The sequence below is a fragment of the Tachyglossus aculeatus genome, chromosome 18 (genome assembly GCF_015852505.1).
Source record: "Tachyglossus aculeatus isolate mTacAcu1 chromosome 18, mTacAcu1.pri, whole genome shotgun sequence".
NCBI classification, from domain to species: Eukaryota; Metazoa; Chordata; class Mammalia; order Monotremata; family Tachyglossidae; genus Tachyglossus; species Tachyglossus aculeatus.
Genome location: NC_052083.1, coordinates 19,214,897 through 19,791,612, shown reverse-complemented (window position 1 = coordinate 19,791,612; position 576,716 = coordinate 19,214,897). Strand labels below are relative to the sequence as shown.

Below are 576,716 nucleotides of genomic sequence, written 5' to 3'. Positions count from 1 at the left end.
CACCATCAACCCCTGATCCACGTCCTAACTCTGGCCTGGGATGCCTGCCCTCCTCACATCCGCCAAACTAACAAACGTCGCCCCTTCAAAGCCTTACTGAAAGCTCACCTCCTCGAGGAGTCCTTCCCAGACTGAGCCCCCCTTTTCTGCTGCTCCTCCTTCCCTCCCCATCTCCCCTACTCCTTCCCTCTGCTCTAACCCCCTCCCCACCCCACAGCACTTGTGTGTATATGTACATACCTATTATTCTTTTTTTATTAATGACGTGTATATATCTAGAATTGTATTTATTTATATTGATGCAATTGATGCCTCTCCACTTTGTTTTTTTTTTTGTTGTTGTCTGTCTCCCCCTTCTAGACTGTGAGCCCATTGGGTAGGGATTGTCTCTGTTTGTCACCAAATTGTACTTTCCAAGTGCTTAGTAATAATAATGATGGCATTTGTTAAGCTCTTACTATGTGCATAAGTGCTCAGTAAATATGATTGAATGAATGAATGAATGAATGAATGAATGAATGAATGGGGATTTCAGGCTATGAGCCCCATGTGAGACATGGGCTCTGTCCAATCTGATTGTCTTATATCTACCCCAGGCCTTAATACCATGCTTGGCACATGATTATTACTAAACAAATACCATTAAAAAAGAGTCATAGATGAGATTGAGGTACAGTGAGAAGGTTGGTGTGAGAGAAGCAAAGAGAGCATGTGAGGGTTCTGAGCATTCTCCCAAGTGCTTAGTACAGTGATCTGCGCACAGTAGGTGCTCAATAAATATCAATGTTTGAATACAAATTACCAATAATTTTATGGGGTTCTTGGCGGGAACAAGATTGAGAATTACTGATCTATGCTAAAAAACTGGCCGTAATGATACTAATTGCACCTTAATCTGTACATACCCTTTGGACACTTGGTATTCACCCGAGTCTTGGCCCCACATCATTTATGTATATAACCATAATTTATTTTGATGTCTGTCTCCCCCTCTAAACTGCATGGTCCTGGTTAGCAGGATACATGTCTAATAATAACAATGATAATGGTATTTGTTAATCACTTACTACATGCCAAGCACAGTTCTAAGCTCTAGGGTAGATACAAGGTAGTCAGGTTGTCCCACCTGGGACTCACTGTCCCAATCCTCATTTTACAGATGAGGTAATTGAGGCACAGAGAAGTAAAGTGACTAGCCCAAGGTCACAGAGCAGACAAGCGGAAGCCCCAGGATTAGAATCCACATCTACCAACTCCATTGTATTCTCCTCTACCAAGTGTTTAGTATTATGCTTGGCACGCAATAAGCACTCCATAAATACTATTGATTGATTGGTTGATTGATACTGAGAGTTAGGAGACCTGGATATAAAATCAGCTTCACTACTGATTCACTGGGAGACCTTAATTATATCACATGTCCATCCATAAGTACATTTCCTTTGAAAGTAGGAATAGTGATATTTGCTTTTATATTGTGAAGTTTGTGAGAAGGACAAATGTAGACTGATTTTTCACAAAGTTCCACAACAGAATGAAGGAGCACCTACTGAACCTTGTTGGCCATAAATTCAAAACAAAGTGAATGGTAAGCATATTAAATTTTATTTCTACCGGATGTTTTGTAGACCAAAAATATTAATAAGGTCAAGAAGGATTTTTGAAAATTTAGTGAGTTCACAAATTTTTCTTCAGAGAAGTTTAAGAATGCAGGAAGAAAATGTAAGGATGTTAGGTGGTATATCTTTAATCATTAAGGTGGATGTCAAAGAAGGATTCAAGCAGTTGCTTGACTGCAGAGCTGACTTTGGTCTAAATAATCTATTTATTATGGTGGGAAGACCACAGGTCCGGGGGCCAGAGGATGTGGGTTCTAACCCCAGATCCATCACTTGCATGATGTGAGACCTCGTACAAGTCACTTTACTTCTCTGTACCTCCATTTCCTCATCTGTGAAATAACTGTTGCATTTTTTAAGCACTTACTTTGTGCCAGGCAATGTACTAAGTGCTGGGGTGGATGCGAGCAAATCGGGTTGGACATAGTCCCTGTCCTATCTTAGGCTCACAGTATCAATCCCCATTTTACAGATGAGGTAGCTGAAGCATGGGGAAGTGAAGCGACTTGCCCAAGACCACACAGCAGACAAGTGGCTTAGCCACGATTAGACCTCATGACCTTCTGACTCCCAGGACCATGCTTTACCCACTATACCATGCTGCTTTCCCATAAAATGGGGATTAAATAAATACCTGTTCTCCTTCCTAATTAGACTGTGAGCTCTACATGGAACATGCAGTGTGTTTGACCTACCAGTGCTTAATATAGTGCTTGGCACATAATAAGCACTTAGATATCACAATTATTATTATTACTTTTTGAGTGATAATTCAATACAAGGGATTATTCCCTGTTTTGGTGCCCTAAACCCTCTCCCCAACCTCACCAGCTGGGGACTGGAAAAGGGGCAGCGAAAGTTGGAAAAGCAGACAAAGAGGGTGAGATGATGAGTAGTTTGAACCAATCAGATCTGGATGTCAGGGATCTGGAACTTCCAAAATGGAAAACCCAACTATTCTGCCTAATGATAATCATACTTGGCAAGTGGACCACACATATTTCATTTGAAAGGGATTCAAGTTTTACCATATGCTCATAGTCTTCAGGGACTCGCTTAGCATCCTATTGCCAATGTTGGAGACATGAGCTGGGAGGCCCATGGGTCTAACCAAATAAGATCAATCAATCAATCATATTCATTGAGTGCTTACTAGAAGAAGAGCACTTTTAAAAGCATTTGGTCCTTCCCACAAGGAGCTCACAGTCTAGAGGGGGAGACAGACATTAAAATCAATTGCACATAGGTACATAAGTATGATTCCTCTCAGTGTTGCACCTGGAGAGTTTCCAGTACTCTACCAGTCTCGACTACAGGTGGGTGAGTCAAGCCAAGGCCTGTCCATTCCATTCCATTCCTAGCTTGGGCAGTGGCTAGCGAGGAGAAGTCAATCTGCTATAAATTAACTTGTGCTGGGAAGCCACAGCGAGGGAGAGAATCGAGGGTGGAGACTCAAGTTACTGCATGGAAGGAGGCAGTAGTAAACCACTTCCATATTTTTACCAAGAAAACTCTTTGGATCTACTACCAGGACGACTGCAGATGGAGGTGGGGTGTTCTGGGAGAGATGTGTCCATGGAATCGCTATGGGTTGGAGACGACTCAACGGACAAGACATAAGTAAGAATACAATTGCTTATTCATTCATTCATTCATTCATTCATTCATTCAATTGTATTTATTGAGCGCTTACTGTGTGCAGAGCACTGTACTAAGCACTTGGGAAGTACAATTTGGCAACATATAGAGATGGTCCCTACCCAACAGTGGGCTCACAGTCTAGAAGGGGGAAACAGAGAACAAAACAAAACATATTAACACAATAAAATAAATAGAACAAATATGTACAAATAAAATAAATAGAGTAATGAATACGTACAAACATATATACATATATACAGGTGTGTATGTATATATATATATATATATATATATATATATATATATATATACACATATATACAGGTTTACTTCCTATGGTCTTCCACAATGTTCAGGTATTTTTTGAAGTATTCATTTTTTCAGATTTCATGAAGATAGGCTCTATTTAAATCCAGTGAGTATACCTATTGGAGAAATCATTTTCTGCTACATTTCCCAAATGGCGAAAGACTTAATTAGAGTCAAGGTAGGTGATGGTGGCTGTTAGTCTCTTAGAGATTTCACATAAGTGTATGCGGGTGTGTACACGAGTTTTGGGTGGGGGAGAAGGAGGATAGGGAGTACTCACATTCCACTTTTGGATTTGCTGAGAAACCCACACAGTAGGCAATTCATCCTCAAGAACAATCTGAATATGATCCATTGTCATTAGCAGCCCAAGCCAAGTCCCTTCACAGAAGTAAGAAAGCCTCCTGGAAGACGGGGATTGTGTTTCCCAACTCTGGTATTCTCCCAAGGCTTAGTACAGTGCTCTGCAGATGGGATTGATTGAAATCTGAGACAAGTCCCCAGAGGTCAAGCTGCTTTAATGACAGGCTGCTACCCCAGGAAGAGATGACAAGTGATAAGTTACTGGAAATCATGAAACTACCTATTCAGCATCTACTCCAGAGCCCTGGTTTCTAGAGAGACCCATCAGCAGTGAAATGGGGATGGACAGGACTTTTTCACTGCAAAAAGGACTACAGGTCCCTTCTTTTTCCTGCCAACAATACCAGAGAAATATGAGCGGTTTGCAAGGTAAAGGGGCATTTGAGTCCATAAACAACCTTTGCCCTAGAACTTAGTCACTAAGATCAAACACCCAGCCAAAATTCTTTAAGATTTCTTCAGGCATTCCACATGCTAAAGATTACTCATGCTTCCCATCTTCAAGGAGCTTGCTCTGTAATAAGGGAGACTAAATGAATATGTAAATTCAGAAAATCAGTGCAGCAATTCCAAAAATATGTCGAGGAATAATAGTAGATTACTGATTCTGCTACTTCATTGGAGAATGGATGAGGTTAAGTTACGGAGCTACATTTTCAGAGAGTGAATGAGGGAAATTTAATCATTCTCATAAAGTGGGATTCCTAAGAGCTATTCAGTCCACACAATGTATTTCTGCTTCCAGTTCACTAAACCACACAAAATGTAGGGAATAATTTTGCTTTGATATTAAAATCGGTTTAATAAAAACTTTGGGGAACTGGCCTTCATTTATTACTTTTGAAATAGAGAAGCAGCATGCAGAGAAGCAGTGGAAAAGAGCACGGGCTTTGGAGTCAGAGGTCATGGGTTCAAATCCCAGCTCCACCAATTGTCAGCTGTGTGACTTTGGGCAAGTCACTTAACTTCTCTGTGCCTCAGTTACCTCATTTGTAAAATGGTGATGAAGACTGTGAGCCCACCGTGGGACAACCTGATCGCCTTGTAACCTCCCCAGTACTTAGAACGGTGCTGTGCACATAGTAAGTGCTTAATAAATGCCATTATTATTATAATAAAAAATATGTTAAGGGTCAGCTACAACTTGTCTTGAATTAGAACAATTTTACTCTTTCAAAAGAGCACTGTACTCAAAGTATACTGGCATGATTCTGGAACTTCTGTCCTCCATAGATGGGAAACTGACCTTGCTTTGTTACATAATTAAATTGGCAGGAGCATTACTTTTTGTTTACAGAGGCCCGGAGGGAACCACAAAAATCATATATAAATATATATCTTGACAGACATTTTCCAGACGTTAAATGTTTAATGAGGTCTTCATACCCGACAGACAAATACTCTCCCCACCTTCAAAATCTTACTGAAGGCACATCTCCTGCAAGACACCTTCCCTTTTGAACCCTCATTTCCTCTCCTCCCAGTCCCTTCTATCTCACCCTTGCACTTGGATTTGCATGTTTTATTAACCCTTCCTTCAGCCCTACAGCACTTATGTACATATCCGCATTTATTTAATTTAATGTCTGGGTCCCCCTCTGGACTGTAAGCTTGTCGTGAGCAGGGAACGAGTCTATCAACTCTGTTATACTGTACTCTCCCAAGTGCTTAGTACAGTGCTCTGCACACAATAAGCACTCAGTAAATATGATTAACTGATTGATTAATAATATTTATGATACTTGTTCTGGGGGCAAACGCTGTGCTAAGGGCTGGGGCAGAAACAAGACAATCAGATCAGACTCAGTCCCAGTTCCTGTCCCCAGATGAGAAAACTGAGGCACCAAGAAGTTAAGTGACTTATCCAAGGTCACACAACGGGCAAGTTGGAGAGCAGGCATTACTACCACGTTCTTCTTACTTCCCAGCCCATGCTCTTTCCACTAGTCCAGACTGTTTCTCTATTTATCACACATGCTGAATTAAAGGACATCCCTCATACCCCCTCGAAGAAACACAATCTTTGCAAAGTTGTTAAAATTGTCATGTTTTTTTACTGGCTAGTGATGGATGAGCCAATTTAAGCCAGCTGCTCTAGAAAATCGTCAACAATACCTTAGCTGTGCAGAGAACTTATGGTTTTCCAGAGACTTTCACATAGCATATCTCACTTTGCCCTCACAACATCAATCTGAGGTACAGAGAGGCCATTATTATTATGCTCCTCGTTCTACAGATGAGGAACCTGAAACCCAGAGACTTACCTAAGTTCCCATCACAGAACTGGAGGCCAGGTCTACTGGTGCCTGACCCTGGCTTGTCCCAATAGACCATGTTACCTTGAGGTATTTGGTGGAATGAGGAAACTACAGTAATATTCTTCCTCTATGCTACCTTCCAGAATATCCCCAATTCCTGGGATATGCAAAGGCTTCACCTTGCTAGGGTGCAGTTTGATACTTGTTCCCCAGAAGCACCAATTTAAGTGAGGCATGGATCCATGTCAACCCTAATCTTGTAATAATAATGATAATTATGGTATTTGTTAAGCACTTATTATGTGCCAAGAACTGTTCTAAGCACTGGGGTAGATACAAAGTAATCAGGTTGTCCGACGTGAGGCTCACAGTTTTAATCCCCATTTTACAGATGAGGTAACTGAGGCACAGAGAGGTTAAGTGACTTGCCCAATGTCACACAGCAGATAAGCAGAAGACTGGGATTAGAAACCACGTCCTCTGACTCCCAAGCCTGTACTATTTCCTCTAAGCCATGCTGTATGCCAGAAGACCTTTGAGGGAGGTTTATGTAAAATAAATTTGTTGAAGCTCTTCTTCAGTTCTTCTAAGAGACAGAAGATATCCCACCTCCAACATCCCATCCTGTTGTAGAGCTACAGAGGAGTCACTGCTAATCTTAGGAAATTTGCCTAGTAAATAGTTTTTTCCAGGAACACAACTAAAGCTTTATTAATTAGTGTTATCATTCAGCAGCGCTTCATGCAGGAGCTGCCCCAGAGTGACACTTAGGCTTACATGACTCTAGTACCAACAGAACCATCATCAAAATCATCAAAAGACCTGATGTTACCCTGAGCACAGAATGCATCTTTCAGGAGGCTGCCAGCTAAAATCAGCAACAGTAAACAGAAAGGCAGGTTAATCAAAATGGTTGGTAGGCCAAACTTGTGGTCTACTGGGAGGGTGTTGGTGGCCTTGGTGGGAAAGCTGCAGCCCAGAAGTGGGAGGATAACTTTCATCTGAGTTTATGCTTCCCCTGTCTCTGCTGGCAGCCTGGCTCATTGCTCCATGATGAAGGGGTTGTTGTTGCAGTTGCTGCTCTGGCAGAACCGTTCTTTTTTTCCTGAATGACAAATGGACAGATGCTGTGGAGAGCAACCCCCAGTAATTACCAAAGGTAGGGTCATCCACTGGGGGCAAAGCAAAGAATTCACTCATTCATTCAATCAGATTTCTTGAGTGCTTACTGTGTGCAGAGCACTGTACTAAGCACCTGGAAGAGTACCATAAAACAATAAACAGACACATTCCCTGCCCCTACTGAGCTTACAGTCTAGATGGGAAGGAACAAGGAACAGTGAGCCCAACCCATAGCCAACCAGAAGAGGCAGATTTAGTTATCAATAAATCAATCAATCAGATAATGCTAAATGCTTGGGCAAATACAACAGAATTGGTAGACACATTCCCTACCCACAATGAGTTTATAGTTTAAAAGGGGAGACAGACATTTAAACAAATTATCAGTACGTACATAGTGATGTGGAGCTGAGTGTGGGGTGGCTACGAAGTACTTCAAGGGTGCAAAGCCAAATGCATAAGTAGTCCAGAAGGAAGAGGGAGTAGGGAAAAGGGGGACTTAATACAAGAAGACTTCCTAGAAGAAAAGTGATTTTAATAAGACTTTTAAGGTGGGAAGAGTGGTAGTTTTTTTTATGTAACAAAGGGGACGGAGTTCCAGGCCAGAGGGTGAACACAGGCAAGGGGAAAGATAGAGGAGATTGATGTGCAGTAGGTTGATGATTGAGATTGAGGTGCAGTAGTACAGAAGTAGTGTGGCTCAGTGGAAAGAGAATGGGCTTGGGAGTCAGAGATCATGGGTTCAAATCCAGTCTCCGGCAATTGTCAGCTGTGTGTCTTTGGACAAGTCACTTCACTTCTCTGGGCCTCAGTTCCCTCATCTGTAAAATGGGGATTAAGACTGTGAGCCCCCAGTGGGACAACCTGATCACCTTGTAACTTCCCCAGCGCTTCGAACAGTGCTTTGCACAAAGTAAGCGCTTAATAAATGCCATTATTATTATTATGATATAGCAGTGAAATGTGCACACTGAGTTATAGTAGGAAATCAGCGAGGTTCATTTCAAGATGGAAGCTGTTTGAATGCCCTAAAGCCAAAGGTAATATTTCAATTTGATGTGGAGTTGGATGGGTGACCACTGGAAGTTCATGAGGAGTGGGTTAACCTGTCTTCTGCTGCTGGGCAGTAGCCAATCAATAAATCAGTCAATGGCATTTATTGAGCATTTGCTATAGGCAGAGCACTGTACTGTGGGCTTGGGAGACTACAACGCAACAGAGTTGGCAATCCTTCCCTGCCCACAATAATCTTACAGTCTAGAGTCCTTTGTGAAATAAATCATATGGCTGAGCTAGAAGTGTATGTCAAAACAGGAAAGTGTACATGAGAGAGGATGACTACATATGTGTGTGCGTGAAAAAATAGTACATATTTCTCTTTGTCAACTTGTGTCTCTGCCTCCCTGCTTGCTTCTGTTTCTGCTTCACCTACCTCTATCAATCAGTGGTACTTACTGAGCATTTACTGTGTACAAAACACTGTAATAAGCACTTGGAAGAGTATAATAAATTTGGTAGACACAATCTCTCCATCAAGGCTCTCCATCACCTCTCCCCCTCCTACCTCACCTCCCTTCTCTCCTTCTACAGCCCAGCCCTCACCCTCCACTCCTCTGCCGCTAACTTCCTCACTGTGACTCATTCTCGCCTGTCCCATCATCAACCTCAGGCCCATGTCCTTCTCCTGGCCTGGAATGCCCTCCCTCCACACATCCACCATACTAGCTCTCTTTCTCCCTTCAAAGCCCTACTGAGAGCTCACCTCCTCCAGGAGGCCTTCCCAGACTGAGCCCCCTTTTTCCTCTCCTCCCCCCCATCGCCCCCCTCTGCCCTACTTCCTTCCTTTCCCCACAGCATTTGTATATATTTGTACATATTTATTACTCTATTTATTTTACTTGTACATATTTACTACTCTATTTTATTAATGATGTGCATATAGCTATATTTATTCTGATGGTTTTGACACCTGTCTACATGTTTTGTTTTGTTGTCTGTCTCCCCCATCTAGACTGTGAGCCTGTTGCTGGGTAGGGACCGTCTCTATATGTTGTTGACTTGTACTTCCCAAGCCCTTAGTACAGTGCTCTGCACACAGTAAGCGCTCAATAAATACAATTGAATGAATAAATGATTCTCTGCCCTCAAGGATGATGATGATGATGGCATTTATTAAGCACTTACTATGTGCAAAGAACTGTTCCAAGCACTGGGGAGGATACAAGGTGATCAGGTTGTCCCACGGGGGGCTCACAGTCTTAATCCCCATTTTACAGATGAGGGAACTGAGACACAGAGAAGTTAAGTGACTTGCCCAAAGTCACACAGCTGACAATTGGTGGAGCCGGGATTTGAACCCATGACCTCTGACTCCAAAGCCCGGGCTCTTTCCACTGAGCCACGCTGGCCATGCTCCACCCCCAACCACCCCCAAACACAGTTTTGACCATTTCTGTATTTTTTTTAAACAACTTTAGGAACCAGTTCAGTACAAAAAGGGGAGGGCTTGGGGGCAGATACCCCATTTAGAAGTGAGGTGTGACGCGGTCGATCTCCAGCAAGTCGCCCAGGATGGTGTCGGGTGTGGTGCCGATCTTCTTGGCCAGCTCGGCTTGTTCCATGGTGCTCATGTAGAGGTAACGTTTGAGTAGTTCCCTGTCCAAGATGTTGCACACTGTGTTCTGCAGGGTCTGCTAGCAGGTAGATAGACATTAAAATTAATTACAGGTAGGTAAAAGAGCAAAGTATAAGGATATGTATATAAGTGCTTTGGGGATGAGGTGAATACCAAGTAATAATCCGGGCCACAGAGTGAAGTGTGGACTGAAGTGGGGAGAGGCAGGAGGTTGGGAGGTCAGATAGGAGGCTGATGCCCTAATCCAGTCGGGATAGAATGAGAGATTCTATTAATGTGGTAGCGGTTTGGATGTAGAGGAAAAGGAGGACCTTGCCGATGTTGTTAAGGGGAGACCGACAGGATTTGGTGACACATTGGATATGTGAGGTGAATGAGAGAGCAGAGTCAAGGATGACACCAAGGTTACGGGCTTGTGAGATGGGTAGGATGGTTGTGCCATTTAAAGTGATGGGAAGGTTCAGGAGAGGATAGGTTTTAGGAGGGAAGATAAGGAACTCTGTCTTGGACATGTTGAGTTTGTGGTGTTAGGGGGACATCCAAGTAGAGATGTCCTGAAGGTTTTGTTGACCTGTTGACTTCATTAGTATTGTTTGTAATCTGTTACTAGTAGTACTAATACCTAGAAAATGCTTATTGTTTGCAGAGTACTGTACTCAATCTATCAATCGCTGCTTTAGAGAAGCAGCGTAGCTCAGTGGAAAGAGCCCAGGTTTTGGAGTCAGAGGTCGTGGGTTCAAATTCCGGCTCCATCAATTGTCAGTTTTGTGACTTTGGGCAAGTCACTTCACTTCTCTGTGCCTCAGTTACCTCATCTGGAAAATGGGGATTAAGACTGTGAGCCCCCCGTGGGACAACCTGATCACCTTGTAACCTCCCCAGTGTTTAGAACAGTGCTCTGCACATAGTAAGTGCTTAATAAATGCCATTATTATTATTATTACTATCAATCAAGAAATGATATTTATTGAGTGCTTATTACCTGCAGAGCACTGTACTGAACACTTGGGAGAATACAATACAACCAAGTTGGCAGACACATTCCCTGCCCTCAGTGAATTAACAATTCTAGAGGGGGAGACAGAGGCATGAATAATGAACATATTATTAATAATTTATAATATACAATATAAAGGTACGTGCTAAGTGCTGGGAAAGAATGCCCAGCTGGGAATTTAGACAGGGTCTCTGTCCCTCCAGGGACTCAAAATCTGTTGTTATCATTCTTTTTATCTGTCTACCCCATATTAGATTTTAAGTTCTGTGAGGTAGAAGGGCAATGTTTCATTTAATTATAATTTCCCCACCCCAGCGATGATCCCAGAGCTCAGAATACAGACCATGTTTAATATAACCAAAACAGCCAACCAAGCCATCAAGCGCAATCCTTTGTGCCAAATGGTTAAAAATGGCTTTTCCTGTGTGTTCTTCTCTTTGTTGACTGTTTGTGCTCGTGCTAATGTTCCAGAACAAAAGGTTTTCTCTCCACGGTCAGCTGAGACCAAACCCTTTGACACTACAGGTTCCAAGCTAACTGTTCAGGATATAGAAGAGTTCATCACTTTGTCTTTCTCTCACTGTGCTCAAGATTGTATAGGCATTAGATTCCTTCTTTGTCTCTACAGTTCAAATGAATACAGTTATCCTCTGGACACTCTTTTTATCCATAATGCACATGTCACCACCCCCCTCAAAAATCTCCAGTGGTTGTCTGTCAACTTCCCTATCAAACAAAAACCCTTTGCTATTGGTTTTAAAGCTCTCCATCACTTTGCCCCTTCTTACTTCAACTCTCTTCTCTCTTCTGGTGCTTACCTTCGCACTGTGCCTTAATCTTGCCTATCTTGCCACTGACTCCTGGCCCATGTCCTACCTCTGGCCTGGAGTGCCCTCCCTCCTCAAATCCGCCAAACAATCACTCTTCCCCACTTCAAAGCCCTATTGAAGGCTCACCTCTTCCAAAAGACCTTCCCAGACTAAGCCCCCTTTTCCTCAGCCCCCTACCTTCTTGTTACTTCAAGTCACACCCTTTGCTCTTCTCTCCCCCAGAGCAGTTATGTATATAGAATGGCATTTGTTAAGTGCTTACTATGTGCAAAGCACTGTTCTAAGTGCTGGGGGGATACAAGGTGATCAAGTTGTCTCACGTGGGGCTCACAATCTTCATCCCCATTTTATAGATGAGGTAACTGAGGCTCGGAGAAGTTAAGTGACTTGCCCAAGGTCACACAGCAGACAGGTGGCGGGGTCGGGATTTGAACCCGTGACCTCTGACTCCAAAGCCCGTGCTCTTTCCACTGAGCCACAGTGCTTCTTCTGTTCTGTATATGCATATACCTATAATTCTATTTATTTATATTGATGCCTTTTTACTTGTTTTGATGTCCGTCTCCGCGGCCCCACCCCAGACTGTAAGCCCGTGGTGGGCAGGTATTGTCTCTCTTTATTGCTGTACTGTATTTTCCAAATGCTTACTACAGTGCTCTGCACACAGTAAGTGCTCAATAAATATGATTGAATGAATGAATGAATAATAATCTTGTTTTCTGTTAAGTGCTGATTATGTGCCAAGCACCATACTAAGCACCGGGGTAGATGCAAGATGCAAGCTCACAGTCAAAGTGGGAGGGTAAAAGATACTGATTCCCCATTTTACAGATGAAGAAACTGAGGCACAGAGAAGTTAAGTGACTTGCCCAAGGTTACACTACAGGAAAGTGGAGGAGCTAGGTTTAGTAACCGGGTCCTGTAACTCCCAATCCCATGTCCATTCTACTAGGCTATACTGCTTGCTTATATCTCTCTTTTTGATCTTGTCTCTCCCATAAACTAGGACCACCATCCCCGTACTTATGGAAACCATACTCACTAATACTTTATCTGTAACAAATGACTAGAGCTATAATTACTCCCCAGTTGAATTTCCTTTTGTTCTGTTTGATAATGAGGCATCGGGTTGCTAATATTTTGACAAAGATTTTAGTAGTAACTTGCAGCTTTTTAAAACATACACCAAATGTGAAAATGTTTTATCCCATAAACAACTTTATTGCAGGATTGAGTTTGACATTTCTAGGAGCTAGAGATGCACATGCAATTCCCATGGAAAACATCAAGGATGTTGAATTCAGTGTCAGCAGCATTTAAACAGTTTAGAAATGCTTATTGGTTTCAGGTGTGGCCTGAGTAGTGGAAGTGACAACTCATCATCGGGCCACTGAAGGAATGGACTTGCCACATCACCTCCATCCAGGAGAGGATCCCTGGGGCAGACAAAATTAGGCTCTCCTCCACCTAATTTACCCATCCCGTTTGACAACATCCCCATCCTCCCTGTCTCTGAAGCTTGCAATGTTGTTATTTTCACTCTTCAACTCTTACATTTAAGTTGTCACTAAATCCTCTGTTTTCTCCACACAATTTTTCAGATCCACCTCTTCCTCTCCATGTAAAGGACCACTTTTCTGATCCCAGCACATATCATAATCAGCTATTTTAGCTATAAAAGAAGCTCACTGTGGGCAGGAAATGTGTCTTATACTGTTGTGTTGTGGTCTCCCAAGCATTTAGTATAGAGTACAATAAATATGATTGATTGATTATCGGTCTCTTCACTGGTATCCCTGGCTCCAGCATCTTTCTCTCTCACTCCAGTTTATACTTCATTGTTACCAGGGTCATTTTTCTAACACTTCGTTCTTCACATGTCTCACCACTTCTTAAAAATTTCAACCATCCCTCTCCATTCATTCATTCATTCATTCACTCAATCCTATTTATTGAGCACTTACTGTGTGCAGAGCACTATACTAAGCGCTTGGGAAGTACAAGTTGGCAACATATAGAGATGGTCCCTACACAACAACGGGCTCACAGTCTAGAAGGGGGAGACAGACAACAAAACAAAACATGTGGACAGGTGTCAAGTCGTCAGAACAAATAAAATTAAAGCTAAATGCATGTCATTAAAAAAATAAATAGAATAGTAAATATGTACAAGATTTCTCCATTTCTCCCACATCCAGCAAAAATTGACAAAAGTCAGAAGTTCTGAAATGCAAGGGTCTCTCTAAACTTCCTTAACATAACACTAATATTCACATTCAAACCTCTGACTTCCAGTCCATCATGGAGTAGTTCTTACCACAATAATAACTGTGGTGCTTGTTAACTGTTTACTACGTCCCAGATGCTGTGGTAGAAGCAATCCAATCAGATCAGATGCAATCCCCGCAGCCCCACTACCATTATCTCTTGTCCCTAGTAATCTTGCCAATTACTGATGGTGACTGCGTGTTTGTTAAGTGTACTAAGCACTGAGTAGATACAGGATTATCAAGAAGACAGTCTCTATCCTACCTTGGGGCTCAGTGAATAAGAGGAAGGGAGACTAGGCATTTAATCTGCATTTTACAGTTGAAGACACTGAAGCACAGAGTAGGTAAGTAACTTGCTCAAGGTCACCTAACAGGTAAGTGGCAGAGCTGAGATTAGAAACCATGTCTTCTGCTTCCCAATCCTATGCTCTTTCTCCTAGGCCATGCGACGAGGACTGGTCAGGAACAGGACAGCCTTGAAAATGAAAGACCTTTGGTCACCTTTAGATAACCAGACTTGCCAGGAGTCTAAATTGATCCAACGTACACTTGGAAAGCGGAATAATTGCTTTGAGGTTGGCCCACTTATCACAATTAGCCCAAAGAGAGAGTCAGCTCAAACGTCATAGTTAGCAGGTTGGCACTAGAGGCGTGAAGTGTGCTGGCAGGGTAGTAAGAGAGTAGTGAGCTGAGGTAAGAGGGGGCAAGGTGATTGAGTACTTTGAAGCCAATGTTGAGGAGTTTTTGTTTGATGCGGAGATTCGCTGGAGGTTCTTGAGGAGTGTGGAAACATGGCCTGTACGTTTTTGTGAAAAGATGACCCGGGCAGCAGAGTTAAGTATGGGCTGAAGTGGGGAGAGACAGGAGGCTGGGAGGTCAGTGAGGAGGCTGATACAGTAATCGAGGCATGGTAAGATAATTTTTTTAACATGGCAGCAGTTTGGATGGTTACTTGTACTTCCCAAGCACTTAATACAGTGCTCTGCACACAGGACGTGCTCAATAAATATGATTGAATGAATGAATGAATGATGGAGAGGAAAGGGCAGATGATAGCGATGTAAAGTTGGAACCAACAGGATTTAGTGATGGACTGAATTTGTGGGTTGAATGAAAGAGAGGAGTCAAGGATAATGCCTAAGTTATGGGCTTGTTAGACAGGAAGGATGGTGGCACCATCTACAATGATGGGAAAGCCAGGGGGAGGACAAGGTTTGGTTTGGAAGATAAAGACTTCTGTTTTGGATATGGTAAGCTTGAGGTGACAGAAGGACAACCAAGCAGGGATGTCCCGAAGGCAGGAAGAAATGTGTGACTCAAAGAGGAGAAGCAATCAGGGTTGGAGATGCAGATCTGGGTATCATCTACAGAGAGGTGGTAGCTGCTCACTCATGTGAGCAAAGGAGTTCTCCAAGGGAGTGGGTGCAGATGGAGAATAGAGGGGGACACAGAACTGAACCATGAGGGGCGCCCACAGTTAGGGGGTGGGAGGCAGAGGAGGAACCCACAAAAGAGACTGAGAATGAACAGCCAGAGAGATAAGAGGAGAACCAGGAGAGGACAGTGTCAGTGAATTTGAGGTTGGATAATGGTTCCAGGAGACAGGGGTGCTCGACAGTGTCGAAGGCAGCTGAGAGATGGAAGAGGATTAGAATGGCATAGAGGCCACTGAATTGGATTTAGCAAGAAGGAGATCATTCATTCATTCATTCCGTCATATTTATTGAGCGCTTACTGTGTGAAGAGCACTGTACTAAGTGCTTGGGAAGTACAAGTTGTCAACATATAGAGACGGTCCCTACCCAACAGCGGGCTCACAGTCTAGAAGGGGGAGACAGACAACAAAACAAAACATATTAACAAAATAAAATAAATAGAATAAATATGTACAAGTAAAATAAATAGAGTAATAAATATGTACAAACATATATACATAGTGACTTGAATATAAATAGCACACCCCTCTAAATGTTTATCACAACCAAAAATTTGGTAACCCAGCTTTCTGGATATGAATATGCTAGGTATCTAAGCATAGGGACTTTACTTTTTTCAGAGCAGTAGTTGCCCAAAATCAATCAATTAATCAATGGTATTTATAATAATAAGAATAAGAATGGCATGTATTAAGTGGTTACTATGTGCTGAGCACTGTTACAAGTGCTTGGCAGGTTACAAGGTGATCAGGTTGTCCCACGTGGGGCTCACAGTCTTAATATCCATTTCACAGATGAGGTAACTGAGGCACAGAGAAGCCAAGTGACTTGTCCAAAGTCACACAGCTGACAAGTGGTGGAGCTGCGACTTGAATCCATGACCTCTGACTCCAAAGCCCGTGCTCTTTCCACTGAGCCACGCTGCTTCCCCTAATTGAGTACTGACTGTGCAGAGGTCTGTACTAAGCTCTAGGAGAGAACAATATAACAGAGTTGGTAGACACAAGCATAAAATCTAGAGATGAGTTTACAGTCTAGGGAGCAGGTTACCATCTACCCTAAATGTGAAATTCCTTGTGTTCCCCTATTGCCCCTGCAGTGACATTAGGATCATCTGAGATGAGTTTGTTCAATCCTGGAGAGATCATTTGGATTCTTCAAAGGGCTGGAGAGTTGCGTGGCCTAGTGGAAAGACCACAGGCCCGGGGGTCAGAAGGACCTGGGTTCCAATCCCGGCTCCGTCACTTTCCTAATTTGTGACCTTGGGCAAGTCACTCAACTTCTCTGTGCCTCAGTTACGACATCTGCAAAATGGGGATCAAGACTGTGAACCCCGTGTGGGTCAGGTAACATTCGTGACCTTTGAGAGGGCAGTTTCTGTGGAGTGAAAGGAACGGAAGCCAGATTGTAGAGTCAAGAGAATTGGAGGAGGGAAATTTGAGACAGCGGGTGTGCTCCACCCCACCTCATCCACTCACAAACTTGGACAAATCCTCGATCTCATCCTCTCTAGCCACTATACAATCTCTACCCTCGCCAAATTTGAAATCCCTCTCTAAGACCACAACTTCGTCACTTGCCCTTTCTTCCACACACCTCCTCCCCCAAATCTGTGCTGTTCCCCTACAGAAACCTCCAATCCTTTGACCCCATCCAATTTTCTCAAGTCATCACGCTCCATTGAGCCTCCAAACCCAAACTATTTTCCCTTGACAAATCTGATACTTTCAACACCATCCTCTCTACTGAACTCAACTCGCTTGCTCCCCTATCCCTTTGTTGATCTCATACCACTAACCCACAGCCCTGGATCACCTCCACATTCTGCCTCTTTTGTTCTTGTGCCCAAGACATAGTGTGCTGCTGGTGGAAATCTAGCTATCAGGCTCTTTGTCCACTTCAAGTTTATCCTTGCGTGCTTTCACTCTGCCCTCTTCTCTTTGCTACCCCGCAAAAGCATTTTTCCGTCCTTATTAACGCCCATGACCATTGTCCTCATCAGTTTTTCCAGACATTATACTCCCTCCTCAAACCCCCTGCCCCCGCCCACCTCACCCATCCTTTCCTCTAATGACCTGTTCATCTACTTTACTGAGAAAATTGACACTACCAGATGTGATCTCCAGAAAATCAGCACTGCCCCTCCCCAGTCCCTCCCCACACCCGCCCCTTCTTCAACTCTCCTATCTTTACCAGACGTATCTCTGGAGGGAATCTTCTGCTTTCTCTCAAAATCCACTCTCTCCACCCTCACATCTGACCCTATTCTTTCACACCTTATCAGAACACTTGCCCCCTCCCTTTTTCCCTCCCTAACTACTATCAGCAACTGTTTGCCCTCCAATAGCTTCTTCCCCACTACTTTCAAACATGCTCATTTCTTCCCTATCTTAAAAAAGCCCTCCCTTGACCGCACAGATCTCCAGTTATCGTCCCATCTCCCTCCCACCATTCCTGTTCAAACTCCTTGACTGAGTTGTCTACACTTGCTGCCTCAAGTTCCTCTCCTCCAATTCTCTCCTTGACCCCCTAAAATCTGGCTTCCCTGACCTTCACTCCACAGAAACCTACATCTCAAAGGTCACCAATGATCTCCTTCTTGGCAAATCCAATGGCCTCTACTCCATTCTAACGCTCCTCAATCTCTCAACTGCCTTAAACATTGTTGACCACCCCATTCTCCTGGAAACACTATCCAACCTCAGCTTCCCTGACACTGTCCTCTCGGGCTCTCCTCATCTCTCTGGCCACTCATTCTCAGTCTCTTTCACAGGCTCCTCCTCTGCCTCCCACCCCCTAACTATGAGGGTCCCTGAAGATTCAGTTTTTGGTCCCCTCTTATTCTCTATCTACACCCACTCCCTAGGAGAACTCATTTGCTTGTATGACTTCAATTACCACCTCTATATGGATGATACCTAAATCTACATCTCCAGCCCTGATCTCTCTCCCTCTCTACAGTTGTTCATTTCTTCCTGCATTCAAGGCATTTCTACTTGGATGTCTTCCCGTTACCTCAATCTAAGCATATCTAAAGTAGAACTTCTTATCTTCCCACCCAAGTCCTGTCCTGGCTTTACCATCACCACAGACAGCACTATCATCTTTCCTGTCTCACAAGTTCTTAACCTTAGCATTAACTTTGACTCCTCTCATTCAACCCACATACTCAATCCATTGCTAAATCCTATTGGTTTGACCTTCACGACATCTCTAATATCTAATTTCTTCTCCATCCAAATTGCTAGCATGCTAATCTAATCGCTTATCCTATCCCGCCTTAATTACTGTATCAGCCTTGTTGCAGATCTCCCAGACTCCTGTATCTCCCCACTCCAGTCCATACTTCACTCTGCCGTGCAGATAATTTTTCTACAAATGTGTGCAGTCCATCTTTCCCCTTTCCTCAAGAACCACCAGTGTTTTCCCTCCTCTTCCACATTAAACAAAAAATCCTCAACATTAGCTTTAAAGTACTCAATCACGTTGTCCCCTCCTACTTCACCTTGCTACTCCCCTACTGAAACCCATCCCACACATTTCACTCCTGTAATGCTAAGCTTCTCACTGTACCTAGATTTCATGTATCTTGTTGCCGACCTCTCGCCCATGTCCTGCCTCTGTCCTGGAATGCCTCCCTCCTCATTGTCTGACAAATAATTACTCTCCCCGTCTTCAAAGCCTTACTGAAGGCATTTCTCCTCCAAAGGCCTTATCTTACTACGCTCTCTTTTCTTTTTCTTCAACTCTTTTTTGCGTCACTCTTACTTATTCCCTTTATTCATCCCCCCTTCCAGATCCAAAGCACTTATGTACTCATCTGTAATTTATTTATTTATATTAACGACTGTTTCCCCTTCTAGACTGCAAGCTCATTGTGGGCAGGGAATGTGTCAATTATGTTGTCATACTGTACTTTCTGAAGCACTTAGTTCAGTGCTGTGCACACAGTATGTGCTCAATAAATACAACTGAATGACCGACTCTGGCCGCTCATTCTTAGGCATTTTCATGGGATCCTCCTCTGGCTCCCACCCTCTAACTGTGTGAATCCCTCAAAATTTATTCTGGGTCCTCTTCTATTCTCCATCTACAACCACTCCCTTGGAGAACTCATTCATGTTCATGGCTTCAACTACCATCTCTACGTGAATGATTCCCAAATCTGCATCTCCAGACCCAATTTTTCTCCTCTGCGGTCTCCCATTTCCATCTGCTTTCAAGGCATCTCCATTCAGATGCCCTCCTATCACTTCAAACTTAACATGTGTAAAACAAAACTTATCCTCCCACTCAAGCCCTTCCCCTGACTTTCTCATCACTGTAGACAGCATCACCATCCCTCCTGTCTCACAAGCCCAAAACCTTGGTGTTGTTCATGACTCATCTCTTTCATTAAACCCACATATTCGATTTGTCACTAAATCTTTCATTCATTCAATCAATCATATTTATTGAGTTCTTACTGTGTGCACAGCACTGTACTAAGTGATTGGGAAGTACAAATCGGTAACATATAGAGATGGTCCCTACCCAACAATGGGCTCACAGTCTAGAAATGAGAGATCTTGTCAGTTCAACCTTCACAACGCTGAAATCCACCCTTTCCTCTCCATCCAAACTGCTACCATGTTAATCTAAACACTTATCCTACCTTGATTACTGGATCAATCCCCTTGCTGACCCTCCCTGCCTCCTGTCTCTTCCCACTCCAGTCTATACTTCACTCTGCTGCCTGGATCATTTTTCTACAAAAATGTTTAGTTCGGGTTTCCCAGCTCATTATGAACTTCCAGTGATTACCCTTCCAATGAAGCAGCGTGAGAAACAGCGTGGCTTAGTGGAAAGAGCCTGGGTTGGGAGTCAGAGGTCATGAGTTCTAATCCCGCCTCCACCCCTTGTCAGCTGTGTGACTTTGGGCAAGTCAGTTAACTTCTCTGTGCCTCAGTTACCTCATCTGTAAATGGGGATTAAGACTGTGAGCCCCATGTGGGACAACCTGATTACCTTATATCTACCCCAGTGCTTAGAACAGTGCTTAGCACATAGTAAGCGCTTACCAAATATGATTATTATTAATTATCCCCCTCCACATGAAACAGAAACTCCTTACAATCTAATTTAGAGTATTCAATCACTTTGCCCCATCCTATCTTACTTCACTCACTCAATCATATTTATTGAGTGCTTACTATGTGCAGAGCACTGTACTAAGCGCTTGGGAAGTACAAGCTGGCAACATATAGAGACGATCCCTACCCAACAACAGGCTCACAGTCGAGAAGGGGGAGACAGACAACAAATCAAAACATGTAGACAGGTGTCAAAATCATCAGAACAAATAGAATTAAAGCTATATGCACGACTAACAAAATAAATAGAATAGTAAATATGTACAAGTAAAATAAATAGAGTAATAAATCTGTACAAATATATACAGGTGCTGTGGGAATTGGAAGGTGGTAGGGCGGGGGGGGATGGGGAGGAGGAGAGGAAAAAGGGGGCTCAGTCTGGGAAGACCCCCTGAAGGAGGTGAGCTCTCAGTAGGGCTTTGAAGGGAGAAAGAGAGCTAGCTTGGTGGATGTGTGGAGGGAGGGCATTCCAGGCCAGGAGGAGGACGTGGGCCAGGGGTCGACAGTGGGACAGGCGAGAACAGAGTACAGTGAGGAGGTTGGCGGCAGAGGAGCGGAGGGTGCGGGCTGGGCTGGAGAAAGAGAGAAGGGAGGTGAGGTAGGAAGGGGCGAGGGGATGGAGAGCCTTGAAGCCGAGAGTGAGGAGTTTTTGCTCACTCTGTCTACTCTCTATGCACCTTTCCAACCTGACAGAAAGGAGAAGCAAGGGTGAAACTCAGAATAGAAAGACAGCTGACTGTGGAACTTGGACCCAATAACCCAAGTGGAAGGCAGAGCAATTATAGCTTCTGTCAGGATCACTCCTTTAGTCCCCCGTGAACACACACTAGCAGTACAATGGGGATTCAGCTTCTAGGCTGGGTAAACACTGGGCTTTCTGGGGATTATATGTATTCTCTTCAGACACAAATCTGCAACCAGCTCCTTCCTGCAAGGCGTTCGAGGATTTCCTGTCACCTCCCCCCAATCTTTTTCTTCTCCCCTCCAGATTTTCATCCCCATCATCCTTGTACCAGGAGACTACCAGAGTCCTTTTAGAGCACTCTTCGCTTGGCAGAAGTCTCTCTGCTTTCCCACTAAAACCCAGCCCTCACTCTTTGTTCCTCTAATGCTAACTACTCATTGTACCTCTAGCTTATCTGTCTTATAGACAAACTCTTGCCCACATCCTGCCTCTGGCCTGGAATGCCCTCTTTCTTCATATCTGAAAGGCAATTACTCTCTGCACCTTCAAAGTCTTATTGAAGACACATCTCCAAGAGGCCTTACTTACTAAGGCCTCATATCTTCTCCCACCATTCTTCCTTGTCCTTGCACTTGAATTTGCTCCCCTTTCTCACCCTTCCTTCAGGTTTTTTTATATCCATAATTTATTTGTATATATTAATGTCTGTCTTCCCCTCTAGACTGTAAGCTTGCTCTTGGCAGCAAATGTGTCTACCAACTCAGCTACATTGTACTCTCCCAAGTGCTTAATCTAGTGCTGTGCACACAATAAATGCTCAATAAATGCAATTGATTGAGTGAATGACTGATTGATTAAAGACCTCTTGAATTTGGGGCGGTTTTGTGCACAAACAAAGGTAGCAAAGATTCTTCTCTGTGAGACTGTGGATGATGGCATAATAGTGTATGCAGTCACTGAAGATTGCACCACTATCCTCCCTATCTAACAAACCTCTTACCTTGGCATTATCCTCCACTCATCTCTTTTATTGAACCCATGTATTCAATCTGTCACCAAATCCTGTCGGTTCTATTTTCACACCTTGCTAAATTCTGCCCTTTCCTCTCCATCCATGTTGATCCACGTACTTATCCTAAGCCTCCATGTCTACTGCATCAGCCTCCTTTCTGACCTCCCTACTTCATGTCTCTTCCACTTTGGCCGATGCTTCACTCTGCTGTCCTGGTCATTTTTCTAAAGAAACACTCAGTCCATGTTTCCCCACTGCTCAAGAACCTCAAGTGATTCCCCATCTGCCTCTTTATCAACAGAAACTCCTTCAAAGCACTCAATCCCCTTACTTCTTCTTCTACCTTCGTTTGTTGATTTCCATCTACAACCCAACAAGCTCTCTTTGCTTTCTAACACCAACCCACTCACTGTCTTCAATCCTCCCTATCTCACCACCGACCCCATACCTGTGTCCTGCCTCTGGCCCAGAACTCCCTCCCCCTTCATATCTGACAAACATCCTTCCACCTTCAAAGTCCTATTAAAATCAAATCTCCAGAGGCCTTACCCAACAAAGCCTTCGGGTCCCCTAATCCCTCTCCCTTCTGGGTTGCCCTAGATTTTGGATTTGTATGTGTTGGGTAGGGACCATCTCTATATGTTGCCAACTTGTACTTCCCAAGAGCGTAGTACAGTGCTCTGCATACAGTAAGCGCTCAATAAATATGATTGAATGAATGAATGAATGAATATGTATCATCATCATCAACGTCATCGTCAATCGTATTTATTGAGCGCTTACTATGTGCAGAGCACTGTACTAAGTGCTTGGGAAGTATAAATTGGCAACATATAGAGACAGTCCCTACCCAACAGTGGGCTCACAGTCTAAAAGGGGGAGACAGAGAACAAAACCAAACATACTAACAAAATAAAATAAATAGAAGAGATATGTACAAGTAAAATAAATAAATAAATAAATAGAGTAATAAATATGTACAAACATATATACATATATACAGGTGCTGTGGGGAAGGGAAGGAGGTAAGATGGGGGGGATGGAGAGGGAGATGAGGGGGAGAGGAAGGAAGGGGCTCAGTCTGGGAAGGCCTCCTGGAGGAGGTGAGCTCTCAGCAGGGCCTTGAAGGGAGGAAGAGAGCTAGCTTGGCGGATGGGCAGAGGGAGGGCATTCCAGGCCCGGGGAATGACGTGGGCCGGGGGTCGATGGCGGGACAGGCGAGAACAAGGTACGGTGAGGAGATAAGCGGCGGAGGAGTGGAGGGTGCGGGCTGGGCAGTAGAAGGAGAGAAGGGAGGTGAGGTAGGAGGGGGCGAGGTGATGGAGAGCCTTGAAGCCCAGGGTGAGGAGTTTCTGCCTGATGTGCAGATTGATTGGTAGCCACTGGAGATTTTTGAGGAGGGGAGTAATATGCCCAGAACGTTTTTGGACAAAGATAATCCAGGCAGCAGCATGAAGTATGGATTGAAGTGGGGAGAGACATGAGGATGGGAGATCAGAGAGAAGGCTGGTGCAGTAGTCCAGACGGGATAGGATGAGAGCTTGAATGAGCGGGGTAGCGGTATGGATGGAGAGGAAAGGGCGGATCTTGGCAATGTTGCGGAGCTGAGACCGGCAGGTTTTGGTGACGGCTTGGATGTGAGGGGTGAATGAGAGAGCGGAGTCGAGGATGACACCAAGGTTGCGGGCTTGTGAGACGGGAAGGATGGTAGTGCTGTCAACAGAGATGGGAAAGTCAGGGAGAGGACAAGGTTTGGGAGGGAAGACAAGGAGTTCAGTCTTCGATATGTTGAGCTTTAGGTGGCGGGCAGACATCCAGATGGAGATGTCCTGAAGGCAGGAGGAGATGCGAGCCTGGAGAGAGGTGGAGAGAGCAGGGGCAGAGATGTAGATCTGGGTGTCATCAGCGTAGAGATGATAGTTGAAGCCGTGGGAGCGAATGAGGTCACCAAGGGAGTGAGTGTAGATTGAGAACAGAAGGGACCCAAGCACTGAACCTTGGGGAACCCCCACAGTAAGAGGATGGGAGGGGGAGGAGGAGCCTGCAAAAGAGACTGAGAAAGAACGACCGGAGAGATAAGAGGAGAACCAGGAGAGGACGGAGTCTGTGAAGCCAAGGTCAGATAGCGTGTTGAGGAGAAGGGGGTGGTCCACAGTGTCAAAGGCAGCTGAGAGGTCGAGGAGGATTAGGACAGAGTATGAGCCGTTGGATTTGGCAAGCAGGAGGTCATTGGTGACCTTTGAGAGGGCAGTTTCCGTGGAATGAAGGGGACAGAAGCCAGACTGGAGGGGGTCGAGGAGAGAGTTGTTGTTGAGGAATTCTAGGCAGCGCGTGTAGACAACTCGTTCAAGGAGTTTGGAAAGGAATGGTAGGAGGGATATGGGACGATAACTAGAAGGTGAGGTGGGGTCCAGAGAGGGTTTTTTTAGGATGGGAGAGACATGGGCATGTTTGAAGGCAGAGGGGAAGGAACCAGTGGAGAGTGAGTGGTTGAAGATGGAAGTTAAGGAGGGGAGAAGGGATGGAGCGAGAGATTTCATGAGATGAGAGGGAATGGGGTCAGAAGCACAGGTGGCCGGAGTAGCACTTGAGAGGAGGGAGGAGAGCTCCTCTGAGGAGACCGCTGGGAAGGATGGGAGAGTAGCAGAGAGTGTTGAGAGCCGGGGGGTTGGAGAAAGGGGGGAAGAGACTTTGGGGAGGTCGGACCTGATGGATTTAATTTTGTTAATGAAGTAGGAGGCCAGATCGTTGTGGGTGAGGGAAGGAGGAGGGGGAGGAACCGGGGGCCTGAGAACGGATTTGAATGCATATGTATATATTTAAATGTCTGTCACCCTCACTAGACTTAAAGCTCCTTGTGTATAGGGATCACATCTATCAACTCTGTTCTATTATACTCTTCCAAGTGCTTAGTACAGTGCTCTTCATGCAGTAAGTGCTCAATAAATATGACTGACTGATTCATTGATAGTGGTTATTCAATCTTTTGAAGGCCAGATGCATTGCTGCAGTGAAGAAGAAGTTCACTGACTGAAGGTGGTTTCCAGTTCCACAGAATAGCAAGTCCAGACCTCAGCATGGACAGTCTGTAATAAGTCAGGTGCCTCATGCCATGGTCTCCATGGGTTTCTTAGAATACTCTGGAAAGGATGGGGCCAAAGCTCATCTGTCATTTTCTCACAGCAGAATCCACCACCATCAATATCAGCATCATCATGAGATTCACATGTCAAGGCCTTGGGATTCAATACCTCTTCTCCCTCCAACCTAGACTGTGAGCTCGATAAAGATCAGGGACTTTGTCAGAGGTAAGTATCTTGTATCTATCCTCGCACTTGGTACAATGCTTGATAAGTACAATGTGATAGTGGTAGGTACAGTGCTTAATAAGCACTCAAGAAAATGCTATCATTATTCTTATTAGTCTTAACACTATTGTCATTTTTAACATCGTCAGCATTACAACTAAACTAATATATCCAAACTAAGTAAGTTTGAATTGTGAGGCTTGCAATTACATATTCTGAATCAGGTTTCCAATCTCAGTTTTTAACATTCTCCAGGTTAGAAAAAACGTTTTCCAAATAGGACTGAAATTTCAAATGTGCTGACATAAAAATTTCAGCTTCTCTGGTGTTATTTGCCAATACAGCTTTACTTCCAGGTGGTAAAAATGTATTTTATTTTTTGCTGTCATTGTAGTGTATCTAAAATTAAAGCAAACAAGAAGGCTGAGCTGACTTTTCTCAAAGTTTCCAAGCAAATTCATGTTTTAGAATAGACGAGGCACATAAAATTTTAGCCCTCTGGGCGTTTTAAATAGTTATGCCTAGAGTGAAAGTAGTAAGGACAAGGAGGAGTGATAGGCACCCTGTCTTCCACATAAGTCAGTCAATTTATCAATCATCTACATTTACTGAGTCCAAAACACTCTCTTAGGAACATGAAAACATACAATAAAAGTAGGAAGCTCATAGCATGAGCCTGGAAGTTAGCCGACCTTGGTTCTAATAGCATTCTGCCACTTGTCTGGTGGGCGGCCTTAGGCAAGTAATTTTTTTTTATAGTTTTTGTTAAGCACGTACTATGTGCCAGGCACTCTACTGAGCAATTGGGTAGATACAAGCTAATTAGGTTGGGCAGTTTCCCTGTCCCACATGAGGCTAATAGTCTTAATCCCCATTTTACAGAACTGAGGCACGAAGTCAAGTGACTTGCCCAGAGTCACACAGCAGACAAGTGGTATTGTCAGGATTAGAACTCAGGTCCTTTCGATTCCCAGGCCCATGTTCTATCCACTAGGCCAAGAGTCACTTTACTTCTCTGTGCCTCAGTTTACTCACCTGCAAAATGGTGTTGTTCTCTCCCTCCCCCAACTATGAGCCTAATGAAGGACAGAGCCTGTGTCTGAACTGATTATTTTGTATCTATATATCAATCAATCAATCAATCAGTTCATTCATTCATTCAATCATATTTATTGAGTGCTTACTGTGTGCAGAGCACTTTACTAAGCGCTTGGGAAGTACAAGTTGACAACATATGGAGATGGTCCCTACTCAACAACGGGCTCACAGTCTAGAAGGGGGAGAATCAGTTGCATGTATTGAGTGCTTACTGTGTGCAGAGTGCTCTACTAAGTGCTTAGGACAGTACAATATAGCATAGTTGGTAGACACATTCCTTGCCCACAGTGAGCTTACAGATGAGAGCAGGAGACAGATATTATTATAAATAATTAAATTATGGATCTGTACATAAGTGCCAGGCAGTCGAGGGAAAGGTGAAGAAAGTGAGCAAATCCAAGTGCAGGGACAAATTCATTCATTCATTCATTCATTCAATCATATTTATTGAGCGCTTACTGTGTGCAGAGCACTGTACTAAGTGTTTGGGAAGTACAAGTTGGCAACACATAGAGACGGTCTCTACCCAACAATGGGCTCACAGTCTAGAAGGACGAGACAGACAGCAAAACTAAACATGTGGACAGGTATCAAGTTATCAGAATAAATAGAAGTAAAGCTAGATGTACATCATTAACAAAATAAATAGAATAGTAAATATGTACAGGTAAAATAAATAGAGTAATAAATCTGTACAAATGTATATACAGGTGCCGTGGGAAGGGGCAGGAGGTAGGGCGGGAGGATGGGGAGGGGGAGAGGAAAGAGGGGGCTCAGTCTGGAAAGGCCTCCTGGAGGAGGTGAGCTCTCAGTAGGGCTTTGAAGGGAGGAAGAGAGCTAGCTTGGCGGATGTGTGGAGGGAGGGCATTCCAGGCCAGGGGGAGGACGTGGGCCGGGGGTCGATGGTGGGACAGGTGAGAACGAGGCACAGTGAGGTTAGCGGCAGAGGAGTGGAGGGTGCAGGTTGGGCTGTAGAAGGAGAGAAGGGAGGTGAGGTAGGAGGGGGCGAGGTGATGGACAGCCTTGAAGCCGAGAGTGAGGAGTTTTTGCCTGATGCGTAGGTTGACTGTACTTGGCACATAAAATGCACTTAACAAATATATATATTTTTGAGGTTATCAATAAAGCGCTTACTATGTGTCCTGTACGTGCTAAGTATGGGAACAGATACACATTAATCAGGTTGGACACAGTCCGATTACCACCTTCATCATCATCATCATCGTCATCATAATCACTATCATCATCAGGACACACAGTCCCTGCCATTGAAGAGCTTCCTACTCAAGGCATGGAGGTCTTAGCTATAGTTTCCATACTGTGTGGGGGTCTGAAGTTAAGTTCCAGTAACTCCTGAGTGTCCTACTGGCTTGGCATATGCTGTAGAGTTGTTTCTGACCCGTAACAACTCCATGGACACATCATTCCCGAAACGCGCCGCTCTCCATCCGCAATTGTTTTGGTAGTGTATCCATGGAGTTTTCTTGGTCAAAGTATGGAGGTGGTTTACCATTGTCTTCTTCCGTGCGGTAAAATGAACCTCCACCGTTGACTCACTACCATGCCGCTGCTGCCCAGCAGCACAGCTGGAGTTTGGAGTTTCCAAGTGAGTTTCCACTTGCTAGCCACTGCCCAGGCTAGGAATGGAATGATTATGCACCTGCTTGACTCTCCCTCCCATAGTTGAGTCTGGTAGAGTTTTGGAAACTCTCCAGGTGTGATCCTGAGAAGGGAAGGCAAGTCATTTAACTTCTCTGTGCCTCAGTTACCTCACCTGTAAAATGGGGATGAAGACTGTGAGCCTCACGTGGGACAACCTCCTTACCTTGTATCTACCCCAGTGCTTAGAACAGTGCTTGGCAAATACTAACATACTTAATAAATACTACCATTATTATTAGTAGTAGTAGCAGTAGTACAGTGAGGATATGGCAGAATTAGAGATCCCTTCTTTCAATAAACTTAAAATCAAAACAAATGCTAGTGAATATTCATGTAAAGAAAGATTGCTATAATCCAGACAGAAATGTGTGGACATAAATACCTAAAGACATAAACACAAATGACAGAAAGATATTAATAGCTTGTTTGGAGATGTAGACTGAGTAATACTGACATGTTTGCAGACTAAAGTGCAGTAGGTTGGTGGGGGAGTGATGAGGGGGGATGATGGCAGGGAAGGGTTTGAATTTGGAAGGAAAAAAATAGGACCAAAATAGAAAACTAAATGACAGACTTTTAATGTCTCATCTGGGGATCCCACATTTTCATAAATCCCCAGGGAAATAGGCAGAGTATAAAGTGGGTGAGGTCTCACAAGTCCTCATTGGAATTAGCAAGAAATGGTGGGGATGGAGAGTAAAAGATGGAGAGTAAATTTGAACTGGTGTCCTAGAAAACAGTAACCCTGATTGTTATTTTTTTCCAAACAATGGAGCCCTGCAGAGACTGGGGGAGTCTACTTAGTGTATTTTACGTGTAAATGGAAGCAGAGAAGTTTCAAAACTGGATTAGAAGTCGAAGCAGCATGGCTCAGTGGAAAGAACCCGGACTTGGGAGTCAGAGATCATGGGTTCAAATTCCGGCTCCACCAATGTCAGCTGTGTGACTTTGGGCAAGTCACTTAACTCCTCTGGGCCTCAGTTCCCTCATCAGTAAAATGGGGATTAAGACTGTGAGCCCCAGGTGGGACAATCTGATAACCTTGTATCTTCCCCAGCACTTAGAACAGTGCTTTGCACATAGTAAACACTTAACAAATGCCATCATTATTATTATTTCAGCGCTGAGAACAGTGCCAGCACTTAGAACTGTGCTTTGCACATAGTAAGTGCTTAATAGATGCCATTGTTATCATTATTATTATTAAAAGAGAGTGACAGAGCTTTCCAACAAGAGATATGTAAAATAAATTGAAGGAAATGGTAGTTAACAACTACCATTTGAGAATATTTAAGTATTCTCCTGTTGTAAGGACCACCACCTGTGGATATTGTCACACTTAAAGAGTAATAATAATGTTAATTGTGGTATTAGTTAAGTGCCTACTCTCTGTCATGCACTCTTCTAAGCACTGAAGTACATACAAGTGAATCAGGTCTCACAAGAGGCTCACAGCTTAAGTAGGAGGAAGTAGAGAAGCAGCATGGTGCAGTGGATAGAGCATGGGCCTGGAATTCGGAAGGTCATGGGTTCTAATCCCTGTTCTGCCACTTGTCTGCTGTGTCACCTTGGACAAGTCACTTGACTTCTTAGTGCTTGTTACCTCATCTGTGAAATGGGGATTGAGACTGTGAGCCCCACGTGGGAGAGGGACTGTGTCCTACCTGATCTGTTTATATCCACCCCAGGGCTTAGTACAGTGCCTAGCACATAGTAAGCACTTGATAAATACCATTTAAAAAACCAGGTGTTGATTTCCCATTTTGCAGATGAGGGAACTAAGGCACAGAGAAGTTTAAGTGATTTGTCCAAGGTCAAACAGCAGATAGGTGGCAGTGTTAATATGTATATACGTTTGTATAGTCTATTTATTTATTTTATTTGTACGTATTTATTCTATTTATTTTATTTCGTTAATATGTTTTGTTTTGTTTTGTTGTCTGTCTCCCCCTTCTAGACTGCGAGCCGGCTGTTGGGTAGGAACCGTCTCTATACATTGCCAACTTGTACTTCCCAAGCGCTTAGTACAGTGCTCTGCACACAGTAAGCGCTCAATAAATACGATTGAATGAATGAATGAATGAATAATGGTGGCATTTGTTAAGCACTTACTATGTGCGAAGAACTGTTCTAAGCGCTGGGGGCGATACAAGATGATCAGGTTGTCCCATGTGGGGCTCCCAATCAATCCCCATTTTACAAGTGAGGTAACTGAGGCACAAAGATGTTAAGTGGCTTCCCCAAGGACCCATAGCTGACAATTGGCTGAGCTGGGATTTAAACCCAAGACCTATGTCTCCCAAGCCCACACTCTTTCCACTGAGCCACGCTGCTTCTCAGACACCCCTGTAAGTCCTGGGCTTCAGACACACCAAGATTTCTCCTTCAGTTGCCACCATTACAACTTGATGTAAGACTGTCCCTTTCCAGGAGAGTGGGTCAATAAGGTGTCCCCACACAGCTCTCCCGGGCAGCACCCTGGGGTTAGCATTTTGTAGCAGAAACTGTAATAATAATAGCCGTAGAATTCATTCATTTACTCAATCGCATTTACTGAGCGCTTACTGTGTGCAGGGCGCTGTACTAAATGCCAGGAAAGTACAATTCAGCAATAGAGACAATCCCTGCCCACACCAGGCTTACAGTCTAAATAGTAGCAGCAGCAGCAGTAGTAGTAGTAATAATAATAATAATAATGGTATTTGTTAAGCGCTTACTATGTACAAAGCACTGTTCTAAGTGCTGGGTAGTAGTAGCAGTAGTACTTATTAAGCACTTACTGTGTGCAGAGCCCTGTATTAAGTTCTGGGCAAGAATACACTAGGAGAAATTAGACCTCAAGCTATTCCCTCCCTTTTCAGTACTAGAGCTTGAATCATTCAATCATATTTATTGAGCACTTATGGTGTGCAGAGCACTGTACTAACACTTAGTGCAGTACAGTGAGTGAACACTACTCACATCCCCCATAATAAACAGATGACTGGGATAATAGGAAAAAGAAGATTTTAATCTAACCCATGTGTTTCCCACATGAACAGCAAGACCAAATCCATTCCACACTTCTTAGCCCTACCCTTTATAGTCCCTATAACAGTTATCACCTTTCCTCCGATAGCAAGAAATCCCTCCCCATACACTTCTTGAGAGGTTCTTGGTCTGTTCTATCTGCCCACATTTTTATGGTATTTGTTAATTGCTTACCACTTGTTAAGCACTGTGCTAAGCCCTGGGATACGTATAAATTAATCAGGCCAGATATAGTCCTGTTCCAGATGGGACTCCTGCTCCAACTAGGAGGAAAACAGGCGATTGAATCCCCATTTTGCTGATAAGGAAAGTGAGGCACAGAAAAGTTAAGTGACTCGCCCAAGGACACACACGCAGAGCTGGGACTAGAACGTAGGTCCTCTGGCTCTCAGGCCTGTGTTTTATCCACTAGCTGCTTCTTGCATCTTGCACCTTCTGTGTCAGGGCCATGTTTCAGTAATAATAATGATGGTATTTGTTAAGTCAAGCACTGTTCTAAGTGCTGTTCTAAGCACTGTACTAAACTCAGTACTCTGAGTCCTTCAAATTAGAAAGAATATCAAAGGAAACTCAGATCATCTATTTGGATCCCTCAGGTATTATTTTCCTCCTTTCCTTGTATACTATTCTTTTCTTTTGTCTCCTAGATATCCCTCTTCTTCCCAAATCCTTATTAGCATGGCCTCCTGGAAAAAACACAAGCCTGGGTGCCAGGGGACCTAGCTTCCAATCTCAAATCTAGCATTTGCCCATTATGCGACCTAGGGAAGGTCACTTTATTTCTCTGTGATTCAGTTTCCTTATTTATAAAATGGAAATTAAATGCCTGTTTCCCCTCCTCTGCCCTCCTTTAGTCTGTGAGCCCCATAATAATAATAATGGTATTTGTTAAGCACTTACTATGTGCCAAGCACTGTCCTAAGCACTGGGGGGGATACAAGGTAATCAGGTTGTCCCATGTGGGGCTCACAGTCTAAATCCCCATTTTACAGATGAGGGAACTGAGGCCCAGAGAAGCTAAGTGACTTGCCCAAAGTCACAGAGCTGACAAGTGGTGGATGAGGGACACGGTCTGTGTCAGACCTGATTATTCATTCAGTCCTTCATTCAATTTTATTTATTGTGCACTTACCGTGTGCAAGTCACTATGCTAAGCGATTTGGGAGAGTACAATACAACAATAAACAGAAATATTCCCTGCTCACAAAGAGTTTACAGTCTAGGGGTGGGTGGGAAGAGACAGACATCAGTACAGATAAATAAATTTCAGATATGTGCTGCGGGGCTGTAGGGGGAAAGAACAAAGGGAGCAAGTCAGTGTGATGCAGGGGAGAATGTGAGAAGAGGATTGGGGGGCTTAGTCTGGGAAGGCCTTTTGGAGGAAATGTTTCTTCAATAAGGCTTTGAGTGTGGGGAAAGTAATTGCCTGTGGGATTTGAGGAGGGAGGGTGTTCCAGGCCAGAGGCAGAACGTATCTAGGGGTCCTAAGGGAAACCAGCTGAGTTTGAGGGATACTGAGAGGGTTAGCTTTAGAGGAGCGAAGTGTGCAGGCTGGATTGCAGAGTAGAGAGTAGAGTGGAAAGTAGCATCTACTTTAGTGCTTAGCTTTGTACTTAGTATGTAGTAAGCACTTAACAAATATTAGTATTATTGTATTCATTCAAGCTAAGGCAGTCTACTGTGATCAGCCGCCCTAGCAACCACAGCCTGTCCTTGGGGAGGGGTATCTAAGTAACAAACCATTGTATTCCAAATAGTCTCTAAGGAGTTTACTTAACAATTAACTGTAACAAGCTCATGACTCCAGGGAACTCTTTAAAATCTTCTCCCAGTCACTATGGGGGGGGGGCAGTTCCTCAATTATTATAAATAGAACAGGAGGAAACTTCATCATAAGGCTCTCATTAAGGAGTTGAGCTATATGAGAACAGTACTAATAAAGGGAGTTGTCTCAAAATAACAAGTATTTAATATGAAAAAATCAGTATAAATAAAAATTGGATTTTAATATATAGTGGAAGAAAATTATAGTTTTCAAAGTGTTTGTATCAACTCATTCATAAGAGATCCACAATGGGTTACTACTGGGGCAAGGTAGGGATGCAAAAGATAAAAGTTAGATTAGTTCGATGGCTCAAGAAGGACTTAGAAATATGAGTTATTAGAGGGAGAAAAGGTAATGTAGTTAAAACGTACATCCAAAACCAACAGGATGGATGTCAATGAGGTCACCCATCACACTTTTCCTTCAAGCTCTCTCCTTCCAGAATTGTTTCACCTTCAAATTTGTCAGACAGAAGCAACTTTCCTCAGCTTCAAAGATTTCCTAAAATTCAACCTCCTCCAGGAGATCTTCCCATTTCATTATTTAGTCTGGCACAGGGCGAGGAGGTTCCCCACAGCAACTGTATACATGTTTGTACAGTTTATTACTCTATTTTACTTGTACATATTTACTATTCTATTTATTTTGTTAATGATGTGCATCTAGCTTTAATTCTATTTGTTCTGTCGAGGTGACACCTGGCCACATGTTTTGTTTTGTTGTCTATCTCCCCCTTCTAGACTGTGAGCCCTTTGTTGGGTAGGGACCATCTCTATATGTTGCCAACTCATACTCCCCAAGTGCTTAGTACAGTGCTCTGCACACAGTAAGAGCTCAATAAATACGATTGAATGAATGAATGAATTAATTAATTAATTAATGAGGAGGGGAGGGGCAATGCTGGGATAGGATATCAGTCTGGGGAGGAGGTTGGGGGAGGCCAAGGGGTGGGGAAGTGTTGGAAGGAGGGAGATGAGGGGTGCTGCTTGTAAGAAAGGACAGGGATTGACTGATTAAAGGGAGAAGATCGAGGGGATATGGCGGGGGGAGGTCAGAGAAGTTTTGAGTTATAAGGAAGGTTGTGAACAGAAATAACTGCTTAATCTGGTGGTTCTGTGATTAATTCTCTCCGCTGATCTCGTACCTCTATCCCACAACCCTGGATCACTTCCCCGGTATACTTCTTCCACACCTGTACTTTAGCAGTGGAATGCTGCTAGTGGAAATCCAGACAGGTGCCTGACCTTGTCACCTAAAATTCATTCTTTCCTACTTCAATTCGTCCCTCTCTTCTGCACAACTACAATACTTATCCTTCTTTATTCATTCCCATACCCATTGCCCCTGTCATCCGTTCCAGACATTTAACTCCCGCCTCAAACCCCTGTCCTCTCTCTTCCCCCATTCCTTTCCCCTAATGACCCAGCCACATACCTAATTAACAAAACTGAAACCATCAGACTTGATCTCTCCAACACCTCCCTTGCTCCAAGCCCCCTCTTCTTCCTTCTTCGTCAACTCTCCCTATGTTTGCTGCAGTATCTCAAAAAGAGATCTCTTGCCTCCTCTCCAAGTTTACCCACTCCACTCTGCTTCTAACCCCATCCCTCAAACCTTAATGAAACATTCTCACCCTCCCTTCCTTCTTCCCTCCTTGACTGCCATCTTCAACCATTTAATTTCTAACGGGTTCTTCCCCACTGCTTTCAAATATGCTTACGTATCTCTGACCTTAAAGAAAACCCCTCCCTTGACTCCACGGCTCCCTCCAGTTATTGCCTCATCTCCTGCCTACCATTCCTCTTTAAACTTTTTGAAAAGGCCGTTCACACTCGCTGTCTCCACTTCCTCTCCTCCAATTCTCTCCTTGATCCCCTCCAAGTTGTTTTTTGCCCCCTTCACTCCACAGAAACAATCCTTTCTAAGGTAACCTCCTTCTTGCCAAATCTGATGGCTCTTCTCTATCTTAATCCTCCTTCAGCACTGTGGGCTACTCCCTTCTTCTTGAAACATTACCCAGCCTAGGCTTCACTGACACCATCCTTTCTTGGTTCTCCTCCTATCTCCCTGACCACTCCTTCTCAGCCTCTTTATCAGGCTACTCACTGGCTTCCCACCCTCTGATAGTGGGGGGTCCCTCAAGGCCCAGTTCTGGGTTCCCCTCCTTTTCTCCAGCTACATCCATTCCCTTGGAGAATTCATTCACTCCCAAGGCTTCAACTATCATCTCTGTGCAGGGGATTCCCAAATCTCCATCTCCATCTCTGATCTCTCTACTTCTCTGCAGTCTTACACTTCCTCCTGTCTTCAATCTTCTCAGCCTGGGTGTCAGTAGGACATCCTAACTGGATGTATCACAACCACCACCATTCTTCCTGTCTCACAGGCCTGTAAACCTGGCATTATCCTTGATTCCGCTCTCTCATTCAACACACATTTTCAATCCATCATTAAATCCTATTGGTCCCACTTACACAGCTTAGCCAAAATCAACACTTTCCTCTGCATCCAAAGTGCTACCACATTAATGCAATCATTCATCCTAACCTACCTTGATTACTCTATCAGCCTCCTTGCAGACCATCCAGTCTCCTGTCTCTCCCCTCTCCTCTCCGTACTTCATTCTACTTCCCAGATCATTTTTCTATAAAAATATTAAGGGCATGTCACCCCATTTCTCAAAAAACTCCAGGGGTTGTCCATCCACCTCCGCATCAAACAAAAACTCCTCACCATTGGCTTTAAAGCACTTAATTACCTTGCCCCCTCCTACCTAACTCTCCTTCTACAACCCAGCCTGCACTCTTGGCTCCTCTAAGGCTAACCTTGTCACTGTACCTCAGTCTCACCTGTCTCGTAACCCATGTCCTGCCTCTGGCCTGGAATGCCATCCCTCTTCAAATCCAACAGACAATTACCCTTACCCCGTTCAAAGCCTTATTGAGGGTCTATCTCTTCCAAGAGGCCTTCCCTGACTAAGCCCCTCCTTTCCTCTTCTCCCACTCCTTCTGCATTGCCCTGACTTCCTTCCTTTGTTCTCCCCCATCCCAGCCCCACAGCACTGATATACATATCTGTAAATTTATTTATTTGCGTTGTTGTCTGTCTCCCCCTCTCTAGACTGTAAGCTCATTGTGGGCATTGAATGTGTCAGTTTATTGTTGATTTGCACTCTCCCAAACACTTTAGTACAGTGCTCTATGAACAGTAAGTACTTGATAAATATGTTCAAAAGAATCACTGAATGAATGTTACTATGCAGATCCTTCTTGCTGACCCCCCTACCACCTGTCTCGCCCATTTCAGTTCACTCTGCTTCATGGATTATTTTTTGTTTTTAGAGTTCAGTCCTTGTCTCCCCACTCCTCAAGACCTCCAGTAGTTGCCCATCCACCTCTGCTTCAAACAGAAATTCCTTACTATTGGTTTTAAAGTACTCAATCAGCTTGCCCCCTCCTATCTTGTCTCACTGATCTACCACAGACCAGTCCATACACCTGCTTTCTCTAGTACCAGCCTTTTCACTGTGCCCTGATCTTACTCATCTCACCACGAACCCCTTTCCCACGTCCTCCTCCTAGCCTGGAACCCCCTCCCTGTCCATATATCCCAGACTACCCCTCCCCCTGCTTTTAAAGCTTTATTAATAATAATAATAGTAATAATAATAATAATGGCATTTATTAAGCACTTATGATGTGCAAAGCACTGGGGAGGCTACAAAGTGATCAGGTTGTCCCACAGGGGGCTCACAGTCAATCTGTAAAAGATGAGGTAACTAAGGCACAGAGAAGTTAAGTGACTTGCCCTAAGTCACACAGCTGACAATTAGTGGAGCCAGGATTTGAACTCATGACCACTGACTCCAAAGTCCATGCTCTTTCCACTGAGCCATGCTGCTTCTCTATTATTAAGGAATAACATGCTACAGCTCTTATGAAGGTGACATCTCCTTCAGAAGGCCTTCCCCAATATAACCCTCTTTTCACTGGCCCCCATTCCCTTCTGTGTGGTTTATACATTTGGACCTTTAATTTTGGGCATTTGATATTTACCCCACCTTCAACCCCATGCATTTATGGGCACATCTATAAAATCATATATTATAAATTATTTATATATATTACTGGCTATCTCCCCCTCATGATTATAAGCTTGTTGTGGGCAGGAAACATGTCTACCAACTCTATAGTGCAGAGTACCGAGAACTTAGTATAGTCCTCTGCACATAGTAAGCACTCAATAAAAAACATTCATGATGATGGTGATGATTAATTACTGAATTAATAATAATAATAATGGTATTGGTTAAGCACTTACTATACAAGCTAATCTGTTTGGACCCAGTCCCTGACCCACACAGGCTCATAGTCTCTATCCCCATTTTACAGATGAGGTAACTGAGGCACAGAGAAGTGAAGTGACTTGCCCAAGGTCACATAGCGGGCAAGTGGTGGAGCCAGGATTAGAACCCATGACCTGAGTCCCAGGCCCATGCTCTACTGTGAAATACAGTGCTCTGCACAGAGCAAGTACTTAATTAATATTTTCAGTGATATAATAATAATAAAAATAATAATAATAATGGTATTTGTTAAGCGCTTATTATGTGCAAAGCACTGTTCTAAGCACTGGGGAGATACAAGGTGATCAGGTTGTCCCATGTGGGGCTCACAGTCTTAATCCCCATTTTACAGATGAGGTAACTGAGGCACAAGTTAAGTGTGGTTAAGTGACTTGCCCAAAGTCACACAGCTGACAATTAGTGGAGCCGAGATTTGAAACCATGACCTCTGACTCCAAAGTCCGTGCTTTTTCCACTGAGCCATGCTGCTTCTCTGCCAACTTAAGGATAAGCAAGATATGTACTTCATTGAGGCATGATGATTTTGGCTTCCCAGTGATAAATTAACCTAAATGGAAAGCAATATGTAGAGCAGGGAGATTGGGGAGGAAAAGGTTACAGTCATTCAAGTGAAAAATCAACAGTGTGACATCTGACGAGTATAGTGGAGAAACAGATGTGGGAGATGAGTGGAGGTTTTGAGAGTTTGTGAATATAAAACCTTACTAAATAAGTTGTTGTAAATAGCAGTCATTAAATTTGTAGCATTTATACTCTGTACAGGACACTACCTAAGGCACATGGGAGGGTGAAATAGAAACAAAAATCACAGTTGATACATATGAGAGATTTACAATTTGGTAGGAGAGGTGGTCAGACACTAAGTATTTACAAGTGAAAAGAGGAAAAGCATAATATTTCATTCATATGAATGGCAAAATATATTAGAATGTGAAATTTAGTATGATGATTACAATGGAGTCCTGGTGGTGTGGGGTGGGCAGCTTCTCTGCCCTCTTCTTGGCCCTGGCAGGCTGGTGTAAGGTAACATAGGCTCAGTGTTAGTGAGGTGCCTAGAGAGGACAATTGCAGCTGTGCATAGGAAAGTTAGCATTGTCTGTGGAGTGTGCTGCCATTTTCCTAGCATATTTCTCCTTTGCTGCAGCACTGTATTTATCTTCTGAAGACCGAACAGCTGAAGACTGAAGACTGAACAGCTGCCCAGTTCAAATTTCACTCTGCTGCCCAGATCATTTTTCTGAAAAAAAAAAAAATCAGTCCGCGTTTCCCCACTCCTCAAGAACCTCCAGTGGTTTAAACAGAAATAGAAATCCATCAACAGAAACTCCTTTCCATTAGCTTCAAAGCTCTCAAACACTTGTCCCCTCCTACCTTAACTCGTTAATTTCTTACTACAACCCAACCGACTCACTTCAGTCCTATGACAACTTACTCACTGTCCCTCAATCCCATCTACCTCACTGCCAATCCGTCATCTATGCCCTGCCTCTGACCAAGAATTCCCTTCATCTTCTTATCTGACAGACCACCACTCTCCCCAACTTTATAGCTTTATTAAAGTTATATCTCCTCCAAAAGGTCTTCCCTAACTCAGCCTTCATTTCCCCCAATAATAATAATAATTATTATTATAATAATGGTATTTGTTATTTGTTTAGTGCTTACTATGTGCCAGGCATTGTTCTACACACTGGGGTAGATACAAGGTAATAGGGTTGGACACAGTCCCTGTCCCACATAGGGCTCACAGTCTTAATCCCCATATTACAGATGAGCACTTAAAACAGTGCTTTGCACATAGTAAGTGCTTAACAAATGCCATCATTATTATGAAGGAATGGGAGCACAGAGACGTGAAGTGACTTGCCTAGGAGCCCTATTCCCGCTCCCTTCTTCATCACTCTTGCACTTGGATTCATACCTTTCATTCACCCCTCCCTCAGCCCTACAGCACTTATGTACATATCCACAATTTTTTTTTTATGTCTGTCTTTCCCTCCAGACTATAAGCTCCTTGTGATCAAGGAATACGTCTACAAATCTGTTATACTGTTATCTCCCAAGTGCTAAGTACAGTGCTCTTCACACAGTATGCACTCAATTAATATGATTGATTGATTGTTAATTAATAAATTTTGTCAGACCGACTTCTGAAGAATGGCCCATAGGCCAATGGGATTGAGAGGGTCGAAAGCCTTGGTGAGTTTGATCGGATCCCAATTCTACTCTCTGCATTTCTTCTGCTGCTTCTTAGGGCCTTAACCCATGAAAATAGAATTCCCCAAGGAAGCCTATCTCCATGGATAGCGACCCTCCAAGATATTCGATTACAGGCCATGTCATTTTACCAAGAAGGACCTTCTCCGAATTGTTTATATGCAGGTTCCGCAAGTGTTTGGCAGTGGGGTGGGATGGGGAAAGAGGCAGGGTTGGGCTTCAGCTGACCATCATCATCATGAGATTCACATATCAAGGCCTAGGGATTCAATACCTCTTCTCCCTCCATTTTCCCTGGTGCAGGAAGCCCGAAGTTCCAAGCAGCCACTCCCACTTCCACCCCCTACTGTCTTGCTTTAGCTCTCTTTTTCCTCTGCCTAGCAACAATACTTCTCCACCCTTACTGACTTCCATGACCATTGCCTGAGCCAGATGTTTCAGATTTTTAATTCCCTCCTCCAACCCACTGTCCCACCACTTCCCTCATCATTTCCCCCAATTGCCATCTCTTTCATCAATAAGATTGAAACACTAAGGTTGATCTCCCCGCTTCAAAATCCTGTTCTTCTCTACTCCTTTTCCCCTCTTGACCCCTCCTCAACTCTCCCATCCTTCAAAGCAGTATTTCAAAAGAGATTTCCTGCCTCCTCTCAAATTCTATCCCCTCCATCCGGTCCTCCAACACCATCTCTCTGCATCTTATCAAAATCCTTTCCCCCTCCCTTCTTTCCTCTGACTACCATCTTCAACTGCTCACTTTCCACTGTTTTCAAACATGCTCATGTAATCTCTGCCCTTAAAAAAATGATATCTGAACCCATGGAACCTTTCAGCTATCACCACATCCTCCTCCTACCATTCCTTTCTAAGAGAGTTATTTACACACGTGGGCTCTATTTCCCCTACTGCACTTCTCTTCTTGATCCCCTGCACTCTGGCTATTGCCACCTGCAATCCCCAGAAACTGCCCTCTCTAAGGTTACCAGTGACCTCCTCTCGACCATATCCAATGTTCTCTTCTCCATCCTAAGCCTCCTTGGCCTCCTAACTGCCTTCAACACTCTGGACCATTCATTCATTCATTCAATCATATTTATTGAGCGCTTACTGCGTGCAGAGCACTGTACTTAGTGCTTGGGAAGTACAAGTTGGCAACATATAGAGATGGTCCCTACCCAACAGTGGGCTCACAGTCTAGAAAGGGGAGACAGACAACAAAACAAAACATATTAATAAAATAAAATAAATAGAATAGACCACCCCTCTCCTGGATACATTATCCAACACTGACTTCACCGACACTGTCCTCTCCTGCATATCCTCCTATCTCCTGCCTTCCTCCCTTTGGCCACTCCTCAGCTTCTTTCACTGGCTAATCCTCTACCTCCTCTAACTATGGGAGTCCCTCAATGTTCACATATATTCTCCATCTACACCTACTCCCTTGGAGAACATATGAACTCCCATGGCATCAAATACTATCTCTATGCAAATCATTACCAAATCTCCATATCCAGCCTATCTCCCTTCTTCTCTGCAGTCTCACATTTCCTCTTGCCTTCAGAATCTCTTCTTGGATCTTCCACTGAAATGTAAATTGTAAAATGTCTAAAACAGAACTCTTCATATTCCTACCCAAACCCTCTCCTTCTCCCTAAGTTTCCCATCATTCTAGCATGGCTATCATCCTTCCAGTTTCACAAGTCTGTATCCTTGGCATTTCCTTGACTCATCTGTCTCATTCCTTCTGCATATTCAGTCTGTCTCCTTCTTCCTGTCCATTCTACCTTCACAACATATCTAAAATCCATCCCTCTCCATCCAGACTGCTCCTATGCTAATCCAAACACTGCTTCGACTACTGCATCAGCCTCCTCGTTGACCTTCCTGCCTCCTGTATCTCCTCACTCCAGTCCATACTTCACTCTGCTCCCTGGAATATTTTTCCAAAACAATTCTGTCCATTTCTCCCAATTCCTGAAAAAATGGTTGTCCATCTGTCTCACATAAAAAAAAAAAAAATACCTCCTGTAGGCTTTAAGGCACTAAATCAGCTTTCCAGCTCCTACCTTACATGACTGATTTCCTGATACAACCCAGTCTACACATATCATTCCTCTCGAGCCAACCTTTTATTTGTACCCCAATTTAGTTTATGTCACCACTCACCCGATATCTGACAGACCAACTCTCTCCCCACTTTCAAAGCACTACTAAAATCATACCTCCTTCACAAGGCCTTCCCTGACTAAGCACTCATTTCTCCATTCACCCTCTTTTCTACATTGCCACTTCTAAGCTAGGATAAGTACTTGAAAGTCATCCTACACTCAGCCCCACAGCACTTTTATACATATCCATTTCCCCTATCTGTAATTTATTTGAATGTCTGTCTTCCCTTCTAGACTGTAGGTTCACTGTGGGTAGGGATGGTGTTTACCAACTCTATTGAATTGTACTTTCCCAAGCACTTAGTACTGTGCTCACCACACAGCTAAATAAAAACCAATGACTGATCTATTGATGATTGACTTCCTCAGAGAACCCCAGCTTGAGACTCTGCCACCGGGTGAGATCATCTTTGTCCCTTGGCCCTGAGTGGTAAATACTGCCGCTCCAATCCTGCTTTTTCTGGGGTTCTCAGGAGGCCCCTGTGAGACCATCACCTGCCACAAGAACCCTGAGAGGTGGCCACCCATCCCTGCCCTTGCCCCATACACCCGCACTTTCTTTCTTCCCACCAATAAAATCCTGTCTGGGTGAACCTATCAGAGAACTGTCTTCAGGGTACTGACCGATATGTTCACCAATAAGATACCACTGCGGGAACTCATCAGAGGTTGCGACCCTTGAATGTCCCAGCAAGCAATCTTTTCAATGACTGCAAGATGATCAAAGAGGGACCCCCAAGAGGCCCATCATTTCTTTCAGTCTTCGGACTTTTGCTGACAGACATTGATCATGTTTCAACAGTAGTACTTCTTCCAAATCAAGAGCCTCAATGATTTTCAGGAACTATTTTGTCAGTCGGTTTGTCAGTTAGTTCAATATTGCTCTGGGTAAGACCTTAACAGTGACATAAATCTAAATGCAATGTAAGTGCTTTAGGTAGCTGTTGGGATAACAGAACCTTGTGTGGTGGAAATTAATTGGGAATGTACCTTGTAGGAGGTGATATTTAGTACATTGAAGTGCACTGTAGACATACTTCATGTTTAAAGATGACATCGGTGATGGTGATGAGGTCCTATCCATGAATGGGGTTGAAAATACAGGATCGACATACCTTCTGCATTATTTAAATTGAAGGATAGATTCTCATTTTGCTGGTGGTTTTGCCCATGTTGGGCCTTATTCTGTTTTCAACTATACTTCCTAATGTAGTAATAATGGTATTTACTGAGCACTTGCTTTGTCCTGAACACTGTAGTGAGTTGAGAATCAATCAATCAATCAAAAGTATACATTGAATGCTTACAGTGTGTAACGCATTATATTAAGCTCTTGGGAGAGTACAACAAAGTTGGGAGACACACTCCCTGCCCATAAGAAGCTTACAGTCAAGAGGGGCAGATAGCTATTAATATAAACAAATAATTTATAGATATGTACATAAATGTTATGGGTTGAGGGTGGAGTGAATATTACGTGTTCAAAGGGTATAGATCCAAGCACACAGATGATGAAGAAGGGAGAGGGAGTTGGGGAAAAGAGGGCATAATTGGGGGCGGCTTCTTGGAAGAGATATGATTTTAATAAGTCTTTGAAGGTGTGGGAAGTGGTGGTCTGGTGTATACGGAGAGGGAGGGTGTTCCAGGGCAGAGGAAGAATGTGGGAAAGGGGTTGGCAGTGAGATAGGTGAGATTCATTGAATTGCATTTATTGAGCGCTTATTGTGTGCAGAGCACTGCACTAAGTGCTCAGGAAGTACAAGTCGGCAACATATAGAGATGGTCCCTACTCAACAACGGGCTCACAGTCTAGAAGGGGGAGAGAGATAACAAAGCAGAACATGTCGACAGGTGTCAAAATCGTCAGAATAAATAGAATTATAGCATATGCACATCATTAACAAAATCAATAGAATAGTAAATATGTTCAAGTAAAATAAATAGAACAATAAATCTGTACAAATATACACAAGTGCTGTGGGGAGGGGAAGGGGGTAGGGTGGGGGGAGGGGAGGAGGAGAGGAAAAAGGGGGCTCAGTCTGGAAAGGCCTCCTGGAGGAGGTGAGCTCTCAGTAGGGCTTTGAATGGAGGAAGAGAGCTAGTTTGGCAGATGTGTGGAGGGAGGGCATTCCAGGCCAGGGGAAGGATATGGGATGGGGGTCGACGGCGGGATAGGCAAGAACAAGGCACAGTGAGGAGGTTAGCAGCAGAGGAATGGAGGGTATGGGCTGGGCTGTAGAAGGAGTGAAGAGAGGTGAGGTAGGAGGGGGTGAGGTGATTGAAAGCCTTGAAGCCGAGGGTGAGGAGTTTTTGCCTGATGCATAGGTTGATTGGTAGCCTCTGGAAATTTTTGAGGAGGGGAGTAACATGCCCAGAGCTTTTCTGCACAAAGATGATCTGGGCAGCGGCGTGATGTATGGATTGAAGTGGAGAGAGACAGGAAGATGGGAGATCAGAGAGGAGGCTGATGCAGTAATCCAATTGGGATAGGATGAGAGATTGAACCAGCAAGGTAGGGTTTGGATAGAGAGGAAAGGGTGGATCTTGGTGATGTTGCGGAGGTGAGACCGGCAGGTTTTGGTGATGGATTGGTTGTGTGGGGTGAATGAGAGAGCAGAGTCGAGGATGACACCAATGTTGGGGGCTTGTGAGATGGGAAGGATGGTAGTGCTGTCTACAGTGATGGAAAAGTCAGGGAGCAGACAGGGTTTGGGAGGGAAGATAAGGAGTTCAGTCTTGGACATACTGAGTTTTAGATGGCAGGCAGACATCCAGATGGCGATGTCTTGAAGGCAGGAGGAGATATGAGCCTGGAGGGAGGGAGAGAGAGCAGGGGCAGAGATGTAGATTTGGGTGTCATCAGTGTAGAGATGATAGTTGAAGCCATGGGAGTGAATGTGTTCACCAAGGGAGCGAGTGTATTTAGAGAACAGAAAGGGACCAAGAACTGACCCTTGAGGAACCCCTACAGTAAGGGGATGGGAGAGGGAGGAGGAGCCCACAAAGGAGACTGAGAATAAATGGCCAGAGAGATGAGGAGAACCAGGAGAGGACGGAGTCTGTGAAGCCAAGGTTGGATAGTGTGTTGAGAAGAAGGGGGTGATTCACAGTTTCAAAGGCAGCTGAGAGGTCAAAGAGGATTAGGATAGAGTAGGAGTCATTGGATTTGGCAAGAAGGAGGTCATTGGTTACCTTTGAGAGGGCAGTTTCGGTGAAGCGTAGGGGATGGAAGCCAGACTGGAGGGGGTCAAGAAGAGAGTTGGTGTTGAGGAATTCGAGGCAGTGAGTGTAGACGACTCAATCTAGGAGTTTGGTAAGGAAGGGTAAGAGGGAGATAGGGTGATAACTAGAAGAGGAGGTGGGGTCAAGAGAGGGTTTTTTTAGGATGGGGGAGATGTGGACATGTTTGAAGGTAGAGGGGAAGGAACTAGTGGAGAGTGAGCTGTTGAAGATGAAAGTTAAAGAGGTTAGGAGGGAACGGGTGAGAATTTTCATAAGATGAGAGGGAATGGGGTCCAAAGCACAGGTTGATGGCGTAGCACTTGAGAGAAGGGAGGAGATCTCATCTGAAGATACTGCTGGGAAGGATGGGGGAGTAGCGGAGAGGGTTGAGGGTTGGGGGGGATGGAGAAGGGGGACATAGTGAGATAATACTAATAAAGATAATGATGGCATTTATCAAGTGCTTACTGTGTGTAAAGCACTGTTCTAAGCACTGGGGAGGTTACAAGGTGATCAGTTGTCCCACAGGGAGCTCACAGTCTTAATCCCCATTTTACAGATGAGGTAACTGAGGCACAGAGAAGTTAAGTGACTTGCCCAAAGTAACACAGCTGATAATGGGCAGAGCTGGGATTTGAACCCCTGACCTTTGACTCCAAAGCCCATGTTCTTTCAACTGACTGAGCTGGGCCTAGGGTAGCAAAGTGTATGGACTGGGCTTTAGTAGCTGATCAGTGAGGTAAAATAGGAGAAGTTAAGCTGAATAAGTGCTTTAAAGCTGATGGTAAGATGTTTCTGTTTGATGCAGAGGTGGATGGGAAACCACTTGAGGAGTGGGGAGAATGGGCCTAATCGTTTTTAGAAAAGTGATGCAGGCCTCAGAGTGAAGTATGAACTGGAGTAGGGAGAGAAAAGAGGCAAACAGGACAGTGAGGGGGTGGGATAGAATAAGCACTTGGATCAAAATGGTAGCAGTTTGGAAAGAGAGGAAAGAGCAGATTTTAGTGATGTTGTAAAGGTAGAACTGACAGGACTTGGTGATAGATGTGGGTTGTATGAGAGAGATGAGCCAAGGACAACATCAAGTTATGAGTTTGTGAGATAGGGAGGATAGTGCTATTGTCTATAGTGATGGGAAATACAGGGAGAGGACAGGGTTTGGGTGGGAAAATGAGGAGTTCTGTTTTGGACATGGTTAATTTTAGGTGTTGGCAGGACATTCAACTAGAGATATCATGAAGGCAGTAGGAAATGTGAGACTGTTGGGAAGGGGAGAAGTAAGGACTAAAGAGGTAAATTTGGGAATCATCTTCTTAAAGATGGCAATTGATTGATTGAATCAATCAATACGATTGATTGATTGAATGAATGAATAATAGAGCAACATGGCTAGGACAGGTGTGAACTTTGCCCCTGGATCTCTCCGATTTTCACTAATAATAATGATGGCATTTGTAGCTACTAAGAAGCAGCGTGGCTCAGTGGAAAGAGTCCGGGCTTTGGAGCCGGAGGTCATGGGTTCAAATCCCGGCTCCTCCAATTGTCAGCTGGGTGACCTTGGGCAAGTCACTTAGCAATCCATCAATCAATCGTATTTATTGAGCGCTTACTGTGTGCAGAGCACTGGACTAAGCGCTTGGGAAGTCCAAGTTGGCAACATCTAGAGACGGTCCCTACCCAACAGAGGGCTCACAGGCTAGAAAAGGGAGACAGACAACAAAACAAAACATATGAAATGGAATAATAGAATAGATATGTACAAGGAAAATAGAGTAATAAATACGTACAAACATATATACAGGTGCTGTGGGCCTCAGTTACCTCAACTGTAAAATGGGGATTAAGACTGTGAGCCCCCTGTGGGACAACCTGATCACCTTGTAACCTTCCCAGCGCTTAGAACAGTGCTTTGCACATAGTAAGCGCTTAATAAATGCTATTATTATTATTATTATTATTAATTGAAGCCATGGGAAAGAATAAGTTCCCCAAGGAAATGGATGTAGATGGAGAATAAATAGAGACCCAAAACTGAGCTCTGAGCGACCCCCACTGACTGGGGGTGGGAGGCAGAGAAGCAGCCTGCAGAAGTGATGGAGGAGCAGTCAGAGAGATTTTGGTTCTCCTTATATTGAAAACAAATTGGATAATGTTTCAAGAAGAAGGGTGTGCTCCACAGTGCTGAAGTCATCAGAGAGGTCTAGGAGGATTAGGATGGAATGGAGGCTGTTGCTTTGGGGGAAGGAGTTCATCGGTTACCGTAGAGAGGGTTGTTTCTGTGGAGTGAAGTGGGCAGAAACCAAATTCGAGGGGCTCAAGGAAAGAATTCCAAAATGTCAAACAGCCTGCAAGACAGAAGCCTTGGGCTTCAATCCCAGCTCTGATACTTGCCTAATGTGTGACCATGGACAACTCACAGCTTCTCTTTGCCTCAGATTCCACTTACCAACTGGGAATTAAGTACTTGCTCTCCCTCTCCGTTAAACTGTAAGCCCCTTGTGGGACAGGAATTGTGTCCAACCTGATCATCTTATATCTATTCCAATGTTTAGTACGGTGTTTGTCCCATAGTGAATGGATAACAAATACCACAATTATTACAAAACAGAGAAATGATATGCTACCTGGTCATAAAGAACAAAGTTCTCAGCTCCTACTGAGGTGGAATCTGGGCTTCCATAAAGACTAGCAGGTGGAGAATGTTGCTTATGACCCAAGGTATCTCTGAGAAGGCCAGGATCCATCATGCCATGGGGGCTTTGATCTTGATCTTCATGGAGCCTTTGTTCTGAGAGCAATCCCTCTTTTTCTTTCTGCTCACCTGGTTAGACTATCTAACAGAGAACTATCCCAACCTTCCATTGCTTTATCACTTTGTTTGATACTGTGCTTCATCATGTTCTTAAAATGTTTCCTTAATTATCTGGGATTGGGCTGCTGCTTGGTTATCCTATTGCTATACAAAATGCTCACAAGTCTCCTGCAATGAAGCTATATGTTGTTGTGCGCATTTCTTCAGTATTGGGGAAGCTGATGATGTTTTTGACCTCACTAAGTTAGGGACCATCTCTATATGTTGCCAACTTGTACTTCCCAAGCGCTTAGTACAGTGCTCTGCACACAGTAAGCACTCAATAAATACGATTGAATGACTGAAATTAGATCTTGTTATTTGATGTGTGGTATTCATAGAAGTGGCATGGCTCAATGAAAAGAGCCTGGGCTTGGGAGTCAGAGGTCATGGGTTCTAATCCTGGCTTCGCCACTTGTCAGCCGTGTGACTTTGGGCAAGTCACTTAACTTCTCTGGGCCTCAGTTACCTCATCTTTAAACTGGGGATGAAGACTGTGAGCCCCATGTGGGACAACCTGATTACCTTGTATCTCCCCCAGCGCTTAAAATAGTGTTTGGCACACTGTAAGTGCTTAACAAATACCAAAATTATTATTATTAGGCTTTAATTCATTCATTCAGTTGTATTCATTGATGAAACTGCTACAGGAGCTGTGGGTATGCAGACCCAGGGAAGCTCTAGGTCTTGCAGTCAGATAGAAAGTTTGGAATAATAATAATAATAATAATGATAATGGCATTTATTAAGCGCTTACTACGTGCAAAGCACTGTTCTAAGCGCTGTGGAGGTTACAAGGTGATCAGGTTGTCCCACGGGGGGCTCCCAGTCTTAATCCTCATGTTACAGATGAGGTAACAGAGGCACAGAGAAGTGAAGTGACTTGCCCAAAGTCACACAGCTGACAAGTGGCGGAGCCGGGATTTGAACCCCTGACCTCTGACTCCAAAGCCCATGCTCTTTCCACTGAGCCATGCTGCTTCCCTGAAGCACAAAAGACTTGTAGACCTCCAACTTGGTTTGGAGATTGGCTCCCTGATAATAATAATAATGATGAATAATAATAATAATAATAATAATAATAATAATATTTCTAAGTGTTTACCATGTGCCAAGCACTGTTTTAAGCACTGGGTTATTCATTCATTCATTCATTCAATCGTATTTATTGAGCGATTACTGTGTGCAGAGCACTGTACTAAGCGCTTGGGAAGTACAAGTCGGCAACATATAGAGACGGTCCCTACCCAACAGCGGGCTCACAGTCTAGAAGGGGGAGACAGACATCAAAACAAAACATGTGGACAGGTGTCAAGTCATCAGAACAAATAGAATTAAAGCTAGATGCACATCATTAACAAAATAAATAGAATAGTAAATATGTACAAGTAAAATAAATAGAGTAATAAATCTGTACAAACATATATACAGGTGCTGTGGGGAGGGGAAGGAGGTAGGGCAGGGGAAATGGGGAGGAGGAGAGGAAAAAGGGGGTTATATACAAGGTAAACAGGTTGTCCCACGTGGAGCTAACCGGCTGAATCACCTTGTTACGGATGAGGTCTCTGAGGCCCAGAGAAGTGAAGTGACTTGCCCAAGGTCTCACAGCAGACGAGTCGTAGAGCCAGGAACAGAACCCATGACCTTCTTACTCCCAGGCCCGGGCTCTTGACACTAGGCCACACTGCTTCCCTGTTGTTACGTTACTCTATCCTGATGTCTTCCTAGGTCATATTGATCTTGTCTGTTTTGTTTCCTATCACTTTATGCATTACTGGACAACTAGTATCCTGATTGCCTAAAGTTCTACATTCTCAATGAAAATCTTTGTTTTTGTCAAGAGTTTTCTGGGTAAAGGCTGGGAAAGTTCTTCCATTTTCTTCTGATTTATTGTCCGGTCATAGTGCTTTGCTGCATCGGCAAAAAGATTCATAAAAATGTTCTTGCCTTCCTGTGTATGGGTCTCTAGAGCAGTCATTAGGTTAGAGCAATTCCTGGACCACTGTCTCAAAGTCCCTTGATGATGATCTTAACCTACTGATCAGGAAGAGTTTCTCACTGCTCCTTGGCTCTTTTCGCATCTTTCAACATTAAATAAGTTGAACAGGACCATCCCTGCTTTACTATGACAGTGATGGGCACAGAGTCAGATATAGGATCACATTAGACCTAACTGATTTTGCAGGGTCCCGCTATGTGACACATGGAGGCAAAATTCATTCCCCTGCCCTCTGGGTGAGCTCTTCTCCAAACCCTTCCACACACAGGACACACACATACATGTCCAGCGTGGCTCAGTGGAAAGAGCACAGGCTTGGGAGTCAAGGGTCATGGGTTCAAATCCCGACTCTGCCAATTGTCAGTTGTGTGACTTCGGGCGAGTCACTTAACTTCTTTGTGCATGAGTTACCTCATCTGTAAAAATGGGGATTAAGACTGTGAGCCCCAGCATGGGACAATCTGATCACTTTGTATTCTCACCAGTGCTTAGAACAGTGCTTTGCACATAGTAAGCACTTAACAAATGCAATTCATTCATTCATTCATTCAACCGTATTTATTGAGCGCTTACTGTGTGCAGAGCACTGTACTAAAGCGCTTGGGAAGTACAAGTTGGCAATTATTATAATTACATCCATACAGGCTCAAGGGCTCAGGGTAATATGCTGGACAGGTTCAGGCTCTGGCCAGTCATGTGAGAGTATGTGTGTGTGCATGTGTGTGTATCTCTGTTTGTAGATGTGTGTGAGTGTGTGTATATGTGTGCCTGCTCACACACAGGAATCATTCACCAGACTGCATATCCAAATTATGTATAGGCTGATGAACCTCTCCCATCTCCAGTGGTATTTATTAAGTGCTTACTGTGTGTAGAACACTGTACTTAGCATTTGGGAGAGGACAATATGACAGAGTTGGTAGGCAACCCTGCCCACAACAACCTAACAGGAGCCCCAGCTCTGCCACTTGTCTGCTGTGTGACCTTGGGCAAGTCACTTTACTTCTTTGTACCTTAGTTCCCTCATCTGTAAAATGGGGATTAAAGCTATGAGCCCCATGTGGGTGAGACATGGACTGTGTCCAACCTATCTTGTATCTACAGTGCTTGGCACAACACAAAAACCCCTCCAAGCTGGCTCTCCCATGTGTCACTCTCCTAGCCTGGCAGGCATTGCTGAGCCATAATTGCTTCATATGTGTCCCTGGTTGTTCTATTATCATTAATTAATTATTATTATTCACTAATCTCTCGACCATAAATAGAGAGCATTAATAGAGAGCCCCAGCCATCAGCATGCTTGATTTGGGGGTGAGGAAAGACCTTCTGGACAGTCAACCAATCAGCCATATATATTGGGTGCTGTGTGTGCAAAGTACTCTACTAAGCACTTCGGAAAGTACAGAGTAACAAAATTGGTAGACACATTCCCTGCCCATAAGAATACTAATAATAAGAATAATAATTATGGGATTTGTTAAGCACTTACTACGTGCCCAGCACTGTTCTAAGTGCTGGGGGAGATACAAGGTAATCAGGTTGTCCCTGGTGGGGCTCTTAATCCCCATTTTGCAGATGAAGTAACTGGGGCACAGAGAAGTTTAGTGACTTGCCTAAAGTCACACATCTGACAAGTGGCAAAGTCGGGATTAGATCCCAAGCCGGTGATCTTTCCACTATGCCACACTGCTTCAAGACGTTTACAGTCCATAGGAGGAGACAGACATTGAAATTAATTATGGCTATGTACTTCAATTAGAGAAGCAACATGGCTCAGTGGGAAGAGCCCGGGCTTGGGAGTCAGAGGTCATGGATTCTAATTCTGGCTCTTCCACTTGTCAGCTGTGTGTCCTTGGGCAAGTCACTTAACTTCTCTGAGCCTCAGTTACCTCATCTGTAAAATGGGGATTAAGAACTGTGAACCCCATGTCTGTCAACCTTATTATCTTGTATCCCCCCAGCACTTAGAACAGTGCTTGACACATAGTAAGCACTTAACAAATGCTATTATTATTGTTGTTACTATTATTATTATTATTATCAATGCAGCTTCTCTAGGTTGGCTCCCTGAAGACCCTTCTGGTAGAGCCTTTCCTCCAGTCAAGGGTTTGTGTAGCAAGCGGAGGGATGGAAAGGACTGTTGAGAGATTGATCCCTGGTCCATATTTCTCTCCTTGTAATTCTGGACATTACAACTCAAAACTTCCTAAAAGCCCCTTGATGATGCTCTTAACATCAAGAGCATGATGTTAAGGAAATTCCTGACATCTCAAAGCTCAGCCTCGGGACTCCTGAGCCAGGTAGGTTGGGGCTACAGCTCTCTGTGTGGCTGAGATTTTGGCTCCCATGCAACTGAATACCTCCCCCTTTTCTTTATGATATTTGTTAAGCGTTAACTATATGTCAACTTCTGTTCTAAGCACTGGGATAGGTACAAGTTAATACGGTCGGACACAGCCTCTGTCCCACGTGGGCCTCACAGTCAAAGTAGGAGAGAGAACAGGTTTTGAATCCCCATTTTAGAGTTGAGGAAACTGAGGCACAGAGAAGTTAAGTGACTTTCCCGAGGTCACACAGTAAACCATTGGAAGAGCTGGGATTAGAACTCGGGTTGGTCATTTCACTTCCAGGTCCGTGCTCTCTCCACTAGGCAACACTGCTTGGCCAGGGCCCCTAAAGATCTTACGATAACCCAGCCCTGTTCAGAAATAGTTTCTTCAGTGGAAAATGGAAGAACCGTCTCAATGCGGGGTAGGCTGCAAATTTTGGTGGAATTTCTCAGGACACCCAAATTACTTAACAATTTACTTAACAGTTTTTTTAGGGTGTCAAATACTTCTGCAAGTAAAATAAACACAGCGCACAGTGTAAAGGTCTGCATTTACACACTGCAAAGATCAGATCGCTGGGCCAAAAATCTTTGGTGGTTAACCATCTCTTGGCGTGACGAGCAGAAATATCTCATTTTAGGGGAGGAGAAGGAGGAGGAGGAGGAGGAGGAGGAGGAGGAGGAGGAGAAAGATGAGGAGAAGAAGGAAAAGGAGGAAGAGAAGAAGGAAAAGGAGAAGGAGAAGGTGAAGGAAAAGAAAGATGAAGAAAATTGTGGCATTTAAGTGCTTACTCTATACTAAGACCTGTATCAAGTGCTGTGGTAGACACAAGTGGATCAGACACAATCCCTGTCCTACAGGAGACTCATAGTCTAAGCCATTCACTTCCTCTATATCCATGGGCTGAGCTGCAATCTTAGTAATAATAATAATAATAATAATAATGGTATTGGTTAAGCACTGACTATGTGCCAAGTACTTGTTCTAAGTGCTGGGGTAGATACAAGGTAATTCATTCATTCAATCACATTTATTGAGCATTTACTGTGTGCAGAGCACTGTACTAAGTGCTTGATTACTAAGGTACTCAGGTTGTCCCACGTGGTGCTCACAGTCTTAATCCCCATTTTGCAGATGAGGTCACTGAGGCCCAGAAAAGTTAAGCGACTTGCCCAAGGTCACACAGCCGACAAGTGGCAGAGGCAGGATTAGAGCCCACATCCTCTGACTCCCATTCGCTTGCTCTTGGCATCTTGGAGCCATGTAGCCCATGGGGGAGAGCAGGGGGCACCCACCAAATTCCAAGACATTGGGGAAACTGGGGGCAACGGGGTCACTCCTGGGCTGAGACTTGGGGATGCACCATGACACCTTCATTCATTCATCCATTCATTCATTCATTCAATCATATTTATTGAGAGCTTACTGTGTGCAGAGCACTGTACTAATCACTTGGGAAGTACAAGTTGGCAACATATAGAGACGGTCCCTACCCAACAACGGGCTCACAGTCTAGAAGGGGGAGACAGACAACAAATCAACAAAACAAGTGTGCGTGTGTGTGTGTGTGTGTGTGTGTGTGTGTGTGTGTGTGTGTGTGTGTGTGTGTTGTGGGGACATGTGTGGGGGTCTGCGTCTGTGTCCCCTCTGTGTGCTGTGGGGACGCACACTGCCCAGCTCAAAGCAGACCAAAGTTTGAACCCGGGGAGGGGAAGGATTTTATTATTAATTGCCATCGAGTCATTTCCGATTCATAGAGACTCCATGGATATACTTTCTCCAGAACATCCTGTCCTCTGCAACCTTTCTAACAGTTCTTCTGTTATCGTTCTTACAGTCTCTACCCATCTAGCGTCTGGTCTGAGGGGAAGAAACAAAGGGGAAAACCATCCCTGCAACAGAGGTTCTTCAGGAAGCAGCGTGGCTTAGTGGAAAGAGCCTGGGCTTTGGAGTCAGAGGTCATGGGTTCAAATCCTGGCTCTGCCACTTGCCAGCTGTGTGGCTCTGGGCAAGTGAATTCACTTCTCTGTGCCTCAGTTACCTCATCTGGAAAATGGGGATTAAGATTGTGAGCCCCACATAGGACAAGCTGACCACCTTGTATCCTCCCCAGAGCTTAGAACAGTGCTTCGCACATAGCAAGTGCTTAACAAATACCAAAATTATTATTGTTATTATTAGTGAGAGGCTCCAAGTTACAAGTAACCCAGGGTTTATCTCTCTGCCACAGAGCCAGAGCCTAAGAAAGTCAAGGGTAACAAAAAAAGAAAATAATAATAATAATAATAATAATAATAATAATAATGGTTTTCATTGAGCGCTTACTATGAGTTGCAGTAGGCACTGGGATGGAGACAAGCAAATTGGGCTGGACATAGATCCTGTCCCACATGGGGGGGGGGTTACATCCTTAATCAGCATTTTACAGATGAGATAACTGAGGCCCAGGAAAGTTAAGCAACTTGCCCAGGTCACACAGCAAACAAGTGGCAGAATCGGGATTAGAATCCAAGTCCTTCTGACTCCCAGGCGTCTGCTAATGAGGGCATTTGTTAAGCGCTTACTATGTGCCTAGCACTGTTCTAAGCACTGAGGGGGGATACAAGGTAATCAGGTTGTCCCACATGGGGCTCACAGTCTTAATCCCCATTTTACAGCTGAGAGACTGAGTCCCAGAGAAGTGAAGTGACTTGCCCAAAGTCACACAGCTGACAAGTGGCAGAGCCGGGATTAGAACCCATGACCTCTGACTCCCAAGCCCGTGTGCTTTCCACTGAGCCACAGTGTTTCCCCTATAACACACCCCATCCCACCCACATGCTACACCCCCAACCACATCTCAAGAGAAGCGTAGAGAGAGGTTCCGGGGAAAGAGGAACAGGAAACGTTTGAAGAGAAGTCTATTTTTCCTTCAAAGTTGCATTAGGAATGAAATGATCTGGGATGAGATGGCCTGGAAGTTAAAAAACCTGGAGTGAAATGACCTACTCCCCATTTCTGGAATGTGATATCTGGAAGGTTTGGATATTTCAAAATAATAATAATAAATAATGATAGCATTTATTAAGCGCTTACTATGTGCAAAGCACTGTTCTAAGCACTGGGGAGGTTACAAGGTGATCAGGTTGTCTCACGGGGGGCTCACAGTCTTAATCTCCATTTTACAGATGAGGTAACTGAGGCGCAGAGAAGTTAAGTGACTTGCCCAAAGTCACACAGCTGGCTATTGGCTGAGCTGGGATATGAACCCACGACCTCTGACTCCAAAGCCCGGGCTCTTTCCACTGAGCCACGCTGCTTCTCTAAATGCATCACATTTGGGAGCAGGAAGATTTTCCTTCTCCCCACCCTCTAAAATATCTGGTTTCCTTCAACAACTGGTTCCTAGGAACACTTCCTTAACTAAACCCTTCTCTCCTCTTCTGCTTCGCCCTTATTTCCTCCATTCACTCATCCTCCCTCTGATCTCCACAGCACTTATGTATTTATCTCCCCTCCTGTATGTATCCTCCCCTCCCCATCTTCCCCACAGCACTTGTACGTATTTATTGCACTATTTTATTTGTACATATTTACTACTTTATTATGTTAATGATGTGTATGTAGCTATAATTCTATTTATTCTAATGGTATTGACACCTGTCTACCTGTTTTGTTTTGTCATCTGTCTCCCCCTTCTAGACCGTGAACGCGTTGTTGGGTAGGGACCCTGTCTTCATGTTGCTGATTTGTACTTCCCAAGCACTTAGCACAGTGCTCTGCACACAGTAAGCGCTCAATAAATACAATTGAATGAATGAATGAATCTGTAAGTTATTTATTTATTTAGGTATCTGTCTCCCCCTCTAGACTGTGAACTCGTGGGCAGGGAATATTTCAGTTTGTTGTTGTAGTTTACTTTCCCAAGTGCTTAGTACAGTGTTCTACACGCAGTAAGAACTTAATAAATATGATTGAATCCATTAATTATTTTTTCCTTATCTTTTAAATGTCATCATTCATCTCATCTAGCATAGAACCTTCATCACAAAGCAGATTTTTTGATGTTGCTAACTGCTGAATTGATGCTGGAATTTGAAAGCATCAATTAAAGAAGGGTGCTTCACACTGCTTCTATATGCCAACAGATAATTGCGATGCCAAGCACCACATTTAGCTACATGCAACATTGGCAATGCAGGAAAGTAGAAATATAATCAAATTCACATTTATAGATGTTATGCGGGAATTATAAAAATAAAGCGCAAAATGAATCTGAAACTTTGGGAATTTAAACCTGAAATTTACTAAAATAAAAAACTCCAAATTGTATTTTCAAAGCCTTAAATAATAATATAATAATAATGGCATTTATTAAACACTTATTATGTGTAGAGCACTGTTCTAAGTGCTGGGGTACATACAAGGTTATCAGGTTGCCCCACGTGGGGCTCACAGTCTTAATCCCCATTTTACAGATGAGATAACTGAGGCCCAGAGAAGCCAAGTGACTTGCCCAAAGTCACGCAGCTGATCAGTGGTGGAGCCGGGATTAGAACCCACGACCTCTGACTCTCAAGCCAGTGCTCTTTCCACGAGGCCAAGCTGCTTCTCTTATTTAGTGATCACTTTGTGACAGGTTGTAAGAAGCCACTGTGGCCTAGTGGAAAGAGCATGGGCCTAAATTCCTGGCCCCGCCACTTGTCTGCTGGGTGACCTTGAGCAAATCATTTAACTTCTATTCACCTCAATTTCCTCATCTGTAAAAAGTCTGTGAGCCCTATGTGGGAGAGGGAGTCTGTCCAAACTGATTAGCTGGCCTCTAACCCAGTGCTTAGTACCGTGCCCAGCACATAGCAAACATTTAACAAATACCATTCAAAACAAAACGAAAAAAGAGAATATGTACACAGTGTGGTTCTTTAAAGGTTATACTTCAGTACAGTCAGGTTGGCACTTTTGGAAATTTCAGTAATTTATTCAGGCCAGTAGATGTTCCAGTTTATGCTTAACTGTGATGGAGAAAATGATGAGCATTTCTAATTAAGTCAAAGCATTCCCCATCTGTTTCATTGAGAGTATTCAAATCACTCTTGAGGTAGTGGGTGGATAAGAACTCTGCTTTTCCAGACTAGTTAGTTCCAGACTGACCCCTATCAGAGGAGGGAAGTCTGATTGTTCCATTAATTTTTTGACAGATGTTAGTTGACTGTCTTGTTTTTTGACAATATCGATGATATTGATGACAAACAGAATTGGAAAATGGGTTTTTTGGCTTGTTTGAATGGCTGTCACTCTATATTCCTATTTTAAAGAGTAAAAGGGTTTTTAACAACATAAAACTAAACAGGAAGAAAACTTAATCTGAAAGAACTTTGTTCCGATTGAAGAGTGGAAATTAACCATTTTTAGTTTGATGTTTGTTTTCTTTGGTAATTTATGGCAGATGAAATCATTTGAGATTTTATTTAACCAAAATTCCGGTAGGGATAGCTTTATCAAGCAAAAAATCCTGACTATAGGTTTTAAAACAATGAACTGGCTTTCTCTTTCCTACTTAACCATCAACAGTGCTTGGCACATAATAAGCACTTAACAAATACCATAATCATTATTATTCCACTACACCCCAGTTTTACCTCATCATTTCTCTCAAACTAACTTTCTCATTGTGGTTCCTTATTGGCATTCCCGCTGTTGACCTCTTGCTCAGGTTCAAACCTGCTTGGAACTCCTTCTCCCCTTATAAGTGAACAATTCGCAGGTCTCCCCATCTTCAAAGCCCTTCTGAAATCCTACCTTCTCCAGGAGCCTTCCCTGATTAATTCCTAACATCCCCACTTTATAACCTCCAACTGCCACTTCAGCCCTTCTGTGCTGCCAAAACACTTTAGTACCACAACCCATGAATTCCATAAGTACATATTCTATATACTTTATTGCTTCCTCCTATCTGCAATTACTTCAAGTGTCTATCTCCTCCACTAGATTGTAAAGTCCTCAAAGCCTGTAAACTCCCTGGAAAGTCTTGAAATGTACTCTCCTAAGCACTTACTACTTAGAAAAAAACTTACACAATACACAGTGCAAGCTCTGCACACAGTGGAAGCTCAATAAATGCTATTGATTGATTTTAGTTAGAAAATTCCTGTAAAAAGTGAATGAAGAACCTTTAAAGATGATCTCCATTCATCTTTGCACACACAACTGAGATACATAACAGTTGCTTTGCAAGTGAGGAAAATGAAAAAGTTGGGCACTGCAGGTTGAAATCTAATTATCACCGTGATTACTATATTTGCTAAGCACTTAAAATATATCAAGCACTGTTCTTAGTGCTGGGGTAGTTATAAGTTGATAACATCAGAAAGAATCCCTGTCCCAGATGAGGACCCTCAGCCGTAAAATGATTTAGTTCTCTAAATATCTTCTCTGTCATTGAAATCTATGCTTCAGTTCATCAGTTTATTCCTTACATAAAACAATTCGCTTGCACTTACAATACCTTCAGTTTTGAGTCACTTGTCATGATAATCAGAAAAATGGTAGTAGATTAGTATCTCAAATACAGCTAAGGATGAGTTATTACTTCTGATTTCCCCTCTAACAGCGAGAAGCAGCGTGGCTCAGTGGAAAGAGCCCAGGCTTTGGAGTCAGAGGTCATGGGTTCAAACCCTGGCTCCGCAATTGTCAGCTGTGTGACTTTGGGCAAGTCACTTCATTTCTCTGTGCCTCAGTTACCTCATCTGTAAAATGGGGATTAAGGCTGTGAACCCCCATGGGACAACCTGATCACCTTGTAACCTCCCCAGAGCTTAGAACAGTGCTTTGCACATAGTAAGTGCTTAATAAATGCCATCATTATTATTACTGAGCAGTTACAACTTGAAAAGATGCAGGTAAATCAATAAATATGCATATTATAAATATACAAATGATTAGAGAGAAAGTGAGACAGAAAAAGGAAGAGAGGTGAGAGAGAGGGAGAGAGAAGGCAAGAGGGACAACAAGAGAGGAAAAAATGAGCATGGATTTTGAAGATGAATCTACCGATGAGGCGTTCGAATTCAGGTACGTGAGCACAGTGCACAGCTTCCAGAATGTTTTGAGAGATTGTTTTTGTACTAATGGATCTGTTCTCCACAAGACCTATCTGTTTTTGACTGCCTCCTTAATCCCTAAATGTCACAAAGTCTTTGCTTGAGGAAAGCAAACCCACCTCTTAAGTTGTACCCTCTGGATTGTTCTGCATGTATCAGTGGAATCTGAACAGCATTCTCCTGTCACATTATTTGAAACTGTACTTCACCATGCCTGAAATCTTCTTTTTCTTAACATGCCCCCTGGACTTGCCTGTTCCTCTTTCAGTTGTCCTGTCCTTTTGAACATGAGATTGATCATGAGGTCTTAGACGCACATATGAATGTGGCTAAAAATACCTATGCACGATTGACACCACCTCCACATGGCTTAAAAGAAATGTTATAGCCTTGCTCCTCTAAAAGGTGTGAACTGGACTGTGTCTGCTCTGACTCTCCCTCCTTACATTCTGGTTTTCACTAAGGCTTTGTTTTAGGAAAGAACTTCTTTTCTGATTTCCACCAGTCAAGTTTGTCTGTCTCCTGCAATGGTCTCCCAGCAGTTTATTGCTATTTTACATTGCTTGAGTCTGTGCTTCACTCTGTCTATAAATCTTTTTTTTCCCACTCTCCTGATTTCCCCAGTTTCCAGTTCCAGTTTGGGTATTCTGTGCCATCCATTCCTCCTCACATATGCCACCCAGTGGAACTGCGTTTAAGTAAGTATTGTCTTTGTGCTCTTGAGCTGACTACATTTTAGAACTTCAATGTCCTTCTGTCCTGCCATTCAATCAATATTTATTAAGCTCTAATTATGTGCAGATCACTGTACTAAGTGCCTGGGAGAGTACAGTCCAACAGAATTTAATGTGGACTACTGTCATTGGATTTTGAATATGACTGTTAGATGACGCTGATGAAACTCCAAGATCTGAATTTGTCTCCCGTAGTAGATCTGGGTTTCTCAGTCATATAGAAGATTGAATACACCACAATAGAACTATGATCCCCCACTACCTCCTCACTCTGTCTTGCAGCCTCCTGAAAACTATGCTGGCCTTTTAAATTTGTTTTTTATACCTATAATCAGCCATGCACTGATAGACGAGGTACTGCCTAGGTAGCAGAATTCGGTAACGGCTTTGTATTTTATGAAGTTGATGGAAATCTTTAATTGTATAGTCAGCACTGCTTGGGCATCCTGCTATCATCAATTCTTCTCACATGTCTCACCCAGTGGAACTGCGTTGTTGTGAGCATTACTTGAATATTGGTAAACTGACTGCATTCCAGGATCTTATTTTGGTAATGTTTGGTTTGGTTTGGTAATGTTTGGTTTTGTTTGGTAATGTTGGTGATGTGTGGTAATGTTAGAGAAGCAGCATGGCTCAGTGGAAAGAGCATGGGTTTGGGAGCCAGAGGTCATGGGTTCTAATCCCACCTCTGCCACTTGTCAGCTGTGTGACTTTGGGCAAGTCACTTAACTTCTCTGGGTCTCAGTTCCCTCATCTGTAAAATGGGGATTAAGATTATGAGCCCCTCGTGGGACAACCTGATCACCTTATATCCCCCAAGTGCTTTGAACAGTGCCTCTCACATAGTAAGCACTTAAATGCCATCATTATTATTATTCTTATTATTAATGTTGACCTTCTGTTTGACATTGAGAGTGTTTTGTGGATGACATTGGTGCAGCTGGATGTGTCTGCTATTGTGGGCCCAGGTCTTGTAACCAAATAGAAAATTGGTAATGGATTCAAAAGATGATATTATCTATTGGTAATATTGATATATTACCAATATATATATATCAATATATCTATTGATAAGATTGATATATCATCTATTACAATAGATGATAGGAGACATGGCTTGACTCAGTGGAAAGAGCATGGGCTTTGGAGTCAGAGGTCATGGGTTCAAATCCCAGCTCCGCCAAGTGTCAGCTGTGTGACTTGGGCAAGTCACTTAACTTCCCTGGGCCTCAGTTACCTATCTGTAAAATGGTGATTAAAACTGTGAGCCCCCCGTGGGACAATCCGATCCCCTTGTAACCTCCACAGTGCTTAGAACAGTGCCTTACACATAGTAAGCACTTAACAAATACCATCATCATCATATTATCTGCCTACTCTGACATTACCTGGAAAATTACATTGATTTGAGAATCAAATCAAACCTAAATTCCCTTTGTGAGGCCTTACGAATGCAAATAGAATAAACAATAATAAGGTTTCTTCCTTGTTATTAACATTGGTTTTCATTTTTTCAAGGCGAGCAAACACTAAGTGATTCTCTAAGTTCCAGATCTTTAACATGAATACGAGGTGCTTAGCGCAGCCAAGAGATTGCTTATTCTTAGCTATCCCTTCCTACACAGTCCCCTTGTACTTTTATCACCTATTCCTGACCATCATACAGCCATTTTGGATATGGCGCATTTTAATTTTCTTTCTTAATCCTCCCCTTTTCTAACAGCTTGATCCCTCATCCACCTGCAATTCCTTCTCATTCTCATACCTTCCTCCTTGTCCTCTAATTTGCCTCCACCTACCTTCTGTCCTCCTCTAAACCATCTGTACAGGGTACTTAGGGAGCGTGCTGCTTCTATGATCCCAACTGTCACTAGAAGAAAGATTGCACTTCTGTCCATAACTTTAATGTCTGTTTCCCCTTCTAGACTGTAAGCCTGCTGGAAACGTGACTACCAACTATGTTGAACTGTACTCTCACAAACACTTAGTTCAGTGCTTTGCACACAGTAAACACTCAATAAGTTGATTGATTGATTGGTATTCAAGCTCATCCAGAAGGTAAGCTAGACGTGCCACCCACCTTTGACTTGGACGTTTTTTCCCACCTCATTAACCCTAGGCCTGGCTGTCCAACCTCCTTCTTCCAGTCGAATGCCGCTAGTAGGATCAGGTGAGAATTGTACTTAGTGCAAAGGAGAAGACCCCTTTTTCCCCACTGGGGTGCTCTTAAAGCTCCCTATTCCCTTTCTGGATGCTCTCTACTGCTTCTCCTCTTACAGATTAGTTCAGGCTCGTGGACAACAGAAGTTCCCCATAAAACCCTTTTCCTTGCCCCTTCTCTCCAAAGAGCAGATAACCCTCAAATGCACAGCTGGCAGACTCCTCTGCAAGCCTAGCAAATGCAAGCTCCTCCTCCAGACCATAAGGTCCTCTTGGGCAGGGATTGAGTCGACCACCTCTATTGCATTGTCCTCTCCCAAGCGTTTAGTACAATACTCTGCACACAGTAGCACTCAGCAAATACTACTGATGGATAAGGAAAAAGGAGCAGTGATGGGACCCCACATTCTCCCGGGATAGTATAGAAGAGGCCTTGCGGGTACCAATAGGCTTCCATCTGCTCCCTGGAGGGCCACCTTAAATTCAAACGATATTTAAGCTCCAATGTCCCACTGTCCAAAAGATCTTAGCTTTACTGAATTTCAATGAAAAGCACCCTCTCAACTTTCACATAAACTTTTAATGCCTACTGGGAACCACAAATTTTTTTACCAAAGTCAATTCTTTGCATATGGAATGAAAGCCAAGAATTTAGTTACGAGTGGGAGAGGAATGAGGAACAGTAAGCATCAGAGGCAATCTGGGAAAAGTAACAAGAAAAAATACTCCCTTAACTGCTTCCAAAAAATTCAGCAAAAATGAGAACTAAATTTGGATTGGAATCCTTTATTGGCCAATGTATTTATATTATCAGAGAAGTTCCGTGATAGTGTAGAAGACTTTCACTTCATCAGATGTAAAATGAGCTTGTCTACTCTTTCTGGTGACTCTGCCTAGTGATCTGGTAACCCTTCCACTCTTCCACTTCTTGACCTCTCCCTCTCCCTACCATCTACATTCCTTTTTTAAATTCCCAAACCTATATCCCTCTCGATTGCTTTGAAAATGTTTTTCCCATATCCCTGCAACAACTATGAGTCACCTCTCCCCACCACAACAACCCCGGAGCTAGTACCATGGGAGGCTACTTTTGTAAAGTTGCAACCTGTGTGTTCATTCATTCATTCAATCGTATTTACTGAGCTCTTACTGTGTGCAGAGCACTGTACTAAGTGCTTGGGAAGTACAAGTAGGGAACGTATATGTGTTGTTCATTCAATCATAGCTACTGAGTGCTTACTGTGTGCAGAGCACTGTACTAAGCACTTGGGAGAGTACAATACAACAATAAACGGACATTTTCACATTCCCTGCCCACAACGAGCTTACAGTCTAGAGGGGGGAAGACAAACATTAATATAAATTACAAGTGTGTATATAAATCCTGTAGATCTGGGTGGGGGAGATGAATAATGGGAGCAAGTCAGAGTGACGCAGAAGGAAATTGGAAAAGAGGAAAGGTGGGCTCAGTCGGGGAAGGCCTCTTGGAGGAGATGTGCCTTCAATAAGGCTTTGAATCAGGGGAGAGTAATTGTCGGATTTGAGGAGGGATGGTGTTGCTGGCCAGAGGCAGGATGTGAGCCGGGGGAGGTAGCAAGATAGATGAGATCAAAGCATAGTGAGAAAGATAGCATTAGAGGAGTGATATATGCGGGCTCAGTTGTAGCAGGAGAGTAGCGAGGTGAGGCAGGAGAGGGCAAGGTGATGGAGTGCTTTAAAGCCAATGGAGAGGAGTTTTTGTTTGATGCGGAGGTGGATGGGCAACCGCTGGATATTTTTGAGAAGAGGGGCAGTGTGTCCTGAATGTTTTTGTAGAAAAATGATCTGGGAAGCAGAGTGAAGTTTGGACTACAGTGTGAAGAAACAGGAGGCTGGGAGGTCGGCAAGGAGCTGATGCAGTAATCCAGGCAGGATTTGATAAGTGATTGTATTAATACGGTAGCAGTTCCCCCTCTCCATCCCCCTCATCGTACCTCCTTCTCTTCCCCACAGCACCTGTATATATGTATATATGTTTGTACATATTTATTACTCTATTTGTTTATTTTACTTGTACATATCTATTTTATTTATTTTATTTTGTTAGTATGTTTGGTTTTGTTCTCTGTCTCCCCCTTTTAGACTGTGAGCCCACTGTTGGGTAGGGACTGTCTCTATATGTTGCCAAGTTGTACTTCCCAAGCACTTAGTACAGTGCTCTGCACAAAGTAAGCGCTCAGTAAATGTGATTGATATATTGTGAGGCCTTTGCAGGACAGGGACTGCGTCCAAATCGATTTGCTTTTATCTGCTTTTGCTTTTATCCACCCCAGCACTTAGTACAGTGCCTACTTTACAGGTAGTAAGCACTATCTCACCTCCCTTCTCTCCTTCTACAGCCCAGACCAACACACTCCGCTCCTCTGCCGCTAACCTCCTCACTGTGCCTCGTTCTCACCTGTCCAGCTATTGACCCCCAGCCCACGTCCTACCTCTGGCCCGGAATGCCCTCCCTCCACACATCTGCCAAACTAGCTCTCTTCCTCCCTTCAAAGCCCTGCTGAGAGCTCACATCCTCCAAGAGGCCTTCCCAGACTGAGCCCCCTTTCCTCTGCTCCTCCTCCCCTCCCTATCACCCCCCCCTCCCTCCCTCTGCCCTACCCCCTTCCTCTCCCCACAGCACTTGTGTATATTTGTACATACTTATTAGTCTATTTTATTAATGTGTGTATATCTATATAATACTATTTATCTTTTTTGATGGTATTGACACCTGTCTACTTGTGTTGCTTTGATGTCTGTCTCCCCCTTCTAGACTGTGAGCCCATTGTTGGGCAGGGACGGTCTCTATCTGTCACTGAATTGTACTTTCCAAGCTCTTAGTACAGTGCTCTGCACACAGTAAGTGCTCAATAAATACAATTGAATGAATGAATGAATGAATGAACCACTGGAGTAGGAACACAGTTCCTCAAATTAAAAACGTCCAAAATTGAACTACTCATCCTCCCTCCTAAACCCACTCCTCCTCTAGCCTTCTGCATCTCTGCTGATGACACCACTGTTACCAAAAAGTACTTTGCAAAATAAGTTGATCGGTGTAAATCGGCCTCAGGGTTCGAGAACCCAAGGTGGTCACGCAGATAGGAAAAATGACTTGGAGACATGAGTTCAAATAGAGTAGTAAAGGAGGAAGGTGACTACTTGCCTGTTCACCTCCCGAGAGAGGTACAAGTAACAAGCAGCCCCGAGTTCCGTTCCCACTGTCCTTTAATTGAGTTACAGCAACACGGGAATGAGCAACCTGGACCTTCAGGGAACCAATGAGCACCGACAGGATGGTTGTGAATTTTCATTTGTCTCTGTTATCACAGCCTTGTACAGACAAGAGTTACTTGTTATAGGCCTTACAACCTTGCAGTACAGATAGGAGTTACTTGTTATCGGCCCTACAGCCTTGGATAGACAGGTCTTACTTGTTACCGGCCTTGAAGACATTCTGTTGTTGAGCTTTGCATAAAATACAGAAAGGAGTTGCTCTCGGCCTGAACAAAATGGAGGGTTACAGTCGGTATACACAAGATGGAGTCTGTCATGTCAAGTCCACTGGCGGACACCACCACCAAAGTCTGCAACCTCTGTGTCACTTTTATCTCACTGTCTTTCAGCTCTAACATTGAGTTTAATCTTGCTGGGTTTTCCTACAAAATTTTTTCTGCATCTGCCCATTCCTCTCAGTCAACCAATCAATTAATCAATCATATTTATTATGGTGCATGCAGAGCACTGCACTAAGCCCTTGGGAGAGTACTCTCTGCCTAAAATGCTACCACCTTGGTCGACACTCATTGTATTGTGACTAAATTATTTTATCAATTCCCTCACTCATTTTTATGGCTCCAGATCTCCTTCCTTCACTCACACTGCCCACTATGCCTGGATGGTCTTCTTGAAGAGACACTCATCTCATATCCTCCCATTTCCCTCCACATCAAGCAAAAACTGCTCAAGATCATGCTCAAGAATTTCCATCCATTCTCCCCACTTTACATAACACCTTTCTTTACTGTCTACTCCCCAGGAGACTGTGTTTCTCCCAGGCTGACCTTCTAGCTGTATCTCACATCCCATTCTCCTGGCTCTGACCCCTCACTTGTCCAGTCCAAAACCAAAAATCAAGTGGCAGCGCAAGTGATTTTTTTATTGCTATTTTTAATATAGAGCTATGTGGATGAGAAAAGACAGAACCTGTTGCCCCAAATGCGGGCTGAAATAGAGGTAGATATTTATAGTCTGCGATGGGTGTGATGTTCCTTACCAACAACAGAATCCACTCAAGTGTGGCTGACGTTTTAACTCATGACAGGGTATGGCTGAAAGTGACAACAGGGGAAGGGTGTGGCTGAAGAACGATTTAGAAAAACAAGGTAGATTAATGCAAAATGGAAACAAAACAAAATAGGGTAAAGCAGGTTCAGAGTTGGTTTCCACACACTCCAAATCCAGAATTCCCTTCTGCCCATTTTTTGACAGATCACAGCTCTCCGAAATTTCAAAGGCCAAATAAAATCCCAACTCCTATAAAAGCTTTCCCTAATTAACGCCAAGCACCCCAACTGTCATCAACCCATGAAGCATCTTTAATGTTTAATAATAATAATGATGATGGTATTTGTTAAGCACTAACTATGTGCAAAGCACTGTTCTAAGCGCTGGGGGGTTACAAGTTGATCAGGTCGTCCCACATGGGGCTCACAGTCTTCATCCCCATTTTACAGATGAGGTAACTGAGGCAAAGAGAAGTGAAGTGACTTGCCCAAAGTCACACAGCAGACAAGTGGCAGAGCCGGGATTAGAACACTTGACCTTTGACTCCCAAGCCCATACTCTTTCCACTGAGCCACGCTGCTTCTGCCACTGCTATTGTGACTTTTACTGTTAAACTGATATGAGGGAAACCCTCTCTAATCCTTAAAATCTCTTCTCAGTATGTGTACATGATTCTCCAGTGATCACAACAGAATGTTTGCTGCTATTTTTAATTACTAAGCATTGTTACATTGGAGTGTTGCAATGTAGCCCAATGATTTCATGGAGAGGTACAGATGAGCAGTGGGGTGGGAAAGCATACTCAGGGTAAGATTGAAAGAATTAAAGGAGTGTGACCGAAGACTACAAATCATGAAGGGTGGACAGAACTGTGGGTCCCAAAGGGCATCTATTAAACTTTGTAGAAGGTCGGTCCAGCAAAAAACAAAGGAACATTTCTTCTTGCAGCTGGTAATATATGTGTGGAATGAGTCACCATAGGAAGTTTTGCAGGCAGAAAATGTCAGGAATTTAAAGAAATGTTCGAAGAAATGCATGAACAACAAAGATACAGCGAGATGTATGTATGGAGTTGTAGATGTACAGAGAACTCTGCTATTTTGTGCTATCCCAAGTGCTTAGTTCAGTGCTCTGCACAGTGATAAATATCATACATTTCAATAAATATCATAAAGATTAATATCACTGATGGAGAATAATAATAATCATGGAACTTGTTAAGTGCTAAACTATGTAGCAAGCAATGTATTACGCACTGGAGTAAGTACAAGATAATCAGATCAGTCACAGTCCTTGCCCCACACAGTGGTTAACGTCTAAGTGGAGGGAGAACAAGTACCGAACCTCCTTTTTACAGATGAGAAAACTGAGACACAAAGAAGTAAAGTGACTTCCTGAAGTCACACAGCAGGTAAGGATGCTCCTACTACACTCAGCCCAGACACTTTTCTCCTCTAATGCTAACCTTCTCACTGTGCCTCGATCTCGTCTAACTTTCCGCCAACTCCTTGCCCATATCCTACCGCAGGCCTGGAACACCCTCCCTCCTCAAATCTGACAGACAATTACTCTCCCTACTTTCAAAGCATTATTGAGGGCACACTTCCTCTAAGAGGGCTTCCCTGACTAATCCCCCCCTTTCCTCTTCTCCCACTCCCTTCTTCATCGCCCTGACTTTCTCCCTTTGTTCATCCCCCATCCTAGCCCCACAGCACTTATGCACATATCTGTAATTTAATTATTTATGTTAATGTCCATCTCCCCCCGCAGACTGTAAGATCACTGTGGGCAGGGACTCTCTGTTTATTGTTATATTATATTCTCCCAAGCGCTTAGTACAGTGTTCTGCACACAGTAAGCACTCAATAAATATGACTAAATGAATGAATGATTATAACTCTGGTCCTCTAACTCCCAGGCCCATATTCTTTCCACTAGGCCACACTTCTTCTCAGAAAAAAATTTGGGATGCTAAAATGGTATAGATCAAATAATTAGAATGAATGTTAAATAGTGCAACTGTGTGATGGTTCCTCTGAGCATATCTTTTACCAATGAGGGATACAGAATGCCGGGTTTGTTAGACCAAGGGTTTGACCCAGAAATAACATTTATGTTCTGAATATTTGGGATTGTCCTTAACCACCAATTTTAAAACAGTAACAATCACATTGCCTAATGTTATAAATTTAATATTTCCCAAATAATTTGCTGCCATTCTGTTAATTTTCATTTCTATTGTCAAATTACATTCCTGCCTATTCAAGGTAATTCCTTCATTGGGAACCTTTACATAGCACCAGTGCATCTTTACAAGAATTTCATTTACTTCGTCTGACACTTTGTTCATTGTAACTTTAAAAATTACATAATTCTCTGACTGATACTCTGACTGAACAATCCCCTTCTCCTTTTTGACCCTCTCTGAAAGGATCCAGACAATGGAAAGGTAACTTTTTGTAACTGAGAGAATTCCCTAATGAAAACCTTCCTGTCAATTAGTCAATAGGTTTTATTGAGCATCTACTGAAGGCAGAGAACCATACTAAGCACATTGGAGAGTAAAATAGAATAAGAAGGCACAGTCCCCTCCCTCTTGGAATTTGCGATCGAGGGAGCTAGACAAAAAAATACAGAGTGCAAAAATGGGTATGTGGATGAATAATACCTAGAGTTATAAAAAACAGCCATTTCAGATGTGACAACCACCCCATGGTATGGTTCGACATCTTACCTCAGGTCATGGCTACCACACGAAGCGCATAGACTGGGATTGTGGACATTATCGTTTGACATTTTAACAATCCAATATATCATTGGAGGATGGTGAAACAGATGAAGTTGTAGCTGTGGTTCATTTACACCACCAGTAATTATTTTGGAGTTTAAAAGTATTTCAACAATTTTCAAGGAATTGGATGAAATATAATGCAAATATAATTCAAGTAAAAAACCTTAATGGAGAGGGTAGCTCAAAAATGCAGAGGCATCTTCAGAAGGAGTTAGTCCACTGCAAGATTAAAAAGTGGCTAATTTTCATCTCAGAATGACAAATTCTTCACTGAAGTAGAAAAACAACTACCAGAGTCAGCAGAACAGGCTTGTATTTTTTCAGCCTCTTGCAAAATCCATAACTGTAACACAACTTCTTAGTTAATGCTGTGATATTAGGTTTTGGATTACCTTAACAAACTTGAAACATAGTTTAGTGATGATTAATATGCTGGTAAAGGAATTTTATATTACTTTTCCAGAATTTTTGGAACAGAGTCCAATTTATGATATGTATGTCGATGGGAATAGATTATACCAGGATATTGTTATTTATGATACAGCCACATTTTCAAGGAAAATTACCCTGCTTTATTGTAAAGTAGGCCTGCAGTTGGGGTGGAGAGACAAAGGAAGAGAGGGTAGCGTTCAGAGTACCAAGGAACTGGGAGAGGGAAAGAATGTTGACAAGGAACAATTTATATCATATGATGTCTGACTGTGGAATAGGATTGAAAAAATTGCACTGAAGTCTATGGGAATAAGTATCTTATGATATAGCCATTCACAATGTGGCCACATTTTTGAGGAACACATCATAGCTGTAGCATGATATAAGTATGTAATTGAAGAAATGCTGCATTGTAAGGTCTGAGTGTACAAGTGTGGAAGTAGCTTAACAATGCTGAGGAGATAGTTGGGAGGTAGGATCCGGTGAGAAGAAAAATTACGCAGAGAAGCCTCTTAGAGGAAGAGGTGGGACTTCAAAAGGGTTGGCAGGTTATTAGATTCAAAGACAGGGAGGAAGGTGGTACTGTCAGCTGTGATGGCCAAGTTAGGAGGAGAAGAGGATTTGCAAAGAAAGATGAAGAGTTATGTTTTAGAGATACTGAGTTATTAAGATACCAGTAGGTCATCCAGGTGGAGAGGTCTAGGAGGCAAGAGGAAATACAAGATTGCAGAGGTGACAAGAGGTCAGGGTAGCAAGATAAATTTGGGATCCATTTACATTAGAGGTGGTAGCTAAAGCTATGGAGGAGAAGTGGGAGGCACATACATATAGAGGATGAGAGATAGAGCAGTCGGTGAGAGTGTGATGGAGAGATAACAGGTAAGAGGAGACTAAGAAAATACCTGTACCAGTTCTCTCTAAAGTCATCCGCGTCCTGCTTCTTGCCATATCCAATGACCTCTGCTCCATCCTAATCCTCCTCGACTTCTCAGCTGCCTTCGACACTGTGGACCATCCCCTTCCGGAAGCATTATCTAACCCCTGCTTCACTGACACTTTCCTCTCCTGATTCCCCTCCTATCTCTCTAGCTGCTCATTCTCAGTCTCTTTTGAAGGCTCCTTCTATGCCTCCAACTCTCTAACTGTGGGAGTGCTCCTCAGTCTCCTGTGGTTCCTCTTCTGCCTCCCTCTGAGTTCATTTCTGGGCCCCCTTCTATTCTCCATCTACACCCACTCCCTTGGAGAGCTCTCTCTCTCCTGTGGCTTCAAATACCATCTCTAAGTGGGCGATCCCCAAATTTACCTCTCTAGCCCTGGCTTCTCTCCTCTGCAGTCTTGCATTTCAGGACATTTCTACTTGGATGTCCCGCTGCCAACTCAAACTTCATATGTCCAAAACGGAACTCCTCATCTTCCCACCCAAAACCTGTCATCCTCTGATTTTCCTATCACCATAGACACCACCACCATACTCCCTGCATCCTTGGCACTATTCTCAATTCATCTTTCGATTCAACCTGAAAATTTAGTCTATGACAAAATCCTGTCGGTTCTACCTTCACATCACCTCTAGAATCCACACTTTCCTCTCTATCCAAACTGCTACCATGCTGATTCATTCGATTGTATTTATTGAGCACTTACTTTGTGCAGAGCACTGTATTAAACCCTCGGGAGAATACAATTTTACAATAAACAGACATGTTCCCTGCCCACAACGAGCTTACAAGAATTTAGCCTATCCTGCTTTAACTACCACATCAGCCTCCTTATCGACCTCCTTGCCTCCTGTCTCTCTCACTCTGTTCTCACTCTCTTTATCATCATACTCCTCAAAATCTTCCACATGCCCCTCCACATCAAACAGAAACTCCTCATGTTAGGTTCTAAGGCATTCAATTGGCTTTCTCCCTCATATCTTACCTCTCTAACCTCCTACCGTAATTTAACCCGTATACTCCACACTTTTGCACCTCGATTTCAACTCCTCCCACCCCAACCACCACCACCACGGATCTCTTGTCCATATCCTCCTTTGAGCCTATAACTCCTTCCCCTTCATATCCAACAGTCCATCCTTTCACTACCCTTAAAACTCTCCTAAAATCACATTTCCTCCAAAGAGGACTGCCCTGACTAAACCCATATTTCCATCTGCCCTCCCTCTGCATTGATTATGCACTTGGAAGGTGAGGAGGTTCTGTTTAGATGGAGGGATTTCAGTGTTTGTGAGGTTAATTGCCTCTCACCTGTCCTGCCGTCGACCCCCGGCCCACGTCCTTCCCCTGGCCTGCAATGTCCTCCCTCCACACATCTGCCAAGCTAGCTCTCTTCCTCCCTTCAAAGCTAACCTCCTCCAGGAGGCCTTCCCAGACTGAGCCCCCTTTTCCTCTCCTCCTCCCCATCCCCCCTGCCGTACCTCCTTTCCCTCCCCTCAGCACCTGTATATATATTTGTACAGATTTATTACTCCATTTATTTTACTTGTACATATTTACTATTTATTGTGTTAATGATGTGCACGTAGCTTTAATTCTATTTGTTCTGACGATTTTGACACCTGTCTACATGTTTTGTTTTGTTGTCTGTCTCCCCCTTCTAGAATGTGAGCCTGTTATTGGGTGGAACCATCTCTATATGTTGCCAACTTCTACTTCCCAAGCACTTAGTACAGCCCTCTGCAAACAGTAAGCACTCAATAAATATGAATGAATGAATGAAAGTTAATAATAACAACAATAATAATAATAATAATGGCATTTGTTAAGCACTTACTATGTGTGAAGCATTGTTCTAAGCACTGGGGGGGATACAAGGTGATCAGGTAGTCCCACGTGGGGCTCACAGTCTTAATCCCCATTGTACAGATGAGGTGACTGAGGCACAGAGAAGTTAAGTGACTTTCCCAAAGTCACACTGCTGACAATTGGCAGAGCCGGGATTTGAACCCCTGACTTCTGATTCCAAAGCCCGGGCTCTTTCCACTGAGCCACGCTGCTTCTCAAGGATAAGAGGCCGCCCTGGGACAGGAGCCCAGGGATGGGTGGAGGAGGAGGGTGGGGGCCACCCAAACGTTGGGGAGGAAATGGATGGAACAGGAGTGCTGGGAAGGGAGGACGGGGATGGGGTAATTGAGGGAGAAGATTGAGGGAACATATTGGGGTAAGAGAGGTTTTAAGGGTGTACTCAGGCCAGGCTGCAGGGAGAGGGAAGGTGAAGGAATGGGCGCTTTTTTTGCCACAATGGTTCGGGAGTGAAATTTATGTGTCTTTGGAGGTGGACTGTAGGCGGTGGTTCCGGTGTTTATGTCCTATGCTGGCTGAGGTAGAGAGAACCAGCATTTCAGCACCAGCTGAGACACACCCCAATTGTGACACCTACTCCTCCCAACTCCTGGACTGCCCTAAACCCTCCACACACGAAACCCTGGGCTGTCCTAAATCCCCACACTCCAGTGGGGTTTTCCCCCCTTAACCACTTGGTCCCTGTCCATACCTCCCTTGTCAGCTGTGTGACTTTGGGCAAGTGGCTTAACTTCTCTGTGCCTCAGTTACCTCATCTGTAAAATGGGGACTAAGACTGTGAGCCCCCTGTGGGACAACCTGATCACCTTGTAACCTCCCCAGCACTTAGAACAGTGCTTTGTACATAGTAAGTGCTTAATAAATGTCATTATTATTATTATTATTATTCCCTGGTTTCCTCATCAGTACTTTAGCCTTGCCCATTTTGCATAGGAACATAAGGATGTAGCTAGGTTGGGAGAGGGATTCAGGAAAAAGGGTCAAGGGATGGACAGGGAAGATGGGTCCTATCATTCATGGAGTGTGCAGTTCACATGGCTCAGTGGAAAGGGCCCGGGCTTTGGAGTCAGAGGTCATGGGTTCAAATGCCGGCTCTGCCAACTGTGTCAGCTGTGTGATTTAGGGCAAGTCATGTCACTTCTCTGTGCCTCAGTTACCTCAGCGGTAAAATGAGGATTAGGACTGGCTCAGTGGAAAGAGCACGGGCTTTGGAGTCAGAGGTCCTGGGTTCAAATCCCAGCTCTGACACATATCTGCTGTGTGACCTTGGGAAAGTCACACTTCACTTCTCTGGGCCTCCGTAACCTCATCTGTAAAATGGGGATGAAGACTGTGAGCCCACCACATGGGACAGCCTGATCACCTTGTATCCCCCCAGAGCTTAGAACAGTGCTTTGCACATAGTAAGCGCTTAACAAATGCCATCATTATTTTTTTAATGTGTACTTCCCAAGTGCTTAGTACAGTGCTCTGTACACAGTAAGCACTCAATAAATACGATTGATTGAATGAATGAATGAATGACTATGAGCCCCCCGTGGGACAACCTGATCACCTTGTAACCTCCCTAGCGCTTAGAACAGTGCTTTGCACATAGTAAGCGCTTAATAAATTCCATCATTATTATTATTACTCATTCAACTATATTAAGAGCTTATTGGTGCACAGCACTGTCCTAAGCGCTTAGGAAAGTACAATACAACAGTAAACAGTGACATTCCTGGCCCACAACGAGCTTACAGTCTGGAGGGGGGAGACAGATATCAAAACAAATAAATACAATTACAGATATATACATAAGTGCTGTGGGGCTGGGCCGGGGGGAGAGCAAAGGGAGCAAGTTAGGGAGATAATAATTATGGTAATAGTAATAATAGTAATGGTATTTATTAAGTGCTTACTACGTGCAAAGCACTATTCTAAGTGCTGCGGAGGTTACGAAGTGATCAGGTTGTCCCACGTGGGGCTCACAGTCTTCATTCCCATTGTACAGATGAAGGAACTGAGGCACTAAGAAGTTAAATGGCTTGCCCAAAGTCACACAGCTGACAATTGGCAGAGCCGGGATTCGAACCCATGACCTCAGACTCCAAAGCCCGGGCTTTTTCCACTGAGCCACGCTGCTTCCACAATAATGATGGAAGCACTGTTCTAAGCGCTAGGGTAGATACAAGATAAACAGGTTGTCCCACGTGAAGCTCACAGTCTTAAACCCCATTTTACAGACGAGGTAACTGCGGCCCAGAAAAGTGAAGTGACTTGCCCAAAGTCACACAGCTGACAAGTGGCAGAGGAGGGATTAGAACCCATGACCTCTGACTCGCAAGTCCGGGCTCTTTCCACTGAGCCACGCTGCTTCTCATGATGCAGAAGGGAGTGGGAGATGAGGAAAAGTGGGGCTTAGACTGGGAAGGCTCTTGGAGGAGATGTGCCTTCGAAAAGGCTTTGAAGTGGGGGGGGAAAGTAGTTGCCAGAGGGAGGAAGGGGGCTCCAGACCAGAGGCTGGATGTGGACCAGGGGTTGAGGACAAAACAGATGAGATTAGAGGCATAGTGAGAAGATTAGCACTGAAGGAGCAAAGTATTCAGGCTGGTTTATAGGAGAGAAGTGAGGCAAGGTAGGAGGGGGCAAGGTGATGGAGAGCTCTAAAGCCAGTAGTGAGGAAATTTTCTTTGATATGGAGGAGGACAAGCAACCACTGGAGATTTTTGAGGAGGGGGGTGACGTGCCCTGAACGTTTTTATAGAAAGATGATCCGGGCAGCGGAGTGAAGTATGGATTGGAGTGGGAGTTCAAGAAGGGACTCCCCCTGTCTCCCCCTTCTAGACTGTGAGCCCACTGTTGGGTAGGGACCATCTCTATATGTTGCCAACTTGTACTTCCCAAGCGCTTAGCACAGTGCTCTGCACACAGTAAGCGCTTAATAAATACGATTGAATGAATGAATGAAAGGGAGCTGGATGGCTCAGCCAGGGGAGAGAGCACAGTTGGGTAACACCCCATCTGGAGCAAAGACACTGCCCCTCCTCTTTTCAGAGACCCAAAAACCATGGGCAACAGTCAACCCATCAGAAGCAATCAACAGAAAGGAAAGGGCTGAACTGCCGTGAAATGGGAGTGTGCCAGTCGCTCCTGGTTTCCCTCACTGCATGCCATTTCTCAGAGGGGAAAGGAACTGAATGGGGCAGCCAATGGGTGGGCAAGGAGGCCTTCCCAGACTGAGCCCCCTTTTTCCTCTCCTCCTCCCCATTCCCCCCCCGCCCTACCTCCTTTCCCTCCCCATATAAACCTGTATATATGTTTGTACAGATTTATTACTCTATTTATTTTACTTGTACAGATTTACTATTCTATTTACTTTGTTGATAATGTATATATAGCTTTAATTCTGTTTGTTCTGATGACTTGACACCTGTCCACACATTTTGTTTTGTTGTCTGTCTCCCCCTTCTAGACTGTGAGCCCGTTGTTGGGTAAGGACCATCTCTATATAATAATAATAATAATAATAATAATAATGGCATTTATTAAGTGCTTACTATGTGCAAAGCACTGTTCTAAGCGCTGGGGAGGTTACAAGGTGATCAATTTGTTCCATGGGGGGGCTCACAGTCCTAACCCCCATTTTCCAGATGAGGTAACTGAGGCACAGAGACTTGCCCAAAGTCACCCAGCTGACAACTGGCAGAGACGGGATTCAAACCCATGACCTCTGACCCCGAAGCCCGGGCTCTTTCCACTGAGCATGTTGCCGACTTGTACTTCCCAAGTGCTCAGTACAGTGCTCTGCACACAGTAAGCGCTAAATAAATACTATTGAATGAATGAATGAATAAATGAATGAAGGACTCTGACCCCCACAGGGCAGTATCTACAGGGCACTGAACTATGTACAGAACACTATACTAAGCTCTTGGGTGAGTTCAATATAACAGGAGTTGGTAGACTTATTCCTTACCTACGACAAGCTAAAAGTCTGGAGGGGGCACGTAACAGGGTATCTAACTGTGAACAATCAGATCCTAAAGAAGGTCTCTGTCTCATTAGAATTCTATAACTGGGAGTTAAAAGTTTCATTTGAATGGAGGTGAATCAGGAAAATGCAAATGGTGATCCAGAACCTTCTGACTTTCCAGACTTCTATCCACTTGACTAAGGAGTAAAGAAGATTCCTTGGCAATACTTTTTAGAAATAATAACTTCACAGGGGTCCATAGGAAAATGTCCATTTTCTTACTAAACCTAGAAGGAAAGTTGTAACTATGGCCAGATAAAACTTGAAATTAAAACTCCCAACTGTGTACCAAAGAGGAGTCACACAATATTCTGTATATAGGGAAGCGAGTAGATAAATGCAAATACAACTTGCTGACAAAATCGTTTTATTTATCTCGAATCCCTCTTGGGACTTTTCATGCCTATTTTTGGCAGTCGTTAAATTCAATGCCATTTTCTATGAAAATTTGTTTTTTGTTTTTTGGGGTTTTTTTACAGAATACCCACCAGCTGTATTACCCTGTGACATATTTTAGGATTTCTCGGTGGGCTTTTCAATTTTATTTATGATATTTCAACAGAGACTATATGTGACTATTTTTTGCTCATCTCTTAGTACATTTTGCTATGTTTCATCCTCTCCCAAATCAAGTTTTTGAGTGATTTCCAAAAGAAGGTGATTCTAAATTTTTATTTTTATTCAGTCTGATCAACTTATTTGGGGGTTTCATAAATCTCCCTGGAATAGGGATTAATTTTATCTCTATGGTTTGATGCAATGTATCTGGACCTGCTTACCAGTAAACTCAACCATTACCCTCTACTTTCCTATTGCTAAGATTTTATTTAGAAAAAAAATTGAGACAGTGACTAAGGTCTGCTCGTGTTTCCCTAAATATTAGGAGGGTGGAAAAAAGGTAAACTCTGGCTGGTTTCCATTCTAATCAATATTGTATCCAAACATTTTTATCATTCTCTGGGAGGTGTTTCAAGGGTTACACATTCCTCATGTAGTTCGGTTGAAATCTGGATGGGCGGCAACAATAGCAGTAAAATTGGGCATCAGTGGAGATGACCATATCCTTAGTGAGTGAACAGATATTTAACCACTGGGCTGGTCAGGTCTGATTTAGCCCGGAAGCCACCAAGCACTAGACAGCATAATGATAATAATAATAATAATAATAATAATAACAATAATAATAATAATTTGGTATTTGTTAAGCACTTATTATATGCCAGGGACTGTACTAAGTGCTGGGTTGGATACAAGCAAACTGGGTTGGACAAAGTCCATGTACCACGTGGGGCTCACAGTCTACCCATTTTACAGATGAGGAAACTGAGTCACAGGGAAGTGAAGTGACTTGCCTAAGGTCACACAGCAGACAAGTAGAGCCGGGATAAGAACCCATGACCTTCTGACTATGCCATGCATGGCTAAACTGGAAGCAGAGTTCACTTCCAGTTCAGTTTTGCGCTGTGACTATTTTGACACGACATAAACAGAAGAGTGCATGCGCGGTTCCCCAGATCACATGGCGGCAGCAAGAATCACTTTACCACCTGGCTGATCCTCCCTTTTTACCTTTTTGGATCTGTGATTCCATGTAGTCTCTTACCTATCTGATTTTCCAGCTGTTCCTACCTCTTTGGTTTTTGGGGGTCCAGTAACACTTCATCATCATGGTTTTTAACACTGATCCAAGTTGACCCCCCGGCTTTTACCAACTTGTTTTTTTTTGTCTGTCTCCCCCCTTCTAGACTGTGAGCCCATTGTTGGGTAGGGACCGTCTCTATATGTTGCCGATTTGTACTTCTAGCAGTACAATGCTCTGAACACAGTAAGTGCTCAATAAACGCAATTGAATGAATGAATGAATGAAAAGGCAATCCCCATAATAATAATAATAATAACAATAGTATTTGTTAAGCGCTTACTATGTGCAAAGGACTGTTCTAAGCACTGAGCACTGTTTTCAACATTGAATGCTCACCTGGGAGCACTTTTAATAAATGCTTTCAACACCCATAAACCTTGGTCTGGAGATGAGACTATTTCCCTGAATCCCCAATGGTTAAAACAGATTCTACCCCTCAGATCAACAGAAGAGTGTCAATCCAGTCAGTACAGTGCTCTGCACATAGTAAGCGCTCAATAAATACGATTGATGATGATGATGATGATGCTGGATCATGTACCTGGAACACTGAAACATTATGGCTTTAAAAACTGGAGGAGATGCAGGGAAGAGAGGCCCAAAGAGAGAGAAAGAAGTAACATGGGGATGCAGAGAGGTGGGAATTGTGGAGATGGGGAGAAGGGAGTCCTAAACCTCTTCCAAAATACAGAAGGTGAGTCTTTCTTAGGTATAGGTGACATCAAGTGATGTGCTAAGGTTGGGTTAGACCAGTGTGCCAGGGTAGTGGCCTGGGTTATTAAGGTGCTGGGGTACCAATTTAGAACAGTGAATACAGGATAATTTCAGAATTACATCCTCTTAGAATTACAGGATTTAGGGCAAATAATTTAGAGAAACGGTCTCATTAATCTTCAAAGTTCTCCATCACCTCATCCCCTCCTACCTTACCTCCCTTCTCTCCTTCTACAGCCCAGTCTGCACCCTCCGCTCCTCTGCCGCTAACCTCCTCACTGTGCCTCGTTCTCGCCTGTCCCGCTGTCGACCCCCAGCCCACATCCTCCCCCTGGCCTGGAATGCCCTCCTTCCACACATCCACCAAACTAGCTCTCTTCCTCCCTTCAGAGCCCTACTGAGAGCTCACCTCCTCCAGGAGGCCTTCCCAGACCTCAGGAGCCCCCTTTTTTCTCTGCTCCTCCTCCCTTCCCCATCACCCCCACTCCCTCCCTCTGCCCTACCTCCTTCCCCTCCCCACAGCACTTGTGTATATTTGTACATACTTACTACTCTATTTATCTTATTAATGTGTATATAGCTAGAATTATATTTAATCTTATGGTATTAACACCCCTCTGCTTGTTTCATTTTGTTGTCTGTCTCCCACTTCTAGACTGTGAGCCCATTGTTGGGTAGGTACTGGCTCTATAAGTTGCCGATTTGTACTTCCCAAGCGCTTAGTACAGTCTCTGCACACAATAAGGCTCAATAAATATGACAATGAATTGATCTCTGTTGTTATTCATCCTGAAATAATAGTTTAATGAAAATTTTGAGGGGCCTTTTTCCTTATTATGCATTTCATTGGCTTGCCGTAGATTTCTATACTGCATCAAAAGGGAATGTTTCTCTAAAATGACCACATCTCATTTTTTACTGATGGTGTCCTCCAGTAATCATCTCCTAACCATACCCCATCTAAAACCCTGCCAACTCTGTCTTACCAGTTTCTGATTACAATCTTCTAATGTGCCACCTCATCCACAGCCCGTACTCATCAAATGTGGTCCTCACTCCCTATCATGACCTCTGTACATGTCATGTTAGAACAGTGCTTGACACATAATAATAATAATAATAATAATAATAGCATTTGTTAAGCACTTACCATGTGCCAAGCACTGTTCTAAGCCCTGGGGTAATCAGGTTGTCCCACGTGGAGCTCACAGTCTTAATCCCCATTTTACAGATTAGGTACCTGGGGCACAGAGAAGTTAAGTGGCTTGCCCAAGGTCACACAGCAGACAGCTTAACAAATACCATCATCATCATGACTCAATCTTCTTTGATGCCTTGTATCATACACTTGAACTAGCCTTTGCAATTTTCTTTAAATGGCATTTATTAAGCGCTTACTATGTGCAAAGCACTGTTCTAAGCACTGGATTTACTAGTTGATGTCAACATTTATCACATCCCCTGTCCCAGCTCTGCTTTCTGGGGCAATTTTGATGCCTTATTCATCTTCTTCTCGCTTTTCCCTCTTCAATGCTGCTCTTCTGGAACATCAATATCCATAAGGATGTCCCCACAGTTGCCCACTTCATCTCCTTCCTCAGCTCCAAAAACTATGTGCTCATTGATTCATGATCTCATCATCATCATTCTTTCATTCATTCATTCATTCACTCAATCATATTTATCGAGTACTTATTGTGTGCAGACCACGGTACTAAGCGCTTGGGAAGTACAATTCAGCAACAAATAGAGACAATCCCTCCCCACAATGGGCTCACAGTCTAGTCATTGCATCATTTCCAACCTCACCAACTCAGAAATCCCACTCTCCAACTTCAGTCATTCATTCAATCATATTTATTGAGCACTTACGGTGTGCAAAGCACTGTACTGACCTACTAACCTCCTAACCTGCCTTCTCACACCTACCTCCATCCCCCTCAAAACTACTCTCCCCCTATAAAAACCTCCAATCTCTATCCATCGATCAGTCAACCGTAATAAATTAGGACTTACGGTGTGCAAAGCACTGTACTAAGCACTTGGGATTGTTCATTATGACACTATATGCAATATAACACTACAACAGGTACATTCTCTGCCCACAGAAAGCTTACAGTCTAGAGGGGGGCCCTCTACTTATCCCAGGCCATCAGGACCCATTTGGAATCTGTACATAACCTCTCCTCTCTTGAGAAAATCCATACCATCAGCACTCCCTCTCTGCTAGACTCAACTCCCTTCTCTCCCCTTTCCTCCATCAACGACATGCCATTAGCCCCCAGCCCTGGATCAACTATGCAGTGCAATTCTTCTGCTCCCATACTCATAAACCCAGGTGGAAATCCAGGCAGAAATCCAAGCAACAGTTAGGCTTTGCGCAGTTCAAAAGCACCCTTACTTTCTCTAGCTGCCCTCTCCTCTGCTCAGCAACATTACTTCCCTTCTCTTACTGGCTTTTGGGACCTTTGGCCTGGCTAATAACGCTAGATATTTGGCTTCCTCCTTCTGAAACCCCCAGTCCCTCCACCTCTACCTCCCTTGGCCTTACTTACCTTACTTACAGCTTTAGCAACAGATAATGAGCTAAGCCATGTTCAGCCCTTCACCTCAACTCCCTAAATCTCTCCCATCCCATCCCTTCATTCACACTCGCATTCTTCATAGGCTTCTTTCAAGAGTTCTGCATATGTTAAAAATTTATCCCCTCTATCTGTGCCTCCGACCCCATCTGTTCTCACTTTCTAAAAACATTGCACCCACTTTTCTTCCTTCCTTTTCTGACATTTTCAACATTCTCTTTCAGATGGCTCCTTCCTCTCTTTCCCTGCCTTCCATCCCCTAACTGTGGTTGTCCTTCTAGGGAAAACCTAGAGGATCGTTTCTTCTGGGTATCAGTTCCCTCCCACTGGTTACCATCAGGCTTCAGATAATAACTTGCAAAGAAACTCACGAACTTCTGTTTTTCTTCCTTTCACTGGCTCACTCTATCGATACGTGGATGGATTCCAATATTTTTGCAAGAAATGACAGATTTCATTACTTGGCTGGTGCTTTAGGCGGCAGAAGAGGGTTTCATTCCTTTTTTTGTCTCAATCTACACACTCCCTTGGGGAGCTCAACTAACTCCCATGGCTTCAGCTGTTACTTATTTGCAGATGATTCCTGAATCTCTCTCGGGACACTGACCCATAAAGGAAGAATAGAAGAGAAGGGGGAAAATGAGAAAGAGGGGGAGAAAGTTGAGGAAGAGGAGGAGGAGTTAGAAAGATCCAGGGCCAGTAAGAGTTTCGAAGAGGAGATAGCAGTCAGCAGCCCAGAGCACCTGTAGAGAGATAAAGAGAGATTAAAACGGAAAGGAGGCCATTGGATTTGGCTTAAAAATGCTCAGCGGCGCCCTTAAGAAAAACAGGAAGTCTCCATAAAACAAAGAGAGCCAAAACAGCCATGTACGCGCTAAAGCCCAGCCCGCACCCTCCGCTTCTCTGCCACCAACCTCCTCACTGTGCTTCATTCTCACCTGTCCCGCTGTCGACCCCCGGCCCCCTTTCTTTCCCCTGGCCTCAAATGCCCTCCCTCCACACATCTGCCAAACTAGCTCTCTTCCTCCCTTCAAAGCCCTACTGAGAGCTCGCCTCCTCCAGGAGGCCTTCCCAGACTGAGCCCCCTTTTTCCTTTTCTCCTCCCCATCCCCTCCAGCCCTACCTCCTTCCCCTCCCCACAGCACTTGTATACATTTGTACAGATTTATTACTCTATTTATTTTACTTGTACATATTCACTATTCTATTTGTTTTGTTAATGATGTGCATATAGCCATAATTCTATTTGTTCTGGCGATTTTGACACCTGTCTACATGTTTTGTTTTGTTGTCTGTCTCCCCCTTCTAGACTGTGAGCCCATTGTTGGGTAGGGACCATCTTTATATGTTGCTGACTTGTACTTCCCAAACACTTAGTACAGTGCTCTGCACGCAGTAAGCTCTTAATAAATACGATTGAATGAATGAATGAAATAGCCAATTCTTTTCTTCCAAAGAACTTTGTAAAAGTAAACTCATTAATCTTCAGAACATGCTCCAAATTAGACATCAAGTATGATCATCCCTCTTTTGCAAGTGAAAAATTTGGACCCTCAGGAAGTTAGCAGTATCAATTAATTATATTAAGTTAGCAGTGTCAATCAATTAATCATATTCATTTATTCATTCATTCATTCAATCACATTTATTGAGCACTCACTGGGCGCAGAGCACTGTACTAAGCGCTTGGAAAGTACAATTCGGCAACAGATAGAGACAATCCCTACCCAACAACGGGCTCACAGTCTAGAAAGGGAAGACAGACCACAAAACAAAACAAGTAGACAGGTATCAATCAGGGCGGAGAGAAAGAGGAGGAGCGGGCTGAATTTAAGTGTACGGGAGCTGTGAGAAGCAGTGTGGCCTCTTGGATAGAGTATGAACCCGGGAGTCAGAAGAACCTGAGTTCTAATTCTGGCTCTGCCTTGTCTGCTGTGTGACCTTGGGCAAGTAACTTCACTTCTCTGTGCCTCAGTTACCTTATCGGTAAAATGGAAATGAAGACTAAGAGCTCCATGTGGGACATGAACTACGTCCAACCTGATTAGCTGGTATCTACCCCAGTGCTTAGTATGGTGCCTGGCACATAGTAAGTGCTAAACAAAAACTATAAAGAAAAAAGGAGATAGTCACCTTATCTCTTTCTCTTAACATGTATTTGCATGTTCCAACAATATAGTTTGCTTTCCCAGATAACAGCGCTGAAAATGTTAGTAGCCATGAGGAAGAGCAGACTGCAATATTTGATGTGTGACTTGCATCCATAATCCTTTTCACAGCGCCATGTGGGTAATCTATGCGTTGTTGCCTTTCTTGGGAGGACTTGTCTCTGTCTTGCTTGGCAGGCTGGATGACTCATTTGCTCACAGTAAGTGCTCCCATCTCTCATGGTGGTACTCCACGGTAATTGGGCTATTGATATTGTTTTCAGCAGTCAATGTCTGGGCTTCAAGTTTTCATCAGTATTTATATCAGGAGTTTCAACTTCTGGGGAATGATGGGGACTACTGATCTGCTCAAGATTGGAACCGTAGGAAAAAAATGATTTATTTGCCCCCACTCCTTTTGGAGCAGGGATGGAATATTTTAGGCAGCTTCTCATCGTTTGCTGAGTCTGGGAGATAGGGCAGAAGCTGACGCTATCCAAAATGGTGGCTCAGCCTCTGAACATGTCCCTCGGGCAAAGACTGGGTTATGTCTACCAGGATCCAGGGAGTCCAGTTCCCTTTCTCTTTATGGGTCATGGTGATCCCACCTATCTTTTGCCCTATTATACCACCAACCTGGTTTAATTTCCCTACCTATGGTGGGCCTGAGAATGAAGATCAGGGGATTTTTTTCTGTGTTTTTGTGCCTATGCCTTTTGGCCAATCACTAAACCTCTCTCTTTCGTTTCTCTTTGTCATCCTGTTGCATTTTCCTCTAAAGCTGTCTTGGCTTTAAAGCACTTAATCCCCTTGCCTGCTCCTACTTTACCTCACTGCTCTCCTATTACAGCCGAGCCCACACACTTGGCCCCTCTAATGCCAACTTAATCACTGCACCTCAATCTTGTCGATCTCACCACCAACCTCTAGCCCATGTCCTCATTCTGCCTGGAACACTCTCCCTCTTCATATCTGACAGACGATTACTCTCCCCCACTTCCAAACCTAAGCCCTCTTTTCTTTATCTTCCACTTCCTTCTGCATCACTCTGACTTGCTCCCTCTCCGGGCCCCACAATACTTATGTACATATCCATAACGTTTATTTCTGTTAATGTCTGTCTCCCCCTCTACCTTGTAAGTTTGTTGTGGGTAGGGAATGTGCCTGTTATATTGTAATCTCCCAAGCACCTAGTACAATGCTCTACTCACAGTAAGTGCTCAATACATTTTCTTTCCATTTGCCCTCATTTTCTCTCTCTCCTCCCCTGAATCTGTCTTTATTTCCCCTTTTTTCCTCTGTCTCTCTGCATCATAAGTACTCAAGCATTTCTGGTGTGCCGAACACTGGATGAGGTGCTTGAGAGAAATAAAAGGAATGGTCCGTTCCCTCAGTAAGTTTAGAACTTAATGAGGGAAACAAATGCAAAGAGAATAGGAATAATAGTATAGATAAAAAATAATGAGAAGGGAAGATACTAATTGAAAAATAAATGGTCCCTTCCCTCAGTAAGTTTAGAACTTAATGAGGGAAACAAATGCAAAGAGAATAGGAATAACAGTATAGATAAAAATAGTAAGAAGGGAAGATACTAATTGAAAAATAACTAAGACACATATTCATTCAATCATATTCACTGAGCCCATACTGTGTGCAGAGCACTGTACTAAGCACTTGAAAAGTACAATACAGCAATAAAGAGTGACAATCCCTGCCCACAGTAGGCTCACAGTCTAGAAGGGGGGAGACCGACATCAATACAAGTAAAAAGGCATCAATATAAATAACTAGAATTATAGATATATACATAAGTGCCTAAGGGTGGCTAATGGATGCCATGACCGGGAAGATGGGACGTAATATGGTAATACCTCTTGGAAGTGGTGACTCTTTAAAGAGGGCTTTTAAGAGCTGTCTAGTTCATTATAGTTTCTGTGAATCTCCGGCCCTAAATGCCTCTGATCGGGTCTTGAGGACTTTGATTAGTTGTCTGTTTCCTGCCTCTTTTTTTATTCCAACCCTTTAATCAAGGGCATTAATTGAGCTCTTACTCTGTGCAGGGGCAATGCACTGATCACATGGGAGAGTACAAGAGAGGTAGACACAATCCATGCCCTCAAGGAACTTACCCTTTGGAAGCCCCTCTTTCATATCCTTCCTCTGCCTCTCCATCCCCCCCCCCCCCCCCGCCTTACCTCCTTCCCTTCCCCTCAGCACCTGTATATATGTATATATGTTTGTACGCATTTATTACTCTATTTACTTATTTATTTTACTTGTACATATTCTATTTATTTTATTTTGTTAATATGTTTTGTTTTGTTCTCTGCCTCCCCCTTCTAGACCGTGAGCCCACTGTTGGGTAGGGACCATCTCCATATGTTGCCAACTTGTACTTCCCAAGCGCTTAGTACAGTGCTCTGCACACCGTAAGTGCTCAATAAATACAATTGAATGAATGAATGAATGGATATCAACATCAAAATGAAAATTTGACACCCTTGTTTAATAGCATTACTTTCTGCTAGCTACAGTTACTCCACTTCAACTGACAAAGTAGTTAAAGAACCTCCTCAAAAACATCCAGTGGTTGCCCACCCACCTCCACATCAAACAGAAACTCCTCACCGTAGGCTTTAAAGCCCTCAGTCACCTTGCCCCCCACCCCACCTTACCTCGCTACTCTCCCAATACAACCCAACCTGCACACTTGGCTCCTCTAATACTAACCTTCCCACTGTACCAACAATCTCCTCTATCTCACCACTGACCTCTCACCCACATACATCCTGCCTCTGGCCTGGAGTGCCCTCCCTCCTCTATCCAACACTGTCCCCCAATTACCCTCCCCCCCATTCAAAACCTTATTGAAGGCACATCTCCAAGAAGCCTTCCCCGACCACGCCTTCCTTTCCTCTCCTCCACTCCCGTCTGCATCGCCCTGTCTTGCTCCTGTTATTCAGCATGGCTCAGTGGACAGAGCACGGGCTTTCGAGTCAGAGTTCATGGGTTCGAATCCTGGCTCTGCCAATTGTCAGCTGTGTGACTTTGGGTAAGTCGCTTCACTTCTCTGTGCCACAGTTACCTCATCTGTAAAATGGGCATTAAGATTGTGAGCCCCCTGTGGGACAACCTGATCACCTTGTAACCTCCCCAGCACTTAGAACAGTGCTTTGCGGATAGTAAGCACTTAATAAATGCCATTATTATTATTATTATTATTATTCAGCCCCCTCCCAGCCCCAAAGCACTTATGTACATATCTGTCATTTATTTATTCATATTAATGTCTGTCTCCCCCTCTAGACTGTAAGCTCGTTGTAGGCAGGGAATGTGTCTGTTATGTTGTTGTATCGTACTCTCCCAAGTGCTTAGTACAGTGCTCTGCACACAGTCAGTGCTCAATAAATATGATGGACTGACTGGCTGAAAGCACTCAGTTCAAACCCAAAAGGAAGCAATGATCATCTGATGATGTGACATCTGTATCTGAACGCAGTCATATCATTCATCAGAGAAGCAGCGTGGCTCAGTGGAAAGAGCCCGGGCTTTGGAGTCAGAGGTCATGGGTTTGAATCCCTGCTCCGCTACTTGTCAGCTGTGTGACCTTGGGTAAGCCATTTAACTTCTCTGTGCCTCAGTTACCTCATCTGTAAAATGGGGATTAATACTGTGAGCCTCACGTGGGACAGCCTGATCACCTTGTATCCCCCAAGAACTTAGACCAGTGCTTTGGACATAGTAAGTGCTTAACAAATACCATCAGTATCATTATTATTATTATTCTACCATCAACAGTTCCAACTATAACCCACTCTGATGGTCATAAGGAGCAAATAATGATAATAATAATAATTTTGGTATTAAGTGCTTACTATGTGCAAAGCACTGTTCTAAGCGCCGGGGAGGACACAAGGTGATCAGGTTGTCCCATATAGGCTCACAGTCTTAATCCCCATTTTACAGATGAGGGAACTGAGGCCCAGAGAAGTGAGGTGACTTGCCCAAAGTCACACAGCTGACAAGTGGCGGAGCCGGGATTTGAACCCACGACCTGTGACTCCAAAGCCCGGGCTCTTGCCACTGAGCCACGTTCACTTGGGCCCTCTCTGTGGACCCAGACAATGTCAGCGAGGTCATCCCATAACGGGGGCCAGCCCATCATTTTAGGACAGTTCAGTGCTCGGGTTGGTTCCAGCTGGAAGCGAAACAAAACTACATGGATTTTACAACTCCCATCACTGAATGCCCGCCCTCCACACATCCGCCAAGCTAGCTCTCTTCCTCCCTTCAAAGCCCTACTGAGAGCTCACCTCCTCCAAGAGGCCTTCCCATACTGAGCAACCTTTTTCCTCTTCTCCTCCCCCTCCCTCCGCCCTACCTCCTTCCCCTCCCTACAGCACCTGTATATATGTATGTATGGATTTATTACTCTATTTATTTTACTTGAACATATTTACAATTATATTTATTTTGTTAATGATCATCATCATCGTCATCAATCGTATTTATTGAGCGCTTACTATGTGCAGAGCACTGTACTAAGCGCTTGGGAAGTACAAATTGGCAACATATAGAGACAGTCCCTACCCAACAGTGGGCTCACAGTCTAAAAGGGGGAGACAGAGAACAAAACCAAACACACTAACAAAATAAAATAAACAGAATAGATGTGTACAAGTAAAATAAATAAATAAATAGAGTAATAATAATAGAGTAATAAATATGTACAAACATATAAACATGTAAATGATGTGCATTTACCTTTAATTCTATTTATTCTGAGGACTTGACACCTGTCCACCTGTTTTGTTTTGTTGTCTGTCTCCCCTTTCTAGACTGTGAGCCCGTTTGTTGGGTAGGGACCATCTCTATATGTCACCGACTTGTACTTCCCAAGTGCTTAGTACAGTGCTCTGCACACAGTAAGCGCTCAATAAATACGATTGAATGAATGAATGAATGGTATCAGATAGAGTGTGTCGTTGATTGGCATAATAGAAAAGATGTCACGGTTCCACATTCTACGATAAAAACATCCATACTGTCTGACCATTGTCCAGTGGCCAGCAGATTGAGAACAGATCGAGTGTCATCACAGTAGCACCACTGCAAACCACCCGTGAGGAAGCTCAAAGAACAAATTTTGGCTCTCGCTATTGACATAATGGTTTTGGTTACCACCAAGAGTTAGCCAAACGAATAAACCTGGTTTTTGACTATTTCTCATATTATACCATCATAGATCTTGGATACTGCATCGTTAGTATCCAAGGGCACTACATACAAGCAGAGAAGCAGTGTGGCCTAGTGGAAAGAGTGCAGGTATTCAGAGGACCTGGATTATAATCCTGGCTCTGCTCCTTCTCTGCTGTGTGGCCTGTGGCACGTCACTTAAGTTGTCTGTGCCTCAGTTACGCCATCTGTAAAATGAGCATTGATCCACTCATTCATTCAATCATACTTATTAAGCGCTTACTGTACGCAGAGTACAGTACTAAGCACTTGGGAAGTACAAGTCGGCAACATTTGTTGCCGGCAACACTGAAGACTTTGAGCCCTATGTAATATAGGGACTGTGTCCAACCTGATTATCTTATATTTATTCCAGTAGTTCATTCATTCATTCAATCGTATTTATTGAGCGCTCACTGTGTGCAGAGCACTGTACTGAGTGCTTGGGAATTACAAGTCGGCAACATATAGGGACGGTCCCTACCCAACAATGGGCTCACAGTCTAGAAAGGGGAGCCAGACAACAAAACAAATCATGTAGACAGGTGTCAAAATCGTCAGAACAAATAGAATTAAAGCTATATGTACATCATTAACAAAATAAATAGTAAATATGTACAAGTAAAATAAATAGAGTAATAAATCCGTACAAATATATATGCAGGTGCTGAGGGGAGGGGAAGGAGGTAGGGCGGGGCGGATAGGGAGCAGGAGAGGAAAAAGGGGGCTCAGTCTGGGAAGGCCTAGCATGCATTAAGTGCTTAACAAATACCATAAAAAAATGCAGCTCTAGTTCTTGGATTTATCAAGAGCAAGCAACAAGATTGTTTCCACAAAATGAAAGCTAAGCAAGGCGACCACTGGAGACCGTGCATTATCTACATCAAGAATTACTTTCCAAGCGCTGTACTAAGTAAGCGCTTCAATAAATACAATTGAATGAATGAATTAATCAATTACAAAAATTCTACAGCCTAAAAACTAGTCTACAAGTCCCCAAAGCAGCCTATGTCAGCTGATAATTCTATTTATCTATTTTAACAGTATTGATGCCTGTCTACTTGCTTTGTTTTGTTGTCTGCCTCCCGAATTCTAGATTGTGAGCCCGTTGTTGGGTAGGGATTGTCTCTATCTGTCACTGAATTGTACTTCCCAAACGCTTAGTACAGTGCTCTGCATGCGGTAAGCGCTCAATAAATATGACTGAATGAATGAAAACTGATGGAGAAGTGGGGGAGGTTGAAACCCCAGGCGCTGCCGTAAGCAACTGCCTGCAAGAACATCTGAGTTTTTTGAAGAGTTTCTGGCAGTATACAGCCAGACGTTTGAGTAACTGATTCCATCCTAATCACTGATGAATCACCATCTTGGAGTCATGCAGCCATCCTGGCCAGGTGGGCTGAACGCTTCAACGGGCCTGGGAATAAGAAGGTCACGGGTTCTAATCCCGGCTACGCCACCTGTCTGCTGTATGACCTTGGGCAAATCGCTTCACTTCTCTGTGCCTCAGTTACCTCAGCTGTAAAATGGGGATTGAGACTGTGAGCCCCACGTGGGACAGGGACTGTGACCAACCGGATTTGCTTCAATCTACCCCCGGTGATTGGTACGGTCCTTGGCACATATTAAGTGCTTAAATACCAAACTTATTATTGTTATTATCATTATTATTATGCAACAAAGTTCTCAATTGTCCAACCATCTTCGAAGAGTTCTAAGTGATCCTGAGTAGTTTCCCTCAATTCACCGCCATACGTTTCCAACAACCCTTTCAGAAATACTAAAGGCTGTAAATCAATCTTCAGACGGAAAGGCAGTGGGTCTAGATGGGATCTCTGCAGAAGAATTCAAGTGTGGCAGACACAAACTCACCAGGGATTTTATCAATCTGCCGGGCATAATCCGTGGATAAACAGAGTGCAGCATCTGATCAAAGATAATTGTGGCATTTGTTTAGTACTTACTAAGAGTCAGGCACTATACCGGTCAAGGACTGTACACATTGTCAATGTGCATAAACGGGAAGGCAATCATGCCTCATGAGATATTTCTCTTGGCCACCACTGGAAAGGTTGTAGTCAAAGTAATGTTGAACCATCTCACAGGATAGCTGGAAGAAAAAATAAAGATTTCCTCGAAGTCATCGTGGTTCTTCATCTCAACAATGTACCACTAGCCCGACCTCTGTCCCTAGAGAACTGCAGGAGAAATTCAGAGAGGAGAACCAATCCCTGCTAATGGCCTTTACCTCTACCTCTCATTTTTCATTCTGATGCAGGCTGGCACACGATCTCAGAAGCTGATTACTAACTCAGAAAAAAAGATTCATAAACTTTGGCATGTTTGCTTGCGTGAATTCTTTCAGGCCAGCAGCATTTGGATGATCAATTAGTTAACTAACCAATCAATCAGTGGAATTTACTGGGCACTCACTGTGTGCAGAGCAAAGTTCTTAGGAGAGTACAATACAATAAAGTTACTGTGACAAGGATTTCAGGTAACATTTGAATGCTAATGAGTATTCCTGACAACTGAAAACATGCTTTTAACATCAAGTTCTAGTTTTCTTGTTGAATCCTTAGAAATGACTTTGTTGGATAGACTGATTACAGTACAACAGTCAATTGTATTTATTGTCTGTCTACTGTGTGCAGATCACCTTTCTAGGAGAGTACAAGAGAAGGACAATCCTGCCCACAAGGAGCTTTCGAAATAGCAGGGAGAGGGTGATACAAAATTACTTTCAAACTGAAGGAAGACTTGACGGGTAGGATATTTCAAACAACATGCATAAAAATGCAACAGGAAGTAGTAGCTATAAGAGTGCCAAGGTGGGGCAGAAGTGCTGATGTGTTTTCTCTGATTTGTGATTGATTTTAGCGTCTGTCTCTCCTCTAGCTTCTAAACTCCTTTAGAATAGGGATCACGTCTATTAAATCTATTGTGTTCCCCCAAATAAAACTCACTACACACAGTAAAAGCTCAATACATGCTATTGATTGATAAGAAAAATTAATCGTGGAAAGCATAAAGAATTATCCATCTCCCATTGTGGTATTTTTAACATCTACTGTGTGGTAAGCACTGGGGTAGGTTCAGTTTAGCCTGATCAGACACAGTCTCTGTTCTACATGCAGATCTCAATCTAAGGGGAACAGAGAATGGGTTTTGTGATCTCATTTTGTAGATGAGGAAACCGAGGCCCAGAGAAGTTAAGTGACTTGCCCAAGGCAAGTAGCAGAGCTGGGACTAGAACACAAGTCCTTTGACTCCTAGTCCTGTGTTCTCTCCATTAGGCCAGAATGACTGCTCTGAGGTGTCATCAATTCTACTCGCACCTGCCATCTATTCATATACTACCCTAAAAATTTTCAGAAATTACTGTGGGTATACAAATTCATGTTTCCCAGCTTCAGTGTTGACCTACTAATGTTTTCAATCTTTTTTAAAAAAATTAATAACTACACTTAAGCTATCATTATGTTGCTCCTTGTTGTTTATCTAAAATATCTTACCAAACACACACAAAAATTTAGAAAGCATTGTGATGTAATGATTTTCTTTCACAATCAAAAATCACCTTTCCTGGATCTTCCATAAAGGAATAATAATAAATATAATAATAAAATAATAATATAATATAATATATAATAAAAGTCATAATAAATATGACTTTTTATATCAAGCTATTTCAATTTTTATAATAATCATGATGATGATATTTATTCGGCAATTACCAAGCGTTATGCTATGCACTGGGATAGATACAAGAAAATCATGTTTATAATAAAAGGGAAGTAATAGACCAAAGAAAAGCATTAATTTGTTTCTTTAAGCTGTAGCTTTAATTCATTTATTTGTAGTAACTAGAGGGGCACAAGCAAAGTAGCATTAAATGGACTTAAGCAAATCTGGGTGAATGCGGTAGGGAAATACCAAAGGCTTAGCTTTTAAATATACTAGAAATGTAGCTGGATATAAAATAGTTGTGAAACTGAGCCTATCAAGAGTCTAACAGAAAAGTGGACTGCTGATAACGTGGGGCACACTCACTTTCTTCAACATCTTAATTTCCTGTGATGGCACTTAGTGCTTAGTACAGTGCGTGCACACAGTACGCTCTCAATACTACTGAGTGACTGACTGACTGACTTAAATGGGCTGTGTTGGGGTTTCAGACTAAGAGTAAACTGAAAATAGTAAGTGTACTTAAGAGCTTCAGCTGTTCCTATAAACTTATTGTGGGCAGGGAAAGTATCTATTTATTGCTACATTGCACTCTTTCAAGCACTTGGTGCAGTGTTCGGCACACAGTAATTGCTCAATAAAAACGATTGCCTCACAGATTACTTCAGGAATGTCAAAATTTTGCATGTTGGACTTAACATGTCCAAAACAAAACCCCTTATCTTCCCACCCAAATTCTGTCCTTCCCATGACTTTCCGATCACTGTAGACAGCACCACCATCCTCCCTGTTTCATGATCCCATAGCTTTCAACTTCTACTCATCTCTCTCACTCGACAAAGAATTTAGTCTCTCACCACTTCCAGTCAGTTCAACCTTCACAACTTCGCTAAAATCTGCCCTTTCCTTTCCATCCAAGCGTCTCCCTTGTTAATCCAAGCATTTATCCAAACCCACCTTGATTACTACAACAGCCTCCTTGCTGATCTCCCTGCCTCCTGTCTCTCCCCACTCCAATCCACTTTGTTCTGCGCTCTTGATCATTTTTCTACAAAACTGTTCAGTCCATGTTTCCCCACACCTCAAGAACTTCCATTGGTTTGCCCACCCACCTCTGCATCAAACAGAAACTCTTCACCATAAGCTTTAGTCAATCAATTGTATTTATTTAGCATTTTCTGTGTGCAGAGCACTGTACTAACCACTTGGGAATACACAATAAAACAGAGTTGGTAGACAGGTTCCCTGCTCACAACAGTTTTTGTATTTATATTAATGTCTGTATCCCCCTGTAGGACTGCTCCTGTGGGCAGGGAACACATCTATCAGCTCTGTAATATTGTACTGTTCCAAGCTCTCAGTATAGTGCTCTGTACAGAGTAAGTGTTCAATCAATAAATATGATAGATGGATTGAGTATTGATTATCAGGCTTTGGATAACTAACATTATTGTGTGCAGGAACGAAGGGTGGAGGGTAAAGAGGACAGTGCAAAATGTCGATTCTCATTAACACGATGATTAACAGGCATTCAGTGATAATTTGTGATAATGGACATCTAAATGACCTAGTTAGGATGGAATTTGGAGTATAAGCTATAATAATAATAATAACTGTGGTATTTGTTCAGCACTTACTACGTGCCAGGTACTGTTCTAAGTGCTGGTATGTATAAAAGCAAATTGGTTTGGATAGAATCCCCTCACATAAGGGCTCACAGTCTTACTATCCATTTTAAAGATGAGGTAGCTGAGACCCACGAAGTTAAGTGACTCACCTAAGGTCACACAGCAGATAATTGCCCTCTCTCCAGGCTCGCATCTCCTCCTGCCTTCAGGACATCTCCATTTGGATGTCTGACCGCCACCCAAAGCTCAACATGTCGAAGACTGAACTCCTTGTCTTCCCTCCCAAACCTTGCCCTCTCCCTGACTTTCCCATCTCTGTTGACGGCACTACCATCCTTCCCGTCTCACAAGCCCGCAACCTTGGTGTCATCCTCGACTCCGCTCTCTCATTCACCCCTCACATCCAAGCCGTGACCAAAACCTGCCGGTCTCAGCTCCACAACATTGCCAAGATCTTCCCTTTCCTCTCCATCCCAACCGCTACCCTGCTCATTCAAGCTCTCATCCTATCCCGTCTGGACTACTGCAGCAGCCTTCTCTCTGACCTCCCATCCTCATGTCTCTCTCCACTTTAATCCATACTTCATGCTGCTGCCCAGATTATCTTTGTTCAGAAACGCTCTGGGCATATCACTCCCCTCATCAAAAATCTCCAGTGGCTACCAATCAATCTGCGCATCAGGCAGAACCTCCTCACCCAGGGCTTCAAGGCTCTCCATCACCTCGCCCCCTCCTACCTCACCTCCCTTCTCTCCTTCTACAGCCCAGCCCACACCCTCCGTTCCTCCACCGCTGATCTCCTCACCGTACCTCGCTCTCACCTGTCCCACCATCGACCCCCGACCCACATCATCCCCCGGGCCTGGAATGCCCTCCCTCTGCCCATCCACCAAGCTAGCTCTCTTCCTCCCTTCAAGGCCCTGCTGAGAGCTCACTTCCTCCAGGAGGCCTTTCCAGACTGAGCCCCTTCCTTCCTCTCCCCCTCGTCCCCCTCTCCATCCCCCCCATCTTACCTCCTTCCCTTCCCCACAGCACCTGTATATATGTATATATGTTTGTACATATTTTTTACTCTATTTATTTATTTTATTTGTACATATCTATTCTATTTATTTTATTTTGTTAGTATGTTTGGTTTTGTTCTCTGTCTCCCCCTTTTAGACTGTGAGCCCACTGTTGGGTAGGGACTGTCTCTATATGTTGCCAATTTGTACTTCCCAAGTGCTTAGTACAGTTCTCTGCACATAATAAGCGCTCAATAAATACAATTGATGATGATGATGATGATGATGAATTGGCAGAGGCAGAATTAGAACCCAGGCCCAGGTTTTATCCACTTGGCCACACTGCTTCCCCTATTTCATTAAAAAATCTTGCAAAGGGCAGACCGAAAATTTGGGTTTATGATAACTAATGCTATGATTCATTATTTGAATAGAAAAATAACAACATAACCACATTTCAGTTAACAGATTAATTATTCCACAGGGTTTTTCGAATTTAAAAATGAGCATTTTTGGGAGCAGTGTTGGTTTGGATAAATAATTTCAAGAAAAATGCATTCTGCTTAATCGGAGCATTTTTGGTTTGGAGAAATACAAAATACTTTGCCAAGATATTTTGGGAGTTCTCTGATGTATTTAATAAAACTTTCAAAATTAATCTTGACCTTTTAGGATTGTACATTTTCCAATTAATGCTTCGGAGTTGATAATTTACAGGCAATTTTCTTGAACAATACATCTGCCTAAGAAACTTCCATTAAATTCAATGGAAGCCCCAAAATTCTCAGATTTGACCTACAAACCATATAGTGCCCAATGCTTAGAATAGTGCTTTGCACATAGTAAGCACTTAATAAATGCCATTATTAATTAATTAATTAATTTTACTCCTGATCTTTGTCTTCTAGAGCATTTAGTTTGTTCTCCTGTACAATCTTTTTCTACCCCCACACCCCTCCAGGATATTGGTGAACAACCTACACCTACCAAAAAAAAAAAAAAAGACAAGCCAAAAACAAAACAGAGGCTACCTCTTTTCAATCAGTGGGAGAACACTTTCCAACTACATGTAGTCGGAATTTTTATCTGACAGAAAGTTGTTCACCTGAGTTTGACCGAATATGTTGTTTTTTTTTTCGATAGTGAGATTTGAAGCATTTCTGGTGTCTCCTGTTTTGCCTACACACCTGCTGTGGAGGACAGTCTACAGCTCTACTCCCCTCAACTTGTTATCAATCAATCAATCCTATTTATTGAGCACTTATTGTGTGCAGAGCACTGTACTAAGCACTTGGGAGAGCACAATATAACAGACTGGGACAACACGTTTCCTGCCTATGAGGGGCTTACAGTATAGATGAGGAAACAGACATAATAAATAAATAATGGATACATAGGTGAGTGGTGTGGGGCTGAGGGTGGAGTGAAGAAAAGGAACAGAGGCACGTATAAGAGTGATGCAGAAGGGAGAGGGAGCAAAGGAAATGAGGGCTTAGTCAGGGAAGGCTTCTTGCAGGAAATGTGATTTTAATAAGGTTTTGAAGGTGAGGCGAGTGATCATCTGTTGGATAAGAAGGGGGATGGAGTTCCGGGCCAGAGGCAGGCTGTGGATGAGGAGATCGGTGGCGAGATATCGAGGTGAAATGAGTGGTTTGGCACCAGAAGAGAGAAGTGAGCATGCTGGTTTGTAGAAGAAAATCAGTGAAAAGGTGGGGGCAAGGTGATTGAGTGTTTTGAAATCAAAAGTAAGGAGTTTCTGTTTGATGCGGAGATGGATCTTCCCTCCCAAACCCTGCCCTCTCCCTGACTTTCCCATCACTGTTGATGGCGCTACCATCCTTCCTGTCTCACAAGCTCGCAACCTTGGTGTCATTCTCGACTCTGCTCTCTCGTTCACCCCTCACATCCAATTCGTCACCAAAACCTGCCGGTCTCACCTCCGCAACATCGCCAAGATCCGCCCTTTCCTCTCCATCCAAACTGCTACACTGCTGGTTCAATCTCTCATCCTATCCTGACTGGATTACTGCATCAGCCTCCTCTCTGATCTCCCATCCTACTGTCTTGCCCCACTTCAATCTATACTTCACGCGGCTGCCCGGATCATCTTTGTGCAGAAATGCTCTGGGCATATTACTCCCCTCCTCAAAAATCTCCAGTGGCTACCAATCAATCTGCGCATCAGGCAAAAACTCCTCATTCTCGGCTTCAAGGCTTTCCATCGCCTCGCCCCCTCCTACCTCACCTCCTTTCTCTCCTTCTCCAGCGCAGCCCGCACCCTCCACTCCTCTGCCACTAACCTCCTCACTGTACCTCATTCTCGCCTGTCCCGTCATCGACCTCCCCCTGGCCTGGAATGCCCTCCCTCCGCACATCTGCCAAGCTAGCTCTCTTCCTCCCTTCAAAGCCCTACTGAGAGCTCACCTCCTCCAGGAGGCCTTCCCAGATCGAGCCCCCTTTTTCCTCTCCCCCCATCCCCCCGCCCTACCTCCTTCCCCTCCCCACAGCACCTGTGTATATGTTTGTACAGATTTATTACTCTATTTATTTTACTTGTACATATTTACTATTCCATTTATTTTATTTTGTTAATACGTTTTGTTTTGTTGTCTGTCTCCCCCTTGTAGACTGTGAGCCCGTTGTTGGGTAGGGACCGTCTCTATATGTTGCCAACTTGTACTTCCCAAGCGCTTAGTACAGTGCTCTGCACACAGTAAGCGCTCAATAAATACGATTGAATGAATTGGATGAATGAATGATTAGATGGGCAACCACTGGAGGTTCGGAGAGGGGAAACATGGATGGAACTTTTAAAAAAAAATGATCCAGGCATCAGAGTATGGACTGGAGTGCGGAGAGACAGGAGGCAGGGGAGATGAGGAAGAAGGCCGATATAGTATTCAGGGTGGATTAGGATAATTGCTTGGATCAATTTAGTAGCAGTTCGGATGGAGAGGGAAGGACAGATTTTAGTGATGTTTTGAAGGTTGAATCGACAGGATCTAGTGATAGATTTGGATTGAATGAGAAAAACGAGGTAAGGGTAATGCCAAGGGTATAGGCTTGTGAGACGGGGGTGGGGGGAGGATGGTGGTGCTGTCTATAGTAATGGGAAAATCAGAGGGGAAACAGGGTTTGGGGGAGAAAGAAGGCATTCTGTTTTGGTCATGTTAAGTTTGAAATGTCGGCGAGCCATCCATGTAGAGATGTCCTGAAGGAAGGAGGAAATACAAGACTGCAGAGAAGAAGAAAGATCAAGGCCAGCCCCACTTCAATTTGAGCAACTGTCATAAGGCCCCACAGAGTATCAGTAGAGAGTGGGGGCAAAGAAAGAGGGTAACGTGAAGGGGGAGCAAAAAAAATCACCAAGTGTGCTCTGCACAAATGGAGGATGTCATGTTTCATCTGGGACAAGGACCGGTCTATGACTGCCCAAACCTATTTTGGAGCAGACTTACACTGATTCTTTGCAGATTTGGATCGAAGAGGTATACTTAAAATGGAAACATCCTTTCAAAAAATACGCTCCCATATTGCAGATAAAGGCCACTTTATTTCTTAAGCGGAGTGGAACAGCGTTAAGCCATAAATTATAAAAAAGAACCCTAGAGAAACCCTAAGAGGTGATTTCATTCCTAATACCAGAAAGTGAAGTTGCCAAAGACTTGGGCAAAGAGTTTAGGTATTAGATGGGGTTTATAATGAACAAAAATGGAAAGCTTTTAAACTCAGGGACTCTGAATGGTGGGAGAAACCGGTTACTGTGATGAATATTTTATGGGAAAATAGGTATGCAGATTGTTTAAGGGGAGATCGGAAGATGGGCCATAAAATGGACAAATGGAGAACGGTGGCAAAATCAGGAGACTAAGCCTAGCTTTGCCACAGGCCTCCTGAGTAACTTTGAGCAAGTCACTTTATCTCTGTGTGCCTCACTCTCCTTATCTATAAAATGGGGATGAAATGCCTTCCCCCTTCAATTGTGAACTGAATGTGATGCGAGACTGTACAAAGAGAAGCGTGGCCTACTGGAGAGGAGCTCGAACCTGGGAGTCGGGGAATCCCAGCTCTGCTTCTTGTCTGCTGTGTGACCTTGGGCAAGTAGCTTAACTTCTCCAGGCCTCAGTTCCCTCACCTGGAAAATGGGATTAAGACTGTGATCCCTGTCTGGGACAGGGAACCTGTCCAACCCGATTACCTTGCAGCTCTTAGACAAGACAAAAAGTAAGCACTTAATAAATACCATAATTATTTATTTTTTGATAAGCAGCATGGAATACTAGAAGCAGCAGGGCGTAGTGAGAAGCAGCATGGTGTGGTGGATAGAGTTCAGGCCCGGGAGTGAGACGGTCATGGGTTCTAATCCCACTCCGCCACCTGTCTGATGTATGACCGTGGGCAAGTCACTTCATTTCTCTGTGCCTCAGTTCCCTCATCTGTCAAATGGGAATTGAGACTGTGAGCCCCACGTGGGACAGGGACTGTGTCCATCCTGATTTACTTATATCCACCCCAGTGCTTAGTACAGTGCTTGGCACATAGTAAGCGCTTAACAAATACCATTATTATGATGATCCGATTACCCTGCATCTGCCCCAGTGCTTACAGCGTGTACTATGCACTTAAAACCATAATACATAAAAACTGTATAATCTGGAATACGGCAGAACAGTTTTTCATATGATTTAAAAATGTCATAATACTTAAAGACAAAACAAGGCACTGAGCAGTTAAAAAGATTTGTTCAGGATGATCCATGGAGTTACCAGGAAGACTTCGGAAGAGGAACTTGCCGTAACCGGCTCCTCTAGCCAATAGACTACACTTTATCCAAATTCCTCTGAGGGCACCTTGAAATTTAATTTATCCAGAATTCTCTTCCTTCAAATTTCACAAGATCTTTTTTGAGAAGTAGAAATAAATGCACCAAGGAGGAAGACATTTTAAATTCAACCCGACCAAAATTCCATTTAAGACAATAGAAAACTAGTGAGATTTCAGTGAAAAAGTTAGCAAATTGAGTCTTTCATGGGTTGAGTCTTTTGAGCATCTATTATAATCCCCACAAAGTACACACACCCCTTAAATGTTAAATTGAATTCAGATTCAGATCCCAGTGACCTCCTATTTATTGATTAAAGACTGGCTCTTCACTGCTAGTACTATATTATAGCTAATGGAAGACATGTCTTGCAATTAACAGAATTCATCCAAATTAAGTTACTGTCCTAATACATGGTTATCAATACTACTAGAGGATTTATATTTTAAAAATTTCTGATATAGATTTCAGATAGTTTCCCCAAACAGAATGGAGGATGTGTTGCTTTAATCTTGTAAACATTGCCGTGTTTGATACCTGGATTGCTTTCAATCGCCATTTATTGATTACAAGCACCAGGCCGGATACTTTGACAGACATTGAATGGGGTATAGCCCTGGCTACGGGCCTTAAATCTAGATCATCATACGGAACAGAATTTTTAATATACAACAGAATTTTAAAAATATCTCTACATTTGTACAAACGTATGATCATTATCTAGTAGTTCAAATAAGAAACTCAAAAAGACAAAGGTTAGCCAGGGCTTTAAGTGCAATTAATAACAATAATAATAATGATGGTATTTGTTAAGCGCTTACTATGTGCAAGGCCTCATCTGCAAGCGCTTGGGGGGATACAAGGTGATCAGTTTGTCCCACGTGGGGTTCACAATCTTAATCCCCACTTTACAGATGAGGTAACTGAGGCACAGAGAAGTTAAGTAACTTGCCCAAAGTCACACAGCAGACAAGTGGCAGAGCGGGGATTAGAACCCACGATCTCTGACTCCCAAGCCTGGGCTCTTTCCACTGAGTCATGCTACTTCTCATAAAGATGCTGGAGCTCTCTCTTTGCTGGACTGGCAATGACCCACTAACACTGAAAATCCCCAATACCAAACTATGATCCTTTACATGGAAACCCTGCTTAAAACTTATATCTCAAATCCTTTTCAGGACCAACAAACTCAGTCTCCGCTAATAAGCCTCTCTGATGGTTAATGGCGTGGAATCAATCAATCAATCAATCAATTGTATTTATTGAGCGCTTACTGTGTGCAGAGCACTGTACTAAGCACTTGGGAAGTACAAGTTGGCAACATATAGAGACAGTCCCTACCCAACAGTGGGCTCACAGTCTAAAAGGGGGAGACAGAGAACAAAACCAAACATACTAACAAAATAAAATAAATAGAATAGATATGTACAAGTAAAATAAATAAATAGAGTAATAAATGTGTACAAACATATATACATATATACAGGTGTTGTGGGGAAGGGAAGGTGGTAAGATGGGGGGATGGAGAGGGGGAAAAGGGGGAGAGGAAGGAAGGGGCTCAGCATGAAGTATGGATTGAAGTGGGGAGAGACACTAGGATGGATCATCAGAGAGGAGGCTGATGCAGTAGTCCAGACGGTATAGGATGAGAGCTTGAATGAGCAGGTTAGCAGTTTGGATGGAGAGGAAAGGGAGGATCTTGCCAATGTTGCGCAGCTGAGACCGGCAGGTTTTGGTGACAGCTTGGATGTGAGGGGTGAATGAGAGAGCGGAGTCAAGGATGACACCAAGGTTGCGGGCTTGTGAGACGGGAAGGATGGTAGTGCCATCAACGGAGATGGGAAAGTCAGGGAGAGGGCAGGGTTTGGGAGGGAAGACGAGGAGTTCAGTCTTGGACATGTTGAGTTTTAGGGGGCGGGCAGACATCCAGATGGAGATGTCCTGAAGGCAGGAGGAGATGCGAGCCTGGAGAGAGGGGGAGAGAGCAGGGGCAGAGATGTAGATCTGGGTGTCATCAGCGTAGAGATGATAGTTGAAGCCTTGGGAGCGAATGAGGTCACCAAGGGAGTGCGTGTAGATCGAGAACAGAAGGGGACCAAGCACTGAACCTCGGGAACCCCCAAGGTTAGAGGAAATAACTAAACTTTAGAACTTTTAGAATGGCTTAATGGAAAGAGCCCGGGTTTGGGAGCCAGAGGACGTGGGTTCTAATTCCTCCTCTGCCACATGCCTGCTGGGTGGCCTTGGGTAAGACACTTAACTTCTCTGGTCCTCAGTTACTTCATCTGTAAAATGTGGATTAAGACTGTGAGCCCCAAATGGGACAACCTGATTACCTTGCATCTACTCCAGTGCTTAGAACAGTGCTGGGCACACAGTAAGTGCTTAACAAATACCATAATTATTAATTATTATAAAATAATTATTTTGCAGAGGGGAACCCTCTTTTTCATTCCCATTTCAGTGGCCCATTTGAAAAATGTGCTTTGGGGTACAATTTATTTAATAGTAGCAACTTTGTATTTATAAAAGGTTTTCAGATTCTTTTTCTCCCCCCTTCCCCCAACTTTCTCTCCTGTTTTTTCAATGCTACTAATTGTTGCCGCCGCCTAAGGTCTATTCATAATAGTCTCTCTTTAGGCAACCGAATATCTGAATAGACCATAAAGGAGAACTTGTATTTTGGGGCAAACATGGAACCCCGTGCACTAGATTGCAGCGTGAAAACAGAGCCGGAAGGCAGCGTGGCTCAGTGGAAAGAGCCCGGGCTTGGGAGTCAGAGGTCATGGGTTCTAATCCCGACTCTGCCACTTGTCAGCTGTGTGACTTTGGGCAAGTCATTTAACTTCTCTGTGCCTCCGTTTCCTCATCTGTAAAATGGGGATTAATACCGTGAGCCCAACGTGGGACAACCTTGATTACCTTGTATCTCCCCCAGCACTTAGAACAGTGCTTGGCACATAGTAAGCGCTTAACAAATACCAACATTATTATTATTTTAGCACCTCTGTTGGTTGGATCCTTGTGCCCTCTCTCTTGGAGCTCCCCTCCCACCTCCACCCCTCCTCCTCATTGCTTCCCCTCCATCCACCCTGCATATCCCCCCTCCCCATCGCTTCCCCTGCCTCTCTCCCCTCTCCCCATCGCTCCCCTTGCCTCTCTCCCCTTTCTCCCCCAGCCTCTCTCCCCTCTCCTATCGCTCCCCCTAATAATAATGATAATAATGATAACGATAGCATTTATTAAGCGCTTACTATGTGCAAAGCACTGTTCTAAGCGCTGGGGAGGTTACAAGGTGATCAGGTTGTCCCACGGGGGGCTCACAGTCTTCATCCCCATTTTACAGATAAGGTAACTGAGGCCCAGAGCTCTCCCCCTGCCTCTCTCCCCATCGCTTCCCCTACCTCTCTCCCCATCTCTCTCCCTACCTCTCTCCCCTCTCCCCTCTTTTCCCCTGCCTCTGTCCCCGATCTCTTCCCCTGCCTCTCTCCCCCCTCTCCCCATCGCTCCCCCTGGCTCTCTCCCCTCTCCCCATCGCTCCCCCTGCCTCTCTCCCCTCTCCCCATCGCTCCCCCTGCCTCTCTCCCCTCTCCCCATCGCTCCCCCTGCCTCTCTCCTCTCTCCCCATCGCTCCCCCTGCCTCTCTCCCCCTCCCCTACCGTTTCCCCAGCCCCTGTCCCCCCATCACTCCCCCTGCCCCTCTCCTCTCTCCCCATCGCTCCCCTGCCTCTCTCCCCTCTCCCCCATCGCTTCCCTGCCTCTATCCTCTCTCCCCATCGTTCCCCCGCCTCAGTCCCCTCTCCCCATCGCTCCCCCTGCCTCTCTCCCCATCTCTTTCCCTGCCTCTCTCCCCTCGCCCCCATCGCTCCCCCACCTCTCTCCCTTTTCTCCCCCTTCCTCTCTCCCCTCGCCCCCATCGCTCCCCCACCTCTCTCCCTTTTCTCCCCCTGCCTCTCTCCCCTCGCCCCCATCGCTCCCCCACCTCTCTCCCTTTTCTCCCCCTTCCTCTCTCCCCTCTCCCCATCGCTCCCCCACCTCTCTCCCTTTTCTCCCCTTCCTCTCTCCCCTCTCCCAAATCGCTCCCCCTGCCCCTCTCCCCTCTCCCCATCGCTCCCCCACCTCTCTCCCTTTTCTCCCCTTCCTCTCTCCCCTCTCCCAAATCGCTCCCCCTGCCTCTCTCCCCTCTCCCCATCGCTCCCCCACCTCTCTCCCTTTTCTCCCTTTCCTCTCTCCCCTCTCCCAAATCGCTCCCGCTACCTCTCTCCCCTCTCCCTTCCCCTGCCTCTGTCCCCCCATCTTTTCCCCTGCCCCTCTCCCCTCTCCCCATCGCTCCCCCTGCCTCTCTCCCCTTCCCCTGCCTCTCTCCCCTCTCCCCATTGCTCCCCCTGCCTCTCTCCCCTTCCCCTGCCTCTCTCCCCATCTCTTTCCCTGCCTCTCTCCCCCCTCTCCCCATCTCTCCCCCTGCCTCTCTCCCCTCTCCCCATCGCTTCCCCTGCCTCTCTCCCCCCCTCCCCATCTCTCCCCCTGCCCCTCTTCCCTCTCCCCCATCTCTCCCCCTGCCTCTCTCCCCTCTCCCCATCGCTCCCCCTGCCTCTCTCCCCATCTCTTTCCCTGCCTCTCTCCCCCCTCTCCCCATCTCTCCCCCTGCCCCTCTCTTCCCTCTCCCCATCGCTTCCCCTGCCTCTCTCCCCCCCTCTCCCCATCTCTCCCCCTGCCCCTCTTCCCTCTCCCCCATCTCTCCCCCTGCCTCTCTCCCCTCTCCCCCTGCCCCTCTCTTCCCTCTCCCCATCGCTTCCCCTGCCTCTCTCCCCCCTCTCCCCATCTCTCCCCCTGCCTCTCTCTCCATCGCTCCCCCTGCCTCTCTCCCCATCTCTTTCCCTGCCTCTCTCCCCTCTCCCCCATCGCTCCCCCTGCCTCTCTCCCTTTTCTCTCCCTGCTTTTCTCCCCTCTCCCCATCTCTCCCCCTGCCTCTGTCCCCCCATCTCTTCCCCTGCTTCTCTCCCCATCGCTCCCCCTGCCTCTCCCCCCTCTCCCCCCATCGGTCCCCCCGCCCCCCCCGTCCCCTCTCCCCGGCCCCGCCCCCCTCCCCCCCCCCGGCTCCCGGCGGCGGGCCGGCCCGGAGGGGGTCCGTGGGGTCCGGGGGCGCCCAGCGCGCCCCGTCCAGCGGGCGATCGATGGGGCGGGGGGGGGGGGGGTGGCGGCGGCCTGTGCGCAGGCGCCGTGCGGGCTGGGACGGAGGGGGGGGCGGGCGGGGGGCGGCTCGGTCACCTCCCTCCGCCTCCGCCCCTTCTCCCCCCCGGCCCGCTCGCCCCACCCCGTCCCTTCCCCCGACCGGGACTCAGTGTCAGTGTCAGTGTCAGTGAGTGAGTGAGCGGGAGCGCATCTCCTGGGGGGCGGGGGCGGCGGGGGGCGTCCCGCTGGCGGGGTCCCCGTCGGGTCCCGGCCGACTGTCCCCGGCCCTCGGGGGTCCCCGGCGGAGGGGCTCGGGCCGGCCGGGACCCCTGGCCGCGGCCACGGGGACCGGGGACGGGAGCTGGCAGCGCCCCCGGACGGGGGTCGGCGCATGGCCCCGGCATGGAGGGGCCGCCGGGCCGGGAGCGGGACCGGGACCGGGGCCGGGATCGGGAGCGGGAGCTGGATCCGGACCGGGATCGGGAGCGGGACCGGGAGCTGGATCGGGGCCCGGCCCCCGCCGCCTGCGAGGACGGCTTCGACTGCCCGGAGCTGGAGTCCCTGTTCGAGCGGTACAACGTGCGGCTGGAGCAGCGGGCGGCCCTGAAGGCGCTGGGCGTGCTGTGCGCCCTGACGGCCGGCCGGGCCCTGGCCGCCCTGCTGGCCGCCGGGCCCGGGCTGACGGTGGCCCGGGGCTCGCAGCCCGCGCACTGCCTGGTCTTCGCCGGCCTGCTGGTGGCCGTGGCCCAGGCCAAGTACCTGCGGGTGGCCCAGCTGAGGCGGCTGGCCCGGCTGGCCCTCCTCTTCTGCTTCACCTTCGCCGTCCTCTGCTGCCCCTTGGGCCCGGCGGTGGGGGGCCCTGCGGGGGCGGGGGTCCCGGCAGCGGGGGTCCCGTCCCGCGGGCTGTGGCCGCTGCTGCTGGTCACCTTCGTGTCCTACGCGCTGCTGCCCGTGCGGACCCCGCTGGCCGGGCTGTTCGGGCTGCTGGCGGCCGGCTCCCACCTGGTGCTCACGGCCGCCTCCGCCTCCCACCTGGTGCTCACGGCCGCCTCCGGCCCCGCCGACCCCCAGCGGCTCTGGAGGACGGTGAGTGCCGGCCCGGCTCGGGCTCCCTCCATCCCTCCCCCCGCCCCGGGCCGATCCCCGGTCATCCCCGGACCCCCCTTCCAGCCCCCTCCGCCGAGGCTCCCTAGAAATCCCCCCCCGCCCCCCCAAGCCCTCCTCCAACCTCCTCCTCCTCCCCAGCGCCGTCCACCTCGCCCTCCTCCGCCCCAGCCCGGCTCCCCGATCACCCCCGGGCTCCCTCCACTCTTCTCCTCCCCGATGATCCCCGGGCTCCCCCCCCCAGCCCGGGTCCCGATCATCCCCCAGCCCCCCTCCATCCTCTTCCCCCACATTGGTCCCCTGCTCCCCTCCATCCTCCTCCCCCCCCCCCCCATCCCGGGTCCCCGATCATCCCCGGGCTCCCTCCACTCTTCTCCTCCCCATTGATCCCCGGCTTCCCTCCATCCTCCTCCCCCCACGTTGATCCCCTGCTCCCCTCCATCCTCCTCCTCCCACATTGATCCCCGGCTCCCCTCCATCCTCCTCCCCCCACATTGATCCCCGGCTCCCCTCCATCCTCCTCCCCCCACATTGATCCCCTGCTCCCCTCCATCCTCCTCCCCCCCATCCCGGCTCCCCTCCATCCTCCTCCCCCCACATTGATCCCCGACTTCCCTCCATCCTCCTCCCCCCTCCCATCCCGGCTCCCCCATCACCCCCCTGCTCCCCTCCATCCTCCTCCCCCCACATTGATCCCCTGCTCCCCTCCATCCTCCTCCCCCCACATTGATGCCCTGCTCCCCTCCATCCTCCTCCCCCCCATCCCGGCTCCCCTCCATCCTCCTCCCCCCCATCCCGGCTCTCCAATCATCCCCGGACTCCCTCCACTCTTCTCCTCCCCATTGATCCCCGGCTCCCCTCCATCCTCCTCCACCCCATTGATCCCCGGCTCCCCTCCATCCTCCTCCTCCCCATTGATCCCCGGCTCCCCTCCATCCTCCTCCCCCCACATTGATGCCCTGCTCCCCTCCATCCTCCTCCCCCCCATCCCGGCTCCCCTCCATCCTCCTCCCCCCCATCCCGGCTCTCCAATCATCCCCGGACTCCCTCCACTCTTCCCCTCCCCATTGATCCCCGGCTCCCCTCCATCCTCCTCCCCCCACATTGATCCCCAGCTTCCCTCCATCCTCCTCCTCCCCCCAGCCCGGCTCCCCTCCATCCTCCTCCCCCCAGCCCGGCTCCCCGATCATCCCCGGCCCCCTTCCACCCTTATTCATTCATTCAATTGTATTTATTGAGCGCTTCCAGGGTGCAAGGCACTGTACTAAGCGCTTGGGAAGTACAAGTCGGCAACATATAGAGACGATCCCTACCCAGCAACGGGATCACCCTCCCCCCGTCCCCAGCCTCCCTCCACCCTCCTCCCCCGCATCGATCCCCGGCTCCCGAAACTTTCCTCCTCCCTGTCGCGGCTTCCCTCTCCCTCCTTCCCGGTTTTCCTCGACTCCCCCTCCTCCTCCTCCCCGGGATCCCCCGGCTCCCGGACCTCCTGACTCCCCCTCCCTGGCAAGGACCCCACCGAAGGGGCCGGGAGTTTGGGGGCAGGGCCACGTGGTCGCCGCAGTCTGCTAATGATAATGATGGTATTTGTTAATAATAATAATGATGGCATTTATTAAGCGCTTACTATGTGCAAAGCACTGTTCTAAGCGCTGGGGAGGTACACGGTGATTGGGTTGTCCCACGGAGGGCTCACAGTCTTAATCCCCATTTTACAGATGAGGGAACTGAGGCACAGAGAGTGACTTGCCCAAAGTCACACAGCTGACAATTGGCGGAGCCGGGATTTGAACCCATGACCTCTGATTCCAAAGCCCGGGCTCTTTCCACTGAGACACGCTGCTTTCCGGCTCTGTTTTAAGCGCCGGGGTAGATGCAAGATAATTGGGAGGGACACAGTCCCTGCCCCACTCGGGGCTCAAGGTCTTAATAATTCCCGTTTTGCAGGTGAGGGAAGGAAGGCACGGAACAGTGAAGTGACTTGCCCAAGGTCACACAGTAGCCAAGCCGCCGGGACGGTCGGTCGACGGTAGCCAGGAGAACATGTTTGTCCAGGTGCAGTCTAGACTGGAACCGCGTTGTGAGCAGAGACTGTGCCTGTTACATTGTTAGAGCGTAATAATAATAATAATGTTGGTATGTGTTAAGCGCTTACTATGTGCCAAGCACTGTTCTAAGCGCTGGGAAGGTTACAAGGTGATCAGGTTGTCCCACAGAGGGCTCCCAGTCTTCATCCCTATTTTCCAGATGAGGTGACTGAGGCCCAGAGAGGTGAAGTGACTTGCCCCAAGTCACACAGCTGACAAGTGGCGGAGCCGGGATTTGAACCCGTGACCTCTGGCTCCAAAGCCCGGGCTCTTTTCCACTGAGCCAAGCTGCTTCTCTAGTAGTCTCCCAAGCGCTTAGTACAGTGTTGTGCCCCCAGTAAGCGCTCAGTAAATCGGATTGACTGCCTCGGGGGGCCCACCTGCAGTCAGGTCTGGGGCTCGGAGGTGGCCCCTGGGCCTGCGGCGGAGGGCTGGGGCACTGCCCCCGGGGTGAGGGATGGGGGGCAGGGGGTGCCATCCCCCCAGCTCTGCCCTGCTCTATCCAGCCCTGCCCTGCTCTTCCTTGGTCTATCCTGACCTGTTCTGCCCTCCTCTATCCAGCCCTGCTCTGCCCTATCCTGCCCTGCTCTTCCTTGGTCTATCCTGCCCTGCTCTGCCCTGCTCTATCCAGCCCTGCCCTGCTCTTCCTTGGTCTATCCTGTCCTGCTCTGCCCTGCTCTATCCAGCCCTGCCCTGCTCTATCCTGCCCTGCCCTACCCTACCCTGCTCTTCTTTGGTCTACCCTGTCCTGCTCTGCCCTGCTCTTCCTTGGTCTATCCTGTCTTGCTCTGCCCTGCTCTTCTTTGGTCTATCCTGCCCTACTCTGCCCTATCCTGCCCTGCTCTTCCTTTGTCCATCCTGTCCTGCTCTGCCCTGCTCTATCCAGTCCTGCTCTTCCTTGGTCTATCCTGCCCTGCCCTACCCTGCTCTGCCGTGCCCTTCCTTGGTCTATCCTGCCCTCCTCTTCCTTGGTCTATCCTGCCCTGTGTGCCCTGCCCTGCCCTATCCTTCCCTGCTCTATCCTGCCCTGCTCTGCTCTTCCTTGGTCTATCCTGTCCTGCCCTTCCCTGCCCTGCTTTGTCCCCCTCTGTTCTTCCTTGGTCTATCCTGCCCAACTCTGCTCTGCTCTGCCCTGCCCTGCCCTATTTTCCCTGCTTTATCCTGCCCTGCTCTATGCTGCCCTGCCCTATTCTTCCCTCCTCAATCCCGTCCCGCTGTGCCCTGCCCTATTCTGCTCTGCCTTGGTCTATCCTGCCCGATTCTGCCCTGTCCGCCTGTTTTATCCTGCCCTGCTCTATCCAGCCCTTCCCTGCTCTTCCCTGCCCTGCTGTTCCTTGGTTTATCCTGCCCAACTCTGCTCTATCTTATTCTTCCCTCCTCCTCTGCCCTGCTCTGCTCTTCCTTGGTCTATCCCGCCCAATTCTTCCCTGCCCTGCCCTACTATACTCTTCCCTGCTTTATCCTGCCTTGCTCTATGCTGTCCTGCCCTATTCTTCCCTCCTCACTCCTGCCCTGCTGTGCCCTACCCTATCCTGCTCTTCCTTGGTCTATCCTGCCCGATTCTGCCCTGTCCTACTACACTCTTGCCTGTTTTATCCTGCCCTGCCATATCCAGCCCTTCCCTGCTCTTCCCTGCCCTGCTCTTCCTTGGTTTATCCTGCCCAACTCTGCCCTGCCCTATTCTTCCCTCCTCCTCTGCCCTGCTCTGCTCTTTCTTGGTCTATCCAGCCCAATTCTTCCCTGCCCTGCCCTACTATGCTCTTCCCTGCTTTATCCTGCTCTCTCCTGTCCTTTCGTATCCTATCTTTCCTGTCCTGTCCTGTTCTGTCCAGTCCTGCCTCCCTCTGCAGCATCTATCCTCAGGAAAGCACAGCAGCATTCCAAGGCCCAGCCCAGGCTCCTTTTGCTGCCGCTGCTGCCGCTGTCACCACCGCCAACGTGTCCCCCCGACCACAGGGGTGGGCGTTATTATAACCCTACGGCTGGCTTCTCTTCACCCGGGCCATGCTGGAAAGGGGTGGGGGATTTGTTTTGAATTTTTCCTCTGGAAGCAGTAGACAGAACATGGTCGGTTGAGGGTGGTGGAATAAGTGAAGTGTCTTTTCCGCACTCGAGAAAGGAGAACCGAGGCTTCGCATCCTCGTGGGCACTCTTGCGCTTCTCCCGGGAGGGACCGTGCCAACCAAGCTGGGATTTATGCGTTTCATTCACTCGTTCGATCGAATTTATTGAACGCTTACTGTGTGCAGAGCACTGTACTAAGCGCTTGAAGTCGGGTTGGACACAGTCCCTGTCCCACGCGGGCCTCACGGTCTCAATCCCCATTTTCAGATGAGGTCACTGAGGCACGGAGAAGATAAGTGACCAGCCCAAGGTCGCACAGCAGACAAGTGGAGGAGCGGGATTAGAACCCACGACCTCCTGAACCCCCGGCTTGTGTTCTATCTAGTAGGGGCTGGGATTCCATCAGTTTCCTCATCTGAATCTTTTGTGGATGTGTGGGTCGAACGTCCATCGGCTGAGGGTCAACTCCTCTCCCTAAGAGAATTCCTCCTGACGAGGGGATGCTGGCAATCCCATTTCACCTCTGTCACTTCCCTTCCTGCCACAGCTCCCCATCCTCACAGACAGAGATCCAGTGAACACATTCTGTCACATGCATGCACCCCAATATTCATAATAATAATAATAATTATCTGGGCACAGGCACAAGATTCCAAATGAAGCCCAAGATATCAAATTTATTGGGAAACCGAGATATATATAGAGCGAGAGAGAGCGAGAGAGACAGAGGAAGAGAGACCTACCCTGAAACACATTGTTCTCGGCTCCACTGAACTGATCTGGGTCACAAATACAGTTGCGTGGAGGGGCCGGGAGAGTGGGGCTGAGGAGCAGAGGATAAAGGCTAAAAAAAGAAGGGTTAAACCAAGCTTTATGATTTACCCAGATAATCCGATGATCTATTTTTAAATGTCTGGTTTGGCATTCACATTAAAAACAGCAACTACAATACCAAGGATGAGTCTGTAGGTGTGTAAATGTAGTGTCTTTTTTTTTTTAAGAAAACAACCTAATCTAATCCAAAATTCCTCTAATGTGGAATATAATAATGATGGCATTTATTAAGCGCTTACTATGCACAAAGCAGTGTTCTAGGGGCTGGAAAAAGGATTTTATGGAACAGACAGGAAGACATCAGAATTATGGGGGGGAGAGGGGAAGTGAGTTCATGAAAGAAAAGACACTTTATCCCAAGAGGTACGCCACGATAGGGAAGCAGCGTGGATCAGTGGAAAGAGCCCGGGCTTGGAGTCCGAGGTCATGGGTTCTAATTCCGCCTCGGCCACTTGTCAGCTGTGACTAACAGAGAAGCAGCGTGGCTCGGTGGAAAGAGCCCGGGCTTTGGAGTCAGAAATCATGGGTGCAAATCCCGGCTCTGCCAATTGTCAGCTGTGTGACCTTGGACAAGTCACTTAACTTCCCTGGGCCTCAGTTACCTCATCTGTAAAATGGCGATTAAGACGGTGAGCCCCCCGTGGGACAACCTGATCACCTTGTAACCTCCCCAGCGCTTAGAACAGTACTTTGCACATAGTAAGCGCTTAGTAAATGTCATTTTTATTATTATTATTAAGACTGTGAGCCCCACATGGGACAACCTGATCACCTTGTACCCTCCGCAGTGCTTAGAACAGCGCTTTGCGCGTAGTAAGTGCTTCACAGATGCCATCATTATGATTATTATTATTCTGGGCTCCGTTTTTTCACGGTTTTAGTAAGCGCTTACGACGTGCCAAGCACTATACTAGGTGCTGGGGTAGGTACTGGCTAATCAGGTTGGACACAGAATCAGTCTCACATGGGGCTCACAGTATTATCAACAAAAACGTTCAGTTCGTGTCTCCCCATTCCTCAAGAACCTCCCGTGGCTGCCCGTCCACCTCCATTTCAAACTGAAACACCTCACCGTCGGATTCAGAGCACTGTCAGTTTACCCCATCCTAACTCACTTTTCTAATCTCCTACTGTAGCCCAGCCGGCACAGTCCGCTCCTCTAGAGCCAGTTTTAATAACTGTGGCCCAATCGCGTCTATCTCTCCACCAACACCTTGTCCCCGTCCTCCCCGTAGCCTGGAACTCCCTCTCCCTCCATATAATAATAATGATGGTATTTGTTAAGCGCTTACTATGTGCGAAGCACTGTTCTAAGCGCTGGGGGGGATACAAGGTGGTCAGGTTGTCCCACGAGGGGCCCACAGTCTTAATCCCCATTTTACAGATGAGGGATCTGAGGCACAAAGAAGCAAAGTGACTTGCCCAAAGTCACACAGCTGACAATTGGCGGAGCCGGGATTTGAACCCATGCCCTCTGACTCCGAAGCCCGGGCTCTTTCCACTGAGCCACGCTGCTTCTCTACAGGCCATATGCCACTCTCTGCACCTCCATAGCATTACTATGGTTCCCTCTCTAATCCCAGCTCTGCCACTTGTCTGCTGTGTGACCTTGGGCAAGTCACTTAACTTCTCTGTGCCTCAGTTACCTCACCTGTAAAATGGAGATGAAACCACGTGGGACAACCTGATTGCCTTGTATCTACCTCAGCGCTTGACATATAGTAAGCCCTTAACAAATACCGTAATTATTATTAAATTTTTAGAGAAGCAGAGTGGCTTAATGGAAAGAGCACGGGCTTGGGAGTCAGAGGTCGTGGGTTCTGATCCTGTCTCCACCACTTGTCAGCTGTGTGACTTTGGGCAAGTCACTTCACTTCTCTGTGCCTCAGTTACCTCTTCTGGAAAATGGGAATTAAGACTGTGAGCTCCACGTGGGACAACCTGAAATCCTTGTATCTACTCCAGCTCTTAGAACAGTGCTTGTCACATAGTAAGTGCTTAATAAGTACCATCATTATAATTATTATTATTAGTATCTCCTCCAACAAGCCATCCCCAATTAAGCCCTCTTTTCCCCGACTCACTCTCCCTTCTGTGTCATCTGTGACCTTTAGCCATTTGAATTTCACCCCAACCCCAACCCCACAGCACTTATGTACATATCTTTAAAATATTTTTTAAAAATTACTTATTTATTCATATTAATGTCTGTCTCCCCCTCTATACTGTAAGCTTGTTGTGGGCAGGGAAGGTGTCTGCTAAATCTGTTGTTTTGTACTCTCCCAAGCACTTAGTACAATTTTCTGCACGTATTAAATGCTCAGTCAATACGACTGATTAATCCCCATTTGATTCGTAGAACGTTTTTGGGAAAGAGGAAGGAAAGGGCGGAAGGAAAATTGGACGGATATTTTTCTTAAAACTTTCTGCCCAATCTGTTCATGTGAAATTTGCCTGGCAACTGAGTTGAGCGAGCCATCAATTAAACGAGACCGGCAATTGTGCGGTGCTAGAGTGATTTTAATATGCTCATTTCAGAAAGAATATTTAGCTGGATAAGCGTTTTGAGATTACTACGGAGTAGGGTGGAAAAGATTGAGCCACCCGAATGATGGATTATAGTGCTAGCTTTTGGAATACTGTCGCTTGGAGCCCCCCGTCCTTTCTCCCATTAGGTCTCAGAGTGCACTGAGGAGGCAGGGGGCAGAAGGGAAGCACATTGCTCAGTTCATTCATTCAATCGTATTTATTGAGTGCTTATTGTGTGCACAGCACTGTACTAAGCGCTTGTGCGCGAAGATTTTTTGAATGCAGGACCCAGTTACAGCCAGAGCATCCTCAGACTAAAAGTAACGTTGTACCTACAGGTGGTGGTCTCACTGGGCACTGTGGGCTTCCCCACCCACATTAAGCCGGTGATTTTCCGGGATTCCTGCTGGGCTTGTCCTCCCTGTGGAATGCCCTCCGTGGTTGTACACTTAGAAACCGTCCCCGCTGACGACTTGGCCCCAGCAGACAGAACTGGGGCTGGAACCCAAGTCCTCTGAGTCCCCGAGTGGTGATCTTTACCCTAAACCAAAGTGGGGCTACTAAGATACACTATGATGCATTACAGAAGCAGCGTGGCTCAAAGAGAAGCAGCATGGCTCAGTGGAAAGAGTCAGAGTCAGAGGTCATGGGTTCAAATCCCGGCTCCGCCAATTGTCAGCTGTGTGACTTTGGGCAAGTCACGTAACTTCTCCGTGCCTCAGTTACCTCGTGTTTAAAATGGGGATTAAGACTGTGAACCCCCCATGGGACAACCTGATCACCTTGTAACTTCCCCAGCGCTTAGAACGGTGCTTTGCACATGATAAGCGCTTAATAAATGTCATCATCATTATATTTTCAAGTGTTTAGTACAGTGCACTGCACAGAGTAAGCGCTCAAGAAATATGATTGAATGAATGAATGAATACACGTGATTGTTAGGTTCCATTTCAGAACCTATCCCGACTAGATGACTGGCACCTCTATCACACTTCCCTCCCAACTTCCCCACTTCTCTGGTTTATTCCCCAACCCTATTTGGAGGGACTTTCCTGCCCCTCTGAACCTCAACTTGGCCCCTACCTCCCTTTCTCCCCATCCTCTGCTCCAGGAAACATTTTTCACTTCGTTCTGAGCATCAGGTGCGAGCTTGAATGTGGCTAGCTGTATCTAGTCACCTTTTCTGTCCCCATCCCTGCCTTAGTCCCAGTCAGGAAAGAGAAAGGATAGAAAGGGAAAGGTGGCACGATGGCTTCGGCAGCCGTGTCTTGGGATACAGCTCCTGCCCCCGTCCTGCTTCACCCACTTATCCCGCTTCACATTTCCCGTCCCGCTTCTCCTTCCCCATTCCGCCTTGCAGAACTCATCCTGCCTCCTGTGTCCTTAAACTGCCTCCTATGTTCTTATAATAATAATAATAATAATAATAATAATAATCATGGCATTTATTAAGTGCTTACTCCATGCAAAGCATTGTTCTAAGCGCTGGGGGGGTTACAAGGTGATCAGGTTGTCCCACAGGGGGCTCACAGTCAATCCCCATTTTCCAGATGAGGGAACTGAGGAACAGAGAAGTAAAGTGACTTGCCCAAAGTCACACAGCTGACAATTGGCAGAGCCGGGATGTGAACCCCTGACCACTGACGCCAAAGCCCGGGCTCTTCCCACTGAGCCACGCTGCTTCTTATCCTGCCTCGCTTCTCCCTCTCCTCCTTCGCGGACCCCATCCTCGCTCTCATCCTCCATCCTGTTTCCATCTCGGTGATGGGGGCTGGGAGGTGAAGCTACAAGAGGGAATGGGAGTGGTACTGTGCAAATGTGCTCATGGGGAGAGGGAGTTCAGTACAGCTGTGGATTCAGTGCTTGACCTGAGGCTTAGGAGAAGCAGGATTTTCCCAGCTATGCGCATGGGCGGTTTCAGTGGCAGTGGCACACATGGTTTGGGAAGCGACGGGAGCCACGGGAGAGGCATATGCTGCTGGGGGGGAGGGGAGTGATGGTGGATGGATGGTGGTAACCAAAATGACGTGGGTGGCTGAGGTGTGGTTGTGATGATGGCCTCGGTGGCACATTTGAGTTGGGGGGACAATAGGTACCACAAGACAGGCAGACCACCCCTCTCCCCCACTTTTAACATTCCCTTCCCAAACAAAGCCCTCATTCCCCCTATTTGCCCTCCCTTCTCCATTGCCTGTGAGCTTAGATCTGTACCCTTTCACACTTGATTCATACATTCATTCAGTCAGTCGTATTTATTGAGCGCTTACTGTGTGCAGAGCACTGTACTAAGCCCTTGGAAAGCCCTTGGGGAAGCAGCGTGGCTCAGTGGAGCGAGCCTGGGCTTTGGAGTCAGAGGTTATGGGTTCAAATCCCAGCTCCGGCCTTCCTCCCTTCAAGGCCCTACTGAGAGCTCACCTCCTCCAGGAGGCCTTCCCAGACTGAGCCCCTTCCTTCCTCTCCCCCTCGTCCCCCTCTCCATCCCCCCATCTTACCTCCTTCGCTTCCCCACAGCACCTGTGTATATGTATATATGTTTGTACATATTTATTACTGTATTTATTTATTTATCTTACTTGTACATATCTATTCTATTTATTTTATTTTGTCAATATGTTTGATTTTGTTCTCTATCTCCCCCTTCTAGACTGTGAGCCTGCTGTTGGGTAGGGACTGTCTCTATGTGTTGCCGACTTGTACTTCCCAAGCGCTTAGTACAGTGCTGTGCACACAGTAAGCGCTCAATAAATATGATTGATTGATTGATTGATTGATTGTCAGCTGTGTGACTTTGGGCAAGTCATTTAACTTCTCCATACCTCAGTTACCTCATCTGTAAAATGGGGATGCAGACTGTGAGCCCCAAGTGGGACAACCTGATCACCTTGTATCCTCCCCAGTGCTTAGAACAGTGCTTTGCACATAGTAAGCGCTTAATAAATGCCATTGTTATTATTACAATTCAGCAACAGAACTTGATGTTCACCACACCCCCACAGCACCTACTTACATATCCTTAAACTCTGCCATTTCCCCTATAATAATAATAATAATAATGGTGTTTTTTAAGAGCTTACTATGTGCAAAGCACTGTTCTAAGTGCTGGGGAGGTTACAAGGTAATCAGGGTGTCCCAAGGGGGGCTCAGAGTCTTAATCTCCATTTTACAGATGAGGTAACTGAGGCCCAGAGAAGTTAAGTGACTTTCCCAAAGTCACACAGCTGAAAATTGGAGCCGGGATTTGAACCCATGACTTCTGACTCCAAAGCCCATGCCCTTTCCACTGAGCCACGCTGCTTCTCATCTGCCATTCAATCGTATTTATTGAGCGCTTACTGCGTGCAGAGCACTGTACTGAGCACTTGGGAAGTACCAGTTGGCAACATAACATTCATTTTCATGTCTGTCTTGCTCTCTAGAACTCTTCAGGTTTACCAGTTTTGGTGAATTGGTACTCTCCTAAGCAGTTATTTCAGTCTTGCCGCTCAATAAATACTGATGATTTGATTGATGTGAAATCCATTTCTGGCCCAAATGACTACAGCACAGTGTCAGTGCTGAGCCATAAGCTCCAAGGACCAACAGGGATTTGCCAAGGTGGCCACCTCAATAGCCACTGTGGTTTGCCACTTAATTTAGCCAGCTAATTTCAGGATTTTTCTGTTAAGTCTGCCTGTCAGTTGAGATGTCCTGGGTCATCCTTTAGTTAGACGTGTTTAGCCATGATGGAATAGCCACAGCAGACATTTTCCTGGTTCTGCCTGTTTCACCCTTCCGGAAAAGTAAGAGGAAGAGAACCGGGAAGAGGTGGGTTGGGAAAGGGAGTTTGAATTAAGTGGGCAGGGGTTTCGCTGGATATAGCCAGAGATGGGTAATGATTTGAGGCATGTGAGGAGTGTAGAAGTGGCTGAATGACATTTAGAAAGATGATCTGGGCAATAAAGGGAAGTATATTTGGAGAAGGGAGGGGATGGAGACAGGGAGATCAGTGAGGAGCTGATAACGTCATCTAATTGGGAGATCACTCAGTCCAAAGTGTTTATTGTGTTTCTACACACTGAGCATTCTCCATGCTTGGGAGAGTTGCATTTAGTAAGAGATACCTGTCCACTTGTTTTGTTTTGTTTTGACTTGTTTTGTTTTGTTGTCTGTCTCCCCCTTCTAGACTGTGAGCCCGTTTGTTGGGTAGGGACCATCTCTAAATGTTGCTTATTTGTACTTCCCAAGTGCTTAGTACAGTGCTCTGGACACAGTAGGTGCTCAATAAATACGATTGAATGAATGAATACAATCCATGGTCCGTGCGGGAGGGTAGAAGGAATGAACAGTTCACAAATACTTGAAGGAGGAGAAAGAGACGATGCTCTCTCTCTTGCTAGCCGAAGTAGAGAAAGACAAATAAATGAGCAATAGTAAGTTAATATAAATTGAAAAAATGAATTAACGCTAAGGGCGACTCTTGGATAGATCTGCTTTGGAAAGGAGTAACTTCATTCGAGGAGTCAGATTTTCAGAAGCTTTTGGAAGATGGGAAAAGCTGTGGCCTGGTTGATTTGAAAAACTTAAAATCTATCAAATGGGGATTAAGGCTGTGAGCCACATGTGGGCCAACCTGATTACCCTGTATCTCCCCCAGCGCTTAGAACAGTGCTTGGCACATACTAAGTGCTTAACAAATGCCATTATTATTATCATTATTATTATTATTATTATTATTATTATTATTAAATGGGAGGGATTTCCATGCAAGAGGAGGAGGATGAGCTAAGGATCAGAGGCCAGAGAGTCAATAAAGTGATGTTCGAGGCCACGGGAATTAACAGTCTGGCCTAGTGGAAAGAGCATGGCCTTGGGAGTCTAAAGACCTGGGTTCTAATCCTGGCACCGCCACTTGCGTGCTTTGTGACCTTGGACAAGTCACGTAACTTTTCTGGGCCTCAATTCCCTCATCTGTAAAATGGCGATTAAGGTTGTCAGCCCAGATGGGACAGGAACTGTGTCCAACCCCATTAGCTTGTATCTACCTCAGAGTTTAGACCATTGCCTGGAACATAGTAAGTGCTTAACGAATACCATAAAAAAGTGGCAGAGCCAGAGTTGGAACACAGGTCCTCTGGCTCTAGCAACTCACTTGTCTGCTGTGTGACCTTGTTACCTCATCTGTAAAATGAGGATTAAGGCCGTGAGCCCTATGTGGGTCATGGACTGTATCCAACCTGATTAGCTTCATCTACCCCAGTGCTTAGTACAGTGCCTGCCGCATAGTAAGTGCTTAACAAATGCCATTAAAAAAATAAAGAGGAATGAAGAGTGCAAGCTGGGGTGTAGTATAAGAAGAAGAGAGCTTTTATGGAGTTCCCGAACCCAGAGGTGAAACGAGCCTGAACTGGCATGGTGGCTGTGTGGATGGAGAGAAGGGGCAGATCTGGGAAATGCTTAGGAAAGCATGGCAGGATTTAGCCACGACCGATCGTGTTCAGTAAAGGATAGTCAGTTGATGAAGGTGATTCCTCAGGTGCCAGCATTTGGGAACGGGAGGATGGTGGTGTCAGGTGTCTGGGAAAGCAGAGTGGAGAAATTGATTTGGGAGGGAGGATGAGTTCAAATTTAGATTTACTGACTTAAAGGGGTTGCCAGGATAGACCAGAGGAGACTGCAGAGTGTCGTGGCTGGAAAGGTAGATTTGGGAGACATCCATACAGTGGTGGGAACTGAAGCCGAGGGAGTGAATGAGCTCGCTGACCGAGAGATTGCCCATTAACCAATTACTAGTAATTACTGAGCACTAACTCTGTGTGAAACATTGTACTAAGTGTGTGGGAGAACACGATATTCATTCATTCGTATTTATTGAGCACTTACTGTGTGCAGATCACTGTACTACGCATTTGGGAAGTACAAATAGGCAACATCTAGAGACGGTACCTACCCAACGACAGGCCCACAGTCTAGAAGGGGGAGACAGACAACAAAACAAAACAGGTAGACATGTGTCAATACCATCAGAATAAATAGAATTTTAGCTATATACACACATCATTAGTAAAATAAATACAGTGATAAATATGTACAAATATACACAAGTGCTTCGGGGCAGGGAGGGAGAAGGGCAGAGGGAGGGAGGGGGCCGATGGGGAGGGGAGGAGGAGGAGGAGAGGAAAAGGGGCTGCTCAGTCTTAGTCCAAGCTTAGTACAGTGCTCCGCACACAGTAAGTGCTCAATAAATCCAATTGAATGAATGAAAAACAGAAACAGTGATAGGGTTAAAAAGTAGCTCATCCCCGTTTATCTTCTGGTGCCTTTGGCCCCAGCTAAGGGTCCAGTTGTTCTTCCTAACATCCCATGTTTAAGTGGCTATCCCTTCCCAAGCCTGAGGCTGAGGAAAGGAACCCATCTCAAGTGGCCCTGAGGCTTTCTTTTCCAGACCATTAGTCAGCCCACTGGCCTTTCAAGACACAAACCCTGGAGTTGGGCCTGTCCCCGGTGGCTATTGTTCATTCATTCATTCAGTCGTATTTACTGAACGCTTCCTGTGTGCAGAGCACTAAGCACTTGGGAAGTACAAGTCGGTAACATAGAGAGACGGTCCCTACCCAAAAGCGGTCTCACAGTCTAGAATGGGGAGACAGACAGCAAAACGAAACATGTAGACAGGTGTCAAGTCATCAGAATAAATAGACATAAAGTTAGATGCACATCATTAACAAAATAGAATAGTAAATATGTACAAGTAAAATAAATAGAGTAATAAATCTGTACAAACATATATACAAGTGCTGTGGGGAGGGGAAGGAGGTAGGGCCGGGGGGATGGGGAGGAGGGGAGGAAAATGGGGGCTTAGTCTGGGAAGGCCTCCTGGAGGAGGTGAGCTCTCAGTAGGGCTTTGAAGGGAGGAAGAGAGCTAGTTTGGCGGATGTGTGGAGGGAGGTCATTCCAGGTCAGGGGAAGGATGTGGGCCGGGGGTCGACGGCGGGACAGGCAAGAACGAGGCACAGTGAGGAGGTTAGCGGCAGAGGAGCGGAGGGTGCAGGCTGGGCTGGAGAAGGAGAGAAGGGAGGTGAGGTAGGAGGGGGTGAGGGGATGGACAGCCTTGAAGCTGAGAGTGAGGAGTTTTTGCCTGATTTGTAGGTTGACAGGCAGCTACCGGAGATTTTTTGGGGGGGAGTAACATGCCCAGAGCGTTTCTAATATTATCCCTACCCTGAAGAAGTTTACAATCTAGCAGGTGAGACAGACATTAAATAATTCAGATAGTGGGAAGCTACAGATTTTGAAAATATGTATACAGGTGCTGTGGGGCTGTGGGGATGGGCATGGGTGACAAGTGACAAGAAAGTGCTCAAAATCAAATTTGAGATTAATTTGAGATTAATCAAAGACAGTCTCATGGCCAAGATGTGATTTCAGGAGGGCTCTGAAGATGGGGAGAGCAGTATTCTGCCAGACGGGAAGTGGAAGGGAGTTCCAGGTAGAAGGGTGGGTCTGAGCGAGTTGTCAGTGATGAGAGCAATGAGAATGAGGCCCACTGAAAGGAGTGAAGAATGTGAGTTGGGATGTAGTCATAGAGGAGAAAGGATAAGTAATAATAATAATAATAATGATGGCATTTATTAAGCACTTACTATGTACAGAGCACTCTTCTAGACTGTGAGCCCACTGTTGGGTAGGGACCATATCTATATGTTGCCAACTTGTACTTCCCAAGCACTTAGTATAGTGCTCTGCACACAGTAAGCACTCAATAAATATGATTGAATGAATGAATGAATGTTCTAAGCACTGGGGAGGTTACAAGGTGGTCAGGTTGTCCCACGGGGGGCTCACAGTCTTAATCCCCATTTTCCAGATGAGGTAACTGAGGCCCAGAGAAGTGACGTGACTTGCTCAAAGTCACGCAGCTGACAACTGGCGGAGTTAGGATTTGAACCCATGACCTCTGACTCCAAAGCCCGTTCTCTTTCCACGGAGCCACGCGGCTTCTCAGTAGCAGTAGGGGGAGAGCCGATGGAGAGCCTTCAAGTCAATGGTAAGGAATTTCTACTGGAGGGGGAGAGAAATGGGAACCTATTGGAGGTTTGTGTGAAGATGTGTGCAAAAATGTGGTTTTAGTAAAGTGATCTAGGCAGTAGATCTGAGAGGGAGCAGCTTGAGTGGAGTTGGAGGAAGCAGTGGAGTAAGTGGAAGCCTTATTGTAACGGCTCAAGGAAGGATTTAGAGAGGTGGAAGTAGAGGCAGCACTATAAGGAATATGGAGAGGGATCGTAGGAGGAAGATGGGACAATTGATGAAGGGTTGAGAGAGGGTTTTATAAGGATGGGGATCTCCTGAACAATTTTGAAAGCAGAGGGGAAGGAGCCACCAGAGAGTGAGTGATTGAATGAGGTAGTCACAGAGTGACAAGAGGTGAGCAAAAAGTATTTTTATATACTGGGAAATGATAGGGTTGGAGGTAAAGGTGGAGGGGTTCGATTTTGAAAACAGGTAGGATGTCTCCCCTCGAGACTCATTGGGGAAAGGCGTGAAAATGGAAAAGGGGTAAGAGGAAGTCAGGTAGTGAAGGGAAATATTTTGGGGTAGTCCAGCCTGGTTGTTTCAATTTTGTCAAAATATTAGTAAGGTCATCAGGAGTGGGAGAGAGGGGAGATGGGGACTTTGGGGGTTTAAGGATGCAGATAAAAATTTGAAATACTTGGAGTGGGCAGTGGTCATGGCAATCAGTAAGAAAGGAGAAATAATATTGAGTGGAGGAGAAGGCAGAGTTATAGCCCATAGGATGAATTTGGGATTAAACAAGGTGTCCAGGTGTCTGGTATTCCACCCCCAGTGTTCTGCGGCATTGTCAGCTGTGTGACTTTGGGCAAGGCACCTAACTTCTCTGTGCCTCAGTTACCTCATCTGTAAAATGGGGATTAAGACTGTGAGCCCCCCCGTGGGACAACCTGATCACCTTGTGACCTCCCCAGTGCTTAGAACAGTGCTTTGCACATAGTAAGTGCTGAATAAATGGCATTATTGTTATTATTATTATTATCATTATTATGCTAAGTGGGTTTGGTGGGGAGGACAGATCTGGGCAGGTCCTTCCATTATCTGGCGCACCCTCCCTTTTTATATCCGACCCATCTCTGAAGTGCTTTTGAAATCATATCTCCTCTCTGGGGGGTTTCCCAAGAAGCAGCTTGGCCTAGTGGAATGAGCGTGGGCCTGGAAATCAGAGGACCTTGATTCTAACCCCAGATAGAATCAATTTGCTGTGTGACCTTGGGCAAGTCACTTAACTTCTCTGTGCCTCAGTTACAGAGGTGATTAAAACCGTGAGCCCCAAGTAGGGCATGGACTATTTCCAACCTGATTACCTTGTATCCCAGTGCTTAGTACAGTGCCTGGCACATAGCAAACACTTAACAAATACCATGAAAAAAGGTGTGGATTTGTGCATGAAGGAATGGGAGTGAAGGATGCCATGAAGGAGTTTGATAGAGTTGGAAACATAAACTAGGCATGGGAGAAAAAACAGGTAATGAGGTTGTGTCTTGAGTGGGATTTCAGATTTGGTGATGTTAGAGATTGTACAGTGTGTAGTGATAATTTATTACTCTATTTTATTAATGATGTGTATATATCTATAATTCTATTTATCTATTTTGATGCTATTGATGCCTGTCTACTTGTTTTGTTTTGTTGTCTCTCTCCCCCTTCTAGACTGTGAGCCCGTTGTTGGGTAGGAATTGTCTCTGTTGCCGAACTGTACTTTCCAAGCGCTTAGTACGGGGCTCTGCACCCAATAAGCTCTCAAGAAATCTGATTGAAAGAATGAATGAATGAATTATAATGAGATTCTACATGTATTGAAGTTCGCAAGTGGGAGAGTTGGGATGGAGTAGGAGTTTGATAGAGCTGAGGAGTGAGAGCTGACAGGTCATCAAGAATGCTTTTTATAGCTAGTGAAGTCCCTCCAGGGTAAGTATACTGATAGAAAAGGAAGGTGAGCATGGTATTAAAATTACTCAAAAAATTAGAGGTGGGGCTTGTAGATAATGGCAAGTAGTAACTGAAGTGGATGGTGGAGGACTGTGATGTGGGTTTCAAAGGAAGAGAAGGAATGGGAAGGAGAGGTTGAAATGAAGCAATACGGGTACTGAGGAACAAAAAGCTCCTCTCCCTTTCTCAGTGAGTTTGGGGGCGTTGGAGAAGATGTGATTCCCTCAGGATTGAAAGTACCATCTGGCGAGGGCCAGGTTTCAATAAAGGCAAGGAGGAGCACCAAGGAGTGGATCAGGAATGGGATGAGGATGAAGGGGAGCTTGCCCATAATGGAGTGGGGGTTCCACGGGCTGCCTTTAGTCGGGGTTTTGGTGTAGAGGACAGAAGCAGCGTGGCTCAGTGGAAAGAGCTTGGGCTTGGGAGTCAGAGGTCACGGGTTCTAAGTCCGGCTGCCCCACGTCTGCTGTGTGACCTTGGGCAAGTCACTTAACTTCTCCGAACCTCAGTTACCTCACCTGCAAAATGGGGATTAAGACTGTGAGCCCCGCGTGGGACAACATGATCACCTTGCATCCCCCCCAGCGCTTAGAACAGTGCTTTGCACAGAGTAAGCATTTAACAAATGCCATAAAAAAACATAAGAAAAGAGGGGATGGCGTTGGGGAAGACTGAATTGCATTGACCTTATGTGGTGCGATACTGGGGACGGGGGATTTGGGGTGACCACAGTTCAGAAGGACAGGATGGGGTTCTCCCCCTTCTAGACTGTGAGCCCACTGTTGGGTAGGGACTGTCTCTATATGTTGCCAACTTGTACTTCCCAAGTGCTTAGTACAGTGCTCTGCACACAGTAAGGGCTCAATAAATACGATTGATTGATTGATTGATTGATTGATTAGAGGGTGGTCAGAGTGACCACAGCAATCGGTTCCTAGCTGGGAATTGCGGTGACATCTAGGTTCTGGGCCTCAGAAAGTTTAGCTTTCCAGCATTCTGAAATTTGGGGAGGTTTGAGCATCCCGGTGGTGGGTGTCTCTCTGTATGGTTTCAGGACGGGGTTGCACAGTGTGAAGGAGGGAGTAAGCAGAATGCTTAGGTTTGATTTCTCCATGCAGCCGTGGGCTGAGGAAGGGGGCATCCCCTGGCATGGTTTACGCTGGGGCCAGGCCTAGTGATAAGGCTAAGGGATTCAGAGCAGAGTCCTGTGGGAACAATTATCTGCGGTAGGGGATGGAGAAGCGGAAGATGAGCCAGTAAATGATACTGAGCAAGAATGCCAGACTAGTAGAAATCAAGGGAGAAAAATGGCAGTGAAACCAAGGTAAGGTAGCATGTTCATTCATTCATTCATTCAATGGTATTTATTGAGTGCTTACTCATTCATTCATTCATTCATTCAATCGTATTTATTGAGCACTTACTGTGTGCCGAGCACTGTACTAAGCACTGGGGAAGTACAAATTGGCAACATATAGAGGTGGTCCCTACCCAACAACGGGCTCACAGTCTAGATAGGGGAAGACAGGCAACAAAGCAAAACACATGGGGCTCACAGTCCCAGTCCCCATTCTACAGATGAGGTAACTGAGGCATAGAGAAGCCAAGTGACCTGCCCAAAGTCACACAGCCGACAAGTGGTGGAGCTGAGACCCAGGACCTTTGACTCCAAAGCCCATGCTCCTTCCATTGAACCACGCTGCTTCTCATTATGCTTTTAACACACTACTTCTTAGCCATTATTCCCATTTACCAATTTATCCCCAGAGATAATATCAACTAAACCAAACTGGCTTCAGTGTAGTTCTCTAAGACTGTTCAACAGTCTAGTGGATGGAGCAACGACCTGGTAATCAGAGTACTTGGGTTCTAATCTTGGGTTGGGTTCTAACCTCGTATCCTCCCCAGCGTTTAGAACAGTGCTTCGCACATAGTAAGCACTTAACAAATACCCAAGGCAGTTGAGGCTAAAGAGTATTAGAACAGGCTAGCCTATCGCATTTGGTCATCTAACAAATGCCACTGCTACCCCTTTTCTATTCAGCTAAGAAGAGGTCACCAGTGTTGCTGAATGGTACAATCTCTGTTGAGGGAAGAGAGCGAAAACCCGATGGAGGGAAGGAAGTGAGGCAGTTTGGGCAGGAACGAGAGCAGGAAGAGGAATACCACTGATTGGTTGACTGGAGTGACAACTAGGATGCATAGTAGTGGTGTCCAGAAAATATATTTTTAGTATTGAGGAGATCTGAACACTTTGAAGACAGAGGGGAAGAAGTCATCCAAAGGTGAAAGATTGAAGCTGATGGTAAGGAAGGGAAGGGGAAGCAGTGTGGCTTGTGGAAAGAGTTTGGCCTTGGGAGTCAGAGAACCTGGGTTCTAATCCTAGCTCCACCACTTATCTCCTGTGCGACCATGGGCAAATTGCTTAATTTCTCTTTGCCTCGGTTACCTCGTCTGTAAAATGGGGATGCAATACCCATTCTCCCTCCTATTTAAACTGCCAGCCCCATGTGGGACAGGGACTTTATCCAACCTGATTATCTTGCATCTACCTCAGCGCTTAGTAGAGTGCCTTTCACATAATAAGTGAAGTACCAATTAAAAAGGAAGGAGGGTGGGGAGCAAGTTTTTTAAAATGGGAGTGCGGATTCAATCTGGGGCACAGTTGGAGTGCATAGCTTCAGAGGAGACAGGAGAATTCTTCTTTAGAGAAAGGTAGGAGAGAGAGAGTGGAGATGGAGAGAGTTTGAGGTGAGGGAAACTATTCGGGAAGGTATTGCTTGGTGATTTTGTATTTTCTCACCAAAGTAGTTGTTAAAATAATAGTTGGTTTTGATAGTACTTCCCTCATTTGACTAGATGGAACCGTAACAGCCAGAAGTAGTTGATGATTTCCTTCCCAGAGGGATAAATGTTGGAAACCAATTTATAAGAGAAGGAAATGCCTCAAAGACCAATGTAAATGGTGAGGAACCAAATGGTTATTTTTTAACTGGATTGATATCTTGAGACCAAAACGTTCGTACTAACGAAGCATATCCTAAAATAGCTTACTCAACAATAGCGATTTAGGGCTCAATCACAAGTGCAACACCCAGAGTAAGAAGATTGGAGTGAATCAATCATTTGGATTTGGAAAGAAGTGAGAGCGGTACTATGTTCTGTACAAACATATATACAGGTGCTGTGGGGAGGGGAAGGAGGTGGGACAGGGGGGATGGGGAGGGGGTTCGTGGCAGACATGTGGCGAAGGTGGGATTCGAACCCATGACCTCTGACTCCAAATCCCGGGCTCTTTCCATTGAGCCACGAACCCCCTCCCCGTCCCCCCGTCTTGCCTCCTTCCCCTCCCCACAGCGCCTGTATATATGTATATGTTTGTACATATTTATTACTCCATTTATTTATTTTGCTTGTACACATTTATTCTATTTATTTTATTTTGTTGATATGTTTTCTTTTGTTGTCTGTCTCCCCCTTCTAGACTGTGAGCCTGCTGTTGGGTAGGGACCGTCTCTGTATGTTGCCGACTTGTACTTTCCAAGCGCTTAGTACAGTGCTCTGCACACAGTAAGCGCTGAATAAATACGATTGAATTAATGAATGAATGAATCCCCCATCTTACCTCCTTCCCCTCCCCACAGTACCTGTATATATGTGTTTGTAAATATTTATTACTCTATTTATTTTACTTGTACATATTTACTCTATTTATTTTATTTTGTTGATATGTTTTGTTTTGTGGTCTGTCTCCCCCTTCTAGACTGTGAGCCCACTGTTGGGTAGGGACCGTCTCTATATGTTGCCGACTTGTACTCTCCAAGTGCTTAGTACAGTGCTCTGCACACAGTAAGCGCTCAATAAATACGATTGAAAGAATGAATGAATGAATCCCTGTCTTACCTCCTTCCCCTCCCCACAGCACCTGTATATATATATGTTTGTAAATATTTATTACTCTTTTTATTTTACTTGAATATATTCTATTTATTTTATTTTGTTGATATGTTTTGTTTTGTTGTCTGTCTCCCCCTTCTAGACTGTGAGCCTGCTGTTGGGTAGGGACTGTCTCTATATGTTGCCAACTTGTACTTTCCAAGCGCTTAGTACAGTGCTCTGCACACAGTAAGCGCTCAATAAATACGATTGAAAGAATGAATGAATGTATCCCCTATCTTACCTCCTTCCCCTCCCCACAGCACCTGTATATATATATATATATATATGTGTTTGTAAATATTTATTACTCTATTTATTTTACTTGTACATATTTATTATGTTTATTTTATTTTGTTAATATGTTTTGTTTTGTTGTCTGTCTCCCCCTTCCAGACTGTGAGCCCGCTGTTGGGTAGGGACCATCTCTATATGTTGCCGACTTGTACTTCCCAAGCGCTTAGTACAGCTCTGCATACAGTAAGCTCTCAATAAATACGATTGAAAGAATGAATGAATGAATCCCCCGTCTTACCTCCTTCCCCTCCCCACAGCACCTCTATGTATGTGTGTACCTATTGATTACTGTATTTATTTTACTTGTACATATTTATTCTATTTATTTTATTTTGTTAATATGTTTTGTTTTGTTGTCTGTCTCCCCCTTCTAGACTGTGAGCCCGCTGTTGGGTAGGGACCATCTCTAGATGCTGCCGACTTGTACTTCCCAAGCGCTTAGTACAGTGCTCTGCACACAGTAAGCGCTCAATGGATACGATTGAATGAATGAATGAATGAATGAATAGTTGGCTTTGACTACCATTTCTGAGTAGATGATTCCCAAATTAGCACTGATTTCTCTCCTCTGCAGTCTCACATTTCCTCCTGTCTTCAGGATAGCTCTATTTGGATGTCCCACCGATACCTCAAACTTGACACGTCCAAAAAAGAACTCCTCATTTTTCCACCCAAATTCTGTCCTCCCCATGACTTTCCCAACACCATCCTCCTTTCTTCTTCATCCAAACTATTAGTACATTGAAATAATCCCTTATTATATTCCTACCTTGACTACTGCCTCGGCCTCCTCGCTGTCCTCCCTGCCTCCTGGCTCACCCCACTCTAGTCCATCCTTCACTGTGTTGCCTGGATCATTTTTCTAAAACAAAAAACATTCAGTCCGTGTTTCCTCAAGAACCTCCAGTGATTGCCCGTTCACCTCTGCATCAAATGGAAACTCCTTACCACTGGCTGTGAAGAACTCAACCGTCTTACCTCCTCCTATTTTACCTCACTGGTTTCCTTTGCCCAACCATGGTCCCACAGCAAACGTTTGGCCGAGCCGAGATTAGAACCCAGATTCTCGGACTCCCGGGACAGTGTGCTTTCCACCACGCCAAGCTGCTTCTCTAATTTGCTTTCCTTTCTAATTTTATCTCCTCAATACGCAGCATGACATAGTGAAAAGAGCACAGGAGTCAGGAAAACTGGATTCGAGTCCTGATTGTGCCACTGGCCCATTCTCCCTCCACCTCAGACTGTGAGCCTTGTGTTCTCCCAAGAGGCCTTCCCTAAGTCCCCATTTCCCTTACTCCCTCACCTTTCTTCATCACCCTTATATTTGGATTTGTACCCTTTAAACACTTGATACTCACTCCACCCTTAGTTCCACGACACTTATGTCTTGTCATATGCTGTCTTTGGACACTAGATATTTGCCCCACCCCCAAACCCACAGCTCTTAGTACATATCTTTATAGTATATATTATAAATTACTTTTTTATTCATATTAATGTCTGCCTCCCCCTCTAGGCTGTAAGCTCACTATGGGCAGGGAACTGGTCTGCTAATTCCTTTGCACTGTACTCTCCCAAGCCCTTAGTGCAGCGCTTAGTACAGTGCTCTGCACATGGTAAATGCTCAATAAATATGATTGAATGATTGATTGACAGGGAAATGAGCACAGGCCTGGGGCTCAGAAGGCCTGGGTTCTAGTTCCTACTTTGCCAATTAATAATAATAATAATAATAATAATAATAATAGCTTGTGTTAAGCGCTTACTATTTGCCAAGCACTGTTCTAAGCACTGGGATAGATACAAGGTTCTAAGGTTGTCCCACATGGAGCTCAGTCTTAACCCCCATTTTACAGATGAGGTAACCGAGGCCCAGAGAAGTTCAGTGACTTGCCCAAAGTCACACAGCTGACAAGTGGCAGGGGCAGGATTAGAACCCGTGGCCTCTGACTCCCAAGCCCATACTCTTTCCACTAAGCCTTGCTGCTTCCCGGTGTGACCTTTGGCTGGTCACTCAACTTCTCTGTTCCTCAGTTTTCTCAACTGAAAAGTGGGGATTAAATACTTGGACTATTAGCCCCATGTGGGATAGGGACTGTGTCTCGCCTGATAGTCTCGTTTCTACCCCAGTGTTTAGAACAATGCTCGACACCACGGTAGTGCTTATCAACAACAAAAACTAGAGCAACAGTAATAATAATATTAATGAAATTGGCTAGATGAGCAGAATTTCAGGCTCCTGGTGGCTCAAAGTCTGCAGTCATAATGGAAGCCACAGAGATCACTATAGCAACTGCTTCCGTAACCTTCCTGAGGTTTTGAGTTTTGTAGAGGGAGTTTGCCATAGCTGCTCCTTTCCTTCCCGCAGGAATGTTGCAAATTATGTGGGCATAGGACCTCCAGGATGATGTAGAAAGCACAAGTTTCCATGGAGGCAGCGTGGACATCCAGTGAGAAGAACGCCAAGAGAACGCTAGGGTTGCTTCTTTCCTTTCAACCAGTGTGGCACAATGCAGGCCAGGATGGAGGCTACAGGAAGACCTGTAAGGGAGCCGGCACAAACCTGATTACGTTGTATCTACCCCAGCGCTTAGAACAGTGCTTGGCACATGGCAAGCGTATAATTTAACGTATACCATAAAATGAGGATGATGCAGTGGTGAGCAGTTATGAGTTCCTGGGGAAACTGGGCAGCTGTCCAATGGGGGAGATATCAAGGATGCATTGCAGCTAGCTCTCTGTCCTAGGGTGGGGCAGAGCAGTTGGGATTGAGGCTCTGGGAAGATGCGTTGGGGATTGGGTCCAGGATCCCACGAGGCAGCGTGGATGCCCTGTCGGTGGGCATTGAGGGGCGTTCAGGTGGCAAACGATGGTTCTTGACTGCGTTGGTACAAGAAGATCACTTCTGCAACTTGTTGCATTGAGTGTGTGTGTGTGTACTTATACATATTTGTATGTCTACAGGTGTATTTGTGTTTATGAGTGCGATTCAGCCCAAAATGCATCTGGTTCATTATTTTTGCATCTGTAGACATAAGGTCAATGTACAAGGGACAGCGGTTATGGAACTAGAACAATCCACTGCACTTCACAGTTCAGTGTCGGGCGGCAAAGAACATGGCATTCGATCAATCAATCAATGACGTTTAGTGAGTGCTTACTGTGCCTGGAACGCTGTACTAAGCACCTGGGAGAGTACGTTACTATTGAATTGGTAGGCATGATTCCTGCCATCGGGGAATTGACAATCTAGAGAGATGCTTGTTTTGTGGGATATTTGCAGAATAAGTGCTTTTTAGGTGCCAAGCACTGGGATAGATACAACCAGTTCAGATACTGTTTCTGTCTTACATAGAGTTCATAATGGAGAACAGAAAAGATTGGCAAGGAAATATAAAAATAAACAATTGTGGTTCAGGATGGTGCCTGACTTTGTATTACAAATGTTTTGTTCTCTCTCGCTGTCTAAACATCAAATCATTAATCTCCACAAAGTTTCTCCTGCCATTATGATACTATACACTAGTAAAATGATGCTGGTTTCTCCAGGAGTTCACAGAACTTTGCAAAATTTAACTCTTCCTTTCTGCAGGATTATGATGTTGCAGTTGCTGTAGATTAGTTTCCCGTGATGTACCTGAGATACAGAAATGATCCGCCACCTTGGTGTCATCCTCGACTCTGCTCTCTCGTTCACCCCCACATCCAATCCGTCACCAAAACCTGCCGGTCACACCTCCGCGACATCGCCAAGATCCGCCCTTTCCTCTCCGTCCAAACTGCTACCCTGCTGGTTCAATCTTTCATCCTATCCTGACTGGATTACCACCTCAGCCTCCTCTGATCTCCCATCCTCCTGTCTCTCCCCACTTCAGTTTATACTTCACGCTGCTACCCAGCTCATCTTTGTGCAGAAACGCTGTGGGCATGTTACTCCCCTCCTGCAAAATCTCCAGTGGCTACCAGTCAACGTACGTTTCAGGCAAAAACTCCTCACTCTCGGCTTCAAGGTTCTCCATCACCTCACCCCCTCCTACCTCACCTCCCTTCTTTCCTTCTCCAGCCCAGCCCAACCCTCCGCTCCTCTGCCGCTAACCTCCTCCCTGGGCCTCGTTCTCGCCTGTCCCGTCGTCGACCCCCGGCCCGCATCCTCCCCCTGGCCTGGAATGCCCTCCCTCCGCACATCCGCCAAGCTGGCTCTCTTCCTCCCTTCCTCCCCGACTGAGCCCACCTTTGCTCTTCTCCAATTTCCTTCTGCGTCCCCTGACTTGCTCCCATTATTCATCTCCCCCACCCAGCTCCACAGGATTTATATACACATTCGTAATTTATATTAATGTCTGTCTCCCCCTTCTAGACTGTGAGCCCGTTGTTGGGTAGGGACCGGCTCTATAGGTTGCCAACTTGTACTTCCCAAGCGCTTAGTCCAGTGCTCTGCACACAGTAAGCGCTCAATAAATACGACTGAATGTATGATGAATGAATCTTCAGTGTGCTTAAAATCCCATAGCATCCAAGAAGCGAACCTTAAGTTTAGATTAGATTAAGATTAGAACCCAGAATTCATGAGAAGCAGCATGGCAGATTCGGAAGGTCATGGGTTCTAATCCTGGCTCCACCACTTGTCTGCTGTGTGACCTTGGCCAAGTCACTTAACTTCTCTGGGCCTCACTTACCTCATCTGTAAAATGGGGATTAAGACTGTGAGCCCCACATGGGACAACCTGATCACCTTGTATCCTCCCCAGCACTTAGAACAAAGCTTTGCACATAATAAGTACTTAACAGATGCCATCATTACTATTATTATTATTATTCTCCGTGCCTGAGTTACCTCATCTGTAAAATGGGGATTAAGACTGTGAGCCCCACGTGGGACAACCTGATCACCTTGTATCCTCCCCAGCACTTAGAACAAAGCTTTGCACATAATAAGTACTTAACAGATGCCATCATTACTATTATTATTATTATTCTCCGTGCCTGAGTTACCTCATCTGTAAAATGGGGATTAAGACTGTGAGCCCCACATGGGACAGGAAATGTGTCTAACCCAATTTGTTTGTATCTACCCCGGTGCTTAGTACAATGCCTGGCACATAGTAAGCGCTTAACAAATACCATAATTATTATTCTTCTGGGTTCTTTTTTTACCTATAGGATTAGTACTTAGGGGCAGTCCCTCTGGGTGTTGTTATATGTGATAATCTAAGATTGGTTTTTAACCTCAGGCAAGAGAGGTAGTTAAAGATTTGGTCAATACATATGTATGTGTGTATATATATAGCCAAATTTCCATCTTTTTTCTGTCTCTTTCTGATTCCTGTTTAAAGATAATTCTACTGACAGTGAGGTTCCCTATCCGGCATGAAATTATTATGTGCAAAAAGACCTGCAAGGAATCAACATATTCCCCACTTATTTACAGATCATGATAGATCACTGTTCATTCAATCATATTTATTGAGTGCTTACTGTGCAGAGCACTGTACTAAGCGCTTGGATAATCATAATAGTGATATTTGTTAAGTGTTTACTATACGCCAAGGGTAGATATTAGGTAATCAGGTTGTCCCCATTTTCCAGATGTTGTTCTCATGGGTTTGTCCAATCTTGGGCCTGTCTCTATTTCAACTCTGGCTCTTTACATCCTGGTCTTCACAAAACCTTTGCACCAGGGAGCAACGGTTCACTTGATTTTTGCCAGCGTGACTTATCTACCTGTTGTAGTGGCTTTCCAGCAGTCCACTACTATGTCACATTGTTTAAGCTGTGCTATACTGTATCTTTAAATCATTTTTTCTGTCTTCCAAGGTTGCGTGTACACACCGTTTGCTCCCTAACTACTCTTTGGGCATCTTGCTGTCATCCATTGAACTACCAGGCTTCCCAGCCATATTGAAGGTCAGATTAAAGGGCAGCTTTATAGAGCTTCAACTTAGTTCAAAGCTGGAGTTCTTGTAAAAAACACAATCTGGCTTCTGATATTCAAAAGTCCAGCATGGTCTAGTGGATAGAGCATGTGTCTGGGAATCAGAAGGACCTGGATTGTAATCCAGGTTCCACCACTTGTCTACTGTGTGACCGTGGGTAAGTCACTTCAGTTCTCTGTGCCTCAGTTACCTCATCTGTAAAGTGGGGATTAAAACTGTGAGCCCCATGTGGGATATGGATTGCATCCATTCTGACTAGCTTGTATCTACTCCATCGCTTAGTACAGTGCCTGGCACGTGATAGACGCTTAACAAATACAAAAAATCAAAGGTTCAAGTCTGCCATTTTGATTCTGTTTTCTGTCTCCCTACCTACCTGTGCATTGTGGCCTAGATAGAAGGAATTAGTGTGACTGCTTTGAGTTCTTTGTTAATGAAATCATTGCTTCTATGTAGGGTTATATAGTCATCCGTCATATTTGAAGAAGAGTCCACTGTTGGTGAAATTTACCTATGAGTGAGGTTGTCGATGAAATGGCCAAAGGGGGATGCAGAGTCCTGGGCATATTGTGCGTGTGATATAGAGTTACCTGGATGTTGGCTGGTATGATAGGTTTGTGGGTTTTATTTTTTTTAGACTTGTCAGACTGCAGAGCTTTGCTCCTTTTCCAAGCATATCATAAGAATTTTCATAATAATGATGATATTTGTGAAGCACTTACTATGTGCAAAGCACTGTTCTAAGCGCTGGCGGGATACAAGGTGATCAGGTTGTCCCACGTGGGGCTCACAGTCTTAATCCCCATTTTACAGATGAGGGAACTGAGGCACAGAGAAGCAAAGTGTCTTGCCCAAAGTCACACAGCTGACAATTGGCGGAGCCAGGATTTGAACACCTGACCTCAGACTCCAAAGCCCAGACTCTTTCCACTGAGCCACGCTGCTTTCATGTCTTTTTGTCTGTGCCTGTGGACCACAGTCACGTTGCATGTTGTAGCTGTTGCGGTTCTTCTGTCCTGTGAAGGTTGCAATCTCATTAAGCCTCATTCATTCAATCGTATTTATTGAGTGCTTACTGTGTGCAGAGCACAGTACTAAGCTCTTGGGAAGTACAAGTTGGCAACATATAGAGATGGTCCCTACCCAACAACGGACTCACAGTCTAGAAGAAGACCTTGACCTTTAGAACACCCAGTTCTGACACACCACATTCATTCATTCAGTCATATTTATTGAGCGCTTACTGTGTGCAGAGCACTGTACTAGGTGCTTGGGAAGCACAGGTTGGTGACATATAGAGACGGTCCCTACCCAACAATGGGCTCACAGTCTAGAAGGGGGAGACAGACAACAAAACAAAACATGTGGACAGGTGTGAAGTCATCAGGATAAATGGAAGTAAAGGTAGATGCACATCATTAACAAAATAAATAGAATAGTAAATATGTACAAATAAAGTAAATAGAGTAATAAATCTGTACACACATATATACAGGTGCTGTGGGGAGGGGAAGGAGGTAGGGCGGGGGGGATGGGGAGGAGGAGAGGTAAAAGGGGGTTCAGTCTGGGAAGGCCTCCTGGAGGAGGTGAGCTCTCAGTAGGGCTTTGAAGGGAGCTAGCTTGGTATTACCACATGTATTACCACGTGCTTTCAGTATACATTTTGTCCAGAATGTGTCCAGGGAATTAAGGAAAATCCCTGCTAAACTGAGACTTAGGCTATGGCCGAGGTGGTGACTGACACTGTTATAGATGCAGTTGTGAGGTATGATTCTGGTTGTGGCAGTGACTGCGGCTGTGGTAATGACTCTGCCTGAGGCAGTGATTGTGGCTGAGATTATGCTGAGGCTGTGGACATGACTGCAGTTGTGGCTGTTGGGACCTTTGGGGTCTGTAACAATAACAACAATAATAATAATGACATTTATTAAGCACTTATGTGCAATGCACTGTTCAAAGCGCTGGGGAGGTTACAAGGTGATCAGGTTGTCCCACGGGGGGGTCGCAGTCTTAATCCCCATTTTCCAGATGCGGTAATTGAGGCCCAGAGAAGTGAAGTGACTTGCCCAAAGTGAGACAGCTGACAATAATAATAATAATAATAATAATGGCATTTATTAAGTGCTTACTATGTGTAATGCACTGTTCAAAGCGCTGGGGAGGTTACAAGGTGATCAAGTTGTCCCACGGGGGGCTCACAGTCTTAATCGCCATTTTCCAGATATGGTAACTGAGGCCCAGAGAAGTGAAGTGACTTGCTCAAAGTCACACAGCTGACAATAATAATAATAATAATAATAATAATAATGGCATTTACTAAGTGCTTACTATGTGCAATGCACTGTTCAAAGCGCTGGGGAGGTTACAAGGTGATCAAGTTGTCCCACGGGGGGCTCACAGTCTTCATCCGCATTTTCCAGATATGGTAACCGAGGCCCAGAGAAGTGAAGTGACTTGCCCAAAGTCACACAGCTGACAATTGGCGAAGCCAGGATTTGAACCCCTGGCTCCTGACTCCAAAGCCCGGGCTCTTTCCATTGAGCCACGCTGCTTCTCAGCCAGGCTGCTGTGACCGAGTGGTAAAGATTCAGAAAATGGCTCCTCTGAATGTAATGTCCTGCAGTTCTCTTTGTATTTGTTGTTGTCTTTATTGTTAATGCTATTTTGTTTTTATCGGTTCAATTTTTCTTCAAGGGCCTGGCACCAATTTCACCGTTCCTCATTTAGTTTGTGAACCCTCTGAGGGCTAGGGAGTGTAAACGCTTCCCCTGTAGACTGCAAGCTTTTTGTCAGCAGGGGTTGCATCTAATCATCATCATCATCATCATCATCATCATCATCAGTCGTATTTATTGAGCACTTACTATGTGCAGAGCACTGTACTAAGCGCTTGGGAAGTACAAATTGGCAACATATAGAGACAGTCCCTACCCAACAGTGGGCTCACAGTCTAAAAGGGGGAGACAGAGAACAAAACCAAACATACTAACAAAATAAAATAAATAGATATGTACAAATAAAATAAATAAATAAATACAGTAATAAATATGTACAAACATATATACATATATGTATATACAGGTGCTGTGGGGAAGGGAAGGAGAAGAAGAATACAACTCTGTTATATTGTAGTTTCCCAAGCACTTACTACAGTTTTCTTTTTTTTATACAGTAAGGGCTCGATAAACACCATTGATTGATGGATTATCCACTCCCATACTCTTTCCGAGTGATAGTTTGAACACTGTAGGTACTCAATAAATGGCGTTGGATCAATGAATGAGTGCGGTGGAGTTGAGTGAAAAGAAAAGGAATCATTCAATCGGTGGTAATTATTGAGCACTTACTGTGGGCAGAACACTGTATTAAGTGCTTGGAAGAGTTGCACAACAGAGTTTATTCATTCAATCGTATTTATGGAGCGCTTACTGTGTGCAGAGCACTGTACTAAGCGCTTGGGAAGTAGAGTTGGTATAAACCTTCCCCGACCATAAGAAGCTGACAATGTAGAGCTGTTGAAATAAATTATGGGTTTGTACTTAAGTGTTGTGGGGCTGAGGGTGGAGTGCATGCTTAATTATTATTAGGGGGTAATAATAATAATAATGGTATTTGTTAAGCACTTACTATGTGCCAAGCACTGTTCTAAGTGCTGGGGTAAATACAAGGTAATCAGATTGTCCCACGTGGAGCTCACAGTCTCAAACCCCATTTTTGCAGATGAGGTAACTGAGGCAGAGTGACTTCCTCAAAGTCACACAGCAGACGAGTGGCGGAGCCGGGATTTGAACCCATGACATCTGATTCCCAAACCCAGGCTCTGGTCACTAGGCAATGCTGTATGTAGGTGACGCAGAGGGAGGTGGGGATTGGGAAATGAGGGCTTGGGGAAGGCCGCTTGGAGGACGTGCGAGTTTATATGGAAAGAGAATATCCCATGGGAGGATGGGGGGCAGGCGTCATTGCTGAGGTAGAAGAGATTGAGATACAATGAATAGGATGGATGAGCAAAATATGTAGACTGGATTGTAGTAGGAGATGAGTATTTTGTAGCTGAGGGAACTGAGGCACAGAGAAGTGAAGTGACTTAGAGTGGGTAAGTGGCAGAGCCAGGATTAGAACCCACGTGGCTCAGTGGAAAGAGCCCGGGCTTTGGAGTCAGAGGTAATGGGTTCAAATTCCGGCTCCTCCAACTGTCAGCTGTGTGACTCTGGGCAAGTCACTTCACTTCTCTGGGCCTCAGTTCCCTCATCTGTAGAATGCGGATTAAGACTGTGAGCCTCATGTGGGACAACCTGATTACCTTGTATCCCCTCCAGCGCTTAGAACAGTGCTTGGCACATAGTAAGCACTTAATAAATGCTATCATTATTATTATTATTATTATTCTGACTCGCAAGCTAGTGCTGTATCCACTAAGCCACGCTACTTTTCCCGAGACCACGCTGCGTCTAATTCCTCATTTGTATGGCATTTTTTGACAAGGGCAAAATATATTCTGATCATTTTTAGCCAATTCCAAAGAGACGTTTGTGCTTTAGTAGCAAAAATAACCCGGCCTTACTCAAGTTAGCCAGTGAACTTTTCCTTCTTTTCCTTTCTGCGTTTCCTTCCTGTCTCTGTTTCGTTCATCATTTTCTGTTATATGTTAAAATAAACATATTTTATTTTGTTAATATGTTTTGTTTTGTTCTCTGTCTCCCCCTTCTAGACTGTGAGCCCATTGTTGGGTAGGGACCGTCTCTATTTGTTGCCAACTTGTACTTCCCAAGCACTTAGTACAGTGCTCTGCACACAGTAAGCACTCAATAAATACGATTGAATGAATGAGTAGGAGATTAGAGAAGCAGTGTGGCTCAGTGGAAACATCCTGGGCTTTGGAGTCAGAGGTCATGGGTTCAAAGCCTGGCTCCGCCCATTGTCAGCTGTGTGACTTTGGGCATGTTACTTCACTTCTCTGGGCCTCAGTTACTTCATCTGTAAAATGGGGGTTAAGACTGTGAGCCCCCTGTGGGACCACCTGATCACCTTGCAACCTCCCCAGTGCTTAGAACAGTGCTTTGCACATAGTAAGCGCTTAATAAATGCCATTATTATTATCAGTGAAGTGAGGTAGGAGGGGGTAAGGAGTTTGATGCGAAGCTTTAGAACAGTGCTTAACATAATAAGCGCTTAACAAATGCCATAATTCATTCATTCATTCATTCAGTCGTATTTATTGAGTGCAGAGCACTATACTAAGCGCTTGGGAAGTACAAGCTGGCAACATATAGAGATGGTCCCTACCCAACAATGGGCTCACGGTCTAGAAGGGGGAGACAGACAACAAAACAAAACATGTGGACAGGTGTCAAGTCATCAGAATAAAATAATAAAATAATTATTATGAAGAAGTGGATGGGCAGCCGCTGGAGGTTTCTGAGGAGTGGGGAAATGTGGACTGAAGGTTCTTTTGTTAGAAAAAATGATCCAGGCAGCGGAGTGAAATAGGGACTGGAGTGGGGAGAGATAGGCGGCAGGGAAGTCAACGAGGAGGCTGATGCAGTAATCAAGCCGGGACATAATAAAAGCTTGGGTCAGGATAATAACAATTTGGATGGAGAGGAAAGGGCAAATTTTAGCAGTGTTTTGAAGGAAGAACTGGATTTGGTGACCAATTTCATATGTTGGTTGAATGACATGAGAAGCAGGATGGCCTAGTTGCAAGACCCTGGGCTTGGAAGTCAGAAAATGTGGGTTCTAATTGCGGCTCTGCCACTCGTCTGCTGTGTGACCTTGGGCAAGTCGCTTAACTTCTCTGTGCCTCTGTTACCTCATCTGTAAAATGGGGATTAAGACTGTGAGCCCCATGTGGGACAACCTGATTACCTTGTATCTACCTCAGTGCTTAGATCACTACTTGGAACATAGTAAGCGCTTAGCAAATACTATATTATTATTTATTATTATGAGAGAGATGAGTCGAGGATCTTGACAAATTTACGGGCTGGTGAGACAGGGAGGATACTGGTATTGTCTATAGTGATGGGTAAAACAGGGTTTGGGCAGAAAGGTGAGGAGTTCTGTTTTGGACATATTAAATTGACATGTTAAGTCAACTTAAGAAAAAAATGGAAAAATTGTCTCATTAGAACCTGTCTCTAATGGGGGTAGGGTCTTTTTAGGAGACCTACCTAGGGAACAGATCATTTTCAGAGCAAATTCTCAATTTTCATGGGGGAATTAATTTGTGCCCATAGAGTAATTTAGACAAAAAGTAAGCAGGAGATGAATAGTATTCATTCATTCATATTTATTGAGCACTTACTGTGTGCAGAGCACTGTAGTAAGCACTTGGGAAAGTACAATACAGCAGTAAAGAGAGAAAATCCCTGCCCACAATGAGTTCACAGCCTAGAAGTGTGTGTGTGTGTGTGGGGGGAATCCAGATATCAGTACAAATAAACAGACATCAATATAAATAAATAAAATTAGAGATATACATAAGTGCTGTAGAGTGGGGAGAGGGGGGAAGAGCCAAGGGAGCAAGTCAGGGTGACGCAGAAGGGAGCGGGAGATGAGGAAAAATGGGGCTTAGTCTGGGAAGGCTTCGTGGAGGAGGTGTGCCCTCAGTAAGGCCTTGAAGAGGGGAAGAGTAGTTCTTAGTCTAATTGAAGGGGTAAATGCATAAGCACACAGGTATACATACACACACACACACACACATGCACATAGCTACCCTGTCCAACGGTTTGCTCCACGTTCATGCAGATAATAATGATAATAATGATGGCATTTATTAGCACTTCCTATGTGCACAGCACTGTTCTTAGCGCTGGGAAGGTTACAAGGTGATGAGGTTGTCCCACGGGGGGCTCACAGTCTTAATCCTCATTTTACAGATGAGGTAACTGAGGCCCAGAGAAGTTAAGGGACTTGCCCAAAGTCACACAGCTGACAATTGGCGGAGCAGGGATTTGAACCCATGCTCTCTGACTCCAAAGCCTGCTCTCTTTCCACTGAGTCACGGTGCTTCTCTGCAGATGGTCTCTGAAGCGCTTAGTTCAGTGCTCTGCACACAGTAAGCGCTCCATAAATACGACTGAATGAATGATTGAATAAATGGTCTCACGTCGGAGGTCTTCTAGGAGTCTGCTGCTCGCAGCCCACCGTCCTGGTACAAGTCTTTAGGTGGTCCTTGGCAGCCACGCCGTAGGCGTCTCGGCTCAGGTGGTCTTTGTCGCTGCCCGGGGTTGGATTCTTTAGCTCGCGATGAACACCTGGCTCAGTGGAAAGAGCACGGGCTTGGGAGTCAGAGGTCATGGGTTCAAATCCCGGCTCTGCCAGCTGTGTGACTTTGGGCAAGTCTCTTAGCTTCTCTGTGAATCAGTTCCCTCATCTGGAAAATGGGGATTAAGACAGTGAGCCCCCCCGTGGGACAACCTGATCACCTTGTAACCTCCCCAGCGCTTAGAACAGTGCTTTGCACATAGTAAGCGCTTAATAAATGCCATCTTCATCATCATCACCACCTGCTTCAGGTGTTGGGCCCCCTTGTTCGGTGCTCGCTTGCTCTCCTCTCTTCTTTCAGTCTTTCGCCCCCCCAGCTTTTTACCCACTCGTGTTGGTTGTTTAGGAGGGGTCACGGTGTGTCCTGATTCACTGTTTCGACTTGCCTGCTGTCTCTAGTGCGTTACCCGCTAAAGCAAGGGGGATGGCTACCCTTCCCTCCGCGCCCACCCGTTTTGGCAAGGTAGCTTATCTCACGGCAGTCCTCCTTTCGCCCGACGGCAAGATGGTTCAGTGTCTCCCCAAATCCTCCTTCTATGTTGTTATTCCCGGGGTCAAATGATGCTCTTGGTAAAATGGCTTCTGTGTTACAAAATGGAGTCACTTGTGCTCACCGCAACAATATCCGCCAACGTTTTGATTTCTAGGGGAGCGTTGTTTGAGAGATCATGTCGTGGTTTGTGCATCACAGTACCCAGAGACCAGGGTGCTGTTTTATAGGAGGAGGTTATACAAGATTATCTTGGGTCTCTCTCACCTAGGGTGGTCTAGAAATGGTCTCAGTAGTCCATGATTGGTGTATTATGTATTTGTAATACATTGAAATAAAAGGGAGATCATTAGCTCTTATGAAGCCTTTCTGTTCATATTTAAGTGACTTTCCAAAAATTGGGTATCCCCTATTTATACAAAATCCCTTGCCGTTTATAGCACTAGGGACATTTTCCTGATGTTTTAGTTCCTCAAATCCTTGTGTTGAAGTACGTAAGCATCCTTTGAGATGAAAAGAGGTTTGACTTTGCATTGCTATAGGATTTGTTTCTCAGTTGCTGTTAAAAAATGGTCATTTTTTTCTCTTCTCAATGAAAATGACATGACTGCTTGCCTTAGATTATTTTGTAGCCCAAACTTGTATCTTTCAGAAATCATTACTACTATCTGATAGGAGGGATACATGTAGTTCTGTATGATGTTAAAAATAAACCCAGTCTTTAAATGTTCATCTTAAGATAGGAGAAGGTATTTAGGAAACACAAAAATATTAGCTTAGGAGAGAGAAGTAGCATGACATAGTGGATAGAGCCCGGGCCTGGGAATCAGAAGGTAATGGGTTCTAATCCTGGCTCTGCCACTCGTCTGCTGTGTGACCTTGGGCAAGTCACTTCACTTCTCTGGGCTTCAGTTCCCTCATCTGTAAAATGGGGATTGGGACTGTGAGCGCACCATAGGACAAGGGACTTTGTCCAAACCAATTTGCTTGTATCCACTCCAGCATTTAGTACAGTGCCTGGCACGTAGTAAGCACTTAACAAATGCCATCATTATTATTATTATTTTCCTGCAAGATGGAACCTAATTGTCAAATAGGTTTTGAGTAAAGTACCGTCCAGGGAGCGTACCTAATATAGCTCATCCCTTTGTCCAAAAGAGATAAAACTGAAGTTTAACTCTGGCATGTGTCAGGAGAAGGTAAGGACATAATGCAGCCCCTGTTGTGGCTGTATCCTGCATGGCCATGGTAATCTTATTCACTATGCTGCTATTGTCACTTAAACGGAGGTGGTCATTACAGGAGAGGTTGGAGAGATAGGGAGGAAAAGTGAATTGTAACCTTCCAAAGCAGGCCAGAACTCCAAGAAATTTGTCTTGATCTGTATTTTTTCTCTGAGAGGTAAAATCAGCATCCCTCTAATGTATACAACTGGTCCTTCGGAATGAGGCTCTTAAACACTAAACTGTGGGGAATTTTGAAAACTAATGACCACCTAAAGTGCCTCCCTAAGTGCTTTTAATGAGCTCCCAGGCCAGGGTTGTGTGACCTTAACAAAAGTGACTGAGTTTCATGAATAACTATGCCTTCTTGTATTTAGAGTACACAAGACCATCAGGACCTTGGTTTAGAAATGTAAATTACTACAAATAGAAGCCATCCAGCATAATGAGTGATTTCTGTCCATTGCCCATATTGTCCTAGAGAAGTTCAAGGGAAAACATTTTTTATCAGCTCTTCATTAAAGGAAAATGGGGCTGGAGGTCCTCTTTAGAGGGACATATTACAGTTTTGGCATTGGCTAATCATCTCAGCACATCAAAGCCTCCTATTTACCCACCCTTGATCACAAGTGAAAGGTCTGAACAAGAAAGAGATGAGCTGATAGGGGAATTTACACACGCAAGGTTATAGATCAATAAGAAACCCAACTTGCTATTGCAGACTTCCTTTCTGGGAAGTGTCCACAAATGACCCTGTAATTGTTATCTGATGAAAATCACTATGAGGCTTGGAAATTCAACCACCTGGGTGGGGGAGGAGGGGAAAGAGGGGCAAGAAGGGGCCAGGCTGGGACCCTGGAGAAAGGATTTCACTCCATAAAGGCAGAGAAATGGGGAGTGATGGCAGGTAGGCAGAGGAGAGAATTTACAAATACTTAAATTTTGCTCCCCTAACATTTTTCAAATATTTGGGAATTAATTAGCAAGAAGCTGCTTGCTTTGGACTGTCTTTTATCTTTCTCTGAAACATGAGGCAGTCACTCATGAGTTTGTGCCGAATACTGTCCCCGGCGCTGGAGAAGATAGCGGCACACTGTAATATCTTACTTAAACAGTTTGAATTAAAGCCCATTATTTTGTCTGTTCATTATTCTTACCGTTCACTATTATGCCTGACCTTCATTTGTATTTTAAGGCAACTCTGGCTGCTACAAGTAGAGTTATCCCCTTTAAGCACTTAATATTCACCCCTCACTAGCACTGATGTACAGATCTGTAATTTATTTTAATATCTGTCTCACCCTCTAGACCAGCTGCTGGTGGGCAAGGGACAGACCTGCCAACTTTATTGAACTTTCCCAAGTCTTTAGTGCAGTATTCTCCACACGGCAGCCTTCAATAAATAATTGATTCATATGAAACTCAGTGACTGCTTTATTGGTTGTTTTGTTATTCAGAGGAAACAGAGGCCCAGGGAAGTTAAGTGACTTACTCTTTGCTTCCCTTGCACTAAACCCCAGCTGGCAATCCCACTGGGCCTTCCCAAGCAGTTAATGCAGTGCTCTGCACTCAGTAAGGGATCATTAAATCCCATTGATTTACTGATTGCTGTGTGTGGCCCTAAAACTTTCAGCAGACAGCTGAAGAGAATTGAAGGCCCGTGGGTGGAGGAAGGCTGTGAAAGTGTTATTTCAGGGGACTTTCCCATAGTGTTTTGCATCAGACCACCCTCTCCAGTGCAGCAATGCAATTTTAATGATTACAGACCTCCAATTAATCAATAAATCATATTTATTGAATGCTTTCTGTGTTCAGAACACTGTTCTAAGCACTTGGGGGAGCACAATATATCAGAGTTGGTAGACTTGTTCTTTACTCATAATTCCCTGCCTCTCCCAGTACCTGATTGTCAACAGGGACACGTTTATTTACATTACAAAAGTTTTAAAAATAACCCCCAAAATAACTTTCAAAACGTTTCAGCGAATTATCGAATACATTCAATCTTCCTTCTATGCGGTAAACTCAGTTACCAGATGACTTAGCAATGGCTATGTCTCTCTGTATAGCCAGACTGTTGGATGCTCGAAACCTTGCAGCTGGTGGGAAGAAACTTTAGACAGTGGAATATAAGCAGCTGACTCAACACCTCCAGCATTACAGAGGAGAAAATATTTAAGGTATCCAATGGGTAGGAGTGGGATCTCCAGCACTTAGAACAGTGCTTCGCACGTAGTAAGCGCTTAACAAATGCAATCATTATTATTATTACTATTATCATTATTATTATTACTATTATCTCTTGGTTGGGTATAGTGTATATATACCTGTATATATGTATATATGTTTGTACATATTTATTACTCTATTTATTTTACTTGTACATATTTCTTCTATTTATTTTATTTTGTTAATATGTTTTGTTTCATTGTCTGTCTCCCCCTTCTAGACTGTGAGCCCACTGTTGGGTAGGGACTGTCTACCAACTTGTACTTCCCAAGCGCTTAGTACAATACTCTGCACACAGTAAGTGCTCAATAAATACCATTGAATGAATGAATGAATGAAAGTACAATGGGAGAGAAGTAAGGAGCAAATCACTTAATTTCTTCGTGCCTTAGTTTCCTCATGATAATTAAACATTGGATAAAGCAGTCACTGTATCTTACGTTGTTGTGTTGTACTCTCCCAAGTGCTTAGTACAGTGCTCTGCACACAGTAAGCACTCAGTAAATATGATATTTTGATTAAGTTTCACAAGAAGCGCCTAGAACATTGCTCAGCACATAGTAAGTGCTTAACAAATATCATTAAAAAAAATAAGAAGAAGCATGGCTTAGAGGAAAGAGCACGGGCCTGGGAATCAGAGGACCTGGGTTCTAATCCAGACTGCCGATTGCTTGCTGTGTGACCTTGGGCAAATCACTTCACTTGTCTGTCAGTCAGTCAGTCAGATTTATTGAGCAATAACTGTATTCAGAGAACTGTACTAAGTGCTTGGGAGAGTACAGTATAATAATATCATAAAATAACATTCCCTGTCCACAAAGAGTTCTTCTGTTCTCCCTCCTACTTAGACTTTGAGCCACATGTAGGACAGGGACCCTGTCCAACCTGATTAACGTATATCTACTCCAGTTCTTAGAACAGAGTTGGGCATATTATAACTGCTTAACAAATACCATAAGAAATCCAGGTTTCATATCAATCGAATCAATGAGGTGAGCTTCAGAACCCCCTCCCCCCTTCCCTCCAACTGCAGGGAAAGCACTCTGAAAATCAAAGACCCACCTGAAAATTTCTTCAAAACGTATTTTGGGAGAGTGCACCCCACATCCCTAGTGGTGTGGGGGGAGGCCTGCTTCCTTTCCCCCATCTCTCCTTCTGTTCATTCCTTCATTCATTCGTATTTATTGAGCACTTACTGTGTGCAGAGCACTGTAATAAGTGCTTGCCTGTACCCTGAACACCTAACAGCTCTTCTCTGAAGGGGGGGATGACTTTATTCAATATTCATATTCAATCCATCACTGAATCCTGTCAGGTCCACTTTCACAACATCCCTAAAATCCGACCTTTTCTCTCCACCCAAACTGCTACCACATACCATCACTCATCTTATCCTGCCTGGATTACTGTCAGCCTCCTTACTGACCTCCTAGCCTCCTGTCTCTCCCCACTCCAGTCCATACTACACTCTGCTGCCCAGATCATTCTTCTACAGAAATGCTCAGGACATGTTTCTCCACTACTCAAAAAACTCCAGTGGTTGCCCGTCCACCTCTGCATCAGACAAAATCTCCTCACCATTGGCTTTAAAGCGCTCAATCACCTTGCCATTTCCTTGCTACTCTCCTACTATAACCCAGGCCACACAGTTGGCTTCTCTAAAGCTAACCTCACTGTGCTTCGATATCATCTATCTCACCGCTGACCCTTCGGCCATGTCCTCTCTCTGTCCTCAAAACCGACAGACAATTACTCTTCTCCCCCTTCAAAGCCATATTGAAGGCACATCTTTGAGGCCTTCCCCAACTAAGCTCCCACCTTCTTCTGCATCACCCTGACTTGCTCCCTTTGTTCTTCCCTCCTCCCAGCCCCACAGCACTTATGTTCATATCCGTAATATAATTATTTATATTAATGTCTGTCTCCCCCCGCAGACTGTAAGCTCGCTGTGGGCAGAGAATATGTCTATTTATTTATGGTACTCCCCCAAGCACTTGGTACAGTGCTGCATACTGTAAGTGCTCAATAAATTCACTTAAATGAACTTTATGGGAGAGAGAAAATGCAAGCAAAATCAGGGCCTTCGTTCTGGAAGAAGTGCAGAATAATAATTTACGTATTAAAGAAACGATTGGGGGGTAGGGACTGGTAGGGACCATCTCTATATGTTGCCAGCTTGTACTTCCCAAGTGCTTAGTACAGTGCTCTGCACACAGTAAGCGCTCAATAAATACGATCGAATGGATGAATGAATCTTTGCTTTTCAGCATACTTCTTCTACCCACCATGGTTTTAATTCTCTCCAGCTGCCTGCTGAAAGTTTTGGGGCCACTCAGATCAATAATTCACTCATTCGTTCATTCAATCGTATTTATTGAGCACTTACTATATACAGAGCACTCTACTAAGCGCTTGGAAAGTACAATTCAGCAATAAATAGAGACAATCCCTTCCCAACAAGGGGTTCACAGTCTAGAAGGGCGAGGCAGGCAATTATTAAATTAAATCATTGGTATTTAATGAGCAATTACTGATGCAGAGCACTGGACTTAATGCTTAGGAAAGCACCAAGCGTGGGGATGGTGGGAGTTGGAATGAATGCTAGCTAGGGTGTAGTGAGAGAGAAGCAAGAAGCAAGTCACTCGCCCCACCTTCAAAAACTTTATTAAAACCATATATCCTTCAAGAGGCTTTTCCTGACTGAGCCCTCATTTCCACTTCCCCCACTCCCTTATGTGTTGTCTGTGCACTTGGATTTTCTCCCTTTATTTACCCGTGCCTCCGCTCCAGAGCATTTATATACATATCTGTAATTTATGTATTTATAATAATGTCTCTCTCCCTTGCTAGACTAAGCTCACTGTGGGCAGAGAACCAATCTACTGACTCTGTTATGTTGTATGCTCCCAAGTGCTTAGTACAGTGCTCTGTACGAGTAATGCTCAGTAAGTACGATTGATTGAGTGATTGATTTAAGTTCTGGAATGAGGGAGACTGTAAATTCTGTTGGGGGCATTGGCTAATATGACTGGAGGAAGAGGGGAAGGAGGCGAGCCTTGTAGGAGTGTAGGAGAGTAATAAAATTTCTTAGCCTCAAGGTTGATAGAATTGATAGGACACCCTGACAGTCTAGGAAGTCCACAACAGGATTGTCATGCAATCTCACCTTCTCTGCACTGCTGAAATCCAGTCCTTTGGGATTTCTGAGCAAGAAATAGGACATTTTAAAGAGCAAAATCCAAATTTAACTGTATCTTTTTTTTTCTTAAGGCATAAATGAATTATTTTATAGGAATAGTCAGGCATTCGGAAGTAAATATATATATATATATATATTATATATATGTTTGTGCATATTTATTACCCTATTTATTTATTTGTTTTATTTGTACAGATTTATTCTATTCATTTTATTTTGTTAATATGTTTTGTTTTGTTCTCTGTCTCCCCCTTCTAGACTGTGAGCCCACTGTTGGGTAGGGACCGTCTCTATCTGTTGCCAATTTGTACTTCCCACGTGCTTAGTACAGTGCTCTGCACACAGTAAGCGCTCAATAAACACGACTGAATGAATGAATGAATAAATAAACATAGCTTGAGTGAGAGCTGGATAATATTGGGATCAACTTTGGTACACATATATTCACTGTGCATAAAACAGTTAAAACCCAAATAATCCTGTCCTTTGTTAGTTGACATTGCTAAAAGTAATGATATCTTAACATATGGTATTTGTGTAGCAAACACACATGACTCCTGAGGGGTAATATACAGCTGGAACTTAATTGAAGCATCACCCATTTACTTTTAAAGAGTACACAGGATAATAATAATAATGTTAGCATTTGCTAAGCGCTTACTATGTGCCAAGCACTGTTCTAAGCACTGAATGAGATGACAATCTCTGTGCTATGTCAGACTCATAATGCTTCATAAGGTCATCCTTCTTAAAGGAAATGTAATCTAAAGTCTGTATGATAATAATAATAATGATAATAATATAATATAATATGATGACATTTATTGAGTGCTTACGATGTGCAAAGCACTGCTCTAAGCACTGGGGAAGATACAAGGTGATCAGGGTGTCCCACGTGGCTCACAGTCTTAATCCCCATTTTACAGATGAGGTAACTGAGGCCTAGAGAAGTTAAGTGACTTGTTCAAAGTCACACAGCTGACAAGTGGTGGAGGCAGGATTAGAACCCCTGACCTCTGATTCCCAAGCCCGGGCTCTTTCCACTGAGCCATGCTGCTTCCACATAAAATGATGGTATTTGTTAGGCACTTACTATGTGCCAAGCACTGTGCTAAGCACTGGGGTAGATACAACGTAATCAGGTTGTCCCACAGTCTTCATCCCCTTTTTACCAATGAGGGAACTGAGGCACAGAGACGTTAAGTGACTTGCCCAAGGTCACACAGCCGACAAGTTGGGGAGCCAGGATTAGAACCCACAACCTCTGACTCCCAAACCCGGGCTCTTTCCACTGAGCCAAGCTGCTTCTCAGGCTGTATCTAATTATATGGTAATTAGCTTAATTAATGCTGTATCTGATTGTATAGTAGATATTAGAAAAGGAAAATGGTCACTTGATTTCATGAAATAAGGTCTGAAAATCTTGATCCATCATTCATTCAATAGTATTTATTGAATGCTTACTGTGTGCAGAGCACTGTACTAAACATTTGAGAGAGTACAATATGACAGTAAGCTGACACAATCCCTGCCCACCAGGAAATTACAGTCTAAAGGGGGAGACAGACATTAACTTAAATTAATACAAATAAATAAATTACAGATATCAATCAATGATATTTATTTAGCACTTACTGCGTAGACAGCACTGAATTAAGTGTTTGAGAGTGCAGTAAAGTAGGTATACATGATCCCTGCCCACTAGGAACTTACAATCTAGTGGGGGAGATGACAGGAAAATGAATTACAGGTACGGGAAGCAATTGAGAGTAAAGATAAGTATATATATATATATATATATATGTATGGGGAGTGGGGTGAATAGCCTTATGTTTAGTAAAAGTTTCAAGTGCATAGGTAACATTGTAGGGAGGTAAAGGGATTATGGTGGGGAGATGAGAGGTTAGTTAAGGAAGGCTTGATGTAGGAGTAACAATTTTAGTAGGGATTTGAAGACTGTTTTTCCCTCTAAACTGTAAGGTCCTGGTGGGCAGGGAACTTGTTTGTTGTATTTTACTCTCCTAGTGCTTAGTACAGTGTGCTTCATATGGTATTCACTCAAATACTATGTTCATAAACGCTGTGGGACTGGGGTGGATATCAAAGGGCCTAAGGGATACACTTTCAAGTGCATAGAGGGGAGGGCAGTTAGGGAAAATGAGAGTTTAGCCTGGGAAGGCCTCTTGGAGGTGATTTTTTAGGAAGGTTTTGAAGGTGGGGAGAGTAATAGTCTGCCCTGTATGAAAGGGGAGGCATAAGGGAGGATATAGACAAGGGGTTGACGGTAGGATAGACAAGATTGAGGTACAGAAAGTAGGTTGGCATCAGAGGAATGGGATGTGCATCTATGGTTATAGAAGCAGTGTGGCTCAGTGGAAAGTGAGTCAGTGATCATGTGTTCAAATCCCGGCTCGGCCAATTGTCAGCTGTGTGACTTTGGGCAAGTCACTTAACTTCTCTGGGCCTCAGTTACCTCATCTGCAAAATGGGGATTGACCGTGAGCCCCCCGTGGGGCAACCTGATCACTTTGTAGCCTCCACAGCTCTAAGAACAGTGCTTTGCACGTAGTAATAAATGCCATTATTATTATTATTATAGTAGGATCAGTGAGATAAGGTAAGAGAGAGAGCCATGGTAAGGAGTTTCTGCTTGATCTGGAGATGGTTGGGCAAGTCTTGGAGGGTTTGGAGGGCTGGGGAGATGTAGACTAAATGATTTTTTAGGAAAATGATGTGGGAAGCAGAGTGAAATATGGACTGGAAGGAGGCAGGAGGCAGAGAGGTCTACAACAAGGCTGATGCAGCCAGTCTCTAGTCTGGATTATTCTTGGCTTCTCTGGGAATAGAACAAGGGAAAACTAGGGGTGAGGGAAGGATGCATGCAGAGTAACAGGGAAAAGGCAGGGCGTGAGCTAGCCTTCTCATTGTCCCTCGATCCCGTCAGTCCTACCACCAACCCCCACATCCTGCCTCTGGCTTGGAATGCCCTTCCGCCTCAGATAATAATAATAATAATAATAATAATAATAATAATAATGATATTTGTTAAGCGCTTACTATGTGCCAAGCACCGTTCTAAGCGCTGGGGTAATAATAATAATAATAATAATGATGGTGGCATTTATTAAGCGCTTACTATGGCAAAGCACTGTTCTAAGCGCTGGGGAGGTTACAAGATGATCAGGCTGTCCCTCGGGGAGCTCACAGTCTTAATCCCCATTTTCCAGATGAGGGAACTGAGGCCCAGAGAAGTTAAGTGACTTGCCCAGAGTCACACAGCTGACAATTGGCGGAGCCGGGATTTGAACCCAGGCCCTCTGACTCCAAAGCCCGGGCTCTTTCCACTGAGACACGCTGCTTCTCCGACACAAGGTAATCAGGTTGTCCCACGTGGGGCTCACGCTTTTAGTCCCCATTTTCCAGATGAGGTAACTGAGGCCCAGAGAAGTTAAGCGACTTGCCCGAGGTCACACAGCTGACAAATGGTGGAGCCGGGATTAGAACCCGTGACCTCTGACTCCCAAGTCTGTGCTCTTTCCACTAAGCCACGCTGCTTCTCAAATCTGACAATTACTCTCTCCCGCTTGAAAGCCTTTCTGAAGGCCCATCTCCTCCAAGAGGCCTTCCCTGACAAAGCCCTCCTTTCCTCTTCTCCCACTCCCTTCTGCTTCACCCCGACTTCCTCCCTTTATTCATCCCCACATTCCCAGCCCCACAGCACTTATGTAGGAGAAGCAGCGTGGCTCAGTGGAAGAGCCCGGGCTTTGGAGTCAGAGGTCGTAGGTTCAAATCCCGGCTCTGCCAACTGTTAGCTGTGTGACTTTGGACAAGTCACTTAACTTCTCTGGCCTCAGTTACCTCATCTGTAAAACGGGGATTAAAACTGTGAGCCCCTGTGCGACAATCTGATCACCTTGTAACCTCCCCAGCTCCTAGAACAGTGCTTTGCACATAGTAAGCGCTGAGCAAATATCATCATTATCGTTATTATATATCTGTACCTTATGTTTTTGTATTGATGCCTGCCTCCCTCTCTAGACTGTAAGCTCGCTGTGGGCAGGGAATGTGTCCGCTTATTGTTGTATCATCATCATCATCAATCGTATTGAGCGCGTACTATGTGCAGAGCACTGTACTAAGCGCTTGGGAAGTACAAACTGGCAACATATAGAGACAGTCCCTACCCAACAGTGGGCTCACATTCTAAAAGGGGGAGACAGAGAACAAAACCAAACATACTAACAAAATAAAATAAATAGAATAGATATGTACAAGTAAAATAAATAAATAAATGAATAAATAGAGTAATAAATATGTACAAACATATATACATATATACAGGTGCCGTGGGGAAGGGAAGGAGGTAAGATGGGGGGGACGGAGAGGGGGACGAGGGGGAGAGGAAGGAAGGGGCTCAGTCTGGGAAGGCCTCCTGGAGGAGGTGAGCTCTCAGCAGGGCCTTGAAGGGAGGAAGAGAGCTAGCTTGGCGGATGGGCAGAGGGAGGGCATTCCAGGCCCGGGGGATGACATGGGCCGGGGGTCGATGGCGGGACAGGTGAGAACGAGGTACGGTGAGGAGATTAGCGGCGGAGGAGTGGAGGGTGCGGGCTGGGCTGGAGAAGGAGAGAAGGGAGGTGAGGTAGGAGGGGGCGAGGTGATGGACAGCCTTGAAGCCCAGGGAAAGGAGTTTCTGCCTGATGCGCAGATTGATTGGTAGCCACTGGAGATTTTTGAGGAGGGGAGTAACATGCCCAGAGCGTTTCTGGACAAAGATAATCCGGGCAGCAGCATGAAGTATGGATTGAAGTGGAGAGAGACATGAGGATGGGAGATCAGAGAGAAGGCTGATGCAGTAGTCCAGACGGGATAGGATGAGAGCTTGAACGAGCAGGGTAGCGGTTGGGATGGAGAGGAAAGGGCGGATCTTGGCAATGCTGCGGAGCTGAGTCCGGCAGGTTTTGGTGACGGCTTGGATGTGAGGGGTGAATGAGAGAGCGGAGTCGAGAATGACACCAAGGTTGCGGGCTTGTGAGACGTGAAGGATGGTAGTGCCGTCAACAGAGATGGGAAAGTCAGGGAGAGGACAAGGTTTGGGAGGGAAGACAAGGAGTTCAGTCTTGGACATGTTGAGCTTTAGGTGGCGGGCAGACATCCAGATGGAGATGTCCTGAAGGCAGGAGGAGATGTGAGATGCGAGTTGTACTCTCCCAAGGGCTTAGTATAGTGGTCTGCACACAGAAAGCGCTCAGAAAATACGACTGAATTGAATTGAAAATGAGGAAGAGGTCGATGATGAGAGATGCAGGAGTGAGACACAGTGAGTAGACTGGTACTAGAAGAGTCAAGTGTGTTTGGTTTTGTTCTCTGTCTTCCCCTTTTAGACTGTGAGCCCACTGTTGGGTAGGGACTGTCTCTATATGTTGCCAATTTGTACTTCCCAAGCACTTAGTACAGTGCTCTGCACATAGTAAACGCTCAATAAATACGATTGATGATGATGACTAGAAGAGTCAAGTGTGTAAGTTGTGTCGCTCTTTCCCTTCCACCTTACCTCGCCGATGTACTTACAACCCAAACCGCACACTCCGTCCAATGCCATCCTACTCACTATTCTCATCTATCCCGCCACTGACCTCCCTCAACCCTCTGTTTGCCTCCCCTTTCAGATCTGGTAGTCCACCACTCCCCCCAACTTCCAAACCCTCCTAACGCCAGTGAAGCCAAGGTTAGATAATGTTTCAAGGAGAAGAGAAGCAGCGTGGCTCAGTGGAAACAGCACGGGCTTTGGAGTCAGAGGTCATGGGTTCAAATCTCCGCTCCGCCAATTGTCAGCTGTGTGACTTTGGGCAAGTCACTTAACTTCTCTGGGCCTCAGTTCCCTCATCTGTAAAATGGGGAGCCCCACGTGGGACAATCTGATCACCTTGTATCCCCCCCAGCGCTTAGAACAGTGCTTTGTACATAGTAAGCACTTAACAAATGCCATTATTATTTATTATTATTATTAAGGATGTGGTCCACTCATTCATTCATTCAGTCGTATTTATTGAGTGCTTACTGCATGCAGGGCACTGTACTAAGCGCTTGGAAAGTACAGTTGGGCCATAAATTGAGACAATCCCTATCCAACGGGTCTAGAAGGGGGAGGCAGAAAACGGAACAAAATAAAGGAAGTGGACAAGCATCAGTAGCATCAATGTAAATTGAAAGAATGGTAGATATATACACTTAATAAAATAAATAGAATAATAAATATGTACATATATACACAAGCGCTGTGGGGAGGGAGGATAGAGCAGAGAGAGGGAGTAGGGGTGATGGGGAGGGGAGGAGGAGCAGAGAAAAAGGGGGCCTCAGTTTGGGAATCCTTCCTGGAGGAGGTGATGCTTTTGTAGGGCTTTGAAGAGGGGGAGTGTGCTGGTTTGGTGGATGAGAGGAGGGAGGGCATTCCAAGCCAGAGGTAGGATTTGGGACAGGAGAGAACGAGGCACAGTGAGGAGGTTAGCGGCTGAGGAGCGGAGGGTGTGGGCTGGGCTGGAGAAGGAGAGAAGGGAGGAGAGGTAGGAGGGGGTGAGGTGATGGAGAGCTCTGAAGCCAATAGTGGGGAGTTTTTGTTTGATTCGAAGGTTGATAGGCAACCACTGGAGATTTTTGAGGAGCGGGGTGACATGCACGGAGTGTTTCTGAAGAAATGTTGAAAGCAGCTAAGAGGTTCATGAGGATTAGGATGGAGTAGAGGCCATTGGATTTGGCGAGAAGGAGGTCATTAGTGACCTTAGAGAAGGCAGTTTCTGGGGAGTGAAGGAGGTGGAATCCAGTTTGCAGGTGGGCAGGGAATGTGTCCACTCTCCCAAGCACATAGTACGGTGCTCTGCGCACACTAAGCGCTCAATAAATATGATTGATTTCTTGAGGAGAGGAAGTGGACTGCATCAGCCTTCTCTCTGATCTCCCGTCCTCGTGCCTCTCTCCACTTCAATCCATACTTCATGCTGCTGCCCGGATTATCTTTGTCCAGAAACGCTCTGGGCATATTACTCCCCTCCTCAAAAATCTCCAGTGGCTACCAATCAATCTGCGCATCAGGCAGAAACTCCTCACCCTGGGCTTCAAGGCTGTCCATCAGATCGCCCCCTCCTACCTCACCTCCCTTCTCTCCTTCTCCAGCCCAGCCCGCACCCTCCACTCCTCCGCTGCTAATCTCCTCACTGTACCTCGTTCTTGCCTGTCCCACCATCGACCCCCGGCCCACGTCATCCCCCGGGCCTGGAATGCCCTCCCTTTGCCCATCCGCCAAACTAGCTCTCTTCCTCCCTTCAAGGCCCTACTGAGAGCTCACCTCCTCCAGGAGGCCTTCCCAGACTGAGCCCCTTCCTTCCTCTCCCCCTCGTCCCCCTCTCCATCCCCCCCATCTTACCTCCTTCCCTTCCCCACAGTACCTGTATATATATATATATATGTTTGTACATATTTATTACTCTATTTATTTATTTATTTTACTTGTACGTATCTATTCTATTTATTTTATTTTGTTAGTATGTTTGGTTTTGTTCTCTGTCTCCCCCTTTTAGACTGTGAGCCCACTGTTGGGTAGGGACTGTCTCTATATGTTGCCAATTTGTACTTCCCAAGCGCTTAGTACAGTGCTCTGCACATAGTAAGCACTCAATAAATACGATTGATGATGATGATGATGGACCTCACTTTAAAGGAATGGTAGAAATATTATGAAATGATTATTGGAAGACTAAGGATGGGTTTTTTTTAGGATAAGGGATATATGAGCATTTTTGAAAGCACTAAGGAAGGAGCCATTGTAGAGTAAGCAGTTCAAAATGGTGGCCAAGGAGGGAAGAAGGGAGGGGCAAATGTTTTAATGAAGTGGAGAGCCCTTCTGGCCTCTTCTTTAACTCTCTCATCCTTCCCAGCAGAATCTCTAGAGGAGATTCATTCATTCATTCAATCGTATTTATTGAGCGCTTACTGTGTGCAGAGCACTGTACTAAGCGCTTGGAAAGTACAAGTCGGCAACATCTAGAGATGGTCCCTACCCAACAACGGGCTCACAGTCTAGAAGGGGGAGACAGACGACAAAACAAAACAAGTGGACCGCACAAATGCTATTATTATTATTTCTCTGTGCCTCAGTTTCCTCATCTGTAAAATGGGGATGAAGGCTGTGAGCCCCACGGGAAAAGCCGTCGCCCTAACACGTGCACATCTAACCTCCTTTCTTCACACCTTAACAAAACTCTTGTCCCCTCCCTTCTTCCCTCCCTACCAGCCATCTGCAACTGTTTGCTCTCCAATGGCCTCTTCCCCACTGCTTTCAAACAAGTCCAGGTCTCCCCTATCCTAAAAAAAAGTCTCCCTTGACCCGACGGCTCCTTCCAGTTTTCACCCCATCTCCCTCCTTCCATTCCTCTGTAAACTCCTTGAGCGAGCTGGTTACAACCGCTGTTCAATCATATTTATTGAGCGCTTACAGTGTGCAGAGCACGGTACGAAGCGCTTGGGAAGTACAAGTTGGCAACATATAGAGACGGTCCCTACCCAACAGCGGGCTCACAGTCTAGAAGGGGACTCATATTTCTCAAATTATGTTATATTTCTCAAATTATATTTCTCAAATCTGTCTCAAATTCCTCTCCTCCATTCTCTCCTTGCCTCCCCCTTCAGATCCGGTAGTCCACCACTCTCCCCAACTTCAAAACCCTCCTAACGCCAGTGAATCCAAGGTTAGATAATGTTTCAAGGAGAAGGATGTGGGCCATTCATTCATTCATTCATTTAGTCATATTTATTGAGTGCTTACTGCGTGCAGGGCACTGTACTAAGCGCTTGGAAAGTACAATTCGGCCATAAATTGAGACAATCCTTAGCCAACGGGTCTAGAAGCGGGGAGGCAGACAACAAAACAAAGTAAAGGAAGTGGACAAGCGTCAGTAGCATCAGTGTAAATTGATAGAATTGTAGATATACACACTTAATAAAATAAATAGAATAATAAATATGTACATATACACACAAGTGGGGTGGGGAGGGAGGGTAGAGCACTACTAAGTGCTGTACTAAGTGCTGTACTAAGCGCTTGGGAAGTACAAGTTGGCAACATATAGAGACGGTCCCTACCCAACAATGGGCTCACAGTCTAGAAGGGGACTCATATTTCTCAAATTATGTTATATTTCTCAAATTATATTTCTCAAATCTGTCTCAAATTCTTCTCCTCCAATTCTCTCCTTGACCCCCTCCAACCTGGCTTCTGTCTCCTCCCTCTCAAAGGTCACCAATGATCTCTTTCTTGCTAAATCCAACAGCCTTTACTCGATCCAAAGCCTCCTCGTTGTCTCAGCTGCCATAATAATAATAATAATAATAATAATAATAAAATTTAATAATACTAATAATACTAATAATGTTGGTATTTATTAAGTGCTTACTATGTGCAAAGCACTGTTCTCAGTACTGGAGGGGATACAAGGTGATCAGGTTGTCCCACAGGGGCTCACAATTTTAATCCCCATTTTACAGATGAGGTAACTGAGGAACTGAGAAGTTACTTGCCCAAAGTCACACAGCCGATAAGTGGCGAATTAGAACCCATGACCTCTGACTCCCAAGCCACGCTGCTTCTCTGTCGATGTTTTGGACCACCCCCTTCTCCTGAAAACATTATCCAACCTTGACTTCACTGACTCTGTCCTCTCCTGGTTCTCCTCATACCTCTCTGGCCATTCATTCTCTGTCTCCTTCACGGTCTCCTCCTCTGCCTCCCACCCCCTAACTATGATGGTCCCTCAAAATTCAGTTCTGGGTCCCCTCTAATCTCCATTTTCACGCACTCCTTTGAAGAACTCATTTGCTTCCATGGCTTCAACTGCCACCTCCATACATTTGATACTCAATTCTACATCTCCAGCCCTGATCTCTCTCCGTCTCTCTCCAATTTTGCATTTCCTGCTGACTTCAAGACATCTCTGCTTGGATGTCCTCCCGTCGCCTCAAACTTAGCAAGTCCAAAATAGAACTCCTTATCTTCTCACCCAAACCCTGTCCTTCCCCCAGATTTTCCCGTCACTGTAGATGGCACCACCACCACCACCACAGAGAAGTAGCGTGGCTCAGTGGAAAGAGCACGGGCTTTGGAGTCAGAGGTCGTGGGTTCAAATCCCGACTCCACCACTTAGCTGTGTGACTTTCGGCAGGTTACTCCACTTCTCCGGGCCTCAGTTCCCTCATCTGTAAAATGGGGATTAAGATTGTGAGCCCCACATGGGACAATCTGATCACCTTGTGTCCTCCCCAGCACTTAGAACAGTGTTTTGCACATAGTAAGCACTTAACAAATACCGAAACTATATTATGTATTTGTAATTTATTTATTTGTATTGATGTCAGTCTCCTCCCTCCCTCCCTCTCCCCGCCAGACTGTAAACTCATTGCGGACAGGGAATGTGTCTGTTTATTGGTGTATTGTACTCTCCCAAGTGCTTAGTAATAATAATAATAATAACAATGATGGTTTTTGTTAAGCGCTTACTATGTGCAAATCACTGCTCTAGGATATATACAAGTAAATCAGGTTGTCCCATGTGGGGCTCCCAGTCTTAATCCCCATTTTACAGGTGAGGTAACTGAGGCACAGAGAAGTTAAGTGTCTTGCCCAAAGTCACACAGCTGACAAGTGGCGGGGGCAGGATTAGAACCCATGACCTCTGACTCTCAAGCCCATGCTCTTACCATTAAGCCACGCTGCTCCTCTACAGTGCTGTGCACACAGTAAGTGCTCAATATATACAATTGAATGAAAAAGCTGTCAAGGGGTAGATTTTAAAAGGAAAAAGGAGCTCTCCTCTTGAGAAACTGCTGGTAGTAAAGGGGGAAATTAAAAAGGGGGTAGGAGAAATGTGGGACTGGAGAGGTACGGGAGAAATTTGGGGGAGATCACGCCTGATAACTTCAGTTTTCATTTATGGTATTTGTTAAGTGCTTACTCCATGCTAGACACTGTACTAAGTGCAGAAGCAGCAGAAGAAGCAGCGTGGCTCAGTGGAAAAAGCACGGGCTTTGGAGTTAGAGGTCATGGGTTCAAATGCCGGCTCCGCCAATTGCCAGCTGTGTGACTTTGGGGAAGTCATTTAACTTCTCTGTGCCTCAGTTACCTCAGCTGTAAAATGGGGATTAAGACTGTGAGCCCCCTGTGGGACAACCTGCTCACCTGCAACAGTGCTTTGCACATAGTAAGTGCTTAATAAATGTCATTATTATTACTATTATTATTATTATTACAAGCTAATTAGGTTGGACACAGTCCACTTACCACATGCAGCTCACAGTCTTAATCCCGTCTTAAAGATGAGGCAACCGAGGCACAGAGAAATCAAGTAACTTGCCCAACGTGACACAGAACGCAAGTGGCCGATCCGGGATTTGAACCCAGGTCCTTCTTACTCCCAAGCACATGCTCTAATCGATAGGGCACATTGCTTCCCTGTTGGTTGGGTTTTTTTTTGATGAAATGAGTTTGAAAATCATGAGAGGGGGGACTAGGTGTGGAGTGTAGGTGAGGTTTATGGGGATTAGGTCTTGAGGAAGGAGTAAAAAGGCTGAAACAACTTATTTTTGCACACTCCTTTTTTCCTTCTCTTTTTTCTCCTCCTCCTCTTATTGGTAGGCTTAATTCTTACATGACGTATTCATTCATTCAATGGTATTTATTGAGCGCTTACTGTGTGCAGAGCACTGTACTAAGCGCTTGGGAAGTACAAGTTGGCAACATATAGAGACGGTCCCTACCCAACAACGGGCTCAAAGTCTAGAAGATGCAACTGTACCACTCTTGTTTAGATGTAACAAAGCTTGTTTGAAAAAGTTGGACAATTATATGGCTACGTATGAGTCAATCACTCAATCAATGTTATTTATTGAGCATTACTGTGTGTAGAGCACTGTACTAAGCTCTTGGGAGAATACACAGTGTGGCTCAGTGAAAAGAGCCCGGGCTTTGGAGTCAGAGGTCATGGGTTCAAATCCCGCTCCGCCAATTGTCAGCTGTGTGACTTTGGGCAAGTCACTTAACTTCCTGTGCCTCAGTTACCTCATCTGTAAAATGGGGATCAAGACTGTGAGCCCCTGTGGGACAACTTGATCACCTTGTAACCTCCCCAGTGCTTAGAACAGTGCTTTGCACATAGTAAGTGCTTAATAAATGCCATTATTATTATTATTATTACAATATAATGGAGTTGGTATAAATGTTCCCTGCCCCAATGAGAACAAGTGTGACTTAGTGGATAGAGCACGGACTTGGGAATCAGAAGGACCTAGGTTCTAATTCCAGCTTCCCCTCTTCTCTGTCGTGTGACCTTGGGTAAGTCACTTGACTTCTCTGTAACAGTTGCCTCATCTGTCAAATTGGGATTAAGACTGTGAGTCCCATGTAGGACACTGATTAGCTTGGATCTACCCCAGTGCTTAGTACAGTGCCTGGCCCATAATAAGCACCTTAAAATGACATTAAAAGAAACCCAAAATGGAGCTGACAGTCTTGAGGGAGAGACAGACATTTATATAAAATAAATTATGGACATTCATTCATTCATTCAATCGTATTTATTGAGCGCTTACTGTGTGCAGAGCACTGTACTAAGCACTTGGGAAGGATATGTACATAGATGCTGTGGAGCTGAGGGAGGGGTGAATAAAGGGTGCAAATCCAAATACAGGGATGGCCCAGGAGGGCATGCGGAAAGAGGAATTATGGATTCAGTCAAGGAAGGCATCTTGGAGGAGATGTGCTTTTAATAAGGTAATGGAGGTGGGGAGAGTGATCCTCTCTCAGATATGAAGAGAGAGGGCATACTGGGCCAAGGACAGGATTTAGATGAGAGGTCGGCGGTGAGATAGACGGGATCTAGATGCAGTAAGTAGGTTGGAATTAGAGGAAAAAAGTGTGTAAGCTGGGATTTTGTAGGAGAGTAGTGAGGTGAGGTAAGAGGGGGCGAGGTGACTGAGTGCTTTAAAGTCGATGGGAAGGAGTTTCTGTTCGATGCAGAGGTGGATGGGAAACCACTGGAGGTGGGGAAATGTGCACTGAACGTTTTTATAGAAAAATGATCCGGGCAGCAGAGTGATGTATGGACTGAACTTGGAAGAGACAGGAGGCAGGGAGGTCAATTAGTAAAAAAAGTGGGATAGGATAAGTGGTTGGATCCAACTGGCAGCAATTGGGTTGGGGAGGAAAGGGCAGATTTAACGACATTTTGAAGATTGAACTGACAGGATTTGGTGACAGATTGATTATGTGGGTTGAATAAGAGAGATGAGTTGAGTATGACACCAAGGTTACAGGTTTGTGAGACCGGGAAGATGGTGGCGCTGTCTACAGTGATGGGAAAGTCATGGGGACGACAGGGTTTGGGTGGGAAGATAAGGGGTTTTGTTACATAATACCACCTAAGTAAGGTATTAGGTGGTTCTTCACCTGAGTACCGTCTATTGGAAATAAAATGGGTCTGGAAATGTGAGGATAAGTGTTCGAATGCTGTTTCTGTTACTGGTCTATTGTAACGCTAAGACTACAGCCTTTTGAGACATGGAAAAGTTAAGGGATGGACAGTAGGAAGATAAGGAGTTCTGTTTCGGACATGTTAAGTAGAGAGGTGAAGGTGGGAAAAAATGGGAGACTACAGAGAAGGAGAGAGAGATCACAGCTGGAGATGAAGATTTGGGTATCATCTGTGAAGAGATGGCATTTGAGAAGCAGTGTGGCTCAGTGAAAAAGAACACGGGCTTTGGAGTCAGAGGTCATGGGTTCAAATCCCGGCTCCGCCGATTGTCAGCTGTGTGACTTTGGGCAAGTCACTTCACTTCTCTGTGCCTCAGTTCCCTCATCTGTAAAATGGGGATTAAGACTGTGAGCCCCCCTTGGGACAACCTGATCACCTTGTAACCTCCCCATCGCTTAGAACAGTGCTTTGCACATAGTAAGTACTTAATAAATGCCATTATTATTATTTGAAGCCATTCCTCTCCTCCTCCCCATCCCCCCCAAGCCCTACCTCCTTCCCCTCCCCACAGCACCTGTGTATATGTTTGTACCGATTTATTACTCTGTTTATTTTACCTGTACATATTTACTATTCTATCTATTTTCTTAATGATGTGCATCTAGCTTATTTCTATTTATTCTGACAACTTGACACCTGTCCACATGTTTTGTTTGGTTGTCTGTCTCCCCCTTCTAGACTGTGAGCCCGTTGTTGGGTAGGGACCGTCTCCATATGTTGCCAACTTGTACTTCCCAAGCGCTTAGTACAGTGCTCTGCAAACAGTAAGCACTTAATAAATACGATTGAATGAATAAGTTCTCCAAGGGAGTGGGTGTAGATAGAGGATATAAAGGGATGTACAACTGTGTCTTGTGGGACACACACAGTTAGGGAGTGTGAGGCAGAGGAGGAGTCTGCAAAGAGAATGAGAATAAGCGCTCAGAGAGATAGGAGGAGAACCAGGAGAGGACTCCGGTCAGTGAAGCTAAGGTTTAATAATGTTTCCAGGAGAATGACTTTGTCAACAGTTTGAAGGCAGCTGAGGGTTTGAGGAGGGTTAAGTTTGAGGCTGTTGGACTTGGCAAGAAGGAGATCATTGGTGATCTTTGAGAGGACAGTTTTTGTGGAGCGAAGGGGGCAGAAGTCTAATTAGAAGGGGTTGAAGAGAGAGACTGGAGACAGCAGGTGTAGACAACTTTCTGAAGAAGTTTGGAGAAGAGTGGAAGGAGGGAGATGGGGGCCATAACTGGAGGGAGCCGTGGGGATAGGAGAGGTTTTTTTTTATTCATTAATTCATTCAATTGCATTTACTGAGCACTTGCTGTGTGCAGAGCACTGGATTAAGCGCTTGGGAAGTATAAATCGGCAACATATAGAGACGGTCCTTACCCAACGGCGGGCTCAGGGGCGACCTAATTTTATTTTAATATTCAATAGTGAAACAATTCAACTTTCAACCAGAACGTTCCGTCTTTGTAATTTACATAACAGTTTCTGTGATTTTTCTTGTTATTTGAGCTTCATGATAACACAGCTCTGCATTAAAAAGAAATAAAAATTGTAGGACTACATGGCACGCCATTAAATCAACCTTTCTTTTGAAAACTCTCACATATTGTATTTGACTTGATTAGCTTATTTATCACATTTAGTGTAAGTTTAGAATGCTTATTCTTCCACTATCATAGATCTTTTCAAGTCTAACCCACTTCGTCCTGTATTTGGTCTTACCAACTGCGGTTTTGCTAATCACAGTGATTTTCAGTAATTTAATTCCTCGGCTTGTTGAAGGAGAGCTATATTTAACATGAAAATGATGCTAGAGAATTAAAATCGAACATCTAAATCCAAAGTAGTAAACTGGGATGCAGTTCACCGAATGGAGGCTTTGATTATCATATTGGAGACCAAAATTTCGACAGTGAAACAGTAGTGTTTTGTAGTCCCTTATCTCAAGCTCTCTTGACTTGTATTGTTTTTGTACTTTTGTACTTTCTTTGTACTTCCTTTTGGATATAAAAATTCCATATTGGTTAACAGGATTACTACTTTTTTCTACCTTTCTCTATGGCTGATTTTCCATGAGATTTGTGTTGTGGCTAAATGGAATATATTAAAAAAAACTCCTTAGAAATCTGTATTACATTTTTCTTAGTTCCTTTCTTTTTAATAGTGTTAACATTGTCTCCAGCTCCTTTTCATATTAGACTAAGGCCATATTGAGGATGGATGAAAGCAAGAGCAATAATTAAATTCAGGAGGATCCATTTGCTCTCCAAGACTAATACATGACTTTAGTTACTATTCTGGTCACTGTATATGTATAATATTGTTTCTTAAAAACATCCAGTGAAAAATCTTAACCCCCAAGAGATTCAGATAAAGTTCTAGCAATAGAACATTTCCTTAATGAAAATGATGTATGTGTGGGGTGTTTTGTAAATTAATGTCTGTAAACTAAAAATAAGGAGGCTGAGAGTATAGGCCATACTTTACTTTAGAGAAGCAGCGTGACTCAGTGGAAAGAGCCCGGGCTTTGGAGTCAGAGGTCATGGGTTCAAATCCTAGCTCCACCAATTGTCAACTGTGTGACTTTGAGCAAGTCGCTTAACTTCTCTCTGCCTCAGTTCTTTCATCGTAAAAGGGATGAAGACTGTGAGCCCCACGTGGGACAACCTGATCACCCTGTATCCCCCCAGCATTTACAGTGCTTTGCACATAGTAAACGCTTAACAAATACCATTATCATTATTATTATTACTATTTACAGTCAGTTGTTTATCAACTTACTTGGAGTTAGAATCGAGTTTCCTTACAAGTAAGTGTTACATTATAAGTGAAAATGGGGCATAAAAAAAGGAAAATGAGGGGAGCTTTGGGTTTTCTCAGTATTAATAGGATGATAAACCTGCATATGTTCCTTGTTCATGATATTTAATGAAGTTTCTGGTTTTATCAAAACGCATTTAATTATTGTTTCACCCTTCATATATCCATGATACTTGCCATAGGTGCTTGTTGCCCTGATTTGCCCCTTTTATTCATCCTTTCCCCCAGGCCTACAGCACTTATGTACATATCTGTAATTTTATTTATTTATATCAATGTCTGTCTCCTCCTCCAGACTGTAAGCTTGTTGTGGGTAGGGAATGTGTCTGTTATGCTGTTATATTGTATTCTCTCAAGTGCTTAGTACAGTGCTCTGCACACAGTGAGTGCTCAATAAATATGATTGACTGACTGCTAGGCTTAATTCCTCTGGCTATATAAGCCACTCTTGGAGTCCTAGAGGAGGTATAGTCATTTCTTTTGACAGATAAGGACTGTTAGGGAACTTATTCTCCATTCTAATGGCAAAAGTGAATATTTAAAACCAGGAAGTACTTCATTAACTCACCCATCAGACCTGGCATGAATTTCAAGGCTCTTATGAAAGTTTTATATTCTCTCAATCCTGTTAGATTATGAAAATTTGATTCACACCATTCAGTTGCAGCTCTCTTGTGGACTAAAACATTTGACTTCTTTAGAAAGGATGTAGTGATAGCAGTCCTCTTTGCCTGCCCTTAAAACCCTTAAAATAAACATAGCTTGATGAAAGAGGTAACTAAAGTGACCAATTCAATCAGTTACATTCACTCTGTGCAGAACACAACTTAGAATTCAATAAAGAGCTGAGTGGAAAGAGCACAGGAGTTAGAGAACCCTGGTTTTAATCCTTGCTCCAGTACGTGTCTGCTGTGTGACCTTGGACAAGTCACTTAACTTTTTTGTGCCTCAGTTCTATAGAATGGGGCCTAAATGCTTGTCCTCCTCTTTATACTGTGACTCCTATATGAGACAAGAGACTGTGTCCACTCTATTGTCTTGTATCTACCCTAGTGCTTAGTACAGTGCTTAGCACAGAGTAAGCGTTTAACAAATGCCTCAATAATTGTTATTATTATCAGAGATGATCCCTGTTCCCAAGAAGTAGTAATAATAGATTTCATTAATACATTAATTAACATTTGTCTGCCTTTAGGAGCACAGGCATGGGAGTCAGATATTATTCTTTAATAATAATAATAATAATAATAATAATAATACTTCCCAAGTGCTTAGTACAGTGCTCTGCACACAGTAAGTGCTCAAGAAATATGATTGATTGATTGATTGATTGAATAATAATAATGACATTTTGTTAAGCTCTTACTATGTGCGAAGCACTGTCCTAAGGACTGGGGAGGATACAAGGTGATCAGATTGTCCCACGGGGGGCTCACAGTCTTCACCCCCATTTTACAGATGAGGTAACTGAGGCATAGAGAAGTTAAGTGACTTGCCCAAAGTCACACAGCTGACAATTGGCAGAGCTGGGATTTGAACCCATGACCTCTGACTCCCAAAGCCCGTGCTCTTTCCATTGAGCCACTCTGCTTCCTAATAATAATAATGATGGCGTATATTAAGTGCTTACTATGTGCAAAGCACTATGCCATTAATTATTATTTAATATCATTTAATATTATTCAATAATTATTTGATATTCATAAAGAACCTCTTACTGTGTGCATAGCACTGTACTCAATGCTGAGAGAGAATACACAGGTGTGAATTAGACACAGTCCCTGTCCTTTGGAGGGCTCATAATCCAAAAAAATAATGGGGAGAGGGCAGTACCAACAAATGTATAAGGAGGAATGAAACAAAACACTTAAATATTACGGTCACTAGAAGAGCAGAATTTCAGGCTCCTCTCAGCTTGGAGTCCAGAGTCACAAACTGAAGATGATACTTTCTCAAGCGCTTAGCACAGTGTTCTGAATGCAGTAAGTGCTCATTAAATACCATTGATTGATGAATTAAATCTGGCAGAGATGATCGTAACAAATGAGCAATGCCTAACATTCACTCTGCTATTGAAGCTAGCAACTACCAACAAAGGATCATCCTTCCTTCTAACTTCATTCGTGACTTCTTCTTCTGTTTGAGAGAGTTCGGTACAAGATAATGACCATAATGAGCTTACATTCTAAAGGTCGTCAGGGCGAAAGATGGCAGCAGGGACATGGGGGGTTTAAGGAAGGAGTTGGAAGTCAGAAACACGGGCAATGGGCTTGTGAGTAGTGTTGTTAAGCAGAGGAGAAGGCAGAGTTACACAACCGATGAGGATGAGTTTGAGGTGAAAGGGGTTGGCCTTCTGTCTAGATTTCCAGCAGCAGGGCTCTGCATTTCAGGCACATGAGTGGAGGAAGTGTATTGTGGAGGTTTTCCAGGGCTGCTGGTTGGTGGTAGGAGAGAGGGAATTGAGTTCAGTTCAGAGTGAAGGCTTGGATTTGTGTGTCAAGAGAGGGAAGGATCGGTAGGGAGTCCAAATGGGGCACGGAGGTCCGGGATAAGAGGAGGGGCTCAGGTGATCAGAGGTTTCTGCTGGGAGACAAGACAGCTTTGCAGAGAGGGCCTATCTGGAAGAGGAAGAAGGTGAGGAGTTTGTGTTGGGAGAGTGGGATTTCAAAGTTACTGAGGTTAAAGATTGTACACTAGAAGTAAAGAACTCAAGCGGTTGTCCAGATTGGTGAGCAGGAGATCAGGGGAGCTGAGGGCTGCGACGAAGAAGGTGGTTGGGAGGTCATCAAAAATTCGTTCATTCATCCAACCTTGGAAATTATTGGAAATCCTGTTGCAGAGCCAGCCTAGTGCTGTGGAATGACAGTATGTCTGAAGAAATTCAAATAATGTATTAGCCTGCACTGGGGAATCCTTTCACACAATCAGAAATGAAATGCTGTCACAGAATGTTATAACCTAGGCATCTCATTGTCTAATGATGTAGTGCTAGAAAAAGAAGAAGAAAATTAAATCAAGAAGGCTAAATCGGATTCTAGGAGACTGTCATTCATTTATTCATTCAATCACATTTATTGAGATCTTACTGTGAGCAAAGCACTGTACTAAGCACTTGGAAAGTACAATTCAGCAACAGATAGACAGTCCCTACCCAACAACGGGCTCACAGTCTAGAAGGGGGAGACAAACAATAAAATGAAACAAGTAGACAGGCATCGGCGTGGCTCAGTGGAAAGAGCCTGGGCTTTCGAGTCAAAGGTAATGGGTTCAAACCCCTGCTCCGCCAATTGTCAGCTGTGTGACTTTGGGCAAGTCACTTCACTTCTCTGTGCCTCAGTTACCTCATCTGTAAAGTGGGGATTAAGATTGTGAGCCCCCCAAGTGACAACCTGATCACCTTGTAACCTCCCCAGTGCTTAGAACAGTGCTTTGCTCATAGTAAGCACTTAATAAATACCATCATTATTATTATTATTATTATCAGTAGCATCAATAGACAGTCCCTACCCAACAACGGGCTCACAGTCTAGAAGGGGGAGACAGACAATAAAACAAAACAAGTAGACAGGCATCAATAGCATCAATATGAATAAATAGAATTATAGATATATACACATCATTAATAAAATAAATAGAATAATAAATATGTACATATATATACACTTGTGCTGTGCGGCTGGGAGGAGGTAGAGCAGAGGGAGGGATTGGGGTGATGGGGAGGGGAGGAGGAGCAGTGGAAAAGGGGGGCTCAGTCTGCGAAGGCCTCCTGGAGGAGGTGAGCTTTCAGTAGGGCTTCGAACGGGGGAAATGTGCTAATTTGGTAGATGTGAGGAGGGAGGGCATTCCAGGCCAGAGGTAGGACGTGGGCCAAGGATATTGAAATCCTTGAGGTTCACCCAGACTGAGCCTAGTGAGGGAGAGGGAAAGTGAGAAAGACATCAAAATCGTTCAGAAAACTGGAAAGTGGTCCTGGAGGGCAATAGATGAAGGGACAATTATTGGAGTGGATGGTAGAGTTGAGTAATACAGGCTTCTAAGGAGGAGAATGAGAGGGGGAGTAAAGTGGAAAAGTGTCACTAAGGGACAAGAAACAGGCCAACTCCTCTTCCTTTTCCAGTGAGTCCTGGGGAGTGGGAGAAGATAAGGCCCCCAAGGGAGAGGAGTAATGGGGGAGACTGTGCTCTGAGGAAATCCAGGGGTATCAGTGATGCTGAGGAAGAATAGCAGTGACTACATCAGGAACAGGTTGAGTTTGAGGGGAATTTGCCCCTGATGGAGTGGGGTTTTCACAGGGTGCATTTGACCGGGGGTGTCCATAGGCAGAGGGGAGAGGGGTTGGATGGGAGTGAGCTGGCGGGATGTGACAGAAGAGAGGGAGGCTTGTGGTGGCATTGGGAATGAAGGAGTAATTAGAGGGATTCAGGGAGACGTGGTGACCCTTCTAGACTGTGAACCCACTGTGGGTAGGGACCGTCTCTATATGTTGCCAACTTGTACTTCCCAAGCCCTTAGTACAGTGCTCTGCACACAGTAAGCGCTCAATAAATGCGATTGAATGAATGAATGAATGGAGAGAGTTGAGGGCAGTCTCTTCAAGATCCTGACTGGGTTGATGGAGGTCGGGTGGAGCGGGGAGAGAGGCGGAAGAGAGGGAGAGTGCCCCAGCAGGTTTTTACTGGCTTTTCTGAGGAGTCCTCTGGTCCTTGTGGCAGCAGAAGATTCCGATGAGAAGCAGCGTGGCTCAGTGGAAAGAGCACGGGCTTTGGAGTCAGTGGTCATGGGTTCAAATTCTGGCTCCCCCAATTGCCAGCTGTGTGACTTTGAACAAGTCACTTAACGTCTCTGTGCTTCAGTTACCTCATCTGTAAAATGGGGATTGACTGTGAGCCCTACGAGGGACAAACTGATCACCTTGTATCCCCCTGCAGCACTTAGAACAGTGCTTTAGAGAAGCAGCGTGGCTCAGAGGAGAGAGCCCGGGCTTTGGAGTCAGAGATCATGGGTTTGAATCCTGACTCCTTCACAAATCTGCTGTGTGACCTTGGGCAATTCACTTCACTTCTCTGAGCCTCAGTTACCTCATCTGTAAAATGGGGATGAAGACTGTGAGCCCCATGTGGGACAACTTGATCATCTTGTATCCCCCCCAGCGCTTAGAACAGTGCTCTGCACATAGTAAGTGCTTAACAAATGCCATCATTATTATTGTTATTACTGTACATAGTAAGCGCTTAATAAATGCCATCATTATTATTATTATTATTCACTGGTGTGGATTCAGAGCTGGCACAAAGCAGGAGGAGAAGCCCAAGGGGTTTGGCTTGAGTCCCACCCAGAGAGGATTCGATAGATGGTGGTGTTTCAGTTGTTAATAGCAGCTTTGGTTCTGCAGAGGAAGTAGTCTCAGTGAGGACTCATCCGGGCCGTACGGTGAAATGGGGGCAGCAGGGCAAGGGAATCGGACCTGTGCTTCCGCCAATGGCTGGTGGGGTCCTGGAAGTTGGAGTGGCTACTGTTGTGGTTTCAAATTCAAGTTCTGTGAGCCTTCTCTTGGAGATTGTCAGCTGGGCTGGCAAGCAGCCCGTGGCTGAGCCGCTGAGAGGTTCAGGGTATAGCCGATGGTGGTTCCAAAGATGATTGGCATTGACAGTGGCAGGGCAGTGGCAGAAATTCAAGGACAAGGAGATGGTGGAACTTTGGGAAATTCATACAAGTAGAGATGACAAACATTCTTACAATGAAGGGGACGCTCAAAGAATGATCCGTGATCTCAGAAATTGCACCATCGAAAAGGAAGAAGAAGAAAAGATCATTGCAGTGCAGTTGCTTTGGCAAGTCACTCTTATGCATGGCTGGCAAGTTCATTCATTCAATTGTATTTATTGAGTGCTTACTGAGGGCAGAGCACTGTACTAAGCGCTTGGGAAGTACAAGTTGGTAACATATAGAGACGGTCCCTACCCAACAACGGGCTCACTGTCTAGAAGTTCCTAGTCAGAGCCCCTCTGGAAAAGCTACTGGATGGGCTCCCCTTACTTTGAGAGTTCCTCAAGTTTAGTTCTGCGTCCTCTTTTAGTCTCCATCTACACCTTCCCCCTTGGAGAACTAATTTCCTCCCACAGTTTCAACTACCATCTCTCGGATGATTCCAAAATCTACCTCTCCAGTCCTGACTTCTGTCCTCGGCAGTCTTGTATTTTCTCCTGCCTTCACGATATCTCTTCTTGGATGTTCTGCTGACTTTTCAAAGTTAACATGATCAAAACAGAACTTCTTATTCTCCCAATCAAACCCTGTCCTCCCACCTAATTTCCCATCAACCGTAGAAAACATCACAATCCTTCCTGTCTCACAAGCCTGTAACTTTGACATTATCCTTGACTTCTCTCTCTCATTCAACCCACATATTCAGTCGGTCAGCAAATCCTGTCAATTCTACCTTTACAACTTTTCTAGATTCTACCCCTCCCGAAGCAGCGTGGCTCAGTGGAAAGAGCCCGGGCTTTGGAGTTAGAGATAATGGGTTCAAATCCCGACTCCGCCACTTGTCAGCTGTGTGACTTTGGGCAAGTCACTTAACTTCTCTGTGCCTCAGTTACATCACCTGTAAAATGGGGATTAAGACTGTGAGCCCCCTTTGGGACAACCTGATCACCTTGTAACCACCCCAGCAGTTAGAACAGTGCTTTACACATAGTAAGCATTTAATAAAAAATGCCATCATCATCATTGTCTTCTAACAGATAGCATGCTGAACCAAGAACGTATCATATCCTGTCTTGACGAATACATCAGCTTTCTTGCTCACCTCCCTGCCTCCTTTCGTTTTCCTCTCCTGTCCGTCCTTCACTCTCCTGCCTGGATCATTTTTCTAAAAAAGCCAAAAAAAATTTAGTCCATGTCTCGCCACTCCTTAATTACCTTAGACAAGCAGCGTGGCTCAGTGGAAAGAGCACAGGCTTTGGAGTCAGAGATCATGGGTTCAAATCCCGGCTCCGCCACTTGTCAGTTGTGTGACTTTGGGCAAGTCCCTTAACTTCTATGGGCCTCAGTTACCTCATCTGTAAAATGGGGATTAACACCGTGAGCCCCACATGGGACAACCTGATCACCTTGTAACCTCCCCAGCACTTAGAACAGTGCTATGCACATAGTCAGTGCTTAATAAAAAACGCCATTATCATCATCATCATCTAACAGATAGCATGCTGAACCGAGAATGTATCATATCCTGTCTTGATGAATACATCAGCTTTCTTGCTCACCTCCCTGCCTCCTTTCGGTCCCCTCTCCTGTCCGTACTTCACTCTCCTTCCTGGATCATTTTTCTAAAAAAAACAAAAAAAATTTAGTCCACGTCTCCCCACTCCTTAAATACCTCCAGTGATTGGCCATCCATTTTCATATCCAACAGGAACTCCCTAACATTGCCTTTCAGGTACTCAGTTCCCTCCTTCTTACCCAACCTTGCTAATCTCTCATTACTGCCTAGCCTGCATTCACAGTTTCCTGCTCCAATGTCAGCATCCTCACTGACTTCACTTCTCTGGGCCTCAGTTACCTCACCTGTAAAATGGGGATGAAGACTCTGGGCCTCAGTTACCTCATCTTTAAAATGGGGATGAAGACTGTGAGCCCTCTGTAGGACACCCTGATCACCTTGTAAACTCCCCAGCGCTTAGCACAGTGCTTTGCACATAGTAAGCGCTTAACAAATGCCATTATTATTATTATTATTATTATTATTGTTATCTGTCTCTCTGAATATCCCTTTTTTCTGTTCTGTCCCTGGACTGGAAGTCTCTTACCTTTCATATATGACAGACCATCGCTTTCCCCATTTTCAAAGCCTTACTAAAATCACACCTCCTTCAAGGAGCCATCCTTGACTTATCGTCATATTCATTACCCTCACCATACCTCATTCTGGCCTGTCCCACCGTTGACCCCTGGCCCACGTCCTCCCTCTGGCCTGGAATACCCTTCCTCCCCACATCTGCCATGCTAGCTCTCTTCCTCCCTCCAAAGCCCTACTGAGAGCTCACCTCCTCCAGGAGGCCTTCCCAGACTGAATCCCCTATTTTCTCTCCTCCTCCCCATCCCCCCACCCTACCTCCTTCCCCTCCCCACAGCACCTGTATAGATGTTTGTACAGATTTATTACTCTATTTATTTTACTTGAACATATTTACTATTCGATTTATTTTGTTAATGATGTGCATCTAGCTTTACTTCTCTTTATTCTGATGACACCTGTCCACATGTTTTGTTTTGTTGTCTGTCTCCTCCTTCTAGACTGTAAGCCCGTTGCTGGGTAGGGACCGTCTCCATATGTTGCCAACTTGTACTTCCCAAGCGCTTAATACAGTGCTCTGCTCACAGTAAGTGCTCAATAAATACGATTGAATGAATGAATGAATACGATTGAATGTTCCCAAATTTTCTCCCTCCCTTCTGCGTCCCCAACAGATGTGGGTCTGTATATACTAAGCACTTTGATTGTCTCCACACCCCAACAACACTTCCACCTCAAGCACTTTGATCTGCACTCCATGTCAGCCCCACAGCGCTTACTTGAATATCTTTCATTTATTTTAATGCCTGCGTTCCCCATTATACTGTCGGCTCTTTGAGGTCTGGAATTGGGCCTACCAACTCTATTGCACTGTACTTTTCTAAGTTCTTAACAGTAATCTGCACACAGTATGTGTTGATTAAATGCCACCAATTGGCTGATGCTAAAGAATATTGTTAACAGAATGATCTGGGATTCCAGGGTGGCTTTACACCACAGTGTAGAACCTCTCATATGATTTTCGCCACAGGTCCGAGTCTGGGGGATCGTAGCGATTAGCATCAAGCGCACATAGATTATAAATTTCTTATGGGAGGAATATGCCTTCCCCCTCCACCCTACCTTTCCTAAGCATTTTGTATAGTGCGGAGCACATAGTACGTGTTTGGTAAATACTAGTTGATGATTGAATAATTGTAGCTAACACTTACAGTGAGGTGTAGCTTAGAGAACATGGAGTTACTGCAGCTTGCTCCAAATCAGGCATCATTAATCCCATTTCCACCCAGGAGGGCTCAACACATGACCACCAGTCCAGGCACAGAGTGGTTCATATACGGAGCGCCGGCTACTAACATGTGTCGCGTTTTAAAGCACCCTTTCATTTTTATAATCCCGTCCCTGGCTGACACTGTCCGTTCCCGATGACCCTCCGGAAAATGCTCCCACCGGAGTGAACCCTCATTATTCCCCATGCTTTCCACCGGGTTCTGAGGATTCTCACCAGGAGTTGAGCACGATGTTAGCATCCTTTGTTCTCCAATGTTTCCAGTTCATCACTCTTAGTCCCTCCTCCAACGGTCCGCTGCTCTTCACCTCATGGCCCGATCCGCCATCTCAGTTCCATGTGGTCAGGAGGGGGGACCCCCAAAATACCAAGGCGTTGGGGAAACACGGGCTTCTAGAATCCATCCCCAATGGTGATAGGATGGGGTTTCTAAGTGTCCTGCAGTGACTTCAGGAACCACTGTGGGCTGCAGCACGTACTGCGACACTTTTGGTGTTGAGGTGTGTATTTGGTAGGCTCTGTTGATGAGAGGGGATGGGGAAAGGAGAGGAAGGGTGTCGTCAGCAAGTCGGAGCCTCCTCTGTGCCCTGAGGGGCCACCTTGGACTGCGGGGACAATAATAATAATAATGATTATGGTATTCGTTAAGTGCTTACTAGACTGTGAGCCCACTGTTGGGTAGGGACTGTCTCTATATGTTGCCAATTTGTACTTCCCAAGTGCTTAGTACAGTGCTCTGCACACAGTAAGCACTCAATAAATACGATTGATGACGATGATGATGTGCCGAGCACTGTTGTAAGCGCTGGCGTAGATATAAGGTCATCAGGTTGTCCCACGTGGGGCTCACAGTCTTCTTAATCCCCATTTTACAGATGAGGGAACTGAGGCCCAGAGAAGTTAAGTGGCTTGCCCAAGGTTACACAGCAGACAAGTGGCAGAGCCGGGATTAGAACCCACGTCCTTTGACTCCCGAGATAATAAGCCACGCGACGTTGAGTTTAATTTCCCTCTCCACACTGAGGGTGAGCACAACCCAGACTGCGGTTTGGAGCAGGGAGGGGAAGGAAGAGTGGGGAGAAACCACCACCATGACAAATCTCTTTGGGCGATGCTCCTTTTTAGGAGCAAAAGTTCTTTGCTTTGGGTTCTATGTTAGAGATTCTGCGTGACTCACCTCTCTGCCCCAGAGCCCAAGCCTGAGGAGGGCAAGGGTCCAAATTGTGGTATTAAAAGATATTAAAATACCATTTAGCACTAGCAGTAGTATGAACTCTGGCAACTGCTTAGTAAATTTGGCTTCCCGGAGAAATTTTTCCAGGTTCTGAGATAGATTCAAGACGGCTTGGGTGGTCAAAACTGAAGGCACTCTGTCTGCTCCATTCCACATTCCCAGGGCAGTGAAACAGGGCTATGTAGTATACGCAAAATGCACATTTAAACCCAGTTCTCTGTGATTTTCATTCATTCATTCAATCGTATTCATTGAGCGCTTACTGTGTGCAGAGCACTGTACTAAGCGCTTGGGAAGTACAAGTTGGCAACATATAGAGATGATCCCTACCCAACAGTGGGCTCACAGTCTAGTTTACTGGTGGGTGTTACAGGAGACCTGGGTGCTGCTGTTACAAGGTGCTTCTTATCCTCTGGGAAATTCTTCCTACTCAACAGTCTCCAGGCATCTCGAGAATTGATAATGTGGACAGCTGCTCCCCAGAGAGCCACATTCAAGAAATCATGCAAATTACTGGGAATTCTGTTGCAGAGCCAGCCTAGTGCTGTAGAATGAAATTAAGTCCGAAGAAATTCGAATAATGTATTAGCCTGCACTGGGGAATCCTTACACACAATCAAAAATTAAGTGCTGTTATAGAATGTTATAACCTAGGCATCACATTATCCAATGATGCAGTGCTAGAAAAAGAAGAAGAAAATTCAATCAAGAAAGGTAAATCAGATTCTAGGAGACTGTCATTCATTCATTCAATCGTATTTATCGAGTGCTTATGGTGTGCAGAGCACTGTACTAAGAGCTTGGAAAGTGCAATTCAGCAACAGATACAGACAGTCCCTACCCAACAACAGGCTCACAGTCTAAAAGGGGGAGACAGACAACAAAATAAGTAGACAGGTGTCAATACCATCAAAATAGATAAATTGAATTCTAGATATATACACTTCATTAATAAAATAGAGAAATATGTACAAATATACACAAGTGCTGTGGGGAGAGGAAGGGGGTAGGGCAGAGGGAGGGAGTGGGGGTGATGGGGAGGGGAGGAGGAGAGGGAAAGGGGGGGCTCAGTCTGGGAAGGCCTCCTGGAGAAGGTGAGTTCTCTGTAGGGCTTTGAAGGGAGGAAGAGAGCTAGTTTGGCAGATGTGTGGAGGGAGGGCATTCCAGGCCAGACGTGGGATGTGGGCCAGGATCAACGTAGGGACAGGGGAGAACAAGGCACAGTGAGGAGGTTAGCGGCAGAGGAGCGGAGGGTGCGGGCTGGGCTGGAGAAGGAGAGAAGGGAGGTGAGGTAGGAGGAGGTGAGGTGATGGAGACCTTTGAAACCAATCGTGAGGAGTTTTTGCTTCATGCGAAGGTTGATAGGCAACCACTGGAGAATTTTGAGGAGGGGAGTGACATGCCCAGAGCGCTTCTGTAGAAAGATAATCCGGGCAGCAGAGTGAAGTATAGCCTGAAGGGGAGAGAGACAAGAGGATGGAAGATCAGAAAAGAGGCTGATGCAGTAATCCAATTGGGATAGGATGAGAGATTGAACTCTCGGGCGCAAAGTGGTGTCAGCATGGCAAAAAGCTGTAGACCAAATTAAAGGCCCCATAGAACAGTAGTAATATCAGTCAGAGGTATTAATTGAGTGCTTTGTACATGCAGAGCACTGTACTAAGCACTTTAATCAATCTATCAATCAATCATGTTTATTGAGCACTTATTTTATAATCTTCATCTAGTCTTCTCTTTGGTAGTGAGTCCTGGAGTCCCCTCAAAATTTAATTCCAACCCTTGGAGAAGCATCTCTTAATAACAATAATAATAATAGTGATGTCATTTATTAAGTGCTTACTTTGTGCAAAGCACTGTTCTAAGCACTGGGAAGGTTGCGAGGTGATCAGGTTGTCCTACAGGGGGCTCACAGTCTTAATCCTCATTTTACAGATGAGGTAACTGAGGCACAGAGAAGTTAAGTGACTTGTCCAAAGTCACACAGCTGACAATTGGTGGAATCTGTATTTGAACCCATGCACCAACTCCAAAGCCCATGCTCTTTCCAAACCCAGCATTGAATGACAAGACAGGAGACATTCTGAAATGTAACCCATCTACTGTCACTGAAATTATGATCACTTCTATGCGGAATGGAGGAAAGTACGACGCCCAAAAACCTGCTCTTTGGTGAGCTGGAAAGAGGTGATTGAAAACAAGTAGAACAGAAGAAATCATTGAATGAAAGGGTAAAAAGAAACCTTAAACAATATGGTATCATAGCTGAACGTTGAAAGATAGTTGTAGCAAGCAGGCCACAGAAAAACTGCAATTTTTTTTTTTAACAGAAAGAAGCCCCTAGAGAATTACAGGACAAGAAGAGGCTGAAGGAATTGTCAGAGGGTTAATACGGGAGGAAGCTGGCCTCAGGGCCAGTGACATCTTTGAGGTTGAGGAGGGTTAGAATAGACTATTGGAATGGGTTAGCAGGAAACCACTGGGAAGTATAATAATAATAATAAGAAGAATAATGATGGTGTTTGTTAAGCATTTACTACATGCCAAGCACTGTTCTATGCGCTGGGGAGGATGCAAGATGATCAGATTGTTCCACGTGGGGCTCGCAGTCTTCATCCCCATTTTACAGATGAGGTAACTGAGGCCCAGAGAAGTGAAGTGACTTGCCCAAAGTCACACAGCTGACAATTGGCGGAGCTGGGATTTGAACCACTGACCTCTGACTCTCAAGCCCGGGCTCTTTCCATTGAGCCACGCTGCTTCTCTAATGGGCAGGTTCAGTGGATTGTATGGCTTGAAAATCTGATAAAAGCAGATAAAAGAAAAACATGGGAAATGAAGGCAGTGGATGTATTTGACCCCTTTTAAGACTTTGGCGGAGAGTGGGAGCAAGGAGATGGGACAATATCAAGGGAGTCCCCTTCTAGACTGTGAGTCCATTGTTGGGTAGGGGCCTTCTCTATATTTTTCCAACTTGTACTTCCCGACGCTTAATACAGTGCTCTGCACACAGTAAACGCTTAATAAATACGATTGAATGAATGAATGAATGAATGAAGTAGAGAGAGGACATTTTTAGCAGTGTGCTATAGTGGATAGATGACCCTGGGAGTCAGAAGGTCATGGGTTCTAATCCCGGCTCCACTGCTTGTCTGCTGTGTGACGTTGGGCAGGTTACTTTGTTTCTCTGGGCCTCAGTAACCTCATCTTTAAAATGGGGATTGAGACTGTAAGCCCCACATGGGACAGGGAACTGTGTCCAACTTGATTAGCTTGTAATAATAATAATAATAATGATGGCATTTATTAGGCACTTACTATGTGCAAAGCACTGTTCTAAGCACTGGAGAGGTTACAAGGTGATCAGATTGTCCCACGGGGCTCACAATCTTCACCCCCATTTTACAGATGAAGTCACTGAGGCCCAGAGAAGTGAAGTGACTTGCCCAAAGTCACACAACTGACAATTGGCAGAGCCAGGATTTGAACCTATGACCTCTGACTCCAAAGCCCAGGCTCTTTCCACTGAGCCACGCTGCTTCTCTGCTACCCCACCGCTTAAAACAGTGCCTGGCACAGAGTAAGCGCTTAACAAATACCATCACTATTAATAGCGGAAGACTTTGCTTTGGGTGAACACCCTCATCACTATCAGCTGCCTGTTGAGCTAAGTGCTTGCCCTGCTCAGCCAAGCCCACCTATCTCACTCTCCCAATCAATCAGTCGATCAATGATATTTATTGAGTGCTTATTATGTGCAGAGCGCTAAGCACTTGGGGGTATACAATAAAATAGAATTAACAAACACGTTCCCTTCCCACATATTACTCTTACCTGCCCTCCTTCACGCTCTCACAATTTGCCGACGCTCCCCTATCTCTCCTCAGTGTCCTCCCAAGCCTGCTCCCCTCTGGTTTTTCTTTCTGTTTTTATTTTGGGGGCTTTGCCCCCACCATGACTACCAGCAGCGGCCTCTAATTTGAAGTCCCTACCTCTTGGAACTGCAGAATCAGAGGGACGGGATGGATGAGGAGCCGGACTCCACCACTCCCTGCCCTTTCCCACAACCCATTCTGACCTGATCCTGCTCGATACGTCTGGGAAAGGGAAACACAATGCAGAAGTTACTTCACCAGGTAGTTGCAAAACTGTTTTGCAGAAGCGGTAAGATCAGGTGGCAACTGAAGCATCGGACACATCTAAGAAGTTTGCAATCTAATGAGGGAGATGGGCAATAAAATAAATTACACGAAGGATGAGGAGGGACTCAAGTTCCTAGGCGACACAGTGGGTAAGGACAATAGAACCGAGGAATGAATGGTCAGGGAAGGCATCCTGGAAGAGATCTCATTTTAGGAGGGCTTCCAAGATGCGGAAAGTGGCGGATATGAAGATGGGATGAGATTTAGGTAGGAAGGGGGGATCTGAACAGAATGTCAATGGTGAAAAAGATGAGCGCAAAGCACAAAGAGTACGTTGGCATTTAGAGGGGCAAAGTGTGCCAGGCGGGTTGCAGTGGGAGAAGAGTGAGGTTAGGTAGAAGGGGGAGAGTTAATTGGATGTCTTCAAGCTGATGGGGAAGGGTTTTTGCTTCATGAGGAGATAGTTGGGCAATTATTGGAGGTTTTTAAGTCAGGCCGTGAACAATGTTTGAGAAATATGATTTAGGCAGTGGGATGAAGTATGGATTGGAGAGAGGCACGCACTAAAGGGAGTATCATCTTTGGACACTGAAAACAGATATAGAGAGATGTTAAGCTGTATCTCTGTATTCTAGCTCCTCATTGGTACAGAGAGTTATTAAGCTATAACTCCATATTCTAGCTCCTCATTGGTGATGATCTTCTAGTGCCATTTCACAGTGAGTATTATTTATAGGTGGCACTGGTGAAACGGCTCCAGACGCTGGATGTGTCTTCATTCATTCATTCGATCGTATTTATTGAGCGCTTACTGTGTGCAGATCTTCCAAAATAAGACTACGTTTTTCAGCTTTGTAGGATGGAGGATGCCTCAACAGCGCCATAGAACCTCATCTTGGTGTGGAATTTGCTATTCTGTTGCCACTGTACTCTCTTTAGTAGTCTGCCAAAAGCTGTGCTGGCTTTTTCTAGTGTTTATTCTATTTATCTACCTGCATTTTTGCAGTTTGCACTAATTGTGGTGTTTGTTAAGCTTTTACTATGCTAGGCACAGGGGTAGATACAAACAAATCAGGTTGGACACAGTCTCTGTCCCACATGGGGCTCAGTCTTAATCCATTTTTTACAGATAATAATAATAATAATAATGATGGTATTTGTTAAGCGCTATGTGCAAAGCACTGTTCTAAGCACTGAGGGGATACAAGGTGATCAGATTGTCCCACGTGGGGGTCACAGTCTTAATCCCCATTTTGCAGATGAGGGAACTGAGGCACAGAGAAGTGAAGTGACTTGCCCAAAGTCACACAGCTGACAAGTGGCGGAGCAGGGATCTGAACCCCTGACCTCTGACTCCAAAGCCCCTGCTCTTTCCACTGAGCCATGCTGCTTCTCTACAGATGAGGTGCAGGGAAGTGAATGACTTGCCCAAGGTCACACGGCAGATAAGTGGTGGAGTCGAGATTAGACCCCAGCTCCTTCTGACTCTCATTCCAATGCTGTAGCCTCTAGGCCATGCTACTTCTCAATAAGCCACACCACTACTACTACTAGAGAAGCAGTCTGGCTCAGTGGAAAGAGCCCGGGCTTTGGAGTCAGAGGTCATGGGTTCAAATCCCGCTGCGCCGATTGTCAGCCGTGTGACTTTGGGCAAGTCACTTCACTTCTCTGGGCCTCAGTTCCCTATCTGTAAAATGGGGATGAAGACTATGAGCCCCCCGTGGGACAACCTGATCACCTTGTAACCTCCCCAGTGCTTAGAACAGTACTTTGCACATAGTAAGCATTTAATCAGCACTTAGAACAGTGCCAGTGCTTAGAACAGTGCTTTGCACATAGTAAGCACTTAATAAATGCCATCATTATCAATAAATGCCATTGTTATTATTACTACCTACATAGCCGAATTCGGTTACAGCTGAAAGGTCTGTGTTGTCAGTGAAACCTGAGTTTTTGTGTAGGGATTTCCTGAACACCCTGGTGAATTTTCAGGAAAGCCCCATTGACTTGTTGAGGGTGTCAAATCCTTTTGTCAGGTGTTAGGGGGGCTCATTCATTCATTCAATCATATTTATTGAGCACTTACCGTGTGCAGAGCACTGTACTAAGCGATTGGGAAGTACAAGTTGGCACAAGTTGGGGGCTGCTCTCAGAACTTTCCCAGTTTTTGTCATACTACAAAAATCCTTTTTTTTCTTGTATTTGTTACATCCTTAGTATGTGCCAGGCACTATATTAAGCACTGGGGTAGGTACAAACTAAACGGGTTGGAAACAGTCCGTGTCCCACGTAGGCCCACGGACTTAATCCCCATTTTACAGTTGAGGTAAGTAAGAAACAGACAAATTAAATGACTTGACCAAGGTCACACAGTAGACAAGTGGCCGGCCTGGGATTGGAACCCAGGTCTTCTGATTCTCCAGCCTGTGCTCCTTCCACTAGTCCGTCTGCTGAATTGTGCTTGTGTCTGAAACGAGCTTGTGATGCAGAGAAGCAGCATGGCTCAGTGGCAACAGCCTGGGTTTGGGAGTGGGAGGTCATGGGTTCTAATCCTGCCCACGCCACTTGTCAGCTGTGTGACTTCGGACAAAGTCACTTCACTTCTCTGGGCCTCAGTTCCCTCGTCTGTAAAATGGGGATTAAGACCGTGAACCCCTCATGGGACAACCTTGATTACCTTGTATCCCCCCCAGTGCTTAGAACAGTGCTTGGCACATAGTAAGCACTTAACAAATACCAACATTATTATTATTATTATTATCCAGGTTGATGGTTGATTAAGTTCCACATTTATACAATTCAGGTTCCAGTCTTGCCTGCAGTGAAAAGCAGAGAGATTCCCAAGTTGTTTCTGCCCACAGTTCTCCTCCTACTCTGGGCTGTTATCATTCAGCTATTTCTTTTGTTCAACCATTTTTCTATTTCTCCATCATCAACCACTCTGCCCACAGCTAAACTTCTAATTCTCTCCAGAAGCTTCTAGTGACCCACCATTTCCAGAGATATGTCCTGCACCGACTGGTGATGTACTTCAGGATTCACGATCCCTGCTTCTGGGAAGCAGCTGAGAAGCAGCATGGCTCAGTGGAAAGAGCCCAGGCTTTGGAGTCAGAGGTCATGAGTTCAAATCCTGGCTCCACCGATTGTGCGCTGTGTGACTTTGGGCAAGTCACTTCACTTTTCTAGGCCTCAGTTACCTCATCTGTAAAATGGGGATGAAGACTGTGAGCCCCCCGTGAGACAACCAGATCACCTTGTAACCTCTCCAGCGCTTAGAACAGTGCTATGCACATAGTAAGTGCTTAATAAATGTCATTATTATTATTATTATTATTATTATTATTATTCTGGCATTGTGCGTAATCCCTGCAGAGAAGCCATTCAAGTTAGACCCAGGTGCGGGGTCACCACTCCGCCATGTAAAGCACCGAAGTGTGGCTTAGTGGAAAGAGCACGGGTTTAAGAGTCAGAAGACGTGAGTTCTAATCCTGGCTCTGCCACTTGTCTGCTGTATGACCTTGGGCAAGCCACTTCACTTCTCTAGGCCTCAGTTTATCTCATCTCTAAAACGGGAATTAAAACTGTGAGCTCCGCGCGGGACAACCCGCTCACCTTGTATCCACCCCGGCGCTTAGAACAGTGCTTGGAACACAGTAAGGGCTTAACGAACACCATAATTATTCATTATTATTATTATAAGAATCACGAGCCTCTGCCACCTCTCTCTAACCCATCCCCTCCGTGCTCCCCAGATGGAGTGTGGTTCCCCCCGCTCTGAGCCAGGTTCCTAGTGATGGAGAGCTGGTCCTCCCCTTGCAGTGACCGTGTCCCGCGTGACATCAGCCCCCTTTACTCCACAACTTCAGCCGTGGAAATGGAGACAGGGACAGACGCACAGCTGCTCCAACCATCCTGCTGAGGCTGTGAATCCACCTGCCGGTCCCATCGCGACTCCCCTTTCTCAGAGAAGCAGCGTGGCTTGGTGGAAAGAGCACGCGCTTGGGAGTCAGAGGGTTTGAATCCCAGCTCCGCCATTTGTCTGCTGTGTGGCCTTGGGCAAGTCACTTCAGCGCTTAGAACAGTGCTTGGCACATAGTAAGCGTTTAGCAAATGCCGCAGTTATTATTCTCGGTGCCTTAGTTACCTCATCTGTAAAATGGGGATTAAAAGTGTGAGCCCCACGTGGGACAACCTGATTACCCTGTATCCACCCCAGCGGATTCCATAATTATTATTCGTTCATTCATTCATTCAATCATATTTATTGAGCGCTTATTGTGTGCAGAGCACTGTACTAAGCGCTTGGGAAGTACAAGTTGGCAACATATAGAGATGGTCCCTACCCAACAGCAGGTTCACAGTCTAGAAGGGGGAGACAGAGAACAAAACAAAACATATTAACAAAATAAAATAAATAGAATAAATATGTACAAATAAAATAAATGAATAAATAGAGTAATAAATACGTACAAACATATATACATATATACAGGTGCTGTGGGGAGGGGAAGGGGGAGGAGGGGGAGAATATTATTCTCCCCTCTCTGCCAGTGGCCGGGAGTGGGAAGGGGAGGGCAGGCCAGATGAGATGGAGTATGTTGCCTGTAGTACGCTGCGGAGGGGAAACTGCATGGAGCAAGCTGCATGAAGCAAGGCGCATTTGTAGCATTCGCTGTTGCTTTGAGCAAACGTAAAAAATATACTTGAGCATGAAGGTGGGGAGACAGGGAGTGACGATCTGGGGTAATGGGGTAGACTACCTTATGTTGGAAGGCTGAGGGGAAGGAGCCATTGGAGAGTGATATTTTGAAGATGGCAGTGAGGGAGAGGAGCAGAGTAAGAGCCTAGGAGGTGACAGCACCTATATATGTCTGTGCAGATTTATTATTCTAATTATTCTACTTGAACATATTTACTATTCTATTTAATCTGTTAATAATGTGCATTTAGCTTTCATTCTATTTGTTCTGATGACTTGACACCTGTCCACATGTTTTGTTTTGTTGTCTGTCTCCCCCTTCTAGACTGTGAGCCCGTTGTTAGGTAGGGACTGTCTCTTTATGTTGCCAACTTGTACTTCCCAAGTGCTTAGTACAGTGCTCTGCACACAGTAAGCACTCAATAAATACGATTGAATGAATAAATGAATGAATGAGGTGACAGGGTCAAAGGTGCAGGAAGAGGCAGTGGATTTCAGGAGCTGGTGGGAGATCTTTTGGGGACAGTTGGGAACCAGGAGGGGGTGATGAGGAGAATTGGGCAAGTTCATGCCTGATTGCTTCGATGGTAACCAGCAAAATAGTTGGCGAGGTCAATAGGAGTTAGGGAGGGAAGTGACGGGGAGATTGGGGGATTGAGGGTGGGGATTATGGGCATGTGAGTTAAAGAGGAAGGAATAGAAGACTTGTCCGGAGCTGAATTAAAGCCTGCGAGTGGGAATTTGTAGTGGGACAAGTTGGCACAGAGCCTGGATTTCCCCCTGCTATGATCTGTCACCAAGTGTGGTGAGCCCGCGGGAGCCATTTTGTTGGTTAGGAACCCATTTTGTGAGTGACTGTTTTGATCCTGTGAACAACATGGAGGAAGGAACTCAAGAAAGTTCTAGGCTGTTCTGTTGGAGGTCAGAAGATTGCTGCGGGCTGAACATGGAAGGAAGCATAGCTTTCCTTCCCTGATCTTGCCCAGTGATGGGACTGGAGGAACCAGAAACCACCATGACACCCGAGGCAGTGAATCAGGAACCGCTGCGACTCTGGAGGCAGAGGCAGAGTTTGTGTTGTGCTCCTGGCTCTTACTCTTCCCTTGCGTGTTCCTGGCTCTTCCCCTTCTCTTCTGCCCACCGTGTCCCATCAGAGACTAGATGACGAGAGAGTGGTCGCCATCACAAGGCGGCATGGCTAGCGGCCAAAACACTTAAGCGCCGGGGCATGACTGCTGTGACAGTACAACCTAAGGGTGGACAAAGTCAGGAAAGCGGTAACCAGCATGAACGAGGTGGTTGACTTGAGGTGAGCTGCGAACTGTGACCTCTTTGAATTCCTCCGGCATGGGATCACCTCCACGAACTTTGGGCAAATCTTTGGATCGGTAGTTATGTATTGTTGTCGTGTGTGCATGTGGGGGGGTGTTTCCCCTTTAACTAGACCAAGAGTAGAATAAAGTTGTTCTGCTTTCTTTTACACCTTGTCAAAACTCTCCCTCCCTCCCTTCTTCCCTTCTTAACAGCCATTTTCAACAGCTCGCTCTCCAATGGCTTCTTCCCCATTGCTTTCAAACATGTCCATGTCTCCGCCATCCTAAAAAACCCTCCCTTGACTCCACGGTTCCCTCCAGCTATCGCCCCATCTCCCTCCTACCATTTCTCTCCAAACTCCTTGAGCAGGTTATCTACACCCGCTATCTCCACTTCCTCTCCTCCAATTCTCTCCTTGACCCCTCTAATCTGGCTTCCACCCACTTCACTCCACAGAAACCACCTTCTCAAGGGTCACCAGTGATCTCCTTCCTGCCAAATCCAACGCCCTCTACTCCATCCTGATCCTCCTCGACCTCTCAGCTGTCTTCCACACTGTGGACCACCCCCTTCTCCTGGAAACGTTGTCTTACCTTGGCTTCACTGACTGTCTTCTCCTGGTTCTCCTCTTATCTCTCTGGCCATTCATTATCAGTCTATTTTGTGGGCTCCTCCACTGCCTCCCACCCCCTAACTGTGGGGGTCCCTCAAGGTTCAGTTCTGGGTCCCCTTCTATTTTCCATCTACACCCACTCCCTTGGAGAACTCATTTGCTCCCGTGGCTTCAACTACCACCTCTACATGGATGATACTCAAATCTACATCTCCAGGCCTAATGACTCTCCCTCTCTCCACTGCTGCATCTCCCCCTGCCTTCAAGACATCTCTTCTTGGTTGTCCTCCCGTCACCTCAAACTTAACCTGACCAAAACAGATTTCCTCATCTTCCCATTCAAACCTTGTTCTCCCCATGACTTTCCCATCACTGGCACCACCATCCTTCCTGTCTCACTAGCCTGTCACCTTGGCATTATTCTCGACTCCTCTCTCCCATTCAATCCACATATTCAATCCATCACTCAATCCTGTCGGTCCCACCTTCACGTCACTAAAATCCCTCATTTCCTCTCCATCCAAACTGCTACCACGTTAATACAGTCAGTCAACCTATTCTGCCTAGATCACTGCATTGGCCTCCTTGCTGACCTCCCAGCCTCCTGTCTGTCCCCACTCCTGTCCATACTTAACCCTGCTGCCCGGATCATTTTTCTACAAAGACATTCAGGACGTGTCACCTCGCTCCTCAAAAACTTCAGTGGTTGTCCGTCCACTTCCGCATCAAACAAAAACTCCTTGCCCCCTCTTAGTTCACCTCACTTCTCTTCTTCAACAACCCAGCCTGCACACTTGGTTCCTCCAGTGCTAACCTTCTCACTGAGCCTTGATCTCAGATGTCTCACCGCCGACCCCCAGCCTACATCCTGCCTCTGGCCTAGAATGCCCTCCCTCTTCTAATCTGACAATTACTCTCCCCCCTTCAGAGCCTTATTGCAGTCACATATCCTCCATGAAGCCTTCCCAGACTAAGCCCGCTTTTCCTCATGTCCCACTCCCTCCTGCATCTCCCTGTCTTGCTCCCTTTTCTCTTCCCTCCTCCCAGCCCCCCAGCACTGATGTACATATCTGTAATTTTACGTATTTATTTTGCCGTCTTCCCACCTCCCCCCCATCCACTGAGGGCAGGGAATGTGACTATTCATTGTTATATTGTACTCTCCCAGGAGCAAAGTACAGTGTTCTGCACACAATAAGCTCTCACTAAATACAATAAATACAACTGAATGAATGAATGAACAGTTTGATTCGTTTTTTAAATTGTCACAGAGTTCCCAGTCTAGGAAATTCCTGGTCGTTACGTCTGATTAGGATCCATCTCAGATGTACTGGACCAATTAGGATACTCCTGACCTTTGAAGTCAGTTAGGATTGTGGATTATCCCAGTTTTTGAAGAGGGGCTGGTTTGGAACCCGAAGAGGAGGATAGTGGATTTTCTCGGCTCTCGAGAAGGTGGTCGTTCGGAACCTATAAGCTGGGACTTTTCCAGCTCAGTCTAAAACCGATAGAGCAGGGCCCGGGGCCCTTGACACATAAATTGGCGCAGGAAAAGGTTTTCAGTTAGTACTTGTCTTGAGTGTCTGAGAAGAGAGGAAGGTGGATTCCCAGAGAGGGGCTCATGACATAGAGCGAACTGTTCCGTGATCTGGGGCTAGGGGTTGGCGGTGCTGAACTGATGAAGGGATCAACAGGGAAGGAAATTGAGGTTGGAGTTGTGAGTAGAGTTGAGAGTTTGGACTTTCATCTCTAGGGATGAGAGAGGTGGGAGAGAGTCCTGATGAGGCGAGCTGGTCTTGGTGTGGTGGGGGGGTTGTGGAGAGAAAGGTCTGCTCTGGGAAATATCTCTGGGAAAAATTCCACAAAATTCAGTGACGGATTGTCTGGACAAAAGACTATAAAAATGGCTCTCAGGTTTAGAACAAAGGGACAAGGAAAGTAGTGCTATTGACAGTTTAGAGACTCTGGAGGAAGTGATATTTTAGGAAGAAATTTTTTGGCATTTTAAAATTGGAGATATCTAAGTGAAGCCTCCCAGACATGGGAAAATACTAATGACCTTATCTGCCCTTGTTGGTGAGCAAGCATTTGTGTGAGGGGTCTCTTTTAATAATAGTAATGGTATTTGTTATGTGTTTACTATGTGCAGAGCACTGTTCTAAGTGCTGGAGGGGATACAAGGTGATCAGGTTGTCCCACATGGGGCTCACAATCTTAATCCCCATTTTACAGATGGGGTAACAGGCACAGAGAAGTTAAGTGGCTTGCCCAACGTCACACAAGGTCTTCTTTCCTGCCTGTTTCTGTCTGTCAAAATCTCTTTTCTCTTCATCATTCAATCAATAAATCCATCATGTTTATTGAGTGATTATTGTGTACAGATCACTGTACTAAGCACACGGGAGAGTACAATATAACAATATACAGATACATTCCCTGCCCACAATGAGCTTTCAGTCTACAGAGGGAGACAGACATTAATATGAATAAATAAATTAAGGATATGCACGTAAGTGTGGTGGGGCTTGGAGGCGGGGAAGAATAAAAGGAGCAAGTCAGGGTGATGGAAAATGGAGTAGAAGAAAAGGAAAAAAGGACTTAAGGAAGGCCTATTGGAGATGTGCCTTCAAAAAGGCTTGGATATGATATGATATCTGTTGGATATGAAGAGGGAGGGTGTTCCAAGCCAGATGCAGGATGTGGGCAAGAGTTCAGCAGCGAGATAGATGCGATTGAGGTACATTGAGCAGATTGGCATTAGAGGAGCGTAGTCTGCAGGCTGGGTTTTTGTAAGAGTGCAGTGAGGTGAGGCAGGAGTGGGCGAGGTGATTAAGTGCTTTCAAGCTGATGGTAAGTAGTTTCTGTTCGATGTGGAGGTGGATGGGCAACCACTGGTGGTTCTTGAGGAGTGCGGTAACCTGGCCTCAACGTAATGGGAGAAAAATGATCTGGGCAGCAGAGTGAAGTACGGACTGGAGTAGGGAGAGACAGGAGGCAGGGAGGTCAGCAAGGAGGCTGCTACAGTTATCAAGGTGGGATAGGGTAAGTGCTTGGATGAACATATTAGCAGTTTGGATGGAGAGGAACTTCTCTGTCTCCATTGTCTGTTTTTCTATCTCTGACTCAATGTCTCCTTTTCGTCCATCTTCTCTTCTCCAATCTTTTTTTTTTTTTAAACCGTATTTGATAAGTGCTTACTTATTCTAAGCACTGGAGATCTTCTCAAGAATGCAATATAATCTTGGACTATTATTCCTGCTCCCATGGAAGCCATATGGACTAATAATGTATCTACAATAAATTAGTGGCTTAATTAATTCATTCAATCGTATTTATTGAGCACTTACTGTGTGCAGAGCACCGTACGAAGCGCTTGGGAAGCACAAGTTGGCAACATATAGAGATGGTCCCTACCCAACATTGGGCGCACAGTCTAGAAGGGGGAGACAGAGAACAAAACAAAACATATTAATAAAATAAAATGAATAGAATAAATATGTACAAATAAAATAGAGTAATAAATACGTACAAACATATATACATATATACAGGTGTTGTGGGGAGGGGGAGGAGGGGGAGAGGAAGGAGGGGGCTCAGGGTGGGAAGGCCTCCTGGAGGAGGTGAGCTCTCAGTAGGGCTTTGAAGGGAGGAAGAGAGCTAGCTTAGCAGATGTGCTGCCAACTTGTACTTCCCAAGCGCTTAGTACAGTGCTCTGCGCACAGTAAGCGCTCAATAAATACGATTGAATGAATGAATGAATGTGTGGACGGAGGGCATTCCGGGCCAGGGGGTTGATGTGGGCCGGGGGTCGATGGCGGGACAGGCGAGAACAAGGCATGGTGAGGAGATTAGCGGCAGAGGAGCGGAGGGTGTGGGCTGCGCTGGAGAAGGAGAGAAGGGAGGTGACGTAGGAGGGGGCGAGGTGATGGACAGCCTTGAAGCCCGGGGTGAGGAGTTTTTGCCTGATGCGTAGGTTGAGGATGCATAGGATAAGTGCTTGGATTAACATATTGACAGTTTGGATGGAGAGGAACTTCTTCTCTGTCTCCTTTGCCCGTTTTTCTATCTCTGACTCAATGTCTCCTTTTCGTCCATCTTCTCTCCTCCAATCTTTTTTATTAACCGTATTTGATATGTGCTTACTCTGTGCCAGGCATTATTCTAAGCACTGGAGATCTCCTCAAGAGCGCGATATAGTCTTGGACTATTATTCCTGCTCACACGGAAGCCATATGGACTAATAATGAATTAGTGGCTTTATTAATTACTATCTTTATTCATTATGTTTCCTTTTGTACTATTCAATTATAGTAATTTGGGGATTGGCCAAACATTTACTTTGTACCAAACGCTGGGCTCAACTCTGGGATACACAAAAGACAATCAGAGCAGACACAGCCTCTGTCCAACATGGAGCTCACAGTCTTAAGAGAGGCAGTGTGGCTCAGTGGCAAGAGCCCAGGCTTTGGAGTCAGAGGTCATGGGTTCAAATCCCAACTCCACCAATTGTCAGCTGGGTGACTTTGGACAAATCACTTCACTTCTCTGTGCCTCAGTTCCCTCATCTGTAAAATGGGGATTAAGACTGTGAGCCCCTCGTGGGACAACCTGATCACCTTGTAACCTTCCCAGCGCTTAGAACAGTGCTCTGCACATAGTAAGCACTTAATAAATACCATTATTATTATTATTATTACAAAGGTGGGGGGGGGGGGAAGACAGGTATTTGATTCCCCCATTTTACAGGTGAGGAAACTGAGACACGGAGAGTAGTATGTCCAAGGTTAAATGGCAGGCAAATTACGGAGCCCGGAGTAGAACTCCATCGTCCTGACTCCTCAGTTCTGTGGGCTTTCCACCAGGCCATGCTGCTTCAGGAATAATGATTACCCATTTCATTTATTGGTAATTTACACATTTTTAAATATGTGACTCAAATAAGGTTGTAATAGCAGCGTGGCTCAGTGGAAAGAGCACGGACTTGGGAGTCAGAGGTCATGGGTTCGAATCCCGGCTCCTCCGGTCAGCTGTGTGACTTTGGGCAAGTCACTTAACTTCTCTGGGCCTCAGTTACCTCATCTGGAAAATGGGGATGAAGATTATGAGCCCCACGTGGGACAACCTGATCGCCTTGTATCCCCCCACTGCTTAGAACAGTGCTTCTCACATACTAAGTGCTTAACACATGCCATTATTATGGAGAAGCAGCGTGGATTAGTGGAAAGAGCATGGGCTTGGGAATCAGAAGACATGGGTTCTAATCCTGGGTCTGCCACTTGTCTGCTATGTGACCTCGGGCAAGTCACTTCACTTCTCTGGGCCTCAGTTCCCTCATCTGTAAAAGGGGGATTAAAAGTGTGAGCCCCACGTGGGACAACCTGATTACCTTGTATCCACCCCAACTCTTAGGACAGTGCTTGGATCATAGCAAGCACTTAACAAATACTACAATTATTATTATTATATAATATAAAATAACATATTATATGATCAATATAATATGTATTATTATTATAATGGTATTTGTTAAACACTTACTATGTGCTAGGCCCTTTTCTAAACACTGGGGTAAATACAAGGGTTGGACACAGTCCCTATCGCACATAAGGTTTTCAGTATAAATAGGAGGGCGAATAGGAGAACTGAGGCACAGAGAAGTTGAGTGACTGGTCCAAGGTCACACGGCGGACAAGGGGCAGATCCGGGATGAGACTCAGGCTCTTCTGTGTTCTATTGACTAGGCCATGTTGCTTCTCTAACCACATTGTATAACCACATTAAATGATTCATCCCGAAGGAATAAGTTTGAATCTTTGACTTAAGGGGGGAAACAAAGAGCGTGGGAGATTATGGAAACAATACAGATAGTTTAAAAATTCCCTACTGAGCTAATGCCTATATGGTGTTGTTATCTGTGATATAAAACTGTTCATTTAGGGAGATTCAGATCTATTCCTCACCTACTCACGTGCCAACTTTCTCATCTCCAAGCCCTCCCCTCCACTCACACGCATCCCATTCATTCATTCATTCAGTCGTACTTATTGAGCGCTTACTGTGCACAGAGAACTGTACTAAGCGCTTCAGTCGTATTTATTCAAAAATGTATTTATTAAGCACTTACTGTGTGCAGAGCATTTCCCATGTGATAAGAAGTGGAAGTTGGAAAGTAGGACTGGATCTAGAACCATAGACCGTTCGGTGAAAATTTAATCGGTCCTTATTTTAAAAAAAATTAATCATTTCCATGGCCCTTGGGACTCGACAGGATTTTCGGTTCAATTCTCAAAGACGGTGGCAGCTCATTTATTGCTTTTATTAGTCATTTAACTCCCTCCTCCAACCCTCTGTGCCCCATCTCTTGCCCCAGTGACCTAGCCAAGTAATTTATTGGGAAAATGGAAATCTTGAGGCCTAATCGCCACAAAAATTCCCCTGCTCCTTTCCAATCCCTTCCTCCTCCCGACCCCTTCTTCAGCTCTCTCCTCTTTCCCTCAGGATGAAATCTCCTGCCTCCTCACAAAATCCACACCCTCCACCTGTGCCTCTGACCCCGCTCCCTTTCACTTTATCAAAGCACTTGCCCCCTCCCTTCTTCCCTCCCTGACTGCCATCTTCAGCTGTTCCCTCTCCAATGGATTTATCCCTCCAGTTTTCAGACATCCTCATGTCTCCCGTATCCTTAAAAGTAAAAACCTCCCTTGACCCCATGGCTCTCTCCGGTTAACACTACATCTCCCTTCATTCTTCTTCAAGCTCCTCAATCTAGTTGTCTACAGCCACTGCCTTTCCATCCTCTCCTCCAGTTTTCTCCTTAACCTCCTCCATTTTGGCTTCCGCCCCCTTCACTACGTGGAAATTGCCCGCTCGAAGGTCACTGTGATACCCTTCTTGCCAAATCCAACGGCCTCTACTCCATCATAATCCCTCCTCGATCTCTCAGCGGCCTTCGACACTGTGGAAACATTATCCACCCTTAGCTTCACCGACACTATCCTCTTCTTGTTCTTTTCCTCTCCCTCTGGCCGCTCATTCCCAGTGTCTTTCGCGGGCTCCTCCTGTGCCTTCCACCCCCTAAATGTGAACTCAAGGCACAGTTCTGGATCCATTCTAGAAAGAGCCCGGGCTTTGGAGTCAGAGGTCATGGGTTCAAATGCCGGCTCTGCCAATTGTCAGCTGTGTGACTTTGGGCAAGTCACTTCACTTCTCTGGGCCTCAGTTACCTCATCTGTAAAAGGGGGATTAAGACTGTGAGCCCCCTTGGGACAACCTGATCACCTTGTAACCTCCCCCACCACTTAGAACAGTGCTTTGCACATAGTAAACGCTTAATAAATGCTATTATTATTATTATTATTATTATTATATTCTCCAACTACACCCACTCCCTTATAGAACGCATTCATTCCCGTGGCGGATGATTCCCAAATCTACCTCTCCAGCCCTGACCTCTCTGCAGCATCACGTTTCCTCCAAACTTCAGGGCATCTCTGATTTGGATGACCTACTGACGCTTCAAACTTAATAAAGTGTCGGAGTTAGAATTAGGGTCGTGGGAGATAACTGCAAGAAATCATTTCAGAGGCTGGAAAAGGCAGATGACGCGGGCTTCAATGGAAGAGAAAGTGATCGTTGGATATGGTGGAATGGTGACAGAGTAGCCCGGTGGGAAAGGATTAGGCCAATTCTGCAGTCTGTACCCATTGCTCAGGTAACAGAGGTAAGGCCTCTTTTGGAGAGGGGGACACGAGAGACTCCATCTTCTGGAGTGAGGCAGGGCTTGATGATGGCTTTATTACTCTATTTATTTATTTATTTTACTTGTACATATCTATTCTGTTTATTTTATTTTGTTAGTATGTTTGGTTTTGTTCCCTGTCTCCCCCTTTTAGACTGTGAGCCCGCTGTTGGGTAGGGACCGTCTCTATATGTTGCCAACTTGGACTTCCCAAGCGCTTAGTACAGTGCTCTGCACATAGTAAGCGCTCAATAAATATGACTGATGATGATGATTGATGATGATGGATTAAAAAGTGGTAGAGGATGAAGGAGCGTTTACCCATGATTACCCACGGGCCTTGGTTAGATGTAGTTGTAGGACGGATCACAGATGAGTGGACAACAAGAGGGAATGAAGTGATGGAGAGCACTTTGGGAATAATAATGTGAATATTAATAATAGTAATGATAATAATGATAATAGTTGTTAAGTGCTTACCCTAGGCCAGGATCTCTACTAAGGACTGGGATAGGTACGAGATAATAGAGGTCGGAAGCAGCGTGGCTCAGTGGAAAGAGCCCGGGCTTGGGAGTCAGAAGGCATGGGTTCAAATCCCGGCTCCGCCAATTGTCAGTTGTGTGACTTTGGGCAAGTCACATCACTTCTCTGTGCCTCAGTTACCTCATCTGGAAAATGGGGATGAAGACTGTGAGCCCCACGTGGGACAACCTGATCACCTTGGATCCTCCCTAGTGCTTAGAACAGTGCTTTGCACATAGTAAGTGCTTAAGAAATACCAACATTATTATTGTTATTACAGTCCTTAACTTCTTGGTGCCTCAGTTACCTTATCTGGAAAATGGGAATGAAGACTGTGAGCCCCACGTGGGGCAACCTGATCACCTTGTATCCTCCCCAGTGCTTAGAACAGTGCTTGGCACATAGTAAGCACTTAAGAAATACCAGCATCATCATTATTATCATTACAGTCCTTAACTTCTCGGTGCCTCAGTTACCTCATCTGTAAATGAAGACTGTGAGCCCCATGTGGGACAACCTGATCACCTTGGATCCTCCCCAGCGCTTAGAACAGTGCCTGGCACATAGTAGTACCAAGTAATACTTAAGTAATTCTTAAGTAATACTTAAGAAATACCAACATTATTATTATTACAGTCCTTAACTTCTCAGTGCCTCAGTTACCTCATCTGTAAAATGGGGATGAAGACTGTGAGCCCCACGTGGGACAACCTGATCACCTTGGATCCTCCCTAGTGCTTAGAACAGTGCTTGGAACATAGTAAGTGCTTAAGAAATACCAACATTATTATTATTATTATTATTGCAGTCCTTTACTTCTCGGTACCTCAGTTGCCTCATCTGTAAAATGGGGATTCGGACTTTCCCTGATTGATCCCATCCTGTATCCCTGCCTGCTATAACTTCTTTGCTTCTGTGACACCCAGGCACTTCAGTCCTCAGCCTCTAAGCACTTGGTACTCACCCTTCCCCTCGCCCATAGCACTTATGAAAATATCCTTACCTCAGTTGCTTCCCCCTAATAATTTTAATGTCTGTCTTCTCTGTAAAATTGCAAGCCCTTTAAGGGCAGAGATCACATCTGTTAACTCCATTGAATTCTCTGCACCAAGTAAACAGTCTATATTTTGGATTGATTTATGTGGTGAGTAGAGGAAGGAGTGCGGGGGGTCACGATCCTCAAAGGACCACTGCTTCCAGGCCCCTGGTCCTGGACGACTGCCTCCTGCCATATTCTATTTTATTAAACATTATAACTGCATTATAAACTCTTGGGAATAGAAACACCCTTCTCCTGCGGGAATCTCCTATTTTCAAAATGGTTTTTCATTCTCTTCGATTAGCTGAAGGATCTCCCCGATTAGCTGAAGCATCTCAAGTCTATACGACATTCAGTGGCCTCTTTTATTTGCATTAATATTTCATATTTAGTAAAGCCTTTTGCAAAGGACTTGTAATATTTATTTATAGACAGTGTTCTTCTCCTGAAGGCATAGCTGAGTCTGTATGTATTAGTGGAAAGAGCACGAACTTGGGGGTCAGAGGACGTGGGTTCTAATCCTGACTCTGCCACTTGTCTGCTGTGTGACCTTGGGCAAGTCACTTAACTTCTCTGTGCCTCAGTTACCTCATCTGTAAAATGGGGATTGAAAGTGTGAGGCCAAAGTGGGACAACCTGATTACCCGTTATCTACCCCAGCATTTAGAACAGTGCTTGACACATCATCAATCGTATTTATTGAGCGCTTACTATGTGCAGAGCACTGCCACATAGTAGGTACTTAACAAATACCATTATGTTTAGAACAGTGCTTAGTACAAATTAGGCGCTTAACAAATAGCATTATTATTATTATTGTTATTTTCACTCTAGAGTAGTTTTTCATTTGGAAATTTGTATTTTTACAGAGGACCCTTCTGCTAATTTTTTTTCAATGAACTGAGTGATCTGTTAGCAGGCAATTCATTGCGCACACCAAGGCTACAACATATCCCATGCCAATGTAAATATCTAATTACCCACTTAGACACACATATTTATTTATAAATGAATAAATAGAAAAATTTGAAACCGTAGACAGATAATAAAATGAAATGCCAAACAAACATGTCATCAGTGGGACCATTTCATCATGAAGAATCAATACCCAGCTGTAGCAACAATAACCAAACAGAAAGAGGAGTAAAAATGAAACTAACAATGAAATAAACAATTGAACGCTTTCCCTCATTTAGTTTTCTTTGTGTTTGAGATTATTCATAGTTTTTGTTTGTTATGCCACTAATGGGCTCCTAAAAAACGGCAGATAACTGAGATAGTATTTAGTAATTATGGAGAAGCGCTTTGCAGAGCATGCTGATAAGTGTTGGGAAAGGCTATACAGGTGGAAATTAGATGCAGACCTTCTGCCCTGAGGAGCTTGTGATCTATAAATATAGTTACTGGCTGGAGGTTTGGAAACAGACACATCAGGAACAATGAAACACTAAAGCAATAACAAGGAACAAAGACAAATATGCAAAACACAAAATAAAAACCACAGTCAGTAGGGAGCTGTGGCTAGAGTTTATTTAGAATATATTGAAAGGCTCGCTGCTGTTTTTGTTCCCTCAAACATCCAATTCTCTTTCACGCATCGAGGATCACAAAAAAGGAGTTTATAGCCCACTGAATTCACTAGTTCTAAGGACCATCATTAGTGTAGTAAAGCCAGTCACTTCTTTTTCAGGGTGGGGAGTGAAATAATAATAATAATAAAAGTGACATTTATTAAGCACTTACTATGTGCAAAACACTGTTCTAAACTCTGGGGAGGTTATAGGGTGATCAGGTTGTCTCACAGGGGGCTCACAGTCTTAATCCCCATTTTCCAGATGAGGTAACTGAGGCCCAGAGAAGTTAAGTGACTTGCCCAAAGTCACACAGCTGACAATTGATGAGTTGATGATGATGATGGTAGTGGGTTAATTGATTGGATTATATTGTCTATTAAGTGTGTACTTTGTGCTCAACAGTGTGCTCAGTGCAGGAAAAAATGAGATAATACAGTTATTGACACAATAACTGTAGAAGAAGAGAAGAAGCAGCATGGCTCAGTGGAAAGAGGTCGTGGGTTCCAATCCCGGCTCCGCCACTTGTCAGCGGTGTGACTTTGGGCAAGTCACTTAATTTCTCTGTGCCTCAGTTCCCTCATCTGTAAAATGGGGATTCAGACTGTGAGCCCCAAGCGGGACAACCTGATGACCTTGTATCTCCCCCAGTGCTTAGAACAGTGCTTGGTGCATAGTAAGGGCTTAACAAATGCCATCATTATTATTATAATCCCTGCCTCACAAGGACAGGGTCTAAGGTTATTACTCTGAACAAATACCATTATTATGAAGGAGCTCTCAGCTTGAGGATAGACACTTTGGAAAATAGAAAATTGTAGCTGCGGTTGTGCGCCCCTAAGCCTCTCTTTCCACTGATTCCTAAGGCAAACTGCCAGGAATCCCTCCCTCCTTCCCATTGTGACATCCAGGACATTGTTCCCCCAGTGTCCTGGGAATGTCGAGCCACAGGACACCTAAGCAGTGTTAGCAGGCAGCCTCTAACAACGGCCTTAACTGGTTTGAGAGGCTTTGAAGACACACTGCCCCAGTGATGCAAAATCTGAAGAGTGCTATCAGTAATAATAATAATAATGACGGTATTTGTTCAGCGGTTACTATGTGCAAAGCACTGTTCTAAGCGCTGGGGAGGTTACAGCATGATCAGGTTGTCCCACGGGAGGACTCACACTTTTAATCCCCATTTTATAGATGAGTTACAGAGAAGTGAAGTGACTTGCCGAAAATCACACAGCTGGCAGTTGGTGGAGCTGGGATTTGAACCCATGACCTCTGACTCCAAATAATAATAGTAATAATAAAGGCATTTATTAAGTGCTTACTATGTGCAGAGCCCTGTTCTAAGCACTGGGAAGGTTACAAGGTGATCAGGTTTTTTTTTGTTTTTTGTTTTTTTTTCTGTCTCCCCCTTTTAGACTGTGAGCCCAATGTTGGGTAGGGACTGTCTCTATATGTTGCCAATTTGTACTTCCCAAGCGCTTAGTACAGTGCTCTGCACATAGTAAGCACTCAATAAATATGATTGATTGATTGATTGATTGATCGATCAGGTTGTCCCAAGGGGGACTCACACTTTTAATCCCCATTTTACAGATGAGGTACAGAGAAGTGAAGTGACTTGCCCAAAGTTGCACAGCTGACAGTTGGCGGAGCAAGGATTTGAACCCATGACCTCTGACTCCAATTGATAATAATAATAATAATTACAATGGCATTTATTAAGCATTTACTATGTGCAGAGCACTGTTCTAAGCGCTGGGAAGGTTACAAGGCGATCAGGTTGTCCCAAGGGGGGCTCACACTTTTAATCCCCATTTTACAGGTGAAGTACAGAGAAGTGAAGTGACTTACCCAAAGTCACACAGCTGACAGTTGGCGGAGCTGGGATTTGAAACCATGACCTCTGACTCCAAATAATAATAATAATAATAATAATAATAATAATAATAATAATAATAATAATAATGGCATTTACTAAGTGCTTACTATGTGCAGAGCACTGTTCTAAGTGCTGGGGAGGTTACAAAGTGATCAGGTTGTCCCATGGGGGGCTCACAGTTTTAATCCCCATTTTACAGATGAGGTACAGAGAAGTGAAGTGACTTGCCCAAAGTCGCATAGCTGACAGGTGGTGGAGCCAGGATTTGAACCCATGACCTCTGACTCCAAATAATAATAATAATAATGATAATAATAATAATAATAATAATAATAACAATGGCATTTATTAAGCGCTTACTATGTGCAGAGCACTGTTCTAAGCACTGGGGAGGTTACAAAGTGATCAGGTTGTCCCATGGGGGGCTCACAGTTTTAATCCCCATTTTACAGATGGGGTACAGAGAAGTGAAGTGACTTGCCCAAAGTCACACAGCTGACAGTTGGTGGAGCCAGGATTTGAACCCATGACCTCTGACTCTAAATAATAATAACAATAATGATGGCATTTATTAAGCGCTTACTATGTGCAGAGCACTGTTCTAAGCACTGGGGAGGTTACAGGGTGACCAGGTTGTCCCATGGGGGGCTCACACTTTTAATCCCCATTTTACAGATGCGGTTCAGAGAAGTGAAGTGACTTGCCCAAAGTCACACAGCTGACAGTTGGCGGAGCTGGGATTTGAACCCATGACCTCTGACTCCAAATAATAATAATAATAATAATAATAATAATAATAATGGCATTTATTAAGCATTTACTATGTGCAGAGCACTGTTCTAAGCACTGGGGAGGTTACAAGGTGATCAGGTTATCCCATGAGGGGCTCACACTTTTAATCCCCATTTTACAGATGAGGTACAGAGAAGTGAAGTGACTTGCCTAAAGTCACACAGCTGACAGTTGGCAGAGCCGGGATTTGAACCCATGACCTCTGACCCCGAAGCCCGGGCTCTTTCCACTGAGCCACGAGGGACCACTTGGCATCAGGGAAGTGGAGCGCATTATATTGGGTCATGTAGGTCGAAATGATAGTGCGGTGGCAATGCAAAGAACAAAAAAAACCACAGGGAAAGGCTGGTACATTTAGCTAAATGCCATAATGCAACAGCTTTTGACGGCCTTAAACTGGAAATGTGGGGCAGGAAGGAAAAGTGGGTCAGCGGCGTAGGATGGGAGGATGGGAATCTAGAAATTCGGTATAATAATAGTACTACTCTTACAGCGGGAAAGCATATTTTAAGCTGGAATGAGAGGTTGGTGTATCTTTTTTACTCTACTAAAGTAGGCTCACGTCTCCCATCCTGCATGACTCGGTTTCAATAGGAAATCGAACATTTGTTTTCAGTGCTTAGAACAGTGCTCGGAACATTTTAAGCGCTTAATAAATGTTATTAAAAAAAATTACCCAATCTATCCCTTCAGACTTTTTAAAACTGCTTGTGCCCACACTTCTTTCCTCTTTGACCATCATCTTTAACTGATCACTCCCTGGCAGCTCCTTTCGAGATGCTTTCAAACATATTTATGTGAAAACTCCTCCCAGCACCATCCAGCTCACCCATCATCGCTTTCCTATCATTCCTATGTGCTGGGGTTAGGTTGAATCGGATTAACTTGTACTTTCCAAGCGCTTAGTACAGTGCTCTGCACACAGTAAGTGCTCAATAAATACGATTGAAAAAGAAAGAATTAAGTCTCTGATCCCTGTGATGCCCACATCCAAGGGGAGGGAAAACAAACACTTCTTTTCTCTGAGGTGCAGAGCAATCAAATCTCTCTCCCAAAGTTACCAAACAGGCAAGTGGAAAAGCTGGGAGCTGGGAAGAACCCAGGGGGAAGCAGCGTGGCTCAGTGGAAAGAGCCTGGACTTGGGGGTCAGAGGTCATGGGTTCAAATCCCGGCTCCGCCGCTTGTCAGCTGTGTGACTTTGGGCTAGTCACTTCACTTCTCTGGGCCTCAGTTCCCTCACCTGTAAAATGGGGGTTAAGACCGTGAGCCCCAGGTGGGACAACCTGATCGCCTTGTAACCTCCCCAGCGCTTAGAACAGTGCTTTGCTACATAGTAAGCACTTAATAAATGTAACTTGTACTTCGCAAGTGCTTAGTACAGTGCTCTGCACACAGTAAGTGTTCAATAAATACGATTGAATGAATGAATGAGCAAATATGATTGAATGAATTCATTCATTCAGTCATATTTAATAATAATAATAATGATGGCATTTGTTAAGCGCTTACTATGTGCGGAGCACTGCTCTAAGCGCTGGGGAGGAATACAAGGTGATCAGGTTGCCCCACATGGGGCTCACAGTCTCAATCCCCATTTTACAGATGAGGTAACTGAGGCTCAGAGGAGTTAAGTGACTTGCCCAAGGTCACGCAGCAGACAGGTGGCGGAGCCAGGATTAGAACCCATGACCTCTGATTCCCAAGCCCAGGCTCTTGCCGCTGAGCCACGCTGCCTCTCATTTATTGAGCGCTTACTGTGTGCAGAGCACTGTACTAAGCACTTGGGAAGTAGAAATCGGCAACATATAGAGACGGTCCCTACCCAACAACGGGCTCACAGTCTAGAAGATAGACGATGATTAGACTGTGATAGAATAATAAATATGTACAAATATACGCTGCTGCTGTGGGGCGGGGAAGAGCAGAGCAGAAGGAGGAGCAGCAGAGGAAAAAGGGGGGCTCAGTTTGGGAAGGCTTCCTGGAGGAGGTGAGCTCGCAGTAGGGATTTGAAGGGAAGAAGAGAGCTAGTTTGGTGGATGTGTGGAAGGAGGGCATGCCAGGCCTGAGGAATCAGAGTCCTGATTCCCAGTTCTGTGCGCTTTCCACCAGGCCATGCTGCTTAATGACTAACTGTATGTTGCGAGCGTTTGAGACAAGGAAGATGATGACGATGATGGTATTTGTTAAGCGCTTACTATGTGCAAAGCACTGTTCTAAGCGCTGGGGAGATTACAAGGTAATCAGGTTGTCCCACGGGGGGCTCACAGTCTTCATCCCCATTTTACAGATGAAGTAACTGAGGCACAGAGAAGTGAAGTGACTTGCCCAAAGTCACACAGCTGACAATTGGCAGAGCTGAGATTTGAACCCATGATCTCTGACTCCAAAGCCCGTTATCTTCCCATTGAGCCACGTTGCTTCTACTCTTCATACACTTCCTCCTTCATTCATTCATTCATTCAATCGTTTTTATTGAGTGCTTACTGTGTGCAGAGCACTGTAGTAAGCGCTTGGGAAGTACAAGTTGGCAACATGTAGAGAGATACTCTTCCTCCTTCATTCATTCATTCATTCAATCATATTTATTGAGCGCTCACTGTGTGCAGAGCACTGTACTAAGCGCTTGGGAAGTACAAGTTGGCAACATATAGAGACGGTCCCTACCCAACAGTGGGCTCACAGTCTAGAAGGGGGAGACAGAGAACAAAACAAAACATATTAACAAAATAAAATCAATAGAATAAATAGAATAGTCCTTCCACCAGGACTTCTCTACTAGGATGTCCTTGCTGTCACCACAAGTTCAACATGTCTAAAACAGAACTCATCTTCCCCTCCAAACCCTCTCCTCCCCTCAACTTTCTCAATGTTGTGGATAACGCAGCGTGGCTCAGTGGAAAGAGCCCGGGCTTTGGAGTCAGAGGTCAGGGGTTCAAATCCCGGCTCCGCCAACTGTCAACTGTGTGACTCTGGGCAAGTTGCTTCGCTTCTCTCGGCCTCAGTTCTCTCATCTGTAAAATGGGGATGAAAACTGTGAGCCCCCCGTGGGTCAACCTGATCACCTTGTAACCTCCCCAGCGCATAAAACAATGCGTTACACATAGTAAGCGCTTAATAAATGTCATAGTTATTATTACTATTATTATTATTATTAAGAGTGAAATTGTGGAGATGGAGAATGTCGGGGCTGGAAATGTAGATTTAGGAGTCAACTGTGTAGAGATGTTAGCTGAAATGTGGGAGTGGATGAGTTCCCCAAGGGCATGGGAAGGAGAATAGAAGGGAAATCAGAACAGAGCCTTGAGGAACCCCAAGAGTTATTACATGAGAGGCAGAGGAGGAGTCTTTGAGAGAGAAGGAATGGCTTAGCAGATGAGGAGAACCAGGAAAGGACGGTGTCAGATAAACCAAGGTTGGAGAGTGTTTCCAGGAGAAGATGTTTCCAGGGCTCTTGAGAGGTTACAGAAGATTAGGATGGAGTAGAGTGTGTTAGATTTGATGAGTAGGATGTCATTGGCAACCTTGGAGAGTGAATTTCAGTGGAGTGGTGGAGGGCAGAAACCAGACTGCAGGTGGTTGAGGAAGAAATTGGATCAGAGACATATTTATTGAACACTTGCTGTGTGCAGAGCACTGTACTCAGCTCTTGGGGAAATACAATGTAACAGATGTGGTAGACACCCTCCCTGCCCACAAGGAGCTTACAATCTCCGGGGGGGGGGGGGGGTTGCAGATATTAAAATAAATTAACAATATGTGCATAAATGCTCTGGGGCTGAGGGTGGGGTAAATAAAGGGAAAAGAATAAATCTAAGTGCAGGGGTAACACAGAAGGGAGAGGAAGTAAGGAAAAGAAAGAAGCAGCGTGGCTTAGTGGAAAGAACCCAGAAAGAGCCCAGGCTTTGGAGTCAGAGGTCATGGGTTCAAATTCCGGCTCTGCCACTTGTCAGCTGTGTGACTTTGGGCAAGTCACTTCACTTCTCTGTGCCTCAGTTACCTCATCTGGAAAATGAGGATTAAGACTGTGAGCCCCCCATGGGACAACCTGATCACCTCGTAACCTCCCCAGCGCTTAGAACAGTGCTTTGCACTTAGTAAGCGCTTAATAAATGCCATTAGTTATTATTATTATTAATAATAATAAAATGAGAGCTTAATTGGGGAAGCCCTCTTGGAGGTGATGTGATCTTAATAAGGCTTTAGAAAGTGGGCAGCAGGAAGAAATAACTCATTCAAGGAGTTTGAGGAGAGGTAGGAGGGAGGCAATCCAATAGATGTATTTACAGGTCAAGGGAGGGTGTTTTTAGGATAAGAGATCCATAGGCATGTTTTATAGTAGAGGGGAAGGAGTCACTGGAGAATGAGCAGTTAGAGATTCATTCAGTCGTATTTATTGAGCGCTTACTGTGTGCAGAGCAATGCACTAAGCACTTTGGAAGTACAAGTCATCAACATAAAGATGGGGGTCAAAGAGGGAAGCGCGAAGGGGTAAGTATTTTAAGATATCATCATCAATCGTATTTATTGAGAGCTTACTGTGTGCAGAGCACTGTACTAAGCTCTTGGGAAGTACAAATTGGCAACATATAGAGACAGTCCCTGCCCAACAGTGGGCTCACAGTCTAAAATATGAAGAGAGGGTAGATTTTGAAAGAGGTGGGATATCTCCTCTTGGGAGGTTTCTAAGACGGATGATAGAGTGTGGAAGGGCATTAGACTGGGGTTGGAAATGAAGGCATCGGGGTGATTTGGGCCACGTCACACACGATGATTTCAATTTTGTTGATGAAATCATTGGCAAGGTCACCGTGGAGAGGTAGGGCACAGGGGTTAAACCCCTTGTAGGTGTCGCAAATCGAAAATAATTGGCATGGGCAGTAGCCATGAAGGAGGAAGGAACAAGAAGAGGGCTGAGTTGTAGCAGTTGAGAATGAGTTTGAAAGATGGATGAGGTTGGCCAGATGCCTTAAATCAAGGCATCTTCATTTAACACGGCAGGAACACAGGCTTGGGCGTCAAAGGACATGAGTTCTGTTTCCTGATCTACCATTTTTCTGCTGTGTGATCTTGGGTGAGTCACTTCACTTCTCTGTGCCTCAGTTACTCCATCTGTAACATGGGGATTAAGACTGTGAGCCCCACGTGGGCTAGAGAAGCAGCGTGGCACAGTGGAAAGAGCCTGGGCTTTGGAGTCAGAAGTCATGGGTTCAAATCCCAGCTCTGCCAATTGTCAGCTGTGTGATTTTGGGCAAATCACTTAACTTCTCTGTGCCTCAGTTACCTCATCTGGAAAATGGGCATTAAGAGTGAGCCCCCCCATGGGACAACCTGATCCCCAGTGTTTAGAATAGTGCTTTGCACATAGTAAGCGCTTAATAAATGCCATCATTATTATTATGATTATTACCTGAGTACTTAGAACAGTTCCTGACACGTAGTAAGTGCTAACAGATACCTTTATTATTATTATCAAATTTTGTTAGCAGCCCTCAGTGGCCTGAGTGCAAGACCAGAAGGAGATTACTGTGGAGGTGATCTGGGACTGAGGGTTGGTGATATAAAATCAACTCAGGGACCGGAGTACCAGGAGTTTGAGTTCTTCCTCCCTTACTGCAGCAATCTCCAAGTAGTCCTCCCTGCCTCCAGGCTCTCCTCTCTTTAAGAGAGGAGTCAGAGGTCATGGGTTCTAATCCTGGATCGGCCATTTGTCAGCTGTGTGACTTTGGACAAGTCATTTAACTTCTCTGGGCCTCAGTTCCCTCATCTGTAAAATGGGGATTAAGACTGTGAGCCCCTCGTGGGATGACCTGATTACCTTGTTTCTCCCCAGTACATAGAACAGTGCTTGGCACATAGTAAGCACTTAATAAGTACCATCATTATTATTATTATTATTATTCAACCCCAATATTCAATCTATCACTAAATCCTGTCAGTTCAAACCTTCACAAAATCACTAAAATCTACCCTTTCCTCTCCATCCAAACTGCCACCACGTTAATCCGATCACTTATCCCGTCCCACCTCGATTACTGTATCAGCCTCCTTGCTGACCTCCCTGCCTCCTGTCTCTCCCCACTCCAGTCCATACTTCACTCTGCTGGCTGGATGATTTTTCGACAGAAACATTGAGTCTTGCTACCATGCAATAAATGCTTCAAATCACTCAATCACCTTACCTTCTCCTCCCTTACCTTTTAGCTCTTACTACAACCCAGCCCACAAACTTTGTTCCTCTACGTACTCACTTTAACTCCATCTTATCTATCTTGCCACTCTCCTCTCATCCACATCCTGCCTCTAGCCTGCAATGCCCTCCCTCCTCATATTCCACAGACAATTACTCCCCTTCCCTTCAAATCCTTTTTGAAGGCATATCTCCTCCAAGAGGCCTTCCCCAACTAAGCCCTCAATTCCTCTTCTCCCACTCCCTTCTGCATCACACTTGCAGTTGGATTTGCTCCTTTCATTCACCCCTCCCTCAGCCTCATCATACTTATATACATAGTCATAATTTGTGTTTATATTAATGTGTGTCTCCTTCTCTAGACTGTAAGCTCACTGTGGGCAGAGAATGGGTTTACCAACTGTTGTGTTACGTTGTCCTCTCCCAAGCACTTAATACAGTGCTTTGCACACAGTAAGCAGTCAATAAATACAACTGATTGATTGATTGGTTAGTTGATAACAAAGTGGAGCCAAAATTGTCCTCTTAAGACTAATTCTATTTTGGTAGAGAAATCTGGGGAGGTCCACTGAGCTGAATGTAAGATTTAATAGAAGTATGCACTTCAAGTAGCACTTATAAATAGACAAAAGGGACAGCAAATCACTTTACAGTTATGATTTAATTCTAGGTAATAGCTGATAGAAATTTAGTGTTGCTAAATCAAACTAAAATATCTGACAGTAATATTTATTAAGTACCTATTTCTGCCTTACCTCCCTGAATTCCTACTATAACCCAGCCCACTCATTCCACTCTTCTAATGCTAGATTGCTCACTGTGCCTTAATTTTTTTTTTTATGGTTTTGTTAAGAGCTTACTATGTGCCAGGCTTCAAAGCCTTATTAAAGTCACATCTCTTCCACGAGGACCTCCCCAGTTAAGACCTCCCTTCTCTGGCCCCCCTCCCCCTCTAAGGTCACTTAGAACTGTGACCTTTGGGTATTTTATATTTTTCCCACCCTAAACCCCACAACAATTATGTACGTTTCTAAATTATACATTTTAAACTACCTTCTAATATTTTTGCCCGGCCCACTAGACTGTAAGCTCCCTGTGGGCAGTGAAGGGTCTGCAAACTGTTAATTTGTACTCTCCCAAGCTCTTAGTAACAACAATAATAATAATAATGGTGGCATTTGTTAAGCGCTTACTAAGTACCAAGCACTTTTCTAAGCGCTGGGGTACATACCAGGTAATCAGGGTGTCCCACATAGGGCTCACAGGCTTCATCCCCATTTTACAGATGAGGGAACTGAGGCCCACAGAAGTTAAGTGACTTGCCCAAAGTCACACAGCTGACAAATGGCAGAAGCGGGATTAGAAACCACGACTTCTGACTCCCAAGCCCGGGCTCTTTCCACTAAGCCACGCTGAGAGCTTAGTGCAGTGCTCTTCAAATAGTAAGCACTCAATAAATGCCATTGGTGGTGATGTTACAGAGTGAATTGAGCATAGTGGGTCGCAGAAAGAACTCAGTAAGGTAAGATAGGAGGGAGAAAGGTGACTGAGGGCTTTACAGCCGATAGTAAGGAGTTTCTGTCTGATCCAGATGTGGCTAAGCAACCACTGGAGGTCTTTGAGGAAGGGGGAACCCTGGACCGTAAATTTTGTAAGAAAAAATGATCCAGGGAGCAGAATAAAGTATGGACTGGAGTTGCGGAGATCAGCAAAGAGGCTGCTGCAGTAGTAAGTGTGGGATAGGATAAGTGTTTGGATCAGCATGGTAGCAGTTTAGCGCTTAGTACAGTGCTCTGCACGCAGTGAGTGCTCAATAAATACGATTGAATGAATGAATGAATGAATGGAGAGAAAACAACAATTTGTGCAATGTTGTGAAGGTTCAACCAACAAGATTTGGTGACAGATTGAATTTGAAGGTTGAATGAGCGGTAAATAGAAGATAATGCCAAAGTTACGGATTTATGGGATAGAGAAGCAGTATGGCCTAGTGAGTATAGCTCAGGCCTGGGAATTAGAAGGACCTGAGTTCTAATCCCAGTTCCACCACTGGTCTGCTGGGTGACCTTGGGCAAGGCACTTAACTTCTCTGTGCCTCAGTTACCTCATCTGTAAAATGGGGATTTAGACTGTGAGCCCCATGTGGTAAAAACTGTGTCCGACCTAATTTGTATCTCTCCTCAGTGCTTAGTACAGTGCTTGGCTCATAGTACGTGCTTAAATACAGGGAGGACAGGGCTTGGGTGGGTAGGTGAGGAGTTCTATTTTGAACATGTAAACTCAGGGTTTTCTATAAAACAGTTCTGTCCATGTTTCCCCTCCCTTAAGGGCATCAAGTGGTTGCCCATCCTTTTCCATGTAAAACAGAAACTCAAGTGCTTTGCACATAGTAAGCACTTAACAAATGCCATCATTATTATTTTCATCTGCTTTGCCCCTTCCTAACTTACCTCTCTGATTTCCTTCTACAACCCAGCCTGCATACCTTGCTTTTCTACAATCAGTCGTATTTATTGAGGGCTTACTATGTGCAGAGCAATGTACTAAGCACCTGGGAGAGTACAGTTTAGCAATATAATATTCACACTCCCTCCCCACAATAAACTTACAGTCTAGAGGGGGAAACAGATATTAATATAAATAAATTACAGATATGTACATAAGTGCTGTGGGGCTGGCAGAAGGGGATGAATAAAGAGAGCAAATCAGGGTGTTGCAGAAAGAAGTTGAAGGAAAGGAAAAGAGGGCTTAGGGAAGGCCTCTTGGAGTCTTCAATAAGGCTCTGAATGTGGGGAGAGTAATTGTCTGTCAGATATGAGAAGGGAGGACATCCCAGGCCAGAGACGGGACATGGGTGAGAGGTCATAGAGGAGATCGAGGTACAATGAGGTTAGCATTACAGGAGCAAAGTGGGTGGGCTGGGTTGTAGTGGGAGAGTAACAAGTTGAGGAAGGAGGAGACAAGGTGACTGCTTTAAAACCGATGGTGAGGGGTTTCTGTTGTTGATCGAGTAAGCGCTCAAGAAATACGATTAGATGAATGAATAAACGATTGAGGTGGATTCATTCATTCATTCATTCAATCGTATTTATTGAGCGCTTACTGTGTGCAGAGCACACAGGTGGATGGGCAACCACTGGAGGTTCTGGAGGAGTGGGGAAACACGTCCTGAATGTTTCTGTAGAAAAATGATACAGGCAGCAGAATGAAGTATGGACTGGAGCGGGGAGAGACAGGAGGCTGGGAGGTCAGCAAGGAGGCTGATCCAGTAATCAAGCGGGATAGGATAAGCGATTGGATCAACATGATAATAGTTTGGATCAAGGAGGAAGAAAGGATCTCACTGTACCTTGATCTCACTGCCGACCTCTTGCGCACCTCCGGCCTCTGGTCTGGAATGCCCTCCCTCTTCATTTACTAAAGAGGATCCTCGCCTCACCCTCAAAGCCTTATTAAAAGCACATCTCCAGAAGGCTTTCCCTACTAAGCCCTCATTTCCTCTTCTCTCAATCCTTTCTGTGTTAACCTTGCCCTTGAATTTTCAGCTTTATTCACTCCCTCAGCCTCACAGCACTATGTCTATGTTTATAATTCATTTATTTATATCAGTGTCTGTCTCCCTCTCTAGACTGTAAGTTTGTTGTGGCCAGGGAGCGTTTCTGCCAACTCTGTTATCTTGTACTCTCTCAAGAACTTCCCAAGTGATCGATAAGTCTGCCGACTCTGTTATCTTGTACTTTCCCACAGTAAGTGATCAATAAATATGATTGATTGATTGATTGATTGGAGTGAAGGGAATGGAATCCACATTGGAAGGAGTCCACCCTGTCCCTGAGAATAAGTCTGAGTACGTCGAGCCAAGTGGTAAGCATGCCTGTAAACGCCTCATTTGTGCTTTGTGGTAAAGTTTATGTCAGGGGAATAATGGCTTGCTGTTTTGTAGACCTCCTCATTTTCCTTGGACTCCAATCTTCCTCTGAGTAAATTATTGCCTGTAATATTGTTAGTGGATTCTAAAAATGCTTGATGAAAAGTTGCACAAATGACTTACATGTGGTTGAGATTAGGGACAGCTGCTGAGAATAAATTTTACAGATGAGGTGAAAAGACGTTAGTGACTTTCAGACTATTTTAATACCATCTTATACAACTGACATTGGGAATTTGACATTCATTCATTCATTCAATCATATTTATTGAGTGCTTACTGTGTGCAGAGCACTGTACTAAGCGCTTGGGAAGTACAAGTTGGCAACATACAGAGACGGTCCTTACCCAACAACGGGCTCACAGTCTAGAAGGGGGAAACAGACGTCAGCTATGACATCTGTGTGGTCCAAAGCTTTGTTACGACCTTGCACAATGTGTAAACCCAGATACCGGGGAAAAAAGGTTGTTTGGAGCAACTTGAAATTGACTAGAAATTGAGGAAGAAAGAGAGTCTGGAGGAGAAGGAGGGAAGGATGGGAAAGAGGAGATGGTGGGGAGAGGAGAAAAATAGGGCAGTAGGGAGGAGGAAAAAGAAGAGAAAGGAGGGGAGATAAAGGGAAATATATTCATTTATTCATTCAATCATATTTATTGAGCACTTACTGTGTGCAGAGCACTGTACTAAGCTCTTGGGAAGTACAAGTTGGCAACATATAGAGACGGTCCCTACCCAACAGCGGGCTCACAGTCTAGAAATATCTTGAGGAAAGAGATCTCTAGATCTCATATTAACCTACACAAAGGCCTCCTTTTGATCTCTCCCACTGGTGACCCCCAGCTCACAATCTGCCCATTGCTTGGAACTCATTGCATAGAGACGGTCCCTACCCAACAACGGTCTCACAGTCTAGAAGGGGGAGACAGACAACCAAACAAAACACGTGGACAGGTGTCAAGTCATCAGAATAAATAGAAGTAAAGCTAGATGCACATCATAAACAAAATAAATAGAATAGTAAATATGTACAACATAGAAGGAAAGAGAAAAAGAAGAAGGGTAAAGGGAGAGATGGGACGATTAGGGGAATGGAAGAGTATAAAGGATAATAATAATAATCGTGTTTTAAAGCACTTACTATGTGCCAAGTACAATGCTAAGGACTGGGGTAGGTTCAAGATAAAGGATCTCCATTTCCCACCTTCCGGAATTTCCTCTTCCCCAATGCATCGCCCTTCCTTACCCTGTCCTGTAGAAGAGCACTACTTGAAAAATGGGATGAGGCAAGCTGAGGCAAGCAGGGTGGGAAGGAGAGGGGGGATCTGACGCAGTAGGGGAACCTAATGGGCCATGGGAGCCCGCAGCCGGGATCTGGGGAACAGGGCCAGAGAGGATGGAAGGAGAAAGCAAGCTACATATCCCAGGTGGGGCTGCTGCAACCAGTGAGTTACTAACTACGGATATAAAGGGAAACCTTGGCCCGGGAGGGCAGGGCCAACATAAGAGTGCCCACCCCTTCCACTATGGGGAGTGGGAATGTTAGTTTTCCGCTACTGCTCGGCAACTGGGACACCCCTTGTGCCCTGGGAAGCAAAACACCACTCAGGGAACCCCTGGACCACGGTGCACAGCAGATGGGTTGCCTCCTGTTGCTACCCCAGTTTGCGATCACCTGCGTTTGTGGATACTAGAATCTTTTTATGGGCTAAAAGCGTTTTCTGTACGTGACCAATTTTAGATCATTTTTGCAGACTGTCTGAATTTACCAACCAAACTCAACTCTCTCGCTCCCCTATCCCTTCATCAATCTTGTACCACAACTCCACAGTCCTGGATCACCTCCAGAGTCTACAGCTGCCAAGCACTGCCGATGGAAATCTAGATATCAGTCTGATCTTGTCCGCTTCAAGTTCATCCTTGTGACCTTGCCCACTTCTCTGTCTCGCAACATTATTTTTCCATCCCTCTTGACACCCGTGCCCATTCCACTTGCCAGATGTTCCAGATGTTTAGCTACCTCTGTCCCGCCGCCTCCCCTATCCCTAGTTCCTGATACCCAGGCTACCGACTTTATGGAAAAAAATGAAACTACCGGGGGTGATCTCCCTAAAATATCCCCTGCTCCTCTCCAGTTCCTCCCTCCTCCTACCCCTTCTGCAACTCTCCCAACCTTCCCAGGAGTATGTCAAGAGGACATCACCTACCTTCTCTTAAAATCCTCCTCCACCTGCACATCCAACCCCATCTCTCTTCACTGTATCAAAACACCTGCCCCCTCCTTTCTCCCCTCCCTAACTGCCATCTTCAGCAGTTTGCTGTACAATGTTTTTCCCAGCTGTTTTCAAACATGCTAATTTCTCCCCTATTCTAAAAAAATCCCTTCCTTGACCCCATGGCTCCCTCCAGTTATCACCCCATTTTCCTCCTACCATTCCTTTCCAAACTCCTTGAGTGAGTTGTCTACACCTGCTGTCTCAACTCCTATTTCTCCAATTCTCTCCGGCCTCTCAAACATCACAATTGATCCCCGTCTTGTCAAATCCAGTGACCTCTACTCCATCCTAATCCTAGTCGACCTCTCAACTGCCTTCTCCTGGAGACATTATCCAACAACGGCTCCACTGATTTTCTCCTCTTCTGGTTCTCCTCTTCTCTCTCTGGCCACTCACTCTCAGTCTCTTCCACAAGCTCCTCCTCTACCTCCCGCCCCATAACTGTGGGTGTCCCTCAAGATTCAATTCTGTGTCCCCTTCTATTCTCCATATACACCCACTCCCTGGGAGAACTCATTCACTCCCATGGCTTCAACTACCACCTCCAAGAAGATGATTCCCAAATCTACAGCTCCAGCCCTGATCTCTCTCTCTCTGCAATCTCTCATCTCCTGCTTCATTCCAGACATCTCTAGTTGGATGTCCTCCCATCACCTCAAACTTGTTACGTCCAAAACTGAGCTCCATATCTTCCCACCCAAACCCTGTACTCCCCCAACTATTCATTCATTCAATCCTATTTATTGAGCACTTACTGTGTGCAGAGCACTGCACTAAGCACTTGGAAAGTAAAATTCAGCAACAGAGACAATCCCCACCCAACAATGGGCTCACGGTCTAGAAGATGATCCCATTACTGTAGTCGGAAAGCACTTAGTACAGTGCTCTGCACACAGTAAGCCCTCAATAAATATGATTGAATGAATGAACCACTATCCTTCCTGTCTTTGAAGCCCATAACCTTTGCTTTATTCTTGACTCCTTTCTGTCATTCATCCCACATACTCAATTCATCACCAAATACTTCCAGTCCCACCTTCACAACATCACTAAAATCCACCCTTTCCTCCCCATCCAAACTGTGACCCCATTAATCCAAGCACTTATCCTATCCCGCCTTGATTACTGCATCAGTCTCCTTGCTGATCTCCTCGCCTTCCGCCTTTCCCCTCTCCAATCCATACTTCACTGTACTACCTGGGTTATTTTTCTACCAAAACACTCAGTCCATACTTCCCCACTCCTCAAGAGCCTGCAGGGGATGCCCAACCACCTCTGCATCAAACAAACTCCTTTCCATTCTTTTTAAAGCACTCATTCACCTTGCCCCTTCCTAAATCATCTTGTTGCTGTCTTACGACAACACAGCCCACACATTTTTCTCCTCAAATGCCAGTTTAGTCACTTATCTTACCTCAGCCATCTTACCACTGACCTGTCGCCCACATCCTGCCTCTGGCCTGGAACGCTCTCCCTCCTCATTTCCAACAGACAATCGCTCTCCCCACCTCCAAAGCCTTATTGAAGGCACATCTTCTCCAAGAATCCTTCTCTGACTAAGCCTTCCTTTCTTCTTTTCCCATTCCCTTCTGCTTCGTCCTGACATGCTCCCTTTATTCACCACCCTGCCTCCAGCCTCACAGCACTTATGTACACATTCCAAATGAATTTATATTATTGTCTGTCTCCCACTCTAGAACACAAGCCTCCGCCAACAGCTTAGTACGGTGTCCTATACACAGTAAGCAATCGAGAAATGCGATTGATTGATTGATGGAAGGATCGATTGGTTGCTTAGGCGTGATTTGAGCCCTGATCAGATTTATTAGTACTTCATTTTCTCTGTATAATTTTGGATTGAGATGGGATCTTGATACTCACGTGAAATGTTTTATTTGATTCTGATCTGATATTAAGATATTCTGAGAGCTGTTCCGATGACTATTATATTAGAAGAAATGCTTTAAGTCTATTCTGTTTCTACCAAATCTGTTGTATTGTCCCCTCCCAAGTCCTTAATACAGTGTTCTGCATGTAGTAAGAATTCAGTGAATACCATTGATTACACCCTCAATGAATACAATTAAATGAATGAATGAAGCAGCGTGGCTCAGTGGAAAGAGCACGGGCTTTGGAGTCAGAGGTCATGGGTTCAAATCCCTGCTTGGCCAAATGTCAGCTGTGTGACTTTGGGAAAGTCACTTAACTTCTCTGGGCCTCAGTTACCTCATCTGTAAAATGGGATTAAAAAACTGTGTGTCCCCTGGGGGACAACCTGATCACCTTGTAACCTCTCCAGTGCTTAGAACAGTGCTTTGCACATTGTAAGTGCTTAACAAATGTCATTGTTATTATTATTATTAATAATGAATATACTGTTGATGAACAAGGCAGAATTGGGTGATTGCATCCCAGAAAATAAAAATCTGCCGTAAATGTTGGGGAGGAGAAGTGAGGTTGAGAGTAGGAAGGATGAGGAGAGTTGGGTAGAGATAAAGGCACCTTTTCCAGTTACTTACTAAATCAACAAAACTGAAATAATTTTTCTGTTGTGCGGTAATCCCTTACCCCTCCAGGACATAGAGGGTTGAACCAATCAGAAACTGGCCAGATTTAGAATAGAAATTGTGGCACTGTGAAATTACAGTTCATTCCACGTGCATCTTCTTCCTACAGTGCATTTGTATAGTGCATCCCAGTAGTGGAATTCAATAAATACCATTACTATTCCCACCTTTGGGAAAGAGTCCTCTCTTCTACAGAGCAATTCCACTTGGGTATCAGTTTGGCCTTCAGAAAGTTCTGAATCTCTGATTTTCCCAGTCTGACCAGAGGCTTAAGTGTCTATCTGATGTCCCCATAATTGCTTCTGTGCAACTGAGGTAAAAACGCTCCACTCTCATTCATTCAATCATATTTATTGAGCGCCTACTGTGTGCAGAGCACTATACTAAGCGCTTGGGAAGTACAAATTGGCAACATATAGAGACAGTCCATACCCAGCAATGGGCTCAATGTCTAGAAGGAGGAGAGAGACAGCAAATCAAAGCAAGTAGACAGGTGTCAATACCATCAGAATAAATTAAATTATAGCTATATGCACGTCATTCATAAAATAAATATAAAAATATAGAACGCTTCACGAATTTGCGTGTCAAAAGTAGTGCGTATGCTCCAACAATGAAAATTCTATAGGGATTATGAGAGGTTCATCATTTCCACTTCCAAAGCTGAGACTTTCATAGTCAATGACAAGATTAAGTAGAGAGGCCGTCACATTGCTGTACTTGGGAAGTGTGCAGGCAAATGATGCAGGGAGAGGGAAGGAGATAGGAAACAGACTACGAAAGGGCAGTGCGGCTTTGACAGACTGTTGAGCAGAGTGTGCCAACAAATGGGCATTAAGCCCCATACCAAAGTGTAAGTGTACAAAGCTGTTGTGTTGATTGACTTCCTATGTAGGCCTGGACTCACTACGGAAGACTTTCGACAGGACAATCTACCCACAGAACTCAATATTATATAGCGGGATAAATTTACCAACAATAATGTGCGGAATACAGCCAGTCAATCAATCCGTTGTATTTATTGAACTCTTACTATATGTAGAGCACTGTTTCAACTGCTATTCTGCCTTACTGAAGAAACATTTCCTCCAAGAGGCCTTCCCTGCAGAAGCCCTCATTTCCTCTTCTCCCACTCTTTTGTGTCACCATCGCACTTGGATTTTCTCCCTTTATTCACCCCACCTCCAATCCCCCCAACACTTATGTACATGTCTGTAATTTGTTTATTTATGTGAATGCCTGTCTCCCCCTCTAGACTGTGGGCTCATCATGGGCAGGGAACGTGCCGACTGACTTTGATATATTGTACCCTCTCAAGTGCTTTGTGCCGCACTCTGCTCACAGTACGCACTCAAATAAATACAATTGATTGATTGATTGATTGAGAGAATACGATACAACAGATTTCGTAGATATGTTCCCTGCCCACAATAAGCTTATAGTAGCACCGAGAGTCGTAGCAACATTGCTAGCCTGGGAAGGACATAAGAAAAGAAGTGTTTACAGCTGGATTCCTGAACATTTTTCTCCGGTGAACTGAACTGAACACACTCAAGCCAAGAAGGCATTATTATGCATGAAATAAAAGCATAGCGGAAGCACAGTCACACCCGATGCTATTTCATAGTGGACTTGTTGGGAGACCGCGGCAGAGAGTTAGACCAGTCTGTCCCGGAGCAGTTGAATGTGGGACCGTTCTGTTTTGCAACAATCAGGATATGAACGGGAAAGTTTGAAAGCAGAAACAGGTTTAATGAACCTATTAATGCATCCAGATAGTAATAATAGTATAAATTAAGTGTTTACTCTGTCAAAGCCTATACTAAGCATTGGGAAAAAGTATACAGGTGGGAATTGGACGTGGACTCTTCCTTGAAAGGGTTTCAATTTATGGATCTATTTGTAAATGTTGGCTGTCGGGCAGCCAACTGGTCGGCTGCGATCACTGGTCGGGCAGTGATATTTTCAACCACACTAACGCTCATGACTTGGATCTTACCATAAGCGGCATCAACTTTGAAAGTGAAGGACAATTAAATATATACAACCAAGAATTCAGTACCTACCATAGGAAAGCTAAATCTCAATTGCGTGCTTTTAAGTCCTCCTTTGCTGTTTTTGGATAAAACTACGAGTCACGAATGGTCTTTTGTTTGATTCACAGTGAGGCTGATGCTCTTTGAGACATTAAGATACATTCAGATTATGAAGTTTTTAAATAAACTTTTCTTTTGGTCTTTGCAGTGTTACAGCGCTTAGAACAGTGCCCAGCACTTAGAACAGTGCTTTGCACATAGGAAGTGCTTAACAAATGCCATCATCATCATTATTATTATTGAAGAATGCTGTACGTTTATTCATTATTTTAATATCTGTCTCCCCTTCTTGCCTGTAAGCTTGTTGTGGGCAGGGAATGTGTCTGTTATATTGCTATATTATACTCTCCCTAGCACTTAGTACAGTACTGTGCACATACTAAGTGCTCAATAAATACGATTGACTGACTAATGTGACTAAATGAAATGTAAGCCATTTTTTGTTAGTCGCTTGTTAGTTGTAGAACAAAATGATTTGCATCCTTATTTCTACAGAGGAAACAAAATCAAAGATTATGAAGTATTGATTTTGGGAGTCAATTTGTGCTCCCCCAGTCCCCCAACCTAGGGAACTCAGCACCCTAAAAGTCCAGTTTCATCAACTTTAAAATAGGGTGACAACATTCCAACTGTGAACGCCAGGACTATATCTTGAGAATAACTTGCTGGGAATTCAGTGCTTTGAGATTTTGGATGAATGGTGTCGAGAACTTGTACAGTAACAATCCATAGGTGAGGGAGTGTTGGGGGTAACATATTAACTAGTAATGCCTTAATACTTGTCGAGAACTTTGAACTCTTTTATCATCAGGACCTCGGTTGGTTGCAACAATTCATTCATTCAATCGTATTTATTGAGCGCTTACTGTGTGCAGTGTACTGTACTAAACGCTTGGGAAGTACAAGTTGGCAACATATGGAGACGGTCCCTACCCAACAGCGGGCTCACAGTCTAGAAATGTCTTGAGGAAGGAGATCTCTAGATCTCATATTAACCTACACAAAGGCCTCCTTTTCATCTCTCCCACTCTTGACCCCCTGCTCACAATCTTCCCATTGCTTGGAACTCCGCCTTCAGTTAGAAAGATTCATTCAATCATTTATTGAGCGCTTACTGTGTGCAGAACACCGTACTAAGCGCTTGGAAAAGTACAATTCAGCAGTAGAGACAATCCCTGCCCACACCGGGCTTACAGTCTAGAAGATGGCAACCCTCTCTAATTTCAAAGCTCTTCTGAAATTCCATCTCCTCCAGGAAATGTTCTCCAATTAATTTCTTATTTACCTTGTTTACATCCCCCTTAATTGCCCGTTCGGAGCCTGGGCTCTACCTAAGCTCTTCAGTACTCACAATTTCGGGTACATATGCACAAATTTGTGTACTCTTCTTCTTCCTCCTATCTGTAATTTATATAGTGTCTGCCTCTCCTGTTACATTGTAAGCCCTTAGAGGGAAGGAATCGTTTCTCCCAATTCTCCTGCGCTCTCCTGCGTGCTTTGAACAGTGCTCTACACACTCAATACTGTTATCGATCTAGTGCTTTCTTCATATCTCAGGAAATGTGAGCATTGCTATAATTTCCATTTTATCAGACATATGCCCAGCGCTTAGAACAGTGCTCCAGCGCTTAGAACAATGCTCCAGCACTTAGAACAGTGCTTTGCACATAGTAAGCGCTTAACAAATGCCATTATTATTATTATTATTATATGCACGTTTAACACCGGGACAAAAATGCAATTCTCAACCAAGTCAGGCCCCATTCGTCAAGGGTCCCACTGGCTTGTTAGGTGATTAGCCAACTTGCTTATTGCTGGTTTCAAACAGTTTACACTTTTCATTTTCCTGCCATGTTAAAAAAATAATGAATGTGGTCTCGTGATTATGCCTGTGGCAGAAAGCCAGGAGCCCTATGTCCAGCATGATTACCGGGCCTGAGTTTTTCTCATCATAAAATGCGGCAATTATATTTTTCTTCCAGGGTGCCTCATAGCGCTGTTTGAGGATTAAAGAAATGGTGCTAGGAGAGCACACTGTGATCCTAGGATGGAAAATGCTATGAAAACACAAGCAGCACCTGGTATTCTTTTATTTTGAGGAGAGATTGCTTTTCTCCAGGAAGCCAAAGGAACACCAACAAAGAAAAATGATTCTTAAGAGAACTCCAACATATAAATAGCACAATGGCAGGGAAAGTCTCTTTAGTCCAGCAGATCCAATAAATGAGAAAGCCCTTTCTTTCCCAGGCAACGACAGGGTACTTTTCTGTACCGGTAAGTCTGATGCTAAGATTATTAAATCAATAGAAATTTGTGGCTAAATGCAGTGAGACCACTTCAACTTTTTGACGTATGTAGGCCTCTTGCTAAAGAAAAAATACACAAAACCTCACTTTCCCCTTTATTTTTTAGGTAAAATTGAGTTGTAGGCCTTGTAAGTAGACCTGTTGTTTCTGTAATTATTTTTATAATAATAATAATAGTAATAATAATAATAATGATAATGGCATTTGTTAAGCACTTACTATGTGCGAAGCACTGTTCTAAGCGCTGGGAAGATACAAGGTAATCAGGTTGTCCCACGTGAGCCTCACAGTCTTAATCCCCATTTTACAGATGAGGAAACTGAGTGTCAGAGAAGTTAAGTGACTTGCCCAAGGTCTCACAGCAGACATGTGGCGGAGTCGGGATTAGAACCCATGACCTCTGTCTCCCAAACCCGGGCTCTTTCCACCGAGCCACGCTGCTTCTATGTGGAGGGACCCTGGCTCTGTCACTTGTATGCCCTGTGACCTTGGGCAAGTCTTTTCACTTCTCTGGGCCTCAGTTCCCTCATCTGTGAAATGGGGATTTGCGACTGTGAGCCCCCCGTGGGGCAACCTGATCGCCTTGAATCTCCACAGCATTTAGAACAGTGCTTCACACACAGTAAGCGCGTAACAAATGCCATTATTATTATTATTATTAATATTAATATTATTATTATTTGGAGATTTCAATAGGGTCTAGGTCCAGCCTTGGAAATTTTCATTCATTCATTCATTCATTGAATCAGATTTATTGAGTGCTTACTGTCTGCAAAGCACTGTAGTGAGCGCTTGGGAGAATACAATATAGCAATAAGCAGACAAACGTACAGTGTAGAGATAATAATGATGGTATTTATTAAGCGCTTACTATGTGCAAAGCACTGTTCTAAGCACTGGGGAGGTTACAGGGTGATCAGATTGTCCCACGGGGGGCTCACAGTCTTCACCCCCATTTTCCAGATGAGGTAACTGAGGCCCAGAGAAGTGAAGTGACTTGCCCAAAGTCACACTGCTGACAATTGGTGGAGCCGGGATTTGAACCCATGACCTCTGACTCCAAAGCCCGGGCTCTTTCCACTAAGCCACATATTTTTTTTTTTTTGATGCCATTTATTAAGCAAAGCACTATGTGCAAAGCACTGTTCTAAACACTGGGGGGATGCAAGGTGATCAGGTTGTCCCGTGGGGGGCTCACAGTCTTAATCCCCATTTTACAGATGAGGGAACTGTGGCCCAGAGAAGTTAAGCGACTTGCCCAAAGTCACACAGCTGACAAGCGGCGGAGCCGGGATTAGAACTCATGACCTCTGGCTCCCAAGCCCGGGCTCTTTCCACTGAGCCAGGTAGTTGACGCAGGGGTCACCAACCTTTTTTGCAGAGCCGAACAAAATAAAACCTTTGAGGGGTTGGTGGCCAAAGAGTGTTATCATTTATGACCCCAACATGACATATGAAATCTGCGTCTCCAGCCCTGATCTCTCTCCCTTTCTTCAGTCTCGCATTTCGTCCTTTCTTTAAGACCTCTCTTCTTAGATGCCCTGTTGTCACCACAAACTCAACATGTCCAAGACAGAACTCCTCATCTCCGCCCCCCAAACCCTGCCCTCCCCCTGACTTCCCCATCACTGTAGACAGCACCACCATCTATCCTGTCTCACAAACCTGTAACCCTGGTGCTATCCTCGACTCTATCTCATTTTTTTTATGGCATTTATTAAACGCTTACTATGTGCAAAGCACCAACAAGGTGATCAGGTTGTCCCATGGGGGACTCACAGTCTTCGTCCCCATGTTACGGATGAGGTAACTGAGGCCCAGAGAAGTGAAGTGACTTGCCCGAAGTCACCCAGCTGACAAGTTGCAGAGCCGGGATTTGAACTCATGACCTCTGACTCCAAAGCCCGGGCTCTTTCCACTGAGCCACGCTGCTTCTCAAGCCACATATTCAATCTGTCACTAAATCCCGTCAGTTCGACCTCCACAACAATGCTAAAACCCATCCTTTCCTCCCCATCCCGCTGCTATCATATTAATCGAAGCACTTATCCTATCTCCCCTTGATTACTGCATCGGCCTCCTTGCCGACCTCCCTGCCTCTTCTCTCTCCCCTCTCCAGTCCATATTTCACTCTCTGCCCAGATCATTTTTCTACAAAAAGTCCATGTTTCCCCACTCCTCAAAAACTGCCAGTGGTTGCCCATCCACCTCCATATCAAACAGAAACTTCTTTCCTTTGGTTTTAAAACAGTCCATCATCTCCCCTCTCCTACCACACCTTACCTCTTTTCTACTATAACCTAACGTGCACATTTTGGTTCAGTGGAAAGAGCCCAGGCTTTGGAACCAGAGGCCAGGGGTTCAAATCCTGGCTCTGCCAATTGTCAGCTGTGTGACTTTGGGCAAGTCACTTCACTTCTCTGGGCCTCAGTTACCTCATCTGGAAAATGGGGATTGAGACTGTGAGCCCCCCATGGGACACCCTGATGACCTTGTTACCTCCCCAGCGCTTAGAACAGTGTTTTGCACATAGTAAGCATTTAATAAATGCCATTATTATTATTATTTTGCTCCTCTAATGCCAACCTACTCACTATAACTCAATCTTGTCTATCTCACTGCCAGTCTCTTGCTCACATCCCACCTCTGGCCTGGAATGCCCTCCCTTTTCACATCTGAGAGACAATTACTCTCCCCACCTTCAAAGCCTTATTGAAGACGCATCTCCTCCAAGAAGTCTTCCCTGACTAAGCCCTCATTTCCACTTTTCCCATTCCCATCTGAGTCACCCTGACTTGTTCCCTTTATTCGCCAACCCCACCCTCAGCCCCACAGCACTTATGTACATATCCATAATTTATTTATTTATATTAATGACTGTCTCCTCCTCTAAACTGTAAACTTGTTGGGGGCAGAGAATGTTTTTCTGTTATTCCATTGTTTGTAGTCTCCCAAGCACTTAGTGTAGTGCCTTACACACAGTAAGTGCTCAATAAATATTATTGATTGATTGATCGCTTCAAATAAATGTAGACTGTGAGCTTGTTGTGGGCAGGGATTGTCACTGTTTTTTGTAGTATTGTACTTTCCCAATCACTTAATATAATGCTCTCCACACAGTAAGCGCTTAATAAATATAATTGAATGAATATCAAGAGGTGGAAAAGGAAAGGGAAGAGAAGAGGATGAGGGAAAAGGAAAGGGAGAGCAAGGAGAAGTCAAGGGGGAGGAGCAGTGAGAGGAGGGGAAGGGGATCAAAGGGGAACGGAAAGGAGAAAGAGGGAAGTGGTGTGGAAGAAAAGGGAAGAAGGCAAGAGAAATGTGGGGTGACTGGGAGTGGGAGAAGGAGAAGAGAACAGAAGGGTGTGGGGAAGGATGGAGAGTAGGGGGAGGAGGAGAGAGTTTGTGGAGAGAGCAAAGGAAAGGGAAGAGAAGAGGATGAAGGAGAAGGAAAGGGAGAGCAAGGAGAAGTCAAGGGGGAGGAGCAGTGAGAGGAGGGGAAGGGGATCAAAGGGGAACACAAAGGAGAAAGAGGGAAGTGGTGTGGAAGAAAAGGGAAGGAGGCAAGAGAAATGTGGGCTGAATGGAAGAGAGCGGGAGAAGGAGAAAAGGAGAAGAGAACAGAAGGGTGTGCGGAAGGATGGAGAGTAGGGGGAAGAGGAGAGAGTTTGTGGAGAGAGCCGGCTAGGGGCAACTTTTATGGGGACCTCTGCTAGATGGGACCCCCCCCTCCCCAAAGTAGGTTATGGATGCATCCACCTGCCTCATAATAACAATAATGATGGCATTTATTAAGAGCTTACTATGTGCAAAGCACTGTTCTAAGTGCTGGGGAGGTTACAAGGTGATCAGCTTGTCCCACAGGGGGCTCCCAGTCTTAATCCCCATTTTCCAGATGAGGGAACTGAGGCACAGAGAAGTTAAATGACTTGCCCAAAGTCACACAGCTGACAATTGGCGGAGCTGGGATTTGAACTCATGACCTCTGACTCCAAAGCCTGGGCTCTTTCCACTGAGCCACGCTACTTCTCCTCATCCTGCTTCTGCTCATGGATTCTTGGTGAGCTAGAGGGGCCCCAAGAAACCCCGGGCCCTGGACTATTCATTCATTCATTCATTCACTCATTCAATCATATTTATTGAGCACTTACTGTGTGCAGAGCACTGTACTAAGCACTTGGGAAGTACAAGTTGGCAACATATAGCGATGGTCCCTACCCAACAGCGGGCTCACACTCTAGAAGGGGGAGACAGACAACAAAACAAAACATATTAACAAAATAAAATAAATAGACTAGTAACTATGTACAAGGACTAATACTGCCTGACTGAGGATTCCCCTTTGCAGTTCCCCTCAGGAGGTATTTCCACTCCTCATGGCTGCCAGAGGGAGAATTCCCACCCTTCTGAGATATTTCCACGGGCTCTATTCATTTTCAGCCACTTCCTGCCCCTAACCCCCATCTCCCTCTTCCTCCATCTCCAAAAAAACTGCTAACCCTGGAGAAAAGGAGGTGGACTCCTTCTGGCCCCTATCCCTGTTTCCACTCCTTTCTGTGGCCCCTTGATTTGTGATTCTTTCCAAAAAGGAAAATGTTCTGTGCAGGGATGGAAGGAGAGTGGCTCAGTGGAAAGAGCCCGGGCTTTGGAGTCAGAGGTCATGGGTTCAAATCCTAGCTCCACCAATTGTCAGCTGTGTGACTTTGGGGAAGTCGCTTCACTTCTCTGGGCCTCAGTTCTCTCATCTGGAAAATGGGGATTAAGACTGTCAGCCCCCCGTGGGACTACCTGATCACCTTGTAACCTCCCCAGAGCTTAGAACAGTGTTATGCACATAGTAAGCACTTAATAAATGCCTTTATTATTATTATTATTATTATTATTATTATTATTATTATTAAGGAAGCAGGTGGGGGCTGCATTCTGGGATCTGCCCCTGTGTGGCTTTGGAACTAGTTTGGAGGGACACTCCTGCCCAAATTAATGCCCGCAGAAGAATCTGGAAGAGCAGGTTGGGAAAGACTGGTGTTTTTGGGAGAATGGGGGAAAAGGAAATAAAGAGACATTGAGAGAGTGAGTTAGTGAGTGAGAGATAGAGAACTGAAATTACATCTACTTGTTTTCTTCCTCCTTCCCTTCTCCTCCTCCTCCTTCTTTTCCCCCATCCTCTTCCTCCTCTTCTTTCTCCTCCACTGTTACTGCTGAACTTGGCTGCTCCCTCTGGCCTGGTGAGCCTTACAGGTACTGATTATTTGTGAGTAATAATAATAATAATAATGATGGTATTTGTTCAGCGCTTACTGTGTCTAAAGCACTGTTCTAAGCACTGGGGGGACACAAGGTGATCAGGTTGTTCCATGTGGGGCTCACAGTCTTAATCCCCATTTTACAGATGAGGGAACTGAGGCCCAGAGAAGTTAAGTGACTTGTCCAAAGTCACACAACCAACAATTGGCGGAGCTGGGATTTGAACCCATGACCTCTGACTCCAAAGCCTGGGCTCTTTCCACTGAGCCACACTGTTTCTCTGAATAGAATTGGTACACATGTTCCCTGCCCATAGGAAATAAAACCCTAGAGGGGGAAGCAGACATTAAAATAAAGAAATAAATTACAGATATCTACGTAAGTGCCATGGGACTAAGGATGGTGTGAATTCTTTCAAGGATACAGATTCAGAGCATAGATGAAGAAGGGGGAGGATGTAGGGGAAAGTATGACTTAATTGGGGGAGGCCTCTTGAAGGAGATGGGATTTTAATAAGGCTTTGAATTTGATTTTAATCATTTGATTTTAATAAGGCTTTGGAATTTTAATAAGGCTTTGAGAGTGGTGGTCTATCATATAGAGGTATTACCTACAGGGATGGGAATGACATGGTGAATGACATGGCAGTCTGGTGGGAAGATGATTTATTCATTCATTCAATTGTATTTATTGAGCGCTTACTGTGTGCAGAGCACTGTACTAAGTGCTTAATTTATATCTAATAAGTTTATTAATTTAAATTAATTTAAATTAATTCAATTTATTGATTTATATCTATCTATATATATCTACCCCAGCACTTAGAACAGTGGTCAGCACATAGTAAGCACTTAACAAGTACCATAGTCATCATAATCATCATGAGCAATGCTGTTTTGGACAGTCAATAAATACGATTGATGATGATGATTAGCTTTAGGTGTCTGGTACATTCAGTTAGAGATGTCCCAAAGACAGGGGGATGTGCCAGTTTACAGAGAAGGGGAGCGGTCTGGCCTGGAGGGGTAGATTTGGTAATTTAAACCATGGGAGTGAGTGAGTTCTCCTAGGAGTGAATGTATTCATTCATTCATTCAGTCGTATTTATGAGCGCTTACTGTGTGTAGAGCACTGTACTAAGCACTTGGGAAGTACAAGTTGGCAACATATAATGTATATGGATAGTAAAAGAGGACACAGAGGAAAGAGGAACCCTGAGGGAGTCTGAATGTTAGAATGTGGGAGGGAGAGAAGGAGCAGCCAGAGAGGTAGGAGAACCAGGAAAGGGCAGTTTCAGTGAAACCAAGGTTGTATAATGTTTTGAGGAGAGGGCAAGGAGGATTAGGGTGAGGTAGAGACCATTTGATTTGGCAAGAAGGTCTTTGGAGAAATTAGAGAGTGCAGTTTTTGTTGAGCGAAGTGGGCAGAAGCCAGATAGGAGGAGTTGGGAAGAGGATTGGAAGAGAGGAATTCTAAGCCGTGTGTTGAGACAATTCACTCATTCATTCATTCAATTGTATTTATTGAGTGCTTACTGTGTGCAAAGCACTATACTGTTTGGGAGAGTTCAATATAGCAGCAGACACGTTCCCTTCCCACAACGAGTTCACAGTCTAGAGGGGGAAGACAGGCAATATACACAAATAATATATGTACATAAATAAAGGAGTTTGGAGAGGAATGGTAGGAGGGATTACTGGCGGGGACCATGGGGTTAAAGGAGGGTTTTTTTAGAATAGAGTATAAATAAACATGTTCGAAAGCATTCATTCTTTCATTCAATCGTATTTATTGAGCGCTTACTGCGTGCAGAGCACTGTACTAAGCGCTTGGGAAGTACAAGTTGGCAACACATAGAGAGGGGGAAGAAGTCATTGGAAAGTGAATGGTTGCAGATGGCCGGGAGGGAAGAAGTGAAGAGGTAAACATTTTCGTAAGATGTGAAGGGATGAGGTTGGAGGGGGTAGATTTGGACAAGTCGCGGGATAGCTCCGCTTGAGATACTGCTGGGTAAGATGGGAGAGTCGAAGAAGGGAAAGGAGGAGGGGGGAGCTGGATGGGAGCAGGGGAGATTACTCCTGATGGCTCCGATTTGATCAAAGAAGGATGTGGCCAGATTTTAGGGCAAGAGAAGGGAGGTGGAGGAGGTGGCGAAGGGTTCAGGGAGTTTGAGGAGTGAGTTAAACATCTGAAAACAGCTGGTTTGGGAAATTGGTGTGGGAGACAATAAAGATAATAATTATAATGATAGCATTTATTAAGCGCTTACTATTAGCACAGCACTGTTCTAAGCGCTGGGGAGGTTACAAGGTGATCAGGTTGTTCCCCGGGGGGCTCACAGTCTTCATCCCCATTTTACAGATGAGGTAAAGCGACTTGCCCAAAGTCACCCAGCTGACAGTTGGCGGAGCTGGGATTTGAAGCCATGACCTCTGACTCCAAAGCCCGGGCTCTTTCCACTGAGCCACGCTGCTTGGATAAGTATGGTTGCTGGGTGGAGGAGAGGGTAAAATTAAAGCAGGCTTCAAATCCCGGCTCCGCCAATTGCCAGCTGTGTGACTTTGGGTAAGTCGCTTAACTTCTCTGGGCCTCAGTTCCCTCATCTGGAAAATGGGGATGAAGACTGTGAGCCCCCCCGTGGGACAACCTGATCACCTTGTAACCTCTCCAGCGTTTAGAACAGTGCTGTGCACGTAGTAAGCGCTTAAAAATCATAATTATTATTGTTATCAGCTCTACAGTACGCGTCCTCTGCTCCTATTCCTCAGTGGCAGCGTGCTGCTGGTAGAAATCCGGACAACAGGTTGACCTCGTCCATATGAATCTCGTCCTCACCTGCTTTAATTCTACCCTCCCCTCCACCCAGCAACCATACTTACCCAAGCAGCGTGGCTCAGTGGAAAGAGCCCGGGCTTTGGGGTCAGAGGTCACGGCTTCAAATCCCGGCTCCGCCAGTTGTCAGCTGTGTGACTTTGGGCAAGTCGCTTCACTTCTCTGGGCCTCAGTTCTCTGTAAAATGGGGATTAAGACTGTGAGCCCCCCGTGGGACAACCTGATCACCCTGTAACCTCCCCAGTGCTTAGAACAGTGCCTTGCACATAGGAAGTGCTTAATAAATGCCTTCATTATTATTATTATTATTATTATTATTATGGCATCCTGACTCCAAGGCCTGTGCTCTATTCACTTCTATGGCTATATGTTTTCTTATCACAATATTTCCAGGATCATTCCCTCCTTTCCTCTTCATCCGAGTGACCAATATGCTAGCTTGGCTCCTTGCTTTCAGTCTCTCCTCTCTCCAGTCTAAACTTGACTTTGATGCCCTGACTATTTCCCTAAAACAGCATTCCTTTTTTCAAAACCCTTCAGTGATTACCCAGTGCACCATTTCCATGCTTCTTCCCAATTGATTGATTGATTGGACATGCTACTCTAATTACAGTGTAACCAATGTGACATATATCAGAAAAGGATTACTTCCCAAATCGTGCATGCCGCAACTGTGTTGATGTGCCGACTTTGAAAATATGGTGCTACATTCGTGAGTTATAATCTGTTTCATCTCTGACACTAAGGCCCTTTTTTATTATATCTCTACCTAGCCCATTGTTTCCTATCCTTTATATACCAGATGTAGTACTTATCAGTGTCTCTGTTTAATTTCATCCAGTTTTATAAGACCACTTTTGCCATCTGTCATTTTGAATTCTGTTCCTCTATATTATTTCCTGCTTAAACCAGTATCATTTACCGGTTTGATAAAGTAACACCTCATTTCTTTTCCTAGGTCATAAATTAAGGTATTGAATTAGACCATTTGATAATTTGATAGATTGTTGACAGCATTCTCGATTTCTTTCTCAAGCCAGCTCTGTGCCCAACGTAACAGCTTGATCCAGATCCTATTTCACTAGTTTTTCCATTAGGATATTGGGATGAATGGAAACAGAAACCTTACTGAAGCTTAGATATATTAAACTTATTCCCATACCTACCTTAGCTGTTACTTTAGCAGAGAAGGAAATCAAGTTGTTCTGGTGACCAACAGGTAGTTTCTACCCCTGCCATGCCATTTTCTTAACATATAATAATAATGGTGGCATTTATTAAGCGCTTACTATGTGCAATGCACTGTTCTAAGCACTGGGGAGGTTACAAGGTCAGCAGGTTGTCCCATGGGGGGCTCATAGTCTTAATCCCCATTTTACACATGAGGTAACTGAGGCCCAGAGAAGTTAAGTGACTCGCCCAAAGTCACACAGCCGACAATTGGAGGAGCCGGGATTTGAACCCCTTTCCTCTGACTCCAAAGCCCATCCTCTTTTCACTGAGCTATGCTGCTTTATATACCAAGTGTGGTACTGAGCAGTGTTCCTATTTATTTCATCCTGTTTTATAAGACCACTTTTGTCGTCTGTCATTTTGAATTCTATTCCTGTATATTATTTCCCGCTTAAACCAGTATCATTTACCGATTGGATGAAGTAACACCTCATTTCTTTTCTTAGGTCATAAATTACGGTATTGGATTAGACCATTTGTTAATTTGATAGATTGTTGACAGCATTCTCGATTTCTTTCTCAAGCCAGCTCTGTGCCCAACATAATAGCTTGATCCAGATCCTATTTCACTAGTTTTTCCGTTAGGATATTGGGATGAATGGAAACAGAAACCTTACTGAAGCTTAGATATATTAAACTTATTTCCATACCTACCTTAGCTGTTACTTTAGCAGAGAAGGAGATCAAGTTGTTCCGGTGACCAACAGGTTGTTTCTACCCCTGCCACGCTATTTTCTTAACATATCACCACTTACATCTTCATTCCCCCACTCCCTCACTCCTTACATTTTTAAAGCTCTCCTGAAACAACAACAAAACCACACTTCCTCCAAGAAGCTTTCCCTGATCACCACATTCCCCGCCAATAAACTTAACCATTCATTCATTCATTCAATCGTATTTATTGAGCGCTTACTGTGTGCAGAGCACTGTACTAAGCGCTTGGGAAGTCCAAGTTGGCAACACATAGAGATGGTCCCTACCCAACAGTGGGTTCACAGTCTAGAAGGGGGAGACAGAGAACAAAACAAAACATATTAACAAAATAAAATAATAGAATAAACAGGTACAAACAAAATGAATAAATAAATAGAGTAATAAATACGTACAAACATATATACATATATACAGGTGGTGTGGGGAGGGGAAGGAGGGGGACCACCTTTATGACTTGTGCATTTCAATGCTATCATCGCACTACGTCCAGAGTATATGTGTACTGATTTTTAAACGTCTTTGTATATTAAATTATTGAGAAATTTCATCCTGATATAGTTATAATAATAGAAATAATAATAATGTTGGTATTTGTTAAGCGCTTACTATGTGCAAAGCACTGTTCTAAGCGCTGGGGAGGATACAAGGTGATCACGTTGTCCCATGTGGGGCTCACAGTCTTAATCCCCATTTTAATAATAATAATAACGGCATTTATTGAGTGCTTACTATGTGCAAAGCACTGTTCTAAGTGCTGGGGAGGTTACAAGGTGATCAGGTTGTCCCACAGGGGCTCACAGTCTTAATCCCCATTTTGCAGATGAGGGAACTGAGGCCCAGAGAAGTTAAGTGACTTGCCCAAAGTCACACAGCTGAAAATTGGCAGTCAGGATTCGAACCCATGACCTCTCACTCCAAAGCCCGTGCTCTTTCCACTGAGCCACGCTGCTTCCCTAATGTACCTCTAAATTCTCTAAAATGTACCTCATTTTACAGATGAGGTAACTGAGGCACAGAGAAGTCAAGTGACTCGCCCAAAGTCACACAGCTGACAAGTGGCAGAGCCAGGATTTGAACCCACTACTTCTGGCTCTTTCCTTATTCTTCCACTTGCTTTCACCATTTGTAAACCATTGTTAACCATCTCCCCATTAAATTGTAAGATCCTTGGGGGGAGGGAAGCATCATGTGTTTGCTACTGTTGTAGCCTTCGAAATGCTTTGCACTCAGTTGGCTCTCAATAAATACCGCTGATCGATTGTAAACCACATAGATTGCTTTTTAATATCTCCTACTATCCTAAGTGGCTGTGGATTTGCTGTTTGTAATTTGTTTTAGTGTCTTCTCAGCAATTTAAGTTTAAAATTGTATGGTTATCCTTTTCCTTCTTTATAAAGATGGCATAATTGCCCTTTTACAATCCTTTATGAATTCCCTGAAGTAGTACAGTCAGTTCCACTTTAATGCATAATAATACAAAATATAATCTAATAATAATGATAATGGTATATTTAAACACTTACTATGCATCAAAAGCAGCGTGGCTCAGTGGAAAGAACCCGGGCTTTGGAGTCAGAGATCACGGGTTCAAATCCCGGCTCGGACAATTGTCAGCTGTGTGACTTTGGGCAAGTCACTTCACTTCTCTGTGCCTCCGTTACCCCATCTGGAAAATGAGGATGACGACTGGGAGCCCCCCGTGGGACCACCTGATCACCTTGTAACCTCCCCAGCGCTTAGAACAGTGCTTAGCACAGAGGAAGTGCTTAATAAATGCCATTATTGTAATTATTATTTATCAAACACTGTTCTAAACATAGGGGTAGATGTAAGAAATGGGGTTGGACCTACTTGCTGTCCCATATGGGGGTCCCATTCTAAGAAGGAGAATGGAATAGTGATAAAGTACCACCCTTGAGTCAGAAGGTCATGGGTTCTAATCCTGACTTTGCCACTTGTCTGCTGTGGGTCACTTGGCAAGTCCCTTCACTTCTCTGTGCCTCAGTTACCTCATCTGTAAAATGAGAATTGAGACTCTGAGTCCCACGTGGGACAGGGACTGTGTCCAACCCAATTTGCTGGTATCCACCTGAGCGCTTAGTACAGTGTGTAGCACACAGTAAAGGCTTAACAAACAAATATTAATAGGTATTGAATCCTATAGGAGATAGGAGAACGAACAGTAGAGACATCTGTAAATTAGGATGCCGGGATTCTGTCTAACTGTTATGTTGTTCTCTCCCAAGTGCTTAGTGCAGTGCTCTTCACACAGTAAGCACTCAATAAATACCATCGATTGATTGAATAATCAGTCAATTGCCTGAAATCGGCCAGTTTCTTCAACTCAATTTTTTTCCGATCTGACTTTCATTTTAACCGTCTATCCGTGTCACCAATTTTTTTTTTTTTGTTAAGGCAAAGCAAAGAAACATTGAGAAGCAGCACGGATTAGTGGATAGAGCCCAGGAGTCAGAAGGACCTGGGTTCTAATCTCAGCATCGCCCATATGTCTGTTGGGTGACCTCGGGCATATCTCTTAACTTCTCTGTGCCTCAGTTACCTCATCTGTAAAAATGGGGATTAAGAGTGTGAGCCCAGTGTAGTCCAGGGACTGTGTCCAATGCGTATCTACCCCAACACTTAGGACAGTGCTTGCAAATAGGAAGCACTTAACAAGTATCATAATAATAATAGTAATAATTATTATTATTGGCACGCACCTGTCCTGTCACATTTATCCTTCAACGACTTTCTCTTTCTGCCCACTGAGGAGGGTACAGCTCTTAGAACAGTGCTTTGCACATAGTAAGCACTTAATAAATGCCATCATTATTATTATTATTACAGCATTTTCTGTGGTCCTCCCAGGAAGTATATTTTGCCCAGTATAATTGAATAATATATTTTCTTAACTTTTTGGCAATTCCTAACCACATTTATTTTCCATCTTTCGGTTTTTAAACCTTATCTTTTCTTCATCCTCCTCAGTAGTGACATGGCCTAATTTCCACAGACCTTTTTTTCCTGGACATTGAAGGATCTGGACTACAGCCAAGGGAGCTGTTACACAATTTAGGAAGTTGGGAAGGCTTTGTTACTGGGCTCCTGGTGACCCGGGCGGGAAAACCATCAGCTCTCTCCCCTTTAATAATTGTGGTATTTTTTAAGGGCTTACTATATTCCAGTCACTGTACTAAACACTGAATAATCAGATTGGATGCAGTCAGACACGGATATCCCTACCAGACTTGTGGACTCTGAGTTTTGTCTTTTCTGTTGTTACTGAATTTATTTTAGATCATCTTTCCTATTGGGTCTTACATTTTAAGACTTCGAAGGGTCTGAGACTGTGTCTGGTTCACCCATGCAATTTTTCTTCCCCAATTCTTAGTATAGCATACTGCACACAAGCTAGTGTTCAATATATACGACTGCAACACTAGTATACACTGTTGGTATACATCACAAGAGCTATGTACTTCAGCAGTCATTGGATTTCTCTCATCAGCACCAGGACAATTTTGTTTACAATTTTGTGTTTTACCTGGAAAAGATTCCAGCCATTTCAAGGTTTTCAGGGGATGTGGGAAAATCCAGAAGTTTCTGGGCAAGAATCTGCCGGCACATCCTTTTTCTTTTTCCAATAAGTCCTTTTGAGCAGCAGATAGTAACACTTGAGGGATGTATTTTGACAACATAGAGAGAACCTCCTTTACCTTGTTTTTCAGTGTAGGCCTGTATTTGTGGTCCTACCTCAAACCTTAAGAGTTTCAAGTTCATTGAGCAGAAAAATCATGGGACAAATGACAAACAGAAAAGAAAGGAGAAACCGAGAAAATCTTCACAATTCCACCGCTTTACTTCCTAACACTAAAAATCAGAAAAATAACAAACTCTAGGCTTACACCCTCAGGATTCACCTTCAGTAACACTGTCTGTAAAATTTTTCTGCTTCCTGTAATCTCAACCATCCATTTCAATCTCTTTAATTTTTTTCTGTAATGAAAACTTAATTTTGCACTCCGATAAGAACGATGATTGGTATACAGCTGCTTAAATGCGGAAGAAGAAAACCCTCCTTTCTGACCTCCCAGTCTCCTGTCTCTCCCCCCTTCGGTCCATACTTCACTCTGCTGCTCGGATTATCTTTGTACAGAAACGCTCTGGGCATGTCACTTCCCTCCTCAAAAATCTCCAGTGGTTGCCCGTCAACCTCCGTATCAAACAAAAACTCCTCATTTTCGGCTTCAAAGCTCTCCATCACCTTGCCCCTTCTTACCTCACCTCCCTTTGCTCCTACTACATCCCAGACCGCACACTCTGCTCCTCTGCTGCTGACCTTCTCACTGTGCCTCGTTCTCGCCTGTCCTATAATCTATAATCCTATTTATTCAGATTGATCCCCGTTTACTTGTTTTGATGTCTGTCTCCCCCCCTTTATAGACTGTAAGCCCAGTGACTGCAGGGATTCTCTCTCTTTATTGCTGAATTGTTCTTTCCGAGCGCTTAGTACAGTACTTTGCCCACAGTAAGCGCTTAATAAAAGCTATTGAATGAATGAATCCATTCAGTTATCACAGTTCAAAATCAATGTCGGGCTTTAAAATCACCGGTATTCATCTGGTTTGGTTTGAAATGGAAATAGATTCGTTTTCATTTTCTTTTCAGCCAGAATTTTACAGTTTTGTGCTGAATTCTGGAAAAAAGCATAGTAAAAACTGAATGATGCACTATAATGCACTACAGAGGAACAGAATTAAAATAGCCTAATGGGGAACAGGGACCATATACATTCATTCATCCATTCAGTCATATTTATTGAGCACTTACTGTGTGCAGAGCACTGTACTAAGCGCTTGGGAAGTACAAGTTGGCAAGTTATAGAGATGCTCCCTACCCAACAACAGGCTCACAGTCTAGAAATCCAATTCCACCTAAGTTTCTCCCCAGCACTTAGTACTTAATGAATGCTACTACTACATAGATTAAAAAAAAAAAATTGTGGGAAGAGGCAATATACAAATCATTAAGACCAGGATCAGTCTAACAAATTAGCTGAATATTTCACCTAAAAGCAGGAAAATTGAAGCCAGTATCTATTTTGGGAGTGTGGAATAGATTCATTCATTCATTCAATCGTATTTATTGAGCACTTACTGTGTGCAGAGCACTGTACTAAGCGCTTGGGAAGTACAAGTTGGCAATATATAGAGATGGTCCCTACCCAACAGCGGGCTCACAGTCTAGAAGGACTAGATCCAAGTTACCCAATCCTGTAAGCACCATTTTTTTGAAGGGTGGGGTCTGTAAAACTATTTTTAGCTTGCTAATGCATAGTACTTATAGGATGAGGATTTGCGTCTTCCAAATACAGACATTAATCCTGTCAGCTCAACTAAGAGGTAAATATTATCATCATGATTTTTAGGCCATGGAAATAAACAAGGAGGGCTGTTCAAAGCCTTGAGGAATACAAAAAATCACAAACTGAATTTCTAAGGGAAGACTCTGGCATTAAACAAAATAAAAAGTAGTGTTGGAAGCGTCATAGTATGACTTGCACTGTTTTGGTTTCAAGAAGATCATCATAATGGGTACATATAATAAAATAGAATAAATTTTATTTTACTGTTCTGGATCTGGTTACTAGTTCTGGTTCTGGTTACTGGTTCTGGTTACTGTTCTGTTCTGGTTTACTGAACAGAGAATTTGTCATCATTTACATTAAGAAGATTGATTTAGCACCTATTCTGGGTCAAGAATTGTGTTAAATGTTAAGGGGAATTACAAAGGAAGAATAATTTGTTGGGAGGGACAAAACTAACTCCTTCAGATGGACATAGAGTTTGATAAAACGTGTAAATACCAAAAGAGTAAGAGTTTAACAGAATGATGTCATAGTCTTTAGAGATATAAATAGGTGTGGGTTTGGTGTTAATGGTATTAATAGGGGCTTGCAATATATGTAATATAATATATAATAGCAATATTCTTGAAATTCTTCCTGTTGAAGGTAGGTTTTTAAGAGTCGAAGGAGTGGAGGTATATGTTTCAGTGCTGAGGAAGAGGAAAGCATTATAAGTGGGAGAGCTCCCCAGCTCTTAGAACAGTGCTATGCACATAGTAAGTGCTTAATAAATGTCATCATCATTATTATTATTATTATTAGTTGTGTATGTGTATGTGTTTGTAGAGATTTAATTAAATGGACCAGGGAACATCAGCAGGGCTGATTTGGAGGAAGTGAGCAGGGGAGTTTCATAGGAGCTAGTTGAAAGATAACCTTGAAGACTTGAAGCCTATCTAAGCATTGAGTGATAAAAAAAGGAACCATTTTGGAGTCCCGAGCAGGGACTGATATTGGGAGAGTAATTTTCTTCTTACCATTTGTAAGAAATGGGAGGCAGATGTAGCTTTCCAGGCACAAATTTAGAGTTTTACTAGAGGTGTGCTGTAAAGACATGAAAGTCATGCAATGCATAACCAACCAGAAGTAACAGTAAACCAGAACAGAGCAGTAACCAGAACCAGTAACCAGAACCAGTAACCAGAACCAGAACCAGAACAGTAAAATAAAATTTATTCCATTTTATTATATGTACACATTATGATGATCATCTTGAAACCAAAACAGTGCAAGTCGTACCATGACGCTTCCAACACTACTTTTTATTTTGTGTAATGTCAGAGTCTTCCCTTAGAAATTCAGTTTGTGATTTTTTTTTAAAAAATAGTAATAGTACTAGTATTCATTGAGCACATTCTGTGCACTGTACTAAGCATTTGGGACAAGATAGAATAGGGTCTGGGTGGGAAGTTAAGGAGTTGTTTTCTACATGATAAGTTTAAAGAAGTTTAGAGAAGCAGCGTGGCTCAGTGGAAAGAGCACAGACTTTGGAGTCAGAGGTGATGGGTTTGAATCCTTGCTCTGCCCACTTAGCTGTGTGACTTTGGGCAAGTCACATAACTTCTCTGGGCCTCAGGTACCTCATCTGTAAAATGGGGATGAAGACTGTTAGCCCCCTGTGGGACAACCTGATCACCTTGTATACCCCCAATGCTTAGAACAGTGCCTTGCACATAGGAAGCGCTTAATAAATGCCATTATTATTATTATTATTATTATTATTATTATTATTATTATTATTTAAAGTGATGACAGGAATCCAAGAGGAAAGCCAGATTCACGGACTCGTGACACAGGGAGGATAGAGGTGCTATCTACAGTGATGGGAAAGTCTAGGGGTGGACAAGGTTTGGGTGGGATTGTGAGGAGTTCTGGTTTGGACATGTCACTTTTGAGGTGTCAGTAGGACATCCAAGCAGAGATATCCTGAATGCAGGAGGAAATACGGGAGGGTAGAGAAGGAGAGAGATCACGGCTGGGGATGTAGATTTGGGAATCCTACATGTAGAGATGCACACAGTAAGCGCTCAATAAATACAATTGATTGATTGATTGATAGTAGAAGCCATGGGAGCAAGTGTATTCTCCAGAGGAATGGATGTAGATGAAGAATAGCTTGCCGTAGCCTGGAACTTTCTCCCCCTACATAATTGACTGACCATCACCTGTTCATCTTCAAAACCTTACTGAAATCGTGTCTCTTCCAGGAAACATTTCCTGACTGATCTCTCAGCCCCTTTCCCTATCTCCCCTCTCTAATCCCTCTCCCTATGCAGCTAGGTACTCCTCCTCTTTCATTTATTCAATCATATTTATTGAGCACTTACTGTGTGCAGAGCACTGTACTAAGCTCTTCCTCACCCCCATAGCACTTACTATGTCCCTGCCCTAGACAAGCAGTGTGGCCCAGTGGAAAGAGCCCGGGCTTGGGAGTCAGAGGTCAGGGGTTCTAATCCCGGCTCTGCCACTTATCGGCTCTGTGACTTTGGGCAAGCCACTTAACTTCTCTGTGCCTCAGTTACCTCATCTGTAAAATGAGGATTAAGATTGTGAGCCCCACGTGGGACAACCTGATCACCTTGTATCCCCCCAGCACTTAGAAGAGTGCTTTGCACATAGTAAGCACTTAATAAATACCATTATTATTATTATTATTACCCTAATGCTCAGCTACATCCCCTATCTGTAATTTATTTTAGTGTCTGTCTCCCCTGTTAGATTGCATGCTCCTTGAATCATCATCATCATCATCAATCATATTTATTGAGCGCTTACTGTGTGCAGAGCACTGTACTAAGTGCTTGGGAAGTACAAGTTGGCAACATATAGAGACAGTCCCTACCCAATAGTGGGCTCACAGTCTAAAAGAATGCAGAGATGATGTCTACCACATCTATTGTATTCTCCCAAGCACATAGTACAGTGCTCTGCACAAAATAATAATAGTAATAATAATGATGGCATTTATTAAGTGCTTACTATGTGCAAAGCACTGTTCTATGCCCTGGGGAGGTTACAAGGTGATCAGGTTGTCCCACGGGGGGCTCACAGTCTTCATCCCCATTTTCCAGATGAGGTAACTGAGGCCCAGAGAAGTGAAGTGACTTGCCCAAAGTCACACAGCTGGCAATTGGCGGGGCCGGGATTTGAACCCATGACCTCTGACGCCAAAGCCCGGGCTCTGTCCACTGAGCCACGTGGGTACTCCTGATGGATTGGACCTGGCTAAGAAGTCATTGTTGACTTTGGAGAGGAAGAGTTTACAGTCAGTCCTACGAAGGGTAGAGATCAGCTTGGCTTAGTGGAAAGAGCGCGGCCTTGGGAGTCAGAGGTCGTGGGTTCTAATCCCAGCTCCACCACCTGTCTGCTGTGTGACCTTGGGCAAGTCAATTCACTTCTCTGTACCTCAGTTACCTCATCTCTAAATGGGATTAAGACTGTGAGCCCTGAGTGGGACAATCTTGTATCTACCCCAGTGCTTAGAACAGTGCTTGACACATAGTAAACACTTAAGAAATACCATCATCATCATTATTATGTATTATTATAGAAGCAGCGTCGCTCAGTGGAAAGAGCCCAGGCTTGGGAGTCGGAGGTCATGGGTTCTAATCCCGACTCTGCCACTTGTCAGCTGTGTGAATTTGGGCAGGTCACTTCGCTTCTCTGGGCCTCAGTTACCTCATCTGTAAAATGGGGATTAATATTGTGAGCCCCACGTGGGACAACCTGATCACCTTGTATCCCCCCTAGCACTTAGAACAGTGCTTTGCACATAGTAAGCACTAAACAAATGTCATCATTATAGAGAAGCAGCATGGCTCAGTGGATAGAGCACGGGCTTTGGAGTCAGAGGTCATGGGTTCAAACCCTGGCTCCGCCAATTCATTCATTCAATTGTATTCATTGAACACTTACAATGTGCAGAGCACTGTACTAAACGCTTGGGAAGTACGAGTTGGCAACATATAGAGGTGGTCCCTCCCCAACAACAGGCTCACAGAGCTGTGTGACTTTGGGCAAGTCACTTAACTTCTCTGTGCCTCTGTTACCTCATCTGTAAAATGGGGATTAAGACTGTGAGCCCCACAAAGGACAACCTGATCACCTTGTAACTTCCCCAGCGCTTAGAACAGTGCTTTGCACATAGTAAGTGCTTAATAAATGCCATTATTATTATTTTATTATTATTACTAAGCACTTGGAAAGTGCAAATCGGCAACGTATCACTCAGCTGTGTGACCTTGGGCAAGTCACTTCACTTCTCTGTGCCTCTGTTACCTCATCTGTAAAATGGGGATTAAGACTGTGAGCCCCTCAAGGGACAACCTGATCACCTTGTAACCACCCCAGCGCTTAGAATATTGCTTTGCACATAGTAAGCACTTAATAAATGCCATTATTATTATTATTATTACTATCAGTATTGGTGAAAAGGAAATTAAGGCAGAGGGTATATGTGACCTGATCTAGAAGTTTGGATAGGGATGAGAGGAAGGAAGTGGTCGATAACCTGAAGGAACCATGGAACCAATAGAGAGGTATTTTGTTTTTTTAATTGGAGGAGACTTGTGTATGTTTGAAAGTATAGTGAAAGAGGCCATTGAAGAGAGAGAGTTTGAAGATAGCGATGAGGGAGGAAAGGAGAATAAGAGCAAGTGTTTTTAGGATGTAAGAGAAGATAGGGTCAGAGGCGCAGGTGGAGGGGGTGGATTTATGGAGTAGGACAAAGTTGAAGCAGCAGGAGTAGTGAGCAGGGATTGTCTCTATTTGTTGCTGAATTGGATTTTACAAGCACTTAGTACAGTGCTCTGCACACAGTAAGCCCCCAATAAATACGATTGAATGAATGGATAACAACTGCGGTACTTTTGAAGTGCTTAATCTGTGCCAGGTACTGTACTAAGAGCTTGGGAAGATGCCAGATAATTAGTCTGGAACTAGTCCGTGTCCTACATAGGGCTCACTGTCTAAGGGGAGGAAGAACAGACATTTTAACTCTGTTTTACAGATGAGGAAATTGGGGCCCAGAGTAGTTTAAATGACTTCCCAAGGTCACACAGCAGGGAAGCGGTGAAGCTGACCCACAGGCCCATCTTCTTTCCAGGTTTCTTTTAAGTGTATTGAGATGGTGATAGGAAGACTTTGGGAAATTCCTACTTAATGGGTTTGATTTTACCAACAAAGTAAAAAGTCACAGAGGGAGTTAAAAATCGAGGAGGGAGTCATCAGGAGTGAGTCAAAGTTTTGGAATAGCTGGTTGGAGTTCTGGGCATTTGGGTCAATGAGGGAAGAAGAGTTGTCCAGCAAAAAAAAAAGCTGAGTTAAAGACCGTGAGTGAATTTGTGCTACTACTACTACTGACAATTGTGATATTTGTTAAGTGCTTACTATATTCCAGGCACTGGGGTAGATACAACAGAATTGAGTTTGAGAATTGCGTTTGACACAGTCCCTGTCCCACACGGGACTCGCAGTCTTAATCCTCATTTTACAGATGAGGGAACTGAGGCACAGAGAAGTGAAGTGACTTGCGCAAGGCCACACAGCAGAAAAGTGGAGGAGCTGAGATTAGAACCCAGGCCCTTCTGAGTCTTAGGCCCATGGAGGAATCGGTTTTCCTCAGCTGCGTTCAGCCATATAGGAAGGGAGGGAGCGGACTGTAGCGATGATCTGGGAATTTTGGTTTGAGGTGTGAGAGGGGCAAGAGAGGTAAGAGAGATGAGCTTGGTGGAGAGGGAGGAGTTGGATTCCTGAAAACCATTTAGGAAGATGCCTGCTGAAGCATAGGAAGTTAGTCCATAGGTGAAGAGATGGCTGGAATCTGTATTTTTGAAGATGTAACCTCAGAAAAGTTTAACAAATGGAAAAGTATTTGATGGAAAAATGAAAGTGCCTTATGAAGTTGACTTCAGCATTTGGATTACTGGTGAAATTCCAAAACACTTCAAAGATGCCGTTATAATGACCACACCTTCAAGAAGAAGAGAGAATTTGCGGGAATCTCTACCCTAATCGCTCTACTTTCCATTGGTGGCAGGAGTCTAACTGGAGTCCTTCTGAGCAGACTACTGAAAAACATAGTCAAATGTAAACTATCTTTACCACAGTGCAGCTTTAGACAAAATCACAGCAGATGTGATATCTGCAGCATTATAGATACAGAAAACGTGCAGAGAACAACACCAACATCTTTATACTTTGCTTATCTTAGTAAAGCATTTCACAACACCAAAAACCTGAGTTCTGGAAACTGCTCAGCAACTTTGGCTCTTCAGAGAAATTTGCCAAGTTTTTTGGGCTGTGATTTGTCAAGCTAGAATCAAAGAGATCCTGTCTGACCTTTTCCTACCACTCTCTGATCGATGCCTGTCCACTTGTTTTGGTTTGTCGTCCGTCTCCCCCTTCTAGACTCTGAGCCCGTTGTTGGGTAGGGATTGTTTCTATCCTATCTGTTGCCGGATTGTACTTTCCAAGCGCTCAGTACAGTGCTCTGCACACAGTAAGCGCTCAATAAATACGATTGAATGAATGGATGAAAGAATGGAGCATGGTTCTAAGGTAAATGCCATTCTATGCTGACATGTTTGAGTGTGCACTAAGAAATCTATTTGTAAGCTGGAATGAGAACACACTGTTGATCCAGTTTGGAAATTCTTTCAGCTCAACAGCTTAACAGCATCATCAAAATCTTTGATTGATTGATTGATTGACTGATTGACATTGGTTTAAGAACGTCTGTTTGCAGATGTTTGCGCTCTTGAAGCACATTCAGAAGAAAACATGCAAATGATTATCCTTTAAGCACTTTCACTCATTCATTCAATAATTTATTGAGGGCTTACTGTGTGCAGAGCACTGTACTAAGCGCTTGGGAAGTATAAGTTGGCAACATATAGAGACGGTCCCTACCCAATGGCGGGCTCACAGTCTGGAATTTGCCATACCCTTAACTCCAGAGCACTTAGAGAAGCAGCGTGACTCAATGGAAAGAGCCCGGGCTTTGGAGTCAGAGGTTGTGGGTTCTAATCCCGGCTCTGCCATATGTCTGCTGTGTGACCTTGGGCAAGTCACTTAACTTCTCTGAGCCTCAGTGACCTCATCTGTAAAAATGGGGATTAAGACTGTGAGCCCCACATGGGACACTGTGATCACCTTGTATCCTCCCCAACTCTTAGAACAGTGCTTCACACATAGTAAGCGCTTAAATGCCATTATTATTATTACTATTGTTACTTATGTATGCTCAGAAAAGACCATGGATTGATGAATCGCTTTGCAGATGCAGCAGAGTGCCGTAGTCTGACAATAAATCTGAAGAAAGTGAGGCAGAGTGGCCTAACACAAAGAGAGCAGGCCTGAGAACCAGGAGATCCAAGTTTTTGTCTTGAATCTGTCATATATGTATTTTTCTTCCCCTTCAAGACTTGGAGACCTGTGTGAGAGAGGGACCGTGTCTGATCTGATTATGTGATACCTACTCAGGCACATTCATTATTAAGACAGAGGCCTGTTTCAGCCTACACCCAGAAATCCTGCACACCACCAGAAGTTGTCATTTGCAACACAGAACTCAAAACAGTTACAGCATTTTGCTAAGCGAGCCATTCAGTCATATTTATTGAGCACTTTCTGTGTGCAGAGCAATGTACTAAGCACTTGGGAGAGTACAATATAGCAACAGGATGGACACATTCCCTGCCCACAAAGAGTTTACAGCCTAGAGGGGAGACAGATATTAATATAAATAAATTAAGTACAGATATGCATATAAATGCCATGGTACTGGTAGGGGGGATGAAAAAAGGGAACAAGTCAGGGTGATCCAGAAGGGAGTTGAAGAAAAGGAAAAGAGGCTCTGGTCAGGGAAGGCATCTTGGATGGGATATGCCTTCAATAGGACATTGAAGTGGGGAAAAGTAATTGTCTGTCAGATACAAGGAGGGAGGGTGTTCTAAGCCAAAGGCAGGATGTGGAGGAGAGGTCTTTGGTGAGATAAGCGAGATCAAGATAGAGTGGGAAGGTTAGCATTCAAAGAGTGAATTGTACTGGCTGGGTTGTAGTAGAAGAGTAGTGAGAGGAGATAGGAAGGGGTAAGGTGATGGAGTGCTTTAAAGCCAATGGGGAGGAGTTTCTGTTTGATGTGGAAGTGGATGGGTAACCACTGGAAGTTTTGAGGAGTGGCCTGAACGTTTTTGTCCAAAAATGATCCAGGCAGCAGAGTGAAGCATGGACTGGAGTGGGGAAAGACAGGAGACTTGGAGGTCAGCAAGGAGGTTGATGAAGTAATCAAGTGCTTGGATTAATATGGTAGTATTTTGGATGGCGAAGAAAGGATGGATTTTAGCGATGTTGTGAACGTCGAACCGACAGCATTTAATGATGGATTGAATATGTGGGTTGAATGAGAGAGAGGAGTCAAGGATAATGCCAAGGTTACGGGCTCGTGAGACAGGAAGGATGGTGGTACCATCTTCAATCGGGGGAGGACAGGGTTTGCGTGGGAAGATAAGGAGTTCTGTTTCACACATATTAAGTGTGAGGTGACAGGAGGACATCCAAGTAGAGATGTCTTAAAGGCAGGAGGAAGTGCGTGACTGCAGAGAGGAAGAGAGCTCAGGGCTTTGGGTATCATCTGCATAGAGATGGAGCCATGTAAGTGAATGAGTTCTCAAAGGGAGTGAATGTAGATGGAGATGTAGGTGTAGATGAAAATGCTGTCCAAAGATCAATCTGTCTATTAATTGTATTTATTGAGCATTTACTGTGTGCAGGGCACTGTACTAAGCACTTATGAGAAGCAGCGTGGCACAGTGGAAAGAGCCCAGGCTTTGGAGTCAGAGGTCATGAGTTCAAATCCCGGCTCCACCAACTGTCAGCTGTGTGACTTTGGGCAAGTCACTTCACTTCTCTGTGCCTCAGTTACCTCATCTGTAAAATGGGGATTAAAACTGTGAGCCCCCTGTGGGACAACCTGACCACCTTGTTACCTCCCCAGCGCTTAGAACAGTGCTTTGAACATAGTAAGCGCTTCACAAAAACCATTATTATTATTGTTATTATTACAATACAATCAGATGACACGTTCCATGCCCACAATGAGCTTATGGTCTGGAGGGGGAGGCAGACATTGAAAAAAATTACAGATATGAACATTAGTTCTCTGGGATTGAAGGAGGAGTGAATAAAAACTCCTCACTATTGGCTTTAAAGCTCTCCATCACCTTGCCCCTTCTTACCTCACCTTCCTTCTCTCCTTCTACATCCCACTGTACACTCCGCTCCTCTGGTGCTAACCTTCTCACTGTGCCTCGATCTCGCCTGCCTCGTCGTTGACCCCTGGCCCACGTCCTCCCTCCTCAAATCTGCCATTTTTCCCGCCTTCAAAGCCCTACTGAAGGCTCACCTCCTCCAAGAGGCCTTCCCAGACTAAGCCCCCTTTTCCTCATCTCCCTTTCTCTTCCGCGTCACCTCAACTCACTCCCTTTGCTCCTCCCCGCTCCCCATCCCGCAACACTTTTGTATATATGTGTATATCTATAATTCTACCTATTTATATTGAAGTCTGTTCACTTGTTTGGATGTCTGTCTTCCCTCCTCTAGACTGTAAGCCTATTGTGGGCAGGGATTGTCTCTCTTTATTGCTGAATTGTACTTTCCAATCGCTTAGTACAGTGCTCTGCACACTGTAAGCGCTCAATAAATATGATTGAATGAATGAATAAAGTGTGCAAATCCAAGCGCAAGGGTGGCATAGAAGGTAGCTGGAGAAAAGAAAATAGGGCTCAGTCAGGGAAGACCTCCCGGAGGATATTCGCTCTTGGAGGAAATGTGCTGTTAATTAGGTTTTGGAGGTTGGGAGAGTGATCGTCTGTGGGTTCTGAAGAGAGAGGATGCCCCAGGCCAGAGGCAGGATGTGGGTGAGAGGTTGGCAGCAAGATAGATGAGACAGCGCTTAGAACAGTGCTTTGCACATAGTAAGTGCTTAACAAATGCCATTATTATTGTTATTATTATTATCAAGGTACAGTGAGTTGGTTGGCATTCGAGCGACCAAGTGTGCAGGCTGGGTTGCGGAGGAAGGGCATGATGATTGAGTGCTTTAAAGCGTATGGAAAGAAGTTTCTGTTTGATGCAGAGGTGAATGGGCAACCACTGGAAGTTCTTGAAGAATGGGGAAACGCGGAATAAACCGTTTTTTAGAAAAATCATCTGGGCAGCAGAGTGAAGTATGGACTGAACTGGGGAGAGACAGGAGGCAGGGAGGCCTCCTAAGAGGCTGATATAGTAATTAAGGTGGAATATAACTGCTGGTAGATGTTATTCTTACCCTCAAGAAGGAGACAGACACCCATAGATTGATTACAAGTAGGGAAAATAATAGGGTATGTGGACATGTATGTGAGTGCTATGGGGCTGGGTTGAAGAATGAAAAATTCATAGTCGAGGCAGAGGGGAGGATGAATAGTTGGAATGTGGGCTTAGTCAGGGATGGCGGAATTGTGATTTTAGGAGGGTTCTGAAGATGGGGAAAGTGGTGGACTATCAATTATCTTCTACCGAAGACATCACCAACCCCCAGAGCAGTTTCATCAGTGTCACACTTGAAGCAAATGGTAGGACAAGATTATCACTATGAAGTCAACAACTAGCTCCTCAAGATTGAGGAAATGCTCACAGGAGCAGCACTGGGCTGAGTGGGACTTGCGTGGAAAATGGATGACGGCAAGATAGCCTAAAAGCTGCCGTATTGGGAGCTGGACGGGGCCATACACCCTATTAGAGGCCTGAAAGAATGTTTTAGCAATCTACACTTCTACTATAGATGCTTTAGTACAATAATGTTTATAACGGTCTTTGCAGTAGAATAATTCCCTTCCTCTCCCCCTCCCCCAACCTGCTATTTAAATTTTAATGTTGACTATCCTGTCACTCCTTGTCTAAACTTTCCGTATTCGCAATCCAAGAGCTTGGTACCTAAATCACTTTGGCATTATTTCTACCTCAGTCCTTTAAGTCTTAAATATCTTGAGACATAGCCTGTGCTTCTAGCACACAGATCAGGCAGCGGAAAATAATTAGGACCATTGGAAATATCCTGGCTCATTCACTCAGGTTTGAATTATATACATTTTCACTCCAGACTGCCTTTTTATAGGCTAAGGTTAAAATCCCTTTTGCTCATATTTGAATTTGTCTAATTGGTGGTGGGAGGCTTGGAACATATAAGAAGGTTCTTTAAATATTGGAGAACAAGTACTTTGAATCTCTGTTTTTAGGCCATTCTTACCACTTTAAAAGAATTTTGAAGAAGATCAGGTAATGCTTTTAATCACATCTCAGATGGACTGGATTCTGCCCTAATTTGTGTTTTGACTAGGAGTTTTTAGCAAATTAGGGGATGTTTTTCTTTCAACATAAGCCTGTTTGGCTACAGAGGGCTGTATGGTTGTGAGGCATTATTTTTGTACACAACCACTGAATTGGTGAGGGAGAGTTCAATTTTCCTAATTTTCCTTAAGGTGGGATTTTGCAAAAAATACAACCCCTGCGTTACAGGGGAACTGGGCATAGTTGCTTCCTTTCCGGTGTGCATTCTGATCAGCCAATCAGTGCTATTTATTGGCATTTATTGTGTGCAGATCACTTTACTAAACTCTTCGGAGAATATAATACAACAGAGTTGGTAGAGAGGTTCCCTGTCCCGCACTGAGAACAGTGCTTGACAATTAGGAAGCGCTTAAATATCGTAACCCCCTCCCGTGACCCCCTTCCCCACTAAAAAAAAAGGAAGATCTTGCAGTTTAGAGGGGGAGACAGACATTAAAATTAATTATGGATTTGTAGGACATGTACATAAGTAGCACACTTCCCCTCTTCAAAGCCCTCCTGAAAGCTCACCTCCTCCAGGAGACCTTCCCAGACTGAGCCCCCCTTTTCCTCTGCTCCTCCTCCCCTCCCCATCGCCCTGACTCCCTCCCTCTGCTCTACCCCCTCCCTACCCCTCAGAACGTGTGTATATATGTACATATTTATTGTTCTACTTAATTTATTAGTGATGTGTATATCTATAATTCTATTTATTTATTTATTATTACTATTATTTATTATTTATCTGTTGATGCCTGTCTACTTGCCTTTTTCATTTTGTTGCCCTTTTGTTGCCTGTCTAGACTGGGAACCTGTTGTTGGGTAGGGATTGTCTCTATTTATTGCCAAATTGTACTTTCCAAGTGCTTAGTACAGTGCTCTGCACACAGTAAGCGCTCAATAAATATGATTGAATGAATGAATGATACAGTAAGTGCTCAATAAATACGATTGAATGATCCAAGTGCATAATGATAATAATAATAATAATGGCAATCATTCAGTCAATTGTATTTATTGAGTGCTTACTCTGTGCAGAGCACTGTACTAAGTGCTCGGGAAGTACAAGTTGGCAACATATAGAGGCGGTTCCTACCCAACAACGGGCTCACAGTCTATTTATTAAGCACTTACTATGTGCAAAGCACTGTTCTAAGCATTGGGGAGGTTGCAGGGTGATCAGGTTCATTCATTCAATTGCATTTATTGAGCGCTTACTGTGTGCAGAGCACTGTACTAACCGCTTGGGAAGTACAAGTTGGCAACATATAGAGACGGTCCCTACCCAACAACGGTCTCACAGTCTATTCATTAAGCACTTACTATGTGCAAAGCCCTGTTCTAAGCGCTGGGGAGGTTACAGGGTGATCAGGTCGTCCCACAGGGGGCTGACAGTCTTAATCCCCACTTTACAGTTGAGGTAGCTGAGGCCCAGAGAAGTGAAGTGACTTGCCCAAAGTCACACAGCTGACAATTGGCGGAGCCAGGATTTGAACCCATGACCTCTGACTCCAAAGCCCGGGCTCTTTCCACTGAGCCACACGACACGGACGAGAGAGGGAGTAGTGGAAATGAGGACTTAGTTGAGGAAGGCCTTTTAGTGGACATGAGATTATAGGAAGGCTTTGAGGGTGGGGAGAGTGATGGTCTGTCATAGATGAAGGGGAAAGGAGTTCCAGGGCAGAAGGGAGTCATCGGCCAGGGGTATCGGCAATCAGATAGCAGCGTTGCTCAGTGGAAAGAGCCTGGGATTGGGAGTCAGAGGTCATGGGTTCAAATCCCGGCCCCGCCACTTGTCAGCTGGGTGACTTTGAGTAAGTCACTTAACTTCTCTGAACCTTGGTTACCTCATCTGGAAAATGGGGACTAAGACTGTCAGCCCCACATGGGACAACCTGATCACCTTGTATCCCCCCTCCAGCGCTTAGAACAGTGCTTTGCACAGGGTAAGCGCTTAACAAATGCCATTGTTTATTTTTTATTAATCAAAGTAGAGTGAGTAGGTTGGCGTAGTTTCCTAGCCTCTGCAAATTGTTTCACTCTGGATAATATCCTATTAAGGAAGATAAGGTAAATTCCTGCTCATGATGAGAAGCCCGTATTGGCGTAGTTTCCTAGCCTCTGTAAATTGTTTCACTCTGGATAATATCCCATTATGGAAGATAAGGTAAATTCCCGCTCATAGTGAGAAGCCCGTATTGGCGTAGTTTCCTAGCCTCTGTAAATTGTTTCACTCTGGATAATATCCTATTATGGAAGATAAGGTAAATTCCTGCTCATAGTGAGAATACGGGCTTCATCTGGGACAGGGACTGTGTCCAATATGCTTATATTTTATCATCCCAGCACTTAATAAACTAAAACCACAATTTATTGTTATTTTTATTATTATTGCTATGAATTCTTTCAATGAAAGAGCAATGTAGATTTCACCAATAATGCGCTAGTGGATTAATCCTTCATTGGACCAGTTTCCATTTTCTGGTTCTTTACATTCCGGTTTCCCCAGAGACTTTGTTTTGTCTCTTTTGGGAGTCTCCCAGCCCTTCCAAATACCACGGCACGCGAGCTCGGATCCCTGGGCGTCCCCAGGCTTTTTTCCTTTTGAGGAACGGGACAGTTTTGAGGAGTCACTGTGATATAACTCTAATAAAACTTCACCGCATTAATCACCACCATGATAAATTGCGTCTCGAGGTTAACATCCCTGGGAATTCCTGGAAATCACCTCGATTTCAGCGAGCCAGTCGTGTTTCAAGGAGACCGGTCGCTGGGAGGTGAGAGAGGATTTTCTCCTTATCCCTTTCCTCGGCCTTGTAGTAACAAGTTTTCAACTTCATCCCCCAAATGGCAACTTTTTAAAGCAGCTGATTTAAATTGCAGCTAGTACTCAAGCCTCCCTAGACCTCCTGACTTTCCTGCCAGAGTCCTGGAGTTTTCCCTCAATTTGCCAGTTTCCCAATTCAGATATTCCTCACGGCGTGAAACTCCTCACAGAGACTTCGTGCAGCCAAAGTGTATCAGAGGAATTTCCCTCCGAGGGGTCAGAACCCCTGGACATCCAAAATAATAATAATTGTGGTATTTGTTAAGCGCTTGCTATGTGCTAAGCACTGTTCTAAGCTCTGGGGTAGATACAGGGTAATCAGGTTGTCCCATGTGGGGCTCACACTTTTAATTCCCGTTTTACCGATGAGATAATCGAGGCCCAGAGAATAATAATAATAATAATGTTGGTATTTGTTAAGCGCTTACTATGTGCAAAGCACTGTTCTAAGCACTGGGGGGGATACAAAGTGATCAGGTTGTCCCACGTGGGGCTCATACTTTTAATCCCTATTTTACAGATGAGATAATCAAGGCACGGAGAATAACAATAATAATAATAATAATGTTGGTATTTGTTAAGCGCTTACTATGCGCAAAGCACTGTTCTAAGCACTGGGGGGGATACAAGGTGATCAGGTTGTCCCACGGGGGGCTCACACTTTTAATCCCCATTTTACAGATGAGATCAACGAGAACTAGAGAATAATAATAATAATAATAATAATAATGTTGGTATTTGTTAAGTGCTTACTATGTGCAAAGCACTGTTCTAAGTGCTGGGGGGATACAAGGTGATCAGGTTGTCCCACGTGGGGCTCACACTTGTAATTCCCATTTTACAGTTGAGATAATTGAGGCCCAGAGAATAACAATAATAATAATAATAATAATAATAATGTTGGTATTTGTTAAGTGCTTACTATGTGCAAAGCAGTGTTCTAAACACTGGGGGGGGATACAAGGTGATCAGGTTGTCCCACGTTGGGCTCACACTTTTAATCCCCATTTTACAGATGAGGTAACTGAGGCATAGAGAAGTTAAGTGGCTTACCCAAAGTCACACAGCTGACAATTGGCGGAGCCGGGATTTGAACCCATGACCTCTGACTCCAAAGCCCGGGCTCTTTCCCCTAAGCCACACTGCTTCTCGTATGTGCTATATACTATGTGCTAAGCACTGTTCTAAGCGCTGGGGTAGATGCAGGGCATTCAGATTGTCCCGGGGGCTCACACTTTTAATCACCATTTTACACATGAGATAATCGAGGCCCAGAGTATAACAATAATAATAATAATAATAATGTTGATATTTGTTAAGCGCTTACTATGTGCAAAGCACTGTTCTAAGCGCTGGGGTAGATGCAGGGTAATCAGGTTGTCCCAGGGGCTCACACTTTTAATCACCACTTTACACATGAGATAATCGAGGCCCAGAGAATAACAATAATAATAATAATGTTGGTATTTGTTAAACCCTTACTATGTGCAAAGCACTGTTCTAAGCGCTGGGGGGATACAAGGTGATCAGGTTGTCCCACGTGGGGTTCACGCTTTTAATCCCCATTTTACAGATGAGATAATCGAGGCCCAGAGAATATCAATAATAATAATAATAATAATAATGTTGGTATTTGTTAAGCGCTTACTATGTGCAAAGCACTGTTCTAAGCCCTGGGGGCAGGGGAGGGGATACAAGGCGATCAGGTTGTCCCATGTGGGGCTCACCGTCTTAACCCCCATTTTCCGGATGAGGGAACTGAGGCCCAGAGAAGTTAAGTGACTTGCCCAAGGCCACCCAGCTGACAAGTGGCAGAGCAGGGATTCGAACCCATGACCTCTGACTCCCAAGCCCGGGCTCTTTCACCAAAGCCACGCTGCTTCTCTAATGGAGAAATTCTTCTCCTACATCATTCAGCCGGTGAATCAGTGGTATTTATTAAGGGTTTATCCTGGGCATTGCGCTGTCCTAAGCGCTTGGGATCGCTCGACCCCAACCAATTTAAGATGGCTGTCCTTCTCCACAAAACTAGTCCACTCCCCTTTCTCCTTACTCTCTCCCCTTACTGGCAGATGCAGATTATTCCCTCAGCTAGTGAATAATAATAATAATAATGGCATTTATTAAGCGCTTGGGATCGCTTGACCCCAACCAATTTAAGATGGCTGTCCGTCTCCACAAAACTAGTCCACTCCCCTTTCTTCTTTCTCTCCCCCCTTACCGGCAGATGCAGATTATGCCCTCAGGTAGTGAATAATAATAATAATAATAATGGCATTTATTAAGCGCTTGGGATCGCTCGACCCCACCCAATTTAATATGGCTGTCCGTCTCCACGAAACTAGTCCGCTCCCCTTTCTCCTTACTCTCCCCCCTTACTGGCAGATGCAGAAAATGCCCTCGGGGAATGAATAATAATAATAATAATGGCATTTATTAAGCGCTTACTATGTGCAAAGCACTGTTCTAAGCCCTGGGGAGGTTACAAGGTGATCAGGTTGGCCCACTCGGGGCTCACCCTCTTCATCCCCATTTTCCAGGTGAGGGAACTGAGGCCCGGAGAAGTGAAGCGCCTTGCCCAAAGTCGCCCAGCTGATAATTGGCGGAGCCGGGATTTGAACCCGTGACCTCCGACTCCAAAGCCCGGGCTGCTTCTCCGCGATCTGATGTTGATGGAGTTTCTTTGCTTCTTTGTGGTGGGATAAATGGGGAACTTCAGGAAACTCCTCCAACACACACAGGAGGCAGGGATTTCTTTCCTCCTAAAGGAAATCCCTGCCTCCTGTGAGCCCACTTTTTTAGACTGTGAGCCCACTGTTGGGTAGCGACCGTCTCTATATGTTGCCAACTTGTACTTCCCAAGCGCTTAGTACAGTGCTCTGCACACAGTAAGCACTCAATAAATACGATTGATTGATTGATTGAAAGAACACAGGCCTGAGCGTCAGAAGACCTGCGTCTAATCCACTTGGCTGCTGCGGACATCAGCTTCGCTTACCCTCTCTGTGCCTCAGTTTCTTCATCTACAAAATGGAGATTAAATATCCGTCCTCCCTCCTACTTTGTCTGTGAGCCCCATGTTGGGAGGGGACTATGACTGACTTGATTATCTTGATGCTGCCTCAGTGCTCAGAGCGCTTATGGTGGGCAGAGCACTGTACTAAGCGCCTGGGAGAGTACAATGTAACCTTCCTCTCCCATCCCCCCCACCTTACCTCCTTCCCCTCCCCACAGCACCTGTATATATGTATATGTTTGCGTGAATTTATTACTCTATTTTATTTGTGCATATTTATTCTATTTATTTTATTTTGTTAATATGTTTTGTTTTGTTCTCTGTCTCCTGCTACTAGGCTGTGAGACCACTGTTGGGTAGGGAACATCTCTACTTGTACTTCCCAAGCGCTCAGTACAGTGCTCTGCACACAGTAAGCACTCAATAAATATGATTGACTGAATGAATGAATGAACCTAATTTTGTTAATATGTTTTGTTTTGTCGTCTGTCTCCCCCTTCTAGACTGTGAGCCCGCTGTTGGGTAAGGACCATCTCTATATGTTGCCAACTTGGACTTCCCAAGCACTCAGTACAGTGCTCTGCACAGAGGAAGCGCTCAATAAATACGATTCAATGAATGAATGAATGAACCTAATTTTGTTAATATGTTTTGTTTTGTTCTCTGTCTCCCGCTTCTAGACTGTGAGCCCACTGTTGGGTAGGGACCGTCTCTATATGTTGCCAACTTGTACTTCTCAAGCTCTCAGTACAGTGCTCTGCACATAGTAAGCGCTCAATAAATACGATTGAATGAATGAATGACTGAACCTAATTTTGTTAATATGTTTTGCTTCATTCTCTGTCTCCTCCTTCTAGACTGTGAGCCCGCTGTTGGGTAGGGACCGGCTCTATATGCTGCCAACTTGGACTTCCCAAGCGCTCAGTACAGTGCTCTGCACACAGTAAGCGCTCAATAAATACGATTGAATGAATGAATGAATGAACCTAGTTTTGTTAATATGTTTTGTTTTGTTGTCTGTCTCCCCCTTCTAGACTGTGAGCCCGCTGTTGGGTAGGGACCGTCTCTATATGTTGCCAACTTGGACTTCCCAAGTGCTCAGTTCAGTGCTCTGCACACAGTAAGCGCTCAATAAATACGATTGAATGAATGAATGAATGAACCTAATTTTGTTCATATGTTTTGTTTTGTTGTCTGTCTTCCCCTTCTAGACCGTGAGCCCTCTGTTGAGTAGGGACCATCTCTATATGTTGCCAACTTGGACTTCCCAAGCGCTCAGTACAGTGCTCTGCACACAGTAAGCGCTCAATAAATGCAATTGAATGAATGAATGAGTGAACCTAATTGGTAGACACGGTCCCTGCCCGCAGTGAGCTTACAGTCTAGAAGTGTTTAGCAAATACCACAATGATTATGCACTCGGGTGTCCGTCGTATTCACATTAGAAAATGTTATTGATGTTAGAGAAGCAGCGCGGCTCAGTGGAAAGAGCCTGGGCTTTGGAGTCAGAGGTCGTGGGTTCAAATCCCAACCTGTCAGCTTTGTGACTTTGGGCAAGTCACTTCACTTCTCTGGGCCTCAGTTCTCTCATCTGTAAAATGGGGATGAAGACAGTGAGCCCCGTGTGGGATAACCTGATTACCTTGTATCCACCCCAGTGCTTAGAACAGTGCTTGGCACATAGTAAGCGCTTAACAAATACCAACATGATGATTCTCAGTCGAGATCCTCTGACTCCCAAGCTGTGCTTTTTCCACTAGGCCACACATGTTTCTGGATGGTAAATCTTCTCAAAGGAGCGCGAAATGAGTTGATTAGATGGGTTTCCAGATTGAACGAAAAACATGGCAGCTTGGAAATCTATTTTCTTTCGGGAAACTTAGAAGCGACTTTTAGAAGGTAGAAACTCATTCCTGAACAGATTTGGTTAACCCTTAGTAACAATGACGGCATTTGTTAAGCGCTTACTATGTGCAAAGCACTGTTCTAAGCTCTGGGGTGGACACGAGGTGATCAGGTTGTCCCACGGGGGGCTCACAGTCTTCATCCCCATTTTACAGATGAGGTGACTGAGGCTCAGAGGAGTGAAGTGACTTGCCCAAAGTCACACTGAGCCCCCTCCTTCCTCTCCCCCTCCTCCCCCTTCCCATTCCCCCCACCTTACTTCCTTCCCCTCCCCACAGCACCTGTATATATGTATGTATGTTTGTACATATTTATTACTCTATTTTATTTGTGCATATTTATTCTACTTATTTTATCTGTGCATATTTATTCTCTTTATTTTATTTTGTTAATATGTTTTGTTTTGTTGTCTGTCTCCCCCTTCTAGAGTGTGAGCCCACTGTTGGGTAGGGACCGTCTCTATATGTTGCCAACCTGGACTTCCCAAGCGCTTAGTACAGCGCTCTGCACACAGTAAGCGCTCAGTAAATACGATTGAATGAATGAATGAATATTTATTTATTTATTTATTTTATTTGTACATATTTATTCTATTTATTTTATTTTGTTAATATGTTTCGTTTTGTTGTCTGTCTCCCCCTTCTAGAGTGTGAGCCCACTGTTGGGTAGGGACCGTCTCTATATGTTGCCAACCTGGACTTCCCAAGCGCTTAGTACAGCGCTCTGCACACAGTAAGCGCTCAGTAAATACGATTGAATGAATGAATGAATATTTATTTATTTAGTTTATTTGTACATATTTATTCTATTTATTTTATTTTGTTCATACGTTTTGTTTTGCTGTCTGCCTCCCCCTTCTAGACTGTGAGCCCACATTTGGGTAGGGACCGTCTCTATGTGTTGCCGGCTTGTACTTCCCAAGTGCTTAGTACAGTGCTCTGCACACAGTAAGCGCTCAGTAAATACGATTGAATGAATGAATGAATATTTATTTATTTATTTATTTTATTTGTACATATTTATTCTATTTATTTTATTTTGTTCATACGTTTTGTTTTGCTGTCTGCCTCCCCCTTCTAGACTGTGAGCCCACATTTGGGTAGGGACTGTCTCTATGTGTTGCCGGCTTGTACTTCCCAAGTGCTTAGTACAGTGCTCTGCACACAGTAAGCGCTCAATAAATACGATTGAATGAATGAATGAATACAAGAGAACAGATTTTTTTTCTAATTGAGTTGTATATTCAGACAACGGTCCGAGTGTACCACATCCGTTTTAGATGGGACTGTATAGTGCTACCCCTCTTCAACTGGGAATTTTGGATTTAGCACCTATACGCTACAAGCGGTTTGGTGGTCCTGGCCGAACCCGTCTGGAGGGGGAGAAGTAATTTGAAGAATGGAGGAATATGCCGCTATTGTACTTCTTAAACCGCCTCCTCACGTCCGGGGCCTTCTGGTTTTTGGATCGTACAACGTCCCGTGTACGATCCAAGTGGAGATCCTCACACCGCTCTTTTCTCACTCCGGCAGTCGGTTGCCCACAGGAATGGCGTAGGTGAGAAATTCACATGAGGGTCCAATATGGTCGGGAACTATTACTGGTACCCATAAAATAAATAGAATAGTAGATATGTACAAGTAAAATAAACAAACGGAATAATAATAAATATGTACAAACATATATACATATATACAGGTGCTGTGGGGAGGAGAAGGAGGTAAGGCAGGGGGATGGGGAGGGGGAGATGACCACTGGGCCGGTCTGGACCAGGCTGGATGTGCAAATATTAATGATAATAATGATTATTATGAGGAGATGGCCCCTGTCTCGGCTCTCCGGGCCCCTCATTCATTCATTCATTCATTCATTCATTCAATCGTATTTATTGAGCACTTACTGTGTGCAGAGCACTGTACTAAGAGCTTGGGAAGTCCAAGTTGGGAACGTATAGAGACGGTCCCTACCCAACAGTGGGCTCACAGTCTAGAAGGGGGAGACAGCAAAACAAAACGTATTAACAAAATAAAATAAAATAAATTTTATTTTGTTAATATGTTTTGCAGTACCCACAGGGTGCAGTGCATTGTCATAAATAATAATAATAATAATGGCGTTTATTAAGCGCTTACTATGTGCAAAGCACTGTTCTAAGCTCCATGGAGGATACAAGGTGATCAGGTTGTCCCACGGGGGGGCTCACAGTCTTAATTCCCATTTTACAGATGAGGTAACTGAGGCCCAGAGAAGTGAAGTGACTTGCTTGGGAAATAAATGCTTGGGAAAATTCAGCTGTGCCACAATAATAATAATAGCAATAATGATGGCATTTATTAAGCGCTTACTATGTGCAAAGCACTGTTCTAAGCGCTGGAGAGGTTACAAGGTGATCAGGTTGTCCCACGGGGGGCTCACAGTCTTAATTCCCATTTTACAGATGAGGTAACTGAGGCCCAGAGAAGTGAAGTGACTTGCCCAAAGTCACACAGCCGACAATTGGCGGAGGCAGAATTTGAACCCGTGACCTCTGACTCCATAGCCCAGGCTCTCTCTACTAAGCCACGCTGCTTCTTTGCTACTCCGGATGTTCTCTGCTTCTCACGCTGCTCGCACAAGGAGCAGCCACTGTAACAGGAGAGATGGCATGAAAGTAATAATAATAATAGTAATGGTTTTTGTTAAGCGCTTACTATGTACAAAGCACTGTTCTAAGCGCTGGGGAGGTTACAAGGTGATCAGGTTGTCCCACGGAGGGCTCACAGTCTTCATCCCCATTTTACAGATGAGGTGACTGAGGCCCAGAGAGGTGAAGTGACTTGCCCAAGGTCACACAGTTGACAATTGGCGGAGGCGGGATTTGAACCCATGACCTCTGACTCCAAATGTAGTAGCAGTTTGGGGGAGAGAATAGATTGGATTTTAACAATGGTGTGGAGGTAGAACCCATGGGATTTGGTTTCAAATTGAATATGTGAATTGAATGAGAAAGCTGTGGAGGATAAGCGCTTTATTTATTAAGTGCTTACTATGTACAAAGCACTGTTCTAAGCGCTGGGGAGGTTACAAGGTGATCAGGTTGTCCCACGGGGAGCTCACAGTCTTCATCCCCATTTTACAGATGAGGTGACTGAGGCCCAGAGAAGTGAAGTGACTTGCCCAAAGTCACCCAGCCGACGATTGGCGGAGGCGGGATTTGAACCCATGACCTCTTGACTCCAAAGCCCGGGCTCTTTCTACTAAGCCACGCTGCTTCTTTGCTACTCCGGATGTTCTCTGCTTCTCACGCTGCTCGCATAAGGAGCAGTCACTGTAACAGGAGAGATGGCATGATAGTAATGGTAATAATAATAATAATAATAATAATAATAATAATGGTATTTGTTAAGCACTTACTATGTGCGAAGCACTGCTCTAAGCGCTGGGGAGATTACAAGGTGATCAGGTTGTCCCACGGGGGGCTCACAGTCTTCATCCCCATTTTACAGATGAGGGGACTGAGGCCCAGAGAAGTGAAGTGACTTGCTTGGGAAATAAATGCTTGGGAAAATTCAGCAGTGCCACAATAATAATAATAACAATAATGATGGCATTTATTAAGTGCTTACTACGTTGAAAGCACTGTTCTAAGCACTGGGGAGGTTACAAGGTGATCAGATTGTCCCACGTGGGGCTCACAGTCTTAATTCCCATTTTACAGATGAGGTAACTGAGGCCCAGAGAAGTGAAGTGACTTGCCCAAAGTCACACAGCTGACAATTGGCCGAGGTGGGATTTGAACCCATGACCTGTGACTCCAAAGCCCGGGCTCTTTCTACTAAGCCACGCTGCTCTTTGCTATTCCGGATGTTCTCTGCTTCTCACACTGCTCGCACAAGGAGCAGTCACTGTAACAGGAAAGATGGCATGAAAGTAATGATAATAATCATAATAATAATAATAATAATGGTATTTCTTAAGCACTTACTATGTGCAAAGCACTGTTCTAAGCACTGGGGAGGTTACAAGGTGATCAGGTTGTCCCACGGGGGGCTCACAGTCTTCATCCCCATTTTACAGATGAGGTGACTGAGGCCCAGAGAAGTGAAGTGACTTGCCCAGGGTCACACAGCCGACAATTGGCTGAGGCGGGATTTGAACCCGTGACCTCTTGACTCCAAAGCCCGGGCTCTTTCCACTGAGTCCGGATGTCCTCTGCTTCTCACGTTGCTCCCACAAGGAGCAGTCACTGTAACAGGAGAGATGGCATGAAAGGAAGCGTTCAGTATAGACGATTGAATTATTTATTTATTTATTTATTTATTTATTTATTTATTTATTTATTTATTTATTTATTTTGCTTGTACATATCTATTCTATTTATTTTATTTAGTTAGTATGTTTGGTTTTGTTCTCTGTCTCCCCCCTTTAGACTGTGAGCCCACTGTTGGGTAGGGACTGTCTCTATATGTTGCCAATTTGTACTTCCCAAGCGCTTAGTACAGTGCTCTGCACATAGTAAGCGCTCAATAAATACGATTGATGATGATTGAATGGATGAGTAATCCAAACCAATAATCGATCATGCAGTCGATTTTACGTAAGCGCCGGGAAAGGGTCAGAATGAGACAGAAGTGGTAGACTTGGTTTTTGGGTTGATTTAACTTGGGTTGCTGGGTGTGAGCCCACTGTTGGGTAGGGACCGTCTCTATATGTTGCCAACTTGTACTTCCCAAGCGCTTAGTACAGTGCTCTGCACACAGTAAGCGCTCAACAAATAGGATTGATTGATTGAGTAAGGGAGGCTTGTTAGGAATTTAGGAAGATGTTAGCCACGGGGAGAGTTTTGCACTGTGCTCTCCCAAGTGCTTTGCACAGTGCTCTGAAATCAGTTAGTCATATTTACTGAACACTTACTGAGTTCAGAGCACTGGACTAAGTGCTTGGGACAATACAATAAAACAGAGTTAATAATAATAATAATTTTGGTATGTGTTAAGTGCTGAGAGAAGCAGCGTGGCTCAATGGAAAGAGCCCGGGCTTTGGAGTCGGAGGTCATGGGTTCAAATCCCGGCTCCACCGCTTGTCAGCTGTGTGACTTTGGGCAAGTCACTTCACTTCTCTGGGCCTCAGTTGCCTCATCTGGAAAATGGGGATTAAGATGGTGAGCCCCGCATGGGACAACCTGATCACCTGAGAAGCAGCGTGGCTCCATGGAAAGAGCCCGGGCTTTGGAGGCAGAGGTCGTGGGTTCAAACCCCGGTTCTGCCAGTTGTCAGCTGTGTGACTCTGGGCAAGTCACTTCACTTCTCTGGGCCTCAGTTACCTCATCTGTAAAATGGGGATTAAAACTGTGAGCCCCCCGTGGGACAACCTGATCACCTTGTAACCTCCCCAGCGCTTAGAACAGTGCTTTGCACATAGTAAGTGCTTAATAAATACCATCATCATTATTATTATTATTACCCAGCGCTTAGAACAGTGCTGTGCACATAGTAAGCACTTAATAAATGCCATTATTATTATTATTACTGCATGCAAAGCACTGTTCTAAGCACTGGGGAGGATATAAGGTGATCAGGTTGTCCCATGTGGGGTTCACAATCTTAATCCCCATTTTACAGATGAGATAACTGAAGCACAGAGAAGTTAAGTGACTTGCCCAAAGTCACACAGCTGACAAGCGGCGGAGCCGGGATTTGAAACCATGACCTCCGACTCCAAAGCCCGGGCTCTTTCCACTGAGCCACGCTGCTTCTCTAAGAATGGGTAGATAATTTCCCTTCCCACAGTGAATTTACAGTCTACGGGGAACTCCACACATAGTAAGATAAAGACCAATTGACCAATCGTTGTTTAACCTCATTCTCTCTCTCTTTCTTTTGGGCCGCACATCCAGTCACCAGATCCTGTCAGCTCTTCTTCCACAGTATTCCCCACATTCCCCACATTTCCTTCCTTTCCATCCAACAGACATGACACTGGTCCAGGCACACGTCTTTTTCCAGCCTGACCACCTTATTTCCCACCTCGCTGGTCTCCCCGCGTCCAGTCCCTACCTTCTCCAGTCTTCCTTAACTGTGCTTCCTGATCTTTTATCAAAAATGATGATACACTGCACACATCTCCCCACCCCTCCAAATCCTCAGTGATTACATATTCCTCTCTCTCCGCATCAAGCAGAAACTTCTTGCCATTGGCTTTAAAGCTCTATTCTTTCTTCTTATCCATCCCCGCGTCTAGTCTCTACCTTCTCCAGTCTTCCTTAACTGTGCTTCCTGATCTTTTTATCAAAAATGATGATACACTGCACACATCTCCCCACCCCTCCAAATCCTCCAGTGATTACGTATTCCTCTCCGCATCAAGCAGAAACTTCTTGCCATTGGCTTTAAAGCTCTATTCTTTCTTCTTATCCGTCCCCGCATCCAGTCTCTACCTTCTCCAGTCTTCCTTAACTGTGCTTCCTGATTTTTTATCAAAAATGATGATACACTGCGCACATCTCCCCACCCCTCCAAATCCTCCAGTGATTACATATTCCTCTCTCTCCACATCAAGCAGAAACTTCTTGCCATTGGCTTTAAAGCTCTATTCTTTCTTCTTATCCATCCCCGTGTCCAGTCTCTACCTTCTCCAGTCTTCCGTAACTGTGCTTCCTGATCTTTTATCAAAAATGATGATACACTGCACACATCTCCCCACCCCTCCAAATCCTCCAGTGATTACATATTCCTCTCTCTCCACATCAAGCAGAAACTTCTTGCCATTGGCTTTAAAGCTCTATTCTTTCTTCTTATCCATCCCCGCGTCTAGTCTCTACCTTCTCCAGTCTTCCGTAACTGTGCTTCCTGATCTTTTATCAAAAATGATGATACACTGCACACATCTCCCCACCCCTCCAAATCCTCCAGTGATTACATATTCCTCTCCGCATCAAGCCGAAACTTCTTGCCATTGGCTTTAAAGCTCTATTCTTTCTTCTTATCCATCCCCGCGTCCAGTCCCTACCTTCTCCAGTCTTCCTTAACTGTGCTTCCTGATCTTTTTATCAAAAATGATGATACACTGCACTACACTGCACACATCTCCCCACCCCTCCAAATCCTCCCGTGATTACGGATTCCTCTCTCTCCGCTTCAAGCAGAAACTTCTTGCCATTGGCTTTAAAGCTCTATTCTTTCTTCTTATCCATCCCCGCATCCAGTCTCTACCTTCTCCAGTCTTCCTTAATTGTGCTTCCTGATCTTTTTATCAAAAATGATGATACACTGCACACATCTCCCCACCCCTCCAAATCCTCCAGTGATTACGTATTCCTCTCTCTCCGCATCAAGCAGAAACTTCTTGCCATTGGCTTTAAAGCGCTATTCTTTCTTCTTATCCACAGTTCTCTCCCAGTATACTCCAGCCTGCAGTCGTCCATCCTTTCAAGCTGGCCTACTTCTTATATAATATTCTTATCTTTCCTGACACCAAGTGCTTACTTATGGCCTTCCCTCACCAGGAACAATTTCCTCCTTTCTATCAAGCACATCACCAAAGTATTTCTGAAATCCTATCTCCTCCAAGAGGGCTTTTTTGAGAAGCATTGTGACCTAGAGAAAAGATTAGGAACCTGGAAATCAGAGGACCCGCGTTCTAAATCTGGCTTCACCCTGGCCTGCGGTGTGACCTTAGGCAAGTCACTTAACTTCTCCCTGCCTGAGTTCCTCATCTGTAAAATGGGGATTAAATCCCGCTCCCTCCTACGTCATCTGTGAGCTCCATTTGGGACAACCTAATTGTCCAACCTAAATTGTTTTAGAGAAGCAGCGTGGCTCAGTGGAAAGAGTCCGGGCTTTGGAGTCAGAGGTCATGCGTTCAAATCCCAGCCCCGCCGATTGTCGGCTGTGTGACTTTGGGCAAGTCACTTCACGTCTCTGGGCCTCAGTTACCTCATCTGTAAAATGGGGATTAAGAGTGCGAGCTCCCCATGGGACAACCCGATCACCTCGTAACCTCCCCAGCACTCAGAACAGTGTTTTGCACATAGTAAGCGCTTAATAAATGCCACAATTACAATTATTATTATTATTGTATCTACCCTAGTGCTGGGTACAGTGTCTAGCACATAGCAGCGCTTAACAAATACTGTCATAAAAATAACTGAATAAAACTCAAATCTTCCCTCCCTTCCACTGGTCCCCCAATCCCAATCAAGCACTTAAATTAATTTAGCCCTCCCTCTCATGCACATATCTAAGATTCCTTATTTTTAGTTGTGTTTTTAAGAGTCTGTAGAGTCTGTGGAGAAGCAGCGTGGCTCAGTGGAAAGAGCCCAGGCTTTGGAGTCAGAGGTCATGGGTTCAATTGCCGCTCCGCCAATTGTCATCTGTGTGACTTTGGGCAAGTCACCTAACTTCTCTGTGCCTCAGTGCCTCATCTGTAAAATGGGGATTAAGACTGTGAGCCCCCCGTGGGACAACCTGATCACCTTGTAACCTCCCCAGTGCTTAGAACAGTGCTTTGCACATAGTAAGTGCTTAATAAATGCCATTATTATTATTATTATTATTATTATTATTATCAAAAAATCAATGGTATTTATTGAGCGCTTAATATGTGCAGAGCACTGTACTAAGAGATTGGGAGAGTGCCAAACATCAAAACTAGTGGACACAGTCCAGGCTCATGATGACTGTATAATCTAAAGGGCTGTCATGTAAACTCCATGACAGCTGAGTTTCTGTCTTCTACCCTCTGCAACTCCCCTAAATAATAATAATAATAATAATGTTGGTATTTGTTAAGCGCTTACACACAATAAGAGTTCAGTTAATGCTATTGATGAAGATGAAAAGCAGCAAAGCCTAGTGGAAAGAGCACGGGCCTGGGAATTAGAGAGCCTGGATTCTAATCCTGCCTCTGCCACTTGTCTGCTGTGTGAACTTGGGCAAGTCACTTAACTTTGCTGTGCCTCAGTTACCTCATCTGTAAAATGGTGATTCCCCAAGGGGGACATGGGTTGTTTCTAACCTGATTAGCTTGTATCTCTCCCAGTAGGGTCCCTGACACATAGTAAGCGCTTAACAAATACAGTGAAAAGAGAAAAGATGATGAAAACAGATCTCTACGATGTTATCTAGAAAAACCTGGTGGAATTTAGTGGACGATGGAATGTGAAGTTCAAAGTTTATACCAAAATTGTGAGCTCGTGGGACAGAGAGAATGGTGATGTTATGAATGGAAATGATAAATTCAGGAGGAGGAGGAGGTTTAGAAGAGAAAATGGGTGGTTCGGTTTTAGTTGGTTTGAATTTCAGGTGCCAGCAGAAAATACAAATCCTGGAGGCAAGAAGAAAAGCAGGATTGCCAACTTGTACTTCCTAAGCGCTTACTACAGTGCTCTGCACACAGTAAGCACTCCATAAATACAATTGATTGATTGATTGATTGATTGTAGATTGGATGAAAGGTTGGGATTGAAAAGAGAGATTTAGGAGTCATCTAAGTACCCAGTGCTTAGTACAGTGCTCTGCACACAGTAAGCGCTCAATAAATATGCTTGAATGAATGAATGAATCTATGTAGCCATGTAAAGGGTGAGCTCTCCAAGAGAGTCAGTGTAATATGAGAAAAGTAGAAGTCAGAGAGCAGAGTCCTGTGGGACCATCCTAGTTAGGGGATGAAAGGCAGAAATGGAGCTGGTGACTGGAACCGAGAAAGCGTAGTTGAAGAGGCCGGAGGAGAACCAGATTAGTCCCGGATCCCAAAGACTAAGCCATGGTAGTGTTTCGAGTAGGAGGGCGTAGTCAGAGGCGGAGGTTAAGGAGGATTAGGGCAGAGTAAAATCTTCGGGACGCAGTAGCTGCTGCTGGCTACCCAGATTAATCCAATCCGGGACCGCTCCGGGACTCAGACACGGTCATCGTGCCCTTATTTTTTTCCTGTTCCCCCTGTCTTCTCTAGACCCCTCGTCTCTTGGCCCTGATTCTAGAGCAGGCCTCCAGCTATGTATTAGGAAACAGTGTAGTTAGAGAGGCAAACCATGGCAGATGCCTTGCCCTAGAGACCCGCAATCCTGGCCTTTATCCAGTCTGTGGGTGTGTGCTATAAAGGGGAAGATCAGGTGAATATTCATTCATTCATTAAATCGTATTTATTGAGCGCTTACTGTGTGCAGAGCACTGTACTCAGCGCTTGGGAAGTACAAGTTGGCAATTTATAGAGACGGTCCCTACCCAACAGTGGGCTCACAGTCTAGAAGGGGGAGACAGGCAACAAAACAAAACATGTGGACAGGTGTCAAGTCGTCAGAATAAATAGAAGTGAAGCTAGATGCACATCATTAACAAAATAAATAGAATAGTAAATATGTACAAGTAAAATAGAGCAATAAATCTGTACAAACATATATACAGGTGCTGTGGGGAGGGGAAGGAGGTGGGAGGGGATAGGGAGGAGCCTTCCCAGACTGAGCCCCCTCCTGCCTCTCCCCCTACTCCCCCTCCCCATCCCCTCCACCTTACCTCTTTCACCTCCCCACAGCACCTGTATATAGATATATATGTTTGTACATATTTATTACTCTATTTATTCATTTTACTTGTACATATTTATTCTATTTATTTTATTTTGTTAATATGTTTGATTTTGTTGTCTGTCTCCCCTTTCTAGACTGTGAGCCCGCCGTTGGGTAGGGACCTTCTCTATATGTTGCCAACTTGGACTTCCCAAGCGCTTAGTACAGTGCTCTGCACACAGTAAGTGCTCAATAAATACGATTGAATGAATGAATGAATGAATGAAAAAGGGGGCTCAGTCTGGGAAGGCCTCCTGGAGGAGGTGAGCTCTCAGTAGGGCTTTGAAGGGAGGAAGAGAGCTAGCTTGGTGGATGTGCACAGGGAGGGCATTCCAGGCCGGGGAAGGACGTGGGCCGGGGGTCGACGACGGGACAGGCGAGAACGAGGTACAGTGTGGAGGTTAGCGGCAAAGGAGTGGAGGGTGCGGGCTGGGCCGGAGAAGGAGAGAAGGGAGGTGACGTGGGAGGAGGCGAGGAGATGGACAGCCTTGAAGCTGAGTGAGGAGTTTTTTCTTGATGCATAGGTTGACTGGGAGCCACTGCAGATTTTTGAGGAGGGGAGTAGCATGCCCAGAGCGTTTCTGCCCAAAGATGATCTGGGCAGCAGCGTGAAGTATAGGGTGTGTGTGACAATTACAGGACAATTACAGGTCCCCAGGTTCAAGTAGCAGATGCTTTTTAAGGCGTGAATGTCCAGCCTGCCTTCTGGCTTTCGTCTTCAACCTGACCCCCCTGCTCTCCGTATTCCCAACCACAAGAGCCTGGGCCACAGACAACCATCACGCCCTGGAATGCCAAATCCCGACCCTGCCAGGAACTGGGCGGAGATAGTGGTAGCCAGTGTCGGTCGTATTTATTGAGCGCTTACTGTGTGCAGATGACTGCAATCAATCAATCAATCAATCGTATTTATTGAGCGCTTACTATGTGCAGAGCACTGTACTAAGTGCTTTGGAGAGTACAATATAACAAAATAACAGACCCATTCCCTGCCCACATCTAGCTTACAGTCTAGATGGGCGTTCCCTCTGGTTTTTGGCCAGAGGGACTTTCTGACTTCCTGAGTGGAAAATGCAGCTCCTTTAAATGTGGGTTATTTTATCTGCCTCTAGAACTGCTCAAATAGCAGGAAACATCAGATTTTCTTTTGCTCTGCCTATCGAAAATGAAGGAAACTTTAACATGACAACGTAATCAATCTCTTACCTTTAAAAAAATGTTTAGTATTGGCATGTAAATTCATTTTTATATTGAGCAAACCGTTTCCCTGAACCCTTTGTCGAGCTATCTGGGGGGTTGTGGGTGTGTGATTGTGTATGTGTGTGTAATTCACAGTGGCACCACCAAAGAAGGGAGGTAATGGTATTTGTAGTAACAAATCAAGAAGGCCGACATATTCATTGGGAAGCTGTAGGAGTGTGGAATCAGAGTGGAGTTACAAAGCTCTCATGCTGTGAGGCCTGAACACTTCACAGACGCTCTGAACAATTTCTTCAGCAGTTCCAGCAGGCTAAACGTCAACACGATCACAGATAAAGTCCTTGAAATAAGTCAGTTTTGTAGCACTGAAGCTCTGCTCACCCAACCCCAGTTGTGTCGGATGGGGCAAGTGAAGATTATGCACAGCAGAAAGACATGAAAAAACTCCTTGTTCTGTGAGCTAAAATGGAGAAAGCAAGGAGGGCAGAGGAAACATTTTGAAGACACCGAAAATCTCAGACAGTGCTGTACTTCTGCTGAAATTGAGTCAGGTACCATCATGGCCGAATTTAATTAACAAATAACGCCTCATCTTTTTTTTAACGGCGTTTATTAAGTGCTTACTATGTGCAAAGCACTGTTCTAAGTGCTTGCACAGCAGCTTCATAGAGGGACAAGATGGTAAGAGAAAAAACAATGCCATGCCCCTCAAATAACGTAGGACAGTCTTTTTTGTTTCCACGGTAAAGTCAGGGTCAAGGGTCCTTCATTAGTCTTTCAGCACGGAGGTGGATGAATTTGGTGGGCAAAGGAATCTTTGCGAATGGAGGCTGACCATATCTGGGGGTATCTGTAGTTTGCTTGCTGGATGAAGAACTTCAGAGAGGAAAATCAAACCTTTCGAGGCTGTCTGCCTGCTTCTTTTTTACACATTCTGAAATAGTTCTAACTGGTGATTTCTTTGCACAGTTTGGCTAGACTGCCAATGCAGAAGTAAGGATTGTTTTTCGGATAATTTGTTTGGGTTAACATACGGGGCAAATATGGCATTGGAAGAAATGGTTTTGTTTGACATCGAACACAGCACAAGTACTACCTGAGCTTTCTTCGACTGAGGCTCTGCAGGAACACACCTGCTTTGTAAGAGAACCGACTTGCATCCTTTCCTTATCACTTCCCATTACTCTTGATAATTTCCGTCAGAAAATACCATTGCTTTGGGGAGAAGTAACTTGGAATCGGATTTGCTCCCTTTATTTACCCCTCTCTATGCCCCACAGCACTTATGTACGTAGCCGTAATTTATTCATTCATATTGATTTCAGTCTCCTCCTCCCTAGACTGGAAGTTCATTGTGGGCAGGGAGAATTTCTACCAACTCTGTTATACTGTACTCTCCCTAGCACTTAGTACAGTACTCTGCACCCAGTAAGTGCTCAATAAACACAGTTGATTATTGATTGAAGTAATTGTGCGGTTAGGATTCCTGCCTTAATTATCATCGTTATTATTTTTGACATTTGATAATGACCTTGTGCAAATCATTGCACAGTAATGCGATCTAGTACTTCTTCCATCCCCACATCTTCGCATCTCCGCAAGACTCTACCCTCTCCTCTCCATCCAAATTGCTGTGCCAATCCACACATTCACCATTTCCTGACTTGACAACTGCCTCAGATTCCTCGCTGACCTCCCCGCATCTGGTCTTTCCCAACTGCGGTCCTATTTCATTCCGCTGCCCGGATCATTTTTCTGAAAAATTGCTCAGTCCATATCTCCTCACTCCTCGTAAACCTCTAATGGTTGCTCATCCACATCCGCCTCCAAAAGAAATGCCTTACCATCAGCTTTAAAGCAGCGAGAAGCAGCATGGAAAGAGCACGGGCTTGGGAGTAAGAGGTCATGGGTTCAAATCCCGGCTCCGCCGAGTGTCAGCTGTGCGACCTTGGGCAAGTCACTTAACTTCTCTGGGCCTCAGTTACCTCAGCTGTCAAATGGGGATTAAGACTGTGAGCCCCACGTGGGACAACCTGATCACGGTGTATCCTCCCCAGCGCTTAGAACAGTGCTGTGCACATAGTAAGCGCTCAACAAATGCCATCATTATCATTATTATTACTATTTAAATCCCTCAATCAGCTCTCTCCCTCCTACCTAACCTCACTGTTATCCTACTACAACCAACACATACATTCCACACCCCTTCATCTCCAAAGCCCTACAGTTCTGCCCTTCCAGAGACAGACAAGATTGAGGTTCTCCCTACACCAAACAAGTCAGCAGTGTGGCCTAGCAGATAAATCACAGGCTTGGGTGTTTGCCACTCATTTGCTGTGTGACCACACAAAAGTAACTTCACTTCTCTGTGCCTCAGACCCTCATCTGCAAAAAAGGATTAAGACTTTGAGCTCTGGGTGGGACAGGGACTGTGTCCAATCCAATTACCTGGCATCTACCCCAGTGCTTAGAACAGTGCTTGGCACATAGTAAGTGCTTAACAAATATTACAAATATTATTATTATTATATTATTAAGTCCAACCCCTATATCCTTTGGCTACTACCATCACATCTTCTGGACTGTGAGCCCACTGTTGTTACTTCCCAAGCACTTAGTACAGTGCTCTGCACACAGTAAGCACTCAATAAATATGATTGAATGAATGAATGAATCACCATCTGCTCTCCAATGGCACAGCACCCCTGACAGCAAGGAGATTATTCAGAGTAATAATAATAATAATGATGATAGCATTTCTTAAGCGCTTACAATGTGCCAAGCACTGTTCTAAGCGCTGGGGGAGGGATACAAGGTAATCAGGTTGTCCCACATGGGGCTCACAGTCTTAATCCCCATTTTCCAGATGAGGGAACTGAGGCCCAGAGAAGTTGTGACTTGCCCAAAGTCACCCAGCTGACAATTGGTGGAGTCGGGATTTGAACCCATGACCTCTGCCTCCAAAGCCTGGGCTCTTTCCACTGAGCCACGCTGCCTCAAAGTTGGCTATAGAAAGCTTTGAGGACTTTGAGCTCCCTCAGTTTTCCAGAAACCAGCACCCAGGAGCCACCTACCAAGGGTAAAAGCAAGAATTAGAGCTCTAAATCAACCCTTTCAGGATCGCACCTGAAGAGCTTACAATAGTCTACGAGAGGGAGCATCAAGCAGAGATATACCCATTCCTTACCTAGTTTGGGGAGTGACTAGCAAGTGGAAGACAATCTGATACAAGTCAAAACTCACCTGTGCTGGGCAGTGGCGATTTGGGAAAGAATCGAGGGTAGAGTGTCAGGTTTACTGCATGGAAGAAGGTAACGGTAAACCTCCATATTTTTACCGAGAAAACTCTATGAATGCATTACCGGAACAATTGCGGATGTAGGTGGGGTGTTCTGGGAGAGATGTGTTCACAGAGTCACTATGGGTTGGAGGAGGACGTGACAGCGTAAGACGAGGCAAGAAAAGAGCTCTAAATTGTTTTTTAACAGGCAAACAAAAAAGTTCATTCATTCATTCAATAGTATTTATTGAGCGCTTAACGTGTGCAAAACACTATACTAAGTACAAGGAAAGTACAATACAGCAATAAAGAGAGACAATCCCTGCCCACAGTGGACTTATGGACTAGAGGGGGGAGACAGACATCAAAACAAATAAACAGACATCGATATGAATATGTAGAATTATAGATATTTACATATATACATAAGTGCTGTGGGGCAGGAAAAGGGAGGAGGAGGAAATCAATCAATCGTATTTATTGAGCGCTTACTGTGTGCAGAGCACTGTACTAAGCGCTTGGGAAGTACAATTTGGCAACATATAGAGATGGTCCCTACCCAACAGCGGGCTCACAGTCTAGAAGGGGGAGACAGTGGTGACGTGGAAGGGACGGGGAGCTGAGGAAAAGTGGGCTTTTACAGGTGTGCCTTCAGTAGGGCTTTGAACGGGGGGAAGAGTGATTGTTTGGCCGATTTGAGGAGGGAGAATGTTTCAGGTCGGAGGGAGGATGCGGACCAGGGGTCGGCGGTGAGACAGGTGAGATAGAGGTGCAGTGAGAAGGTTAGCACCAGAGGAAAGGACTGTGCGGGATGGATTGTAAAGAAGGAGAGAAGGGAGGTGACGTAAGAAGAGGCAGGGTGATGGAGAGCTTTAAAGCCAATATTTAGGAGTTTTAGTTTGATACAGCCGTTGATAGACAACCACTGGAGATTTTTAAGAGTGGGGTGACATGCCCTGAATGTGTCTGTAGAAACTTAATCCCGGTAGCCGAGTGAACTATGGACCGAAATGGAGAGAGGCAGGAGGTTGGGAGGTCAGAAAGGGGGCTGATGCAGTAATCCAGTCAGAATAAGATGAGAGATCGTACTGATGTGGATGCAGAGGAAAAGGTGGATCTTGGTGATGTTCTGAAGGTGAGACCAACAGAATTTGGTGACGCATTGGATATGCGGGGTGAACGAGAAAGCGGAGTCAGGGACGACACCAAGGATGCCGGCCTGTGAGACGGGAAGGATGGTTGTGCCGTCTACAGTGACGGGAAAGTTCAGGGGAGGACAGGGTTCAGAGGGAAGGTATGGATTTTTGATGTGTTAGTGAGGTAGTGACCATGGAAAACCTCACCGTGGACAGAGAGCTGCCCACGGACATTGATAACTCTCCCTGCCAAGCTGCCTCATCCGCCCGAAGACATCGAACATTGGAACCACTCTCCACTATCTGCTCGCACTGCCACATAGATATAGATCTCAAACTGCCGGGGCCAGAGAGCAAATCTTCCAGATTAAGCAGTTATTATTGTCGTTGACAGCCTCACCTGTAGCATTTAAACATCTCTGAGCCCACTGTCCGTCCCCCTCTCACCTCTCCCATGCCTCAGTCAAGTGTGGCCTGTGGAACTTTGCTCCATTATGGGAAAGCTTCCCTTCATCCTTGACCTATTCCTGACCCGGTCACAATTCCCCCTCTCCATCACTGAAACCTGGCTCTCCCCAGATGTCACTGGGGACAGTGTCTCCTCCTGCTCTCTGCTGATCCACCTCCTACACCCCCTCCAGATACTAGTCACGGTCATTTACTGCCCCCAAGCCTCACCCCCAACTTTTTGACCCATTTCGATCCCCTTTTCACATTCCTTCTCTCTTCATCCATCCCTACATTTATCCTCTGGGACATGTGGTCATCCTTGGGAACGCTTCCACTGCCCACTTCGTATCACTTTTCAGTTCCACTAGTCTCCTGCCCCTCCCCACCTCACCCACTCACCAACTTGGATACCCCCTTGATCACATCATCTCTAGTTACAGTACAATCTCTACCCTCACCAACTGTGAAATCCCCCTATCTGACAACGACCTCCTCACCTGCCTTTCTCCCACACACCCCTTCCCCACAAATCTCTCCCGTTCCTCCACAAAAACCTCAGATCAATTGACCAACTCCAGCGTTCTGAAGTCATCATGCCACATTTCGTCTCCATAGCCCAACTATCCAACCTTGGTGACCAAATGGACACCTTCAACTCCATCCACTCTACTGAACTCAACTAACCTGCTCCCATATCCCTTTGCTGATCTCCTACTACTAACTTTCCACCCTGGATTACAGCTACAGTCCGCGAACATCCATCGCTCCTTCACATGAGCCTCAGAGTGCTGTTGGTGGAAATCTAGAAATCAGGCCGATCTCATCCACTTACATTTCATCCTTGCTTGCTTTAGCTCTGCCCTCTCCTCTGCCCAGCGACATTATTTCTCCATCCCTATTGACTCCCTTGCCGATCGCCCTGACCAGTTGCTCAAAACGCCCTTCCTCAAAGTTCCTGTCCCCCGGCCTTCCCCATTTCTTGCCCCTAATGACCTCGCCAGACACTTCATTGAGAAAATTCAAACCGTCAAGCAAAATCTCCCTAAAATCTCCCCTGCTCCTCTCCAATCTCTACACCCTCCTAATTCTTCTTCAACTCTCCTGTCTTTCCCGGCAGTATCTCAAGAGATCTCCTGCCTCCTCTCAAAATCCACCATCTCCTACTGTGCATCCGACCCCATTCCGTCACACCTTATCAAAACACAAGCCTCTCCCTTCTTCCCTCTCTGACCACCATCTTCAGCTGTGCGTTCTCCAATAGCTTCATCCCTCCTGCTTTCTAACGTGCTCGTATCTCCCTTCCTAAAAAAGAGCCACCTCCCTTGACCCCCCCAAGTCACACCAGTTATCAACTCATCTCCCTTGTACCACTCTTCTCCAAACTCCTTGAGGGAATTGTCTGCATCTGCTGTCTCTGGTCCCTTTCCAGTTCTGTCCTTGACCCCCTCTAATTTAGTTTCTCCCTTCACTCCACAGAAACTGCCTTCTCAGAGGTCACCGATGATCTCTTCCTTGCCAAATCCAACAGCCCTATTCCTTCCTAACCCTCCTCGAACTCTCAGCTGTCCTGACACCATTGGCCAACCCCTTCCCCTGGAAACCTTGGCTTCGCTGTCACTGTTCTCTCCTGGTTCTTCTATCTTTCTGGCTCCTCCTTCTCAGTCTCTTTCATGGGCTCCTCCTGTGCCTCCCACCCCATTAATGTGGGACTCCCTTCAGGCTCAGTTCTGGCTCCCCTTCTATTCTCCATATACACCCACTCCCTTGGAGAACTCATTTGCTTCCCATGGCTTCATCTCTATGCAGATGATTCCCAAATCAAGATCTCTAGCCCTGGTCTCTCTCCTCTGCAGTCTTTCCTCTCCTCCTGCCTTCAGGACATCTCTACTTGAATATCTTATGAACACAGCAAACTTAACAAGTCCAAAACAGAACTCCTCATCTTCCCAACCAAACCTTATCCTCCTTCTGAGCTTCCCATCACTGTAGACAGCACCACCATGCTCCCTGGCTTCCAAGCCGACAACCAGGGCATCTTCTTCAACTCAACTCTCCTTCAACCCACATATTCAGTCTGTCCCTAAATCCTGTCATTTAAATCTTCAGAACATCACTAAAATCTGCCCTTTCCCCTCCTTCCAAACTTTTACCATGTTAATCTAAGCACTTATCCCACCTCGATTACTGAATTAGCCTCTTCGCTGACCACTCTGCCTTCTGTCTCTCCCTACTTCAGCCCCATACTTCACTCTGCTGCCCTGATCATTTTTCTACAAAACCGTTCAATCCACTCTTCCGAACTCCGTAAGAACCTCCAGTGATTGAAATTTAATCACAATTGCAGTGATTTAAATTATATATCATGTATTTATCATATATGTATCAAATGCTATTGAGTTATTTCCAATTCAAGGCATCTTTTTGGATGTATTTTCTCCAGAATGGCCTATCTTCTGCCATAATCCCTAACCTAGATAATGACTCTTCTATTATCATTGTTATAGATTCTATCCATCTAGCGACTGGTCTGCCTCTTCCACGTTTTCCTCGGACTTTTCGTAGCATCGGTGTCTTCTCCAAAGAATTAGTCCTCCTAATGATGTGTCCAAAATATGCTAATCTAACTGGAGTCGTTATTCGTTCATTTTAATGTCTGTCTCCCCCTCTAAACTGTACATTCGTTCATTCATTCAATCGCATTTATTGAGCAAATACTGTGTGCAGAGCACTGTACTAAGTGCTTATGGGCAGGGGATGTGTCTGCTAAGTCTGTTGTAGTGTACTTTCCCAAGGTTTCAGTACAATGCTCTGCACATAGGAAGCACGCAGTGAATGTGATTGAGTGATTAATTGATTGCCCATCCAACTCCACATCAAAAACAAACTCCTTACCATAGGCTTTAAAACACTCGGTCACCTTGTTCCCTCCTACCTCATCTTGCTGATTTTCTATTACAATCCAACCGGCACACTTTGCTCCTCCATTGTTCACCGTCTTATCTTGTCTTATGCTCTCGAGTCGTCTCCGACCGTTAGCGACTCCATGAGCACATCTCTCCCAGGACACCCCACCTCCATCTGCAGTCGCTCTGGTATCGTATCCGTAGAGTTTTCTTCGTAAAAACGTGGAAGTGGTTCACCACTGCCTTCTTCCGTGCAGTAAGCTTGAATAAACTCTACTCGTGGCTCTCTCCCACGCTGTCGCTGCCCAGCACAGGTGAGTTTTGACTTGTAGCAGATTGTCTTCCACTCTCTAGCCATGGCCCAAGCTACGGATGGAACCGGTATGCCTCTGCTTGACTGTCCCTCCCGTAGCCATGCCTGAGAGAGAACTGAAAACTCTCCAGGTGCGATCCTGAGAGGGGAAACGTACTCACTGTACCTCAGTCTCGTCTATCTCACCACCGACCTCTTACTAACATCCTGCCTCCGGGCTGAAAAGCCCTCCGTCTTCATAGCCCTCCCTCTTCATAGAGTGTCAATCCCTGCCCTCAACGAGAGACCGGCCCTAGGAGTCAGAAGGAACTGGGTTCTAATCCACTTGTCTGCTGTGTGACCGTGGGCAAGTCGCTTCACTTCTCTGGGCTTCAGTTACCTCGTCTGGAAAATGAGGATTGAGACTGTGAGCCCCGTGGGGGACAGAGACGGTGTCCATCCTGATTTGCTTGTATCCACCCCAGCGCTTAGTACATTAGCACATAAAAAGCACTTAACAAATTCCATAAAAAAAGGAATTTACCGTCTAAAATCACCTGTCTACTTCTGTTTCGCTGACTGTCTCCCCCTTCTAGACTGTGAGCCCGTTGTTGGGTAGGGACCATCTCTATATGTTGCCAAATTGGACTTTCCAAGTGTTTAGTACAGTGCTCTGCACACGGTAAGCGCTCAATTTATTTTAAGTGTACATATTTATTCTATTCATTTTATTTTGTTAATATGTTTTGTTTTGTTGTCTGTCTCCCCCTTCTAGACTGTGAGCCCACTGTTGGGTAGGGACTGTCTCTAGATGTTGCCAACTTGGACTTCCCAAGTGCTTAGTACAGTGCTCTGCACACAGTAAGCACTCAATAAATGCGATTGAATGAATGAATGAATGAATTAATGAATGAATGAATTGCCAACAGATATCACTCTCCCCACCTTCAAAACCTTATTAAGAGCACGTCTCCTCTGAGGGGCTTTCCCTGACAAGGCCTCATTTCCTCCCACTCTCTTCTGCATTGTCCTTGCACTGGGATTTGTGCCCTTAATTATATATGTATATATGTTTGTACATATTTATTACTCTATTCATTTTACTTGTACATATCTATTCTATTTATTTTATTTTGTTTGTATGTTTGGTTTTGTTCTCTGTCTCCCCCTTCTAGACTGTGAGTCCACTGTTGGGTAGGGACTGTCTCTATATGTTTCCAACTTGTACTTCCCAAGCGCTTAGTACAGTGCTCTGCACACAGTAAGCGCTCAATAAATATGATTGATTGATTGATTAATTCATCTTTCCCTCAGCCCCGCCTATGTACATATCTGTCATGTATTTATTTTTATTAATATCTGTCTCCCCTTCTAGACTATAAGCTCGTTGTGGGCAGGGAATGTGTCTTCCAACTCTGTTATGTTGTACTCTTCCAGGTGTTTAGCATAGTGCTCTGTATATAGTAATAATAATGATGGTATTTGTTAAGCACTTACTATGTGCCAAGCACTGTTCTAAGCGCCGGGATAGCTACAAGGTCATCAGGTTGTCCCACGTGAGGCTCACAGTCTTAATCCCCATTTTACAGATGAGGTAATGGAGGTACAGAGAAGTTAAGTGATTTTCCCAAGCTCACAGAGCTGACAAGTGGCGGAGCCAGGATTGGAACCCAAGACCTCTGACTCTCAAGCTGGGCTTTTTCCACTCGGCCACGCTGCTTCCAGTGCTTAGAACAGTGCCCAGCGCTTAGAACAGTGGTTTGCACATAGTAAGCGCTTAACAAATGCCATAATTATAATTATTATATAGTAAGTGCTAAATATAATGTATTTATTCATTGATTTATTGATTGCAACAGAATAGAATTCCAATCCATGATACCTTTCCTTTTCATTTAAAACTTTTCTCCTTTCTCCGAGACCCTTTGTACTTTCTTATAAATGTCCTGGTGCACCTGATTTTACTACTACTACTACTACTACTATTACTACTACTACTACTACTACTACTACTACTAATAATAATAATAATGGCATTTATTAAGCGCTTACTATGTGCAAAGCACTGTTCTAAGCGCTGGGGAGGTGACAAGGTGATCAGGTTGTCCCCCGGTGGGGCTCACAGTTTTAATCCCCATTTTACAGATAAGGGAACTGAGGCACAGAGAAGTTAAGTGACTTGCCCAAAGTCACACAGCTGACAGTATTACTACTACTACTACTAATAATAATAATGATGGCATTTATTAAGCACTTCCGATGTGCGAAGCACTGTTCTAAGCTCTGGGGAGGTTACAAGGTGATCAGGTTGTCCCACCTGGGGCTCACAGTCTTAATCCCCATTTTACAGATGAGGGAACTGAGGCCCAGAGAAGTTAAGTGACTTGCCCAGGGTCACACAGCAGACAAGTGGCAGAGCTGAGATTTGAACCCATAACCTCTGACTCCAAAGCCCGCGCTCTTTCCACTGAGCCATGCTGCTTCTCTGATAATAGTAATAATAGCAGTAACATCATTGTTATTGTTTTGCACACCAAGAATTGGGGTGAGGAAGATGCATCATGATGAGATGGGCTCAGCATCTGTTTCTAGACTGTAAGCCCACTGTTGGGTAGGGACCGTCTCTATATGTTGCCAATTTGTACTTCCCAAGCGCTTAGTACAGTGCTCTGCACACAGTAAGCCCTCAATAAATATGATTGAATGAATGAATCTGTCCCACACAAGGCAGTCACGGTCTAAGCAGAAGGGGGACGAGGGAACTCATTACCATTTTATAGATTCATTCATTCAGTTGCATTTATTGAGCGCTTACTGTGCGCAGAGCACTGTACTAAGCGCTTGGGAAGTCCAAGTTGGCAACATATAGAGACGGTCCCTACCCAACAGCGGGCTCACAGTCTAGAAGAGGGAGACAGGCAACAAAACGAAACATGTAGACAGGTGTCAAGTCGTCAGAACAAATAGAATGAAAGCTAAATGCACAGCATTAACAAAATAAATACCACCTTACCTCCTTCCCCTCCCCACAGCACCTGTATATATGTATATATGTTTGTACGTATTTATTACTCTATTTATTTATTTTATTTGTACATATTTATTCTATTTATTTTATTTTATCAATATGTTTTGCTTTGCTCTCTGTCTCCCTCTTCTAGACTGTGAGTCCGCTGTTGGGTAGGGACCGTCTCTATATGTTGCCATCTTGGACTTCCCAAGCGCTTAGTGCAGTGCTCTGCACACAGTAAGCGCTCGATAAATATGATTGAACGAATGAAATAAATAGGATAGTAAATATGTACAAGTAAAATTGAGTGATAAATAACAATAAAAATAGTTGCATTTATTAAGTGCTTACTATGTGCAAAGCACTGTTCTAATCGCTGATAAATCTGTACAAACATATATACAGGTGCCGTGGGGAGGGGAAGGAGGTAGGGTGAGGGCGATGGGGAGGAGGAGAGGAAAAAGGGGGAGTTCAGAGAGGTCAAGTGAGTTTCCCAAAGTCACACAGCAGGCCAGGGGCAGAGTTGGGACTAGAAACAAGTCCTCTCCTCTTTACATTCATTCAGTCATATTTATGGAGCACTTACTAAGTGCAGCGCTTGGGAAGTACAAGTCGGCAACATATAGAGACAGTCCCTACCCAACAGCGGGCTCACAGTCTAGAAAGGGGAGACAGACAACAAAAAAAAGATATTAACAACATAAAACCAATAGAATAAATATGTACGCACCATATTGTGACCCCCTCTATCGAGAATCCAAGGAGCAAGGTTAACCCCTTTGGGGTCTTCCCTTAGGATCTTCAGATGCCGGGGTAAACCTGCCGCCTCTCTGCGTCGCCGTTTCCCCATCTCAGGGGAGCGGCCTCATTCCTCAGGGGTCTCCACTACGGAGAGAACTTCTCCGGGGTTCTGTCCCTCCAAGAATCACTTTCTAACTCAACTTTAAACGAAGGAAGGGCTTCTTCCCCCACTTAACTAGCTCCCACCTGGCCTCCCGGTCCCCCGCTGTGATGGGCTGTGGTCCAGATCAAAGTGCCAGCCAAGAACTGGTACCCAAGTGGGTGAGTCTTTCCTCAAGGAGCGATCACCAGGAGTGAGTCCGTGCTCTAGCAAATACTGAAGCTTCTACCACTCCTGCCTCCTTTCTCCTTTCTGTGGGTCGTCTGAGTTAGGACTGTGAAATTTAGAATTTTAATTCAATTATTGTTTGTGGATGATGAATGCTTCATTGGGCAACTAAAGTGGCTCACTAAAGTGCGCCCACTCTTCTTCCCAACCTGGCTGCCATTTTCAACCACTCTCTCTCGCTGTATGATGGTTCCTTCTTCCAAGCTTTCAATCCTTTCCTTTATCTTAAAAACAGCCTTTTCATGCATCATCCAGTTGTTGCCACCTCAACCTCCTCTCCTCTCATTTCCTCCTCTTCTCGCACCTAAAGTGGCCCACTACAGTGCGCCCACTCTTCTTCCCGACCTGGCTGCCATCTTCAACCACTCTCTCTCGCTGTATGACGGTTCCTACTTCCAAGCTTTCAATCCTTTCCTTTATCTTAAAAACAGCCTTTTCATGCATCATCCAGTTATTGCCACCTCAAACTCCTCTCCTCTCATTTCCTCCTCTTCTCAGTGGAAAGAGCACGAGCTTTGGAGTCCGGGTCATGGGTTCAATCCCGGCTCCGCCACTTGTCAGCTGTGTGACTTTGGATAAGTCATTCAACTTATCTGTGTCTCAGTTCCCTCATCGGTAAAATGGGGATTAAGACTGTGAGCCCCAGGTGGGACAACCTGATCACCTTGTAACCTCCCCAGTGCTTAGAACAGTGCTTTGCACATAGTAAGTGCTTAATAAATATTATTATTATTATTTAGAGAAGCAGCTTGGCCTAGTGGAAAGAGCTTCAACCTGGGAGTCAGTGGACCTGGGTTCTAATCCTAGCGCTGCCAATTGCTTGCTGTGTGACATTGGGCAACTCACTTAACTTCTCTGTGCCTCAGTCTTCTCATCTGTAAAATTCAAAACCTATCTTGCCTCCTACTTAGACTGTGAGTCTCAAGTGGGACAGGGATTGGATCCAATTTAATTAATTTATATCTACCCCAGCAGTAAGAACATTGCTTGATGCACAATAACAAATTCTAGCTCCGCCATTTGCCTGCTCTGTGACTTTGGGCAAGTCACTCAACTTCTTTATAACTCAGTTACCTCATCCGTAAAGGAGATATTAAGACTGTGAGCCTCATATGGGACATGGATTGTGTCCAATCTGATTAGCTTATATCTACCCCAGCGTTTAGTACATTGCCTGGCACATAGTAAGTGCTTAACAAATGCCTTTTAAAGAAACTAACATTATCAGTATTATTTCTGTCAAAATTTCTTAAAAGTGTGGTTCACCACTTCCTGTCCATCTTCCTTTTCTTGACCTTCAGAACTTTGGTTTTCACCATCCTTGGACCCACTCAGAGTGTTTTCTCTCCCAGATTACTGGCAGCCATTTTCCAGCTGAATCTATAGGATTTTTCTCCATCTTAATCTTCCTTGGCCTCTCAGCTAGGACGGGAAACCCAATAGTTTGACATTTTCACTAGCCATTTATTTGCTGGGCAAACAGTTACAAAGATCATTGAATTTTTTTTCTCTGAAAGTGGGGAGACCCGGCAGTCCGTATTAAACTTACGGATGCAGTCACTGAGTAACCCACCTCACTTCTTGAAAGAAATTAATTTCAGATTTTCCGGGTACCAAATTAAACAATGAATCAATCAATGATATTTGTTGAGGGCTTACTGTGTGCAGAGCATAGTACTAAGCTCTTGGGAGCACATGATATAACAGAGTTGGTAACACGTTCCCTTCCTACAGGAGTTTACAGCGGAGAGGGGGAAACGGACATTAAAATAAATTACAGATATATTCGTTAACTCTGTGAGGCTGAGGGTGGGGTGAATATCAAAAGAGGGCTTAGTCAGGGAAGACCTCTTGAAGGAAATATAATTTTAATGAAGGTTTGAAGGTGGGGAGAGTGGGGAGACTGGAAGGGAGTCCCAGGACATTGAGAGGACATGGGCAGCAGGAGCGGTGAGATAGAGAGACACCCAAACCCTGTCCTCCCCGACTTTCCCGTCACTGTAGACAGCACCACTATCCTTCCTGTCTCACAAGCCCAAAACCTTGGCATTATCCTTGACTCCTCTCTCTCATTCAACCCGCATATTCAATCTGTCACTACATTCTGTCAGGCCCACCTTCACAGCATAGCTAAAATCTGCGCTTTCCTCTCCATCCAAGCTGCTACCACGTTAATATAATCACTCATCCTGTCCTGTCCGGGTTACTGCATCTGCCTCCTTGCCGACTTCCCAGCCTCCCGTCTCTCCCCACTTCAGTCCATATTTCATCCTGCTGCCCAGATATCACCCCGCTCCTCAAAAAACTCCAGCGGTTGCCCATCCACCTCTGCATCAAAAACTCCTCATCATTGGCTTTAAAAAATTCCACCATCTTCCCTCTCATACCTCACCTCACTTCTCTCCTTCTACAACCCAGTGCGCGCACTTCGCTCCTCCGGTGCTAACCTTCTCACTGTGCCTCAGTCTTGCTGCCAACCCCTAGCCTATTAAATTGCACTTTCCCAGGTTTGTGGACAGAGGAGACACTGAAAAAATTCTGTCGACCGATGGGTTGAAGGTCTTCGTCACGCTTTCTGCACTTTTATGATCTTGATCGCAATTGAAGTACTCCATTTTTGGTCTGAGGTGGTATTGTGATAGAGATACTGCGTAATGGCCTGTGTTCTTCAGGGCTCTGTTCTGAAGGAATCTGGATAGACTATTACTGGCATCGTAAAGCATCAGGATACCTAGTAGTTTCTTCTGTCAGCTCTCCCCACTTTCTTCTTGAAGAGGGTGATCGTAGGGGCGTATGACTTTTGGTAACGTTTCCTCAGTGTCCCCTATAATGAGGAAGAGATCACGCGGATACCTCAGGATTAGGTCTATTTACCGTTGATGGTGATGATGGTATTTGTTAAGCGCTTACTATGTGCAAAGCACTGTTCTAAGTGCTGGGGGGGATACAAGGTGATCAAGGTGTCCCACGTGGGGCTCACAGTCTTCATCCCCATTTTACAGATAGGGGAACTGAGGCTCTGAGCATTTAAGTGACTTGCCCAAGGTCACGCAGCAGACATGTGGCTGAGTCGGAATTCGAACCCATGACCTCTGACTCCAAAGCCCGTGCTCTTGCCACTGAGCCACGCTGCTTCTCAAAAAACTAATAATGACATTTATTAAGCGCTTACTATGTGCAAAGCACTGTTCTAAGCACTGGGGAGGTTACAAGGTGATCGGGTTGTCCCACGGGGAGCTCACAGTCTTAATCCCCATTTTACAGATGCGGTAACTGAGGCCCAGAGAAGTGAAGTGACTTGCCCAAAGTCCCACAGATGACAAGTGGCGGAGCAGGGATTTGAACCCACGACCTCTGGCTCCAAAGCCCGTGCTCTTTCCACTGAGCCACGCTGCTTCTACTTCTTAGAACTTTAGAACCGTTCTCAGAACTGGTTTCCCGGAGAATCGTATCTGGCAAATCGTAACCATGCAATGCGACTAGAAGACTAATGTCTTTTCTGTGTAGAAACTGAACGTAGAACATCAGCACTCTGCTTGGTGTAAATAACAGCTGTGCCCAGATAAAGATGGCCAACAGCTTGGGAATCGAGCACGTATGGAACTGATATAACTGCAGTGACCGAGGCTAGGCTATTCAGTGAAGGCGCTCAGAGAGACCTGCTAAGGCCTTCTAATAAAATGGCCCCCTGCGGACTGAAGTCACTGTGGTGATGAATTTGCAATTAGGCTGTCCTTAATCACTAGGCTTCTAAATCTGCCTACAGGCCTAATTGACTAACTCATCCTAATTGACTAATTAACGCACACTCCATCTAATGACAGTATAAGATAATGACATACACTTTTTCCAGAGGTTTCGGGATGAATCCCAATTTATAACAAGTTAGTCCGTAGTAAAGCATACCCCGTGATTCAGCCGTATTTTCAGGGAGCATTAACTCTTCTGCACCAGGAGGTCTGCCTGCACTGGAGTGTGAAGGTAAGGAGATGGGAACAGAGGACGACGAGTTCGGAGTTCAGGAAAAGAAAGGCCCTCCCGAGGAACGGAGGGAGTCTGGAGAGATTTTGGTTTCGTCTTACGCTGTCGTCTCCGACCCATAGCGATGCCATGGACACATCATCAGTCATCATCAATCGTATTTATTGAGCGCTTACTATGTGCAGAGCACTGTACTAAGCGCTTGGGAAGTACAAATTGGCAACATACAGAGACAGTCCCTACCCAACAGTGGGCTCACAGTCTAAAAGGGGGAGACAGAGAACAAAACCAAACATACTAACAAAATAAAATAAATAGAATAGCTATGTACAAGTAAAATAAATAAATAAATAAATAGAGTAATAAATATGTACAAAACATATATACATATATACAGGTATATATACATATATACAGGTGTATATATATATATGTATATACACATATACATATATATATACATATACATATGTATGTATATATATATATATATATACACATATACATATATATACATATACATATATATACATATATATGTGTGTGTGTGGGTATATATATATATATATATATATATATATATATATATATATACAGACACATCTCTCCCAGAATGCCCCCACCTCCACCTGAAATTTTTCTGGTACCCGTAGAGTTTTCTCGGTCAAAATACGGAAGCGGTTTACCGTTGTGTCCTTCTGCACAGTAAACCTGAGTCTCTGACCTCAACTCTCTCCCGTGCTGCTGCGAGTGGGCAATGTCCACTCGCTAGACATTGCCCAAGCTAGGAATGGAATGGATAGGCCTCTGCTTGACTCTTCCTCCCATAGTCGAGACCGGTAGAGGACTGGAAACTAGCCAGGTGCGACCCCGAGAAGGGTGGAGAGATTTGCAGCATCATTTTTACTTACCTGTAAGGCACAGTCGTCACACTGAGGTTGGTTGTAAAGCAGAATCTAGCAATTTGTATCTAAGTTTATGGGAAAACGTTTCCCTCGATCCGGCTATTCATGATGCATTCATGTTTTCTAGGCTGTGTCATGGGGTTTGCCGGGACTTAAATTCTAATTTCTTTAGTCCAAGTTGACTTTCAAGTGAAAATCTGTGTTTGTGTGTATATGGGGGAGAGAGAGAGAGAGAGAGAGAGAGAGAGAGAGAGAGAGAGAGATAGATAGAGAGAGAGAGAGAGAGAGAGAGAGAGAGAGAGAGAGAGAGAGAGAAGTGGGGTGAGATCTGTCCTTTGACTTGAAAGGTAATGAAACTGATGTTTAGATTTTGGTCACTTTTACAAGGAAGCTAATAATATAATAATAATGGCATTTAGTAAGTGCTAACTATGTGCAAAGCACTGTTCTAAGCGCTGGGGAGGTTACAAGTTGATCAGGTTGTCCCACGGGGAGCTCACAGTCTTCATCCCCATTTTACAGATGGCGTAACTGAGGCCCAGAGAAGTCAAGTGACCTGCCCAAAGCCACACAGCTGACAATTGGCGGAGCCGGGATTTGAACCCATGACCTCTGACTCCAAAGCCCGGGCTCTTTCCACTGAGCCACTACTTGAATTGGGGGAATACAAAATCTGCCTAAAAATTAGAACGGGGATCAGGGCTATCATCCTCACTCAATTCTGACTTTCCATCAGACTGAGGGGGGAAAAAATTCACCCCTTAGGCTGAATGAACTGGCTTTCAGCCAGAGGGCTGGAGCTGAAAAGACTCATATGTTATTTAAAATTCCACACCGAATGCCTCTCTCTTTATCTCTACTGTTGTACTCTTTCAAGTGCTTAGTACGGTCCCCTGCACACAGTAAGCGCTCAGTAAATACGACTGAATGAATGAAGGAAGGAACGAAATTGTACGTGACATGTGCTCCCTACCCAAAGTGCCAGACGTTGTTTTCGATTCTATGACATGGAACCATTATCATCTAGAAGCCTACGATTTAAGAGATTCATCAATAAATCAATGGTATTCATTGAACACTTATTGTGGGTTTAGCACTGAACCGAGTGTTTCACTTCTGCTCTATTATTCAACAGTATGGGGAAATAAGGGTGATAAAAATCTGTAATTTTACTTATTTGTGTTGATGTCTGTCTCCCCGCCTCTAGACCGTAAGCACGTTGTGGGAAGGGAATGTGTCTATTATGGTGTTGTACTCCTAAGTGCTTAGTGCAGTGTTCCGCACACAGTGAGTGCTCAATAAATACCATTGAATGAATGAATGAATGAAAAATGCTACTCCTTTGGGTAATAATGGTAGTCAGAGCTTTAATTTGTCTTTAACTGAATAGCTTCATTTATTTTTTTGCACTTGGCATTGTTTTACTTGCCACCCAAATCCTGTTGAGGTGCTGTGTTAAAAACGGTGTTGTATTCTGTCATGGATGTCACTATTCATTTATTAAGCATTTCTTGGGATAATTTAGGGATTTGTATAACATTTTGGTGACTTTATTCTACTACACGAATAGCAAAGTAAAAGGTGTACATATATTGGTTAATTTTCATCTACACAGTGTATTTGGTATCCTTAAAACAAATTTTTCAGGGATCCCACTAAATCAGCAGCTGCAATTAGAAAGATAGAATGTGAATTAATAGAAAAGCTTAAAGGAAAACAAATTAAAACAAGTCTAGAGTAGTGTCTGTTTATTATTGTGTTGTACTCTCCCAAGTGCTTAGTGAAGTGTTCCGCACACAGTGAGTGCTCAATAAATACCACCGAATGATTGAATGATTGAAAAATGCTACTCCTTTGGGTAATAATGCTAGTTAGAGCTTTAATTTGTCTTTGACTGAATAGCTTCATTTTTTTTTGCACTTGACATTGTTTTACTTGCCACCCAAATCCTATTGAGGTGATGTGTTAAAAACAGTGTTGTAGTCCCTCGTGGATTCCACTATTCATTTATTAAACATTTCTTGGGATAATTTAGGGATTTGTATAACATTTTGGTGACTTTATTCTACTACACGAATAGCAAATTAAAAGGTGTACATATATTGGTTAATTTTCATCTACACAGTGTATTTGGTATCCTTAAAACAAATTTTTCAGGGATCCCACTAAATCAGCAGCTGCAATTAGAAAGATAGAATGTGAATTAATAGAAAAGCTTAAAGGAAAACAAATTAAAACAAGTCTAGAGTAGTGTCTGTTTATTATTGTGTTGTACTCTCCCAAGTGCTTAGTGAAGTGTTCCGCACACAGTGAGTGCTCAATAAATACCACCGAATGATTGAATGATTGAAAAATGCTACTCCTTTGGGTAATAATGCTAGTTAGAGCTTTAATTTGTCTTTGACTGAATAGCTTCATTTTTTTTTGCACTTGACATTGTTTTACTTGCCACCCAAATCCTATTGAGGTGATGTGTTAAAAACAGTGTTGTAGTCCCTCGTGGATTCCACTATTCATTTATTAAACATTTCTTGGGATAATTTAGGGATTTGTATAACATTTTGGTTACTTTATTCTACTACACGAATAGCAAATTAAAAGGTGTACATATATTGGGTAATTTTCATCTACATAGTGTATTTGGTATCCTTAAAATAAATTTGTCAGGGATCCCACTAAATCAGCAGATGCAATTAGAAAGGTATAATGTGAATTAATAGAAAAGCTTAAAGGAAAACAAATTAAAACAAGTCTATAGTAGTGTCTGTTTATTATTGTATTGTACTCTCCCAAGTGCTCAGTGCAGTGTTCCGCACACAGTGAGTGCTCAATAAATATGATTGAATGAATGTATGAATGATTGAAAAATGCTACTCCTTTGGGTAATAATGGTAGTTAGAGTTTTAATTTGTCTTTGACTGAATAGCTTCATTTTTTTTTCTTTTGCACTTGGCATTGTTTTACTTGTCACCCAAATCCTAATGAGGTGATGTGCAAAAAACAGTGTTGTATTACCTCATGGATTCCACTATTCATTTATTAAACATTTCTTGGGATAATTTAGGGATTTCTATAACATTTTGGTGAATTTATTCTACTACATGAATAGCAAATTAAAAGGTGTACATATATTGGTTAATTTTCTTCTACATAGTGTATTTGGTATCCTTAAAATAAATTTGTCAGGGATCCCACTAAATCAGCAGCTGCAATTAGAAAGATAGAATGTGAATTAATAGAAAAGCTTAAAGGAAAACAAATTAAAACATGTCTAGAATAGTGTCTGTTTATTATTGTGTTGTACTCTCCCAAGTGCTTAGTGCAGTGCTCTGCACACAGTGAGTGCTCAATAAATACGATTGAATGAATGAATGATTGGAAAACGCTACTCCTTTGGGTAATAATGCTAGAGCTTTAATTTGTTTTTGACTGAATAGCTTCATTTTTTTTTTTGCACTTGGCATTGTTTTACTTGTCACCCAAATCCTAATGATGTGATGTGCTGAAAACAGTGTTGTATTCCCTCATGGATGTCACTATTCATTTATTAATCATTTCTTGGGATAATTTAGGGATTTATATAACATTTTGGTGACTTTTTGTCTACTACCCAAATAGCAAATTAAAAGGTTTACATATATTGGTTAATTTTCATCTACATAGTATATTTGGTATCCTTAAAAGAAATTTGTCAGGCATCCCACTAAATCAGCAGCTGCAATTAGAAAGATATATTGTGAGTTAATAGAAAAGCTTAAAGGAAAACAAATTAAAACAAGTCTAGAGTAGTTGGCATAAAACACATAAATCCAGGTATCTTAATTCTAGAGTAATTAGCCTTGTCTTTGATAAACTGGAGACTGAATAGTCCCCAAATTTAGTTCTTACATAGACCATTATAACGTGAAAAATCTGTCATTAAATCATTTCCTTTTTTTTCCCCCCTTTACAGCTTGGGGCCAATGCTCTTCTTTTTGTCAGCGTAAACCTGTATGGGGTCTTTGTGAGGATTTTGACGGAAAGAGCTCAGAGGAAAGCTTTTCTGCAGGCCAGAAACTGTATTGAGGATCGACTGAGGCTGGAGGATGAAAATGAAAAACAGGTCAGTTCCTGAACCCTTGGAGTGTGCTCTCATTTCTTTGACTTTATGTGTGTACCCTAAGAACGCAATTCATAAGGAAGGTTTAAAAGTACATGCATTTTCCAAATTTTACCCCAGTGACCCTTTAATGTGTGGATTTGACAAAAAAGGGATAAATCTAGGTATGCTATAACGCGATTACTGTGGGTATACATATTGTCTTTTGCATTCGAAGAGCCCGGGCCTCTTCGTCAGGGGTTCATTCGCTCATTCAGTGGTATTTATTGAGCACTTATTGTGTGCAGAGTAATAATAATAATAATGATGGCATTTATTAAGTGCTTACTATGTGCAATCAATCAATCAATCAATCAATCATATTTATTGAGCGCTTACTGTGTGCAGAGCACTGTACTAAGCGCTTGGGAAGTACAAGTTGGCAACATATAGAGACAGTCCCTACCCAACAGTGGGCTCACAGTCTAAAAGGGGGAGACAGAGAACAAAACCAATCATACTAACAAAATAAAATAAATAGAATAGATATGTAAAAGTAAAATAAATAAATAAATAAATAGAATAATAAATATGTAAATATATGTAATATATATATATAAATATATGTAAATATATAAATAGAGTAATAAATATGTACAAATATGCAAAGCACTGTTCTAAGTGCTGGGGTAGATACAAAGTGTTCAAGTTGTCCCTGGGGCTCACAGACTTAATTCCCATTTTACAGATGAGGTAACTGAGGCCCAGAGAAGTTAAGTGACTTGCCCAAAGTCACACAGCTGACAAGTGGCGGAGCCGGGATTTGAACCCATGACCTCTGACTCCAAAGCCTGGGCTCTTTCCATTCATCCATTCATTCATTCAGTCGTATTTATTGAGCACTCACGGTGTGCAGAGCACTGTAGTAAGCACTTGGGAGGTACAATACAGCAATAAAGAGAGATATTCCCTGCCCACAACGGGCTTACAGTCTAGTGGGGGGAGATAGACATCAAAACAAGTAAACAGGCATCAATATAAATAACTAGAATTATAGATATATACATATATACCTAAGTGTTGGGGGGTGGGGAGGGGGAGTAGAGCAAAGGAAGCGAGTCAAGGTGATGCAGAAGAGGTGGGAGCTGAGGAAAAGGGGGCTTCAAAGCAAAATAAATGATCTTGATTATGAAGATCTTTATTAGACGCCTTTGCAAAGTGCTGGGAGGCAAACAGAGTAATCGAATCAGGCACAGTCCCTGTCCCCCACCGGGCTGGTTCTAATTCTGGCTATGAAACTCGTCTGCTGTATGACCTTGGGCAAGGAATTTCCCTTTTTTGTGCCTCAGTTATCTCATCTGTAGAATGGGATTGAGATTGGGAGCCCCATGTGGGACATTGACTGCGTCCAACACGATTTGCTTTTATCCACCCCAGCACTTAGCACAGTGTCTGATAAATCGTAAGGGCTTAACAAATACCACAATTATTATAATTATAATAATTATTATTATTATTGTTGTTGTTGTTGTTGTTGTTGAAGGTGATACCACTGATGGTGAAATTTACCCATGAAGGTGTGTATTACTCAAAAGAACAGTGAAAGACCCACAGTCCTGACTATAATGTGCCCACAAAAAAACAGGTCCCTTCTTGTTTTATGTTTAATCTTTTCCGGGGCTGATGCTGTTTTCTCGTCTGCTTCCCTGTATGTCATTCCATATGGAAGTTTAGGTCACTGCTTGATTATCAGTGCTCCTTGTAGGTCTAAGCGTCAGCATTTGAATCCCAACTGGGATCCAGCGTTGTCTGAGGAATTGTTCTACTCTGCCCGGCAAACGTTTCCTCTCCACTCTATGCGTCTCGTTTCCTCCGTGTGTTTCGTTCTGTGATTTACTCAGAGTAAACTGTTACAGGTCTTTAATGCAAAATAGAGTCTTTTCATAGCTATATAATCAGATCAGTGCCCCAGAGTCAATTGTTCGGGCTGATTGCTATCAGACCATGACCTCTTCTAGAAATAAATTGATTTTGGGTCTGTGATATGGAATTAAGGAAGAAATCAGTGCAAATCCACAAAATTGAAGCAAAAATCATGACATTGCCTCTCTGATTGATTAGCACCATAGCTGAAAAAAAAAATAGTGTTGACAGTAAAGATATGAGGAGGATTTACGTTATCAGTGTAGCTGTTTCTAGATATGTCAGTCCTTCCAAAGGGGACAGATACGCACTAGATGAGTGGCCCAAGAGGGCTTTCATGAGGCCAAACCTCTTCGGTCCCCACCGCCACCTTCGCAAGGCCAAGGACGATAAAAAGGTGGACAAATTTGGGTCTGGGCTGGGTTTCTCCCAGCCTGCCCAGTGTAGCACAGCTCGGCCATCCTTTGACAAATCCAAGAGATTCAGTGTCACACGTTCATGAGATGATCTTGAGAAACTATTTGTACATGGAGAAACTTTCACTGCATGCCCAGCCTCTTCCGCAACAGTCTCTGATGGTGATGAGGGAACTGAGGCACAGAGAAGTTGATTTGCCCAAGTAACACAGCTGATAAGTGATGGTGCAGAGATTAAACTGAGCCCCCCTTTTCCTCTTCTCCCCTTCCCCTCCCCATCGTCCAGACTCACTCCCTCTGCTCTACCCCCTTCCCCGCCCCACAGCACTTATGTATATTTGTACATATTTATCATTCTATTTATTTATATTAATGAGGTGTATAGATCTATAATTCTATTTATTTACATTGATGCTGTTGATACCTGTTTACTTATTTTGATGTCTGTCTCCCTCCTCCTAGACTGTGAGCCCACTGTTGGGTAGGGACTATCTCTATATGTTGCCAACTTGTACTTCCCAAGCACTTAGTACAGTGCTCTGCACACAGTAAGTGTTCAATAAATACGATTGATTGATTGATTGTGGAAAGGGATTGTCTCTGTTGCTGAATTATACTTCCCAAGTGCTTAGTACAGTGCTCTGCACACAGTAAGCGCTCAATAAATATGGTTGAATGAATGAATGAATGAATTAATAGATTTTCATTTCTACTGATTTTCATTGCACTTCACAAGTCAGGATCCATCTCTGAGAATTGTTGAAAAACATTCTGACCGTGAGAAATTCTCAAAAGAAAAAGTATAAAATGCCCAAACCTGAAAATATGTAAATGGGATATCTTTTTTGACTTTAAGAAGAATATCATTGTTTGCTTGAGATATAAGTGTAGGCCGAAATTATCATCCAGTGCTTATTTCACACTCCCCAGATAAGAATCTGTTCAGGGAAATGGAAGATCTAACTTTGCCAATCCTTAGTAGTTTCAGGGCCTTGGATCTTTCATTTTCATCTCACCAAAACTTAAGAAACTCTCAGGGTTTATACAGAGCTCTGTGATTGGGACAGCACAATACAGAGGAGTTTGTAGATGTGTTCCTTGCCCCAAGGAACTTACAGTCTAGATGGGGAGGCAGGCACTGAAGTAAATGACAGATATATTCATAAGTACTTTGGGGCTGAGGATGGGTGAATAAAAATTGCTTTTAGAATACAAATCTAAAATACAAAGGCAAGGTCAGTGCTTTAAAAGGCCTTCTGTTGGCTCCCAATATGTAGGTCGATCCAACATAATAATAATAATGGCATTTATTAAGCACTTCCTATGTGCAAAGCACTGTTCTAAGGCTGGAAAGGTTACAAGATGATCAGGTTGTCCCACGCAGGGGGGCTGACAGTCTTCACCCCCATTTTACAGATGAGGTCGCTGAGGCACAGAGAAGTTAAGTGACTTGTCCAAAGTCACACAGCTGACAAGTGGCGGAGCTGGGATTTGAACCCATGACCTCTGACTCCAAAGCCCGGGCTCTTTCCATGGAGCCACGCTGCTCTCGACATCCCAACGATAGATGTTCTCTCACAAGTTAGAATGGACAACGGAATGCGCTTCAGCCAACCCCTTCATAGCCGTTCACGGTCAGCCCCTTCAAGTTTTATCTATCTTCCAACAGATGTCATTTTCCCATTTATTCGTCGAACTCAGACTCAAATTTAAAGCCTATGTTGAGCATAATAATAGTAAAGGACAGTGCTCACCAATGAAAGTCACTTGATTGAAACTCTGGTCTTCAGCTAGATATTCTAGCTGAAGAGCAGAAAAGCAGAGAAGCAGCGTGGCTCAGTGGAAAGAGCCCGGGCTTTGGGGTCAGAGGTCATGGGTTCAAATCCTGGCTCTGCCAATGGTCAGCTGTGTGACTTTGGGCAAGTCACTTCCCTTCTCTGGGCCTCAGTCCCCTCATCTGTAAAATGGGGATTAAGATTGTGAGCCCCCCGTGGGACAACCTGATCACCTTGTAAGCTCCCCAGTGCTTAGAACACTGCTGTGCACATAGTAAGCGCTTAATAAATGCCATTATTATTATTATTATAATATCTAAAAAATGGGGAAGATAGCTAAAGTCTATTTCAAGAAACCCTTGTCAGTTCCCAAGGAATAGTGGTAATAGGAGTTTCCATGCTGTTCAGGGATTGCAATAAGAATAAGGGTTGTGGCAAGATAGAAAAAGAGAAGTAGCATATTAATATTAATAATAGTAATAATGATGGCATTGTTAAACACTTACTGTGTGCTGGGGGAGATAAAAGGTTATCAGGTTGTCCCAGTTGGGGCTCACAGTCTTAATCCCCATTTTCCAGATGAGGTAACTGAGGCACAGAGAAGTTAAGTGACGTACCCAAAATCACACAGCTGAAAAGTGGCGGAGCCAGGATAATAATAATAATAATAATAATAATAATAATAATAATAATGGCATTTATTAAGCGCTTACTATGTGCAAAGCACTGTTCTAAACACTGGAGAGGTTCCAAGGTGATCAGGTTGTCTGATGGGGGGCTCACAGTCCTAATCCCCATTTTACAGATGAGGTAACTGAGGCACAGAGAAGTTAAGTGACTTGCCCAAAGTCACACAGCTGACAAGTGGCAGAGCCAGGATTAGAACCCATGACCTCCGACCCCGAAGCCCGTGCTCTTTCCACTAAGCCACTCTGCTTCTCTAATACTCCTATATTAGAGTAGTTTCTCTTTTTACGTAGTATTCCCTTCCTCACCTACCTTGCCACTCAAACCTCATAGTTTCATAAGTGTTGGTGAGGTGGAAATGAAAGATCCAAGTGCCGGAAACTACTAAGTACGGGCAAAGTTAGAAAGATCTTCTATTTTCCTTAACAAGTTCTTATTTGGTGAATCTTCAGAAATCTGGGGCAGGGTGCTGAGTTAGAGGTAGTGTTACTTAGGTGTAAGGGAATGTTTATTGCTGTCATGGTCTCCGTGGATGATTTGGAGTCTCACTTGCACGGGACACAATCATCTCCTTCCTCTGACCCTCCATTCAGCTTGTAAAGAACTAACAAAATACAAAAATTTTCTTGTTCTTGTTTGTTTTTTTGCATGTGTGGAGCCCCCGTGAAATACCTGTGGAGGATGAAAAGAATCAGTGGTATCCAGTGAGCACTTACTGTGTGTAGATCTTGGGAGTGGAAGATGTTTCCTTCCCTCCAGAAACTCACAGTCTAGAGGTGGAAACACGTTAAAATAAATAAATCCATTGCAGATATGTACATTTTTGCCACAGGGCTGAGGGTGGGTATGATTTCTTAAGACAGCTTAATAGATCTCTTATCATGGTTTAAATGCAGAGTGGATGGTTGAAAAGAAAGTGCATACCAAACTGTTCACATTTCTCCTCTATATATAGTATATTATTCCAAGTCACCAACTTCACGGGACAATCACGCTGTCTGTATGCACGCTTGATTAAACAGGCTTTCTCCCTGGTGACCGTGGTCCTAAATCAAAACTATAATCAGTGTTCCTTACGTGGCTATAGGAGTTTTTTATAAATATTGATGAGCAGTGCAATTCTGTGTTTCCATTTTCTCCCGTCAGACCCACAAGGTCCAGAATTTTTATGAGGAAAAAAGAACACTATCTTTGGAAGTGAACACTTTGCATTTCTACAACACATTTTTTTCTTGGCTGAACATTTTGCCAAATTTTTTATAGGTAATGCTCAACTTTCAGGTTTTCATTTAATAATAATAATACTGATGGCATTTGTTAAGCGCTTACTATGTGCCATTTATTTTCTTCTCTGGCGTAGGTAATGCTCACAGCCACTCAATAATCTGATTATTTTGCCCCATTTTACAATTAGCAAAATTGGGTTACCCGTAAAAGGCTCGGTGTCCCAGGATACAAAGTTGGGTGTGTCTGTAAATAGAATTTCTACAGGGATTTCCAGTTAAACTATTACTTTTTTTTCTTCATTTCTGCACCGAGAAGCCTAGGGATTGCTCTGGGCAGAATGAAGTCGACCCAGTCTCCTGAGCACTGACTCCCATAAGGGATGGCCAGGTTTCACTCTATAAGTGAGTGCGATCATCAGTTTTCTGACACTTTTGACACCTGTCTACATGTTTTATTTTGTTATCTGTCTCCCCCTTCTAGACTGTTGGGTAGGGACCGTCTCTACATGTTGCCGACTTGTACTTCCCAAGCATTTAGTACAGTGCTCTGTGCACAGTAAGCGCTCGATAAATACGATTGAATGAATGAATGAATGCAAATGGTGGATGCTATGGAGATCACTGGTTAGGTTCAGTGTATTTGGAAATGCTTTGTTACGGCCTAGTTCATCCCAAGCCCCCAGACACAAATCATTTCTCTCTAACATTAAAACTTCAACACAGGCAACCATACAAATCCTTGGGCGAGGTTTTTTGCGTGCCAAGGTAGGACTGCTTTTCGTAATTCCCCAAGTCGTCCCTATTAATTTGCAGTCACCATCCCATGAACAACCCTGCAAGGAGCTCTTCTGCGGTCCGTCACCCCCACACATCTCCCTGGACTGTCAGAACTCTTGGCTGATTCCTGCCTTTGTCTAGAATTCCAGATTCTCCAGCCTGCTCCCTGGTCCTTCCCTCAGGATCACCGGATGGGAACCAAGCTTTCTGAGTCCCAATTCCTCCTAAAATGGCGGTGGGGCTTCCTCCCCACTGAACTAGTCCCATCCTCTTTTTTCCAAATCCATCCCTGTAATCAGTTGTGGTTCAGATGATGTCACTAGGTAAGTGATGGACACCTGTGGAAATTTGCTTCCCCTTTGGGAATGGTAAGAATGGGTCAATAATTACCCGTTCTGGAAACTTTTACTTGTACATATTTACTATTTTAGTTGTTTTGCTAATGGTTTTACTTCTATTTATTCTGATGACTTGACACCTGTCCACATGTTTTGTTCTGTTGTCTGTCTCCCCCTTCCAAACTGTGAGCCCGTTGTTGGGTAGGGGCTGTCTCTATATGTGGCCAACTTGTACTTCCCAAGCACTTAGTACAGTGCTCTGCACACAGTAAACACTCAATAAATCGATCAATCATATTTATTGAGCGCTTACTGTGTGCAGAGCACTGTACTAAGTGCTTGGGAAGTACAAGTTGGCCACATATAGAGACAGTCCCTTCCCAACAGTGGGCTCATACGATTGAATGAATGAATATGATCCCCCCCAAAAAAATTAATTGGGAATGCTTCCTGGAGGAAGTGGGATTGTGGAGGGACTTAGAAGATTGAAAGTGCCTGCATGATTTGAATCGTTGCCTGGATGATTTGAAAGTGGAGGGAATTGTAATCAATCAATCAACCAATGGTATTTGTAGACGGTGAGCCCGTTGGTGGGTAGGGGCCATCTCTATATGTGGCCAACTTGTACTTCCCAAGCGCTTAATACAGTGCTCTGCACTCAGTAAGCACCCAATAAATATGATTGAATGAATGAATATGATCCCCCCCAAAAAATTAATTGGGAATGTCTCCTGGAGGAAGTGGGATTGTGGAGGGATTTAGAAGATTGAAAGTGCTTGGATGATTTGAATCATTGCCTGGATGATTTGAAAGTGGAGGGAATTGTAATCCATCAATCAATCAATGGTATTTCTAGATGGTGGCTAGCGGACAGCCATATGCGTTTTTGAGGACTGGACAAAAAGAATGTAAAAGTCCCCACCCTATAGGGATTTGAGGCCATGATTTTGTAGGGGAGGGAAGCAAACAATTTGGGGCACCATTTTGACTATCTGGTGACCCAAGTAAGTCAGAAGGTGACAAGGCTGTATTTTTAGAATCCTAGAGCTGGAAAGGTCTAGGATGGTGTGACCTTGGGCAAGCCACTTAACTTCTCTGTGCCTCAGTTACCTCATCTGTAAAAAAAAAAGGAAGACTGTAAGCCCCACGTGGGACAACCTGATTACCTTGTATCTGCCCCAGCACTTAGAACAGTGCCAAGCACCTAGTGAGCACTTAACAAATACCCTAGTCGTTATTATTATTATTACTACTTGGTCATGCACAGTTTTTCAGGAGGTGAACAACTAAACAGTTGCCAACGTTATGTGTGGCACATTTGAAGCTACTGAAAGACGACTACTGAGGCCACATTTCTTGCACACTAATGAGAATGGGGTATTGGAGTGTGTATGTCTGTTATGGGTAGAGAATATGCCTGTCGTTTCTGTTGTAGGGTACTCTCCCAAGAGCTGAGTCCAGTGCTCTGACATTGTAAGCGCTTAATAAATACCATTGATAAGAATTAATACAATATCATTAGGGCTGACAATCTATTCTTGGGAAAGTTATACACATCAATTTTTTGTGTGTGTGGGGATGATGGGAGGTATAAATGCCCAGGGAAAACTACTGCAATAGAAACTATGGCAGCTTTGTGATATATGGCAAAGTTTGTGATATTGTCCATGGATTCTCATCATTTCGAGGTTTAAAGTTATAATAAAGGTCGTCGGATCTAAAAGGATGCAAATCCAGACGCACCGGAGTTGAACATTTCTCACAGAATTCTCAACCTGATAAATGCTTTTTGGCTCGGTTTGACTTTACATGAAAGCACAATTTTTCCACAGTGGAGTTCTGTAGTGGGAATTTTTTAGGAGAGGTTTAACGGAGAAAGACTTTTGGTTTGAGGTACTTTATCTCAGCTCTCCCCATCTTCAAAGCCCTTCCATAATTACATCCCTTCCAGGAGGTCTTCTCCTAGAAGTTTTTCTTCTCTTCAGATCATAACCCAGATTATCATTGCCACACTCCTGGAACAATTACCATTGATTGATTAATTGCTTGACAGATTGAGTAATCACCCAAAGGACTCCCACAGCTAGGCGATCTCTCTGTGGAGTTCTTCAGTGTTGCAGGACACACCACTGCACACTTCAGCCATAAATGAACTTTATATATGAAATTCCTGTGAGTGTTTCACTTCATACCAAACTTCTGCCTGCTTATTTGCTCTGCCTATGCCTATGTTTCATCAATTGGGTACATAATGAAGCGTATTTGTTCCGTCACTAAGCAACAGAAAAAAGCAGGGAAATAGAAAACTAACTAGAGTAAGAAGAACTATTTTGACATGGGGGATTAAAGAATATATGAAATTAGAGAAAGTCAGTGAACTGTTAACCAGAGTGAATTTGCATTTTTAAATTTTGATTGTATGCCTTTGACATGGGGGATTAAGGAATATATGAAGTTCGAGGAAGTGAAAGAACTGTTAAACAGTTGACGTGAATAAGCATTTTAAAGATACTTAAAGTAGATAGAATGCCGTGTCATTCGATTTTTGAAAGACTTAAATTGCAACTACTAAATGACTAGTGACAGTCTTTCTAGAACTTTCTTTCAGAACCAATCTTCCTTTCTAGCGTTTCAATTAGAAAAATCTTACCAAGTTTCATCTAAATGGCACGTTACGACCCAAGGGGCTTATGTGAAATTTTGAAGATGGGTTTCTCATTAGACAATACAACCAGAAACGACTCTTAATTAAAAGCACTCGCGGCTAGACCTCTTGCTCCTTGAAACGAAATTCTTCAAAAACTGAAGTAGCTTAGTGGAACTGTAAAGCTATTTTGGATTATTTTATAAGCAGTGATTTTGTTTGGGGAAATTATGCAGAAGTTAATATTAGATTATGATTATTTCAGGATTTGTTATTTAGATATTACAATTCTCACAACCCTAGTGTTAACTAGGAAATTACTGAAATAGTCTCTGTGGTAGGATCAGATCGTAATGTGTTACTGGTATATGGTCAGTAAGTAAAAAAGGATCAGAACATTGCTTGGCTCATCACAGCATCTTTGGGTGGGACCTCTAAGGGATATGGACAGCCTCAAGATATCCAAATAGCTTCCACTTGGTAATAATGATAATAATAATAATAATAATGATGATGATGGCATTTATTAAGCGCTTGCTATGTGCAAAGCACTGTTCTAAGCGCCGAACTTGGTAGCTAAAATGGGCTGAAATGGACAATTTAGAAGCAAGACCGTGCCACATTGAGAAATGGGGTGATCCTCTTGTGTGAGAGCCTGTGAGGAATTTACAACACAAAGGGGGAGAAAAGAAAGCAAAATCTGACATTGCAGCTCAGAAGCAAAACAGTACAGCCGAAGTTATCCGAAGGTACTCCTGGAGTAGGAGCGGTTTTGGGAGACAGAATTTTAGCAGCCAGTACATGCACAGAGCAGTCAACTGCACAGTTTGATTTCTGGTCAATTTACTGAACACCTTCTGTGTGCAGAGCACCGTGTTAAAAGCACGAGAGATTATAAAAGAGGTTAAAGACACAATCCCTGCTTTCAAGGTACTTGAAACCCGTCAAAGAGACGCAGCTTAGTGCCAAGAGCGCAGCCTCCTCCTGGCTCCTCCACTTATCTTCTGTGTGACTTTGGGCAAGCCACTTCACTTCTCTGTGCCTCAGTTACCTCATCTGTAAAATAATGGGGATTAAGGCTGGGAGCCCCACGTGGGACAACCTGCTAACCTTGTGTCTACCCCAGAGCATAGAGCAGGAGTTGGCACATAGTAAGAGCTTAACAAATATCATTATTGTTATTATTATTTATAGAAGGAGGAAAAAGAGAAGGGAAAGATGGATAGCTGAATAACTGAGTTCTTCCAGGGCAGAGCTCATAGTTGGTCCCTAACAGATAGGGTAGGATGTCTGAATACATAAGTGACCCCCTTTTTCCCAGACTGAGCCCCCTTTTTCCTCTCCCCCCTCCATCCCCCTGCCCTACCTCCTTCCCCTCCCGACAGCACCTGTATTTATGTTTGTACAGATTTATTACTCTATTTTACTTGCACATATTTACTATTCTATTAATTTTGTTAATGGTTTTACTTCTGTTTATTCTGATGACTTGACACCTGTCCACATGTTTTGTTCTGTTGTCTGTCTCCCCCTTCCAAACTGTGAGCCCGTTGTTGGGTAGGGACTGTCTCCATATGACTTGTACTTCCCAAGCGCTTAGTGCAGTGCTCTGCACACAGTAAGCGCTCAATAAATACGATTGAATGAATGAATAAATACGATTGAATGAATGAATATGATCCCCCCCCCCCCACCCCCCACCAAAATTAATTGGGAATGCCTCCTGGAGGAAGTGGGACTGTGGAGGGACTTAGAAGATTGAAAGTGTCTGCATGATTTGAATCATTGCCTGGATGATTTGAAAGTGGAGGGAATTGTAATCAATCAATCAACCAATGGTATTTCTAGACGGTGAGACCGTTGGTGGGTAGGGACCATCTCTATATGTTGCCGATTTGTACTTCCCAAGCGCTTAGTACAGTGCTCTGCACACAGTAAGTGCTCAATAAACACGATTGAATGAATGAATATGAACCCCCCCCCCCCCAAAAAAAATTAATTGGGAATGCCTCCTGGAGGAAGTGGGATTGTGGAGGGACTTAGATTGAAAGTGCTTGGATGATTTGAATCATTGCCTGGATGATTTGAAAGTGGAGGGACTTGTAATAAATCAATCAACCAATGGTATTTCTAGATGATGACCCCATTGGTGGGTAGGGATCGTCTCTATATGTTGCCGATGTGTACTTCCCAAGCGCTTAGTACAGTGCTTTGCACACAGTAAGCGCTCAATAAACACGACCGAATGAATGAATGAGTTCATTGAGCACTGACTATGTGCAGAGCACTGTACCAAGCTGCCTGGAGGGTACAATACAACAGAATTAACGGACATATTCCCTGCCCATAATGAGCTTCCAGTCTAGAGAACTAGAAGTAGGGTGTGAGCAAGGAATCGGAGGTGAAAGAGTTGAGAATGAAACCGAGCAAGAATTTAGTTTGGGAGGAATGAAGAGCCCGAGCAGAAACATAGTAATAGTAGAAGAGAAGGCCATGGGTTCTAATCCTGACTCCTTCACGTGTATTTTATGTGGCCTTGGGCAAGTCACTTCACTTCTCTGTGCCTCAGTTACCTCATCTGGGAAATGGGGATTAAGACTGTGAGCCCCATGTGGGACAGGGAATGTATCCAACCTGATTTGCCTGTATCCACCCCAGCACTTAGTACAGTGCCTGGCACATAGTAAGCACTTAACAGATACTACACTCATTGTTAAGTTGTTGAGTAGGTGCAGTAAGGTGGGGCAGTGTGTCCAAGGAGTGAGAGGAAGCGGGCAGGTTGAGGGTTTTGCAGAGTAGGGACGGTCTCCAACCTGACAATCCTTTGTCTATCCCAGTGCTTAGTACAGTGCCTGGCACCTAGTAAGTACTTCTTAAGCGCTTAGTACAGTGCTCTGCACACAGTAAGCACTCAATAAATATGATTGATAGATTGATTAATAAGTATGATTAGAGAAGCAGCATGGCTCAGTGGAAAGAGCCCGGGCTTTGGAGTCAGAGGTCAGGGGTTCGAATCCCAGCTCCGCCACATGTCTGCTGAGTGACCTTGGGCAAGTCACTTAACTTCTCTGAACCTCAGTTACCTCATCTGTAAAATGGGGATTAAGACTGTGAGCCCCACGTGGAGCAACCTGATCACTTTGTATCCCCCCTAGCACTTAGAACAGTGCTTTGCACATAATAAACACTTAACAAATGCCTACATTATTATTATTATCGTTATTATATGATTTCAGTGCTCTGCACACAGTAAGTGTTTAATATGAGAAGCAGCGTGGCTCAGTGGAAAGAGCCCGGGCTTTGGAGTCAGAGGTCAGGGGTTCGAATCCCAGCTCTGCCACATGTCTGCTGAGTGACCTTGGGCAAATCCCTTAACTTCTCTGAGCCTCAGTTACCTCATCTGTAAAATGGGGATTAAGACTGTGAGCCCCACATGGGACAGGCGGATCACTTTGTATCCCCCAAGCGCTTAGAACAGTGCTTTGCACATAATAAGCACTTAACAAATGCCTACATTATTATTATTATCATTATTATATGATTGCAGTGCTCTGCACACAGTAAATGTTTAATATGAGAAGCAGCGTGGCTCAGTGGAAAGAGCACGGGCTTTGGAGTGAGAGGTCATGGGTTCAAATCCAGGCTCCACCACTTGTCAGCTGTGTGACTTCGGGCAGGTCATTTCACTTCTCTGGGCCTCAGTTCCCTCATCTGTAAAATGGGGATTAAGACAGTGAGCCCTCCGTGGGACCATCTGATCACCTTGTAACCTCCCCAGCGCTTAGAACAGTGCTTTGCACATAGTAAGTGCTTAATAAATGCCATTATTATTATTATTATTATTATTATTATTAAGTTGCTGAGTAGGTGTGGTAGGGTGGGGCAGTGAGTCTCAGGAGTGAGAGGAACTGGGCAGGCGGAGGGTTATGCAGAGTAGGGACTGTCTCCAACCTGTGCTACCCAGTGCTTAGTACAGCATCTGGCACATAGTAAGTGCTTAATAAATATGATTGCAGTGCTCTGCACACAGTAAGTTGAGCCCACTGTTGGGTAGGGGCTGTCTCTATATGTTGCCAACTTGTCCTTCCCAAGCGCTTAGTACAGTGCTCTGCACACAGTAAGCGCTCAATAAATACAATTGATGATGATGATAAGTGTTTAATAAATACAATTGATTGATTGAATAACATTCATTCATTCAATTGTATGTTTTGAGCACTTACTGTGTGCAGAACACTGTCCCAAACACTTGGGAAATACTTGGGAAATGCGAGCCCACTGTTGGGTAGGGACTGTCCCTATACGTTGCCAACTTGTACTTCCCAAGTGCTTAGTACAGTGCTCTGCACACAGTAAGCGCTCAATAAATACGATTGATTGATTGGGAAGTACAGCAATAAAGAGAGACAATTACCGCCCTCAACGAGCTCACAGCCTAGAGGAGGGAGACAGACATCAATACAAGTAGACAGACGTGAAAATGAATAAATAAAATTACAGATAATAATAATAAGAATGATGGCATTTATTAAGCGCTTACTATGTGCAAAGCACTGTTCTTAGTGCTGAGGTGGTTACAGGGTGATCAGGTTGTCCCACGGGGGGTTCACAGTCTTCATCCCCATTTTACAGATGAGGTAACTGAGGCACAGAGAAGTGAAGTGACTTGCCCAAAGTCACACAGCTGACAATCGGCAGAGCCGGGATTTGAACCCATGACCTCTGACTCCAAAGCCCGGGTTCTTTCCACTGCTCTTTTCTGCTGTGTGCAGAGCCCTGTCCTAAGCACTCGGGAAATACTTGGGAAATGCTGGGAAGTACAGCAATAAAGAGAGACAATCCCTGCCCACAACGAGCTCACAGTCTAGAGGAGGGAGACAGACATCAATACAAGTGAACAGACGTGAATATGAATAAATAAAATTATAGATATATACTTAATCGCTGTGGAGCGTGGAGAGGGGGGACAGAACGAAGGGAACAAGTCAGGGGGATGCAGAAGGGAGTGGGAGATGAGGAAAATTGGGGCTTAGTCTGGGAAATATGGTATGGTACAAATGCGATATTTAAAAAATGCAACTAGAAAAACAGAGGGGGACCATAGGGGACTATGACTAGTAGTTGTGGTGGCTGGCAGAAGCGGATAATAATAATAATAGCTGGCAGAAGCAGATAATAATAATAATGGCATTCATTAAGCGCTTACTAGGTGCAAAGCACTGTTGTAAGCGCCGCGGAGATTACAAGGTGATCAGGTTGTCCTATGTGGGGCTCACAGTTTTAATCCCCATTTGACAGATGAGGTAACTAAGGCACAGTTAAGTGAAGTGACTTGCCCAAAGTCACACAGCTGACAAGTGGCAGAGCCAGGATTTGAACCCATGACCTCTGACTCCAAAGCCCGGGCTTTTTCCACGGAGCCACGCTGCTTCTCCAATAGTTTAAGGCTCTACTTACCTACATAAAATATGCATTTCACAAATTTATAAGTATTCCTCCAGATTTCCAGTCAGGCTCACAAGTTTTGAAATGTCTGCTATTCCCACATGAACCCGGGGAAAGGGCGGACAAAGCCACCCTATACACGCGCCCAAATAAAAGAAATGTTTCCGTACAGTTACAGACTTCAGGGTCATTCCATGGTAGGGAATTCAAAATTGAAGCCTTCTGTCTCTTCGGTACGGGAGGAGAGGGATGGAGAAGGTAATATGGTCTCGAAGTGGCATTTGTTGGCGAGGAGCAGTCTAACTCCACTCCCTCTCCTAGTGAATCAGAGACAGTAGGAAAAGCTGAGTCCGCCGCCGAAGAGGGTGGGGAAAGGAGACCGTAGATCCTGGAGGGAGCTGGGATTTGAAGACGGTGAGGAAAAGGAGTGATTGGATTGTGAAAAGATTAGGGAATGAGCGTGGGTTGGATGGGAATGATCTGTTAGGGTGCATGTCTTGGGCTGGAGGATTTGGGACACTGACACGAGTGGATAATAGGAAGGCGATGAGCAAACTACACAGTGATTAAGCATATATCTATAATTTCATTTATTCATATTCACGTCTGTTTACTTGTATCGATGTCTGTCTCCCTCCTCTAGACTGTGAGCTCGTTGTGGGCAGGGATTGTCTCTCTTTATTGCTGTACTTCCCAGCATTTCCCAAGTATTTCCCAAGTGCTTAGGACAGGGCTCTGCACCCAGCAGAAAAGAGCAGTGGAAAGAGCCGGGTTTTTGAGTCAGAGGCCATGGGTTCAAATTCCGGCTCTGCCAGTTGTCAGCTGGGTCACTCTGGGCAAGGCACTTCACTTCTCTGCGCCTCAGTTCTCTCATCTGCAAAATGGGGATTAAGACTGTGAACCCCCCGTGGAACAACCTGATCACCTTGTAATCTCCCCAGCACTGAGAATAGTGCTTTGCACCTAGTAAGTGCTTAATAAATACCATTATTGGAGAAGCAGCGTGGCTCAGTGGAAAGAGCCCGGGCTTTGGAGTCAGAAGTCATGGGTTCAAATCCCGGCCCCACCAATTGTCAGCTGTGTGACTTTGGGCAAGTCACTCAACTTCTCTGTGCCTCAGTTATGTGCTCTGCACATAGTAAGCACTTAATGAATGCCATTATTATTATTAGAACAGTGCTTTGCATGTAGTGAGCGCTTAATAAATGCCATCATCATCATTATTATTATCAACCTTCTCTGCGCCTCAGTTCTCTCATCTGTAAAATGGGGATTAAGACTGTGAGCCCCCTGTGGGACCAACTGACCACCTTGTAACCTCCCCAGCGCTTAGAACAGTGCTTTGCACATAGTAAGCGCTTAATAAATGCCATTATTATTATTATTAGTATTTTCTGCATGCTTCAGGGCCAATGGGAAGTACCTCACTCTCCACTCTCCCCTGACATGTAACCACTTCCCTGAGTTGTGAAAGATCACTGTTCTTCCAGTTTTCTTAAATAATGATGGTATTTGTTAAGCGCTTACTCCATGCCAAGCACTGTTCTAAGCCCTGAGTGCTGTTATCCCACCTTCATCGACGTCTTCCTTAATTAATTCGCAACAATCCAAGTCGCATCAACCCAACAGTCGCCAGTAGAATTCAATTATTTTTATCCCCGATCTAGTTCTGATGTATGTGTTTATATTCAACTGTACATCTGATTGTTTATTCCGATTATATGAAAATATTTGTACATCTGTTTTCCCCAGTTAGAGTGTCAGCACCTTGTTGGCAGGGATCGTGTCTATTCCTCTTGTTGTATTCGTATCCAGTGCTAAATCCATGCATGCATAGCATCCAGGAGGTGTTTGATAAATACCATAGCCTCTGTCAGAAAGCTTTTGGCCTCTCCCAAGCAGTTAATACAGTGTTCGACAGACAGTAAGCATTCAATAAATTCCATCAATTCATTGATTGGGCTACTCCCTGCAAGGGCAGTAATGCTTGATTAATCTCTTTTGGAAGATCTTAGAATATCTGAGTGTGAAACTCCCTTCTGAGGTTTGCAAAATCTTCGTATTAACCTGATTGTCAAGGAACTTCAGCTCCTTTCCCAAGGAATGAGCTCACCCACGTCACCTACATCTGTTTCTCAGGCACAAACGCACCCTGGAGTTCTAGCAGAATTTGTTCTACTCTTGTGAGTAACATATAGTACTCTCCCTTGCGTGACAATTACAGAGAAAACAGATTTCCGAGTATGGTATGCGATCCATTCACAGATGTCCTTGGGATTTTCCTTGCAAGTCTCCTGCGTGATTATGTAAAGCAGGAAACATCAAAATCCTTCTCATCCCGTGAGCTTTGGAGTTCCAGGTGAAGTTGCTTTTCATAGTCCTAGGCCTCATGGAAGGGAAAGGGGGCAGACACTGGGAAAGTAAATACTTAAAAAAAATTGGCAAGGCCGTCCATGTACGTGGGGCAGACCCAGTGAGAAGTAGAGTTTCATAAGTAGCTATTTTTAAAAAAATACCTGACAATTTGTGTCCCATGTCGATTTCACGCTCTTAGAACAGTGCTTCGCACATAGTAAGTGCTTAACAAATGCCATTATTATTATTATTATTGCACATATGATATATGAAAAAACAATTGGCCAAAATATAGGCCAATGTTTACATCCTACAGAATACAGGAATTGAGATTCCCCTGATTCTCATGCCCCCAATCCTGCTTCTTCTCATTTAGTTCCAATCTTTCTTTTTGGCCCCTATTATTTTTCCTGAAAGGCTTCTAAGCTGTGGTCTTCTTCCCCTGGATTCCTAGCCCTGTTCTACCACTTCCCCTCCTCTGAAATAATAATAATAATAATGATGGCATTTGTTAAGCGCTTACTATATGCAAAGCACTGTTCTAAACTCTGGGGGGGTACAATGTGGTCAGGTTGTCCCACGTGGGGCTCACAGTCTTAATCCCCATTTTTACAGATGAGGTAACTGAGGCTCAGAGAAGTTAAGTGACTTGCCCAAGGTCACACAGCAGACTTGTGGTGGAGCAGGATTCAAACCCATGACCTCTGACTCCAAAGCCCGTGCTCTTTCCACTGAGCCACGCTGCTGAAAAGGCTCTAACCATTTTTTTTTTCCTCACAAGGACTAGCTAGAATCACTGGAAATGTTTTGCTTTTAAAATTCAACCAAATTGGAGTTACCCATGTGTGAAAGAATTTTTAAATGGTATAGTGGGTAGAGTGTTTTTTCTCTTCCAAAGATGACTGGCTAGATTTTAATCCTTTTCTTTTCCGAAAATGAAGCATCCGGCAATGCTTCCACGAAAAAACCCTTTATCCAGAAGAAATAAGCCACAGTTTGAAACATTTTCCCCTTACAAAGTCTTAAACAATTGAAAACAAGGAATAGGAAAAAAAGTAATCTTCAGGAGGGTTTCTCAATTTTTGTCTTTGTTACCTCCTTATAATCCACATTTTCCAAATAAATGTGCCAACTATTTCTCATTTGTATAATAAAACCATCTTGACTCTTCAAGGATAATTGCTACCTCTCTATAATTGATCTAGACTTTCCAAATAAATGCTTCAACTATTCCCCATTTGCAAAATAAAACAAATCTTTACTCTTCAGGGATACTATATTAAAACCTTTCTGATTTGAATTGAAGGCAAGAAGGAGCCTCTCTGAACTAGTCTGAATTTAGGAATATTTTCAGGATGCGAAATGATAAAATTTCACTTTTAAAATCATTTCTAAAATTCAGATTTCACTCAGACTAGTTTTCTTTCTCCTGCTGATGATGAGATGAGAAGCAGCGTAGCTCGGTGGGAAGAGCCCGGGCTTTGGAGTCAGAGGTCATGAGTTCTAATCCCGACCCTGCCATTTGTCAGCTGGGTGACTTTGGGCAAGTCACTTTGATTTTCTGCGCCTCAGTTCCCTCATCTGTAAAATGAGGATGAAAACCGGGAGCCCCGCGTGGAACAGCCTGATTACCTTGTATCTTCTCTAGCGCTTAGAATAGTACTTGGCACGTATTAAGCGCCTAACAAATACCATCATTATCATCACATGAGAAGCAGCATGGCTCAGTGGAAAGAGCCCGGGCTCGGGAGTCAGAGGTCACGGGTTCTAATCCCGGCTCCGCCACTTATCGGCTCTGTGACTTTGGGCAAGTCGTTTGACTTCTCTGTACTCTGTTACTTCATCTGTAAAATGGGGATTAAGATTGTGAGCCCCACGTGGGGCAACCTGATCACCCTGTATCCCTCCAGCGCTTAGAGCAGTGGTTTGCACATAACAAATACGGTTATTATCATTATCATTATTATCATTATTATTATTATTATTATGTCACTGTTATTATTATTATGTAGTAGACTGTGAGCCTGCTGTTGGGTAGGGACCATCTCTATATGTTGCAAACTTGTACTTCCCAAGCGCTTAGTACAGTGCTCTGCACACAGTAAACGCTCAATAAATAGGACTGAATGAACGAATGAATGTACAAAGCAGCATTTCCATAGTCAATGTATTTGAGATTCACCTTCAGATGTTCTGGAGAAGTGTATTGCAGAGGGAGACTGGATGAGGGACAACAGCTGAAAGGCTTTTTTTCCTTGTCTAATCTAAGTGCTAAGCGTAGCTCAGCTAGACTACTGAAGCAGCGTGGCTTGGTGAGAAGCAGCGTGGCTCAGTGGAAAGAGCCCGGGCTTTGGAATCAGAGGTCATGGGTTCGAATCCCGGCTCCGCCACATGTCTGCTGTGTGACCTTGGGCGAGTCACTTCACTTCTCGGAGCCTCGGTTACCTCATCTGTAAAATGGGGATGATGGCTGTGAGCCCCAGGCGGGACAACCTGATCACCTTGTATCCCCAGCGCTTAGAACAGTGCTTTGCACATAGTAAGCGCTTAACAAATGCCATTATTATTATTATTACTGTTATACTCACCTCCTCACTGTGCTCACTGCTTCGAGGCTCTCTGTTCTCCAGGCCAAACTTCACTCAGCTACCTGGATTTTTTTTCTGAAATACTGTTCTGCTCACATTCATTCATTCATTCAATCATATTTATTGAGCACTTACTGTGTGCGGAGCACTGTACTAAGCACTTGGAAAGTACAAGTCTTTCCACTTTTTCAAATAAATGGATAATTTCCAAGGTTTATCCATTTCTCTTCGCATCAAGGAAACACTCCTATTACCTTAATAAAACACTCCATCAACTTTCTCCCTCTCAGTACAGTGCCTGCACACTGTAAGTGCTCAATAAATATTGCTGGATTGCTCTTGTCGTGGGGCTCGGAGAGGAAAATGAGAAGTGGCTGAACCCATAAGAAAGGGGGACAGGGATTCTGACCTTGTTTATAGGGGTAATAGGAGTTGGAGTAGCATTTATTTGGCACCTACTATATGCAGACCATTATACTCTGTGCTGGGAATGTCTCTGGCCTTCAAGGGGCTTCCAATCTACATGTTACTTGATTCCATAGTTCACGCTCCTGCCCGCATCATTTTTCTACAAATCCGTTCTGTCCAGATTTTCCCCACTAATTCAGAATGTCCAATGGCTGCCCGATAGTCACCACATCAAACAGAAACTCTTTACCATCGGCTTTAAAGCACTCAATCACCTTGCCCGCTCCTACCTTACTTCCCTGATTTCATTCTAATAATAATAATAATAATAATGGTGTTTGTTAAGCACTTACTATGTGTGAAGCGCTGTTCTAAGCGCTGGGGAGGATACAAGGTGATCACATTGCCCCACGTGGGGCTCACAGTCTTAATCCTCATTTTACAGACGAGGTAACTGAGGCTCAGAGAAGTGAAGTGACTTGCCCAAGGTCACACAGCAGACATGTGGGGGTGCCGGAATTCGAACCCATGACCTCTGACTCACAAGCCCGGGCTCTTTCCACTGAGCCACGCTGCTTCTCTATAACCCAGCCTATGCACTTAACTCCTCTAATGCCAACCTACTGAATAGTCGTCGATTTTATCCATCCTGTGGCCGGCCATTCACCGAAGCAGCGTGGCTCAGTGGAAAGAGCACGGACTCTGGAGTCAGAGGTCATGGATTCAAATCCCAGCTCCGCCACTTGTCAGCTGTGTGACTTTGGGCAAGTCACTCAACTTCTCTGTGCCTCAGTTACCTCATATGTAAAATGGAGATTAAAACTGTGAGCCCCCCATGGGATGACCTGATCACCTTGTAACCTCCCCAACGCTTAGAACAGTGCTTTGCACATAGTAAGCGCTTAATAAATGCCATTATTATTTTATTATTATTATTACCTCTGGCCCGGAACACCCTCCCTCTTCATATGCTGCCAACTTGTACTTCCCAAGTGCTTAATACAGTGCTCTGCACACAATAAGCGCTCAGTAAATATGATTGAAAGAATGAATGAATGAATATCTGGCAAACAATCACTCTCGGCACCTTCAGAGCTTTATTGAAATCACATCTCCTCTATTACCTTCTAAATCACCCTTGCACTTGGGTTTGCATCCTTTCTTCACCCCTCCCTCAGCCCTACAGCTCTTATGTACATGTCTGTAATTTATTTATTTATGGCTCGAGTCTGTCCTCTATACTCTATAAGCTCACTGTAGAAGGTACTGTCCCAAGCCCTTAGTGCAGTGCTCTGTACACCATAAACGTTCATTAAATACATCTCTTTGATTGATTGAGGCGGGGAGGGGGCCGGAGTCATTTCGAAGGCAGGCCAACAGAATTTGAGGCTGAGTTAATATGGGGATTGAAGAGATTCGTGGATCCTTCCAAGGTGTTGGGCGGGAGCCGTGGGAGGAAAGTGGTTTCGTCGGCAGCGATGAGAAAAGGTTAAATAGATGAGAATATTTTAAAAGGAAGGAGCCAGTTTGGTTATACGTCGAGTTTGAGGTGCCGGCAGGACATCCACGTAAAATTTCCTGGAGGCAGGAGATGTGCGACTTCAGAGGAGGAAAGAACTTGCAGCTAGCAAGGTGTATTTAGGAGTCTTACGTGAAGAGACGGTAATTGAATCCATGAGAGTGAGCCGGCTCCCAAAGGAAGTGAGGTTAGAGTGGTAATAGGAGGGAACTGAGACTGAGCTCTGAAGGAAAAGCATAGTTATCGATTGGGAGAGAGAAGAAGGGTTGGCAAAGGAGATTGAGAAGGTGCAGTGAGAGAGGAAGGAGAAAGCCCGGAGAGAACTGTCAGGAAACCCAAGGTTTGATAGTGTTTCCAAGAGAAGAGGGTGGTTATCAGGGTTAGAGGCCACAGAGTCGACCGTAAGAATTGGGATGGAGTAGAGTCCATTAGGTTTGGCGGGAAAGTGGTCATTGCTGACCTTGGAGAAAGCAGCTTTAGTGAGTGAAGGGAAAAGAACCCTGAATATAGAGGGCCTTGAAGGGAGTTAGAGAAGAGGAAGTGGGTGTCTACCATCCATTCGGGTTATTTGTGCAGGAATGGGAAGATTGATTGATTGATTGAAAGAGATGACAAATCCAAACCACTAATGTATTTTACTCTTTTAATGGGAAGATTTGATTGATTGATTGATTGGAAGAGATGACAAAACTAAGCCACTGATGTATTTTACTCTTTTGTAGGAGCGCCTACTGATGAGTCTGCTGCCGAGGAATGTTGCCATGGAAATGAAGGAAGATTTCCTGAAGCCACCCGAGAGGATATTCCACAAGATTTATATTCAGAGGCATGACAATGTTAGGTAAGATTGATACTGGGTCATGAAGTAAAGGGAAGGCCCGACCCTGTAAGATATTTGTAATTAATTCATTAGAGTAGGGACATGAAAGCCAAGAGAAATTAGTGAGCCAAGTGACTAAATCCCATCATCTCCCCTTCTCCCGTGCCGGCCTCCATCAGTTCACTCCCATCCAACCCTGCCCCATTCCTTGCACTATACTTACCGAACACACGATCACCACAGCTTTAGACAAGTGGGTTCTGTGGAGGCCCGGTTCCAATACGGGAAAGCTTCCCTTCATCATTGACCTGTTCCTGCTCCTCACCATAGCCTGCCCCAGATGACAATTTCTCCTCTGCTTTTCTCTAAAGGGGCCTCATCTCTCACTCCCCAGACTCTCTGGAAAAGGGGGAGGAGTCCTTCTCGCTCCCCAGTGACATTCTGCACACCATTCCACCTCCCCCGTCCCTCTCTTCCTCTTCTTCTGAAGCTATCATCCACCTCTAGCAGCTACTCCAGATACTAGTCACAATCACCCTCTGCTCCCCATGTCCCAAAGCCAACTTTTCGAATGATTTTGATCACTTTCTCACATTCTGTCTCACTTTTTCCATCCCTACGTTGATGCTCGGGGACTTCAATAGCCACGTGGACGTTCCCAAGGACCCTTCCGCTGCCCGCTTCCTATCACTCCAAAACTCCATTGACCTTCTCCTCCACCCCATCTCACCCACTCAGCGACTACCACTAATCTCCTCACTGTACCTCGCTCTCGCCTGTCCCGCCATCGACCCCCGGCCCATGTCATCCCCCTGGCCTGGAATGCCCTCCCTCTGCCCATCCGCCAAGCTAGCTCTCTTCCTCCCTTCAAGGCCCTGCTGAGAGCTCACCTCCTCCAGGAGGCCTTCCCAGACTGAGCCCCTTCTTTCCTCTCCCCCTCGTCCCCCTCTCCATCCCCCCGTCTTACCTCCTTCCCTTCCCCACAGCACCTGTATATATGTATATATGGTTGTACATATTTATTACTCTATTTATTTATTTATTTATTTTACTTGTACATTTCTATCCTACTTATTTTATTTTGTTGGTATGTTTGGTTCTGTTCTCTGTCTCCCCCTTTTAGACTGTGAGCCCACTGTTGGGTAGGGACTGTCTCTATGTGATGCCAATTTGTACTTCCCAAGCGCTTAGTACAGTGCTCTGCACATAGTAAGCGCTCAATAAATACGATTGATTGATTGATTGATTGACTTGGACACACACTTGATCGCAACATCTCTGGTCACAGTACAATCTCTACCCTTACCGACTCCAAAATCCCTCTATCTGATAATAACCTCTTCACCTGCCTTCTGTCCCATACACCCCCTCCCGATAAATCGGCCCTGTTCCCCAATAGATTGCTCCAATTCATTGACCAACTCCAATTTTCTAAAGTCATCATGCCACATTTCATCTCCGCCCCACAACTAAATTGACACCCTCACACCATCCTTTCTACTGAACTTTCTCCCATATTTCTTTGCCTGTCTCTTGCCACTGGCTCTCATCCCTGGATCGCTTCCACAGTTCACTTCCTTCACTCCTGCGCACAAGCCGCAGGATGTCGCTGGCAGAAGTCCAGATATCAGGCCGATTTTGTCCACTTAAATTTCCTCCTTGCTTGCTTTAGCTCTACCCTCTCCTCTGCCCAGCAACATTATTTCTCCATCCTAATTTGCTCCCATGTCTATTGCCCTCATCGGTGGTTCCAGACATTTAACTCCATCCTCAAACCTCCTATCATTCACTCAATTGTATTTATTGAGCACTTACCGTGTGCAGAGCACTGTACTAAGCTCTTGGGAGAGAATAATATAACAATGAACAGACATATCCCCAAACCTCATTGAGCTTACGGTCCAGAGTGGGAGACTGACATTAACATAAATGTATAAATTACAGATATGTTCCCCACTTCCCCTGCTTCTTTTTTTTTGATGGCATTTATTAAGCACTTACTATATGCAAAGCACTGTTCTAAGCGCTGGGGAGGTTACAAGGTGATCAGGTTGTCCCATGGGGGGGCTCACAGTCTTAATTAATCCCCATTTTACAGATGAGGTAACTGAGGCCCAGGGAAGTTAAGTGACTTGCCCAAAGTCACACAGCTGACAAGTGGCGGAGCAGCTGACGAGTGGCCTTTCTTGCCTTTAATGACCTGGCCACGTATTTTATGGAGAAAATTGAAACCAACAGGATGATCTCCCTAAAATACCCATGGCTCCTCTCCAGTTCCTCCCGCCTTCTACCCCTTCTTCAACTCTCCCATCTGTCCCAAGAGTATCTCAAGAGAGGATCTCCTGTCTTCTTTCAAAATCCACCCACTCCACCTGTGTCTCTGACCCCATCCAATAGCACCTTATAAAAGCGCTTACCCCATCCCTTCTCCCCTCCCTGACCGCCATCTTCAACCGTTCACTCTCCAATGGCTTCATCCCTCCTGCTTTCAAACATGCACATGTCTCCCCAGTCCTAAAAAAGACAGCCTCCCTTGACCCCCATTACCACCCCATCTCCCTCCTACCACTCCTGTCTGAACTCCATGAGGGAGTTGTCCACACCCGCTGTCTCTACTGACTTTCTTGACTCCCTCCAAACTGGCTTCCATCCCTTCACTCCCCAGAAACCGCTCTCTCAAAAGTCACCAATAACCTTCTTGCCACATCCAACAGCCTCTACTCCATCCTAACCCTCCTCAAACTCTCAGCTGCCTTGACTCCATCTTTCATCCCCTTCCCCTGAAAACATTATCCAATCTTGGCTTCACTGACACTGTCCTCTGCTGGTTCTCCGAAATCTCTGGCCACTCTATGGGGAAGCAGCATGGCTCGGTGGAAAAGAGCCCGGGCTTTGGAGTCAGAGGGCAGGGGTTCAAATCCCGGCTCCGCCAATTGCCAGCTGTGTGATTTTGGGCAAGCCACTTAACTTCTCTGTGCCTCAGTTACCTCATCTGTAAAATGGGGATGAAGACTGTGAGCCCCCCGTGGAACAACCTGATCACGTTGTAACCTCCCCAGAGCTTAGAACAATGCTTTGCACACAGTAAGCACTTAATAAATGCCATTATTATTATTATTATTATTATTATTACCACTCAATCCAGTTACTAATCACAGTCATCTAGACCCCGACTCTTACTTTTTGAACCATTTTGATACCATTCTCACATGCCTTCTCTCTTTCTCCATCCCTTCATTAATCTTTGGGGACTTCAATGCACATAGATGTTTCTGATGACCCTTCTGCTCCCCACTTGCTATCACTCCTCAAATCCACTGACTTTCTGCTCCGTCCCAACTCACCTGCACACCAAAATGGACACACACTTGATCTCATTATCTCTAGCCACTAACCAATCTCTATCCTCACCAACTTTGTCATCCCTGTGTCTCATCACAGCCTCTTCGCCTGCCTTCTCTTCCATCTACCCCCATCTCTGAAAACATCTCCTGTTCCCCCACAGAGACCTCTGATCATTCCAACACATCAGATTTTCTCAAGTCACCCGATTTAGTCTCCCTACCCCAACTATCCTCCCTTGACGAGCAAATTGACAACCGTCAACACCACCCTCTCTACTGAACTCAACTCATTCAGTCCCTCCATCGATCTTATTCCACTAACCAACAGCCCTGGATAACCCCCAGAGCCCGCTTCCTTTGCTCCTCTGCACGAGCAGAATGCTCCCGGAGGAAATCCAGATATCAAACCGACCTCGTCCAAGCTCATCCCTGTTTTCCCCTCTCCTCTTCCTGCAACATTATTTCTCCATCCTTATTGCCACTCATGCCCGTTGCCCTTTCCAGCTGTTCCAGATGTTTGACTTCCTCCTCATCCCCCCACTCCTCCCTCATTTCTTGCCCCTACTGAACTGGCCATTTATTGAGATAATTTAAGCCGTCGGTCATGATCTCCCTAAAATCTCCCCTGCTTCTCTCCTGTCCCTTCCTTCCTCCTGCCCTTTCTTCAACTTTCCCATCTTTCCCAGCAGAATCTCAAGAGGAGATCTCCCACCCTCTCTCCCAATCCACCCCCTCCACCTGTGCCTCTGACCTCATCCCTTCGCTCCTTATCAAAGTGCATGCCCCATCCCTTCTTAGCTCCCTGACGACCATCTTCAACCATTCACTCTCCAGTGGCTTTTCACCCTCACGACCCCACAGCTCCCTCCAGTTATTGCCCCATCTCCCTCCTACCATTGCAGTCCAAACTCCTTGAGGGAGTCATCCCCACCCGGTGCCTCCACTTCTCCTCCTCCAGTTCTCTCCTCGACCCCCTCCAATCTGGCTTCCGTCCCCTTCACTCCACAGGAACTGCTCTCTCGGAAGTCACCAGTGATCTCCTTCTTGCCAAATCCAACAGCCTCTACTCCATCCTAACTCCAGTCAAAGTCTTAGCTGTCTTGACACCAATGACCAGCCCTTTTCCCTGGGAACATTATCTAACCTTGGCTTTACTGACATTGTCCTCTCCTGGTTCTCCTCTTATCCCTATGGCTGCTCAGTGTCCGTCTCTTCTGTGGGCTCCTATTCTGCATCCCGCCCGCTTCCTGTGGGAGTCCCTCAAGGTTCAGTTCTGGGTCCCCTTCTGTGTTCCATCTACACCCACTCCCTTGGAGAATTATTTTTTTTATGGTATTTGTTAGGCACTTACTCTACGTCAGACACCGTACTAGCCACCCGGGGAGATACAAGCTGATCACTTTGGATAAAGTCAATCTTCCACAGGAGGCTCACAGTCTTAATTACCATTTTACAGTTGAGATAACTGAGGCACAGAGAAGCAAAGTGATTTTCCCAAGGTCACGCAGCAGACAAGTAGCAGAGCCAGGATTAGAACCCAGGTCCTTCTGATTCCCAAGCCTCTACTCTATTTACTAAGCTATACTGTTTCTCATTTGCTCCCATGGCTTTACCTACCATCTATAGAGAAGGAGAGTGGCTCAGTGGAAAGAGCATGAGCTTTGGAGTCTGAGGTCATGGGTTCAAATCCCAGCTCTGCCAATTGTCAGCTGTGTGACTTTGGGCAAGTCACGTAACTTCTTTGTGCCTCAGTTAACTCATCTGTAAAATGGGGATTAAGACTGAGCCCCCTTTTCCTCTCCTCCTCCCCATCCCCCCCGCCCTCCCTCCTTCCTCTCCCCACGGCACCTGTATTTATGTTTGTACAGATTTATTTCTCTATTTATTTTACTTGTACATATTTACTATTCTATTTCTTTTGTTAATGGTGTGCATCTAGTTTTATTTCTATTTATTCTGATGACTTGACACCTATCTACATGTTTTGTTTTGTTTTCTGTCTCCCCCTTCTAGACTGTGAGCCCATTGTTGGGTAGGGACCGTCTCTATATGTTGCTAACTTGTACTTCCCAAGTGCTTACTACAGTGCTCTGCACACAGTAAGCGCTCAAGAAATACATTTGAATATATGAATGAATGACCGTGAGCTCCCCGTGGGACAACCTGATCACCTTGTAACCTCCCCAGCATTTAGAACAGTGCTTTGCACATAGTAAGCGCTTAATAAATGCTATGAAAAAGATCTATAAGTGGGTGATTCACAAATGTACCTCTCCAGTCCTGATCTCTCTTCTCTGCAGTCTCGCATTTCCTCCTGCCTTCAGTACATCTCCGGTTCGATGTCACGCCAATGCCTCAAATGAAATATTTTCAAAACCGAACTATTTTCCCACCCAAATCCTACTCCCCCCATAACTTTCCCATTACTACAGACCGCACAGCCTGCTTCCCTGTCTCACAAACCTGTAACCTTGGCATTATCCTCGCCTCATCTCTCTCATTCAATGTACATAATAGTAATAATAATGGCATTCATTAAGTGCTTACTATGTGCAAAGCATTGTTCTAAGCGCTGGGGGGATACAAGGTGCTCAGTTTGTCCCACGGGGGCCTCACAGTCTTCATCCCCATTTTCCAGATGAGGGAACTGAGGCACAGAGACGTTAAGTGACTTGCCAAAAGTCACACAGCTGACAAGTGGCAGAGCTGGGATTTGAACCCATGACCTCTGACTCCAAAGTGTGGGCTCTTTTCCATCAAGCCATGCTGCTTCTATTCAATTGGTCAACAGATCCTGTCAATTCAGCCATAACCACATTGATAAAATCCACCCTTTCCTCTCCATCCAAACTGCTACCATGTTAATCCAAGCAGTTCATTCATTCATTCATTCAATCATATTTATTGAGCGCTAATTATATGCAGAGCACTGTACTAAGCCCCTGGGAGGTACAAGTCAGCAACATATAGAGATGGTCCCTACCCAACTACAGGCTCACAGTATACATCATTACGTCATGTGGTAATTAATTAATTAATTAATTCATTCATTCAATCGTATTTATTGAGCGCTTACTGTGTGCAGAGCATTGTACTAAGTGCTTGGGAAGTACAAGTTGGCAACAGATAGAGACAATTCCTACCCAACAGTGGGCTCACAGTCTAGATGGGGGAGACAGACAACAAAGCAAAACATGTGGACAGGTGTCAAGTCGTCAGAACAAATAAAATTAAAGCTAGATGCACATCATTAACACAATAAATAGAATAGTAAACCTGTACAAGTAAAATAAATAGACTTATAAATCTGTACAAACATATATACGGGTGCCGTGGGGAGGGGAAGGAGGGAGGGCTGGGGGGGATGGGGAGTAGGAGAGGGAAAAGGGGGCTCAATCTGGGAAGGCCTCTTGGAGGAGGTGAGCTCTCAGGAGGACTTTGAAGGGAGGAAGAGAGCTAGCTTGGCGGATGTGCGGAGGGAGGGCATTCCAGGACAGGGGGAGGACGGTGGGCCGGGGGTCGACGGCGGGATGGGCGAGAACGAGGCCCAGGGAGTAGGTTAGAGGCAGAGGAGCGGAGGGTGTGGGCTGGGCTGAAGAAGGAGAGAAGGGAGGTGAGGTAGGAGGGGGCGAGGTGATGGACAGCCTTGAAGCCAATGCACATTGGTCAACAGATCCTGTCAGTTCAGCCGTACCCATATTGATAAAATCCACCCTTTCCTCTCCATCGAAACTGCGACCATGTTAATCCAACACTGACCTTCCTTCCTTCGGCTCTCCCCATTTCAGTCCATCCTACACTCTTCCACCCAGATCGTTTTTCTACAAAACCATTCCGTCCATACCCCTCCACTCCTCGCGAACCTCCAGCGGTTGTCCGTCCACCTCGGCATCGAACAAAAAAATCTTACCATCTGCTTTAAAGCATTCAATCACTTTACCTCCTCTTATCTTACCTCCTTGACTTCTTATTACAACCCTCCCTATGCACTACACTTCTCCAATACCAACCTACTCATTGTACCTCAATCTCATCGATCTCACTGCTTAAATCTCGTCCATCGAACACTCACCCTCGTCCTGCCTCTGGCTTGGGACACCCTCCCTCGTAGCCAACAGATAATCACCCTCCCCACCTTCGAAGCCTTATCGAAAGCACATCGTCTCCAAGACGCTTCGCTGATGAAGCCTTCCGACGAAGCCCTCATTTCTTCTTCTCTCACTCCATTCTGTGTTGCCCTTGCGCTTACTGACTTGTTCCTCCCAAGCACTCAGTACAGTGCTCTGCACACAGTAAGTGCTCAATAAATACAATTGAATGAATGAACAGATTGCCTCCTTTAGTCACCACCTGCTCAGCCCCACAGCCCGTATGTACATATCCATAAATTATTTATTTTTAGTAATGCTTTCATCGGCTTCTAGACTGTGAGCCCACCTTCTAGACTGTGAGCCCACTGTTGGGTAGGGACCGTCTCTATATGTTGCCAACTTGCACTTCCCAAGTGCTTAGTACAGTGCTCTGCACACAGTAAGCGCTCAATAAATATGATTGATTGATTGATCCCCCTGTATTCATTCATTCATTCATTCAATCGTATTTATTGAGCACTTACTGTGTGCAGAGCACTGTACTAAGTGCTTGGGAAGTACAAGTTGGCAACATATAGAGACAGTCCCTACCCAACAGTGCACTCACAGTCTAGAGGGGGGAGACAGAGAACAAAACAAAACATATTAACAAAATAAAATAAATAGAATAAATATGCACAAATAAAATAGAGTAATAAATTCATACAAACATATACGTATATACAGGTATATATTTTGCCCTGTAGACTGCAAGCTCACTGCGGGCAGGGAATGTGTCCACCAACTCTGTTGCATTGTACTCTCCCAAGCTCTTTGTCCTACATAGAGTGCTCACTAAATATGATCAATTATTTGATGGCACAAAATTTGTGCAGAAGAAGAGATAGAAGGGTTTGTGTCAGGCTTGTCCACCTATGGACCATGAGCCACGTGGGCCTTTCTTGGCCCTTCTTGAAAATGGGGAGTTGCAACTGATGGGTCAGTGCGGCTCTTTGTCTTAGGCCGAAGATGCGACTCCTACCATTGTTGCCGGAGACTGTTGTAGGCTTTAGTTGTGACTTTCACGCGATTCCCCACCACTGTAGTCCCGTGGACTGGACCAGGGCGGCTGCAGCAATGGTGGGACCTCCAACTCAAAAAAGGAGTCGGAGTTGTGGAGAGTGGAGGGTCATCAGTGGATCTGAATGGATCTGAGACCTACTGGTGTCTTGCTATCCCCAGCCGGGAAAATCATACCGGTCGGGTGTGCGTGTCTGTGTGCATATCCTCAGTAAGATGGAGCTATCAGCAATTACCCTGGATTCTGTACTCTGCAGGCCTTATCCTCCCAGTGATCTTCATAAAGTTGCTCTTGTACAGAGCAGTGGGTGGAGGTGAGAGAGGTTTCACGATGGAGCTGCCCTTCCTATTCCTCTGTCGGTGAAGGAGAGTGGATTTGGAGCATGCAAGAGCAGGAGCGTGTCTTTGACGCCGGCCCAGGTCTGCTCCCACCCTCTCTTGGTTGCCCTGTGGGGTGACCGACTTGGAAATCTCGCTCGCCAGCGGGGACGGAACGACATCAGTATCATAGCGGAGGATGTCCGAGTCTGGATGGTTGTTCTCCCGAGCATCCTTTGACGCAGTCCCTCTCACACCTTGCGGTCTCGCACTCCTCTAGGGCGGGCCAAGCGTTTGTGGAGAACAAAAGTTTGTGGAGAGCTTGCGTCTGTCTCTGTCTCTCTGCTTCTCTAATGGTTTCTCTTTCCATCTCTGTCTGTCTCCTCCTTATCTACCTTAGCTCCATCTGTTATCTGTTCGACTGTCCATCCATTCAAGTATCCGTCTCCTCCTTATCTACCTTTGCTCCATCTGTTGTCTGTTTGACTGTCTGTCCATCCAAGTGTCTGTCTCCTCCTTATCTACCTTTGCTCCATATGCTGTCTATTTGACTGTCTGTCCATCCAAGTGTCCGTCTCTTCCTTATCTACCTTTTCTCTGTCTGTTGTCTGTCTTCCCTCCCAAACCTTGTCCTCTCCCTGACTTTCCCATCTCTGTTGATGGCACTACCATCCTTCCCGTCTCACAAGCCCGCAACCTTGGTGTCATCCTCGACTCCGCTCTCTCATTCACCCCTCACATCCAAGCCGTCACCAAAACCTGCCGGTCTCAGCTCCGCAACATTGCCAAGATCCGCCCTTTCCTCTCCATCCAAACCGCTACCCTGCTAATTCAAGCTCTCATCCTATCCCGTCTGGACTACTGCATCAGCCTTCTCTCTGATCTCCCATCCTCGTGTCTCTCTCCACTTCAATCCATACTTCATGCTGCTGCCCGGATTATCTTTGTCCAGAAACGCTCTGGACATATTACTCCCCTCCTCAAAAACCTCCAATGGCTACCGATCAATCTGCGCATCAAGCAGAAACTCCTCACCCTGGGCTTCAAGGCTCTCCATCACCTCGCCCCCTCCTACCTCACCTCCCTTCTCTCCTTCTACTGCCCAGCCCGCACGCTCCGCTCCTCCACCACTAATCTCCTCACTGTACCTCGCTCTCGCCTGTCCCGCCATCGACCCCCGGCCCACGTCATCCCCCGGGCCTGGAATGCCCTCCCTCTGCCCATCCGCCAAGCTAGCTCTCTTCCTCCCTTCAAGGCCCTGCTGAGAGCTCACCTCCTCCAGGAGGCCTTCCCAGACTGAGCCCCTTCTTTCCTCTCCCCCTCATCCCCCTCTCCATCCCCCCGTCTTACCTCCTTCCCTTCCCCACAGCACCTGTATATATGTATATATGGTTGTACATATTTATTACTCTATTTATTTATTTATTTATTTATTTTACTTGTACATTTCTATCCTACTTATTTTATTTTGTTGGTATGTTTGGTTCAGTTCTCTGTCTCCCCCTTTTAGACTGTGAGCCCACTGTTGGGTAGGGACTGTCTCTATGTGATGCCAATTTGTACTTCCCAAGCGCTTAGTACAGTGCTCGGCACATAGTAAGCGCTCAATAAATACGATTGATTGATTGATTGATTGATTGTTGGACTGTCCGTCCATCCAAGTGTCTGTCTCCTCCTTATCTACCTTTGCTCCATCTGTTGTCTGTTTGATTGTCCATCCATCCAAGTGTCCGTCTCCTCCTAATCTACCTTTGCTCCATCTGTTGTCTGTTCGACTGTCCGTCCATCCACGTGTCCGTCTCCTCCTTATCAACCTTTGCTCCGTTATCTGTTCGACTGTCCATCCATCCAAGTGTCTGTCTCCTCCTTATCTACCTTTGCTCCATCTGTTGTCTGTTCAATTCTGTCCATCCAAGTGTCCGTCTCCTTATCTACCTTTGCTCCATCTGTTGTCTGTTCAATTGTCCATCCATTCAAGTGTCCGTCTCCTCCTTATCTACCTTTGCTCCATATGCTGTCTGTTTGACTGTCCGTCCATCCAAGTGTCCGTCTCCTCCTTATCTACCTTTGCTCCGTCTGTTGTCTGTTGGACTGTCTGTCCATCCAAGCGTCCGTCTTCTCCTTATCTACCTTTGCTCCGTCTGTTGTCTGTTGGACTGTCCGTCCATCCAAGTGTCTGTCTCTCTGTCTCCTTCTGCCCTCCTCTTTCCCTAATCATGAACCACTCTCCCAATTCACCCGGAATCCCTGCCCACCAATACTATATCTACAAGAAACTGGTGAATAGAATTCTCTGCATTTCATTTCCTTTTTTTCTAGTCAATAACAATCTAATTATTTGATAATCATTGCAGGAGTTGGGATAGAAGTATTTATTCACTTCATTTCCTTTTTTTCTAGTCAATAACAATCGAGTTATTTGATAATCATTGCAGGAGTTGGGATAGAAATATTTATTCACTTCATTTCCTTTTTTTCTAGTCAATAACAATCTAATGATTTGATAATCATTGCAGGATTTGGGATAGAAGTATTTATTCACTTCATTTCCTTTTTTTTCTAGTCAATAACAATCTAGTTGATAATAATCGCAGGAGTAATTTATTGGGAATTTGCATCTTTCGATAATTATGACGCGTGATCGAATAGCTATATAAATGGCTTCTGGGAATGAGTTTAACACACAAGAAGAAGCATGGTGTAGTGGGAAGAGCAGAGAGCACACACCTCGGAATCAGCGGGACCTGGATTCTAATCCCAGATCTGCCCCTTGCCTGCTGTGGGACTTTAGGAAAGTCACTTAATTTCTCTGTGCCTCAGTTGCCTCACCTGCAAAATGGGGATTAAGACTGTGAGCCTCACCGTGGGACACGGACTCTGTCCAACGTCGTTAGCTTGTATCTACCCTAGAGCTTAGTACTATGCCTGTCACATAGTGCTTAACAAATACCATAAAAACAAATAAACAAAGAAAGAAAAAACCAACACACCAGTAGCTGACATAAGGTGGAAAAAGAAAAGCATGTGAGATTAGGAGCCCGTTATCCGGTAGGGACCGTCTCTATGTGTTAATAATAATAATAATAATAATAATAATAATAATAATAATAATGGCATTTATTAAGCACTTATTATGTGCAAAGTACTGTTCTAAGCGCTGGGGAGGTTACAAGGTGATGAGGTTGTCCCACGGGAGGCTCACAGTCTTAATCCCCATTTTACAGATGAGGTAACTGAGGCACAGAGGAGTTAAGTGACTTGTCCAAAATCACACAGCTGACAATTGGCAGAGCAGGGATTTGAACCCATGACTTCTGACTCCAAATCCCGGGCTCTTTCCACTGTCAGACCTCTGCTCTCCATACGGTGGAAAAAGCATTGCCCTGGAAATATGGAAATCTGGGTTCTACTCTATTTTCTACCAGGTAGGGCTATGCCATCACTGGTGAATATTTCTTTCATTCATTCATTCATGCAGTCGAATTTATTGAGCACTTACTGCGTGCAGAGCACTGTACTAAGCGCTTGGGAAGTACAAGTCAGCAACATATACAGATGGTCCCTACCCAGCAACGGGCTCACAGTCTAGAAGGAGACAGACAACAAAACAAAACATGGGGACAGGTGTCAAAATTGTCAGAACAAACAGAACTATAGCTATATGCACATCATTAACAAAATAAATAGAATAGTAAATAGGTACAAGTAAAATACATGGAGTAATAAATCTGTGCAAGTGGGGAGGGGAAGGAGGTAGGGCGGAGGGGGCGATGGGGATGAGGAGAGGAAAAAGGGGGCTCAGTGTGGGAAGGCCTCCTGGAGGAGGTGAGCTCTTAGTAGGGCTTTGAAGGGAGGAAGAGAGCTAGATTGGCGGATGGGCGGAGGGAGGACATTTTAGGCCAGGGGGAGGACGTGGGCCGGGGGTCGACGGCGGGACAGGCGAGAACAAGGCACGGTGAGGAGGTTAGCGGCAGAGGAGCGGAGGGTGCGGGCTGGGCCGGAGAAGGAGAGAAGGGAGGTGAGGTAGGCGGGGACGAAGTGATGGACAGCCTTGAAGCCGAGAGAGAGGAGTTTTTGCTTGATTTGTAGGTCGGAAGGCAGCCACTGGAGATTTTTGAGGAGGGGAGTAACATGCCAAGTGCGTTTCTGTAGAAAGATAATCCGGGAAGCAGCGTGAAGTATAGCCTGAAGTAGGGAGAGACGAGAGGGGAGGCTGATCCTGGAGGTGGACAAGCCCAGCAGGAATTCTGAGAACTAGCCGGTTAACGTGGCAGCCAAAATCACAGTGGCTACCTGTTGGGAAGCCACGTCGGCATCATAAACCAAACCAAACATAAACCAACATATGCTTGGTTACTTTGTAAATGGGTCTTGCTTATTAAAAATTTTAAAACCCTCTCTGTGCACTTTGAAGGGAGCCGCCACCCAGACTGTCTACCCGCTCGTGGCTTTCTGGGCCCTACCAGGAATATGATTAGCAGGGAAAAGAGAATTGAGTTACGCTGTACGTGACATTAACACTTTGGTCTATGCACAGCTCTCAGGACTGAGGTTCACCCGCCATTAGCAAAGGAAGAGTCCATCATCATTGTTTTGGTGTCCAGTTAAATCTTTAAATGTTTACATAGAAAATAGTTGACTTTTATTTGTATTTGTCCTCTCCTTTGTATCGTATCTGGATGTCTTATTCACGTCTATGTGACTTCCCGTATTCTTAAATCTGTGATCTTTAAAAAGGTGGGAACTTGGTAGATAAGGACTGAGTTGACCGGCTCACCTCTTAACCAGGACCCCAGTTCAACTAGTGACTGAATCTTGAATATTTCCCATAAAACTGTAAAAACCGTCACCACGAGAAGTTTTCCCCAGTGGAGTCTAGGACTGAAAAATCAACACTGTGTCTGATGTAGGTGTCTGAAGAACCAAAGATTGCTTCTGACAAGAAGAATTGGGACTGAAGCCTGGTTGGGATATTCAGGGGGAAGTGAGGGGTCAAAATAAGGGATCAGAAGCTATATGAGGAGTTTAGGGCAAAGACAGAAGAACCTAGGGATATAAGGAGAACATCGAAACACTTGGGTTATTGGTTGCCAAAGGATTCTTGATTGTAACTACCGAAGGTTGTTATATCTGGCAAATTCGGGGTCATGCAAACTCTGAGAGAGATGTATGCACCTGAGAGTTAAATCACTTCAATTCAGTTTCAAAACATAATTAGCTGGTTTTGCATACTTTGCATTTATTCCTCTGAAGATACCACAACTGCTCATCCATTTATTTATTTATTTATTTATTTATTTATTTATTTATTTATTTATTTATTTTACTTGTACATATCTATTCTATTTATTTTATTTTGTTAGTATGTTTGGTTTTGTTCTCTGTCTCCCCCTCTTAGACTGTGAGCCCACTGTTGGGTAGGGACTGTCTCTATATGTTGCCAATTTGTACTTCCCAATCACTTAGTACAGTGCTCTGCACATAGTAAGCGCTCAATAAATACGATTGATGATGATGATGATCCAAGGAGAGAAACTAAGTCTTAGTGGATAAGGAGTTGTTCATCTGACGTTCTGAGGTTACTGCCTCCTGTTTTAGCATTTGGCTGATCTCTACTTGTATAATAATAATAATGATGGCATTTATTAAGCGCTTACTATGTTCAAAGCACTGTTCTGAGCGCTGGAATTCACTGCAAGAGATACGAGATAGGGAAGCAGCATGACATCGTGGATTCAGCAGAGACCGCAGAATCAGAAGGATAGTACGAGTGTGAAATACAGACTTCACGTATTATTCAGCAATCTTCTAGCAGTTCATTCCTACCTCTTTCTCCCACTTTTTGGTTGTGAAATTAAACTTAAAATCAAGTAGTAATAGTACTTACTCTGCAGAACACTGTATTCACTAAGCGCTGACAAAAAAATGTACAGGTGGGAATTAGGCTCAGTCCCTGTTTCTGGGGGGCTCACAGTCTAAAAATATAAGTGGGGAGAAGGGACCGGGTACAAACACATCAGGAGTGATTAAACAATAAAATACTAAAACGTCCGGACAAATACACAAGATAAAAACAAAATTAGTAGGGCGCTGGCTAGAGGAGAAGAATTTCAGGCTCCTCCTGACTCAGAGTCCAGGGAGCACCCACAGTCTCAGCAAGGACTACCATGGCCACCTGTCTTCCCGAGTTTTTGTGGCGGCCTCACGCCACGGATGCCGATTTCTTTCCCTCCAGGAATGGGATGGAGTCATCCTGATGGCACGGAAGTGAATCGGTGCTTTCTGGTGAGGGAGACACTGAGAGCAGGGGACGGATTTAGTTCCCGGTGTACACAGAGCATGTCAGTAGCAGGGGTCCTCCATGGCAGAACGGGAGGTGGAGATTACAGGTGCATTTTATCACGTTTAAAAAGTTTCATTTTCTTTTCAGCTAATGTTTTCAGTTTCCCTTAAAGGTAGGCAATTGGAGACGCCTTTGGAAGAAAATCCTGTGTGTGTCCCAGCAGTACAGTTTATAACATAGTATGTGGTTTCCGAGATTTTGAACGGTCTTCGTTTGAAAGAACAGTGCACTAAAATCAGGCTGCTTTGCTTGGGCTAGCCTAGGTATTCATTCATTCATTCATTCATTCATTCATTCAATCGTATTTATTGAGCGCTTACTGTGTGCAGAGCACTGTACTAAGCGCTTGGGAAGTACAAGTTGGCAACATAGAGAGACGGTCCCTACCCAACAGTGGGCTCACAGTCTAGAAGGGGGAGACAGACAACAAAACAAAGCATATTAACAAAATAAAATAAATAGAATAAACATGTACAAATAAAGTAAATAAATAAATAGAGTAATAAATATGTGCAAACATATATACATATATGCAGGTGCTGTGGGTTGGGGAAGGAGGTAAGGCGGGGAGAATGGGGAGGGGGAGAAGGGGGAGAGGAAGGAGGGGGCTCAGTCTGGGAAGGTAGAAGAGAAGATGCCAGGAATTTCAAAAAATCAGGATTCCTGTGTGTTTCAGATCGTGAAGTTTGAATATGTGTAATGATGGGCCCCATTGCATGTAGTGGGGGATCAGATTAGGTCAGCCTTCAGTCAAGAGGGGAAAATGATCTCTTAATTTCCTTTCATGGCTGTAGCATTTCATGGAGTTTTGCTCCTAGGAATCTCAAGCATAATGTACTTGGCTCTTTTCTTGTAAAGCTACAAATAAAATTAGCCTTCCCCAATCCTCTATTTTACTCACCCTTCTTCTCCCCTCCCTCCCCTTCCATTTCCTTTCCCTTCTCCCCTGGGATGGATGAGAATAATAATAATAATAATAATAATAATGTTGGTGTTTGTTAAGCGCTTACTACGTGCCAAGCACTGGGGAGGTTACAAGGTGATCAGGTTGTCCCATGGGGGGCTCACAGTCTTAATCCCCATTTTACAGAGGAGGGAACTGAGGCACAGAGAAGTAAAGTGACTTGCCCAGAGTCACCCAGCTGACAAGTGGCGGAGCTGGGATTTGAACCCATGACCTCTGAGTCCAAAGCCCGGGCTCTTTCCGCTGAACCACAGAAGCAGTGTGGCTTAGTGGAAAGAGCATGGGCTTGAGAGTCATAGGATGTGGGTTCTAATCCCGTCTCTGCCTCTTGTCTGCTGTGTGACATTGGTTAAGCCACTTAACTTCTCTGTGCCTCAGTTACCTCACCCCCCCTTTTTCCTCTCCTCCTCCTCATCGCTCCCCCTCCCTTCCTCTGCCCTCCCCTCTTCCCCTCCCCACAGCACTTGTGTATATTTGTACATATTTAATACTGTATTTATTTTATTAATGATGTGTAAATAGCTATAATTCTATTTATTCTGTTGGTATTGACACCTGTCTGCTTGCTTTGTTTTTTTTTTTGTCTGTCTCCCACTTCTAGACTGTGAGCCTGTTGTTGGGTAGTGACCGTCTCTATATGTTGCCAATATGTACTTTCCAAGCGCTTAGTACAGTGCTCTGCACACAGTAAGCACTCCATAAATATGATTGACTGAATGAAAGTAAAATGGGGATTAAGACTGTGAGCCCCACATGGGACAACCTGATTACCTTGTATCTACCCCAGTGCTTAGAACAGTGCTTATTCAATGGTATTTATTCAATTGTATTTATTGAGTGCTTACTGTGTGCAGAGCACTGTTCTAAGCGCTTGGGAAGTACAAGTCGGAAACATATAGAGACGGTCCCTACCCAACAACGGGCTGAATGCTTAGCACATAATAAGTAATAATAATAATAATGGCATTTATTAAGTGCTTACTATGTGCAAAGCACTGTTCTAAGCACTGGGGGGATGACAATCAATCAATCAATCATATTTATTGAGCGCTTACTGTGTGCAGAGCACTGTTCTAAGCGCTTGGGAAGTACAAGTTGGAAACATATAGAGATGGTCCCTACCCAACAACGGGCTGAATGCTTAGCACATAATAAGTAATAATAATAATAACAATGGCATTTATTAAGTGCTTACTATGTGCAAAGGACTGTTCTAAACACTGGGGAGATTACAAGGTGATCAGGTTGTCCCACGGGGGGGCTCACAGTCTTAATCCCCATTTTCCAGATGAGGTAACTGAGGCCCAGAGAAGTCAAGTGACTTGCCCAAAGACACACAGCCGACAATTGGCAGAGGCAGGATTTGAACCCATGACCTCTGACTCCAAAGCCCGGGCTCTTTCCCACTGAGCCACGCTGCTTCTAAGTACTTAACAAATACCATTATAATTATTATTAGGGACCGTCTCTATATGTTGCCAACTTGTACTTCCCAAGCGCTTTGTACAGTGCTCTGCAGACAGTAAGCACTCAATAAATATGATTGAATGAATGAATGAATTATTATCATTATTATCATTGTTATTATCATTGTCTTTATGATGATGATGATGATTATTATTATTATTATTATATAGAGGAAACTCTTTGTCCCTTCCTCCCCTTCTACTCTCCAGCCTCAGTCCCTTTCATCCTCTGGCTCCTCTCTAGCCCTGCCAACCAAGATGTGGACATTTCCATCAGTGAAACATTGAGAAGGAATTTCGACCCCACTCTCCTCTCCTCCTGCAGCCCGCTGCTCTTCCCCTGCCCCTAGATTTAGAAAATAAGAGGGGCATGGAAAGATGGGAAGGGTGAGCCTGGACCGCGGGAGAAGAGTTAGGAAACCTGCAGGCCGAGGGAGGGCTGGGTGAGGATTGATGGGGTGAAGCTAGATCTCTGATGAAGCATTAAAGCAAAGCTCTGAACTTAAGTCACTTTAAAAAGTGATTTTCTCTAGTGGAACCCTGCAATCAGTTGCCGTGAGCAGGAGGAATATCTTTTGTTTAATGGTATTTGTTCAAGTGCTTCCTATGTGCCAGACACTGTACTAAACGCTGGGGTAGGCACAAGCTAATCAGGTTGGACACAATTTATGTCATTCATTCATTCATTCAATCATATTTATTGAGCACTTACCGTGTGCGGAGCACTGTTCTAAGCGCTTGGGAAGTACAAGTTGGCAACATATAGAGACGGTCCCTACCCAACATTCATTCATTCATTCAGTCGTATTTATTGAGCGCTCACTGTGTGCAGAGCACTGTACTAAGCGCTTGGGAAGTACAAGTTAACAGTGGGCAATGTCCCACTTGGGGCTCACAGTCTTAATCCCCATTTTACAGAGGAGGTAACTGAGGCCCAGAGTAGTTAAGTGACTGGCCTAAGGTCACAAGGCAGACAAGTGTTGCCAACTTGTACTTCCCAAGCGCTCAATAAATGCAACTGAATGAATGAAGTGGCAGAGGCAGGATTAGAACCCACGTTCTCCGACTCGCAGGCCAAACTGCTTATCAGTTTGCTAGTCTGCCCATGGCCTAAAGATGCTGAATTTATGTCTTTTTTCAAGCGGGATAGTGAATTCTGAAATTGTCAGGAGATCTGGCTTTCGGGAACCAGAGTAGCCCACATCTGCGGATTATGTTGCTCGTCGAAAGGCTGTGAGAAAGACATCCATGTCTCGACATACCTGTGTCATGGCTTGTCATGCTGTCTAGTCGTCTCCGACCCATCTCCGTGCACCCGTCTCTCCCGGAACGCCCCGCCTCCATCTGCAATCTTTCGGGTAGTGGATCCATAGACTGTTCTTGGTAAAAATATGGAAATGGTTACCATGGCCTTCTTCCACGCAGTAAAATTTAGTCTCTACTTTCAACTCTCCCATGCTGCCGCTGCCCAGCACAGGTGAATTTTGACCCGTGGCGGATGGCCTTCCACGCTCTAATCAGACGCCCAAGCGAGGAATGGAAGGGGTAGACCTCCGCTTGACTCACCCTCCCGTAGCCGCGACCGCTAGAGTACCGGAAATCCTTCAGGCGCGTTCCCGCGAGGGGAAGAACGTCCTATGAAGTCCTAATATTTCCTTCATTCTCTTTCCAGCATTTTGTTTGCAGACATTGTGGGCTTCACTAGCTTGGCGTCCCAGTGCACTGCTCAAGAGCTGGTGAAGCTTCTGAATGAACTCTTTGGGAAGTTTGATGAACTAGCCACAGTAAGCATGATACCCTTATTATTATTTTTTAATCGAATTGGTTTTTGAATAATAATATGCCAGTAATTCATATGTGATTGCAGCGTGAAGAAGACAAATAGTTTAGTACTGTTGGACGTAGAAGGTTCAAAATCGTGGCTGTTCAAATTTTATAAAGTACTCTGATACTCTATCGTGCTAATCCAACCACTGAGTAAAGTGCTCTTTGTACACGGTAAGTGCTCAATAAATACCACCGATGATTGATTGATTCTGATTTGTTTCCTTGAGATCACCGGATTCGTTAGGCTTCTCTTTGTCTCTCTTTATCTTTTACCCTTAATACACAACACATTCACACACACAGACACACATCCCTATAATAGAGTTTACTGTAGTAGGAAAAGGGAAAGCCACAGTCCTGTTTTGTTTTGAACTTTGTGTAGAGGCTAAGTAGGGCCAAATACTGACAATATGAAGGTTAGCACTCTTTGTTTTCCACTTTTTCACGTTCTCGAGCAACTAGGGACTTTTACAGTTGGCCAGTCAATAACCGAAGAATGTTTTCTCAGGTTGAGTTCAGCAGCATAGTGCTTCAGATAGGAACCTCTGACCATCAGATATCCTCCTCAGATATTTCCTCCCTCTTCACCTGCTACATCCCATCTCACACTCGTCATTCCTCTCAGCTCCTGATTAGAAACTCTCTCCTTCTTTCAGTCCTCCAAACCACTCCCTCGTGTCTTCACAAGTCCTCTGAAAATCCCTCACTTCCAGGAGGCAGCCCCTGATTTCTTTTTCTAATGGAATGGCTTGCCTCAGGCCACACAGCAGCCAAAGGGAGAGCTGGATTAGAACCCAGGTCCTCTGAAGTACAGGCCTGTTCTCTTTCCACTAAGCCACCTTTATCTATTTATCCTTCTGTATTCCAGCTAAGCAGTTGAACCGTAACCTTGACTCCAACTCCATGAAAGTATCTTGTGTTTGACAAGCTCCCAAATTAAACCATTATTATTATTATTATTATTATTATTATTATTATTATTATTATTATTAAGCACTTATTAAATGCTAAAGCACTTATAAAGTGCTAGGGAAGATATACCATTATTAAATTGGTCACGATCCCTCATAGAACCTGTAAACTAAAAAATAGAATATAGGTATTATATCCCCATTTTATAGATGAAGAAATTGAGGCAGGGTTGCCCACAGCCACACAACAAGCCAGTGATAAAGCTGCGAATAAAACTTGGGTCTCTCGGTTTTTGATTTAATGTTCTTTTTTCTAGGTCATTGCTACTTTCCTCATTAGATTGCAATCTCCTTAAGCACACAGACCTCGTCTCTTTTCCTGTCAAACACTTTATGTCTGGATTTTATTGCATGGTTTAAATGGAATTAAGGAATATTCTCTCACTGTTCATTGGCCTCATTTCAGCACGATTTGGTGTCCGAAGAAATAATTTTTGCTCGTGTATGCAGTGTTAGTCAATGCCTGAGTGCTACAGTGTGAGTTTGGCATAATCCAAGGATCTAGGAACCCAACCCTCGCTTTACAGAATAACTTCCCATAAATTGAATTTGTGGAGAGAAATATATTGTTCTGAAAAGCATTCACATTCCAGACCATTTTAATAATACCGTAGTTTCTAAAACTGAAAGCAATTCCTTTCCTAAAGGGCCACCTTAGGGAGTTCTCTTGCGTAACGATGATGATGGCGTCTCCTCCCGAGAGAGATTGAGAAGCCTCGGTTTTGACATTACAGGACTCAGAAGTTGCGTGAATGAATCGACCACAGTGCAAGTGGTTTGTGCAGTGCTACTTGTACTCTTTATTTGTGCCAGGCATGGTTGAAGTACACTGTGATGGGATGCGAAGAATTTTTGGGGTGCGAGTCCCAGTTCCGGGCTTAAATATCCACAGCGTCTTTTTTATTTGTGTAATAGCATCATGACCCAGACTACATTTGGCTTGGTAACCACTGAGATCTTTGCTGGCCACGTTAACTGGCTATTTTGCAGGATTCCTGCTGGGCCTCCCTACCTCATGAAACCCCTTCTGTGGTTCTTTGATCCCAAACCATCCCCAGTATATATTTAGCCCGAACAAGCAGATCTTAGCCTAGAACCCAGCTCTCCTGATTCCCAGAGCGCCGCTCTTTCCGTGGCACCAATAGCAGGGCACTAACCTCCCTCAGGAAAAGATTTTCTGTAGCGTGCTCTTTTAATCTTGATCTTTTCCTTTCTCACCTAAGGCTTCAATAAAGAATAATAAGAATAAATAATAATAATGGCATTTGTAAGCACTGTTCTAAGCGCTGGGGGGGATACAGGTTGATCATGTTGTCCCGTGTGGGGCTCACAGTAGTAATCCCCGTTTTACAGATGAGGTAACTGAGGCTCAGAGAAGTTAAGTGACTTGCCCAGCAGACATATGGTGGGGCCGGGATTCGAACCCATGACCTCTGACTCCAAAGCCCGGGCTCTTTCCACTGAGCCACGCTGCTTCTCTAATTATAGCTTGCACAGGAGCATTTTTTCCACCACAGGCATTCATTTCTAGACCGCGAGCCCGTCGTTGGGTAGTCTCTATGTGTTGCCGATTTGTACTTCCCAAGCGCTTAGTACAGTGCTCTGCACACAGTAAGCGCTCGATAAATAGGATTGAATGAATGGATGAATGTAGAATGGCCAGGTTTTCTTGAATTTATATCGGTCCACCCCAAAATCCGGAGGATTGGGGATTCAAGAAGAGTGGGGATTTACCCCCTGACACCCCATTACCGCCCACCTCCCCGAGGCCTGTGAGCCCCGTATAGGACGGGGATTGGGTCTGACCAGATTATCTTGTATCTAGCCCGGCTCTCGGAGCGGTGTTAGCACTAATCATTATTATTATTGTTATTATTATCACTTCAGGAGAGTGGGGCAACTAGTCCCAGCCTGCACTGAGGTGCAGTGGAAAGGAAGAGAAAAGTGCAGGGAAGGGACAATCATTCACAAGACAGAGAAAGAATAGGGCTCAGCCACAAGAGAGTCGCCTGTCAGAGAGAAAAGTACATTCAAAAGACCTTATTTCCCTTTCTCCCCATCCCTCGCTAGCTCCTCCTGTGACTCTTTCGTTGTCGTTCCCGCTTCTTAACACAACCCCACTTTCTGGGAATGTTACCGAGTGTGGTTCCGGGAGTTCGGCTGTTAGCGTGAGATTATGCCCTGTCTCGGGGTGATATCGGGGCTGTCAGGACTCAGCATCCAAACCTCGATTGCCGCTTTGACGTGGTCTGGATCCCAGCCTTTACCTTAAGTGGAGAGGCCCTGAGGGCGTCGTAATCCCACATCTGGAAGCTGCGGGACAGGGCAAGCAGACCTCCCCTTCTCATCGGTGCAGTAAAACCTGCTACTTCTTGTCACAGTCCAAGGATGAGGAAATCTGCTTGCAGGAATCTCTGCCCTGCTCTGTGGCTAAATACCCGTCCACCAGGAAGTATTCTCAAAGTCCGACCCCTCCGTTAGTTCCTATATTTTGGGCATGAGTAGCACCTTTAGATTGAAAGTGTATCTTTACCACTGGAATTTGCATGCTGTGTATTTGACATCTGCAGAAAGTACAGTTATCTTGGGCCATTTCCGCGAGAGGTTGGCAACTTTGTCTCTGTATTGGTGCATCTCATGTATTTTCTTTTTGATATCGAAGGGCAATTTTAACTGTCTCTGGTTGCTTTAATATCATTATTATTATTACAATGGCATTTATTAAGTGCTGACTATGTGCACAGCACTGTTCTAAGTGCTGGGGAGGTTACAAGGTGATCAGGTTGTCCCACGGGGGGCTCACAATCTTAATCCCCATTATACAGGTGAGGTAACCGAGGTGCAGAGAAGAGAAGTCACTTGCCCAAAGTCACAGAGCTGACAATTGGAGGAGCCAGGATTCGAACCCATGAACTCTGACTCCAAAGCCCGGGCTCTTTCCACTGAGCCACGCCACTTCCCCAATATGCAGCTTAAGTACACGTAGAAAACTGGGAAAGTGGTAAAATCTGGGAAGGTAATGATAATCATACTATGGTGTTAAATGCTAGCATGCCACTAAAGAACAAGTAGAAAAATCTGGGACGGTAACAATAATCATACTACGGTTTTAAATGCTAGTCAAATTACGATGTAGCGAAAAAGTAAACTGAACAGTCTAATTGGAAAGTCATTGTAAAACCTTTTAGAGCGGTCCCTTACTTCTTATTTTGGGTATTACGTGGCCTTCATCAAATCTGCATGTCTTTCTTGGCAATCACATTTTCTTCCAACATATCCCTTGAGTAAAAAATGGGAATCTACAAACTTGGAAAATTTTTCCAGCTTTCTGTCTTTTCGCTAAGTGCCGTGTTTCCTTCCATCGGTGTCTGAAGAGTAAGAAACGATTTTCTGGTGTTTTTAATGGGCGCTCGTTCTGAACACTTGCAAACAATGATAACGAACTCCCTCAGACTTCAGCTGGAAGCCTGGGGAGAAACATTCAGGGAAAATTTTATTCTAGTAAGATAAATAGACTCAGATCCGCTGTGTTCAGTATGAAGTCATTATTTTGATTTGATTTTTTTCTTGTTTCCCTTACTCTGACTCATTTCTTATTTTACTCTGTAGGTCCACATTCCTGGCTCTCGCATTTTCTTCTGTTGCCTTTCATTACCGTGTTTTAAAGTTGCTACAAACCTGGATATTGTTTTGTGTTGTGTATGTGGAATGATTAGCTATTTCTGTTTCTTTCTCGTAAAGTTGACCTGCTCTAGGGCTGCCTTGTTTGTACGTATTTATTACTCTATTTATTTATTTATTTTACTTGTACATATCTATTCTATTTATTTTATTTTGTTAATATGTTTTGTTTGGTTCTCTGTCTCCCCCTTCTAGACAGTGAGCCTGCTGTTGGGTAGGGACCGTCTTTATATGTTGCCAACTTGGACGTCCCAAGTGCTTAATACAGTGCTCTGCACACAGTAAGCGCTCAGTAAATACGATTGATTGATTGATTGACTTTGTAGTGTAGCTTCCCCCCTACATTGAGACCTGTTCTCACAAGCTATAAGTGTAGAGGATGCCCCCCACTGCCATGATACCCGGACTCCCACCAGCCCCTGATCCGGCGGTAGTGTGAGGTCTGCTCAGGTTTTTGGAAGTTGTGAGCATCAATTCTGCAACTGCAGCTGTAATTGCTGTTACAGTTGGCTCAGTAAATTGATTTGCACCCAGTAACTACTGTTCCCAAAAAGAAATACCGTTGGTACTATTGCTAAGCAGAACTGGGCAGGAAAAAGGCAGAAAGGGAGCAGATGGCTTAGTGGGTTTATGAGAGAGTGCTCTCCCTAAATGGAATCATGTTTTTATTTTTGTGTGTGTGTGTGTATGAAATAGTGGAAGAAAAGGGCACTCGTAGAAGGTGATCACTAGTGGAATCCCCCAAGCAAGTAAGTCATTGAAAATCAATCCATAAACTAGGTTAAACCAATTAATTAGCCACTCTTTTGTTCTAAACGTGAAAGGGTTGTTGAATCATGACTGTTCAGAGTAATGGGAGAATTACTCCAAACTACAGATAAAGGGCATTTGAATTCCATCTCATATCCTCTTCATTCCCTCTTCCCTCAGGCCCACTGCACTTATATCTACAAGTTAATTGATTAATTAATTTTGATAATCATAATAATAATAATGGCATTTATTAAGCGCTTACTATGTGCAAAGCACTGTTCTAAGTGCTGGGAAGGTTACAAGGTGATCAGTTTGTCCCATGGGGGGCTCACGTTCTAGATCCCCATTTTACAGATGAGGCAACTGAGGCAGAAAGAAGTTAGGTGACTTGCCCAAAGTCACACAGCTGACAACTGGCAGAGCCAGGATTCGAACCCATGACCTCTGATGTCTGACTCCCGCTCTGATCTATAGACTCATTATGGGCAGGAAACATATCTGCTAATTCTGTTTTGTTGCACTCTCCCAAACAGTACAACACCCTGCACAGCATAAGCGGTCAATAAATACAGTTGTTCGAAGTTCTGATTCTGGGCTCATTATTTTTCATTCAATCATATTCATTGAGCACTTACTGTGTGTAGCACTGTACTAAGCGCTTGGGAAGTACAAGTCAGCAACATATAGAGACGGTTCCTACCCAATAATGGGCTCTGACTTTACACTCACTCTCTCAGACTTTTTCCACTCTCTTTTTCCATCTCTATGCTGATTTTTGCCAAATCTGCCTCCCTTCCCCTAACCGTTGCTCATCTTTTCATTCATTCATTCATGCATTCATATTTATTGAGCGCTTACTGTGTGCAGAGCACTGTACTAAGCGCTTGGGAAGTACAAGTCGGCAACATATAGAGACGGTCCTGACCCAACAATGGGCTCAAAGTCTTCCGGGACGTTTCTCCCTGGCTATCCCGCAGGCACCTCCATCACAACATACCTAAAACTGAACTCCTCCTGTTACCTTGGTTCAATTTAGTGCTTTCATTACCAAAGCATCTTACATTACGTATTTCAATTTAACCCTCACCACAACCCTGTGAGGTAGAGTCAGGTGGAGAAACTGAGGCACAGGGAGGTTACGTTTCTTACCCCAGGGCACACAATAGACAAGTGAAGCAGCGTGGCTTTGGAGTCAGAGGTCATGGGTTTGAATCCTGGCACCACTGCTTGTCAGCTGTGTGACTTTGGGCAAGTCACTTCACTTCTCTGGGCCTCAGTTCCCTCATCTGTAAAATGGGGATTAAGACTGTGAGCCCCCCGTGGGACAACCTGATCACCTTGTAACCTCCCAGCGCTTAGAACAGTGCTTTGCACATAGTAAGTGCTTAATAAATGCCATCTTCTAGACTGTGAGCCCACAGTTGGGTAGGGACCGTCTCTATATGTTGCCAACTTGTACTTCCCAAGTGCTTAGTACAGTGCTCTGCACACAGTAAGTGCTCAATAAATATGATTGATTGATTGATTGATTGATTATATAAGTGGCAGATCCAGGACTAGAACTGGCCATTAAACTTCCACTGCTGCAGTTCCGCCATTATGCAACACTGCCTCTGAAATCCACTCCTCTTCCGACTTTCACCTCCTCCAGGAGGCCTTCCCAGACTGAGCCCCTTCCTTCCTCTCCCCCTCGTCCCCCTCTCCATCCCCCTCATCTTACCTCCTTCCCTTCCCCACAGCACCTGTATATATGTATATATTTTTGTACCTATTTATTACTCTATTTATTTTACTTGTACATATCTATTCTATTTATTTGATTTTGTTAGTATGTTTGGTTTTGTTCTCTGTCTCCCCGTTTTAGACTGTGAGACCACTGTTGGGTAGGGACTGTCTCTATATGTTGCCAACTTGTACTTCCCAAGCGCTTAGTACAGTGCTCTGCAAACAGTAAGCGCTCAATAAATATGATTGATTGATTGATTGATTCCCATATCCATCAATTAATGTCATATTTTTTGAGTGCTAAGAGTACAATACGACGGACGCGATCCCAGCGCACAAAGTGTTTTCAATCCTCGGGGGGAGAGAGATATTGAAGTGAATGCAGATGGGAAATTGTCAAGGTACTAGGTTGGTAAATAAGTGTTATGGGACTGAGGGTGGGGTGAGTATTAAGCGCCTAAAGCTTACAGGATGAAGCATGTAAGTGAGACAGAAGGGAGAACCAGTGGGGGAAATTAGGATTTAGTCAGGAAAGGCCTCTTGGAGGAGATGTGGATTTGAAGGCGGAGGGAGTGGCGGTCTATCGTGTGAAGGGAAAGGGAGTTCCACGCCTGAAGAAGTATGTGACCAAAAAGGTCAGCTGTGGGATAGACAATATCGAGATTCATCCATTCATTCAATCGTATTTATTGAGCGCTTACTGTGTGCAGAGTACTGTACTAAATGCTTGGGACGTATACGTTTGCAACATATACAAAGGAGATCCAAAGACTAGGCTGGTGTTACAGGAACGTAATGAGTAGGCTAAGTCGTAATCATAATAATGTAATGTAATAATGTAATAATGGGATGGAAGGCAGTGGAAGCTGAATGAATGCCTTAAAAGCATTGGAAAGAAATTTCTGTGGGATGTTTAGGTGGATAATGATAATAAAAACCTTCCCCTCCCCACAGCACCTGTATATATGTATATATGTTTGTACGTATTTATTACTCTATTTATTTTATTTGTACATATTTATTCCATTTATTTTATTTTGTTAATATGTTTGGTTTTGTACTCTGTCTCCCCATTCTAGACTGTGAGCCCACTGTTGGGTAGGGACCGTCTCTCTGTGTTGCCAACTTGTACTTCCCAAGTGCTCTGCACACAGTAAGCGCTCAATAAATACGATTGACTGAATGAATGAATGGTACCTGTTGAATGCTCGCTATGTGCTATGCACTGTTCTGAGAACAATAAATATGATTGAATGAATGAATGAATGGTACCTGTTGAATGCTCGCTATGTGCTATGCACTGTTCTAAGAACTGGGGAAGCGACAAGTTAATCAGGTAGGACCTGGTCCCTGTTCCATATGGGGCTTGGGCTAAATAGGAGGGAATCAGATTTAATCTCCATTTTACAGAGAAGTTAAGTGGAGAAGCAGCATGGGTCAGAGGTCATGGGTTCAAATCCCGGCTCCACCAATTGTCAGCTGGGTGACTTTGGGTAAGTCACTTCACTTCTCTGGGCCTCAGTTCCCTCATCTGGAAAATGGGGTTGAAGACTGTGAGCCCCACGTGGGACAACCTGATCACCTTGTAACCTCCTCAGCGCTTCGAACAGTGCTGGCACATAGTAAGTGCTTAATAAAATGCCATTATTATTATTATTATTAAGTGATTTGCCCAAGGTCACACAGCAGACACAGGGCAGAGATGGGATAAAAACCCAGGTCCTCCAACTGTCAGGCCCATGTTCCTTTTCTTTAGGCCAGGCTGCTTCTCCGTGGTTGGATGGGCAACCATTGGAAGTTCTTTGAGGAGTAGGGAAACGTGGGCTGAACTTTTATTAGGAATACGATCCAGGCAGCAGAGTGAAATACGGCCTGGAGCGGGGAGATATAAGAGGTGGGAGTGGGAAAGGGAGGGAGATGCAACTTCTGACCACCAGATGCAATGAAGGAGCAATTTTCCTTTTCATTTTCAGTTTCCTTTGATTTTGACATTAATATTCCGTAATCTAATGAGCTCTCTTCTTATCAGCGCCGTGTTCAGCAGGTTTAACATAAAAACGATGGCTAGTGTTCCCGACCATTTATTTCCAGCCCTCTGTGCTCTTCCATTCTCACATGGGGTCCTGGGCCCCGTGATAATAGGTAGCAGAGAAGAACCAGAGAAAAGAACCTGTACATATGTTTCTATGTTTGTACGTATTTATTACTCCATTTATTTATTTATTTTATTTGTACATATTTTCTATTTATTTTATTTTGTTAATATGTTTTGTTTTGTTCTCTATCTCCCCCTTCTAGACTGTGAGCCCGCTGTTGGGTAGGGACCGTCTCTATATGTTGCCAACTTGTGCTTCCCAAGCGCTTAGTACAGTGCTCTGCACACAGTAAGCGCTCAATAAATACGATTGAATGAACGAATGAATGAAAAGAAAATTCAAGGAGTGCTTATCTTAATGGGATGCTAAAATGTCAACATGAAAATTAAACCTACACGAATGCTTATCTGTGTAAAAATCTTATTTTTGCTTGATAGAGCATTTGTTAGCCATGACATTTCCAAAAAGGAAGATTAAAAATTTCAGTCACATTTGATTCTAGCATCTTCCATTGTAAGAGTTGATCATGCCCGTTCTTTATGAAAGCTAAGAGTCGCATAGTCTGTTAGCATTTTCAACACAATGCAGTAATCAGCAATCCCACTGCGAGATCCCTAAAATAAGCAGCAGAGTTCCCTCTGGGCACGGGTAATTAGTTAAAACCAGCAGAGGCCTGAATTGCAAATCTTCAGAAAGTAAATATTCTCAATTTATTGAGTAACCTTTTTAAACGTTGTAATTGAGTGATTTATAATTATAAATCAATTAGTTGAGGAGCTGAAACATTCTTAATTCTGAGCATGTTATCGTGTGTCTGCAACAGTGGGTTCTGAAAACGTGAAGAAAGGCCACAGAGAAGTTCAAAGATAGACTGAGGAAAAAACAAATGTTACTTCAGTCAATCAATCAATCGAATCGTATTTATTAAGCGCTTATTAAGTGCAGAGCGCTGCGCTAAACCTCTTGGGAGAGTACATCATGATGGAATTAGTGGACACTAAGTGAGCTTAATAATAACAATAGTGATGGCATTTATTAAGCGCTTACTATGTGTAAGCACTGTTCTAAGTGCTGCGGAGGTTACAAGGTGATCAGGTTGTCTCATGGGGGGCTCACAGTCTTCATCCCCATTTTACAGAGACGGTCCCTACCCAACAGTGGGCTCACGGTCTAGAAGGGGGAGACAGACAACACAGCAAAGCATGTGGACAGTCGTCAGAATAAATAGAATTAAAGCTAAATGCACATCATTAAGAAAATAAATAGAATAGTAAATATGTACAAGTGAAATAAATAGAGTAATAAATCCATACATACATATATACAGGTGCTGTGGGGAGGGGAAGGAGGTAGGGTGAGGGGGATGAGGAGGAGGAGGAGAGGAAAAAGGGGGCTCAGTCTGGGAAGGCCTCTTGGAGGAGGTGGCTCTCAGTAGGGCTTTGAAGGGAGGAAGAGAGCGAGCTTGGCGGATGTGCGGAGGGAGGGCATTCCGGGCCCGGGGGAGGACACGGGCCGGGGGTCGACAGCGGGACAGGCGAGAACGAGGTACAGTGAGGAGGTCAGCGGCAGAGGAGCGGAGGGTGCGGGCTGGGCTGGAGAAGGAGAGAAGGTTGGTGAGGCGATGGAGAGCCTTGAAGCCGAGTGTGAGGAGTTTTTGCGTGATGCATAGGTGAGCCGGGGGGCTGATGCAGTACTCAAGGTGGGATCAGCAGGAGAGCGGTTCAGATAGATAGGATAGTGTTGTCTTTAGCTGTGTTGTGAATATAGATCTGACAGGATTTGGTGACAGATTAAATAGTTGCGTTGAATGAGAGAGTTGAATTCATTCAGTTGTATTAATTAATAATAATAATGAGGGCATTTATTAAGTGCTTACTACGTGCAAAGCTGGGGAGGTTACGAGGTGATCAGGTTGTCCCGCGGGGGGCTCACAGTGTTCATCCCCATTTTCCAGATGAGGGAACTGAGGCCCAGAGAAGTGAAGTGGCTTGCCCAAAGTCACACAGCTGACAATTGGCGGAGTCGGGATTTGAACCCTTGACCTCTGACTCTTTCCACTGAGCCATGCTGCTTCTCTGTCCATGCTGCTTCTCTGTTGAGAATTGAGCGCTTACTATGCGTGGAGCAGTGTACTGAATCCCAAAGTCACAGGATTGTGAAACCAAGATGATGGCGGTCTTTTCCACAGTGACGGAAAAGTCACGGGCGGGACAAGGTTTGGTTGGGAAAGTGAGGAGTTCTGTTTGGGACGTGATAAATTTGAGGGTTTTAGTAGGGCATCCAAGGAGAGATGCCCTCAAAGCAGGAATAAATGCAGGCCTTGCCATTGCTGAAACTTGGCTGCCTCAGGATGACACTTTCTCTCCCACCACTCTCTCTAATTTCATGTTCTCCCACTCCCCAAGGGGAAAGGGAAGGAAGCAACTTGCTTCTCATTCATACAATCGTATTCAATTAATTCTCGCTCCCCAGTGCTACTTTCACACCATTCCACCTCCCCCTTCCCTCTCTTTACCTTCCTTTGATGTCCATATCTATCCACTCCAGATACTTATCGAGCCCCCGACCTCCAACTTTTTGAACGATTCTCACATTCCTTCTCTCTTTCTCCCTCCCTATGTTGCGTCTTGGGGACTCCGATATCCACGTGGATATTCCCAACAACCCTTCTGCTGGCCGCTTTCTATCCCTCCTCAACTCCACCGATCTCCTGCTTCCCCTCGTATGACCCTCTCACCAACTTGGACACGCGCTTGATCTCATCATCTCCAGTCACTGTACAATCTCTACCCTCCACAACTCGGAAATTCCTCTATGCGACCAAACTCTCTCACCGGATTTCTCTCCCGTTCGCCCCCCGCCCCCCGCCAGATCTGTTTTGTTTCTCCACAAAGAACTCCCAACTTTTGACCACCACCAATTTTCTCCACATTTACTCTCTTTAGCCAAATGACCTTTCCTCAACGCCCAAATCGACCCCCTCAATACCACCTTTCCTAGTGAACTCAAGGCACTCACTACTACTCTAATAATAATGATGGCATTTATTAAGCGCTTACTATGTGCCATACTCTAGCGCTTCGCGATCTTATATCACTAACCCACAGCCCTGGATTCCCCCCATAGTCCACTTCCTTTGTTCCTGGGCTTAAGTCGCAGAACGCTGCTGGCAGAAATCCAGATATCAAGATGACCTTGTCCATCCTTGCCTGCTTCAATAATAATAACGATAATAATGATGGCATTTGTTAGGCGCTTACTATGTGCAAAGCACTGTTCTAAGCGCTGGGGAGGTTACAAGGCGATCAGGTTGTCCCATGGGGGGTCTCACAGTTTCAATCCCCATTTTACAGATGAGGTCACTGAGGCCCAGAGAAGTTAAGTAATAATAATAATAATAATGGCATTTATTAAGCGCTTACTATGTGCAAAGCACTGTTCTAAGCACTGGGGAGGTTACAAGGTGATCAGGTTGTCCCACGGGGGGCTCAAAGTTTCAATCCCCATTTGACAGATGCGGTAACTGAGGCCCAGAGAAGTTAAGTGATTTGCTCACAGTCACACAGCTGACAAGTGGCGGAGCCGGGATTTGAACCCATGACCTCTGACTCCAAAGCCCGGGCTCTTTCCACTGAGCCACGCTGCAGATGACGGCTCTGCCCTCTCCTCATTCATTCATTGTCATTCAATCGTATTTATTGAGCGCTTAGTATTCATTCATTCAATCGTATTTATTGAGCGCTTACTATTCATTCATTCAATCGTATTTATTGAGCGCTTACTATTCACTCATTCAATCATATTTATTGAGTGCTTACTATGCACACTCAATAAATATGATACTATATGATCCTATACTAACTGCTTGGGAGTGTACAATATGACAGTATACAGACACATTCCCTGCCCACAACAGGCTTACAGTCTAGAATGGGGGAGACAGACATCAATACAAATAAATAAACTAACGGATATGAACATTAGTGCTTTGAGGTTGGGTGTTCTCCACCCGACAGTATTATTTCTCCATCCTTATTGATTCCCATGCTCATTGCCCTCGCCGGTTTTTTCAGATATTTCATTTCTTCCTCACATGCCATGCCTTTCCCCTGCCACCTCCGGCATCTCTTAATAACAATTATAATGATGGCATTTATTAAGCGCTTACTATGTGCAAAGCACCGTTCTAAGCACTGGAGAGGTTACAAGGTGATCAGGTTGTCCCACGGTGGGGCTCACAGTCTTAATCCCCATTTTCCAGATGAGGGAACTGAGGCCCAGAGAAGTGAAGTGACTTGCCCAAAGTCACACAGCTGTCGGGATTTGAACCCATGACCTCTGACTCTTTCCACTGAGCCATGCTGCTTCCCTGTTGAGAATTGAGCACTCACTATGCGTGGAGCACTGTACTGAATCAAGAATGATCCCAAAGTTACCGGATTGTGAAACCAAGATGATGGCATCTTTTCTACAGTGATGGAATAGTCACGGGTGGGACAAGGTTTGGTTGGGAAAGTGAGGAGTTCTGTTTTAGACGTGATAAATTTGAGGGTTTTAGTAGGACATCCAAGGAGAGATGTCCTCAAAGCAGGAATAAACGCAGATCCTCTTGCCCGTGAGGACCTGACCTGCACTTTATTCATAAAATCGAAACTTGGGCGGGACAAGGTTTGGTTGGGAAAGTGAGGAGTTCTGTTTTAGACATAATAAATTTGAGGGTTTTAGTAGGACATCCAAGGGGAGATGTCTTCAAAGCAGGAATAAACGCAGATCCTCTTGCCCGTGAGGACCTGACCTGCGCTTTATTTATAAAATCGAAACTCTCGGGTGTAATTTTCCTAAAGTCTCCCGTGCTTCATTTCAGTCCATCCCTCCGCCTGCCCGCTCTTCAAACTCTCCCAACTTTCCCGGCGGTATCCCAAGAGGAGATCTCCCTCCTCTCCGAAAAATCTACCTCTTTCACCTGTACCTCCAACCCTATCCCTTCTCACCACATGAAAGCACTTGCCCTCTTCCTTCTTCCCTTCCTGCCCGGGAATGTGGACGGGGAATGTGTCTGTTGTTGTACGGTACTCTCCCAAGTGCTTAGTACAGTGCTCTGCACACAGTAAGTGCTCAATAAATACAATCACTCATCCTATCCTGCTTGGTTTACTGCCTCGGCCTTCTTGCTGACCTTCCAGCCTCTTGTCCTTCTCCAGTCCCTACTTCACTCCGCTGCCCAGATCATTTTTCTGCAAATGATATGTGTTTCTATATGTTTGTATGTTTGTATGTATTTATTACTCTATTTATTTTATTTGTACATATTTATTCTATTTATTTTACTTTGTTAATATGTTTTGTTACCTGTCTCCCCCTTCTAGACTGTGAGCCCGCTGTTGGGTAGGGACCGTCTCCATTTGTTGCCATATACATATATATACATATATATGTATATATGTCTGTATGTATTTATTACTCTATTTATTTATTTATTTTACTTGTACATGTCTATTCTATTTATTTTATTTTGTTAATATGTTTTGTTCTCTGTCTCCCCCTTCTAGACTGTGAGCCCGCTGTTGGGTAGGGACCATCCTTATATGTTGCCAACTTGTACTTCCCAAGCACTTAGTGTTCTGCACACAGTAAGCGCTCGATAAATACGATTGATTGATTGATTGATTGATTGATGTTGCCAACATGTACTTCCCAAGCGCTTAGTACAGTGCTCTGCACACAGTAAGCGCTCAATAAATACGATTGAATGAATGAAAATGAATGAATGCAAAAACGTTCAGGACACGTCACCACCCCATTCCTCAAAAAACTCCAGGGGTTTCCCAACCTTCGCATGGAATAGTGGATAGAGCGGGGACTGGGAGCCGGAAGGTCGCGGTTTCTAATCCTCTCTCCGCCACTTACCTGTCGCGTAACTTTGGGCAAGTCACTTTCACTTCTCTTCGCCTCAGACACATCATCCGTAAAATGAGACTCGGAGCCCCATGTGGGACAGGGACTGTCTCCAACCTAATTTGCTGAGAAGCAGCGTGACGCACTGGAAAGAGCCCGGGCTTCGGGGTCAATCAATCAATCAATCAATCAATCGTATTTATTGAGCGCTTACTGTGTGCAGAGCACTGTACCAAGCGCTTGGGAAGTACAAGTTGGCAACATATAAGGACGGTCCCTACCCAACAGCGGGCTCACAGTCTAGAAGGGGGAGACAGAGAACAAAACAAAACATATTAACAAAATAAAATAAATAGAATAGATATGTACAAGTAAAATAAATAAATAAATAGAGTAATAAATACGTACAGACATATATACAGAGTCAGAGGTCATCAGTTCAAATCCCGGCTCCGCCGCTTGGTGACTTTGGGCAAGTCACTTCACCTCTCTGGGCCTCGGTTCCCTCATCTGTACAAGGGGAGTTAAGACTGTGAGGCCCCCCGTGGGACAACCTGATCACCTTGTAACCTCCCCAGTGCTTAGAACAGTGCATTGCACATAGGAAGTGCTTACTAAATGCCGTCATTATCATTATTATATCCACCCCAGCGCTTAGAACAGTGCTTTGCACATAGGAAGCGCTTAATAAATGCCATCATTATTCTTACTATATCCACCCCAGTGCTAGGAGGCCTTCCCAGACTGAGCCCCTTCTTTCCTCTCCCCCTCGTCCCCCTCTCCATCCCCCCGTCTTACCTCCTTCCCTTCCCCACAGCACCTGTATATATGTATATATGGTTGTACATATTCATTACTCTATTTATTTATTTTACTTGTACATTTCTATCCTACTTATTTTATTTTATTGGTATGTTTGGTTCTGTTCTCTGTCTCCCCCTTTTAGACTGTGAGCCCACTGTTGGGTAGGGACTGTCTCTATGTGATGCCAATTTGTACTTCCCAAGCGCTTAGTACAGTGCTCTGCACATAGTAAGCGCTCAATAAATACGATTGATTGATTGATTGATTGATTGCTTAGAACAGTGTTTTGCACATAGGAAGCGCTTAATAAATGCCATCATTATTATTACTTTATCCACCCCAGCGCTTAGAAAAGTGCTTTGCACATATGAAGCGCTTAATAAATGCCATCATTATTATTACTATACCCACCCCAGCGCTTAGAACAGTGCATTGCACATAGGAAGCGCTTAATAAATGCCATCATTATTATTACTATATCCACCCCAGCGCTTAGTACAGTGCTTGGCACAGAGCAAGAGCTCAACAAATGGCGCAATTATCGTTATTTTCAAACAAAAACCCCTCACCTTTGGCTTTCAAGCACTCCCCCACCGAGCCCCCTCCTACCTCACCTGGCTACTCTCTTACAATCCAGCCTGCTCTCATCACTCTTCCAATTTCCACCTTCTCCCTGTGCCTTGATCTTGCCCATTTTTCAGCCGACCCCTCGCCCACGTCCTGCCTCTGGCCCGGAACGCCCTCCCTCTTCAAATTCTGACGGTGAATCTCCCCTTCTTCAAAGCCTCATCGAAGAAACATCTCTTCCAAAAGGCCCTCCCAGATTACGCCCCTCATTTCCTCATTTCCAACTCCCTTCTGCGTCGTCCTGACCTGTTTCTTTGGTTCCCCCTAGGTTGCAGCCCCACAGCATTTAATGTACGTATCCACGCTTAGAACAGTGCTTTGCACGTCGTAAGCGCTTGATAAATGCCATCATCATTATTATTACTATTATCTGTAATTTATTTATTTGTAATAATACCTGGCTCCCCTCCTCTAGGCTGTAAAGTCATTGTGGGCAAGGAATATGACTGTTTATTGTTGTAGCGTACTCTCCCCAGCACTTAGTACAGTTTTCTGCACAAATTAGACGCTCACAAATACAACTGAATGATTGAATGAATGAAATAGGACTGCTAGATTGATTGAAAGAATTGCAGTCAGGGGACCTGGGTTCAAATCAATCAATCAATCAATCAATCGTATTTATTGAGCGCTTACTATGTGCAGAGCACTGTACTAAGCGCTTGGGAAGTACAAGTTGGCAACATATAGAGACAGTCCTTACCCAACGGTGTGTTCACAGTCTAAAAGATACAGAGCGGGGAGAGAAATCCCACCTTACTCCGAGCTTAGGCAAGTCACAACTTCTCTGCGCCTCGGTTACCTCATCCGTAAAATGGGGGTTAAGCATGTAGCCCTATATGGGACAGGGACTGTGCCCTACTTGATTAGAGAAGCAGCGTGGCTCAGTGGATAGAGCCAGCATTTAGGAGTCAGAGGTCATGGGTTCAAATCCTGGCTCCGCCGCTTCTTGGCTGTGTGACTTCGGGCAACTCACTTAACTTCTCTGTGCCTCGGTTACCTCATCTGTAAAATGGGGATTAGGATTGTGAGCCTCAACCTGATCACCTTGTAACCTCCCCAGCGCTTAGAACAGTGCTTTGCAAATAGTGAGCGCTTAACAAATACCAAAATTATTATTAAATTATTGTTATTATTATCTCATATCTAAGCCAGCATTTAGAACAGTGGCTCATACATAATAAGTGCTTAATAAATACCATTTAAAAAAAATATTCAGTTTTGGGTCCCCTTCCATTTTCCATTTACACCCATGCCCGGGGAGAACACAATCACTCCCACGGCTTCAACTACCATTTCTATATAGATGATTTCCAAATTTACATCTCCAGGCCCGCACTCGCTCCTTCTCTGCGGTCTCGTGTTTATTTCTTCCTTCCAGACACTTCTACTAGGATATCCCGCTGACATCTCAAACGGAACATCTCCAAGACAGAGCTCCTCGTCTTCTCACCCAAATCCTGACATCACTGTAGACAGCACCACCATCCTTCCTGTCTCACGCGCCCATAACCTGGTTATTATCCTCGACCCTTCTCTCTCGTTCGACCCAGATATTCAATCTGCCACCAAATCCTGTTGGTTTCGCCTTCGTATTCCTGCTAAAATCTACCCTTTCTTTTCTATCCAAACTACTACTATGTTGATCCAAGCACTTTTCCTGTCCTACCTTAAATATTTCATCGGCCTCCTCCTTCACCTCCCTGCCTCCTGTTTCTCCCCACTCCAGGGCCTACGTTAGTCCGCTGCCCGGATCATTTTCTCGTAAAAAAATTTGGTTCGTGTCTCCACCCTCTGTGAGACCCTTTAGTCGTTGCGCGGCTCACTGGAAAGAGCCCGGGCTTTGGAGTCAGAGGTCGTGGGTTCAAATTCCGGCTCCGCCACTTGTCAGCAGGGTGACTTTGGGCGAGTCACTTCACTTCTCTGTCCATCTGGAAAATGGGGATGAAGACGGTGAGCCCCCCGTGGGACAACCTGATCACCTTGTAGCCCCCCCAGCGCTTAGAGCAGTGCTTTGCACATAGTAAGCGCTTAATAAATGCCATTATTATTATTTCCCTTGGCTTTAAATCACTCAGTCACCTCACTGATCTACGACAGTCCAGCCCGCATGCCAGCATACACACTGCATCCCAATCCTGTCCATCTCGCCTCTGACCCCTTTTCTGTTGTCCTTCTTTCATTCAATCATATTTATTGAGCGCTTCCGGTGTGCAGAGCACTGTACTAAGCACTTGGGAAGTACAAGTCGGCAACATATAGAGACGGTCCCTACCCAACAGCGGGCTCGCGTTCTAACCTGGAACTCCCCCCATCCACATAGGGTGGACCACCAGTCTCCTCACCTCAAAATCTTATTAAGTCACGTCTCCTCCGAGGGGCCTTCCCTGATAAACCCCTCTTTTTCCCAACCCCCTCTCCGTTCTGAATCATCTTTACACTTGAACACTCCGCGGACTGGATATCCAGCCCATGGCACTTGCTTGGGAAGTACAGGTTGGGGGGACTCATTGGGAAGACTGAAGATTAGCAGAGGCAGTGAATGCTATTTCGGAAAGACTCCTGGAAGAGCGGTAGCATCCGATCAAGAGAGAACATTGCCCTGGGCTGATTACATATATACATATATATACATATCTATTCTATTTATTCTATTTATTTTATTTTGTTAGTATGTTTGGTTTTGTTCTCCGTCTCCCCCTTTTAGACTGTGAGCCCACTGTTGGGTAGGGACTGTCTCCATATGTTGCCAATTTGTACTTCCCAAGCGCTTAGTACAGTGCTCTGCACACAGTAAGCGCTCAATAAATACGATTGATGATGATGATGATGATTGTTTATTTATATTAATGTCTGTGTCCCCCGCACTAGACTGTAAGCTCGTTATGGGGACTATGTCTACCGACTCTGTTGCATCGTATTCTCCAAGTACTTAATGCAGTGCTCTGCACAGAGTAAACCCTCAGTGAGAAGCAGCGTGGCTCAGTGGAAAGAGCACGGGCTTTGGAGTCAGAGGTCATGGGTTCAAATCCCGGCTCCGCCAAATGTCAGCTGTGTGACTTTGGGCAAGTCACTTCACTTCTCTGGGCCTCAGTTACCTCATCTGGAAAATGGGGATTAAAACTGTGAGCCCCCCATGGGACAACCTGATCACCTTGTAACCTCCCTAGCACTTAGAATAGTGCTTTGCACATAGTAAGTGCTTAACAAATATTATTATTATTATTATTATTAGTGAGTATCATTGGTTGATACATTGGTTGTTCTATTTAGGCTACTTTTCTGTGGCCTGATAGAGTTACCAAAGGTTGCCCAGAGGAATAATATGATGGTTATTTGCTGGGACAGTCAATCCTACGGTGGAGGAAAGAACTTCTACCGTCCCGTACTTTTCTCTTTAATATTTGATTGTTATAGCTCTGGGCCCGTGAATTTCTGCAAATGTTCGTGAAAACCAGAGCTATATTTGATCTGCACGATTTCTGGTGATAACGAACAACACAGGTTTGCCTCCTGTTTGGAAGAAACCTGAGAGACAGCAGAAGAAGCAGCGTGGCTCAGTGGAAAGAGCCCGGCCTTTGGAGTCAGAGGTCATGGGTTCAAATCCCGGCTCCGCCAATTGTCAGCTGTGTGGCTTTGGGCAAGTCACTTCACTTCTCTGGGCCTCAGTTACCTCATCTGTAAAATGGGGATTAAGACTGTGAGCCCCACATGGGACAACCCGATCACCTTGTAACCTCTCCAGCGCTTAGAACAGTGCTTGCTTTGCACATAGTAAGTGCTTAATAAATGCTATTATTATTATTATTAAGAAGACAGACTCCTGTGATAATAGAGAAGCAGCATTGTCTAGTGGATAGAGAACAGGCCTGAGAGTCGGCAGAACCTGGGGACCGTTGCTATATGTTGCCAACTTATACTTCCCAAGCACTTAGTACAGTGCTCTGCACACAGTAAGCGCTCAATAAATACAATTGAATGAATGAACGAGTCATCCCAGCTCCAGTGCTTTTCTGCTGTGTGTCCCGGGGCAAGTCACTTCACTTCTCTGTTCCACAGTTACCTCATTAAAATGGGGATTAAGACTGTGAGCCCCATCTGGGACACTGTGTGTCCGACCCGATTTGCTTGTATCCACCACAGCTCTTAGAAGAGTGCCCGGAACATAGTAAGTGCTTAACAAATGCCGCAATTATTATCATTATTATCATTAGTAATGGTAGTATTCATTCAATCATATTTATTGAGCACTTACTGTGTGCAGAGCACTGTACTAAACACTTGGGAAGTACAAGTCGGCAACATATAGAGGTGGTCCCTACCCAACAGTGGGCTCACAGTCTAGACGGGGAAGATAGACAACAAAACAAAATATGTAGACAGGTGTCATAATCCCCATCCCTCCGCCTTACCTCCTTCCCCTCCCCACAGCACCTGTATATATGTATATATGTTTGTACGTATTTATTACTCTATTTATTTATTTATTTTATTTGTACATATTTATTCTAATTATTTTATTTTGTGAATATGTTTTGTTTTGTTGTCTGTCTCCCCCTTCTAGACTGTGAGCCTGCTGTTGGGTAGGGACTGTTTCTATATGTTGCCAACTTGTACTTCCCAAGCGCTTAGCACAGCGCTCTGCACACAGTAAGTGCTCAATAAATACGATTGAATGAATGAATAGTAATTGAATAGGGGTAACTCAGACCAAATAGTTGGAGAAAAGTGCAGCACGGAGCCAAAAGTGAAAAGAGATTCAAACACTACCGGCGACAAATGTGACGGTGCAATAAAGAGCAGCCTTTATGGACTCTGGATGAAGAAACGGTCACTTGTCGCGTAGCACGTTTATCAGTCATTCATTCAATCAATCGTATTTCTTGAGCGCTTACTGTGTGCAGAGCACTGTACTAAGCGCTTGGGAAGTACACGTTGGCAACATATGGAGACGGACCCTCCCCAACAGCAGGCTCAAACATACTTGCACACTCTGATTAAAAAAGAAATCTTGCTTTGGAAATGCCAGTTTTGAGCAGAAAGGTTAACTTTAGAAATGCCAGTTTTGAGCAGAAAGGTTAACTGCGTGGGTGAAGGGTGCGTGTGTGTTTTGGAATGAAGTGAATGACTATTCCGGTTTTCCACTCCCCACCTTCTTCAAGACTTTATAAAACTTAGTCATTTTATATATCCTTTTTTATAATAATAATAATAATAATAATAATAATGATAATAATAATGGCATTTGTTAAGCACTTACTATGTGCAAAGCACTGTTCTAAGCCCTGGGGGGGTTACAAGGTGATCAGGTTGTCTCATGGGGGGGCTCACAGTCTTAATCCCCATTTTACAGATTCATCCATTCATTTAATCGTATTTATTGAGCGCTTACTGTGTGCAGAGCACTGTACTAAGCACTTGGGAAGTACAAGTTGGCAACATACAGATGAGGGAACTGAGGCCCAGAGTGCTCCTGCATGTCCTCTGTGCTTTGATCTGATATGTGCCTTCTTTCCCAAGTTTTATTTTCTGTTTGGATTTTCCTTGACAGAATAAAACTAGAAAAAATATACTTCCTTTAAGTAAATACCTTTAAATCATATGATTTATTTCAACTATATGTTATAAATTATGTTTTCATATTAATGTCTGTCTCCCCCTCTAGACTGTAAGCAGCGTGGCTCAGTGGAAAGAGCACGGGCTTTGGAGTCAGAGGTCATGGGTTCAAATCCTGACTCTGCCAACTGTCAGCTATGTGACTTGGGGCAAATCACTTAACTTCTCTGGGCCTCAGTTACTTCATCTGTAAAATGGGAATTAAGACTGAGCCCACCGTGGGACAACCTGATCACCTTGTAACCTCCCCAGCGCTTAGAACAGTGCTTTGCACATAGTAAGCGCTTAATAAATGCCGTTATTATTATTATTAGAGCAGTGCTTTACACATAGTAAGCGCTTAATAAATGCCATCATTATTGTTATTATTAAGCTCACTTAGTTCAGGGAACGTGTCCGCTAATTCCGTTGTGTTGTACTCTCCCGAGAGCTTAGTGCAGTGCTCTGCACATAATAAGCGCTCAATAAATACGATTCGATTGATTGACTGACTGAAGTAACATTTGTTTTTTCCTCAGTCTATCTTTGAACTTCTCTGTGGTCTTTCTTCACGGTTTCCGGACCCATTGTTGCAGACACACCGTAACATGTTCAGAATTAAGAATGTTTCATCTCCTCAACTAAATGATTTATAAATCACTCAATTACAGTGTTTAAAAAGGCTACTTAATAAATTGAGCATATTTACGTTCTCTAGAGTTGCAATTCAGGCTGGTTTTAACTAATTACTCGTACCTAGAGGGAACTCTGCTGCTTATTTTAGGGATCTCGCAGTGGGATTGCTGATTACTGCATTGTGCTGAAAATGCTAACAGACTATGCGACTCTTAGTATTCATAAGGAACGGACACGATCAGCTCTTAAAATGGAAGATGCTTGAATTAAATGTGACCGGAATTTTTAATCTTCCTTTTTGGAAATGTCATGGCTAGCAAATGCTCTTTCAAGCAAAAATAAGATTTTTACACCATTAAACATTCCTGTATGTTCAATTTTCATGTTGACATTTTAACATCCCATTAAGATAAGCACTCCTTGAATTTTCTTTTCTCTGGTTCTTCTCTGCTACCTATTATCAGGGGGCCCAGAACTCACGTGAGAAAGGAAGAGCAAGAGAAGGCTGGAAATGAATGGTCAGGAACACTAGCCATCTTTTTTGTGTTAAACCTGGTGAACACGGCGCTGATAAGAAGTGAGCTCATTTGATTCCAGAATAGTAATGTAGAAATCAAAGGAAACTGAAAAGGAAAAGGAAAATTGCTCCTTAGTTGCATCTCCCTCCCTTACCCACTTCTGGGACTTCTAGTCTGAGCTGGGAGGAGTCTGAAACTCTGCTGCTCTTTCTTTGTTTGTCTTTGTCTTTCCTTACCAGTCTGTTGTCAACACCCCTTACCTGCCTTAATTTTTAGATGATGAACCCCCTCAAGGCCATGGAACTTGTAAATGTCTCATTCATGTATTTTTTTTCCAGCGCTGAGCTCCCTACTTCCTACTTAGTATTATTAGTATTTATTTGGTGCTTATCATTAAAATTCACCCCCTCTGCCCGTAAAAATTGCCAGAGCATTCTTGGGGGAGGTGAGTTTCTCTGCCAGGAACAGAAGCGTTTCATGTCAGATACGTTGAGTCCGACTAAGTTCTCTTCAGGATTGGGCAAAGAGAAATTCAAAGACTTGGGCCTTCCTGTTGGTTGCTGTCTGCTCTGTGAGATTCACCGGAAGAGTTTCATGTGATGATGTATTTCATTCATTCAGTCATATTTATTAGCTCATGTCACTTCAGAGCATAGAAGATTTGAGCAGAATTTTCGTGCTCAAGATCCCAGAAGAGGCAGCTACTCTTTACATACTCTCGGTGAATTGAAAGATGCATTTACTAACTCTTTTGATTTCAGGCGAAACTATTAATAGCCTTGTAAACCCGGTGAATTTAACTCAGACATTTGACACAAGTACAGAATTAGAAAGACATAACGTAGACGAGGTTGAGTAACAGGGTGGCCTAATGGAAAGAGCATAGGAATGCTGTGTTGCTACCCCTTCCCTGCCATGTGATGATAAGCAAGTCACAACCTCCCTGTGCCTGGATTTCCTCATCTGTAAAATGGGGATTAAATACCCGTTCTCCCTCCATTTCAGACTGTGAGACCCATATGGGACAGGAACTATATCAGACCATGCCGTAAGCCTTCAGCAAATACTACAATTAGCATTATTATTAGGATTTTTATTGCATTTTTTAACTCAGAGCACATTGACTTAAATATTTACCCGAATGCCCAGAAGATATCAATGGATCAGCGGACAGGAAGCGAGAAAAGGATCAGTGGCATCTCAGATCTCAAAATATTTGTATTTCTTATCAGTAAGAATACATCATACGTCGGACGCAATTTGAAAGATTTCTCATAGTTCTTAGTTTTACCGTAATCGTTAAAATCTGTCTCTTTTTTTGTCTCTAAAGGAAAACCACTGCAGGCGAATAAAAATCCTAGGTGACTGTTACTACTGTGTATCAGGACTGTCCCAACCCAAAGCAGACCATGCTCATTGCTGTGTTGAAATGGGTTTGGATATGATTGACACCATCACGTAAGTACCATTCAGTCGTATTTATTGAGCGCTTACTGTGTGCAGAACACTGTACTAAGCGCGTATTGAAGTTGAACACTGAAGCCTTCATTGAACGTCATAGGATTCCGATTGACTTTTTGATTAATTTGTTCACGTCCACTGGAACCATTCCACCTTTTATTGCACTAAATATATTTTCCGCCTTTTATTCTACTAAATATATTTTACTATTTTTGAATATGGATTTTTCCACCCCAGTGCTTAGTGTAGTGGTTGGCACACAGGAAGCGCTTAACAAATACCACAGTTTTTTATTATTATTATTGTTATCAAAGGGGAAGAAAATCAGAAATAACAAAAGCAGCATGGCTTAGTGGAAAAAGCACGGGCTTGGGAGCAAAAGGATGCGGGTTCTAGTCCTGGCTCCGCCGCATGTCTGCTGTGTGACCTTGGGCAAGCCACTTAACTTCTCTGTGCCTCAGTGACCTCATCTGTAAAACGGGGAGTAAGACTGTGAGCCCCACGTGGGACATCCTAATTATCTTTTATCCACACCAGCGCTTAGAACAATGCTTGGTACATAGTAAGCGCTAAACAAACACCATTGTTATTATTATTATTATTATTTGTTCTGTAACGATGACTGTTAACCGATTTGGGTGACGTGATTTTTGTGGAACACTGGGACTTGGATGCCCCAAGCTCACTCTTTCTCATGTCAACAGAGACAGACAGGGAAGTGAGTGTGTGAAAAGCCGAGACTGTCAGAAAAATTCCTGAGCATTTGGGATTGAGCAAATTCCAAGCTTGGAAGCCAAGCAGCAGAGCCTGAGTCTAATTCCAACCTGTATACTCTTTCTCAGCGCTTAGTACAGTTCTGCACAGAGTAAGTGAGCGCGTAATAAATACTATTACTGCTAAAGTGAGTAAAAGCAGCTAGAGTTTCAGTTCAAGGAAGACTGAACAATTTAGCCAGGACATTTATATAGTTACAAAACTTGGATCTGGTTAAAATAGGACGTAAAGTCAACCTGTTATTAACGCACCCATAATCAGTTGCTGTGTTTTCACTATTCTTCATCCTTTTTCTGGTGTACGTGAAGTAATAGTAGACGACGCTACTATTTCTGCGGGATGGGAAGGATGGTTGTGTTGTCTACTGAGATGGGAAAGTTTGGGGAGGAGTGAGCCTTAGGGGGAAAGATGAGGCCTTCTAAAACAGATATGTTTTAGACATGTTGTGTCGGAGGTATTAGCAGATCATCAAAGTGCAGATATCCAGGAGACAAGGGAAGGCAAGAGAAGCAAAGATGTGGGTTCTAATCCCGGCCCCGCTACTTGTCTGCTGTGTGACCTTCCCTGTGCCTCAGTTACCTCATCTGGAAAATATCCATTAAGGCTCTGAGCCCCATATGGGACAAACTGATTTCCTTGTATGCATCCCAGTGCTTGGAACAGTGCTTGGCTCATAGTAAGCGCTTGATAAATACGATAAAAAGGAGAGAGGTTGCCGGATTGCAGGGCAGATGAGAGGGCTGGGCTAGGGAGAGAGAGAGATTTGGGAATCGGCCACTTAGAGGATATTAGGCTGGAGAGATATGACTCTAGACTGTGAGCCCGTTGTGGGGTAGGGACCCTCTCTATATGTTGCCAAGTTGTACTTCCCAAGCGCTTAGTACAGTGCTCTGCTCGCAGTAAGCGCTCAATAAATACGATTGAATGAATGAAAGAACATGATTGCCCTTCAGACTCGTTCTTTAGAGTTCAGCTGACATACATTGAATTTTCTGAGACAGCTAAAAACTTCCTTGGATGTGTGGCAATATACCACATCAGCATATTCCCTGGCGAGATTTTGTAACTTGTACAAATGCATTTCAAACTTCATCCACTGAAGCGTATTAAGAACTTTGATTTTCAGGGAATGGTTGCCTTTTCCTAAGACGTTTCTATCTGTCAAAATTCACAGAAAGAGTTTTCAGTACTTGTTCACTTAAATGGAGGTTTTCCTTTCTGTATGTGGCATTTTGGAGGCTATGCCTGTATCTTGTATGCCTATATCAGAGAAGCAGCGTGGTTCAGTGGAAAGAACATGGATTTTGGAGTCAGAGGTCATGGGTTCAAATCCTGGCTCCGCCAACTGTCAGCCGTGTGACTTTGGGCAAGTCACTTAACTTCTCTGTGCCTCGGTTACCTCATCTGGAAAATGGGGATTAAGACTGTGAGCCCTCCGTGGGACAACCTGATGGCCTTGTAACCCCAAGGAGAAGCAGCGTGGCTCAGTGGAAAGAGCCCGGGCTTTGGAGTCAGAGATCATGGGTTCAAATCCCGGCTCTGCCAGTTGTTAGCTGTGGGACTTTGGGCAAGTCACTTCACAGCTCTGTGCCTCAGTTACCTCATCTGTAAAATGGGGATTAAAACTGTGAGTCCCCCCTGGGACAACCTGATCACCTTGTAACCTCCCCAGCGCTTAGAACAGTGCTTTGCACATAATAAGGGCTTAATAAATGCCATCATGATTATTATTATTATTTGCACATAGTAAGTGCTTAATAGATGCCATCATTATTATTATTATTGTCAAGAATAGACCCGTTTAAACCCCATTCCTGGCAAAGCCATTTCCTCCTGCCAGTGTCCCCCATCCCAGCTGCTTTCACTTAGAGTTAAAAGAGAAGATTTCCAGAGTCATGTTAACGCTGAAAGAAACTAAAAACCAGGGCAAGGCCGCCAGATCAGCCAGAACATATCTAATTTCAGGGCATTTGAAAGGGTTTTGAAATTGCATAAAACAGCCTCTAAAAATCCAGGAATTGTCCAGACAAATTACAGCTCTATAATAATAATAATGATGGCATTTTTTTTAAATTTTATTTTTATTTTTTTAATGGCATTTATTAAGCGCTTACTATGTGCAAAACACTGTTCTAAGCACTGAGGAGGTTACAAGGTGATCAGGTTGTCCCACGGGGGGCTCACAGTCTTAATCCCCATTTTCCAGATGAGGTAACTGAGGCCCAGAGAAGTCAAGTGACTTGCCTAAAGTCACCCAGCTGACAATTGGCGGAGCCGGGATTTGAACCCATGACCTCTGACTCTGACTTCTCTATAGTGATAGTGAAAGTGGCGTGGGCCACCATGGCACGAGGAGCAGCATGGCTAGGAGAAGCAGCATGGCTCAATGGAAAAAGCCCGGGCTTCGGAGTCAGAGGTCATGGGTTCAAATCCTGGCTCCGCCAATGGTTGGCTGTGTGACTTTGGGCAAGTCACTTCACCTCTCTGGGCCTCCGTTCCCTCATCTGTAAAATGGAGATTAAGACTTTGATCCCCACATGGGACAACCCGATCACCTTGTATCCTCCCCTGCGCTTCGAAAAGTGCTTTGCACGTAGTAAGCGCTTAACAAATGCCATCATTATCATTATTATCATTAATTAATACGATTGAATGAATTCAACTGTCTCATTCAATGCAAATATTTAATCTGTCACCAAATCCTGTCAGATGGATATTCACCTTGTATCCCCCCCCAAAGCTTTGCACATAGTAAGTGCTTAACTATTATTATTATTATTATTATTATTACGATGGTTTATGATCAGGGCAGGAATAAAGAGGGGGGAAGCCTGAATGGAGAGGCCACCTGCCCCATTTTCAGCCTACCTCCCACTTGTCGGGCACGGGATAAATCCACAGGAAGGCCTCCATCCCTCTCCACCTTTGCTTCCCATATCTGGAATAGCTCTCTCCCGATTTCCAGGTGGGAATGTGGCCTTCCACACAGATTAGAAGCCCGTCTCCGGGCGACCGAGATGTGGGTTGCCAAGCGCCTGCCTGCGTGTCTCGGGGTCACTCCGGCCTCCTCCCCCTCGGCAAATACCTCTTCCCTGGAATAATCCCGGGAATAATGGCCGGAGAGAGGAAAAGAGGAGGGAGAGGGACGAGAGGAGGAAGGGGTGAGCGGGCCGCCATCACCTCCTTCATCCCAGAAATGGCATTATCGTCAGCGTATTCAAGAAATAAGGCTGAGAATCCAATCGTGGTAATTACCTTGGTAATTATCAGAGGAGCAGCTTGGCTCAGTGGAAAAAGCCCGGGCTTTGGAGTCAGAGGTCGTGGGTTCAAATCCCGGCTCCGCCAATTGTCAGCTGGGTGACTTGGGGCAAGTCGCTTCACTTCTCTGGGCCTCAGTTCCCTCATCTGTAAAATGAGGATAAAGACCGTGAGCCCCCCGTGGGACAACCTGATCACCTTATAACCTCCCCAGTGCTTAGAACAGTGCTTTGCACATAGTAAGTGCTTAATAAATGCCATTATTATTATTATTATTAATTGTCAGCTGTGTGACTTTGGGCTAGTCACTTAACTCTCTGTGCCTCAGTTACCCCATCTGTAAAATGGGGATTAAGACTGTGAGCCCCCCGTGGGACAACCTGATCACCTTGTAACCTCCCCAGCGTTTAGAACAGTGTTTTGCACATAGTAAGCGCTTAATAAATGCCATAAAAAAAATCCCAGCTCCACCTATTGTCAGCTGTGTGACTTTGGGCAAGTCACTTAACTTCTCTGTGCCTCAATTCTCTCATCTGTAAAATGGGGATTAAGACTGTGAGCCCACCATGGAACAACCTGATCACCTTGTAACCTCCCCAGCGCTTAGAACAGTGCTTTGCACATAGTAAGCGCTTAATAAATGCCATAAAAAAATCCCAGCTCCACCTATTGTCAGCTGTGTGACTTTGGGCAAGTCACTTAACTTCTCTGTGCCTCAATTCCCTCATCTGTAAAATGGGGATTAAGACTGTGAGCCCCCCATGGGACAACCTGATCACCTTGTAACCTCCCCAGTGCTTAGAACAGTGCTTTGCACATAGTAAGCGCTTAATAAACGCCTTAAAAAAATCCCAGCTCCGCCAATTGTCAGCTGTGTGACTTTGGGCAAGTCACTTAACTTCTCTGTGCCTCAGTTCCCTCATCTGTAAAATGGGAATTAAGAGTGTGAGCCCCACATGGGACAATCTGATCACCTTGTATCCCCCAGTGCTTAGAACAGTGCTTTGCACATTGTAAGCGCTTAATAAATACCATTATTACTATTATTATTATTATTTTTGGGGCAAGCCACTTAACTTCTCTGTGCCTCAGTTATCTCATCTGTAAAATGGGGATTAAAACTGTGAGCCCCCCCGGGACAACCTGATCACCTTGTAACCTCCCCAGCGCTCAGAACAGTGCTTTGCACATGGTAAGCGCTTAACAAATACCATCGTCATCATCATATATACAGGTGCCGTGGGGAGGGGAAGGAGGTAGGGCGAGGGGGATGGGGAGGAGGAGAGGAAGAAGGGGGCTCAGTCTGGGAAGGCCTCCTGGAGGAGGTGAGCTCTCAGTAGGGCTTTGAAGGGATATACAGGACTGAATTAATCGATAAGTGCTTATTATGTACAAAGCACTGTTCTAAGCGCTGGAGGGATACAAGGTGATGAGGTTGTCCCACGTGGGGCTCACAGTCTTAATCCCCATTTTCCAGATGAGGGAACTGAGGCCCAGAGAAGTGAAGTGACTTGCCCAAAGTCACCCAGCTGACAATTGGCGGAGCCGGGATTCGAACCCATGACCTCTGACTCCAAAGCCCGGGCTCTTTTCACTGAGCCACGCCGCTCCTCATCACTGATAAAGCTTCCGCTTTAAGGCAACAACATCACACTTTGACCACACTGAAGGTGGGTGGCCTAGAGGAAAGAGCCTGCGAGTCAGAGGATTACTCTTCACCCCCATTTTACAGATGAGATAACTGAGGCATGGAAAAGTTAAGTGACTAGTCTAAGGTCATTCCTCAGTCAAGTCAAGAGAAGCAGCGTGGCTCAGTGGAAAGAGCCCGGCATCACATAGAGACAGTCCCTACCCAACAGTGGGCTCACAGTCTAAAAGGGGGAGACAGAGAACAGAACCAAACATACCAACAAAATAAAATAAGTAGGATAGAAATGTACAAGTAAAATAAATAAATAAATAGATAAATAGAGTAATAAATATGTACAACCATATATACATATATACAGGTGCTGTGGGGAAGGGAAGGAGGTAAGACGGGAGGATGGAGAGGGGGACGAGGGGGAGAGGAAAGAAGGGGCTCAGTCTGGGAAGGCCTCCTGGAGGAGGTGAGCTCTCAGCAGGGCCTTGAAGGGAGGAAGAGAGCTAGCTTGGCGGATGGGCAGAGGGAGGGCATTCCAGGCCCGGGGGAGGACGTGGGCCGGGGGTCGATGGCGGGACAGGCGAGAGCGAGGTACAGTGAGGAGATTAGTGGTGGAGGAGCGGAGGGTGCGGGCTGGGCAGTAGAAGGAGAGAAGGGAGGTGAGGTAGGAGGGGGCGAGGTGATGGACAGCCTTGAAGCCCAGGGTGAGGAGTTTCTGCTTGATGCGCAGATTGATCGGTAGCCATTGGAGGTTTTTGAGGAGGGGAGTAATATGTCCAGAGCGTTTCTGGACAAAGATAATCCGGGCAGCAGCATGAAGTATGGATTGAAGTGGAGAGAGACACGAGGATGGGAGATCAGAGAGAAGGCTAGTGCAGTAGTCCAGACGGGATAGGATGAGAGCTTGAATGAGCAGGGTAGCGGTTTGGATGGAGAGGAAAGGGCGGATCTTGGCAATGTTGCGGAGCTGAGACCGGCAGGTTTTGGTGACGGCTTGGATGTGAGGGGTGAATGAGAGAGCGGAGTCGAGGATGACACCAAGGTTGCGGGCTTGTGAGACGGGAAGGAGGGTAGTGCCGTCAACAGAGATGGGAAAGTCAGGGAGAGGACAAGGTTTGGGAGGGAAGACAAGGAGCTCAGTCTTCGACATGTTGAGCTTTAGGTGGCGGGCGGACATCCAGATGGAGATGTCCTGAAGGCAGGAGGAGATGCGAGCCTGGAGGGAGGGGGAGAGAGCAGGGGCAGAGATGGAGATCTGGGTGTCATCAGCGTAGAGATGATAGTTGAAGCCGTGGGAGCGAATGAGGTCACCAAGGGAGTGAGTGTAGATTGAGAACAGAAGGGGACCAAGCACTGAACCTTGGGGAACCCCCACAGTAAGAGGATGGGAGGGGGAGGAGGAGCCTGCAAAAGAGACTGAGAAAGGATGCCAATTTGTACTTCCCAAGCGCTTAGTACAGTGCTCTGCACATAGTAAGCGCTCAATAAATACGATTGATTGATTGATTGATTGATTTGGAGTCCGAGGTCATGGGTTCATATCCCGGCTCCGCCAACTGTCAGCTGTGTGACTTTGGGCAAGTCACTTAACTTCTCTGGGCCTCAGTTACCTCATCTGGAAAATGGGGATGAAGACTGTGAGCCCCCAGTGGGACAACCTGATCACCTTGTATCCTCCCCAGTGCTTAGAACAGTGCTTTGCACTTAGTAAGCGCTTAATAAATGCCATTATTATTATTATTATTATTATTATTATTATTATTAAGTGGTGCAGCTGGGATTAGAACCCTGATCCTGGTCCTGAGCCCGGCTCTGCCTCTTCCCTGCTGCATAACCTTGGGCAAGTCACTTAACTTCTCCGTGCCTCAGTTTCCTCATCTTTAAAATGGGGATTCAGTGCCTGTCCTTCCTCCCACCTAGACTGTGAACCCCATCTGAGACTGGGTCCAAACTGATTACAGCAATGATGGCATTTGTTAGGCGCTTACTATGTGCGAAGCACTGTTCTAAGCGCTGAGGGGGATACAAGGTGATCAGGTGGTCCCACAGGGGGCTCACAGTCTTAATCCCCATTTTACAGATGAGAGAACTGAGGCACAGGGAAGTTAGAATGGTGCTTTGCACATAATAAGTGCTTAGCAAATGCCATTATTATTATTATTATTATTATTATTATTAAGTGCTTGCCCAGAGTCACACAGCTGACGAGCGGCGGAGCCAGGATTAGAACCCATGACCCCTGGCTCCCAAGCCCGGGCTCTTTCCACTGAGCCACGCTGCTTCTCTACATACCCGAGCGCATAATATAGTGCTTGACACATAGTAAGTACAGAACACACATTATTATTATTATTGTTATTATCATTACTTAACCAAATCCCCCGAATTCTTCGTAATTATGAAGGCCAGGCTACCTCATGGCTACCGGTGAAAGGACACTTCCAGTTGTGAGTAAGCTAAGACTTGTCAAGCGCTTAGTACAGTGCTCTGCACACAGTGAGCGCGCAATAAATACGATTGAATGAATGAGAAGCTGGGTCCAAAGTATCACCCAAGAATTAGGTCGTGCTAATGAGGAAAGGCATTTCAAATGAATGAAATCCTCCTATGAACCTTTCTCAGAATATGTTTTAATTTGCAAGAAAATGAGAGAGTGAGAGGCTATTTGTAATAATAATAATAATAATAATAATGGCATTTATTAAGTGCTTATTTTGTGCAAAGCACTGTTCTAAGCACTGGGGAGTCTACAAGCTGATCAGATTGTCCCACGCGGGGGCTTACAGGTTTCATCCCCGTTTTCCATTCATTCAGTCATATTTATTGAGCGCTTACTGTGTGCAGAGCACTGTACTAAGCGCTTGGGAAGTACAAGTTTCCAGAGGAGGTAACTGAGGCACAGAGAAGTGAGGCGACTTGCCCAAAGTCACACAGCTGACAACTGATTTGTATGGAGAAGGCAGATCAGATTAGACAGATTAGACTGTGAGCCCACTGTTGGGTAGGGACTGTCTCTATATGTTGCCAATTTGTACTTCCCAAGCGCTTAGTACAGTGCTCTGCACATAGTAAGCACTCAATAAATATGATTGATGATGATGATGATGATCAAAAAAGCAAGACTGTTGTGGTGTCTTCCTTAGTTCTGCCATTTTGTTAACTGGCATTTGTTAATTCAATCGTATTTACTGAGCACCTACTGTGTGCAGAGCACTGTACTAAGCGCTTGGGAAGTACTAGTTTCCAGAGGAGGTAACTGAGGCACAGAGAAGTGAAGCGACTTGCCCAAAGTCACACAGCTGACAATTGATTTGTATGGAGAAGGCAGATCAAAAAAGCAAGACTCTTGTGGTGTCTTCCTTAGTTCTGCCATTTTGTTAATTGGCATTTGTTCATTCAATCGTATTTATTGAGCACCTACTGTGTGCAGAGCACTGTACTAAGCGCTTGGGAAGTACAAGTTTCCAGAGGAGGTAACTGAGGCACAGAGAAGTGAGGCGACTTGCCCAAAGTCACGCAGCTGACAATTGATTTGTATGGAGAAGGCAGATCAAAAAAGCAAGAATCTTGTGGTGTCTTCCTTAGTTCTGCCATTTTATTAATGGCATTTGTTCATTCAATCGTATTTATTGAGCGCCTACTGTGTGCAGAGCACTGTACTAAGCGCTTGGGAAGTACAAGTTGGCAACATATAGAGACGGTCCCTACCCAATGGTGGGCTCACAGTTAAGCCACTTGTTAAGTCATTCGTTAAGATTGCATAGCACACGGGAAGCACGGGAGTGATTAGTGATTAGTGATTAGTAGTAGTGATTAGTATTAATCCCCATTTTACAGATGAGATAGCCGAGGCCCAGAAAAGTTAAGTGACTAGGCTAAGGTCATGCAGACGTCTAGATTAGAACCCTGATCCTTCCCCGTCCACTAAGCCATGGTGCCTCTCCTGTTATTGTTTAGTTTTGAACCAAGCCTATCGAATTGATAAAAGCCCCAGCTTTTATAAGTCAAAGATCTAATTCACATTTATGAAGATGAATAAGTTAATGAGCCTTATTCGTCTTTTCATTTCACATCCATTCACCCTTCCCGTAATCCCTCTTTGGACTTGGTAAATACTGGAAAAGAAATGTTCTTTTACCCCGCCTAAAGTCAAATATCTCTGGATGAGCGCCTCTGTGTAATTATTCCTGGGAAGGTGGGGAGGATGAATTGCCATCCTTCTTTTCTCCCAATCCCTGATGAATCAATCAACATGTTTACTGGGCATTTATTTTATTTTATTATGCTGTTTACTGGGTGTGACTTTGGGCAAGTCACTTAACTTCTCTGGTCCTCAGTGACCTCATCTGTAAAATGGGGATTAAGACTGTGAGCCCCCCGTGGGGCAACCTGATCACCTTGTAACCTCCCCAGCGCTTAGAACAGTGCTTTGCACATAGTAAGCGCTTAATAAATGCCATTATTATTATTATTATTATTATTATTATTATTATTATCATTATTATTTACTGTGTGCAGAGCACTGAACTAAGCACTTGGGAGAGCACAGTATAATTGAGTTTGTGGACACATTCTCTGCCCACAACAAGCTTACAGTCTTCGGGGCGATACAGATCGTTAATATAAATAAATTCTGATTTTGTGCTGTGGGTCTGAGGGAGGGGTGAACAGATGGTGAAAATCCAAGAAAGGAGGGGAAGAAGAAGAAAAGAGCGCTTAGTTGGGGAAACCCTTTGGGATGAAATGTGATTTTAATAAAGCTTTGAAGATGGGGAGAGCGATGTGATCAGCCGTTGGCTACGAAGAGGGAGGGAATTCCAGGCCAGAGGCAGGATTCATTCAATCGTATTTATGGCGCGCTTATTGTGTGCAGAGCACTGTACTAAGCGCTTGATATGGGTAAGAGGTCAGTGGTGAGATTAACGAGATCAAGATACAGTGAGCAGGTTGGCGTTAGAAAGCGAGGAGTTCGTGCTTGATGTTTATATTTCTATAATTCTATTTATTCTGATGGCATTGACGCCTGTCTACTTGCTTTGTTTTGTTGCCTGTCTCCCCCTTCTAGACCGTGAGCCCGTTGTTGGGAAGGGATTGTCTCTATCTGTTGCCGAATTGTACTTTCCAAGCGCTTAGTACAGTGCCCTGCACACAGTAAGCGCTCAATAAATACGATTGAATGAATGAATGAATGAATGATAGGAAATCTGGGTGGTAAAGTAGGCCAGGAGTCTGCCCTGGTACCCATAAAGAACATGCTAGGATATAATAAGAATGACGGCATTTATTAAGCGCTTACTATGTGCAAAACACTGTTCTAAGCGCTGGGGAGGTTACAGGGCGATCAGGTTGTCCCACGGGGGGGCTCACAGTCTTCATCCCCATTTTACAGATGAGGGGACTAAGGCACCGAGAAGTGAAATGACTTGCCCCAAATCACCCAGTGCTCTGCACACAGTAAGCGCTCAATAAATACGATTGAATGAATGAATTGGTGGAGGCGGGATTTGAACCCACGACCTCTGACTCCAAAGCCCGGGCTCTTTCCACTGAGTCACGCTGCTTCTCTAGTATATTTCCCAGGATCTCTAGTCCTTCCCGACATCAGTCAATCCAAAGTATTTTATCCAGGGGCTACTGTGTTCTATACCTTGAGATTAAGTTGCCCCTCTGCCCCGACATCATCATATTAATGATAATTTTGGTATTAGTAAGTACTTAACAATGTGCCATACACTCTGCTAAGCGCTGGGGTAGATACAATACAATCAGATGACCCACAGGCCCCATTCCACATCTAGCTCACACTCCAAGTGGGAGGGATAACCAGAAATTCATCCCACCTGTGCAAATAAGGAAACTGAGGCACAGAGAAGAGGTGAGGTGCCCAAGGTCACATAGCAGACAAGTGGCAGGGTCTTGTACATATTTACTATTCTATTTATTTAATTCTTTAATTCTATTTGTTCGGACGACTTGCCACCTGTCCACGTATTTTGTTTTGTTGTCCGTCTCCCCCCTTCTAGACCGTGAGCCCGTTGTTGGGTAGGGACCATCTCTATATGTTGCCGAATTGTACTTCCCAAGCGCTTAGTACAGTGCTCTGCACACAGTGAGCGCTCAATAAATACCATTGAATGAATGAATGAATGAAAAGTGAGTGAGAGCGAGTTCCCCTGTCCTCAAAAAAGTTTACAAACCAGTGTGTGAGATAGACACAAAAGAATTTAAAGGTAGAAGAGAGCGGAGAGATGGGTAGCTTAAGAAAGTGCTTAAGAAATAGAATAAAATAATGATAGTATTATTGTTGTGAGCCCCACGTGGGACAACCTGATCACCTTGTAACCTCAAAAGTGCTTAGAGCAGTGCTTTGCACAAAGTAAGCGCCTAACAAATGCCGTTATTATTATTATTATTATTATTATTATTATTATTAGGCCAGGCTGCTTCTCTACGGTATGTGAATTGTTACGATCAAAGGTGCTGCGAGTGGCTGCGAGACCATAAATGCTGAGTGGAAGTTATCCCGGACGATACCACCACCTTCCCGGGCCCAAAAGTTGGGGAATTCATCATCTTCCGAAATCTCTCAGCTTCACATTGTAAGCGCATAACAAATACCAGAAGATCAGTTTTTGGGCCATGCCATTTCCCAGATCTTTCTAGCCAAACAGCCACCTCTCTAGTTCAAGCTCTTATAGCGGACCGAGGTAGAGAAGCAGCGTGGCTCAGTGGAAAGAGTCGGGGGTCATGGGTTCAAATCCCGGCTCCGCCCATTGTCAGCTGTGGGACTTTGGGCAAGTCAACTTCTCTGGGCCTCAGTTACCTCATCTGGAAAATGGAGATTAAGACTGGGAGTCCCATGTGGGACAACCTGATCACCTTGAATCCTCCCCAGCGCTTAGAACAGTGCTTTGCACATAGAAAGCGCTTAATAAATGCCATCATTATTATCATTATTATTGTATTGGCCCCCTTACGGGTGCTCTTGACTTCAGTCCTGATTCCATGCAGTTGCCTGGATAATCTTCCTGAAGCATTGCTTTGGCACGCTTCTCTCCATTCCTCTAAACCGTCCAGTGTTTCCTCATTTGCTTCTGCATCGAGCAGAACTTTGGCTAATGGTCTCGAGAAAGGCTGAGCCAAGCAAAAATGATTCTCCGTGGAGAATTGAAATTCTCCTTCAGGAGGAACACAGGATTTTAGTTATTATTCACACATGACAGACTGAACTTCCCTCTCAGGAGGAACACACACTTACGAGTCGCTCGCACGATAGCCCCTGACCCCGAACGCTTCCCAATCGGAGGAATCCACTTAGGCGTTACTTGCGTGTGATGAAGCGATTAGCCCCCGGTCACAAGCGCTTCCCACTGGGGAGGAATTCACTTAAATGTTCTCGCACGTGGTGAAGCATCTACCTCCCCTGCACGAATGCATCCCTTTTGGGAGGAATCGCTTATGCGTTACATGCACGTGGCAAATCGCCCCAGCTTCTCCGGCTCCACAGATGTTCACTCACCTGTCCCACACTTCCTCACGTGGTGCAGGCAGAGCGGGCGTCCCATGCTCTGGGCAGAGGGGACACGTAGACAGCTGCTAAAAGGCTCGATTCGCTGTCAGAGGTAGCAGGTATTTAATGTCAGAGGTGGCAGGTATTTTTCACCTGTCCTTCGGGCTGTTCGAGCTTCCCGTTTCCGCTTCTCCGATCTCTGTCCCCTTATTTCGTTGGCGAGGGGCCGAGGGAAACCTGCTGTATTCCTGGCCTGGCGTGTCTATCTAGCAGTTTCAGCTGCAAGGACCCTCCTCCTACCCCCCAACTGTGCTTCTGAGTTCCGCTTTTCTGGCTTGGGTAGCCACGAGATAGCGTTTGACCTTGAGACGGTGCATATTCACCTTGGAACAGCGAGTCACTTCATTTATCTGTATCTCCATTTCCTCTACTGTGAAATGGGGATTCAATTCCTGTTCTCCCTCCTGGCCTATACTGTGACCTCCATACGGGACAGGAACTGTAGCCAATAAAATGAACTTGTTCTTATCCTGGCGCTTAAAACAGTGCTTTTCGCCTAGTAAGAGCTTAACAAATACCTTAAAAAAAGTGCCTGATGATGATGGTATTTGTTAAGCGCTTACTACGTGCAAGGCACTGTTCTAAGCACCGGGGAGGTTACAAGGTGATCAGGTTGTCCCACGGGGGGCTCATAGTTTTCATCCCATTTTGCAGATGAGGTAACTGAGGCCCAGAGAAGTGACTTGCCGAAAGTCACACAGCTGACAGTTGGCAGAGCCGGGATTTGAACCCATGACCTCTGACTCCAAAGCCCGGGCTCTTTCCACTGAGCCACGCTGCTTCAGCGGTTAGGGTGGAGAGGGAAGGATGGACTTTATCGATGTCGTGAAGGGTGAACTGACAGGGTTTGGTGACAGGTTGAATATGTGGATTGACTGAGATGTGAGTCGATGATGATGATGATGATGATAATGGCATTTGTTAAGCGCTTATTTTGTGCCAGGCACTGTACTAAGCGCTGGGGCGGATACCAGCAAATCGAAGTGGACACAGCCCCTGTCCCATCTGGGGCTCACAGTTTCAATCCCCATTTTCCAGATGAGGTAACTGAGGCACAGCGAGTGAAGTGACTCACCCACGGTCACACAGCGGACAACTGGTGGAGCCGGGATTAGAACCCATGACCTTCTGACTCTTGGGCCTGTGCTCTAGCCACTCTGCCGCGCTGCTTCTCGATAATGCACAGGTTATTGGCTTGGGAGACAAGAAGGATGGTTATTTTGTTAATGATGTTCATCAAGCTTTAATTCTATTTGTTCTGTCGATTTGACACCCGTCCACACGTTTTGTTTCGTTATCCGTCTCCCCCTTCTAGACTGTGAGCCCGTTGGTGGGTAGGGACCGTCTCTATATGTTGCCGACTTGCATTTCCCAAGCGATTAGTACAGTGCTCTGCACACAGTAAGCGCTCAATAAATGCGACTGAATGAATGAAAGAATGGTGTTGTCTACAGAGACAGAAAAGTCGTGGAGAAGATAAGGTTCGGGGGAGAAGATGGGAAGTTCTGTTTAGGACATGTTAAGTTTGAGGTGTCACTGGGACATCCAAGAAGAGATGCCCTGAAGCCAGGAGGAAATAGGGGATTGAAGAGAAGACATAGAAAGCTGACCAAATCTCTATAGGTCCCCTGTGGGCTGCGAAAAGTTTGATAATGTCAACCTGGTCAAATAATAATAATAATAATAATAATAATGTTGGTATTTGTTAAGCACTTACTATGTGCCAAATACTGTTCTAAGAGCTGGGTAGATACGAGGTAATCAGGTTGTCCCACGTGGGGCTCACAGTCTTCATATATGTTGCCAACTTGTACTTCCCAAGCGCTTAGTACAGTGCTCTGCACACAGTAAGCGCTCAATAAATACGATTGAATGAATGAATGAATGAATCCCCATTTTACAGATGAGGGAACCGAGGCCCAGAGAAGTTAAGTGACGCTAGCAGATGTAATGAAAGTTGGAGGATTACCTGGGCAAGTCAAATTAAAAACAGGAGCCCTGGTGATTACTGTGCCAAAACACTTTTATGAAGCTACATGTTTTTATTAGGTGTCCATCATCTGTTTAAAGTAACAATACAGGAAAGAAAGGTTATTTTATAACCCAAACGACCCCTTCGTGGCTAGCTCAGCCATCTTCACTTTCTCAAGTTTCTAGGACACTTCTGGAATCCCAGCCTCACTCCTATGTCTCCCATTCTCCCCCCAGTCCCGTCTGTTCATTTTGTAACTTTCCTGTTTCGTTTGCCGTGGAGGCTCCAACATGGCGGCCTTCAGTGTCAGCACTTCATAAATGCCATTATTATTATTATTATTAATATCATTAATATTAATATTCTTGCCTCTACCACCACACCCCTTCAGCACTCAATAGCCTTCACTGCCAAAGTGCCACACAACCAGAGCATCCTAAGCCTGGGGGGAGCAGGTGGCCACCATGAAGGAGGAGTACGAGTGGGGCAGGGCTAGAAGGAGACCCTCTCTCGGCCCCCCGACTTTGTAGCCATGAAAAATGGGATTGTAGGAGGGCTTGGGTTAGCAGAGGTGGCAACGGGGTCTGCGGGAGCCATGGAGTCCATTATGTTGGAGCTGCGGAGGGGGAAATGTGAGGCGTGGACTGAATTTAAAAATTCTGAAAATGGAGATGAAGACTGTGAGCCCCCCGCGGGACAACCTGATCACCTTGTAACCTCCCCAGCGCTTAGAACAGTGCTTCGCACATAGTAAGTGCTTAATAATGCCATTATTACTATTATTATTATTACGAGTTCAAATCCCGGCTCCGCCACTTGTCAGCGGTGTGGCTTTGGGCAAGTCACTTCACTTCCCTGGGCCTCAGTTCCCTCATCTGGAAAATGGAGATGAAGACTTTGAGGGCTTGGGATTGCAGAGGTGGCAACGGGGTCTGCGGGAGCAATGGAGTCCATTATGTTGGAGCTGCGGAGGGGGAAATGTGAGGTGTGGAGTGAATTTTGTGTGGAGAAAAGGCAAGGGGCAGGATTAGAGTGAGAGCAAGGGGGGAAACTCCAGCTGCAGAAATAATAATAATAATAATAATAACAATAATAATAATAATAATAACAATAATATAGTATTATAATATATTATATATTATATTATCATATATTATATTATATTATATTGTATTATTATATTATACTATATTATATTGTTATATAGTATTATAATATATTAAATTATTCTATATCATATGTTATGTATTGTTATATTATATTATAATGTAGAATATAATGATATAATATGATATTGTAATATAATAATAATATAATATAATATAAAAATAATAATAGCAATAATAATAATAATGATGACGGCATGGTAAGCGCTCAATAAATATGATTGATGATGATGATTTGTTATGTGCTTACTATTTGCCCAGCATAGTTCTAAGAGCTGGGGGCATACAATGATAATAATAAAAATGATGGTATTTGTTAAGCGCTTACTATGTGCAAAGCACTGTTCTAAGTGCTGGGGAGGTTACAAGGACATGTTAAGTTTCAGGTGGCACTGGGACATCCAAGAAGAGATGCCCTGAAGCCAGGAGGAAATAGGGGATTGAAGAGAAGAGATAGAAAGCCGACCAAATCTCTGCAGGTCCCATGCGGGGTGCTAGAATTTTGATAATGTCAACCTGGTCATATAATAATAATAATAATAATAACAATAATAATAATAATAATAATAATTAATAATAATGTTAGTATTTGTTAAGCACTTACTATGTGCCAAGCACTGTTCTAAGTGCTGGTGAGGTTATAAGGTGATCAGGTTGCCCCATCGGGGGCTCACAGTTTTAATCCCCATTTTCCAGACGAGGTAACTGAGGCCCAGAGAAGTTAAGTGACTCCCCCAAAGTCACCCAGCTGACAGTTGGCAGAGCCGGGATATTGAACCCGTGACCTCTGCCTCCAAAGCCCGGGCTCTTTCCACCGAGCCACGCTGCTTGTCCGACATGGGGCTCACAGTCGTAATCCCCATTTTCCAGATGAGGGAACCGAGGCCCAGAGAAGTGAAGTGACTTGCCCGGAGTCACACAGCTGACAGTTGGCGGAGCCGGGATTAGAACCCACGACCTCTGAATCCCAAGCCCGGGCTCCGTCCTCTGAGCCGCACGCTTACTATTCACTAAGCACTGTTCTAACAGTTGAAAAGGGGTCAGAGACGTAATTTGGGGATTTCCTAAGGCAGAAAAAGTCTATTTTCTGACCTCTAGCTTGTTCGACCTCTCTCAGGGTCGCACCTGGTGAGTTTCCGGTACTCTACCGGTCACGACTACAGGAGGGAGCGTCAAGTATCCCATTCCTGGTTTGGGCAGTGACTAGTAAGTGGAAGGCGATCTGCTAAAAATCAAAATTCCCCTGTGCCGGGCAGCAGTGCCATGGAAGAGGGTCAAAGGTGGAGACTCATTTAATGTGCAGAAGGAGACAACGATAAACCACTTCCGCATTTTCACCGAGAAAACACTATGGATTCGGTCCAGAGCGAAATGGGACATTCTGGAAAAGATTTTTCCATGGCCTTGGACATGGCTTGACAGCCTAAGACGACAACAAGCTTGTTTGAGGAGCAACGGAAGGATAACGATCTGCGATGAATTGATAACGTCTCCCGTAATCTATTTTAGATCGGTAGCAGAGGCCACGGAAGTCGACCTCAACATGCGAGTGGGTTTGCACACGGGACGGGTCCTGTGCGGTGTGCTGGGCCTTCGAAAATGGCAATACGATGTCTGGTCGAATGACGTGACGCTCGCCAACGTAATGGAAGCCGGAGGATTACCTGGGTAAGTCGTGTGAAGAACGAACTGTGGTCATCAATGTGTTGAAGCATCTTTCTTTCAAGAAGGCGTGGATTTTTAATAATAACAATAATGATGGCATTTAGTATGTGCTTACTACGTGCAAAGCACTGTTCTGAGCACTCGGGAGGTTACAAGGTGAGAGGTTGTCTCACGGGGGGCTCACAGTCTTCATCCCCATTTTCCAGATGAGGCCCAGAGAAGTGAAGTGACTTGCCCAAAGTCACACCGCTGTCAAGTGGCGGAGCCGGGATTTGAACTCATAATAATAATAATAACGATGATGGCATTTATTAAGCGCTTACTATGTGCAAAGCACTGTTCTAAGCACTGGGGAGGTTACAAGGTGATCAGGTTGTCTCACGGGGGGCTCACAGTCTTCATCCCCATTTTCTAGATGAGGGAACTGAGGCCCAGAGAAGTGAAGTGACTTGCCCAAAGTCATACCGCTGACAAGTGGTGGAGCCGGGATTTGAACTCATAATAATAATAATAACGATAATGGCATTTATTAAGCGCTAACTTTGTGCAAAGCACTGTTCTGAGCGCTGGGGAGGTTACAAGGTGATCAGGTCGTCCCACGGGGGGCTCACAGTCTTCATCCCCATTTTCCAGATGAGGGAATTGAGGCCCAGAGAAGTGAAGTGACTTGCCCAAAGTCATACCGCTGACAAGTGGCGGAGCCGGGATTTGAACTCATAATAATAATAATAATAATAATGGCATTTATTAAGCACTTACTATGTACAAAGCACTGTTCTAAGTGCTGGGGAGGTTACAAGGTGATCAGGTTGTCCCACGGGGGGCTGACAGTCTTCATCCCCATTTTCCAGATGAGGGACCTGAGGCCCAGATAAGTGAAGTGACTTGCCCAAAATCACACCACTGACAAGTGGCGGAGGCAGAATTTGAACTCATGACCTCTGGCTCCAAAGCCCGGACTTTTTCCACTAAGCCACGCTGCTTCGTCTATTTAGATTAGGGATATGGTGACCAAAAGTTATTTTGTGAGGACTGTGAAGACCACTAGCCTTAAAACACTCCATCAACTCTATCCCACTTACGTATCCACACTCTTCCAAAACCTACCTCCTCACTCTCTTTCTCGTCATTCCTGCCTCCAATCCGTTTTCTCCTGGCTTATTCATTCATTCAGTCGGATTTATTGAGCGCTTACTGTGTGCAGAGCACTGTACTAAGCGCCTGTCTCGTCCTGCAAATCCACTAGGCTGCAGAGAAAGAACGAGACTCAAAGCCCTTCTGAAATCTCATCTTTTGAAGCAGACCTTCCCTAATTATTTTTTTGAAGCAGCGTGGCTCACTGGAAAGACCCCGGGCTTTGGAGTCAGAGGTCATGGGTTCAAATCCTGGCTCCGCCAATTGTCGGCTGTGTGACTTTGGGCAAGTCACTTCACTTCTCTGGGCCTCAGTTCCCTCATCTGGAAAATGGGGATTAAGACTGTGAGTGCCCCGTGGGACAACCTGATCACCTTGTAACCTCCCCAGCGCTTAGAACAGTGCTTTGCACATAGTAAGCACTTAATAAATGCCATCATTATTATTATTATTCCTCGCTCCAGGTTATAGCCACCTCCTTCCACTCCAGCATTCCTGTGCCAATTACACACTGATACGCCCAAAGTACTTTGGTGCATATCAATTTACATGCTATCCTATTTAAGCTCTTATTCATGTACTCATCTATTTCTTCTTTCTCTTTTAATTTTGTGTCTGCATCCCCCTCTGCTCAATAAATGTGGTGATTAGCTAATAATAATGATAATAATATTTATAATGTCAGTGATAATAGTAAGTGTGGTATTTTTGAAGTGATTACAATGTACCAAGAACTCTAATAAGCTCTGGGGTAATAATGATAATGATAATGATGTGGCGGATATAGCCACACTGCTTCTCTACATTCATTCATTCAATCGTATTTATTGAGCGCTCACTGCGTGCAGAGCACTGTACTAAGCGCTTGGGAAGTACAAGTTGGCAACATATAGAGACGGTCCCTACCCAACAGTGGGCTCAGAGTCTAGAAGGGAAACATCGTGCCCAACGTGGGGCTCGAACCCACAACCCTGATATTAAGAGTCTCACGTTCTACTGACTGAGCTAGCCGGGCAGCCTTGAGACTTTCAAAATGGATATTGATAAAGTGTTGTTCAGTATTCACAGAGGAGGCTTGATTTTCAGGTAAAAAGCAGTTTCAGGTACAAGAAAACTTCCAAATACATCAAGTTGTGCGGTATAAATGAGTATGTCTAATTTTCATTTTCCCCTTTAATAGTAAATGCTGCAAGATCAGATCTGAAATCTCCCCCATCCTTTCAATGGCTTATTCTTTTTCAATTGCTTAATATAGTTTCCTCCAAGGCAAATTTGTGGGATTTCTAATGGATGGACACACGCAGACACACACACACTCTACACATGAATCCAGCCGTCTCTCTGGTAACAAATGCCTCTATTTGTTCTTTGTTAGCCTTTTCCTGCTGATGAAAAAGCAGCTCACTAAGAGCAAGCTGTTCATGTCTGAGGACATACCAGATGTTCACCTGAGTTTCCCTGGGTATCATTAATTTATAATAATAATAATAATAATAATAATAATAATGATGGCATTTGTTAAACACTTACTATGTGCAAAGCACTGTTCTAAGTGCTGGTGCTCACAGTCTTAATTTGTTTTTAAGAGAACAAACAGCCCAGGAATTCAACTCCAAAGTGAATCTCCCCCTACTCCCCACTTCCATCTCCTCGCTTTCCACTATTTCCCCACATTGTGTTCCTGAAATACCTGACGTCGCGGTGACATTCGCCGCACCGTAGGGCGAAACACACTACACACTACACACTACATGCTTCCTTTCGAGGTAAGCTACTCTCTGAACCTTCCCCACCCCCTTTCCCTTTCACCCTGCCCTCCCAGCTATTAGAATTCCCACTGCTGTAGCTTTCCAAGTCTCTTCCACCCTGATCTCCATGCCCTTCCGCTTCCCCAGCTCATAATTCCCATCCCCTGGGATTGAATGAGACGGCTATGGAGATATGGCCGGACGGGCTGACAGGCCCTTCCAAGATCTCCTTTCCCGCTGCTGCTACGTGCCCTTTCTCCCCGTGTTGCCCCGACCCGATCCGAAGAGGCGGGGGAGGCCTGTAATCCAGGGGGACAGGGGCTGGAATGGGAGGAAAGAAAATCCACGATGGATTCAACTCTAAGAGCATGGAGGGCAGGGCCAGAGAGGGCAGGGAGTGACCTAGTAGTAGTAGAAATAGTAGTAGTAGTATTTATTAATTGCTTACTGGGTGCAGAATGCCGTATTAAATGCTTGGAGGGAATAAATAGATGGGAATTAGACATGACTCAATTACCTGTCTGGGGAACCTGAAAGCACAGGAAGACAAGAGCTGATTGCTTCATAATTATATACTATAAATTATTTATTTATATCCATATCAGTCTCTCCCTCCAGAATGTTAGCTCACTGTGGGCAGGGAAAATGTTCACCAACCCTCTTGTGCATAATACAGTGCTGTGCACACAGTAAGCGCTCCATAAATACCATTGATTCATTCATTCATTCAATCGTATTTATTGAGCGCTTACTGTGTGGAGAGCACTGTACTAAGCGCTTGAGAAGTACAAGTTGGCGACATATATGAAGATCATCATCAAGGAGTGACACCAATCTGGCTGTTGAGGGAGTCTCAAATATTAACAAGGTGGGGAGTAGACGTGGGAGTTGGAAGAACTCAATATTTTTCATACGCTACTTATACATGGTTAAGAGAAACCATAGACTATTATTTTACGCCAAACACCATTACCATTACTGGTAACGTAACCTTAATTTTTTTTGTTTAAACAACCAGGTTTGCTCAGTGATTTTGAAAACTGATGGCAGTGCGACCAGCCATTATCAGCTCCGGACCTTAAGGGTTCCACTGACGTTTATCTCTCTCCTTTCTTCTAGAAAGGTTCATATCACAAAGACCACATTAGAGTGCCTGAATGGGGATTATGAGGTCGAGCCAGGTTGTGGGCACGAAAGAAACAGTTTCCTGAAGAAGCATAATATTGAAACATTTTTCATTGTGCCATCTCATCGAAGAAAGGTGAGTATCCCTGCTACTCGGCTGTTTCATTTAATCTTTGGAATGAAAGCTCATACTCGGAGTCTTCTCTACAGACACAGGCTCATGGCCCTTTTTATTATTTTCTGTGACAAGAAGGGCTGTCTTTCCATAGAATAATGTAGGAGGAATGTCTCCAGTTCCTATCTTGAAATGTCTTCGTGCTAATTCGTTCATTCAGTCGTATTTATTGAGCGCTTACTGTGTGCAGAGCACCGTGCTGAGCGCTTGGGAAAGTACAATACAGCAATAAAGAGAGACAATCCCTGCCCACAGCGAGCTCACAGTTTTGAAGTGGGGAGACAGACATCAATGCAAGTCAACAGACATCATTATAAATATTATAAATATATTATAATAATATAATAATAATATATTATAAATGAATAAAATTACAGTTATACAAATAAGTGCTGTGCAGTGGGGAGAAGGGGGAAGAACAAAGGGAGTGTGGCCAGGTGACATGGAAGGGAGCGGGAGATGAGGAAAAGTGGGGCTTAGTCTGGGAAGAGCTCTTGGAGGAGATGTGGCCTCAGTAAGGCTTTGAAGTGGGGCAGAGTAATTGTCTGGCGGATTTGAGGAGGGAGGGCAATCCAGGCCAGAGGTAGGACGCGGGCCGGGGGTCGGCGGTAAGACGGTCGAGACCGAGGAACAGTGAGAAAGCTAGCACCGGAGGAGCAAGGATGGTATCGTAATGCTAACGCTGATGGTTTCATAAATTACGGGGCCAAATCTGACCACCTCCATACTCAAACCAACGTGGCAATTAGAGAAACCTTGATACCAAGTTACGTCGTCCTTTTGGTTGTGCTTGGGGTTTTGTCTATTCGGGCAAGAAAAGTGGAGAGTTGAGCAGTTGTCCACTTCTGGATAATTCAAGCCCCAAACCTCTGTTTTCCCCATGTTTCCTCGGATAGGTTTTGAAGCCTGAATTATCTGAGTAAAGAGTTTTCTGCTGCTTTTCAGATTGCCTGTTTATGTACCGCCAGACTATTTCAGATAATTTGGCTAAGATGGTGGATTTTTTTTGTTTTCTGCCGTCTTAGCCCCGATTTTGTTTTGAGGTTTTGACCCAGATTGTAAATATCAGTGGCCTAGTATACCTGAAATAGCCTCGAGAGAGGAAAATCTAAATCAAAGGTACCATTTACAACCCATCAAAACTGCCATTGCATCATTTGATTTCTATTCTTTAGAAATCTTGAATAAAAATGATTATACCAGGTGAACAATATATCATAGACTTTGTTTTTGTCTGGATAGGCATTTTAACATTTCATTTACATCTCTAGACCAAATAGTTCACTGTTTGCTAATCTGTCTGGCAAAAATTTGAATACATCTTTTGAGAGCACCCCAGGAAATATTACTTCTATTCTTTAGAAATCTTGAATAAAAATGATTATACCAGGTCAACAATACATCATAGACTTTATTTTTGTCTGGATAGGCATTCTAGCATTTCATTTACATCTCTAGACTAAATAGTTCACTGTTTGCTAATCTGTCTGGCAAAATTTGAATACGTCTTTTGAGAGCACCCCAGGAAATATTACTTTTCCTTAAAACGTTACTAGAGAATATGAAATATGCATCATAGTTAAAAATTTGAAGATGAATCTAACTTCTGTTCGTTAGTAATCTTGAATAGAAATGATTACACCAGGTCAACAATATATCATAGACTTTATTTTTGCCTGGATAGGCATTCTAGCATTTCATTTACATCTCTAGACCAAATAGTTCACTGTTTGCTAATCTGTCTGGCAAAATTTGAATACATCTTTTGAGAGCACCCCAGGAAATATTACTTCTTTTCTTTAGAAATCTTGAGTAATAATGATTATAGCAGGTCAACAATACATCATAGACTTTATTTTTGTCTGGATAGGCATTCTAGCATTTCATTTACATCTCTAGACTAAATAGTTCACTGTTTGCTAATCTGTCTGGCAAAATTTGAATACGTCTTTTGAGAGCACCCCAGGAAATATTACTTTTCCTTGAAATGTTACTTGAGAATATGAAATATGCATCATAGTTAAAAATTTGAAGATGAATCTAACTTCTATTCTTTAGCATCTTGAATAAAAATGATTACACCAGGTCAACAATATATCATAGACTTTATTTTTGTCTGGATAGGCATTCTAGCATTTCATTTGCATCTCTAGACTAAATAGTTCACTGTTTGCTCATCTGTCTGGCAAAATTTGAATACATCTTTTGAGAGCACCCCAGGAAATATTACTTTTCCTTGAAACGTTACTAGAGAATATGAAATATGCATCATAGTTAAAAATTTGAAGATGAATCTAACTTCTATTCATTAGTAATCTTGAATAGAAATGATTACACCAGGTCAACAATATATCATAGACTTTATTTTTGTCTGGCTAGGCATTCTAGCATTTCATTTGCATCTCTAGACTAAATGGTTCATTGTTTGCTAATCTATCTGGCAAAATTTGAACACGTCTTTTGAGAGCACCCCAGGAAATATTACTTTCCTTGAAACATTCCTAGAGAATATGAAATATGCATCATAGTTAAAAATTTGAAGATAAATCTAAGTTATATTAGTTAGTAATCTTGAATAGAAATGATTACACCAGGTCAACAATATATCTTAGACTTTACTTTTGCCTGGATAGGCATTCTACCATTTCATTTACATCTCTAGACCAAATAGTTCACTGTTTACTAATCTGTCTGGCAAAATTTGAATACATCTTTTGAGAGCACCCCAGGAAATATTACTTCTATTCTTTAGAAATCTTGAATAATAATGATTATACCAGGTCAACAATACATCATAGACTTTATTTTTGTCTGGATAGGCATTCTAGCATTTCATTTACATCTCTAGACTAAATAGTTCACTGTTTGGTAACCTTTCTAGCAAAATTTGAATACATCTTTTGAGAGCACCCCAGGAAATATTACTTTTCTTTGAAATGTTACTAGAGAATATGAAATATTCATCATAGTTAAAAATTTGCAGATGAATGTAACTTTTATTCGTTAGTAATTTTGAATAAGAATGATTACACCAGGTCAACAATATATCGTAGACTTTATTTTTGTCTGGCTAGGCATTCTAGCATTTCATTTGCATCTCTAGACTAAATAGTTCACTGTTTGCTAATCTATCTGGCAAAATTTGAATACGTCTTTTGAGAGCACCCCAGGAAATATTACTTTCCTTGAAACGTTACTAGAGAATATGAAATATGCATCATAGTTAAAAATTTGAAAATGAATCTAACTTCTATTCTTTTGAAATCTTGAATAAAAATGATTATACCTGGTGAACAATATATCATAGACTTCATTTTTGTCTGGATAGGCATTCTAGCATTTCATTTACATCTCTAGACCAAATAGTTCACTGTTTGCTAATCTGTCTGGCAAAATTTGAATACATCTTTTGAGAGCACCCCAGAAAATATTACTTCTATTCTTTAGAAATCTTGAATAATAATGATTATACCAGGTCAACAATACATCATAGACTTTATTTTTGTCTGGATAGGCATTCTAGCATTTCATTTACATCTCTAGACTAAATAGTTCACTGTTTGCTAATCTGTCTGGCAAAATTTGACTACATCTTTGGAGAGCACCTCAGGAAATATTACTTTTCCTTGAAACGTTACTAGAGAATATGAAATATGCATCATAGTTAAAAACTTGAAGATGAATGTAACTTCTATTCGTTAGTAGTCTTGAATAAAAATGATTATACCTGGTGAACAATATATCATAGACTTTATTTTTGTCTGGATAGGCATTCTAGCATTTCATTTACAACTCTAGACTAAATAGTTCACTGTTTGCTAATCTGTCTGGCAAAATTTGAATACATCTTTTGAGAGCACCCCAGGAAATATTACTTTTCCTTGAAACGTTAGTAGAGAATATGAAATATGCATCATAGTTAAACATTTGAAGATGAATTTGACCTCTTATCCAGGCACTAGTTCCTCCTAGAGCTGTTTTCCAGCTGACCTGACACCTCCTTTGAAGTTGGTTTCAGATAATTGATGTTCTATAAAGATACTGAAATCAATACCCACTCCAACTCAATCAATCAATCAATCAATCAATCGTATTTATTGAGCGCTTACTATGTGCAGAGCACTGTACTAAGCGCTTGGGAAGTACAAATTGGCATCACATAGAGACAGTCCCTACCCAACAGTGGGCTCACAGTCTAAAAGGGGGAGACAGAGAACAGAACCAAACATACCAACAAAATAAAATAAGTAGGATAGAAATGTACAAGTAAAATAAATAAATAAATAGATAAATAGAGTAATAAATATGTACAACCATATATACATATATACAGGTGCTGTGGGGAAGGGAAGGAGGTAAGACGGGGGGATGGAGAGGGGGACGAGGGGGAGAGGAAAGAAGGGGCTCAGTCTGGGAAGGCCTCCTGGAGGAGGTGAGCTCTCAGCAGGGCCTTGAAGGGAGGAAGAGAGCTAGCTTGGCGGATGGGCAGAGGGAGGGCATTCCAGGCCCGGGGGATGACATGGGCCGGGGGTCGATGGCGGGACAGGTGAGAGCGAGGTACAGTGAGGAGATTAGTGGTGGAGGAGCGGAGGGTGCGGGCTGGGCAGTAGGAGGAGAGAAGGGAGGTGAGGTAGGAGGGGGCGAGGTGATGGAGAGCCTTGAAGCCCAGGGTGAGGAGTTTCTGCTTGATGCGCAGATTGATCGGTAGCCATTGGAGGTTTTTGAGGAGGGGAGTAATATGTCCAGAGCGTTTCTGGACAAAGATAATCCGGGCAGCAGCATGAAGTATGGATTGAAGTGGAGAGAGACACGAGGATGGGAGATCAGAGAGAAGGCTAGTGCAGTAGTCCATAAATGAAGGGCGACTGGAAGTCAATATTGTGTCCCTGTGTATTGAAAAGGTACATGTTAATTAGAAGTTACTGATTAATTTCTTGTAAGTCATAAAAGACAGGTCTACCCTTTCCAATATTGGAGTAGTTGACAAATGATCCAGAAGCTGGTCCTAATAACATTAACTCTTGGGGATTCCCGAGTGGATAGTCTGAAACTTGCACATAACTCATTTCACGAATTCTGATGGTATTGACTGGCTTTATTCAATCGAATTTACGGAGCGCTTACTGTGTGCAGAGCACTGGAATAAGTGGTTGGGAAAGCACAGTACAGCAATAGGAGAAATTTTTGCTTGATGGAGATGTGGCTAGACAACCACTGGAGATTTTGAGGAGCGGAGTGACATGTCCTGTATGCTTTTGTAGAAAAATGATCCAGGCAACTGGGTGAAGTATGGACTGGAGTGGGGGGATACAGGAGGCTGGGAGATCAGCAAGGAGGCTGATGCAGTCATCCAGGCAAGATAGTATTTGCTCCACTAAATTCATAGATCAATCTGATTCCTCACCACATAGCAAAACTGCATCTTCAGATACTGTGCCTTTTACAAGCTGCCCAACCAAGAAGGTATTGGCATTATTAATTGCTTATAAAAAGATTAAAGTTAAACTCAACACTCAAGAAAAAATTACCAACCTTCAATCTGTAACATTTTTAGATAATAATAATGATGGCATTTATTAAGCGCTTACTATGTGCAATGCACTGTTCTAAGCGCTGGGGAGGTTCCAAGGACATCGGGTTGTCCCACGGGGGGCTCACAGTCTTAAACCTCATTTTACAGATGAGGTAACTGAGGTACAGAGAAGTTAAGTGACTTGCCCAAAGCCACACAGCTGACAACTGGCAGAGCCGGGATTTGAACCCATGACCTCTGACTCCAAATAATAATAATAACAATAATGATGGCATTTGTTAAGCACTTACTATGTGCAAAGCACTGTTCTTAGCACTGGGGAGGTTCCAAGGACATCAGGTTGTCCCACAGGGAGCTCACAGTCTTAAACCTCATTTTACTGATCAGGTAACTGAGGTACAGAGAAGTTAAGTGACTTGCCCAAAGCCACACAGCTGACAACTGGCAGAGCCTGGATTTGAACCCACGACCTCTGACTCCAAAGCCCGGGCTCTTTTCACTGAGCCACGCTGCTTCTCAATAATTCTCAGCAGATCAGTAGGAGCATAGGAAAGCTGAAAATGATATTTTGGTGGATTATTTTGGTGGGTTTCTGTTGAATTCAGGGCCTATATAACTTATATTGTATCTTGTCATATACCAAGCTTATTTGGAAAAGCTTCCATAAACCAGGCTACAGATGTCATTAAAATCCTGAAGTTGTAACTGAAAATCTTGTAGTTGGACCAATAGAGTCAACTGTTTCTAAAAGTCCCGATAGATTCAGTTAATTTTCCAAAGCTGTTGGCAAACTTCAAAGCCCTGCTGAAAGCTCACCTCCTCCAGGAGGCCTTCCCAGACTGAGCCCCCTTTTTCCTCTCCTCCTCCCCATCCCCCCAGCCTACCTCCTTCCCCTCCCCACAGCACCTGTACATATATTTGTACAGATTTCTTACTCTATTTATTTTACTTGTACATACTTACTATTTATTTTGTTAATGATGTGCATATAGCTTTAATTCTATTCGTTCTGATGATTTTGATACCTGTCTACATGTTTTGTTTTGTTGTCTGTCTCCCCCTTCTAGACTATGAGCCCGTTGTTGGGTAGGGACCGTCTCTATATGTTACCGACTTGTACTTCCCAAGCGCTTAGTACAGTGCTGTGCACACCGTAAGCGCTCAATAAATATGATTGAATGAATGAATGACTTCCAGCCAGGATGAAATAGGCCCAAGGGGAACTTGAATCAATTTTCTTTTCTTCCTCCTAACTCTCTTCGAGTCAAACACAGAAATATTAAAAAAAAATTAAACCGTTTTTCCCATCTGTATATCTCTGATCGTAACCAGCATGAACAGTTGTGAGGCAAGAGAAAATAAATGCTCATATTATGAGGTACTGATTGCCTGGAACCTGATTGATTAGTGAGGTGGATGGGCCTATTTATTTATTTATGATTCATTTTCTACATAACATTTTACGATGCTGAAAATGTTCAATTTGTAAACAAAATCCTGTTGGTTTGGACTAAGCCCATCTGCTTCATTTCTGCATCAGAGGATGCTTTATGGAGGATGTCTGTAAACTCAATGTGGACAGGGATTGTGTTTGCCCATTGTATTAGATTGTACTTTCTCAAGCACTTAGTACAGTGTTCTGCCCCCAGTAAACACTCAATAAATACCACTGATTGATCGATCCCAAATATCACAAATTTACTATTCAAAAACCTGGGAAACGAGTCGCCTCGGAACGATTTCAATTATATTATTCGATCATACCTCTCGACTACCGGTCTCGACTCTGGGAGGGAGAGTCAAGCAGAGGCAAATCCATTCCATTCCTAGCTTGGGCAGTGGCTAACGAGTGAAAGGCAATCTGCTACAAGTCAAAACTCACCTAAGCCGGGCAGCGGCAGCATGGGAGAGAGTCGAGGGTGGAGACTAAAGCTTATTGCGTGGAAGGAGGCAATGGTGAACCACTTCCATATTTTTACCGAGAAAACTATGGCTACGCTACCAGAACGACTGTAGATGGAGGTGGGGCCCTCTGGGAGAGATGTGTCCTTGATGTCGCTATGGGTCGGAGACGACTCGACAGCGTAAGACAAGACATTCAATTAAAAGGATCATTTCGTGACAGCGGTTCAGAACTTACTCACCCAGAAGTATTCTGTGTTATGGAATGGACGTTAGGGAAATAACTCAAGCAAGTGATCTTTCCATTGAGTTGAATTTCCCATTACCTAATAAATGTTGACATATTTCCATCCAGACTTTTAAAATTCAAACTTCAATAGGTTCATCTGGTGAAATTGTCACCCAATATTCAACCCCTTGAGTTCATTCATTCATTCATTCAATCGTATTTATTGAGCGCTTACTGTGTACAGAACACTGTACTAAGCGCCTGGAAAGTACAAGTTGGCAACATATAGAGATGGTTCCTACCCAACAGCGGGCTCACAGTCTAGAAGGGGGAGACAGACAACAAAACAAAACATATTAACAAAATAAAATGAATAGAATAGTAAATATGTACAAGTAAAATAAATAGAGTAGTTGTCTAGACACGTTACCTCCCCGTCTCTCCTCCAGTTCTCTCCTTGACCCCCTCCAATCTGTCTTCTGTCCCCTTTCACTCATGAAACAGCTCTCTCAAAGGATACTAATGATCTCCTTCTTGATAAATCCAACAGCTTCTAGTCCATCGTAATCCTCCTCAACCTCTCAGGTGTCTTCGACACTTTCGACAGCCCCCTTCTCTTGGAAACGTTATCCAACCTTGGCTTCACGGACACCGTCCTCTCTTGGTTCACGTCTTATCTCTCCGGCCACCCATTCTCAATCTCCTTCACGGTCTCCTCCTCTGCCTCTGAACCTTAACTGTAGGATCACTCCAGGCTCAGGTCATGGTCCTCTTCTAGTCTCCACTGGCACCGATTTCCTTGAAGAAATCTGTGGCTCCCATGACTTCCACCACCATCTCTAGGCGGATGATTCCCAAATCGACATCTCTAGCCGATCTTTCTCCGTCTCCGCAGCCTCATATTTCTTCCTGCCTTCACGACGTCTCGACTTGGATGTCACGCCGACGCCTCAAACGTAACACGTCCAAAACAGAACTGCTCATTTTCCCACCTGAACACTGCCCTCCTCATGACTTTCCCATCACGTAAACAGCACCGTTATCCTCCCTGTCTCACAAACCCATAACCTTGGCTCTATCCTCGACTCCGCTCTCTCTTTCAGCCCACATACTCAATCTGGCACCAAAACCTGTCGGTACAACCTTCACAACATTGCAAAAAACTGTCCTTTCATCTCCATCCAGATTGCTGTCGTGTTGATCCAACCACTTATCCTGTCCTGCAGTAACTACTGCATCATAGAGAAGCAACGTAGCTCAGTGGAAAGAGCCCGGGCTTTGGAGTCACAGGTCATGGGTTCAAATCCCGGCTCCACCAATTGTCAGCTGTGTGACTTTTGGGCAAGTCACTTCACTTCTCTGTGCCTCATTTACCTCATCTGGAAAATGGGGATTAAGACCGTGAGAAAACCTGATCACCTTGTAACCTCCCCAGCGCTTAGAACAGTGCTCTGCACATAGTAAGCACTTAATAAATGCCATCATTATAATTATTATTATTGTTAGAACAATGCTTTGCACATAGTAATTGCTTAATGAATGCCATCATCATTATTATTATTATCACCTCTTTACTTACCTCCCTGTCTCCCATCTCTTCTGACTCTGGTCCATACTTCACTCTGCTACCTGGATCATTTTTCTACAAAACAATTAATTCCCCTCTTCCCACTCTTCACGAACCTCCAGTAGTTGCCCATCCACCTCCGCAGCAACAACAGAAACTCCTTACCAGTGTATTTAAAGCATTTAATCACCTTACCCCATCCTATTTTACCTCTCCGATGTCCTGGCTGTGCCAACTGTCAGCTGTGTGACCTTGGGTGAGTCACTTAACTTCTCTGGGCCTCAGTTCCCTCATCTGGAAAATGAGGATTAAAGCTGTGAGCCCCCCGTGGGACAACCTGATCACCTTGTAACCTCTCCAGTGCTTAGAACAGTGCTTTGCACATAGTAAGTGCTTAATAAATCCCATCATCATTATTATTATTACTCTTTACTTACCTCCCTGCCACCCGTCTCTTCTGACTTTGGTCCATACTTCATTCTGCTGCCTGTATCTTTTTTCTACAAAACAATTCAGTCCATGTCTTCCCACTCTTCATGAACCTCCAGTAGTTGCCCATTCACCTCCAGGTCAACAGAAACTCCTTGCCATTGTATTTAAAGCATTTAATCACCTTGCTCCCATCCTATCTTATCTCGCTGATGTCCCGGCTCTGCCAGTTGTCAGCTGTGTGACCTTGGGCGAGTCACTTAACTTCTCTGGGCCTCAGTTACCTCATCTGGAAAATGAGGATTAAGACTGTGAGCCCCATGTGGGACAACCTGATCACCTCGTATCTACCCCAGTGCTTAGAAAAGTGCTTTGCACATAGTAAGTGCTTAACAAATGCTGTTATTATTATTATTATTATTATTACTTCAACCCACCCCACACTCTTCATTTCTCTGTTGCCAACCTACTAACTGTACCTCAATATCTTCTATCTCACTGCTGACCTATAGATCACATCCTGCCTCTGGCCTGGAGCTCCTTTCCTCTTCATATCTGATAGATGTTCACTTTCCCCATCTTCAAAACCTTACTGAAAACACATCTCCAAGAGGCCTTCCCTAACTGAGCCTTCATTTTCTCTTCTCCTACTCCCTTCTGCATCATTCTTTCATTTGGATATGTACCCTTTATTCACCTTTCTCTCAGCCCCACAGCACCTATATTCATATCCATAATGTTTTCATTTACATTAATGTCTGACTCGCCTTCTAAACTGCAAGCTAATTGCAGGCAGGGGATGTGTCTACCAACTCTCTTCAAAATGCTTAATATAGCATTCTACATAGACTAAGCACTCAGTAAATACAACTGATTAATTGACTGATTGATTCAGTAGTGAATAACATGATTCTTAGAAAGAGAAAGGAACATATTTAATCTACAAGGCATCGTTTGATTTTCAGTTTCTGCTCACTTTGAATGAAGGATATTATTTCATTGCAAAATCATTTGCAAAAATCATTTTCATTTAATTGAAACGTCATTGTCATTCATTCAACAACATTTCTTGTGCACCCAATTTATCAGATAATTTGGAGTACAAAATAGAAAACAGACTAAAGGAGAATGAAAGATTAACCCAAATATTAAACAGGAAATGTGATGACAATCACAAGGGACAAAACAGAAAACAGACTAAAGGAGAAGGAAAGATTAACCCAAATATTAAACAGGAAATGTGATGACAATCACAAGGGACAAAACAGAAAACATACAATTGTATTTTGCAGAGGAGAGTAAGGTGAGAGAGCTGGAGTTACTAGGGTTATTGGTTTGCTTAGTCTAGGTGTTAAATCAGGGAAAGCTTCCCCAAAGAGAGATTTATGAGGTCACTTCATAAATCTAAGCTAAATGCTTTCTTATGCTATTTTTTTATTCAATAGGAAACCAGAAAGGATGAACATTTTGTTTCACTTTGACATTTTCCGCACCCCAGCTCTGTTTCCCCAAAGTAGGCTACCCTCAAATGGGTAGCAATAATTATTTTCTCTTGTCGTTTATATATTTTGCCTTTCTGGCCACAGGAAAATTATGAGGACTTGGAGGGAGGGGTAAATATCTGAGATTAAGATTGTTTATGACCTTTGCCATGGATGGATCATTATTTTACTTTCTAATGTTGAAAACTGTTTTACTAGTGTCAAGTTAATCGTTGTGGATATAATAAGTTTTTCCATTCCTGAGGAAATGAATTTCTTTTTTCTCCCTGTTTGCCTTCTCTTGGACAATTGTAAAATTGAGGACAGGGACCATATCTAATTGCTGTTTTTTTAAAAAAACGTGCAATGCTCTTCACATAGCAATACTTAAAAACGATAATGATATTTTGTTCCTAAGAATAATGGTGAAACTAAGGAAACCTGTGAAACGATGATAAAGCAAAATGATGTGATACAGTGATAAAGCAAATGATAAAGAAAAAAACTGTTATGGGTCATATAAAAGAATGAACAGTCGCAATGGTAATTCCTTTGTAATTATCTCTTGAGCATTTCACGATGGTCAAATGTGAAATGATGATAAAGCAAAGTGATACGATACAGTGATAAAGCAAATGATAAAGAAAAAAACTGTTATGGGTCATATAAAAGAATGAACAGTCCCAATGGTAATTCCTTTGTAATTATCTCTTGAGCATTTCACGATGGTCAAATGTGAAATGATGATAAAGCAAAACGATACGATACAGTGATAAAGCAAATGATAAAGAAAAAAACTGTGATAGGTCATATAAAAGAATGAACAGTCCCAATGGTAATTCCTTTGTAATTATCTCCTGGGCATTCATGATGGTCAATCATAATGAGCCACTGTGGTAAATCCCAATAGAGTGCAGCAGATAATTGTTTTACTATTGTAACTTTGTTTTTAATACATTAATAATAAAATGGCTAAGATGTCTGTGTTGCTCGTTATCGGTGTGTTTGTAACAGTATTTGCTTTTGGATCCAGGAAGGATTAATTAATTTCTATTTATGTCTTTGGACACTATTTGCTTTTGGAGCCGGGAAGGATTAATTCATTTCTATTTGTGTCTTTGGACAGATCTTCCCAGGGCTAATTCTCTCAGATATAAAGCCGGCCAAGAGGATGAAGTTCAAAACTGTCTGCTACCTACTAGTCCAGCTGATGCATTGTCGGAAGATGTTCAAAGCCGAGATCCCGTTCTCTAACGTCATGACGTGTGAGGATGATGACAAGGTACGAGTGTGATTTCTTCTAATGAAATGGTTTCTCGTTAGACTGTTACATTCATTCATTCATTCAGTCGTATTTATTGAGCGCTTACCATGTGCAGAGCACTGTACTAAGCACTTGGGAAGTACAAGTTGGCAACATATAGAGACGGTCCCTACAGTGAAACTTTATAGCATCAATCAATCAATCAATCAATCGTATTTATTGAGCGCTTACTGTGTGTAGAGCACTGTACTAAGCGCTTGGGAAGTACTGGAAGGGAGTGTCCCCAGAATCCAGACTTGTTGGGAGAATCGTGGCTTCAGTAGCTTGCCTTAAAGTTATAAAAATCCCCAGGAGAGTTTTGGGGGCTGTAATAATAATGACGGCATTTATTAAGCGCTTACTGTGTGCAACGCACTGTTCGAAGCACTGGGGAGGTTACAAGGTGATCAGGTTGTCCCAAAGGGGGCTCGCAGCCTTAATCCCCATTTTCCAGATGAGGTAACAGAGGCCCAGAGAAGTGAAGTGACGCCCAAAGTCACACAACTGACGATTGGCAGAGCCGGGATTTGAACCCATGACCTCGGACTCCAAAGCCCGGGCTCTTTCCACTGAGCCACGCGGCTTCTCTGGGTAGGGGGGTTGGGGGGAGGGATGACGGGGCTTGATTTGGGGGACCACTCAGAAGTGCTTACGTGGTTGACGATATTTGACTCAGTCTCCCTAAGTGTTCTTGGAGGCTACTTTTACTCTCTGGAAAGCTAGAGGGACAGAAGGAATACCGACCTCTGTGGGACAGAAGACCTCCAATTCCTAAACCTCACGCTTACCCGGTACATTCTACCACTCCATATTTATTCCTCTACTCCTCTACACACAAAGTCTTGGGAGACTCATCCACTCATTTGATTTCAGCTCCCCTCTTTAGGTAGATGAGTACAAATCTACTTCTCTAGCCCTGACTACAGCAGGGCAAAGTGGATAGAGCAAGTCACTTAACTTCTGTATGCCTCAGTTCCCTCATCTGGAAAAGGGGGATGAAGACTGTGAGCCCCGGGTGGGACAACCTGATCACCCTGTAACCTCCCCAGTGCTTAAAACAGTGCTTTGCACATAGTAAGCGCTTAACAAATTCCATTATTATTATTATTATTATTATTATCCTTGCCCTATCGGGGCTCACAGGCTAAGATATGGAGAGAGCAGGTATCTTATCCCCATTTTACAGAAGGGGAAACTGAGCCCAGGAGACCGTAAGTGACTTGCTCAAGGTCAAACCATAGATTACCATGTGCAAAGCACTGTTCAAAGACTGTGAGCCCACTGTGGGACAACCTGATCACCCTGTAGCCTCCCCAGCACTTAGAACAGTGCTTTGCACATAGTAAGCACTTAACAAATGCCATTATTATTATTATTATTATTATTATTATTATTATTATCCTTGCCCTATTGGGGCTCACAGGCTAAGATATAGAGGGAGCAGGTATCTTATCCCCATTTTACAGAAGGGGAAACTGATCCCAGGAGACCATAAGTGACTAGCTCAAGGTCAAAACATAGATTACTTTGTGCAAAGCACTGTTCTAAGCGCTGGGGAGGTTACAGGATGATCAGGTTGTCCCACGGGGGGCTCGCAGTTTTAATCCCCCTTTGCCAGATGAGGGAACTGAGGTTCAGAGAAGTGAAGTGACTTGCCCAAGGTCACACAGCAGACATGTGGTGGAGCCGGGATTCGAACCCATGACCTCTGACTCCAAAGCCCGGGTCCTTTCCAGTGAGCCATGCTGCTTCTCCATAATAAATGCTATTATCATTATTGTTGTAGAGAACGGGCCCGGGGTCCATAAAGTCATGCTTTCTAATCCCAGCTCTGCCACTTCTCTGCTGTGTGACTTTGGGTAAGTCACTTCACTTCTCTGTGCCTCAGTTACCTCTTTTGTAAAATAGGGATTGAGACCGTGAGCCCCACGTGGGACAGGCACCGTATCCAACCTGATTTGTTTATATGCACCCTAGCGCTTAGTGCATCGTCTGGCACATAGTAAGAACTTAACAAGTACCGTCATTATTATTATTATTATCGCTCCACTCCTCCGGCCTCCAGGGCTCTTCACCGCTTCAAACTCCCGATGTCCAAACTAACCTTCTCATTTTCTCTTTTAAACCATTTCCTCTATTCCATATCTGCAAAGACAACACCACCACTTCTCTGTGACTGAAGGGTGTATCAGAAGATTAATAATGATTCATTCATTCATTCAATCGTATTTATTGAGCACTTACTGAGTGCAGGGCACTGTACTAAGCGCTTGGGAAGTCCAAGTTGGCAACATATAGAGACGGTCCCTACCCAACAGTGGGCTCACAGTCTAGAAGGGGGGGAATGACAATAATGACGGTATTTGTTAAGCGCTTACTATTTGCCAAGCACTGTTCTAAGCGCTGGAGTAGATACAGGGTAATCAGATTGTCCCACATGGGGCTCACAGTTTCAATCCCCATTTTACAGACGAGGGAACTGAGGCCCAGAGAAGTGAAGCGACTTGCCCAAAGTCACACAGCTAATAAGTGGCGGAGCCGGGATTAGAACCCATGACCTCTGACTCCCAAACCCGGGTTCCACTTTTCATAGGTATATTTGATATTTTTCGGTCTGGCTGCCCTGTTAGAGGGCAAGTCTTGGACTTCTGTGATATTTTCCAAGTGCTTAGCACAGTTCCTTGCACTGAGCAAGAAATCAATACTTTCCACTGCTACGTCTACACTTTAGAAGAAGGTATTTGGGCAGAGGACAGAGGCATGATTAAGATCAGGAGCGCTTTATTAAGGACTAGAGCGTTCACTGAATTTATTTTTAGATTTTAAGAGTCCTTCTCATACTCCTTTCTTGCATAAATCCACAGAGGGAAGCTCTCCATGATATCATCCGTTTCTACTCTCCCCCATTGTACAGGAAGAGGCCAGGACATTAGCTTCCATTATGACTGCGGCACAAATTGGAGGGATTAATCAAGCGTTTAGTACAGTGCTGTGCACACAGTAAGCGCTCAATAAATACGATTGAATGAATGAATGAATGAATGGAGACATTCAACTACAAATACTTTTAACCTCTTTTACACGGAGTGAATACCTCACGCTTTTGAAACTTTCGAGCCTTCTACAAATTGATAGGGCATTTTGGGGGGGAAGTTCTGCACACATACCGCTAATAATGCTCTATGTAAAGGGTGGTGCATTTTCATTTAATGATGATCATTGTGGTATTTTTTAAGCACTGATTATATCGAGCGTAATTTTGAGCTCTTACTACGTGCGGCACATGTCAAGTACCATACTAAGCACCGCGGTAGTTACGAGATCATCAAATGAGATCACTTCTCTGTGCCTCAGTGACCTCATCTGTAAAATGGGGATGAAGACTGTGAGCCCACGAGGGACAACCTGATCACCTTGTAACCTCCCCAGCGCTTAGAACAGTGCTGTGCACATAGTAAGCGCTTAATAAATGCCATTATTATTATTATTATCATTATTATTATCCTTGCCCTAATGGGGCTCACAGGCTAAGATACAGAGAGAGCAGGTATCTTATCCCCATTTTACAGAAGGGAAAACTGATCCCAGGAGACCGTAAGTGACTTGTTCAAGGTCAAAACATAGATTAGTGGCAGAGTTGGGATTTGAAACCAGGTCTCTTGATTTCCAGTCAATCAATCGATCAATAAATGGTATTGATTGAGCATTTAGTGGATGCAGAGCACTGTACTAAGCACTTACAGCACAGTACAATAGAGTTGGAAGGTACATTCCCGGCCCACAAGTAGCTGTGTAGGGGGAGACAGACATTAAAACAATTAAATTATAAACAATTAAATAGTTTATGGGTTTGGGGATATGTATGGAAGCTCTGTTGGGCTGAAGGTGGATTGAATATCAAGTATTTAGCAGCGTGGCTTAGCAGCAAGAGCCCGGGCTTGGGTGTCAGAGGCCGTGGGTTCTAATCCCGCCTCCGCCGCTTGTCCGCTGTGTGTCTTTGGGTAAGTCACTTCCCTTCTCTGGGCCTCGGTTCCCTAATCTGGAAAATGGGGGTGAAGACTGTGAGTCCGACACCCTGAAGACCTGGTATCGACCCCAGCACTTTGAACAGTGCTTGGCACCCAGGAAGCGCTTAACAAATACCATCGTCATCATCATGTGCCTAGGTGACGCAGAAGGAAGAGGGAGTAGGGGGAAAGATGGATTAATTGGGGAGGGCCTCTTGGAGGTGATGTGATTTTAATTAATAAGGCTTTGAAGCGGGGATATTTACTATTCTATTTATTTTATTTTGTTAATATGTTTCGTTTTGTTGTCTGTCTTCCCCTTCTAGACTGTGAGCCCTCTGATGGGTAGGGGCTGTCTCTGTGTGTTGCCAACTTGTACTTCCCAAGCGCTTAGTACAGTGCTCTGCACACAGTAAGCGCTCAATAAATACGATTGAATGAATGAATGAATGAATGAGTAGGGGGAAAGATGGATTAATTGGGGAGGGCCTCTTGGAGGCGATGTGATTTTAATTAATAAGGCTTTGAAGCGGGGATACTTACTATTCTATTCATTTTATTTTGTTAACATGCTTCGTTTTGTCGTCTGTCTCCCCCTTCTAGACTGTGAGCCCGCTGTTGGGTAGGGACCGTCTCCGTATGTTGCCAACTTGTACTTCCCAAGCGCTTAGTACAGTGCTCTGCACACAGTAAGCGCTCAATAAATACGATTGAATGAATGAATGAGCTGACATAACATGAAGGGGGAGAGATTTCCAGGTGAGAGGGAGGACGTAAGCAAGGAGTAAGCAGGGAGATATTAGTTCGCTATGGGCCGGGAACATTGCTAAATTCTGTTTTATGTTACTCTCCCAAGCATTTAGCACAGTACCGCGCGCATAGTAAGCGCTCAATAAACATGAATGATTGAGATAAATGAGCTCGAGTTACGATGATGGTTCTGGAGGAAGGGAAAGGAAGGAAGGGGCGAGCTGATTAACTGCTTTAAAGTCGACTGTAAGGTGTTTCTGTTTGAACAGTCAACGAACGGAGCTTCTTGAGAAGCGGGGAAACGTGGACTGGACATTTATTTAGGAAAATAATCCAGGCGGCAGAGTGAAGTATGGACTGGAGTGGGAAGAGACAAGCGGTAAAGAAGTCAGAGAGGAGGCTGATGCAGTAATCGAAGCAGGATATACGCTAACTTTTGCGGACAGGGATCGTATCTCTGTTATATTTTACGGTCCCTCAGTACACTGCCCTGCACACAGTAAATGCTCAATTAATATGATCATTTGATGGATTAAGTGATTGGATCAGTGTCGCGGCAGTTTGGACAGAGAGGACAGGGCTGGTTTTAGAGATGCCGTGAAGGTAAAACCGACAGGATATTGCTCCGTGTTCTCTCCACTAAGCCGTGGTTTCTGGCTTCTAATGCCAGCTCTGCCAATTGCTGGCTGCGTCACCTTGGGCAAGTCATTTAACTTCTCTGTGCCTCAGTGACCTCATCTGCGAAATGGGGGTAACATCCTCCTGCCTTCAACTTAGACCGTGAGCCGCCTGTGGGAGAGGGATGCGTGTCTACCCCGGCACTTAACAAATACCTGTATATATGTACATCTGTTTATACTCTATTTATTTATTTTATTTATACATATTTACTCTATTTATTTTATTCTGTTAATATGTTTTGTTTTGTTCTCTGTTTCCCCCTTCTAGACTGTGAGCCCACTGTTGGGTAGGGACCATCTCTATACGTTCCCAAACTTCTACTTCCCAAGCGCTTAGTACAGTGCTCTGCACACAGTAGGTGCTCAATAAATACGATTGAATGAATGAATGAATGAATGTGGGAGAGGGGCACGTGTCTACCCCAGCACTTAACAGATACCTGTATATATTTATATATGTTTATACATATTTATTACTCTATTTATTTATTTATTTTATTTGTACATATTTATTCTATTTATTTTATTTTGTTAATATGTTTTGTTTTGTTCTCTGTTTCCCCCTTCTAGACTGTGAGCCCACTGTTGGGTAGGGACCGTCTCTATATGTTCCCAACTTGTACTTCCCAAGCGCTTAGCACAGTGCTCTGCACACAGTAGGCGCTCAATAAATACGATTGAATGGATGAATGAATGAATGAATGTGGGAGAGGGGCGCGTGTCTACCCCGGCACTTAACAAATACCTGTATATATGTTTATAGATATTTATTACTCTATTTATTTATTTTATTTGTACACATTTATTCTATTTATTTTATGTTGTTAATATGTTTTGTTTTGTTGTCTGTCTCCCCCTTCTAGACTGTGAGCCCACTGTTGGGTAGGGACCGTCTCTATATGTTGCCAGCTTGTACTTCCCAAGCACTTAGTACAGTGCTCTGCACACAGTAAGCACTCAATAAATACGATTGAATGAATGAATGAATGAATTTGTCCAGAATGGTATTTCAAAAAAATGCCACGGATTAGAAAACCTAGTAGGTAGTTTTTTGTAAAGGTTTTCAGGCTTTGTAAGCTTTGTGAGGGCTCTTTCATAGACCTGATCATCTTCTATCTGCCCCATGGCTTAGAACACGACACGACAAATAGTGAAAGCTTGATAAATGTTATTATTATTATTATTATTATTATTATTATTATTACAAGAACCTGACAATGTGCGTAAAAAAACCAAAGGCAAATAAGTTAGAGTTTCATTTTCTCTGCCTCAGGGTGGCAATATTTCCTAGTGACTGATTTTGATTTGCCTTGAGGGATTGCAGGGAGTGCAATTCCGTGTCCCAAATTCCGATTCCACCAAGATTCACTTGGATAAGTGGTAATTTGATTTTAAACCGTCTATCCTGTCTAATGGTTGTCGAATTTTTCATTCTGCGGATGGCGGATTCCAAACCTCAGGAATATATTGGAACCACAGGAGAGCAAGCTTATTTAGAAGCAAGTCCGGGGCAGAAAATAGGGCTGACGCTTGAATGAAATATTATCTAAAATTCAAAAGCTTTTTCAGTAATGCAAGCGAAGGAAGAGAGGAAACTTTTCAGTCCTCACGCCAGACGTTGGGCCTAATAGGTATTCATTCATTCATTCAATCGTATTTATTGAGCGCTGACTGTGTGCAGAGCACTGTACTAAGCGCTTGGGAAGTACAAGTTGGCAACATATAGAGACGGTCCCGACCCAACAGTGGGCTTACAGTCTAGAAGGGGGAGACAGAGAACAAAACAAAACATATTAACAAATGGAGAAGCAGTGTGGCTTAATGAAAAGGGAACAGGCCTGGGGGGTCAGGGGACCTGGGTTCTAATCCCAACTCCGCAACTCGCTTGCTGTGTGACTTTGGTCTTAGTTTTATCATCTTTAATACAGGATTTAGCCTGTTGGTCTTAGTTTTATCATCTTTAATATGGGATTTAGCCTGTGAGCCCCATGTGGGACAGGGATTACGTCTGAATGATGTCTTGAGTCTGTGCCAGCCCTTAGTGCAGTGCTTAGCACATAGTAAGTACTTAATATGTATTTCAGTTAGTATTTTGGGTGCTGCAAAGTGCTACAGGTCTACCCTTTCTGTACTTCCTGGGATATGACTGAAGTAATGGGGTTTTATGAATATGGGACACACTGCTGTCCGTCAACTTTGGGGAGGAAGGAGATTCCAGGATAGGGGGACAACTTGGGAAAGGGTTTGAAAGCTGGAAAAGCAGAACTGATGTTCATTTAGAAGGTTAATTTGGGAAGAGTGCAAACGGGCACGTAGAGGACGAGGAGGGCTGGCTGGGTAACATGAAGCAAATCAGTTAAGGGCCTTGAAATCTCACTGTGGGCAGGGAATGCGTCAGTTATATTGGTGTATTGTACTCTCCCAGGCACTTAGGACAGTGCTCTGCACATGGTAAGTGCTCAATAAATGTGACTGCTTTGATCGATTGATTGAAGCCACGTGCGAGGCGTTTTTTTTTATAGAGATGCAGAGGGACGTGGGAAGCTCGTGGAGGATTTTGATGAGTGGGGAGATGCGTACCGAGCAGCTCTTAATAAAGACGATTCAGGAAGCAGCGTGTGATTCAGATGGGTTGTGAGAAGTCATAATAATAATAATAAAAATGGCATTTATTAAACGCTTACTATGTGCAAAGCACTGTTCTAAGAGCTGGGGAGGTTACAAGGTGATCAGGTTGTCCCATGGGGGGCTCACAGCTTTAATCCCCATTTTCCAGATGAGGTAACTGAGGCCCAGAGAAGTGAAGTGACTTGCTCAAAATCACCCAGCTGACAATTGGCAGAGGCAGGATTAGAACCCATGACCTCTGACTCCAAAGCTCGGGCTCTTTCCACTGAACCACGCTGTACCTCGAGGAAAGAGGACCAGCCAGGGGGCTGATGCAACAGTTCAGCCATAGTAAGACAAGCGTGTGGACCAGAGCAGTAGCTGTTTGAATAGGGCAATAATAATAATAATAATAATAATAATAATGGCATTTATTAAGCACTTACTATGTGCAAAGCACTGTTCTAAGCGCTGGCACTGTTCTAAGCTCCGAGAATAGACAGATCCAGGATCTATTATGCAGGAAGAGCTGGAAGCTATGGCAATCGCTGAAATGTAAGGTTGAACAGAGAGGAATCTCGAAATACACCACGACTGGGGGCTTCTGATCCAGGGAGGATGGTGGTGTTATCAACAGAGATGGGGAAGGAAGGAAGCGGTCTGGGAATTTGAGGAGTCATCGTTTAGACGTACAGAGTTTGCGGCGTCATCCGGGGGAGACGGCCTAGGGATAAGGGAAGAGGCAAAATTGGAAGTTAGATTCATTCATTCATTCAATCGTATTTATTGAGCGCTTACAATCAATCAATCAATCAACCGTATTTATTGAGCGCTTACAGTGTGCATCACTGTACTAGGCGCTTGGGAAGTACAAAGGAGAGGTCAGGACCAAAGGGGTGGATCTGGGAATCACCTGTATGGAGCTAGTAGCTGAGACAATATAAGTAGAAATCCCTACCATTGGATTCAGGACGTTCAATAAGCTCTCTTCCCTTTAGGGATCTTCACTGCTCTCCCGCTACAACCCAGGCCACTCACTTCCCTCGTACTCATGGAGAAGCAGCGTGGCTCAGGGGAAAGAGCCCGGGCTTTGGAGTTGGAGGTCATGGGTTCAAATCCCGGCTCCCCCACTTGTCAGCTGGGTGCCTTTGGGCAAGTCACTTCACTTCTCCGCACCTCGGTGACCTCATCTGGAAAATGGGGATTAAGACTGTGAGCCCCCGCCGTGGGCCGACCTGATCACCGTGTAACCTCCCCAGCGCTTAGAACAGTGCTTTGCGCATAGTAAGCGCTTAATAAATGCTATTATTATTATTATTACTATTGCTTCATTCTCACCTCACCCATCATTGACCCGGTATTCATTCCCTCCCTCCTGTTTGAACTCCCTCCATCTTCATATTTGATAGATCGCCATCTTCCCATCTCCAAAGGTCTCCCCATCCTCATCGATCTACTAAAATTATTCCTCCTTCGTGAGGAGTATCTGTACCACCACATAATCAATCCTCAACCGCCTCATAATCCGCCCCTCTAAGCAATTAGGCACCCCCCAACGCTGATAATAATAGTGGTATTTGTTAAGCGCTTACTATAATAATAAGAATAATGATGGTATTTGTTCATTCATTCACTCATTCATTCATTCGTATTTATCGAGCGCTTACTGTGTGCAGAGCACTGTTGCAAGTGCTGGGGAGGTGATCAGGTTGTCTCACGGGGGGCTCATACTTTTAATCCCCAGTTTACAGATGAGGTAACTGAGGCCCGGGGAAGTGAAGTGACTTTAATGATGATGATGATGATGATGATAATGGCATTTATTAAGCGCTTACTCTGTGCAGAGCACTGTTCTAAGCGCTGGGGCAGTTACAAGGTGATCTGGTTGTCCCACGGGGGGCTCACAGTCTTAATCTTAGTCTTAGAGAAGCAGCGTGGCTCAGTGGAAAGAGCCCGGGCTTGGGAGCCAAAGGTCATGGGTTCAAATTCTGGCTCTGCCACTTGTCAGCTGTGTGATTTTGGGCAAGTCACTTAACTTCTCTGTGCCTCAGTTACCTCATCTGTAAAATGGGGATTAAGATCGTGAGCCCCACATGGGACAATCTAATCACCTTGTATCCTCCCCAGCGCTTAGAACAGTGCTTTGCACATAGTAAGCACTTAACAAATACCAACATTATTATTATTATTATTATTAATCCCCATTTTACAGAGGAGGTAACCGAGGCACAGAGAAGTCAAGTGACCCGCCCAAAGTCACCCAGCTGACAATTTGGCAGAGCTGAGATTTGAACCCATGACCTCTGACTCCAAAGCCCAGGCTCTTTTAAGAAGTGAGTTCCATGTGGGTGCTGATTATCTTTTACCTACCCCAGCACTTAGTACAGTGCTTGGCACATAGCAATTAACAAATGCCGCAATTATTATTATTATTTATTATTACTATTATTATTATTCACTTGTGCCTATTTTGCAGATTTACTTCTCACTCTCAATTATGATATAATATTCCTCAATTTACAGACAACTTCCTCCCCAGTTACACTGAAGGCACTCTGAAGGGCAAGGATTACATCTTTTGTATATATCCCCGGGGCCGTGTTTCCATTCCTTCAATCATATTTATTGAGCGCTTACTGTGTGCAGAACACTGTACTAAGCGCTTCTGCACACCAGGTTTTGTTTGGCCCAACAGGTACCCCGTACTCACTGGGTACACCAACCCTGTAAATGACAGCGTTTCAGAACACGGTAATCATCATCAATCGTATTTATTGAGCGCTTACTATGTGCAGAGCACTGTACTAAGCGCTTGGGAAGTACAAATTGGCAACATATAGAGACGGTCCCTACCCAACATCATCATCATCATCATCATCAGTCGTATTTATTGAGTGCTTACTATGTGCAGAGCACTGTACTAATTTGTAACAAGTAGAGGGATAAGTAGACGCTGATAAACAAAAACATGAAATTAAACATCTCTTTACCATTCCATTATCTTCAGTTTGGAAAACAAAAAAAGTCGCAAAGAAAAATACGATTCCATCGAAGGCACCCAGAAAGGTCCGATATAGGAGAGGGCTCCACTGCAGCATAGCATCAGCAGAAATTTTCGTATACAATGACGGCATTTGTTAAGCCAAAATCACACAACTGAGCCGGGATTTGAACCCATGACCTCTGACTCCAAAGCCCCGGCTCGTTCCACTGAGTCACGCTGCTTCCCTGATACCTATCCTATCACTCAGTCGCTTTCGCCACCTGCAATGGAGTCTAATACCTGTCTTCCCTAGATCGAAAGCTTCTCGAGGAAAGAGGTCGGATCTTCCAACTCGGTTGTGGCCTTTCCGGGGCTTAGTACAGTAGTCCAGTGCTGGGCACAAACTAAGCACTCAGTAAGTAGCACGGAGTGACAAACCTCCTGAGAGAGTGGAAAAAGGCAAAAAAGTAGGGATTCAGAGCGTACGAGGAGTCAGAAATGGAAGCAGAAAATGAAATTAAAGCGGCATGTTGGCCTGGGAATCAAAGGTCGTGGTTCTTATCCCCGCTGTGTGACCTTTGCCAAGTCACTTCACTTCTCCGCACGGCTTAGTGGCAAGGAGTCAGAAGGGCTTGGCAGTCAGAAGACGTGGGTTCTAATCCTAGCTCCGTCACTTTGCCGCTGTGTGACCTCAGGCAGGGCGCTTAACTTCTCTGTGCCTCAGTTGCCTCATTGGTAAAATGGGGATTTAGACGGCGAGCCCGATATGGGACAACCTTGTATCTGTCCCAGCGCTTAGAGCAGTGCTGGGCACAGAGTAAACACTTAATAAATACCATGATCATTATTATTATCATTCTCTGTGCCTCAGTTACCTTATCGGTAAAATGGGGATTAAGACTGCAAGCCCGATATGGGACAACCTTGTATCTATTCTAGCGCTTAGAGCAGTGCTTGGCACAGAGTAAACACTTAATAAATACCGTGATTATTATTATTATTATTCTCTGTGCCTCAGTTACCTTATTGGTAAAATGGGGATTAAGACTGCAAGCCCGATATGGGGCAACCTTGTATCTATTCCAGTGCTTAGAGCAGTGCTTGGCACAGAGTAAACACTTAATAAATACCGTGATTATTATTATTATTATTATTATTCTCTGTGCCTCAGTTACCTTATCGGTAAAATGGAGATTAAGACTGCAAGCCCAATATGGGAAAACCTGATTACCTTGTATCTATCCCAGCACTTAGAGCAGCGCTTGGCACATAGTAAGCACTTAATAAATACTGTTATTATTATCATTATTATTATTATTCTCTGTGCCTCAGTTATCTTATCTGTAAAATGGGGATTGGGGCTATGAGACATGGGACTGTGTCCAACCTGATTATCTTATATCTACCCAAGCAAATAGAATAGTGCTTGGCCCATTCATTCGTTCAATTGTATTTATTGAGCGCTTACTGTGTGCTAAGCAGTGTACTAAGTGCTCGGAAACTACAATTCAACAACAGAGACAATCCCTACCCAACGACTGACTCTTAGTGTTTAACAAGTACAATAAATATTATTATTATTAGTTATTAAACTGAAAAGGAGTGGTCAGAGGGGTAGGAGGAGAACCAAGTTAGTACCGGAGCAGCAAAACTTAAGACTCACAGAGGTTTGAGGAAGCTGGAGTCGTTTGCATTCATTCATTTATTTATTTATTTATTTATTTATTTATTTATTTATTTATTCATTCATTCATTCATTCATTCTTAGTACCGGAGCAGCAAAACTGAAGACTCACAGAGGTTTGAGGAAGCTGCAGTAGTTTGCATGCATTCATTCATTAATTCATTCATTCATTCATTCATTCATTCATTCATTCTCAGTACTGGAGCAGCAAAACTTAAGACTCACAGAGGTTTGAGGAAGCTGGAATAGTCTGCATTCATTCATTCATTCATGCATTCTTAGTACTGGAGCAGCAAAACCTAAGACTCACAGAGGTTTGAGGAAGCTGGAGTAGTCTGCATTCATTCATTCATTCATTCATTCATTCATTCATTCATTCATTCTTAGTACCGGAGCAGCAAAACTTAAGACTCACGGAGGTTTGAGGAAGCAGGAGTAGTCTGCATTCATTCATTCATTCATTCAATCATATTTATTGAGCACTTACTCTGTGCAGAGCACTGTACTAAGCGCTTGGGAAGTACAAGTCGGCAACATATAGAGATGGTCCCTACCCATCAATGGGCTCACAGACTAGAAGGGGGGCGGAGGGGTGTCCAAAACACTGCAGCATCCAAAATATCTGAGAGGATGGTTAGGCGGGTTAGGGGAGAGTCTAGCTCGCCGAACTTCACTTAAGGGCAAGGGAGGTAGATTCGGTCATCGTCCGCGTAGAGGTTGCTGTTGAAGCCGTGGGAGCGAAAGAGATCCCATGGGAATGACGATAAAGTGAGATGCTAAGTGGATCTAGAATGGAGTCTTAAGAGAAATCCACCATCTAGGAAGAGCCTGAAAAAGTGACAGAGAAGGAGCATTCAGAAGCTAGAAAGATCTGCATCGGTAAAACCAAGGGAAAATAGTGCTCCCAGGAGATAGGCATGGTCCACAGAGTCCGGGCGATCCACGAGGTCGTAGAGAATTAGGATAAAGTCCACTAGATTTGGCAAAGCGATCACTGGTGATCTTAGAAAGACTAGTGTAGAGTCAAAAAAGAGAGAACGGATGAGAGGAATTAGTGGCAACAGAGGTTTGCAACCTGCTCAAGGAGTTTGGCCAGGAATGAGAGCAGGAAGACGAAGGAATGGTTAGAAGGTGGAGAGGGATTTAGAGAGGGACTTTTAGGATAGGAGAGTTGTAAGCAGGTTTTGGAACAGTTGGAATATGATTGGTGGAAAATGAGGGGGTTGAAAGATGTGTGGACGTAAGCGAATGATTTAGTACATTTGTTTATAGGGACCGTCTCTATATGTTGCCGACTTGTACTTCTCAAGCGTTTAGTACAGTGCTCTGCACGCAGTAAGCGCTCAATAAATACGATTGAATGAATGACTATGTTGGATATGTATATTTGAATTTGCAATACACAGTATAATTCCAAGGGTAACTCCTTCCTTTCAACCTTCTTCTAATATTTTATTTGTATGAGTGTTTGAGTGTAGACTTTATATTCACTCATTCATTCATTCATTCAATCGTATTTATTGAGCACTTACTGTGTGCAGAACACCGTACTAAGCGCTTGGGAAGTACAAGTTGGATGGATGCTCTAAGTAGGTTGCTTTGTAGTAAGCAGGCTCAGTCCGTTTTTCTGGGGATTACACTGGTTTTCACAGGATGGATCTCTGTTTAATTGTGTTACCTGCATCTCTCAGCAATAAAAGATGCAATAAGCAATAAGCAGTAAGTTCTGTTGTACTGTTGGCGTTCACTTTGTGAGTGGGTACAGATTGGAAGTGGTATGAATCCTCAGGCTCGAATTTCCCAAATGGCTTTCGTTCATCCTTTGCGTGTTGTGTGAACTTTCTAGTTCAGTGGCACTTAAAATCAATTACGAATGGAGACACTAAGTCCGCCAAACCCCAGGAATATATTGTAACCACGGGAGAGCAAGCTTATTTAGAAGCAAGTCTGGGGCAGAAAATCGGGCTGACGTTTGAAAGAAATATTATCTAAAATTCAGCAAGGAATGATCCACATTTGGTATACCCAAACCATGGCTTCTCTACATCATTTACTAGTTGTGAAAGACTAAAAAGTCCTCATTTCATATATCCGCATATGAATTTCCATCAGGTATTTCAAACACGTCAGAAGATACGTGAGACAAGTGCAACCAAAATGCCTTTCTCTTATTTCAGAAGTGGAAGGAAGTGTTGATTACGAGCTGATGTTTAACAATTCATTGAGGAAAAAATAAGCCATTGGAATTTACTTTTCCAGTCTCTTATTTTTATTTTTGTTTATTTTTTTCAATAGTTCAGCATGCATGCCGACTCCCATTGAAATCTCCTGGATTGATCTGATAGTCGTATTTTGGAGTGGGTGTGATGTGCTTATTCAAATCTTTATAATGATGATGGTATTTGTTAGGCGCTTACTATGTTCCAAGCACTGTTCTAAGCACTGGGGTAGATACAAGGTAATCAGGTTGTCCCACGGGGGCTCACAGCCTTAATCCCCATTTTACAGATGAGATAACTGAGGCACGGAGAAGTTAAACGACTTGCCTAAGGTCACACAGCAGACAAGTGGCAGAGTTGGGTCTAGAACACGCAATAAAGAATGTTTTGTTCCCTCCATTTTTATTTGAATTAATGGGGAATATGTACTTATGTTGCTAGTAAAGTGTTTTTTTCCTTCTAGGGACAGTCAGTTAGTTCCTTAATTATTTGGGCAGTCATGGGAGACCAGTGAATAAGAGTTTATTATCATTATTATCAAATGTCGTCAATTTGTTTCCTATTCATAGCAACTCCGTTGCTATATTTTCCCCAGAACGTCCTGTCTTCTGCCATAATCCGTAACCTCATTAATGGTTCTTCCATTATCATTATTACGGTTTCTATCCATCTAGCTGCTGGTCTGCCTCTTCCATGTTTTCCCTGTCCTTTTCCTACCATTAGCATCTTCTCCGGAGAATTAGTTCTCCTGACGACGTGTCCAAATTATGCTTGTCTAAGTTGTGTCATTTGGCCGGCCAAAGACCACATTGGTTTAATTTGCTCCAAAACTCATTTGCTTGTTTTTCGGGCAGTCCACGGTATTTGCAAAAACCTCATCCAATGACACATTTCAAAAGAATCGATGCTTTTTCTACCGTTTTTTTTTTTTCACTGTCCAGTTTTCGGTTCCAAACATTGTCACTGGAAACACCATGGAAACACCATAAAATTGGAGAAGCAGTGTGGCTCAGTGGAAAGAGCACGGGTTTTGGAGTCAGAGGTCGTGGGTTCAAATCCCGGCCATGCCAGCTGTCAGCTGTGTAACTTTGGGCAAGTCTTCTCTGTGCTTCAGTTACCTCATCTGTAAAATGGGGATTTAAACTGCGAACCCCCTGTGGGACAACCTGGTCACCTTGTATCCTCCCCAGCGTTTAGAACAGTGCTTTGCACATAGTAAACGCTTAACAAATACCATCATTATTATCAGTATTATAGAAGTGACAATTTGTATTTTTGTAGCAATTGTTACATCAGCACGTTTCACGATTTTTTTTCCGTGCCCTTCATAGCAAATCTTCCTACAGTTAATCTTGGGCATATTTCTTGGCTCCTTGTATCTTTATTATCGACTATTGATCTCGGGAGAGAAAAACGTCAGCTTCTTCATCTGTAAAATGGGGATTCAATACTCGTTCTCCTTTCCTGCGAGCCCCCTGTGGGACTTGATTCTCTTGTGTCTATCCCAGCTTAGTTCAGTGCTCAGCACATGGAAAGCATGTAACAAAGATCACAATTGTTATTTATAGTATTATTTTGATGATGCTATTACAGGGCTATAACGTTGTTTACAGTTCAGCGACTGAGCCAGTCATATTCCCTTCTCAGCCACGGAATCAAGATTGGGGAAGGCGCAGAGTCTTATTTTTGTCCGCAGCGGGGGCAACACAACTCCCCCTCTCAAAACCAGAGATCTTTGCTTACGCTACATGTGTTTGCCTGTATACGTTGGTATGCACGCCTAACGGAAAGATGGTTCTTTGATTCAGGTTAATGAAGTGTATCTTTAAAAAAATCCAAGTTTGGAATAGCAGTCCCCCTTTTCCCCCCATTGATTCTACAGAGGAGAGCACTGAGGACAGCCTCTGAAAAACTCAGGAATAGATCTTCATTTTCTACAAATATGGTACACAACACTCCGGGAACTCGCGTGAACAGATACATCGGTCGTTTGATAGAGGCTCGGCAAACGGAATCTGAAATGGCGGACTTGAATTTCTTCACCCTGCAGTATAAACACACTGACCGTGAACGTAAAGTAAGTGAATCTGGAACTTAATTTCAACACAGATGTACATGTATAACACATATAGTGTAGCACAGCATTTGTGTAGCCCTTACGAGTTTCTCTCTCCTTCTTTCTTGTGTAGCCATTACAAGTTTCTCTTTCTTTCTTGTGTAGCCATTACAAGTTTCTCTCTCTTTCTTTCTGGTTAAATGGAAAGAAAATCTGGACTCCATCTCGAGAATTCCCAGGACTATTTGATTTTTATGAAAATCCATTTGGGAGGTATTCGGTATAAGAAATAGCCCTGCTGCTGATCCAGTGGGCAGAGTACAATTCTGATGGGGCTATACCATTAATGGCGAAGGCTTCCCACCCAAGAAACTCTCTTTCTGGAAGATGGACAGGCCGAGCGGGACGTCTGAAAAACGGCTGACTGACACAGGCAGCAGTGACCTTAGTGGCTAGCAAGGCCACGGTGGTACCAACTTTATATGGTGGGCACGTCAGCCATAAATGGCCCCGTGTGTGAAATTCCTCACAGGCTGCAGCAGGAATATGCTGTCAGGGAAGAGAATGTGTGAGTGGTTTGGCTCATACCACTATCACTGCACTCAATTCCTCCGCACGGATTCCCTGTCCGGGAGTCACAGACAAGGCCTGTCCATTCTTCCTGATAAAAGTCGCTATCAGTATGGGCATGATTCCCACTATAAATGACATTTTACTGACATAACCTTCCCCCCACGCTGACAATTTCCTTTATTTCTTTCTTTTTCAGTATCACCAGCTTCAGGATGAGTATTTCATCAGTGCCGTAGTTCTTTCGCTGATTCTAACTGCTCTGTTTGGCCTTCTTTACCTTCTAATAATTCCACAGTAAGTACCATTTTTCATCTTTAATTCCTTTCAAAGCCCTACAGGGATTTTTCACAAACACAGAGATCGGCTCTCTAGGCTTTGATTTTGCAAAGGAGTGCTAAAAATGGAAATGTGACCCCACCAAAATCTATTTTTCAGCCTGCTAGGTATTTGCTAGGTTCCATAATTTCTATAGTTAAAATCTCCATAACCTCAAACAGAGCTGAGGACATATTTCTCTCGTTATGTAGCCCCTGTGAGGGCCGAGGACCATGTCAGATTTTTCCTGTAGTTTATTTGCCTCCCCACCGCTTAGTAGAGTGTTTTGCACACAGACAGCACTGAGCAAATTCCACTGAATGAATAGGCATCACTCATTAATTCCCTAATATGTTATTACAAACACCTCAGAATGTTATTAAGACAACAGACTGTATACAAGGTAATCAATCCTTGAGACACAAACACTATTTTGCAAAGTGTAAGAAAGATGGTCTTCAAGGACCTTCCACATTCTGACTCTTATTCCCCAGATTGAGCCGTGATTCCCTCGATTACCCAAGCCCAGTTATTGCCAGTAGAGATAGGTAAGAGAAAGTTAGGTAAAGAGGGGCATAAATTGCTTTCCAAGTCAGTCAATCAAATTCATTACGTGCAGAGCACTGTACTAAGCACTTGAGAGAATGCAGTACAGCAGGATCGATAAACATGTTCCCCTCCCACAAAGAGCTTAAAGACTAGAGGGGGAGACAGACCTTTTTAAAAAAGAAAATTACAGATAAGAACTTTAGTGCTGCAGGGCTGAGGGTGGGGTGGTTATCAAGTGTGGAAAGGGTACAAATCCACGAGCAAGGATGACACAGAAGGTAGAGGGAGGAGGGCAATTGATGGGTTAGTTGGAGGAGATGTAATTTGATTAAGGCTGTGGAGGTGGGGAAAATGATCGTCTGGCAGACGTAAAGGGGGAACGAGTTCCGGCCAGAGACAAGGCATGGGCAGTGCTCTGCACACAGTAAGCACTCAGTAAATACGACTGAATGAACAAGAGGTCAAGCAGTGAGATAGATTCATTCATTTTCATTCATTCAATGGTATTTATTGAGCGCTTACTGCGTGCAGAGCACAGTACTAAGCGCTTGGGAAGTACAAATCGGCAACATATAGAGACGGTCCCTACCCAACAACAGGCTCACAGTCTAGAAGGGGGAGACAGACCACGAAACAAAACATGCAGACAGGTGTCAAAATCGTCAGAACAAATAGAATTACAGCTGTGTGTGTTAAAATGGATCTGTTTATTGTTATATTGTACTCTCCCAAGCGTTTAGTACAGTGCTCTGCACGCAGTTAGTGCACAATAAACGATGACTGAATGAATGAATAATTTTAAACGTAAGAAACAGAAGCACTGTTTTCTCTGGAAGCCTTCACTTCTGGAATTTGTTGATTAATTTGGTTCAGCAGAACCAAAGTTTGCTTAATTTCAGATTAGGGTAAATGCCAACTCTTAGTTTGACATATTCAATAACTTTTTTTGCTCTAATTCTTGGAGGGTGGTACACTTGAAGGCGAAATTTAAAAACCCGAATATGAGGGATTCAATCTAATAATCAAGGAAGGACAACTTCAGGTACAGCGAGTCGGTTGGCATGACAGGAGTGAAGTGAGTGTGCTGATTTGGAGTAGAGAATCGGTCAGATCAGCTAGGTGGAAAATGAATAAGTGCTTTGAATCAATCAATCAATTAATGGTAATTTTTTGAGTGCTTACTGCATGCAGACACTGTGCTAAGCACTTGGGAGAATGCAAGCCAATGGTAAGGAGTTTCTGTGGGTAACTGCTGCAAATTCTTGAGGCATGCAGAAACATGGACTGAACGGTTTCGTAGAAAAATGATCCGAGCAGCATAGAGAAGTATGTTATAGAGAAGTAGAGAAGTTATAGAGAAGTGGGGAGAGACCAGAGGCCGGGAGGTCGGGATGGGGACTGATGCAGTAATCAAGGTGGGATAGGATCGGTGCTTGGATTAATGTGGGAGCAGTTGGGATGGAGCGGAAAGTGATGTTGTGAAAGTTGAGTGGGATTTGCTGACCGAATATGTGGGTGGAATGAGAGAGATGATTCGAGGAAAACGCCAAGGTGATGGGCTTGTGAGACAGGGAGGAAAGTGGTGCCGTCTACAGTGATGGGAAAGTCAAGAGCAGCATGGCTCAGTGGAAAGAGCCCGGGCTCTGGAGTCAGAGCTCATGAGCTCAAATCCCGGCTCCGCCAACTGTCAGCTGTGTGACTTTGGGCAGGTCACTTAACTTCTCTGTGCCTCAGTTACCTCATCTGTAAAATGGGGATTAAAACTGTGAGCCCCCCGTGGGACAACCTGATCACCTTGTAACCTCCCCAGTGCTTAGAACAGAGCTTTGCATATAGTAAGTGCTTAACAAATACCATCATTATTATTATTAAGAGCGGGACCAGGTTTGGATGGGAAGATGAGGAGTTCTGTTTTGGGTAAGTTAAGTCTGTGGTGGCAGTGGGACATCCAAAAACAATATCCTGAAGGCAGGATGCTGCCCCCCAATCTCATCTATCTCACCACTAACACTTTCCCACATCCTCCTTCTGGCCCGGAGCCCCCTCCCCATCCATACGCCAGACCCCTGATCTCCCCACTGTCAAATAATAATAATAATGATGGGATTTATTAAGCACTTACTATGTGCAAAGCACAATTCTAAGCGCTGTGGAGGTTACGAGGTGATCAGGTTGCCCCACGGGGGGCTCGCAGTCTTAATCCCCATTTTACAGATGAGGTAACTGAGGCCCAGAGAAATGAAGTACAAGACGATCGGGCTGTCCCATGGGGGGTTTACGGTCTTAATCCCCATTTTACAGATGAGAAGTGAAGTGACTTGCTCAAAGTCACACAGCTGACAAGTGGTGGGGCCGGGATTTGAACCCGTGCCCTCTGACTCCAAAGCCGGTGCTCTTTCCACTGAGCCACGCTGCTTCTCTGGAAGATCACATCTTCTCTAAGGGGTCTTCCCTGATGAGAAGCCCTCCTTTCCCCCATTGTCTCTCTTCTACAATGGTCTTGCACTTGGATTTGCTCCCTTTATACACATGATATTCATCCCACCCTCAGCCCCGCATCACTTATGTTCGTATCTGTAATTTATTTATTTATATCAATATCTATCTCCCCCTCTAGTCTGTAAGCTCATAGCAGGGAGGGAATGTTACCTTTCCAGATCAGGAGGTCTAGGCTTAAAGAACTGAGGAATTTTCCTAGGTACTGTGTCTTGGAATTAGGGGCAAAGCGCGAACCGCCTCGTACATGGTTTTTGGCTACAAAGTCTAAGGCCTACCTGGACATGAATGCCTTTTTTTCTTTACTTGAGGCTCTATTTTCTCACATAGAATTTTTCATTCATTCAGTCATATTTATTGAGCACTTACTGCATGAGAGAGCACTGTACTAAGCCCTTGGAAAGTACAATTCAGCAACAAAGAGAGACAATCCCTGCCCACAATGGGCTCACAGTCTACAAGCGGGTAGACAGACATCAAATGTTGATGTGTTACTCAAACTTTATTTTAAAACACAATAAAATTTTAACCCCCTAGATAGTAAGCCAATAAAGTAGTCTTCTCATAGCCATTTAACTGAACAATGACTATAAAGTCAACATGTTTGATAAAATGGTTAAAAGAAGTTGCACAGATTCAAGAATGTTCACACGAACAACCCACATTCGTAAACTCGTAGGAGAAATAAGGGATAGGAGAGGGAATTAGAGAAGCTCACCTTCTCTCTGGAATCCTGGAGTGCTTCTCATTCTACCCTACATTTGGGAAGAAAGAATTTATTTCATTGTGAAGCAGGATGGAGAGTGGTAGTCGGAATGGAGAAAAGGAGAAAAGGAGAAAAGGTACAATGAGCAGGCTTTATTCCAGTCAGCAAACTGGGTCAAAACCTTAAATAGGTCAAATTTAGCTTTCTTTTTACAGCAGTTCAGGGTGAATCGTCTATTTTTGACTCCCATATGCCTTTAAGATTCAGGATAAAAAATTGCATCTACACTGAAATGAAAAGAAAAAAAATCTCCATTGAGGTGTATTACCCCAAATGAAAGAACCAGCTTTAAAATGATCTCTTCAGGGTAGTACTGAAATTAGTTTTATGGTACTGAGTTTAGGAATTTATATTCATTCACTCATTCAAGCATATTTATTGAGCACTTAATGTGTGCAGAGCACTGTACTAAGCGCTTGGGAAGTACAAGTTGGCAACATATAGAGAGGGTCCCTACCCAACAATGGGCTCACGGTCTAGAAGGGGGAATGATTCCAATATCAAAGAAGGAAGATTTCGATATCCATTCCTGCCGTTCCAGTTAGTAGACCTAATAACACTGTTTATGCACCACTAGTTTCAATGCACTGTGATAAATGCTTAGAAAGTACTGGAATTTCCTGACCAGAATTCACTGAACATATTGTGGCTGGATCTTACTAGAGTCCCACACATGCTACTTATTAAATATAATGATTGATACAATGTGCAATATAAATGTATTGAGTAATGAATATAATACTATTACTAATAATAATAATGATGGTGTTTGTTAAGCGCTTACTATGTGCGAAGCACTGTTCTAAGCGCTCGGGGGGATACAAGGTGATCAGGTTGTCCCATGTGGGGCTCACAGTCTTAATCCCCATTCTACAGATGAGGTAACTGAGACCCAGAGAAGTTAAGTGACTTGCCCTTGGTCACACGGCTGACAGGTGGCCGAGTGAGGATTCGAACCCATGACCTCTGACTCCAAAGCCCATGTTCTTTCTACCGAGCCACGCAGCTACTCATAATTTCTTTGTTTTTTCCTAGGAATACCATAGTCCTTGTCCTCCTGGTGTTCTGCATCTGTTTTCTTTTGGCTTGCATTATGTATCTACATATCACAAGAGTGCAGGTATGTATACCGTCACGTCTTTGTGATTTGTTTTAGTAACGTCTGAGCCTCTTACCCTTGAATCGTAGACAAGATCATCTTCAGAGGTCATCAGATTCAACTCCCTGCTTCCAGGCAGGGCAAGAACTCAGTCATCCTGCTTTTTTTTTAACAGTAACTGAGCAGGGAGACTCCACATCCTGATATCAAGATATTTCCCTTAGGCCCAACTAGGATCTCTTCAGTTGGAAGTCCATTTCCTTTGGCTTAGCTCTCAGTGACTGTGGAGAATGACTAGTTAGGATCCTCCTGGTGAAAACCCATCCATAAACTTAAAGCACAGTCATTCGTTGGTTCATTGTCAGTCGTATTTATTGAGCGCTTCCTGTGTACTAAGTGCTTGGAAAGTACAATTTGGCAACATATAGATGCAATCCCTACCCAACAACGGGGTCACAGTCTGGAAGAGGGGATTCTAGCAAGTGAAACCACAGGGCTGCCGACAGCCCAGTCTTAGATTCTGTGGGGCCTATAGCATGTAGCTTCAGCGGAGCGGGAGGAAGGACAGACAGCGCAGAGCTTGAGAGAAGAGAAGAGCAGGGCGAGGGGAAGGGCTGTTTCTTCTTCCATCTCTGGCAGTCGCTCAGCCTCAGTTTCACATTAGAGCTGACGATCCTGGAGGTTGCTCGCAGAATCCCACTTTGCACGGATTTCCCCTGGGAAGCAGTTTCTGACAGCAGCACATGTTTCCCCTGGGGATTAGCCGCAAACAACAACAGAGCTTCCAGAGTGAAGTCAGATTCCGGACAACTGACAGAAGCCCATCTCCTTCTGCCCTGGGTGGCTAGAGGGGATGACATCTGGGTGGTGAGATTGAGTCTGAGAGAGAGAGAGAGATAGGGGGAAAGAAAGAGAGAGTGAGTGTGTGAGAGAGAGAGAAAGAGCATGAGAGAACATGTATCTCATCACAAAAAATAAAATCTTGAAGCCTGTAAGTTTCTTTACAGCGAAAATATGCGCAGTCGAGGATTTATAGTAGAGGTTTGGTTTTTGTAGGATTAATCAGGCCGTCTGCCTATTGCTCAGCTATTGTCCAGGAATGCTGATAGCTCTGTGCTATCCCCTTTGCCCACCTTCAGCAGGATGGTGGGATACGGCGGAGCTGAAAATCGAAGCTACCTGTCCATGAAATGAATGGGCTGAGAGAATGGATCACTGGGTGGGCCGGGAGGCACAACTCTGGAAAGTCTCTCCTTGCTCTCCCGGAGCTCTCGTCGAAAACATGTGGCCCTGAAGACTTGCTTTGCCTCGTGCAGATTCACAGTACTGTCCCCCACAGATTTAGACAATGATAAACAGATTATAAATCTGTTTAATCTACCGTTGGCATTTGTTTGACATCCGAGGGAGATAAAAGCTCAGAGTCCAGGCTGGCAGTATTCCAGTTCACAATCAAATGAGGCCAAAATCCAGTTCGCATCACAGAGGACAGGGTAGCGAGCCGTATTCATTCATTCATTCAATCATATTTATTGAGCGCTCACTGTGTGCAGAGCACTGGACTAAGCGCTTGGGAAGTACAAGTTGGCAACCTATAGAGACGGTCCCTACCCAACAACAGGCTCACAGTCTAGAAATGCCAGATGCATTTAATGGATAGATAAAGATGGATAGAGAAACAGCGTGGCTCAGTGGAAAGAACACGGGCTTTGGAGTCAGAGGTCATGGGTTCAAATCCCGGCTCTGCCAATCGTCAGCTGTGTGACCTTGGGCAAGTCACTTAACTTCTCTGGGCCTCAGTCACCTCATCTGTAAAATGGGGATTAAGACTGTGAACCCCCCGTGGGACAACCTCATCACCTTGTAACCTCCCCGGCGCTTAGAACAGTGCTTTGCACATAGTAAGCACTTAATAAATGTCATCATTATTATAAAGAAAAGGAGAGTGGGAAGGCGTTTCTGGTTTATAGGTTTTTTGAGAATTTAGTACGGTAAATTATAAAGTTAATCTTTCTGAACACTATATATCCTCAACGGGAATAATTATGATTAATTCAAATCGCTGGACAGTCCGTATTTGTTTGACTGTTTGAGCCTTGTGAATTCAGAATTGTGCTTGCTACCACTCCCCGTGACGTGTACCATGGAAAAAGGAGACCAGCTTGCTCTAAGCGAGGCCCGTTTAATCCCATTCCCTCCTGGGAGGGCTCAGCACACGGCCGCCGGCCTGATACAGAGTGGTCCATGTACCAAGAGTGGGGCATTTACACGGATGGGATTTTAACATGTCTGTTCGTTTGCATTAACCCACCCCTGGCTGACACAGTCATCCCTCCTTGGCCTTCCCAAAGACGCTCCCATGGGAGTGAACCCTCATCAATCTCCGGGCTGTCAGTCGGGCTACGGGACTTCTCTTCGCCGCTAGAACTGGGAGTTGACATCGCTCGGTCTCCAGTGGTCCCTGGTCATCGCTTTAGTCCCTCCTCCTACGGTCCATTGATAATAATAATGAGGGCCGGATCGGCCATCTTCAAACCATATCGCCTGTTCAGGGAGGAGTAGGGGGCACCCCCAAAATACCAAGGCACTGGGGACACGTGGGGTGCTGGGGTCAGTCACCAGTTGTGATAGGGCAGGGGGTTGAATGTGTCATGCTTTGACAGTGGGCTTCAGGAGCAGGAGTTAGGGATGGGGGACATGCCATGATCCCTGGGTGTTGGGGCTGGGTGAGTGGGAAGGGGGCAACGGTCCTGGGCTGCTGGAACCAGTCGGACAGCTAGGCTGGGACCCAGGACTTCCTGGGACCCAGGAAGGGGTCTCTGGGGTGACTTAGGCCTCACTGGGTGCAGCAGATGAAAAGGGAAGGGAAGGGGTGGCATCAGACGGTTGGAACCCCCTCTCTGTACCGAGGGACTCACTTTGGACCATGGAGACGGCAGTGCAGCTTGAACCTCCCTCCCCACACTGCGGAGCTCAATCTGGACCATGGCTTGGAGCCGGAGACAGGGGAAGACTAATTACAGTGGCCTGGAGACATCCTGTGGCAGTTAAAGGCTTAATAATAATAATAATAACAATAATAATTTTGGTATTTGTTAAGCGCTTACTATGTGCAAAGCACGGTTCTAAGCGCTGGGGAGGATACAGGGTGATCGGGGTGTCCCATGTGGGGCTCACAATCTTAATCCCCATTTTCCAGATGAGGTAACGGAGGCACAGAGAAGTCAAGTGACTTGCCCAAAGTCACACAGCTGACAATTGGCAGGGCCAGGATTTGAACCCATGACCTCTGACTCCAAAGCCCGGGCTCTTTCCTCTGAGCCGCGCTGCTTATAATATTATTATTATTATGTCATTTATTAAGCACTTACTACATGCAAAGCACTGTTCTAAGCGCTGGGGAGGTTACGAGGTGATCAGCTTGTCCCACAGGGGGCTCACAGTCTTAATCCCCATTTTACATGAGGCCCAGAGAAGTGAAGTGACTTGCCCAAAGTCACACTGCTGACATTGGGCAGAGCCGGGATTTGAACCCATGACCTCTGACTCCAAAGCCTGTGCTCTTTCCACTGAGCCACGCTGCTTCTCCGTCATTTGTGATAGACACCACTCTCCCCTCCTTCAAAGCCTAATTCCTAAGGGTCATGGGTTCAAATCTATGTGTGGGGCTCTGTGTTAGAGGCAGCCCGGAGAAAGAGCCTGAGGAGGGGGCAGGGTAACAATGCTTTGGTGGGGTAACAGCACTTACAACAGTGCTTTGCACATAGTAAGCGCTTAATAAATGCCATCATTAATGCTGGTCTATCAGCAATTTCCTTTTCATCCACTCATTCATTCATTGGATCGTATTTATGGAGCGCTTACTGTGTGCAAAGCACCATACTAAGAGCCTTTCCTTTTCCAAGTCTTGAAGTGGGTTTCACTTGTACATATAGAAGATTGTCATGAGACAGCATTTCTAACCCAGCAAAATTCCATTTACATTTTAGTGAAAACAAGTTAAAAAGCAGGAATTACCCAAGCCTCCATCTTATTCTCTTATAATTTTAGTATCTGAAAATTGTTTGCAAATGCATACTTTCAAAATCTTGGCTGGCTCTTTAGTTTATTTTGAAATGAAACAAGCCACACATGTTGATTCGTTGCTTTTTCTCTCCGTCGCTACTGTGCTCAGCTTCACTGGGCAAAACCGAACATCTATTTGAAAAACCCTTTTGCATTGCAGTGACGGAGGCTTTTCAACAAAAGTTTTGTTGAAGCTTCGTCACTACTGTGCTCAGCTTCACTGGGCAAAACAAACATCTATTTGAAACACCTTTTTGCAATGCAGTGACGGAGGTTCTTCAACAAAAGTTTTCTATCAAGTCCTTACAAATTTGCTATAATCCATTCCGGTAGTTTTGTGCTCCTGTTTCGACCTGTCTCCCTCATGATCTTCAGCTGCTGCTGAAGCTGCTGCTTCATTCATTCAGCTGCTGCCTGGTCAGTCATTTGATTTTTCGCTTCACTAGCTATGTCTCCCAGGACGACTCTCCATCCTTTAAAACCCCATCAGCCTACGGTGAGCTCTCCAAGGAGGTGCTCATGATGACAATGCTTCAAGGCAAGGCACAAGCTATAAAGATTCTGGATGCTTTCCAGGCCTTTTCTTAGTTGGAAAATCCCCTAAAGCCACCAGCTCAGGCAGCCGGAGGTGCACCAGAGTTAGTAAGCCCTCATTTTATTCATTTTAAGGAACGGGGAGGTTTTTTAGGGCTTATCATACTGCAGCCCCAAATGTTCCCTTCCCCTCCCTATTGCTCTCCCTTCTATTTCTAGATTAGCTCCCAAGTGGCAAGGGAATTATTAAGGAATAAGATAGCCTGTCTTCCTTCCGGAGGCTGGTTTTCTGAGAGTTCCCCTTCCCGGGCTACTCTATCATTTAATAGTGTAGTTTCCAATGAGCGAGCACTTCAGATGCTCTTTTCTTAAACCTAGACTCTTGGATTAGAAACCTTAACTTGGCTCTAACAGTGAATTGAACAGGGACATTCTTGATTAGCTGCCAACTGTAAATAAAATCTGGTTTCCAAAGGGCCTTGCCCTTAATCTGACACATAGAGCTCAGTGGTAAAACCCTTTCCCACATTTCCCCAGTGCCTTTTTATTTCTCTGCAAGTATTCCTGATGGGTTTCCTTATTATTCATTCATTCATTCATTCATTTAATCGTATTTATTGAGTGCTTACTGTGTGCGGAGCACTGTGCTAAGAGCTTGGGAGCCTGCAATATAAGAAAAAACAGATACATTTCCTGCCCACATCGAGTTTATTTCAATGATGTTATTTGTTAAGTGCTTACTGTGTATCAAGCGCTGTTCTAAGCACTGGGGTAGATATAGATTAATCAGTTGAGAAGCAGCATGGCTCAGTGGAAAGAGCCCGGGCTTTGGAGTCAGAGGTCCTGGGTTCAAACCCCGGCTCCGTCAATTGTCAGCTGTGTGACTTTGGGCACGTCACTTCACTTCTCTGTGCCTCAGTTCCCTCATCTGATTCAGACTGTGAGCCCCACGTGGGACAACCTGATCACCTTGTATCCCCCCCAGCGCTTTGCACATAGTAAGTGCTTAACAAATACCATCTCATTTATATATATTATAGTCCCTGTACCACGTGGGATTCGCAGTCTAAGTAGGATGGAGAACAGGAATTGAATCCCCATTTTACAGAGGAGGAAACTGAGACCCAGAGGAGTTAAGTGACTTGTCCAAGGTCACACGGCTGGCATCTAGTCGAGATGGGGTTAGAACCCAGGTCTTCTGATTCGCAGGGCTGTGTTCTTTCCCCTAAACCATGCTGCTCGTTATCCGTAAATGATCCGGTTTACAATTCCCTTCTGTGCGCTGTCTGTCACAGAGAAGTGTGTCCCCTGACTGCAGAGGGAACGCCACTTTTGGGGGTCCTGATCTTTATCCCCAATGTAGAGGATGTCTTCTTCAAAGACCACTAACCGCAGCTGATCGAAAATGGCTGCTCCTATCCAGTAGTTGCCCACTCTCCTTTAGCTGAATCCCTCCCGTGAGTTAAAGTATAAAAAGTCACTCATTCATTCACTGCCTTTATTGAGTGCTTACTGTACTAGACGCTTGGGAAGTACAAATCGGCAACATATAGAGACGGTCCCTGCCCAACAATGGGATTCATTCAGTCGCGTCTATTGAGTGCTTACTGTGTGCAAAGCACTGTACTTAGCACTTGGGAGAGCTTAGAGAAGCATCGTGGCTCAGTGGAAAGAGCACGGGCTTTGGAGTCAGAGGTCATGGGTTCAAATTCCAGCTCTTCCTCTTGCCAGCTGTGCAACCTTGGGCAACTCATTTAACTTCTCTGTGCATTAGTTACCTCATCTGTAAAATGGGGATTAAGACTGTGAGCCCCCTGAGGGACAACCTGATCACCTTGTAACCTCCCCAGCGCTTAGAACAGTGCTTTTCATGTAGTAAGTGCTTAATAAATGCCATCATTTATTATTATAATTTATCTGTGAAATGGGGATGAAGACTGTGAGCCCCCCGTGGGACAACCTGAGCACCTTGTAACCTCCCCAGCGCTTAGAACAGGGCTTTGCACATAGTAAACACTTAATAAATGCCATCATTATCGTTATTATTTTTACAGTATAGCAACAAACGGACACATTCCTGAACACAACAACCTCACAGTCTAGAGGGGGAGACAGACATTAATATAAATAGTCATTTTCTAGCATTATTGAATGTATCAAAAAGGAAAACTTTTGGTCACTGAATTGGAATTGCTACATACGTTTCTTTAATACAATCATATCGTTCCATATAAACTGTTTCTTTAAAAATCTGACATCAACCTTTAATTTCCATATTTTACCCATAGATTTAAACAGTTTCTCTGGCCTTGTGAGTCTCTGATTAAATTAAATTTGTTTTAATTTTAATGCAAAATTTAGCATCTAGACCAGAATAACAAATGCAAAAATACTTAGTGAACTGGGACAAAACTCTCCCTGAGGCCTTAGTTCCATTCCTTGTTGTTGTTTTTTTAAAAAGGTAACACTTAGCATGATATGATTTCAGTTTATGCAACTCTCCAAGTACCTCATTTATTTCCAGGTCTTGAATTATAGACTGGAAAGAAGATCATTCACTACAGTATGGCTTCATAAATTCAGAAGAATTATAAAAGTTTCAGAGGATGAAACTTTTAAAAAATGTTATATCAAATTACCGATAGTTTCCCCGAAGTCTAAAACGTTCTCTAAATGTCCAGCACTTCTCTGACTGCCATTGTTTCCGTTCAGTCTCACGGTTAATTTCATAGCAGTTGCATGTGAATTTCAATATTGCAATATTGAGGTATGGAATGAAAATGGAAAATAATTTGGTAAGCAATTTAAAATATCACAGTGGAAGCAATTGTCTTTAACTTCAAATAATTGTAGAACTGTTAGAAATGTACCAGTACTTTATTCATTCATTCAATCGTATTTATTGAGCGCTTACTCTGTGCAGGGCACTGTACTAAGCGCTTACACTTGAGAAGCAGCATTGCCTGGTAGAGAAAACACAGGCCTGGGTGTAGGAAAGACCTGGATTCTAGGGCTGGCTCTGCCACTTGTCTGCTGTATGACCTTGGGGGAGTCACTTCCCTTCTCTTTGCCTCAATTACCTCATCTGTAAAATGGGGATTAAAACTGTGAGCCTCATGTGGGACGTGGACTTTGTCCAATTTGATTAGCTTGACTTTACCTCTATGCCCAGCACCTAGTAAGCACTTACCAAATACCATTAAAAATAAAACAAAACACTGCCAAAAGCGAAAACATAACACACGTAGGATAACGTCTAAGAAAATTGTCTTGTTCTTAGTGGCAGGTTATGCATTCGACTTAGCTTCAATTCAAGCGCGATTCAAGCGCTTAGTACAGTGCTCTGCACACAGTAAGCGCTCAATAAATATGATTGATTGATTGATTGCCTTATGTTTCAAAATATTCCAAACTGTTAAATTCGCAGCAGGTCCTGAGTGTATTGTGTGAGGTTTTACTTGATTTAATATGAAAGGTGAAGAAGGATACAGGAAATATTTAGAAGTTGTGTGGCAAATATGCCGGTGCTCAATAAATGAGGACTGATTAAGACATTCCCTGATTGCATGGGTCTCTACTGGTTTGCCCACTTAATTAGGAGAATTTGATGAGCTATTTCCTAGGCTGCCCTTCTACGATTCATAACTGGGACTTTTGTCAGTGAAGCACAATAATGACATAAAGAATTAGTATAAATTTGATGGATACAGATCAAAGGGCAAGAAGGGCAAGTGGGAAGAAGCCCTTTTCTTGACAGGAAGAAACCTCATGCAGGGGGCTTCACCTGACACCACAGCAAATGTGACTGCACTGTCAGATTTCTCCATGTAAGAAGGTCTGCGGTTGCCTAGTGAATGCCATATTATGCTAGCAGTGGGGTGAATTACTGAAGTCATAGTCCACGGATTAGCTGAGAAACCTTAGACAACCTGTTTTATTTTGCTACTGTTCTTTTTGTACCACTCCCCTACGGAGAGAACATATGCCATGGATGGCTAAATCCAGTCAGAATTGAATAAAATGTGCTGAAATTTCCATTTAGTTATATTTCAGTTGCACAAAAAAATTGCGATCGTTCCCAGAAAGCAAATATTTTATCAGTCAGTGTCAGATCAAAACCACAAAGAATTAATGGGACTTTGAATGATTAGGCCAGGTCTCACTTTTTTTTTATGGTACTTCTTAAGCCTGTACCTTTGGGGCCAAGCACTGGGGTAGAACAGTGCTTTGTGCATAGTAAGCGCTTAACAAATGCCATCATTATTATTATACAGAGTGATAAGGTCGGACACAGTATCTGTCCCATGTTGGGCTCACGGAATAAATAGGAAGGGAGTGAGCGCTAATCCCCATCCTACAGGTAAGGAAACTGAGGCCCAGAGAAGCTAAGTGACTTTCCCAAGGTCACACAGCAGACACATGGTGGAGCGGGGATTAGAAACCAATTCCTCGGATTTCCAGACGTGTGATCTTTCCACTAGAGCACACTGCTTCATTGCCAAATAACTGCTGATACGGCTCAATGTGCTTTTTAACTTCTGGGATGAATTTGCTATGATGGCCGTTATTAATAATAATCATATTAATTATGGTATTTGTTAAGTGCTTCTTGTGTGCCACTGACTATATTAGGCACTTGGAGTAAGAGAAAAGATAATCAAGTCGGACCCAGTCCCTGTGTCTGGTGTATCGAACCATCCTACCACATTTATCACGCACTTATTATTTAAATTAGATGAAAGGACAAAGTTGTTATAACAATGCCCCATTTGTTAGTATATTGCTCTGTCTCCTCTGCAATTCTCAGAGAATAAATCACACACAAATAATATGTGAATCATCTTGTCCGAGCATGTAATTAAACGTGAGTAGCACGGAATTTTCGTTCCAAAGAAATCCTTGAATTGTTTGGGTTCTTATCCAACTGGGAACAGGAGAATGGGAGGGAAAGGTTAGATTTTTTTCAGTGTTTATTTCAGAGCTTGTAACTATAGACTTTGAGTAGCTGGGTTATCAGGCCAGGTGACGCTTTAAAATTTTCCTCCCACTTAGTTGTTTTATCTAGTATAGGGGACCTGATCCACTCCCTGCCTGTTGAACGAACTTCATTTCACTTCTCTGGGCCTCAGTTTCCTCACCTGTAAAATGGGGCTTCAATTACTGTTCTCCCTCCTACTTAGACTAGGAACCCTATATAGGACAGAGACTGTGTTCAACCTGATTACTGGGTGTCTATTTCATTGCTTAGTACAGTGCTTGACAGATAGCAAGCACTTAACAAATTCCGTTATTATTATTATTATTATTATTATTATTATTATTATTATTATTATTCCTGTTGACATTTGACTGTAAAAGTACCCGTGGTGCTTTTAGCACTTCCCCCATTCACAAAAGTAAGGGAATGGCTTTGCTTGCTAACTTATTGGTTAAAAAAGCTCAGGTGGTGATTTAGAAAATGTCTTCATAAAGTCTGAATATAAAATTAGTTTCTCTTTGAGATGGATCGCTTCCCGAGTTTGATACTCTGGCACATTTGCAGTTCATTGATACAGAATTAATTTCGGTAACAAATGTAAATGTGGGGGTTTCTTATTCATTGATACAGAATTAATTTCTGTAACAAATGTGGGGGTTTCTTATTCATTGATACAGAATTAATTTCTGTAACAAATGTGGGGGTTTCTTATTCGTTGATATGGAATTAATTTCTGTAACAAATGTGGGGGTTTCTTATTCATTGATACAGAATTAATTTCTGTAACAAATGTGAGGGTTTCATGCAAAGATTTACATCAAATTCCTGATTACTTTTTAAAATGTTGGTCACAGCAGTGTCATCCTTTACTTGAGGCTTAAAACATGATCGAAGTTGTCACCTGCGAGTCATCGATGTGCCAGGGATATTTGGTCTCCTTTTATTTCCTTTCTTTTTATAGATGGTAGCGTTGTCATTTTCACCTCCGTTCCCGTTATACTTTCAAAACACGTTTCTAGCATCCAACTGTGCAAATGCAGAGCATCAATTCCATTTTTACATATTGGTTTTGACATCGGACCCTTTCTCCATCAGCATACATTTCTGTAGCTCAAAAGAGCTTGAAGAGAACAAAATCTCTTTTCATTTTTACTCAGACTGCCAGAGTGAACACTAAGATGTATCTTCCAAAATATGCACTTGAGCTTTTTCCACTGGCGTAGCCCATTGTGTTATGGCCTGTCCCACAGGAGAGTCTGGAAGAATGTGAACAGTGATGAGGAGTAGGAAAATAGTGATTCTGCTGTTCCCTGGAAGAGCTGTAGAGAAACATCCAGGATCAGACCCTCTCCTTCCACCTATCAATCATCCCAATCTAGGGTTAGGTTCTCAATGGCTCAGATTTTTGAGGTTTTCAATAGTGGAACCAAGATTTAAGTGCAGGTCTGGTTCTTAGCACTAGACGATAAGCAAAATCCAGAGATACATCGGGCACTAATTGCTGACAAAGCTGAGGATTTGCAAACCCAATCCCCGAGATCACGTTCGATCACCGCTGGGAATTCGATTCAAATTAATGACGGGGGGCACGTCCACTGACTCCTCCATTAGGGTCCGTGGGCACCACCAAGCCTGCCAGGAGGGAGAATGGGGAGGAGGAGGAGGAGAATAATAGTTTGGGTAAGCGGGAGCAGGAAAGGCCCGTGAAACATGGGTGGGGAATAAAGAGGAGAGGAATGGTGGAGTGCTTACCGATGGGGCTCGGTCATCTAATCAGAACGGGTCCAGGAATGGCAGGTAACAAATTTCATGTAAATCTACCGGAAAACAGCATGGCTCAGTGGAAAGAGCCCGGGCTTTGGAGTCAGAGGTCATGGGTTCAAATCCCGGCTCTGCCAATTGTCAGCTGTGTGACTCTGGGCAAGTCACAACTTCTCTGTGCCTCAGTTACCTCATCTATAAAATGGGGATTAAGACTGTGAGCCCCCCGTGGGACAACCTGATCACCATGTAACCTTCCCAGCGCTTAGATCAGTGCTTTGCACATAGTAAGCACTTAATAAATGCCATTATTATTATTATTATTATTAAAACATATCCCATGATACTGCCATTGACACATCCACATTTTTGAGAAATATTTTTGTTGTAGCTTGTGGAACCCCCGTACAGGGGTGGAAAGGTGGGGAAGAGGATTTTTGGAAGCACCCTAATGTATTTTCTCTCTTAATCTGTTTCCTCCACCCGTTTCTTCTATTTTTAGTCAATCCAGAGATACATCATGCACTAATTGCTGATGGAGCTGAGGATTTGTAAAACCTCACCCTGAGAGTACTTCCAGTCACTTATAGGGATTTAATTCATATTAGTGAAGCAGCTTGAAGAGAAGCAGCGTGGCTCACTGGAAAGAGCCCGGGCTTTAGGAGTCAGAGGTCATGGGTTCAAATACCGGCTCCGCCACGTGTCAGCTGGGTGACTTTGGGCAAGTCACTTCACTTCTCTGGGCCTCCGTTCCCTCATCTGGAAAATGGGGATTAAGACTGTGAGCCCCCCATGGGACAACCTCATCGCCTTGGAACCTCCCCAGCGCTTAGAACAGTGCTTTGCACATAGTAAGCACTTAATAACTGCTATCATTGCTATTACTATTAGTGACAGCTGGGTCACCATGACCACCATAACCTGGCTTTATATTCCCAAGTGCTTACTGTGTGCAGAACACTGTACTAAGCTCTTGGGAAAATACATTATAAAAGAGTCGGGAGGCATGATTTCTGCCAACAAAGAGCCAACAGTCTGTAGGGGAGATAGTTACGAGATTAAAGTACAGATGGGGGAAATAATAGAGAGTAAGGATACGTACATAAAAACTGTGTATCTAGGTTATCCAAGTGCTTCAGGGTAATACAGCCAAATGCACGGGTGACAGAGGAGAGGATGAATAGGAGAAATGAGGGCTTAGCGAAGGCTTCTTGGAGGAGAGGCGGTGTCAGAAAGGTTTGGAAGGTGCGGAAAGTTGTGGACTCTCGGTTATGAAAGTGGAGGGAATTCCAAGCCTAAGGGAAAACGTGCTTGAAATTTTTTTTCCGAAAAGTGATCTGGGCAGGAGAGGAAAGCACAGACTGGAGAGGGGAGAGATTGGAGGCAGGAAGGTTGATGCAGTTGTCGAGGTGGGATACGATCCGTGCTTGGTAGCAGTTTGTAAGGAGTGAATTCCAGACTTTCGAAGGTACAACTGACAGATTTGCTCTCACCGTCGTCCCTTGCCAACTTCATTCTGCATCCGGCTGTAGTTAGGCAAGGGTGGGGGAAGGTTTACATACTGAGTCGCTTGACAATTTCTTAGGTTTGATCTTCCGGGGACTCCAGCTTCTCATCACTGCTCCCCAGCCTCTGGGAGCCAGAGGGCTAGGCTCCAAGTTGGGGTCAGCAGCATGTCAGGCCCTGTGAGAAGGACCCATCCAGTTAGGAACAGACACAAGCCAAATTCACATCAGGTTGCTTGCTAGCGTACATTTTACATGTAAATTACCTGCCTGTTCTTTTTTTTTTTTCCTTCAGGTTTCATTGTTCTCTTGAGACTTTAAACCACAATCAATTTGCCTATTCCAAGAGTTATCTCACATTAATGTTTTAAAGCACTTACTGAATAGCTGGTGGGTTCTTTAGCTCCTTTTCTCCTTTTCCCCGCTTCAACTCCCACTGGGTTTACTTTATTTAACCACCAAATCTCTTAGAGTTTGGCATAAATATGTTAACTTCGGACGACAAAATTCTCTCGTGTTTTCATTTGGGAAAGTAAAATTCATAGGAAGGAGAGGAGAATTTCAGTGTGAAGTTGAGATAAATTTGGGAGAAACAAGTGGAGTGGAATCGGATATTAGTTTTAAATATAAAATGCAAGTATCTGCAGAATACCTGATGTGCTCAAAGCGTCTCCAAAACTGTATATTCTATTAAGTTGCTGTATGCTGATTTCAGTCTGCTTGGCGGACAAGGGAAAGAGCTTTTTTAATTCCTTTGTTTCAGAGCCTTTTTCTTTGAGTCATCATGGAGGTTTTGTGGTAAAAAATATTTATACTCTAGTCAGCAGTTATCTTTTGTTGCTTAAAATCTCAGCATGTGAAATGGTTGTGAGCTAATTTAAGCAACAGAGAACACAACGTCTCATAAACACTCTTTAGGTCTAGGGGGATTAAATTAGTTTGCTATCTAGATTTTTTTGAAAATGTATATTCCCTGAACCACCTAGAGAGAGGTTTGACTCTTTCAAAATAATTGTTCAAGAATGCCAAGGGAAAAAGAAATCTGCAAGGTAGTTCTTTTACTAAAGGCATTTAAATTTCAAAACACTATTGTTTCTACGCAATTTTCATAATGAGTCACAGTTACCCCTACAAGAGAGGATCTGATTAAAAGCATTTCAAACTCAGACAGATGAAATCATCCACAACATCAGCCGTTTGTCAGCTGTTTCAAAAAAATCATTTCCAGAAATATGTGTGATATATAACTTTTTTTCTTTTTTTCTCAGAGATCTAAACAGGCACAAAAGATGTAATCCAACTAGGGTCCAATCTAGATTAAAGAGACTGATTTTTCTCAGAGATCTAAACAGGCATGAAAGATGTAATCCAATTTAGGGTCCAATCTAGATTAAAGAGACTGATTTTTGGGTTAGTGAGTTATTTTTTTAGCCTGACTTTTATTCGTTTCTCGTCTGAACGAGTCTTCTTCATGGAAACCTCCCTCTCAAGGAAAGGAGGTACATGAATGATAAAGCCTCTGATTTTGCTTTGCCGTGCTAGCAGTCCCGGAAAGAGGTTTTTTTAGGAAATAATTTTGAAAGTGATGTCTAAAATTTGTTTTGTGGATTACCCGTGGATTTTCCTTATTCATGGTTTTTCTTTAATACACTTTCAGTAGATAAGTGAGAGCACCCCATATTTCAAGGCGTCCTACTGATATACCTATTTTGGTTTTTGGAAGAGGTGGATATCAATCAATGGTGCTTACTGAGCACTTACTGTGTGAAGAACACTATACTAAGTGCTAGAGAGAGTTTAGTACCCTGGAGTGGGAAGACATGATCCCCTCCTACAAGGAGCTTACAGTCTAGAGGGGGAGATCAAACGTTAAAATACAATATCGATAAAGGAAATGGGAGCGTGTGGGGGAGTGCTGTGCGGTTGAGGGTGGGGGGAATATCAAGTGATTGAAATCATGCTCAGTTAAACACCCAGAATAACTTAGAATAAAATCAGAAGAATAAGGATTTATGTGTGTGTGTGTATTTGTGTTTGTGTGTGGGGAGGGGCTGGGGGTGAGGGGGATGTTTGAAGAGGACCCCAGGAAAGAACTGATCTTTGCTATGCTCCGTACCCTTGTTCTATTTGGGCTTCTCCCCTTCCGCACTCAAGCCAATACTATCAGCCATTATCCTTCCTGGGAAAAGTGTGGCTAAGCTCAGAGGAGAAAGACTGGAAGGTTTTCCTTAGCGTCTATTCTAAACGGAAGGATGATGAAGTTACTAGGGATCCCAGAGATAAGGAAAATGCACTAGTTCAGTAACCTGTGGTTTGTCCTTCTTTTAGAAAATGTAACGCTCAAGTCAAACATATATGTTTCCATGTTCTTTTTAGTGTTTTCCAGGATGCCTGACGATTCAAATCCGTACCACTTTGTGTATTTTTATTGTGATCCTAATTTATTCCTTGGCTCAAGGATGTGTGGTGAGTACTTCAAGTGGTAAAACCCAAAGTAAAAAAAAAAATCACATCCATTGTTATAAGTGGTTTACTGTGAATTGGTTGCTCGCTTTCGTTCTAAGCCAGTCGCTCCTTAACTCTCCCTTCTGAAGACAGTTCAGTCAGTTATGTCCCCTCTCTTTTGGGGGATCACCCCTTCATTTTCATACTGAGTGAATATTAGATATTGAAAGGAATTTCAAATATGAGGAAAATACCTGATTAGCTTCAAGCCTTTATGTGATTCCCCTATAGTTGAGGCTTTTTTATACCAGCAGTTCATGACTGCAGAATGTTCCCTGGTGTGTTGAAATGGCTTTCAATCCTTAGCAATGAACAAGTGGGAATACATGGCAAGGCAGGGATTTATCTGTGATGTTGATGGCACTGTGATGATGTTACATAAGCTGGCCAAAATTTGGCATATACTGGTGATAATGTGGACAGTTTAGAGAGCTGGATCCTTTACTAAAAAATTCTAGCCATTGGGAAACATATATTTTATTCCCAGCTCATCTTCTCCTTCACTGAACAGTGCCTTGGAACACAGCTGTCCTTGCCATGGATTCTACATACTGCTGTACCTGGATTAGCCCTCTTAACTGGGACCATGAAAGTATGGTGTTAGGAGAAAGGATGCTAATTGAAGTATGGTTTCTAGTTTCTAGAGAAGCAGCGTGGTTCAGTGGAAAGAGCCCGGGCTTTGGAGTCAGAGGTCACGGGTTCAAATCCGGGCTCCGCCAATTGTCAGCTGTGTGACTTTGGGCAAGTCACTTAACTTCTCTGGGCCTCAGTTACCTTGTCTGGAAAATGGGGATTAAAACCGTGAGCCCCCCGTAGGACAACCTGATCACCTTGTAACCCCCCCAGTGCTTAGAACAGTGCTTTGCACATAGTAAGCGCTTAATAAATGCCATTAGTAGTAGTAGTAGTAGTAGAAGTAGTAGTAGTACAAGAGAAGCAGCATGGCTCAGTGGAAAGAGCCCGGGCTTTGGAGTCAAGGTCATGGATTCAAATCCTGGCTCCACCAACTGTCAGCTGTGTGACTTTGGGCAAGTCACTTAACTTTTCTGGGCCTCAGTTACCTTGTCTGGAAAATAGGGATTAAAACCGTGAGCCCCCCGTAGGACAACCTGATCACCTTGTAACCTGCCCAGCGCTTAGAACAGTGCTTTGCACATAGTAAGCACTTAATAAATGCCATTGTTATTAGTAGTAGTAGAAGTAGTAGTACCAGAAAAGAAGCGTGGCTCAGTGGAAAGACCCGGGCTTTGGAGTCAAGGTCATGGGTTCAAATCCTGGCTCCACCAACTGCCAGCTGTGTGACCTTGGGCAAGTCACTTAACTTCTCTGGGCCTCAGTTACCTCATCTGTAAAATGGGGATTAAAACCGTGAGCCCCCCATGGGACAACCTGATCACCTTGTAACCTCCCCAGAGCTTAGAACAGTGCTTTGCACGTAGTAAGCGCTTAGTAAATGCCATCATTCTTATTAGTAGTAGTAGTAGAAAATACAATATATATCAATGTGCTCAATTCCTAAGATCCAAAAGGTCTAAAACAACATAAACATATGAAAAAGCAGTAAAAACTAAACTAAAACTAAAGCGAATGATCAAATCTGTGTCAGTTTGTACTAATTATGAATCATTTTGAATTCATTTTAATGTACATATGTCAATGCATAATTTGATTCATCCATTTCAAATTAATCTTCTCCTTTTCTAGCCCTTCTGTCCTTCCCTTTCCTCAGCAACACTATATCTTCACCCTCTTTGACCTCCATGTCGATTGCTCCCACCAATGATTCCAGACTTTTAACTTCCTCAATTTACAATCAGCGGTATTCATTCATTCATTCAGTCGTATTTATTGAGTGCTTACTGTGTGCAGAGCACTGTACTAAGCACCTGGGAGAGTATACTACAAAAGAGTTGGTAGCCATATTGGTAAATGAGGAAGATGAGGCACAGAGAAGTTAAATGCATTGCCCACGGTCTCACAGCAGGCAAGTCACGGAGCTGGAATTAGAATAATAATGATGGCATTTGTTAAGCGCTTACTATGTGCCAAGCAGTGTTCTAAGCGCTGGGGGGATACAAGGTAATGAGGTTGTCCCACATGGGGCTCACAGTCTTAATCCCCATTTTCCAGATGAGGGAACTGAGGCCCAGAGAAGTGAAGTGACTGGCTCAAGGTCACACAGCAGACATGTGGTGGAGCCAGTTTTAGAATCTGACTCCCAAGCCCGGGCTCTATCCACTGAACCACGCTGCTTCTCTGCAATTGGATAATAATAACAATAATAATAATAATGATAATGGCATTTATTAAGCACTTACTATGTGCAAAGCACTGTTCTAAGCAGTGGGGAGGTTACAAGGTGATCAGGTTGTCCCACATGGGGCTCACAGTCTTCATCCCCATTTTCCAGATGAGGTAACTGAGGCCCAGAGAAGTGAAGTGACTTGCCCAAAGTCACACAGCTGACAAATGGTGGAGCTGGGATTTGAACCCAGTGCCTCTGACTCCAAAGCCCGGGCTCTTCCCACTGAGCCATGCTGCTTCTCTGCAATTGGATTTATTTTATATGCGGAGATGGCATTTTTGGGAGTGAGTTTGAGTGCTGGGCTATCATTTTCAAGAGGCATTTTGAGAGTATTTAGTAGCAAAATCCCTGTCTGCTTCAAGTCATGTAGTCTTTGAAATAATAATAAATTCTTTGTAATGGGCTAAGGCCTTACTGTCGCATCTCAAATGTGAAACTCCAGTTGCAATTATAAAGGAAGCTATGTGGAGACTAGTATCAAGAAGCCATGGTATTAATCATTTATTCATTCATTCATTCAGTCGTATTTATTGAGCGCTTACTGTGAGCAGAGCACTGTGCTAAGCACTTGGGAAGTACAAGTTGGCAGCATATGGAGATGGTCCCTACCCAACAACGGGCTCACAGTCTAGAAGGGGGAGACAGACAACAAAATAAAACATGTAAATCAGTGGTATTACAGAAGCCATGTGGTGAAATGGGAATTCGAAGTGGGAATAGCATTTCCCATTTCCAAATGGGAGCCAGAGGGCCTGGGTTCTGATCTCTGCAACTTGCATTATTATTATTATTATTATCATTATCATTATCATCACCATTATTATGAACCATATTATTAGAAATGAGGTAATCTAACTGTATTTGGCTGTTGTGTGCTTAAAAGTGTTCTCTCTTTCTCCAGGTGGGTTGTATGCCTTCGGTTTGGAATAGGAATTCCAGCACTTCCATAGTTATCATTTCCCCGGAAGGCAAAAATGAAACAATGAATGAGCTTCCCTGCAATACTGTTCATTACGCCTTCCTCTCCTGTGTTGTGGGGACTTTGACCCTGGCAATATTCCTTCGGGTCTCTTCGCTGCCCAAAATGATCCTTCTGTTTTGCTTTACAATTTTGTCCATACTCGTTCTGGAACTCAGCGGGTTGAGAAAAGCGCTGGGGTAAGTGTGCTCTGTGGAATTCGTCATTAGTGCTCTATTTCATTGAATGGCAGGGGGTTGTTGGATGGTTCAGTTCAACTGTAGGTGCAGCCATTAAGAAAATATGCAGCCATTAAGACCATACCTTTGTTGGCAATTCTTCTCCACCTTAGTAACCTGAAACGTACCTTTTTTCCGGAAATGTTTTCCATGATCAACCATTATTGAGTGCTTCCTGTGTGCATGTCCTCCCCCTGGCCCGGAATGCCCTCCCTCCGCACATCCGCCAAACTAGCTCTCTTCCTCCTTTCAAATCCCTACTGAGAGCTCACCTCCTCCAGGAGGCCTTCCCAAACTGAGCCCCCCACCCCTTTTCCTCTCCTCCTCCTCCCCTCCCCATCCCATTTCCTCTCCCTACAGCACCTGTGTATATTCGTCCGTATTTATCATTCTATTTATTTGATTAATGATGAGTATATAGCTATAATTCAATTTATTCTGATGGTATTGACACCCGTCTACTGGTTTTGTATTGTGGCCTGTCTCCCCTTTCTAGACTGTGAGCCCGTTGTTGGGTAGGGGCCGTCTCTATATGTTGCCAATCTGTACTTCCCAAGCGCTTCGTACAGTGCTCTGCACACAGTAAGCGCTCAATAAATACGATTGAATGAATGAATGAATGAATGAATGAATGAATGAAATAATGGATGTCTACAAAAGTTCTGTAGGTTTCAGGTTGGGGAGAATAAAGGGGAGAAATCCGAGAGTAAGCGTGAAGCAGAAAGAAGTGGGAGAAGAGGAAATGAGGGCTTAGTGGGGGACACCTTCTTGGAGGAAAAGTGCTTTCAATAAGGTTCTTCTAGACTGTGAGCCCACTGTTGGGTAGGGACCGTCTCTTTATGTTGCCAACTTGGACTTCCCAAGCGCTTAGTACAGTGCTCTGCACACAGTAGGCGCTCAATAAATAAATACGGCTGAATAAGGTTTTGAACATGGGTTATGTGATCATCTTTCAGGTTTGAAGGAGGAGGGAATTTCAGGCTAGAGGCAGGATCTGGGGGAGGAATCATGGTGAGATAGAAAAGATTGAGGTACAGTGAGTAGATTGGCAGTAGAGTAGTGAAGTGTGAGGGCAGGATTGGAGTAGAAAATCAGTCAGGTAAAAGGTGAGAGGGTGAGGTGATTGAGTGCTTTAAAGAGAGTGGTAAGGAGTTTCTGTTTGATGTAATAATAATAATAATAATGGCATTTATTAAGTGCTTACTATGTGCAAAAAGCACTGTTCTAAGCGCTGGAGAGGATACAAGGTGATCAGGCTGTCCCACGGTGGGCTCACACTCTTAACTCCCATGTGACAGATGAGGGAACTGAGGCACAGAGGGGTTAAGTGACTTGCCCAAAGTCACACAGCTGACAAGTGGCAGAGCCGGGATTTGAACCCGTCACCTCTGACTCCAAAGCCCGGGATCTTCCCACTGAACCACGCTGCTGGATGGGCAACCACTGGAGTGTCTGGAGTGGGGAAACACGGACTGAACCGTTCTGTAGAAAAATCATCCGGCCAGCAGAGTGGAGGATGGACTGAAGTGGGAGAAATGGGCGGCAGGGAGGTCAAGTCGAGTCAGCAAGGAATCTCATGTAGTAATCACAGTGGGTTGGATTAAGGTGGTACCGATTTCTTTGGAGGGGAAAGGGTAGATTTTAGCCAAGTTGTGAAGGTTGAACTACAGGATTTGTTGACAGGTTGAATGTGTGGATTGAAAAATAATAATAATAATAATAATAATAATAATAATAATAATAGTGGTATCTGTTAAGCACTTACTATGTGCAAAGCACTGTTCTAAGTGCTGGGGGGGATGCAAGGTGATCAGGTTGTCCCACTTGGGGCTCACAGTCTTAATCCCCAGAATGAATGAGAATGAATGAGAGATGAGGCAAGGAAAGTGCATAGCTTATGGAGTTGTACTTCCCAAGCGCTTAGTACAGTGCTCTGCATACAGTAAGCGCTCAATAAATACGATTGAATGAATGAATTAATCAATCAATCATATTTATTGAGCGCTTACTGTGTGCAGAGCACTGTACTAAGCGCTTGGGAAGTCCAAGTTGGCAACATCTAGAGACGGTCCCTACCTAACAGTGGGCTCACAGTCTAGAAGGGGGAGACAGAGAACAAAACAAAACATCTTAACAAAATAAAATAAAAAGAATAGATATGTACAAGTAAACTAAATAAATAGAGTAATAAATACGAATGAATGAGTTGTGAGATAGGGAGAATGTCGACAGTGATGGGAAAGTCGGGGGGAGGACAGGGTTTTGGTGGGAACATAAGGAATTCAGTTTAGAAGATGTTTAGCTGGAGGTGTCAGTCGGACATTCAAGCAGAGACGTTCTGAAGGCCGGAGGAAATATGGGATTTTAGAGAGGGAGTGAGATCAGGTCTGGAGATGTAGATTGGGGAGTCTTCTGCATAGAAATGGTAGTTTCAAACATGGGAGCGAATGTGTTCGCCAAGGGAGTGGGTGTAGACGGAGGATAGAAGGAGACCCCAAACTGAACCTGGGGGGACTCCCACATTTAGGGGGTGGGAGGCAGAGGAAGAGCCCATGAAAGAAACTGAGAATGAATAATAAGAATAATAATAATAATGGCATTTGTTAAGCACTTACTATGTGCCAAGTGCTGGTCTAAGCGAAGGTGATCAGGTTGTCCCACGTGGGGTTCACAATCTTAATCCCCCTTTTCCAGATGAGGTAACTGAGGCCCAGAGAAGTCAAGCGACTTGCCCAAAGTCACACGGCTGACAAGCGGCGGAGCCGGGATTTGAACCCGTGACCTCTGGCTCCCAAGCCCGGGCTCTTTCCACTGAGCCATGCTGTGGGATGAAGTGGGACACACAAGATGTGTGTATGTGTGTGTTGTATGCCTAAATGCTTTTGTGTTTAATTTTTTCATAACTTCAGGCCATTCCACATTCCAAATGCAGTGGGTTCCTGAGAGTTATAGGATCTGATGGTATTAAATGCTTACTATATGCCAAGAATCTTGAACTTCCCAAGCGCTTAGTACAGTGCACTGCACACAGTAAGCACTCAATAAATACGGTTGAATGAAAGAATCATACTAAGCCCTGAAGTAATAATAATAATAATAATAATAATAATGGCATTTGTTAAGCGTTTACTGTGTGCAAGGCACTGTTCTAAGTGCTGGGGAGGTTACAAGGTGATCAGGTTGTCCCACATGGGGCTCCCAGTCTTCATCCCCATTTTCCAGATGAGGTCACCGAGGCCCAGAGAAGTGAAGTAACTTGCCCAAAGTCACCCAGCTGACAAGTGGCGGGGCCGGGATTTGAACCCATGACCTCTGACTCCCAAGCCCGGGCTCTTTCCGCTGAGCCACGCTGTAGATGTGCGGTAATCAGACTAGACATAATCCCTGTACCGCACGAGGCTCAGGCCCAATTGGATGGAGGAGGATTTGTTGACCATTTTACAGATGAGGTGAAGAGGCCGAGGAAAGTTAAGTGACTTGCCGGAGGTGGAACAGCAGACAAGTGGCAGTGGTGGGATTAGAATCCAGGTCCCCGTTTTTCGAGGCCCGTGACCTTTCCAGTAGATCACCATGCTGCGTGGTTTTTAATTTTGCCTGTTCATGGCATTTTATTAAGTGCTTACTATCTGCAAAGCACTGTTCTAAGCGCTGGGGAGGTTACAAGGTGATCAGATTGTCCCACGGGGTGCTCACAGTCTTAATCCCCATTTTACAACTGAGGTAACTGAGGCCCAGAGAAGTGAAGTGACTTGCCCAAAGTCACACAGCGGACAAGTGGCGGAGCTGGGATTTGAACCCATGACCTCTGACTGCAAAGCCCGGGCTCTTTTCCACTGAGCCACGCTGCTTTGCTGTTTATGTGTGTCAATTGCAGGAGTGTATGGAACACCTAAGACATGCAGGAAACAATTGGCTTGGGCCTTCCTCCACCGTCATTCATTCATTCAGTCGTATTTATTGAGCGCTTACTGTGTGCAGAGCACTGTACTAAGTGCTTAGGAAGTACAAGTCGGCAACATATAGAGACGGTCCCTACCCAACAACAGGCTCACGGTCTAGAAGGGGGAGACAAACGACAAAACAGAACATGTGGACAGGTGTCAAGTCGTCAGAACAAATAGAATTAAAGCTAAATGGACATCATTAACAAAATCAATAGAATAGTAAATATGTACAAGTAAAATAAAAAGAGTAGTAAATCTGTACAAATATATATACAGGTGCTGTGGGGAGGGGAAGGAGGGAGGGCGGAGGGGATGGGGAGGAGGAGGGGAAAAATGGGGGGTGAATGAGTACTTTGAACGCAAGATTAAGGAGTTTCTTTTTTACACAAAGGTGAATGGGCAACCACTGTTGTTTCTTGAGGGGTGGGGAAACGGAATGAACGGTTTTCGATCATTCATTCAATCGTATTTATTGAGCGCTTACTGTGTGCAGAGCACTGTACTAAGCAATTTTGTAGATAAATGATACGAGTAGCAGAATGGGGAGAGACAGAGGCAGGGAGGTCAGCCAAGAGCCTCATTCATTCATTCAGTCAATCGTATTGATCGAGCGCTTACTGTGTGCAGAGCACTGTACCAAGCGCTTGGGAAGTACAAGTCGGAAGCATATAGAGACGGTCCCTACCCAACAGCGGGCTCACAGTCCAGCTCATTACCACACGTGGTAATCAAGACAGGTTAGGATGAATGCTCGGATTAACATGGTGGCAGTTTGGATGGAGAGGAAAGGATGAATTTGAGCGATGGTGTGAAGGGTGAGCCAACAGGATTTGGTGACAAATTGAATTTGTGGGTTGGCTGAGGCAGTTGACTTGAGGGTAACCCCAGAATTATGGGTTTGTGCGACAGGAAGGATAGTGGTGCTGTGTACAGTGAGGGGAAAATCAGGGGAGGATGGGGTTTGGGGGAGGAATATGAGGAGTTCTGTTTTGGACATGTCTAGTTTGAGGTGTCAGCAGGACATAATAATAATAAAAATAATGATGATGGTATTCGTTAAGTGCTTACTATGTGCCAAGCACTGTTCTGAGTGCTAGGGTAGATACAAGGAAATCGGGTTCCAAATAGAGATGTCCTGAAGGCAGGAGGAAATATGTGACTGCAGAGAAGGAGAGGGATCAGGGATGGAGATGTAGATTGGGAAATAATCTGCATAGAGATTCATTCATTCATTCAATCGTATTTATTGAGCGCTTACCGCGTGCAGAGCACTGTACTAAACGCTTGGGAAGTAAAAAAGTCAGCGACATATAGAGACGGTCCCTACCCAGTAACGGGCTCACTGTCTAGAAGGGGGAGACAGACAACAAAACATGTGGACAGGTGTCAAGTCGTCCGAACAGATAGAATTATAGCTATATGCATGTCATTAAAAAAATTAATAGAATAGTAAATATGTACAAGTAAAATAAATAGAGTAATAAATCTGTACAAATATATACAAGTGCTGTGGGGAGGGGAAGGAGGAGAGGAAAAAGGGGGCTCCGTCTGGCAAGGCCTCCTGGAGGAGGTGAGCCCTCCGTAGGGGTTTGAAGGGAGGAAGAGAGATGGTTGTTGAAACCATGGGAGGGGACAGGGAATATGTCTGTTGTCCCAAGTGTTTAGTACAGTGCTCTGCACACAGTGTGTGCCCAATAAATCCGATTGACCGACCGGATTAGTTCTCTAAGGGAGTGGATGAAGATGGAGAATAGAAGGGAGCCCAGAGGTGGGCCTTGAGGGACTCCCACACTTAGAGGATGGGAAGCGCTTACTATGTGCTAAGCACTTTTCTAAGCACCAAGGGGGATACAAGGTGATCAGGTTGTCCCACGTGGGGCTCACAGTCTTAATCCCCATATTACAGATGAAGTAACTGAGGCTCAGAGAAGTGAAGCGACTTGCCCAAAGTCACACAGCTGACGGGTGGCGGAGGCGGGATTAGAACCCATGACCCCCGACTCCCAAACCTGAGCTGTTTCCACGGAGCCACGCTGCTTCTCAAATCCACCCCCCTGTGCTGGTTGTCCCTCTGGGGCTTAGTTGGGGAAGGCCTCTCGGAGGAAATATGATTTTAATAAGGCTTTGAAGGTGGGGAGAATGGCGGTCTGTCATATATAAAAGGGAAGGGAAGACAAATACTTTAGAGGGAAAGTAAGGGAAGTTCTCTATCAAGGTAAACTTTATATCAGTCAATCAAAGTACAAGAGTGATATAAATTTTGGATGATGACTGTGTACGATATTGAGATTTCACTTGCGTCGATAATAATAATAATAATAATGATGGCATTTATTAAGCGTTTACTATGTGCAAAGCACTGTTCTTAGCGCTCTGAACAGAGGACTATTTGGGACCCTTATAGCCTCTATTTTGGGAAAGGATTCCCACACTTCCCCTCTGCCCCTGACTTTGGGCTAACTTTCCCCTATTGACCTCTGAAACTGTAGTTTCATTCCATCGCGTTTATTGAGCGCTTAATGCGTGCAGAGCACTGTCGTCGTCTAATCAAAAGGACAAAAGCCTCTGCTGAACGAAATTAAGGCCGACAGGAAATTTGGGCCAGGTTGCTGATAAGGGGAAATTGTCCATTCTAGCAAGAGGGAGACTACAGATTTCCTCACCATTAACCTTGCAGACTTATTTCCACTTCACCAGATTTATATCTCCATTTAAAGAGGTCTCTTTCTCTCAGTCCATTGAACTTGAGGTTTCTTAGGGGACAGCATTACCTGTCTCTTGCATCTACAATGCACATTAAAAACGTCTTCTACCTTCAAAACCAGAACTAATTTGGGCTTTTCTGTTGGTGTTCCTCCCTCCTTTTTTCTTTTCAAGGGAAAGCTCCAATTACATGCATGGCTATGAACCTATTTTAGCTATTTTGCTGTTTTCCTGGGCTCTGGTTCTCCATTCCCGGCAAGTCGACTTGAAGTTACGTCTGGACTACCTCTGGGCTGTGCAGGCAAGACGGACCTTTTCTTTTTTGTTAAAACGGGCTAATGAGGGGTGTGCATGTGGTTTCTTCATTTGGGCCATAATTCATTAAGGGTGATGGGTATATTCCCCCAAATCCATTTGAGCCAGCATATGTGTCATTCTGTAATGTTGAGAAGTTCAAAAATTAGACCGTGTCACGAGTATTTGCTTCTTGCTATACACGAATGCGTTCTGTTTTTAAATGGTGGGACAAATTTTGCTATTAGATATTGACTCTATTTTCTACCAATGTGAACTGCGTTCAGCTCCATTATTGAAAAACATTTTAAACCTGCAAAGAATGATGAGTATTGTTATGTGTCTGTTTATATTGTACTTTACCAAGCGCTTAGTACAGTGCTCTGCACACAGTAAGTGCTCAGTAAATACGAATGAATGAATTCTGACACCAAGTAGTTGAGAGAAATTTGGATCTACATAGCTGCTACTCAGAGTTCAGGTTTCTGCATTGACAAATTCCTTTTAGGGAAAATAATTCTCAGACACTAAATTGTGACTACATTTGTATGTACTTTATGCAAGGCCTAGTGGGTTGTTTGTTCCCATTAATCTCAGTCTGTTATTGATTGGGTTTTCAGCTACTTTTGATGTCTTGATTGCTGTATCTTACAATGGAACTCCTGAGGAATAAGATTAGGAATCTTGAGAAATGATGTCTTGAAAGTGGATAGGATGGGTTACACAACAAAGAGAAAACTATAACCTAATCCTTCTATTAATAAATCAGAAATTTTAAGGACTCGCTATATGATGAACCCTGGTTGAAGTAACAAGTACAATGAGAAGTACATCGGTAAGATGCAAAGCTTCGGTGGGGTTGGTTGACTTCTCTCTTTATTTTCCCTAAATCATCTTGTCCTAAATTTGTACATATTGATGGCGATGATAATGGTATTTAAGCACTTACTATGTGCCAAGCACTGTTCTAAACACTGAGCTGGCCTTTTAATAATAATGATGGCATTTATTAAGCGCTTACTATGTGCAAAGCACTGTTTTAAGCGCTGGGGAGGTTACAAGGTGATCAGGTTGTCCCACGGGAGGCTCACAGTCTTAATCCCCATTTTCCAGATGAGGTAACTGAGGCCCAGAGAAGTGAAGTGACTTGCCCAAAGTCACACAGCTGACAGTTGGCGGAGCCGGGATTTGAACCCATGACCTCTGACTCCAAAGCCCGGGCTTTTTCCACTGAGCCAAGGTGCTTCTCTAGCATTAATGCTGGTAAACTCACATGTTCTGGATTACATGGGACTCAGAAGGTCATGGGGTCTAATCACATCTCTGCCACTCGTCTGCTGTGTGACCTTGGGCTACTCACTTCACTTCTCTGTGCCTCAGTTATCTCATCTGTAAAATGGTGATCAAGACCACATGGGACAACCTGATTACCTTGTATCTACCCCAGTGCTTAGAACATTGCTTGGCACATAGTAGGCACTTAATAAATACCATTATTATTGTTATTCATAGACGTCCTATTATTTCTGTCTTCAACAGACAATATTCGTTCATTCAATCATGTTTATTGAGTGCTTACTGTGTGCAGGGCACTGTACTAAGCGCTTGGGAGAACGCAATACAACAATGAACAGACACATTCCCTGCCCACAGTGAGCTTACAGTAGAGAGAGGGGTAGAGAAATGTTAATATTTAAAAAAAGAATTATGTATGATGTGTACGTAAGTGCTGTGGGGCTAGGAGGGGCAGAGAACAGAGGAAGCTAGTCAGGGTGATGAGGAATAGCATGGGAGAAGAGGAAATCAATCAATCAATCGTATTTATTGAGCGCTTACTGTGTGCAGAGCACTGTACTAAGCGCTTGGAAAGTACAAGTTGACAACATATAGAGACAGTCCCTACCCAACAGTGGGCTCACAGTCTAGAAGGGGGAGGCAGAGAACAAAACAAAACAGATTAACAAAATAAAATAGAATAGAATAGATATGTACAAGGAAAATAAATAAATGAATAGAGTAATAAATACGTACAAACATATATACATATATACAGGTGCTGTGGGGAAGGGAAGGAGGTAAGGCGGGTAAGGAAAAGTAAGGGAAGGATGGGTTTAGTCAGGGAAGGCCTCCTGGAGGGGATCTGCTTTCAATAAATCGTTGAATGCGGGGGGAGTAACTGTCGGATTTGAGGAGGGAGGGCATTTCAGGCCAGGGGTAAGACGTGGGCACGACAGTTGAGATCAAGGTTACATTACAGGAGTGAAATGTGAAGCAGCGTGGCTCAGTGGAAAGAGCCCGGGCTTCAGAGTCAGAGGTCAGGGGTTCAAATCGCGGCTCCGCCAATTGTCAGCTGTGTGACTTTGGGCAAGTCACTTCACTTCTCTGGGCCTCAGTTACCTCATTTGGAAAGTGGGGATGAAGACTGTGAGCCCCCCGTGGGAGAATCTGATCACCTTGTAACCTCCCCAGTGCTTACAACAGTGCTTTGCACATAGTAAGCGCTTAATAAATGCCATTATTATTATTGTTATTGTTATTATTATTATTATTATTATTTGGAGTCAGAGGTTAGGGGTTCAAATCCCAGCTCCGCCAATTGTCAGCTGTGTGGCTTTGGGCAAGTCACTTCACTTCTCTGGGCCTCAGTTACCTCATCCGGAAAATGGGGATTAAGACTGTGAGCCTCCCGTGGGACAACCTGATCACCTTGTAACCTCCCCAGCACTTAGAACAGTGCTTTCCACATAGTAAGCGCTTAATAAATGCCATCATTACTATTATTATTATTATTGTTTGGAGTCAGAGGTCAGGGGTTCAAATCTCGGCTCTGCCAGTTGTCAGCCGTGTGATTTTGGGCAAGTCACTTCACTTCTCTGGGCCTCACTTACCTCATCTGGAAAACGGGGATTAAGACTTGAGCCCCCCGTGGGACAACCTGATCACCTTGTAACCTCCCCAGCGCTTGGAACAGTGCTTTGCACATAGCACGCGCTTAATAAATGCCATTATTAGTAGTAGTAGGAGGAGGAGAGTAGCAAAGTGAAGTAGGGGGACATTTCATTCCTGTTCGGCTGTGACAGAGAAGCCGCCATTTTCTTCATCTTCCCTCTGTCACTACAGTGAGATAAGGGTGTGGCTGCCAGTCTCCCCCCACCCACCAAAGGCCCAGGTTCAGAATAATAATAATAATTATTATTATTATTATTATTATATATATAAAACGTATATTATTATGTTTCAAAATCTGTCTGCTTTCACATTTACTCTGCCCAACCAAGTTGTTTATTCCTATTCACTGTCCTCTTAACTCCCAAGGCCCCAAGGCCAATTCAGCCATCTCCTCAGGGCTCCCCTAACCACTGGACCCTTTATTCTCAAGACCCCCAAGGCCAATTCAGCCATTTCCTCAGGGCTCCCCTAACCACTGGACTCTTTATTCTCAAGACCCCCAAGGCCAATTCAGCCATCTCCTCAGGGCTTTCCTAGTCCCTGATCTTTTCACTCTCAATGACCCAAAGACCAATTCAACCAACCCCTCTGGTTTTCACCGGATTAAACTGTTCGTTGCCACCTTTCTTTAGTTCACGGACCCCTCAGTGAAACTTCAATCCCTCCCATCCGGTCAGCCCATCCCAGGCCTCTCCTCCCACCTCACGTCCCTTCCCGTTGGGCCGTCCCCACTCTCCTCCCTGCCCCATCCCGGTAATAGCTCCTATCAACTCTGTCCCATCCAAGCCCTCCCCTCCGCCCCCCGCCACAGCTTCAGCCAGACAATAATAATAATAATAATAATAATAGCATTTATTAAGTGCTTACTATGTGCAAAGCACTGTTCTAAGCTCTAGGGAGGTTACATGGTTATCAGGTTGTCCCACGGGGGGGCTCACAGTCTTCAACCCCGTTTTACAGATGAGGGAACTGAGGCCCAGAGAAGTGAAGTGACTTGCCTAAAGTCACACAGCTAAGTGGTGGAGCCGGGATTTGAACCTATGACCTCTGACTCCAAAGCCCACTGAGCCACGCTGCTTCTCCAATGGGGCCTGCGGACCCCCTGCTTCATCATGGGGAAGCTTCCCTTCATCCTTGACCTGTTCCTGACTCAGACACTCCTCCTCCTCGCCATCCCTGAAACCCGGCTCTCCCCAGACGACCCGGTCTCCCCTGCTGCTCTCTCCAGAGCGGGCCACATCCCTGGTCATCCTTGAAGACAGATTCCATCATCAAGTTGAAAGCTCTCATAGGTGATAAATAGAAAAGCACCAGGAAATCTAGATTTCTAGAAAGATCCCATAGTTGGTGGTGGCGGACTAGTCCTGGTGAAGATTTGTATTTACCCGGATGCTTAGAAGAAATGTAACAATTTGTCCAGTTAACGTTACCAAACGAAGAGCTTTCTAAACTTTGCCCATGTTTACTGTGTTCCCATCAAATGCCGACATTTTATCTGGACTGTCCCTGTGCCGTAATCTGTTGCTATGTTTTTAGGCCAAATACTCGGCTAGTTAATTATTTCTTAGGCTGCGTGATTTGCTTTGAAGTGTAAAAAATTTCCAATTCTCCGACTGGAATCTAAAGAAGAGTTTTCACTAGAACTGTTTGTTTTTTTGAAATACGTATGGATGGTGCTAGTAAAGGTCCCGCGTTATATCTTCTTTAGATGGTGTAAGAAATCAATCGATCAATAAATCAATCAATAGTTTTTATTGAGTGCTTTCTCTGGACAGAGCACCGTTCTGAGAGCTTGGGAAAATTTGTAGAGTTAGTAGACACAAACCCTGTCCTCAAAGACCTTACAAAGTAGAGGGGGAGACAGGCCCTAAAATAAATCACAGACGGGAGAAGCAGCCAAATTCAGAGATGTGTAATAATGACGATAATTATGGTATCTGTTAAGCGCTTACTATGTGCCAGGCACTGTACTAAGCGCCGGTTTAGATAAAAGCAAATTGGGTCGGACAATTTCCGTGTCCCACGTGGGGCTCGCAGTCTCAATGCCCATTTTACAGATGAGGAAACTGAGGCCCAGAGAAGTGAAGTGATTTGCCCCAAAGTCACACAGCAGGCCGGTGGCAGAGCCGGAATTAGAACCCATGACCTTCTGACCCCTGGGCCCGTGCTCTGGCCCCTCCATGCTGTTTACAGAAGAGCAGGGGGTGAGAGGAGTACTTGACTGCTGAAGAGGACCAGACAAAATCGTGTCAAAATCGTGCGTCAAAACCATCAGAACAAAAAGAAGTAAAGCTAAATGCGCATCATTAACAAAATAAGTAGAATAAGTAGAATACAAAATAGTAGAATAGCTCTTCCCAAGCACTTAGTACAGTGCTCTGCACACAGTAAGCGCTCAATAAGTACGATTGAATGAATGAATGACTGGAAGACAGGAAACCCGATTTCTAGTCCCGGCTCCACCAGGCGACTACTTTCGGGGCATTTCTGTGCCCCAACTTTTTCATCTCTGAAATGGGGATGAAATACTGATTCTTGCTTCCTCTTGAGACTGCGAGCCCCACGTGGGACAGGGACTGTGTCCAGTCCAATTATTTCTATCCCTCTAGACCGTAAGGTCGTTATGGGCAGGCGACCATAACTGGTGACTCTATTGTATTGTACTCTCCCAGGCGCTTAGTACAGTGCTCTGCACATAGTAAGTGCGCAACAAGTGCCATTGATTGATTTATTGACCAGACCCAAGTGTGTGGATGACACAGTATGGGGAAAATAGGGTGGAGAGGTGAGAAATGATTTAAGGAAGTTTACCTGGAGGAAATGGGATTGTAGTAGAGCTTGGAAGATGGACAGAGAAGTGGTTATAGCCCGATGTGGGTTATGGCGGAAGAGGAGCGGGGATAAGATGTAAAAGATACTTTCTAGTTAAGATCATTATGGGAAGCAGCGTGGCTCAGTGGAAAGAGCCCGGGTTTTGGAGTCAGAGGTCATGGGTTCAAATCCTGGCCCTGCCACTTGTCAGCTGTGTGACTTTGCACAAGTCATTTCACTTCTCTGGGCCTCAGTTACCTCATCTGGAAAATGGGGATTAAGACTGTGAGCCCCCCATGGGATAACCTGATCACCTTGTAACCTCCCCAGTGCTTAGAACAGTGCTTTGCACATAGTAAGCGCTTAATAAATGCCATTATTATCATTATAGTAAGCACTTAATAAATGCCATTATTATTATTATTATTATAGTAAGCACTTAATAAATGCCATTATTATTATTATTATTATCTGGGTATTTGCCACTGCATTTCAAAAACATTTCCAAGATGCCGGCTACATAATAGCTTGAACCTTGTTGAGAGCAAGTCACGTCTACCAACTGTTATATTATGCTCAGGACAGTGCCCTGCACACTGTAAGCGCTCAAAAAATACAATTGATTGATTGATATATACCATCTATCGAGACCTCTATTTTAATAATAATAATGATGGCATTTGTTAAGCGCTTACTATGTGCCAAGCAATGTTCTAAGCGCTGAATTGTTAGCCCCACCTAGGGATAAGGACCATTTTAATTCCCACCTGTCTATTAATAATAATAATGATAGCATTTATTAAGTGCTTACTATATGCAAAGCACTGTTCTAAGTGCTGAATTGTTAGCCGCACCTAGGGATAAGGGCCATTTTAATTCCCACCTGTCGATTGATAATAATAATTATAACATTTATTAAGCACTTACTATATGCCAAGCACTGTTCTAAGCGCTGAATTGTTAGCCACACCTAAGGATAAGGACGTTTTAATTCCCACCTGTCTTTTAATAATAATAATGATAACATTTATTAAGTGCTTACTGTATGCCAAGTATATAGCTTGGCATATAAGCGCTGAGTTCTTAGCCCCACCTAGGGTTAAGGACCATTTTAATTCCCACCTGTCTATTAATAATAATAATAATAATGATAGCATATATTAAGTGCTTACTATATGCAAAGCACTGTTCTAAGCACTGAATTGTTAGCCCCACCTAGGGATAAGGACTCTTTTAATTTCCACCTGTCTATTAATAATAATAATAATGATAGCATTTATTAAGCGCTTACTATATGCCAAGCACTGTTCGAAGCGCTGAATTGTTAGCCGCACCTAGGGATAAGGACCGTTTTAATTCCCACCTGTCTATTAATAATAATAATAATAATGATAGCATATATTAAGTGCTTACTATATGCAAAGCACTGTTCTAAGCACTGAATTGTTAGCCCCACCTAGGGATAAGGACTCTTTTAATTTCCACCTGTCTATTAATAATAATAATAATGATAGCATTTATTGAGCACTTACTATATGCCAAGCACTGTTCTAAGCACTGAATTGTTAGCCCCACCTAGGGATAAGGACCTTTTTAATTCCCACCTGACTATTAATAATAATAATGATAGCATTTATTAAGTGCTTACTATATGCAAAGCACTGTTCTAAGCACTCAATTGTTAGCCCCACCTAGGGATTAGGACTGTTTTGATTTCCACCTGTCTATTAATAATAATAATAATAGCATTTATTATGCACTTACTATATGCAAAGCACTGTTCTAAGCGCTGAATTGTTAGCCCCACCTAGGGATAAGGACCATTTTAATTCCCACCCGTCTATTAATAATAATAATGATAGCATTTATTAAGCGCTTACCAAATGCAAAGCACTGTTCGAAGAGCTGGGGAGGTTATAAGGTGAATAAGGTCTATTCTTTCCCAGCACGTAGTACAGTGTTCTCCGCATCGTGAGGGTCTTAATAAATACTATTAATGCGCCTACTAATGTGTTTTGTTCCCATGATGTAGCACGCTATGATGGTGACCAAATCTTTCTTTTTGAGGCTGAGCAAACAAATGCCCGTCAATATCAAACCACATAAATATCTGCATTAGCGGAGAGGAGGGTTTCAGGGTGTTGAAGAGCAGAATTGCTTGTCAAAGTAATCGCCGGGATTGGAACCCATGACCTCTGACCCCCAAGCCCGTGCGCTTTCCACTGAGCCACACTGCTGCTCTGTCCTTCCCACTAAGACACAGTGTTTCCCCTCTAACACCCCCCAGATGCGACACCCCCAACCACGTCTCAAGAGAAGCGTAGGGAGAGGTTCCGTGGAAAGAGGAACAGGAAGCATTTGAAGAGAAGTCCATCTTTCCTTCAGAAGTTCATTAGGAATGAAATGATGTGGTATGAGATGGCCTGGAAGTTAAAAAAAACCAAGAGTGAAATGACCTCCTCCCCGTTTTTGGAATGTGATATCTGGAAGGTTCGGATATTTAAAAATGCATCCCATTTGGGAGCAGGAAGATTTTCCTTCTCTAAAATATCTGGTTTCCTTCAACAACTGGGTCCTAGGAACACTTCCTTGCCTAAACTCTTCTCTCCTCTTCTGCTTCGCCCTGATTTCAAGTACAGGTTGCCAACTTGTACTTCCCAAGCGCTTAGTACAGTGCTCTGCTCACAGTAAGCGCTCAATAAATACGATTGATTGATTTCCTCCCTTCGTTCATCCTCCCTCCGATCTCCACAGCACATATGGATATATCTCCCCTCCTATAGGTATCTTCCCCTCCCCATCTCCCCCACCTCCTGCCCTACCCCGTTCCCCTCCCCGCAGCACTCGTACATATTTGTTGCACTATTTTATTTGTAAATATTTACTACTTTATTATGTTAATGACGTGTATATAGCTATAATTCTATTTATTCTAATGGTATTGACACCTGTCTACTTGTTTTGTCGTCCGTCTCCCCCTCCTGGACCGTGAACCCGTTGTTGGGTAGGGACCGTGTCTTCATGTTGCCGATTTGTACTTCCCAAGCGCTTAGTCCAGCGCTCCGCCCACAGTAAGCGCTCAATAAATACCATTGAATGAATGAATGAATGACCTACCGTTAAAATCATTCTTCACCTTCGCCGGAATTTCCCTCCCTTCTTCCCTTCCCCGACTTCGAAGAAGCCCCTGGAAACAGTGGTTCCCAAGGTTGACTTGATTACAGACCGCCAAGGCTAATATTTGGTGATCTGAATTAAATTAGGAGGTAGGATATGGCCCACGAGCCATAGTTTGACCATCCCTGTTGTATACAGTAAGCGCTCAATAAATACGTTGAATGAGTGAATATCCAGTTGGTTCCTCACCAAGAAATGGAATACCAGTAGTCGTGACCCTTACAACACAATCAGTTTGTTAAAACCACTTCTTAGGTTGCACGTTTTCATCAGTTGTTCACTCAGTGGTATTTATTGTGTGCGATAATACTGTGTGCAAAGTGCTGTGCTATAATAATAATAATTGTTGTATTCGTTAAGCACTTACTAGGTTCCAGGCGCTGTATTAAGCACTGGGGTGGATTAATAATAATAATAATGACATTTATTAAGCACTTACTAGGCACTGTTCTAAGTGCTGGGGGTATACAAGGTGTTCAGGTCGTCCCACAGGGGGCTCACAGTCTTCATCCCCATTTTCCAGATGAGGTAACTGAGGCCCAGAGAAGTGAAGTGGTTTGCCCAAAGTCACACAGCTGATAAGTGGCGGAGATGGAATTAGAACCCACGATCTCTCACTCTCAAGCCCGGGCTCTTTCCACTGGGCCATAGTGTTAATGAAAAATGTGCTGTGGTTATAATAATAATAATAATGGTGGTATTTATTAAGCGCTTACTATGTTCAAAGCACTGTTCTAAGCGCTGGGTACGTACAAGGTAATCAGGTCGTCCCACATGGGGCTCACAGTCTTCATCCCCATTTTCCAGATGAGGTAACTGGGGCCCAGAGAAGTGAAGTGGCTTGCCCAAAGTCACACAGCTGATAAGTGGCGGAGACGGGATTAGAACCCACGACCTCTCATTCTCAAGCCTGGGCTCTTGCCACTGAGCCATAGTGTTAATGAAAAATGTGTCGTGGTTATCTTTGGACCTTTCCCTCTGGCTACCCCTGGAGCATATTCCAACACTGGCATAATAATGATAATAATAATAATAATAATAATAATAATAATAATAATAGCATTTATTAAGCACTTATGAAAGTTCATGTCACTATTACCGCATCTTAATCAAAGGTGTCAGTGCTTTCAAGAAGTATTTTTTCTGTCTTTTTGTTAGGCTCAGTAGTTATTACACGAGGCATCATCGTTGTCCTTCCTCTTACAGATGGATACAGCGGACAACTTTGAATCCTTGGGACCCCTCTTCCCATTCCCAGTTTGTGCTCAGGAAATCGAAATATTTTCTGGAAAGCTTGTCTCCTCCACGCTTGTACTCCTCTGCAGAAATGCTGTTGGGACCAGTGACTTTTTCTTTTTTTTTTTGTCAGGAGCTTTCTTTAAAACCTTCAATGCTTCCGACATGGTGGGTGGAAAAGGGGGATGATTAGTTCTCAGAAACTTCTCTCGTTAATAATAATAATAATAGCAATGTTGGTATTTGTTAAGCGCTTACTATGTGCAAAGCACTGTTCTAAGCGCTGGGGGAGATACATTCAGGTTGTCCCACGAGGGGCTCACAGTCTTCATTCCCATTTTCCAGATGAGGGAACTGAGGCCCAGAGAAGCTAAGTGACTTGCCCAAAGTCACACAGCTGACATGTGGCGGAGCCGGGATTTGAACCCACGGCCTCTGACTCCAAAGCCCGGGCTCTTTCCACTGAGCCACGCTGCTTCCCAATCACTTAGAGCCAAGGCTGTAAGGCTATTATTAGAGAAGCAGCGTGGCTCAGTGGAAAGAGCCTGGGCTTTGGAGTCAGAGGTCATGGGTTCTAATCCCGGCTCCGCTGCAAGTCTGCTGTGTGACCTTGGGCAAGTCACTTAACTTCTCTGAGCCTCTGTAAAAATGAGGATTAAGACTGTGAGCCCCACGTGGGACAACTTGATCACATTGTATCCCCCCCAGCGCTTAGAACAGTGCTTTGCACATAGTAAGCGCTTAACAAATGCCATTATTATTATTCATTCAGTCAGTCATTCAATCGTATTTATTCATTCATTCATTCAATCATATTTATTGAGTGCTTACTGTGTGCAGAGCACTGTATTAAGCGCTTGGGAAGTACAAGTTGGCAACATATAGAGACGGTCCCTACCCAACATTGGGTTCACAGTCTAGAAGGGGGAGACAGACAACAGAACAAAACATATTAACAAAATAAAATAAATAAAATAAATATGTACAAATAAAATAGAGTAATAAATCCATACAAACATATATACATATATACAGGTGCTGTGGGGAGGGGGAGGAGGTAAGTGTTACTCACTTACTATGTGCCAAACACTGTTCTAAGCACTGGGGTAGATACAAGGGAATCAGGTTGTCCCACATAATAAAAATAATAATAATAATAATGGCATTTCTTAAGCGCTTACTATGTGCAAAGCACTGTTCTAAGCGCTGGGGAGGTTACAAGGTCATCAGGTTGTCCCACGGGGGGCTCACAGTCTTATTCCCCCTCCTTCTGCTCCCCCTCCTCCCCCTCTCCATCCCCCCCGCCTTGCCTCCTTCCCTTCCCCACTGCACCTGTATATATGTTTGTGCAAATTTATTATTATATTTATTTATTTTACTTGTACATATCTATTCTATTTATTTTATTTTGTTAATATGTTCTGTTTTGTTGTCTGTCTCCCTCTTCTAGACTGTGAGCCCACGGTTGGGTAGGGACCGTCTCTATATGTTGCCAACTTGTACTTCCCAAGCGCTTAGTACAGTTCTTTGCACACAGTAAGCGCTCAATAAACTTGATTGATTGGTTGATTGATTGGTTAATCCCCAGTTTACAGATGAGGTAACTGAGGCACAGAGACGTTAAGTGACTTGCCCAAAGTCACACAGCTAAGTGGCAGAGGCAGGATTAGAACCCACGACCTCTGACTCCCAAAGAGCCCTCTCTTTCCACCAAGCCACGCTGCTTCTCCTAAGCTGCTTCTCTGATATGTCCTGAAATGCCACGGGGCCGGGAGGGAGGGATGAATAAGGGGAGCCACTCAAGGTGACCCTGAAGGGGATGAAGAACTGGAAAAGAGGGCTTAGTCAGGGATGTGCCTTCAATTCATTCATTCATTCATTCATTCATTCATTCATTCAATCGTATTTATTGAGCGCTTACTGTGTGCAGAGCTCTGTTGCGAGATTCATTCATTCATTCATTCAATCGTATTTATTAAGCGCTTACTGTGTGCAGAGCACTGTTGTGAGATTCATTCATTCATTCAATTCAGTGGTATTTATTGAGCACTCACTGTGTGCAGAGCACTGGACTAAGCGGTTGGGAAGTACAAGTCGGCAACATATAGGGCCGGTCCCTACCCAACAGCGGGCTCACGGTCTAGAAGGGGGAGACAGACGACAAAACAAAACATATTAACAAAAGAAAATAAATAGAATAAGTATGTACAAATAAAATAAATAGAGTAATAAATACATACAGACATATATACATATATACAGGTGCTGTGGGGAGGGGAAGGAGGTAAGGCGGGGGAAATAAGACTTGACTTTAATAAGACTTTGACGGCCGGGAGAGTGATTGTCTGACTGAAATGAGGAGGGAGGGCATTTCAGGGCAGAGGCAGGATGGGGGTGAGAGGATGGCGACGCGTTAGATAAGATTGAGGTACAGTGAGTGGGTTGGAATTAGGGATTCATTCATTCATTTGATCATATTTATTGAGCGCTTACTGTGTGCCGAGCACTGTTGCGAGATTCAATCATTCATTCAATTCAATCGTATTTATTGAGCGCTCACTATGTGCAGAGCAGCTGGGAAGTCCAAGTCGGCAACATATAGAGCCGGTCCCTCCCCAACAGCGGGCTCACAGTCTAGTAGGGGGAGACAGATGACAAAACAAAACATATTAACAAGATAAAATAGAATAAATATGTACAAATAAAATAGAGTAATAAATACGTATGAACATATATACATATATACAGGTGTATATAGAGATGTTAGGTGTGAGGTCTGAGTTGTAGTGGAAGAGTAGTGAGGTGAGGTAAGGGGGTAAGGTGAGTGAGTGTTTTTTGCTGAGGAGTTTCTGTTTGATACAGAGGTGAATTCATTCATCCATTCATTTAATCGTATTTATTGAGCGCTTACTGGGTGCAGAGCACTGTACTAAGCGCCAACCCTCTGCAAGTTCTTGAGGACTTGGGGAAACGCGGACCAAACAGCTTTGGAGAAAATGCTCCGGGCAGCAGAGGGAAGTACGGACAGAAGTGGGGAGAGACAGGAGGCAGGGAAATCAGCAAGGAGGCTGAAGAAGTAGTTCAAGTGGGATAAGCGCTTAGTACAGTGCTCTGCACACAGTAAATGCTCAATAAATACGATTGAATGAGAGGATAGATGATTGGATTAACGAGGTAGCAGCTTGGATGGAGTGAAAAGCGTGGACTTTGGCGATGTTAGCGGTTTTAGCGTTGCTGACAGTGTATGGATATTTGAAGAATTCTAAGATGTTTGAAATAATTGTTTCTATTAAGCCCTTGAGAAGCAGCACGGGCCTGGGTGTCAGAAGCGCTTAGAACAGTGCTTTGCACATAGTAAGCACTTAATAAATGCCATTATTATTATTGTTATTATTATTATTGTTATTATTATTATTATAAGGACTGGGGCAACGTGGCTCAGTGGAAAGAACCTGGGCTTTGGAGTCAGAGATCATGGGTCCTAATCCCGGCTCCACCAACTGTCAGCTGTGTGACCTTGGGCAAGTCACATTACTTCTCTGGGCCTCAGTTACCTTATCTGTAAAATGGGGATGAAGACTGTGAGACCTATCATGGGACAACCTGATAATAATAATAATAATAATGGCATTTATTAAGCGCTTACTATGTGCAAAGCACTGTTCTAAGCACTGGGGAGGTTACAAGGTGATCAGGTTGTCCCATGGGGGTTCACAGTCTTCATCCCCATTTTCCAGATGAGGGAACCGAGGGCCAGAGAAGGTGTGACGTGCCCAGAGTCACACAGCTGACAGTTGGCAGGGCCGGAATTTGAACCCATGACCTCTGACTCCAAAGCCCTGGCATTTTTCCACTGAGCCATGCTGCTTCTCACCTGATCACCTTGTAACCTCCCCAGTGCTTAGAGCAGCGCATTGCACATAGTAAGCGCTTAAAAAATGCCATCATCATTATTAGTATTCTAATCCCAGCTCTGCCACTTGTCTTCTGTGTGAGCTCGTGCAATCACTTCACTTCTCTGCCTCAGTTACCCCATCTGTCAAATGGGGATTAAGACTGTGAGCCCCATTGGGGACAGGAACTGTGTCCATCCAATTCGCCTGTGTTGATCCCAGCACTTAGTACGGTGTCTGGCCTATGGTAAGTGCTTTACAAATACCACCATCATTATTGTCATTATTAGTAATAATAAAGACAATAATGATGGCATTTATTAAGCACTTACTATGTGCAAAGCACTGTTCTAAGCTCTGAGCACTGTTTATGATTAAGTTCTGCAAAGCTGGGGAAAACTACAAGTTTGGGAGTTAGTAGGAGGCTCTGGCCCCTAAGGGGCTTATAATCTAAGAACAATAGGGTGAAAGGAGATGGAAGACAGATACATAAACAATGTTAGAGCAATTAAAATATTTAAAAAAGACAAGGACAATACTCCAAACAAAAAGAGCAATATCATCATCAATCGTATTTATTGAGCGCTTACTATGTGCAGAGCACTGTACTAAGCTCTTGGGAAGTACAAATTGGCAACATATAGAGACAGTCCCTACCCAACAGTGGGCTCACAGTCTAAAAGGGGGAGACAGAGAACAAAACCAAACATACTAACAAAGTAAAATAAATAGAATAGATATGTACAAGTAAAATAAATAAATAAATAGAGTAATAAATATGTACAAACATATATACATATATACAGGTGCTGTGGGGAAGAGCAATATGTTACTGTGGCTAATGGAGCGGAGTTTGGGGCTCCTTTGCTTAGATCCAATAGTCACAATAATCCCAGCGGGTTGATTCAGTCCCACACGGATCCTCCTTCTCCCTTTCCGTTGTGGAGCATCATAGGATCCGATGGAGAGTTGTGGCGATGTGGCCTTTTCCTGCTTTCCTCAGTCTAGTGGGAGACTTTCTGGATGTTGCCGTGATTCTGCCTCCTGTTGTGGAGCACAGCAGACCGTATGCGGAGGTTCAGTGGTGTGGGGCTGGACGGTTTGGCTCCTAGGCAACATTCATTCATTCAATCGTTTTTATTGAGCACTTACTGCATGCTGAGCACTGTACTAAGTGCTTGGGAAGTACAAGTCGATAACATATAGCAACCTGTATATATGTATATACCTGTATATATGCATATATGTTTTTACGTATTTAATACTCTACTTATTTTACTTGTACATATTCTATTTATTTTATTTTGTTAATATGTTTTGTTTTGTTCTCTGTCTCCCCCTTCTAGACTGTGAGCCCACTTTTTTTATGGCATTTATTAAGCATTTACTATGTGCAAAGCACTGTTCTAAGCGCTGGGGAGGTTACAAGTTGATCAGGTTGTCCCATGAGGGGGCTCACCGTCTTAATCCCCATTTTACAGATGAGATAACTGAGGCCCAGAGAAGTGAAATAACTTGCCCAAAGTCACACAGCTGACAAGTGGCAGAGCCGGGATTTGAACCCATGATCTCTGACTCCAAAGCCCGGGCTCTTTCCACTGAGCCACGCTGCACTGTTGGGTAGGGACCGTCTCTATATGTTGCCAACTTGGACTTCCCAAGCGCTTAGTACAGTGCTCTGCACACAGTAAGAGCTCAATAAATACGATTGAATGAATGCATGAATGAATATAGAGACGGTCCCTATCCACCAAAGGGCTTGCAGTCTAGAAGGGGGAGACAGACAACAAAGCGAAACAGGTAGACGGGTGTCAAAATCGTCAGAACGAATAGAATTAAAGCTAGGAGCACATCATTAACAAAATGAATAGTAAATATGTACAAGTAATAAATAGAGTAATAAATCTGTACAAATATATATACAGGTGTTGTGGGGAGGGGAAGGAGGTGGGGCGGGGAGGGGGGAAAGGGGGCTCAGTGTGGGAAGGCCTCCTGGAGGAGGTGGCTCTCAGTAGGGCTTTGAAGAGAGGAAGAGGCAGATATGTGGAGGGAGGGCATTCAATCAATCAATCGTATTTATTGAGCACTTACTGTGTGCAGAGCACTGTACTAAGCGCTTGGGAAGTACAAGGGGAGGATGTGGGCCGGCGGTTGCCGGCGGGCCGGGCGAGAACGAGGTATGGTGAGGAGGTTAGCGGCAGAGGAGCCGAGGGTGCCCAGACGTTGTGTTTCAGTGATGGTGAAGAGGAGGAGTGACTGAGTCAGGAGCAGGTCAAGGATGAAGGGAAGCTTTCCCGTGATGGAGCAGAGGTTCCACAGACTGCACTTGGTTGAAGCTTTGTGGGGGGGTTCTGGGGGAGGGATGGGGAGGATTTGGAAAGGAGCAAGTTTTTGGGGGCCCACACAGGGAAAGGGGGACGAGGGGTGTCACTGGGACCAGATTACAGGGGTGGGGAGGTGGGGTGTGGGTGGCGGAGAGGACGGGGCACTTGTAGTGGAAGGAAAATAATGGTTTGTGATATGTATTACTATGTGTCAAGCACTGTTCAAAGTGCCCTGTGGGACAACCTGATCACCTTGTAACCTCCCCAGCGCTTAGAACAGTGCTTTGCACATAGTAAGTGCTTAAGAAATACCATCATCATTATCATTACCAAAGATATAAGATCATCTGGTAAAACACAGTCCCTGTCCCACACGGGGCTCACAGTCTGAGTTGCAGCAGAGGAAACTGAGTCACACAGAAGTTGAGTGACTAACTCAAGGTCCCACAGTAGGAGGGTAACAGCAAGGAGGTAGCAGAGCTGGGATTAGAATCCAGATCCCCCAACTCCCAGGCCTGTGCTCTTCCCACTAGGCCACACGGCTTCTCTGGTTCACGATGCAGCTGGAGGCCCTCGCTCGAACCAGTCAGCCCAATTTTTGAATGCTTACTATAACAGGGCACTTAGTACTCCCGAGGGCAGTGTACTAAGCCCTTGGGAGAGTAATGGATCGATCGAGGATACTTACTGAGTGCCTAATCTGTGCAGAGCACTGTACTGAGAAGGGCTTGGATGAGAATACAAGGCACCCCGAGACTTCTAGACGTCTAGACTTCAGTCTTCTACACTGTGAGCCCATTGTCGGGTAGGGACCGTCTCTCTATGTTGCCAACTTGGACTTCCCAAGCGCTTAGTGCAGTGCTCTGCACACAGTAAGAGCTCAATAAATACAATTGAATGAATGAATGAATGAATGAAAGGACTGGGATGCGCTGACAGGATGGGGGAATTCAGAGGTCATGGCGGGGCTCGTGAGGTAAAGGACAGCAACAGCAATCTAATCCAGTGATATCCTGAGAAGATGGTTGAATTGTCTTTGAGTCCTTGAGAGGGAAGAGGCCAGTCCTTAGGAGAACCTGAGGAGATTGTTTCATTCATTCAATCATATTGATTGAGCGCTTACTGTGTGCAGAGCACTGTACTAAGTGCTTGGAAAGGACAAATCGGCAACCTATAGAGACGGTCCCTACCCAACAAAGGGCTCACAGTCTAGAAGGGGGAGACAGATGACAAAACAAAACACGTGGACAGGTGTCAAAATCGTCAGAACAAATAGAATTAAAGCTAGATGCACATCATTAACAAAATTAATAGAATGGTAAATACGTACAAGTAAAATAGAGTAATAGATCTGTACCAACATATATACAGGTGCTGTGGGGAGGGGAAGGAGGTAGGGCAGGGGGATGGGGAGGAGGAGAGGGAAAAGGGGGCTCAGTCTGGGAAGGCCTCCTGGAGGAGGTGAGCTCTCAGTCAGTCTTTGAAGAGAGGAAGAGAGCGAGCTTGGCGGATGTGTGGAGGGATGGCATTCCAGGCCAGGGGGAGGAAGCGCTTAGTACAGTGCTTTGCACACAGTAAGCGCTCAATAAATACGATTGATTGATTGACATGGGCCGGGGGTCGACGGCGGGACAGGCGAGGACGAGGTACAGTGAGGGTACAGAGATAGTTGACTAGTCCTTGGGGCCTTGAGGGTGAAGAGATCTTTCCCATCGCTGTAGACAACACCACTCTCCACTCTGACTCACAAGCCCGTAAATTTGGTGTTTTCTTGGACTCAACTCTCATTTAACCCACATATCCAATCTGTCACCAGATCCCGCCACATCTACCTTCCCGACATCCATAAAACCTGTCCTTTCTCTCCATCCAAATTGCTTCTTTGCTGATCCAGTCACTTGCCATGTCTTGCTTTGACTCCGGCATCAGCCCTGGCTGATATTCCTCCGGCTGTGGCCCATCCACCTCAAACAGAAACGCTCCGCCATCCACTTTAAATTACTCAAGCGACTTGGTCTTCCCTACCATCCGTTGCTGATTTCCTGCTCCCGCTCGGCCTGTGCATTTCACTCCTCCTGTGCCATCCTACTCCCTCTCCCTAGATCTCATCACCCCTCGCCCATATCCTCTCTTTGGAAATCCCTCCCCCTTCATATACAACAGACCGTCCAATCCTGGCTCCGCCCCTTGTTTGCTGTGTGTCCCTGGGCAAGTCGCTAAACTTCTCTGTGTCTGTTACCTCATCTGTAAAATGGGGATTAAGACTGTGAGCTCCATGTGGGACCTGGACTGTGTCCAACCTGATTACCCTGAATCTACCCTAGCACTTAGAACAGTGCCCGGCACATTGTAAGTGCTTAGCAAATCCCGTAAAAAAATAATAATTCTCCCTACCTTCAAAGCCTTATCAAAATCACGTCTCCGCAAAGGGGCCTTCCCTGTCCCCTTTTTCCTCTCCCTTCTGTCTGTCTGAGCACTTGGAAGAACAGTGCTTGGCACACAGTAAGCGCTTAACAAATGCCCTCATTATCATCGTCGTCTGCATCCTTTAAACCCCGATATTTACCCTAGCTTCAGCCCCCCGACACTTATGCACTTACGTATACATCAATAATTTATTTTAATGTCTGTCTCCCTCAATACCGTAATCTCGTGGTTGTCCAGGAATGTGTCTCCCGACTCTGTAGTACATGGCTCTGCCCCCAGTAAACGCTCAATAAATACCATTTATTGATTGATTATCTGATAGACCACAACTCTCTCCATCTTCAAACGTCATCTGAGATCACACCTCATTCCAGAAGTCTTCTCCGAGCGACATCTAATCTCCACACTATATATCCCAAACTTTTACTTCAATCAATCAATCAATCAATCGCATTTATTGAGCACTTACTGTGTGCAGAGCACTGTACTAAGCGCTTGGGAAGTACAAGTTGGAAAAATATAGAGACGGTCCCTACCCAACAGTGGGCTCAGCCCTTCTATGCCACCTAATTACTTAAATTGCCACAATCCTGCAGTATTTATGTACAAATCTTAGGTACACTCTCTCCCTCTCACTATCTGCAATTTCTTTATAATGATAATAATGGCATTTATTAAGCACTTACTATGTGCAAAGCACTGTTCTAAGCGCTGGGGAGGTTACAAGGTGATCAGGTTGTCCCACGGGGGGCTCAAAGTCTCAATCCCCATTTTCCAGATGAGGTAACTGAGGCCCAGAGAATTGAAGTGACTTGCCCAAAGTCACACAGTTGACAAGTGGCGGAGCCGGGATTTGAACCCAAGACCTCTGACTCCAAAACCCCGGCTGTTTCTACTGAGCCACGCTGCTTCTTTGCCTGTCTCTTCTCCAGTCGGTAAGCTATTTGAGAGCAGGGATCATGTCTTCTAACACTTGTACTTCCTCAAGTGCTTAGGACAGTATTCTGCACACAGTGAACCCTCAATAAGCAATTGATGCATTGATTAATTGATGTGGTTATGTCCTGGATACCAGAGGGAGAGAAAGTGAGAACCTGAGTGAGGTTAGTGAAAAGCATTTGGGAATTATTTGCATAGAAATGGTAGCTGAAGTCATGTGAGGTGATGAACATGTACAGAGAGTAAATATAAAAGAAGAAAAATGGAAAATCTGGAACTGAATCTTGTTGAATATAGCGACCTATTGAATATACATACGAATATATCGAACATATGAACATACTGAATATAACAACAGAACATAGCAAGGAATTGAGAAGCGAACAAAGAGCCAGCATATTGGACTGAGAAGCATCTGTAGGAGTGACAGAGGAAGAGAATCAGGTGAATTTCGTGTGGGTGAAAACAAGATCAGAAAGCTTTTCTGGGAGAAGGTGGAGGGCAGTCAGGTTGAACAGTTGCGAGGTCAACGAGGCTTAAGATGACGAAGCTCTCTTTATATTTGGCTGAGATGAGGTTGTTAGTGTCCATGGTAAGCTAGGAGATAGTGGCATGAAGGTAGCAAAAAAAAAAAAAATTGCAGTGGGTTAGGAAGAAAGTTGGCGGACTGGAAACGAAGGCCGCAGGGAATCCTGTCAAGAACCTTTGTGCCGGAATAGGAGCGGAGGCCTGGAACTGGAGAAGGAGACGGGGGTCCAGAGAAGGTATTTTTAGTATAGAAGAAGCTTGAGTGGGTTTGAAGTCAAGAGGGGAATAGTCCAGCGTCAAGGTGAATATGTCTGCAGCAATATATTTGAGACAAATAGTCCCAGTTAAGCTAAACAGAGAAAACCCGAATGCAAGATCGAGTATGATCGTCTTATCAGCCACTGCTTGATTCTCCTGGGACAGTCTAATTTTTTAGGCCCTCTGTATTTGTGCAAATAGTGAATTAGCTGGACCTCTCCCTCTTAAAGTTCCTGATAATGTTGAGCCTGACACAATATGATGAATAGTTAATTACAGTACGTCATAATAGTCATTCAGTCGTATTTATCGAGCGCTTACCGTGTGCAGAGCACTGTACTTAGCACTTGGAAAGTACAATTCGGCAACAAATAGAGACAATTCCTACCCAACAGTGGGCTTACGGTTTAGAACAGTGTTCCTCACACAGTGAGCCCTCAATAAGCGATGGATTGATTAATATGGTTAGGTCCTAGATACCAGAGGAAGAACAAGTGAGAACCTGAGTGAGGTTAGTGAAAAGCATTTGGGAATCATTCGCATAGAAATTATAGTACATATTAGGCACTTACTATGTCCCAAGCACTGTTCGAAGCGCTGGGGTCTGACACAGTCTCTGTCCCACCCCTATCTCCCGGCTCCGCCAATTTTCAGCTGTGTGACTTCGGGCAAGTCACTTAACTGCTCTGTGCCTCAGTCACCTCATCTGGAAAATGGGGATTACGACTGTGAGTCCGCCGTGGGACAATCTGATCACCTTGTAGCTTCCCCAGTGCTTAGAACGGTGCTTGGCACATAATAAGCGCTTAATAAATGCCATTACTATTATTATTATATCTCCCACCAGCCCCAGTTTGAAGAACCCTGGGGGGGATCGAATAGTTAGTCAGATTCCTCTCTGTAGGTAGAGAATTTATCCCCAGAAACCTGGAGGTCGGTCACTCCAACAAGATTAAAATTGAATTGATAGTGGATGTCTTTTGGTGTTATAATCCACTAAAATGACCTATTGTTGTTCATTCGTTTTAATAATTGTAGTTTTCGTTAATGATCCAGAACCTAGCTAGATTTTGATGTTTCTTATTTGTCCCCCGGCTCATTGGCCCTATTCTCGTTATCTTGGCTCACATAGATTTAGCGGTGACCTCACTGCAGCAAATAACAGAATCATCTAGCCTTTGGTACAATGAACCTGGAGGTAAAATAAACACCAAAGGGTTTGGTTTGGTTTTTGATGCTTTGCCAATAAGATAGTAAGGGTTGATTAGAAAAACAAAACATAAAACAACTTTCCAGGATAATTGCGTTTTAAGGTTTTCGGAACAAATGGCCAAATACGTTTTTTCCTGCTGTTTTTCTTTCCCGTTTTACAAAATCTCAGAATCGGGGGACGGAACTGCTACGACCGTTTGAGCTTTTAAAATTTATAAATACAAATTTCCCAATCGGGTCAGAAGACAGTATCTTCTTTGATTCAGGATGTCTTTTAAGTGCTTATATGTGCAAAACACTATAGTGAGAGCTAATTTTCCTTTGATTCAAAGCTGACATTACTGCATCCGTGAGTGTGAATGTCTTTGAGATGCTCTTGTACGCTTTATCCATATCAGTAGAGCTGCCTGCCTTTTCTGGCCTACTGCATTGCTCAGGAATTGATTATTAAAGGGGGAAAAGTATGTCCTCCCAACAGAAGGGCCTTCCTGTGAGTTGTCTGTGCAGTATTGGTGATGGTTTTAGTTGAGGCATTCCCATTCCCTTACCTGGTCCCCCTATGATCAGCAGAATACACTAATACCTGGTAGGGAGAATTAATGCACTTCACATTCACAGAACAGAGTATCTCTGGACCCAAAAAACAGCAGACCAGCAGTGGGCCTCATCCACTGGGTAAACCAAGGTGGAGCGCGACACTCATCACGTAAGGATTGTCGGACGCGGGATTTTGCTTGCAAAAATCCGGGGAAAAACAAACACAAAAAAGAACAGCAGCAGCAACAAAAATCACACAATCTTTGGGTGTAAAACTAGACACGGTCGTTCTGGAACGGAGCGGGGAATACCCTGCCTGGGGTGATCGTTTAAGGGAGCTATTCGGTACCACTGAATTTGTACAACTGGGGTGATTAAATGCTAGAAATGTTTCCATTGCAAAATCATTTGTCCATTAATTGAATTTTGGGCCCGAGTCTGCTATCTAGTAGGGGGAACCCTGACCCTGGTGGCAGATGATGCCATCTATAATGCTGCATGATGACATCATTGCAACACTCAACAATGGAGTGGATCAGTGGGGTCGTCCCTTCGTTTGCCATTTGTCAGCTGTGTGACTCTGGGCGAGTCACCTCACTTCTCTGTGCCTCAGTTCCCTCGTCTGTGAAATGGGGATTAAGACTGTGAGCCCCACGGGGGGCAACCTGCTTACCTTGCATCCCCCCAGCTCTTAGGACGGTGCTTGGCATGTAGTAAGCGCTTAACAAATACCATTATTATTATTATTATTATGACCAAATGGCGTTTTCAGACATGCCTCTCCCCCGTTCGTTCATTCATTCATTCAATTGTATTGAGCGCTCACTGTGTGCAGAGCACTGTACTAAGCGCTTGGGAAGTCCAAGTTGGCAACATATAGAGACGGTCCCTACCCAACAACGGGCTCACGGTCTAGAAGGGGGAGACAGACAACAAAACAAAACATATTAAAAAAAATAAAATGAATAGAACAGTAAATCTGTACAAGTAAAATAAATAGAGTAATAAATCTGTACAAACATATATACAGGTGCTGTGGGGAGGGGGAGGAGGTAAGGCGGGGGAGATGGGGAGGGGGAGGAGGGGGAGAAAAAGCAACTTTGTTAATACGCTTACATTTTGATTGTCCGAAAGTATCTCCTGATATAACCAGGAAGGGCCGTTGAAATTGTGCCTGCATCGCAGGGTATGTTTTCCCTTACAAGTCTACGTTATAAATTGGGATCTGTTCCAGAACTTCCAGTAAAGCCACATTGAAATATTTCATGAGTTTTACGAGTTTCGTGTCCGCGTTTACTCCGTGTTATAGAAATTCAAAACCTAGCATTGAAATGTTTAACGAATGGAAACTTGCAATATCACGTTGACTACAGGAAGGTGCGGAAGGGATTTGCCCCGTGGGTTGATCTTCTGCAGCTAAAGGTGGGGACGGTAATTAATGATGGCATTCATTAAGCGCTTACTATGTGCCAAGCACTGTTCTAAGCGCTGGGGTAGATACAAGGTAATCAAGTTGTCCCACGGGGGGGCTCACAGACTTCATCCCCATTTTCCAGATGAGGTAACTGAGGCCCAGAGAAGTGAAGCGGCATGCCCAAAGTCACACAGCTGACAACGGGTGGAGCCGGGATTTGAACCCATGACCTCTGACTCCAAAGCCCGGGCTCTTTCCACTGAGCCCCGCTGCTTCCCCTAACAGTAGTGGAGGAAGAGAGGTAGAAAAAGATCCCATCATAGTGACAACCTGCAGTGCTGTGGAAAAGCACCCCTGTGGTTAAATAATAATAATAATAATAATAATAATAATAATAATGATGGCATTTATTAAGCGCTTACTATGTGCAAAGCACTGTTCTAAGCGCTGGGGGGATACAAAGGTGATCAGGTTGTCCCACGGGGGGCTCACAGTCAATCCCCATTTAACAAATAATGATGATGGTATTTGTTAAGCGCTTACTATGTGCAAAGCAGCACTGCCCGTACAAGCAACTCCCTCCGAGGCCTCGGAGCCTGCATTTTGTGTTCAGAAGAACAGCAGTGTGGCTCAGTGGAAAGAGCCCGGGCTTGGGAGTCAGAGGTTATGGGTTCTAATCCCGGCTCCGCCACTTGTCAGCTGTGTGACTTTGGGCAAGTTGCTTCACTTCTCTGGGCCTTAGTTACCTCATCTGGAAAATGGGGATTAAGACTGTAAGCCCCACGTGGGACAACCTGATCACCTTGTATCCCCCCCAGCGCTTAGAACAGTGCTTGGCACATAGTAAACGCTCAATAAATGCCATTAAAAAAAAACTGTCAGCGTTGAGGAGAGGGTGGGAGAAACCATCTTACAGAGAAGCAGCGTGGCTCAGTGGAAAGAGCCCGGGCTTTGGAGTCAGAGGTCATGGGTTCAAATCCCGGCTCCGCCAACTGTCAGCTCTGTGACCTTGGGCAAGTCACTTCACTTCTCTGGGCCTCAGTTGCCTCATCGGGAAAATGGGGATTAAAACTGTAACCTCCCCAGTGCTTAGAACAGTGCTTTGCACATGGTAAGCGCTTAACAAATGCCATCATCGTTATTATTATGATTCTCTGTGCCTCAGTTGCCTCATCTGGAAAATGGGGATGAAGACTGTGAGCCCCCTGTGGGACAATCTGATCACCTTTGTATCCTCCCTAGCTCTTAGAACAGTGCTTTGCACATAGTAAGCGCTCAACAGATGCCGTCATTATTGTCTCCAAAGAGTCCTCTACAGCCAGGGACTGTTGGGGCCATGTTGCCTATTGTCTAGGGGGAGCCAAGTTGGGGTGACATCCGCTGTGATGATAATAATAATAATAATAATAATAATAATAATAATAATAATAATAATAATAATAATTGCAGTATTTAGAACAGTGCTTTGCACCTAGTAATCGCTTAATAAATGTTATTGTTATTATTTGTGCCAGCCACTGTAGTAAGTGCTGGAGTAGATACAAGCTATTTGGGTCCCACGTAGGGCTCACAATCTTCATCCCCATCTTCCAGATGATGCCAACTCGTATATGTTGCCAACTTGTACTTCCCAAGCGCTTAGTACAGTGCTCTGCACACAGTAAGCACTCAATGGATACAACTGATTGATTGATTGATGAGATTGCTGAGGTCCAGAGAAGTCAAGTGACTAGACCGGCGTCACACAGCAGAAAAGCGGCAGGGTCCTTTTGACTCCCAGGCTGTGCTCTAACCACTAGGCTACATTGTGACTTCAGTGGGGTTGCCCGGGGCACCTCGTCTGCCCCGCTCCCCGCTTCCCCAGCGCTTAGAACAGTGCTTTGCACATAGTAAGCGCTTAATAAATGCCATTATTCTTCTTCTCCACGCCCTAGCTTAGTACAGTGCTCTGCACACAGGAAGCACTCAATAAATACGATTGAATGAAAAGTAAGCACTTAATAAATGCCATTATTCTTCTTCTCCACGCCCTAGCTTAGTACAGTGCTCTGCACACAGGAAGCGCTCAGTAAATAAATACGATTGAATGAAAACTAAGCACTTAATAAATGCCATTATTATTCTTCTCCACGCCATAGCTTAGTACAGTGCCCTGCACATAGGAAGCGCTCAATAAATACGACTGAATGAAAAGTAAGCACTTAATAAATGCCATTATTGTTCTTCTCCACGCCCTAGCTTAGTACAGTGCTCTGCACACAGGAAGCGCTCAATAAATAAATACGATTGAATGAAAAGTAAGCACTTAATAAATGCCATTATTCTTCTTCTCCACGCCCTAGCTTAGTACAGTGCTTTGCACATAGGAAGCGCTCAATAAATAAATACGACTGAATGAAAAGTAAGCACTTAATAAATGCCATTATTCTTCTTCTCCACGCCCTAGCTTAGCACAGTGCTCTGCACACAGGAAGCGCTCAATAAATAAATACGATTGAATGAAAAGTAAGCACTTAATAAATGCCATTATTGTTCTTCTCCACGCCGTAGCTTAGCACAGTGCTCTGCACATGGGAAGCGCTCAATAAATAAATACGATTGAATGAAAAGTAAGCACTTAATAAATGCCATTATTCTTCTTCTCCACGCCCTAGCTTAGTACAGTGCTCTGCACACAGGAAGCGCTCAATAAATAAATACGATTGAGTGAAAAGTAAGCACTTAATAAATGCCATTATTCTTCTTCTCCACGCCCTAGCTTAGTACAGTGCTCTGCACACAGGAAGCGCTCAATAAATAAATACGATTGAATGAAAAGTAAGCACTTAATAAATGCCATTATTCTTCTTCTCCACGCCCTATCTTAGTACAGTGCTCTGCACACAGGAAGCGCTCAATAAATAAATACGATTGAATGAAAAGTAAGCACTTAATAAATGCCATTATTATTCTTCTCCACGCCGTAGCTTAGTACAGTGTCCTGCACATAGGAAGCGCTCAATAAATATGACTGAATGAAAAGTAAGCACTTAATAAATGCCATTATTGTTCTTCTCCATGCCGTAGCTTAGCACAGTGCTCTGCACACGGGAAGCGCTCAATAAATAAATACGATTGAATGAAAAGTAAGCACTTAATAAATGCCTTTATTCTTCTTCTCCACGCCCTAGCTTAGTACAGTGCCCTGCACACAGGAAGCGCTCAATAAATAAATACGATTGAATGAAAAGTAAGCACTTAATAAATGCCATTATTCTTCTTCTCCACGCCCTAGCTTAGTACAGTGCTCTGCACACAGGAAGCGCTCAATAAATAAATACGACAATGAAAAGTAAGCACTTAATAAATGCCATTATTCTTCTTCTCCACGCCCTAGCTTAGTACAGTGCTCTGCACACAGGAAGCGCTCAGTAAATAAATACGATTGAATGAAAAGTAAGCACTTAATAAATGCCATTATTATTCTTCTCCACGCCCTATCTTAGTACAGTGCTCTGCACACAGGAAGCGCTCAATAAATAAATACGATTGAATGAAAAGTAAGCACTTAATAAATGCCATTATTATTCTTCTCCACGCCGTAGCTTAGTACAGTGTCCTGCACATAGGAAGCGCTCAATAAATATGACTGAATGAAAAGTAAGCACTTAATAAATGCCATTATTCTTCTTCTCCATGCCCTAGCTTAGTACAGTGCTCTGCACACAGGAAGCGCTCAATAAATAAATACGATTGAATGAAAAGTAAGCACTTAATAAATGCCATTATTATTCTTCTCCACACCCTAGCTTAGTACAGTGCTCTGCACACAGGAAGCGCTCAATAAATAAATACAGTTGAATGAAAAGTAAGCACTTAATAAATGCCATTATTCTTCTTCTCCACGCCCTAGCTTAGTACAGTGCTCTGCACACAGGAAGCGCTCAATAAATAAATACGATTGAATGAAAAGTAAGCACTTAATAAATGCCATTATTCTTCTTCTCCACGCCCTAGTTTAGCACAGTGCTCTGCACACAGGAAGTGCTCAATAAATAAATACGATTGAATGAAAAGTGAGCACTTAGTAAATGCCATTATTATTCTTCTCCACGCCCTAGCTTAGTATAGTGCTTTGCACACAGGAAGTGCTCAATAAATAAATACGATAGAATGAAAAGTAAGCACTTAATAAATGCCATTATTATTCTTCTCCACGCCCTAGCTTAGTACAGTGCTCTGCACACGGGAAGCGCTCAATAAATAAACACGATTGAATGAAAAGTGAGCACTTAATAAATGCCATTATTCTTCTTCTCCACGCCCTAGCTTAGTACAGTGCTCTGCACACAGGAAGCGCTCAATAAATAAATATGACAATGAAAAGTAAGCACTTAATAAATGCCATTATTCTTCTTCTCCACGCCCTAGCTTAGTACAGTGCTCTGCACACAGGAAGCGCTCAATAAATGAATACGATTGAGTGAAAAGTAAGCAGTTAATAAATGCCATTATTCTTCTCCACGCCCTAGCTTAGTACAGTGCTCTGCACACAGGAAGCACTCAATAAATAAATACGATTGAATGAAAAGTGAGCACTTAATAAATGCCATTATTCTTCTTCTCCACGTCCTAGCTTAGTACAGTGCTCTGCACACAGGAAGCGCTCAATAAATAAATACGATTGAGTGAAAAGTAAGCAGTTAATAAATGCCATTATTGTTCTTCTCCACGCCCTAGCTTAGTACAGTGCTCTGCACACAGGAAGCGCTCAATAAATAAATACGATTGAATGAAAAGTAAGCACTTAATAAATGCCGTTATTCTTCTTCTCCACACCTAGCCCTATCGCCTTTTCTCCTCTTACGGCATCTCACAGCTTTTCAACTGCAGCCCAGTTCACACTCTTCGCTCCTCTGATGCCCCCCGACTCACTGTACGTGGCTACTGTCTATCTCACTGCTGACCCCGCGTCTAGCCTACCTCTGGCCTGGAAAGCCCACCCTCTTCACATGCGACAGAAGAGCCAGAAAGTTATCCTGTCACCTCCCCAGCGCTTCGAACAGCGCTTTGCACATAGTAAGCGCTTAATAAATGCCATCATCATCATTATTATTATCAAGAGCGCTCTCCCTACCTTCGACGTCCGACTGAAAGCCCGTCTCCTCCAAGACGCATTCCCCAACTAAGCCCTCTCCTTCCTGGGCTTCTACATCATCCTTGTACTTGGATTTACAATCAATCAATCAATCAATCAATCAATTCTATTTATTAAGCACTTACTGTGTGCAAAGCACTGTACTAAGCGCTTGGGAAGTACAAGTTGGCAACATATAGAGACGGTCCCAAACCAACAGTGGGCTCACAGTCTAGAAGAGTGGGCTCAGATTTACACAATCTTCTAGACCGCGAGCCCGCTGTTGGGTAGGGACCGTCTCTATATTCATTCATTCGATCATATTTATTGAGCGCTTACTGTGTGCAGAGCACTGTACTAAGCGCTTGGGAAGTCCAAGTTGGCAACATATAGAGACGGTCCCTACCCAACAGCGGGCTCGCAATCTAGAAGGGGGAGACAGACAACAAAACAAAACATGTTCAGAAAATAAAATAAATAGAATAAATATGTACAAATAATATAGATAAATAGAGTAATAAATACATACAAACATATATACATATTTTTGTTATAGTAACATATATATGTAAGTATATAAGTATATATAAGTATATATATATATAGTATATATAAGTATGTATAAGAACATAAGTATGCTCTGCACACAGTAAGCACTCCATAAATACAATTGAATGAGTATGCTATATGTTGCCAACTTGTACTTCCCAAGCACATAGTACAGTGCTCTGCACACAGTAAGTGCTCAATAAATACGATTGAATAAATGAATTTACTCCCTTTATATTCACCTCTCCCTCGGCCTCACGGCCCTTACGTTCATATCTGTAATTTAATATTCATATTCACCTCCGTCTCCCCCTCTAGAAGCTCGCTGTGATCAGGGAACTACCAACCCTGTTATATTGTACTCTCCCAGGGAACATGTCTACCAATCCTGTTATACTGAACTCTCCCAAGCACTTAGTACATTGCTCTGCTCACAGTTAGCACTCGATAAATATGATCGATTTATTGACTGATTCTGAAAGTAAAGTCAGTTGTAGGGTGAAGGGGTGGGAAAACATGAGGGGTAAAAGAGGAGTCCCGTCTTTCCCCCCTAATCATAATAATGTCCCGTAATAATAATGATGGCATTTATTAAGCACTTACTATGTGCAAAGCACTGTTCTAAGCGCTGGGGAGGTTACAGGGTGATCAGGTTGTCCCCCGGGGGGCTCACAGTCTGAGTCCCCATTTTACAGATGAGGTAACTGAGGCGCAGAGAAGTGAAGCGACAAGTGATGGAGCCGGGATTTGAACCCACGACCCCTGACTCCAAAGCCCGGGCTCTTTCCACTGAGCCAAGCTGTCCCATAGTGGACGGTAACTCAGTGAGTAAGCACAGGCAGGAGAAGGCCTTATACTTTTCATTGCACCCAATCTCCAAATTGCTTCTTAAACTCCAAATCCACTTTCCCCGCTTAATTCACTAATCTGCTTAATTACCTCCCCAAAGACAGAATTGACATGATTCCTTCTGGAAGCCCTGGGATTAAGAGCTCCGGAGTGGGGCAGTGATTAGCAACTATTCGGTTTAATTAGTACCCCTCCTCTCCCTGCTTTCCCTCCCCACCCGGGCAGTTGGGCCGACTGGAAAGGACGGGGAGGAGGACACTGAAGTCGTGTGGATTTTCAAACGATCCCAGGCTCAAATGGGGCGACCTCCAGGATATACAGGTCCCGTCTCGTGCTTTGCATTCCCCGCAACTTAGAGGGTGGCATTCCCTCTATTCCTGTGCTGCCCACTTCCCACAGCATTCCCTTTAAAATCCAGGAATGCTGGCACAGACTGACCAGCTGTGGCCATCCTGGAAAGGGTAAGGTCTTCATCAGGCCCCAAGCAGAGGCTACTGAGTCGGTAACAGCTAGAGAGGATGTGGTCTGAATTATGCACCTGTATATATATATTTGTACAGATTCATTTTACTTGTACATATTTACTATTCCATTTATTTTGTTGACGATGCGCATCTAGCTTTATTTCTATTTATTCTGATGACGACACCTGTCCACATGTTCTGTTTTGTCATCTGTCTCCCCCCTTCTAGACTGTGAGCCCGCTGTTGGGTAGGGACCGTCTCTAAATGTTGCCAACTTGTACTCCCAAGCGCTTAGTACAGTGCTCTGCACACAGTAAACACTCAATAAATATGATTGAATGAATGAATGAATTTATTACTGTATTTATTTTACTTGTACATATTTACTATTCTATTTATTTTGTTAATGATGCACATCTAGCTTTATTTCTATTTATTCTGATGACGACACCTGTCCATGTGTTCTGTTTTGTTGTCTGTCTTCCCCTTCTAGACTTTGAGCCCGTTGGTGGGTAGGGACCGTCTCTATATGTTGCCAGCTTGTACTTCCCAAGCGCTTAGCACAGTGCTCTGCACACAGTAAGCGCTCAATAAATACGATTGAATGAATGAATGAATTTATTACTCTGTTTTACTTGTACATATTTACTATTCTATTTATTTTGTTAATGATGTGCATCTAGCTTTATTTCTATTTATTCCGATGACTTGACACCTCTCCACATGTTCTGTTTTGTTGTCTGTCTCCCCCCCATTCTAGACTGTGAGCCCGTTGGTGGGTAGGGACCGTCTCTATATGTTGCCGACTTGTACTTCCCAAGCACTCAGTACAGTGCTCTGCACACAGTAAGCGCTCAATAAATACGATTGAATGAATGAATGCATGAATGAATAAGCTCCAGGGAAGCCCCCGGGCTGAAGCCGTGGATCGCCCCTGCTTTAATCGGACCCTGCCCATCCCCAACCTCTATTTCTCATAAGGAAAGGTTTTTCCCAACTGAGGTCTGTCAAGCAAAATATCATCTCCATGAATTATCCATCACCTAACTTTTAGGCCCCACACAGTGCTGTGATATTGATTCTACACATTGCCATTTTCGGTGCTACTGATAATGCCGTACTTTCTGGGAAATGAGTTCTCACCACTGCACCATTCCACATACACGGGGGATGCAAGCCAGAGGTCCGTGCTGTAAGCATTTAGTGGAAAAAGGGAAGACCCATATTCTACGCCACTGCACTATACTGTCCGGGAAGCCGATGGGAAGACCAGGATTTTCCAGAAACTGCCCATTCTGAGTTAGGCCAGCGGAAGGACACATAAGTGAAATGCCTTATTCTTCTTACTGCCCTCTTGTTTCTTAGGTCCAGATTTCGTAGTATTGTTGAGGAAGACTTTCAGCGTACTAAATATTGTCAATCAAATGGGGTTTTGTCATTGAAGTGCTGGTTTGCAGATGGCGAAAGAGTGAGAAAGCACAAAATGAATTTGCGACATTCCTCTGCATTAGCTGGCAAGCGCAGGGCGGAAGATCTTCTCTTCCCCTACTTTCCCGGACTAAGCCAGAGTTACGTCGCAGAGGTCAAAAGAAAAAGGACAACATAAAGTGTGAAGGGGGGAGGCCTTTCCCCGGTCACAACCCTAAGTTTGGGAGTTCTGGGGTAGAGAAGCGATAAAGCAATCAGATTTGTTTCTGACCCTCAAGGGATTCACGTTTTAGCTACAGAAGGATAAGAAAGATAATAAATTGCAGGTAACAGATTATAAGCAATGGGAGCGTTTGAGAAATGAAATGTCAAAATGTAAAATGACAGACAGGAAGGACGTGGGGGAGCGATTTTGCTACTCCTCTCCACTGCAGTCCACAGCAGTCCCCTCCGGGTCTGGCTTTTAAATCCATTCACCCCAGAACACAAAATCAAAGATCAATCTCAAGTTAAAACACGTAGAATGAGAGCTACAGGGATAGGCTATGGGATCAAGGGAATTTTAGAAATGAAGGCTATCCATGGGAACTACTCTTTGACCCTCAGTTCATAAATGTGGAATGCGCAGGCACTATGTGCCAGACGCTGTACTAAGCGCTGGGATAGATGCACGCTGGGGAAGCAGCGTGGCTCAGTGGAAAGAGCCCGGGCTTTGGAGTCAGAGGTCAGGGGTTCAAATCCCGGCTCCGCCAGTTGTCAGCTGTGTGACTTTGGACAAGTCACTTCACTTCTCTGTGCCTCAGCTACCTCATCTGTAAAATGGGGATTAAGATGGTAAGCCCCCCCCCTCCGTGGGACAACCTGATTACCCTGCAACCTCCCCAGCGCTTAGAACAGTGCTTTGCACATAGCAAGCGCTTAATAAATGCCATCATTATTATTATTATAATACAAGCTAATCAGGTTGGACATAGTCCCTGTCTCACGCGGGACTCACGGTCTTAATCCCCATTTTACAGATGGGGTAACTGAGGCCCAGAGAAGTTAAGTGACTTGCCCAAAGTCACACAGCAGACAAGCGGTGGAGCCAGGATTAGAATCCAAGTCCTTCATACTTCTAGGCCCATACGCTATCCACAAGGCCAAGCTGTTTCTTCCCATTCTTTAGCCTCCTCTCTTACCCCCGGTTGCCAGGTTGGAAGGGGCTTCCGAATCATAAGCTCCCATCCCACTGGAAACCGAGGGTTAGCTGGATCTTGGAAAAATCAGGAAAGAGATGATTCAATCTATGGCGCAACTGCAATAATCACTGGCCTGTGTATCTGAGAATATCTTCAAATCCTAGCATTCTTGTGGATGATGAGAATACCACAGCATGATGTTAATCAGGGAATGGTCCAGATAAGAGAAGTTTTTTAAGGGGTTCGTGATTTGGTGGAGAGAAAATTGAAAACTAAAGAACTAAAGTCGCAATAGAGAAGCAGCGTGGCTCAGTGGAAAGAGCCCGGGCTTTGGAGTCAGAGGTCAGGGGTTCAAATCCCGGCTCCGCCGATTGTCAGCTGTGTGACTTTGGGCAGGTCACTTAATAATAATAATGGCATTTGTTAAGCGCTTACTATGTGCAAGACACTCTTCTAAGCACTGGGGGATACAAGGTGATCAGGTTGTCCCATGTGGGGCTCACAGTCTTCATCCCCATTTTACAGATGAGGTAATGAGGCACAGAGAAGTGAAGTGGCTTGCCCAAGGTCACACAGCAGACAAGTGGTAGAGCTGGGATTTGAACCCTTGTCCTCCAAGCCCGTGGTCTTTCCACTGAGCCACACGGCTTCTCAACTTCTCTGTGCCTCAGTTACCTCATCTGTAAAATGGGGATTAAGATTGTGAGCCCCCGGGGGACAACCTGATCACTTTGTAACCTTCCCAGTGCTTAGAACACTGCTTTGCACATAGTAAGCGCTTAATATAAAATGCCATTATTATTATTATTATTATTATTATTATTAATCTGACATTCTGGGTGGTACTTTAAATGTCTTTAATTCCACTGAAGAAATCTCCTCCTTGGCATTTGCAAGGGGAAAAAAACCCTATCATCTGATTTGATATCCTTTCTTGAAGAGGAAAGGCAAATATCATCTTGCAATAAAATTTCTTTAGTCATTTCCCTTTAGAGAGAGCATGTTTTAGCACTAGTAGGATTTTCATCACCTAGAATATGTAGCAAACGTAATTATCCCTCATTTTCTGAATTGTTCCCAGGGATGTCTAAATTTCAGGTGTCTTTTCTTATGGATAGCATTACCCCATTGTGTTTCCAGAAGCTTAGACTGAGCCAGGCTGTAAGACTGGGGAATTACAGACAATCCCCTTTAGGCAGGAGAATCACAAAGCGATAAGTTAAGGGAACTAGTTTTCATCTCATCGCTTTTAAAAGAGCTTACAAGCTTTCGATATATAGACAGGTTCTTGCTGTTTATTCCATCACTGTTTCTACAGGTTGTAAGCTCTTTGAGAGCCAGTTTTGCATTTCTGTGCATTCATTCATCCATTCAATCGCATTTATTGAGCGCTTACTGTGTGCAGAGCACTGTACTGAGTGCTTGGGAAGTACTTACTGAAGCACTTTCTGCACACAGGGCGATGATGGAGCCTCCCGTCAAAAGCATTACCCAGGCAGGCCTCAATATTAAGGTTTCAGGATGGAGAATCTCCACAAAATGTCGCTTAGTGGTGGTTTGGGCAGGCCCAGTCGCCTTCCCTCATGCTGCCAGGCGAGTTCCCACACTGGGGTAGGTATAGATGGAGCAGATTAGACCCATTCCCTGCCCTACATGAAGCTCGAAGTCTGAAGAGGGAGGAAAATCTCATATGCCTCCCCATTTCACAGCTGATGAAACTGAGGAAGACAGAAGTAGCAAGGCGGAGCAGAAAGACACGGGGGAAAAGGAGTGACTTTTCCCCCTGTCGACCCCTGACCCACGTCCTACCTCTGGCCTGAAATGTCATTATTATTATCTCCCAAACTAGCCCACTTCCCCCCTTCATAGCCCAACCAAAAGCTAGGCCTTCCCAGACTGAGCCCCCTTTTCCCTCCGCTCCTCCTCCCTTCCCCATCACCCCACTCCCTCCCTCTTCTCTACCTCCATCCCTACCCCACAGCACGCGTATTCATTATTCTATTTATTTTATTAATGATGTGTATACATCTATAATTCTACTCATTTATATTGTTGCTACTGATGCCTGTCTACTTGTTTTGTTGTCTGTCTCCCCCGCTTCATGTCTGTGAGCCCACTGTTGGGTCGGGATTGTCTCTATTTGTTGCCAAATTGTACTTTTCAAGTGCTTAGTACGGTGCTCTGCACACAGTTAAATGCTCAGTAATTATGATCGAATAATAATAATGATAATGATGGCATTTATTAAGTGCTTACTATGTGCGAAGCACTTTTCTAATAATAATAATAATGGCATTTATTAAGCGCTTACTATGTGCAAAGCACTGTTCTAAGCACTGGGGAGGTTACAAGGCGATCAGGTGGTCCCACAGGGGGCTCACAGTCTTCATCCCCATTTTACAGATGAGGAAACCGATGCCCAGAGAAGTGAAGTGACTTGCCCCAAGCCACACAGCTGACAAGTGGCGGAGCCGGGATTTGAACACATGACCTCTGACTCCAAAGCCCGGGCTCTTTTCCACTGAGCCACGCTGCTTCTTGTGAATGAATGAATGAATGAATGACTGCATGCATGCATGAATGAATGAATGCATGCATGCATGCATGCATGAATGAATGAATGAATGAGTGACTAACCAGGTGGGGGAAAAACCCATTTTCAAGAATGCAAAGGATTTTTATGAAGCAACAGGGAATGAGCATGAACTTGGGAACAAGAGGACCTGGATACTAATCCCGGCTCTGACACTTACCTGCTAAGTGACCCTGGGCAAGTCACTTCACTTCTCCATTTCCCCAATTTCCTCATGTGCAAACTGGGGATAAAATACCGTTTCTCCCTCCTTCTTAGTCTGTGAGCCCCATTTGGGGCAGGGACCTTGTTCAACCTGGTAAATTTGTATCTATTACAGCCCTTGGAACAGTTACCTCATCTGTGAAATGGGGATTGAGACTGTGAGCCCCATGTGTGCCCAACCTGATTTGCTTGTATCCACCCCAGTGCTTAGTTCAGTGCCTGGGATATAGTAAGTGCTTAACCGATACCACAATTATGTCATATTTCTTATAATATGATATATTATATCATAATATCATTGTTGAATATTAAGTACCGCTCAGAGGTGAAACGGCTCCAGGAGCTGAATGAGTCTTCAGTAGCAGTTCCCAGTTTCATAGTTTTAGAGAAGGTTGAACAACAATAATAATAATGATGGCATTCATTAAGCGCTTACTATGTGCAAAGCACTGTTCTAAGCACTGGGGGATACGAGGTGATCAGGTTGTCCTGCGTGGGGCTCACAGTCTTCACCCCCATTTTCCAGATGAGGGAACTGAGGCACAGAGAAGTGAAGTGGCTCACCCAAGGTCACCCAGCTGACAAGTGGCGGAGCCGGGATTCGAACCCATGACCTCTGGCTCCGAAGCCCACGCTCTTTCCACTGAGCCCCGCTGCTTCTCTAACACCACAATTGTGTAGACATTCAACTAGGTATGAAGGTGATTGCCCCGTTGTCACCAAACTTTATCTGATAGAGGCCAGCAGGACTTCTTAATTCGATTTTGGACTTTCTTGCCTATGTTTTATTGGATAGCTAGGGAACAGAATTTGGCAATGGCATTAAGTTTTATGTGACCGGTTAGCGTTTTTGATGAGATGAAATAATACTGTGCAAGTGCGGGACAGATGCAAATTGAGCAGATCGAACACATTCCCTCACATGATCTGTGGCCTACGATGGAGGGAAAGCTGATATGTACCCTATTTCCCAGATGAGGAAACTGAGGAAGACAGAAGTCACTTGTCCAAAACAGAATTCCTTATCTTCCCACCCCAACTCACTTTCCCATCACTGTCAGTGGCACCACCCTCCTTCCTGTCTCACAAGCCCGTAACCTTGTCGTTATCTTGGACTCCTCCCTCTCATTCAATCCACGTATTCAATCCTGCCGGTCCCACCTTCACAACGTCGCTAAGATCCACCCTCTCCCTTCCCTCCAAACTCCTACCATGTTCAACTGATCATTCATGCTATCGCTCCTGGACCACTGCATCAGCCTCCTTGCTGACCGCCCAGCCTCCTGTCTCTCCCTACTCCAGTCCGTTCTTCATTCTTCTGCCCGGATCATTTTTCTACAAACACATTCAGGACATATTTCCCCCCTCCTTAAGGAACTCCAGTGGTTGCCCATCCACATCCGCACCAAACAAGAACTCCTCACTGCTTTAAAGCACTCAATCACCGTGCCTCCTAATACGACGCAGCCCGCACGCTTCCCTCCGTAATGCTCTCCTTCTCACTGTGCCTCAATCTCACCTTTCTCGCCGCTGATCCCTGGCCCTCAGCCTGCCTTTGGCTTGGAATTCCCTCTGTCCTCAAATCCGACAGACAATTTCTTTCCCCTCCTTCAGCGTCTCCTCCAAGGGGCCTTCCCTGACTAAGCCCTCCGTTCCTCTTCCCCAACTCTCTTCTGCATTGCCGTGACTCGCTCCCTTTGTTCTGCTTCCCTCCCATTCGTTCATTCATTCATTCAATCGTATTTATTGAGCGCTTTCTGTGTGCAGAGCACTGTACTAAGCGCTTGGGAAGTACAAGTTGGCAACATATAGAGACGGTCCCTACCCAACAGTGGGCTCACAGTCTAGAAGGTGGGCTCTCCCAGCCCCACAGCACATATGTACCTAGCTGTAGTTAATTTATTCACATTCATGTCTGTCTCCACTCCTCTAGACTGTAAGCTCATTATGGGCAGGGAACGTGTCTGCTGATTACTGAATTGCACTCTCCCAAGTGCTTAGTACAGTGCTCTGCACACAATAAGTGCTCAATAAATCTGATTGAATGAGTGAATGAAAGACATAGGACTGGAAATCAAAGGACCTGGTTTATAATTCCAGTTCCGCCCCTTGCCGCTGTATGACCTCGAGCAAGTCCATTAACTTCTCCGTGCCTCAGTTTCCTCATGGGTAAAATGGGGATTCAATAGACGTTCCACCTCCCACTTAGACAGTGAGCCACGTCGAATGGGGACTGTGTCCGACCCGATTATCTTAATACTATGCTTGACACATAGTAATGAATGCCATTTGGATTATTATTATCATAGAAGTCGATGACTTGCCCAAGGTGACACAGATGACGTCCGACCGAGATGGGCCATGGCCCCGCACTTCCTGGCACCCTCGGTCTGTTGCTCGTTAGGTCAGAGTTGGGTCACAGCAACGCGGCTTGATCCATAACCTCAGTGTTCTTCAGCTTTTTGTCGGTCCATCCTCAAAGCCGACAAATTAATGACTCTTTGAAGGAATTTATAACAAGCTGCAAGCCTTCTTACGTCATCAAAGTGTAGAAGTCAACATTCCGAAATTTCCGCAGGATTATTTCAAAGACCTCCTATCGTGCCCACAGGCGTTTGAGTTGCAAGAATTTTCCAGGGAGCTGGAAGAACATTTTGACTCCAGTCGGAGATCCCTCCCCACTTCCTCGGACATGGCAGCCCAGGACATGTCCCCACTCTACTCTGTCGGTGATGGGGAAGAGGCAGATTAATTCCAGTCCGACCGACTCCGCAGTTACGGAGTAGCTCAAGGACCTTATTGTCTCAACGCGGTCAAATTTGGCCCGTCGGTGGGAGAACCCATATTTGTTGGGGATGACGAACGTTTTCGTCAGGTATATGAAAATGGTACGGACGTCCGGCGCGTTGTTCCTCGTCTGAATTTTGGTCTGAAACACTACCGTGATCAGTGTAGTGCAGGAACTTGAAGCTGCATGGAGTTCTCCAAATCTAGGCCGGACAGGGCTTGGCACATTCATTCATTCAGTCGTATTTATTGAGCGCTTACTGTGTGCAAGACACTGTACTAAGAGCTTGGGAAGTCCAAGTTGGCAACATATAGAGCCGGTCCCTACCCAACAGTGGGCTCACAGTCTAGAAGGGGGAGGCAGAGAACAAAACAAAACATATTAACAGAATAAAATAAATAGAATAAATATGTACAAATAAAATAAATAAATAGAGGAATAAATTCCTACAAACATATACATATGTACAGAGGTGGGATGCCAACCTGAGGATCGTGGCAAAGGTTTAGGGCCTCCAGGCTCTGTCCAGCCCAATGCTGCTTGGGGAAAAGTCGGTAACGAGCAGTTCACTTAGGGCACGAAGCAACGTTCATGGGGCCACAGACCCGGCCGTCTACTTCAGGAGCCTCGTAGGATCCCAACTTGTACTTCCCAAGCGCTCAGTACAGTGCTCTGCACACAGTAAGCGCTCCATAAATACGATTGAATGAATCCAGGGAGGTCCCAGGGGCTCTGGGGCCACTGGGTGCCTCAGGAGCCTCTTAGGATCCCAATTTGTACTTCCCAAGCACTTAGTACAGTGCTGTGCACACAGTAAGCACTCAATAAATATGATTGAATGAATCCAGGGAGGTCCCAGGGGCTCTGGGACCAGTGGATGCCTCCGGAGGGAGGTTGAATGAATCACGCTGCTCAGATTGATGATGATGATGATGACGGCATTTGTTAAGCACTTTCTATGTGCAGAGCACTGTTCTGAGCGCCGTGGAGGATACAAGGTGATGAGGTTGTCCCACGTGGGGCTCACAGTCTTCATCCCCATTTTCCAGATGAGGTAACTGAGGCCCAGAGAAGTGAAGTGACTTGCCCAGAGTCACCCAGCTGACAAGTGGCGGAGCCGGGATTTGAACCCATGGCCTCTGACTCCAAAGCCCGGGCTCTTTCCATCGAGCCATGTACAAATTCATTCTATTTATTTTATTCTGTTAATATGTTTTGTTTTGTTGTCTGTCTCCCCCTTCTAGACTGTGAGCCCACTGTTGGGTAGGGATCGTCTCTAGATGTTGCCGACTTGTCCTTCCCAAGCGTTTAGTACAGTGCTGTGCACACAGTAAGAGCTCAATAAATACGACTGAATGAATGAATCCCTGGACTCCGTGAGCAGGAAAACCTTGGCCTATTCTTCCCAGCGCAGGAGCCCTTACCCCTTCTCTGGAAGGGGATCACCGGGGAAGCCATCACCATCCCTGCACCCAACCATCACATCCAAAACTCGATGCCGACTGGGGGAAGATCTGTGAGGGGGGAGACAGGGCAAAGACAGAACCCGCCAGCTCCCGGGCAAGAAACTGCTACAGCCCCCCGTGATGGGGGCAGGGGAGAAAGGACTTTCCAGCCTCAACTGGTGGTCTGGGCAACAGGGAAGGGACAACACTATTGGTGCCCATGGGGCGAAGGGGATACTCTCTAACATCCCTGACGTGAGAGCCGGGAAGTGAGGCAGAAGCTGTCCGCTCTGCTAATGTCGCTACTCCTTTCCCCTCCCTTATTTTCCCTTCCCTTCTTCCTCCACCGCTTCCCCGCCTTTTCATTCCCCCTCTCCTTCCCTCCCCTTTTCTCCCATCCCGTCCTTCCCCGTGGGCAGCCGTGACGGTTGTTGTGACGCAGTCGTGCGGGGCCAACTGCAGGATGGGGGTAATAGCGTCACGGGTCAATTAAAGCAGGCTTTTCCCGGCTACGCACGCGGGCGTTTTCGGTGGCTGTGACAGCGGTCGGGGACGATGGTGGATAGCGGCGGCTGAAGTAACATTTGCGGCGGAGGTTTAGTTGTGGTGAAGTCCTCAGTGGCACGTATGGCTTCCGGGGACGATGGGTGGCACGATACGGGCAGACCACCACAACACAGGCTTCCAAGAGGCCTTCCCAGACGGAGCCCCCATTCCCCCTATTTGCCCTCCCTTTTCCATCGCCTGGGCATGAGATGAACATCACTTGATCAAGTGATGTTCACCTCAGCCCCACAGCATCGACGTCCACGTCCGTACGCTCTGCCACGTCCCGTAACTGGGACTCCAATGTCTGGAAAACTCTTCGTGGGCAAGAGATTGTGTTTACCAACTTGGTTGAATCAGTAGTCTCCTAAGCATACGGTACGGTGCTTTACCACTCAATAAATACCGACGATCGACTGACTGATGTGACTACAAAATAATAACGATGGCGTTTATTAAGCACTTACTATGTGCAAAGCACTGCTGTCAGTGCTGGAAAAGACGACAGCGCAGTGCCAGTGTAAGTGCTTAATAAATGCCACCATTATTATTATTATTATTATCACTCTGGAGACCAGCAGGCAGCTTTCAGGGTGGCCACCTCTATAGTGGCTGTGGTTTGCACCTAATTTAGCCAGCTAATTTCCGGGTTTTTGTTAAACCTTCCTGCCAACTGAAATGCAGAATGGCTTAGTGGAAAGAGCCCAGGCTTGGGAGTCGGAGGTCGTGGGTTCTAATCCCGCCTCCGCCACTTGTCTGCCATGCGACCTCGGGCAAGCCACTTAACTTCTGGGCCTCAGTTACCTCATCTGTAAAATGGGGATTAAGATTGTGAGCCGCGCTTGGGGCAACCTGCTCGCCTTGTATCTACCCGGTGCTTAGAGCGGTGTCTGGCACATAGTAAGCGCTTAACAAATACCATTATTATTATTATATGTCCCGAGTCGTCTTTCAGTTGGACGTGTTCACCTACGATGGCATGAAGCCTAGAAAAGTGAAGTGACTTGCCCAAGGTCACACAGCCGACAAGTGGTAGAGCCAGGATTAGAACCCATGACCTTCTGACATCCAGGCCTGGTCTCTTCCGTTTCCCCCATCCTCCTTTGAGGCTCTGAGCTCATTTTTGGGTCCTGGTTTGTTTCTCTTTCCTTCTCTCTAGGATTCTCTTTCCTATCCTATTTATTTAGATTAATGTCTGTCTCTCCCTCTAGACCGTAAGGCCGCGGTGGGCCGGGAAAGTGTGTACCAACTCTTTTGTATTGTATCTCCCAAGTGCTTGGTACGGTGTTTTTTTAGAGAAGCATCTAATGGAAAGAGCACGGGCCTGGGAATCGGAGGCCCTGGGTTCTAATCCTGATTCTGCCACTTGTCTGCTGGGTGGCCTTGGGCCCCTTAACTTTATCACCCTTCACTTCCTTCATCTGTAAATTGGGACTTAAAGTCTCATATGGGAAAGAGACTGGGTTCGATCTGATGATCCTGTATCTACCCAGCGCTTAGTACAGCACCTGCTACTGCATAGTAAGTGCTTTACAAATACCATCACAAAACTAGACTGTGAGCCCGTTGTTGGGTAGGGACCGTCTCTATCTGTTGCCAACTTGTACTTCCCCAGCGCTTGATACAGTGCTCTGCGCACAGTAAGCGCTCAATAAATATGACTGAATGAATGACTACGGTACGCATTTCCCGGGTTCTGAATGTTTCACTCTCCCATGGCCGCAGTGAGATAGAAGTAAGAGGAAGAAAGTAGTGCCAAGGGAGGGGAGTTTGAATTCAGCGGGCAGGGGTTTTGCTTGACGTAGTGAATGACTCGAGGTTTTTGATGAGTGGAGAAATGTACTGAATGACATTTTAGAAAGATGATCTGGGCATTAAAAGAGAGTTTATTTGGGAGAGGGGAGGGGATGGAGATGGGGAAATCAGGGAGGAACTGACAAAGTCAACTAACTGGGGGATCACTCCGTCCAAAGTATTTATTGAGGGTCCGAGCACTGAGCGGTCTCCGTGTTTGGGAGAGTTGAATTGAGTAAGAAATGCGATCCATGGTCCGTTCCTTCCATGTGTGAGGCTGGAAGGAATGAGCCATTTACAGATACCTGGAGGAGGAGCGAGGGAAAATGTTACCTCTCTTCCTAGCTGAAGATAAATAGATTAGCTAGCAAGAGTACGTTTATATAAATTGAAAAAATGTATTCACGCTAAGGGCAAGTGGTGGATAGATCTGCATCGGAAAGGAGGAGTTTCACTGAGAAGTGGCACGGCTCAGTGGAGAGAGCCCGGGCTTTGGAGTCAGAGGTCGTGGGTTCAAATCCCGGCTCCGCCAACTGTCAGCTGTGTGACTTTGGGCAAGTCCATTAACTTCTCTGTGCCTCAGTTCCCTCATCTGTAAAACGGGGATTAAAACTGTGAGCCCCCCGTGGGACAACCTGTTCACCTTGTAACCTCCCCAGTGCTTAGAACAGTGCTTTGCATATAGTAAGCGCTTAATAAATGCCATTATTAGTATTATCTCCCATTTAAGTCTCCCATTATGTCCCATTAAGTTGGACTGTGTCCAACCTGATAATTAGAGAAGCACCGTGGCTCAGTGGAAGGAACCCGGACTTTGGAGTCAAAGGTCATGGGTTCAAATCCTGGATCTGCCAATTGTCAGCTGTGTGACTTTGGGCAAGTCACTTAACTTCTCTCTGCCTCAGTTCCCTCATCTGTAAAATGAGGATGAAGACTGTGAGCCCCCCGTGGGACAACCTGTTCACCTTGTAACCTCCCCAGCACTTAGAACAGTGTTTTGCACATAGAAACTGCTTAACAAATACCGTCATTATTATTATTATTATTGGAGTCAGAACTTCAGGTTTTGTTTTGTTGTCTGCCTCCCCTTTCTAGACTGTGAGCCCGCTGTTGGGTAGGGACCGTCTCTATATGTTGCCGACTTGTCCTTCCCAGGCGCTTAGTCCAGTGCTCTGCACGCAGTAAGTGCTCAATAAATGCGACTGAACGAATGAATGAATTTAGGAGCATTTGGAGAATGGGAAAAACCGTGGCCATGGTGATTTGAAGTGGGAGGGATTTCCATGCAGGGGGAGAAGCATAGGAAAGGGATCCGAGGCCAGAGAGTTGATCATGTGGTGCAGGAGGCATCGTGAGAAACAGTGGAAAGAGTGAAAGCCAGGGTGTCAAAGGGCCTGGGTTCTAATCCCGGCTCTGTCATTGTCTTCTGTGAGACCTTGGACAAGTCATTTAACTTCTCTGCACCTCAGTTACCTCATCTGTATAATGGGGATTAAGATTGGTCGCCCCATGTGGGACATGGACTGTTTCCAACCTGATTTGCTTGGATCTTCTCCAGTGCTTAGTACAGAGCCTGGCACAGAATAAGTACTTAAAAAATACCAAAACCACCCCCAAAAAGGCCATTAGTTTTACTTGGGAACACATTGCCCAGCTGGGAAGCAGAAAGATAAATTTTCCTACATGAAGGATGGCTTCACTGGACGACTCTGTCCACATATTTGAAAGGAACCAATATATATTAACTGGGTTTTTGTTTAAAAAATGCCAAATATTTTCCTAATTATAGAAGCCTCTTCCGCCTCCCCGAGAAACGCCAATAAGATGATCAACTGTCTTGTTTTCAGTGAGGCAGAATCTGTTTGTTTTCAACTGAAAAGCAGATAGAATAAAAAAAAAATCTGTTTGCGTAAGCATATTTTTAGTATTTTACAGCTTCCTTAGAGGTCAGCCCACCAGATGTGTTATGTCTTCCTGATAAGGCATCTTTCATTTTGTTTTGCTCAAACTGCCTGAAGCAATTTGTGTGTGTTTTACTGTTTTAAATAGTATTTGTTCATGGTATTTGTTAAGTATTTACCGTGTGCCAAGTACCATCCTAAGCACTGAGGTAGATGCAAGCTAACCTGGTTAGACCCAGTCCCCCATGGGGCTCACAGTCTTAATCCCCATTTTACAGATGAGGTAAGTGAGGCACAGAGAAGTGGAATGACTTGCCAAGCAGATAAGTGGTGAGTTGTAGAACGCATGAGCCCTGAGTCCCAGGTCCGTGCTCTATCCATTACAAAATGAAAATATTTGGAATATAACTTTTTTTCTTTTTTAACTAACTATGGTGATGCTTTTTGGATCAAGAGCGGGCTGTTTTCCCTTCTGGTTTGGTGCTCAGCTCGTCTGCCCCAGCCTCAGCAAAGGGAAGAGAGGGCCAGTCAAGATGCAGCCCTCATTTCTCCCTCCATCCCCGTCCCATTCTTCCATTGCTTGGCAGTCGCTTTGGAAACAGGAAAGGGACTGGAACAAGTGGCGGCCGAGATCCTGGGAGCAGCTGCGGCTACGCTTGGTTTTAAAAAAGGAAATGAAAATTCTGGAGTCAGGGGAAGTGGTGGAGTTGGTGAGGAATTGGCCAAACCCGGGCTGCAGAGACTCAGGGTAGAAAAGACACTTGAACAGGTGGTGGGGAGGGGTGGAATGAAGGAAAGAAGGGAAAGGGAAGGATTTACAGGTTATTTATTACTTACTTGTGTTCTCCCATTACACTGGGGACAGGTCGGCTCTGCAGCGTGACTTTTGAAATGGCCTTCACAAAAGCTGTGAGTAGCGGATAGAGAGCACTGTTGGCCTACCCAACAAAGCGTAACGCGCTGTGGTACTAGCTTACAAAACCACCGAGTTGTGTGCTTTGAAAATGTGATTGTATCATGGGATTCATTTTTTTCCGTAGACTTCCGTGTTATAAGTCAGAAGCTGAGACAGAACCTCTGGAAAAGTAATAGGAAAGTCCTTTCCATGCTGAATACCATAATGAGAGGTTGACTAAAGTATTGTGCAATATTTATAAAAGTCACTCAAACCATAATATTGCAATATTAAATAAATGAGACTTGAAATATGATTATGGTTCTGCTCACTGGTAGTGGTTTCTCAATTGTAACGACGAATTTGCCCAGTTTAAATTCAAGTAGCAACCACCTTCTTTTCTTCAAAATGCATCTTATAAGCTAATTCCTTCACACACCTGTATATGTCTGCTAATTATGTCGTATTGCCCTCTCCCAAATGCTTAGTACAGTGTACTGCACATTCCTCTCCTCCAGCGCTCTCCTGGACCCCCTCCAATCTGGCTTCCTCCACCTCCACTCCACTGAAACTGCTCTAAACAGATGATGCCCAAATTTATATTTCCTCCCCTGTTCTCTCTTCCTCCCTGTAGGCTCACAAATCCTCCCGACTTCAGGACGTCTCTACTTGGCCGTCCTCCCGCCACCTAAAACTCAACATGTCCAAGGCAGAGCTCCTTACTTTCCCTCCCAAACCCTATCCTCTCCTGAATTTTCCCATCACTGTGGATGGCACAACCATACTTCCTGTCACCCAAGCCCACAACCTTGGTGTAAGCGCTTATTATGTTAATAATAATAATGATGGTATTTGTTAAGCGCTTACTATGTGCAAAGCACTGTTCTAAGGTTACAAGGTGATCATGTTGTCCCACGGGGGGCTCACAGTCTTCATCCCCATTTTACAGATGAGGTAACTGAGGCACAGAGAAGTTGAGTGACTTGCCCAAAGTCACACAGCTGACAGATGGCAGAGCCGGGATTTGAACCCATGACCTCTGACTCCAAAGCCCGGGCTCTTTCCACTAAGCACTATACTAAAAACTGGGGTAGATGCAAGACTAGACTGTGAGCCCACTGTTGGGTAGGGACCGTCTCTATATGTTGCCAACTTGTACTTCCCAAGCACTTAGTACAGTGCTCTGCACGCAGAAAGCGCTCAATAAATACGAATGAATGAATGAATGAATAACCAGGCCCCACATGAGGCTCATAGTCTATATAGAAGGGAAAACAGGTATTCTTCTTTTCAGGAATCGGACCCCCTCCTATTAAAACTTTCATACAGAGGTGAAGTAAACTGGATCAAAGAACCCCCAGGGCACCATCCTCAAATCTAAGATAGATTACTTTTCTATAGGTACAAAATTATCTATACAAGAACTGGGAAGTGTATTGATGATATAGGCAAGACGTGCCAGAAATGTGGCTTCCTCCATAACAACAAACACACACACAGGCAAATGGCTCACTAAAGAATTCAGCTCCATAGCGACATAAACAGTTGATATTCGGTGATTAGGGATACATTTGATAAAAGGCTAGGGTCTAATAATTACTTAGTGATTGTCGTTCCTGTGTGTTATTATTGTTACAGTGTTTGTTAAGCATTTGCAATATGCCAAGCAGTAGGGTAGATACAAGATAACCAAGTCAGACCCCAGTCTCCTGTCCCCAGAGACCTCAAAATCTTAAGAGGTAGGGTGGATAGGTTGTGGGTAAAAAGAGCCGTTCCAATAAGGTTTAACATAAGAAGTAAGCTACTGTCTACCAATAAACGTTTTCCTCACAGGAGCTGAATTATTACCACTTTCAGAGCACCAGAACAAGTATTCAAAACTAAAACGGGGGAATATTTGTTCAGTGGAATTTACGGAAACACACTTAAAAACCTATATACCTGTTTCCCGCCGTAGGCAGAAGAAGAGAGAGATGACATGGAAAGAGTCAAGCTGGATAATAAAAGAATACTCTTCAATCTTTTGCCAGCCCACGTGGCCCAGCACTTCCTTATGTCCAATCCAAGAAACATGGTAAGCTCGTTGAAATGTTGAGAAACGCCTTTGCTCTTACATTTGCCCACTGAGGCTAAAAACAGACTCACATTTTCAAAGCTTCACACAGGTGACTGAGCTGAGGAACTCCAAACATCACCGTGAAAATCCGTGCACTTATATCAAGCTCTCGTTTTGAATCGTCAAGGAGTTTACCTGTATTTATTCCCCATGATTTTAGCCCCTGTTGCAGAGGTCAGGGTTATGCTTTTTTATTTCATTATTGAGAACGAAAGTGCATAGAAAAGCCAAGTGACTCGACAAGTTGGAGTCTTGAGCTGTGGCCAGTGACACCATCAAAGACACTCAAGCAACCCCAGGTGACTGAGCTAAGGAGCTCCAAACATCACCATGAAAAACCGTGCACTTACCATATCAGTCTTTCGTTTTGAATTGTCAAGGAGTTTATCTGTATTTATTCCCCGCAATTTTAGCCCCTGTTGCAGAGGTCAGGGTTATGCTCTTTTATTTCATTATTGAGAATGAAAGTGCACAGAAAAGCCAAGTGGTTCGACAAGTTGGAGCCTTGAGGTGTGGCCAGTGACACCATTAAAGACACTCAAGCAACCCCACTATGACCGTGACTCACCATTCCAACAGTAATTACAGGACAATTAATTGGACTAGCTAATTCACTTCAGCAGGAGACCAAGGTAGCTTGGTGTTCGAGTTTCAGCGCCACTTCTAGCCTCTTTCAGAGAGAGCCCTGAGTCATCCACTGCTTTAAACTACAATTTGTGAATAGTATGTTCATGGTGTTTGATTTTTTGAATAATTAGAGTCTGAAGCTGGTTGTGATCATTCTGTGTTTTAGTACTTCTGCTGATTCAGAGTATAATCTTGAGGATTTTGGTCCTACAATGTGTATTTTTCTGTAGGATACTATATTACATATTTCTAAACCTGCAGCCTTGCAAACGCATTTAGTTCTGCCATAATGGGCATTTTCGCTAAGCATTTCGGCCTGAACGCTGTTGGGGAATTAGGAAACATTCGTCATTCCTGTTGTCAGTTCTGTGCCTTGTTCCCTGATTTCTCCATTTTAAAACAGATTCATTGTTGCAACAAAACGTGAGGAAGTTTGATCAGGGGAAGCCCATCCTGTCGAATCCAAAGCAGGGATTAAAAGTTTGGGCAGAAGAGTCTTTCTCCTTCCCACACTCCTTCCCTTTTAATCTCTCTACTAGTCATGCTTACACCTGTCTGTGAAGAGGATTCTCACTCTTGCCCCCAGGAACTAGGAAAAGACTATGATTGAACCCAAGTTAAAGTAATAACACTCGTCCAGAGGAAAACACAAAATGGTCAGTGTATGAGCAGTGAAAAGGTCAAAGTCATACCATTTCTTGCTCCCTGCTTGAAGACCACCGTCCCCGGCCCAGCCAGGGGTTTCCTCTTCATCCTACTTCTCCTCCTTCTCATCATCATTGTCATCGTCATTGTCAGTCATATTTCTTGAGTGCTTACTGTGTGCAGAGCACTGTAATAATAATAATAATGATGATGATGGCATTTGTTAAGCCCTTACTATGTGCCGAGCACTGTTCTAAGCACCGGGGTAGATACAAGGCAATCAGGTGGTCTCACGTGGGGCTCACGGTCTTAATTTCCATTTTACAGATGAGGGAACTGAGGCACAGAGAAGTGACTTGCCCAAAATCACATGGCCAAGAAGTGGCAGAGGCAGGATTAGAACCCATGATGATGATGATCATGGCATTTGTTAAGCGCTTACTATGTGCAAAGCACTGTTCTAAGCACTGGGGGGCTACAAGGTTATCACGTTGTCCCACGTGGGGCTCACGGTCTTAATCCCCATTTTACAGATGAGGTAACTGAGGCTCAGAGAAGTGAAGTGACTTGCCCGGGGTCACACAGCAGACATGTGGGGGAGCTGGGATTAGAACCCATGACCTCTGACTCCCAAGCCCGGGCTCTTTCCACTAAGCCACGCTGCTTCTCACTGTACTCCACACTTGGGAGAGTACAACACAATAATATAACACATTTTCGGCCCACAATGACCTTACAGTCTAGAGGAAAAAACAGATATTCGTATGAATAAATGTCCGTAAGGGCTGTGGGATTGAATTCACTTCACTTCACTTCTCTGGGCCTCAGTTATCTCATCTAGACTGTGAGCCCGCGGTTGGGTAGGAACCGTCTCTATATGTTGCCAACTTGTACTTCCCAAGTGCTAAGTACAGTGCTCTGCACACAGTAAGTGCTCAATAAATACGATTGAATGAATGAATTGAGGGCAAAGTTGGCACCCAGTGAAGACAAGCCACACATCTGACCCTGACAGCCTGGGGGATGATGCTCTGTAGGGGAAGTGGGCGTCAGAACCGCAGAGCCACTGTCGCTTCCATAATACTTCCATTCATTCAATCGTATTTATTGTATAATGTATTTATTTATTCTATATTTATCATATAAGACTTCGCAGCTAGGAATTGATAACCCACAGTGGCTGCCACTCAACAGCAGAGGTTGTTACTCGGCTGGTCTGTCCGAGACCCTCGGGCGAGCCTTCACTGCTTGGCCGTAGAGGAGGCACACAATCAGAAGATGGTCCAAAAGTACCCTCTTCCCCCATTCTCCTCCATTCTTCTCTCTTTCCTTTCCCCTTCCCCTTTTACCCTCCACTTTGTCCCTCTTCACCCTTCATCTCATCTTCCTCTATCCCCATCTTTTCATCCTTCTCCATCAAAGCCCCTCTCTTAATGCCCTATTCATTCATTCATTCATTCATTCATTCATTCAATCGTATTTATTGAGCGCTTACTGTGTGCAGAGCACTATACTAAGCGCTTGGGAAGTACAAGTCGGCAACATATAAAGACTGTCCCGACCCAACAGCGGGCTCACCGTCTAGAAAGGGGAGACAGACAACAAAACAAAACATATTAACAGAATAAAATAAATAGAATAAATATGTACAAGTAAAATAGAGTAATAAATATGTACAAACATATATACATTCACCTCCACACCCAAAATGGCATCATTATTTTTGCCGGTCCTCTGTTTTCCTCCTAAGCCACGCTTCTTAGCAAGGTTTCCCCCTCTTGGGGCTGACTCCCAACCACCTCAGGACAGAAGGCAGAAAGGCAGAGAGATTTCCTCCATAAATAAAGGAAAAAGGAGCATCCCCTCACTGCAACTCAGAGCCACATTGAGTGTTTCAATTCATCACTACCGTAGCCCTCTTACATCCGGGAGAATCAATTTGTTGGACTCATTGCAGCTGAATAGGTGGATGTCAGCTACAGCTAACCGACTGCAGCATAGAAAGCGATTGCCAGCATGGAGTTGGCGGGGAGCGGCCCGAGTTGAGAGAAAACAGATTTTTTTCCTGGGAAAAGCATACATACACACCCACACACCCAATATACAAATCTGTAAAACTATCTGTTGTTTAAGAAAAGCAATGCTTAAAGAAGATGCTGATTAAATGGCGGGAAAACAATAATGACATTTTCCCCTTCCTTCAGGTTAACTTTCAACGTATAGCCTTTTTAAAAATATTCCCCAAAAAATCCAACTCTGGAATTTCGTTTTCATGAGGTATCTTTGACACTTTTACTGAAGCTTATTCATTTCCAGTTTGCTTTTCCAGATACTTTGGTAAAGGCTAGAACACCAGGCACACATCAAGTCTACGCTTTGGGTTCCTTTCACTTTATATATCATTTGCAATTCAGAATTTTCTCTTAATAGTCCGTCTCCCTCTGGAAACATAATATTCAATCAATCAAAGGTATTTATTGAGCGCTTACTGTGTGCAATATCCATGTCACTTCATTACCTCTGGTAAAGCAGGGGCCTGTTCATAGGAATTAAATGACCTGTTTGCTTGTGCTAAACTGTAAATGAAACCAAAATTGTAATTCCAAAATTACAGGACCTTTATTACCAGTCCTATTCACAAGTGGGGGTGATGTTTGCTTCCATCCCAAATTTCAACGATTTCTACATTGAACTGGATGGCAATAACATGGGAGTGGAGTGTTTACGCCTCTTAAATGAAATTATTGCTGATTTTGATGAGGTAATGTCTCAATTTCTAGTTATTTATACTTGATTTTTTTTTTTACCGATCCAGCTATACCCAGAGTCTCTGCACTGTTGATGGGTTTTGTTGTGTGGCTTCTCTTTAAGATAAATATGACTGTGTTTGTTTAGTTGTATTCCTGATTTAGGACATCTGGAAAGATCATCCTCATGCATAAAACAGACATATAAGTTTAGAACGTATGCCCACCATTTTACAAACAACGAAACCCTGGAATGTAGTCTAGCCTCTCATAGCATCGAAGATATGCTCGACTCGGCACAATTAATCCGGGTGGAATACAGTTCAACGCGGCCCAGTTACCCTAGGTCAGACACTTGAAGATAATGCGAGTCCCCCAAACAGCTGCAGTATGAAGACTTGAAAATGAGAAACTGAACACAAGAAGGGCAGAGGAAACCTTATAAGGACAAAGAGTCAGACATTGCCGCTTAATAGCTGAAAACTGAATCAGATGCCAAGGATAAACCCACATGGCATACTGCAGTCAAGAAAGGAACAGCTATTTTTGAGCAGAAGCTTTAAAGAAAGAAGCGACAAGAAGGGAAAAAGTGAAAATAGCACCAGGCGCTGCAAAGAAATATGACAATGCAACAAACGACGGCCGTTTCGCGCACATACGGGGCTGGGACATAAACCTCGTATGGGTGACTTCAGTCACACAACCACTCAAAGGTGAATTTTACCATCAATAATGCATTTTTCAAACATGGACAAGTGTGTGTGTGTGTTTGCATGTTGTTACATATACATATAGAAAAATATGCATCACTTAAACCCATCTCCGCAAGGAATTCTGATAGGTTCTCTCTCTGATATATTCTCATACTTTCTGAGTTAAGCAAATGTTTATATTCTCTGATTAAAGAGCTGTGCCTAAATCGTAGAAATTATATTGAGAATCTTGTTTAAAACCCATTCCAGGGTTCTTTGTAGGGCCCACATGCTAGTATAATTTTTTTTAATCTGAATCTGTGTAGGACATATCGTAACAGTGCACTAAGCACTGGGGTACACACAAGAGGTTCAACAATCTCCATCCCACATGGGGTTCACGATCCCGGGATTAATGAGGATTTAATTCTCTTTTTATATATGAGGAAACCGAGTCACAGAGAAGTTGAGGTCAAGCAGCAGACAAGTGATGGAGGTAGGATTCGAACCCAGGTCCTCTGAGTCCCAGGTCCATACTCTTTCCACTAGGCCACGCTGCTTGTCGGTTGGGATGGAGCAGGCAATCGGTCTAGAGAGCATTTTAAAAAGCAATCATTTTGTTGTCCGTCTCCCCCTTCTAGACTGTGAGCCAGTTGTTGGGTAGGGATCGTCTCTATATGTCACCAACTTGTACTTCCCAAGTGCTTTGTACAGTGCTCTGCACACAGTAAGCACTCAATAAATATGATTGAATGAATCAATCAGTGGTATTTATTGAGCGCTTGTTGTACCAAGCTCTTGGGAGAATATAACACAGTTGAATTAGCAGATATGTTCCCTGCCTATAATGAGCATACAGTCTAGAAGGGGAGATCGCCATTAATATAAATAAATGACTAGTTTATAGCATATAATTTAAAGATATGTACATAAATACAGTGCGTTGGGGTGGAGTAAATATGAAATGACTAACGGTCACAGATCCAGGTGCCTAGATAATGCAGAAGGGAGAGTGAACTGGGGAAAAGAGGGCTTCATCAGGGAAGACCTTAATGCTTTGAAGGTGGTGGTTTGGCGTATATGGGTGGGGAGGGAGTTTCAGGCTAGGGGGAGGATGTGGGAAAGGAAATGGTGGTAGAATAGACAATATCAGGGCACAGTGGCTAGAGAAGTCAATTGTGCAGCCTGGGCTGTAGTGGGAGATCAGTGCGGTGAGGTAGGATGTGATGAGCTGATTGCGTGGTTTAAAGCCAATGGTAAGGAGTTTCTGTTGGATGTGGAAGTGGATGGGCATCCATTGGAGGGTCTTGAGGAGTGGGGAGACGCGCACTGAACGTTTCTGTTGAATGATCCAGGCAGTGGAGTGAAGTGTCGACTGGAGTGGAGAGAAATAGGGTCGGGAGGTTAGCGAGGAGACAGATTGAGTAATCAAGGAGGGAAAGGATAAGTGCTTGGATCAATGGGGTAGCCGTTTGGATGGAGAGGAAATGCAGAGTTTTGCAGGGGGTGAAGGTAGAAGTGACAGGATTTGGTGACATTGAATATGCGGGTGGAATGAGGGAGATGAGCTGAGGATAGCAAGGTTATGGGCTTGTGAGATAGAACGGATAGTAGTGTTGTCTACAGTGATAAGGAAGTCAAGGGGAGGACAGGGTTTGGGTGGGAAGATAAGGAGTTCACTTCTGGACATGTTTAGTTTCAGGTTTCAGTGACCTGAAGGTCAGAGGAAATGCGAGACTTCAGGGAAGATGTCAGAGCTGCAGATGTAGATTTTCTATTGACACCTCTCTACTTCAATCAATTGTATTTATTGAGCACTTACTGTGTGCAGAGCACTGTACTAAGCGCTTGGGAAGTACAATTTGGCAACATATAGAGACGGTCCCTACCCAACAGTGGGCTCATAGTCTAGAAGGGGCTCACAGTGTAGAAGTTTTGTCTACTTCTTTTGTTTTGTTGTCTGTCTCCCTCTTCCAGACTGTGAGTCTGTTGTTGGGTAGGGATTGTCTCTATCTGTTGCCGAACTGTACTTTCCAAGTACTTAGTACAGTGCTGTGCAAACAGTAAGCACTCAATAAATATGATTGAGTGAATGAAATGTCTCTATCTGTTGCCGAATTGTACTTTCCAAGCGCTTAGCACACAGTAAGCGCCCAATAAATACGATTGAATGAATGAATGTATGAATTTGGGAATCACCTGCGTAGTGGTGATAGTTGAAGCCATGGGAGCAAAATATTTATCCAAGGAAGTGGGTTTAAATGGAGACTAGAAGGCAAACCAGAACTGATCCTTGTGGGATCCTACAGTTAGGGGGTGGGAGGCAGAGGAGGATCCTGTGAAGGAGAACTAGAACGGGCGCCCAGAGAGATAGGAGGAGAACCAGGAGACGACAGAGTCAGTGTAGGGAAGGTTGAGAAAATTCCCAGGAGAAGGGTCTGGTCTACAGTGTCAAACGCAACTGAGAAATATAGGAGGATTAGCATTGAAGCGGTCACAGTCGGTGAGAAGAAGGTTACCTTAGGGAAGGTGGGTTTTGTAAAGCGAAGGGAGCAGAAACCAGGTTGGAGGGGATCTAGGAGAGTATTGAAAGAGAGGAAGTGGAGAGAGCAGGTGTAAAAAACTCTCTGAAAATGTTTGGAGAGAAATGGAAGGAAGCAGTTGGGGTAATAACTGGAGGGAGGCATGGATCGAGGGAGGTTTTTTTAGGACAGGGGATAGATAAGCAGGCTTGAAAGCAGTGGGGAAGAAATCACTGGAATATGATCTGTTGAAAATGGCAGTCAGGGAGAGAGAGAGGAGGTGAACGTTTTAAAAAGATATGAAGGGATAAGGTCAGAAACACAGATGGAGAAGATAGATTTAGAGAGGGAGTGAGAGATCACATCTTGAGTTACTGTGAGGAATATGATGATGATGATGATGGTATTTGTTAAGTGCTTCCTAAGTGCAAAGCACTGTTCTAAGCACTGGGGGGATACAAGGTGGTCAGGTTGTACCACGTGGGGCTCACAGTCTTAATCCCCATTTTCCAGATGAGGGAACTGAGGCCCAGAGAAGTGAAGTGACTTGCCCAAAGTCACACAGCTGACAATCGGCGGAGCCGGGATTTGAACCCATCGCCTCCGACTCCAAAGCCCGGGCTCTTTCCACTGAGCCACGCTCAGGAGAGTCGAAGAAGGTGAAGGATGGGGCTGGGATCGGAGAGGAACAGGAGACATTTTAGGGGGTTCAACTCTGATGGTTTCAATTTTGTTGCCCAAGTACGTATCCAGGACATTAAGGGAAAGAAAACAGGTGAGGAGGTTGTGGTCTGAGAGAGGAATTTCAGAATTGGTGAGGGTAGAGATTAGTAGCATTACTACAGATTATAAAACCGTGTGTGTGCCCAAATTGGTGAGTATTTGAGGTGGGCTGAAACAGCAGGTCATTGGAATAGAGGAGTGAGAGGAGGTGGGCAGAGACATTCCCGTGGATATCGAAGTCCCCAAGGATCAATGGAGGGATGGAGAATGAGAGAAGGGATCAAAATGGTTAAGAAAGTTGAAGGAGGGGCCTGGGGGCTGGTCGGTAGATGACTGTGACTAGTGATTAATAATAATAATGATGGTATTTGTTAAGCCCTTACTATGTGCCAAGCACTGTTCTAAGCGCTGTGATAGATACCAGGTAATTAGGTTGTCCCACGTGGGGCTCACGGTCTTAATCACCATTTCACAGATGAGGGAACTGAGGCACAGAGAAGTTAAGTGACTTGTTCCAAGTCACACAGCTGATAAGTGGCAGAGCCAGGATTAGAACCCACGACGCCCCAGCCCGTGCTCTTTCTACTAAGCCACATCACTTAAATCCTCTGTACCCCAGTTACCTCATCTGTAAAATGGGGATTAAGATTGTGAGCCCCACGTGGGACAGCTAGATCACCTTGTATCCTCCTCAGCACTTAGCACAGTGCTTTGCACATAGTAAATGCTTAACAAATGCCATCATTACCATTATTATTATTATTATTCATATCTCTGTTTCTGATCCGACACTGATCCATATTCAAAGTTCTCCAAAAATCCTACCTCCTCCAAGTCTTCCCTAATGACCTCCCAAGCGCTTAGTATAGTGCTCTATACACAGTTAGCGCTCAATAAATACGATTGAATGAATGAATGAATGAATGAACTCCCAACGCTCTCAGCCATATCAATCCAACAGCCGTCTTTAGCACTTATATTTAGCACTTGTATATGAATGTATAATTATTTCTACAGTCAATTATTTATTCTAATAATAATAATAATGGTACTGGTTAAGCACTTACCTTATTCCAAGCATTGTTCATTCATTCAATCATATTTATTGAGTGCTTACTGTGTGCAGAGCACTGTACTAAGCGTTTGAGAAGTAGAAGTTGGCAACATATAGAGACGGTCCCGACCAAACAGCGGGCTCACAGTCTAGAAGGGGGAGACAGACAACAAAACAAAACATATTAACAAAAGAAAGTAAATAGAATAAATATGTACAAGTAAAATCAATGAATAAGTACTGTTTTTATTGGTATTGTTCTAAATTTCTAAATGCTGTTCTAAATGTTCTAAATGCTGGGTCAGAAACAAGTTAATCAGGTTGAATACAGTCCCTGTCCCATATTGCGCTCTCACTTTTAATCCCCATTTTACAGATGGGGCCACTGAGATCCAGAAAAATGAAATGTCTTGCCCAAGGTCACACAGCAGACATGTGGTGGAGCAGGATTTGAACCCACGTCCTTCGGACTCTCAGGCCTGAGCTCTCTCCATTAATCCATGCTGCTAATTATTCTTTGTGAAAATATTTTTACGACTCTCTCCGCTCTTGAAGCACATGAGCATCTTGCAAGGAAAGAGCACATTTCGTACTACCGTGGGACTTTTCCCGAGTACTTAATATAGTGCATTACATTCACTGAACGCTCAACCATTTCTCCCACTACTTATTTCCCTTCCGTAAACTTTCAGAATCATTGGTCTCTTTTTATCTTCCCCTCTGGTACATTCCCTTCTTCCAAAATGGTCCATTTGAAAGCAAATTCAGGAAATACCTTTGATTTCCCTGCTTCCCTGGACTAGCAGTGCTTAATTGTACCCATCCGGGCCCTGTCTAGTCGGGGAAGTAGGGGTGGGAAAAAAAATGCAGAGCTTCTGTGACTTTGGTGACTGCTTGAGAAAAGTGTATCATGAAGAGACATTTTGCAAGCTTGGGATCTCTTCCACTTGAAGGAGGGGTTAAATGAGATCGTGTAGATTGAAGGTATCTAAACTATGATAGACATTCAGTTCTTTCTGTGATTCGTGTTTTCATTGCACAATTAGTGGGTAATGCTATCAGGAACTGCAAAATGTCTTTCCTTCGAGCAAAACCAGATGAGGTACAATTTGAGTTTGATCAGTCAGTGACTCAATCATTCATGTTCTAGTGGCTACCTGTGCAGAGGAGGCCTTATTAATATTTTATGCGTAGACTTGTTGCAACCTCCAGTGCTTAGAACATAGTAAGCACTTAACAAATACTATTATTATTATTAGGGCAGAGTTATCCACACTATCACATGACCACTTGAAAAGAAGTGTGTCTCTGCTTCCAGTTATTCCAACTGTACTCAAACTTGAGAGAAAGGTGCCTAGGGATGTGGGGGAGGTAGAATTCATAGGGACATAGGTGCAGGCTTTTTTATGGTACTACGCTTATTCTGGGCCAGGCACTGTGCTAAGCACTGGGATTGAAGGACACTGGGGTTCTTTCCAAAGGACCTGAGTTCTAATCCTGCTCCACCATATGTCTGCTGTGTGACCTTGGGCAAGACATTTCATTTCTCTGGATCTCATTAGCCTCATCGGTAAAATGGAAATTAAAAGTGTGAGCCCAATATGGGACAGGGACTGTATTCAACCTGATTAACTTGTTTCTACCCCAGCATTTAGAACATTTAGAACAGCATTTAGAAATTTAGTATACCAATAAAAAACAATATTTATTTATTTTACTTGTACATATGGGATTCCCGTATCCCATATGGGAATCACCATTTTCATCCCCAATTTAAATTATGTAACTTACCCAAGGTCACACCGCAGACAAGTGGCAGAGACTGGATAAGATCCCAGGTCCTTCTGATTCCCAGGCCTTTGCTCTAACGCTTAGGCCATGTTGCTTTCCACTAAGCTTCAGAGGAGGATCTGGGTAAGGGAGAACCTAAGCAGCTACGCTGTCACTCACTCTGAGATAACCTCTTCGTGATTCATTCATTCAATCATATTTATTGAGTGCTTACTATATGCAGAGCACCGTCCTAAGCATTTGAGAAGTACAATTTGGCACCAAATAGAGACAATCCCTGCCCATAACGGGCTCACAGTCTAGAAGGGGGAAGACAGACATCAAAACAAGTAAACAGGCATCAGTAGCATCATTATAAATAAATAGAATTACAGATATATACACATCATTCATTCATTCATTCATTCAATCGTATTTATTGAGTGCTTACTGTGTGCAGAGCACTGTACTGAGAGCTTGGGAAGTACAAGTTGGCAACATCATTAATAAAAAATAAATAGAATTAGAAGTAGAATTATGGGCATGCATACACAAGTGCTGTGGGGTGAGGAGGAGGGGGTACAATAAAGGGAGAAAGGCAGAGTGATGGGGAGGGGAGGGGGAACAGAGGAAAAAGGGGAACTTAGTCTGGGAAGGCCTCCCGGAGGAGGTGAGCTCTCAGTAGGACATTGAAGGGGGGCTGTGGTGCTAGTTTGGCGGATTTGAGGAGAGAGGGCATTCCAGGACAGAGGTAGGACATGGGCCGGGGGTCGACGGCGGGACAGGCGGGAACGAGGCACGGTGAGGAGGTTAGCGGCAGAGGAGCGGAGTGTGCGGCCTGGGATGTAGAAGGTGAGAAGGGACCTGACGTAGGATGGGGAAAGGTGATGGAGAGCTTTGAGCAGAGCCCAGTGTGGGCCCCATCTAATCCATTCCCCATGACAGAGTAAAGTAACTGGCCCAGTTCTGTTCAATTTATTCTACACAGCCATGCTGGAAGATGTAACGGGAGACCGGGATGCAGGTATAAGAAGTTCCACACCCCTGGGAAACTCTCCCAACTCCAGATTTTGAACTTCTCCCATTCGTTTAAGAATTGCCGTATGAAGATGACTGCACGTTAGAGGCACAACTTCAAGAAGATATGCAAATGTTTATAAGCAAATTCACTGAATGTCCCACTAATTACCTGGCTGACAGTAAGTCTAAAGATGTTTTAGGTAATGTATTGGCCCACACCAAAGGAAACCATATACACAGCTAAAAATTAATATTGGCAAAACAGAGCTAAATCTGTCAAAGAATTCTGCATCCATACTCAGCACCAATGGCCAGTCAAGAGCAAGAAGAAGTTATTCTGGAACATAGTCTTCTAACATTGAAGTTATGCTCATCTCATCCCAGCTCTCTGGATGCAAAACAGAAGGAGAATGAGCGACAGCAGGATTCCCAAAATACTGCTGTACAAAGAGCCGAAACTGGGAAACCCAGAGGAAGGAAAACAGATGAAATGTGCAAGGGTATACGGTCAAACAGTGCCTCAGACAACGCTGTATTCAACCAGAAAATTACGAGTCAAATCGCCGTTGAGAAACAAGTGGCCATTTTTGAGCAGAAGCATCGTAACGAAGGAGACAATGAAGTGAAAGCAAAGACAGCCCCAGGTGTTGGAAACATCAAGCACGGAATACAAGGACGAATGAGGTTTAGGATTGTGGGTCTTGCATTCACCTTTTGGATCCTCCACACACTCCAGTCTTCTTTGGATTCAAAATCAGTCAATCCATCGGTAATATATATTGAGCGCTTACCATGTGCAGAGCACTGTACTAAGCACTTGGGAGAGTACAGCAGAAATAGCAGACACATTCCCGGCCAGTAACAAGTTCACGGTCCAGATGACTATTTCTAATATATATTTTATGCATGCATAGTTATATATAATCTCTCATTTATAAATGGGTGAAGAAGCGGTAGTCTTTGAAAGTGAGAACACAGCTGTTTGCTCTTCAGGGGAGAGGGAGTGGGGGTCGGATATTCTGGATTGGGGTGAGGAGCCTATGGAAGTGGAGTAAAGCTGAAGGGGGAGTTTTGTGATGACTTAAAGGGAATCTGGTTTAAAGCATTACCAGCCGCTGAGAACGATTTTCGATATCTATGAAAAAAAAATGACTGGTTTTCAATCTGTTTTACTGACACAATTTTACATGTTAGAAGCGGTTACATAAGTTGAACCATCTGTTTGGCCCATAGATACACCAACAGGGAGATAAAGCTAGGTAGGGCAGGCAAACCAATCCCAGGAGAAGGGAGGCAACTAGAAATCGTCTAGAAACTAGATTCTCACCTTCTGTTGCCAAATTCCACAGACCTCTCGAACGGCATCCTCCTGGCCCCTCTCCCTGCTCCAAAGACAGGAGGTTACTAACATTCCTCTGAGGAATCACGGGGAGAATGGGAAAGGAGGTGGGCAAAAGAAAACAGGGAGAAAAAGAAACCATAACATTATAGCTGAAGTGGGAGGAATAATATCCTCTTTAGTTGAAGGAACAAATGCCCAGTATCATTTAACTAAGCTGAAAATACCAGGGAGAGGTGGGCATTTCAAAGATCACATCCAGAGCCTCTTCCCAGTTTCAAGTCCTCTGAAACACAATGCCTATGAGTGGAACATAGCAGATCGGGTGAAATGTCTAATCTAGTATATTGGTGCATGTGTCAGCAGGTAACTATATTATCTTTTCTAAAATATAATGTAATGTTTAACAGTTTTATGTTTTAAACCAAGCTCATGGACAAAGAATATTATAAGGACCTAGAAAAAATCAAGACAATCGGAAGTACCTATATGGCAGCCGTAGGATTAGTCCCAACCACAGGAACTAAGGTGAGCGTCTTAAACAAGCTTTTGGCCTAGACGAAATATGTTTCTGTTTTCATGCATAAAATGGGCATCCGCGGACCAGTTTTACAGTGGCTTTTGTAGACATATATTGCCAGTGAACTAGTAGTTGCCGACTGACAATGGACCGACTGAGGAAATAATCTTAACGGGGCCTGATTTTGCGTGATATAGTAACAGTGCTCTGCACACAGTAAGTGCTCAATAAATACGATTGAATGAGTGAATGATGCTGAGAGGCAGGGACCTAAGTTCTAGTCTCAGCTCTGCTTGCTTACTGGGTGTCCTTGGGCAAGCCGCTTAACCTCTCTGGTTCTCAGTTTCCACAACTGTAAAATGGGATAATAATGATAATTGTGGTGTTTGTTAAGCGCTTACTATGGGCCAGGCACTGTACTAAGCGCTAGACAAGATAGACTGTGAGCCCCGCGTAGGATAGGAGTGGTGTCTGATCTGATTTTCTTGTATCCAACAGCACTTATCACAATTAGCACTTATCAAATACCATCGTCACCATTAATCATTAATATACAGTTGTGTGTGGCTTCCAGCCCTCCTGTGAAATGCCAGTCATTTTCTCAAAGCAAGAACAGTAACCAGCTGCAAATAAGTTGTTTCAGTTTCACCAATCCGTTTTGATATAAGGAAAACAAAAAATGGTTTTAGTGAGGTAATTCCGAGCAGAAAATATTTTTACATGCTTCTTGGAACCTTGAACGGTAGTTCCCTCTTCTACACTCCATGCAGTCCTGAGCCCAACTGCAAAATGTCTCAGCTTTTGGATGGATCTATTAAGTCGTATTCAGGGATTTGTCTTGCAGTCGTGATCGGAAGGGGATTCCCTTAGAATTTGGATATGGAAAAGATGCCCACCCACTTGATTACGAGCCCCACTTGGGATAGGGTCTGTTTCCAACCTGATTATCTCAGATTTAACTCAGGCCTTACTATACCGCTTGGAACGTAGTAATTGCTTAACAATTGCCATCATTATTTAATAAGCAATAACTCCCCTGATTGCCTGACTAGGAAGCCCCACTGCTACTAGATTATCTATTATGCATGAATGGCCCATGAATTCATTTTCAATGCCAGACGGCTACATATAGCAGGGCATTCCTGTAACTACTGGAGCCCTGAGTTCGCACCGATGGGTAGTCTCAGTGCTAATTTTCCTTTCGTGTCCTAAACTCCATTAAAACACAAAGTCCAAGCGAAGTCGGTCCCCGCATTTTTTCAAGAGGTCATTTATGGTGGGCTTGGCATATTGTTTGGGACGCCAGGCAGGAAAAACAAAGCTGACTTGAGGTTTGCGTCAGTGTCACCTCAAACAAATAAGCAGGAGAGTACAATGGAATGATCTGACTGCACTTTGAACTATAAACCTGAAAGCAAGAGGAACATTAGGTCACTGGAATAGGCCGTATGTGGAAAGCCATGTGTGTTTGCCTCATGTGCTTTTGATTTGGCAGTTGGGAGGCCAGGTGATTCAGTCCAGGATGGAAAATACTGATTTAGAAGGTTTATCGGGAGTGGCAGGAGACTCAGTATATATTGACACAAAGGGAACAGAACGAAACAGGCCAAATGCCCATCCTTTGTTCTCCTGTTGATTTCTAGTATATATTCCACACTCAATCAGTCAGCAAACATTACTCACCCCACTCACTTATTTCTGTATTAGTTAATAAGAATAATAATAATAAAAAATTACAAGCGCTCTGCGCTATGACAGGATAAACTAGAGAGCAGATTTGTCAAACTTCAAACCCTGGGCCCACTTGCTGTGCCACCGAAGGGGGTCGGCAACCTTCGAAGGACAGCCAGACAGCAGTGACAACTGCGAAAAAGTTGGAGGAGAGAGAGATGCAGCCGAGACCGCCTTCTCCCGTTCTCCCGGTTACCTGATTCCTGCTCCCGATCGGAGGGGCCCGGACCATAGCTGCCGATGCCAGGAGCTCCTCAGCGGGATTTCTTGTGTTTAGGCCCTGGGAGTCGCCCCAGGCAAGCACCAGTCTGGAGCAGGAATTGGCTGTTGGCGAGACGTGCCGGGGAAAGGTGGTTTCAGTTGCATTTTTCTCTTTGCTGTTCCCAGTCAGCTAGCACAAGGATGAGTGAGTACGAGAGTGGGTGAAATGATGAGCGTGTGAATTTAGTTATCGGCATATTTGTCGAAAATGGTTTGTTTTGAATACATAGCTGAACATCCATTTTCGGTATTTCAGAGGTCAGTTTCTGCCCTCCAAAGAGAAACTTTCCGAATTAAACGTGGGGGAGGGACTGGCTAGTATCTAGTGATCGGTGACCTCATCTGTAAAATGGGGATGAAGACTGTGAGCCCCACGTGAGACAACCTGATTACCTTGTATCTACCCCAGCGCTTAGAACAGTGCTTGGCACGTGGTAAGCACTTAACAGATACCATCATTATTATCAGTTCTCTTTTAATTACCCAGCTAATTACAATGGTAGTAATAATAGATTTATTAAGTGCTTATTGTGTGCAGAACACTGGAAAGAATATTCAGGTGAGAATTACATATGGCTCCCGTATTTTGGGGGCTCACAATCTAACCCAGCACAGCTTCTAAGGCACATAATTTCCAGATTACATATGGTTCCCATATTTGGGGGACTCACAATCTAACCCAGCACAGCCTCTAAGGCACATCATTTCCAGTTATAATAACCCATATCTCTTAGTGTCTTCCTTCGCAAATCCTCTTCTCCATCTAACTCCCACATCACATTAGACAACACCACTATCCTCTATATCTCTTAGACCTGCAATCTCAGTATAATCTCTTACTCTTCCCTCTCTTTCAACTCCCCTGTTCAGTCTATCACTAAATCCCCTCGGTTTTTCCTCCACATTTCCAGGATCTACCCCTTCCTCTATAGTCAAATGTCGAAGCTTGATTCCATTAGTCCATTCCCTGATCTCCCTGACTCTGGTCTCTCCCCATTCCGTGCTTCACTCTACTGCCGGGATCATGGTTCTGTAACTTCAATCTGCACTCATTTATTCATTTAATCATATTTATTGAGCGCTTACTGTGTGCAGAGCACTGTACTAAGCACTTGGGAAGTACAAATCGGCAACATGTAAAGATGGTACACATCTCCCCACTCCTCAAAAGCCCTCAGAGTTTCCCATTACTCTCGGCATCAAGCAGAAACACTTGATCGTTTGTTTTAAGGTATTCAGTCAGCTCTCTCCCTCTTACTAATCTACTCCCTTCTCCCACCACATCCCAGCTCCCTCTCTTCATTCTTCTTAAGTTAACCTATTCATTGTGCCTTCCTCTCACTTCTTTCATCATCGGTCGTTTGCTCTCACTCTCCCTCTTTTCCCTTCACTTCCTCCAGACCTTAGAACTCGCCCTCTCCAAAGCCGTTCCAAAATGTCACCCCCTCCAGGAAACTTAACCTGATTAATTGCTCTTACCCCACAGTTTTATCCCCCAGCTAGGACCTCAGCACTTCTGTGACTCCTGCGTAATTTGTGCCGTCTATGAACGTTTGTATTTGTGTACTCACTACTACCTGTAGCATTTTGGATATTATTAGCTTAGATATATTCTGTTTTTTAGCACTTACAAATCTGCACTTACACTTCTTTCTCCTTCATGACTGTAAATTATTTTAGTGTCTGTCTGCCCCACTAGATTGTAAGGTCCTGAAGGGTAGGATTCATTTCTTCTTATTCTGTTATAAACTCCCCAACACTTAGTTCAGAAACCTACACACAGTAGGAACTCAAATACTATTGTTTGATTGATATATAACTTGACTATATATATATTCATTGATATATCATTGATATAGCATTGATTATATTAATATAAGGAGCAGCACGGCTCAGTGAAAAACAGCCCGGGCTTTGGAGTCAGAGGTCATGGGTTCAAATTCCAGCTCTGCCAGTTGTCAGCTGTGTGACTTTGGGCAAGTCACTTCACTTCTCTGTGCCTCAGTTCCCTCATCTGTAAAATAGGGATGAAGACTGTGAGCCCCCCATGGGACAACCTGATCACCCCGTAACCACCCTAGTGCTTAAAACAGTGCTTTGCACATAGTAAGCGCTTAATAAATGCCATCACTATTATTATTGACTGAATGGAAAATTTGATTTCAGGTTTTAAGGTATGCTCTTTTTAGACAAGGTTTTATGTTTCATCGGACTTCTGGGCACACATTCTTACTAGCATAATCAGAACCTCAGTGATGGATGGTTTCTGGTGAAGATGATGGTTGATGGCTTTTTAGAGCTCTTAACAACACCTAAACATCTAGAGAGTTGGAGAACCTGGGCACTCCGCTCTGCCATATGTCTGCTGTGTGACTGGCAAGTCACTGAACTTCTCTGTGCCTCAGTTTCCTAATCTGTAAAATGGAGATTAAACACCTGCTCTCCCTCCCATTTAGACTCCCAGTCCTGTATGGGACCAGAATTGTGTCTGACCCTATTATCTTGTAACTACCCCAGTACTTAGTGCACTGCTTTCAGTGACAGTTCCAAAGAAAATATATTTTTCAAGGGACTTTTTCCCCTGGCCTCAAAAAATTCAGTTGGCATAAATTCACAAACAGATTTGGGCAGTGATTCAGTGATAGCTAAAATGCCAATAAGCTGGCCAGCCATAATTGTTGGAAAACAGGGATGAAATGTGTTACTATTCGAGGAGCAAGATTGTAGGACTGCTCAGGAGATGTTGAATTGAAACAGAGAAGAAAGGATCCAGTAGAGACCCGAGTGGTACCAAGATGCCCAGAGTACCCACGTATCTGGGTGTTTTTTTCAGACTGTTTAAAGTGTCTAAACCCAAAGCACGTGCATCCTGAGGACTGGTACTTAGAGTGAGTCAAAACCACCCTGATGTTTTTCAAGTGTAAAGCAACAATACTATTATTTTGTACCTAGGAAAAGAAGTCTATTCATTTCCAACTGAGTACACTGGCTGATTTTGCAATCGAGATGTTTGATGTCCTTGACGAAATCAATTATCAGTCTTATAATGACTTTGTCCTCCGTGTGGGTAAGTCACAAAAACGTCACCTTTACTTATGAACTTTGTGCCGCTTTGCCAACTTTCCTCAATATTCCAGACCGGCAGAAATGTCTACAGTTTTACGCTCTTGGTGCTGCCTTTCTTCCTTCTCTTGTTTCTCTCCTGTCACTGTCCTTGTCATTGCAGCTACAGAGTCCCACCCTCAAGTCCAGCTCCTGTTGAAGTTGAATGTTCTTTGAAGGATCTGACAATTCTCCTCTCTCCCTCAACTCCCCTCAAAACTCCAGGTTCTCAGGAACCAGCCTTCCTGCTCCCGGTCTCCAGTCTTCCTCTCTGCATATTCTTCTTCTTTATTCTTTTCCTTGGCTAACATTCTGGGAGCTTCGTTTTGAGTCAGAGCTCTCCTAAGAGACTCTGCTTTATCTGTCTGTCTATATATACAAACTCACACACACACAAGCATGTGTATTTTGGATTCTAGTCTCTTTCAGAGGACTAGGGAGCCACACAATGTATCACTCCGACAGTTACATTTACTAGTTCTCTTCTCTTGGGCAAGTCACTTCACTTCTCTGTGACTCAGGTTTCCTCATCTGTAAAATGGGGATTGATACTGTGAGCCCCAGGTGGGAGCGGAACTGTGTCCAATGTGTACAATGCCAGGCACGTAGTAAGTGCTTAACAAATACTACAATTATTATTATTATTAGTGTTCTCTTGTCCTACAATGGCAGCTTGGAGTAAGACTGGTGAAAATCGGATCAATCTCGGCAAAGATTTGCAGGCAAGAATATTTCGAAGGCAAATTTCCACAGTGATTTTGTATTGCAACGTTTTGGTTTTAGTTCCCTTTTTTCCAGGAGTCTCATAAACCTCCAAATGTCCCAAACTAGAACCGCTAGACGCTTCTCCAGTTCCAAAGTCTGACAGGGAATTTGGCTTGAGGAAAATTGAGGCAAATTCATTTAGATTGTGACTTGAATTATTTCACTATTTTGACTATACTAAAGATATGGAGATCATATAAGCTCAATTTTAAAATGGCATCAGAATTTCACTGAGAAAAATACTATATGGCCTGAGATCCAGACTAAGTGAAAGAAGAAATGTGATGTTGTTTCTCTTGGTTTAAAATATAAATATCTCACTCTGTGTCATAGGGTCAGAGGAGATGCACAAGATTGACCCACATAAAAACCCAGTTTGACTGGTTTGAAGGCAACTTAAGCCTTTTGGCTGTTATTATTTAGAACAAAATGTATTGTCCAGGAACAGTGTGTTGACCCTCACAAAAGTTATGAAGTCATTCTCCATAGAAGCAGTGTGGCTTAATGGAAAGACCATGGTCTTGGGAGTCCAAGGATGTGGGTTCTAATCCCAGCTTCGCCACTTACCTGCTGTGTGATCTTCGGCAAGTCACTTAACTCCTCTGTGCCTCAGTTACCTTATATGTAAAATGGAGATTAAGGCTGTGAGCCCCATGTGGGACAACCTGATTACCTTATATCTACCCCAGTGCTTAGAACAGTGCTTGGCACATAGTAAGCTCTTAGTAAAGTGCTCTGCACACAGTAAGTGCTCAATAAATATGATTGTATGAAGGAATGAGTGAAGCGCTTAACAAATGCCATAATTATTGTTATTATTGTTATTATGTGGTCTAATTGCCTATAGATAACTGATAGGCCTGAAAATTGATAGAGTCTTCACTGTGGCTCTCCAAAATACACTGTTTGAGTTCTTTCAGGGAAATAGTCAACCAATCAATCCTATTTATTGAGTGCTCACTATACGCAGAGCACTGTACTAAGCGGTTGGGAGAGTACAGTAGAATAGAGTTGGTAGTCATGTTTCCTGCCCATGACGAATATACTGTCTAGAGAAAGCAAAGTTTATGGGGCTTCATAATATAATAATAATGATAATAATAATGGCATTTATTAAGCGCTTACTATGTGCCAAGCACTGTTCTAAGCGCTGGGGAGGTTACAAGGTGATCAGGTTGTCCCCGGGGGGGCTCACAATCTTAATCCCCATTTTCCAGATGAGGTAACTGAGGCACAGAGAAGTTAGGTGACTTGCCCAAAGTCACACAGCTAACAATTGGCAGAGCCAGGATTTGAACCCACGACCTCTGACTCCACAGGCCCTGCTCTTTCCATTGAGCCACACTGCTTCAATGGTACAATGAAATATCAAGTCAAGTTAATATCAAATCCAGCTTAATTCTTCACGGACACATATTTGTTACTCTGTAGAGAATCTTCACTCAAGAAATAAGGACATTTTCCCGCAGGTTTTTGCCTAAAATTGCTTTAACCTAAGCAAACCCATGTTTTTCTAGCTTGAAGAATTTGGTGCCGCACATAAGCCTTATATATAACAAACACCAACGACAACCATGGCAGCAACCCAGCCCGTCCCAAGCTTTTAAAAGTACTTTCCCTGGGTGAGTTAGTAATATTGAGCCCTGATTTTCAGCTCAAGCAGGGAGGGGGGCCAGGCTCAACTATTTTTCCCAGAGAAAGAGAATATTCCCATCCACTCACCTACACGTCAGAGTTCATGCCACGTGAATGCAAAACCCTCTGACGTATTCCCAAGTGGATGTGGATGGACGTGCCCAAGATTTATATTTTCTGATGTGTAGAGCTTTGGCTACAATGCCTCTACTAAAAACAGGCTTACTGGTGATCAACATCCTGAATCTAAAGACTCAGATGTGAATGGAGACAAGCATTAATGTGAAGAATCTGGAAAAATGTTGCAGAAAAACCCACTCCAATCTGTGCCTGGAGAACAAGCGTTCTCACCATGCAGGGGCAAATGCCGCCCGTTATTTCTTAAAACATAATAACATTTTCAACTCTGGTGAAAATGTTTTACTCAGATAAAATCCAATCCATTTTCATTATATATTGAAGTATTGAACTGGTCACAGTTTTTTTCTTTTTTATCCTCATATTTTTTCTTCTTTTTCAGAAATTTCCTGTAGCTGTTTGGTTTTTTTCTTTCCTTTAGAGTGCTCTCATTCAGCAGTCACAGAGTTCTGCGTATATCTGTGTCTCTTTTCTGCCTCCACGTTATTACTCTCCAAGTTATATTCTAATCCCGGCTCTGCCACTTGTCTGCTGGGTGACCTTGGGCAAGTCACTTCACTTCTCTGTGCCTCAGTTACCCCTCAGTTCCCTCTCTGTAAAATGGGGATTAAGACTGTGAGCCCCCCGTGGGACAACTTGATCACCTTGTAACATCCCCAGCGCTTAGAACAGTGCTTTGCATATAGAAAGCACTTAATAAATGCCATCATCATTATTATTATTATTACTCTTCTCTATTCACCAGTGATCAAAATGTTTTATCTACTGCAGTCTCAAAACCTCCCCAACACATATCTTTGCAGTTTGAGAAAAAAAAGTAGAATAGTAATTAAACTCAATCCTCAATGATGCAGACGAAAATATCACTAGAGACAACTCAATGACAATTAAACAAAATTGCGGCCAACGCCCTGGCAGATTTGAAACTTGGACAACAATAAAATGATTCCCCCAAGCAGAAACACTCTCTCCAAAAGGAGTTAAGAAGCATCTTGCCATTCGCACTAGGCTTTTTCAATTTCTCACCCTCAAAGTCAGGACTCTCTCATTCTTTTTGACTTGCCAGCATGTTTGGGAATATAAAAAATGCTTTCTGAATTGATGAATCTCATTAGTAGTAGGATAAAAGAGTGATGAAAGGGGCTGTTACCTCCACAGCAGAAAAGGCCACCCCAGCAGGAATAGTTCCAGATTAGCTTCTCTACCTTTCTTTTAAACATCCCCCAGCCCAGAAGGATGGCACAGCTGATCTACTTCATTGCAAAACAGCAAGGAAAATTATAAAAATACAATTCTTAATTGAGAAGTCATTTGTCATGCTTGCCTTCTTTGGTTATTTTTAAAAGCTTCTATTGAGGTTACTAAAAAATAATTTTCTGTTTTTCAGGCATTAATGTTGGGCCAGTAGTGGCAGGAGTCATTGGTGCCCGAAGACCACAGTATGATATCTGGGGAAACACTGTAAATGTTGCCAGCAGAATGGATAGTACTGGAGTGCAGGGGAAAATTCAGGTGAGCCAATTCTTGGTAGTTCATACATGTGAAATGCTATCTGGGTCAGACCAGAAATTCTACCAGCCCTGAATTCTGTCCTTCATTGGTACCAAAGATGTTTAGAGTTTGGCCTCTATCCTCGTGCTTAGAAAAGAGCCTCTTACAATCCCAAACCTTTCCCCAGTAACCCTCACCTCCCAGGAATATGTCTAAACAGCTCATGATTCTTCTAAGGGAGGCTTTTGTGGCCTAGAAACTGATTCTCTGGAGAAGTCACTAATGCTGGGAAAAGTCCAGGGAAAACGTGGAAGAGGCCAACTATTCGTTCATTCATTCAATCGTATTAATTGAGCGCTTACTGTGTGCAGAGAACTGACTAAGCGCTTGGGAAGTACCAGCAGCTAGATGGCTAGAGACCATAACCACGATAATGGAAGAAACATTAGGAAGTTTGCAGATTATAGCAGAGGACAGGATGTTCTGGAGAAAGTATATCCTTGGAGTTGCTATGAATCGGAAACAACTCAACGGCACATAATAATAATGATAATGATAATAATAATAATAATAATAATAATAATAATAATAATAATACTAATAATAATAATAAAAGGAGCATGGGACTGAGAGTTGGAAGTCCAAGTCTTCTGCCACTAGTCTGCTGTATGAGCTTGGGCAGGCAGTTTTCCTCATTATGCCCTATTTCCTCATCTGTAAAGACTTTTTCTTTATCTGTCTCAGACTATGATCCCTGGTTGGGGCAGGGAGTGTTCCTGATCTGACCGTCTTCCATTTCCCCAGAATGTAGCAAACAGCTTGGCACTTAGTAATCATCAAATAAATACCCTAATTATTGTCTTACGCCGTTGAGCCATTTCCGACCCATAGCGACGCCATGGACACACTTCTCCCAGGACGCCCCACTCTCCATCTGCAATCATTCTGGTGGTGTATCCGTAGAGTTGTCTTGGTGAAAATACAGAAGTGGTTTACCATTGCCTCCTTCCGCGCGGTAAACTTGACTCTCCACCCTTGACTTTCTCTTGACGCCGCTGCCCGGCCCAGGTGAGTTTTGACTCATAGCAAATTGCCCTCCACTCGTTAGCCGCTGCCCAAGCTAGGAAGGGAATGTGTATGCACTCTGCTTGACTCTCCCTCCCGTAGCCGAAGCTGGTAGAGTATGGGAAACGCTCCAGGAACGACTCTGAGAGGGGCCCTAATTATTAGCATCCCTTTTTCCACTAATAGCTATCGTGGGTCTTTGAATTCATATAAACCAAGGATGGGCAATTATTTCCCTGGGCCATTTTCCACCTTTTGCGAACCTTATGCAGGTTGGTTGCCCATCCCAGTGAAGGGCAATGGGGGGTTTGGAAGATAGAAACAACTGCACATCTGCCTGTGCCCTAGGCCGACTCCTATGTGACTCCCAGATTGTCTCAAGTTTCACACATCATGTACGCCGACAAAAGCCCTGCATGCCCAGAGCAGCAGAAACATTCATTTATTGGAGGGGATTCAGAGAGAGAGAGAGAGAGAGAGAGAGAGAAGAACACACACCAGATTACTAAAAGGGAGGAGAAGGAAACCCTGCAGGACCGAACACGTTATTCATAATGAGTTTCTTAAATTAGCAGCTTCTAAAGCATCCTGGGGCAAGATAAGAACATCTGTCATTCATTCATTCATTCAATCATATTTATTGAGCGCTTACTGTGTGCAGAGCACTGCACTAAACCCTTGGGAAGTACAAGTTGGCAACATATTAAGACAGTTCCTACCCACCAACGGGCTCACAGTCTAGAAGGGGGAGACAGACAACAAAACAGAACACGTGGATAGGTGTCAAGTCATCAGAATAAATAGAAATAAAGCTAGATGCGCATCATTAACAAAAAAGATAGAATAGTAAATATGTACAAGTAAAATAAATAGAATAATAAATTCATTCATTCATTCAATCGTATTTATTGAGCGCTTACTGTGTGCAGAGCACTGTACTAAGCACTTGGGAAGTACAATTTGGCAACATATAGAGACAGTCCCTACCCAACAGTGGGCTCACAGTCTAGAAGGGGGAGACAGACAACAAAACAAAACATGTGGACAGGTGTCGTCATCAGAATAAATAGAAATAAAGCTAGATGTGCATCATTAACAAAATAAATACAATAGTAAATATGTACAAGAAACATAGAGTAATAAATTCATTCATTCATTCAATCGTATTTATTGAGCGCTTACTGTGTGCAGAGCACTGTACTAAGCACTTGGGAAGTACAAGTTGGCAACATATAGAGACGGTCCCTACCCAACAGCTGGCTCACAGTCTAGAAGGGGGAGACAGACAACAAAACAGGACAGTCATTCCCATTTTGCTTTTAAATGTTGCTTTTAAATTACTTACAACTAAAAAGTTCTTTTAAAACTCTAAGGTGATTGATCCCTGGAGAGCAAGCCAGAGGGGAGCTGGAAGGATCTAAACAGCGGCCGTCCCTTAGGTCTGGAAGCATGGAAGTGGGTGAACAGGGAACTTCCCCAGTGCTTTGAATCAATCAATCAATCAATCAATCATATTTATTGAGCACTTACTGTGTGCAGAGCACTGTACTAAGCGCTTGGGAAGTCCAAGTTGGCAACATATAGAGACAGTCCCTACCCAACAGTGGGCTCACAGTCTAAAAGGGGGAGACAGAGAACAAAACCAAACATACTAACTAAATAAAATAAATAGAATAGATATGTACAAGTAAAATAAATAAATAGAGTAATGAATATGTACAAACATATATACATATATACAGGTGCTGTGGGGAAGGGAAGGAGGTAAGATGAGCAGCGCTTTGCACATAGTAAGCACTTTATAAATTCCATTATTATTATTATCATTATTATTATTATTATTATTATTATTATTATTATTATCATCATTACTACATGTCTACGCAGTTGATAGGCACTATCCCTGATCACAAGGAACATATAGTCTACATGAGGCAGACAGACATGAAAAGAAATTACAGAAAGGGGAAATAGGAGAGTATAAAAATATCGTGGGGATGGGGTACTTTCCAATCCATACCCTTTCTGATTTTGTAGCTTTGACTTTTCCGCTTTGAAGACTTGTTAATATTGTCAGCTACTGCTAGTATAAAAGAAGCAGCGTGGCTCAGTGGAAAGAGCCCGGGCTTTGGAGTCAGAGGTCATGGGTTCAAATCCCGGCTCCTCCAATTGTCAGCTGTGTGACCTTGGGCAAGTCACTTAGCTTCTCTGGGCCTCAGTTCCCTCATCTGGAAAATGGGGATTAAGACTGTGAGCCCCCCGTGGGACAACCTGATCACCTTGTAACCTCCCCAGTGCTTTGCACATAGTAAGCACTTAATAAATGCCATAATTATTATTATTATTATTATTATTATTATTATAAAAGTTACTTCATCCCCATAGCAGTTTCAGTTGCCCTTCCCCTATCTTCTCCAATTCCATAACTCCATCATGACCTTTTTAAATTGGACTGATCAGGATTCCAGGTGTGGGTCTCTGATGGTTTTTCATAGGGATACAAAAATATGTTTTCTGCCCTGCTTATGATCGCATTCCTGAGAGTTCTTAGCATGTCACTGATTTCTTTTCTGAGTTGGAAACCTGTAAATGCCATACCTCTGTTACTGAACTCACCGAAGCGCAACATCATGTTCAAATCAAATCGTTGAATAATATTTATTGATCACTTACTGTGGGCAGAACACAACGTGGCTCAGTGGAAAGAGCACGGGCTTTGGAGTCACAGGTCAGGGGTTCAGATCCCGGCTCTGCCAATTGTTAGCTGTGTGATTTTTGCGCAAGTCACTTCACTTCTCTGTGCCTCAGTTACCTCATCTGTAAAATGGGGATTAAGACTGTGAGTCCCCCGTGGGACAACCTGATCACCTTCTAACCTCCCCAGCGCTTAGAACAGTGCTTTGCACATAGCACTTTAGAAATGCCGTTATTATTATTATTATTATTTGGAGCCACAGGTCATGGGTTCAAATCCTGGCTCCGTCAATTGTCAGCTGTGTGATTTTGGACAAGCCACTTCACTTCTCTGTGCCTCAGTTACCTCATCCGTAAAATGGGGATTAAGACTGTGAGCCCCCCGTGGGACAACCTGATCACCTTCTAACCTCCCTAGCACTGAGAACAGTGCTTTGCACATAGTAAGTGCTTAATAAATGCCATTATTTTTATTATTATTATTTTGAGTGACAGGTCATGGGTTCAAATCCTGACTCCATCAATTGTCAGCTGTGTGATTTGGGGCAAGCCACTTAACTTCTCTGTGCCTCAGTTACCTCACCTGTAAAATGGGGATTAAGACTGTGAGCCCCCAGTGGGACAACCTGATCACCTTCTAACCTCCCCATCGCTTAGAACAGTGCTTTACACATAGTAAGCACTTTATAAATGCCATTATTATTGTTATTACTACTAAGTGTCTAGGCAGTTGATAGGCACTATCCCTGATCACAAGGAACATATAGTCTACATGAGGCAGACAGACATGAAAATAAATTACAGAAAGGGGAAATAAGAGAGTATAAGAATACTTATGTAAGTATTGTGGGGATGGGGTACTTTCCGAAGCCTTAACACTAGCCTCTGATTAGCCTCGGCAGAAATACGAGATTGGTTACTGAAGGGGACGTGATAAGGAAAAGGAAAAGAGAGACAACACAGCCAATGACTAATTCATTTCAGCTCTAATGTTGTATCACAGGCCCAAGCTAAAAAAAGAAGATTGTCCTAGTTGACAGTGCAAATAATTTTACAACGAACTAATTAGCTTGACCCAAACCCATTCCTGAAGGGCAGCAGGGGCTTTGGAGTCAGAGGTCATGAGTTCGAATCCCGGCTCCACCACAAGTCTGCTGTGTGACCTTGGGCAAGTCACTTCACTTCTCTGAGCCTCAGTTCCCTCATCTGTAAAAATGGGGATTAAGACTGTGAGCCCCACGTGGGACAACTTGATCACACTGTATCCCCCCCGGCGCTTAGAACAGTGCTTTGCACATAGTAAGCGCTTAGCAAATGCCATTATTATTATTATTATTATTTGCATGTCTTGACATGCCCTAATTTAGCAGGTTTGGAAGAAAAGGGGATAAAGGCTCACCCATATATTTAGGACTTGTATATATGTATATATGGTTGTACACATTTATTACTCTATTTATTTATTTATTTATTTATTTTACTTGTACATTTCTATCCTACTTATTTTATTTTGTTGGTATGTTTGGTTCTGTTCTCTGTCTCCCCCTTTTAGACTGTGAGCCCACTGTTGGGTAGGGACTGTCTCTATGTGATGCCAATTTGTACTTCCCAAGCGCTTAGTACAGTGCTCTGCACATAGTAAGCGCTCAATAAATACGATTGATTGATTGATTGATTGATTGATTGACTTGGAATTTTGCAGTTATGCAGTTACGCTACGCTGGGTGATTGTGGTTCATAGCTGAAAAAGCAGTTCATTGGTCAGGCCATGATAGAGGTATCTGTGGAGACTTTTGTTAAGAAGCACTGTGGCTCAGTGGAAAGAGCACGGGATTTGGACTCAGTGGTGATGGGTTCAAATCCCAATTGTCTGCTGTGTGACTTCGGGCAAGTCACTTCACTTCTCTGGGCCTCAGTTACCTCATCTGTAAAATGGGGATTAAGACTATGAGGCCCCCATGGGACGACCTGATCACCTGTAGCCTCCCCAGCGCTTAGAACAGGGCTTTGCACATAGTAAGCACTTAACAAATGCCATCATTATTATTATTGTTGTTCAGCAGCTACTTCAGGCAGTCCCCCAGAGGGACAGCTTGAGGACAAAGTTCCGCCACTTGTCAGCTGTGTGACTTTGGGCAAGTCGCTTCACTTCTCTGGGCCTCAGTTCCCTCATCTGTAAAATGGGGATTAAGACTGTGAGGCCCCCCATGGGACAACCTGATCACCTTGTAGCCTCTCCAGCACTTAGAACAGGGCTTTGAACATAGTAAGTGCTTAATAAATGCCATTATTATTATTATCATTATACTCCACTCTAGCCAGTGGGAGAGATTTCTAAGTAAAGGGGATGCGTCGTTTTTTTCTCCACCATGCCCAGAATGGGGGAGAAATAAAGCCCCCTCAGAAAAATTTTCCGAAGTGCTGCGGTCCTAAAACTCAATCCAGTTGCTGAAGCGTAAGATTGGCTGTGAGGATCAGAATGGTCAGTGTTAGCGCGTACTTTGTTTCTTAACTTTGAGTATTATTTCAATACCACCACAAACGCTGCTGAAAGTGATTTACATTTTCGAAGCCTGAGTCCATCTGAAAAGAATCCTCCTGTGTATCTTTTGTTGTTTGGATGTTGTTTGGATTATTTCCCTAAGTGTGTTTTTATCAACCCACCTGTGGATGGTATTTTTGAGAGCCTATTCTGTACCAACCACTGTTCTAAGCACTTTAGAAGGATACCGAGCGATAGAGTTAGTAGACGCTTTCCCTGCCCTCCGGGAGAGTCTAGAGGAGGAGTTTACGGTATCGAGGGATTTAGACTGTAATCATTTGGACGTGAATCCAAGGCAGTAACATTTTTAAATGCCTTGGATCGATAATAATAATAATGGTATTTGTTAAGCGCTTACTCCGTGCACTCTTCTAAGCGCTGGGGGGATACAAGGTGATCAGGTTGTCCCACGTGAGACTTACAATTTTAATCCCCTCATCAGTTACAGATGAGGTAACTGAGGCACAGAGAAGTGAAGTGACTTGCCCAAAATCACACAGCTAAGTGGCGGAGCCGGGATTAGAACCCACAACCTCTGAGTCCCAGGCCCGGGCTCTTTCCACTGAGCCACGCTGCTTCTCTAATGATGAACAGTCTTTATGATCTCATTTACACTATAAAATGTAGTACATTTAACTGGATCACATTTTAGAATCACTCATTCAGTCAGTCGTATTTATTGAGCGCTTACTGTGTGCAGAGCACTGTAGTAAGCGCTTGGAAAGGACAATTCAGCAACAGATAATCCCTGCCCACAGTGGGCTCACAGTCCAGAAGGAGGGAAACAGACATCCAAGCAAGTAAACAGGCAACAATAGCATCAATATAAATACATAGGATAATAGGTGTATACACGTCATTAATATAAATAAATTGAATTATAAATATGCATAAGTGCTATGGGATGGGGAGAGGGGTAGAACAAGAGGAGTCGGCGCGATGTGGGGGGAGCAGAGGAAAACCCACTGTTGGGTAGGGACCGTCTCTATATGTTGCGGACTTGTACTTCCCAAGCGCTTAGTACAGTGCTCTGCACACAGTAAGCGCTCAATAGATACGACTGAATGAATGAAAAGGGGAGCTGGAGGAAGTGAGCCGTCAGTAGGGCTTTGAAGTGGGGATGTGTGATTGTTTAGATATGGATTTGCTTTACGTATTTTATAACAAAAGCTAAATTATCTGATTATCTTGTGTTTATTCTAGCATTTAATACAGGTATATAATAAGGGCTTAACAAATACCACTTAAATTGTGTATTTCAGATGTTCTTATTTCATTCGTTTTTATCCTTAGAAATACAAAACTCTTAGGTTTCTGGAAGAATCATTTATCCACTTAGGTGGGTGGGAGTAAGTGATGACTTCACACATTTTCCCTTACTATGACCTCAATAAATATTCTTTGTATTATTTTGGCCGTGCCGTGTGTTGCTCTGCACACAGTAAGAGCTCAATAAATACGATTGAATGAATGAAAAGGGGGGCTGGAGGAAGTGACGAGTCAGTAGGGCTTTGAAGTGGGGAAGTGTGATTGTTTAGATATGGATTTGCTTTAAGCATTCTATAACAAAAGCTGAATTATCTGATTATCTTGTGTTTATTCTAGCATTTAGTACAGGGATATAATAAGGGCTTAACAAATACCATTTAAGTTGTGCATTTCAGATGTTCTTATTTCGTTCATTTTCATCCTTAGAAATACAAAACTTTTAGGTTTCTGGAAGAAACATTTATCCATTTAGGTGGGTGGGAGTAAGTGATGACTTCACACATTTTGCCTTACCATGACCACAGTAACTATTCATTGTATTATTTTTGCCGTTTATCGAGATCCCCGAGTGTGTTTAGTAAAGTGCTCGGCACATAGTAAGCACTCAATAAATACCATTGATTGATTGATGTTGGCCTTAGGAGGACACTAGCAGAATCCGAAACTCATCCAGACCAATTTATGAAGAGCACAGGGCAAGGCTGAACCACGTAATTTACAAGCAGTTGTAGTAATGACATTTATTGAGTTCCCACTGGAATCAATGCCGTGTATTTAGTCCTTGTGAAGTACAAATCAAGGAACACATTCCCGGTCCGCAGTGTGGCTCAATGGAAAGAGCCCGGGTTTGGGAGTCAGAGGTCATGGGTTCTAATCCCGGCTTCGCCACATGTCTGCTGTGTGACCTTGGGCAAGTCACTTAACTTCTCTGAGCCTCAGTTACCTGATCTGTAAAATGGGGATGAAGACTGTGAGCCCCACGTGGGACAACCTGATCACCTTGTATCCCCCCAGCGCTTAGAACAGTGCTTCGCGCATAGTAAGTGCTTAATAAATGCAGTCATTATCATTACTGGGGGACACAGACTTATCGACACTGAAGGTACTCAAAACAAATCATTAAATTATATCTATGAACTTAGCAAATACCATAATTATTATCGTTCATTCATTCATTCACTGAATCGCATTTATTGAGCACGTACTGTGTGCAGAGCACTGTACTAAGCGCTTGGAAAGTACAATTCAGCAATAGATAGAGACAATCCCCACAAAACAATGGGCTCACAGTCTAGAATGGGGAGACAGACAGCAAATGGGGAGAAGCAGCGTGGCTCAGTGGAAAGAGCCCGGGCTTTGGAGTCAGGGGTCATGGGTTCAAATCCCGGCTCTGCCAATTGCCAGCTGTGTGACTTTGGGCAAGTCACTTCAGTTCTCTGTGCCTCAGTTACCGCATCTGGAAAATGGGGATTAAGACTGTGAGCCCCTCATAGGACAACCTGATCACACCTCCCCAGTGCTTAGAACAGTGCTTTGCACAAAGTAAGTGCTTAATAAATGCTATTATTATTATTATAGTAAACATTATTATATTATATAGATTATTATATAGATTATTATAGTAAACACTTAACACATACTAGTTTTTTTACAAAAAAGTTTGTACAATTTTTTTTTCATAATAGTATTTGTGTTACACAAACTTATGGGACTGTGTTCATGTGTGTAGCAGGGGGAGAGAGGAGAAAGGGAAGAAGCAAATCATATGCATGTATCACTCAAGAAAATTAAATTATAGGTGATGAACTGTAAATACAAACATGAGTCTTTCCTTGATGGAAATACGAAATCATGATTAGGTGGGTTGGGATAAGTGATGACTTCACAGATTTTATCTGGTGCTCTAATATAGGAATTGAACAGATTTTAGTACAGCTTTTCTGTACTGTAACCACAATAAATATATTATTCTGGCTCCTTGTAGTATGTAGTTCAGATGTGGCCATGCATAAGCCGACTTCCCACCATTTCAAACTGCCTTCATTTTTGTTTGCCATCCATAATAATAATCATAATGGCATTTGTTAAGCGCTTACTATGTGCAAAGCACTGTTCTAAGCGCTGGGGAGGTTACAAGATGATCAGGTTGACCCCCGGGGGGCTCACCGTCTTAATCCCCATTTTACAGATGAGGGAACTGAGGCCCAGAGAAGTAAAGTGACTTGCCCAAAGTCACACAGCTGACAATTGGCAGAGCCAGAATTTGAACCCATGACCTCTGACTCCAAAGCCCCTGCTCTTTCCACTGAGCCACGCTGCTTCTCATGACACTCCTATTACCGCATGCTGTTTGTGGCTCACCATTATGAGGATCAGCTGGTCACATGAGTTCTGTCTACTTGTAATAATAATAATAATGATAATAATAATGCATGCTGCTACTCATGACATTCCTATTACTACATGCTGTTTGTGGCTCACCATTATGAGGATCATCTGGCCACATGAGTTCTGTCTACTTATAATAATAAATAATAATAATAATAATAATGGTATTTGTTAAGTGCTTACTATGTGCCTGGCACTGTTCTAAGTGCCGGGGTGGATACAAGCAAATCAGGTTAGATGCAGTCCCTGTTCCATATGGGGCTCGCAGTCTCAATCCCCCTTTTAATAATAATAAAAATGATGGTATTTGTTAAGTGCTTACTATGTGCCAAGCACTGTTCTAAGCACTGGGGGAGATACAAGGTAATCAGGTTGTCCCAGGTGGGCTCACAATCTTATTCCCCATTTTCCAGATGAGGGAACTGAGGAACAGAGAAGCGAAGTGACTTACCCAAAGTCACACATCTGACAGTGGCGGAGTCGGGATTAGAACCCATGACCTCTGACTCTCAAGCCCGAGCTCTTTCCACTAGGCCATGCTCGTCTCTAAATAAAGATGGTATTTAAGTGCTTATTATGTGCCAAGCACTGTTCTAAGCACTAGGGTAGATACACGGTGATCAGGTTGTCCCACGGGGGGCTCACAGTCTTAATCCCCATTTTCCAAATGAGGTAACTGAAGCACAGAGAATAATAATAATGATAATGAAGGCAATTATTAAGCGCTCATTATGTGCAAAGCACTGTTCTAAGCGCTGGGGAGGTTACAAGGTGATCAGCTTGTCCCACAGGGGGCTCACAGTCTTTATCCCCATTTCACAGATGAGGTCACTGAGGCCCAGAGAAGTTAAGTGACTTGCCCAAAGTCACACAGCTGACAACTGGTAGAGCCAGGATATGAACCCATAACCTCTGACTCCAGAGCCCATGCTCTTTTCCACTGAGCCACGCTGCTTCTCTGAAGTGAAGTGACTTGCTCAAAGTCTCACGGTTAACAGGTGGCAGAGTCAGGACTCGAACCCACGGCCTCTGACTCCCGAGCCCGTGTTCTTTCCACTAAGCCACACTGAGGTACGGGGAATTTAAGTGACTTGCCCAGGGTCACTCAGCAGACAAGTGGCAGAATGTCAGTGGAAGCCAAGGGGATAAAGAGGTTGTCACGATCACATATTCTGCCAGAGAAACATCCATACTCTCTGACCATCGCCTTGTGGCCAACTGAATGAGATTTATTACTCTATTTATTTATTTTACTTGTCCATATCTATTCTATTTATTTTATTTTGTCAATATGTTTTGTTTTGTTCTCTGTCTCCCCCTTCTAGACTGTGAGCCCGCTGTTGGGTAGGGACCGTCCAACTTGTACTTCCCAAGTGCTTAGTACAGTGCTCTGCACGCAGTAAGTGCTCAATAAATACGATTGATTGATTGATTGATTGATTGATTGATTGATTTGACAGGACACCCGTATTGAAACCCTCCAGTACAGAAAGCTCAGCATTTGAACTTCATGAACTATCTGAATGAATCAGGTTCTTGAATCCTTCTCATATCCTAGCAGAACGGCTCTTGAGAGGACATGGCTACTCAGGCCTTCCCAGACTGAGCCCCTCCTTCCCATTCCCCACAGCACCTGTATAAATGTATATATGTTTGTACAGATTTATTACTCTATTTATTTTATTTGGACATATTTATTCTATTCATTTTATTGTGTTAATATGTCTTGTTTTGTTGTCTGTCTCCCCCTTCTAGACTGTGAGCCCGCTGTTGGGTAGGGACCGTCCAAGTGCTTAGTACAGCGCTCAATAAATACGATTGAATGAATGAATGAATGAATGGGCAAATCGGGCATAGACGCTTTGGTTTCACCAAGCGAAAACACCAAGAGTAGTTCAATGGAAATGTTAAGTGATGCCAAGCTGCTGCTGGAGACCAGACGTAAACGATACCGAACATGAATCATTGACAGGAACTCTGGTAAGACCAGAGCCCTAAGAAGCATCGAACAGCAGACGCAAACCTGACAACACCAGATAAAGGAAAAGGGCTGACTGTACTGATAGCAAGAATTTAGTGCTGTTTAATCTTCGGGTCAAAGCCCCCAACCTTGGCATCATTCTTGTGTCATCTTTCTCCTTCATCGTTCCTATTCAGTCAGTCACCAGATCTTGTTGGTTCTCTCTTCACAACATCTGCAGAATCTGCCCCCTCTCTCCCAACTGCTGGTCAAAGCACTTTTCACATTCCATCTTGTCTACTACATCCCTGCCTCCAGTCTCTCCCCTCTCCAGTCTGTAATTTGCTAGCTGGAACATTTTTCTTCTAGAAAAATAGTTCTGTGCATGTCTCCCCACTCCTCAGAAACCTCCAATGGTTGCCCGTCCATCTCTGCATCTAGCAGAAACTCCTCCTCATCTGCTTTAAGGGTGGATTAGGGAGATACTGAGAAGATAGAACAGACAGGATTTGGTAACAGATTGAATATGAGGGTTGAATGAGAGAGACAATGCCAAGGTCATTGACTTGTGAGACAGGGAGAATGCTAGTATTATTTTCATTGTTGGAAAAGTCAGGGGGAGGGCAGGGTTTGGGTGGGAAGAGGAGGAGTTGTGTTTTGGACATTTTAAGTTTGGGGCATTGGTGGGACCTCCGAATAGAGATATCCCAAAGGCAGGAGGAATTATGAGACTGCAGAGAAGGACTTGGAGAGGTAGATTTGGGAGCAGAGAATAGAAGGGGCCCGAGCACTGAGTCTTGATGGACTCCCACAGTTAGGAGGTGAGAGGCAGAGGAAGAGCAAGTGATAGAAACTGAGAAGAAGTGGCCAGAGAGATAGGAAGGAAATGAGGACAGATAGTGTCAGTGAAACCAAGGTCAAATAATGCTTCCAGGAGAAGGGGATGGTCTGCAGTGTGAAAGGCAGCTGAGAGATGAAGAAAGATTAGGATGGAGTAGAAGCCATTGGATTTTGCGTGAAGGCAGTCATTGGTGATCTTGAAGGGGGAAGTTTCTGCAAGTGAAGGGAGCAGAAGACAAATTGCAGGGGGTCAAGGTGGGAATTAGAAGGGGGGGACGAGGAGGTGATGTGTGCAAACTCCTGCTTGCAGAGTTTGGAAACCACTGATAGGAGGGAAATGGGGGGTACCTAGAGTGTACCCTTAGGTCAAGAGAGGGTTTCTTTATGATAGGGGATAAATGAACATATTCGAAAGCAGTGGGGAAGGAGTGTTTGGAGAGTGAGTAGCTGAAGATGACCTTGAAGGAAGGAATAAGGGAGGGATCAAGTGTTTTAGTAAGATTAAAGGGGTGGAGGTGGAGGGAATAGATTTTGAGAGGAGGCAGGAAATGTCCTCTTGAGATATTGCTGGGAAGTACCCCAAATAGTTGTATGGCTGTTAGTCACAGATAGTGTACTGCTGGCATAGAAAACAGCTTTACCGGTCCCATCTGTGCTGTCCAAGTTGGATTACAGGTATCGATCAATTAATGATGGTATTTGTTAAGCACTTACTATGTACCAAGCACTGGTGGCAAAATCACATCCCGAACACCAGAGCCCTCCAACACTGTGGGATCACAAGCATTTATGCAACAGAAGGAAGCCAGAGCTCATCAGAGCCGCGATGATGTGATCATTTCATAAGAAGGGTTGATAAAAGGATATCTCTAATGATATTTTATAGAAATCCCAGCCGTAGTGCACACAGCAGGGGTATCCAGGAGAATGGGTACAAAGACGTACTGCAACCTCAGAAAGGTCTTTTTGGCAACGGATCTGCCATTTGGCTCTTTCTTTAGGTCGTGGAGGGTCCTGGGCTTTGCTACAGCCTGCAAGAAAGGCAGAAGAGTGTTTCAAACACTGCAGACCCACTGTGGTGTGCCCAGTCTTTGGCTTGTCGTGTTCCTCACCCCTCAGACTTCACGTGCAGCCTAGAAGATCGGGAAGCAACAGGATCGAGGCTCTGCTGTCATCTGGAAACACCGTCTTCGTCATCATCATCATCACCTGCATAGGGCTTACACTAGACTGTAAGCTCGTTACGGGCAGGGAACGTGTCCACTCATTCTATTCTATTGCACTCTCCCAAGTGCTTAGTACAGTGCTCATAGTAAGCGCTCAGTAAATACCACCGATGGATCGATTGATTGTTACGGGGTTTCTATGGCAGCGATTGAGCTTTTAGCCACTCACTGACCGGGAGAACTGTGAGTTGGGGCATCTTTAGGAAAGCCAAATAAGAAACTGGAGGAAGCTCCGGAGAGAGGGGTTGTGGTGCAGTGCCATTCCCACTCACTCTCTTTTCCAGGAAGGAGGGCTTTTTCCCTGGAGGGCTTGGGAGAGGACTAAAATACAAATAGCTGGGGCAGAGGTGATAGGGACCAGCACTGATTCTAAATCAGTCTAGGCCATGGATGCCTTCTCTCCTTCTCCCTCCCAGCCCATGTGCTAACCTTCTCGCTATGCCTCGATCTTGTCTGTCTCGCTGCTGACCCCTGGCCCACGTCCTAACTCTGGCCTGGAATGCCTTCCCTCCTCAGATCTGCCAAACAATTACTCTTCCCCCATTCAAAGCCCTACTGAAAGCGCACCGGCTCCTAGACCAAGCCCCTTTTTCTTCAGCTCCCCCTCCCTTCCGCGACACCTCGACTCGCTCTCTGGTTTCTCCCAACCACCACACAACACAGCACTTATGTATAAAGTATATATCTATAATTTTATTCATTTATATTGAGGCCTATTTACCTGTTTTGATGTCTGTCTCCCCCCTTCTAGACTGCAAGCCCATTGTGGACAGGGATTATCTCTCTTTATTGCTGTATTTTACTTTCCAAGTGCTTAGTAAACAGTAAGCACTCAATAAATTCGAATGAATGAATGAATGAATGAATGAATGAGTGAATCCCTCCTCAGGTTGGGTCTGAACAGATCTCAGTCCTGGGAAAAACCCATGACAGACTCCAAAGGGGCCCTCTCTCGTAGATTATCATGAGGTTGTCCTCCGGGCTTTGAGCCATAGAGCCACTCTGAACCAAGGACGAGGAGACAATCTGTCCTCAAGCTCAGCCCCCAGCCCTCCAAATCAGTTTTGAGTATCCTGATCCAACCCTGTTCTGGGCCTGGGCCTTCAGAATCCTCAATTCAACCCCGTCTTCTTGGAAATGGAATAATGAAAAACTGGGAAGAAACGGTGCTCATGTATTAACTGGAGATAACAATTGATTCTCTCCCGACAGGTGACTGAAGAAGTTCATAGACTCTTAACAAGATGCAGCTACGAGTTCACCTGCAGAGGAAAAGTCAGCGTAAAAGGAAAAGGTGAAATGTTGACCTACTTCCTGGAAGGAAAGAAAAACGGAATCAATTCTCAAACCACGTCTTTAAACTTAGAAGGCAAAACGTATCCTTATGGGAGAGCAAACGTTCACACAAAATTGGGCACATGCTGTCCTTTGGTTTCATCAGTAGTTAGTTTTACGGTAAAAGCGGGCGTTGGCGCTCTGCAAACACCAAGCACCCAGACCAATCAAACACTCCGTTACCTTCCTTCCGAGCCAGCGGTGCAAAAGAATAGAGTAAATTTGATTTTGCCATTTGAAATGAGGTGTGAGAGCAACGTTGCCTGAATTATCACCAGGGGTTCGAGGTCATAAGTTCCAGCATCAACTAAAGATCACCCCAACCCAACCAAAGAGAACCTGGGATCTTATGTCAAAACACACATGGATCGGGAACAATAAAAGGGCTAATATCTGTGTCAGGAAACGTATAATTCAAATTTGATCAAAATAAGGAATATTTTCTGGGCATTTTTAAAGGATAACTGATCTAAGTGAAGGAAGCGTGCAAGTGAAAATCTGTGAGATGATAGTGTAAGATGACATAAACACGTGTACTCACAATAGACTATGGAGAAATAGAGTTTATGGAGATGAGAAGTAATAGGCATAAGAGAAATAGTGATAGAACAAAATTTCTTCTCTTGCTATTATTTCCAGCATCATTGGTGCTAGGACTAGCAGAGTAGCTTTGAAGGAGTCAGGATTTAGAAACATTTTGGGGTCATAGCTAGAATATTGACATACTGGCTTTCAGGGCTGCAGAGACCAAATGAACAGTACTTGAGTAAGCCACTTTATCAAACAGCTGCACTGGCTTATTGTAACTTGCTGATTCCCACATTAGAAAACATCCAGTTAACACTGTGGTTACTAAAAAAGACAGACAAAAATAAGTCGCAGACTCAGGGCCTTTATGGCCCGATTGGATACTGTTCGTTTGTTTCAGGAAGGTGGGCCTGAAAAACCATAGGAGGAGCTTTATGTTTAGAAGACTTACAAATCCTCTTCATTTGCTTTATTAACACACCAAGGTGGTTGGTATGAGAAACTCCCGCACATGAATCCAGAGTCATACACATCAGGCCCATCCTCCCGTCTTTCCCCTGAGAAATGGCCATAGAACTGAGGCGAGGATTTTCCCAAGGAATTTTTGGGAGGAACGACAGGGCGACCCAGTACAGGGAAGAAGGCTAGCAAGGACACAAGTAAGGTAGAATTGAGCCCTATGATGAGGGATTTCTCCCTAAAACTCCTTGCTTTCATTTTACTCTCTTATTACAGCGCGTAGCGTTCCGACGGCCCTCGATTAGTACGGTTTTGAATATTTTAATCCGGTCAGCGTCTTCAGAAGGTGTTTTCCTTTTAAAAGCTAGAAATTCAGGTTCTTTGAAATTCCTAAGGGTTCTGCTTCCCTTTTGCAAATGGACATTACTGTTAAAGTAATTTTGTTTAGCCAGTGAAATCTTTTTATGCCATTTTGCTTCTAAGGCAGCCTAAAAAATACAGCCTTTAAAATCATGAGTATAATTGTTAAAAGTTAAGAAGGCAGCAAGCCTGATTTCTCATTCTTTTGGTATATGAACTCTTAAGTCCCTGTTAGTTTCACAGTATGTAAAAAAACAGAAAAAACACAATTTTAGGAAATGTATTTTAGCCACTGTCTTGTGGCACTAGCTTATCTGCTGCTTCTGGGCAGGCTGACTTAACTTTTAAAATATTTTTTGCCCAGATGATACCACTCAATCTTGAAGTTATAGAAAACCTAAAATCTACTGTCAAAAGTGATCATGCATTCGACCTTGTTGAACCCTATGATTCCATATTTTAAGTGTGAGGTTGAGAAAAACCTGTTGTTTTTTCACTCATATTTGAAACGTCAAATTTTAAGGGAAAAAATGGAAAACTCCAATGTTACTCACCCAGTTTTCCTTCAGGACCTTCCGGGACCACCTTGATCAATCTTGAATCCCAAGTATCTTTTCCCAACTTCTCTCCCTCACTTCCAACTTGGTCCTTCCCATAAAGCAGGCCAATCAAGAGTTAAGAAATAATTGTGAGATGAAATGAAACATCTTTCATGAGCTATTTCGAATCAAATTTAATAGCTAGGTCATGACTAGGCCAGAAATTCCCCAGAAAAAACACAATGCATTTATATTGTGCAAACATTTTATTTGAAAAGCCACAGGACAACAAAATATCCAGTGAGGAATCCCATCGCTCAAATACACAAATACTGATTGTCAGAAGTGTTCTTTGTTTATATTGAGAGCAGTTTGCATTGAGAGTTGAGGTGGTATTTTATGTGCCTTCCCCCTTCTCCTTCACTCCCTACTTCCAGCTTGGGGAAGCTCATGGGGGAATCTTATTTACTCATATTTACTCATAGGGTAATCTCGTATCTTCTCATGGGGGAATCTCATATATTTACGCACGGGGTAATCTTATTTTCACTATATTTTTCCCATACTGTTGTCAACTTGGTTTTAATTTCCCTTCACTTTTTCCAGGCCAAATGTTTTGCAAGTCAGTATAATTAAGACAATCCTCCACACATCTATTTCTGAGAGTTATTGCACTGGATAGTCTTGCTTGGGCTTAATCAGTTCTTTCTTTAGTATGTGTGTGATATAACCGCCATTTTTAATTCTGGCAGTTGTGGAATTCAAAGGGTGACTGAAAAAACTTCCCTTAATTGTACTGATTTTTCCTGAAATATTTCCAAGATGAAGAAAGCCTCCAATTAGAACAGATTCCATTCGTAGCATGGCATTTTCAAAACATGCTAAGCACGAGTGCAGTATCGCAGATCAGATTGAAATTTCTCTCTCAATATTCAAAATATACCCTCATTGTCATTCAAGCAGACAGAATTGGAGAACTCAAGACAACTTTTATCCCTTTCCCTTTTCTCTTGCTCTTTTGGTGATGTGGAAAACTGTTCCCCTGAGGTTTTGCCTTTAAGATTACAAGTTGACATAGATGCCTCCAACTATTTCACGCGATGTCAAATGGAAAGCAATTTAATTAAGTCAACGTTAAAAATATTCCAAGCTCTTCATTGAAGAGCATTGAACTAACAGTTGCCATTCCTTAACTACAGCCTAGCCTTAACTCTTCCTGAGTTTGAGAAGACATGAAATCTGATTTCTTTGAAACTCTCTTGTTTTACCGGCATAATAGCTACGGAGCACGAAAAGCGTTGTACGGAGCACGAAAAACATTGTGGAGCATCACTTTGAGGAAAGAAAGGTCCAGTTCTTCCCTGAACACAAGCCACATCCCAGGTGTAAATTAGACTCTCACGAATGCAGCATTAACTCATTTAGTTCACGGTATTTAAAGACTCTAAGCGCTTAGAACAGTGCTTTGCACATAGTAAGCGCTTAATAAATACCATTATTATTATTATTATAAGGAGTCCAAAAGAGTTCATGCAGATTCTACAGGTGCCAAATATACCCTCAGGTGGTAGTTTTCACACTGGGAAGCTCAGGCATGATTCTGTCCCCTGAGGGCAGGGATCATGTCTACGAACTCCGTCGTACACTCCCAAGCACTTTGTACAGTGCTCTGCACGCGGTGAGCACTCAGTGAATACCATGGGTTGATTGGTTGATGTTTTCCCATCTCACCGGCCCAGATACTCACAACTTCATTTTCAACTTTATGTGTTGTTCTGGTGGAAGGAGTTGGTTGATAAATACGTCCCCTGAAATATGTCAGCCTCAATTGCTGGATACACCAGTAAGCAATCTGTAAAAATATTTGGATTCTTAGGATTACTTGCCTGTAGCTGACAAGAGTAAACCCGTCCTTCATCATCAGTAATTTCAAATTCCATACATTTCCCATTGGAAAAAGAGCACTATTTAGCCATAATGTTCTTTCAAGTTTTGTATCGCAGTGATAAGCAACATTTTTTTAATTTGTGATAAAATCGTATTATCTTTGCCTTATTTATTTTTAAATGTGTACAGTGTCAATGTACAACGTTGGCCTTTCATGTACTATTCACTTTAAAGGATTTATTGTAAGAGTTTTGTAAATACTTTGCCTATTAAGGGTTACTGCATGTACACTTGTACAAAAATCATGTGAGAGGCACAATTTTTATCAGAATGTCAATGGTTTTTCTAACAGATTTTACATGTGCATGAAGACTATGAGCCCTTTGAAGATGGCTGTCCTTTATTCTTCTTTTGACAAGCTACTGCATGCCACTCATGCCTGACTTCAGTAACCCAACAAAATAGAACTTACGAGTAAAATGCTAAGTGTTTGGGCATGTCACTTTGACACAGTTTTTCCCCCTAAATGCATGTGAGTCCAACAGAGTAACTCAAAACAAAGACACTAACCAAGACGAGAGCTATAGCCAAATGCTCACATTTTGCCAAAAACAGTGCTGTAAGATCCACATTATTTCAAGTGCAAAATCCATCTCTGCTACCTTTATGCCTTCAATCATTAGATGCAAAAACTTGTACTGAAGCTATAATACATGAGTGGAAATAGTAATTACCCATTGGCCGAAGTTCAGTAAGCATTCCAGAAGACACAGTGAATTCGTCCTTTGACCTTATCAAAGAAGGAAGTGGTAACATTCCCCGAGAAAGTCTTTTTCTTGATGGGGTGACAATTATTAGGTCTCAAATACACAACGGAAACATTTTGCAAATTCACACACCCACACACATGCTGCTGACAGGATGTACGCCGGGACAGATTCTGGCCTTCAGTAAGCACAAATCCCCTTGAATTTAATAAGAATTTGCCTATCTGAGTTCCAAATCTGGATCACAGCCTTCGTTTTTTAGCCTTTTATCTGTGACTCTGCTTTGGAAGACTATCATTTGAAGGGGTCAAGACCTCTAGAGTTAACTTCCCACCTCCCTTCCAGTGATTCTTTTAAGCTTTCCATTTGCATTTGATTTTTAATCTTTACTTCTCTTTATGCCACTCTGTGAACTACTGAAAACCCTGTCACATGCGTGCATGCACACACACAAACACACAGACACACACAACCAAGATATTATGAGAACAGTGGAATTTAAAGGAGCAAGAAAAACCCAGAGTGTGCGTAACTCAGTTATTAGGAGTTGAACCAAAATAGTTTGTTTAATCCATCATAAAAGCTCTAAATATTTTGTTTCCTGGAAAAAAGAACATAATGAACCATAGTTTCCTCAGAACCTAAATGACTGCCTGTTAATAAGTTGGGCATTTTTTTTTAGCCCATTAGCAGTACTCCCCTAAATGGCGCTCTTGCATGTAAGCTGAAAGAATGAATGACTATATGCCTCTATAAAAATGTAATGTAAATCAAGGACTTAGGGGCCCAGGGAGAATCAAGCCCAACTTGTATTTAGGTTTCTTAAATCAAATGTATTTTGGGGATTTTCCAGTTCTGCTGTAAGACAAAGTCACTGGGTAACAAAGAAAAGATGATTACTCATCAAAAAAGATAGTCAATAACCCAGTGCAGAATTGAGCGAAATGTGTACTTTAATAATGAACAACTTGTTGGCCCCAAATTAGAAATTGCATTTTTTTGGTTGTCAGCATTTTCCTCTTGGTATCCCAAGCTAATTCTCTACTTTGGTCTCCTTCAGTTTTGTTGTCTCAAAATGTAATATAATCTGATCTGATCTGAAGCACTGGGCCACTGGAAATCGAAACACAAATTAAGGTGATGGTGCGGGCCATAAAGGGGAGGGAACTTGTAAAACATAACATATGTGACCCCAACGAGAAGGTGGGTGATCAGATGGAGAGTTGGGGGGAAAGGTGCAGAAACAGTTCCATTTGTCTCTTTCTGTTTTTGTTCTCTTTGGTACAGGGAATTATTACGTCCTATATTACCAGGTTAAGAGATATTAAGGAGGGAAAGTTTTTAGTTGCTCAGTTATTCGGCAAAAGATCAAAATGATGTCTCTGATGATTCAGGAGGAGCGGCGCTCTTCAGCAGCGATTTTTGGGGGTTTTGTCTTCTACTGATTTCTCACACTCGTACCAAGATACGCATTGATGCCCACGCTTTCACATCGTGTTAGTACCCAATCCTCTGCATCTATCCCGGACATGTTTCATGCTGAAAGCAGTTTTGAAAAATTCAAGTTAGCAAATGAAAATGATTGGAGAGTCATAAGAGACTCTCTCTCCCTCTCTGAAAATTAGAAATAGCTGTCTGCAGTATTTCTGTTTCACTTAAAGTAAATAATAGGTATCCAATACTAGAGATATGCTAGAACCACAATAGCAAAGAGTATTCGAAGAATATTGAACATGTAAAAGCATTAAAAGGTACACTCTATGCCTTTCTAGACTTATAGGTATCATGTCGCTGTGTTGCTTAACATGGATTGTATGACGAAGAGTGCTAGAAAGATGATTTTCTTAATTGTGCAAATCACCTCAACAGCTGTTTTGTCAATATTGATTTTGCATCCCTTTCTGAAAATTGAATATTACAAATTATGAGGTTTTTGTTGTGAAAGTTGCAGTTGCTTTGTTTGTGAAAAGAGGTAGGATTTCAAAATACCCCATTATGTTTTTCCACTCTTCAGAGCTGATCTTTGGTCTCCCTAAAAGATGAACAGTAGCTACCAAACACTGCAGTTAGTCTTCAAAATTGGATGATACGGTAATTTTACCGCTCTCCGACCGTTTTTGATTATTTTGTTTATCTTTTGTTAAATGGGTCATTGCACTTCAGTCGTTTTGGAGGAAAAGGATGCCATTGGTATTCATAAGAAATTCAAAGTGAATTTCTTCATTTCGAAAAGATAGCCATTTTTGTCCTAAAATTAACATGTTGAACAATGTAATTTTTGAGTTATTTAAGGTGTTATGGACAGTGCAGACTGGCTACTTCAGTGAAAAGGGTGGCAACGCTCCCCCAGCATGGGTGTGACTCCTTTCCGGATAAGGTAGCAATACTACCCTTTGTAATATAGGTTCCTTGTGGGCAGGGAACTTGGCTACCAACTTTGCTATACTGTACTCACCCAAGCACTGAGTTCAGTGCTCTGCACTGACTGATTGATTGATAATATAGAATTAAAAGTCAGAATGGTTTAAAAAGGGAAAACCAATCCCCATTTGCGTGTCTCAACAGACAGTCAATCAATCACATTTACTGAGCGCTTACTGTGTGCAGAACACTGTACTAAGCCCCCGGGAGAGTACAATGCAATAATAAACAGAAACATTCCTGTCTACAACGAGGGGAAGACAGACATTAATATAAAGACAATCTGAAGCAGTGTGCTGAGCTGTTTTATCCATGATGACGCTTCATGGATCATATCCACCAGAAAATTGCTCCACATTGCAGGCACCTGATACTAAATTCTTCATTACTTCTTGTCTTGTAACTTTTTTGACCTGTGATTGGTATGTGAAAGCAACCTTTTTGGTTCACAGATGATTCAGGCAAGAGAAGATTTGATTTGTATTTTTGAGATTTTTACTTTTTTTTTCCCTGACTTACCCAGATTATGGTGCCAGGTAGAATCTAATTCTATGTTCTAAATTTGTTTTGATTCATTTCATGAAACCTAAAGTTAGGTCTGCCCCTCTGAGACTGAGGTGTCAAGGTGTCAAAGTTATGGTTGTTTTGTTTATGAAAGGAGGTAGGATTTCAAAATACCCAATTATGTTTTTCCACTCTTCAGAAATGGTCTTTGGTCTCACTAAAAGATGAACAATAGCTACCAACCACTGAATGGATTGTGAAGTAATTTTACTGCTCTCCAACCATTACTGATTATTTCGTTTATCTTTCGGTAATGTGTCATTGCACTTCAGTCATTTTAGAGGAAAAGGATGCCATTAGAAATTCATATTAAATTTATTCATATCATTCATTCATTCAATCATATTTATTGAGCGCTTACTGTGCGCAGAGCACTGTACTAAGAGCTTGGGAAGTACAGATTGGAAACAAATAGAGACGGTCCCTAACCAACAACGGGCTCACCGTCTGGAAGGGAGAGACAGACAACAAAACAAAACAAGTAGACCGGTGAAAGGTAGAAAAGTAGGTATTGAAAAGATGGTCATTTTTGTCCTAAAATTAACATGTTGAAAAATATAATTGCTGAATAATTTAAGGTCTCATGAGCAGTGAAGACTGGCTACTGCTAGGGTGAGAGAACTCTCTCAGGGTGGGTGAGATTCCTTTCTGGAGAAGATAACCATAGTAATAAATTGAAATGCCAAATACTGACCTTCAGAGATGTTTCCCCAATGTTCCAAAATTACTTGATAGCAATATACATATATATATATATATATGTATATATATATATATATATATATATATATATATATTATGCCCAGAATCATGGGATAAACCAAAAGATAATCCACAAGTATAATTTACTACCATAAATAATGAAAATGGTGTCTCCAGTTAAACTGTCTTTCTTTAAAAGATGTTCTTTCAAACCAAATTATTTATTTTGGGGGTGAGAAATATTAGGATTTCTCTTTTTGACTTTTTTTCCTGAGTATAGTATTTTTTTTTTTGATAGGGTACATTTACTCAGTACTGTGGCTCAGTGGAAAGAGCCCGGGCTTGGGAGTCAGAGGTCATGAGTTCTAATCTGGGCTCCGCCACTTGTCAGCTGTGTGACTTTGAGAAAGTCACTTAACTTCTCTGGGCCTCAGTGACCTCATCTGTAAAATGGGGATTAAGACTGTGAGCCCCATGTGGGACAACCAGATTACTCTGTATCTACCCCAGCGCTAAGAACAGTGCTTGCGACATAGTATCCGCTTAACAAAGGCCATCATTATTATTATTATTATTATTATTATTATTATTATTATTATTCAAGTTATTCATTTTTATTGTTTGTGCATTTTAAGAAAAATATATCCATGAGTCTTAGAAATTACCTATTTTCTCAGGCTTGAGAGAAATTGATATTCTAAAATAATATTTCAATTAAAACAAGTCTGTTTTGCAAGAAGAATTATACACAAATTGCCTTACTAGAACTATAGAATATTCTCCTCACGTTTCTGCTTGAACGAGTTCCTTTTGTGGCATAATATTCCTTTGTAAAGACTGAAATATTTGCAAAGAGCATATAGTAAGAAACAATAGAAAACTAGCAAAGTTCAAATGTAGTAAATACGGAAAAATGTGCCCATTGATTTCCATATTGTAAATTAATGTTTGGTGAATAATTCACTTCCATTGTCTTTTTCGGGGTATTCAACTCTTATAAGTATACACACAGCAGTCTGATGAAATGGAGCAAGCAAAACCCTTTTCAAGAATATCTTTTTAATCATTGTTTTAGGACATATAAACGATGTGTATTCTAAACATATACTGAAGCAGTATGTCTTAAAATGTTCATTGATTTGTAAGTCTAGTTGTCCTCAGCTTCAAACTATGTAGCCGGAGCAAAATTACAGTACAAATATCCACTTACATTAAGTTGACCCAAATGACTTTCAGATCAGAGCAATGACTGATATTATATTGCATCACAGCATCGTTATTCTATGGTTTAAATTGAGGGCTCTTGGTTTAGGACCCAGTGTCTATTTTGAAATTCTGTTTCTTTAATTACCTCTCGGTCAAACCACAGATTCTAACTTGCGCAAATTAAAGTTCCGATGATGTTCAGAGAGCATACTGAGAGCGGTTCCCTGAGAGACACATCCCAGCTATTAAATTCACTCAACAAGGATGTTGTGTGGTTATTAGAAACATCTGTGCGTACATCAGGAGTTTCTAGATAATCACTATCCCATGGCACAAAAACCAGGAAGGGACCCAGATTTGAAGAGGAGCAGCCTGGGGCTGAAGAGAGACCTCGTCTATTTGGGGAAACCCATTTCCTGACTCCCGGCTGCTCTTTTCCAACTCAGCATGGCCACCTCAGACCTGAATCCCTCCACTTCTACTCCTCACTGCTATCGCCACTGTCCCCCTCATTTGTTTGATAAAGACCCTTGACTCGTTCTCAGTTACCAGGAGGCCTCTTTGGTTATTCTTGAAGAGGTGTGAAAGTTCATCTACAGTGTTCAATGTTGACCAGTAACTGTGGGTATAACAATGGATATTGGTAGCTTTATAGTAGGGTGTCGTGGGCAAAGATACCATTTTCCCAACTCCTATAACCATCTGCTGTGCACATACACACCACATATACACCTACAGACATCGACACAACCTAATCCTCAGTAGTACAATAAGTTGTTATCCCTGGCAAACGTCTAATGATAGATGTGCATAAGAAATACGGGTCTATTTTTATGTAAATAGAATAGTATCTTCCAATCTTCTTCGGGATTGTTAAATTGAAAAGAGCAATTGAATATTTGTCATATTTTTATGTGAAAAACGTAATGGACTGAATTGTTACATGTGAATGCACATTTCTTATTGCAACTTTTATACTGAGTGTTTGCACTATTATTATTTCTGGAATCTAACGAAACAAATAAAGGAAAAATCTGCTTGAGTAAAATACGCGAAACGCTTCATTTAGGAAAGGAATCACAGACTAGCCTTACTATTTCAGGCCCTCTGCAGTGTGTTGAACTCTACTGAACTCTAGTGAACTCAATCCACTTGCTTCCCTATCCCTCGGTTCGATGTCGTACCACTGACCCACAGCCCCGGATCACCTCCAGAGTCCCTCCTTTGCTCCTGTAAACAAGCCGCAGAGCATTGCTGGTGGGAATCTAAATATCGGGCTGACCTCATCCACCTCCAGTTCATCCTTGCAAGCTTGAACTCTGACCTCTCCTCTGCCCAACAAAATCATTTCACCATCTTTATTTACTCCCGTGCCCAATGCTTTCGCCAGTTGTTTGGGTGTTTACCTCCCTCCTCAAACGTCCTGTCCCCCTGGTTCCCCCATTCCTGGCTCCTAATGACCTGGCCAGCTCCTTTATTGAGACAATTGAAAGCATCAGGTGTGCTCTCCCTAAAATCTCCCCGGCTCCTCTCCAGTCCCTCAATCCTCCTGCCCCTTCTTCAAGTCTTCCATGTTTCCCAGCATTATGTCAAGAGGTGATCTTCTACCTTGTCTCAAAACCCACCTGTGCATCCAACCTTATCCCTTCGCATCTTATCACAACACTTGCCCCCTTCCTCCTTCCCCTTCTGACCACGATCTTCAACCGTCGGCTCTTCAGTAATAATAATAATAATAATGATGGCATTTATTAAGCACTTACTATGTGCAAAGCACTGTTCTAAGCACTGGGGAGGTTACAAGGTGATCAGGTTGTCCCACGGGGGGCTCACAGTCTTAATCCCCATTTTACAGATGAGGTCACTGAGGCCCAGAGAAGTTAAGTGACTTGCCCAAAGTCACACAGCTGACAACTGGCAGAGCCGGGATTTGAACCCATGACCCCTGACGCCAAAGCCCATGCTCTTTCCTACTGAGCCACGCTGCTTCTCAGTGGCTTCATCTCCCCTGCTTTCAAACATTCTCAAGTGTCCCCTATCTTAAAAAAAGAAACCTTCCTTGACCCCAGGCCCCCCTCCAATTACTGCCCCATCTCCCTTCTAGCATTCCTCTCCAAACTCCTTGAGCAAGCATCTCCTGTCCTCTCCTTGACCCCCAACAATCTGGCTTCCATCCGCCCTCACTCCAAAGAAACCACCTTCTCGGAGGTCACAAATGATCTTCTTGTGAAATCCAATGACCTCTACTCTATCCTAATCCTCCTTCACTTCTCAGCTGCCTTCGACACTGGAAACATAATCCAACCTCGGCTTCACTGCCACTCTCCTCTCCTGGTTCTCCTCCTCTCTCTCTGGCTGCTCATTCTCAGTCTCTTTTGTGGGCTCGTAGTCTGCCTCCCACACCCAACTGTGGTTGTCCCTCAATATTCAGTTATGGGGCCCTTTCTGTTCTCCATCTACCTCCACTCCCTTGGAGAACTCATTCACTCCCATAGCTTCATGCGAGTGATTCCCAAGTCTACATCTCCAAGCCCTGATCTCCTTCCCTCTCTACAGTCTTGCGTTTCCTCCCGCCATCAAGACATCTCTACTTGTATGTCCCACCGACACCCCAAAATTAACATGTCCAAAACAAAACTCCTCATTTCCCCACCCAAACCCCACCTTTCCCTTGACTTTCCCATCACTGTAGATGGCACACCATCCTTCCTGTCTCCCAAGCTCATAACCTTGGCGTTATCCTCGACTCATCATCATCAATTGTATTTATTGAGTGCTTACTGTGTGCAGAGCACTGTACTAAGCGCTTGGGAAGTACAAGTTGGCAACATATAGAGACAGTCCCTAGCCAACAGTGAGCTCACAGACTTAAAGGGGGAGACAGAGAACAAAACCAAGCATACTAACAAAATAAAATAAATAGAATAGATATGCACAAGTAAAATAAATAAATAGAGTAATAAATATGTACAAACATATATACATATATACAGGTGCTGTGGGGAAGGGAAGGAGGTAAGATGGGGGGAAGGAGAGGGGGACGAGGGGGAGAGGAACGAAGGGGCTCAGTCTGGGAAGGCCTCCTGGAGGAGGTGAGCTCTCAGCAGGGCCTTGAAGGGAGGAAGAGAGCTAGCTTGGCGGATGGGCAGAGGGAGGGCATTCCCTTCTCCCCTCCTTAACTTCCATCTTCAACCGCTCACTCTCCACTTGTTCCGTCCCCTCTGCCTTCAAACATGCCCATGTCTCTCCCATCCTAAAAAACCCTTTCTTGACCCCACCTCACCTTCTAGTTATCGCCCCATATCCCTCCTACCATTCCTTTCCAAATTCCTTGAACGAGTTGTCTACACGCGCTGCCTAGAATTCCTCAACAACAACTCTCTCCTCGACCCCCTCCAGTCTGGCTTCCGTCCCCTACATTCCACGGAAACTGCCCTCTCAAAGGTCACCAATGACCTCCTGCTTGCCAAATCCAACGGCTCATACTCTGTCCTAATCCTCCTCGACCTCTCAGCTGCCTTCGACACTGTGGACCACCCCCTTCTCCTCAACACGCTATCTGACCTTGGCTTCACAGCCTCTGTCCTCTCCTGGTTCTCCTCTTATCTCTCCGGTCGTTCATTCTCAGTCTCTTTTGCAGGCTCCTCCTCCCCCTCCCATCCTCTTACTGTGGGGGTTCCCCAAGTTTCAGTGCTTGGTCCCCTTCTCTTCTCAATCTACACGCACTCCCTTGGTGACCTCATTCACTCCCACGGCTTCAACTATCATCTCTACGCTGATGACACCCCTCCAATGCACAAAGTCAGTCTGTCGCTAAATTCTGCTGGTTCAACCTTCACGGCACTAAAATCCACCCTTTCCACTCCATCAAAACCGCTATCAGCACTTAGAACAGTGCTTTGCATATAGTAGGCACTTAACAAATACCATTATTATTATTATTAATCCAAGTACCTATCCTATCCCACATTGATTACTGTATCAGCCTCCTTGTTGATCTCCCTGCCTTGTATCTCTCCCCACTCCAGTGCATATTTCACTTCTCTGCCCAAATCATTTTACTACCAAAATGTTCAGTCCATGATTCCCCACTCCTCAAGAACCTCCAGTGGTTGTCCATCCACCTCCATATCAAACATAAACTCCTTACCCTCAGCTTTGGAGCACTGAATCACCTTGTCTCCTCCTACTTTACATTGCTGCTCTCTCACTACAACCCAACTCACATACTTGGCTCCCCTAATGCTAATCTACTCACTGTCCCTTGATTACTGTCTTGCTGCTGAGATTTCGCCCACATCCTGCTGCTTTCCTGGAATGCCCTGCCTCTTCATATTCACTCATTCATTCAATCATATTTATTGAGTGCTTACTGTGTGCAGAGCACTGTAGTAAGCACTTGGAAAGTACAATACAGCAATAAAGAGAGACAATCCCTGCCCACAGTGGTTTCACAGTCTAGACGTGGCGTGGGGGTGTGTGAAATGGACAGATATCAATACAAATAAACAGGCACTGATAAAAATTAATGATAGACCTATACATATATGCATATGTTCTATGGGGTGAGGAAATGGGGGAAGAGCAGAGGAAGAGAGTCAGGGTGACATGGAAGGGAATGGGAGCTGAGGAAAAGCAGGGCTTAGTCTGGGAAGGCCTCTTGGAGGAGGTACACCTTCAGTAGGGCTTTGAAGCAGGGGAGAGTGATTGTCTGGCAAATTTCAGGAGAGAGGGCATTCCAAAACAGAGGTAGGACATGGGCCAGGGATAGGAGGCGAGGCAGGTGAGATCGAGGGACAGTGAGAAAGTGTGCAGACTGGGATGTAGGAGAGAAGGGAGGTGAGGTAGGAGGGGACAAGGTGGTGGAGAGCTTTAAAGCCAATAGTGAGGAGTTCTTGTTTGAAACAGAGGTGGTTAGGCAACCACTGGAAATTTTTGAGGAGGGGAGTGACATGCCCTGAACGTTTCTGTAAAAAGATAATCCGGGCAGCGGAGTAACATGTAGACTGAATTGGGGAGAGGCAGGAGGTTGGAGGTCAGAAAGGAGGCTGATGCAGTAATATAGACCAGATAGGATGAGTGACTGCTCTAGCGAGGTAGTGGTTTGATGGAGTGGAAAGGGTGGATCTTTGTCATGTTCTGAAGGTGAGGCCGACAGGATTTGGTGACAGATTGGATATGTGGGTTGAATGAGAGAGCGGAGTCAAGGATGACACCAAGGTTACGGGCTTATTAGAAGGGAAGGATGGTTGTGCCGGCTACAGTGATGGGAAAGTTCGGGAGAGGACAGGGTTTGGGAAGGAAGATAAGGAGCTCTGTTTTGGACACGTTGAGTTTCAGGTGGTGGGAGGGCATCCAGGTAGTGATGTCCTGAAGGCAGGAGGAGATGTGAGTTTGGAGAGAAGGAGAGAGAAGAGGGGAGGAGGTGTAGATTTGGGCATCATAATAGTAATAATGATGGCATTTGTTAAGCGCTTACTATGTGCAAAGCACTGTTCTATCATCTGCATAGAGATAGTAGTTGAAGCCCCGGGAGTGAATACGTTCTCCAAGGGAGTGAGTGTAGATGGAGAATATCTGATAATTAATCTTGCCACCTTCAAAGCCTTATCGAAGGCAGATCTCCTCCAAGAGGCCTACCCTCACTAAGCCCTCATTTCCTCTTCTCCCACTTCCTTCTTCATCAACCCTGCACTTGCATTAGATTCCTTTTTTACCCCTCCTTCAGCTCCACAGCACTTACGTATATATACATACTTTATTTATATTAATGTCTGTCTCCAGTTCTAGACTATATCTTCTGGGCAGGGAATGTGTTATACTGTACTCTCACAAATGCTTAGTACAGTGCTCTGCATGCAGTAAGTTCTAAATAAAAATGATTGATTGATTATAAAGTGATGTCCAGCACCAAGAATGGGAGGGAATCCAAATCTGAAGGGAGTCGGAGAAGGTAAAATATTCTACCTCTACCCTGTGACCTCTACTGTGGTTACTTAGTAGTTACTTAGAACTCAAGTTAAATGGCCCTACTAGTAAGAATGTTGGAGTTGATTTTAAGTAGTGGAATAAACATGGTAGGGGAATTGTCCAGCACCCGACATGCTTGGTCTGTGGATAGTTCTTGGAGAAAATGAAATATACATTTGGGCTTCACCCAAAGTAGCTTGGCAAATGGGTAAAAGGAGGCCAATTTAGAGAGTAGAGCCAGTTCCTGTTACTGCTGTCCACTTTCCTTTCTAGCAATCAATCAATCAATAAGTAGCCTTGCACAGTTGCTTGCTTGTTCCATGCCACTCACTAGCCAACACCCTACTTGGACTATTTTGCTGGTCCTGTGTTTTCTTGGAACGAACCAAATTCCAAGTGCAGCTTCCAATTCATTAATCCTCTTCATCCTATACTGCTTATTCACAACTCTCCATTCAGATCAATACGTGTGTTCTTAATTTGTGTGGTCCTAACCTTCTCTCCTAGGTAAAATTGGCCTCCTTTTACCCATATGCCAAGCTACTTTGGGTGAAGCCCAAATATATATGTCATTTTCTCCAAGAATTATCCCCAGACCAAGCAAGACGGGTGCTGGACAATTCCCCTACCGTGTTTATTTCACTACTTAAAATCAACTCTGAAATTCTTACTAGTAGGGGCTTTTAACTTATATTCTAAGTTCTATCTACCCTTGGTCCTGGAGGTAAAAAATGCTATTCACTTTTTGGGCACTTAGAATATAAAGAAAAGGAGATGATGAGTAGCACTGAAAAGCCAGAGGTGCCTCAAAAATCTAGTCTCTCGAAAAGACAACTGTGATTAGGTAATTGAAGACATCTACTCATTCAGTCAGCTCAGCTGCAATCATACCCTTCAGCTGGGTGGGATTGCAAATTAAAATGGGGAACACTAGGATGAAAACGTCATTCAAAATGGTAGATGCATTGATTCAGCAGGGCCCAGCTCCCTGTGTCCAGAGATAATTAAAGGATGGCCAGCTGTTGTTGCAGAGCCACCAACGGGAACTCCTGCAGCACAGAAGAAATGTCTGAGGTGGAAGAATGGGAAAAGAGTCACCATTCAATGTGGAAAAACAGGTAATATATAAAAATACTTTCTGCTAGGATATAGAAAAAAATCAATTTACAAATGTTTGGAGGGACCATAAAAATGAGTAAGATGTAGTTTGTCTTTCTGAAATGTTACCCAAGTGAGGATCATTTATCCCATCTTTTGAGGAATTTTGAGTTAGTAGGAGAGGAAAGGGAATATATGTCCTACTGCTTCCAGAAAATCCCTACTTAGATGACCCATGGGTGCCTGAACATGTCCAAAACTGACCTCCAAATCCAGAATTTTTCTTCCAAGCTTTCCCATCACTGTTGGTAGCACTGCCATTCTCCCTGTCCCTCTAGCCCACAAAAGCATTATTCTTGACTCTCCTCTCTCCAACAACCTGCATATTCAGTCCGTCTCCAACTTCTGTCAGTTCTTTCTTCTCATCCTCTCCCTAATCTACCCCTTCCTCTCCAACCACCACCATAATACAGCTGCTGGAATTTCTTGAACTTCAAAACGAATATTCCCAGCCCAGTGTTAAAAGAAGACCTCTATTATTAACTAATAAAGTGCTCCAGTTGTCCCCAGATATTAATTTGGACTCTGATCTATCAACCCCTTTTTTGGATATTTAAACCAGGTGTATGCATGGCAAGCAAAGTTGAGATTTGACAACGTTCGGTTTCATTGGATTTCTGAAACAGTTCAACTGGGTCTTGGATTTTCTACCTGGACAAATTGCCAGCCTTCCAGAATGACCCAATCTTGACTCACTGATGGATCCTGATGGGTTTCTTGCCTCAACTGCCAACAGGAAACAGATTGAAATCTCAATCGTCTTGCATTGTACACCTGTTGTCCAGGCCCTAAAGATTCCTGGGGCCCCAGATGTCAGAATATGGGGAAAGTGCTACACTGACAGAGGTTCAGCTCAGGAGATACTGGCTGAGGAACCAAGTCTGGTGTCTGGGGGGGCTTCAGGAACAAGGGCCAGCAGTCATTCCCAAACTGGAAACGGATAATCACAGCTATAGTGGTAATTGACCTGATGACTTAATTTTGTCTTGTGCTGTTGAGTCGTTTCCAACCCATGGTGACGTCCCTCCCAGAGCGTCCGACCTCCACCTGCGGTCGTTCTGGTAGAGTGCTCTCATTCAAAATCCGGAATTGGTTTACCATTGCCTCCTTCCACACAATAAGGTTGAGTATTCATTGATTCAATCGTATTTATTGAGCGCTTCCAGAGTAAACGCCCTTGACTCTCAGCCATGCCGCTGCTGCTCAGCAGGGGTGAGTTTTGACTTGTAGCAGATGGCCTTCCACACGCTAGCCACTGCCCACACTAGGAATGGAATGGGTATGCCTCTTCTTGACTCTCCCTCCAATAGTCAAGACTGGTAGAGGACTGGAAACTCTCCAGGTGCCATTCCGAGAGGGGGATTGCTTCATAATAATTATGGTATTTAAGTGATCACTATGTGCCAGGCACTGTACTAAGCGCTGGGGTGGATACAAGCAAATTGGGTTGGATACAGTCCCTGTCCCAAGTGAAGTTCACAGTCTCATCCCCATTTTACAGACAAGGCCCAGAGAAGCGAGGTGACTTGCCTAAGGTCACACAGCAGACAGGTGGCAGAGCTGGGATTAGAACCAAAGACCTTCCGGTTCCCCGGCCTGTTCTCTATCCACTACGCCATGCTGCTTGGATACATTTACCTATCCCAGTTCTTAGAACAGTGTTTAACTCATAGTAAGCACTTAGCAAATACCAGTAAAAAGATTGTAGTAATGGTTAAGTGTTTACTATATGCCAAGCACTGTACTGGGGTAAATACACAATAATGAGGTCCCACAGATTAAGTAGAAGGGAGAGTGGGTATTAAATCATTCATTCATTCAATCGTATTTATTGAGCACTTACTGTGTGCAGAGCACTGTACTAAGCGCTTGGGAAGTACAAGTTGGCAACATATAGAGATGGTCCCTACCCAACAGTGGGCTCACAGTCTAGGAGGGGGAGACAGACAACAAACAAAACATATTAAAAAAATAAAATAAATAAGAACAAATTAAATAAATAAATGGAGTAATAAATATGCACAAACGTATATACATATATACAGGTGCTGTGGGGAGGGGAAGGAGGTAAGGCGGGGGGGGATGGGGAGGGGGAAGAGGGGGAGAGAAAGGAGGGGGCTCAGTCTTGGAAGGCCTCCTGGAGCTACGCACCATGTCTGCTGTGTGACCTTGGGCAAGTCACTTAACATCTCTGGGCCTCAGTTACCACATCTCTAAAAAGGGGATTAAGACTGTGAGCCCCATGTGGGACAACCTGGTCACCTTGTATTCTCCCCAGCGCTTAGAATAGTGCTTTGCACATAGTAAGCGCTTAACAAATGCCATCATTATTATTATTATTTTATAGTTGAGGAAACTGAGGCCCAGACAAGTTAAATTTATTCATTCATTCAATCATAGTTATTGAGCACTTACTATGTGCAGAGCACTGCACTAAGCACTTGGGAAGTACAAGTCGGTAACATACAGAGACAGTCCCTACCCAACAACGGGCTCACAGTCTAGAAAGGGGAGACAGATGACAAAACAAAACAAGTGGACAGGTGTCAAGACATCAGAACAAATAGAATTAAAGCTAGATGCACATCATTAACAAAATCCATAGAATAGTAAATATATACAAGTAAAATAAATAGAGTAATAAATCTGTACAAACATATATACAGGGGCTGTGGGGAGGGGAAGGAGGGAGGGGGGAGGGGATGGGGAGGAAGAGTGGGAAAAGGGGGCTCAGTGTGGGAAGGCCTCTTGGAGGAGGTGAGCTCTCAGGAGGGCTTTGAAGGGGAGGAAGAGAGCTAGCTTGGCCGATGTGCAGAGGGAGGGTATTTCGGGCCGGGGGAGGACGTGGGCCGGGGGTCGACTGGCGTGACGGGTGAGAACGAGGTACAGTGAGGAGGTTAGCGGCAGAGGAGAGGAAGGTGCGGGCTGGGCTGGTGAAGGAGAGAAGGGACTTGTCCAATGTCCCACAGCAGGCAAATGGCAGAGCTGGGATTTGAACTCAGGTCCTCCGACTCCCAGGACTGTGCTCACCTGTCCACGTGTTTTGTTTTGTTGCCTGTCTCCCCCTTCTAGACTGTGAGCCCATTGGTGGGTAGGGACCGTCTCTATATGTCGCCAACTTGTACTTCCCAAGCGCTTAGTACAGTGCTCTGCACACAGTAAGTGCTCAATAAATACGATTGAATGAATGAATGCATGCTCTTTTTACTAGACGACTTTGCTCCAGGCCATTGATTCTTTTAGCAACCAGAGGGAGGATCCTCAAGATAAAACTGGGTGGTTGACATGTCCGTCAGGCACCTGGGGAGTGGTTGACAGGGAAAAGAAGATGGATTTTTCCGGGGAGTGTCGCGAGGAAGGGGCAGTGACTGATGTTACTTTGCATTCCAGGTTTTCACGGTTTCTATAAACAGTCCCTACCAGGATTGCTGAGCTGCTCATTTGGCATTCTGTCTACCACCATCCATTACCTCGCTCTCTCTTAAATCTCCGTTGAGGATTTTCCTAATCCTGGAAGTCGAAAACAAATGAAACATTTCCTGGTGACTGATGCCGCGAGATAAGCCTGGAATGTGAGCCAAGTCACCACTGGCGTCACGAGTACCGTGATTTTTATGTTTGTGTTTTTGTTTTTTTCTTAAATATCCGTGACTTTTGACATTTCGGGATGTTTGCAATATGAGGGGGTGGATGAGGCACAAAGCCATTTGAGGTCCGCAGTGGCCGGCTGAAGCCGAAACTCCATAATGGCCCTAGAGCCCCAGACCAGAAGCTGGGCACGAGGGTTTTAAATCCCCAAATTTCTCTCTTTACTGTCGCGACTAATACCAGAGCATGCGCTCGTCTGATTCTCTCCTTCCTGGAAGGACTAAAGGAGAGGAGGACTGAGTCAGGGACACCAAGACAACAAAGGATTTCGGGGAGTAAAGTGTGACCAAAAGTGCCGAAGGTCGCCGAGAGGTTGAAGAGGATTAAGACAGAGTAGAGTTTGTTGAACGTGGCAATGAGGAGGTAGTTATTGACCTTGGAAAGTGCTGTATCGCCGGAATAAAGGAGTCAAAAATTTCTTGTGTGGGGTCGAGAAGGAGCAACAGCGGTTGTTATTGCACATTGTTCAAGGTGTGTAGATGTAGATGAGTACAGGGAGTAGTTAGTAGTAGTAGTAATAATAGCAGTGTTTGTTTAATGCCTCTTAGGGGCAAAACAGTAGGGAGATGGCTCACACAGTTAGCAGTTGTCGCGTTCCTTCCCTGGGCTGGAAGAGAGATCCTTGGGCAATGAAGTGATAGCTGGAATCAATCAATCATATTTATTGAGCACTTACTGTGTGCAGAGCACTGTACTAAGCGCTTGGGAAGTACAAGTTGGCAATCAATCAATCATATTTATTGAGCGCTTACTGTGTGCAGAGCACTGTATTAAGCGCTTGGGAAGTACAAGCTGGCAACATATAGAGATGGTCCCTACCCAACAGTGGGCTCAGAAGGGGCAGGGTGGTCACCTGTCCAGCTCTGCAGCAAGCGGAAGCTCCTCTCCCATCAGATTCACGGCACCCTTACTTAAGAATAATAATAATAATAATAATAATGGTACTTGTTAAGTGCTTACTATGTGCAAAGCACTGTTCTAAGCACTGGGGGGATACAAGGCGATCAGGTGGTCCCACGTGAGGATCACAATCTTAATCCCCATTTTACAGATGAGGGAACTGAGGCCCAGAGAAGTGAAGTGACTTGCCCAAAGTCACACAGCTGGCAACTGGCGAAGCCAGAATTCGAACCCATGACCCCGACTCCAAAGCCCGGGCTCTTTCCACTGAGCCACGCTACTTCTCCACAGTACAGTGCAACAGAATTGGAAGACACGTTCCGGTCCACGGGGAGCTTACAGTCTAGACGGCGAGACAGACGTCAGAATAAATTATGGATATGTGCATAACTGCTGTGGGTATATTTCATTCATTCATTCAATCTTATTTATTGAGCGCTTACTGTGTGCAGAGCACTGTACTAAGCACTTGGGAAGTACAAGTTGGCAACATATAGAGATGGTCCCTACCCAACAGCGGGTTCACAGTCTAGATGAGGTAACTGAGGCACATTCATTCATTCGTATTTATTGAGCGCTTACTGTGTGCAGAGCACTGTACTAAGCGCTTGGGAAGTACAAGTTGGCAACATATAGAGACGGTCCCTACCCAGCAGTGGGCTCACAGTCTAGAATATATGTGCCACCTTCCTTCTCCTCCCCCTCGAAAAATCTACAGAGTTTTCCGTTACCCTTTTTTCCACCCCCAAGTCCCCAGCCCCACACCACCAGGAATCCAACCATTCCCTGCTCCATCCAGGAAGGGAGAGGAAATTCCAGAAGTGAGATCACCCATCAGTCTTGCCTGGCCCGCTCACTGTTACCATTGGCCCAGAATTCCCGATGTTTAGTCGTAAACCTCCAGGATCACTAAGGAAGTTTTCTTTCCACAGTTTCTAATAATAATGATGATGATGATGGTATTTGTTAAGCGCTTACTATGTGCAAAGCACTGTTAATAATAATGATGGCATTTGTTAAGCGCTTACTATGTGCAAAGCACTGTTCTAAGCGCTGGAGGGGATACAAGATGATCAGGTTGTCCCACGTGGGGCTCACAGTCAATCCCCATTTTACAGATGAGGTAACTGAGGCTCAGAGAAGTTAAGTGACTTGCCCAAGGTCACACAGGAGACATGTGGCGGAGCCGGAATTCGAACCCATGACCTCTGACTCCAAAGCCCGTGCTCTTTCCACTGAGCCATGCTGCTTCTCTAAGCGCCGGGGAGGTTACAAGGTGATCAGGTTGTCCCATGGAGGGCTCACAGTTTTAATTCTATTTGTTCTGGCGACTTGACACCCGTCCACATGTTGTGTTTTGTTGTCTGTCTCCCCCTTCTAGACTGTGAACCCGCTGTCGGGTAGGGACCGTCTCTATATGTTGCCGACTTGGACTTCCCAAGCGCTTAGTACAGTGCTCTGCACACAGTAAGTGCTCAATAAACACCACTGACTGAATGAATGAATCCCCATTTTCCAGATGAGGTAACTGAGGCCCAGAGAAGCGAAGTGACTTGCCCGAAGTCACGCAGCTGACGGTTGGCGGAGCCGGGATTTGAACCCATGACCTCCGACTCCAAAGCCCGGGCTCTTTCCACTGAGCCACGCCGCTTCTCTTAATCTAAATCCCTTTGCTCTTTTCTGAATGTTGTCTTCCCACTAATTTAGTGAAGTGAAAATGAGAAAACTCTAGATTTTTGGGGTGGGAGGAGAAGGAAGGTGGCGCATGTTGCTTTGCACATAGTAAGCGCTTAATAAATGCCATCATTATTATATACCCTGTGAGCCCGCTGTTGGGTAGGGACCGTCTCTACACGTTGCCAACTTGGACTTCCCGAGCGCTTAGTACAGTGCTCTGCACACAGTAAGAGCTCAATAAATATGATTGAATGAATGAATGAATGTTGCTTTGCACATAGTAAGCGCTTAATAAATGCCATCATTATTATATACCCTGTGAGCCCGCTGTTGGGTAGGGACCGTCTCTATATGTTGCCAACTTGGACTTCCCGAGCGCTTAGTACAGTGCTCTGCACACAGTAAGAGCTCAATAAATATGATTGAATGATTGAATGAATGTTGTTTTGCACATAGTAAGCGCTTAATAAATGCCATCATTATTATATTCCCTGTGAGCCCGCTGTTGGGTAGGGACCGTCTCTATATGTTGCCAGCTTGGACTTCCTGAGTGCTTAGTACAGTACTCTGCACACAGTAAGTGCTCAATAAATGCGATTGAAAGAATGAATGTTGCTTTGCACATAGTAAGCGCTTAATAAATGCCATCATTATTATATACCCTGTGAGCCCGCTGTTGGGTAGGGACCATCTCTATATGTTGCCAACTTGCAGTTCCCAAGCGCTTAGTACAGTGCTCTGCACACAGTAAGCGCTCAATAAATACGATTGAATGAATGAAATATACCCACAGCAGTTATGCACATATCCATAATTTATTCTGACGCCTGTCTCCCCCTCTAGACTGTAAGCTCCCTGTGGACCGGCTCATGTCTTCCAATTCTGTTGCATTGTACTCTCCCAAGTGCTCAGTACAGTGCTCTGTACACAGTACACGCTCAATAAATACGATTGATCTCAAAAATCATTCATTCACTCATTCAATCATATTTATTGAGCGCTTACTGTATGCAGAGCACTGTACTAAGCGCTTGGGAAGTACAAGTTGGCAACATATAGAGACGGTCCCTACCCGACAGTGGGCTCACTCAATTCAATGGTTTTAATGAGCACTTACTGTGTGCAGAACACTGTACTAAACACTTGGGTGAGTACAACAGAGGTGGTAGACACCATCCCTGCCCACCAAGATCTTACAGTCTAGACGGGGAGAAGAGGTGGAAATACTAGCCATACCACTCCAAAAAGGGCAAGAAAAGCCTGTGTACGTGGGGAAGCAGTGTGGCTCAGTGGAAAAGCCCGGGCTTTGGAGTCAGAAGTCGTGGGTTCAAATCCCGGTTCCGCCACTTGTCAGTCATTCATTCATTCAACCGTATTTATTATAATAATGGCATTTGTTAAGCGCTTACTATGTGCAGAGCACTGTTCTAAGCGCGGGGGGGGGGGGGGGAAAACAAGGTGATCAAGTTGTCCCACGTAGGGCTCACAGTCTTAATCCCCATTTTACAGATGAGGTAACTGCGGCTCAGAGAAGTTGTGACCTGCCCAAGGTCACACAGCAGACATGTGGCGGAGTCGGGATTCGAACCCACGACCTCTGACTCCAAAGCCCGTGCTCTTTCCACTGAGCGCTTACCGTGTGCAGAGCACTGTACTAAGCGCTTGGGATGTACAAGTTGGCAACATATAGAGACGGTCCCTACCCGACGGGCAAGTAACTTCTCTGTGCCTCAGTTCCCTCATCTGGAAAATGGGGATTAAGACTGTGAGCCCCCCATGGGACAACCTGATCACCTTGTAACCTCCCCAGTGCTTAGAACAGTGTGTTGCACATAGTAAGTGCTTAATAAATGCCATTATTATTATTATTCAAAAGGAATGAAAGTCCATCACTAAAAAAAAAACCCTTAGCCTCTTGTGTCATTTTCATATGTAAATCAATCAATGGTATTTGTTAAACACTTACTGTATGGAGAGCACTGTAGTAAGCACTTGTTGCCCTACTTACTCCCCTCACTAAGGAACAGTTGGCTCTACTTAATAATAATAATAATGGTATTTATTAAGTGCTTACTATGTGCAAAGCACTGTTCTAAGCTTAACAGTTCTAAGTGCTTAACAAATGCCATTATTATAATAAATACGGTTGAATGAATGACAAGTTAGAAGCAGCGCGGCTCAGTGGAAAGAGCACAGGCTTTGGAGTAAGAGGTCATGGGTTCAAATCCCAGCTCCGGCAATTGCCAGCTGTGTGACTTTGGGCAAGTCACTTAACTTCTCTGTGCCTCAGTTAACTCATCTGTAAAATGGGGATTAAGATTGTGAGCCCCAGGTGGGACAACTTGATCGCCTTGTATCCCCCCCAGCGCTTAGAACAGTGCTTTGCACATAGTAAACACTTAACAAATACCATTATTGTTATTATTATTATTATTATTATTATTATTCTAAGCACTGGGGGATACAAGGTGATCACGTTGTCCTATGGAGGGCTCACAATCATTCCCCATTTAACAGACGAGGTAACTGAGGCCCAGAGAAGTGAAGTGACTTGCCCCAAGTCACACAGCTGACAATTGGTGGAGCCGGGAGGGCTCCTCTACTCGGGAGGGCTGAATGAATAAAAAGTTACTAACGATTCCTAATTCCTCATTTACTACATATAGTTTAATCATTAATAATTTACCCACTCTTTATGCAGAGTTTCCCAGATGATCTGGAGGTAGTAAATATTAAGGCCAACAAAATTAAGTTTCTATTGCTTTTTTAAAAAATTATGTAATTTTTAATTTAATTATTAGTACTATTATTTAATTTATTTAATTAAATAATAAAAATTATTTATTTTTATTAAATTATGATATTTGTTTAACACACTATATGCCAGACACTGTGCTAAACCCTGGGGAAGATTCACAGCGTGGCTCAGTGGAAAGAGCCCGGGCTTTGGAGTTGGAGGTAATGGGTTCAAATCCTGCCTCCGCCAACTGTCAGCTGCGTGACTTTGGGCAAGTCACTTCACTTCTCTGTGCCTCAGTTACCTCATCTGTAAAATGGGGATTAAAGCTGTGAGCCCCCCCTTGGGACAACCTGATCACCTTGTAACCTCCCCAGTGCTTAGAACAGTGCTTTGCACATAGGAAGCGCTTAACAAATACCATCATTATTGTTATTATTATACACAATAATTAGGTTGAACACAGACGTGTTCATTCAATCGTATTTATTGAGTGCTTACTGTGTGCAGAGCACTGTACTAAGCTCTTGGGAAGTACAAATTGGCAACATATAGAGATGGTCCCTACCCAACAGCGGGCTCGCAGTCTAGAAGGAGGAGACAGACAACAAAACAAAACATATTAACAAAAGAAAATAAATAGGATAGTAAATGTGTACAAGTCAAATAAATAGAGTAATAAATCTGTACAAACATATATACAAGTGCTGTGGGGAGGGGAAAGAGGTAAGGCGGGGGGGGATGTCCCACATTGGGCTCCCGTTCTTAATCCCCATTTTACAGATGAGGTAACTGAGGTGCAGAGAAACAGCGTGGCTGGGTGAAAAAGAGCCCGGGCTTTGGAGTCAGAGGTCACGGGTTCACATCCCGGCTCTGCCAGTTGTCAGCTGTGTGACTTTGGGCCAGTCACTTCACTTCTCTGGGCCTCAGTTAACTCATCTGTAAAATGGGGATTAAGTCTGTGAGCCCCACGTGGGACAACTTGATTCCTTTGTATCTACCCCAGCGCCTAGAACAGAGCTTTGCACATAGTAAGCGCTTAATAAATGCCGCCATTATTATTATTAAGTGACTTGGCCAAGGTCACACAGCTGACAAATGGCGGAGCCAGGAATAGAAGTGAGGTCCTTGCTCTGCCCAGTAGGCCATCCTGCTTCTCCATTGAACTATCTGAGAGCACTTTCTCGGGTTCTCGTTCTCTCTATAAAAGGAGAAAGGACTAAAGTTATCCTGCGAAATGACAGTTCCAAGAAAGACCGGGAGACGGTTGTAGACAGCCAATTAGCTAGGAATGGAGTTGTAAAGAAGGTCAGTGCTATTTTGGGACTCATGGAGGATTCGCATTACGAAGAATGTAAATGATTGGGTCTAAATATTTACATAGTCCCTATGGCTCTGCATTTAAATGCTTGGACGGTTCAATTAGGCTAATTCTGATGATCTGCGAGAGAGAGAGAAAGCTATTATATGTTTCTCCACCGGCAACCCTACTGACTGAAGGAAGATTAATGCGTTTTTGCTGGGAATTCTCTCTAGGCTATCCGATATAGATTTGATCAGCCTGGTGAGTCCCACTCAGGAAAAGTGAAATAATGAATGGATTTGGAAGCTAGTGGAATCCAGCTTTTCCTATTTTTAGGGGAATGATGCCTCACTAGAGTTGTTCCTGCCTCTTCCGGAGAGTGTCTGCAGAGTAATTCCTGGGGTGTTTAGTGGTTTTCTCTCTAGTAAATTAAAGCACAAATATACAATCTGAGCCATAAGTTTTTGAAATCTGAATAAGGGAACTTCTGCCGTTCCACTTGTAGTAGAAATCTTTTGAAACTGAAACTCGCACCCCTGCACAGCCCCCCCGCCCCCCAGACCAAACTATCATCAGCGTGGCTCACTGGAAAGAGGCCGGGCTTTGGAGTCACAGGTCATGGGTTCAAATTCCGACTCTGCCAACTGTCAGCTGTGTGACTTTCGGCAAGTCACTGAGCTTCTCTGGGCCTCAGTTACCTCATCTGTAAACTGGGGATTAAGACTGTGAGCCCTCCGTGGGACAACCTGATCACCTTGTAACCTCCCCAGTGCTTAGAACAATGCTTTGCACATAGTAAGCACTTAATAAATGCCATTATTATTATTATTATTATCATAGACGTTTTCCCAGAACCCGAGGGGGTCCTAGTTTGGCAGGATAGATTAGAGCAGGGCTATCATTATATGCTTCTCAAGATGTATCTGGTCCTACTTGGAGCTAAAGGAGGATTTGAGTGGCACCTCTGGCTGAAGGGGCTCCGTTCATTCATTCAATCGTATTTATTGAGTGCTTACTATGTGCAGAGCACTGTACTAAGCACTTACCTAGTTTTGTTGTCACACCCAGCCCTGCCTCTGGACCCCACTGAAACCACCGCAGGCCGGGAGGGTCTTCCTGATTCCCCCTAGGTGCTCCTTCACACAAGGAAGGGAAAGTAGGGTGACTCAGGAACAGGCACCTCCTCCTGGGAACAACCACCTCTCACAGAAAGCCATTGCCTGGGTCCCCCCCTTGGGTCTGGATCAATCAATCAATCATATTTATTGAGCGCTTACTGTGTGCAGAGCACTGTACTAAGTGCTTGGGAAGTACAAGTTGGCAACATATAGAGACAGTCCCTACTCAACAGTGGGCTCACAGTCTAAAAGGTCATCACAGTCTGGATGGGATAAGTCAGTGCTGAATTCCGGAAGATCCCAGTCCTTTGCCTTTGGGGGTCTTCAGGAGGTGCTCCCAGGATGAGCTCCCGGGGAGGGGGATCCAGTGTCTCACCTCAGCACCCTTAGTGGACATTCCTACTGGCTTCGGAGTTTTTAAGGGCCACAAGGGGAGAAGAGGCTAGGAGAACGCAGGGTGGGTTGTTAGACTGACACGAGCCTGGGCCTCGGAGTCAATCAATCAATCGTATTTATTGAGCACTTACTGTGTGCAGAGCACTGTACTAAGCGCTTGGGAAGTACAAGTTGGCAACATATGGAGACGGTCCCTACCCAACAGCGGGCTCACAGTCTAGAAGTCCTTGGGACTTCCCCAGAACCCCACAAGGAAGAAGATTGATTGGATCCATGGCCTGCTGGGGGTTGTTACCTGTCATCTTACGTGACCGGGAATCCTGAATGGGTTGCCTATAACTGCTGAACTTCCCACCTTTCACTTACCCTTCACTTCCTCTCTCTCCTCCCCCTTACCTCTCTTTGCCTGCATTCTTCTTCCTCCATCCTCTCTCTCTCTCCACCAATTCCCTCTCTTCATTTCCTCCACGCTACCCTCTCCCCCATGCCTTGTGCTGGGCAAGATGCCATGCTCTCTGGCTAAATCACATCTGGTGAAATTGTATCGCCCTAATGTGAAAATGTCAAAGAAAAAAAATACTGGTCTCGCAGCATATTCAACAGAATTTTATTCTGAGAAACATATTTTAATATTTCCAAGCCTCAAGTCAAAAGGTCTTAAATAGGAACAAAAATTTTCATTAAAGCAGCATGGCTTAGTGGAAAGAGCACGGGCTTGGGGGTCAGAGGACACAGGTTCTAATTCCGGCTCCGCCACTTGTCTGCTCCATGACCTTGGACAAGTCACTTATCTTCTCTATGCCTCACTTACCTCATGTGCAAAAGGAGGATTAAAAGTGTGAGCCCTGTGTGGGACAACCTGATTATCCCATATGTACCCCAGCGCTTAGAACAGTGCTTGGCACATAGTAAGCACTTAACAAATATCATCATCATCATCATCATAATGATGGCATTTTTTGAGTGCTTTCTACGTGCAAAGTACTGTTCTAAGCACCAGGGCAGTTACAAGGTGTCCAGCGCTTAGAACAGTGCTTTGCACATAGTAAGCACTTAACAAATACCAAAATTATTATTATTATCAGGTTGTCCCATGGGGTGGCTCACAGTCTTAATACCCATTTTACAGATGAGGTAACTGAGGCACAGTGAAGTGACTTGCCCAAAGTCACACAGCTGACAGTTGGTAGAGCCAGGATTTGAACCCATGACCTCTGACTCCAAAACCTGTGCTCTTTCCACTGAGCCACGCATCATTCATTTGTTCAATCGTATTTATTGAGCGCTTACTGTGTGCAGAGCACTGTACTAAGCACTTGGGAAGTACAAGTTGGCAACATATAATGATTTGGACTAGATTATCACCCCTTATTACTTCATTTCAGAAGGCCCATTTCCTTACGTCTGATACAGCGCCATTCAACTGTCAAAATCCCTGTACATTTTGATAGCTCTTTTGGAAACATTTTTAGTACTCAGATCTTCTCAGTGTCTCGTAGAAGAACACAGCCTTTGAGAAATTTCCTCAAAACAGGAGCAGAGGCAGTTGGAAAGTATCGGTAGCTTCTCCCAGGGCTTTCCTGCTCCTAGATAAATGTCAGGACACCTTCCTAGCTGCTCGGCGATGAGAGGACTTTTCTGAAATTCATTCATTCATTCCATCATATTTATTGAGCGCTTACTATGTGCAGAGCACTGAATCAGAACTCTCCTTTCATGGCCGATTGAAATGCCAGTGCCAGCAGTGGATTAGCATGTAGATTCCCCCATCAGGGTATCATAAAAACTGTGGTATATTTATCCATCATCATCATCAATCATATTTATTGAGCGCTTACTATGTGCAGAGCACTGTACTAAGCGCTTGGGAAGTACAAATTGTCAACATATAGAGACAGTCGCTACCCAACAGTGGGCTCACAGTCTAGAAGGGGGAGACAGAGAACAAAACCAAACATACTAACAAAATAAAATAAATAGAATAGATATGTACAAGTAAAATAAATAAATAAATAAATAGAGTAATAAATATGTACAAACATATATACATATATACAGGTGCTGTGGGGAAGGGAAGGAGGTAAGATGGGGGTGAAGGAGAGGGGGACGAGGGGGAGAGGAAGGAAGGGGCTCAGTCTGGGAAGGCCTCCTGGAGGAGGTCAGAAGCTTTCAAGAGAACTCCTGAAGGGAAGCAGTAAGGCCTAGGAGATAGGTCCTTCTGTCTCCCGGAGCTGTGCTCTGAGTTCGAATCCCAGAACTGCCCCTTGCCTGATGTGTGCCCTCGGGCAAGTCCCTTTGTTGCTCTGGGCCTCAGTTATCTCATCTGTAAAATGGGGATTAAGACTGTGAGCCCCATGTGGGACATAGAATGTGTCCAACCTGATTAGCTTGTATCTACACTAACACTTAAATACAGTGACTGGCACGGAGTAAGTGCTTAACGGATACCATAAATAAACTACCCCAGTGCTTAGCACATAGTGCATGCATAACAAATGCCATTATTAAAGACATCTTTACACGTACATAACTTGTACTTCCCAAGCGCTTAGTACAGTGCTCTGCACACAGTAAGCACTCAATAAATACGATTGAATGAATGAATGAACATCCAGTACAGCCCCTTCTCCTTGAATGTGGGTTTTACATTCTTGTAGAATTTTTATTCCTCCTAAAGGAAACCTGACTGTGCTCACGACAAAATGTCCAAGGGTGAGAGGAGGCTTGCTGTTGTATTTCTTTGGTCACAAAATGCAACGCGTAAGAGACTTTCCACTTAATGATTGTGGTGTGACTATCAGCAGCATTCAATCCAAAATATTTATTGGATCGTTCAGATTAATAATAAGAATTGTTGGTATTTCTTAAGTGCTTACTAGGTGCCAAACACTGTTCTGAGCGCTTAGCACTGTACTCCTGTTTGGAAGAGCCCTACTGAGCGTTCACCTCCTCCAGGAGGCCTTTCCAGACTGAGCCCCCTTTTTCCTCTCTTCCTCCCGATCCCCACAGCACGTGTATATATGTTTGTATAGATTTATTACTTTATTTATTTTACTTGTACATATTTACTATTCTAATCATTTTGTTAATGATGTGCATCTAGCTTTATTTCTATTTATTCTGATGACTTGACACCTGTCCACATTCTTTGTTCTGTTGTCTACTGCCCCCGTCTAGACTGTGATCCCGTTGTTGGGTAGGGACCATCTCTATATGTTGCTGACTTGGACTTCCCAAGCGCTTAGTACAGTGCTCTGCACACAGTAAGCGCTCAATAAATATGATTGAATGAATGAAGGAATGGAGGCCTGATCCTTGACCTGAAAGAGCTGTTTATCTTCCATTTGAAGGATAATTCTATCACATCTGATGCTGTTTGTGGAAATCCATTTCTTCCCACACTCGATCGCATGCACCTCGACAGACCCATTTTGGCAGAGAACGTTCTCTAATTCTGCCATCAAATAGCAAGACCACATGATCTGACAGAACCGACTCCATTAACCGGAAGAAATGCCAAATCAAGTAGCATCCCGTGCTCTCGAAACCTTGAAAATATGACACTTCAGTATGCATTACTGGCTGCCAAAGTATGGAGAGGCGTGCCATCCGTACATCTGTGTGACTGCATGTGTGTCTAGCTATATATAATATTGACTGAGCAAGGTGTGAATCTAGATCCAGAGATACCTTTCCCGAGGTCGCTCATGGCTGAAACGCTGCCAGGCATTGCATTAGCTTTGGAATCTCATGATCTGACAGAACATCACGGACCACGGACCAGTCACTGATACCTGATGCCCATCTCCCATCTTTAGATCTGCTTTAGCGGATCTTAAATTAGCTAACTTGGAGATTCTTCCCCGACCCATGAAATGGTTACACCATACTTTTAACCCACAGGTCTTTCCCTGTCCCGCTAACCGTCACGTGTTGATGTTGAACACGTGAAAGCAGTCGGAAGATTGTCCGTTTGTCGCGTGAAAAATCTGAGACTTGCATTCGAAGGAGGCTGGGGCCCCCCATCAGTGGTTTGGGAGGCCCTTGGTGCTGCAACTTGTCAGCTCAGAGGTAGCCCAAATGTCAGAGGAACTGAGCCAGGTTTCCTTCAGGTTGCCATAAAAATTCCAGTCTCTCACTGCTGGACTCCATCCCAGATAAGGCTCAGAACTCATCCCATAACATGAAAAACTGAAGTCCTGAGCCTCCAAAGCATTTAGAACACACATGGTGAATCCTCAAGAGCCTCCCTGCATGTTTCCTGCTTGATAAGGAACCCCAAAGATATGATTTAGAGCAAACCAGAAGCAGAAAGACATTAGACAAGCTAAAGAAATAACCTTAAGTAGAAAAAAAAGTGTCATTTAAGATACCTTTAAGTGTAGACAAACCTTTCCATACAGGTGATTTGGAAGGCAAAATAGAATGCTTAGATTTTCCTGGGATCAAGTCAAATTGGATAAAGCATCACTTGTGGGTTTTTTTTCCTAATCATTTGGCAGATGTGACCTCTAATCAACTACTTTGGAATTTTTGTTGATTTTTTCCTTCATTCTTGTGGCCACCCAGGAAACCCCTTTCCCATCACATCCTCAGATGAAGTCATTTGAGAAACTTTACCTGCCCTTTGGGAATATGTTTAAATTCAAATTCTCCTCCTCCCTGCACTGCTTTGAACAGGGCTGTGGTTGTTTGATTTAGACTCCCGATGTGGGGAGACACCCTATGTGTTTATCATCTATTACTTTGGGCATCTGGGGGAGTCCTGTGCTCAAATCGAGAGAGGGCTCTGTTTCTTAGCTTCTCCCGGTCACGTTTATTCTGAACCAGCCTGTTTTTCTGTTTAGGAACTGATGATATCCAGATGGTGATGTAAATGAGAAATGGCACTGGCTATGATAGGAAAACATTCTTCCAGTGAAGGGATCTGTCCTCTAGCAAGCCATCCCCATTTCCAACCCTTCCCTTTTCATTCATACTCCTCCTCAGCCCAGATGTAGATATATGTATTCACCACATTTGCTTTATTTTGATTAACGGGGAAAGTGCGCATGAAGATATTTATCACTGGATTACCAGATAAGTTCTTTGTGGGCAGCGAACGCCTCCCTCCTCAACGTTGTACTTTCACGGGTGCTTCCAACAGTCCGTCGTACACAGCGGGGACTTTACGCACCCAAGGGATGTGGGCTCTGACTGTTGTCACTTCTATTACCAAAGCCTTAAAAGCAGTAGGAGAGGTGGAAGGGGCTTTTGAGGGCTCCTGTAGTTTGGGGGCTAAGTCTGTATGCAGGGAGGATTGAACGGACAACAAGACCACACTTCTAGAACTGTTCCAGCAAGGTGCTAACTGAAAAGGGCAACATACAATCCACATTGTGTAAGGTACACAACATTACAGGTGCCAGGGTGTTGCCCAGAGACATGGGGTCTGAGGATTCATAAAAAATTAAGCCTGCCTGGGCTTCCAGGTCCATATGGTAGGGGATAAAGGAGAAAACTCACTTTGCTTCACCCTTTACCGTCCTTTCCAGCCTCTCCTCACCGAGGGGGCCAGGATGCCCTGGCAGATGTGCTTACAGACACTCAACAACTGTGTAGTGGAATGGAGTAAATATTCAACCCAGCGAACGCAGTAGTGGGGTGTAAAAATAGACCGGGATTTTGTTTTCAGAACACAGGGAAAAAACATAATCCAAGTTTTTCTAATAGATATTGAAAGTTGAAATATTATTCCTGGCAGGCATAGCATGAAGATGGATATTCCATGGCAAAGTGCAAGTATAACAAGTTTATCTCCATTTGGTGTGATTTCATGAAAAACATTACAATATCCTCAATTGCCCAGCTAAGCAACACTCATTTCAAGTATTTCCACCAAATCTGCTCAAGGAAAGGTCAGTGGATGAGAAAACTACCTCCTACCCACCCATGGAGATCACAAAGTATCTTGTACAACTAGTGAACAGTTTCAGAAGAATTTCTTCCCTCATTTAATGTCGATATACATTCCTCTTCTCAGGTTCCTGGATGAGGTTTTATTCCATCTCAATTGTCAACTCCCATGTAGTGGCCTCTTCAATATTCTTAAGTTGGCGTAGTTCCCATTGCCGAACTTTGTCTACCTGAGTGAAAAAAGAAAGCGATTGTTAAAAAACAACAAAGGATTTGTGTTCACTCTCAAGATACCCACATGTGTAGAAACAATGTTTGGAAAAGATTTCCCAAATGAGCCCATCGAGATCAAACACTCCTGCTTCCATGAGCCTTAGAAGGTCAGATGAATGGCTTACCTAGCCCAGGACAGGCACTGACCAGATTTCAATCACCCTGCATTAGCCACAGACACCCTGGAGATGAAACCTGTATTATTGACTAGATGCCTTTTCCCGTGGATATGCCCAACGAACCCCTATGTTATATCTGAGTGCTACAGGTAAATAAATCCCTCTCCACTCCCTCCCCATTTGGGCTGAGATTAAGGAATCGACTATGACCATATCAATCATTGAGCACTTAGCACTTTGCAGAACCCTATACTAAGCGCTCTACTGATACAGAATTAGTAGACTCAATCCCTGACTACAGGAGTTTACATCTTAAAGATCTGCTCATTTTTAGTCCTCTAGACTGTAAACTCATGGTGGGCAGGGAATTTGTCTTTAGTGTTGGATTGTACTCACCCAAGTGCTTAATACAGTGTTCTGCACACAGTGAGTGCTCAATCAATATAATTGAATGAACGGCTACATAAAATAAGATAAACAATTATCGTGCTGCAAAGACAAGACCATGATCCCCATTTGGGACAGAGGCTCAGGCTGACTGGTTTATTTCGTGTCTGGCACAGCATCTAGTATAATGCTTAGTATACCATGAATAACTCAACTAAGCAGCAGAATACCATTAGTGAACCACATCTCATTTAGGGGATTCATTGTCCAATGACCCCGTAAACTGATGCACAGTCCAAAGAATCTTTGCAAGATTACAAAACATATGAAAAGTTATTTCTCCATCACCAGATCAAATTATGGGATCAAAAACAACATTGCACCGGTATTTCAGGAAAGTGATTGAATGTACAAATAATTGAGGAGGATGACCCTAATTTAAAGGAGTTCAGAGAGTCAGCCTACAACAAGTGGCTTTAGGAGAAGAGGGAGGTTGCTAAACAGTCTAAAAATTGGACCAATTCTTAGCCACAGTCAGCAAGATTAACTTCTATCTCTGCAGTCTCTTGCAGAGATTTAGAATCATATTACAATGCCCCATTGAATATTGACATTATGCTTTGAATGACTTTAATAATCTATACTTTGATGATCATATACAGCACAAAGGAATTTTGTATTTTTACAGAGGTTTGGGACCAGATCTTAATTTCACCAAATCTTCAGAAAAAAATTCCCCAAATAGAAAAAAACTCATGATACATTTTGTATTTTTTACAGAGGTTTGGGACCAGATCTTAATTTCACCAAGGCCTTGGAAAAAACATTCCCCAAATAGAAAAAAAAAAAACCTCATGATACAACCCCATCTCCAATAAACCCCCTCAACTGAACTCAATTTCCTCGTTCTCCGGCCCCTCCGCCGATCTCATATCAACAGACTGCAGTCACGGCTGCAGTATGCTTCCTCTGCTCTTGGCATGAGTTTCAATGGTGGAAGAGACACTAGACTGAATTCATCCATCTCAATTACATTCTCACTTGCTATAACTCTGCCCTTTGAATCCATCTGGCAACAATTCTTCTCCATCCTTATTGACTCCTGTGCTCACTGTCTGTGACAGTTGTTTCAGACCTTCAACTCATTCATCCACTCGCATTTACTGAGCACTTACTGTGTGCAGAGCTCTGTACTGAGTACTTGGGAAGTACGACATGGCAATAAAGACAGACAATCCCTGCCCACAGCGGGTTTACTCCCTCCTCAAACCCCTTCTTCCCCCATCTCTCATGACCTTGTCATCAGTAAAGTTGAAGCCCCTGCTCCAATCACCTGGGCAAGTCACTCTATTTTCCTATGACTCAGTTACCTCATCTTTAAAATGGTGATTAAGACTGTGAGCCATATGTGGGACAGTGACTGTGTCCAACCTATCGTGTAGCTATCCCAGCACTTAGTACAGTGCCTGACACATAGTAAGCACTTAAATACCATTGAAAAATACACAATTAGAAAGCCAAGGATTGTTAAAATGTAAGGTCTCAAAGGTGACAGTTTATAAAACTGTCAGGACCTGCTGACACTTATCCTAAGCCAGATTCAAAGCAGGTTGGTTGGGTCACTCAAACAGCAACCAAAAAAGAAAAATGTTATTTTCAGATTCGCTCTGCTTTTCCAACTGGCATGGAGGGACTATCTCTGCCTAGTGAATCAGTAATATTTATTGAGTACTTACTCTGTGCAGAATGCTGTACTAAGAATTTAGAAAAGTTAGTTAGTAGACATGATCCCTGCCCTTAAGGAATTTACAATCTATTGAGAAAGACGCTAAAATTTTAGGTCAGTGGAAGCCATAAAGTTTAAAGATATATACGTAGATGCCATAATTTTGGTTTCTTTCACTAAGTAATCCAGAACATAATCATCAGGCTTGCAGAGGATTCCAAGTTTGGAAGGGTTGCTAACATTTGGAATTCTAGTCCTGACTCCCAACATTATCTTAATAGGATTGGAAAAAAAATGTTCCCCTCAAAGATAAGATAAAGTTCTGCAAGAGCAAATGTAGATCACTTAAGAACTGAAAAATAATCCCCAACACAAGAGATAAGGGGTGAAGACAATCTGGCAAGGTTGCATGCAGGAAAGAACCTTGGGGTCACAGTGGAACATGTTAGCAATAAAATTACATTAAAAACAAATTGCCAACTTCAGTATGACAGATACTCTTTGTTAGGGAGGATCAGATTTGGTCACTTGGTAAGATACTATGAAAAAACTTGAGTGGTTCAAGGTAACAGAAAAATTAAAGGGGTGAGGAATAGTGTTTTTCATAAGAGGATGCATTCATTAGGAAATTAGTTTCCAGTATGAAGAATGACTTTAGAAGCTTCAAGAATATCAAGAGTTTTATGGAGAGGACGCTGGTCTATAAAGGAAATGGTTTTAAATTGAAGGTGAAAAGCTTGGATCATTCTAAGTTGATACTAGGGCTGTCAGGATGAAAATGCATTGGAACAGGATGCTGTTGAGTCTTCATTCATTCAATAGCATTTACTGAGTGCTTACTGAGTTCAAAGCACTGTACTAAACGTTTAGAAGAGTATAGTACAGCAACAGATACATTCTCTGTCCACAGTGTGCTGACAGTCTAGACTCTTCAACCCTGCAGTCAACAAAAATCTATTCCCATTACCCCTAAACCTTGTAACTGCTGTTTTGCATAGTGATATTCAGTGTACTGTCTGCATATGAGGACTGACCAGCTGGTTTCCTAAGCTTCCTTCTACTTTTAGAATTCTCTTACCTAAACAAACTGCAGACACCAGAAGAGGGATGATTCACGATCCTTCTTCAGTGGTACAAAAGGATGATGAATAATTCCTATTCCCGAGAAGTTGCACTTATAAAAAGTGTCCACTCCATAGGAGTGATGGGGACAATGATCGCGATCAGCTCTGTGAGCTGGACTCACGGACTAGGACTCTGAAAAGACCCGAGGGTTTCCAATTGGTGACTTTCTGGCTAGTTATGTAGATCATTTGTAGATTTATATTAGGGTCTGTGTCTCCCCTCTAGACTATAATCTCCTTATGGGCAGGAAGCATGTCTACCATTCTGTTGTACTGCACTCTTCCAAACCCTTAGTACCGGGGTCTGCACACAGAAGCAGCATGGCCTAGCGGATAAGCACAGGTTTGGGAGTAATAAGAACCTGGTTCTCATCCTAGCTCCACCACTTTTCTGCTGTGTGACCTTGGGGAAGTCACTTCACTTCTCTGTGCTTCAGATACCTTATCGGAAAAATGAGGACTAAGACTGTGTGACCCATGTTGGATGTGAACTGTGACCAAACTGATTGCCTTGTATCGAACCCAGCACTTAGAATACGTCGTAAGCAAATAACTTGCAAAGTAAACATTCAAAAAATACCAGTGACTGGCTACCTGAAGTCAGTCCCCATCTCCCCTAAAAATCCCAGCTTTTTTTTTTTGCCCCTGCATTTAAAATGAAAAACACCGGCACTTTGGTTGCAACTTGGATCAGGGGGACAAATTGAGGCATTTTTCCCCTCTCCAGGGTTCAGGAAGAGGTGAGAACCTTAAATATTCAAACAGTAACATACTGTGTGTTTATTCTTCAGAAAATGCTTCTTCATTTTTCTTGTCACAGGCTTTCTTGCGCCGGGTAATTCATTAGCTCCGGGATGGGACTGTTTTCTGGAGGAAGCATTTGCCTTCTTCTTCTTGGAACTCCCAACTTGCTGATGTTCCTGTTGCACTATTGAGCCCAGGGACTGGTCACGTTGAAGTTTGGCACTAGGTTCCTCAGACGCAATCATTGTAGAACGTCTCTTTCTTGGGGTCGGAGCCTGGAAACTTGGCTTTTCCCGGGGGCCTGGCTCCTGTTGAAGAGATGCTTCAGGCGTGTCAAGCCCAGGAATGGTCTTCCTGCCCTCCAGTTCTTTGAAGGAGCACAGAATCTTACAGGATACCATACGTTCAGAATGCACATCCTCTACAGGAGAGCTGCGCCTCAATGAGGGTCTTCTCACTTTCAAAAAGGAATATTCATCACCAGACATCTTCAGAGCGAGGCTCTCTTCTACAAAATACCCAAAGACAGTTCTTAAGGACCGTATTTCTCGACCTCATCAACTCAATTTCCCATAGCGTGTCTCCTGAAGAAATTGATAATCATGGGAAATTGCTTTACGGTTTCACCCGGCTCTAAAGGACACCTACCAAATTTTTCACCCGGCTCTAAAGGACACCTACCAAACTTCTTCCAGCTTTAGTTTTGTCATGTCATGCAATTTGGAGGGATGTATGAATGTAGGTGTGTGTATATCTATATTTATTATATTATAGATTATATATATTATAGATTAAGGCAGGGGAAGGAAGAGAGGAGGAGTGACCATCGCCATGGACCTCCGTAAAAATTTACAAATTCATAGGTATGGACTCTCTACATCAGCACAAGTTTTGAAAAAACAAAAGCCAAACAAGAACATTAGCAGGAATTGTGCTGCAGACAGCAAAATACTATTCATTCATTCAATCATATTTATTGAGTGCTTACTGTGTGCACAGCACTGTACTAAGCGCTTGGGAAGTACAAGTTGGCAACATATAGAGACGGCCCCTACCCAACAGTGGGCTCACAGTCTAGAAGGGGGAGACAGAGAACAAAACAAAACATATTAAAATAAAATCAATAGAATAAATATGTACAAATAAAATAAATAATAAATACTAGAGGGCAGAACACTCATCTGCCAACAGCTGTACTCTCCTAAGCATTCAATACAGTGCTCTGTACACAGGAAATACTCAGTAAATGATTGAATGAAGAAAAACAATGATCCCCAACCCCCAGCATCATCATGTTGGACCCTGTAAGATTCCACCCCTCTCTGGAATCCTCATGTCAGCTCAACCAGCTGACAGTGTGTGTATAATTACAACAATAATGATAATTGTGGTATTTTTTAAGTGCTTACTATGTGCCACGCACTGTTCTAAGCGCAGGGGGTAGAGAGAAGGTAATCAGGTTGTCCCACGTGGGGCTCACAGTCTTAATCCCCACTTTACAGATAACAGGCACAGAGAAGTTAAGAGCCTTGCCCAATTCACACAGCAGATAAGTAGCACAGCCAGGATTAGAACCCATGTCCTCTGACCCCCAAGCCCGTGCTCTTTCCACTAAGCCACGCTGCTTCTCTTGTAAAGGGACGAAGGACTAACTCCTCCTGAAAGTTGCTGCCAAATGGAGACACACAGGTCAGTAGTCCAATCACATAGGAAGAATTCCAGATCTGCAAATTCCCACATCATTTTTCAACCTGATGGTGCTGAATTACAAATAGGGGTTAGTAGCAGTGTCCGTATCCCGACATTCATTAATGCTGTTAATTCACAGGTGGTTTCCAAGAACTCAGTCTCCACGAGAAGCAGCGTGGCTTAGTGGAAAGAGCCCGGGCTTGGGAGTCAGAGGATGTGGGTTCTAATCCTGGCTTCGCCCCTTGTCAGCTGTGTGACTTTGGGCAAGCCACTTACATTCTCTGTGCCTCAGTTGCTTCATCTGTAAAAGGGGAGTTAGGACTGTGAGCCCCACATGGGACAACCTGATTACCTTGTATGTACCCCTGCGCTTAGAACAGTGCTTGGCACATAGTAAGAGCTTAACAAATACCATCATCATCATCATGTTTGCCCCAGCCAAAGGCGGCCCTAGCCAATCTTAGATGGGCAGAATTCCCGGGACATACCCTCCCCTGAGGACTTAAAAATGATCAAAGTACCTGTCCCCTTATACCATTAAAGGTGACATCAGTTCACCTCCACTCTATTAATCTGCTGTTGTTTGCAAGCAGTTTTTGAACTGTGAAAGAAAAAGCATTATTATTGCTTAAGAATATCCACCCTCACACAACTGTGGTGTTTGGTTGTGGTAAATAGTGAGGCTTGCTGCCAAGTGGAAGAGATGCTTATTTACCATCTATAAAAGGAGCTAGCCCTCACCGGTGTGGTCAGACACTGACATTTCACTGCCTAAACACCTTGGGGCTCCCCAAAAAGTCCTGGGGTGCCCAGGTGAAAAGAGTACGGGCCCAGGAGTAAAAAGGCTAACTGGGCACTAATTCTGGCTCTGCCACCTGCCTGCTCTGTAACTTTGGGCAAGTCATAACAATAATAATTATTATAATTGTAAGACGCCGCACACTGTAGTTTATAGAGCATGGGGCTGGAAGTCAGAAAGCCATGGGTTCTAATCCCCACTCTGCCATTTTCATTCATTCAATCATATTTATTGAGCACTTACTGTGTGCAGAGCACTGTACTAAGTGCTTGGGAAGTACAAGTTGGCAGCATATAGAGATGGTCCCTACCCAACAGCGGGCTCACAGTCTAGAAGACTAGCACACTTGTCTGCTGGGTGACCTTGGGCGAGTCACTTTGCTTCTCAGGGTCTCAGTTACCTCATCTGTAAAATGGGGAATTGAGATTTTGAACACCACATGGGACAGGGACCGTGTCCAACCCGTCACTTAGAACAGGGCAGGCCTAGAAAATCATTATTATTATTAATAAATACCATGATTATTCATTATTTCAGTCAATGGTATTTGTGTGCTCATTTTGTGCAGAGCACTGTCCTAAGCCCTTGGGAAAGTACAGTAAAATAGAGTCTATCGGCATGGTCTCTAATTAAAAGGAGCTTAGATTATTATTGCTTGATTGCATCCCTTTATTGCTCGCACACACCGAGATGGACTATACTATGGAAAAGAGTTGGAGAGTCATTGCAACTTGATTGACAGTTTTGAACTATTTGCCAGAGTGGATTTCGCCCACATTCAGAAAGAGCCCGGGCTTGGGAGCCAGAGGACATGGGTTCTAATCCTGGCTCCACCACTCGTCAGCTGTGTGACTTTGGACAAGTCACTTCACTTCTCTGGGCCTCAGTTCCCTCATCTGTAAAGTGGGGATGAAGACTGTGAGCCCAATGTGGGACAACCTGATTATCTTGTAACCCCCCCAGCGCTTAGAACAGTGCCTGGCACATATTAAGTGCTTAACAAATGCCATTATTAGTCCATCGGTGATGCTGATCATAACAATTAGTGACATGAAAGCAAGTCTCACCTGCCCTGAAGCCTTTGATTCTCATTCCCTCCATGAACCTCACTTAAAGGCATGAACTAGAAGAGCAATGTATTTGAAAGACCAAGAATTGGCTGCTTAGCCCAGGCTATTCTCCTTCTATCCTTTACTTCTGGCAAGATACAAACTCACTAATGGCCAAGTAAAATGAGAATTAGTCAGTTGCAAATATTCTAGCCCCAAACTGGATCCAGTGAACAGTCGCTGAGGCCCAGGCTTACAGGACAACTCTCCTGTGGACTTCGTTCAAATAATCCAAATTTATAAGCAAGAGCATAGGAGGCGGATGAGAAAGCTCAAGGGAATTCAGCAGACTGAATTTATAAGTACTTAGAGCTGAATGCTAAGCTGTTTCATGTTTGGGAGAAACCAGAGCATCAGGAGTCTTGGGGAGGAAATAAGACTCTCAAATGGCTGACGGGACAAAATGATTCCCCAAGAGGCTTTAAGTCATCAAGGTTTTGTGAGGCTTATTTGTTTACTTTAGACTCCAGATTTCCACCCATCTCCCCCAAGAGATCTTAATGAGTAAAAGAAACTTTTCAAATTTAACATGCTGGTGCACACGGGTAGGTTAGTGGCTCTCTGGGCTTTCCTCTACTCAGAGCCCTGAGGCTCAAAGCTTTCAGCTCTACTCAGTTGCACACTTGGCATTGAGCTTCCTAAGGTGAAGAGGAAGACACTGTATCTTAAAGACTGTAGGGACAGTGTAAAAAGATATCCTATATGCACCAAAACTCCTCCTCACCTTCCTTTCTCTTCTCCCCAGCCCCCTCGCTGTTATTTCTTCTCCTCAACACTACCTACAGAAAGAAACAAAAGAGAGGTGGAGGGGAAGACTGAAGAATGCTACGGGCCACCACCCAATATCAGGGTCACGTCTTACGCTGTCGAGTCATCTCCGACCCACAGCGACAACACAGACCGCCATCTGCAATTGTTCTGGTAGTGCATCCATTTTTCTTGGTAAAAATACAGAAGCGGTTCACCACTGCTTCCTTCCGCACAGTAAATTTGAGTCCCCATCCTTGAGTCTCTCCCATGCAGCTGCTGCCCAGCGCAGGGGAGTTTTGACTTGTAGCAGATTGCCTTCCACTCAGCCACTGCTCAGCTAGGAATGGAAGGGACATGCCTCTGCTTGACTCTCCCTCCTGTTGTCGAGACTGGTAGAGGACTCTCCAGGTGTGACCCCGAGAGGGGAATACCAAGGTAGGGAGGTCCATAAACCAATCTCCCGCCTATTTTATTCCTGTCTGGACGAGCTGCCTTCCAGTTGCTCTCTGCGAACGCCACCCTTGGCCCCCTATGACCTCATTTCCACCTACTTCGCTCCTCTGAAATGGCCCTGCCCAAGGTCACCAATGACCTCTTCATCTTACTCTTCTTTGATCTCAGCAGAATTGGACACTGTGGACCACCACATTCTCCTATAATGACACGAGTCAACCTTGGTTTGTCTGACACTGCCCTCTCTTGATTTTTGTCTCAATCTCTAGCCAATCCTTCTTGGTCTATTTGGCTGGTTCTTTCTCTGCTTTCTATCCCCTAACTGTGGGGATCCCTCGACTCAGTTCTAGGTCCCCATCTGAATCTATTCCTTGGGCAACTTATCTGTGCCTCAGTTACCTCGTCTGCAAAATGGGGATTAAGACCGTGAGCCCCACCTGGGACAGCCTGATTACCTTCTATCTATCCCAGTGCTTAGAACAGTGCTTGGCACATAGTAAGCACTTAAATACCACTCTTCTTCTTCTTATTATTATTATTATTCCCTTCAGGAGCTCATCCATTCTCCTGGTTTCAACTACCATTTCTACTGGGATGAGTTCCAAATCTACTTCACTAGCTCCAGCCTCTCCTTCTTTGCAATATTGTATTTTCTGTGACTTCCAGAGCATTTCTATATAGAAACCAGCACGAAGCTCAACATGTCCAAAACTGAACTCCTCATCTTCCCTCTCACATCCTCTCCTCCACAAGACTCTCTCAACATTAACAACAACACTACTGTCTTCCCTCTCCCACAGACTGGCAATCTTGGTGTTATCCTCAACTTTTCCATCTTTCAACCCACATATTCAGTTACCAAATCCCGTGATTGAAGTTCTTTCCTTCCAACAACTTCAGAATCTCTATCCAGAGCCACCACCCTGTCATATCCTGAAAACTACTGTATCATTCTCCTCCTGGACCTCCCAGCCTCTCCCCTCTCTACACTTCAATCTGCTGCCCAGATCATTCTTCTAAAGCATCAGTTGGGTTTGTATCTCTTAAGCAACTTGAGCTTCACCGCAACCCCACAGAATTTATGTATACATCCATCAGTTTCCTCCTCTAGTCTGAAGGCATCTTGTGGGTAAGGATCATATCTATCTATGCTATTGTACTTTCTCAAGAGCACTGCACGCAGAAAGCATTGAATAAAAAACAAACACTGATTGGTCATTTTGTCCATGTTTTCCCATTCTTAAAAAATCTCTAATTATTCTTCATTCCTCTTCTGACCATCCACTCTCTCTACCCCCAGTACTTATCGTTATCCTTTTTCTACTACAACCTAACTCTTTGATCCCCTAACACCAACCTAGTCACTGGGCTTCACTCTCAATTCTTGCTCACACTCTTTCTCCCACCTGGCGTTCTCTCCAACTCCGACCATCCACAGTAATGTCTATTTCCAAAGCCCTACTAAAATCACAACTCCTCTAGGAGACTTTCCCCAACTAATCCTATTTCCCCATCTACTTCGACAACTATGCAAATAGTCCTCAGAAGCAGAATGGTTCAATGGAAAGAGCTTGGGCTTGGGAGTCAGAGGACATGGGTTCTAATCCCAGCTCTGCCACTTGTCAGCTGTGTGATTTTGGGCAAGTCACTTAACTTCTTTGTGCCTCAGTTCCTTCATCTGTAAAATGGGGATTAAAACTGTGAGCCCCACGTGGGACAACCTTGATTACCGTTTATCCCCCCAGTGCTTAGAACAGTGCTTGGCACATAGTAAGTGCTTAACAAATACCAACATCATTATTATTATTATTATAGTAAGTGCTTAACAAATATCAACATTATTATTATGATGATTAATAATAATAATAATCAACACTTAGATATTCTCCCTGCACCCTCATAAACACTAATGTACAGTTCTTTAAATTCTGTTGCTTTGCCTTATTTGTAATTTTAGTGTCACTTCCTCATGTCTCCCCCATTAGAATATAAGGTTCTTAGAGGCAGAAATCCCTTTTACTCATTCTACAGGACTCTTCAAATACAAATGACTGATCATTTGAACTGAGAAATCCTTATTAAACGAACCGAGGCACCAGCCCTTAGTCTGCTTTGCCTCCCTTCAATAAAGTGATGATGATTTAGTCTAATTTAGGGTAGTGGGGTGGAATTTGCGGCCTCCAAGAGGGAGAGCTAATGACAGCACCACAAATATACAATTTGATAATACAAAGTAAGCCTGAATTCATCCTCATCTGTTTGAATTTTCCCTTTCCTCAGCCAAACAATTTTTTCCCTTCCTATTTGACTCCCTTACCCATCGCTCCCACCAGCTGTTCCAGAAGCTTAACTCCTCCTCAAACTTCCTGTCCCCTGGAGCCCATCATCAGTTCCCTAATGGCCTAGCCACATAGTTTAATGAAATTGAAGCCATCAGGCGTGACCTTGCTAAAATCTCCCTCGATCCTCTCCAGCCCCGACTCGACTACCTCACTATTCCCAGCAATATCTTGAAAAGAAATCCCTTGCTTCCTCTCAAAAATCTACACCTCCAACCCCATCTTTTCATATCTTGTTAAAAAAAAAAAATCTGTTCGACCCCTCTCTTCTTCCCTCCCTGACTGCCATCTCCAAATATACAATTTCCAATAGCTTCTTCCCCACTGGTTTCCAACGGAATGAAAAAAGAGAAACACTCTCTCATGACCCCAGAGTTCCCTCCCATTTTTTACCCCGTATCTTTACCTTCTTTTCCAAACTACTTGAGAGAGTTGTCTACACTCAGTGTCTCCTCTTCCTCTCCTCCAAGTTTTTCCTCAATCCTTTCTAATATGGTATCTGCCTCCCTTCACTCCTAGGAAACTGCCCTCTCTAAGGTCACCAATGACTCCCTTCTTGCCAAATCTGATGACTTCTAATCCAGCCAAATCTTCCTAGATCTCTCAGCTCCCTTTGACACAGTGGACAACCCTCTTTTCCTGGAAGCATTATCCAACCCTGGCTTTATTGACACTGTCCTCTTCTAGTTCTCCTATTTCTCTGACTTCTCCTCCTCCCTCCCACCCTCTCACAGTGGGAGTCCCTCAAGGCTCAGTTCTGGGTCCCCTTTTTCTATACCCCGTCCCTCAGGAAACTCGTTCACTCCCATGGCTTAAACTACATCTTTACAAGGATGATTCCCAAATTTTCTTCTCCGCCCTGATCACTCTCCTCTGCAGGCCTGCATTTTTTCCTGTTGTCAGGACATCTCTGCCTGAATTTCCTGCCTCCGCACCACCACAAACAAGTCCAAAGCAGAATTCCTTATCTTCCTACCCAAACCTCATCCTCCCCACTGACTTTTCCATTAATAATAATAGTAATGGCATTTGTTAAGCACTTACTATGTGCGAAGCACTGTTCTGAGTGCTGGACGTCCCCACTAATAATGATAATAATAATAATATTTATTATTATTATATTTGTTAAGCACTTACTTTGTGCCAAGCACTGTTCTAAGTGCCGGTGTAGACACAGGGTAATCAGGGTGTCCCACGTGAGTCTCACTCTTAGTCCTCATTTTCCAGATGAGGTAACTGAGGCACAAAGTTAAGTGACTTGCCCAAGGTGAGACAGCAGACAAGTGGTGGAGCCACGATTAGAACTCACATTCTCTCCCTCCCAAGCCTCTTTCCACTAAGCCACGCTGCTTCACTATCCTCCCTAATCTCACAGGCCTGCAACCTTGGCAATATCCTTGAACGATCTCTCTTTCATATAGTCCACATATTAAATGTCACCAAATCCGGGCAGTTCTACCTCCACAAATACTGCTAAAATCCACCCTTTCCTGTCTATTCCAACAGCTACTTTGCAGATTCAAGCACTTATCCTAACCCTCCTTGACCCAACCCCCAGAGAAGCAGCGTGGCTCAGTGGAAAGAGCCCGGGCTTTGGAGTCAGAGGTCAGGGGTTCAAATCCGGGCTCCACCAACTGTCAGCTGTGTGACTTTGGGCAAGTCACTTAACTTCTCTGTGCCTCAGTTCCCTCATCTGTAAAATGGGGATTAAGACTGTGAGCCCCACAATGGGGCAACCTGATCACCTTGTATCCCCCCAGTGCTTAGAACAGTGCTTTGCACATAGTAAGCACTTAACAAATACCATTATTATTATTATTTTATCTGCCTCCTTGCTGACCTTCTTGTCTCCTGTTGCTCCCGACTCCACGTTTCACTCTGCTGCCAATAACATTTTTCTAGAAAAATAATTAAAAATAAAATTCCATCCAGGTCTCTCCATATCTCAAGAAACTCTAGTGGTTGTCCATCCACCTGTCCATCTATTTCAGCACAGGTCACACACACACACACACACACACCCACCCCACTTCCTTTCCTCCATCTTCCCCCCTGGCCTGGGACTCCTTTCCCCTCCGCAAATCACATATCACCACTCTCCACCTTCACAACCTTATTATGAGAAACAACAAGGCCCAGTGCACAGAGAACAGGTCTGTGAATCAGAAAGTCCTGGGTTCCAATCCTAGCTCTGCCACTTATCTGCTGTGTGACCCTGGCCAAGTCACTTCCCTTTTCATCATCTCAGTTCTCTCATCTGTAAAATGTGTTTTGTTTTGTTGTCTATCTCCCCCTTCTAGACTGTGAGCCTGTTGTGGGGTTGGGACCATCTCTATATGTTGCCGACTTGTACTTCCCAAACGCTTAGTACAGTGGTCTGCACACAGTAAGCTCTCAATCAATACAATTGAATGAATGAATAAAGATTAAGATAGTAAGCCCCATATGGGACAGGGACTGTGTCCAATCCAATTTGCTTGATTTCACCCCAGCTCTTAGTACAGTGCCTGACATATAGTAAGCACTTAGCAAATAACACAATTATTATTATCATTATTAGGGTCACATCTCCTTCAAGAGGTCTTCCTATAATAATAATAATAATAATGATGGTATTTGTTAAGCACTTACTATGGGTGAAACACTGTTCTAAGCACTGAAGAGGATACAATGGGATCAGGTTGTAAAATAAGGATTAAGATAGTAAACCCCATGTGGGACAGGGACTGTGTCCAATCCAAATTTGCTTGATTTCACCCCAGCGCTTAGTAAAGTGCCTGACATAGAGTAAGCACTTAGCAAATACCACAATTATTATTATTATTGTTAAGGTCACATCTCCTTCAAGAGATCTTCCTATAATAATAATAATGATGATGATAGTATTTGTTAAGCACTTATGTGCAAAGCACTGTTGTAAGCACTGGGGAGGAGACAAGAGGATCAGGTTGTCCCATGTGGGGCTCGCGGTCTTAGACCCCATTTTCCAGATGAGGTAACTGAGTCCCGGAGAAGAAGATAAGTGACTTGTTAAGGTCACACAGCAGACAAGCGGAGCCACACTGAACCACACTGCTTCTCACTATCTGAAGATAGCGAGCCCTACATGGGACAGGGACCTGTCCAATCCAATTTGCTCGAGTTCACCCCAGCACTTAGTACAGTGCCTGACATATAGTAAGCACTTAGCAAATACCACAATTATTATTAAGGTCACATCTCCTTCAGGAGGTCTTCCTGATTAAACCTTCTCTGTCTCTCTTGACTCTATGCCCCAAATCCCTCTCCATCTTAATGCATAGATGTATCTACTGGGCACTTGGTATTCACCCTATCCTCAGCACTTAAGTGCATATATTTTATTTATATTAATCTCCATCTGCCCCTCTACCAACTCTGTTGTATTTCCCCAGCATATAGAACAATAGTCTGTACAAAGGAAACACTTAATAAATGCCACTGATCGACTGAAAAATAGAACCGCACCTAATCCAAAATTATCTGAGACAAGACAAAGGCACCGATTGACTTCACTTTTTTTCATAAAGGATCAAAGGCATTAGGGAGAACAACCTATTTGCATTTTAAGTCCCAGCTCAGGTTGAAAGCAATAGATTTCATCATTTGGTATTTTTCAGATTTAAAACTCAATAACATTAAAACACAGAAAACAAAAACGGCATACTCTAAATAGGAAACTGATTTCCAAACTATAAACAGTAACATCCGGATACTTTTACAGCTTCCATCCATACACAGCCATATGTCTCAGCTTTTCTGTTTCAAATGATTGGCTTTACCCATTTTCCTGACCTTTTATATGAAAGACAAGTACCCAGCTCTTGACTGTAGCTAGGGCTAAATTAAATAAGGTGCAACATCTGTGCTGGGCAGAATCTTCCAATTTCCTCAACAGGGAAAAGAAAAAGGAAAATAAGAACTTACTGGCCACTGTTGGGAATTGACAGTTCCTCTTCTAAATTACATTTCCTTGTCGATTCCCATCTATTTTATTTATGCACTTTGAAAGAATGGTGTTGTTAGCTCAAGAGAAGTAGAATCCTGGGAATGAATTCTCTCCTGGGCACTCCTTAGCACAGATTGTATTCATTAACCTTCTCCATTGGAGTGAGAAGAGGTAATTTTCCTTAACTGGGCAAACATGTTCCTGGATCCAACCACTAATTACAATGTTTTTTCTTTCTGGAAATTGATGAGTGGTTTTTTCTCCTAGCGGGACTTTTCCTCAAAATAGGATGGAGCATCATTGTCTATTAATTCATTCTTTTAGTGCTAATAATTAATCCTTCCTTTCATTTTAGTTCTCTTTATTCTCCAAAGTGGACAATCCTGAAGAATCACCTGCATTTTCCCGATTTATGAAGCCGCTGCTTCTGTGGTTCTATCTGTGCTTAGAGACAATAATAATAATAACTATGGCATTTATTAAGCGCTTACCATTTGTCAAACACTGTCCTAATCGCTGTACATACAAGGTCATCAGGTTGTCCCATGTGGGGCTCACAATCTTAATCCCCATTTTACAGATGAGGTAACTGAGGCCCAGAGAAGTGAAGTAACTTGCCCAGAGTCACACAGCTGACAACTGGGAGAGCCGGGATTTGAACTCACGATCTCTGACTCCAAAGCCCGGGCTCTTTCCACTGAGCCACGCTGCTTCTAGAGACAGAGAAGCCGGCAACTTTATCATTCGTCTGATGGTTACACGCAGTCACCCTACGGAATGCTAAGCAGGAAAGGAAAATACGAATGAATACTTATGAAGAAAATTCAAAATACTAATTGTAAATTCATCCAGGGAATTCCTCGATTCCAATTCTACCTGGGCACAGACCAATCTGGTACTGCCCCTACTAATGGTGTCTGTGCCTTGCAAAAAGGGAGCCACCAGTGACTGCCAGTAGAATACCAGTCTACTAACTGGGTCAGCTACGGTAGGCTTGCAGATTAATAATAATAATAATAATAATGATGATGATGGCATTTGTTAAGCGCTTACTATGTGCAAAGCACTGTTCTAAGCACTGGGGGGGATGCAAAGTGATCAGGTTGTACCACATGGAGCTCACAGTCTTAATCCCCGTTTAACAGATGAGGTAACTGAGGCACAGAGCAGTTAAGTGACTTGCCCAGTTTAGGTCCTGTCAGACCAACTGCAAAAAGCAAACTTTAATTCAAGGCTGTGGATTTTGAATTCTCCGAATCCTCTGGCCACGACAACCAATAATAGTAATAATTACTGCATATGTGACGTGTTGACTGTGTGCCAAGGGGATAATCATGTCAGGCACAGTCTCTGGCCCACATAGGTCTAAGTAGGGGAGGGCAAAATTATTGACTCCCCATTTTCCAGATGAGGTAACTGAGGCACAGAGAAGTTGGGTGACTCGCCCAAAGTCACACAGCAGGCATCTGGCAGATCTAGGGTAAGAAACCAGGTCCTCTAACTAAAAGACTTGTGCTCTTTCCTCTAGATAATAATAATAATGATGATGATGGTATTTGTTAAGCACTTACTATGTGCAAAGTGCTGTTCTAAGCACTGGGGTGGTTACAAGGTGATCAGGTTGTCCCACCGGGGGCTCACAGTTTTAATCCCGATTTTCCAGAGGAGGTAACTGAGGCACAGAGATGTTAAGTGACTTGCCCAAAGTCACCCAGCTGACAGCTGGCGGAGCCGGGATTTGACCCCATGACCTCTGACTCCAAAGCCCGGGCTCTTTCCACTGAGCCACGCTGCTCCTCACCCTCACACCCAAATCATCTTCCTAAGCACATCACTCACTTCACCAAAAACATCTAATTGCTCCTCATTTCCGTCCACATGAAACTGATACTGCTGTTAATTGGAATCAAGACACTCCGCAGGTTGTTTTCCGGTGAAGCACCATGGCCTAGTGGCAAGTCACTTCACTTCTCTGGGCCTCAGTTTCCTCATCTATAAAACGGCGGTCAAGACGGTAAACCCCACGTGGGACGGGGACTGTGTCCAATCTCATCACCTTGGGTTTTCCCCAGTGCTTAGAACAATCAATCAATCAATCAATTGTATTTATTGAGTGCTTACTGTGTGCAGAGCACTGTACTAAGCGCTTGGGAAGCACAAGTTGGCAACATATAGAGACAGTCCCTACCCAACAGTGGGCTCACAGTCTAAAAGTACAGAACAGCACTTGAAGGGCCCCATGGAGTAGTGGATAAGCAGAGAAGCAGCGTGGCTCGGTGGAAAGAGCCCGGGCTTTGGAGTCAGAGGTCATGGGTTCAAATCCTGACTCTGCCAATTGTCAGCTGTGTGACTTTGGGCAAGTCACTTCACTTCTCTGGGCCTCAGTTGCCTCATCTGTAAAATGAGGATTAAGGCTGCGAGCCCCACGTGGGACAACCTGATCACCTTGTATCCCCCCAGCACTTAGAACAGTGCTTTGCACATAGTAAGTGCTTAACAAATACCATTATTATCATTATTATTATAAAGCACCAGTCTGGGAGTCAGAAGGTCATGGGTTCAAATTCCATCTCTACTAATTGTCAGCTGTGTGAATTTGAGCAAGTCACTTAACATCTCTGTGCCTCAGTTCCCTCATCTATAAAATAGGGATTAAGACTGCGAGCCCCACATGGGACAACCTGATCACCTTGAATTCCCCCCAGCACTTAGAATGGTGCTTTGCACATAGTAAGTGCTTATTATTATTATTATTATAAAGCACCAGTCTGGGAGTCAGAAGGTCATGGGTTCTAATCCCAGCTCTGCCACTTGTCTGCTGTGTGACCTTGGGCAAGTCACTTAATTCCTCTGTTTCTCAGTTCCCTCATCTATAAAGCGGCGATTGAGGTGGTGAGCTCCACATGGGACAGGGACTGCATCCAACCCGATTTGCTTGTATCCACCCCAGCGCTTAGTATGTTATCTGGCACATAGTATGTGGCTAACAAATACCATAATAATAATAATTATTATTATTTAAATGTGATATTTGTTTATTATTATTTTTTTACTTTCCTGATCTGTTCTCCAGCTTTCTACCAAATTGTATTCTTGGCTCCTCCCAATCTGGCCTCCCAATTACACTTTCCTCTCGACTCTCCCTGACCTGATCCAAGCACACAATCTCTCCCCACTATGGACCACTCTCCTCACTCAATCTGCCGAAACAAGGCCTTCCCCCTTTCAAAACCTTCCTATAAAATCAAATCCTTCAGGTATAAATCCCCTCCCGTCCTGATTGTCATCCCATTATTCATCCTTAACCTTAAGAGGATAATGACTCTAGTCACTTTTTCAAATATTTTTTGCTCAGTTTTGTCATTACCTATTGTACCCAGAGCACGAGTTGGGGAGTCGGAGGTCATGGGTTCTAATCCCGGCTCCACCACTTATCACTTACGTGACTTTGGACAAGTCACTTCACTTCTCTGTACCTCAGTTACCTCATCTGTAAAATGGGGATTAAGTCTGTGAGCCCCACGTGGGACAGCCTGATTACCTTGTATCTACCCCAGCACATAGAATAGTGCTAGGCACATTAAGCACTTAACAAATGTCATAATTATTGTTATTACTATCTACGTTTTCTCTTTTGTTCCCTCTGAATGATTACTACCTGTGTCTGCTGTTCTGCCACATCTCTAGACTGTAAGCTCGTTGTGGCCAGTGTTGGTGTAATTGGTACTACGTACCCTTTGTAGCATTTAGCACAGTGCTCTACACACGCTAAGTGCTCATTGAATACCATTAACGGATTGATTGATTAAAGCCCTCAAAGTAGGAACCAGATCTTAAATAACTATTGTATTCTTCCAAAGCACTCAGGGAAGGGCCCTACACCATAGAAGGAGTCAGTTAAATCAATATTGTCGATGGTGACAGTGATGGTGATGACTCCCTGAGGCTGTTCTGGAGTGTCCCAAAGCTGCCCCAGGGTTTCGGGGTAGGATGAGGCGGCCTGGTGGTCCGGGATGCCCAGTCACCCTTGTGCTGTGGAGACAAATCCAAGATTGTTCAATACTGAGCCCTCCTTTGGTACGAGGAGGTTCCCAACATGAGCCAAACTAGCGGGATTTTTTTTTTTTTAATCTAGGGCAATCAGAAATGATGCAATCGGAAATGTTTTTGTTTTCATCAGGGAACACCGAAAGGCACAATGAGGGGGATGCTTGGGCCAGAAATTTTTCATTTTAATGAAAGGAAGCAAAAATTGGTGGAGAGGAAGTGTAGCTTTAGAATATCTCGAAGGCTGGGAGATCTGAAATCACACCAAAGGATTGTCCCTTGTCTCTTAGGAGGGCTAGCTGAAAGTAGTCTTTGTGGAGGATGAATATGAAAATGGAGGGTCTGGCAGGATTCCCGTATACTCTTACATGTAAAGAACAAGAAAACCTAGAGGGCTCTAGAGGGAAGCAGTGTAACCTAGTAGAAAGAGCATGGACCTTGGGGTCAGAAGTCCTGGGTTCCAATCCCGCCTCCACCACTTGACTACTATGTGTTAAGCACAAATCCCTTAACTTCCCTGTGCCTCAGTTCCCTATCTGCCAAATATGGATTCAATACCTGTTATCCCTGCTACTTAGACTTTGAGCCTGATGTAGGACCAGAT

General features: G+C 44.2%; 2 protein-coding genes and 1 non-coding gene across 3 annotated transcripts; 1 reads left to right on the top strand and 2 right to left on the bottom strand.

Moving 5' to 3' along the window:
• Positions 1-105,746: 105,746 nt before the first annotated feature.
• On the top strand, positions 105,747-530,240 carry ADCY1 (adenylate cyclase 1). Its single transcript, XM_038760089.1, has 21 exons — positions 105,747-106,430; positions 286,208-286,357; positions 309,157-309,275; positions 328,512-328,623; positions 353,298-353,425; positions 371,320-371,478; positions 375,477-375,618; positions 387,925-388,080; positions 404,914-405,108; positions 405,857-405,954; positions 410,822-410,906; positions 426,105-426,194; positions 429,440-429,696; positions 436,557-436,683; positions 484,092-484,208; positions 488,137-488,283; positions 497,819-497,917; positions 502,854-502,968; positions 506,929-507,053; positions 522,229-522,392; positions 525,442-530,240. Exons 1-21 carry the CDS (start codon positions 105,747-105,749, stop codon positions 525,455-525,457), a joined length of 3,285 nt encoding a protein of 1,094 aa, XP_038616017.1. The 3' UTR covers positions 525,458-530,240.
• TRNAK-CUU lies at positions 373,552-373,624 on the bottom strand. The gene has a single exon. It is a non-coding gene; the product is annotated as a tRNA-Lys (tRNA).
• Positions 530,241-556,338: 26,098 nt separating the features above from the next.
• On the bottom strand, positions 556,339-561,461 carry LOC119940433 (coiled-coil domain-containing protein 201-like). The gene is made up of 2 exons (XM_038760692.1): positions 560,989-561,461; positions 556,339-556,816 (listed from the first exon to the last, which is right to left on the bottom strand). The coding sequence occupies exons 1-2, from the start codon at positions 561,445-561,447 to the stop codon at positions 556,730-556,732; spliced, it is 546 nt and encodes a 181-aa protein (XP_038616620.1). The 5' UTR covers positions 561,448-561,461; the 3' UTR covers positions 556,339-556,729.
• Positions 561,462-576,716: the final 15,255 nt, after the last annotated feature.

What these genes read in the sequence shown, in the direction of transcription:
- ADCY1 (XM_038760089.1), top strand. Translation starts at nt 105,747, where the DNA reads ATGGAGGGGCCGCCGGGCCGGGAGCGGGACCGGGACCGGGGCCGGGAT. An exon ending in TACCTTCTAATAATTCCACA is followed by an intron (nt 405,955 to 410,821) that starts GTAAGTACCATT and finishes GTTTTTTCCTAG; the next exon opens with GAATACCATAGTCCTTGTCC. An exon ending in ACTACCTCTGGGCTGTGCAG is followed by an intron (nt 436,684 to 484,091) that starts GCAAGACGGACC and finishes TTCCCGCCGTAG; the next exon opens with GCAGAAGAAGAGAGAGATGA.
- LOC119940433 (XM_038760692.1), bottom strand. Translation starts at nt 561,447, where the DNA reads ATGTCTGGTGATGAATATTCCTTTTTGAAAGTGAGAAGACCCTCATTG. An exon ending in TTCTGAAGAATAAACACACA is followed by an intron (nt 556,817 to 560,988) that starts GTATGTTACTGT and finishes TTTTTCACTCAG; the next exon opens with GTAGACAAAGTTCGGCAATG.